This window comes from Ornithorhynchus anatinus, chromosome X3 (genome assembly GCF_004115215.2).
Source record: "Ornithorhynchus anatinus isolate Pmale09 chromosome X3, mOrnAna1.pri.v4, whole genome shotgun sequence".
In the NCBI taxonomy this organism is placed as follows: domain Eukaryota; kingdom Metazoa; phylum Chordata; class Mammalia; order Monotremata; family Ornithorhynchidae; genus Ornithorhynchus; species Ornithorhynchus anatinus.
Genome location: NC_041751.1, coordinates 28,463,054 through 29,039,769, shown reverse-complemented (window position 1 = coordinate 29,039,769; position 576,716 = coordinate 28,463,054). Strand labels below are relative to the sequence as shown.

Here is a 576,716-nt window from a genome sequence, read left to right as displayed (position 1 = left end):
CAAAATGCATAAGGGGTACACACTAAGCTCTGAGTCGACACAAAAGACTCTGTGGGGAAATAAAGGGTTTAGTCTGTCTGAGAAGATTTCTTGAAGGAAATGTGACTTTAGGAGGGTTTTGAATCTATCGATGATATTTATTACTATTTATTGAGAGCTCACTGTGTGCAGAACACTGTACTAAGCAGCCGGGAGAGTACAGTACAACAGAGAGTTGGTAGACACTTTTTCTGCCCACAACAAGTTAGGCTACAGGGGAAGAGACATTAATATAAGTAAATAATTTATAATATGTGATTTATAGATATGCACAAAAGTGCTGTGGGGCTGAGGGTAGGGTGAATACCAAATGTTCAAAGATCACTAATCCAAGTGCATAGATGATTCAGCTAAAGGCTTAATCAGGTAAGCCCTTCAGGAAGAGATATGACCTTAAAAGTGGAGAGAGTTGGTGGACTGTAGGATATTAAGGGGTAGGGAGTTGCAAGCCAGTCACCATTTCAACTAACAACTCTGCATGGATCACTCCCAAATCTACCTCTCCAGCCTTGATCTCTCTCTTTCTCTGCAGTCTTACATCTCCTCTTGCCTTCAGGTCATCTCTACTTAGATGTCCCACTGATACCTCAAATTTAACATGCCTAAAACAGACCTCCGCCCTGCCCTTCTGCCGCCCATCGACTTTTTCACCGTAGACAACATCACCAGCAACCCACATAGTCTCCAAATTCTGCCATTTCTACCTTCACAACATCTCTAGAGTCTGCCCCTTTCTCTCCATCTAAACTGCTACCACACTCATCCAAGCATGTCACATTCTGCTTCGACTACTGCATCAACTCTCTTTGCTGACCTCCCCTCTTCCTGTCTATTTCCCCCACCAAGCCATTCTTCACTCTGCTGCCTAGACCATTTTTCTAAAAATATGTTCTGTATACATCTCTCTAGTCTTTAAAAACCTCAAATGAATGTCCATCCATCTCCTCATCTAAAAGAAACTCCTTACCATCGACTCTAAGGCACTCAATCAGCTCTCTCCCTCCTATCTAACCTCACTCTTTGCCTGCCACAACCCAGTCTAGACATTTCACTCCTCTAACAGCCACTTATTATACCTTGATCTTGGTGTCGACCCCTTGATCATGCTCTTCCCCCTAGGTGGACCTCCCTCCCTTGTCATATCTCCTCCAGGTAGCCTTCCCTGACTAATCTCTCATGTCCCCACACTATTTTTCTTAAATGCTTTGATCCTTACCCCACTCCCACAGCACTTACATACACACCCTTAGAGTTCTCTGCTGCTGCTTCTGCTGCTTCTGCTATCTGTAATGTACTATAATGTCTGTCACCCCCCATTAGATTAAAATATCCCTGTTGGCTTGCGTTGACCCTTGGGCACAATCCCTAATCAATCAATGGTATTTACTGAGCGCTTACTGTGTGCAGATGACTGCACTATGCACTTGGGAGAGAACTCTGTATTGTAAATTCGCTCTGGGCAGGGAACGTGTCTACCAACTCTGGTGTAGTATATTCTCCCAAGCGCTTAATACGGTAGTCTGCACACAGTAAGTGTTCGCTAAATATCATCGCATCGATTGGTTGCTTGACCAGCAGCAGTAGATGTGACTGTAGAAAATATAAATCAGTAAAAGAACAGTTACAGAATGGATGACAATACGGGGGTGCTGGGATGACAGAGGTGTGAGTTTGGGTATGCAAGGAGATGAGTCAGGAAAGCCAAAACCCACAGGAACTGGGAAGAGCTGGACAGAGGGGGTTACTTCTCTAGCAAAAGCTAAAATTCAAGCAGCAATCACTTAGACAGAGAATGTGTCTGTTATATTCTACTCTCCCAAGTGCTTAGTACAGGGCTCTGAAAACAGTAAGCACTCAATAAATAAGATTGACTGATTCCTGATGTAGATTTGCCCGGTGGCCTAGAAATTCCACCACATCCTCTAGGACAGAGGTTGTCAACTGGAGGTTCACAAACCGCTAGGGAAACTTTAAAACACTCTAGGGAGTACTGCCATTATGATAGATAATGGTGACAGAAAATAAGAGCTCAGTTGGCAGGAGCAGGTTATAAGAGATTACTTTGCTTACTGCCCTGAAGCTATTAGTTGTTGCTTTCTGCTGCATCAGAAAGAAGGCTTGGTCTAGTCCATATTTCTGTGCTTTGAGAGAGGATGTGTGTATAATGAGGTGAAGAAGGCCTAAAAGGAGGGGGATACGCATTGGGAAGTCTAGGAAGTGTGACTGGATCTGGACACGGGGCCCATTCTTTTTCTTTTGTATGATTAGAATCTAGGAAAACTGAATTCCTGGCAGAATAACCCCAGATCCTCTCTTGCTACCGTCTGTATAATAACTGATTCGAATCTGATTCGAATCGATCTGATTCGAACTGATGAGTTCGAATCCCAGCTCTGCCACTTGTCGGCTGTGTGACTGTGGGCAAGTCACTTAACTTCTCTGTGCCTCAGTTCCCTCATCTGTAAAATGGGGATTAAGACTGTGAGCCCCACGTGGGACAACCTGATTCCCCTATGTCTACCCCAGCGCTTAGAACAGTGCTCGGCACATAGTAAGCGCTTAACAAATACAAATACCAACCAACTGATATTCGTTAAGTGCTTCTCATGTGTCAAACACTCTTCTAAGTTCTGGGGTAGACACAATGGGATACAGTCTGTGTCCCACAGTGGTTAGGGGATGGGAGTTCATACTATAAGTAGGAGGGAGAGCCTACTTTCCTAGTTAGGCTAACCTCCTCACTGTATTCATCACACTTACTCATCTCTGGCACAAGCCTTAATCTTTCAATGGTATGTACTGAGTGCTTAGGGTGTGCAGAGCAGTACTCTATCACTGTAAATTTGCTGTGAGCAGGGAACGTATTTTCCAATTCTGATAGAGTGTACTCTCCCAAGGACTTAGTATAGTGCTATGCACACAGTGAGAGCTCAATAAATACTACTGATTGATGGATTCAACAGAGTGGGTGAGCAAGTTCCCTGCCCACAAATTGCTTACAAGCTAGAATGGGAGAACAACCTTTTTCTTCATTCCACCGCCAGGTCTGGACTAGCCTACCTCTTTCCTTGTGCCAGGCTATGTCAATCTCTTTCAAGTAATGTCCATTCAGATCTCCTTCCTCCAGGAATCCATCTTAGACTAGGCAGAGAGGGCAAATCAATCAATCAAATGTATTTATTGAGGGCTTTTTTAAAAAAAAGAAAATGGTAATAAGCACTTACAAACACTTTTCTAAGCACAGGGGTAAGTCCAAATCAAATAGGTTGTATACAGTCCCTGTCCTTCACGGGATGCACAATCTAAGTAATAGGGAGAAGAGCTATCTGCATTTTACAGTTGAGGAAACTGAGGTCCAGAGGCGTTAAGTGACTTGCCCAAAGTCACACAACAGAGAAGTGGCAAAATTGGGAATTAGAACCCAGGTCCTTCCGACTCCCAGGCCCACACTTTATCCCCTAGTCCACACTGCTTCTCTGGGCAGTGTGTTCAGAGCACTGTACTAAGTGCTTTGGAGATTATAGAGTTAGTATAGCGGTTCCCTGCCCACAGTGCTCTTACAGCCTCTGAACTCTGTTTGTAATTCAGGTGACTACTGTACCTCTCCCCTGGCAGATGGACCCCCTGCAAGGACCATGTCCCTTTTGGATTCCATACTCCAATCCAATAACTCCTACTTCAAGGCCATTCAACAGGAGGGTGAATTAAATCCATTGGAGCTTCGTTGTCTACGCTGAAGGGAGGAATGACAAGTTTTAAAGGTAAAGTAAATCTATTGTGCCACTATTAATTGTTTGCTCTCACGTTAGCATTATTAAAGTGCCCTTATAGCAAATCTGGCTCCATAAAAATCACACTGTAGTTACACTTGCTTGGTTGTTGAACAGCAGTTATAGTGTAATTAGTGCCACTTAATGGAAAACGTTACTGAAGTGCATATCGTTATTAATCAAATGCCGATATAAAACTGGCTACAGTAATAACGACTGCAATTATGGACTGATGAACTGTTAAGCTTGGAAACTGACCCTAACCAAATTTGCTCTCTTCAGAAAGAAATAAAATTTGAAGGGCTGAAAATCAGTTTCTTTCTCAGGATTCTGTGCCACAAAACTAACCTAAGGGATATTTTCTTATGCTCAGAGTTTTATAATTTCATGCACACTGAAGCTTGGAAAGTGGTGTGAGGATTGGAAAATGTGACCCTGAAGATAGGGTCAACTTTAATCCAGACCTGACAAGATTTGATCCTTGCCAGACTCTCTACCTGCCAGACAATGTGGAATTTCATCCAGCTTTATTGCAGATTTTACACACATCTAAACCAAGCATAAATAATGTCTGTTGAGCTTTAACCAGCCAGAAGGCAAATTCAGTTCTGCGATATAATAGACTTTTTCCATTTCAAGTATTTGTACAAATTCCCTCAGACTTAGGTAGGATGAGAGTCTGGGCTAGAATCTCGGGGCTTCCCTAAATCCTACCATGGAGGCTTGGCCAAGGTTTAATGGCTTCTGTGCTATTATTGTTGTTAACATTATTATTCATATTTAGACTTAATATAGTAGGTTATATATCTAGAGTAGATTTTTTACTACTTGTCCTCACCAGTGCCTAACAGATGCTTATCCTTAAGCTCTCCTCTGACTGGACCCATTGTTTGTGCTTCGAAACCTCGGCAGCTGGAAAGCTCTGCTTTTACAGCTAGTCTTTGTAGACAGCACCATAAACTGGCAGTCTCCCTTCACCTGAAATTGCCTGAGCTAACAGAATTGTGTTCAATCCCTAGCCTTCCTCTTTGTGGGGGAACAGGATGGAAAATTTTAGGTTGTCAAATAACTGGCCTTACTTCAGGTCAAGCCAAGGCAAATGTCTTTGAGCCCAGCAGTTTGGGGAACTTTGTGGATCTGGCCCCTATCCTATACCTGGCCTGCTATGAGCTGAGTTTGGCTGCTGTACAGTGTACAAAAGAGGAATGAGAAGGAAAGCTAAGCAGGGCTTCAAAGCTCCCTCACCTTGCTCCTAGATGTGCTAAAATAGAGTTGGGACAGGTCCAGAGTACTAACACTTAAGGCCTGATGCCAGAACACATATTGGGGTGGGGCTCAGAGCGGCATTGGTGGAACGAACAGTGGCCAGAAAGAGAGTCTTTCCTCCACTCTGCCAGCTGGCCTAGGCAACCCCCGCCCCGCCCCCAACCACCACCCCCATCCCTTTCCCTCAGCCTGCAGGGACAGAATGGCCTGGAAAGTTGCATGACTAAATATCTCCCCTTCCCCATTGAGAGGACTCAGTCAAAGGTATTTACTTGCACAGTGCTTTCTCTGTGCAGAACACTATACTAAACACTTGGGAGAGAACAACAGGCATGATTCCTGACCTAACAGAGTTTACAGTCTAGTGGGAATTGTAATGTACTTTAAGTGCTTACTGCATGCCAGGCACTGTGTGAGTGTTGGGGTAGTTACACCAAAATTAGATCAGACACAGTTCCTCCTCCCACGACCTGGGGATCAACAGGTCCACAGTTCTGTGGGTTAACCTTTGTGATACCTCCTTAAGATGGATGAATCTTTGTCCTTGCTAACCTCTTCCTACAAATGTGTCTTTTATTAGCTTTCTGAAATAAGATCTGTAGGTCGCAGAGAACAGATTAGCTAAAGTTTTCTGCCCTCTGAAACTATCACTCCCTCACCTCAGAACTCTTCTTGGCTTTGAGACTACCTTCTGAAGTATAACCTTGCTTGGCAACTCGTATGTCACGCAATTATTTGCCCAGACCTTTCGAGGTAAAAGTATCTTCTGTATGTTCCCCAAGCACCTACTTCATTGTTCTTCACGGAGTAAGTAACTCTATAAATCCATAGGTGATTTATTCATCTTATGTTTTGGTTTAGTCAAAACCTAAAAACCATCACAATCTCTTGCTCTTTCTTTTCCATGGTTGCTATAGAATGTTCTTAAATGATTTATTAGCCTTTGAAAACCAGGTTTTGTTCTTCTTGCTAACATACTAAGTGATGATTGGAACTACTCTTCATTCTTACCAGAATATCTGGGGACAATGATCGAGTGAGTCACTTCCTGAACATGCTTCAGCAGTAACTCCTCACTGAACGCTAACACCGGCCAATCCTCAAAATATTCTAATGAAATCACATACAGGTCAGGTCCTCAATCATCCAAAGTGGCACTATCAGAAAAAGTCAAATGCAGTCACTACCTCTTTCCACTGCAAATCCTCCTCCTTTCCTTCTGACCGAAGAGTTCCGTATCCAAATTAGAACCGCAGCAAGATGAACTTCCTATGGATTGCACAGAGGGTCTCTGTATCCAAGTTGTAACTGCAGCGAGATGAACTTCCTATAGATTGAACAGATAAAACAGCTCAACCCTGGTCACCTGATAGACCTGAGATGATAAATACTGACCAAAGCTACAGTTCAGCTCAGGTATTTGTGTCTGGAGATTCAGATTGGTGGGATTAATAGCTCCATAATGGCAACATCACATTCGTAAGCACTATTTATTATTTTTCAGAGATCTCACTGCTCACTTTAATTAAAGACTCGAGCCTTACTTTTTTGAAGAAATTTAAAATGAGCAGGAAAAGAGCAATATCTCCAGCCTTCCCAAAGCCAATACTTCTACATAAAGTGATGGAAAATGGTTTAAATGTATCAAAATGAAAGTGATGCAATATCACTCAACAAGTTTTAGTATCCCAGAGGAACACCTGTACAAACTAAGAGAAAGTAAACAGGTTCCCCTGCTTCACGATATGCAGTGACTCTTAGCCGGCTCATTTATTTTCCCTCCTGCAGAGATGCTTTCTCATTTTCCGAGGCTGAAATGAGGGATAAAAGGGGAAAGAAGTATAGGAATAATAGCTTGATCTGAGCTTCATTTCTCCAGCATAGCTTAACGTTTTCTCCAGCTCCAGTATATGACTCAGCTTCATGTGATGAAGCCGACTGACCCATCAAGGGTAGTTTTGGGTTAAATGGGGATAATTAACATAACTAACTTTGCTTTGTCTTCAGCTTATTTTCTTTTCAAAGGTGAACAAGATTTCATCAGAGAGAAGTACTCCGAGGAAAGTTACCTTTGAGGAACTCTGATGGAACAAAATTATTTTTTCATGGAAATGTGAATTCTTCCTGACCAAGGGTCCAAGAGTTTTTACTGCAATAGCCCTAAAGGAAGAAGAGCTGAAAAATGAAGAACAATGGTCTAAAGACTATGAAAGTAAAAGTGTTCTACATATCATTTTTACTTTTAGCAGTAGAAAGGTAGCCCCAAATGAAAAAGAAAAAAAAAACTGGAAGGACAGAGCCTACTCTCGGAAGGAATTTTAGCAAAAGTGGACCAGCATCCCACAGGAAATATTTCTGTGTGTGTTGCTGGGTAACTCAGCTTCCCCAAAGCAACCCTATGGAACCCTACAGGATGGAAGTCTCCTCTCTCTGTCACTGTGATCTAGGAAAAAAGTAGTACTTCTGGAGAATAAGCTTCAGAAGGATCCCAAGACAAGGAGGCAAAGACAAAAAGCCTGTCAGGTACAACAAACAGCAAATATGAAAGCATAATGAGGAACAGCTCTTGTGTGCACGTACTGGGGTTCGGGCTGTGGGTTCTGCACAGACCTTTTCAGCCACACCTGTACTCCTAAATGAACTTCGCTGGCAGGCCGTCTTCTTTGAGGTAAAAGGACGAATATGCATCACCATACCCATGCATTTAGTGCTGAAATCTATCCCTCTGGAAATGTCTCAAAGCTCTCTGATGTGACCGGTGAGATTGTGATTCCAGTCAGCAGTTTTTACTTCACAAACTGGTCAAAGTGATTCAGATACAGGTGCACCTGAATTTCTGTGTGAGCTTTTCATTAGGAAAGGTAGGGGCAAGAGAGAGAAAAAGAAAGAGAGAGCCAGACCGCGTGAAATGCACTGAGCACACAAGGCCCCAGGCCTCTATAAATGGCTGATGCCTTCAGCTGAAAATCTCAAGAATTTTCTCAGGCCAAGGCCTAGCTCATTAGCCATAAGCCACATGAAAGCTGCCTGAATTAATTGTTTCAAAATGACATAAAGTTTTAAAACAAAAAGGGACTTACAATCTTTTCTTTGGCTGGCTCAATGGTATTCATACTTTCAGTCGAAGGTTATTGATGCAGGCTTTCCAAAAATGAAAGTGTCTGCAGGGCACATTCTGGTATCTTTTAGTTCACTTAAAAAGACCTTGATTTTTCTATTTTTCATATGGTGAATAAGCCACCGGGGTTGCCTCCTTTTCATTTTCCTGAATAATTGCCTGGGTTTCTATAAAACGTACGTCTGAGAGTTAATTTTGCAGGTTGCCTTTGATCAATACGAGCTCTTGTTGAGCAGTAAATATGGTAGCACTGTGAGAGTTGGATTAAATCATTTGTACTTAATGTTTCCATTTCAACATTCGCTTCAGTTCGAGATGATGTTACCATCTGAGCTAATGTACACGGCAAGAACTCAGTTCTTCTCAATGTTAGCAGCATAAATCATGACACAAGAAAAACATTTCCTTAGCTTTTCAATGTTATTCATGGCTGACTACAGTCGGACCTCCTTATCGTTAAATAAATTAATTATATATTTTAATGAGACACTATCTCTCTTCCCTGTTTCACACCTAAATGGGAAGCAGAATTGCCTAGTGATTAGAGCACAGGACTGGGAGTCGGGGACCTGGGTTCTAATCCCAGCTCCGCCACATGTCCGCTGCGTGATCTTGGGCAAGTTTGTTCATTCATTCATTCAATATTATTTATTGAGCGCTTACTGGGTGCAGATCACTAAGCTCTAGGGAAATACAACAATAAACAGACACATTCGCTGCCCACAATGAGCCTACAGTCTATTGGGGGGAGACAGGCATCAATAAAAATGAATAAATTACAGATATGTACATAAGCGCTGTGGGACTGATAGGGGGTAAGAGCAAAGGGAATAAGTCCAGGTGACACAGAAAGAAATGGGAGATGAGGAAAGGGGGTGGAGGGGCTTAGTCTGGAAAGGATTCTTGGAGGAGATGGGCCTTCAATAAGGCTTTGAAGGTGGGGAGAGTCATTGTCTGTCCGATGTGAGGAGGGAAAGGCATTCTAAGCCAGAGGCTAGGGGTCGGCCGTGAGATAGGTAAGATGGAGGCACAGTGAGAAGGTTAGCACTAGAGGAGCGAAGTGTACAGGGCTCAGTTATAGAAGGAGAGAAGTGAGGTGAGGTAGGAGGGGCCAAAGTCATAGAGTGCTCTAAGGCCAAAGGTGAGGAGGTTTTTGTTTGATGCAGAGGTGGATGGGCAATCACTGGAGTTTTCTGAGGAGCAGGGTGACATGTCCTGAACGTTTTGGTAGAAAAATGAACAAGCCACTTGTTTGGGTCTCAGTTATCTCATCTATAAAATGGGGATTAAGACTGCGAACTCCATATGGGAGAGGGACTGTGTCCAACCTGATTACTTTGGATCTATCCCAGCACTTAGAACATAGTAAGTGCTTCACAAATAGCACATTAATTGAACACTTAATTAATATTCAAGATAGGAAAGAGCTGAGCTCATAGATTTGAGTCATGGGCAGGGGCTGTGAAGTATTATATATATATATATATATATATATAACTCTGACTGCACCTAATGCTTAATACACAACACCACTATAACAGACCCCTGCAACATTAGACTGCCCATCACTCTCAAATGTGCCATTTTAAGCAATTACATTCTAACAATATTAATAATAATAATGATAACACTATATTACTGACTACTACTAATAATAATAATGGTATTTGTTAAGAGCTCACTTTGTGTCAAGCACTGTTCTAAGAGCTGGGGTAGATACAAGTTAATCACATTGGACACAGACTGTGAGCCCCATGTGGAACAAGGACTAAGTAGGACAGGTATTGAAGCAGCAGGTGAGAAGCAGCATGGAACAGTGGAAAGAGCCCGGGCTTGGGAGTCAGAAGTCATGGGTTCTAATCCCGGCTCTGCCACTTGTCAGCTGTGTGACTTTGGGCAAGTCACTTCACTTCTCTGGGCCTCAGTTACCTCATCTGGAAAATGGGGATTAAGACTGTGAGCCCCTCGTGGGACAACCCGGTTACCTTGTATCCGCCCCAGCTCTAGTGCTTTGCACATCGTAAGCACTTAACAAATACCATCATCATTATTATTATTTTTGAATCCCCATTTCACAGATGAGAAAACTGAGGCACAGAGATGTTAAGTGACTTGTCCAAGTACACACAGCAGGCAACTGGCAGAACAGGGATCACCTGCCTGATTTAGAAATAACTGGATTTTATTTCTGGCCATAAAAAAATACCATTATGTCATTAATGCTATTGTTATTCCCTTTCTCAGGTGTTCTTGGTTACAATAGGAAAGCTGTTTCCTCTAGATAATTGCATATTTCAGGTGGACATTTGTTTGCTTTTGCAGAAACAGGGTTCAAACCTTCAAAGGTTCTGTATATTCACTGTCCAGTTCACCTTCTTTGGTATTTGATTGTGTAACTAAAATGATTTTATCAAGACATGCCAAGCTTTAGGAATCTCAGATAGAGTGTCATACTGGTATTTGTCTCAAATAAATTAGATTTGAAATTATATCTAAACTGGTTTTATACTCCATGTATATACCCTTCATTGACTAGATGACATAATGCTACTTTACATATAGAAAGTGCTTAAGGAATAAATACTGTTATTACTAAAGGGGTAATCTTGAAAATCCCCAAGTTCTGTGACAATGAATAGATTTAAAGCAAAATAGACAAAATAGATTTGTAATAATTTACAGTACTAGGGGGTTGACACTAAGTTCATATAGAGCACGGATCTTCCTCTAGTCCCGACCCAGGAAGCATGTCGAGTGTGATTAAATATTTCCTCTTATATGGGAAAATTCATGTGAGAACAATTCACACTTAGTGGACCAAGGTGGAGTGATGGTTTCCAAATTAATTCTAATCTCATTATATCATAGAGTTGCAAAGTGTAATTCCTTCCAATTATTTTGTGGTAAGAATAAAAATCACCCTCCTGTTCTTTTCTACCTGTAAAGGCCTTCACACCAAGAATTTTGCAGTCCTGTACTGTTTTCATTTTCCTTGCTTCCCCAAAGGGCCTCCAGTGTGTAAATTCAATTATTTAGACAAAATAATCATATTAATAACAGCATGACACAGGGAACCAATTTACAGTCCCACAATGAACTGAGACAGTGTAAACTTTATCAGCTGATGGAGAAAGAAACATGATGTGAAATGAATAGCTTCAGATCCTTCTTGGAGAGGCCATTTTATCTATTTAAAAACATCTTCTGAAAAGAGATATGCTAGGCTGGAGATTTTAGCACTATGAAACCTGAAAATTAGCCAAGCTCAGGTAATGAGCCTCACCCTCCCGGTGAAAAAAAGTTTATTATTCATCTTTTGGGTATGTACTACCTCTTTCGATTCAGAGGGTCATCTTCATTTGCTTATTTTACCAATTTCTATTTTGACTCTTTTATTTCAGCTTCAAACATGGCAAGAACACCTTGGGCCCAAGATAATGAAGATGGCTATCCAATCCCTTTGTTGTTGCTATCTCAAGGAGAAAGAATGAGGAAATTCTACACAAGGGAAATACATTTCTTCCCCTGGTCAAGGTTTACGGATAGCACAGGTTCCTTTATAATGTCTCTTCAAACAGGAGAGTGTACCTCTATAGAAAGAAACTTACTACCGAGCCCTTTTCCTTCTCCTGTCAATTATTTTTTCCTGTTTATTTGTAATTAAACCCATTCTGGGACTGCACGTCAACCTTGTCTAGCAGCAATCAGTACTCGAGAGCAACCAAAGGGAAAGGGATGATCTCTGTTAGTAGATTTTGCCTAAACTTGTAAAAATAAGATTAGAAGCGGCATGTAGAGTAAGCTGTGAGAACATGACATTTTCCCAATAAATGTTTTTCATTATTTTGAAGTGTGCATAAACCTCCTGCCACATTGAATCTTCCAAGTCTGTACCTCATGTCATTTAGGATTTGAACTATACTAATACTCCAGCTACCTGAAAAGAAATGCAGTCTTTGTTACAAATGAACACTGTATTCCCATGTTGATTGATCTTCCTGGGAAAAATAATCATTTTTAAACCTTTACATTCAGGACACACATGTGTTTCCAATTATAATCTAAGCATTTCAGCAACAAAATAGGAACCAGTCCAATTCATTATATTTTAAAACAAAATGAGTGAACAATGGGGACTACAGCCTATAAAATGCATTATTTTGAAGAGAAAATATACATGTGGGAAAATATGACATTGCACCGAAGTACGGTACATATTATTATGAGTTATTTTTAAGCCAGAACAATGTCATGCAACCAAAAATAGCTTGATGTCATTTTATAGAAAAAAAGGGCACAGTAACTCACTGAATTTTCAGTAAACAAAATGGCTGACAGGATGCCCAAGCAGAATCTGTGCACTTTTACTTTCAGAAGAGCAATACAGGAAACATGTCTACCAACTCTTTTAGAATGTTCCCTCCCGAGTGCTTAGTACAGTGCTCTGCACATAGTGAGTGCTCAATAAATAGGATTGATTGATATAATATTAAGATTTTTACAGTGCTACCTGTTTTGCAAATATTTATCTTGGAATAGAAATGTGCTTAGAAGTCTGTCCTCACAGCACTGTGCACCAGATTTTTTGCGATATTTCAGAATCTACCTACATTAAATTGGCATGGGTTTTAGAGTCTAATGCTAGAAGTCTCCTGAAATTTCCCTTTCATTACTTTCGTTGGTTTTCATGAGGCAAACCCTTAGAGATACACTTATTTTGAATTACAGGGATTTATGTTCCTTCCTCAATGCATGGGATTTACATTCATCAATGTTAAAGGAAGTTAGATAGATAAATCTCTATGAATCAATATAAGAATATTTGCCCAAATGAGATCATAATGCACTCTTTGTAGCTATTGTACTTATATTTATTTCCATGGCTGTATGTTCTGATTGTATAAGCATATACATTAACTGGGCAAAAAGTTACATATGACAAATTTCTTTTCTATTGCTCATAGAAAGAGAAGAAATTTGTAGAAATACCATCCCAGCTCTTAAGAAACTGTTTCTGTATTTATTTCCTTTATCTTTGTACTCTTTTATAATTACAGACAGCAGTCAGCTATATTCATGGGAAGAGTTACAAATCTAAATTCACATTCCTACCTGACAGAAATAATAATAGAACTATAAATGCCACAATTCTGAGTTTATTATTCAGTGGATGGTGTTGCTGAACCTAAACCTCACTCAGTAGTTTTTCAGCTAGAAGCTGCCTGTTTTTCTCATTTAAAGTAATGGAAAACAATTGCACAACAATTTCTGTTGCTTTGTCTTTATAACAGGAACTAAAAAATTCCTTTTTTCTTGCTGCACTCTTTTTAAGGATGGCAACACTATAATATCATAATTTCATTTTTCCAACCAACACAGCAGTCACGTTTTCTAATATTCTTCTTAAACTTGCACTATCACTGTAATGATCTCAGGAAAGGAATGTCTCCTGCAGTGTTTAAAGTAGCTTCAATGTACATCATAACAGTCCTCTTATAAGCAACTGACACTTCCTTGGGTTTTTAGGCTTCCAAAATAATTTGAACTGTACATTTCTGGTTTAAGCAAATTTGTTAACTGAAAACCATGAGATGAGATTGTTATGTTGTTTCTCCATAACTTGGTTTGTTTTGTAACTTCCATTACACCACATTATGGTGCTCTTCAACACGGGCTGAGCAATGTCATGTGAAATAAAAAATCCGAAAGGACAAAACTGCTTCAATTACTGAAGGCTTTTGGTTACCTGAAACAAGGACAGTTTTTAAAATAATGTCACTTCTCTACTTGAAAAGGACAATAGCATGTGGGGGAGAGAGAACTCAGGGGATTTATAATGAGATACAGAGCCTTTCATTGGGTTGAATATAGCCCTGGGTGGTAGCGACTCAAAGTTGTTGCCATCTGGTACCTGATCAGTGGTTCATGTGAAGTAAGTTGACAGTTTTGTAAAAAGACAGATAGTCAAGTCTAGTCACTAAGTGTGCCAGAGAAAGAGTGAGTAGATCAGATTTTATTCTCTGCTCCAGCTCTGACTTGCTGTATGACCTTGACCAACCATTTAACCTCTTTCCCTCAGTTTCCCCATGAATAAAGGAAATGTATCATTTGCCACCTACTTAAGTTACAGTCATCTTATGACTTTATTTTTTAGCTTGTCTAAAAAGGCTTGAGATCCTCGGAAGGCATCCGTAAATTAAATTGCAAGGGAATAGTCCATCAAAACTTTTTCATTCCAATTATATCCACTTCTTCTATACCATGTGTTTCCACTGTGCGTCTTGGATAGAATGCTGATGGAGAATTAGGGAACCTTCTTCCAACAACACGGATCCATCTGGATAGAACACAGTGTGAATTGAGACAACAACAGTCGTGAATGAGTATGGTCCTGATCGAGGCTTCCTTACTGTAACCTGAGTTTGTAACGGGGTTCATCAGGAATGTAACGGTTCTAACACATACAGTGCCGTATTGTGATTTTTAAAAAGATGCCAATGCTGATGAAATTCTACCCTATGTGTGGGTGTGGCTGAAAAGACTGATGCATAAACAATATTCCACTCATACTGTGTGCATGCAAATATAATTCCCCAATGTGAAAATTCATTTGCTCCACAGTGTTTATCTCTGTTTTCATGTTTGCCCCTTGGTATTGTGCTCTTTACAAAGTCCTTGTCCCCCCTTCCATCCTAGCTTGTCAGATGCAGTGGTTTCCCGACAGTACACTACTGTTTGAGACCACGCTTCACAGCTCGTGAGCGGACTGTGCTTCAGGACTTCACTGTCGGTAACCTTATTCTGCCATTTGATGTTGAGTATGCCTGTAGGTGATGCTGGTGAAGCTACTCTTGAAACTGAATGTGTCATCTGTGGTAGAAGACAGGTCCCACAAACATACAGAAGGTTAAGACATAGCAGCCTTAAAGAAATTTAACCTAGAATGCAACTTAATGTTCCACTGTTCAACAACTGATGAAAAAAATAAACAGCTTATTGTACTTGTTAAGCACTTACAGTGTGTCAAATATCATTCTAAACATGGGGTAGATACAAGTTAATCAGGTAAGGTACAGTCCCTGTCCCACGTGGGGCACACAATCTTAAATAGGAGGGAATCAGATTAAATCCCCACTTTACATTTGAAATAACTGAGGCCCAGAGAAGTTAAGTAACTTGCCCAAGGTAACAAAGCAGACAAGTGGCGGGGACAGAATTAGAACAGGTCCTCTGACTCCCAGGCCAGTGCTCTTTTCACTAGGCCAGGCTGCTTTCCATTCTGAAGATACACAAGCATGACTAATCTAAACCCAGCTTTGCCACCCATCTGCTGTACCTCAGTTCCCTCATCTGAAAAATGAGGATTAAGGCTGTGAGCCCCACATGGGACATGGGCTGTGTCCAACCTGATTACCTTGTATCTACCCCAGCGCTTAGAACAGTGCCTGGCACATAAAAAGCACTTAAGTACCATAATTTATTTTTTTATCAGTATTTCAACAATGGGAACAAATACCACAAAAAAGTGACTGTCACTAGTTGGTAGGTTCTAAAAAAAGGCCAATTATAAATGGGCGTGAAAATGGAGCTTGCCTTTTTTTTTCAAAAAAAAAAAATAGCCCTTCTGCCACATTACAGAGTCCAGCTGCCTATTCTGGATTCTAACTGTCCTGTAGGTAAAAATTTAAACTTCAGACTTCAGAGTTATCAGAATGGTGTCCTGCTGGAGCATGAAATTCACATCCAGTTTAAAAAAGGTAAATGATAGCTTTTACATCGTCTATTTCCTGGGATTTTATTTAATGTTTACCCAAAAGTGGGGGGAGAAGAGGCAGCCAGCCCAACTAGCAACAGCAATTTCACTAACGGCGATGTGCCTGCATCATGCATAGTATGCATTTCCATTGCCTGGTACATTTAATTCTTTTGTATTAACAATTCTGTTGTTCTACTGAAGTTTACTGCAGCTTATGGCTGTAGGTATTGGGTCATCATCCCTGAAAGGAAGCATACAGCTTGAATTCTCTCTTTCCATCCACGATTTCATTCCTCTTTAAAGCACTGGGATTTTAAAGAATGTTCATTGTGTAAGCATCATTTTATTGTGGTGGACCAGGCAAGGAAAGGAAAAAAATGATGTTAAACTTTTAAAATCCTGCTTGCTAGGTTTAAAAACCAAACACATGATTATAACTGTACTGAAGAGAGTAAATGATCCTCCTGAAAGTACCACATTGTATGCTGTCTTTCAAATCTAAATTATTCAAAGAGTTTGTACTTAAGAGGTTCAAACCTGTAAGCATTATATTATTTGTTCCCTGTTCCCCTCAATTTTAGTTCAAACTTCTCTATTGTGGAGTTTCACTCTTGTTTTCAAAGATCCTTTGAATTTTGGGCTAGAAATAGACCTAAAGATCACACACTTTTTACAATGCTGGGTTTCCTAGATTACACCTCTATTTTCCAATAGAATCACATACGATGCAAATTAGGCCCTATGTAGTGTTGTCTGAGAGATTTTTTTTCCACTATATTGTAGATTTAAGTGGCCCAAGTTAGAGCTTTCACAACTTCCCCGGGGAGACTATTCAATACTTAATAGTTCTTACTGTCAGGAAGCTATTCTTGATAACCAGCCTACATTTTCCTTTCCTTAATTTCCTCCCATTACTCCTAGTTTTATCCTTTTGCTCTATGCTAACTAATTTCTTTCCCTCCTCAGTGCTACAGAGACGGCTATCATGTCCCTCATTATTCATCACTTAACAAAGCTATACATATTTAGCTCTTTCAGTATTTTCTCAGAAATCGATCTTTCCATTTTTAACAAAATGATTTGGCTCGCTCTTCTCTGGACTCTAATCTGTCTCTTTCTAATCCTGGATATCCCAAACCGAACGCAGCATCTGAAATGCAGTCTGATCATAGACAAGAATGATTACCTTTTTTTCCCATGATGCAGTTTTATATGCAGAGCAGAATAGTGCTGGATATTTGTCTACTGCAGCACATCCGCAGCCCTTCCCTGAGCCAGGCCAGTAGAGCAGCATGTCTTACCTGCTGCTCTCTTTCTGTCTGGGTTTTAGTCTGTGTTAGACTGAACCTCAGCCTCTTTGAGAACTGATCCCTACCCTTTCATTCCTCTACTGTACACTTACCAATTAGCAATTACTGAATTTTCAGAGAAGACTCTAGTGGTTGACATGAGCACTGTTCCTACGATGGTGTATACATCAGAAAGGACAAAGCAGTTCCTATAGCTGTGGAGGGCACACAGAGGCATTCTGTTGGTGTCAGAGTATGTCTACTTCAGGATGCAGTGCTCAACCCAAATGTCAAGGGCCAAAAAATGCACCTCCTATATTTCCACAGACCCATTTTTCAAGAGACTGTCCCTCTGTGATATTCATCCATGGCTGCAGTTTCACCATCAGTAACTCTGTCTTCAAACAAAAAGGATGGATACGTATACCTAGTCCACACACCTCGATCCTCTAATGCTAACCTTCTCACTGTTCCTCCATCTCATCTATCTCACCGCCAAGCCCTTGCCCACATCTTGCCTCTGGGCTGGAATGCCCTCCCTCCTCAAATCCGACGGACAACTACTCGCTCCCCTTTCAAGGCCTTATTGAAGGCACATCTCCTCCAAGAGGCCTGCCTTGACTAAGCCTCCATTTCCTCTTCTCCTACTCCCTTCTGCATCACCCTGGCTTGCTCCCTTTACTCTTTCCCTCTCCAAGTGCTACTTATGCACATATCTGTAATTTATTTATTTATATTCATGCAGGTCTCAGCCTCTAGACTGTAAGGTCACTGTGGGCAGGGAATGTGTCTGCTTATTGTTGTAATGTACTTTCCCAAGCACTTAGTACAGTGCTCTGCATGAAGTAAGCGCTCAATAAATATGACTGAATGAAAGAATGTAGACTCTTCATTGATAGCTAACTGGATCGTATTTATTTCAGCTTTAGCATATCATTATTATAACTAGTATTGTTGTTAATAAGAGAGTGGATACAGGAGGGAAGCGTGAAGACATCAGATGCATGTTTTTGTCACAAAAATCCTGTTGCTATATGGTTTTGCCTTTCTACTCAACATGCAGTGAAATGAAACAAATGAACAGAAATGTATGGTTTGTGTTCCTGGGTCTACCTTCTTGTCACACTGATTGTCACACTGACCCCAGTCCTTTTTCCAACCTAGGAATTGTGACACCAGAGCAATCTGCTGAGATCCCAGAATCTTTTCTAAAGATGGGATCTCACTCTCAAATGGGGTGCCCTAAAGCAATCCCTCTGGCTTCAATCTAAACAGATCTCTCTCCCTCCCTCTGGTCCAGATCCAGCAGTAGGATCCAATCTCTTACCCTCTATCATTTGAATAGAGTGATAATGTTTAGACAGTGTTTTAAAGACAAAAAATTTAAAGACGGGCCTGTGTGTTTTTTACTACAACAGATGGAAGACACTACACCGTCTCTTAGAGGGAGACTATGTCAGGAGGTTGTGGCCACTTTTGGAGGGTACTGCTCTCATACTTGATTGTGATTCCTCAGTTTGTGGAACTTTTGTCCAGTCTTTTCAGAAATCTGTGACTATTTGCATTTATTAAGCACCTACTATCTATCCCACTAGGCATTTTCCATCTCCCCCATTCACCGAGGCACAATATCTCTGCTCCAGAGTATTCCTCCAGAAGAGAACCCCCAAAGTACTGATGAAAAGGATATATCTTCCTCTACTCGAATCAATCAATCAATGGTATTTATTGAGGGCTCACTGTAGGCAGAGCACTGTACTAAGTGATTGGGATAGTCCAATACAGTGGAGTTGGTAGATATAATTGAGTGCTTCTCTTCCATGTTAATCCTTTCCTAGATGTATTAATTTTTCATTTTTTTCCAAGACAACTGTCATTCTGATTACTTCTTATTTTTCTAACCTCATTAGGCCTATTTTTATTGGTTCTCTTTCTGCTCCAGCACTTTCAACACCTCCTAGTTTAGCACAGAAGGCAAAGGTCATTAACACCTTGCTTACTCCACCACTCTGAATCATTAATACATGACAAATGTTTGAAAAAAATCAGTCCTAACACAGTCTTCTGCTGCGCCCCAGTAAACACCTCCTACTGCTTTGATTCAGTGTCGTATATTATGGCTTTTTGTTTACAGTCTTTGTTATTTTCCCCTCATGGAATGGTTTTCACAGTCAAGCTAATTTGAATTTTTTTTAATGTTTCTGTATCAAATGGTTTTTCAAATTCTAAATATAAAACCTATTTTACCTTCCCATCATAATTTTTAAATTGACTGAGACTTTGTTTTCGTTAATAATAATTTGGGTATTCTTAAACTACTCCAAGCACTAAGATAAGCACTAAGGTAGATGAGAAAAAAATAGATCAGACAGAGTTCCTATTCTGCTGATGATTTTAATATCCCTTAGGAACAACCGGAGTAGATAAGTCCCTCAGGGAACAGAATGAGGGATAAAGTCCTGGTGGACTGCTACCATTAGTGATACTTTCAGGGAAGCTTTATCAAAATAAAACTTGCGTGACAGGATTGTTATGGTTTTCCCAGGGCTTTTTCTACCAAAAAAAAAAGGGGGTGGTGTCCCCGAACTGTTAACTTCTAGGTCAAAGCCTACCTGTGAGACTAGGACTAAGGTGCTGTTTCCTCAGTGAAATTAGTCTTGGAGACTGGAAATGAGGGGGTCTGAAGGGATGTTCTGGTGGCAGCAGAAATAGGACACTTTTAAAACCCCCTCCTTCTACTGGCTTTTTTCCAAGGCCGTTTGCTCTCCTGCTGTGATGACACATTTTCCACTCCCCCACTAGTAAGGAAATGCTATTTCTTTCCTTTTTTCCTACAGACCACAAACAGAATAAGATCACAGTTTTCCCAAGAGGAATCTCTACTATGAAATCCTCTGCCAGCCATTTCAGGCCACCTAATCATTTCCTCTTCTCCTACTGACCTGCTTATCCCCATGCTCTACACCTGCTGACTTCTCAAACCTTCTACATACGATGTTCTCATTCTCATCTGTGGACCTTTTCATTGGCTGTTCCATTTACCTGGAATTTTCTTCTATATTTGGCCTGTCAAGCACCTATCCTCCCTTCCTAAAGTCCCTTTTCTTTCAAAATTCTTGTCTTGATGTAATGCAAATGGAACAAGCATGATCTAATAATAATAATAATAACAATAGTGATGGCATTTGTTAAGTACTTACTTTGTGCAAAGCACTGTTCTAAGCGCTGGGGAGGATACAAGGTGATCAGGTTGTCCCACGTGGGGCTCACAGTCTTCATCCCCATTTTACAGACGGGGTAACTGAAGCACAGAGAAGTTAAGTGACTTGCCCAAAGTCATACAGCTGACAAGTGGCTGAGCCGGGATTTGAGGGCCTGGGAATCCGGGGACCAGGGTCCCCTCTGAGAAAAAGTCTGCCCTGCCCAGAGGAGCATGGAGGTCTTAAAGTGAAATTCCTTCCAGAATCCCCTACTGGTTTCTGGGAGACATGGGCAAAACCAGCCCCTCTGCACCCTAGGCTTTGTAGCTTTATTTGTCCTTCCTATTCTGTAATTTCCTTACCAGCCTTTAGCTTAAGCCAGTTTGGGAGGGTTTTGAACCACTCCACTTCAGCTGTAACCTCTCCATATCAATCAGTCAATCCAAACTACTCACTGTACCATGATCTCATCTATCTAGCCACTGGCTCATTGGCTCCATCCTGCCCCTGACCTGGAATGCCCATCCTCTTCATACCAGACAATTACTCTCCCCATCTTAAAAACGTATCCCCTCCAAGAGACCTTCCCTGACTAAACCCTCATTTCCTCTTTTCCCACTCCCTTCTGCATCACTCTGATTTGCTCCCTTTATTCATCCCCCCCTCAGATACGTACATATCTGTAATTTATTTATATTAATGTCTATCTTCCCCTCTAGACTGTTAGCTTGTTATAGGCAGGAAATGTGTCTACCAACTCTGCTGTATTGTACTCTCCCAACCACTTAGTACAGTTTTCTGCATGCTGTAAGTGCTCAATAAATTCAATTGATTGATTGAAGGGTATTTATTGAGTCCTTCCTGCATGCAGAACACTGTACTAAGCAATTAGGAGAGTACAGTAAAGCAGAGTTGACAGAAATGTTCCCTGCCCGCAATGAGCTTACAGTCGAGAAACCACATAACACTGGAGTCTCTTTATTTTTCTGGTATAGGAGTGAAAAGGAATCATCTGGGCCTCACTCTGTGGCTAATGCTTATCTTTCAGACCTGGGAAGCAGTAAGGGCCGACGGGAAGTATGATGGCACAGGAGCTATGCAGCTTCTTCATCCCTGCCCACAAGTGCTTACAGTCCTTTGGGAGTGGGCCAATCTGATTAGCCTGCATCTGTCCCAGGATTTTGCACAGGGCTTGGCACATGGTGCTTATTTTCATTACTGTTATTTCTTATTATTATTATTACTAGTAGTAGTAATAAAGCATGCCAGCTCATAGATCTAGCTCATACCCAGATCTAGCATCTACACTGCAAAACCATATATTTGCAACATTCATAATCTTCATTCAACCTGATCAGAGGAAACTGTCAGATCATGGAAATACCTTATCCGGAGCTAGGAGTTTGGATCTTCCCTCGTTATCTGGAGAGTAAATCTGCACTACATCACAATTACCCAGTTTTCCTTTCATATAGCTTCTGAGTTTTTTTCTGAAAAACAGCTGACTTGGTTTCCAGCTGGTGCCAAATCTGTTTCTAAAAGTAGAACCCTTTTGGTGAAAAGTATCTGATTTCGCTGTCTATCCAAAAAACAATTCAACGATAGAATTTTCCGAATACTCTTCCTATTTAAGTTGCAATGTAAGATGCAGCCTGAGTATGGACAAGCGTTTTATGGGATGATAGTAACATTATCTATTTCAGAATGCAAGCCAGAAGTTGGAATCATATCTGTTAAATTTGCATTGTCCTGTGTCCCACAGATACCATGTGCAGGAGATGATACTGATGGACTCCTGGTTGATGCATATGATTATAACCCACTTCCCTGAATAAGATAGTGTATAAAGACTGATGAATGGTCTAAAAAAAACCCGAAGTAACATATGAGTCTGCACCAGGGAAGCCATACACACAATCAAAAATGTATATTGGCAAAACAGCTGGCACAGAATTCCATTACCCAGGCAGCTGACAAACTAATAATGCAACAATTAGGGAAGGAAGTAGAAAACAAAATCGAGGAGGCCAAACTCATCATTTGGGAGACTGTTGATCTACATCTGTTTGCCCTGGGCTCCTCCACTGACACTCCATCCCACTTCTTAGCAGTTCCATCAGCACCATTTACAGGACTTGTATTATGCTGTCAAGCCATCTCTGACCCGCAACGACTCCATGGACACATCTCTCCCAGAATGCACCACCTCCATCTGCAATAATTCGGGCAGTGCCTCCACAAAGTTTTCTTGGTTAAAATCTGGAAGTGGTTTACCATTGCCTTCTTCTGACCAGTAACCTTGAGTCTCTATCCTTGACTCTCTCCCGTGACACTGCTGCCCAGCACAGGGGAGTTTTGACTTGTAGCAGATTGCCTTCCACTCACTAGCCACTGCCCAAGCTAGGAATGGAATAGGTATGCCTCTGTTTGATTCACCCTCTCATAGCCGAGACTGGTAGAGTACTGGAAACTCTCAAGGTGAGATCCTGAAAGGGGCATATGGGACTTACTCGACATCAAATCGAAAAGACAGAGTAATAAAGTCTTAAGTTGAAGTCAGTCTTCCAGCACTGGAGCTTTTCTTACATCAAAACAGCTATGCAGTGCTAGACGGAAGATGTAGGATATTGAGCTACAGTAGGATAATAATTGTGGCATTTCTTAAGCATTTACTATGAGCCAGGCACTAAGCGCTGGGGTGGACACAAGCAAATTGGGTTGGACACAGTCCCTGTCCCACTTGGGGCTCACAATCTTAATCCTCGTTTTACAGATGAGAGAACTGAGGCACAGAGTAGTTAAGTGATTTGCCCAAAGTCACCCAGCAGAAACCTGGCAGAGCCAGGATTAGATCCCATATCTTTCTGATTCCCAGGCCTGTGCTCTACACCACTAGGCAATGCTGCTGTATAGGGAGCTGAAGTTGGGAACCTGAAAGCAAGGAGGATGGAGGAAACATTTTAAGTACACAGTAAAACAAAGTCTCAGATAATATTGCATCCCAGCTGAAAAGTGGGAGTCAATTATTGAGCAGCTCTTTTCAAGCAGAAGTGCCTTTAAGAGTAGGGAGACAACGAGGCAAAAGAAAATCAGGGATAGGCATCATAAACAACAAACATAATAGCATAAGAGACAATATTTATGTGTTCCCTACATGTCCTCTAGACTGTAAGCTAGTGGGCTGGGAGTGTGTTTGTTACATTATTGTGTTGTACCCTCCCAGGCACTTAGTACAGTGCTCTGCACACAGTAAGTGCTCAGTAAATATGACTGATGGTTTGACTGATCAGACCTGGCCTTTTCAGCATTGCCCTTTTCAGTCACACACATACACACACACAATACCTAGGGTGAATTTCAACATCAGTGCCATCTTCTTCAAACACAAAGGACATTTACATATGTATTTATTCATATATACTATGAATAAGTAGTGGCCTCTCAAAGGTCAGAAATGATCTCCTTCTTGCCAAATCAAATGGCCTCTACTCCAGCCTAATTATCCTCAACCTCTCAGCTGGCCTTTGACACTGTCGACCACCCCCTTCTTCCAGAAATGTTATCCAACCTTGGCTTCCCTGACACCGACCTCTCCTGGTTCTCCTCTTATCTCTCTGGCTGCTTGTTCTCAGTCTCTTCCGTGGGCACAGTTAGGATGTGGGAGTCCCTCAAAATTCAGTTCTGGGACCTCTTCTATTCTTCATCTACACCAACTCACTTGGAGAACTCATAGGCTCACATCACTTCAACTACTACCTCTATGCAGACGATTCCCAAATCTACCTCTCCATCCCTGATCTCTCTCCCTCCCTGTCGTTTCACATGTCTTCCTGCCTTCGAGACATCTATCTCTTCTTGGATGTTCTGCCATCACCTCCAGCTGAACATGTCAAAAACAGAGCGCCTTATCTTCTCACCCAAACCCTGCCCTTCCCCTGACTTTCCCATCACTGTAAAATCTGCCCTTTCCTCTCTATCCAAACTGCTACCATGTTAATCCAAGCACTTATCCTTTCATGACATGAGTACTGCATTGGCTTCCTTGCTGACCTCCCTGCCTCCTGTCTCTTCCGACTCTAGTCCACACTTCACTCTGCTGCCCGGCTCATTTTTCTACAAAAACATTTAGTCCATGTTTCCCCACTCCTCAAGGTACTCCAGTGGTTGCCTATCTCTTAAACACTTAACTATCTCTACAGCCTCCCACATCAAACAGAAACTCCTCCTCATCACTTTAAAGCACTCAATCACCTTGCCCTGTCCAATCTCACCTTGTTGCTTTCCTACTACAACCCAGCCCACACACTTCACTCCTCTAATGCCAACCTACTCACTAAACCTCTGTCTCATCTATCTCACCTCTGACCTCTCACCCATGTCCTGCCTCTGGCCTGGAACGCCCTCCCTCTTCATATCTGACAGACAATTACTCTCACTGTGGACAGGGAATGTATACTGTACTCTCCCAAGTGCTTAGTACAGTGCTCTACACATGGTAAGCACTCAATGAATACAGTTGATTGATCGATATATACTAGGTGCTGAAGTGGCGGTTGCTTCATTGTGCTTTTGATTGTAGATTTTGGGACTTAAACTGGCTGGGACTGTTAGACATCTTTCTTTCTAATACATTAACACATTTTGGGAAACAATTTTCTGATCATTAGATTGAATAATTTTCTCTCTGTCAGCCACATCATGTGGGAGACAATTTGAGAAACAACTTCGAAGTGAGTTCCTCTTAAGATAATGAGAAGCCATATTTTTACCTTTCTAGGAAAAATCAGTGTAGAAATAAAAAAGCCAAATTGATGCTAAAAAGCGTGAATGAAGACATTTGGTTAATTTGAACAGATAATGAATATTTAATACTAAATGTTTTGCCTAGCCACTCTGCAGAGTGTTACCTTATCTAAGTTTCTATGATTAAATGGCAGTAGATAGCATTTGAATTGGTGTCTGGAAGATTTCATTACCATTTCTCAGAACATTATGGAAAGTATGAGATACGTTCTCTGACCTTTTAGGAAACATTGCATTCTACAATGAAACATAATACAAGCAACAATGATTTTCTTCCCTATCGTTACCTGAACTATTATCTGAGTAGCAGTTTGACCTAGTAGAAAGAGCACTGGCTTGAGAGTCAGAAAACCTGGGTTCTAATCCCAGCTCTTCAATTACTTGCTGTGTGACTTTGGGCAAGTCACTTAACTCAGTTTCCTCATCAGTAAAATGGGGATTCAATTCCTGTTCTCCCTCCTACTTAGGCTATGACCCAAGGTGGAACCGGGACTGTGTCCAATCTGATTATTCTTTATCTACCCCAGCTCATACTCAGTACTTGGCACATAGTAAGCACTTAACAAATATCACAATAATCATTATTATTGCCTCTTTCACATTTCTTTTCTTTCAGTACTCCCCCTCCTCCAAAGCCTTATTAAAATCACATCTCCTCCAAGAGGCCTTCTACAACTAAACCTTAATATCCCCTACTCCTTCTCCCTTCTGCATCACCTTGCACCTGGATTTTGACCTTTTATGCAATGTACCCTCAGCCCCAGAGCATGTATGTACTTGTCTGTAATTCATTGTAATGTCCATCTCCTCCACTAGACTGTAAGCTCCTTGTGGGCAGGAAACATATCTACCAAATCTGTTATATTGTACCCTCTCGAGCGCTTAGTACAGTGCTCTGGATACAGTAAATGCTCAATAAATACAACTGACTGATTAATTGATTGAGAGTAAAGAGCCTCTTCTCCCTTGTGGTCTCCTGTCCCCCGCTCCATGCTTCACTATGAAACAATCTGCAGTCCAAAGCTTCCTCTCAGAGTCTAAACTTACATTGCTAAAGGCAAGCGGCCTACTTAGATGGTACAAGACATGGGCGGTAGTAGCCTAGAAGGATATGATTTTTCTATTCAGTGTAATCTTGATAACACCGTGAACCTAAGGCTTGGAGTTTTTTCATGAAAAAACATTTGAAGTTGGCATTGTTTAAAAATGGAAACATGGCAAGTGATTTTCCACATTTGTTTCCACCACTAGTGAGCTTCATTGTAATTTTTTTTTCTAAAGCCAACTGAAATCAATTTGTTTGTTATTTGTGAAAGAGAGCGAGAACAAAGAGCCCTTGGGGAGCTCTATTTGCCTTGAAGTACATTTTGTCCATAGACCATTCCATGGGCTGGAATAAACTGTGAATAGAAAACCAACTTTAATATTTACAAATACTTTTCTCTCTCAGGTTGCTGCCCCCAAATGGTACCAAGTGCTTAGTGAATCCAAGGGATTGGATTGAAAGCCACGCAAAAATGTTGGCCACTAGAACACTTAATGACTGGCAGATGCTCAAAACTAATAATACATTCCCTGCTACCATTAAATTCCAACAACTTTAAAACTCAAAATGAGTACAAATTACCTTCTAATGGGTACAAGGTCCAAAAATAATTTAGAGCTGACAGATGCAAAATGTTTTTGATGTTATAGGTTCATGATTTTAAAAGATAAGAGGTAGCCATGAATTAGAAAGTGTGTGATTTTGCGTTTGTTGATTCAGTCACATGTGGCCATCCAGGGCTCTCCAGTCAAAATGATTTTCATGGAGGTAATTTGATTTTAAAAAGCTGGATATTTATCTGGCTCCAGTCAAACTGAGGCTTCCTCAATTTAACTGAACAGTATAAGACATTACTAAAAGATCCATGCATGAAGCCAGATCCTTGATTGATGACGTATTTTTCACTCGCAACCTGGAAAACATAATATGGGATTCCCACATTGGTATACTTATTTTTCAAGTCTACACGGGCATATTACAAGGCATTAACTATCCATACCCTTTATGCTAATTGGAATATATTTAATCCCACAATCCCTCCCAGGATTTGTCTCCCTGAGCAAAACCAATAATCAGAGATACTGTTCCTATTGCTCTGTGTCAAATTTACCAGCCCCCATGAACACTGCCTTCCCTACTTTATTAGAAATGTACAATTGTGAAAAATTTGAAAATGACTTTTTAAGCTTAGACCAGGTACTAATATGGAAATCATACCAATGACCTCACCACCAGCCTTACACCAATGCTATGCAAGAGCTGAGTTTATTTTAAGATATTTGTTAATAATAATAATAACGGTATTTGTTAAGTGCTTACTCTGTTCCAGGTACTGTACTAAGTACTGGGGCAGGTACAAGCTAATCAGTTTGGACACAGTTATTTATTAGCATATAAACCTCAGTAGTGGGGTGAGGCATAGTCATCAAATTAGGAGAGATTTGGTGGTGTGATCTATCTGCTTTGAATGTACCACATTTTCTTTGTTTATGCCAGACTTTGTGAAACGTGATAAGAAACAGCAAAATTGAACCTCAGCTTTTTCAATATATGTCAGCAGATGGTTTGGGGCCTGGCTAGCATACAAAGGTGAATTGTCTGCTTTTTCATCCCCACTCATGGGCACAGGTCACAGTAGAATCTGAGCCTTAAGATTAACCTGACAAACAAAAATTGGCACTCTCCTCAAATTAATATCTTAAGTAGGATTATGGAATATCAACAGCTAGCTCAGTGTTAGTACAACCTAGATCAGTTAATCTGAAGAGCAAACTTTATCTCACTCTGAGAAAATGTAATTCTTAAATGCAAGCAAAGGCCACTCAGATCTTTGGGCTATTTAGCTTTCTAGACAAAATACTCATAGGCTCACTACAAACAGATAACTGATTACTGAAATATACAAATGCCATGTGCAACTTCTTTTAAAACAAACTAGGTGCAAATACACCATTTCCCATGCATAGCGTTTTTGCTGCTTTTGTCCATATTACAGTCTCAGGAGTGTACCGATAAATAAAAAACCTGTCTCCCTTGTAATTCCTTGAGTTCCTGAGCTCCTTGAGGGCAAACACAATGGCTACTATAAGTTATTGAAACTCCCTAATATCCATCATGTTACTCTGCATGGTTAGTGATGACCAGTGATGTGACTAGAAGTGAGGGCTTCCCTCCATGAGTTTATGCAGAGGTAGGAATTAGGTAACCCCTGTATTGTGCATAAGGGCCCTAAGCATCCATCCTAAGAACAATGTGCTCCCCTCACTCCCAACCACCTTCAGATCCTTGTATTAATCAATCATATTTACTGAGTGCTTACTGCACTAAGTGCTTGGGACAGCACTGTGTAACAGAGTCGGGAAACGCGTTCCCTAGCCACAACGAGCTTACAGTCTAGAGGGGGAGACAGACATTAATATAAATAAATAAATTATAGGTACATACCTAAGGGCTGTGGGGCTTTGGGAGATGAACAAAGGGTGACACAGAAGGGAGTGGGAGAAGAGAAAACCAGGGCTTAGTCAGGGAAGCCTCTTGGACAAGATATGCTTTTGATAAGACTTTGAAAATGGGGAGCATGATCGTCTGTTGGATATGAAGAGGGAGAGCATTCTAGACTGTGAGCCCGTTGTTGGGTAGGGATTGTCTCTATCTGTTGCCGAACTGTACTTTCCAAGCGCTTACTACAGTGCTCTGCACACAAGTGCTCAGTAAATATGATTGAATGAACGAATGAATGAATGTTACAGGCCAGAATCAGGCTGTGGGTGAGAGGTTGGTGGCAAGGTAGATGAGATCGAGATGCAGGGAGTAGGTTGGTGTTAAAGCAGTGTGGCTTAGTGGAAAGAGCCCGAACTTGGGAGTCAGAGGACGTGGGTTCTAATCCCGGCTCTGCCACCTGTCTGCTGTGTGATCGTGGACAAGTCACTTCACTTCTCTGGGCCTGAGTTCCCTCATCTGGAAAATGGGGATTAAGACTGTGAGGCCCACGTGGGACAACCTGATTGCCTTGTATCTACCCCAGTGCTTAGAACAGTGCTTGGCACATAGAAAGTACTTAAATATAATTAAAGGAGTGAAGTGTGCGGGCAGGAATGTAGTGTGAAATCAGGGAGATGAGGTGATTGAGTGCTTTAAAGACAATAGTAAGGAATTTCTGTTTAATATGGAGGTGGATGGGCAACCACTAGAGGATCTTGAGGAGAGGGGAAAACATGGACTGAACAGTTTTGTAGAAAAATGAATCAGGCAGTAAAGTGAACTATGGACTGGAGTGGGGAGAGCAAAGAGGTAGGCTGGTCAGCAAGGGGGCTGATGCAATAACTAAGGCAGGATAGGAAGAGTGACTGTATTATCGTGGTATCAGTTTGGATGGAGTGGAAAGGGTGACCTTGTAGGGGCATGTGAGGGTGGGGTTAGTTTTCAGAATCTACCTACCCCCAGTACACACTTATTTCAAAGGTAGAATGGGAGGGGAGAGGTCTGAGTATTCTTTGTGGTGCCAGAAATGGTTTGGTTGACCCTTCTGGATCTGCAAGCAGAAAATCAACATACGTCATCCATTCAGAAACATTTCAGGACCTGAGGTTTCAATTATTGAGTGTGTATTTCCAATGAAGTTATTCCTGTCTACTGTGTATATTTTAGATTTGTTTATGGTCAAGATATAGATGAAATGATGAATCTTAACACATTATTTTTCCAATAATAACCTAAGATCTTAGCAAAACATTGCTAGAATAAAGAGGAGAAGCCCTGTGTAGGCAGAATAATATTTTGTTGTAACACTCAACCCCAACGAAACTTCAGAAAGGAGGTTGGAATCGGTTTCCAAAAAGGACTAAAAGGAATGTACGATCTTGCTTGGGCTTTGAATTCTTAAAACAGTATCAAAATCTGCAACTCAGCATCCTCATAGAGGCCCTAATTAAATGTTTACCCAAGAGTGGTGTGGGGGATGAGGGTTCAAGTCTACTGAAACAGACTGGAGGAGTTAGGAAAGTTAAGTCGAAACACGTTATTCCAAATAAGTAATCAGAGAAACTTGTTCACAGAATACTGAATAATTATTGTCATGATAGGAACAGGATGAAAGCCCTTACTAGGAAATCCCAGGATGTTTCAGTTAGCAAAAGAAGAGATTGGGGAAAACCTTACGTGAAGAGATGAATCGACACTTGGGGATCACAAACTGCTAGAGTCAAGAAGAAGCAAGTAGTTAGGGGGCCAAGCAAGGGGAAACAGCATGACCTAGTGGATAGAGCACGGGCTTGGGATTCAGAAGGACGTGGATTCTAATCCTGGCTCCACCATTTGTCTGCTGTGTGACCTTGGGCAAACACTTCACTTCTCTGGGCCTCAGTTATTTCATCTGTAAAATGGGGATTGAGACGGTGAGCCACAGGTGGGATATGGACTGTGTGCAACTTGATTAGCTTTTATCTACCCCAGAGCTTAGTACAGTGCCTGGCACATAGTAAGCGCTTAACATATACTACAAAAAATACAAAAAAAATGGAGGCCCAACAAAGGCAGGCTCTACTACTTTTTATGAATAGATAAGATGGGAACCACAGTAGAGTGGATACCCTTTGAGGATGTGACAGAAAGATCAAGTGTCCTCAGGTGTATGCCCAGGTAGAAAAGTTTTATTATATTAGAAAAAAGCATATGTTTACTTTTATATTCACAGTATCAAGGATACACTCAAGGGTGAGTTATTCTTTGTATTATGAAGTGGGATGGAACCTGCTTTACTCTCAAGAAAGCATTTCTAGTTTATATTGATTAAGGAGTCAATTTAGAAACAGCAGCAATTTTACATAAGACTGCATGGAAAGCAGATCCATAATAATCATCAAAATATTTATTAAGTGCACATTAGGTGCCAGAGTTAATTCATTCAATCACATTTATTTAGCGCTTACTGAGTGCAGAGCACTGTACTAAGCTCTTGGAATGTACAATTCGGCAACAGATAGAGACAATCCCTGCCCAACAACAGACTCACAGTTCAAAGTTCTGTGCTAAATGCTAGGGTAGATATAGATGATCAGATTGGACACCATTCTCCATCCAATTTAGGTCTTACAATCTAAGAGGAAGGGAAAACAGGTATCTTATTCCCATTTTACAGATGAGGAACTGAGGAGGTGATCAAGGTCATCCAAGGCCAAGAGGACTAGAACTAACATTCCTCCAAGCATCCTGTCACCACTGTCTGAGACCCTAGACTAGCTGGACAAACCATTGGTCTGGTTGAGAAATGACACTGCCCTGGTCTTTGTTTCCTGTAACTGTCCTCTGGCTTTCCTCCTCACTTTCGATTTCCTCCTCACTCTCCAGGAACCTTGGGAAGGAATCAAAGGAAATAGGGATTTTGTAGAACTGTGAGAAGAGGTAAAACAACTTTCTCTAGGGTACTAGCCATATGAAATACCTGGATGATCAAAGCCTAACTAGATTTTGGCCTGAATTATTTCAAATTTCCAGCCAAATGCTCTGTTGACCTTAAATTATGAGATAATTGAAGCCAACGTGTATTTGCGGGTCTCAGTTATGCAGTTAATTTGAGTATGGGTACACACAGTCACAGTCATCCCTAGAACCACCTACTCCATCCCCCTCTTGAGGAGCACCAGCCACATGAAGACAGGCCTTGGCAACAAGCAGCCCTCTCCACAGACAAGTCTGCTAGGGAAAACGTTTAGGCTAGTGACTGAAACGGCAGCTGACACTGTTTCTAACTTTTGGGAGGACTCAATAATTTCCCTGGGTAGCCTAAAGAAGTACTGTCATTTACTAAATTGGCACCTCAGTGGCTTCCAAGTCTTCATGAACCTCCATAAGTGCCTCATTCACTTTCAGAGAGTGTATGCCTGATGAATTTACACACACTAGGAATAATGAGGATCTTGCGAGTTGCTCATAGAATCCTAATTTTAGGATTTCCCATTTGTTTCCATTTTGATTCAAGACTCTGAACGGTCACGAGAATGAGCTGTCAATCCCCTGGAACCATCCTGCCAATTCCTCGAACATCCTCTGTTGGGCTTTCCCTACATAAACATAGCTTGCTTAGTTCAGGAAGTCTAACGCATGGGTCTGAGGGAGCTGGGAGCTAAGGGAAGGGAACTGAGAAATGGGGAACTGTTCTGCCGTCTCCTTCTATATTCCCATCGGGCTCTCATCACAGGAGGCTTTGCCATAGCTAGGAGGATGTGGAGACATATGGGCTCATTGAGCCTTTAAATTGGCTTGATTACAATTGAGTGAGTTCTGCGATTTTAAAGGCCATTTGCTAATAAGCTGGATCCCATGGAGTGGTCTAGACTTATTTCATAACAAAAGCTACTTGTTCTCCCGGGTTTGGATTTTGAATCTATCTAAATTCTGTTATTTTGAAAAGCAGTGAGGCAAACATCCTGATACAGATGAGATTAACATTAATGTGTGTCGAGGTTTATCTGCAAAAGCAAAGAAAGTGAAAAATGAGTATTTGTAGGAAATTTATTGGCATCACTTTTACAACAGCATTCACTAAAGCAGAACAATGTGAATCCAATCTTATTTTAGGAAATTCACAAACCAGTAATTTACATGAAAAGATGTTTTTAACGATGGCATTGAAGCATAGTGTGACTTCTTAAAGTATTAGTGCCAGTGTAAACCAAATTTGGGACAAAGTAAATATTTTCCAATGTTAAAGCATCTATTGGACTATCTGTGTCTAGGAAATGGACCACAGAATCCTTGGATTAAGTTAATTTCCAGGCCTTTCCATCGAGAATCCAAATACTATGCAAACTGTAGAGGAGATTTCAGAAGTGAAGTCAGAATGAGAAAGTTTGCTTTGTGGAAATAGGACTACTCAAAATGAAAGAGTGCTTCTTCTTTAATGATTCCCCCCCACTGACCTGGAGGTTTTCTCACTTGAGTGCAATTGGAAGTAAGAAATTGGCTATAGCTGTTCTCCTTGATGGCCTCTTGGCTCCTTCCCACTCCTCATCTTCAGTTCTTTTCACCTCCCCCTGGCTTTTGTTAGCTTTTCCACCAAATGATTTCAGTTTTATAACTCTCCATCTCCTTCCCTTTCCATTTTGTTTAGAGTTCTATAGCAAGTTGGTTCTATGATAAAAGCTTGTAAACTGGCAAAGTACAGATTTAGGCCTTGAGAAGATCCTAGAGAGATAGGCTAGAAAGTCATGAGAAGTCATGGTTTAGGACACAGGCACCAGGGAAGCCCGGGAAGATTCCAAGGACTGCTGAGGAGGGTGGAGGGAATAGCTTCAGGATTGTTGGAATTTGCCTTTTAGACAGGTTTGTTTAGCTTGATATAAGAACCCTAGTCTTCCATGAACATCCATCATCTGGCTTCACTTCTAGAGAGCTCTTATGTCAAAGCGGGATTTTTGTCAGGTAGAAATAAAATGGAAAGAAAGTGGAAAGAAAAGATGGTGTTAAGCATTAATCCTTTCTCATTCTCAGGCTCTTCTAAAGCAGGGGATCAGGGGTTTCAACATGGACCATAAATAAATCCAGTCAGCTCACTATTATCTGTGAGGGTTACCTTCTGAAAGTGCTGCAGTCAAGTGCCCTATAGTGACAGAATCACTCCAACATATAGCTTGTCTCTTCTAGGGCCTCAACTAGTATGGCAATTTTTTTATGAATGACTGCATTAATAATAATATGGCCATTTGTATTCAGATTCCAGCTACCTCACCTTTAGGGACCTTTTGTCGCACTGACTTGATTCATTATTAGTCTAACTAACAAGGTTCCAGTTTCTCAATATCAGTCTCCCACTTAGTTCTAATTTGTAACATCACAACCTTTGCTTAACCTCAGATGTGAGGAAGCTTTGCTGATTCTCCCCAAGTTGGAAAAATGGCATTAATTTTTAAATGCTGATTTAGATGAGGGAAAGGAAAACCCTTAAAAGGCCTCACAGATCCAGGGAATTTGGTGAGAGTAGAGCAATTGAATCTATGTATCAAGCAACATGAAGAAAATCTTCCTTGTCCATCTTTTTCTCCCCCGGAACACTGCTTAGAGAATTGAAAATCAGATCTCTGTTATGTTAGAGGTTGGTGTCCCTGATGCCTCTCCCTTGAAGTAAATTGGAAATTTTCAAATAGCTTGGAAAATTGTGCAAATAATTGCACAGATTGCAGTCAGAAAGGTGACTCCACTTGCAGCTTAGAGTATGGTTTTGATAAGGCAAAAACTTTTCAACCCGCTTATCTTATTCATTACGCCCACAAAATCCCTGAGCTAATCATAGCTCATGAAATCATGTTGTCAAAACAAAAAAGTTATGAAGTGATATAAACTTGAGATTATATCAATTGCAGCAGTCATTCAAGGTGGTAATTTAAATATTGAATTTGAGATAAATGTTTCCATTATTAGGTAGGCATCTTATTAAAAAAATAGAGTACTGAAAGAATTCCTGACATGCCATGTGATCAGATTTAAACAGGCTACATATGGGTGTTTTAGATTTGGCAGAAAGCTTAGCCTGAAAATATTTACATTCCAAATGGAAATTTCTTCCAAAGAAAGTTCTGTTGAACTTTTAATTTTTTTTGTTGTAGCTTAATATTTCCCAGACTGAAAGCACTCTTTCAAAATAAATACATGACATTTTGGCTCCACCTCAAACTCAAAATATGCTATCTCTTAAGGCACCCGAACCATTTCTAGTTTCTTGCTGGACTCCACTAGTTTCAGAGTTTGAGGGATTTAAGGCCTCTGTAGAATACACATACACACTGTAATTTATATTGGCACTAAAAAGAGTCACTATCTCTATACTGCATGGTCTCACTCAAATAACAAAAGCAGCAAACAGGACAACTCTCCAATCAAAGTAAAACATGACTGTGACTTGGAACAGAAGACATGGCATTAGCTCAAAATAATATTGTTGAAAGTCATACGTTACAGGGCCATGAACAGCTGCACTACACATGCTAAATCACACTTCCCTAAAAGAGACTGCGGGAGAAACCTTGATATCCCCTTTAACAAAGCTTCTATGTCTCAAAATTATCTTCTAGCTTTCTGAAACATCACCTAGAAAATTTCACAACCCCTCCCCAATTATATCTCCCCCTCCCCAAACCTAGCACTGCCCAGCTAGCTCCTATGAACAGAGGACCTTAATCTAATCTGGCTTTTTTTTCCTGCTCCAACTAACTATGTGAAACTATTAATGTGGGAAGAATAATTTGGGCTTGAGTAACGGCTTTGAAATGAGGAATTCAAAGCATTTTCCAAGGAAATGATCAGTATTGCCCATTTACAGCTGAGGTACCTGCAGGTAAATCACAAGGTCATAGATATGGAGCTAAAAACAGTTTCCCAGTCCTGCACAATCTAATAGCTTCTCACTCCATCAAGATTGTCATGCCGCTGGGGATAACTTTCCATTGAACTTAAAAAAATAGCTGGCATCCTTTTTAGTGATTGAAAAATCACAAATGATTTCAAGTTCAGAGTTGACTCCATTTCTGAATATGTTGTTTATGTAATAAAGAGGTGCACCCCAGGTTCTAAGACAAAGAATATATTGTTAATTTTTATGAGAGCTGTTGAAAATGAAGAGTGGGAGTGGTGATGAACAAATTGAGATCTGGATGAAGACACCGTTTCCCACAGTTCTCAAGCCTGTGGACTGGGTCATTTAAAGTTCCCCTGTGTTGTGACGGAACTGGAAATATAGCTGGGCCTAACTGGAAGTGTCTCAGAATTCACTCTTAGAGAAACTGACATATATGCATAGTAGGTTTTAGTGGATTGCTTTTTGGCTTTTCATGGTATTCAAGAAGCAATTATTAGGGGAAGCAGCGTGGCTCAGTGGAAAGAGCCTGGGCTTTGGAGTCAGAGGTCATGGGTTCGAATCCCTGCTCTGCCACTTGTCAGCTGTGTGACTGTGGGCAAGTCACTTAACTTCTCTGGGCCTCAGTTACCTCATCTGTAAAATGGGGATTAACTGTGAGCCTCACGTGGGACAACCTGATTACCCTGTATCTACCCCAGCACTTAGAACAGTGCTCTGCATATAGTAAGCGCTTAACAAATACCAACATTATTACTATTATTATGTACCAGGCACTGTACTAAGCACTAGGGGAGATCAATCAATTAATGGCATTTATTAAGCACTTACTATGTTCAGAGCACTGTACTAAGCACTTGGGCAAGTACAACAATGGAATCCCAGCTAATCCAATTTAACTCTGGCTCTGCCAATTGCTTGGTGGGTGTCCTTGGGCAAGTCACTTAACTTTCTCTGTGACTCAGTGATTTTACCTCTAAAATGGGGATTAAATCCTTCTTCCTCTTATTTAGACTGTGAGCTCCGCATGGGACAGGAACTCTGTCCAACCTGATAAACTTGTACCTACACCTGTGCCTGGAAAAGTGCTTGACACATAGTAGGCATTTAACAAATACCATAAAAAAGAAGCATGTCTACTAACTCGGTTCAACTCTAATCTCTCAAGCATTTAGCACAGTGCTCTGCACATAGCATTTCATAAATATGATTGATTGATTGCTAGGACTATAGCTTCCAGCAATCATGGGGACAACTGCACAGATGTGACACCACCACCAAAGGGAATTTGAACACACTCCGATCCAGATTTGCACTTGGACAGTGTAATCCACGGTGGGGCCATCCAGGGATTTCCACCCCAAGTAGATAACTAATGTAGGGAATTAGTCAAAAAAAAAAAAGGGGAGAAATTAAGGTGAGCCAGGAAGAGTGGAAGGGAGATGTGCATAAGTAAATGGACAAACAAAGAAAATAGAATTGGCAATCAGAGGTGAAGAGGTCAGGAGACTGGAAGCTTCTCTGTAAACTGTACATTTTGGTGGGGCAGGGATCTGGTCTACCAAACATTATTGCATTGTACCCAAAATTACTGCATCGTGCTCCCCCAAATGCCTGGTACAGTGCTCAGCACTCAGTAAGCACTCAATAAATACCATTGCTTGATATAAAGAGAGGAACCACTGGTGAGCCAAGGGAAGGAGTGAGTCTATTTGATTAGCTACTTCTAAAAGCATACAAGAGGGTCACTGAGGATTTTGAATGATTGGCCACTTTACAAATTGAATTTCCTAAAAATTCCTGCCATTGAAAGGGGATGAAAATCTGACACACCACCCTCTTCAAAATACTTATCAACAAGCTGTAGGGAAATTTAGTCATTTCCATTCAATTTGGAGCTCTCACTGTTTTTCCAGATGGAAAGTTTCAAATATTTGCCAGTCTTTAAAGAAAAAATGCATTTAGGAAGCTGGTAATTCCAACTGATGTTCCATTTATGGAGGAAATGGGAAGAGGTGGATACTGTACAGGGAATAAGTAGGTGAACATCTCATTCATCATTTCTGGGTCTACTATGTGTGCTGGCAGGGCCCTAGAAGATGGTAGTTGCGTGGGGTATTGTACTCTTATGCTGGTGGAAAGTGACTCAGGCTACTTGCTTCATAAATGATAGAAGTTTCTAACCTCAAGAGTAAACGGCAGATCTGAAGATGGAGGGGAGAGTGAAGGGTTGGTGAAGGGCAGTTGGGTCAGGGGGAGACAAGAGAAATGGGTTGAGGAGGAGGCAAGAGAAAAACTGATGGAAAAGAAGCTTTCCTTAAAGGATTCCTGAGTGTGGTCTTGGTAATGACCTACGAGTAGTTGGAGGACAGAGAGGGAAGTGAGAGACCTTTGATGGAGTCTGTATGATTTAATGTTTTGTGAAATAAGAATTAGACCTTCAAGATAGATGTGGGAGAAAACTGGCAGTGAGAAATCAGTGTGATATTCTCACAGCAGTTTGCTCAGCAGGCATGCTACCTCGTTCTGGACCATTTACATTCTCCCAGTAGCTAATAGATTTAGGCTAATTTTGATTAGCTCTATTGTGAGCAGATGTTAGCATTTTATATTGCATATGATGACTTTTTACAAACTTTTTTGCACTTTTTTTCCTGTTTCTAATTTTTGTTGAACAAAAATTTGTCCTTTTGGGTACAACTCGTAGTACAAGACATGAGTTCTCACGAACCCAAAATTGGGCAGGGATTGTCTCTATCTGTTGCTGAATTGTATATTCCACGCTCTTAGTACAGTGCTCTGCACATAGCAAGTGCTCAATAAATACTATTGAATGAACAATCCTGACCATCTCAATTGATAAGTAAACTCAAACTACCCTTTCCACAAACAAAACAAGCACAAGTCTTGTTCTCAGGGGGGAATTCTACATGGAATAGATCATTAAGAACAGTATGTCTGAATGCAAAGATAGTAATATATGTATGGTAAGACCCTTATACCATTCTTATTAGTATTCAGAGATGAACTATCGGCAGTGATATTCTATGTATACATGTAGATGTGGCTCAAGTACTAAGATTCATAGGCTAGTCCATCTTAAGAATTATAATTGAAGGTCTTCTATATAAACCCTTTTCCGATCACTGTTGTAAATAAAGCAGGCCAGACAGTAAGTCCAGTCCTATTCCACGTGTTGCTTGCTGGCCATCATGCTTAAGAATACAGTGAGGTACCTGGAAGAGAATGCTTACCATCCATCAGAGCTTTCTAAAACTGTCATCCAGGAATTGCGTTTTGGAAATGGGGTTTTGGAGATGGCATTGACCTTGAGGCACATACGGAAGACATGATGATGACTGTGAATTGTTTTGCAGAATCAGCACAGAAATATGGACTGACAAAATACCTGAACAAAACCAAGATTATATACTAGGGTCTACCTGAGAACCACTAAACACAACCAAATATTTACATCGGCAACACAGACCTTAATTCTTTTTCCTAATTCTCCCAACTTATCCCAATCTTTTCAAAACACTTGCCCCCTCCCTTCTTCCTCCCAGAGCGCGATCTTCAACTGCTCACTCTCCAATGGCTCCTTCCCCAGTTTTCAAACGTTGCCATGTATTCCCCCATCTCTAAAAACCACTCCCTTGACCCTCAGAGCACCCTGCACTTGTCACTTCATCTCCTTCCTACCTTTCCTTTCCTCTTCAAGCTATTTGAGCAAATTGGCTACACTTGTTGCCTCTGCTTCCTCTCCCACTTCCTCTCTTCTAATACTCTCCTTGACTGCCCCACCTTTCCCCATCCCCACAACCCAAATCTGGCTTCCTCCCCCTCTACTCCATGAAAACTGTAGTATTTACACAGAACATTGTTTTAGAAAACTATACTGGCAGCAAAGTGAAGTATTGCCTGGAGAGGAGAAAGGCTGGAAGCAGGGAGGTCAGCAAGACATACCCCCAGGGAGACAGGCATATACCCAGTTCTGAATGACTGAGAAGAAGCGTGGCCTAGTAGAAAGAACACAGGTCTGGGAGTCAGAAGGACCTCGGTTCTAATTCCAGCTCCATCACCTGCATGCTGTGTGACCTTGGGCCAGTCACTTAACCTCTCTGTGCCTCAGTTACTTCATCTGTAAAATGGGAATCAAAACTGTGAGCCCCATGTGGGACAGGGACTGTGTCCAACCTGATTACCTTGTATCTACCCCTGTGCTTAGAACAGTGCCTGGAACATAGTAAGTGCTTAACCACTATTATTATTATTATTATTATTATTAATACTAATGACCATAAATAAAATCAGGAAATATGTCACATACTGATAGCTGTACTAGCCCAGAATCAATACTTATGAACATGTTCGCTGAGCCATTCAAGCCTTTTTTTTTAATCTTATGAGTCTGCTATCCTGGAGGACTGCATCAGGCATTATTATTAGTTCATTAGTCCTTTCGGCTTCTGGCTCAGTGAACACTGATTCTCAATATGTCTTAGAAATTGACAGTTTCAATTCCTTAACCTCTAAATTTCCATGATCTATAATTTGATGGCTTACCTTTTCAATTTGGGCCTGTTCGGAAATCCCAGTGCCCTATAATCTGATGTCAAGTCTGCTACGAGTTTTTTTTTTTTTTACTTACTATTTCATGATCTTCGAAACTGAATAATTTTCCTTATCGCCCAAAACGTCTTTGTTGGGTTGGGTTTTAATTCTAACCAAGATCCACTTTCTATTTAGGATTTCCACAATTCATGCCTAACAGATCTAATTCTCCCCTTCATTTCTGGGAGAATGCTTGGAAGATGTCTCCTTTTGGAAGAGGAAAGAAATCACCCTCACTCCTACTTCATTTGTATACCCTGGAACCAGTAGAGAGTACCACCATCTTCCATATCTCACAAATCCCTCACCTTGGCATTGTCTGAGTGAGACTCATCTCTCTCATTCAACCCATATATTGAATCTGTCACCAAATCCTCAGTTCAATCTTCACAACATCGCTAAAATCCACTCTTTCCTCTTCATCCAAACAGCTACCACTTTAATCCAAGCAATTATCCTAACTTGCCTTGATTACTGCAACAGCCTTCTTTCTGACCTCCCTCACTCCTGTCTCTCCCCATGCCAGTCCAATCTCCAGTGGTTGCCCATCCACCTCTGCACTATACAGAAATTCCTTTCCATAAGCTTTAAAGCTCTCAACCACCTTGCCCCTTCCTACCTTATCTCCCCAATTTCCTCTACAACCCAGCCCACACACTTCACTTCTCTAATGCCAACTTACTCGCTGTACCTCACTCTCATCTATCTACCACTAATCTCTTGCCCACGTCTTGCCTCTGGCCTGGAATACCCTCCTTTTCATATCTGACATAAACTGAGAGGACCAGAAAATTAGCTTCAATGTGAGCAAATGCATAGCGCTTGATATTCACCCCATCATCAGCCCCACAGTATTTATGTACATATCCGTTTTATTTATTTATTTATATTAAGGTCCGTCTCCTCCTCTACACTGTAAGCTCAATGTGGTCAGGGAGCATGTCTCCCAACTCCGTTATATTTTACTCTTCCGAGCCCACATGTAGTACAGTGCTCTGGGCACAGTAAGCGCTCAATGAATATGAGGGTGCAATTCCCAGTGCAAGGGTGACACAAAAGTGGGTGGGAGAGGAGGAGATGAGGGCTTAGTTAGGGAAAGCCTCTTGGAGGAGATATGCTTTCCGTAAAGCTTTGAAGTTGGGGAGAGTGATCTTCTGTTACATATAGAGGGAGGGAGTTTCAGGCCAGAGACAGGATGTGAGCGTAGAGTCAGCAGTGAGATAGGGTAGACTGAGGTACACTGAGTAGGTTGGTGTTAGCGTCAATGAACCAATCAATCGCATTTATTGAGCACTTCCTGTGTGCAGGGCACTGTACTAAGCACTTTGGAGAGTACAACACAGCAATATAGCAGACACATTCCCTGCTATATATGTTATATACATATAACCCCACAATTCCATGCCCAACAACGATAAGATTTAATGAAATGCTGTTTGTAAAGAAGTTTGTGCTTCCTAGTGAATAGACGGCATAGAAATATAAGGCTCTCTCTCATAATTCCTCAATTAGTAATGTTATTAATACTTTCACTGTTTCCTTAGGTGGCCTACAGCCTAAAGGAGAATACACATTGATTAACTAGGAAGATGTCTTTAAAATGCTCATTCTGAGAGATTAAAATTCAATTTAAGAGTAGCCTAAGCATGATTTTAAAATCCTGATTTGCGATTTCCACCAAGCCCACCCTGAAAAAAACTGAATACCTGCCTATCACCTGCTCATATCGCTATCTTGTGTGGGATGTGACACCAATTTGGCACATTTGAAACTTCAATGAACAGTTTCCACTAAATAATGTGAAGGAAGAGGGGATTTTATGGTACATAGAGGAAGCTTTTTACTTAGGTAAGAAGTACCTGAAATCTGAGACACTAATAATTATAGTAAATTAGGTAGCACTTACATTACAGAGCATTACAACAAAATAATATGGTGGAGGGCTACACTGAGTTTAAAAAGCTATTGATGCTAATTAGGGGTTTGTCTTTTTAGGTAGTTTTTTTCCTAGAAAACCTTTTTTTTCTCCTGACTCTGTCCAAATGAAATATTAGTTTGATATAGAAACAGTGTTCAGATCTATATAGTTTTCAATAATCTTGTAGCTGACTGGAAACTTTAGAATGGGAAAAGTTATTTGTGTCTTCAGAAAGGGGAAAGTTATTATTTGAGAGCCCTTGATTCATCTCAAGAACTGATGGTGGAAAATGACAAATAATTTGCCTTTAACAGAAGTCCCAATACTTTTCACTGTGATAGGATTCATGTCAACTAACCTTTCCAAAACATTTTAGGAAATACCTCGCTTTTCTTAAATTTTGTAGGTCAGGTAAATTCAGGCCCATATGACAGTGTTGGGCAAAGGCATCAAACCCAAGAGGGCAGTGGTGATTTAAAGGTGTTTACTTTTAACCTAACCATTCCTGCAGAACTGAATTTACAAGCCGGTCAAAATAAGGAAAAATTGAGCTCATTAATGATATAAATAAATAATGGTAAAGTCTGAACGAAGAAAGCTTCTTTCAGTAAGGCACACTAAAGAAATGCTCGCAATTAACTTAATCAGTATAGAATAATCATCAAATAACCACAGAACAAACAGGAACTAGCAAAGCAGAAAAACAGATCTCATTTTAAAGCGGGACTGCAAAGTCACCTACTTGATTAAAGTACTCTTTTGAGAAACGCAATTTCCATTTTGAAGAGATCAGAATAATTCCATGAACTGAAAAGGGAATTTGGCTTTTCCTAAAATATATGAAAAAGGGAAAAACCAGATTGCTCTGCAGATTGATTCTGTTGTACTCTGCCAAGTGCTGAGAACAGTGCTCTGAACATAGTGAGCGCTCAATATATACCATCAATTGATTGATAGATAATAAATATAAGCCATTTGTATTTTCTAGCTGGTATGACCCCTGGAAAGAGTTGCCAGTCCTTTCCAGCCTCAGCTATGGGAGGGAGAGTCAAGCAGAGGTAAACCTTTTCCATTCCCAGCTAGCAAGTGGAAGGCAATCAGCTACAAGTCAAAACTCACCTCTGCTGGGCAGCAGCGGCACGGGAGAGAGTCGAGGGTGCAGACTCATGTTAACTGCGTGGAAGAAGACAATGGTTCAACCACTTCCATATCTTTACCAAGAAAACTGTATGGCTCCACTACCAGAACGACTGCAGATGGATGCAGGGTGTTCTGGGAGAGATGTGACCGTGGAGTCGCTATGGGTCGGAAATGCCTCGACAGCATAGGGCAAGAATACAACAGTAGCTTCCCCATCTGCTACTCTCTTGAATTGGAGGGATCGGTGAATCAATTGTTAATGACAGTGTAACCCAACATTTTGTGGCATCTGTCAATATCAAGTTAACAGCAGTCTAGCATATACTAGATTCCTAATACTGACTGGGAAACTTATTTACTCCCATGATTGTAAATTCCATTAGACATTAGAGGGTGAAAATCTCCAATTCATTTAATTCATCCCATGAGTTAACCATCCAAGTGCACACACATTTCTTCAATAGGTGTCTGAGTAAGATTCCAAACAATGACCGAGAAGAGAAAGCTCACCTAATGGTATAGACTATTAATAATTTCCTGAGCCAACGAATTATCTTGCAAAACCTTTTCATTTGGTAAGTGAACCCCAGAAACCTTAGGTTTTATGACCTTCAGATGAATTTAAATATGTTAGGAGCTGTGAATCCACAAAGTTTACTGATTTTTACCTAGAAATGAAGATCGGCTCCAGGACCAATAAATTTTTAATTGCACCAATGAAGGAAAAAAATAAAGAGATGCCTGAACAGGAAAATAGATAGAACACTTTTCTACTGTAACTGACACCATAGGTGTCAAATCCATAATAGAATAATAGGCTAGATAGAGAGGATTAGAAGGCAGATTTCCATAAATGTTTGAAATGTTTTTTTCATAAATATGAATATCATTAATACATATTGATGGAGTGTCCACCGATTTCCAGGATGCATGCGTGTGTACATGTACTATTCACTTGAATACCGTTAACAATGATGGGACACATGTATATGAAATACAGTCTTTTTATACTATAAAAATGGGCAGAGAGGAGTCTAGGAAAGCTTTGCATGGACACAACCAAATGATTTTGGCTCAATCTTGAGTAGCTCCAAATTTTGCAACTTGATCCATTTCCTGATTCCTCCCCTGCTCAGAGTCAAAATCAAGTATGATCGATTTGCACCACTAAGAAAAACCTCGGGATGTTTTTGAAAGCCGGTGTTGTTTGCCTCTTTGTATAGAAGGTGTCTTCCGAGTAACAGGAGATAAACTACGCTGTGGTGCAGCAGGCTAACTGTTGAACAGAATTTCTAAAGGCTAGCTCCAGACGGACCCAAAATCTAATGCTGCCTTTTAAGCTTCTTAAAATTGCAGAACCAAGTCTTTGAAAGGCTAGGTTTCTAATGTCAGATCTTTTTTTCATTTAAATCTCCATGAATTTAGCAAGGTTCCTATCATTCCTAATCCCTAAATCCAGCAAGGCCCATAATGAATAAAATAGATGGCATACATTCATAATGAAAAGCTGAAAACTATCAACTAAAGAAACTGTTTTCTTTTTCCTCAATATCAGGCAAAGCTTTGTTATTTCAGATGCGTCCTATCAACGTCTGTGTCTGAAGAGTGAATAGCATACGATCGATGAACAGCATCTCTCCCTCCTGGTCACCCCACATCAAAGGCTTAACAGACATTGAAAGGGCTGGTAGTGGAAAAAAATATTTCCTGCCTAGATTGAGTTGCATAAATGTGTCCATATCTCAATTCTTAAAGGTTAGCTAATCCCCCAGAGTTATTCATTTTAGTATGGGCAGTCATTTTAAGACTGTACAGAGAGTGGTGGGATAAGTGACACTAATGTATTCATTCAATAGCATTTATTGAGCGCTTACTATGTGCAGAGCACTGTACTAAGGATATTGCCAAGGACGTAGGGTTCAGAAACAGGGAAGATGGTGTTGTGAACATTAGGTGGAGGAGAGGATTTGGAAGGGAAGATTAGGAGTTAGGTTTTGGACATATTAAGCTTGACTGCAGTAAGATATCCATGTAGAGGTGTCCCAGAGGTAGGAGGAGACGTGAAATCAGAGAGGAGAGAGATCAGGCCTAGGATGTAGATTTGATAGTCATCTAAAAAGAGTTAAGTGGTGAAGCCTTGGGAACATTTGAGCTCCCTAAGGGAGTTAGTATAATCCCACCTCCACCATTTGGACCTGGGTTCTAATCCCAGCTCCACCACTTGCCTGCTGTGTGACTCTGGGCTACTCATTTTACTTCTCTGTGTCTCAGAACCCTCGTCTGAAAAATGGTGATTCAATACCCATGCTCCCTCCTACTTAGAATGTGAGCCTCATATGGGACCTGATTAACTTGTATCAATCCCAGAACTTAGTACAGTGTTTGGCACAAAAGTTCCAGGGACAGAAACTGGGTCTGTCAATCAATCAATCAATGGTATTTATTGAGCACTTACTGGGTACCGAGCACCTTACCATGTGCTTGGGTGAGTAGAATACAACTGTGCTGGCAGACACGAACCCTGCGTACAAGGAGCTTAAAGACTAAAGAGGGAGGCAGGCATTAAAATTAAATTATGGATACGGATTTAAGTGCTGTGGGGATGAGGGTGAGGCGACTACAGCCTCCAAATCCAAGTGAAAGGGCAACAAGTGAAGGGAGAAGGTGTAGGTAAAATGATGCCTTAGTTGGGGAAAGCATTTTGGAGTAGATATGATTTTAACAAGGCTAATCTCTCCAAGGACACTCTGGCTCTAAAGCTGGGATCTCCCAGAAGCCCTTTCCTCAAAAGGAATGTTTGTAAAGTCGTATCTCCAACTTGATAGGGGGACTTCAATGAAGTCTGAGGGTCAGACCAGATTAGCCAATGCCCCTGTTCATGGCCTCATGTGATGCGCAATTCAGAATACAGTATTTAGTAGAGGGCTGTCAACAGCTATGTTAAAAGCCAGAACAATAAGGCATTATTTTTTGATTAACATGATTTACTGTCTGAGCCTCCTGAGATCCTTTAAAGGACCATACAAGCTCCTGAGCGACCTGATACAGTATTGAATTTTTACTTCATTCTGTACTATTGGAGCAATGCACTTTGGCTGGCTCTAATGACGACAATAAACTCTCTCTTCAGATTCATCTCTTTATTACACATAAAGATTCATCTCTTTATTACCCATTATGAGACAGTCAACTCCTGGCCCTGAAGAGCATCCTTAAATAGCTAGCTCTAGTGAACTTGTACATTAGGAAAAGCTGCATACTGATTACACCTGATTTAGCTAGCATCTTCAAGCTGATATTTAATGAGGAAGGTGGCTGTCCATTACTTTGGGGGAAGAGCATGACTCCAGGTTTTCAAGGTTGTTTCTTTTTATCATGTTGTACATTTAAGTTCCAAACTGCATCAGCTCTAGCCTCATCATCACAGGCAAGATTAGTCAGAGACAGGAGAATGCAAAAGAAGTAAATTCATTGTATTCTTGAGATCTGTTGATTTCCTAATGTAGGGAGGGAAATACCCACAATGACCCAAAGCAGCAAATCCCTAAACATGAAGATCTATTTCACCTCTTTAGGAATCTATCTGGGAAGTTTTTAAGACTGGACTTATAAAGTACTTAAGTATGCTCCACAGTAAAGGCCTTAATAGAAGCATTTAAATCTTACTTTGTAACCTTGGGGAACAGAGATATTCTCTTAAAAACTTGATTGCTTTTCTATGGAAGCAGTTATCTTTGATTTATATAGCTTCTGATGGGTGCTTCACTACAGCTTTGAGTAATCCAATAAGGATCATATAATACACTGCCCCTTACATTGCTCACAGTTACTGTGTATGAACTCTTTGTTTAAGATTTTTAAAATGGGCTAAAAGCTTCCTTGGTTCATCTCAGTGTTCAGGAAATGTGTTTTGGGACACTAATGGTGTGTGCATTTTAATAAGCGGGAAAACTAGGGCAGCTTACTGCGTTTGGAGTACAAGGTGTTTTTTTTTTATTTTCAGGTTTTCTAGGCTCTAGCTGTCCTTCTTCCTGAATCTCTAAAAACGAGTGAGGAGATTCAGCAGATTCCCGTGACTATCCAGATTTTCAGCTGAAATCGAAGATGACACAAAATAGAGGCCATACCATTGTCAATTTCACATTTTCAAAATGCCTCTTTTTCCCTCTCTATGAATAGAATACTCCAGTGGGAGGGATTTTTTTTATGTTTCAAGAAGGGTATGCTCCTGACCCAAACTGAACCTACTTACCCTCTTTGTAACTTAACAGAGATTCTTCCTCACCTGGGTATGCTGTCCATGGAATTACCTTTCTCTGCAGATCACTGAGAGGAGGCCATGCCATTATGCACACATGAAACTCGCTATTACCTTCAGCTAAAAAGCTCCGGAACCTGTGCCAGGTTTTCATAGCAGCTGCTCTTCTTGATTCTCCTTTCTCTTATCTATCATTTTAAAGTAGGTTCTCAGGTTCTCTGACTGGCCCACATTCAACCTGAGTCATTCTCTAATCTTCCCTATTCCCTACCTTGGTCTTAATGATATAGTTTCTTGGCAAAATAACAAACCATTAAAAATCAAATGCCCAAAGGTTAATTGTTGAGAAATCAATTGTCTAATGTCAATATTGGACTAGCTCACTGGGCAACCTGACAGTCTGGCCCACTTGGTTAGAGAATCCCCAAACTAGCCTCAGATTGCCCCATGCTACTGTGGTCCAGCTAAACTTTAGTAAGCCTGGGCTGGGCTGGGCTGGGCTATACTGGCTTTGCCCCCAGAAGCATTTCTCCTGGAGGAAAGGCATGCTGGTTTGGGAAAGGGTCCTAATTTCCCAGTAGTAATAACTTCAAGCTTTTCGGAGGTAGGCAGTATGTGATTGCAAAATGCTGTGCTGCTCTTTACCTTTTGAAAGCAAACTCTTTGTCTCTGGGATCTATTTTGCCTGGAGTCAGGGAGAATGGATTAAATGGCCTCCAGAGTCGTGTTCAAAGGAGCAGCCTTTCTGTCCATTTCAGAATCTTTTACTCCCTGCTTATTTCATTATTCCATGCTCCGAGGAGTCTGATGTTGAGGCTTTAGCAAATGTAAGAATTCTTGGTCAATATCACAGGAGCAGATTAGGACATTCTTCTCAAAAAAAAAAGAGCCCTTGAATAGTGCAGGCTCTGATGAAGAGTGGTCCAAATGGCACTTGAAACCTTTAAATAGGAACATCAGCTCTCCTCCTTTTTCAAAAAAAGGAGATCTGAAGAATGAGACTTAACTTAATGGAACAGAAAACCAATCATGAAGAATAAACTGGAAGGCGCTCAAATCAGGGGAATGAAAGTGAATGCTAGAAACATAATACAAGTTTTTAAGGTAGCCAGCCATTTAGTGTCCTGGGGTCTGGACCAAATGACACACTGGTCAATGATGGTAAAATCTTAGGATCACTCTCAAGAGAGAGCAAAAAATGAGGTCCCATTTCAGACCGTAAGTGGACAACAGTGGTAGCTGATTTTAAAGAATAGGCAGTGCAACTATATGGAATGTAGGGGTGGAAGAGTCTTAGTGGTACGGGCAAAACCACCAAGAAAATGTGCCAACCTCTCACCTCCACTGTAATCACACATTTACCCTGTCTCTGGAGCAACTGTACAAGGATGGCCCAAGAGCACCTCAACTTCATCATTTGCCTTGATTCTGAACATTGCGACCTAGGCATTTTTCTTTATTCCTCCCTCTCATTCAACCCCCATATTCGGACTATTACCAAATCGTGTTGGTTTTTCCTCCACAAAATGCCCAGGTTCAACTTCATCCTCTCTATCCAAACAACCATCATGTCAGTAAAGTTAGTTTCCTCTCCCAACTTGACTACCGCGTCAATCCCCATGGGTCTCCCTGCCTGTGGTCTCACCCTCCCCAGCTTCTACACCTCTCTGCTGTCTGGACATTTTTTTCTAAAACGTTATTTTGCACGTGATTCTCCACTCCTCAAAAGCCTCCAATGGTTACCCAATCCCTCTCCGTAGCAGTCACCTCACTTCCCCCTACCTATTCACTCACAATGTCTGGCACACCCCTCTTACATCACCAATCTCTTGGGCACATCCTCCCCCGCCCCCGCCGCCCACTCCCACCCCCTGCACATCAGGCAGACTACTGCTCTCCCCATCTTCAAAGCCCTTCTGAATTATCATCTTCTGCAGGAGGCTTTCCCTGATTAATTTCTAATCTCTACAAAACCTTACAGTCTCCCAACTGCCACTTCTGCACCACCTAAGTGCTTAAGAACTCACAATCCCCTAGAGTACTTATGTACACATCTTAATACTCCATTACTTCCTCTAATCTGTATGCTACTTTAGTTTCTGTCTCCCCACTATAGTCTAAAATAGTCTAAGAGTTCACCCCACTTTCCTTCCTTCATTCATTCATTCAGTCATATTTATTGAGTGCATACTGTGTGCAGAGCACTGTACTAAGCACTTGGGAAAGTACACTTTAACAATAAACAGACACATTCCCTGCCCACAGCGAGCTCACAGTCTAGAGTGGGAGAAAGACATTAATAGAAACAAATACATTACCGATATGTACATAGGTGCTGTGGGGCTGGGAGGGGGGATGAACAAAGGGAGCAAGTTAGGGCGACGTTGAGGGGAGAGAAGTGGAAAGGGGAACTTAGCGATGGCCTCTTGGAGGAGATGTGCCTTCAATAAGGCTTTGAAGCGGGGGATAGTAATTGTCTGTCAGATTTGAGGAGCGAGGGCGTTCCAGGCCAGAGGGAGGGCGTGGACGAAGGGTCGGCGGCGAGATAGACGAGACTGAGGTACAGTGAGAAGGTTAGCATTAGAGGAGCAAAGTGTGCAGGCTGGATGCCACTGGCTTTCTCCCTGCTATTGGATAATTAGTTAGCTCCTTAGCCTCTTTAAATTTGAGTTCTGAGAACCCATCTAATTCATTCATTCATTCAATTCATTCAATAGTATTTATTGAGCGCTTACTATGTGCAGAGCACTGTACTAAGCGCTTGGGATGAACAAGTAGGCAACAGATAGAGACAGTCCCTGCCGTTTGACGGGCTTACAGTCTAATCGGGGGAGACGGACAGACAAGAACAATGGCAATAAATAGAGTCAAGGGGAAGAACATCTCGTAAAAACAATGGCAACTAAATAGAATCAAGGCGATGTACAATTCATTAACAAAATAAATAAATCTAATCAAAACTGCCACAGAATTACCAACTTCAGCAGCACTGTCCCTTGGTAACAGCAACACATCTGGTAGTGTCCCTAGCATTTGGGGCACATACACGTCCCTAAACCCCAAGTGCCAGTTTTTGTTATTGAACTGCTTCTATGCATCCCTCTCCTAGGCCCTTATCAATCAATCAATCAATCCCCATTCACAGGCTCCTCTCTGTCCTTGGATGCCAGGTTCATTCCCAACCTGCTATTACTACTGTTGAGATTATTTGACAGAGAACCCTATATAGCAGACAGCATTACGGTCCCCTGTGGGTAAGCTTTAATAAAATGAACAGAGCTAGAAAATATGGCTCTATCGCCGTAGGCCTTTCACTTTTTCCTTCCTTCTTAACCTCCTTCCTTCCTACAGCTAGTTTCTGAGAAATGTGGTGTTACAGATCGCTATTTCACAGCAATTTATTTTTATAATTAACGACGTAAGGAGATCTCGCACTGAAATGGTAGAGAAGGCATTTAAAAAGATTCCTCTAAAATACTTTCTTTTTCCCAATAAACAGGACAGAAGCCAGAGTTTGCACGCACATGCACGAGCAAACTGTGGTTTGGTTTGGCTGGGGGGAATTTTATTCACTTACTACAATTTAAAACTGCCTGGCATTTTCTAACCCAGGTTTCCAAAGAGCTTCAGCAATATGAGAGCATCAGTGCGCCCTTATTCATTCAATTGCATTTATTGAGCACTTACTGTATGCAGAGCACTGTACTAAGCAATTGGGAGAGTACGTTACAATAATAGACAGACATAGTTCCTGCCCACAGTGAGCTTATGGCCTAGAGGATTTTGCCCTGAAATAAAGAATTTGTTGGCCCACCATCGTTTTGAGGATAGGATCAAATGGGTTCTGGAAGCCCTAAAAATAATAATTATAATTGTGGTATTGGTTAAGCACATACTAAGCACTGGGGTAAATACAAGGGAATGTGAATACTAAATCTGTTATATTGTACTCTCCCAAGTGCTTAGTACAATGTTTTGCATGCAATAAGCACTTAATAAACAGGACTAATTCAAGATTATCCCAACCAGAGTCCCTTCAGATAGCTTGAGCCATTTCTTTATGGTATTTGCTAAATGCTTACTATGTGCCAGGCACTATACTAAGTGTAAAGTAGATACTTGGTTGGACAGAGTCCATGTCCCACGTGGGGCTCACAGTCTTAATCCCCACCTTACAGATGCAGTAACTGAGGCACAGAGAAGTGAAGTGACTTGCCCAAAATCAACGGCAGACAAGTGATGGATCTGGGATTAGAACCCAGGTCCTTCTGACTCCCAGGCTCAATCCAAGGAAGCACACAGATGCAGTGTTCAGAAGCTTCTAATAGCAATGGCGCTTGTTAAGCACTCTGGCCAAAGCATGGAACTAAATGCTGGAGTAGATACAAGAAAATCGAATCAGATCCACAATCCCTGCCCCACCTGGGGCTTGCAGTCTAAGGCAGAGGGAGGACAGGTAGCAGCGTGGCTTAGTGGAAAGAGCCTGGGCTTGGGAGTCAGAGGTCATGGGTTCTAATCCCGGCTCTGCCACTTGTCAGCCGTGTGACTTTGGCCAAATCACTTAACTTCTCTGTGCCTCAGTTACCTCATCTGTAAAATGGGGATGAAGACTGTGAGCCCCACGTGGGATAACCTGATTTCCTTGTACCTATCCCAGCGCTTAGAACAGTGCTTGGCACATAGTAAGTGCTTAACAGATACCATAATTATTAATTATCATTATTATTATTATACAGATAGGGAAACTGAGGTACAGAAGTTAAGTGACTTGTCCAAGGGCATGCAGCGGGAAGTTGAGGGAGTCAGGATCAAGATGTCAGGCCTCCTACTGACTCCTGAGCCCATGCTCTGTCCACTAAGCCAAGCTGCTGCTTCCCTAAAAGAGATGGGAATGGGGAAGGCAAAAGAATGACCATTGACTTCCCTGGCCCCGGCCTGCTCCCACTCCCTAATAGCACTACACATTATCAGGGTGAGAGGGGAAACCCTGGGTGCTGGGAGAGTGTGCAACTCATTGTACATCATCAGCAGAAGGGAGAAGAGAAAAATCCTCTGCACTATGGAGAAGCGTGAACCCCCCGAGAACAGTCTCTAAGGTGTGAACATGGTGAAACTATGGTCACCTTTCAGGTAAAGGAGCAAGGGCCAGAGTCTGAAGACTGATACCAGAGAAGCAGTAACGGCAGGGAGAAAAAACCCAAAACATAAACACTCTAATGGAAACATTTGAGAATTACCAGCCCAGAAGCTGCCTCTTCAAACACTGCAGGAAATCCAGGCCAGCGGCTGCAGAAAGCTCAGTCAGTGGAAATAGGGGGATCCAGACACTGCAAGGAGAGTCATGAGTTTACTGGGCTTCTTTAAATGGAGAGTGGGAGAGAGAGAGAGAAAGAAATTGAGCACTGCCATGCTAGGCGGGTTTTCCAAAGTTCCCACAGCTCCAGTCCTAACCACTCCACTGAGCTTCTTTGTCACCAAGGGTAGAGAGGCCTAAGAACTGAAAGAAATAAAGCTAGTTTCAAAGAGGCCCAGAAAGTAATTGTGAAAAATATTGTTTTGCAACCAAAGGCACCTATAATGGATTTATAGAAAAAGGATGCCAACAGTATCAGGATATAAGAAAAGCTCTAATCCATAGAAAATTCATTTTTATTTCATTCATTTCAATTAAGGGGACACAAGGCTGCTTACCTTAAAAAAAATGGCCTGGCTCGACACAGTTGGAATTTATCAATGTCTTTCCTTTTGAAGTCACTGAAAAAGCCCACATTACACATTGCTGCAACTTCCTAAGCTCCTGATAAAATGATAGAACAGTAACAACCTCATCTCTCACAAGAAGAGTGGGAGTTGTAGAACCAAAGATAAACAAAACTTAGATGTGTGGGATTGTATTGTTGAAAAGGATGTGGGTGGCTAGCAACACTATCTTCTATATTGTACATTCTGGGTGTTTATTAGAGTCTGAACATTCTCTAAAACTTGGCACACACTAGCTCACTAAATTACAGCTTTAAACACTGTGTATGTCTATACATGTTTTCTGTTTCAAATGTGTTTCCTATATTTAGCTTTTATTGATGATTACCAGAGGTAGAAACATTGCCAGTCGACTAAAAGCCTCTCTGTGCTATGTGTGTTAACCTGGGAGGTTTCTAGCTGTAATAATTATTACAGTAAAATTAAATTAAAATTACAAGCCCTGTGTCAAGATTTATCATAATAAAAAAAAGATAACTCCTTGCTTTTGAACGCCATCATTTGCAGAAGTCTACTCTTTTACAAACATATTATCTAGCCGTTATGGAATCTTTAGAAACATCGTCTTTCTAATATATGTTTTCTGAACTACTTTTTTTCCAAAAGAATTCTATTTTTCCCTCGGAAAGTAGCCCTTTCACTTCGTTAATAAATAACACTCCAAAAAACTTTTTTTTCCAAAGGATTTTAGATATAAAAAAAAATCTGCCCTATTGTAATATGAAACCTTGGAGACTCATTGAAATAACTGCGAAGGTAGAAGTTTCTTTTTATTATGAGAGATGTTTATGTGAAGGAAAAATAGACAAAAAAAGTAACTGCTTCAGAATACTTGATGGGCACTTTAATCTTCTATTAATATGCAAATTGTGTTCTTTAGAATCTTGTAAGAGATTTTTTTTTCCATCAGGCTATTTGAAAATGGTCCTATTCTCCCAAAGGTCCTTCTTGTATGAGTCTAAGTGAAACAGTGTTTTTTAATGCTAATTCCCAAGATGCTCTTGTATGCATCATTTTCCTTTGAAATTATATGGCGTTTATTGAACCACATTTGTAAAACATTCCACAGTTGATTTCATTCTAAGGATCTCCTTTAATAGAGCTGATTCCTCTGTTGATCGGTGTCATATGACAATGTTAAAGAAAATCAGTTTTAACAACAAGAAAAGAAAAGGCCTATGCAAGGAAATTTTGCTAAAAGCTTGTGACCAAAAAAAGGGGCAATTTTGCCTTCGCAATTAGCTTCTAGCAGCTATAACTGGTATTCTAGAAAATTCCCAGAAGGTATTTCAGCCAGTAAATTTCTTTTCATAGATGTCAACCCCTAGAGTAAAGGAGACATCATCTAGGTAGTATATCGTACTTTTACTGACATTTATTCAAAGTTTTCTTTTCAGTAATATATTTTTTCATAAGTACCACTCCCAGAATAATCATAAAAGACCCCTAATCAATTCTCTACTTGGAAAATCAAGAAAAATAAGATTTTTTTGCAGGAGGGGGGAGCTGTTAGGCTATTCTGGGTATACTAATTCTCACTTTTTGGGGTCAATCAATCAATCAACCGTATTTATTGAAGAATTACTATATGCAGAGTACTGTACTGAGTGCTTGGAAGACGACGATAAAATAACAGAGATGGTAGACACAAGGTAGTGTGTCCCTGCCCACAATGAACTTACACACTAGAGGGTCAGACTACAATGAACAAGCCATACAATTGTAACGGTATTTGTGAAGCACTTACTAAGTACCAAGCACTCTACTATGCACTAGGGTAGATAGAAGATCATCAGGGCAGACACTGCCCCATCCTAGATAGGTCTTCAAGGCTAAGAACCTCCCCTCGCAGCTCCACCCCTGCACTAAAGCCTGATTTATCCCGGGTGTCCTGTGCCCTGGGGGGATTATGCTGCCCCACCTGACAACTTGGGAGTCCAAGCAATGTCCAATAGGTGACTCAGGTCTGGGAGAAAAAAGGGAGGAGAATCATTTCTCCTAAAAGTTCTTTCCATGACATACTGATTGAAAATAAAATCTCAGTAGTATAGTGTCTGGGATGGGAGCTGAGATGCAGATTTGGCAGCGTGGCTCAGTGGAAAGAGCCCGGGCTTGGGAATCAGAGGTCATGGGTTCTAATCCCCATTCTGCCACTTGTCAGCTGTGTGACTTTGGGCAAGTCACTTCACTTCTCTGGGCCTCAGTTACCTCATCTGTAAAATGGGGATTAAGACTGTGAGCCCCACGTGGGACAACCTGATCACCTTGTATCCCACCCAGCATTTAGAATAGTGCTTGGCATATAATAAGTGCTTAAGAAATACCATCATTATTATTATCATATGCCTGGAGATGATAGTTGACAAGCCCATAACCTCAGCACTGTCCTCTACCCATCTCTCTCATTCCACCCACATAGTCAATCTGACACTAATCAAGCATATTTTTTGAGCATTTACTGTGTGCAGAGCACTGTACTAAGCGCTCGGGAGAGTACAATATAACAGAGTTGGTAGATATGTTCCCTTCCCCAATCTTATCAGTTCTATCTTAATAATAATAATATTGGTATTTGTTAAGCGCTTACTATGAGCAGAGCACTCTTCTAAGCACTGGGGTAGGTACAGGGTAATCAGGTTGTCCCACGTGGGGCTCACAGTCTTCATCCCCATTTTACAGATGAGGGAACTGAGGCAGAGAGAAGTAAAGTGACTTGCCCACAGTCACACAGCAGACAGGTGGCAGAACCAGGATTAGAACCCATGACCTCTGGCTCCCAAGCCCGGGCTCTTTCTACTGAGCCACGCTGCTTCTGTGCTTTAGTGCATGGGTGTCTGATAGAAAAACCACTTGAGCTGCGAGAGGAGGTTCTTAGCCTTGAAGACCTATCTTCACAACATTGCTCAAATCTGTCCTTTCCTCTCCATCCAAACTGCTACCATGCTGATCCAAGCACTTATCCTATCCACCTTGATTACTGCAACTGCCTCTTTGCTGACTTCCCTGCCTCCCATCTCTCCCCACTCAAGTCCATACTTCGCTCTGCTGCACAGATCATTTTTCTAAAAAAAAAAGTTCAGTCCATGTCTTCCCACTGTTCAAGAACCTCCAATTGTCACCCATCCACCTCCCCCAAACATAAACTCCTTATGATGGGCTTTAAAGCACTCGATAAACTCACCCCCTTCAACCTCACCTCATGGATCTCCTACTATAGTTCGGATCACACGCTTGGATTCTCCAGCACCAGCTTACTCACTATGCCCTGATTTCATCTATCTCAACACTGACACTTTTCCCACTTGCTCCCCTAGCCTGGAATTTCCTCTCACTCCAAATATGCCAGATCACCACCCTCACCACCTCATTATTAAATTCATATTATTAAGACATTATTAAAGTCGCAACTTCTCCAAGAGGCCTTCCCCAGTTAAGCCCTCTGTTTCCCGGATCCCTCTCCCTTCTGTGTCATATATGCACTCAGATCTGTGATCTATGGGCATTTGATATTCACCCCACCCTCAACCCCATAGCACTTATGTTCATAACTCTGAATTATGTTATAAATTATTTGTCTATAATATTAATGTCTGTCTCCCGTTTTAGACTGCAAGCTTGTTGTGAGCAGGGAGCCTGTCTGGCAAATCTGTTGTATTGTACTTTCTCAGGCACTTAATACAGTGGTCTACATATAGTAAGCATTCAATAAATACCACTGATTCATTGATTGATTGGAAGGTTGAAGTTGAGGCTATAGCTAGATGGTGCAATGGGGTTGAAGGTGGGGTGGTTTGAATAGGAGATATGTGGGCATGTTTGAAACTGGAGGGAAGGGAGCGTTTGAAACTGGAGGGGAGGGATCATTTGAAAATGGCATTGAATGATGGAAGAAAGTTAGGCACATGGGCTTTAATAAGGTACAAAAGGATAGGATTGGAAGTACAGGTGGAGGGGGTAGATTTCAAAAGGAGGTGGGAGATCTCTTCAGAGATGGCTGGGAAGTTTGAGAAAGTGGACATGAGGGGTAACAGTGGGCTGGGAATGGGAAGATGAAGGGACGATTTGGAGGAGTTCACCCCTGATGGTTTCAATTTTGTCAATGAGGTAGACAACAAAGTCATTACAGGCAAGAGACGGGAGAGGCAGAGCCACTTGGGGTTTAAAGAGGGAGCTAAAAGCAACAATAAGGTAGAAAGGTTTGCTAAATGTATACATGAGTTTGAGACATATTTCTTTTCTGAGAAAGAAATAGATAGAAATTCATGTTCAGTCGGTAAAATGATGACATATGAGTATGAGTCCCTGGAGATTAGAGAGGATGTAGCTAATTCTGTGGTCAAAACCGAGGCCACAGCATTGTCCTCTACATTCCCTAAGGTAAATTAGTCTAGAGAATTCAATACACTGCTTAGAAAGATGTCCTTGAAAAAGCTCAAACCATACAGATGCGATCCATTTGGGAATTAGGAGGGGCTATAAGCATATTCAGCAACCATTAATAACTCCTCGTTTTATTTTCTTTGCAGATGGACTAGTCCTCGAGAGCAAGACGATGTCTTATCTTTTTTATATATAGCCCCTAAGTGCCTAGGCCTATGCTCAAAACAAAAAAGGCACTCCGTAAATTTACGGTTGATGGTGATGACGATGATGAAGCAGTTTTCATTCTATCATTCCTTCGTTTCCATGAGTTTGTCATGGTGGAATTCTTCCACTGTAATAGAAATATTTTGAAAGAATATCAATTTCTCTCTTTGGAAGAACATTTCTAAACCAGCAGGATTGAGCATATTTTATAAAACAGTAAAGCCAATATTTTCATTTGCTACACTAAGAATGTGAGCATAATCCTATATGTATGTATGATATATGCATATATTCATATATTTCAGTATAGCATGCTAATAAATGTGTGTATACATATATAAATTTTAGAGCAGTACCCTACTCAAAGTGCTCAAAAAATACCTTTGTTTGATTGATTCCATTTTAAAAATACTCCTGCTGTTGAAAACATTATGTTCAAAAGTAGCATTTATTTTGTGTCTGTTAAAAACACTGTGCTAAGTGCTGGAGAAAATTAATCACATATATTGAGCGCTTACTTTGTGCAGAGCACTGTACTAAGCACTTGAGAGAGTACAATATGATACAGTGGGCTGACATGCTCCCTGCCCACAGTGAGCTGACAATATAGAGGGGGAGATAGATAATATAAATTATGGACACTCATTAATTCATTTGATCCCATTTATTGAGTGTTTACTGTGTGCAAAGCAATAAATGAAGCACTTGGGAGAGTACAACAACAGACACATTCCCTGCCCACAACGAGCTCACAGTCTAGAGGGGGAGACAGACATTAATATACATAAATAAGTAAATAAATTACAGATATTCATTCATTCATTCATTCAATAGTATTTATTGAGCGCTTACTATGTGCAGAGCACTGTACTAAGCGCTTGGGATGAACAAGTCGGCAACAGATAGAGACAGTCCCTGCCGTTTGACGGGCTTACAGTCTAATCGGGGGAGACAGACAGACAAGAACAATGGCAATAAATAGAGTCAAGGGGAAGAACATCTCGTAAAAACAGTGGCAACTAAATAGAATCAAGGCGATGTACAATTCATTAACAAAATAAATAGGGTAACGAAAATATATACAGTTGAGCGGACGAGTACAGTGCTGTGGGGATGGGAAGGGAGAGGTGGAGGAGCAGAGGGAAAAGGGGAAAAAGAGGGTTTAGCTGCGGAGAGGTAAAGGGGGGATGGCAGAGGGAGTAGAGGGGGAAGAGGAGCTCAGTCTGGGAACGCCTCTTGGAGGAGGTGAGTTTTAAGTAGGGTTTTTAAGAGGGAAAGAGAATCAGTTTGGCGGAGGTGAGGAGGGAGGGCGTTCCAGGACCGTGGGAGGACGTGACCCAGGGGTCGACGGCGGGATAGGCGAGACCGAGGGACGGTGAGGAGGTGGGCGGCAGAGGAGCGGAGCGTGCGGGGTGGGCGGTAGAAAGAGAGAAGGGAGGAGAGGTAGGAAGGGGCAAGGTGATGGAGAGCCTTGAAGCCTAGAGTGAGGAGTTTTTGTTTGGAGCGGAGGTTGATAGGCAACCACTGGAGTTGTTTAAGAAGGGGAGTGACATGCCCAGATCGTTTCTGCAGGAAGATGAGCCGGGCAGCGGAGTGAAGAATAGACCGGAGCGGGGCGAGAGAGGAGGAAGGGAGGTCAGAGAGAAGGCTGACACAGTAGTCTAGCCGGGATATAACGAGAGCCTGTAACAGTAAGGTAGCCGTTTGGGTGGAGAGGAAAGGGCAGACCTTGGCAATATTGTAGAGGTGAAACCGGCAGGTCTTGGTAACGGATAGAATGTGTGGGGTGAACGAGAGAGACGAGTCAAGGATGACACCGAGATTGCGGGCCCGAGAGACGGGAAGGATGGTCGTGCCATCAACGGTGATAGGGAAGTCTGGGAGAGGACCGGGTTTGGGAGGGAAGATGAGGAGCTCAGTCTTGCTCATGGTGAGTTTTAGGTGGTGGGCCGACATCCAGGTGAAGACGTCCTGGAGGCAGGAGGAGATGCGAGCCTGAAGGGAGGAGGAGAGGACAGGGGTGGAGATGTAGATCTGCGTGTCATCTGCGTAGAGATGGTAGTCAAAGCCGTGAGAGCGAATGAGTTCACCGAGGGAGTGTAAATGGAGAACAGAAGAGGGCCAAGAACTGACCCTTGAGGAACTCCAACAGTTAAAGGATGGGAGGGGGAGGAGGCTCCAGCGAAGGAGACCGAGAATGACCGGCCAGAGAGGTAAGAGGAGAACCAGGAGAGGACAGAGTCCGTGAAGCCAAGGTGAGATAAGGTATGGAGGAGGAGGATATATACATATGTGTTGTAGGGATGAGCGGGAGGATGAATGAAGGGAGCAAATCAGGGCAATGCAGAAGGGAGTGGGTGAAAAGGAGAAGAGGGCTTAGTCAGGGAAGGCTTTTTGAAGGAGATGTGCCTTCAGTAAGGCTTTGAAGTGGGGGGAGAGCAATTATCTGTCCAATATGAGGGATGGTAGGTGGCAAGATGGACGAGATAGAGATACAGTGAGAAGGTTAGCAATAGAAGAACCAAGTGTGCGAGCTGAGTTGTAGTAGGAGAGTAGTGAGGTGAGGTAGGAAGGGCCAAGGTGGTTAAGTGCTTTAAAGTCAATGGTGAGGAGTTTTTGTTCGATGCGGAGGTGGATAGACAACTACTGGTATCTCTTGAGGAGTGGGGAAACACGGTCTGAACGTTTCTGAAGGAAAATGATCAGGGCAGTAGCGTGGAGTATGGACTGGAGTGGGAAGAGACAGGAGGCAGGGAGGTCGGCAAGGCAGGATAGGTTAAGCGCTCACATTAATGTGGTCGCAGTTTGGAAGGACAGGAAGGGGCGGATTTTGGCAATTTTGTGAAAGTAGAACTGACAGGATTTAGTGATGCCTCGAATAGGTGTACACAGGTGCAGTGGGGTTGAGGGAGGGGTGAATAAAGCATACAAAGACAAGTGCAAGGATGATGCAGTAGGGAGAGGGAGAAATGAAAACGAGGCCTTAGTCAGCGAAGGCCTCTTGGAGGAGATGTGACTTCGGTAAGGCTTTGAAGTTAGGGAGAATGATAGTCTGTTGGATATGAAGGGAGAGGTTGGTCCAGGCCAGAGGCCGGATGTGGGCGGGGAGAATTTTACCTAATTCCTGACCTCAAAGAGGTTCACACTCTAAGAATAAGGGAGGAAGGTGTGGGCAACGAACATAATAATAATGTTGGTATTTGTTAAGCACTTACTATGTGCAGAGCACTGTTCTAAGCGCTGGGGCAGACACAGGGGAATCAGGTTGTCCCATGTGGGGCTCACAGTCTTAATCCCCATTTTACAGATGAGGTAACTGAGGCACAGAGAAGTGAAGTGACTTGCCCACAGTCGCACAGCTGACAAGTGGCAGAGCCGGGCTTCGAACCCATGACCTCTGACTCCAAAGCCCGTGCTCTTCCCACTGAGCCACGCTGCTTCCCCAACATGTAAGAACATGTAAGGAAAAAGTAGAAATGAGGAAAATAGAACATAAAAATACCCAAGCAATAATCAATAGAGTAAGATGCAGAAAAGTGTGATTAAAGGAATACAGTTCTAGGCTCCTCGCCACTCAGGTAAAGCTGTTCAGAGTCCAACAGCCATAACAGCTTCAGCTCCCTAGTCTTCCCAACATTTTGAAAGTGGAGAAGCCCTCATAGTGTTGATGGGTGGGCTAGAACCGGGCAGGATGAGAACCACAGATGACAAAAACACTAGATAAACATTTCAGAAAATGTTTCCTTTGGAAATACCTGTATTTTGCCAAAGAATTTCTGTGAGGATTGCATCGGCAAACAGAGTCTCTTTGTAATAGTTTGGAGCCCTGTCTACAGGCACCTAAGTCTTAATGAATAATAATGAGAATAATGCTGGTATTTGTTAAATGATTACTATGTGCCAAGCACTGTTCTAAACACTGGGGTAGATACAAGGTAATGAGGTTGTCCCACTTGGGGCTCACAGTTTTAATCCCCATTTTACAGCGGAGATAACTGAGGCACAGAGAGGTTAAGTGACTTGCCCAAAGTCACACAGCTGACAAGTGGTGGAGCCAGGTTTAGAACCCGTGACCTCCGACTCCCAAGCCCGTGCTCTTTCCACTAAGCCATGCTAATAAATCCCACTGAGATATTTTGTACCATCACACAGAAGGTACAATATCACATTTTCAATTGATTTGTTCCCTACTCCCAAGGACAAGGAACTTACAAGTCTACCCAGGAAATCCTGACCTCAAAATCTCTCAATAATAGTAATAAGAATGATAATGATACCTTGCTAAGTGCTTATGCCCAAGCACTGTACTAAATGTTGGGGACTGTACTAAGCACTTGATGACATCTTTCCTTAGATAATATTTTCTCATCCTTCAAGCTGCTGTCACCTAGGAAACTGAGAAAAATATTTTGAGTGCCTGTCTTTTGTTGATAACATAGCAAAAGGCTAAAAGGTCTTCTGCTTATGGTTTTCCCCAGAGTGGGGCTTAGTGTGAAACTCGCTTTTGTTCTCAATTTGATTGTTTCCCATTTTAGAGCTAGTTCATATTATAGCTGATAGATGATGAAAGCAGATTAATGTACAATAAATACCTCTCCACATTGTAATGTCAATCACAGAGACCCCTTGGCTAATCAAAAGCTTGAGGGTACAAGCTCCCCCCCAAAATAAACACATCTGTATGGTTACAAACAAGTGGCTTTCAGCCAATCCATATAAACTGCAACAAAATCTTCGAAGGATTACTCTCCTTCAGTTGCACTGAGGGCAAGGCTGCAGATGATTCTGCTGTTAAGAAATATACGGTTTCAAGATTTTATCTCAGAGCGGTAATTTGTTTTACCCCATTTTGACTGGATCAGTGAGAAGAGATACTGGGAAAGTTTCCTCTGCTGGACCTATGCCCAAAAGAGATTAAGTGCATTCTTTGGGTTTTGTTTACCGTCAAAGATCAGATTGCGGAGTGGAAATGCTTATACATGAAAATACATAGCAATTTATTTATGCATCAAGAATGAATTTTTATGGTATTTGTTAAGCACTTACTATGTGCCAGGCACTGTACTAAGCACTGAGGTAGGTATTAGACTGTGCACTCATTGTGGGCAGGAATGCGTCTATTTGTGATTGCATTGTACTCTCTCATGTGCTTAGTACAGTGCTTTGCACATAGTAAGCACTCAATAAATACAGTTGAATGAATGAATACAACCTAATCATACTGTACTTTGTCCATGTCCCACAAGACATTGACTGTATTTATCCCCATTGTTCAGATGAGGGGGCTGCGGCACAGAGAAGTTAAGTTACTTGTCCAAGGTCACATAGCAGACAAGTGGCAGAGCTGGGAATAGAACCCAGGTCCTTCTGACCCCCAGGCCCATGTTCTATCCACAGGGAATTAAAACTACATATTGTTTAACAGATAGTTGGGACAACATATTTATGGAACCAAAAGGAATAATGTAGCAAGTGTAAGGTGGAGACTGACTACAACTCATATATTTTAACAGGATCTGAGTGCCTTCCAATGAATCCATCAATGCAATTTATTAACTGCTTGTTGTGTGCAGAGCAATATACTAAGCACTTGGAAGAGTACAATACAATGGAGTTAGTAGACACGATCCCTGATAACAAGGAACTTACAGTTCCGAGAAAGGGGGAAATCAACATTAAAATAAATAAGTAAATTATGGAGACCAGATCGGGCATGATTGACTTTAGAAAATTGGAGAGTGACAAAAATTCAGAAGTCTCTCTGAGAGAACAGGACAGATTTGTGGGGAGGGTCAGCGTGGGAGAGAAGGCAGGTGAGGAGGTTGTGGTCAGATAGAGGAATTTCAGAGTGGGTGAGGGCAGAGACTGTACAGTATTTAGAGATGTTGAGATCAAGTGTGTGTCCAAATTGGTGAGTGGGCGAGGTGGGGTAGAACAGGAGATCACTGGAGTTGAGGAGTGAGAGGAAGCGGGAAGCGGAAGGGTCGGGGGAACATCCAAATGGATGTTGAAGTTCCCAAGTATCTAGAGAATGATGGAGATGGAGAAGGAATGTGAGAAAAGGGTCAAAATGATTCATAAAGTTGGAGGTAGAACCTGGGAGGCAGTAGATGACTGTGGCTACTAACTGGAGATGGATGATATGGGCTTCAGAGGAGGGGAAAGAGAGATGTGGGAGGTGGAAGTGTCTGAAAACAGCACTGGGAAGTGAGAAGGAAGCCAACTCCTCCCCGTTTCCCATTCAGTCCTGGGGAGTGGGAGAAGATGAGGCCCCTTCTGGAGAGAGGGGCAGGGAAGACAGTCTCTTCTGGGGAGATCCAGGTTTCAATGATGGCGAGAAGTAGTGACTGGGTCAGGAACAGGTCGAGGATGAAGAGAAGCTTACCCATGATGGAGCAGGGGTTCTCAGGCCATGCTAGGCTGAGGCTACTGTGGGGGAACTGAGGGAGAGGACAGCGTGAGGGTTGGGGAGGGGCTGGATGGAAGAGGCTAACATGGGGCTGGTTCGATATGAAGGCAGGCAGTTATTGACCTATCAAAAGATGGGCCTTTGTCACCAGGACGTCAGACAGCCACACCTGCTCTGTTTTGCCCACTGTCCACCCAGGCTGGGTAACAAAGCAGAGTGAGATCAAGGAATGGCCACTTCCAGACCACAGCACTTTGGGAAGTGAGTTGTCTGTGTCCCAAAAGAAAGTCTGCAGTTGTTCCGAGAGTGTAAGCTCATTATGGGCACGAAACGTGTCTGCTAATGCTGTTGTATTGTACTCTCCCAGGCACTTAGTACAGTGCTCTGCACATAGTAAGTGTTCAATAAATACGATCGATTGATTCGTGGTTATGATAAATCTCCTAGCTGAGTTATCTGTATATGAAGCTTTGGTATAATTAGGTCTGCTCTTCTGTTGGTGAGTATTTTGGGGTGTAGTATTTATTGAGTGCCTTCTATGTGCTGAGCATTGTGCTTCAAAAAGTTCAATAGACTTGGAAGGCACAATCCCTGCCCTCAAGGAACTTCCATTTTAGCCAGGTTTGAGCTTGAAGTGTCCATGGGCCATCCAAGTTTATAGGATTGAAAGTAGGAGGAAATGCAAAGACTTGACAAAAAGGTCAAGACTTAAGAGGTAGATTATAGTATCTGTGTAGAGATGGTAATTGAAGCCACGGGAGTTGATGAGCTCCCCAAATGAGTGTGTGTAAGAGGAGGATAGAAGGGGATACATAACAGAGCCTTGGGCCTCCTCCCCCTGACACTTCCCTCCCCTTCGCCCCCTACACAGAGAGAGAGAGAGAGAGAGAGAGAGAGAGAGAGAGAGGTACTGGATGGGAAGCAAAGGATGGGGCATCAAAAAACTGTGAAGTCCATTTGGGACAGTGGCTCTGTCTGATCTGATGAATCTTGTATCTATCCCAGCGTTTAGTAAAGTGCTTGGCTCTTAAATACCAGGTATTCTTATTATTATCATTATTATTAAGACACTGAGAAAGAATGACTGAAGACGTTGGAGACACTTAAGTGAATAGTACTTTCAGTGGAATGAAAGGGATGGAAACTGAATTGCAGGAGGGTGAAGGATGGAGTTGGAGGAATAAGAATGGAATCAGCAACAGTAAACAACTCACTCAAGGAATTTGGGCAGGAAAAGGTTCAGTGGGGTCGAAGAAAGGTGTTTTAAGGATAGGAGATCCAAGGGTATGTTTGAAAGTGGCAGGGAGGAGCAGCTGGGGAATGGTTAAATATGGTGGTCATGGAAGGAAAAAGGGTGGGCTGAAGTATTAATTTATTCAATCGTATTTATTGAGTGCTTACTGTGTGCAGAGCACTGTACTAAGCGTTTATATTTTAAGGTGCAGTGACTTCAGAGACACAAATGGAGAGGGTGGATTTCTAGGATAGCTTGTGCCTCTCCTAACTGGAGTTTCCCCCTTTTCTTTCAATCTTCAGAACTTTTCCTTTTTCATTTTTTTTGGATTTTCTCTCTTACTTGAAAGAGCAGTCTGTTTGTCTTCATTTTTCTCTCATAGCTTCTTTCATATTTTCTTCTTCCAATTCTCTGTTCTCCTTTATATGTCTCCTCTGGGACTTGCCTCTTTCCTGGTTTCTTTCTCTGGACTGACCTCTGCCCATTTCCCTCTGTCAGTATTCTGGTATAGCAGCCAAATCTCTTTCCACTTTGCTCCTTCACTGCTCTGCTTCATCTTGGTGTTACACAGAGTAAAGATGGTTTAGGATCTCATAGGTTTCCCTACTGGCGTGAAGAGGGGAATAGTGACAATATGGAACGAGAAGTATGAGTATAAATGTCGAAGGGGAAAAAAAGGAAAAGAACAAAGGTAAAGATGCAGGATATATAGAAAGCTGAAAGAAAAACAAATAACAAAAAATGAGACAATTGCAGTGAAGGTTATATACTTCTGGTTTCATCTCATTATGAACAAAACTAAATACATTTCTCTGGCACTTCAGTGTCCTGAAAATTATTTTGTATTTGTGGCACCAGATCAAAGGAGATTGTTGACCCCAGTTTAGATATCATTTTGTGTGATCTGCCAGTACTTATAAAATCCAAGCCGAGCAAATACAACTAGCTCTTGGGTAAAATCCATTTTAAAGAGCTTTTTGTCAGTTATATGACTTCAAGAAAATGTATGCAATTAAATATAATAGCTTGGACTCATTTAATAATATCTGGTCTGAAGTAGAAAATTCTCTCAATTAATTCCACCAAGACGATTCAGGATCATTTCAGGCATTAATGACCCAAATTTTTTGTACATAGATGTGATTACTACACATACCTTGAAGCAATCTTTTTATTTTTTATGATCCTCTGCAGCTAAACTGTAAATTGGAAAAAGCTGGGAAGTGTCACCGAAAGTAGACAATAGAGAGTCAAAGAGCCGTGAAATGGAGAGATCTACTGTGCTCTTCCTCTCCTCCCAATACTCAGGACACCAGCTCTCTAACCGCTCTTGAATTGGCTTGCTTCAGAGATAGACTAAGCACATCACCCAGTTTAGGCAGGAAAGTCTTAGATTTTTGGAGGCCACCCCTGAGCAATTTTAGGAAAATAAACAACTGTCCCATAAAAGCGTCTGTGCATCAGCTCCCACCAGCTTTTGCCCACTAGAAATGTTTGAATATCTCCACCCAGGCTGGGGCGCAATCAGTTCATTGTGGGACTCGTAGTTCATATCTACAAGAGTGTTGAGGGATTTTAGCTCCCCCATCGTCCCTTGTGGTTCCACAGCATTATCCCAGACTTTGCTCTATGACATGTTAATGAAGTGTGATCCTTCTAGAAGAACCCATTAAGCAGCGCTTGATGAGTCACCCCACCAGGTCTCAGCAAACTTTTTATTATGAGGTCACCGGACTATCCCAATAAAAGGGGAGGGGCGCGGGCGGTGCAGAGGAAGAGGGAGATGAGACTTTCAGCTGAAAGTCATGTGATATGATCCAGACCATTCCAGGCCCTAGGCCTAGGAAGGTCTCTTCACTCTGCCTTCCACAGGAATCCTGCCTGCAGGCCGAGCAGGGCAACACGAGAAGGCTGCTTGTTTGTGAGGAGGCCCAGGATTCTCGAGAAAGAGTTTCACTCTGGAGATAAGATGAAGATGAAGAAACGGGGAGTGGCGCAAGGAGGCGGAGAAAAGAATTTACAAATACTTAAATTATGCTCTCCTCACATTTTTGACTTTTTGAGATTGATTAATGGGATGTTACCTGCTTTTAAAAAAAAAATGTTATTTATTATGCACCTACTATGTGCCAGGCACTCCTCTAAGCGCTGGGGTAGATACAAGCTAATCAGGTTGGACACAGTCCCTGTCCCACATGGGGCTCACAGTCTCAATCCCTATTTTACAGATGAGGTAACTGAGGCACCTGCTTCAGACTCTGCCTTTCATTTCTCTCTGAAGAGTGAGTCAGTCAATCAGCAGTTTGAGCTCAATACTGCCTCAGGCACTGGAGAAGATGGTTGAAAACTGTATCATCCTACTTAAACAGTATGAATTAAAGTAGTCCGCATTTTTTTTTTCTGATCATTATCATGTATGACATTCATTTGCATTTTAAGACAACTCCGGCTACTACAAAGTTGTTCCCTTTAAGCACTTGATACTCAATCCACCCACAGCACTTATGTACACATCTGTGGTTCATTTTAAGATCTATCGCCCCCTCTAGATAACTGCCGATGGGCACGGAATGGCTCTATCACCTATCATATTGTACTTTCCCAATCCCCTCGTACAGTGCTCAGGACACAGTAAGCACTCAAACACCGCTGATTGATCAATATGAAATTCATGAACTGCTTTAGCAATTATTTTATCATGAAGAAACCGAGGCACAAAGATTATTCGGGCGTGGGGGGGAGGGTTGAGAATTTCTAGGATGTAAATAAAGGTGTCCCCGTTCTTAACATGAGTCAGCGTTCTGGGAGAGACCGGGAAGGTCCATAAATCATGGAAATTCCATTGCCCCCTCCCCCAGGGTGGCAGGATCTGATGCACAACCACATTAGGGGAGGAGGGCTCCCGAACTAACACTTCCACACCCTTCCTCACTCGCTTCACCTTCAAATCTCTCCAGCTGCCTGCTCAAAACTTTAGGGCCATTCAGATCAATGAATAAATCAACGGTATTTAATGAGCCCTATGCTAATAATAATAATAATAATTGTGGGATTTGTTAAGCGCTTACTATGTGCCAAGCACTGTACTAAGCACTGGGGTAAATACAGCATATTAGGTCGGACACAGTCCCTGTCCCCCGTGGGGCTCAGAGTCTCAACCCCCATTTTCCAGATGAGGGAATTGAGGCCCAGAGAAGTGAAGTGACTTGCCCAAGACCACAGAGCGGACAAGTGGCTGAGGCAGAATTAGAACCCATGACATGTGACTCCCAAGCCCGGGCTCTATCCACTAAGCTATGCTGCTTCCCCAAGTGCTAAGTGCTTAAGAATGCAGCAGACGGGGATGGTGGGAGTAGGAATGTTGGCTGAGGTGTTGCAACAGAGAGGCAAGTCGCTTAACCTTTGGGCCTCAGTTTCCTCATGATAAAAAAGCATTTGTGAAAGCGATCACTGAGTTTCACATGGCTCAATCGATGATGTGACCTCCAGAACTGCCCTCCCGGGGCCCCTTGCAGGGAAAGTACCATGAGAATCAGAGACCCTACCCAACTGATAATTTCTTTAAAATGTATTTTGAGAGAGAGTAGCCCACATCCCTTGGGCCCCGGGGAGCCCTGCTGCCATCCCCCACCTCTCCCTCTGTGAGGTACATACAGCCTAATAAACCTTCTCCGTGGAGAAGGGGGTGGGAGGACATTAAGGGAGGGAGAAGATGCAAGCAGAAACACGGCCCCCCCCATCCTGCAAGAAGTGCAGAAAAATCATTTACATTTTGAAGAAATGATCAGGTGGGTAGGGTCTTTGCTTTCCAGGGTGCTTCCTCCACCCATCCTGCCTTCTATTCCCTCCAGTTGCTTGCTAAATACAGCGTGGCTCAGTGGAAAGAGCACGGGCTTTGGAGTCAGAGGTCATGAGTTCGAATCCCACTCTGCCACTTGTCAGCTGTGTGACTGTGGGCAAGTCACTTCACTTCTCTGTGCCTCAATTCCCTCATCTGTAAAATGGGGATTAAGACTGTGAGCCTCACGTGGGACAACCTGATTCCCCTGTGTCTACCCCAGTGCTTAGAACAGTGCACTGCACATAGTAAGCGCTTAACAAATACCAACATTATTATTATTAAATGCTTGGGAAAGTGTGGTGGGTGGGGGTGGTGGGAGTGGGATTGCCATCTGGGGTGTAGTGAGAGAGAAGCAAGGAGCAAGTCACTTAACTTCTATTGTGCCTCGGTTTCCTCATGATAAAACAATTGATAATTTGTAGAAGCCACAGTCTGATTAATTCCCGAAAACTCGACCATTTCAGTAGAGATGATTCATGGACAACTTGCCACTGGAGAGAGCAAGACTGTAAATTCTCCAGGGGGCAAGGAGCAGACAGGGAGAGCACTAGGGATGGTGTCATAATAATAATAATAATAATAATGATAATGGTATTTAAGTGCTTACTATGTGCAAAGCACTGTTCTAAGCACTAGGGGGATACAAGGTGATCAGGTTGTCCCACGTGGGGCTCACAGTTTTGAGTCCCATTTTACAGATGAGGTAACTGAGGCTCAGAGAAGTGAAGTGACTTGCCCAAAGTCACACAGCGGACAAGTGGTGGAGCCGGGATTAGAACCCATGACCTCTGACTCCCAAGCCCATGCTCTTTCCACTGAGCCACGCTGCTTCTCTATATGACTGGATAAAGGGGAAGAGGCACCAAATAGAGGAATTCCACCCCTTCCCCTCGAAGTTGAGAGACTTGATAGGGTGCTCAGGCAACCTCAGAAGGCAACAACCCCATTCCCATAGAAATCACAGCCGTGGGACTGCGCTGTCTCTTTTTCCTTAGTTGCTGAGCTGGATGGGAAATGTGGGCAAACTCGGGATTGCATCCCAACATCCAAACTGTCAACGAAAGTAATATCTGATGTCTCACACACACACACACACACACACACACACACACACACACACACACACACACAAAATATGGCCATCCTCTGCTTAATAATGATGGTACTTGTTATGCACTTACTATGCATCAAGCACTGTTCTAAGAGCTGAGGTAGATATAAGCTAATTCATTCATTCAATAGTATTTATTGAGCGCTTACTATGTGCAGCAAGCTAATCAGGTTGGACACAGTCTCTGTCTCACATGGGGCTCACATTCTTAATCCCCATTTTACAGATGAGGTAACTGAGTCACCGAGAAGTGAAGTGACTAGTCCAAGGTCACGCAACGGATAAGTGGCGGAGCCGGTATCAGAATCCAGGTCCTTCTGACTCACATGCCCATGCTCTATCCACTAGGCCTGGCTCTTTAGACACAGAACATTAATCAATCATATACTCAGTTAGTAGTATTTACTGAGTGCTTGCTGTGTGTAGAACACTGTATTAAGAGCTTTGGAGGGTACAATACAACCAACCAAGGTCAGTGGATTGCTGATTCCTTCACTAACAATATCAGAATCTAGATTAAAACCAGTTCTCCAACATTCCTCAAATAATTATGTTCTGGTTCTTTTTTATGATTTTATTATTTTTTTCCATTTTTTTAAAGTGAATTGTCCACCTTAAAGTTTGAAATAACTTTCTCAAAGGGAACAAGTTAATCACTATTGGTACTTTTATTTCATCAGTCTCGACCTTATTTCCATTCATCCAACAACGATAAACTTCAAGGACTAGTCACACTGAAGCATTTATAAGAGATTATAATCTGAACTCTAGTTTATTTGTTAATAAACAATATTTTGAGGTACAATTACCAGCTGGAAATTTTCCCCTGGGTGTATTCTGACACCAAAGAAAAGAACACAAGTTTGGGAGTCAGGAGACTTCGGTTCTAATCCTGGCTCTGCTACCTGCCTGAGGGGTATGACCTGGGCAAGTCACTTAAATTCTCTGTGCCTACGATTCCTCATCTCCAAAATGAGGATTAAATACCAGTTCTCCCTCTTCTTTAGACCACGAGCCCTGTGTGGACATTAACCGAATCAGATCAGGTTATAATGACTCTATGCTAGTGCTTAGCACCGTTCTTGGGACCTAGTAAACACTTAAATACCACAGTTATTATTTTGGCCCAGGTGCTTCTCTGCTAATGGGTTCATCAGATTCATGACGAAGTCTTTAAAATACACACAGATTTGTCCCCAAATTATAAAGTTTAATTTTTAAATACGAGATCTAGAGTGGAGATGGACTGAATAGAATGAAAAGTGTCTGTACCCAGACCTTGAAAATAAGTGAAAGGTGAGTTTTAAACTTAGGTGAAATAGTGCTTTTAGATGATCAAGGGTTTTATGTGAACTATTTCACTGCCGGAAAGGCAGCTGCTTTGGATGAAATGTTTCTATCTGGTTATCTACACAGCCCAAATTCACTAGTTAAACAAGAAGCAGCGTGGCCTAATGGATAGAACATGGACCTGGGAGTTGGGAGGACTTGATTGCTAATCCTGACTCTGCCGCTTGTCTGCTGCGTGATCCTGGGCAAGTCACTTTGCTTCTCTGTGCCTCAGTTACCTCATCTGTAAAATGAGGATAAACACTGTCAGCCCTATGTGGAACACAGACAGTGTTCTACATGATTAGATTGTATCTAACACGGTGCTTAGTATAGTGCCTGGCACATAGTAAACGCTTACAAAATACTATAAAAAAAGTTAATTATTATCAACTTGTCACATCACTTTGTCTTGAGTGGACCTGATCCAAGTGGTATTTTCAGGTACATTTAAAATCAGTTTTTTATTTAAATTTCTGTTTTTACATGACAAATAAGGTAATGAAAATAGGAATGATATCCAGGAGGCAGTTTAATTACTTGGTATGCTGCACTTTACAATTATTTTCTGTCAATAAGGGGATATTCTTAATAGACCTTAGAAAAAGTTACCTGCTTAGTCTTACCTGTAATTTGTAAACTACCATGACTAAATTTTTTTTAGACATAAGCCACAAAGTTACTGGAACATTTTCACCAAACTAAAGAGTTCTGTCAGGAATAATATCACTAAAGAAAAACAGATTTCTGAGGAAAAAAGAAGCTGAAGTGAAGTGGAAGACTAATATAGATCATATAAAATAACTTCTTAACCTCCTTTTTGGCAATTAAAATAAATGAAAAGGATTAGGATTTGGGAAATGTGGAACTCACTTCCTTTTCTGTTTCAGTACATGATATCATATCAATTCAGGAAAGTGTCATATAAATTTTAGCCTCAGATTGCACAGTATGATTTCACAAGGTCTAGGCATAGTGTAGTCTAACACTACAGCAAAATGTCCTGTCCCATAGTGACAGAGTATAACTAATAATAATAATAATAATAATGTTGGTATTTGTTAAGCGCTTAGTATGTGCCGAGCACTGTTCTAAGCGCTGGGGTAGACACAAGGGAATCAGGTTGTCCCACGTGGGGCTCACAGTCTTAATCCCCATTTTACAGATGAGGGAACTGAGGCACCGAGAAGTTAAGTGACTTGCCCAAAGTCACACAGCTGGCAAGTGGCAGAGCCGGGGTTCGAACCCATGACCTCTCACTCCAAAGCCCGTGCTCTTTCCAGTGAGCCACGCTGCTAGACATGATGTCACAAGTGCAATGCAGAATTCTTTAAATTCACCTTCAACTACTTTGCTACACCAAATGCCCTTAAAATAGTCCCAGATTTGCTGTTTTATGAAGCATTCAAATGAACTTGAAATAAAAATTCATACTTACTTTGGATTATAATAACATTCAGAATTCCAACTCTGAATATTCTATGCAGGTGTCTACATAAGGATAAAAATATAGTTTGAGGAAGGACTAGAGCGTTCAAGCAAATACAGTCTAGTCAGGCACGACATCTCATATGAACTGTATTCTGCTCAAGTGAGGAAGTTCTCCAGCTGAAATGGTTCATCAGCAGCTAATTTCTCATTTGGCCAGGCTCTTACTCCTGTCATGTGTGCCTTGTGGTGGGCAGAATCACTCAAATTTAACCTGACATCTGTCAATTAACTTCAACAATCCAACACCCTCACTTTGCTCCTCTAATGCCAACCTACTCACCTGACCTCAATCTTGTTGATCTTGCCACCAAACCCTCACCCACATCCTCCTTCTGGCCTGGATCTCCCTCCTATTTCATATCTGACAGACCACCACTCTCCCCCGCCTTTCAAATCACATCTCCTCCAGGAGTCCTTCCCCACCTAAGCCTTCATTTCCCCTTCTCTCTTTCCCTCTTACATTATCCCTGTGCTTTGATTTTTATTCTTTATTTACCCCACCCTCAGCCCCACAGTATATGTATATATATATATATATGATTTATTTTAATGTCTGTCTCCCATTCTAGACTGTAAGCTACTTGTGGGCAGGGAACATGTCCACCAACTCTGTTATACTGTACACTTCCAAGCCCCTGGTACAGTGCATACAATAGGTACTCAATAAATGCCACTGGTTGATTGAATGTATATTGTTATATAGGAAGAGATAATGTTACTGAAGGTGTGATCCATGACAAGGCATGAGCATGATGAGGGGCAGTCCATACACTGTGTACTTAAAGATTTTCTTTTTAACAGTGCCTTTGCCTCTTGGTACCCCAATCTACCCCCAAATCTCCCTGATCAAGGAGAGCAATCCCCACCCTGAACATCATTTGTCAGGTAGTTCTTTCTGTCATCATAGTCTCCCAAAAGGCGGCTACTTGAGACTGTTCCATGATTCTTTAAAACATTTGTTTTGTCTTTCCTACTTGCATTTTAGTTCACTAGAAAGCACTTACTTGGAAGCCCTACTATTGTCCATTTTCTTAACGTCTCATCCAAAAAACCTGGTTTTACCATTGACATCACTTCAATACTGATGCTACAATTAGAAATGCTGGGTTGGCATTTCATGTAGCGTCTGGGTGATGCTGATGAAACTGCTCTAGGAACAAGATATGTCTTCTAGAGTAGGTCCAGGACTCACAGACATATAAAAAACTGAACACCAATGTAGCTTTAGAGATCTTCAATTTTGTAAAGAAATTAGATTTCATTGTTGCCAAACTCTGTCGCTCTTCTTAAGAATGTATTGGCCTTCTTGAGTTGCGGGTTTGTTTTTTTTTAACTTCTTTGTCACTCTGTGCATCATTGGACAGTCATCATAATAATGGTACTTGTTAAGCACTTACTACATGCCAAGCACTGTTCTAAGCACTGGGATAGATACAAGTTAAACAGGTTGGACACAGTCCCTGTCCTACATGGGACTCACAGTCTTAATTCCCATTTTACAGATGAGATAACTGAGGCCCAGAGAAGTTAAGTGATTTGCCCAAGGTCACCCAGCAGACATGTGGCAGGGCTGGGATTAGAACCCATGTCCTTCTGACTCCCAGGCCCGTGCTCTATCCACAAAGTCATGCTGCTTCCTCAATGTGTCAGAGTGCAGAGCAAAATCAGACTTCACTCAAATTATCAAGAGTACAGTCAACAAAAAAGCAGTGTGCTGTCTAAACAGCACAAATCAGAAGTAATAATAATGGCTGTTGCATCTGTGAAGTTCTTACTCTGGTACAAGTGCTGTACTAAACATTAGGTAAGATACAAGTTAAATCAGGTCAGATAAACACTGTATCTGAGCTCCTTCCTAGACCATAAGCTCGTTGTTTGGCAGGGAATGTTGTCTACCAATTTTGTGGTATTGTGCTCTCCCAAGTGCTTAGTTTGGGCTCTGCACATAGTCAGAGTTCAATAAATAGCATTGATTGATTGATTCAATCCTGTCCTACATGGAGTTCACAATCTAAATAGGATGGAGAACAAGTATTTCATCCCCGTTTTATAGAGGAAGCAATTTAGACCTGAAAAGCAAGTGACTTGACCAAGGTCATACAGCAGGCAATGGCAGGGTCAGGATTAGAACCCAAGTTCTCTGATTCCCAGGACTGTGTTCTTTCCACTAGGCCATGATGCTTCTCAGTGATAGGACTAAGCTCTCTATTGCTCATGAGAACCTTTGGCTGTGTGTTTTGACCTCTCTGGTACAGGCTGGCACATAACCTTGGATTTCTTCATGGTTATTCATTCATTCAACTGTATTTATTAGGAGCTTACTGTGTGCAGAGCACTGTACTAAGCGCTTGGGAAAGTATTTTACAGCAATAAAGAGTGACAATCCCTGCCCACAATGAGCTCACAGTCTAGAGGTTACTGCCAGTCCACAGAACTTTGCATCCTCACCTCCATCAGCATATCTGTTTGGGCACGTGCCCCAAGAGCCCAGCCATCAGGAGTTCTAGGTGACTACCTCGAAAACTTTCAATGATGCTCATTGCCAAGTGCGTAGGAACAGTTTCCCAGTGGATTGGAAACCTATGTTGACATAACTTCTATTTATTCCTGCCAGTATTAGGCTTGTTTCTTTACCCAAAGCATTGCACTACTAACTCAAGGTCTATTCAGACTCATAAATCTTTCTAGTATTTGTGTTCTACAAATGAGATTGCCAATGAATGAAGAGGCCAGGTTGAGCTGCCAAAATTCATAAATTACAAAGGAGTGAAATGAAAAAGATGTTTATATACCTCAAAGAATATGAATTTCAGGATTGAGTGGGGTCTAATCAGTTTGTTAGGATTACTTGACTCATGCTAGGAAGCATATGAGAAGCGATTCTTCTAGATATATGAGAAAGTTTCCTCTCATCATAATTAATAATTGTGGTATTGATAAGCTCTTATTATGTCAATCATGGAATAAGCATTGGGGTAGATAGAAGATAATCAGGTTGGATACAGTCCCTACCCCACATAGGGCTCACAGTCTAAGGAGGAGGGAGAACAAACATTTCATCCCCCATTTTATAAATGAGCAAACGGAGGCACAGACAACTGACTTGCCCAAGGTCACACAGCAGGCAAGAGGAAGAATCAGGATAAAACCCAGGTCCTCTGACTGCCTAGGCCCCTTCTCTTTCCAATATGTTTCTCTGAAAAGAAATGCTTTTCTCTAGGAATATTTCTGAGTACTGGCAAATAATATGACTTCAATGATATGATTTGCATGTCGGTTGCCCCATCAAGCTTTGGTATTCTCTTTCTATTCTGTCCAGCCCTAATCATTTTATTTCCACCACATAACTCCAGTTTCCATTAAAAATAGTAGATCAGATCTACCACAATGGATCCCAAAAAGAGGGGGAGAAGAGGGGTTGCTAATAATAATTATATCAGACATTAATACCATGTGCTCTCCCAATGCAATACTTACCTAATCACAAGCTGAATAGTGGGAGGTATAAGCAATTTCAAGGAGAAATGATGGCAAACCTTGTAAGAGGCCATGCAAATTCAACAAACCAGGAGTAACAACCAGCCAGCTCACCCTAGGCAGTAGCTGGATGGGTGTAGAAGAAGGGTGTAGCTTCTATAATTCTGCTATTTGTTAAAAACTGTGTGCCAATCACCATACTAAGCACTAGGGTAAATACAAGATCATCATGTCCCACATGGGACTCACACTGTAAGGAGGGAAAACAGGTTTTGAATCCCATTTTACAGATAAGGGAACTGAGGCCCAGAGAAGTTAAGTAACTTGCCCAAGGCCACACAGCAGGCAAGTGGCAGAGGAGGGATTAGAACCCAGATCCTCTGACCGACTGTTGGCAACCAAATGAGCAATATCAAAAATCTCCTTGACTATGTTTCCATAAAGTTACTTTAGATTTTGATTATTTTGGACTGAACTGTTTTGTTACCCCAAAATATAATGTTTCATTTGGGCTTCTCCCATGGGACGGTGGGTGGATCAGTGAGGAAAATCCCCAAGAACCTTGAACTCATGGAAAGTTTCAGTTCCTCTACCAGTTCTTCTACTATGTCTGCCTCCTGAAGATGACCTACAGCAGACAATTTATCAGAGACTCACTTCCATGCCCCATCTGACCCCCATAAATGTCATGGTATTATTGATGTCATATTTTTAAAAATATCTGTTAAGCACTTACTATCTGTCAGGCAGCGTGTTTTTTTAAATGGTATTTCTTAAGCGATTACTAGGTGTCAAGCACTGTTCTAAGTTCTGGGGTAGGAACAATTTAATTAGGTTGGACACAGTCCCTGTTCTGCATGGGGCTCATGCTCTAAGTGTTCTAAGGGGAGATACAAGGTAACAATATTGGAACAAACTTATATGGGAACAAACTATATATGTAGCACTAAGGAGAAAAGGCTGAAGGCTGAATTTGTTCCTATTCCAGTTCTCCTTGGCAATAGAAGAATTTCAGCTACAGAGTGGTTTTTAGTTCCAGTGTTTGTGGAGAAGGAATACTGAGTGTGGGGCATTTGGAATGTATTCTCAGCTGGCAGTCTCAGAAGAGGATTCTTTTTTTGTTCTTTATTAATAGCATCCCCACCATTTAAATCACTGAGAGTATTAAAACTGTTGGCAACCAAATGAGCAATCTCAAAAATCTCCTTGAATATGTTTCCATAAAATACTTCTTGATTTGTTCAATGAACTGTTTACAATTGGAACATGTTGCGGATGGGATTAAATCACATGCTCTTTTTACTTTCTAAATATAAAAACAACCAGGCTTGGTAGCATTAACTATCATTCCTACCGAAGTCTCAATAATAATGAGAATATCAACCCAAAGAGAAATAAGCAATCATACAGAAGGACAGTTATGCCTATGACAAAAATCCCCAAATATTTTCTTAGAAAACTATGAAGTATCCCTAGGAAAATGGGGTTTGTACAAACCTCAAGATACTCATTTTTTAACCTGCTTCCTGTTGAATGGTTCATATTTAATAAAAAGGGAGAGAGAGCAGACCCGACCACAGAAATACAAGCTGAATATCTTCCAATGATTCATTCTATAAGTACACTCTTCCAGTATTTTTCTTTTCCTTGCCACTATTCTGTATCTTCTGTTTCTTTTATCAACACTGAGCTGAACATTAAACTCAGCTGTTCTTGCCTTATATTCTGGGCGAATAGGGAAACCGATAGATTCAGCTAGCCTCCCTGGCATCCTAGTCATATACAGTTATCCAATTTGAGAGTCCAGTGCTTCACTGACTAAAAGGTTACACAAATGTTAATTTCCCAACAGTGAAAATCTAGCTCTTTTTAACGTCAAAGTTCAGAAGAGACAAGTATGACATCAGTCATGTGTGCAAGGCACTGCACTTCATACTTGGGAGAGTAGAACAGAGTTGACTGATCCCTGCCCTCAAGGAGTGAGCTTGGGAAGAAGGTTGGAGGAAATAATAGAGTATATCTGATACGTACATCTGTGCTGTGGGGGAGAGGGCTGTAAGTACATAAATGGCTCAAAAGTGCTGACATGGCAGTTGGGAGAATATTCTCCGGGAGACTTTCCCAGTTTAATTTATAATCTCCTGCATTCCTACCAAGATCACTCCTTGGGGGCAGGGATCATATCCATTAACTCTGTTCTACTCTCCCAAGTGAGGGCAGAGATCATGTCTACCAATCCTACTGTACCCTCCCAAGTGCTTAGTACCATGCTCTGCACACGGTAATTGCTCAATAAATATGATTTATTGATTGATTAGGAAGCAGACTGATGCAGTACTGAAGATGAGACAGGACAAGAACTGACAGGATTTGGTAACAGAATGAATGAGGAGGTTGAAAGAGAGGGAGGAATCAAGGATAACTTCAAAGTTGAGGGAAGGGGACATTGGTGGGATAGTCAACTATGATAGGAAAGTTGGATGGAGGAGATAATTTGGGAGGGAACATGAGGAATTCATTTTTGGACACATTGAGATTGTGGTGTTGGCAGACCATCCACATAGAGATGTCCTGGAGGCAGGAGGAAATGTGGGATTGCATGACATGTTTAGGCCATATGATTCTGAAATCAAGCAAGCTTATTTATCCTCATGCTAAGTTTGAGAAAAATAAGGGTCACCTTAGAAGCACAACCTAAACTATTGCAGTATTGATGATCGGCGCTCACGGTGGTAAGTAGTGTCATGCATTAATGACTGATACTTTCCAACATATCCAAAGAAGGGGGCCAGTTTTAAGGGGAAGAAGCGTACTCACTTCTTAATGTTGGAATGTCTCCATGGAAGTTCTGTACCGTTGTTCTGTTCAGTACTTTATCACTGATGTTTAACTGTTGTTTCTGTGTTTATCTTACTTTCAGACTGTAATATCCCTGCATTCATTCAATTGTATTAATTGAGCACTTCCTGGGGGCAGAGCACTGTACTAAGCGCTTGGGAAAGTACAATAGAGCAATCAAGAGAGACCCTGTAGATAAGGGTCTGACTTCAATTTATACCATTTTTTGTATATTCAAGTGACCCTTTCCTGATGTACAATCTTTTGCCTTCAGGACATCCTCTCATGGCTATCCTATCAGCATCTCAAATAGAACATGTCTAAAACTGAACATCCTATCTTTCCCCTAAACCTATTATCCTCTTAACTTTCACATCTCTGCTGGTAACACCACTATCCTCTCTGCCCTATAAGCATATTACCTTGGTGTTCTCCCTGACTTATCACTATCTTTTACCTCTCACATTCAGTCAATTAATTCCTGCTTGTTCTCTCTCCGCAGCATTTCCCAAACCCACCCCACCCTCTCTATTCAAAAGCCCACACCCCATTTCAAACCTCTATGTGTAAGCTACTGTATCAGCCTCCTCACTGAGGGAAGTCATTCTCCCTTCAGTCCATGCTACACTCTGCAGCCCAGATCATCTTTTTAAAATATCAGTTGGAACACCCCTTGTCTCTCTTCAGAAACCTCCAGTGGCTACACTAACATCAAGGAGAAATATTTTTTACTACTGAGGTCAATGCTGTGCAGCTGATTTCCCCATTTTCCATATCAGCCTCTCTTTACCAATTACTTCCTAGCTTGCCACCCCCCACCTTCCCGCTTCTCCCAAGCCCACATTCTAACTGCACCTTGCTCATGAATTGTTGGCTCCAGCCCTTTGTTCATTTATTCATTCATTCAATTGTATTTACTGAGCACTTAATGTGTGCAGAGCAATGTACTAAGCGCTTGGAATGTACAATTCAGCAACATATAGGGATAATCCCTGCCCAACAACGGGCTCACAGTCTAGAAGGGTGGAGACAGACATCAAAACAAGTAAACAGGCATCAAGAGCATCAATATAAATAGATAGAATTATAGATATAGCCACATCATTAATAAAATCAATAGAATAATAAATATGTTTATATATACACAAGTGCTGTGGGGCGGGGAGGGGGGTAGAGAAGAAGGAGTGAGTCGGGGCGATGGGGAGGGAAGGAGGAGCAGAGGAAAAGGGGGGCTTAGTCCGGGAAGGCCTCCTGGAGGAGGTGAGCTTTCAGTAGGTCTTTGAAGGGGGGAAACGTGCTAGTTTGGTGGATTTGAGGAGGGAGGGCACTCCAGGCCAGAGGTAGGATGTGGGCCAGGGGTCGACAGCAGGACAGGTGAGAACGAGGCACGGTGAGAAGGTTAGCGCCAGAGGAGCGGAGTGTGCAGGCTGGGCTGTAGAAGGCGAGAAGGGAGGGGATGTAGGAGGGGGTAAGGTGATGGAATGGACAGCTTTGAAGCCAATAGTGAGGAGTTTTTGCTTTGTTGCCACTATCTTCCCTAACTGGAGCTCACCATTCACATCTGCTAAGTCACAGCTCTACTCATCTTCTACCCCTACTAAAAAAATGCCACCTCATTCAAGAAGCCTTCCCAGACCCCAAGCCACGTCACTCTCAGCAGTTTGTACTGGCACCTATCCTCAACAAGTATGAAGAGTTAACCTTCTTTGACAATTACAAATCTCCTCCTACCCTTATGCATATGATAAATATTTAAATCAATGTTAGAAGTGATACCTACCTGTCTTCTCCAATAGATAATAAATCCCTAAATGCAGTGACTGTGTCTCTTACTTCTTTGGTGCTCTTCCAAGAGCCTACTAAAGTGCTCTGGCCACAGCAGGTACTTAAAAAGCACCACTTATTAACTGATTGGTAGCACCATGCTATGCACAAAGCAAGTGCTCAACAAATGGTGTACAGTAAATATACCCCAAAGATACGTTACTTTGCAGATAATTGAAATTCCACAGTCAATTACCTCTCTTGAAGGAAAAGACCTGCTCTTTAAGCCCCGACCGAATATTGAAACACTTTAATTCTCACCAAAAGGAAAATTCATTTCCCAAGCAGCTGAACTGGATCCCGTGGATGGGGGAAGGGATTGGGAGAGGATGAGGGACAGTGATGAGAATGAGACAAGCAAGAGAGAGCATTGTGCTGGCTTCAGTAAAAAACAATGAAGAAATCTGTGCAAGTAACTAATAGTATAAGTTAAAATCACATTTCATTCATGGTAATCATTCTAAAAAAAAAACCCTCAACAATTTTATCAAGATTGAAAACTAAAGAATAATCATAAAATCAGGCTTAGGCCTGATATGTCAAATTATTTTGTCCATTTAGGGATGGGTTGTCTTAGTTTGAAAGGAATATGGTTATCAATTCCCTAACCTTTTAAAATTTCCATAAGAGAAACAAAAACAGCTTCAGAAATGCTATAATTAAAAGTAGTTCTAAAGGACTTCTTTTCTGGGTCCTTAAGTTATTTCACCTTCGACTACCTTCCCTGCATACTGCTCACTAGACAAGGAGATCACCTGACAGCGGACATTCTGGCCAGTTCCACAAAGTTAAAAAATAAAATATCCTTACAAGTATTACAAAGACCAAGAGGTAAGTTTTTTTATTATTATTTTGGCGAGAAGAAAGGTACACATATCACTTTCACTGACATTATCCCCTTTGACTCCTAAGTGAGCTCCAAAGAGAACCCCATCCATTTTCTCTTGGACAGAAGTCAAGCCTTCACGATATAAGGCCTTAATACCAGGTGTCAAGCAGGAGGCAGAAATGCAGAAATCTTCAAAGCAATTCAGATGCCCAGAAGACCTCCTCAGGGGAAAAGGAGAGATACAGGAAAGAAATAAAGTGAAATGAACAGAAACATACAACCAGAGCAAGTCTCTTAGGAATGCTCATAAAATGAACAAAGTTAAACCCATATGTTTAACATGTGATAAATCTGAGTTCATCTTTCTCAAAAGTAGAAGCTTAATCATAGTTAAGGATTAGGCTAGACTAATAATAAGGTATTAATCCTTTCCCATCTCTGTATTTCACTTGGTCACTTGAAACAAATTTCCAAAAGTACACATCAAAATCTTCCACTTCTATTCCTTTCTTATGTCCTAAACATATGGACAAATGTCAGATATCAGCATTAATGTCAACCATGTTCATTTCCTAAAAATGATGAATGCAGCCAGAGGAGCCAACATTTAATTTTGAGCATAGGAGCACAAAGCAGGGAATGAATTTTAGGGAGCAGATGAACACTGGTACAGGACAGCTTCAAAAAGCTGATTAGGCCAGAGAGCCACCACCTCTTTAACCATGAATAGAAACTCTCAAATCTTGTCAGAGATGTGAAATAAATAAGGCTGGGGGTCCAGCTCAAAAGGCTGTGGAACCATTGCTCTCAATGTCCCTGTAGAGTGAACACCTCTGACCACAGCACATTTCCAGTTTGGGGAAACAGATGACCACTTGTGCGGGGGATAAAAAGAGGGCCAGCTTTAGACATTTGGTCCCCCAAGGTGGAAGGAAATTTACCACCTCCTAATCAATCCACCAATCCATTATTGAGTATTTACTGTGCGCAGAGCACTACTAAGCACTTGTACTGTACTAAGCAGCTCCCTGTCCCGTTTCATGAGATGTCACTATGTCACACCATGTGCTCACATAGCATACGGAATAACATAAAATGGAAGTCGGTTCAAACCCCAGGGGAAGAGGGACGGAAGAAAGGTTCAACTGCCATACTTCAACCCCTGTTCCAGAGTCAATGCATTCCCTTCCTATTGAGCATTTTACAGTGTTTAACCAATCCCACTGTATTGCTGTTCCCTCTAGTATTACATTTGACTCATCTGCTAACTATCTGAAGTTGTCTCTGGAAAAATCAGGGGTGAGGAGGGGCAGAGAGAGTGAGCAAGAGCAAGGGGGGAGCGGGAAAGATGGTCGATTATAACCTTGTTATAGGAAGGGAACGTTTCTGCTAACTCTGTTGTACTCTCTCAAGTGCTTAGTACAGTGGTCTGTATTTAGTAAGGGCTCAATAAATACCATTGACTGATTGATTGGGAGTGAGTGGGAGAAAGAACTAGGTCACTAATTGTAGTACGGGAAGTCATCGGGAGATTGAAGTTTATAAAACAAGAGTAGCCAATTGCTTCATCACTCCTTGTATTGTTAAGAAATCTATTTCATCTATTTTCCCCTCACTCCCATCACTCTATGCCACACCAACTTAATAATGCAGCTTGCAAAAAGCAAAAGGGGGCTCGGGGCAAAATGGCTGTCCCGCTCTCTAGCAGCTCTCGGCTCAGGGTCTGTGTTGCTTCTGGATTGTTCTGTAACTCAAAATTGTCCCCATCTTGGAAATCAATTTTCTATCCAAGAAATATAACTTCAGATTTTTTTTCCCAATTTAAGGCAAAAAGAGGGATACCAAAGAAATGCTTTTTAAAACAAATTCCTCTAGAAACAAAAGTTGCTGAAGAAGAATTAAGATAAAGTTACACATCTCACAAATCACCTCAAAGAGGCCTCTACCTCAAGCTCATCTGAGAAGTTACTGAAAATCTCCATTTGATCGAGAAATAAGCTAGGTGATGTTTCCAAATGCCTAGTGTTGAGACTTAAAACTTCCAGAATGATGACAGTGCTTCTAGGTGTCTTACAAAGTTAGCATTTATTTTATGTTTCTTTAGCGGCCTTTTCAGAGTAATAAGGGATTCTATTGCCAATGATTTATATGGCATGCTTCGTCTTCACAGCTGGCTCCTATATGTTTGTAAAATTGCCATGTGGCACACTGTTCAAAGCAACCAGAGTTTAAAAGTTCTGCAAACAGGATGTTAGTTTAAGCACTCTATAGAACATGTTACAAATTTAAAATATGACGAGTGAAGGAATTCAATTGCTGAGACTGTGAAACTTGAGTATGCAGTCCTCCTCCTCCCATCATACACCATGATGGGGATGATAAATGAGCACGTCTTTATGAGACTCAGAAGGTCTTGCTTTAATGAGATCAAAATTGGGGCTGCTTAGCATTCGGTCCCCAACCTAAGATGAAAATTAGCAATCCTGTATTTACAGCTATTCAAGTGGGATTTGAGATTGAAAACTCCGGCCAATTCAGCGTCTGGTGAAAGAGTCATAACTATGGCCAACTAGATTCCCAAACAAAATAATGAGCAAAACTAGGAATTAATCAGTACCACAAATTGGAAAGACTAGCTACAGACAATACCAAATTTAAGGTTTCCAAGAAAATTGTTAAATTCTGAGATTCACAGGTGACAGGGCCAAGCTTGATGATATGATAAGCACTTAGTACAGTGCTTTGCACATAGTAAGCACACAATATATACAATTGAAATAAAAAAAAAAGAATCTGGCTACCAGAAACAAGACACCAAAGTTTTCACCATGCAGCTACCTGAAGGCCTCGCTAGGGTAGATGTCAAGAATAGGGTTTAGTCCAAAATAACCCCAATTAACTCACACTAGCTTCTTTTTATCCCAAGTATAACTTAAGCAAAGAGAAGTGTTTTACCACAAGTAATTTTTAAGGTGTGATCTCACCCAAGAGCTGTTCTCCAAGCATCCTGCAGAGCACCAAGGAAAACTTCAACTCCATGACTTCCTCTCCCCACTCTTCTCAGGAGAATTTGGCCCCACCCTCAAAAGGGTGGGGCCTTCCAGTAAGGGCACAGAAGCTTGTCCCAGTGGCTTCTGGGAAGTGTAGGCAAAACCAATTCCTTCGCATTTTAGGGTTTGTAGTCTGCAGTCCCTTCCCTACGATCTTCCTGCAATCCCTGTTTGAAAGGATTTTAAATCAATGGTATTTATTATTGAATGGTCACTATGTGCAGAGTACTATACTAACCACTTGGGAGAGTAATCATAATAATGATGATGATGGTATTTGTTAAGCACTTACTATGTGCTAAGCAGTGGGGTAGATACAAGGTTATCAGTTTGTCACACCTGGGGCTCACAGTCTTCCCCATTTTTCAGAGGAGGTAACTGTGGCACAGAGAAATTAAGTGATTTGCCCAAAGTCACACAGCTGATAAGTGGTAAAGCTGGGATTAGAACCCACAACCTCTAACTCCCAAGCCTGTGCTCTTCCCACTAAGCCACTCTGCTACAATACAACGGAGTTGTCAGACTCGTTCCCTGCCCACTGTAACCTTACAATCTGGTTTTTAAACACCTTGCTCCAGCTGTGACCTTGCTCTCTTAACATCAGACAATTGCCAGCAAGCTTATGGATGAAATTTTGCTGTCTCCATTCTCCTTCAGGGCCTACCCCCTTTGCTAGTTCTTCATTTTCCAATAGGTGTTAGCAAGGTTTTATTCTGGGAACAAGACAGGGCTCTGGGTGTGGCTTCTGGGAACCAGGCTTTAAAATAAGAATTCCACTTTCTCCCCCCTCAGTCAATCAATAGCATTCACTGGGTGCTTATTGTTTGCAGAGCACTGTACTAGTACTTTAAGTGCTTAAGGGTGAGGACTCCACACTGTACTCTCAAGCCCTAGATTGTAAACTCGTTGTGGGCAGGGAACATGCATACCAACTCTGTTACACGTTTATATTGTATTCTCTCACATATTTAGTACAGTGCTTTATACACAATAAGCACTCAGTAAATAATAATAATGGTATTTGTTAAGCACTTACTATGTGCCAAGCACTGTTCTAAGCGCTGGGTAGGATACAAGGTGATCAGGTTGTCCCACGTGGGGCTCACAGTCTTCACCCCCATTTTACAGATGAGGTCACTGAGGCACAGAGAAGTTAAGTGACTTGCCCAAAGTCACACAGCTGACAAGCGGCTGAGCCGGGATTTGAACCCATGACCTCTGACTCCCAAGCCCGGACTCTTTCCACTGAGCTCAATCTAAATATGATTGATTAGTTGATTCGAGTGCAACTGTGACCAGTAGGAGGTAAAGAACTAAAACGGGGAGATGAGAGATTAGTCAGGAAAAGCCTTCAGGATGATGTGATTCATTCATTCAGTAGTATTTATTGAGTGCTTACTGTATGCTTAGTACTGTGTACTAAGCACTTGGAAAGTACAATTTGGCAATAGAGACAGTCCCTTCCTAACAGGCCCACAGTCTAGAAGATTTGAGTAAGGCTTTGAAGATACCACTCCTCATCCCCTCCCATTTTTTTGTGCTCTTTTCCGGTTTCTTCTCTTTTCATTCGTTTTTCCTCTATTTCTACTTTCTTCTTTCACATATTTACTCCCTATCCTTTCCTTTCCTGGGTGTTTTCTATTACCTGTATCTTTTCTCCTTTTGGTGCTGCTTTCCTCCTTATTCCCATGTCATTCCTGGCTTGTTTTGCTTCTTTATGGGTTGTTGTTGTGATTTTTTTTAAAGTAATCATCGATTGATAAGACATTGATTAGGTTGAACAGGTAGCCCTGCTTTACTCCCTCCACGATAGGTGACAACTTTCCATTTTGAGCATGGAGGTAAAAAGGGAATAGGAGTCATAGGAGGATGAGTATTGGAAGGAGGCAGGTTTTAAAGAGCTAATAGGACAGAAAGCCAGCGACTATTTTGTGCCTATTCAGCCTGGACTGGAAACTCTTAGGTCTTGTCAGAGACCTGGCATGGTCAAATTGGGGAGTCAAACTCAGAAAATTGGGGGTGCAATCATCCCCATTGCCCCCCAAGGATTTGGCATCTTCCATTATTATAGGAAAACTGTCAAACAGGCACCTTCATCTCTGACCTAACTGACCAAACCATTGAGAGAATAGCTCAAGGATCTTGGTGTAGTTTTCAAAGTCACTAAATTTGATTAGAAATGGTCAGAACCCTGGACCGTTGATGGTGTCAAAAATCTTTAGTTAGAGCTATGAAAACAGTGTTTAGGTCTTGGTGGTGTTTCCTTTCACTTTTCCTGCATCTGTCATGCTGCAAATATCATAGCTGTCACACTGCATTTTGGTTTGTACTTCAGCAGTGCATAACTGACTCTGTTCTTCAGTGGCCTGTCCCAAAAGATTCCGGCTAGTATCTTGTCATCAATGGTGAGCAGTGAGATTCACCAGTAATTTCTGGAATCAGCTCTCTCACCTTTCTTTTGCATGTGCTGATTATGGTGGTGTTTTTTGACAGACTGTGGCGTTTAGCATTCCATATTTCAAGGAAGAACTTGTGTAGACACTTGAGGATTAGATCTTCTCATTCATTCATTCAATTGCATTTATTAACAATAATAATAATAATGTTGGTATTTGTTAAGCGTTTACTATGTGCAGAGCACTGTTCTAAGTGCTGGGGTAGATACAGGGTAATCAGATTGTCCCACGTGAGGCTCAGTCTTAATCCCCATTTTACAGATGAGGAACTGAGGCACAGAGAAGTTAAGTGACTTGCCCACAGTCACACAACTGACAAGTGGCAGAGCTGGGATTTGAACCCATGACCTCTGACTCCCAAGCCCAGGCTCTTTCCACTGAGCCACGCTGCTTTGAGTGCTTACTGTGTGCAGAGCACTGTACTAAGTGCTTAGAGATTTCTAAAGGAATGTGATAAGTAGGTGATTTATTGATTTTCATTTATTCATTCATTCAGTCATATTTAATGAGTGCTTACTTTGTGCATAGCACTATACTAAGTGCTTGGGAGTACATCAGTCACATTCCCTGCCCACAGTGAGCTCACAGTCTAGAGGGGGAGACAGGCATCAATAAATAGATAAATAAATATATATATTTTGATATATACAATATACAGATATTTCCATGCAGTTTAGCTTGCTTTTGAAGTTGTACAGGCTTCCAATTAGAAATTGAAGAAATCCATTGTTGCGTATCTTTACTTTTAAAAAACCCAGCCATTGAATGTTGTATAAAATAGCAAATCCCTTTTACAGTTATATGTTAATTAGGTATAAATAAGTCTCATGCTTAGTTCTACAGATTTCTGCTGGCTCTTTCAGCCCTTTATGCCCTCTCTGTAACTTTCCTTCTTACAGGTAGAATATCCTCAAAGTCTTAACTGGACTTTGGTTATTAAAGACATTTATGGAAAAAGTGTTTTGCAAACACACTTTTATATTATTTTTTAAAAATTTCATTTTAGATTGCATAATTTCAGGAAAATCCTCAAACTGTTTAAAATGAAAGATTTCAAGGAAATACCTGAAACTAGCTCTTACTTAGACTGTGAGCCCCATGTGGGTCAGGGACTGTGGCCAACCTGATATCAGGAATTTTCCCAGGTCTTAGTACATAGAAAGCACTTCACCAATATTACTACTACTGTTATTATTATAACTATTATGGAATGCATTTAATGCAAAACCTTTGTACATGATAACTTTTGCAAATGCAAATCAAATTCAAAATTTTATCCACTTTCTGCCTACAGATCTACAAATCCCAGAAGAGTAGGCAATAATTATTTTTCTAGTAGTGCTAAACCAACATCCAGACTCATTTATTTTATTTAATTACCATGTATAAACAATAGCGATAGTAATAACCTTCAAAATAATTTAGGGAGTATGCCTAATATATGCATGGTACGTCTACATTATATGAGGCTTCCAAAACTCTTTGCACATTACCTAACTGGAGTTTGTAGTTTAAAGATACAAAATGAAATGTTGGAAACGTGGGAGGTCAGGAATAGATACCAGACACTTTTTATAGCCCACACCCTAGTGTCTGAAGGTTGAGGAGCAGAATAGTTGATACAGTTGATTTGATTTGGAAATTACTTACCTCACCAACTTCAGCTAACACTTCCTCATTATAACTTAGTGATGATGAGAATTACTTTGAGATTCAAAATCGAATGTCTAGATTGCAATTTTGTGTTAAAAGACTTTTCTTTCAGAAAAGAGGCACTGAAGTCACTTGTCAGCTAAAGGCTACATTCATTCAGAGATCCAATTTGTAAATTATAATTTGCTTCAGGGGAATTTAATTTGATTGGAGGAAACTCATAATCCAGAAACCAGATTCACACCAATGTACAGCCCTGAGACCTTGGAGACCACCAGCTAAAACTTGTTTATGCTTAGCCCCAGTGACAAAGCCTTCAGCAGATAATAAGCACAGGACCTGCCTAGAGTGAGGCAAAGGGTGGAGGGATATTGTACACCAAGAAAAACTGTACTATTCGAATAACACGGATTGATGTGGTTTTACCCAAACAGGAAGAATCTGCATTATTCAAATACTCTATGCTTTGATAGGGTTTAGCCAAACAGAAAGGAAGTACAGAGTAGTATATTGTAGCACAAAAAATATGAGTTAATAACCAACCATTTGGAATTTAACAGATCCTCTCACAAAAGGCCTTCCCTATTAGCTTTGGAGCCTTAGACAATGCACTGAAAGAGAGACTATTTCTTAAATGACAGGTCAGCTTCCAAAAAGGCTCTCCCGGAAGAAAACGTAAAGTCTCCAAACAGGTTATTTCACTTGAATGGACAATCCATGCACTAAGCAGCAGAGAATTTGGCCAGAGTGTCCACGTCAAAAGGTAGAATCACCTAGCCTGAAAGTCACTGCCTAGTGGGAGAGAGATTATCGATAGTCAGGAAACATTATCTAAATCTGTCTAATTGGGAAGTCGTGTCACAGTTGTGAGATCAATCATTTTACCAATCATTATAGATTCCAACCACCAATTCTCAAGTATCTACTGTTGAACATCCACTAGCAAAGGAATGTTATATGGACGATGATGAAACCTAAAAGAAACAATTAGAAAAACTGGATTCTTTTAGGAAAGTTCAGGGAATCATTTAAACCGGACATCAGAACTAAAAGCCTACCAAAGTAGCATTAGAGAAAAATGAAAATGAAAATAAAAGATGAATTAACCTGCAAAACCTATCTTTCTTGGTTACCAAAATGATGGAAGGAAGCTGCAACATTAGTAATAGGTGCAAAAGTAAAATGTGCAAGCGTCCAGTCACTCAATCATGTTTATGGAGCACTGACTGTACAGAGCACTCTACTAAGTGCTTGGGAGAGTACAATATAACGATATTACAGACACATTTCCTGTCCAGAACAAACTTATATTCAGTGTAGTGCTTAAGAAAGAGGTTCCAATTTGAGATTTGGCCTCTCTGGTCAAGCCAGAACTCACCATACAAATACACGCTGACCTGAAATTCAGTGATTAGGATGTTTACCTCAAGATCACATGATCCAAATAAAGATTGAAGTTGCTCCCTTAGAGGCATAAAGTGAAGTGTCATGATAAATTTTGGCTAGTTTCCAAATTGAGATTCTGCATATGTAGCAGATTTTAGACCAGTTATTGATGGCACGCAGGAAAACTGCCGATGGTGAAACCTGTTCAGCAAAGAAAGAGAGAAATGCTACAACCTCCAGTCTCTCCCCACTCCGATCCATACTTGAATCAACACTCAGTCCTTGTCTCTCCTCTCTCCAAAGGTTACCCATTCATCGCTGCATCGATAAGAACTACTTGCTACTGGTTTTAAGACACTCGATCGGCTTTCTCTCTCCTTCCTTCCTATCCTTGTTAATCTCCCTCCACAACCTAGCCTGCTCTTTTTGTTTCTCTAATATCAACCTGCTCATTTGTACCTCAATCATGCCTTTCTTTTCACTATCCCCTTGCTTACACACTCCCTCTAGCCTGGAGCTCCCTCCCCTTCCCATTAGACAGACCACCATTCCTCCCATCTTCAAGCCTTATAAAATTACATCTCCTCGAAGAGGCCTTCCCTGAATAAGCCCTCATTTTCCCATCTATTTGCCCTCCCTTCTGGGTCGCCTATGCACTTGAGTCTGTACCTCTTGAGCACTGACTCCTTCCCCCACCCCAGCCCCGCATCGCCCTTAAGCAGCCTGAAACTCCTTCCACCCCCAGCCCCACAGCACTACTGTTTATATCTTTATGCTCTTTCAGTTCGCTTAGCTGTAATTTAGTCCACTGTTCGTCTCCCCGACTAGACCGTAAACTCCTTGAGAGGCAGGAATTGTGCCTACCAAATCTCTTAGATTATGCTCTCCCAAGCACTTAGTATAGCACTCTCCACGAAGTAAACACATAATAAATACCATTGATTGATTCACTAATTAATAGCCATTACCTGGAACTGTGTTAGTAGAATGAAACTGGGAGATAGACCCTGCCAGAAAAGAAGTCACCTTTCCCTCCAATGGTGGGCGTGCTTCAAGCAGCCCTCTATATTGAAGATATTATTCCTTTTTATGGTATTTGTTAAGCACTTACAATATGCCAGACACTGTACTAAGCACTGGGGTAATAAAACTGTAGTATTTGCTAAGTGTTTACTGTATGCTAGACATACTAAGCACTGGGGTGATCACATGAAAATTGGGTTGGACACAGTCCCTGTCCCAGATGGGGCTCACAGTCTCAATCCCCATTTTACAGATGAGGGAACTGAGGCACAGAGAAGTTAAGTGCCGTGCCAAGGATCATATACTAGACAAGTGGCGGAGCCAGGATTAGAAACCAGGTCCTTCTGACTACGAGGCCATGCTGCTTCTCATTCATAATGTGTGCCCCATTCCCTGTGACAGTGGGTTTCATAATAGCCTGAGCTCCGTGAAAAAGATAAGTGGGAGATGAACTCAGAATGCTTTTAAAATATTCATTTAGTCCTCTTTCACATTAGAGGGTAAGGTACGTATCATTTGCTTACTTCCTACTTCCCAAGTGCTCAATACAGTACACCAAGGGAGTGCTCAAAAATGGTTATAAATACTACTTTCCCCTAACCCACTTTCTCGCTGACTGCCTACTCAGTCAGCAGTGGGGCCTAGGCAGCAAGAAGAAGTACAAATTCAATCTTTCCAGTCCTCCTTGTGGGCAGGGAATGTGTCTATCAACTCTGTTAAACTGTACTCTTCCAAGTGCTTAGTACAGTGCTCTGCACACTGTAAGTGCTCAATAAATACGATGATTGATTCTACAGGACCTGGGGACTGGGCCTGACCCTGGCCCATGCAGACCTCTTAGTTGCCTAGGATTCTCTTCCTGATTTTATCATATATGTCTTTTTCTGTCCTATGCTTGCTACTTGGGATTTATGCCTATTTGCATGTTTGTCTTTGTCTCTTTTCTCTTATTAAATTATAAACTCAAGGGCAGACATGGTGTTTGTTCTTCCTATAGGGCCTAGCACTGTGATCCACACCCAATGGCAGCTCAGAAAATACTGTTGACTCACTCCTCTATGGCTCCCTTCACTCCCATGAACTTGATTTCAAAGTTGCCTGGAGATTCGCGGCTTCCGGAATCTCTCTCTTTGATCCTACAGAAATTCATCCGAGTTGGCCAAACAAAGGGTTTGAATTTCCACAGCACACAAGAGGATACTCGGTTAAAGCCAAATGGAGACATGTGAAATTATCTGGTGGGTTCAGAATGCCTAGCTAGCCAAACAGGAGACAATTCCATTTGCTTTAAATTGACAGTCATTTAGCTTTGACTGCATCATCCAGGCCAGAAAATTACACAGGGTCTACAAAGTAACCCAGAGAACAAATCTGGTTCACTTGAAGGCAAACCGAAGATACTTGTTTTATAAAGAGAAAGGTTATATAAGATGAGAATCTGGAATTTATTAGCAGGTCATCTGGGGGTCAGTGGCTGTGGGAACCCAGACTCTTTGTCTGCATTTTATCTTGGCCATATGATGTTGATATGAGTATTTGAGTCCTGTATAGTATTTCATGAATATTTAATAATTACATTTTAAATCAACACAAATTAAATCACCTGTCTAATATAATGCTATGTTACAGATAAAGACCTGGTAGACTATGTTTTAAGGATTTATTAAAATATCACTAGTTTATGTTCTTATTTATGTATGTCTTTCCCTTTTTATCACATGAAATATTTTTAAAGCTATTTCTAGGATTGAAAACAAAAACTTCCACAGTAAAACTGAAACTTTTCAACTTTGCAGCTTACTGAAGAATTGCAGGAATTATTTTCGTGTTAAAGCCCCACAGGCTGGGATTGGGAATGAGGTTCTCCACTTCATGCTGGAAAATGTACCAAAGAGAGGATAGAAACCTCCTTTGGCCACTCTCTTCTGGATTCTCAGTTGGTTGTTTGGAGGAACTGGACTCCAACTAGGCAGCTCTGGGTAGGCATCTTCTGTTTGCTGCATTTTTTTTCTTAAGAGAGAGCAACGGAAGGCTTTTGAGGGAACGTTAGGGAATCAAGAAATAATCCTCTATCTCCTTCCATTTGTAAACCCTTTTCAGGCCAGCAAAGAGCAAAACATCCCTCATAGGGTCTCTCTCCACTTACAGGTAGGGTGAGAAAGGACTATATCATAGACTGTGAGCCCCTTGAGCCATAAGGTTGGTGTCTAATTCCCACCTGTATACTCTTCTACAGCACTTAGTGCCAAATCAATACAATTACTACTAAATTCTATTACTACCTTACCAGAATGAACCCACACTGACCAACAAGCACTTGGAACAAATTTATCCAAACTGTAGAGCAGGGAAAATTTAGTTTCGTTGTCTGGCAGTGTTAAGTCAGTGAATTGGAAACCAAGCCTTTGACTTCAGGATTACAGAACTTCTATCAAATGCACGAGAAAGTAGTCTTAGGTTGGGTCCATCTAGGTTAATTGGAATGGGAGTTTTGAGACAATTATCCAGACAATAGAGGCACCAAAGAAACTATTATCTGGGAAAAAATAAAAGTGGTTTAGGGAATCCAAATGATCCAGATTGGCTGGATAAATGCTCAGCTCACAATGACTGCCCAGCCTTGTGAAGACTTCAAGTACTAGATTTGAGGATCTGGGAAATTTTTTTAACAAAATGTTTCTTAGTAAAATGAATGAGGAATTTCTTGAGACTTTGGATGACATGTAATGCAGGTATGTGACTAGATGAGCCTGAGAACATGCTTTCACTTTAATAAATTATGTAAAGGAGACACTGAGGAAGAGAGAAAGAAGAGATATGTATTTAAGGGCCAGCAAAACTTCCTTTGTTAGTAGTGTATAATTATCAACACATATTTTCATATTTGTAGATTCTTCTCTTTCAATCACTAAAAAATAGTCATGCTTCATTTTGATATTTGCTATATTTATAAATATAAGTACAAGCAGAAATCACATTTGATCTTACATTTTCTGGCAGTAGGTGGCACTAGCAATGCCTAAATTTATTATGGATTTTAAAATAGCCAATTACACCTTCAAAATGACCTTCCAATATCTTAGACCAATTTAATCCCTATTAAGAGATTACAATTCAATTTTTTTTGTCTAGTACCTCTTGGCCAAAGAGCTCTAGTCACAGTGCAGAAAACTTGGAAAGAGTACCATCCAATATTATAAAATCAAGGGTAGCAGGGGAACATTAGAAAGGGAAAACCAGTGGGTAATGAAGTCTGGAAAGGGCAGGGAAAGGAGCTGACAATTAAATCTAGTCTGAGGTAGAAGCTTGATACTACACCCAGTAGCAGTGTGGCCTAGTGGAAAGAGAATAAGCCTGGGAGTTAAGGGAAAGAGGATTCTAATCCCATTTCCAACATTTTCCCGCTCCATGTCCTTCCGCAAGTTACTGATCTTCTCTGTGCCTCATTTTCCTCATCTTAAAACTGAGGATTCAGCACGTGTTCTCCCTCCCACTTCGACTTTGAACCCCATGTGGACAGGGACTGTGTGTATCCTAATTGTCCTGTATCTATCCAGCACTTAGTACCGCGCTTGGCATCTTCATCATCAACAGTGGTAACTCATTGAGAGTTTACTGTGTGCAGAGCACTGAATTAAGCACTTGGGAGAATACAAAAGAACAAAATCGGTAGTCACGTTCCCTGCCCATATTGAGTTTACAGTCTAGAGGGGAGACAGATAGTAATATAAAAAAATAACTTGGTACATAGTAAAGGTTTTACAAAACCATAACGATTATTATAATTATCATCATTAAAGCTGTTTGAAGCTGTCCCTAATGGGTTTCCAGGGAATGGTGGGGCTTCTCCACAAATTAATGCCCCAGTGGGCTAGGTTCACCCTAAACCTCCCCGACTTCTGTTTTGGTTTTTATTTAAGCTACATTATCCTCCTGCCTGGAGTAACCTTTAGACTGTAAGCTCCTTGTGGTTGTGGAATGTGTCTGTTATATTGTACTACCCCAAGTGCTTAGTACAGTACTCTGCACACAGTAAGCGCTCAATAAATACGATTGACTGACTAACCTAGAGACTTTTAAAAGCTTCGGTGATATCTGCCAGCCACTAGGAGGCAATTCCAGCTCAGGATGTAAGCTTCTTGTGGGCAGGGATTGCGTCTACAAACTCTTATTATATTGTACTTTCCCAAGCAGTTGGTACAGTGCTCTGTACCCACTAAACACTCCATAAATACCATTAATTGATGAGTTTAAGCAGATTGGGAAAGAATGTGTCTCACCTCCTACATACAGGGCAAGGACACTAAGCGGGTTATTATTTTTATGCAAACCAAATACAATGAAAATGCTCAGTTTAATAAGCACGGTACAGTGGGCTTGACACATAGTATGAGACCTCATATCGTTTGACTTGGCTTGGTAATAAACGCTATATGGTACACCTATGTTTAATATATTAAAAAATCACCTGGCTGGGATGATGGATTTCCTCCCTTGAAATCTCCAATTTGTTCTGAAAGAGCTTCCCACTTTGCTTTTGGTAGGAGTTCACACAATGGGTGACTCTAGCTCATTGAACATTAGAGAGAACTGTGTAAAAAAAAAAATTGTTCATTAGCAGATCCCAGAAGCGAGAGGAGAGTTTCCTCAGAATGTCAAAGAAGTAGACAGTGAGAGAGAATTCTGTGGGCCTCATCACCACAATTGGATTCCCAGCTAAGTGGGTGGCCAAACAGCTTCTTTTCCAATTAGGAAAATGATAAAGGCCGCTGTCTAAAGTGCCACTTCAACATGACCAGAGTAAGAGTCTCAATAGACATTCTTCCAAAGAGGTCAGGGTAAGACTCTCACTACAACAAGGCTTGTTGAGTAACAGTCTTTCAGCGGCTCTCCTGATTGTAATCGCCCAATCTTAGAGCAAGCAGAAGGAGACGGGCGGTAAGGCCCAATTTACAAAAACTGAGGAGATGTTCACTCGCAATGTTATTTTCCTTTCATTTGGGGAGGTTTTACCAATTGAACCGACTTTGCAAATTGAAACAGTATGCAAATGAATGCACTGAGTCAAATCCTTCAACTTTTCTTCAATAGAACTATAGACCTCCGATTCATAAATTGTGATTTCAATAGATTTATAACATCTGTGACCTTCAAGTTTGAAGATGATGCAACTGATGCTGGAATGGTCAGTTCCACATTATGAATGCTAAAATGATATTTTGCTGTGGCCTTGCATTTGAGATTTCAGGACCTCATCTTGTTTTATATTTAATAATAACAATTAAGGCATTTTACAAACACTAGTCAATCAATCATATTTATTGGGCACTTACTGTGTGCAGAGCACTGTACTAAGCACTTGGGAGAGTACAATATAACAATATACAGACATGTTCCCTGCCCACAATGAGCTTATAGTCTAGAGGGAGAGACAGGCATTAATATAAATTGCAGGTATATATATATGAATAAATAAATTACATATCTGTATCTAAATAATGAATAAACACTAGACTAGAGACGAGCTTTTGAGGTTGCACACAATCTCTATCCCAAACAGGGTTCATGATCTATCATATCCCCATTTTATAGATGAGGAAACTGAAGCTCAGAGAGGGTAAGTGACTTGCTCAAAATCATGCAGTAGGCCAGTGGCAGAGAGGCGATTAAACTCAGGTCTACTGACACATTGTTTGTAATCCTATCTTGCCATTTAATATTAAACATGACATGTAAGTGATACCAATAAATTAATTAATGTTGGTATTTGTTAAGCGCTTACTATGCGCAGAGCACTGTTCTAAGCACTGGGGTAGATACAGGGTAATGAGGTTGTCCCATGTGAGGCTCACAGTCTTAATCCCCATTTTACAGTTGAGGTAACTGAGGCACCGAGAAGTGAGGTGACTTGCCCACAGTCACACAGCTGACAAGTGGCAGGGCGGGGATTCGAACCCATGACCTCTGACTCCCAAGCCCGGGCTCTGTCCATTGAGCCACGCTAAAGAGCAAAGGGTAAATGAAGAGGGTCCAAGCCAGGTGTCTGCAGGACACCATCTAGACTGTAAGCTCGTTGTGAGCAGGGACTGTGTCTGTTTATTGCTGTAGTGTACTTTTCCAAGTGCAGAGTACAGTGCTCTGCATACAGTAAGCGCTCAATAAATATGACTGAATGATTGAATGAATAACCAAGTCATCTAGGGTTTCTGAAACCCTGGAAACCTTTCCACACTGCCTTATATCATGGGACAGAAACCCTATCCCTAAAAGGAGGAGCAGGTGGGAAAATGTGGACTTTCAGAACATTGTAGATCGTTCTGTCTGTTGAGCTTGGGTTGGGGGTGGAAGGAGATAAGAAGGCAAGAGCAGCAGCATGGCCTAGTGTATAGAGTCCGGGCCTGGTAGTCTGAAGGAGCTGGGTTCCAGTCCTGCCTCTGCCACTTGTCTGCTGGGTGACCTTGGGCAAGTAGCTTCACTTATCGGTGCCTGTTACTTCATCTGTAAACCAGAGATTGAGAGTGTAAGCCCCGATGTGGGACATGGACATGTCCAACCTAATTAACTTGTATCCAGCCCAGTGCTTAGTTCAGCACCTACCACGTAATAAGTGCTTAACAAATACCTTAGGGAAAAAAGGCTTTCGGGATCACTGGTCTGTTGAGCAATCTTGTGGAGTGGAATTGCTTAAATGTTAAAGTGCTAATTATTTCTATGTTTGCTTTCCTCTTGGCCTCCTGAGTTGTGAGCTTCTTGGTTTAGGAGCTGTTTACCTTTCATTAATTATTTCTTTGTGTATATCCAAGCCCTTGGTACAGGTTACATACATTGTTTGGGCTCAATAAAAATGTTCTGATAATGAAGATTATGTGCAAGATGTAAGTGGTGATATTCGTGGGAGATTTAGGCCATGCAGTTTTAAAGAAGTTTGAATACCCTATTGTTTCCTCATTCTGTATAGCCTTCACCATCCTGTCATTGTATATATATATATATATACATACATATATATAAAGTCCTAAGTTCCTCCTACTTAGACCATGAGCCCCATGTGGGGCAGAGACTGTCTCCAATCTGATTAACCTGTATCTACCCCAGGAACCTGCTTGACACATAATAAACTCTTAAAAAATACCACTTTATTTACATTTTATATGTATTAAAAATATGTTTTCATGTATATAGATGTTAATATTCACTGTATGTAAACACATATATTTGTGTAAAATATCTATTTTGAAATACATATATATCCTTAAAATGGCTAACCTTTGGAGTTTACTAGGAGTGAAGAGAGGTCAAATATTCTGTACATCTCTGCACATGTGCACATTTTCATATGCTGGTGAAAATATTTGGTTCGCCGGTATGCAAGGCACTACTAGTTTCCAGATTCATTTTCTACATTTGGCCCACAAAATCCACATTCACCCCCAAAACTATACAACTCAGAAAACACTATTATCACTGCAAAGCAGAAACATAATTGACAGAAGTGACTATTCCAGTTACACTTGGATCCAGAAAAATGTTCAAAGAGTTAAACCTGAGGATGTGAATGATAAAACACAAGAGTCTAATTCTAAACTGAATGTCACTTTTAATTGTAAATTTTCAGTCATCCAAGAGCCTCTAGCATAGCTTGGGGCCCCCAACTAAGCCTCCAGAGATGTAGCCTGAAACGAATTCCTCAGTTCGCCCACTGGAGAAGTCTGCATGGCGCATCGAAGAATTCAGTACTAAACTAGTCAATGAAAGGACAAGAAATCTTGGTAGACTTTGCACCCAAACAATTATCTCTGAGGAAATTCCATCCCCACAATGTTCATACTATCTTGAAAAACATGGCTGCCATTAGCATTATTTTTTTTTCATTTAATGGCATTTGTTAAATGCTTACTATGTGCCAGACACTGTGCTGACCACTGGGATGGATGCAACATAAAAAGGATACATAGTCTCTGTCCCACATGGGGTTCACGGTCTTGATCTTCCTTTTGCAGATGAGATAACTGAGGCACAGATAAATTAAGGGACTTGCCTGTGGTTACGCAGCAGACAAGTCATGAAGCCAGGATTAGAACCCAGGTCCTCTGACTCCCAAGCTCATGCTTTTTCCATTAGGCCGTGGTGCTTCTAAGATACAGCAAGGCACCCATTTCATTTCCTGATATACCCAGTTCTCCAAAACATAGTGGTTAGGTTCTTACAGAACCTCATATTCAACTATCTACATCTGATGACACGTGGGTAAATCCTTTCTTTTGACACAGCATTATGCTGTAACCAGACAGGTTGATGTTACCAGAAGAACATTTGCTAATTCTGCTGTTGTGCACTAGCTGAAATGTGTGGTAAAAAATACGCTTAATAGAAGAACTGGGTATAGGTGAATTTCACGGAGGAAGAAATGAAAGTTAAAAAAATGAAATGGCATATTCAAAACCAACTAGCTCAGAAGTGACAGGTTTGAAATTTGTACACAGATTCTTCTCCATCAATTAAGTTGGAGAACACTATATTGCTATATTTATTTCTTCTGGAGAAGGCTGAAGTGAATAACTTGTTGGGTTCTAGGAGCATAGGATCAGTCTGGACAATATTAAGATCAAAGAAATACAAATTTCACTGTCTCAAAATAAGCACAAACATGGGTTGATATCTTTAGACATTTCCTCAGAATTATACTCACTAAGTATAATTGAAAAAGAAGTAGAGACAAGGATTCACTTTCCTCTTCATTTCTATGGTGGCAATTCTTTATTTTTAAAAACATCGGATAACAAGTCTAACAAGATTGTCTATAGTTTAAATGCACTTAATGGCTAAGTACTTTAAGAAAAAATGTGTATGTGTTGGCAAAGGTGCAAAATTCTCCCGGAAGAGTAATAAACAAAATTGTTTCTCCAAGGAATATCAAAAAAAGTGAGTGGAAGATTGAATAAGTTTTGTCAAGAAGGAAAAAGAAAAGTTTGGAATATGTGTAAAAAACCACCTCACAGAAATCAGAAAATCATAGCTTTACAGTCTGAAGATACCTGAATCGAAGTTGTAGTTATTAATTTGTAGGGGACACTATTTCATAAATAGTGAGAGTAAATGTTGTGGGAGGAGGTTTCACCTCTCTGTAAAACGTTAGAGAAGGATCGACATACACCCTTTGCAATTTAATGGAAATAGTAATAGTGGCATTTACTGAGCTCCCACAGGATGCGAGCACTGTACTACATGTTTGGTAAGTACAGAACAAAGAAGCAATGCATTGTCTTTTCACAGGGTGACTACAGTCTAATGGGAAGACAAACATAAAAATGGTAATTTAAACATTTGTTCTGTTATTATCGGTGCACTTTCTAATGGCATCCCATTCTTCAATATCATCCCAAGTCTCTTCAGAGCCAAATTCATATCCCACATAACTGGTAATGAGTCTGTGAATCATTGCATTACACATGGAAAGATATTAGATCATTAAGTACACTCAGAGGTCTACGGTGGGGCAGGTGCCGGATTATTCCATGTTCCCCTGAAAGTTAAAACACTTTCCAAAACTGTTATGAGTGCTCTCTGGCCTAAATTAAGATCCATTGCCTTATTTTCCTGAGGCTTACTGCTTACGTGATCTGATTTTGGTAGGGCATGGCAAATGTGGATCCGTGCTTATTTCCAAGGAGAATTTCCCTTGACAGGCTCTCCTTACCAATTGAAACCATGGAATCCACATCATCCTTCCACCTTTTCCTACTGATGTTTTTGTCTTTAGAGTAAAGCATGTGCTCTCCAAATGGAAGCCTCAATATTGTCCAGGTGGTGAAGCAGACTCAGTGATCTAATAGGCCTTTTCTTTCTCTAACCTGACAGGTCTCCAAGAAAGCCTCAAAGAGTTCAGAGGTTCTGATGCAGCTCCACAATCTTGAGTGGTTATGCTGTTCATCATAATCTTTCCTTACCTCTCCCCTTACTCCCAAATCATGCTCAGACTTGTCATTAACTATTTCTCCATCTCTGCTTAAACTAGCAGACAGTTCAAACCTTTGAAAAAGATTTCAACACAGGATGTCTGCATGGTGTCAAGGAAGATGCAAATGAAATGTGTACACCAGTAGTTGGAGATTTACACTGCTAATCAAGTTCCAGCGTATCCGTCCTTGACCATCTCTACGTTGGTAAAGAATGTGATTTTGCAAAACTACCATAGAATTTTTTACAATATCTCAACAGTCTACGAACCTGTCAGGATGGCAGCAGAGTCCCACCCTCCTTGTCAGTATGTAAATAAACCAAATGTGTTCTCAGTTGAAAGCAAAGCCACGAACGAATACAGCAGTGGTGAAAAGATCTGTGCTAAAGCATTGACTACTTAGGGTGGTTCATAGCCACGGTGTCACCAAAAACCACAGCCCAGTAATTTAGAACATGGCAAGGGAAGGTTGCCGAAAAGTATCCCTGTAATTCTACACCTGCTAACCACCATTGGAAAAAGCCAAAATGACAGTCTGGGCTTTGAATTTTTTCAATAATTCACTTTGACAATTTAGAAATATTCATGGTGACCAGTGATGTGAGGGCTGGAAATGATCTGGCGAACTGGTGAACCTTGCTTGTACTCTCATTTAATGCAGATATTTCAAGACCCAGATTAATGGGGGGGGGGGTTCTTGTTCTGAATTGTTCTGTGAAGCCCATTGATGAAATGTGCCCTTAATCCAAAAAACTCTTGAATGCCTTCCCCAAATAGGGGTGCCACAGAATTGCTCCCCAAGACCCAACACCCACCATAGTGATTTCTGCTCCAGACAAGAACTCAGTGAATGCCCTTAGGAACCATAGGCCTGATGATGTCTGGGTAACTGCACTTTCCAAAAGCACAACAGGGACTCAGGGGGCTTCCACCACCCGCCAATCTGGTCTTTGAATCAGACAATAGGCATACTGCACCTGCTTCAAGAGCTGGATCAAAGAGGGAATGCAGCTAAGGTACCCCACTCTTCAAGGCAAATTTATCTGTTTCCCTTTCCACTAAACCTGGAGTATTAGGCTTTCCTATTGTTGAGCTGGATTCTGGCCATCGTGCAATAGAAAAACAGTCTGCCTTACATTCACATAGGAATGAGAGTCCACCCCTCTCCCCACTTTCAAAAACCTCCTAAAATCACCCCTCCTCCAAGAGGTCTTCCCCGACTAAGCCCTCATTTCCCTTATCTTTCCTCCCCTCTATGTCAACTATGCATTTGGCCGTATACCCCTTAGGAACCTCGATACTCCCACCAACCCCACAGAAGTTATGTACATGTCCTTAAACGCTACTTTCCCCCTCTAATTTGTCTGTCTCCCCCTCTAAACTGTAAACTCTTTATGGGCAGGGAATGTATCTACCAACTCCATGGTATTGTATTCTCACCAAAGCCTAGTACAGTCCTCTGTATACAGTGACTGTGCTCAATAAATATGATTGAATGCATGAATGAACATATGTATAAGGAGATCTCATATTGCTTGACCTGGCTTAGCAATCGTGCTGTGTGGCACTTGTGTGTGATGTGATTTATATATATATATATACGCATATAAATTACCTGGCTGAGATCGTGGATTCCCTCCCTTAAAATTACAGGGCAATATACTACCATTAATTATATTCTTGGAGAAACAAGTCCTTCCAAGTGGCCTGAAAAATTAGTCTCAGCTTTTCGAGCAAGGACTCTGTAGCTAGACTGAAAACGAAAGGCTCGGCTAGCATAAACCTGTACAGGCAGATTTGTTCTGAGTCGTTCACTGCCCTTCGCAGTGTACATTAGACTGTGCTACACTGCACTTCAAAGAAATGTGAAATTATCAAAGTGGATAATTAATAATTACCCTGGGTACTGGCTATTCGGATGCTTCTCATGGGTAGAGACAGAACGTGAGCATTCCTCCTAAGACAGGCGTCTAAGCACTGCTCCTCAGAGTTGCTGATCTCTACAGAGAAATGTCTACCAGGAAATTTCTGCAGAGTGTTCAGAAATACAGATTATGCCTCTGAGTTCATTTGAAGCTCGGTAATTGCAGAGAGGAATTCGTCTGGCTGTCCATGAATTTTATAATGGAAATTACATTTTACATTAAGTAGGTTATTCAGTGTATTTACCATGTACATGAACTTACTCGCTACCCCCTGTCAGGTCTCTGTGAGGTTAAAAAAAGAGATCTGATATCATGTTAAAGTACTTCATTTCTTTCCAAAATTAGTTCTCCTTCTGGAAGATAATGCTGGATAGTTATCCATGTAATACTTTCATTATAACAGAGTGGAGAATAACTGCATTAGGCTCAAAAGAGATATGAACTGGAAAGGTCATTTTTGTGATAATGGAATTCATCAAGGAGACTGAACAGATACCGGGCAAGATTCACAAAAGAAGTCAATTTTTCTCCTTTCTGACTATTTTTCAGGCTTCAGAAAGGAGTCAGATTTTTAAAAGGATCTTCACCCGGCACCAGGATTTTAGTTATGCTCTGCTCTCATGCAAAAAAAGCATTAAACATCTTGGTCTAGCTGGGACTAACATAGGGTTATCATTAGGGCCTGAATATTCAACATTTAGCACAGTGGGTCTGTCATCTTTTCTGATCTCTATCCATTTGTAGTCTCCTAGCTTTTTCTTCACAAGGCAAAAGGTGGACTCTTTCTAGAGATGGTCACAGCTTTTGGGGCTCTAAGCTAAAGATGAAACTTAGAAGTTGGAAGTCTGTGTCTCATTTGTTCCTCATGCAATACAAAGAAAATGAATTATCCTGAACCAAAAGGCTTATGAAGAGTTATTTTGGGGTAATAAATTGTAAGACAATTAGAAACACATGGATCAAGCTCACTTTGAATGAGTTTTTTAGACTTCAAAACAGAAAAATATTTGGTAAAACATGCTCTGGGCTTTGCTGAACCAAAAACATTTTAAAAGGAGTTTGACAGATTTAGTCAAATCCAAGGGGCTGTCAAGTTCTCTTTTATTCCTCCCTGCTCCTCCTCCGGGCCCCTTGCCCTCGAGTTCCTCTCTCTGTTCTCCCACTGTAGCTATTCCCATTATTTCATCCTTAATGGGGTTGTCTAACTCCTATTAAAACTATTTTAAAATCTGCATTCATTGGGCATTCATCATATATCTCCTGAGCCTTTTAACACTACAGAACATACAATTCGTCATTTTGAAAAAGGAATGCGAAGTGCTGAAAACACACCCAAGTTGGTGCCAAAATGAAAACTCTGACCCCACTTCTTTTTTCCCCCCTCTGAGCTATAGTCAACCAATGGACCTTCTCTTTACATCTTTCCACAGCTCCCTCTGACTTACACTGGGAGTCCCATGTGGGACAGGGACTGTGTCCAACCTAACTTGTATCTACCCCAGCTCTTAGAACAGTGTTTGGCACATCGTAACACCTAACAAGTACCGTAATTGATTATCAATTATTAGCCCCGGTTTGCTACCAAAATCAGTCCTAGAACAGTGAAAAACACCAAATGAAAATGCCTCAACAGAGAAGGCATCTTAAATATGTCAGTATTCCAAAGTTGTATGTACAACAAAATGAAAAACACAGTCTGAGCACCCAAAAGCACATAAATAAATTGAAGTTGAAAAACTAGTGCTCCTTTATCATTTAAAAGAATGCTGTACGTAATGCAAAGAAAGCCTAAAGCATCTAAAAAGAACAGTGGACAAGTGAATTGATCATTAGGTCCCTGATAGCATCTGTATTGTCAGTCATCAGAAAGTGCCCTGATTTATTTCAGTGATTAATAGAAGATTACCATGTGGCCACTGATCATTTTATAGAACATTTTATACTACAGTCAGATTGACTGGAGAGTTGTTGAAACATCAAATGATTTAACAAGCACTCTAACGGGCAACTATTAGAAGAATGCTATTGGGAATTATTAAGACAATAAAGGAGGTGTTTAGACTTCTAGACTGCAGTGTCTCCTGTCTACATCCATAGATAAGATATTTCAGACTGAGAACTCTGTGTCCAAGTGTTCCACAGGATGCAGTGATGCTGAGGGGGATTAAAGCATCTAAGTATATTGCAGGCTGAGGAAGACTTGGAGACAGATGTGAATTAGGATGTGCAGTGTATTCCAAGAAAGAAAAAAAAAGGATTGTCAATGTACTACTGTCTCCAAGTCTTCAATGAATAATTTTATTTGTGTTTCTTACAGTGTTGACATTTACCAGTTGGTGTATTATTAATCAAATTCTGAGCACAGTCAAAAGAATTATGAAGACTAGCTCTAAGTATTACCTAAGCTCTAAAATGATGTGATTCTTCCTATTTCATTTCACTTTCAAATCTTTCCCTCCTTATACCACTATCCTCTGTTGCTCTGTGCAAACAAAGGCATCAAGACAATAATTAGTTTTAGTGTCAGGTTTCTGCACGTCCCTGAGGCAACCACCTTGCTCCCCTCCCAAGCCCAACCTGGCAGCTGTGATTGGGGTGGGGTGGGAGACAGCGGTGACAAGCCTGGCTGTGGTCATAATTCCCATACACCTCCCCTCTACACTCTTCTTCCTGCTTCACCTCATTAGATTGTTCTCCCCAAGTCGTTCCTTCCACTATTCTATTTTCACTGCAATCCCAGCCCCCAACTCTCCCACCTCACCTCGCTCTGGCTCTATCCCACACACCAACTGGTCAGCAGTTCTGCCTAATCTCAGGCTATCGCTTAACAGGGCACCCTTCTCCTCTTTCCTTCCTTCCTCCCCCAGCTCACCCTCAGTGGGGCGGAAGCCTGAGCTGAGATGGGCTGAAGGTAGAATTTAAACCAGGGAAAGCAACTCCTCCCAAAGAAGTAGTAGGTCTATGGCATTGATAGTACCTTGTGAAGGCCATTCTGGCTGGCCCCCACACTCGGGATGGGGAAGAGGAAGCCAGGAGAGTCAGGCCATGGTGCCCCTCTCTCAGGGAAGTGTAAGTACCTAGCCGAGCCAGTTAGAGCGACTGACTGGGGGAAGAAATAGGGGAGCCAGGTTGTTGGAGAGTGGTGCCATCTTGGTGGCAAGAGGTTGCGAGCCAAGTTCCTGGAAGTGCAGCTCACTGGGAGGGCTCATGCTGTTTCCCTGACAGACACAGAAAACAAGGAGGGAGCAGTGATGATCTAGAGTTAAGACTACAAAGGAATCTTGCCCCCGAAGGGCAGAAAAGATGCTAAGAGACCCTGCTTCTGAATGACTCAGAGAGGGAGAGACTGGTGGTTGGGATGTCTAGAAAGAAGAGAAGGAAGGACCAGAGAAACATGAGCCCTGGGATGCCTACCAGGAAGTACAGATCTAGAGAAAAATATATCTAAGGAAAGGTGGTTTGAAGTGGAAGTGTTTTCATCATTAAAATAAGAAACCATTTATCATTCTTGAGCTCTAAGATCTTGGTGTCCGCCTATGATAGGAGCTAGAGGAGAAGCTTTGGGTACAGGGAGACAGGTGGACCGAAGGACCCGTCGGAGTGGGAGGGAGTGTTTTTCCACCAGCTTCCTGTAGCCGGTCCTGGGAGGCCCGTGATAGATTAATCCCCAGTGATCCCTATACCTGCAGGAGAATACCTGGGCTCCAGTCATAAGGTGATGCCAGCAATAAGGAACTTGGGGGAAGACTGATCAGACTGCTAAAACCTGCATTAGAAGAACCAGAGAGCTTTAGGATCCAGGAGAGGCTGATCAGGGTTCAGGCACTCCTGAAATGATTCCAAGAGTTCTTTCATCCAGGATTGAGGGCTTAGAACCCCCCCGCAAAATGTCACACGCCTACACTGGCGTGCTCCAGCTCATGAACCCAAAGGAGTGTGAACTGGGAGTGCTGCCTTGTGGATAAAGCACAGGGTTGGGGGTCAGAAGGACCTGAGCTCTAATCCCGGCTCCACCACTTGTCTGCTGTGTATTCTTGGGCAAATCACTTCACTTCTCTGGGTCTCAGTTATCTCATCTGTAAAATGGAGGTTAAGACTGTGAGCCAAATGCAGGACAAGGATTGTGACCAGCCTGACAACTTGTATCTTGACAGTGCCTGGCACATAGTAAGCCCTTAACAAATTCCACAATTATTATTAGTATTATTATTATTAACTGGCACATTCTCTTGCAATTAACTACTGTTATCCTCAAAAAGCAGCTGGGCAGATATGGAATCCTAAAGTCTACTGGTATCTTTAAAGTCTCCAAAAAACTAAGATTGTAGTCTAGTGTGGCTATTGTTTTTTTGTTGTTTTTTTTTTTTACTCAGTAGTGGTGTTGACATTTCCATTTTAAAAAACTAAGTTTGTTATCTAAGAAAAGAGCAGGAGTCACTGGTGTGAATTCAGTTATAATACGTGTCTGTATTTTAGCTGAAACTCTGAATTCTGGTAAGTGAAATGCAGACTTACATTTCTTCAAGTCCTTGTACTTTGTGTGGCAGTAACCAGCAACTGATGACTTAGGGACAAATTAGGACTGATTGGCTGGGTGAATCAGGAGATGAAAGCAGGAAACTAGATCTGAAAAGAAGAAAGACCTGTGAACAGCTAGGAAGTGCCAGAGCAGGCTGGAAAGAAATCCCCACGAGATATAAAAGCACCTAGCCCTTCAATTCATAGCAGAAAAGGAAGGTTGATTTATTTGAATACAAAAAGGTACTCTTGAAGGAGATCAACCGATCAGAAATTCGAAGATCATAGTGTCAGCCCAAGTATTAGAACCTCTGAAAATTCCCAGTTGTCATGGACCAATTATTTTGGAGTTTTTACACCCCTCTAGCTGTTTTCCATGGAGTATCTGGTGCAAAAATAAACCATATAGTTGTTCATCATCGTCAATGGTACTTATTGAGCATTTACCCTGTGCAGAACACTGTACTTAGTGTTTGGGAGACTACAATACAACCGAGTTAGTAGTCACATTGGCTGCCCATAGTGAGTTTACAGACTAGAGTCTGACTGTACTCTTACAGTCTAGAGCCTTCCATCAACAATGTACAGGAGTTCCTGTAAAAGGACCTCCCTAAAAAGGACCCACGACAACCATTGTCCCCCGGACCAGTTTTTACACCCTCCAACACTCCTTCCCCCTCCCTGGTTCCACCTTCACTTCTGATGTCGGTCTGGGTGGTACTGGGCATTCCTGAGGTGTGTCTTCATATTTCAGGATCTGCCCTGGTCGGGAGGCTGTGCAGGTCTTGCAAAACGGGTCATAATAACAATAATGATAATAATAATTGTGATATTTCTTAAATGTCTATTATGTCCCAGGCACTCTACTAAGCACTGGGATGGAAATAATCAAATTGGGTTGAACACAGTCCCCATCCAGTATGGGGCTCACAATCTTAATCTCCATTTTACAGATGAGGTAAATAGGGCCAAGAGAAGTGAAGTGACTGGCCCAAGGCCACACAGCAGACAAGTGCCGGGGGGGGGGGGAGGGGATTAGAAGCCAGGTCCTTCTGATTCTCAAGGGTGGTCAGGGCAGCGAGTATGATCTCTTTGTGCTGACTGTCCAGAGAAGAAAAGGTGGGGAAGTTTTCCTGCTCCTTTAATATTGCCAAATTCAATAGTTTTCTTGGTCCTGATGGGATGATCTATTCTTTGTGGGTCCACTGTGTTGTAACTGCTCTGATCTCATCCTCCTTTTGTGTTTTATTTACTATTGTGTGGCTCCTGGACCTGCTTTTTGTGTTACTGTCAGGAACTACTTCCCCCAACCCATTCTCCTGTACTTCCAGTATTCTCCATACATAGCTTGAGAACCCCCACATCAGCTTTAGTACCCCTCAACCTCAGTGCCTAGGTTCCCTAACAGTTCTGTGGAGGTATATGCAATCAGATTATATGCCTAGGAGTGTAACATGCAGGAACTGTAAAGAGATCTTTCAGTATAGCCTAGTGGAAAGAATACGGCCCTGGGAGTCATAGAACCGAATTTCTAATCCCACCCCTTCCAATTCCCTGCTGTATGCCATTGGACAAGTCATTTAATTTGTCTGGGCCTCAGTTTCCTCATCTGTCAAGTGGGAATTCAATACCTATTCTCCTTCCTACTTAGACTGTGAGCTCCAGGCAGAACTGGGGCTGTGTCCTCTCTCCGTGAACTCTCTCTACCCCACCGCTTTGAACGGTACTTGATACATAGTAAGTACTTGAATACCAGTTATTTTCCTCTGAACTCAGTACTGGTCGGGTCTTTGTAAAAGTTCTGTGTTCAGTTTAGGATCCCTCAACTGATATTCAATGTGAAAACTTTTAAAAATGCCCAGAGAAGACCCACAAAATTAAATTAAATATTTGAAAAATACTACCTTTCAGCAAAGGCCAAATGAATAAACATTTGAACCAAATAGCACTCCTGACCACCAACTTTGTGACTCCTTGATGATTGAGCCCCCTCTTATTAATAATAATATCTTGAATGTGTATAGCACTTAATTCCATAGAACTATTACATTGCCTATTGTGTCCTCACAACAGCCATGTAAAATCTGCAGAAGCAGAAATTATTCCCGTTTTACAAATGAGGAAAAATAGTGCAGAGAAGTTAAATGTGAGGGTTCTCAAGGCCAGGGACCATATCTTTTATTTTACCCTTCCAAGTATCAAGAAGTATCTAGAGAAGCAGCGTGGCTTAGTGGAAAGAGCCTGGGCTTGGGAGTCAGAGGTCATGGGTTCTAATCCTGGCTCTGCCACTTATCAGCTGTGTGATCTTGGGTAAGTCACTTAGCTTCTCTGTGCCTCAGTTACCTCATCTGTAAAATGGGGATGAAGACTGTGAGCCCTACGTGGGACAACCTGATTACTTTGTATCTACCCCAGCACTTAGAAAAGTGCTTGGCACATAGTAAGCGCTTAACAAATACCAACATTATTATTATTTTCAGCACAGAATAGGTGTTCAATACGTACTGTGAATGAGTAAACTTGCCTGTGGCGATCAGATTCTCATACCCATGTATTTCCCACTAGATCATGATGTCATCTACCAGTTAATCAATATTTATGGAGCGCTTAACTGTGTGCAGAGTACTATACTAAACACTAGGGAGAGTACAATAGAGTAGACAGACATGATCCTGTCCCCCAAGCAATAACTCCTTAACACTTGTGTCAATCTGGAAATATTTATCTGCCAATAAATATTGTTATGTATACCTCTAATGCCCCTCTCCTGCTCTCCACTTGGGCTGAGCAAGCTGTTGACACCATACTCTAGTCTTCCACCTCCCAATCTGTTCCCTTAAATGTCTTTTTTCCCTACAAAGGATGTCTCTCGATGTAACAACTAATTTAGAAAAGCCAGAATTCTCTAGTTTGAGAACATATATAAAACTTCATCTCCCTCATGCTAATTTTTGAAATTTCAGCATTTGGCAAAAGTTTAACATGTTTGTAAGCTAAGTCTGACCATTCTTGCACTGACTGATTTCTAACACCTCATTAATCTTATTTTGTTATACCATGGCATGCACTAGCCAACAGCTATGAATGCTCTTAGACAATCCAGTATGCATTAGTTACCTCAGGGATATGGTATTTTAAACTATTCTCCAGCTACCCCAAACCATGCACTTTGTTTTAGGCATGGGTGGGTTGGCATAAACACTTCAACTCCTTTCAGAGCAGGTTCCTTTTAATTACCTGGAAAATGGATTTTCATTCCAGGATTTTCTGCTGCTAATACTCTTCAGTCCTTGAAAAACACTGGACTATTAAACTTTTACTTTCATTTGCAGCATTTTTTTAGCACACATTTTTCTAAATTTTTTTCTTGGTGACCTGACCTTTTAAAATAATCCCTCTAGAATATTTTCTCTTTAATAGTTATTTGAAGCTATTTTTCAATAAAATAAAATGCTCTAAGGTTTTCAGGAGAGGCTTCTCGTGATCACGAAAACAAGTGGAGTCATTTTGAAATAGATAGTCAATTTACTGGATTCACCAATTTGGTGATAAAAATCATTGGCAGAGGGCTATCTTTAATGAACCAAAAAAGGCTGCTTCATCCATCTCTAACGCATTAGAGCTTTTTTAAAACCAACACAACAAGTTAATGGAATAGTTTTGATATCTTTGCTTGCTTCTGTTGTTCTTTTAATCAATTTAAGCATATAACTCTTTCTAACAAAGTTGGTTATCACCGGGTAATTGTAACAACTCAGATGATAACATGCTTTCTCCCAAGAGTTGGTTAAAATCAGGAACGGTCACCCAAATCAAATCTATTTTAGACCCCAGGACTCAGAGGATAAGCTGTTACTCACAAAAACATTTTCTCCTGGATGTTTGACCTAGGATTTCCATCTTTCATCTCGGCATTAAGCGGAAAGAATAAACAGTGGCCTGAGGCAAAGCAAGGCCTTCTCAAAGCCCCTAATTGTGTCACAGTTGGCAAAAGTGGATGAATTAACCAGGTGATTTACAACAGTGATATTCAGCTGATGATCCTGTCAGCTTTATAGTAGAATGACAGGGAAGGGACTCTAACTGGACAATTTGTCTTTCATTTCTTTCCTTATTGGTTATGAGTCAAAGTATAACTGATCAAAATAAATTTGGAAATAAAACTTTATTAACATTCAGTTAATAAACATTCAGGCCTCCCATCCCCCAACCAGACTCAGGAGAGCCCTTAAGCAGGCTAATAATTAGAATTGTGGTATTTTTTAAGAACATACTATGTAACAAGCAGTGGGGTAGCTATAGGATAATCAGGTTGGACACAGTCCCTGTCCCATATGGGGCTCAGAGTCTACACATCATCAAATGGGTTTCTGGTTTATATTGGATACAATTTGTTAGTGCAGAAAGAAATCAACTAGGTAGATGGCTTTCTTGATTTGAAAATGTAACGGTGAATAGAAATCTTGGTGATCATAAGATGATTTATTCAAGCTCCTAATAGAAATGAGAAAAGAAATCAGTAAGGTAAAAATGAAGAAACTTTCAGAAGCAAATTTTAGTAGGAAAGAACTACTGGAAAGAAAGTTTAAGAGAGAAAGAAGTTAAAAGAAATCAGGGTACAGGTAAATCCCCTGTTCTAAGTAATCACAGTGTGTAAAATATGGAGCTACATCAAGCCCTAATTGCTTCCATAGCAGAGGGTCCCTAAGCCCCATCTGACAGATATTACATCCAAGCTCTGTAGGGAAGTTAATTCCCTGCAGATCCCTTTCTCCCCTCACCCTACCTCCGCCCTGCTGTTTCCCATCAGTAACTTGCAGGTCATAATCTCTGATTTTACCAGGGTCTAGGTAAGGAGGCAGCCCAGATGGTGAGAAATTGAAATGGCAGAGCTGACAGACAACCCCTTCTCTCCCACCCAATTCTGTCATATCTTCAGCCAAAGCAGAGAGAGACTCTCACTTAGCCACTGCCATGTCCCCCCATCCCCGCCCACTGCTTTCCAATCACTGACTTGAAACCCACCTTCTCCAGATTGACGAGACCCAGGCCTGCAAGTCATTAACTGAGAACTCTAAGGTAGAGAAGGAAGGAGAGGTGGCTAGATAAGAGACCTTATCCTTTCCTTTCTTAGCTCTCTGCTGGCATGCGGTGTGCAGGTTCTCTGGTGCTGTTGCATGGCCCAGGGGAGAGTGCATGGGACTGGGATATCTTTTGATATGTGGCAGATCAAGTGCTCCACCACTAGCATGCTGTAGGACCTTGGGCAAGTCAATTAACTTTGTGCCTCAGTTTCCTCATCCATAAAATGAGGAATTCCTGTTCTGCCTCCCTCTTAGATTGTGATCCCCTTGGGTGATAAAGAAGGACTGTGATTGGATTATCCTGTATGAACCTCTATCAAATGCTTAGTAAATATCACAGTTATTATTATTGCTGCAAATACCTAGGACTGAAGTCACATCCATTCTCCCCAGTGATAAAAGCAGTCGGGCAGGTAGGACAGGGTCAGAGGTTTATGCAGGACAGATGGGAGACAATAGAGAAAGGGAGAGAAGGAGGAGGTGGCTGGGACAAGCCAAGCTGACTCTCCACCATTTGGGCAAGGAGATTTTTTTTTTTAAGGTAATTGTTAAATGCTTACTATATGTCAAACACTGTTCTAAGCACCAGACTAAGTACAAGTTAATTAGGTCAGACACAGTCCCTGTCCCACATGGGGCTCTCAGTTTCAGTAGGAGAGAAAACAGGCATTTAATCTCCATTTTACATTTAAGGAAACTGAGCCACTGAGAAGTTAAGCGCTGGGATAGATACAAAATCAGGTTGAACACGGTCCACGTCCCACATGGGGCTCACAGTCTTAATCCCCATTTTACAAATGAGGTAACTGAGGCCCAGTGAAGTTAAGTAACTGCCCAAGGTCACACAGCAGATAGGTGGCAGAGCCGGGATTAGAACCCAGGTTCTTTGACTCCCAGGCCTGTGCTCTAGCCACTAAACCACGCTGCTTCCCTTCCTTGATCCACCCTTCTTCCTCCATCAACCTCCTCTTTGCTACCAACGGCCAAGTGGAGCGTTAGTGGACTGAAGAAAGGGAATAATGGCTTTGCAAAGCCATCTCTGAAACACTCGATCTTGGGGAATTTGTCAAACATGAGGATCGCTGTCCATAAAGTCAGATTAGCTTCAGGCCACCACTCCCAAGCCTGTGCTCTTTCCACTAGGCCGTGTTGCTTCTCAATTCTATGAAAGTCTCCTAAAATCCATTGCCGCTGCCTGCGTTTTCTGGCATGGGCTGCTGGGATATGGGAAAGCCTCTGTTTGCTTCAAATGAACCACAATTGGGCCACTCTTTCTGAATGACCTATAAATGCACATAGTGGTCCTACTCATGGGCTTAGTGGGAAAGAGTGATTCTCCTTTTCCCACCCCACTGTCACAATAAAACCACCCATAAAGATACTTGATGGACCCTTACAACAGCATGCTCGTTCTACATACAGCTGGTAAAGAGGGCTGAGTAGCTCCTAAAAAAACACAACAAATACACTAAGCAATGAATAGCTATTTTGATGACAAAAGCCATAACAATTAGTCTCCCGCAATAGGCTCCTTGAATACATTCCATTCTAATGACAAAATTTAAAGGAAACTGCAATTAAGCATAATGAGGTGAAAACATCCCAACATTTGGATTTTGATATCTACATTTAAGTGAACTACTAAATGGATGGATCGGTAATGACTTTGATTTTACTTTTGAAAACAAAGAACAAGTAATGTTTCTGGCCATCTCCGTGTGTGTGTATGTGTGTGTGTGTGTGTGTGTTAGAACATTTGATATGCCAAAGGGTAATGTTTGATTAAAGAAAGTAAAATTATTTTCTCAAAAACTTAATTTGTTCACAGTCCTTTAGAAACATGAAATTAATTTGGGGTCTCTATTTTGGGAAGTAAATTTGAGAGTTTATCTTTGGAAAATAGGAATCACTGCAAAATGTTAAGTTTAACCTAGGTGGTAAAATGTCAAACTAGGTGCATTCTTACTTTTTTCTGACTAAGCACAGCCCATCTCTCTCAGGCAAACAAACTGGAATTTGTTAACTTGATTCCATGTCTCCAAAACAGGCTGATTTTCACTAAGGATACTATTTAGCAATGTGTTATTTGGCCTTTTCAAAGATACTAAATGCCATTTATCATGTCTGGGTTAGAGTGATTAATGAGGTGTGTATTTTTTTTTTATCAGTGATAACTTAACAACCCTACAACGTTCTATGTGTAACTAATGGTATGCAAAATTAACAGAAAATGAGATTTTGTCCCACTGTTTTTCTTACCATGAACAGCTAGAATAGTTGCTAATTGTATATGAATTATGTCTAAATTGATCTATTTAGTTACTAACTTATTCTGCATTAAAAATATAAAACTAACATTGGTGTATGATTTTCTACCAAATGGGCCTAGCAGGGTTACCTTTCCCTTAATAATGAAAAGCTATAAAAAATGCAAGAGATGCTCTGTGTTTAGTAAATTGTCAAATAGCCCCTAAATTACACTGATGGGATTTCCTAGAACCCACTTAGAATTTTGAATACTCCATTAGGAGAACATCTGTAAATAGTCTGACACATGAGCTCACTTGTAAGCGTAGCACAATGGTATTTAAAATAATCACCTTGCAATTGGAAAAAAATACGTAACCATTTAAAAGTTGGACAAAATGACAAAAGAGAAGGTGCTAAAATTAAATAGAAATGGAGGTGAAATAGACATTTTCACATACCAAATACTTTACAAATGCTATGGAGTCATGTTGAATCATTATTTCCCTTTAAACCTTTGTCATTCTTCCTTTTGTAGATCAAGAAACTGAGGCACTTGTAAAACCAAGCTGGCTAATCTAGCACTTGACAGCACCATCGGCTTCAGTGAAGTTTAAATCTTTATTTCTAGACAGTTGGTTAGAACATGAAGTAAATCATCTAAAAATGAGAAGAGCAAGGGTGCTAAGTTTCAGAGAAATCATATGATAGAGCCCAACAATTTCAGAGACAGGGTAGAGAACTAAAAAGCCAGAACTGAGAAACAGAGCAAAAAAAATAATCTTGAAACCAGGAGAGATTGAAGGGACCTCAAATATTTAGTCAGTCCCTATGTATCTTCAATAATAAATGCACAGATAAGTATTCATTTCTGGGATCGGTCTCTTTATGTAGTCCATTCCCTAAACTAAGAGAATTTACAAGGACATAACCTGAATTTACAATTCTTTCAGCCTCCCATTCATTCAATCATATTTATTGAGCGCTTACTTTGTGCAGAGCACTGTACTAAGTGCTTGGAATGTACAATTTGGCAACAGATAGAAATAATCCCTGCCCAACAACAGGCTCACAGTCTAAAAGGGGGAGACAGCAAAACAAAACAAGGAGTCAGGCATCAATACCACCAAAATAGAGAAATAGATATATACACATCATTACTAAAATAGAGTAATAAATAATATATACAAATATACACAAGTGTTGTGGGGAGGGGAAGGGGGTAGAGCAGAGGGAGGGAGTAGGGGGAATGGGGAGGGGAGGAGGGGCAGAGGGAAAGGGAAGTGTCTCCAACCGAAGACACTGCCATGATAACCATTTATTGAGCTTCTGTGCGCAGAACACTATACTAAGTGCTTGGGAGAGTATAAAAAAATTAGTAGACATGATCCCTGCCCTCAAAGGAGTTCCCTGTCTAGAGGGGAAGTTGGACCCAGAAATAATTTACAGAGAGGAGGATAAAGGAAAAGAAAGTAGGCATATGAGTTACTGCTAAGTAATAGAGTATGGATGACATGCACGTAAGTGCTACAGGAGGTTGTGGATACTCTAAGTGCTTAGGTGGCTCACAGTGTTGGTAATTGGAGAAGTTAGAAGTAAGAAATTTATGGGGGAAGGCCTGGAGGAAATGTAATTTTACAAAAGCCTTGAAGGTGGAGAGCTTAGTCTGCCTGGTATGAATGGGGAGGGTGTGGCTAGACAGAGTGTGAGGGACAAAAATGAGGTACTGTGAAAGGAATGAAGGTGACCTGAGGTGTAAGGAGAGAAGAGAGTGGCTATGTCTACAGTCAGGAGTCTCTGCTTGATGCAGAGATGGAAGGGTAGCCCGTGGAGGTTTTTGAGGGGCAGAAAGATTGTGTGCAGGGATCATGTCTAACAAATCTACGGTATTTTACTCTCCCAAGTGCTTAATATAGTGCTCTACACACTGTAGGCGCTCAATAAATACCATAGACAAATGTGCAAATCAACATTTTTGAAAAATGATTCAAGCAACAGAGTGAAGTATGGAATGGAGGGGTAGAGATGAGCCCAGGAGATAAGAAAGGAGGTTGATCAGTAGTTAAGCCAGGATTTGATAAGGGCCTGGATCAGCAAGGTGGCTACATGGATGGAAGAATACTGTGGAGGAAAATCCAACATGATCAAGTGAAAGAATGACTATGGGTGTTGAAAATGAGGGAGGAGTCTAGGTGCCAAGGTTACGGGTTTTAGTGTTGGGGAGTATGGCAAGTGTCAAATCTGAAGGTTAAATAAGGTTGAAGAAAGTATTTGGGAGGGAAAATGAGGAATTTAAATAAACTGTGGGAGAGAGGAACAATACTACTCATTTCTGTACTTCCAAAAAGGGAAGTAGCTGTAGGGCCTAATAGGTCTGTGAATCTTTCTCTAACATCTCAGATCCAGGCTCAGTAGCTGACTGGCAGTTGGTAACTCTGTTTTACAGAGAATTGAGTCACCAACCATCAGTATCTTCACCACTGTATTTAGTCCCCTAACTTTCAGTGTTTTCATTCCTTTATCTCCTGGAGTCAGAAGGGACAACCTGAAAGGTCAGGACACCATCTCGTATCCTGTTTGTGGTATTATCAGTCAACCACTCCCCCTTCCTTGACTGATGGTTCTCTTTGCATTCCCACAGCACAATCGATCAATGATCTCTTATTCTCACAGATGCCTCATAGATGAAAGATTTCCCCTTAGAGCTCCACCAGCCATTCCCTAAGAGTGCTTACCAGTCACTCCTCCAGCCAGTTGTCTTCTTCCAGCCTCTCCTATGTATGATCCACCAATCCATCATATATATTGAGTGCTTACTGGGTGCTGAGTACTGTACTAAGCTCTTGGGAGAGTACACTATAGCAGAGTAGGCTGACACAATCTCTGCCTACAAGGAGCTTACAGTCTAGAGTCTAAATTAATATAAATGAATAAATTGTAGATATGTACATACATACTGTGGGGCTTAAGGAAAATAAGGGCTTAGTCTGGGAAGGCCTCTTGGAGGAGATGTGATTTTTTTTTTTTTTTTACAAGACTATGAAGGCAGGGAGAGTCGTGGTCTGTCAGATATGAAGAGGGAAGGAGTTCCAGGCCAGAGGCAGGATCTGGGTGAGGAATCAGCAGATCAAGGCACAGTGAGTAGGTTGGTATTAGAGGAATAAAGTGCGTGTGCTGGGTAGTAGTGGGAAATCAATGAGAAAATAGGAGGGGGCCAGCTGACAGTGCTTTAAATCCAATGGTAAAGAGTTTCTCTTTGTTGCAGAGTTGGATGGGTAACCCCTGGAGGTTCCTGAAGAGTGGGGAAACATGAACTGATTTATTTTTATTTTTTTTTAAATCTGGGCAGCAGAGTAGGGAGAGAGAAGAGTGAGGAAACACAGGAGGCATGGAGGTCAGCAAGGAAGCTGATAGAATAGTCAAGATGTAATAGCAGAAACAACATCGCATAGTGAGTAGAGCATGGGCCATAGAAGCCATAGGTTCTAATCCCAGCTCTGCAATTTGTCTGCTATGTGACCTTGGCTAAGTCACTTCACTTCTCTGTGTCTCAGTTTCCTCATCTGTAAAATGGGGACTGAGACTGTGAGCCCCACGTGGGACAGGGGCTGTGTCCACCCCAATGTGCTTGTATCCACCCCAGCTCTTAGTACAGTGCCTGGCACATAGTAAGTGCTTAAAAATACCAGAATTATTATTATTATAAGGACTTGGATCAGCACAGTAGCAGTTTGGATCGAGAGGAAAGGGTGGATAGTAGCAATGTTATGAAGGTAGAACTGACAGGATTTGGTGACAGACTGAATATGTGGGTTGAATGAGAGATGAGTTGAGTGTAATGCCAAGGTTATGAGGCTTGTGAGACAGAGAAGATGGTGGTGCTGTCTACCGCAACAAGGACTGAATTTTTTGCATAAATTAATCAATGTTATTTATTGATCATTTACTCTGTGGAGAGCACTATACTAAGCACTTGGGAAAGTACAAGTATAGTATTTCTCCTGAAGTAATGCTTTGACTGTTAACAGTGGCTGCAAGAAAAGAAAAACAAAACAAATAAAATCCAAAGAATGCTAACACTTGGTAAAAGGCACATCTGTTTCTTGAAATAACAATTTTAGGTATTGTCATGAACATAAGAGAAATCTGGGGAAAGACATTCTCCACTTTGATTTCTATTTTTCTGGAAGTGAGTAATAGAAAACTGATAACCGTACTCCCCAGCCTACTGGATGACCAATCCTATATCTTTCCTTTTGGCTGCACATCCAGAAAGTGAATGCAGATGAATTTGAAAGAGAGGAATATGCCCGTTTTGAGAAAAAGCAGAAGAAAAAAGTCTAAAGCAGTGTTGGCAGGAATTCTGTATTCCTTCCTACATACAGTCACACCTAAGTAAACCTAGGTTAATTTACAAACTTGCCAATTAGTTTGGATTCATTCAGTATCAAAAATTGGAATTTACTAGGAAGACGTGCTGAGGTACTACAAAAAAGTTGCGACCATATTTCTTAGAACTAGCTGGCATGTTGAGAAGTTTAGAACAATTGACCAAAGCTGTGGGTTGAAGTAACTGACTATGCACTGAAAATATTGGAAGATGATTGTCTGGAGTTATAGAAATGATAGCACATTGCCTAATACTACTAGAAAATCTTCTTAACTTTTAAGTCACAAATTCAGGATTTATATGGTAAGGAGAGTACCCATTTTGTAAGTTAGGAGAGACGAAAGCCTTATAGCTTTGGGGTTATTAGAAAAAGTGTCAAAGAGGTTAATCCAATTCTACACTAGAGCATTCCCTTGGGTTTCCAAAGTAAAACTTAAAATGTATAATCTGGTCTCCTGTGTCTGTTAATCCTTTGCACTAGTGATTAGTTCCTGTTTAGGTTAGCAAATAAAAAAGATTTAACGTGGGTTAAAGGTTCTCTAAGCTTGTTTCCTTTTAAAAAATCAATATCCCAGGGAAACTTAAGTAGGCTTTTAGACTAAGAGCTGGACATCTCCTCCATATAATGAAGAAATGTTGGGTTGCTTGGTTGCATAAAATGTATTAGGCACAGTCTCAAATAAAATCAAAGTTAGCAGGTTACAAGGGTCAAACAAATTAAGCTTTCTTGTAGATTTGCATCAGCATCTGAGCCCTATAACGTGCTTCTTAATTGAATATTAAGCACTGTCACTCAACCTCGGGCAAAACAGTACTAGTTATGTAATGACTTTCAATCGTGATTATTTCAGGCTAGCATATGGAACATTTCACATCTCACTTTGCAAGTTTTGCTACTTCTGACATCTTAATCTAAAGTGGAAGCTGTTTAAAATCCTATGATCTCTGAAGTGCTCTAAAATATGAGCTATTTAAATATGTATTTCCTGACAATTAATGCCTATCAGCGACAATGACCAAATGTTTCACGTACAGACGGTTCCCGAAAACTGGCTCTGCTGAAGGGATTCATAAAAATTGCTAACCTGTATCTCTTTTCCTCCCACTCCCTTGCAACATCAACAGCCATATTTTAACAAGTTTCATTAATCTAGTTTAAATGGACCATATAAAAATGCTTGATAAAATAATAAAGCTATTTCAATAGAAAAAGAATAAACTTCAATTTCATATACTTGTCATTTTGAACTTCTACATTTGCAAATACCTTTGTAGTCACATTTGTTCATTTTTCTTTTAACAAACTGAAATTTTCTGATTAAGGTGGGATGGGAAGGAACCAAAGGGAGACAGAGAAGTGGAGGGGAGAAAGGAAAGTGGAGGGGGCATGTGTCATTCAGTGCTGAGAATAGTGCTCGGCACATAGTAAGCGCTTAACAAATATCATCATCATTTCTTTGTTTTGTATTTCCCATGAGTTTAATACAGAGTATCGCACCCAGTAGTGGCTTAATAAATGCTATTACTGCAACTACTTGGAAACAGGGGAGCAGAAACTGCATGGTGCAGGGAAAAATTAATCCCTATTTTTCAGATGAGGGAACTGGGGCCCAGAGAAATGAAGAGATTTGCTCAAGGTCACACAGCAGACAAGTAGCTGAGCCAGGATTAGAACCCATGACCTTCTGACTCCCAGGCCTGGAATCTATCCGCTATACCAAGCTTCTTCGATGAGAGCGGTGCAGCCACAGAAGAGGGCCCCCTCTTCTACAGCAACTAGCAGAGCCACCTCCATTTCTACCCCATCATCACCACAGCTGAAAAATTTTGTCCCTCCAAGCTGACAGAGCCATTTAAACTCATCCCTCTAGACTCTAAGCTCTATGTGGGCAGGGAATGCGTCTATCAACTCTGTTATGTTGTACCCTCCCAAGCACATAGTATGATGCTCTGCATACAGTTAGTGCTCAATAAATACATTGATTGATTGATCGTAACAGGTCTTCCTTAGGCTTATCAGGTAGTACAACCTAGCAAGCTCACTTGGCTGCTCTCATACTAACCTTCTCATACTTTCATCTCATCTATCTCACCACCGACCCTTTGCTTATGTCCGGCCTCTGGCCTGGAACTCTCTCCCCCTTCCCATCCGACATACGATCGCTGTCCCCACTATCAAAGCCTTATTAAAATCCCAATTCCTCTAAGAGTCCTTCCCCAACTAAACTTTTCTTTCCCCTACTCCCTCTCTCTGTATCGCCCTTACATGGATTTGTATCCTTTACTTACCCCACCCTCAGCCCCACAGCACTTATGTACATATTCATATTTTATGTTTTAATGTCTGTCTCTTCCTTTAGGCTGTAAGCTCATTGTGTGCTCTCCCAAATGCTTAGTACAGTGCTCTGCCCATAAGTGCTCAATCATCCCGACTCTGCCATTTGTCTGCTGTGTGGCCTTGGGCAAGTCACTTAACTTCTCTGTGCCTCAGTTACCTCATCTGTAAAATGGGGATTAAGACTGTGAGCTCCAGGTGGGACAAGCTCATTACCTTCTATCTATCCCAGCACTTAGAACAGTGTTTGACACATAGTATGTCCTTAACAAATACCATTATTATTATTAATGAATATGATTGACATAGTAGAACAGAACCCCCAAAAGCATAAGCATCCTTACTAATCCCCAGCATGTAGCCACCAGAGTCATGATGATTATTTCAGGGGAGTAGAAATGAAAGAATATATAGAAATTAAGCTAAATCTTAATGGGTAAAAGAGGAGCACATGAAAAGTGGATGTTTGCCAAGGGGACTCAAACCTATCAATTATTTAGTTATGGTCATTATTAGGCGATTAGCTATGATGTGCCAAGCACTCCTAAGCACATTCAAACACAGATAAAACAGAGTCCCTGTCCCACATAGTGCTCACCAGCTAGGTGGTAGATAAAGACAACGATAGCAGTGGATTGCAAGCAACAACAAGCACCGAAGTTAACAAACAGAGATGATAATGTCAAGATGAATAAAAGAATCTTGGAAGTGTGCTTACTCTGACTCCCCATTATTCCAGGTGAACAGTCCTTTGTTAAACAGCATAACAGCCTCCCCTAGGTACCAGAGGTAGTAAACCACATGAGAGGCAGTGGTCGCCCTCCCCGCGACCCCTAATCCCAGCTCTGCCACTTGTCTGCTGTTTGACTTTAGGCAATTCACTTCACTTCTCTGCCTCAGTTACTTCACCTGTAAAATGCAGATTAATACTGTGAGCCCCATGGGGGACCTGATTATTTTGTATCTACCTCAGGGCATAAGAGGGCATGGAACATAGTAAGCACCTAACAAATGCCATTTTTTAAAAATCCTCACACTTTTCAAGATGTGTTGGCAAAGAGACCTGTTGGGATGATGTTGGAGTAGAACATCTAACTCTAGAGCAACAGTCTCCCTCTGCCATGCTGCCCTATTGACAGGGGCAGGCATTATCTGAGTCTATAAATGAAAATTATCTAAATAATTTAGGCCTTGGACCTGAGTTATCCTGGTATTTCAGCCCTGGAAATGCCAGAGCTTGTAGGAGGGGGTCTCAATTATCTGATTTTGAATATATAGTACAGTCTATGTCTACATGAGAGATATTTTCAAGCTATTTTTGATTGATTGCAAAGGCTTTCCCCCCACACTAATAATAGTAATAATAATGGTATTTGTCAATACTATGGGCCAGGAACTGTATTAAGTGGTGGGGTGTATACAAGCAAATTGAGTTGGACACAGTCCCTGTCCCACGTGGGCTCAAAGTCTCAATCCCCATTTTATAGAAGAGGTAAGCAGGAAGTGTGTATGACCCATTTATCATAACTATAAGATGCAAAGTATTCAGAAGATTACATGTTTTAAAAAATCTGAGTAGATAATGCCTGTGACTTATTTCTTATCTTATTTTCAGTTCAGTGAAAGAGGGATTTGGAACTAGTACTTTTCTTCCCCACAATTGAGCCCACCTTCCCTCAAGAACAGTAAATTGGGCTTTTCCAAACAAGACGGGAAGACCATAGAAGAGCTTCCTCGTGCATGCAATCCGTTTGGTGCAGGAGTTTATGTTTTGTGATCTTGGAGATCTTATCCTCTCTCATGCCACCTTACTAGTCCTGAGCTCACCCAAGCTATCAACAAGATGAGAGGTTTGATCTAATAATATGGGGAAGCCTGAAGTGCTCTCTGTCAGAGTGATACATGTTCAGGATGTTTGTTTTTTTCTAATGGTATTTGTTAAGCGGTTACTTTGTGCCAGACACTGTACTAAGCACCAAGATGGATACAAGCTAATCAGGCTGGACACAGTCCATGTTCTACATAGGGCTCACAATGTTAATCCCCATTTTACAGATGAGATAACTGAGGCACAGAGAAGTTTAGTGACTTGCCCTAGGTCACAGAGCAGAAAAGTGGCAGGGCTGGGGTTGGAACCCAGGTTTTTCTCATTCCCAGGCCCATACTTTGTCCACTAAGCCATGCTAAAAGAACAAAACAAACAACCAAAAAAAACTACCAATAGGCAATCTGGAGATATCCAAGACCTAACCTGGAGAGCTTCATTGACTTTACCTAGATAGCACTGAATAGAGGAGAGAGCTGGCAATAATCTGGTTAATCTGGGGTACGCAAGCAATTAAAATGGGCAATTAACTAACTCCTCTCCATTCACTTTGAGTATAAAATTATTCAAACTGCTTGTCCACACTGATCAAGTAAACCAGATAAAGCCCAACTCGCCATGCAGTAATATAGGCACATATGTTGTCTACAGAAGAAAAACAAATGGCAGTTTCCCCAAAAGTTTCAAATAACTACACCTTCAAAAATTCTATTTACCAATGCCACCCTCTTCCTGGCCCTTATATTATTCCCCTCATCAGACCAGGAGAACTCAATCAATCGCCTGCAGAAACACAGTAGGCTCTGTCAACGTGACAGCTAAAAAAGAGATTTGGGGGAAGAAATAAACTAGTGCTGTCAACAGTAGTTGAAAAAAGTGTGATAGTTTCATAATGTTTTTGGAGAGGTGTGAGAACCACTTTAAACTGTTGCTTTGTTTCCGTGGTTGTTCCCACAGAAATCAGCTTGGTATTATGAACCCTACCTAGACCCTGCCACATCGTCAAGTAATGGTTATAAATACAGCAGAGTGCTTTGTCATCTCAAATAGACTCTGCATTATTATTGGGTTGAAGGCAGTAGAAGACATGATTTTCATAAATCTATTGAACGTATAATATAGTTGGCTAATTTTCCATCACTTATTATTTCTCAAAGTGTGCTATCTTTTCAATGGTAAATTTTGGCCCTTTTCCAGCAAACAGTGCATTTGGCAAAGACTGAAACATTATCCACGCAATGCAAGTGATGATTAATGATTCAATGTTCAACAACAGTATAATCATTTTTAATTAGCTGTATGGTGAAAAAATTCTCGTGTATATTTTCACATTGTTAATTTATACATGTGAAATGAAGAGTAAAGTCCAGATGGAATCACATATGTGCAATGAATCACAAATTGAATATATTTCAATTATACTACATGAGGAACCTGATTCATCCTCATGCAGGAGGTGGGCTGCCCTAGAAAAAAGAGACACACACCATGGATGCTTATTCATCCCCAAATTTGGGGAAGAGGATTATTCACACCCCAAAGGCCTAGCAGTGCCACATAATGACAGTCTTCCAAGGAGACATATCAGGGTCCTCCAAATGAGAACCCCTTCATACCTAGTGGCATAAGCTCATGAATCCCCCATTCCAAAAAAAAAATCCTTCCTTGACCTCATGATCCCCTCGAATTATTGTCCCATCTCCCCCTACCATTCCTCTCCAAACTCCTTGAGTGAGCTGTCTACACCTGCTGCTTCCACTTCTCCTTCAGTTCTCTCCTTGACCCCCTCCAAACTGTCTACCTCCCTCTTCAATCCAGAGAAGCTGCACTCTAAAAGGTCACTTGTAATCTCCTTTATGCCAAATCCAATGGCCTCCTCGACCTCTCAAACTGCCTTCAACATCTTGGATCACCTCTTTCTACTTGAAACATTATCTAACCTTAGCTTCACTGACACCATCCTCTACCAGTTCTCCTCCTCTCTCTCTGACCTCACATTATCAGTCTCTTTCTCAGGCTCCTCCTCAGTCTCCCACCCCCTAACTGTGAAAGTCCCTCAAGGCTCCGTCTGTGTCCCCTTCAATCCTACATCTGTAACCATTCCCTAAGAGAATCGTTCATTCCATGGCTTCAACTACCAGCTCTGTGTAGATGATTGCCAAAACTACATCTCTAGCCCTGATGTTTTACCTACTCTACAGTCTTGTATTTCCTCCTGCCTTCAGGTCAAAGCTACTTGGAGGTCTCACTGACACCTCTACCTAATGTGCAAACAGAACTCCTCATCTTCCAAACCCAACCCCTGTCCTCCCCGGTGATTTTCCCATCTCTGTAAACTACACCACCATCCTCCCTGCCTCACAAGCCCATAACCTGGCATTATCCTCAGCTCATCTCTCTCGACACATATATTCAATCTGTCATCAAATCCTATCCGTTCTACCTTCACAACATTGCTAAAATCCACTCCTTCCTCTCCATCCAAACTGCTACTATGCTGATGCAAGCATTTATTCCATGCCACGTTGACTTCTTGCTGACCTCCCTACCTCCTGTTTCTCCCCACTCAAGTCCATACTTCACTCTGCTGCCCAGATTATTTTTCTAAAAAAAAGTTCAGTCCATATTTCCCCACTCCCCAAGAACCTCCAGTAACCACATACACCTCCACATCAGAGTCTCCTCATCACTGGCTTTAAAGCACTCAATCACCTTGCTCCCTCCAATCTTACCTCACTTATTTCCTTCTACAACCCAGCATGTTCACTTTATTCATCTAACACCAATCTACCTCAAGCTCATCTCTCTCATACCTACTTCCTGCCTCTGGCCTGGAACTCCCTCTGCCTTCATAGCCAACAGACAACCACCTCCCATCTTCAAAGCCTTATTAAAAACTCACATTTCCTCCAAGAGGCCGTCGCTTGTTTACCCTGCTGCCTGTTCCTTCTGCATCACCCATCCACTTGAATTTGTATTCTTTATTCACCCCACACTCAGCCCCACAGCACTTATGTACCTATCCATAATTTATCTTAATATCTGTAGTCACTCCCTCCAGACTGTAAGCTCCTCATGGGCAAGGAACACGTCTACCAACTCTATTGTAGTAATACTGATTATGGTATTTAAGTGTTTACTCTGTGCCAAGAACTCTCTTAAGCATTGGGGTAGATACAAGGTAATCAGGTTGTCCTACATAGACCTCAGTCTTAATCCCTATTTTATAGATGAGGTAACTGAGGCACAGAGAAGTTAAGTGCCTTGTCCAAGGTCATATAGCAGACAAGTGGCATAGCCAAGATTAGAACCCACATCCTCTGACTCCCAAGCCCAAGCTCTTTCCTCTAAGCCACCCAGCATACTCTCCCAAGCACTTTGTATAGTCCTCTACATACAGTAAGAACTCAATAAATATGATTGATTGATTAGTGCTGCAGGAAGTGAATAACTATTGTCTCTCTCTGATGAAAATATACCAGAATATTCCCCCCTCCATATAGTTTTACAGGGAGGCTATAGTGGGAGGCAGGGGGCACAGAAGCAACATTTTTCCACTCTGATTGAATCATCATGATGGTATTTGTTAAGTGCTTACTCTGTGGAAAGCACTATGCTTTGCCGAAGGGGGCTTGACCTTTGCCCTCTTAGATCCAAATAGAAGAACATGTTACTCATTGTTTTCTATACCTCTGACCCTAAGTGAATTTAAAGTAGAGTGGTGTTATGACATCTACTCTAAAACTATGATTTTGAGGAAAAGAATACATGAACACCTTTCTTAGAGGAACACAAGTCTTGTTAAGAGTTCATCAGGGCCTTCTCTCAGAGGACAAGAATCCCTGCCAGGGTTTGATTCGTTCCCATTGTGTAGATTATTTAAGGTCTGGTACAAAAGTTTCATGGGGCCGAGGTGTCAAAAACAAAGTGATTTTCATGTATTCATAATGCTTTTGTACCCTGGAATTCCACAGAGCTGAACCTGAATGCCTTTCAAAGTAAGGGGAATTTGAGTTAGTTGAGTAACAACCCTCTCATCAGTTTGGGTCTCCTCAATTTCATATGTGGGCAGTAATCCACCTCACATCTCCTCACCACAAGGAGTCATCATAACTAGAGTGATAAAGCACACTTTAGTCCAGGAAGGTCTCTCAATTTAGCAAATGGAAATTTAGCTGTGTAAAATGAAAAAACTGCTGAGTTCAGACAATTGGAACAAAAACTGGTGACAGTGGAAACCTGAATTTCAAGAGGCAGGTGAAATTTAAGTGATGAAACAGAATTTGTTCTGTGTTGGCTCACCTCATTTAATGACATTTTGGATTTTATTTGGGACCAAAAGAGAGAAAAATGTTCTATTAATTGAGGCAAGAAAGCTTAGAATAGGAATAGCATTGACTTTTAAATTATTACCCTTATCTTACCCTTTTATGTATTCACAGAATAGTGACAGTATTTTCAACAATGTTCCAAAGCCATTTAGTTTATAAAGTGGTATTATTGTGGTACACTTGATGTATCTCCACTTCAAAGCATCTTATTTCCAGAAATCAAGTGGATTTTATCCTTTGCATAGAAAGAGTGTCTTATGTGGATTAGAAAAGGCATTATGAGAACAGTGGTTAGATATCCCCATATACCCGAAATCCCTTAAATTTGAGGTTAAATTATTCTAACAAAATTAGCAATTGGCTACAGATTTTTTTTTTGCAGGACCAGAACTTCTATATTTCACACAATTCAAAACTTATATTCCAGTCCTAATTTTAAAGGAATTCTTTTCTTTTTTATTCTTTAAATATTATCAAAAATCAGTCTCTTTGTTCACTAGTATGCATAGTAAATTATTCAACACAAAAATAAGAAAATCATAAATGTTTTCCAGATAAATTATTGAATGCCAAAACAAAATTATAGTAAAAAAATAAGAATGTCTCTTAAGGAATTTTAGTTGAAATACTATATTGAGCTGGTCAAAATAATTAAAATATATTTGGTTCTACCTGAATAAATGTTTTTACTATACCTTTTGTCTAGAAGACCACTAGGGAATTAGGCAATGTTCATACAATGCAAGCCTGTGTGAATACACTATGTCACAGTGTCAGAAGAAATGACATATGTCCATGTGAATGTAGGAATGTGCATGCCATTGGAAATGGAGAGCACTACAAAGTGAGTTTTTGCAGAGTTTTGCAAGAACATAACCCCAGCATTATAGGCATATTGGATCACCAGCTGCATTGAGAAGAGTTTTATACCTAGAAAGAAATACTGGAGAGAGCCCTACTGAACCACTTAAAATAAAATGAGCGCTGTTCCGGTATACAGAATTTTGATGGGAGGAATCTGAACAAATTGATTTACCTTATTTTAGATGCAAACCTCATATCAATTTCTCATGCTTAATGAGAACTTGATATGAGGCTTGCATCTTAAATTAGGCTAAGGTAGCAGCGAAATCCATGTATTCATTTTCATTAAATCTGGTAAAGGAATGAAAAACACCAGATTCACTCTATTGCCTTTATTTAGAGGCACTGCCATTTTTCTTTTTCCACAGTTCTCAAAAAGCTGAAGACAAACTATTACTAAATTTTTCATTCTGACACGCTTCATTTTTTAAATTTAATGTGGGAAAGGTATAAATAGCATTCTCTTTTTTAATTTTTCACTTTAAGGAGATACTGCTTTCCTTCTCAAGCCCAAGTTTACTTCTCCATAAGGCAGACCCTGGTGATGTTAGCTCACAGTAGGCCCGAGTTAATGCATAGCTCTTCCTCTTTTTCACCAAGATAATAGATTTAGACATTTTTTATGATTTTCGTTAAACAGCTAGCATGTGTCAAACTGTTCTAAGCGCTGGGGTAGATACAAGTAAATTGGGTTGAAGACAGTCCTTATTTGGCATGGGGCTCACAGTTTAAGTAGAAGGGAAAACAGGAAAGCTGAGGCACAAAAAAGTTAAGCGGCTTGCCCAAGTTCATTCAGCAAACAATTGGCCGGGCCAGGATGGGAATCCAGGTCCTCCTACTCCCAGGTCTGTACTCATTCCATTAGGCCAGGTTTTTGCTCATTAGGAGGAATTTCTTGGAGGTAAGGGTTGGGTGAAAATAAGAGCACAGAGTAAGCTACAGAACTGTCTGGAATGGTTCTTGCCCATACCTGGAGGCATTAGGATGCATTAGATGACTTTTTGTGGTCCTTTCAAACCCTATGATTCTCTCAATGCAAAAGTTACTCCTGGAAATAAAATATGCCCTTTAGAACCTGCATGAATTGTTTCATTCCACAGAAAATTACAGTAGCATGCCAATGAGTATTACCTCTTTTTTCTCACCTTCAAAATTCTACTCAAATGTGCCACATGCTATCTTTATTAAGAAACATTTCCAGGCCTTAAAAAAAAAAGACAAGGAAACCCCCCAAATCTAGTGGGCTCCTAGATTTCTAAGACATTTAATCCAGCATTCCCAAATTTCAAATCTCCAGTTTCTGTGACTGCTTAATTATATTCTGCCTTACTTTCCATTGTATCCCCTGAAAGAAGCAGAAAAGCACCAAACAGAAGAACACCTGAGATATCTTACAGCCATTTAATTGCTCCATATACATAGTACTTCATTCAGTAGTTAATGATGAAACTTGGCATCTAAGTGGCAATATTAGACTTCAAAGGTAAGAACCTTAATAAGATGAATCAGAGTTCATAGGTTTCTTGAAGTTCTTATTTCAGTCCAGCTGGCTACAGAATCAACCAGATAAAATGTTAACTGGTTTACACTGAGGTGGTTTATCACAAAAACAAAGGGGCTTTAGCCTAAAAGTCTTTGGGCCTAAAAATCAGAGTATGTAGAAATTGGGAAAATTTTATATGCACTTTACTCCATATTTATATACATAACAAGAAGCAGTGTGGTCTAATGGATCGACCACGGGCCTGGGAGTCAGAAGGACCTGGGTTGAGAAGCAGCATGGTATAGTGGGAGGAGCACTGGCCTGGGAGTTAGAAGAACATGGGTTCTAATCCCAGCTCCACCACTTGTCTGCTGTGTCACCTTGTGTGAGTCACTTCACTTCTCTAGCCTCAGTTACCTTATCTGTAAAATGGAGATTGAGACGGTGAGCCCTACGTGGGACAGGGATTGTAACCAACCTAATTTGCTATACCCACCCCAGCAATTCATACACTGTCTGGAACATAGCGCTTAACAAATACCACAATAATTATTATTATTGTCAATTCCAGCTCCACCACTTGTCCACTGTGTGACCTTGGGAAAGTCACCTTACTTCTCTGTGCCTTGGTTCCCTCATCTGTAAAATGGGAATTAAGACTGAGCCCCATGTGGAACGTACTGTGTCTAACTTGATTAGCTCGTATTTACCCTAGCACTTAATAATAATGAGCCAGACACTATATTAAGTACTGGTGAGTCATTTCCAATTCATAGCGGCTCCAAGGATATACTTTCTCCAGAACGTCTTGTCCTCTGCCACAATCTGCAACCTTTCTAATGGTTCTTCCAACATCATTGTTATGGTCTCTATCCATCTAGCTGTTGGAATGCCTCTTCCACATTTTCCCTGGACTTTTTCTAGCATTAGTGTCTTCTCCAGAGAATTAGTCGTCCTGATTATATGTCCAAAATATGCTTATCTAAGTCATTTGGCCTTCCAAAGACCACTTTATCTTAATTTGAGAAGAAATCTGAGAAGCAGCGTGGCGCAGTGGAAAGAGCATGGGCTTTGGAGTCAGGGGTCATGAGTTCGAATCCCAGCTCTGCCACTTGTCAGCTGTGTGACTGTGGGCAAGTCACTTAACTTCTCTGGGCCTCAGTTCCCTCATCTGTAAAATGGGGATTAAGACTGTGAGCCCCACGTGGGACAACCTGATTCCCCTGTGTTTACCCCAGCGCTTAGAACAGTGCTCTGCACATAGTAAGCGCTTAACAAATACCAACATTATTATTATTATTATTATTATTTGCTCCAAAAGCCATTTGTTCATCTTTCGGGCCACCCGTGGTATTCACAAAAACCTTCTGCAACATCACATTTCAAAAGAACCGATGTTCTTTCTATCCCGTTTTTTTCCACTATCCAGCTTTCGGATCCATACTCATGCTGGCTTAGGGTATAGTAGTGCCACACTGTGCCAGACCCTCAAACAAATCAAATAGAAGGAAGCAATAGAGTATTAGTACATAAGTGCAACAGGAGTGTGTGAGAACCCAAGTGTTACAAGCATGATGACAATTTAGTTGGAAAGGAAGTGGGACAGGGATCATGCCCTTTGGCTTCTGGACTAGGTCTGTGAAAACAAAAGGCACTCAAATAAATGGCATTTATAGGTTTCAGAACTATTTATGGGAAGGAAATAAAAATCAAGGCATTTATAAAAATAGGCTCTGCCATTTGTCTGCTGTGTGACCTTGAGCAAGTCACCTCACTTCTCTGGGCCTCAGTTATCTCATCTGTAAAATGAGGATACATTCATTCATTCCATCACATTTATTGAGCACACTGTATGTAGAGCACTCTATTAAGTGCTTGGAATGTACAATTCGGCAACAGATTGAGACTGTGAGCCCCACATGGGACAGAGACTGTGTCCAACCTGATTTGCTTGTATCCACCTTAGCGCTTAGTACAGTGCCTGATAGTAAGCGCTTAACAAATATCATAATTATTATAATTATCTTTACCTGGAGAGTGTCTACCAAATCTAGAGAACACTGGATTTTCCCCAAGTTCCTAATGCAGCCCTCTGCATACAGTAAAAGCTCAATAAATACACATAGTAGGCACTTAAATACCAAAAAAAAAAAAAATTGTGAAGAAAGAATGGATAGGATTCAGTGACAGCCTGAATATAGGGATTGAAAGAGGGAGGAGCCAAGAAAAATGTTGAGTTTATGGGATTGAGGGATGGGTACAATTGTAATGTTGTCAACAGTGATGGACAAGTTTGGCAGAGGAAAAGATTTGGGAGAGAAGATGAAGAGTTCCGTTTTGTAAATGTTTAGCTTGAGCGGCGTGGCTCAGTGGAAAGAGCACGGGCTTGGGAGTCAGATGTCATGGGTTCAAATCCTGGCTCAGCCACTTGTCAGCTGTGTGACTTTGAGCAAGTCACTTAACTTCTCTGTGCCTCAGTTACCCCATCTGTAAAATGGGGATTAAGACTGTGAGCCCTAGGTGGGACAACCTGATCACCTTGTATGCTCCCCAGTGCTTAGAACAGTGCTTTGCACATAGTAAGCACTTAACAAATGCCACCATTAATTAATTTCTGGCAGTTCCATCCCTGGAAGTAGAAGGATATATAAAAAACGAGAGGTCAGAGCTTGTCGGACAAATTTGGGAGGTGGTAGTTTAAGCCAGGGCAGTGGATAAACTTTTCAAGGGAAGAAATATAGATCAAGAATAAAAGGGGACCCAGACTTGAACCTTGAAAGACACCCACAGTTAAGAAGTAAGAAGCAGATGAGGACCTGAAAGAGACCAAGAAGGAAGACAGGAGCCAGGATAGGACTGTGTTAGAGAAACGAAGATTAGATTGTGTTTCCAGAAGAAGAGGGTGGTCTGTAACATTAAAAGCATTTCACCCTAGAAGCCAAAGAATAATCTAGTTCACGTTCTGGTAGGACTGCATTTAAAACATCCCAGACAGATGATGTCTCTCTCTAATACATTCCAGTGCCCAGTAACCCTTGCAGTGTTATGGCTGATCTGAATCTCAGTTTCTACAATTAAATCCAAATTCCTTGTCTTCTATGCACAATAGAGATGGAGGATAGCTTGCTGTCTTTATTATGACTGTTCATGAGGCTTTTCAAATAATTCTTCTCCAGGCTAAGTAATCCTAGGTCTTTGAACTTTTCTTTGGGTCCATTTTCCATTCCTTAAAGACATTAATACTTTCCTAGAAGAAATAATTTTAATTTCTCCAAACCTCTTCTAAATATGCAACCAACACATGGATGAAGGCAGGATTTCCTATACTTTGATAAATCTTGACTCCAAAAGTGATTTGCCCCCTCAGCTCCTCTCGAACATCCCAGTAATGTTGGGTCGAGGACATCTTCAGCATACTCTAGACTGTAAACTCCTTGTGGACAGGGAATGTGTCTGCTATATAATTATATTGTACTCTCCCAAGTGCTTAGTACAGTGCTATGCACACAGCAAGCGCTCAATGAATAGGATTGATTGAAATGGTACAATAAAATGTCCAAATGTGAATAGGCTGGGAAAGCGATGTGCTCCAATCACTGTCACAGTTTGGGGTTTTACCAACTCGACTTCCAGGTGAAGCAATCCTCAAAGTTATCTGAAAGAGAGCTCAAAATTCTATAGGTAATTCTTGGGTCCTCTGCCCTCAGGTTTTTCCTAAAGAATGCCCCTAACAATTCCCCCTCCCCCATTCATTCCCCCCATCCTTTGGCTCATCACATAAATATTGCAAAAGGCAAGGGAATCATTTGGGGTCAAGCCAGCCAGTCCTTGCTTTTAGAGGGCTGGTGGCTGGTAATTCTGAAAGATTTCTTTCAGGCTTCCTCCCCTCTTTTCCCAAAATAGCTCTTCTTTCCAGCCAACTGTGATCAGCCACCTCCTAGCTTACACACACGAGACTGAGTTAGAATACCTCATTTTTAAATGGTAATGCAGGAAGCATATAACATTTCTTAATCTAGGTAAAAAATGAAATCAAATTCCAATTCTAAACTACTTTTAATATTCCACGTTCATCAAGGGTAGCCTTTGGACAATGAGAGGTTAGACGCCACCTCCTCCTCATCCTATCAAGATATCCACTCCCTAGGTCATTCAAGTTGGTGCTGTACCAGCCCAAAATAGCCATCACACATGTGCATGGTATCCCTGCTATTCCCCTTTGCAGTTGGTGTGGCAGCCATCTTTAACGAGAATCATCTACTTTTCCATTCTCCCCTATCACCACCGCATATTCTCCACCAAAACAAACAATACTTTTTAAAGGGTTTGGCATTTTAAAAAGTGTTTTTTAACCATCAAGGAGCCTAGGATCACAGTTTTCCATCTCTCCATCCAATCATTGTCCATTTCCCTGGGCCCTGGGGGTGACAAGGAATCACTTTATTCGTAGGGTGCCCAGTGCCATGAGAGCTACTCATTCTATGTTCCAGTGGCATGAACGACTTGATTCAAGGTGACCCAAAGCTGTGGATTTTGCTTGCTCCACGGTCCAGGGTCATTGGAAGGATGGGAACTGTACCAATAAAAACTTTGGTGAATGAGTCACTGCATATAAAGGACTGTTTTACCTCCCTGATCCAGGGAGAGCAAGGTCCAAGCCCTGAGAAAGTAACAGACTCAATCGGCCTGGTTTTACTTCACCATCCACGCAGGTACCTCTGAGAGTTCCAGGGCAGAAAAAGTGTGCCACCCATTCCTGTTCCTTATGATGCTCTTCCATGATGGCGCCCACATGTAAAACATTCTGTATGAAATCCCTATGTTAGGCTGGGCCCTAACCTGGGAAACTACAGCTTAACCTCGTAGACTGTGAGCCCACTGAGGGACAGGAACCATATCTAATTCCTTTATGTATACTCCCTTCCAAAGCTTAGTATAGCTTTCAGCATGCAGTAAGCACTTGATAAGTACTATCACTACTATTTTGACATTGCATTAACAACACAGTCCCTGGTCTTCTGACGTTGCAATGTGGCTACTGCCCCCATTCCTCTGATATCGTACTTCTGCCAGTCCTGCCATACAAGTACCACACTCTGATATTGTGTCCATGCCACAGCCATGTCAGGCCACTGTCCCCAGTGAGCCCTGAGCTCACACACCTTTTGAACCTCATCCTGTCCACCAGAGCAACGATTAAACATATCTTTAAAGGAAACCTGAATTTCTGTAGTAGAGGACATCTACCAAGTTGATGGAATGAAACTCATTCCTTTGCAGCTAAATTGAGAGAAAGTCCTTAGGTAGTACACTGGAAAACATAAACCAAGTGGGAGACTATATTCTCTACAAAAGCACCCGCTGCTTGAGGAGATGAAACTGAATAGTTCAAGTTATGGAAAGTTTCCACAAAGTGATTGCCATCAGAATTGATTTGGAATGAAGTTTCATGCTTTATACAGCAGAACGATCCATAAAGGGGCTTTAACACTCACTTTATAGGTCTGATTAAAGCCCCCAAAATGAAATCTGAAAACAATTGATGCAACTGCACTCCCTTCTTTCATCACATGCTGAAGGAAATGCATAGCCAAATCTTTTTCAATTACAGCATGTGTAGAGGGCTGTTCTATTCTTCTTGTGCACTCTCACAAGGAAAAAAATTTCCCCAATCTTCTGTTCCAGCTTGACTCATTTCATTTGCTTAAACTTCAATGTTTGGGGTTTTTTGTTTCATATAGTCTCTCTAGAAAACCAAGAGGCAATGGCGCCTGGTTTAATCCTGGAGACTGGTGAATATTATCAATAATTTCATTATTTTCAGGGTAATTAACATGAACTTATTTCTTTAATTAAACAGAATAAAGAGAGAGAAATTAAGAACAGCAAAATCAAAGTACAGGTTTTCAAGAGAAATTGTAAAAAGAAAATTGTGGAAAAAACAGGGACTCTGCCTTGGATGTGCAATAAAATTCCCAGATGGAGTAGTAGATAATAGCTAATGGAAGAAACCCAGGGAATAGAGAATCAGGAGAAAATTAGTTATATACAATTATAGGCCTCTTTTCAGGACTGCTGACAATCTCTGATTAACACACTTCATAACTAAGACTTCTTTACCCAAGGTAACAGGAAAAATATTTTCAACCTTTTTTGCATCTTTGCCAACATTATGTATTGCTGTCCAGCCCATTACAGGTACTTATTGAAAAATAACTGATAGTGTGATCCTTCAAAAAATAACTCCCAACGAATACAGATGGGAAATCAATTTCTTCAGCCAGAGGAGAGTATTTCTTAGGCCTTGAGAATGGAACTTCTCCTGCCATGGCTTTTGACCAGTGCTTCTCCAAAACCATGTGACTGTTATTTAAGTTTACAAGATTTGAATTTGCGTGTGTACATGCATTTTGTTTTCCATTCTCCAGTTGGGATTCAGTCATTTTCACGTAGCAGCAGATTTAACTCAGGCAATAAATATCATGACCAGCTCATTAAGGTGAGGGGGTTGTGAAGTCTGCACTTCTATATTTGGAAGATGTGTCGAGTGGGGCACGGTTCAGTGAGAGACCTGAAAAGCAAGAACCATAAAATGGAATGGACCCTTTGGCATTCCCCTTCTTTCTCGAGTATATAACAAACAGGTATACACCTGAGTTTCCTTCCTTTCCCAGGTTATTTTGGGTCCATGCAAAACTCTTTCTTCAGATGAATTTCCAAGAGACCTCTGTTGATTCTCCACCATGAATTGAGGGACTGCTGTCCATGCTTGAACAAATGGCCAATTCTGTTGCAATTCTTCTGTTGCTTCTTAATCGAGCGATTTTCTCTTTTATGTGTACTTGATCAAAGTGTGTAGCTGCAGCAAACTGTTTACAGGTCAACTCAACGTTGTGTAGGAACCGAACCAGAAGACAGAAAATGATGGAATATGTATCATTTGAAAAGGAAAAACATTTATAATTGCTTGCAACAGTGAAACATTCTTTTAAACCTTTTTCTCTATTAAAATGGGTGTCATATTTCTAACTTTAATAATGAGTCAAGTCACCTCATTTGCAAATGCAGCTCCTCAGTCGCAGATCATTCTTCATTTGTCTTTGACTTATCCCAGTCTGCCTCATCTGCTAAAGATAGACCATGTTTAGTGGCAATATTACAGACACTATCACCCAGTGGGAATGTCTTGCCTGTTTTAGAAGGGCAGGGTAACAACATTCCACCAGATTCATCTAGATATCAAAATCTAAATTTTAATAACTCAAGTTTATTCTGTAGCTTTTCTGGTGAAAATTTGAGACTCATTATCATCTATTTCTGCAGAAGACAGAGGTGGTGCAAGTTGAGCCCAGACAAGTTAATTTTCTACAGATAGCTAGCCCCCAAAGTGGAACGCTATATTTGACAAGTGAAAAGATAGTAAATAACAGCACTTAATATACTTACTCAAAAGCCAAATTTTCCCAATTTATAAAAAGCTGTGCATTTTTATAGCAGATTGTCTTAAAATGAATGAATCATGACACGATCCTGGGTACTTAGCTGCGACATCTGTTATGTGGTAAATTGCATCGCACACTACTTACATAATGAGAGGGGAGAACGGGGTTTTTGTTCCTACGGTATGTCTCATTATGGGAAAATGCACAAATACAGTCAGTGACACTCAGGACAGATGGAAACTGCACAGAGAACTTGCCATTGGTGCTGTGTGTCTTCCGGAGAATGAATGACCTGATAAATTCCCCTGAGAAAAGCATTTATAAACTGCTCAATATTCTGGATGGTGGCAAACTGATTAGTACTTACCATGATCCCTCTGCAATTGCTTTGAAGAATATTACTGCCAAAACTTGGACCACCCACACGCTTTTTTTGACTCATTAAATCTGCTTTCAACTGTCACTCTTAAAAATATAGAAAACATTTCAGGAGATAAGGTATAAACAATGACAAACAATGCAGCTGTGGATGAGGCAATTTAAAAAGTAAACTACTTTTGAAGATCAAGGTATGTATTGCATACTTTCTCAAATGCAAATACTCTGTCAAAGTTCATTTAGTCTAATTAAAGGATGGTATATGTTTGGGAGGGCAATCACAAACCCTGTCATGGTGTCTCATAGCAAAGTTTGACCCTTAAAGTCTACTAAAAATATTAAGACTAGATAGGTTCTTCGTTGTCTCTGACTGGTGTGCTCTCTAGTTGAGCGTGGTTGTGTGTATTCATATGTACACACACACATTGATATGTATATTTGTGTTTCTAACATTTATAGTTAGAATTCATACCTGCAGATATAATTTTTTGTCCACCTGCATCCAATAGGAAGAAATTATAGATGACCATTTCAATCTTGGTACTGATATACAATCAGTTCTCCCCGTATCTTACCTCACTGATCTACTACTAGAATCCAGCCCACAAACTCCATTCCTCTAGCCCTCAACTTCCTGCTGTACCAGAATCTCATCTGTCTCACTGACAACCCCTTGCCCATGTCATCCCACTAGCCTGGAACTCGCTGTCTGTAGCTGACAGACCACCCGCCTCCCCCTTGGCAAAACCCTCTTAAAAAACACATTTCCTCCAAGAGACCTTCCCTAAGAAAGTCATTTCCTCTATTCCCTTCTGCATCAACTATGCACATGAATGTGTACTCTTTGAGCACTTGAATCACTCCACCCTCAGCCCCACTGCACTTCCATACATACCCTCATATTTTACCATTTTCCCTACCTATAATGTATGTTCATGTCCGTCTCCCCCACTAGACTGTAAGCTCCTTGAGGGCAGGAATAATATCTATCAACTTTATTGCATTGAACTCCCCCAAGCACTTAATACAGTGCTCTGCCCTAAGTGCTCAATAAATACTATCGGTTAACTTATTGATTACTGGTTTTCCTTAGCTTAAACTAAGGGGAACTGGATATAATTGAGGAACTGGATGTAGAAGTAGTCCTCAACTCTGAGATGGCCTGCTCTTCCTGGTGCAGCAAAGTCATCTCAGGATGAAACTGTGTTGTCCAATCCACTATCACTTGCATGCACAGAATTTTATTGCCATTAAATTTCTTGAGTCCACAAGACTAGGCTAAAAGCCCAAATATTTCAGAATATTCAATAATAAAAAATTAGAGTGCCTAACAGTGGCAGTTTTGTACCCATTACATTTTTTTTTGTCAAGCAACATTTGTTAGGATCATGATCATTTGGTAATTTTTCTCCATTTACCCATCCACAAAGCAGATAAAACTTTCTATTTCCTTCCCTGAGAGGAAGGTGTAAAATGTTTAGTTTGGGATCATCAGTAAAAGAACAAAGATTTATTCTTAGCACAAAGGTAAAATACTCTAAAGTGTTCTATGTAATTACACCCTGAATGTTTTTCCATTCAGGCACTTTAGCTATTCTCCACCTTGATGGTAATAGGGGGAAAAAAAACAACCCAAAAAACCTCTTCCATTGAAGTCAGGATCCCACTTTTGGAAGAAATATACATTTAGTCAAAAAGCTTAGGCATTTATCCCTGAAAGGTCTATGGCCATCAGAACTTCTATAAAATGTGTTTACAATTTTATAGTTCTGGCTATATGCATAACTTTAAGCATTGCTTCCCAGTATATTCTTGAGTTTAGAACACAAAAGAGTGAAATCTAATGTCCATGTAAGGTCCTTGAGGGCAGGGAACATGCCTACCAACTCTATTGTACTCTCCCAAGTACTTAGTACAATACTCTGCACACAGTAAGTACTTGACAAATATAACTGATTATTAAAATGGAAGCCTGGCAAAGTAGTTTGATCTCTAATGCAAGGGGCAAAGTCCATTTGTGTTTCTTCAGACTGACCTAGTCCAGTGCATAGTATATGATGACTGGTTACTCATCATGATGTTAAGCAGCAGAGGTTGCTGTACCAGAGAGTTGCCTATCAATGTCTTATGCACCTTTCTGTTTCTGTCAGTTACTTTGACTTTTAGTTGCACAGCCCAGTGTAACCTGAAGTATGCGATCCTAATTTACCCAACTTCCCCAGGGTGTACGAAGGTTTGCAACACCATCATCACTTTGCATTTTTGAAAATACACAGAATGGGTGTGGCAGGAGTTCTAAAACCCCGAATCTCATGGCCAATCTGCCGAGTCTTTCTGTGGAGGAATCACTCAGAACTGCTGGGCTCCAGGCTGCTTTCCTAAAAGTAATGCTGACATCCTTGTAAAGTGAAATGGGCCCAATGTACCTTTCCACTGAAGCCCACTAGTCAGTCTCTCCGGCAGGTTGACAGTGGACTTGATGCAAATTGCCAATAGTCAGGTTTCCTGGGATCTAATTCCTTCTTTGCCACTCTGTCATTTGGTCTGAGTGGGTAAAACCAAAATTCCTGCTATTGTGGAAGAGGAGGAGGTCTGTGAACTCAGTTATCCAGATAGGCTATCTACATTAACCATACTCACCTGTCAGTCATATTTATTGAGCCCTTACTGTGTGCAGAGCACCATACTAAGAGCTTGGGAGAGTACAATATGACAGACACATTCCCTGCCCCCAATGAGCTTACAGTTTAGGGGGAAACAAATTTCCACCCAAGCAGAAACTTGAACCCCGAACCCTCAGTTTTAAAGTCTGATGCTCTATCGACTGGTCTCCACTTCTTGGCTGTGCAACAAGAGCCTCTGATGAGAAATCTGACTGAAGAAAAAAACCCTGTGTTTTGGGCTAGGAGATCACCTGGAATGGATTCTTTCACGGTTTTATGTAGCATTATGAAAAAACAGGTCCCTTACCTAAGCACACCCACTGCTAGGGGTGAATCTTCCCTTAGGTCCCACACCATAATACAACTTCCAGTTCCGTGGCAGCCAGCTCTCAGTTCTCTCTCAAAAAGCACCCACCACTGGCACACATTGGAATTTATGCCACGGGGTAGCGTCTTTAGCAGTCCAGTCCTCTGGAAGGTGGGAACATGATGGATGGATGGCTTCTCTCCTGAGGTTTACTACAGACCAATCTTCAAGCTGGAGGTTCATTCTTGCTATTTTTATCTTTTTATTCAACATTGCAGGGTATTTCCTAAGAATAGTTTGGCAGAAGCTTTTACTCAGAGTGCATAATGTCCCAGAATCATTAAATCCTGAACATCATTCTGGTGTACTTGGAATACGGTAATCTGAATTTGCCATATAAAACTCATGAAAAGGAAACATCTCTAAAGACCCCTTGAGCAGCTGTGGGACTGTGCTGTTTGCTAAAACTGCCAATGGAGATGATTCACAAAATTGTTCTGTTCGAAGTTAAACTTAACTCTTCTCCTTGCACAGACAGAGAACAGGCTTGCATAACTCTGCAGAGGGCTAGCTAGGAGTCCTATGAACTGGAGAGAAAAAATGCTAACCATATCACACTGTATACAGAGATTTTACAGAGGACCTAGGCAGAGAACACCCAATGATACTCGTGCCATTTTGGGGCACTCTCTGCTCTCCCTACTCTATCCCCTCATTCACGCTGTTCCACCAGCCGGCAACTCCTTCCCTCCCTATATCAGACACATGACAGTTCTGCCCACATTCAAATTCCTTGTAAAATCCCACCTCTTCCAACAATCAATAGTATTCATTGAGCATTTACTGTGTGTAGAGCATTATACTAAGTTCTTGGAAGAGTACAATATAGCAGAGTTGGTAGACATATTCCCTGCCCACAACGGGCTTACAGTCTAGAGGGGGAGACAGACATTAAAATAAATTATGCATATGTACGTAAGTGCTCTAGGGCAGAGAGTGGAATGAATAAAAAGAACCAATTCAAGCGCACCTCAGAGGGGAGGAGTAGGAAACAAGGAGGGCTTAGTCAAGGAAGGACATTTAGAGGAGACATGACTTTAATAAGGCTATGAAGGTGAGGAAAGTGATTGCAATCATAAAGACACCCAAATCATCAAAGATACGCTAGAAAGTGAAGAACCATAAATTGATCATTGACTCATTTATTCAGCTATGTCATTTATATTACCTTCTAAGTGACAGCTACACCACCAGCAGAAGATCAATACTGAAAGACTCATGGATCTAACCATTAGCACTTCAACAGAAACCTAGAAAGCCTTAATCAGCAATAACTAAAACATGACAGCCATATTTTAGGTGCTTTTAGGTCCTTTCCTATCACCTGGGAAGAGAATCTTGACTTATCAGGAAGCCTCCAAATTAGGTCAAGAAAAATGAGCAGAAATTCCAAGAAATGATTTACCCTAAGTAGAGGCATTTACCATTAGAGCTGATTTACCATAAGGAAAAGGTCATCATTTGCAAGCCACGGCTGAAATGCTAAAGGAGGGCTCATAATGTAAAGATTAAGGCCAAGTAGATTCAACATCTCAGCAACAATATTCTCATGCACAGTTTCTTGAATAGGGGGAAATAACCCTCTTACAATCAAGAGTCGGAAGATACTTGATTAAATACAAGAGAGCCATTAATAACTTCTGGAAGGAACATTGGTTGCCCATCAAACTCCTTATCATTGACTTTAAAGGACTCAATCATTTTGCCCCCTCCTACTTTACCTCCCATCTTCCTTACTACAAACAAGTCTGCCCACCTTGCTCCTCCATTACCAACCTACTCACTATACCTCAGTCTTGTCTCTCTCGCCGCCAACCTCTCGCCCATATTCTGCCTCTGGCCCAGAACATCTCTCCCCACCTTCAAAGCCTTACTGAAGTTATAGCTCCTCCCAGAGGTCTTCCCTGACTAAGCCCCCATTTCCGCTTCCCCCACTCCCTTCTGCATCATCCTTGCTCATAGACTTGCACCCTTTATTCACCCCTCCCTCAGCTCCACAGCACTTATGTACATATCCATAATTTATATATATTGTATTAGTACAATGCTCTGCACACAGTAAGTCTGAATAAATGATTGATTTCAATGTATGTCTCACAAAATGACCGAAGTACTTACATCAGTGAATTTAAATCCATTCTGCAACTGCCAGTAACAGACAATTTTTGGATAAACCCATCCTTAATTAGAGGCAGATAGGCATCATGCAGATGAAAAATGTCAAGGAACCTGGGAGCAGACTGATTCTCTGTAGAAACCTAAATAAGTAGACTACACTGCTTCTTTAAGAGCTCAATAAATACTACTGATTGACAGTTTGATCCAAGCCCACCTAGTAGTAATCACTAGAGTGCAAAATCCTTGAGGGCAGGGATCTTGTCTATTTACACTATGTACTCTCCCAGACACTTGATATAGTGCGCTGCCCAGAATAGGCACTTAATAAATACGATTGATTGATTGCTAGGCATGATACACCATGCTGGGCTGGGTTAATTGCAAGGCAAACATATCGGACCTCATTCTGTCTCAAGTAAGTGGCAGAATCCAAATAGAGGTAAATGGAAGGATAACAGTGGAAAACCAAATAATAAATTGGAAAAGCAGCCAATCGAAGCTAACCATGTAAGAGCAGGTTGTTGAAGGGAGGAGTCCTCCCGCTACCCCCCCGCTTTCAGGTGCAGAGCTAGATTTGCAGCTCCTGCAGCCTTCCCAGCAATGAACCCCTTCTGAAGACCAGCGTCTTCTGCCCTGTGTCAGTCTAGCGGGAGGCAGCGAGGCTGGATCGGCACCGGAAAGCCACAGGGGCCTCAGAGCCCTTGTTCCTTTTGTAGATCCACACTGCCTGGCTCTTCCTACTGCAGATTGCTGCTTGGCAACAGGGCTTCTGTCCCTCACATCGGCTCTCTCTACCTCTGATTTATTTTAATGTCTATTTTGATGGATCATAAGCTTCTTGTGGGAAGGGATCAATGTCTCCCAACTGTGTTGTATTCTCCCAAATGCTTAGTACAGTGTGCTGTGCATAGTAAGTGCTCCATAAATACAATTAATTGATTGCATAGGTCTGGCAGGAGGAAATGAGACCAGTTCGACCTAAGGCATTGAAAAAGCTACCTCTCACCACCTTCCCAGTAACGTTATTCCAACAGCTACATTAATCTTTCATGAATTTGTCAGTTTATTTCATTTATGTATATTTGTTTTGTCAGTTTACGTTCATAATCTTATTCCTATTTTATTTTTATAATTTGCCTGACTCCCCCATTGAATTACAAGCACTTCAATGGCAGGGCCCATATCAATGTCTACCAGCTGTATTGCACTCTTCCCAACATTTAGTACAGTGCTCTGTACAAAATAAGCACACAATACCACTTATGTATTTAGCTTTGGGATTTTTTTTGTATATTCCCAAGCACATAGTACAAGGCCATGCTAAGTGTCAATATTTTTATGTTTTCTTCCCCAGTAGATGATCATCTCCTTATGAGCCGGAAATATGTCACTTTGCTATTCTTGTACTTCCCAAGCACCTAGTACAGTACAACTCACCACGTTGGCTGCTTCTACTATAGTTGCACAATAAGTGCTATTGCTGGTGGCGATGAAGATGCAAAACAAAGTGCATCCAAGTCAAGTGCATGAAAGAGAAAATACAGAAGAAAGAAAAGTTATATGAGACCAGTCCACATTTACGAAAGCAATTCCTGCAGTTGAACCCAAGACAATTGCCCCATCAGTTCCGGTCCAGATTACTTCAGGCTAATCTAAATTGTGTGCTTGACATCTAGAAAGAGTCATTCATTCAATTTACATCATTTTATCCTTCTTCCTGACACTTGAAGCCTTTTTCCATTTTCTTTCCTCCTTTTCTTGGTCCTTTAATAGACAAGTGAAATCTAAAAGGACCGCGACACTGCAATTAAAGAAACAGATACTCAACACTATGCAACAATTTGATGGCCAAATTTGTGCAGGGGAAAAGTATAAAGGAATAATTTAATTCTATCGCACAAAACTCATGAAATAAGATGATTATTTTCATGTAGAAAAACCTTTAAAACCCACACATGGCCAAAAAATATGGATGTATTCATACATCTATATTTAGCTATCCATATTCAAGCATGTTTCTAATAATAGGGTGGGGGGTTTTTTTCCAGTGTTGAACTTCCTAATTGTTGGCAGAACTATCATTTGAATTACTTCAGTATGTGAGGAGACCCTAACCACCTGGCAATTATTTCTTCTTCTCACCTGCTGGAAGCTGATCACAAGAGCTAGCAGGGTCTCTGGAGTAATAAACCAGAGCAGAAGACTCAAACTTGAAGCCACATGGTCTCAGATCCAACTGTGTCTAAAAAGGAAATACAGTAGTCTGAGTAGAAGATGATAAAGCAAGCAAGCTCCTCTTATCTGTAGTTCCTTGCTGATCAATATAATTTTTTCAGTATTCCTATCTCTCTCTGGTATGTTGTTAGCAGTAAAAATGCTATAAATATTTTCCAAGAAGCAGCTCAAAAGCAGCGCAGCTAAGGGATTCACTACTAAGGCTGAAAGCAAAGAAAGCAGACAGGCCAATCTGGTGAGCAAAGCTGGGTTATGTTAGGACATTCTCTGAGTTAAAGAACCAAAGTTCTTCATAAAGAATGGCTGCAGTTACTCACAGGTACACAAATTCAAAATGGCCCCAGGCTGGAGAGGAGGATTACAAGCACCACACTGGACTTGACAACAACAAATTACAGTAAACTTCCATATTAGAGGAGGCAGTGTGGAATAGTGGAAGAGAAGCGGTCTGGAAGCCCTAAGACCTGGGTTTGAAGCGCAACTCTGCCACTGGCCTGCTGCGTGACCTTAGGTAAGTCACAATCTCTGACTCAATATAGAGTCGGTGTTAAATGCAAAGAATACTGTTTTCTGATTACAAAGCCATGATGAGAGAGCAGGATACAGCGTGGCTCAATGGAAAGAGCACGAGTTGGGAAGTCAGAGGTCATGGGTTCAAGTCCCGGATCCACCACTTGTCAGCTATGTGACTTTGGGCAAATCACTTGTCTGTGCCTCCGTTACCTCATCTGTAAAATGGGGATTAAGACTGTGAGCTCCATGTGGGACAACCTGATCACCTTGTATCCTCCCCAGTGCCTAGAACAGTGCTTGGCACATAGTAAGTACTTAACAAATACCATCATTATTGTTATTATTATTATTATCTTTTCAGGCTCTTGCCTTGCAATGAAGCTGCGAACAAGATGGGTCACTTCATTACAGTATCTGATAGTTTATCCGGAAAGAGTACAGCCTCTTCAAAATGGGAAAAGTTTGTAATAACAACAGGTTAATGTTAAAAATGTTTAATTAAAATGAGATAAAGAAAAATAAAGAAATTTCATATGGCAAATATGGATACACTGTTCAGAGATCAGTTGCTCTGTATAATAATCCAATTTAACAAAATTGATTCAAGCAGATCAGTAATCAGGTTCTCTATTCAGGGATCTTAATTTAAGTTTGGAACCCCAAAGAAAATCTTTACTGAGGTTTTGTAAGAATTCAATACTAACCTAAGAGCAAGACATTTCTTCAGAACACAAACCATCTGGTGCAAGCTCTGTTGAATCATCTAACTGATTTCAAAGGCTTTCAGATTGCCATAAAGATGAAACTTAATCTAGTTAAACTTGGAGTACAAGGCAAGTGGTATAAAATGGGGGGGGGGGGTGGAGGAATAGTAGTAAAGGGAAGGGAAGACAGGACACCTGGAAATAAGATTCCAGTACTCCCTGACCCTGTCAGCATGCAAACAATTGAATAGCATATGCATGAGTTCCAGTCTATTTCCATCCCTACACATGGGCTAAATCTCTTCCTCTCTCCGACCTTACTTCAGATTACTATGTAAAAGTTGTTCTGGATCATCGGGTGTTCAAACTAACATTTACACTATCTCTTTTAAAAATTTTTTTTTGTTGAAAGTGGGTTTGGGGTTTGTGACTACATTACAGGCATTCTTATAAATAAAGTGTTTTATAGGGAAAGCTCTGCAGTTTAAAATACATAGAGCAATAAGTGTTGTTTTCTTTGTCATTTGGCCTTAATTTCAATGGAAAATGCTTGGAAATGCATTTCCATCTTGCTCTGTTTTACAAGGCACACCAAAATCCACTTGAATAACAATTTAATCTTTATTTCATTTGCAAAAAAGTACTGTGCTGAATGAAAAGAGGTGGCTTGGCACTGAGTGAACGAAGCAAAAATATGTGCTCTTTTGTCAATAGCAACTTGTAGCCAAGCCCTGAGCTATGCCTCATCAGATAACATGATTGATCTTTTTCAGTTCCCTGCCTCTCCTCTAGCAGTCACCATTGGAGGGAAGGCAATGGGGCAGTAGGAAATATCCAATTCACCTAACCAGTTGGGTAATTTTGTACACAAGGTTCAATTCCTTTCTGACATCTCAATTTATCAGATTACACTTTGAAGCAAAGATTTGATTACCTTTATCATTATCTCTGCCACAGATTTATTCATTGCTGTTCAGTGGTGTATTTGTTTTTCCTCCCAATCTAGTCCTGGGCCAATATTTAATTCCTAGACCTCCAATGATACCGAATGCCTCAAATTGGCAATAGCTGCATAACAGAATGGTTTTACATTTATTGATTCTAGGTTTGGCAAAGAAAAGCAAGGCGGCTCATATCCAAGCTTCCGGTTTTACACTAGCACACCCTGAAACATCTGTTTAATTAGTTCTTACACTAACTTCAACAATTAAAATCTGCCACCAGGCTAGCCTGGTTTGAGCAAAGTAGACAAACATTTGGTACTCACGTCATACCTTGTTTTGGCCAAAATTATTTCAGCATTTTTGGTCAAACACTGGTTTTTAGAAAAAAAATCTCTGGTCTTACATAGCCCTCTGTTCTGTGTAGATGAAGCCCAAGTGAACTGTTCAGTTTTGTGGATTTTTTTTTTTTTTTGCTATTGAGAGTTCTCTGCACTCTTTCTAAACACTGTTTTTCTCTTCTCCAGATCACCAGGAGTTGACAGCACTCTAGCAGCCGGGCACCCAGCTTTCTTTTAAAAGGAGGACCCTGAGTCACTCAACGGTGACCCCAGTCCAATCAATTCAGGAATAATTTGTCAGGCTCCAAAAAGATCCTGTCCAGCACTCCCCCATTCAACAAATCCATGACCACAGCATACAGGGTCTCTAGTGCCCAGACTGTTACGGAGGAAAAGAGATTGGGGACTTTGAGGGTTTGGAAAAATCACATGGAGGCTCTTAGAAATGAATTAGAACTATGGGGAAATCTGATGGGCCCCTATCACCTAATATTCTGTAACTTGATTTCCTGGGTTATGTTTTTCTCAAAACTTCCAAGCCACGAAATTCTTCAGTTGAAGTGTTTGGGATTTAACCAAATATCTGGATTAAGAGAGAGCATTTCCAAATCCTTAAAATGGGATTTCAGAGTAAAACAAAACAAAACAAAAAACTGCAGTAGCAAAATGGAGCACAGTTAGATAGATCGTTAACAGTTTGGAGGATAGGATTAGACTTTGATCATATCTCATTTTGTAAATCTAATTTGAAAGTATATTGGAGAGGCATCAGTTCTGGACACAAATATATATATATATATATACAGTCATCTCCCATATCAATGCTTTTCATTTAGAGTTCTTTTGCAATATAGCTATTGACTGACCGTTGGTGTTGGAATCTATTGACTGTTGGTGTTGGAATTAATGTTGACTTTCTCACTTAGAGATAATGTTGCAAAGCTTATCTTGCCTTAAACACTTCCCTTTCCCCACCCCTTTGAAGTAGTTTGACTGATTTGACAGTAATTCAAGCCCAGTTCAATTTAACATTAGATAATCCCACCTATTTAGCATAACTAATGCCAGATCTGTTAGCACAGGTGTCTTTTTGCAGAGTAGGATAGGAAAGAAACTGAAAAAAACTGTATTTACATATTGGTTTTTGTATTTCTTAAGCACAATGTGCCAGGCACTGTGCTAAATGCTGGGGTAGATATAAGCTAGTCAAGTTGGTTACAGTCTATGTCCCACATGGGGCTCCCAGTCTTAATCCCCATTTTATGGATAACAGGCGCAGAAAAGTTAAGTGACTTGGACAAGGTCACAGAGCAGACAAGTGGCGGAGCTGGGATTAGAACCCAGGTCCTTCTGACTCCCAGGCTCCTATTCTATCCACTAGGTGATGCTGCTTCTCTATCTACACCTTAATAATCTAATTTAAAATCCTTTTATTAATGAATGTTTATATTTCCATATTTGTATTTATCATTGATGTATAGTGTTCAGATCTTCTTTGGATCTTGGAAATACAATGAACTTTACATTATTTCCTATGGGAAATTATATTTCATTTGGTGTATTCCCTTAATTTTCTAGTTTCATGGAACCAAGTAAGAACCCTAGCCAAGATATACACATTTGCAAACACAAACACATATATATGACCTTCATTTTTGAAATAATGTTACTAGTAGTAATCATATTTTTGAAGTGCTTACTATACACAAAACACTGTACTAAAAACTAAGAAATGATATACAGGTGGGTATTAGACACTGTCTCTAGCCCTTATGGGGTTCATCACAATATAAGAATATGGGTTGGGGAGAGGGGATAGGAGACAGATGCATCAGGAGTAATAATAATAATGTTGGTATTTGTTAAGCGCTTACTATATGCAGAGCACTGTTCTAAGCGCTGGGGTAGACACAGGGGAATCAGGTTGTCCCACGTGGGGCTCACAGTCTTCATCCCCATTTTACAGATGAGGTAACTGAGGCACAGAGAAGTTAAGTGACTTGCCCACAGTCACACAGCTGACAAGTGGCCGAGCCGAGATTCAAACCCATGACCTCTGACTCCAAAGCCCGTGCTCTTTCCACTGAGTCACACTGCTTCTCTAAATATTCAGAGACAGGCACTAATGAGATTTGAACTCACAACCCCTGGTTTACGAGACCAGTGCTCTCACCCCTGAGCTATAGAGCCTCATAATGAAACATATCACACAAAGAGCATAAAGTTTAAGGAGAAATACACCAAATAAAAATTAAAGCAGAGTGCTGTGGCTAGAGGAGTAGAGGTTCTGGCTTCTCAGGGCTTAGGGTCTAAGGCACTTCCCTAGCCACAACAACTACTAAAGCAGCCACCAGTTTTCCCAGGGTTTTATAGAAGATTCATGCTATGGGTGGTGGAAGGCAGAATGGACTGGAGGCTCCTCAGTGGTATGGAGGAGAGCTGCAGCCAGGGATGCAGCAGAGCCGAACTATCGGGTGAAGACACAGAGCACGGGACAGCAGCTATGATCGCCAAAGCCCAGTACTCTCAGAGCACGTCACGAGCGGGGGCCCTCAGTGGCAGCAGGGAAAGTGGTAGTTTTGCTTGCTTTGCTTGGCCACAGTGGGGAGGTGATGATAAAGGTGAGGTCTAACCCATGTAGCTAAAAAGAATGGTGCAAAAATGACACACTACCACATGGTGAACACAGAGTCCCTTGCTTCCCCGATGGATTTGCCCCATACATGACTTCTTGGTTTTTGAGCCTGCCTCTTTGAATGTCAATCTTTCAAGGCTTCCATTTAAAAGGGACAACTTCTCTCCCAGTTTCTACTCACTCAGTTGGTTGGTCCACCGCAGTGTACTTCAACAGTCCAATGCTATATCGTGTTGCTTGGGGCTTTGCTTCATTATGTCTTGAAATCATTTATTCCAGCCTCCTGGCTCGTACACCACCCTTTTCAGTGACCATACAGCAGGTAATAGGGTATCCATTCTCCTAACATGTCCCCCAACCCACAAATCTGTGTTGCCGTCAGTACTGCCCACAGCTGGTGAGTTGACTGCATTCAAGACCTCGTTGTTGGAATCTTATCCTTCCATCTGATGTTGTGTGTGGTTTGTAGGGGACACGATGAAAGTGTTTGAGGAGCTGGATGTGTCTTCTCAAGATGGTCTAGGTCTCCCAGACAGAGGAGCGATTGGACACCATTAAAGAGGGGAAGCAGCGTGGCTCAGTGGAAAGAGCCTGGGCTTCGGAGTCAGAGGTCGTGGGTTCTAATCCCAGCTCTGCCACTTGTCAGCTGTGTGACTGTGGGCAAGTCACTTAACTTCTCTGTGCTTCAGTTCCTTCATCTGTAAAATGGGGATTAACTGTGAGCCTCATAGAGGACGACCTGATTACCCTATATCTGCCCCAGTGCTTGGAACAGTGCTCTGCACATAGTAAGCGCTTAAATACCAACATTATTATTATTAAAGCTTTATCAAGCTCAGTGTTGTAAAGAGCTAGATGTCCCATAGTCACTACCCTCTGTCAATCTCCTGAGTGCTCCACTGGTCTTTTCTTACTCTCAACTACATTGCTTATCTGTACATTACTGGATGGTACCCAGCCTAGGTAACAGAATTTGGTTGCAGCATTGAGTTCTGTTCTGCCAATGCAAATCTTGTTGGTATAAGATATTTAGGTTATGGGTTGGTATATAGCTCCAGGTTTCTTCAGGCATATTGTGAGTCCATGGGGCTGTGGCAAACTCTAGGGCAGTTCATAATTATTTGTAGGTCTTATCCTGGATATTACAACAGCATAATCATCATCATACAGCAGTTATTAGATGATTGTCTCAAGAGCCTTAGATGAAGCCTGTGATCTGTTGAGATGAAAGAATGCCCTCTTGGATTGAGAGCATATTCTCACTCCAGTTTCCAGTTCATTCGTTGCATCCTCAAGCAGGGCAGGACCTAACCGCAGGTTAATCAGGACTGGAGCTACTAAACATCTCTGTTTCACTCCAGTGCTGATGGGAAAGGTTCATCCAGGGGGCTTTTAAACACTGAGTCGACCATCTGTACCAACATGGAATAACTCAGGGATCTTGGTGAAGCTCTCAGGGCAACCAAATTTGTTTTGCAGTTGCCAGAGCCCTGATCTGTTGATGGTCTCAAATGCTTTTGTAAGGTCTATGAAAACAGTATAGAGGTTGTAGAGGACCACAGTTTGAACCTAAGCCAGCAATCTAGTGCTATTGTAATGAAAAGCATATGTATCACATAAAGAAACCTCAAGGTAAATCCTGCTCCTATACTTGGCATTGGTCATAACTTCATTATAGTACTATGTCCGGGTGGTACTCTGCAACTCAATGATTTGTGGAGAATTTGGAAAGGATCCAAGGCCCTACTAAAAATGATTAAAAGTAGAAAATTTTGAGGGGAGTTTAAAGGAATGGGTGTTAAGAGAAGGCGGGGGGTGTTTTACTGGGAATTCAGGATAGAAAAAATTCATAGGGAAGATGGTTACCAGCTGTTCTCCACAGTATAAAATGAGGAAAAATACTCAAATTGGGGCAGGAGGGAAACAGGTAAGACATGAGGTAAAATTCTTCTCATCCATAAGGGTTCTGAGACAAAAATTTTCCTGCTCATGGGTCTTTAAGGTAGCCAGTCATTTGCCTTCTAAAGTTGCAGTGAAATTCTTCCTGGAACAAAAGGCTCATCAGGTGAATTCAAGAAGCCTATTCCAAGTCTAATCCTTTGAACCACTATATTCAAAAATAGTCAATGCAACCTGAAAGCCATCTTGTATTTGTCCAAGAAAATTCATTTAAGGAATTTCTCTTCCACTGTAAAACATTTCCCTGCTATAAAATACTCAGTACCAAAAAGCTACATTATTGCATCATTAAGGTTCAAGATTTAACACACATAAAAGAAAGGAAATCCAAAGGTTTAGGTTCTCAGAGTAATATTAACTCTCCTGCACCTTTCAATTATCATTTAAACCCTACCATATGGAATCTGAAATCTAAGTGAGTTATCATTACAGCACCTTTTAAACATTTGCATTTCCTGACTACTGCAGGTTGAAATGTATAATGTTAATGTTGCAGTATGTAATTTTTCACCCTTAATTTGCTTTTTAATAGAAAGGAAAAAAAAGAACAGAGAGGTATTGAAATTTCATAACAACTGGCCAAATTTTCAACTTGCTTGTACAATCACTCAGCAGGGATGAAAAGGTGCCCCTTCTCCAATGGTCTAAACAAAGTGGCATTTCAAGAGAAATGAATAGGATTTAAAATTTTAAACACTTACTGTATGCTAAGTCCTAGGGTAGATAAGATAATCAGGTCTGATGGAATCTCTGTCCCCACAGATGACATACCTAAGAAGTAGGGAAAGTAGATATCAACCCCATTTTTATAGATGAGAGAGTAGAAGCATAGAAAATAAGCAACTTGCCCAAGATCACGCAGTAGGCCAGGGCTAGAAGTGGGACTAGACCCCAGGCCAACTCCCAGCTCCTTACTCTTTCCACTAAGCCAAACTGCTTCTCATTTTGCACACACCTGTACATACAAACGTTCCTACAGGACATTGCTCCTGTGAGTGTGTCTCAATTTGAGTTTTGCTCCATATTGATGTGTGGGTATACACACACTGCCAGTGATAGCTCATACAGTCAAATATTAGATGAAGACTTATACCATTTTCTATCACCACTTATTACCCTTTTCCCATCTTTTCTGGCACTTTTGTACCCCCAAAGCACCTGGGTACTGACAATTCTCCCTATGTACTTAATCTCCAAGGGCTCCTTCCCCTCTGCCTTCAAACATGCCCACGTCTCCCCCATCCTAAAAAAACCCGCTCTTGACCCCACTTCCCCCTCCAGTTATCGTCCTATCTCCCTACTACCCTTCCTTTCCAAAATCCTAGAACGAGTCGTCTACAATCGATGCCTAGAATTCCTTAACTCCCATTCTCTCCTAGACCCCCTCCAATCTGGCTTCCGTCCCCTCCACTCTACCGAGACTGCTATCTCTAAGGTCACCCATAACCTCCTTCTTGCCAAATCCAATGGCTCCTACTCCATTCTGATCCTCCTTGACCTCTCTGCTGCCTTTGACACTGTCGACCATCCCCTCCTCCTCCATACCTTATCTCACCTTGGCTTCACGGACTCTGTCCTCTCCTGGTTCTCCTCTTACCTCTCTGGCCGATCATTCTCGGTCTCCTACGCTGGAGCCTCCTCCCCCTCCCATCCTTTAACTGTTGGAGTTCCTCAAGGGTCAGTTCTTGGCCCTCTTCTGTTCTCCATTTACACTCACTCCCTCGGTGAACTCATCCGCTCTCACGGCTTTGACTACCATCTCTACGCAGATGACACGCAGATCTACATCTCCGCCCCTGTCCTCTCCCCCTCCCTTCAGGCTCGCATCTCCTCCTGCCTCCGGGACGTCTCCACCTGGATGTCGGCCCGCCACCTAAAACTCAACACGAGCAAGACTGAGCTCCTCATCTTCCCTCCCAAACCCGGTCCGCTCCCAGACTTCTCTATCACCGTGGATGGCACGACCATCCTTCCCGTCCCGCAGGCCCGCAATCTCGGTGTCATCCTTGACTCGCCCCTCTCGTTCACCCCACACATCCTATCCGTTACCAAGACCTGCCGGTTTCACCTCTACAGTATCGCCAAGATCCGCCCTTTCCTCTCCACCCAAACGGCTACCTTACTATTACGGGCTCTCGTTATATCCCGGCTAGACTACTGTGTCAGCCTTCTCTCTGACCTCCCTTCCTCCTCTCTCGCCCCGCTCCGGTCTATTCTTCACTCCGCTGCCCGGCTCATCTTCCTGCAGAAACGATCTGGGCATGTCACTCCCCTTCTTAAACAACTCCAGTGGTTGCCTATCGACCTCCGCTCCAAACAAAAACTCCTCACTCTAGGCTTCAAGGCTCTCCATCACCTTGCCCCTTCCTACCTCTCCTCCCTTCTCTCTTTCTACCGCCCACCCCGCACGCTCCGCTCCTCTGCCGCCCACCTCCTCGCCGTCCCTCGGTCTCGCCTATCCCGCCGTCGACCCCCGGGTCACGTCCTCCCGCGGTCCCGGAACGCCCTCCCTCCTCACCTCCGCCAAACTGATTCTCTTTCCCTCTTCAAAACCTTACTTAAAAATCACCTCCTCCAAGAGGCGTTCCCAGACTGAGCTCCTCTTCCCCCTCTACTCCCTCTGCCATCCCCCCTTTACGTCTCCGCAGCTAAAGCCTCATTTTCCCCTTTTCCCTCTGCTCCTCCACCTCTCCCTTCCCATCCCCACAGCACTGTACTTGTCCGCTCAACTGTATATATTTTCGTTACCCTATTTATTTTGTTAATGAATTGTACATTGCCTTGATTCTATTTAGTTGCCATTGTTTTTACGAGATGTTCTTCCCCTTGACGCTGTTTAGTGCCATTGTTCTTGTCTGTCCGTCTCCCCCGATTAGACTGTAAGCCCGTCAAACGGCAGGGACTGTCTCTATCTGTTGCCGACTTGTTCATCCCAAGCGCTTAGTACAGTGCTCTGCACATAGTAAGCGCTCAATAAATACTATTGAATGAATGAATGAATGAATACTTAACACACTCTTGCTTCCTCTTATCTGTATTATATTTTAGTGCCTGACTCCCCCACTGAATTATAAAGTCCTTAAGGGCAGGAATCATGTTTACTAATTAAATTGTATTCTCACATGCATCTAGTACAGTATTCTACATACAGTGTGTGCTCAATAAATACTATTGATCGTCCTCTGCTCTCTCCAGACTAAATTCATTTTACAGTTCAATCAATACAGAGAACTATATTCAGAACCACCAGATCAGTTTTGACTATGACAATTTTATTCAATGACCCCTCTATATCTTTTCATTAATCTTCTTCAATCTGCAGAATGTATTTTTTTGAAAAATTAGACTTATAACAGTAAGTGATGTGGGCAGAGAACGTCTTCCAACTCTACTGCATTGTATTCTCCCCAATGCTTAGTAAAGTGCTCTGCAAGCACTCAAATAGCATTGGTTGATTGATTGATCTGTAATCAGTTATAAGGGTAATGATATCTCTTGGGAGACAAGCAAGTGACCTCCTCTGAGGGTTGGCCTAAGGGTGAGTGGCAATAGCAGAGGTGGGGGTAGGGAGTCGGTGGGGTTGGAAAGAGAAGAGGATCCAGCTCCCCTGAGGTTCTAGAAACAAGTGAGAATTACACTCACCACCTGAGGGTTTGGGCTGCCATTCACTGTTCCTTCTACTCAGAGATCCCCTAACCTACAGAAACTTCCCCCCCAACCCCCACCCCCAACTTCCCAGGAGCAGCATGGCATAGTGGCTAGAGCCCGGGCCTGGGAGTCAGAAGGTCATGGGTTCTAATCCCTGCTCTGCTGCGTGACCTTGGGCAAGTCACCTAACTTCTCTGGGCCTCAGTTACCTCATCTGTAAAATGGGGATGAAGACTGTGAGCCCCACATGGGACAGGGACTGTGTCCAACCTCATTTGCTTGTACCCATCCCAGCACTTAGAACTATGTCCCTGTACCTGGGACATAGTAAGCACTTAACAAATACCATTTTTATTATCATTCACACCACTCTCTAATTATAGCCCCATCTCCCTCATAACATTCCTTTCTAAACTCCTGAAGAAAGCTGTTTAGACCTTTTGCCTCCACTTCAGCTTTCCATGCCCACCGCTGAAATTTGAGTTCCACGCTCTCCTCTCCATAGAAATTGCCTTTTTCTAAGATCACCAATGATCTCCTTCTTCCCAAATCCAACAGGCTCCATTCCATCCTAATCTACCTAGATCTCTCAGCTGCCTTCAACACTGTGGACCATCCCCTCCTTCTGTTAACACTACCTAATCTTGGCTTTACTGTCATCATCCTCTCCTCGATCTCTCCCCAAGTTATCCCTCTGCCTCCCACTCTCAGTAGGAGTACCTCAAGGCTCAGTTCTCTATCTCCTCATTCTCCATTGACACCCACTCCCTTGGAGAATTCATTCGCTCCCATGGTGTAAACTACCATCCCTATGGGGATGATTCCCAAATCTACTTTTCTAGCCCTGACCTTTCTCATCTTCAGTCTCCCATTTTCTACTGCCTTCAGGACATCTCCATTTCGCTGTCCTGCCAATATCAAACTTAAAATGTCCTAACGAGAACTCTTCACCTTCCCACCCAAACTGCATCCTTCCCACAACTTTCCCATCTTAGTAGACTGTGAATTCCTTGCGGGCAGAGAACATGTCTACCAGTTCTATTGCACTGTACTCCTCCAAGTGCTTAGTACAGTGCTCTGCACACAATCAGTTTTAGTCAGAGGTCATGGGTTCTAATCCCGGCTCCACCACTTGTCAGGTGTGTGACTTTGGGCAAGTCACTTAACTTCTCTGAGCCTAAGTTACCTCATCTGTAAAATGGGGATGAAGACTGTGAGCCCCACATGGGACAACCTGATCACCTTGTATCCCCCCCAGATCTTAGAACAGTGCTTTCATATAGTAAGCGCTTAACAAATACCATCGTGATCAGTGCTCAATTAAGTTTTATTGATTGTAGATACCACCACTATTCTTCCTGATTTATATACCCTCATCCTTGGCATTATCCTCTCCTCATCTTTCTCATTCAATCTGCACATTCAGTGTTACCAAATCCTGTCCGTTCTTCCTTCACCGACAATCTCTCTAGAATCCACTCCTCCCTCTTCATCCAAACTGCTATCACGTCAGCCCAACCTATTGACATTCCTGCCTCAACTAATGCATCAATCTCCTTGCTGACCTCCCTGCCTCCAGTCTCTTCCCTGTTCTAGTCCATATTTCAATCGGTTGCCCGAATCACTTTTCTTAAATAGTTTAATTTACATTTCCCCACTCTTCAAAAACCTCCAATGGTTGCCCTTCCTCAACTTCTAACCAACTCCTAATCAAGTTTAAGGTACTCAAAAAACTTCCCCCCTCTGACCTAATCTCTATCTCTCTTACTACAACAAGCCAGCACACTTCGCGCCTCTAACACCAACCTACTCCCTGTACCTCAGTCTCCTATTTCACCACTGATCCCTTGCTCATGTCCTCCTGGAGTTCTCTCCCACCTCATATGCAGCAGAACACCACTCTCTACATCTTCAAAGCCCTACTCTGTAAACTCGTCCTCTAGCCTGTGAGCCCATTATGGGCAGAGAATGTGCCTTACATTGTTGTACTATACTCTAAGCAATTAATACAGTAAGTACTCAAATTCAATTCATTACCTGTGCAAAGAGGCCTACCCTTACTAACCCCACATATCCGCACCCTATTCACCATTCCCTCTGTCGCCCACTTATATTCGTATCCTTATACCATGCCACTTCACCTTGTTGTAATTTATTTTAATGTTTGTCTCCCTCATTAAGTTGTAAGCTCCCCAAGTGTAGGGTTTCTGTCTACTAACTCTATTCTTTTGTACTCTCCCAAGCTTTTAGTACAGTGCTGAGCATGTAATAAGCTCTGGATCAATGTATTGATTAATGAATACCTAAACAGGTGGGACTTGCATGTATCAGCAAGATGATAAGACCATCATCAGAAATGTGAAAGATGTAGACTAGGAAATATAAAATAAATACTAGAGAAAAAATCTATCGTCCATTTAATCAGGATGGCTCAGAGAAAATCGAGTCAAGCAGCGTTCCAATAAAACTAGAGGGAATTTATTCCCCATGTCCACACTTTTATTTTTACTACATTTCAGATTAGACCACATCGTTCCGTAGCATTAAGGTCACAACCATAATTAGGAAGCTTCGTGTGTTTTGTACTTAGTTGGCCATCCTTTATATGTTTGTAATAAAATAGGAAATATCAAATAATTTCAAAAATAATGTCATTTTTACTGCCAAGAATATCATTACAAAGATTACCAGAGTGGTTTCCGATTTCAGAAGCAAGGTCAAATCTGAGATCATGGTTGTGCCATGAAAGTCCATCCAATCCTGGTTACTGCTGAGAAGCTGGGGTCTCAATCTTCCCCTGTCATTGGGTCAGTCATCCAAGGGAAATTGTGTAGACTCTTTTTGTGTTTTCCACTGACCAAGTTAGGCTAATACTCCTTTTCTGTCTAAATAAGAATGGTTGAGATACAGATGGATAATGTATGACATGTGAAAAGTTAATCATATTTATTGAGTGCTTACTGTGTGCAGAGCACTCTACTAAGCACTTGGAAGAGTACAATAACACAGCTGGTAGACGTGTTTCCTGCCCACAATGACGTTACAGTCTAGAGGGGGAAACAGACATTGGTAGGAATAATTTATAACCTATAATTTAAAGACATGTACATAAGTGCTCTGGGTAAGTAATCAAAAGCTTTGTTAGGTAAAAGTATATAACAGCAGCAAAGGGGCTTTCCAGGACTGTATCAGAAGAATAAAATGATTAAATGTTGTTCTCTGGCTTTAGCACTAGTTGTTGGAGAACTTTGATTACTTCTAGAATGAGAAAAGTAAAACCGAGGCCCAGTCCATTTCTCACCAAATTACAAAGCACTTGAGAATTTCTGAAGTTCCTCAACTTTAAAACCATTTGGAAACACATTCACAACAAACTGGTTATTGTTTTGTTAATTGCCCTTTGTATTCGAAATCGATGTTGCAATGCTGAGATCCGAACTAAAGGAGGGCATGATTGAATCTGAAACAAATGAAATGTGGTTTACAAATAACTTGGTCCCTGGCTAAGCCGACTACGAAATTTCTCCTGTTTACTATTTGCAGGGCAAAACTAAATTCTGGAATGCAATTCTAGCCAATCCATGGATCTAGGTATTTATCTATATATGGAGGTCACAGATAAGTTAATAGATAGGCTCACCCTCCCACCAACCTCCCCTTCCCTCCAGGCAGGCATTGGAAAATAGATCCTGAAGTTGAAGTTACCAGACAAAAATGTCAAATGAGCCTTGGTCCCTTAGGACTGAGAACCTGCACGAAAAACTTGATAATGGTGATGGTGGTTTTCACAGAACAATTCACACCTTCATCCCTGCCTGCGGAATTCCTGCTCTGCCCTGCGTGCAACAAGCAAGTAGTTAAGCAGGAGCGCAGCACATAGAAGTGCACAAAAGGTTTTAAGAGCTGAACTAATTTAGAGCCAAAATGACGGCAGCTTAGTGCTGGGGTTTAAAATGCACCCTGAACCAGCAAACCACCAAGTCTTCTCCATCTTTGCTGGTGACTTTTCATAATTCCTAATTCCTAATTCCTAATTATTCATAATTCCTAATCATCCATAGTCAGCCATTAGAAATAGCTACAGTACTCAGCATAAAGATATGCAATTTTTCATATTTTGTGCTCCCGCTTTCCTAGGCTAATAAACCTATTTGCAAACAACTCAAGTTGTAAAAAAAAAAAAAAAGCCAGTCCTTCTATGCTTTTTATATAAACAGTGGGCGGGTCTGGAGGGGCAGGGGGTGTTTCTGAACTATGAATTTACATGAAACCAAAATTTAAATGTAAAATAAGAACACAGTCTGATTTGACATCCCTGGAGGAACTTAGAACCTCATTGGACCATTAGATGATTAGTTAATAATGGGAAAGCGACCCGACACCAAGGTGAGCGATAATTAAAACTTCAGTGAAACCTCTAATAGAATTCAGGCCAGTGGCACATAGTTAGTGGAGCAACATTGGCTCAAATGACACCGATGAGTAAGAGGGGGGAAATCTTGAAATGGGAAGATTCACTTAGCACGAAAATTGAGACACTTGCTCAAAGTTGGGGTTTTTTTTTGTGGGGGGGGGCTACCCACTAGTGTGTATATCATGTAGAATATCACAAAATCTGAAATCCATGCTCTTTTTTTGGGTGGGGGGGCAGGGGAGGGGGTGCTCAGAGAGAAGCGGCTCGGTAATTTTTTTAAATGGGTATTTGTTAAGCACTATGTGCCAGACACTGATCTAAGCACTGGGTAATAATAATAATAGTTATGGTATTTATTAAGTGCTCACTATGTGCCAAGCACTGTTCTAAGTGCTGGGGTAGATACAGGGTAATCAGGCTGTTCCACGTGCTCCCCATTTTACAGATAAAGTAACTGCGGCACAGGGAAGTTGTGACTTGCCCAAGGTCACACAGCAGGCAAGTGGCGGAGGCAGGATTGGAACCCATGTCCTCCGACTCCCACGACCTTGCTCTTTCCACTAAGCCATGCTGCTTAATCAGGTAATCAGAAAAGGTCATCAGGTTCCACACAGTCCCTATCCCACATGGGGCTCCCAGTTTATATCCCCATTTTTCCAATGAGGTAACTTAGGCACAAAGAAGTTAAGTGATTTGTCCAAAGTCACACAGCAGAACCATGCAGAGCCATACATTGGCAGAGCCATGTTTAGAACCCAGATCCTTCTGTGTCCCATGACTCCAAATTGCCCAGAGTTGGTATTGTGAAGAGGGAGCTTCCCCTTTTCAGCTTTTAAAAATCAGGTTAGCAACCTGAATCCAAAATCCCTCTTATAAAGAGCACTCCCAAACAATCCAGAACTTCTCTCCCACACACACAAAAAAATCTACTAAGAAATTCACATCTGCCTGTTCCTACTCTAGTCTCCTGCAGTGTGGCTAGTGGAAAGAGCACGGGCCTGGGAGTCAGAGGACCTGGGTTTTAATGCCAGATCCCCCATTTTTCTTCTATGCTGTGTGCCCTTGGTCAAGTCAGAACTTCTCTGTGCCTCAGTTCCCTCATTTGCAAATGGGGATTCAATGCCTGTTCTCCCTCCTACTTAGACTAAGCCCCAAATGGGATCTGATTATCTTCTATCTACCCCAGCACTTAGTGTATATATAGTGCTTGACACATAGTAAGCACTTAAATACCACAACTATAATTGTTATGATTATCTATGAAGAAGTCTAGCGCTCCAACTTCCCCCTCTTACCCATTCTACCTGGTGAGGATACAGCTCACCACAAGTACCCAGAAACCATTTCTTCCCATACACTCTTTGGCAGAACTCTGGGCCTTATGTAAAAAGAAATAAAGATTGGTCAATAAGTATTTTCATTGGCACATTTCACTCTCGTCAAAGCAAAGGGTACAAAGTATTTATCAAAAGAAGGAAATCAGCTCCTCTTCAACTATTACCGAGAGTGGAGGGGAAGGGGCGGTGGATATAGTACATGATCAGTAAAGTGGAGATCAGACTGGAAGAGGGGCCATAATACCCTGAGGGTGAAATCTGAAGCAGATTTCTGATCCCCAGAGGGCAGTCACTGCAACCAAAATAGATAGGCACAGGAGGTGGAAAGGTGCAGTGACAGATGGGAATTCTCCATTTTCCTTTGAGAAAGCCCTGTTAAGCATCCTCAGACCCATCCTGTGTAATTCTCAATGCACACAGTGGTTCAGGTTCCATTAGTAAAGGTTTCTCATTTCAACCTGATTAGAGTACTCAGCCCTAATTGCAATACAAGTTAAAAAAATACTGAGCACATTGATTTTTTTTTCCATATTTGCTAATATAATAATGATGTCAGACAATCTTGGAAAAAAAAAGTTACATCAAGCTTGAATTACACTCTAAAGCCTTAAATCTGAATAACAGGTTGATGCAAGTTCTTAATTCTCATTCATTCTCATTGATGTAATGAAGACTCTGGCTCAGCAGCAGAGGCTGTCCCCATACAAACTGGTTTATTCCTTCCTTGTGGCTGAGGATTCCCTCCTCTCCCCTCCCCACCACCTCCTAGCCACTCACAAACATACACAGTGTCCACAGGTTGAGAGCCTAATCTGAAACTGTCTCTACTTCTGCAGTGTGTCATATTCCATCAAGAGTCACTGTGCAAATAACATTTCCATTTTTACTTCTGAAAAATGTCACAAAAAGCTTTTGGCATTTACATGACTCAGAGTTACACTCTCTAATTCTTTCTACAGTTAATTTCTTATGTTCAAATACATATCCACAGCAGGAAACCAAGAATAATGATTACAGGAAAAGCAAAGTTCTACAGCAACCATTAGTATTCATAATTCTGAAGATGGGGATTTGAATGACATTATCAACAGTTATTTCCTACATTAACAAAAATCAGGAATGTCAACATGCAGCTCATTAGAAAAATAGTCATTTTAGTCATAGCCTATAGGGTTCTTTAATGTATTATGGGTAACTAGGAAAATTCTACAGAGATGTGCATCAAGAGGGCCTAATCGTTCAGAGGAATGAAATTCAATTCAGTGTGCTCTATGTTATCCGACTACCAATCTCATCTCCCATAATCGGGCCGCATGCTTCATTTAATGTTTGACCACATTCCCTACAAGCGGAAATTCATGCTTATTATGCTTAGCCTGAAAAAATTCATCTAATCTGATTATCTGGTGTCTATCTCAGCCCTCAGTACAGTGCTTGCCTCATAGTAAGCACTTAAATACCACAATTATTATGCTATATTTCCTTTCCTTTTATGAGAAGTAGCGTGGCTCAGTGGAAAGAGCCCGGGCTTTGCAATCAGAGGTCATGGGTTCGAATCCCGGCTCTGCCACTTGTCAGCTGTGTCACTGTGGGCAAGTCACTTAACTTCTCTGTGCCTCAGTTACCTCATCTGTAAAATGGGGTATAAGACTGTGAGCCCCACGTGGAACAACCTGATTTGCCCGTGTCTACCCCAGTGCTTAGAACAGTGCTCTGCATATAGTAAGTGCTTAACAAATACCAACATTAGTATCCTGGCATCTCACCATACATTGGGTTTTCATCTTTCAGCTGAAAAGCATTTGTTCTATTTTACAGTATTTAATATGCAAGGGTTTAGGGAAGAAAATGGAAAGGCGGTGGTGAATATCTTGGCCCCACAGGACAAAGTCAAATATACTGAAAATCAGCTCATTTGAACTTGCTTGAATTTCAGGCATGGCTCATAACAGGAGAATATACATGATTCATGATGAGGTATACCAGCAATATGTTCCCTGTCAGAAATCATGGCCACAGTTTGAGTTTACAGGGTCATTATGAACAGTTTACCCGCTCAGCATGGTTAATGTAGATTCAATCCTTGCAAATCAACCATGTGAAATAGTAGATAATGGTCTAGGTCAGAACTGGAAAAGGCCCAATTAACTTCTGGAACTAAAGGGACAGGCTAGATTTTTGGGTCCTCCCTTCTGAGTAAAATGCCAGCCTATGTGCAATATGGTCACACAACAACACGATATTGATAAATCGTTGCTAGAAACTAAAATACCAATTTACTTCAAATCAACCCTAAGTCAAGCACATTGACCAGGAAGATTCAATTTGAGTAGTAAGCTTTCCAGTGTCTAATTAGGTCTAGCTGTTGATTCTAACAAAATGATTATCGAGCTGGGCTTTGGCGGGGTCAACATTTAATGTTTTATATTACCTTAGGTGTCAAAAAGACATCTTAATAAAGTAACTTTTTGATTTGGCTTCACTGAGTCTAGTTGATACTCCTCAGCATTGGATGAGTAATAATAGTAATAATAATAATGTCGGTATTTGTTAAGTGCTTACTATGTGCAGAGCATTGTTCTAGGCACTGGGGGTAGATACAGGGTAATCAGGTTGTCCCACAAGGCTCACAGTCTTAATCCCCATTTTACAGATGAGGTAACTGAGGCACAGAGAAGATAAGTGACTTGCCCACAGTCACACAGCTGACAAGTGGCAGAGCCGGGATTCGAACCCATGACCTCTGACTCCCAAGCCCAGGCTCTTTCTACTGAGCCATGCTGCTTCTCTAGGGTCCAATAATTGGACTGATGCAAGCAAAACATCCTCTTAGGTGAAATGACTGAGTTATGACTGACCTCACTGATATATCTGAATAGCTGCCCACTTTCTCAATAGGATGAATCACCAATAGACATATAATGGAATCATAAGAATCAGTGATAGTAACTTCTAGGAAAAAAATTATAAAAGTTGTTTGTTTTTTTAAATAATCGATTATAATCAGGGACCTGAAAGGAGTCAGACTGCCTTTAAGCCAATCCAATTAGCTAAGAATATCATCTTTCTCAAAGATCATCAGAAAATGAGATGCTGTATCAAAAAAATCTTAGCCTCACATTAGATTTTACACAAATGTGAACAAACCCAAACCCATTCTCATACTCTGATTGCATCACTTGATTTCCAGATCTTGCCTATATGTATAAGCTTAAAACATAACCTTTTTTAGCCCCATGAAATTGTACTGAGAAACCTTCCCAATACTTTTACCACTATGGACCTTTTCCATCTTTACCTGGAGCTTATATAGTAGTAAGATTTATTGAACACCCACTTAGTGCACTCTACAGTGTACATGGGGAGTATAGACTAAAGTAGGGACACATTTCCTTCCCACAAGGAGCTTACACTACATAATGGGGGACATGAGCACAAAAACTATTCACAGGAATAATCCAAATAAATAATTGAATGTACAATTGAATAAACATATATACAAGTGTTTTGAGAATTACTGCATTACTACATTTAAGGCAGGATTTGACAGTGGTAACTGAGAAGTGGTATGGGAAGATGGCTGACTATTTTGATAGAGACTATAAGGAGTTGCTGAGTATCACGTAGGCCTATTCCCAACCCCATCCCTGTCACAGTACCAGGAAACCTTCACAGTTGGGAAGCACACAGCTCCTCGATGTGTGGAAAGTCTGGAACACATTGTACTGGGCTCCAAGGATGTATTCAGTTCCTATTAGTTTCCGGAGATCAGTTTTAATCTAAAATGAAAGAACTTTCTCTCCCTGCTCCTCCCGAGTGACGGAAATACCTTTGTTTATAAAAGGTTCAAAGGAACCAAAATGATTTCCCTTTCTGGCTAGCCTGAATGCTAGTTTGGGTTGTGTTTTTTCCTTCTCATTTTCACTGTATGATACATGCCTCTTCCTTGCATAGTCTCCCCTCATTGAGGATCTAGTGGGATTTTCATATCTGGTAACTGCATGATTACTGAAGTGTACTGAAGTAAAGGCTACAATTTGTAGTAATCTGGGAAATGCAAGTATGGGTGAAAGAGAAACTGAGAAATGAAAACCAAGAGACAGCTCATTATGAGTCAGTAAATCAATGTTACCGATTGAAAGCCCACTGTAGGCAGAGCACTATACCAAACGCTTGAGGATTTACAAAAGGTGAACCTACAACCTAATTTTTGGTAGCTTGCAATCTAATGGCACTTATAATATGAATACAAAATTGCAATTGAAACAGTCATATTAATAGTATTAAGTGCTTACCGTGTACAAAGCACTGGACTAAGCACTGGGAAAAGTTTCACAGAAAAAAAATGAAACACCACAAACATACATGAGACAAGGGTGATGATAAATACAAGAGCAGTAATGCACTGGGGCTAAAGGGACAGAGGTTTAGCCTCCCTCACCCCATAGCATTTATGTACCTATCGACAAACTCTGTTCCTTCCCCCTATCTGTAATTTTAGTGTCTGTTTCCCCAGCTAGACTGTAAGCCCTTTGAGGACAGGGGTCACATTTAAAGATTCTATTGTACTCTCCAAAGAGTTTACTACAGTACCTTGCACAAAGCATTCAGTCCAACAGCCACATTGATTGATAGGCTATCAGCCAAATTTCTGAATGACTGCTTCGGTATTCCAATCTTGCTGAGGGATTGTACAACCCGATCCCTTGTAAACTGAGCAGGAGTGATTGGATGGCACTTTTCACAAACTGCAGCTGCTTTTTCCTTTTCTTTTATATCAAGCAAGAACTCTTTCAACAATCGGTAACTATTACTGAAAGGCTCCTCAGGAGAAATGGTAATTCAGGAAAGAGTCAAAGGGATCAAGGCTAGTAGTTTATGGACAGCAGGGACCTTCTCTCCAGAGGTGCTGCCTCAGTATGATAGAAGTGGTAGAGTTCACCCTAAGAAGCAATACAATGCTCCAGACATTATTATTATCATTATTATATGAAATGCCACTTCCCGAGATTGGGTACCATTTTGAAGGGGGAGAAGGGGGAGAAGGGGCTGTGGGGGGAGAAAGAGAGAGAAAGAAGAAAGAGTCAAATGACAAGGATGAGGGCAAGCAGTTTTACAGGTAGAGAACATTAATAATAATAATGATAATAATAATAAAGTTGGTATTTGTTAAGTACTTACTATGTGCAGAGCACTGTTCTAAGCGCTGGGGTAGATACAGGGTAATCAGGTTGTCCTATGTGAGGCTCACAGTCTTAATCCCCATTTTACAGATGAGGTAACTGAAGCACAGAGAAGTTAAGTGACTTACCTACAGTCACACAGCTGACAAGCAGCAGAGCCGGGATTAGAACCCATGACCTCTGACTCCCAAGCCCAGGCTCTTTCCTCTGAGCCACGCTGCTTTTCATTAAACTTTAAGCCCCTTGAGGACAGTGACTCTGTCTATTCCCAAGTATCTAGTACAGTGCCCAAACAATAGGTGCTCAATAAATGCTGATGATGATGTCAAAAATGAAGCCACACAAGAACCTTATAGTTTACCTTAAGGAGAAACTGAACAAATAAATACTTTCATCTCAGACTTTTCAAATTTTAATTATTATTTTCAATGTGTTTAAACAAGTTAGGGTTGATTAATATACTTGAGCAAAAATGTAGTTAGTTCTAACTGAATGGGTTTGAATATTCTCCCCATCTTTCATTATTTATATTAGGGACAAGGCACTTAAAATCCAATTGCAAAGTTTACACATCTCTCCAAAGTAGTACCACCTAATTGCTCCAGATGTGCTAGGAATTTCTCCTCTAAACAGCACTTTATTTTAAGAGAAGCACTTTATTTTAGGGAAGTAGGGTGGCTTAGTAGGAAGAGCAGGGGCCTGGGAACCAGAGGACATGGGTTCTCCACCAAGTGGCTCCTCCACTGCCTGCTGCATGACCTTGGGTTAGTCACTTCCCATCACTGTACCTCAGTTTCTTCATCTATAAAAATGGAGATTCAATACCCATTCCCCTTCTTACTTGGACACAGTCCCTGTCCTATTTGGGGCTCACGGTCTAGACTGTCATGGTCGTTGTGTGCAGGGACTATGTTTGTTCATTGTTGTATTGTACTTTCCCAAGTGCTTAGTACAGTGTTCTGCACACACTAAGTGCTCAGTAAATACAATTGAATATGATTAATTGTATCACCCCAGCACTTAACACATAGTAAACATTTTAATATTACGTGTTGGAAAAATTTAAAAAAGATTATTTGGTAAACATCTTATCTAAGAGTAGTAGTTGCTATTTTTCAACATTCCTTTGAATAAATGAAAAAGAAATTTGTTCCTTTCTGTAATTTGAGAGCAGATGTTCTAAATGCAAGTATGGAAGCAGGGGGGGTGGGGGTGAGTTAGATTACTTTTCCTACTGTCTCCATACTGTTTTCTAAAAACTAACACCCATTGGGAAAGTATACAAATAGTAATCCAGCACCCTTGCTTTCTTAATGGAACCCTAATGTAGACATCCCTGAGGGGAAAAACAACTCAAAAGTCTGGTCCACTTGAAGACCTAAGGTTCTATACCTGGTTCTTTCTTTTGCACAGCTTGAGCTTGTTGTTAGCAGGGAATGTGTCTTAATTGTTATAGTGTACTCTCCCATGTCCTTACTACACTTCTTTACACACAGAAAGAGCTCAATAAATATGATTGATTGAATGAATATTCCCCATGCCACAGTTATTTTATCCTGAGTGCAGGACCAAGGTTTTGCGGGGAACTTACTTCCAAAGATGTAGTGTGGATCAGTGAAATGCTCAGCCGTATTCTCCCAGAGTGTCAATCAGTAGTACTTATTAAGCTCTTACTCTTTGCAGAACATCGTACTAAGCACTCCGTTGTATTGTATTCTCCCGAGTTGGTAAAACCCAGAGCGAGCTTACAGTCTTGAGAGGCAAGACATGCTGACACCAGAAACCTCCCAAATACACACACGCCCAGAAACAGCACCTCTGCACACTCACATGAACACTAATGTCCACACAGAAGCCCACTTCATACAAGTGATTCTCAGGGAGAACAAGGAATTTGGAGAGTTGCATAAACTCTTGCAGACTACTTAGCTCCTGCAGCAGAGACTGACTGATGGGTTTTAGACTGCAAGCCCATCATTGGGCAGGGATTGTCTCTATCTGTTGCTGAATTGTATATTCCAAGCGCTTAGTACAGTGCTCTGCACATAGTAAGTGCTCAATTAATATTATTGAATGAATGAATGAATAAATGAGACCAGGTGAGTTAACGAAATGCATTTGCCCAAAGAGCCCGTTCTGCCCTTGGAGGAGTAATTTAGGCAAAGTGAGTCTGGAATGAATGTCCAAAAAGTCATGTGAACATACCTCTTTTGAATCACATCTCCTTTCTTGCCTCTTCCCCCAACCCCCAACACATAACCCTGTCTGCTTTGTACCTGTATTCTCTAGAATAATAATAATAATGGTATTATTACCATTGCTGAATTTGGGCCAGGCACTGTACTAAGCGCTGGGGTGGATTCAAGCCAATTGAGTTGGACTGAGTCCTTGTTCCATGTGGACCTCACAGTCTCAATCTCCATTTTACAGATGAGGTAACTGAGGCCCAGAGAAGTGAAGTGACTTGCCCATGGTCACACAGCAGACAAGTTGTGCAGCTGGGGTTAGAACCCATGACTTTCTGACTCCCAGGCCCGTGCTCTATCCACTCTGCCAATAGACACTGCCTTCCTCCCTCTCCCAAAAGTCCACAAGCCTGTGGTCATCCCAGACTTTTCACTGTCATTCAATTCTCACCAAGAATCCACTGCCAAATCCTGCTGGTTTTTCTGAACATCCATCCCTTCCTCTTAACCCAGACTGCCACCACCCTACAACAAATTTTGGTCTTGCCATGACTATGATACTGCATTAGCTTTCTCTCTGATTGCTCTGCCTTCAGCCTCTTTTTTTTTATGGTATTTGTAAAGCGCTTACTTTGTGCCAGCCACTGTTCTAAGCGCTGAGGCAGATACAAGCCAATCAGGTTGGACACAGTCCTTGCCTCTCATGGGGCTCACAGTCTTAATCCCCGTTTTACAGACGAGGGAACTGAGGCAGCGAAGTGTCTTGCCCAAGGTCACACAGCAGACAAGTGGTGGACCTGGGATTAGAACACAGGTCCTTTTGACTCCCAAGCCCATGCTTTATCCACTAGGCCACGCTGCCTCTTCCCATGCTAATCTTTCTACACCCTGCTGTGTAGATCTTCTTGAAGAATCACAAAGCCTACATTGACAAGCAGCATGGCGTAGTGGGTAGAGCACGGGCCTGGGAGTCAGAAAGTCATGAGTTCTAATCCCCACTTTGTCACTTGTCTGCTGTGTGACCTTGGGCAAGTCACTTCACTTCTCTAGGTCTCCGTTACCTCACTTGTAAAATGGGGATTGAGACCGTGAGCACCACATGGGGCAGGGACTGTGTCCAACCTGAGTTGCTTGTAACGACCCCAGCACTTAGTACACTGCCTGGCACAGAGTAAGTGTTTAAATACCATAATAATAATAATAATCTTTCCCCTCCTCAAAATTCTTCACTTGATTCCTGCTCTTAACTGCTCAAAACAAAAAAAAACCTTGAAAAACCAAAATCGGCTTCAAGGCTTTACCCACCTCAGCCTTACCCTATCTGCTCTCTTCATCAACTCACTGCCTTTGCTCCTTCCAAGCCAAAGTTCTTGCTGTTCCTTACTCTTGACTATCCCTCCTCCATTCCCTCACTCTTGCTGTTCCCATCTTGGAACTCCCTCCCTCCCCACATCAAACAGACCCAGCTGTTCCCACATTCCAATCCCTTAAATCCAACCTTCTCCAATAAGCTTTTCCCAGTTTAACTTCCTCCTCCAATGAGTTCCCAGCACCCTGGGCTACATCACACCTTTAGCCAACTCTAGCACTTATGAATTTATACCCTCGTGTACATTTAGCCACTTTGCTCATTTCCGGCTTCCTATCTGTAAATATTTTTAATTTTTTGTGGGTTTTTTTCATGGTATTCAAGCATAGATTTTGTGCCAGGAACTGTATTAAATGCTGGGGTAGATGCAAGTTAATCAGGTTGGTTACACTCCCCGTCTCAAATAGGACTCACAGTCTTAATCCCCATTTAACAGATGAGGTAACTGAGGTACAGAAAAATGAAGTGACTTGCCTAAGTTCACATAGCTGACCAGTGGCAGAGCTGGGATCATTCATTCATTCAATAGTATTTATTGAGCGCTTACTATGTGCAGAGCACTGTACTAAGCGATTGGAATGAACAAGTCGTCAACAGATAGAGACAGTCCCTGCCGTTTGATGGGCTTACAGTCTAATCGGGGGAGACAGACAGGCAAGAACAATAGCAATAAATAGAGTCAAGGGGAAGAACATCTCGTAAAAACAATGGCAACTACATAGAATCAAGGCGATGTACATTTCATTAACAAAATAAATAGGGTAATAAATATATACAGTTGAGCAGACGAGTACAGTGCTGAGGGGATGGGAAGGGAGAGGAGGAGGAGCAGAGGAAAATGGGGGAAAAGGGGGTTAAGCTGCGGAGAGGTGAAGGGGGGGTGGTAGAGGGAGTAGAGGGAGAAGAAGAGCTCAGTCTGGGATCAGAACTCAGGTCCTAATGTTTGTCTCTGCCATTAGAGCATAAGTTCCTTGCGGGCAGGAAAAGTGTCACGGTTTCTCTGTCCATCCTGAGCACCTTGGTATAGTGCTCTGCACCCAATGAGCATTCTGTATGCTACTACCAGTTACTTTGAGAATGCATGTCAGTATATTTGCCATTGACAACAGCAGCAGTACAGATCATTTATCTTGCTTTGGATAACGTGAACTCCAGTGTGTTTAACCCTCCCTTTAGAGGCAGGAAGACTCAAACTTATCATAACAATAACCAAAAACTAGAAACTGAAAACAGGAATGGTGAATCACATTATTTTGACCATTTTTCTGGAACTTTGACAACAGGGTCAATTTGAATAAAGACAGCCTGCTGGAGGCAGCAGGCAGATGCCTGGAAAGTCTCCCACTATGGTAACTCATCTGCAAAATAAAAAAATCCAGCTGCCAGTTGCTAAAAAGAATCAACTGGGTTGGAAAGAGAGACAGAAGTCAAAATAGATGTCTATTTCAGAACATCACTACCTGGGGACTGGTCTCATGGACCTAATGATAGGGACGGTGCAAAAATGAAAAAAGTAGGGAACAAAAATCAATCACCACAGAAGAAAATACTCTGGGAAACAAAACATAGGATCCCTCTGTCAGTATGCTTCTTTTGGGAGCTTGGTTATCCAAACAAGTCTTACTGAGTGGAGCTATAGAAGCTTCCTTATGAAAAAACAAAACAATTAGAAATGTGACACCATTTTTAGTGGCAGGGTGACAATAATTAGCTTGTGCAATCACCTGTCTCTAGGTACCCATTGCATTGGTAAGCTTACCTTGGTTGGACTTCATCTGAAAACTCTTTTCACATACCATGAGTGAGTTTTTAAATTAATAACAGCTTTATATCATGGGTAAATGGAGGGAGAGTAGAGTGAAACAGACAAGCATGCTCCTAGTTGAGAAGTTGGACCATGTTGCCAATCAAACAAGAGAAATGTGGAACTCACATTCCCTGAGGGCATGAAGAAATATGCCACTTCTCACTTCAAGTCTGAATAGCTATAACTCACAGCTTAATGCAAGATACTCACAGCCTTTCAAACATGATCTCTGGCACAGCATCCTAAAACAGTGGTTTTGTCTATTTTTTCCTGTCAACCCGAAGACCAAACTTCTCAGAGAACAAAAAAATTTAAAGGGTGACAATATATTTTTGCTCCAGTTTTCATGGGCTTTGGCCCATGACAGAAGCTTCAATTAATTACAACTACCGTAAGGGTCTACATGTTGATAAGTTTAATAAGCCTGTCCCAGCCTCAGGAGCCTGCTAACTCCAATTCGTTGGAAATGAGGTGAGCTTTGCTTATTTATTATTCCCCTGTGAAGATTCCCAGCACCTCTAAAGTGAAAGAACCTAATATTCTTTCAGAAGCTCTTCAGAAGTTCATTGAAACAGTGTGGACAATCATGCTTTCAGGCTGACCTCCCTTCCTCCTCTCTCGCCCCGCTCCGGTCTATTCTTCACTCTGCTGCCCGGCTCATCTTCCTGCAGAAACGATCTGGGCATGTCACTCCCCTTCTTAAACAACTCCAGTGGTTGCCTATCGACCTCCGCTCCAAACAAAAACTCCTCACTCTAGGCTTCAAGGCTCTCCATCACCTTGCCCCTTCCTACCTCTCCTCCCTTCTCTCTTTCTACCGCCCACCCCGCACGCTCCGCTCCTCCGCCGCCCACCTCCTCACCGTCCCTCGGTCTCGCCTATCCCGCCGTCGACCCCTGGGTCACGTCCTCCCGCGGTCCTGGAACGCCCTCCCTCCTCACCTCCGCCAAACTGATTCTCTTTCCCTCTTCAAAACCTTACTTAAAAATCACCTCCTCCAAGAGGCGTTCCCAGACTGAGCTCCTCTTCCCCCTCTACTCCCTCTGCCATCCCCCCTTTACGTCTCCGCAGCTAAAGCCTCATTTTCCCCTTTTCCCTCTGCTCCTCCACCTCTCCCTTCCCATCCCCACAGCACTGTACTTGTCCGCTCAACTGTATATATTTTCGTTACCCTATTTATTTTGTTAATGAATTGTACATCGCCTTGATTCTATTTAGTTGCCATTGTTTTTACGAGATGTTCTTCCCCTTGACGCTGTTTAGTGCCATTGTTCTCGTCTGTCCGTCTCCCCCGATTAGACTGTAAGCCCGTCAAACGGCAGGGACTGTCTCTATCTGTTGCCGACTTGTTCATCCCAAGCGCTTAGTACAGTGCTCTGCACATAGTAAGCGCTCAATAAATACTATTGAATGAATGAATGAGTAAATGAATAGGGCATGGACACGAGTAACACTGTCACAACCCAAAACAATCCTCCATGCCTTAGATATTAAACACCAGTGACCCAACCAATGACCTGGAGGGCAGGGGTTGTTGATCACATGTGTGAAAAAAACCAAAATGAAGGATCAGTGGAATATAGGAGGCAGATTTCCTGAAACTAAGGTTGACAATTTTCCCAGGATATTTAAATCACTACTTCAAAGAGGTCCTAACATCCCAAATCTAATATAGGACACCCTGATTCATCATCCTTAAAGACACTTATCGATTACCAGGTGTATTCCACTACACTAGGAATTTAGGGGCATAATAAGAGTCGAAGATATACCTTTTGTCCTTGAGGAGCCTACAATCCATTGTTAATATACTTCGAAAGGATCACTTATTTATGCAGCGTGGTTCCAAATTACCTAAAATAGAATACATTTATTTTAACATTGAAAAAGGTTTAATATGAAATACAGTTAATATTTATTAAGTCAGTTTGTCCCCATGGAATGTAAAATCAGATGTTTTGAATAGTTAACATGGAACTACCCATCTGGCAATATCAACTCAGGGCTCATATTTCTAAATGTGAGTTAGTTGCTATGGGCATAATTGAATCATTGAGACTCATCCAGGAACTGCTGTTGTGTTCGAGTCACACAGGATAAAAGAAGGTAAATTTAAATTATTTCAGAAGGAGCACAGCAGTAGGGATTGACAATGAATCTGAAGAACACAAGCTGAATGGAGAGTTGAAGCAATGTAGCCTAGGAGATGGAGCCTGGTCCTGGGAGTCAGAAGGACCTGGGCTATAATCCTGGCTGCACCCTTTTGTCTGCTGTGTGACCTTGGGCAAGTCATTTAACTTCTCTGTGCCTCAGTTACCTCACCTGTAAAATGGAGATTAAGACTGTGAGCTCCATGAGTAACAAGGACCGTGTCCAATCCAGTGCTTAGAGCAGTGCCGGGCACATAAGTGCTTAGCAAATACCATTTTAAAAAAATACAATTTATTAATTGTACCCACCACAAAAGGCACATCCAGCTTCATCAGTGGCACCTTAAGGAATTTTACTTAACTTCATATGGCAAGACAAGACTGTAAACAACGAGACTCTGGAATTATTCAGTTGTCAGCATTGAAACACTTCTAAAGATAACAATTTCCTGAGGAGAAAGAATGAAAGCAAGTGACGGGGAACTGAAATGGAGCTTTCACAAGCATAAAGGGCAAAACAAATGTTTACAAGACATGGCTAAGCATAGTCATAAACAATATATAGCAATACGAAGTTGGGGGGTGGGAACAGCAACAGTATCAATCCTGGCTTAATAAATGCTATTAAATGCTCTTACTCCTACTACATGTCAATAAGGGGTTGGGGGTTTTGAGTGGATGCTCCTCATCATCACTGAAACCTGGTTCTCCCCAGATAATGTTTTTTCCCTCACTGCTCTCTCCCATAGGGTCTCACCTTCACCTATTTCCCAAGACTCACTGGGAAATGGGGAGCAGTCAGGTTGCTCCTTGCCCCCACTGTTGCTTTCAAACAATCCCACCCAGTCCATTCCTTGCCTTCTTTGAAACCCATTTCATCCATCTCTACCATCCACTCCAAGTCCTCGTCACCTCATCTATCATCCCCAAAGGTCCCACTTCAAATTTCCGGGACCCTTTTCATGCCCCTCACATTCTTTTTCTCCTTCCCTGCCCCTATGCCGATTCTCGGGGACTTCAGTATCCACTTGAATGTTCCCAGTGACCTCCCAGCCACCCATTTCCTCCTCCTAGTCAACTTTGAAGACTTCCTGCTCCATCTCAACTTGGATATTCATCATCTCTAATCGACTCTCCTACTCTGAAATCCTACCCTCCAGCCACAACTTCCTCACCGGCCTTCTTTCCCACACTCATCCACCCGACAAAGCTGTCCAACCCCCTCAAAAGAGATCTCCGATCTCTTAACCCCACAAAATTATCTATCCCAAGCCATCATGGCATATTTGGTCTCCCTAGCCAACCTCCCCACAAGTGGCCAAAAAAACTTAACGCTGCCTTCTCCACTGAGCTTAATTCCCTTACACTCCTATCCATCCCTCTGCCAATCTCGTACCACCAATTCATAGCCCTGGATCACCTCCACAGTACACTTCCTCTGCTCATACGCTTGCAGCACAGTGTGTTCCTGGTGGAATCCAGACATCAGGCCAGCCCCATCCACTTCAAGCTCATCCTCATCTACTATAACTCTGCCCAGCAAAGTTGCTCATGCCACTAGTTTCTGACTTGCTCAAACCCCAACATACTCCCAGTGCCTCTATCATCTCTTTTTCTATATACCCCTTTCTCACCTCCTCCCTCCTGCCTTCAACTCCCTGCCTATTTATAGCCAACAGATCACCACTCTTCACAACCCTAATAAGAACCATATCTCCTCTAGGAAGCCTTTCCTAACATCTCATCTCCCTCATCTGTTCTCCCTTCCTTCTGTCACCTATGCATTTAAGTCCCCACCCCCTGTATGGGGTAAGGACTGTGCCTCACCTGATTACCTTGACTATCCCAGTGCTTAACATAGTGCTTGGCACACAGGAAGCACAGGTTTATCAACATTATTACCCCTTATTATTGTCCTCACTTTTCTATTTACTGCAGCCCCACAGCATTTATGCATATATCCTTATACTCTGTTGTTTCCAGTCTCCCCTATATAAGGTTCACAAAGGAAGGAATTGTGTCTACTTAACATGTCCTCAACAGATCTCCTCATATTCCCACCCAAACTCTGTTCTGCCCCTGACTTCCCCATTACTATAGCCAACACCACCATCCTCCCTGTCTCATGAGCCTATAATCTTGATGTTATCAATTAATAGTATTTGAGCACTTACTCTGTGCAGAGCACTCTCTAGGGGAGAGTGTGGCTTAGTGGAAAGAGCACAGGCTTTGGAGTCAGAAGACGTGGGTTCTAATCCCAGCTCTGCCACTTCCTGCTGTGTGACCTTGGACAAGCCACCTAATGTCTCTGGGGCTCAATTACCTCATCTGTAAAATGGGGATTAAAACCATGAGCCCCACATGGAACAACCTGAATACCCTGTATCCACCCCAGTGCTTAGAACAGTGCTTGGCACATAGTAAGTGCTTAACAAATATTATTACAATATAAAAGAATCAGCAGACATGTTCCCCGCCCATAACAAGCATACAGTATACAGTAGAATGACCCTCAACTCATCTCTCATTCAACCCACTTACTCAATCATCAAATCCTGTCAGTCCAATTTACACACACACACACACACACACACACACAAAAAAGTAAATCGCTAAAATCTGCCCTTTCCTCTCAAAACTATCATGTTAATCCAACAATTTATCCTAGCCCAGCTTTATTCCTCCAGCAACCTTCTTGCTGACCTCCCTGCTTTCTGTCTCTCCCCATTCCAGTCCATACTTCACTCTGCTGTCCAGATCATTTTTGGACAACTGTTCAGTCCATGCTTTCCCACTCCTTAATAACCTCCAGTGGTTGCCCATTTACTGCAAACAAACTCCTTACCAACATTTTTAAGGTATTCAATCACCTTGCCCCCCACTTTACATTGCTGATTTTCCTATTATAACAAAACCCTCACACTTTGCTCTAATGCCAAAATATTCACTGTACCTCAATCTCGTCTGTCTCTCCACCACATCCTGCCTCTGGCTTGGAACTCCCTCCCTCTTCATATCTGGCAGATGTTCACTCTCCCCACCTTCAAAGCCTTATTAAAAACACATCTCCTCCAAGAGGGCTTCTCCCTTCTTTGTTACCCTTGCACTAGAATTTGCAAGCTTTATTCGCCCCTCCCTCAGCCCCATTACACTTAGGTACATATCCATAATTGAATTTATTTATATTAGTGTCTGTTTCCCCATCTAGACTAAGTTTGTTGGGGGCAGGGAATATGTCTAACCACCCTGTTTTACTGTACTCTCCTAAGCATTTAACACAGTGCTCTGCACACAGTATGCCTCAAATATGATTGATTGCTCTGCACACATTAAGCACTCAATAAATATCATTGATCGATGCCAACTCTATTGTATTTTATTCTCCCAAGTGGTTAGTATAGTGCTCTATACACTGTAAGCTCCTTCTCCCACTCCCCCAGACTCACCGGTAAGGGAGGAGGCGTCGGCTTCCTCCTCTCGCCCCGTTGCCGCTTCCGCACTATCCCTCCTCCCCCCTCCCTCTCCTTCCCCTCCTTCGAAGCCCATATCATTCGCCTCTACCACCCACTCCAGTTACTTGTCGCCGTCATCTACCGCCCTCCCGGTCCCACCTCCGACTTCTTCAACCACCTTGACCCCTTTCTCACCTTCCTTCTCTCCTTCTCTCTGTCCACTCTGATCCTTGGAGACTTCAACATCCATATGGATGTACCCGACGACTCCTCTGCCGCCTGCCTGCTATCCCTCCTCGACTCTGCCGACCTCCTCCTCCACCATACCGTGCCCACTCACCGACTCGGTCACACCCTCGATCTCGTCATCTCCTACCGCTGCACTATCTCCTCCCTCACCGACTCTGAAATCCCTCTCTCTGACCATAACCTTCTCACCTGCCTCATCTCTCACACTCCCTCCCCCTGCAAATCTTCGCTACTGCCCCACAGAGACCTCCGCTCTCTCGATCCCATCCGTCTTTCCAATAGCATCTCTCCTCACCTTGCCACCCTGTCCTCTCTTCCCACTCTCGACGATCAGGTCTCCGCTCTCAACTCCACCCTCTCTACTCATCTCGACTCTCTCGCCCCCCTTTCCCTCCGCCGCTCTCGCTCCACTAACCCACAGCCCTGGATCACCTCCTCCGTCCGCCTCCCACGCTCCTATGCTCGAGCTGCTGAGCGCTGCTGGCGAAAGTCCAAGCACCGAGCCGACCTCACACACTTCAAATTTATCCTTTCCTGCCTTAACTCTGCCCTCTCCTCCGCCAGGCAAAGCTTCTTCTCCTCCCTCATCGACACCCATGCCCGTCACCCCCGCCGATTGTTCCGGACCTTTAACTCTCTCCTTAGGCCCCCTGTTCCTCCCACTCCCCCATCTCTCACCCCCAATGATTTGGCCACCTATTTCCTCACGAAAATCAACACGATCAGGTCTGAGCTCCCCAAAGTCACCCCTCCGCCTCTCCCCTCCCCCCCACCAACCCCCTCCCCTACTTTCCCATCCTTCCCTGCAGTATCCTCAGAGGAGATCTCCTCCCTCCTCACAAGTGCCACCCCCTCCACCTGCGCCTCAGACCCCATTCCCTCTCACCTTCTTAAAACCATCGCCCCTGCCCTCCTACCTTCATTAGCTTCTATTTTTAACCACTCAATCTCCAATGGCTCCTTCCCCTCTGCCTTCAAACATGCCCACGTCTCCCCCATCCTAAAAAAACCCGCTCTTGACCCCACTTCCCCCTCCAGTTATCGTCCTATCTCCCTACTACCCTTCCTTTCCAAAATCCTAGAACGAGTCGTCTACAATCGATGCCTAGAATTCCTTAACTCCCATTCTCTCCTAGACCCCCTCCAATCTGGCTTCCGTCCCCTCCACTCTACCGAGACTGCTCTCTCTAAGGTCACCCGTGACCTCCTTCTTGCCAAATCCGATGGCTCCTACTCCATTCTGATCCTCCTTGACCTCTCTGCTGCCTTTGACACTGTCGACCATCCCCTCCTCCTCCATACCTTATCTCACCTTGGCTTCACGGACTCTGTCCTCTCCTGGTTCTCCTCTTACCTCTCTGGCCGGTCATTCTCGGTCTCCTACGCTGGAGCCTCCTCCCCCTCCCATCCTTTAACTGTTGGAGTTCCTCAAGGGTCAGTTCTTGGCCCTCTTCTGTTCTCCATTTACACTCACTCCCTCGGTGAACTCATTCGCTCTCACGGCTTTGACTACCATCTCTACGCAGATGACACGCAGATCTACATCTCCGCCCCTGTCCTCTCCCCCTCCCTTCAGGCTCGCATCTCCTCCTGCCTCCAGGACGTCTCCACCTGGATGTCGGCCCGCTACCTAAAACTCAACATGAGCAAGACTGAGCTCCTCATCTTCCCTCCCAAACCCGGTCCTCTCCCAGACTTCTCTATCACCGTGGATGGCACGACCATCCTTCCCGTCTCTCGGGCCCGCAATCTCGGTGTCATCCTTGACTCGTCCCTCTCATTCACCCCACACATCCTATCCGTTACCAAGACCTGCCGGTTTCACCTCTACAATATCGCCAAGATCTGCCCTTTCCTCTCCACCCAAACGGCTACCTTACTATTACGGGCTCTCGTTATATCCCGGCTAGACTACTGTGTCAGCCTTCTCTCTGACCTCCCTTCCTCCTCTCTCGCCTCACTCTGGTCTATTCTTCACTCCGCTGCCCGGCTCATCTTCCTGCAGAAACGATCTGGGCATGTCACTCCCCTTCTTAAACAACTCCAGTGGTTGCCTATCGACCTCCGCTCCAAACAAAAACTCCTCACTCTAGGCTTCAAGGCTCTCCATCACCTTGCCCCTTCCTACCTCTCCTCCCTTCTCTCTTTCTACCGCCCACCCCGCACGCTCCGCTCCTCTGCCGCCCACCTCCTCACCGTCCCTCGGTCTCGCCTATCCCGCCGTCGACCCCTGGGTCACGTCCTCCCGCGGTCCTGGAACGCCCTCCCTCCTCACCTCTGCCAAACTGATTCTCTTTCCCTCTTCAAAACCCTACTTAAAAATCACCTCCTCCAAGAGGCATTCCCAGACTGAGCTCCTCTTCCCCCTCTACTCCCTCTGCCATCCCCCCTTTACCTCTCCGCAGCTAAAGCCTCATTTTCCCCTTTTCCCTCTGCTCCTCCACCTCTCCCTTCCCATCCCCACAGCACTGTACTTGTCCGCTCAACTGTATATATTTTCGTTACCCTATTTATTTTGTTAATGAATTGTACATCGCCTTGATTCTATTTAGTTGCCATTGTTTTTACGAGATGTTCTACCCCTTGACGCTGTTTATTGCCATTGTTCTTGTCTGTCCGTCTCCCCCGATTAGACTGTAAGCCCGTCAAACGGCAGGGACTGTCTCTATCTGTTGCCGACTTGTTCATCCCAAGCGCTTAGTACAGTGCTCTGCACATAGTAAGCGCTCAATAAATACTATTGAATGAATAAATACCATTGATCGGCTTCAGGAACATTATGAAACAAACATTTAAAAATAGTTACAAGAAAACATCAGTGCAGCACAGAACAATCTTTATGTTCACACAATGAGGAATGGCAGGTGGTTTGCTCACATGTCTTTCATTCCCATCTGAATCATCAATAGAATATCACCTGGCCCAAATTAAACAATGGTTGTGAGCACCCTGACGGAGTAGAAAGGAAATGCTCAGTAGATGAATTATCCCTCTTCCCCTACTCACCAAAAAGCATTTGGTGTGGCTATTAGGGAAAGAGTGGAAGGAATGATAGAAGTAAAAAAAAAATAATAGTTTGCCCACGTGAATCAACAGAAGGAAAATGTCATAATTTCATCATAACAAAATATCCCATGTAGTCCTTTCATATGAATCACTCATGTATGCATGTGCTTATCTTCATTTTAAATTTTACTACTTCTGAAGTGTGCTATAGTACTGAAGAACACTAAATGTCTTTTTCATTAATTTAGATTTTTCATCTCAAGAGGCTTAAAGTTTTCAGCTTGTCAGTAAGTACTTCTTGTGTTGGCAGGAGTCCATGTTGTATAGCAAAACTAAAGGCATGTTTTACTAAAATGCTGGTTGTCCCCTGTCCCTGCTTCCCTTGGGTAACAAAGTTGCTGCTAATGCACATCAGTAATCATTTAGATAAAGCTTTCATCATTCAGTATACAATATCTTTATCAGGAGAACACAGAAAATGCCACTGATGTAATAGGCAGAAAATTTTGAAAATGTTAGAGGCCCTAAAGGAGTTGCTAGTATACTGGAAAAAAAAAATTCCTCATTATAAACGACTGGTCAAGGAGCCACCCTGTCTCACCAGAAGACTATTTCTTCCACGTGGTTTAGACTCACTGAGCCAATTTATATTTTGGGTGTCTTAGTGTATTAGGAATCATGATGAAGAGGAAATATTTTCAAATGGGATCTTTTTCTAAAATCATTATCTGCAAAATCCTAGATTATGTCTGGTAGCATCTACTTCCCTAAGCTCCTTTCCTAAGGCAGAGGGAATCAAAACGTTTATTCCCCAACAAGGAGGTGTTATTAAAGAATAGCCAACTACACGCCCGGACGGATAAATCGGTAGCAAGGCACAAAAGCAATATGCACCGAGGAAATTTCAACGGGCAATCTTAGCAGAAGAGATGCTACTTAAGGAAGTGGATGGAAAAAAAAAATCTTGCACTGTTACACTCCAAAAGGCGGTTCCAATATGGCAAGTAAACATTAAATGCAAACTGTTTGTGATAATTGTGCAGCTCAATTCCCATAACAAATAGTGTGTCAAACATCAGATGGTGGAACAAATTTCATTTGAGATGGTTTTTTGAGTTCCTCTCTCTCTAATAGATGATTTTAAATGCCTGACCCTTCCTCCCAAACACACAAAAGTCAGGGATACGTGGCCAATGGTTATCATGCAATGTCCTCAGTACTTTTCCTTCTTGTTCTGTCCATGCTCAACATTCACAAAGAAAGAGAAGGGCTGTCAATCAATGCAACAAGAATGATCTGCTTCACAAGTTCCCCTTGTGATTTGGGTGAATCAACTCTTAACAAAGCTGTCTACTTGGACAGAAATCATGATACAAGCCTGTTCCAGTTTCATTTGATCAAATCTGTTGACATCCTGGCTGCAGCGTTTAATTAAAAAAAGGGAAACAACCTTAGGTATTTGTTAAAGACTCGTGTTCCATTCATAAAATTAGGTGAGATATATTTTTATTTTAATTCGCCTGGCAGTTCAACAAAGCACCGTTCCTAAATTTAGCCAGAGCAATCTATAGTCATCATTACCACTCCCCTAACTGTAATTATTGGACAAGCTTTTGTAAATGACTCATAGGCTAGAAACGTTAACCATATGCATCCATTCACATCTCTTACAAAGAACCACTTAGTTGGTTGTTGACATTAAGCACTTGTGACAACTTGTTAGAAAATGAAATTTACCCAACAAAGCTGAGAGAGAAGGTTGGTTCACAGGGCCAATCACCACTGGAAATTCAAACATAACTAGTCAGAGTCCCTTTGCGGGACAAGAATTGCAAGGTTTATGCAGTGACAAATTGTCCCACCCTTTCTTTTAAAACTCAAGAACAAGTTTTAAAAAAAAATTTTGCAGAGAGCAAGTCCACTTCCTGATCAATAGCAAAACTTCGAAGATTGGCATAAAATTGATTTACTATCCTATTAGTGGGTTGAGAAACAAGAGGTGCTTAATTGTTTTCTTTTTTTTTCCCCCCCTAATGTGTTCTCCACAAGAGATCAACTCAAGTTTCAACTGAGATCACTGTTAGAAGGAAATTGTGGTCGGATGGAGTTCTAATCCTACTTCAACAATTGAGCTTAGTTTTAGATTTGGGAACCGGGCCATAAAAGTACACATGCCTAGATAATTGAGGCCAAAGATTTTTTCCAGAATGAATTAACTAGGTAATTTGAACCAGTACAGACAATCGTGATCACATTACTCCAACCAGTTAACCACTTTTTCTCAGTTTCCTCATCTATACATGTGGATGATAACAAATGGGTATTGGAGATAACACTAATAAAATTGTTTCATCTCTAGACTAAAAAGCAAATATAGTGGAACCTTGTTATAAGACCATTAGTTTACATCACTGGAGCCAGTTTAATGCCAATCCTTCCCCAGTCTGCCAGACATGTTACTATGAGAATATATATATATATATTTTTAAGCAAAGATGATATGCGCTCAATAAATACAACAATGAATGATATGTGTGAATCAATGTTTTAAAGGAAAATTAAGGGAATGCTCTCTAAACACAGCCAAACTTCTTAAAGCTTCCCTAGGTAGTAGCAGTCAATATTTGAGAAAGTCTATATAAATAAAAGTCTCTGGAATAGGATCTGAATAATAATAATAATGATGGTATTTGTTAAGCGCTTACTATGTGCCAAGCACTGTTCTAAGCGCTGGGGTAGACACAGGGGAATCGGGTTGTCCCACGTGAGGCTCACAGTTAATCCCCATTTTACAGATGAGGGAACTGAGGCCCAGAGAAGTTAAGTGACTTGCCCACAGTCAAGCCACTTTGCACACTTGTTCTCCCTGGATCCCAGATCTCTAGACAACAATTCATCCAGCATGGGACAGACCATTTCTCAGAGCAGCTCCACAGGAGGGGCCCAGCAGAAGAGCTATATCCTGATCTGGTTTGGCCTTACCTTTGCTTACTTTCGCTCTCCATTCCCACCTCGCCAGCTCTGTCAGTCTAATTATTTCCCCTTTGTTCATCAGGACTCATGCAGGACCTTGGAGACTACCAGCCAAAAAGTGTCCCAGAAAGTTTTTGAAGTGTCCTGACTTCACTACCTCTGAAACTCCCCACCCCTTCTTAATTAAGGTACTGGCTAAGTGCTTATTCTGTGCCAAGCACTGTTCTAAGTGCTGGAGTTGATACAAAGTATTCAGGTTGGACAGTTCCTGTCCCACATGGGGTTCACAATCTTGTGAGGTGGCAGAGGGACAGAGAATAAGCATTGCGTCAGGCAGCAGATTGCCTGAAAATAAGGGAAAAGGGTTTTTCCTCCAACCCACCAGCTGGGCTTGGGGGAAAAAAAATGATCTTTCACAGAGCAGGAACCACATAGCCAAGATGCAATTCAACTTCATTTTGGCTTTGACTACTGGAAGTATTTTAAAGCAGCATGGTCTACCAGATAGAGCACGGGCTTGGAAGTCAGAAGGACCTGGGTTCTGACCCCAGCCCCATCACTTGTCTGCTGTGTCACCTTGGGCATATCACTTCACTTCCTTTGGCCTCAGTTATCTCATCCAGGAAGTGGGGATTAAGACTGTAAATTCTATGTAGGTCATGGACTGTATGGACAGTGCTTAGTACAGTTCTTGGGATAAAGAAAGCACTTAATGAGTACCATATATTTCTTTTTTAAAAAGCTTCTGTTTTGTCACTCTTTTTTTTTTTGCAGGAGCAGCTGCAAAGTATTGCCAGTGCATTCCTTGCTTTGCTACAAGGTTTGTTGTTTTTTTTTTTAATCTTTTTTGTCAAACCAGTTTTGATGGTGTCTCTGCCAGACCCACAGTCTTGATGGCTGCTTGATAGACAAGCATCTCAAAAGTGCCCACTCGCTGTTCGTGTTATTACTTGTAGGTTCTTGTGATGGGGTCAAAGAACACCGTGCAGATTTCTAAATTGCACGGATGCCATCGATTGAGGTACCCGATTTCAAAGGCAAATGTGACATCTGTAAGCTCAATGAGGGCAGGGTAAGTGTCTACCAATCCTGTTGTATAATCTCTCAAATGCTTAGTATAGTGCTTGACTCACAGTAAGGGCTCAATAAATAGCACTGATTGACATTTGTAATAGTGTTTCCCATACTCCATTCACAGGCACGCTAAAAGAGCATCCTGTTGATACTTAATTTTATTATCAATAATAATAATGGTATTTGTGAAGCTCTATGTGCCAGGCAACTATACTAATTATCTGAAGCCCATCCTGAAGAATGATACAAATCTTAGCATAGATGTCTAACACATGCAATAACAACAACTGTGGTATTTAAGCACCTATATTCCAGGAACTGTACTAAGTACTGGAGTAGACAAGCTAATCAAGTTGGACGGTACCTGTCCCACATAGGGCTCATAATCTTACAGATAGGTAACTGAGGCCCAGAGAAGAAGAAGTGAAGTGACTTGCTTCAGGTCAAACAGCAGACAAGTGGCAGAGCCAGGACTAGAATCCAGATGATCCTCACTCCCAGGCCCATGCTCTATCCACTAGGCCATGCTGCTTCTGAAATATTATCAGAAGATTTAAATGCAGAGTTAAATTTACAGCAAATACAGTATGTCAGTACTCTGAGAAGGGTTGGGAAAAATGCATAGATGACCGAGGGTAGAACGCATTATGGGATTACTATAGAGGAAGGTTAGAGATGATTGAGAAAAAATTTCAGAGTGTACACTCAATCTTGAGGATGGATGTCAAGGAGGGGGAACCACCACAGTGTTAACTCTAAGAATTTTTCATTCATATTCGAGTGGTTACTCTGTGCAGACCACTTTACTAACACATTCCCTGCCCACAAGTTTACAGTCTAGAATTCTTTGTTGCCACTGTCGGAAAGATAATACTGGGCAGGATGGACCAGTGGCCTGACCTAATATGACGTGATTTATATAGTCGAGTTGTTCTTTGGTTCAAGGAGAACACTGCCAACAGCGAGACCGCATCATGTGAATATCTTTGAAAATCTTAGACATTTTCAAATTTTGTCCACGACAATTCAGTAACGCATCTGCTCTGGTCCCTTGCCATTTGGGCAAGCACCAGTGATTAGTAGGAGATAGGAATATTCACCTTTCAACACTGCATGCACTCCAGTAATTTATGTACTTATGTTTCATGCCATCTTGGGACTGTAGCATCAATGGCTGAGCCAGAATAGGCATCTACCTTTAATGGTGGGGGAGAAAAAGTAAGACTGACTACCAGAATAATGAATGACAAGCTGACTTGTGAGCTGCTGCACAAAAATGTGGGTTGACAGCAAGCTCACTCCACATTCTGCAGCTCCTACAATACCTAACCATTCAACCGGCTGCAAAGAGCAATAATTGGCACAGCAAAAATCCTGGGCTAAGCGACACCAACAATCTCCCCAAGCAGTGATAAAGCTCAGAAACTACAGAAAGCAGGGTAGGTGTACCACGGAGAATCTTTGGTGACCATTCCCCCACCACGATGAAACGGATATTTGTCACCGCATTCAGGAACACCAATATAATCAGAATGCAGAGAGAACAGATGCCAGCTTAAGAAGCAGTATGCGCCCTTACAAAGAACGTGTTGGAGATGGCTGCCAGGACATATTTGCTGCCAGCTCCACTCAGCTACAAATAGAAACTACCAAGCACAGTGGGCTTGTCTGTGGTGCAGCTTGCTCATCGCTCACCACACCAGGGAGTGATATCAAAGGGATCAGAAACACAGGAATTCAAGAGAAATAAGTACTGTATTTTAGTTGGGGAAACCCCCACCCGAAAGGATACAGAAAACAAAAATCCAGAATCCTAGAAAGCAAATATCAGACTAGCAAGATAGATAAGCGATGAAGTTCTACGCACAGTAGACATGAAAATACTACTGTTCGACTCCACTCTGTGTGAAGCAGCATGACCGAATGGATAGAGCCATGGGCCTGGGAGTCAGAAGCATCTGGGTTCTAATGCCAGGTTTGCCACTCATCTGCTGTGTGACCTTGAGCAAGTCACGACTTCTCTGTGTCTCAGTTACCTCATTTGTGAAATTGGGGATTACGACTGTGAGCATAGACTGGGACATGGACTGTGTCCCACTTGATTAGCTTGTATCTACCCCAGCGCTTAGTACAGTTCCTGGCACATAGTAAGTGCTTAAATGCCATAAAAGTATCTCCTGTGAGTTGGCAGACTACTGCACTACTTTGATCCAAAGTGCTATCATCAGCCTTCAGTACCACACTAATGGTATGTAAATAGCCATGGCATATCATCATTCTCAGAGCTCATGATTAACCCTTTCTTCCAAGTTCAGTACATTTAATGAAAAATTCTGGGCCACTGTAACCAATATTCTACTGGCAGAATGTACTCAAAAAAAATAAATATAGGAACAGCATTTACTGAGCACTCACTGGGTATTATACGTTGTATTAATTGCTTGGGAGAGTTCAATAAATGAATGCATTCCATTTTCTGCCCCCAAAGACCTTATATTATAACATGGGAAACTGACACACAAATATTTACAAGCCGAGTAATCAAAATAGTGGACAGTAAAACTGATTAGGCATATACATGAGTATATATACACATATACAGTAGGTAGGAAGGAGGCTTTTGAAAGACACCCAAGGAAAGCTGAAAACTTAAAAATGTAAGAGACAAAGACATCAATCTAAGAGCAGTTGATCATTATGGCTGGGCAAACAGGGTTGGAAGCTTCTCATGGCCCAGTCCAACAGTTGCAAGAGTCATGGCAGCACTCACTGCCTTTCCAACATTCCCAAAGTGGAAAAGACCTCATGCTGATGGTGTTCGAGTTCTTCCCAGGCTAGAACAGGGACTGCTGGAAGTCCCAGTGGCATGGATGGGCAGCTTCTCTTCCCACACAGTACTGGCTGGAATGTAGCTGGACCCACAGCACTATACATCATTCAACAAACATTCCACAAAAAGTGTTTCCCAGTCAGTCCCTGGGATCACTAGTCATGAGTTTCACTCCCTGAGATTAATCCTGAGTTTGAAAGCCTTCTCTATGCCAGAGAGACAGCCACATCTGTCAGAACTTCAAGAGTTTTCTGATTTTTATGAAAGGATTCAGACAATGAAAATTTTTCTATTTCATCAATAGTAAGAGAAACTTAATAAATCCTATACCTCACAATAAAGTCACTGTCTTTCAGTTTTACCAAGTGCCTTTTCAGGATTCAGACATTTCAGAAATCTCTCTGTATGCCTTTCTTTTAGTGTCAATCAATCAAGCGGCTCATGCCCCAAACAGTCTATTTAACATTCCCTTCCTCTTAACTTTTTTTGGTGCATTTTCATTATGATTTCTTATCTGTTTACAGCTGGATACTGTTAATTCTGCATTTGAAAGGATTTTCTTTCGTTGTCTTTCCATTCCCTTGTATAATAATAATAATCCTAATAATAAAAATGATAGTGGCACTCATTAAGTGCTTACCATGTACCAAGCACTGTACTAAACACTGGGGTAGATACACGGTAATTGGGTTGGACAAAGACCCTGTCCCACATAGGGCTCACAGTCTTAATCCCCATTTTCCAGATGAGGTAACAGGCACAGAGAAGTTAGGTGACTTGCCCCAGTTTACACAGCAGACAAGCGACAGAGTCAGGATTAGAACCCAGGTCCTTCACTCTTTCCACTAAGCCAACTTTGCCTAAACAGAGGCAAAGTGACCCTCTTTTGCCACTTACTTCAGAGTTGCTTATTCCACACCCTTTAAAATTATTTAGAATAGTCAAGAACATGATGGAAAGCTGCCAGTGTCAAGCCAATAAAGTCTTCAATGAACAGAGCAAGATTTTCTGGCCATATCAATGGATTTGGGCAACCAATCTGAAACCTTATTTCAAACCACTCATTGTTTTCAAAATAATTTCTATAATGTGCAGAAAATCTGTGAGAAACCTATAGTATAATTTTAAAACATCCTTAGAGTCAAATGTGCATTCCAGGGAACATGTCTATCAACTATGCTGTATTCTCCCAAGCGTAAAGTACAGTGCTCTGTACAAAGTACTCAATAAACATGAATGATTGATTGACTAACCCCATCATCTTTAGTGACATCTCACCCACCAAACTATTTTTTCAGCTTCAAAAAACTGAACGGTCTTCATTAGCTTTTTCTCTTGGAACAGCAAATCCATCATAAACTCATGCACTAAAAAATGCAGAAAAACAAATGAGCTTTTTGTCTGCCATTTCGGTTTTTGGTGCTTTCCTTGAAAAATGGCTTGAGGCAGTCAAACATATGAACTCAGTGACAGAGCCACCCTAAATAACGAGGTATGCAATGTGCTTTTGAAGTTCTAATGTGAATCAGACAAGCTTCACTCTCACGTTAATTGATTTCATCAGTCTACCTTGATGTGTTTGTTCAGCAGTTTACACAAGGGTGTTGTTTTTCTCTACTGCATTCATTACATTGTTGCATATGGTATGTAAAACCCTTAGCTGTATGCCACAAGTCAATCTTGTGCAACAATAATGGAGCAGTGGGGAAAAGCTATGCTCAGTGATGTTATATCACTATGCTTGGAGATCTCTTATGTATACAAAAATGTTATCTGGCTGTTTTAGTGACATCGTGTGTCTGATGTCCTGGCCCTTGGGGGCCATAGAGGATTAACAATCCTATCAGTGGTATTTATTGAGCACTTACTGAGTAGTGCTTACTGAACCAAGCACGAGCCTGTCAGTCAAAAGGAACTGGGTTCTAATCCCAGCTCCACCACTTGTCTGATGTGTGACCTTTGGCAAGTCGCTTCAATTCTCTATGTCTCAGTTGTAAAAGAGAGATTAAGAATGTGAGTCCCATGGGAGACATGGACTGTATCCAACCTATCTACCCCAGCACTTGGTAAGTAGTAAGAGCTTAACAAATACCACTTTTAAACAAACCTAAATAAAAAAACTGCATTAAGCACTTGATGATGATTGTGGTATTTGGGAGAGTACACTTTGAGTTGGTAGACATGTTCTCTGTCCACGAGGACCCTCTGCTCCCATAGAAGTTTCCCCAGTGCAGCAGCCACCACATGGGGTAAGTACTTTTCATGCCAAATCAAACAGCTGAGCTGCCTGGGCTTAATGGCCCTAGGCAAGGGGAGTAACAGCTACTCTAATAATAATAATGTTGGTATTTGTTAAGCACTTACTATGTGCAGAGCACTGTTCTAAGCACTGGGGTAGACACAGGGGAATCAGGTTTTCCCACGTGGGGCTCACAGTCTTAATCCCCATTTTACAGATGAAGTAACTGAGGCACCGAGAAGTGACTTGCCCAAAGTCACACAGCTGACAAGTGGCGGAGCTGGGATTCGAACCCATGACCTCTGACTCCAAAGCCCATGCTCTTTCCACTGAGCCACGCTGCTTCTCGACTCTAGACTTTAGATTGTCAGCTCACTGTGGGCAAGGAACATATCTTCCAAAGCTGTTATATTGGACTTTCCCAACTGCTTAATACAGGGGTCTGCACACAGTAAGTGCTCAATAAATACCATTTATAGATGCCTCAAGAGTTAAACCCTAGCTCCGTATTAAAAAGCCCTAGTCTGAGCTATTGGTCTCATCACAGTGTTTGACTCTTGGAAAATTCCAAATTGAAACAATATCTACATCTGTCAGTTACATCACCATTTCAGCTATTCTTGAGAAAGAGTTCATGGCTCGGAAAGTCTTTTCATCACTAGGGCTTCCAGGGATAACTATCAATCCTCCCACTCCTACCACCAGTGAAGAGGTCGTACCTTCTGCAAGAGCAAGTGATCTGGGCAAGAAACCTGCACGAACAGGTACTCCCAGGTCCATCTGGGGAAGCCGATGATTATCTCCCTTGCCTTTCTGCTCTCAAGCTACTGGAGAGACAGGCAGGTCACAAATAAAAGAAGGGGATGCTGAGGCACAGAGAAATTAAGTGACATGCCCAAGGTCACATAGCAGATAGACGGTGGAGCCAGGAATTAGAGCCCTGACCCTTCTGAATCCCAGGCCAGTGCTCTAGCCACTAAGCAACACTGCTTTTTGAGGTTGGGGGTGAACTTGGGAAGGGAGCAAAAACAGAACAACATACCTGTTGTACACACCACAGGTCCTATGGTGCTGCCAATTGTCAACAAGAAATAGTTTGTCTATCACCCTTATTTTTTCCAGGGACGCCTTAGGAAAGGAGAGTGACAGCACCTGCCTCAAGAGTTAAACCTCAGCTGAGTCGTAAAAAGCCATAGGCTGAGCTACTGGTCTAATCACCATGTGTCTGGCTCTTGGAAAATTCCAAATTGAAACAGAATATAAATCTGTCAGTTACATCACTATTTCAACCATTCTTTCACATAAGTGAGGGATGCAACAACCTGCTCTGAGGAGTAATCTTATAACAAATTAAAATTCAAAATCTTCTAACTCTTTCCTTCTGGTATTTCCTAGGGGATGGAAGATGCCAAACGGGGAAGGGGGGGTGAAAACTTTCATTCTGGGCACGAGGGCAAAGTGAATGATGAAGGAAGAGAGAGAAGAAAAAAGTTGAAGTTAGTTACCCTTTTACTTTCCTCAATCAATGGTATTTACTAAGCACTTACTGTGAGCCCAGAGCACTGTATTAAGTGCCTAGGTTAATACAGTACAATGGAATTGGTAGACATGATCCCTGCCCACGAGGAGCTTGCAACTTACAGAGAGAGACAAAATTAGTTGCAGGTAAGGAAAATAGAGTACAAGAATAGTTATGCGAGTACTATGGGGCTAGGACGATATGAAGTGCTTAAGGAGTGCATAGTTGACACAGATGGGAGGGGGGATAGGGGAAATAAGGGCTTAGTCTCTTGGAGATGGGATTTTAGGAGGGTTTTGAAGGTGGGGAGAATGGGGGGTGTCAGATATGAAGGGAGAAACAGTTCCCCAAGGGAGAACATGTATAAGGGGTCTGTGGTGGGATAAACAAGACTGACATCCGGTGAAATCGGCATTAGAGGAATGATGTGTGAATTTGGGGTTGTAGTAGGAAATCAGTGAGGTTAAGAAGGAAGAAGAGAGTCAATGGCAAAGAATTTGACACAGAGGTGGATGGGCAACCACTGGAGGTTTGTGGGTAGTGGGGAGACACGGACTCAACTTTTTATTTTTTTTGAAAAATGATCCTGGCAGCAGAGCGACATATGGATTGTGGTGGGGAAAGACAGGAAACAGGGAGGTCAGAGATGAGGCTAATGCAGTAGCTGAGGCAGGAAATGGCAAGTGCCTGGATCGGTGTGGTGGTAGTTTGGATGGAGAGGACAGGGCAGTTTCTAAAGCTATTGTAAAGGTAAAACTGACAGGATTTCATGGCAGACAATGTGTGGATTAAATGAGAGGTTAAGAATTTGTGAGACAGGGAGGAGGGTGGTGGTCTCTATAGTGAGGGGAAAGTCAGGGTTTGGGTTGAGAAAATGAGGAATTTAGTTTTGGATGTGTTGATAAGTTTCCTCTCCCTCCCCACAATGGATCCAGGCAGAGATAAAGTGCCTCAGAGCAATTATCAGCTGGACAGCATTGACTGGTGACCCCCAAGCTCCCAAGAACATATTCACTGGACTCCAGGGCCAGGGATGAGCGATGTCTTCAGCCTGGAGCTCAGGGAGAATGAAAGGAGTCTTGCAGGGACTGAGTCAGGGCCCATGATCTGGAGGGAACAGGGCAAGAAACGGAGTCATCATCTAGGCTCCACTCCCGGCCATTTTCCTCCGCCAAGGAGCAGAGAACGCTAGCCATGATGTCTCATCTTGCCCAAAATGCTCACCTGTATGAAATTGACAGCCCCTGCTCTAAACATCATCCCAGGAAACATCTATGGATCACTTGGTCTTCTCCAACATGCAGCTTTCATGTGCCAAGTATTATTATTATTAATAATAATGATAATGATAATAATGGTATCTGTTAAGCACTTAACTATGTGCCAGACACTGTACTAAGCGCTGGGGTGGATACAAGCAGATCGGGTTGGACACAGTCCCTGTCCCAAATGGGGCTCACAGTCTCCAACCCCATATTACAGATGAGGTAACTGAGGCCCAGAGAAACGAAGTGACTTGCCCAAAGTCACAGAGCTGACAAGTGGCGGAGTTGAGATTAGAACCCATGACCTCTGACTCCCAAGCCTGGGCTCTTTCCACTGAACCACACTCCTCATTCAGCACACACATATATATTATGTATATATATATATATATTCATTCATTTATTGAGCACTTACTGTGTGCAGAGCACTGTAGTAAGCTCTTGGGAGAGTACAGTACAACAAAAAACAGACAAATTCACATTCACACTCTAAGACACATGGGGGAGAGGGGGGACAAAGAGGGGAGCAAGCACACCACCACCACTCCTCCGTCTCCTCAGTCTACTTAGGTGGAGATAATGTTCAGCCTCAAAACTCCTCTGCACCGATGTTGCTTGAACAGCTATTATTTAGCGTGGCTCAGTAGAAGGAGCATGCGCTTGGGAGTCAGAGGTCATGGGTTCTAATCCCACCTCTACTACCTATCAGCTGTGTGATCTTGGTCAAGTCACTTAACTTTTCTGTGCCTCAGTTACCTCATCTGTAAAATGGTGATTAAAACTGTGAGCCCCACGTGGGACAGCCCGATTACCTTGTACCCACCCCCCCAGCACTTAGAACAGTGCTTGGCACATAGTAAGTGCTTAATAAATGCCATTATTAGAGAAGCAGTGTGGCTTAATGGAAAAAGCACGGGCTTGGAAGTCAGAGGACCTGGGTTCTAATCCTGGCTCCACCACTTGTCTGCTGTGTGACTGTGGGCAAGTCACTTCACCTCTCTGTGCCTCAGTTACCTCATCTGGAAAATGGTGATTAAAAAAGTGTGAGCCCCACATGGGATAACTTGATTACCCTGTATCCACCACAGCGCTTAGAACAGTGCTTGGCACATAGTAAGCGCTTAAATACCATCATCATCATTTAGGAAGAATAGCTCAGTCCTTGCCTTTGCTTGACTGGTTTAAAGCACTTTCATTTCAACAGACCCCAAATTGTACATTCCAAGTGCTTAGTACAGTGCTCTGCACATAGTAAGCATTCAACAAATACTATTGAACAGACCCAAGAAACCCACTGTGAACCTAGGTTTCTACTTGACCAAACTTAAACCAGACTTCCTTCAATTTAATCCCTTTATTCACACCTGAAAGAAAAAAAAAATTCTCTAGGGGCAACTCCCAAAGGAACCAGCTCCTTCCAGCTCTGGGGACAATGGAGGCTGCAACTACGTGACACCACACATCTTGTGAAGAAACTAATGGATGATAAAAGGCAGGAGATGGTAAAGGTTGATTTTAAAACAATAAAAATAAAAAACATGACTTTCATCCTGTTGGCAAATTGGTTTGAGAGGTTTCAGAGGTGCCTCCAGATACCAAAAAGTTTCAGAACTTGAGTGGGAGGTGAGGGTGTCTCAAATCCATTGTAATTCTGTGCATGACCAACATGATTTGCAATTGAGCACAGATCACTCAATCCTTACTGGTATTCTGAACTATGTGGAGAAAATAAGAAGTTTACTACAGATTAAGTTTTCTATTCTGATTCTTCCAGATTTATTACAATAGAATTGGTCCTGTGCCTTAACCAAAAATGGGGCCTTTAGAAATGACGGATGATGATGGTATTTGTTAAGTGCTTACTATGCGCTAAGCACCATCGTAAGCACGAGGATAGATACAGGATAATCAGGTTGGACATGGTCCCTGTCCCAGGTGCGCTCACGGTTTTAGTCCCCATTTTACAGATGAGGTAAATGAGGTGCAGAGAAGTGACTCGCCGAGGTCACACAGTAGACAAGTTGCAGAGCTGGGATTAGAATATGACACCTTTTGACTCCCAAACCCACCCTCTATCCACTAAGGCCTGGGTATTCAAGCTGAGCATTTTAAGGGAGAGGGCGAAAAAAAACAAAGTCTGGTATGAACTTCCAAATGGGGCAGATTATCCCTTATTTTCAACACCTATCTTCTATTCACTTATGTCACAGATCTCACAAATGAGTATGGGAGAGGGACAAAGCCTTATGGATCCAAATCATTTGGCAATTCTTAGATTTCTATGTGATCCCTGCTCTGCCACTTGTCAGCTATGTGACCTTGGGCAAGTCACAACTTCTCTGTGCCTCAGTTGCTTCATCTGTAAAATGGGGATGAAGACTGTGAGTCCCAAGTGGGACAACCCGATTACCTTGTATCTACTCCAGTGCTCAGAACAGTGCTTGGCACATAGTAAGTGCTTAACAAATACCAACATTATTATTATGGCCAGTATGATCGACAGAGTCTGGCAGCTGCTGATTACTACAGAAACAGTCCTGGGTTGAAGGGGGGTTCTTCATTATTCTCCATCCCTGTAGATTGAACAGTGCATGGATCAAATGCATTGTACCAGATATTCAGGATTAATAACCAAAAATAGCTATTTCCTGTGATGAGAATGGATTGTAAATCCACAATTGAAGCTCACTGAACAAGAACAAGTCCAATGGTGGTCAATGTATTGATGATGATAATGATAAAAATTATAGCTGTGTTCCAGATAGCCTAGAAACATATTTCATTAGCCTATAATTCCTTGTCTACTGAAGCCTCATCAACAGAAGTAGCATGGCCTAGTGGAAAGAGCAAGGGTCTGGGAGTAGGAGGACCTGGGTTCTAAACCTGGCTCTGCCAATTGCTTGGTGTGTGACTTTGGGCAAGTCACTTAGTTTTTCTGTGTCTCAGTTTCCTCAACTGTAAAATGGGGATTCAATACCTATTCTCCCAGACTGTGAGCCCCATGAGGGACAGGGACTGTCCAACCTAATTAACCTGAACCTACCCCAATGATTAGAACAGCGTTTGACACATAGTAAGCACTTAAATACCATAAAAAGTTAAGTCTATAAGCAAATAGTGAACCCACACTCTTGGAGAGCAATGGAAGAGGAAGGACAATGATTTTTCTCATCTGTCAATATTATTATTGCCCTGTATGAACCCCAAATCTGTAGAGCAAATGTGCCTAGCAAAGGCACTTTCCCACCCTCCTCCCCCAAAACACAGCTTTCAACTAATCAGGATATTAGGACCAAGAACATGCTGACCATTCTTTTAACAATGAAAATAATGATTGTTTGGCATCATTGGGAACACATGAATTATTAATGACCACAGGCTGGCTCTATCCTTCTCTGTGTCACCCATGTGTTGTGTCTAGAAATAATAGGGCTTCCCTGGTTGGTAAATTAGCTGGAAGGAATGGGGATAGGCTTCTTTTTAAAAACAGAGAGAGGCCTCTGAAGATTTGAGAACTGGCAATAAACATCGAAGGACTTCAAGTTCCAAAACAGAGTGGGAGAAAAAAACATATCCATCTTGCCACAAGTCTCCTTTTGTGCCCCATGCTGTCCCTGGCTCTACAGTCCGACCCTTCCCTCTAATCCAACATTTCATGTGTCCAAGATGGGAATGAGTTTAAGCATTTTCCTGTTATCACAAGGATATCTTGGTTACTAAGGAGGCTAAGAGAAGGGGAAACTTATTTTTATCCCCAAACATCAAACAAAGTTTAATCCTGCCTAAAACTGCAATAGGTGAAGCTGATGTCTGATTTTCAAGAGCTGCCTTTGTTAGTGAAATACACCTAATTCTATAGTCTATTGTCACTGGAAATGAAAGGAGGTTTAAAATTAAGGTTTCTCAATACCAGCTAAGTGATGCCTTTCTTTAATGCTTCAGACTCAAGGCCCATGGGAGTGATAGGTTAAACGATTTGCACTACTTTACAAAAGACAAATTATTGAGGGTCGGAGCTCATAGAGAGGATCCTTTATTAAATCTGATCACTGGTCACCCACCTCGTAAGTAGGCAAAAGAAGCCTGTCTCACACAGTTCATAATACACACTGTTTAGACTTGATAAAAGTCATGTATCAAGACACTTGGGGTAAAAGCTCCAAGACGGGCTCTTGTTCTTTCTCCTCCCCCCCACCCCATTATTTGCCAACAATTTAGCATTTGAGAAAGTTGTGTGTTTGTGTGTGTGTGTGTGTGTATGTGGCGGGGGGCTGGGACGATAGATTCAAGCAAAAGGATCGAACACCAAAAGACTTTGTACTGAAAAAGCTGTTTGTGCTCTTAAAGGAATGAGAAATTCACAAAAATGCTTTGTTCCTCTAGTCCTTAAGGATCTAATAATAAAATACAACTGAAAGTATCACATACACATTTGGGTGGTTTTAATTATATATTCATTGCTTTGGCATAAAGATTTCTTTTTCTCTTCCTTAAAGACGTAAAACTCTGAAATTAAGGGGAATGATATAGCACTTCTTACATTAAAGAACTACCACATATCCCCAATCGATCTTCCAAAGAAAATCCCAAGAAAAGGCCAGGTTGGTCCTACAGGGGATAACTTTTCTCACCAGTCTGTGAAGAACCATATTCTGGGAAAGATCACATGTGCCTCTACAAAAAATTTGAATGTCATGTTCTCACTCTGAAATAACTGGCCCCAATTTATTACCAAATTATTTTTCTGACCCTATCCACCTGCATTCTGCATCCCAGTAGAATTCAACATTGTCATTCTCAGAAAGCCCCTTTTTGTGGGAAAGGGGGGTCCAGGGTCTCATGACTGGGTATCCTGGCCCTGGTAGCGGCCAGCCATGCCCAGAAGAACTAAGGAACTAATGTTCTGGGGGTGGGCAGCAATCATCTCTCTCCCCCTTCCTGAGGAAATGTGCTTAAATCTAGGCCACTATTTATTCTGCTGTTGAACCCTCCAGGCCAGATATTTTCAGAGGAAAAAAAAAAGGACTGGATAAAACTAACAAATGATTCATAGTTGGGGGTCGGGGGTGGGGAGCAAGGATTGATTCTAATTCGGGAGTGGGGAGCAGTTCCCTGAGGAATAGAAACAATGGAGTCTCCCTTATCGTAGGATCGTTAAAGAGGAATGTCAGTTCTTTGTTTCACCCCAGCCTGCCTTTGGCACAGCATGAAAACAGGAATAAGAGATACATTGCACGATTGCACAGATGCCTTGCTTCAACCCAGCCAGGGTGACACATCAACTTGAATTATATTGACATTGACAGTCTAATCAACCAACATGAGAAGCAGGTGCAAAGTTTAATTTATTCAAGTTGGACCAGTCTTCTCCTCTTCAAGTGGGGTGGGAAGGCCAGATGCATTCTGCTCCACCCCATAGGGTAAGAGCTGAAGGGCAGGGGAGTGGAGTGGAACTGAGAATGGATATGCCTTCTCAAATGGTGCTTGTCACATAGTAAGCACTCAACAAATGCTAATAATAAACAACCATAATGTACGGAAGTGTACAGACATGTGCCAGGTCAGGCACTGATCTTCCATAAATTCCCAAACTATGCTTCTGTATTTCAGTCTTTGCCATTATATGACTAAATTAAATGTAGCACCTGATCAAGAAAAGCCCATGGTTGTCATGATACACCTGAGGTTGCCTTTAAGGTTTGAGAAACTCATCAATCTGGATTCAGTCTGAGCCTTGATGCCATAATCTGGGCTCTCTCCCTCTCTTCAGTCTCTCTTATTCTCCTGCCTTCAGGACATCACTACTTGGATATTCTGCCAACACCTCAAGCTTAACTGGTACAAAACAGAATTCCTCATCTTCCCACCCAACTCCTGCCCTCTCACTGACTTTCCCGTTATTGTAGACAAATACACCCTTCTCCCTGTCTCAAGCATGAAGCCCTGTCATTATTGTCAATTTATCTCTTTCATTCAACCCATATACTTAATCTGTCAACAAATCCTGTCAATTCTACCTTCAAAACATCTCTAGAATCCACCATTTCACCCCCTAACCACTACTACTTTTGATTCAAGCACTTATCCTATCCCACCTACTACTCCCTGTCTCCAGTACCTCCCCTCCATAGTTCAGCCTGCTGCCCAGGTCATTTTTTCTAGAAACGGTTTTTTTGGTGCATCCTCCCCACCCCCATCCCTCTAAGTCTTTCGATGGTCTCTCAATTCTCTTCATAACAAGAAACTTCCAAGCATTGGCTTTAAAGGCATTCATTCAGCTCTCTCCCCAGTACTTACCCACACTCCTCTCCCACTACAGCCCAGCTCACCCACTTTGCTCCTCTGCCTCATTATCAACTCTCTTGCTGTCCACCTCTTGTTCTCACCCTTTCCCCTGCCTGGAAACTCCGGTGGACCGCTACTCATCTCATCTTTAAGGTCTTTCTGAAATCATATCTTCTCCAGGCCTATCCTAATTAAATTTCTCATCTCTCTAACTGCTATTTCAGCACACCTGCATCATCTAAACCACTGGGTACTCACCTCCCATCCTCCCTCTGGAGCCCTTATGTTCATATCCTTATACCCTATTGCTTCCCCCTGTTTTTAGTGCCCATTTTCCTCACTAGAATGCAAGCTCCTTGAGGTCAGATATCAGGTCTGCTCATTCTATGATACTCTTCCAAGCACTTAGTTCAGTGCTGTGCACAGTGTAAGCACTCAGTAAACAATTGACTGATTTTAAATATTTTGGCCACCTCTTGTTAACCAATCTGCCTTACTATTTTCCAGAATTTAATCCCTGACATACTTACTAGATTCTTGCCAGGAGGTTGTTAAAAAAAGACTTTTTTTCCACAGAATCATAGTTGGAAGAATGTATTTGGCGGGGGGGAAAACCAAACTCTTTGAGGACAGGAATTGCATCTACTGTAGTCTCCAAGCACTTAGGTCAGTGCTCTGCACACAGTAGCTACTCAAATACCATTGATTGTCATATTAAATCCAGTAATCCTTTCTTGTTTTGCTTTTGAGACCAGTTTTTCTAGACTCTGCATATTGGTCTCCTTAATGTGGCTTACAGAGCCATTGACCCTCACTGTTCAGCCACAAGTCAAATGCAGGCGGAGGTGGTAGGGAGGAATGAAGCCATAGCAGGTTGCTAAGTATTATGGAAAAAAGTGGCAGAATTCACAGGTACAGGAAGGGTGAAGGAAGAAGTAGCCGGCGAACGTCTGCCCAGGGATGCAAGGTGGGAGGAGTGCCTGATGAGAGTCTAGTTTCTGTGGCTTCTTTGGTACCTCCCCGCATCGAGCTGAGAACAGGCTCAAGTTGCCCTTATCCAAAGCTTCCTCACATCAAGTTCTTCCATGCCACTGGTAGGATGTCAATTGATTATTTGTATTTGGTATTTGTTAAGCGCTTACTATGTGCTGAGCACTGTTCTAAGCGCTGGATTAGAAATACCTGACATTTCCCACCATTTCTGCAAACTGGCAAATGTGTGGTAATGTAGGGAATCCTTTATATAAGGTGATTTTAGTCAAACCAGATGGCACTTGGGAAACTTCTAGAAGTTCATCCTGTTTCAGTGTTGCAACACATCATTTTCACTGCTTGGCACTAGCTGTGGAGACATAGGCCAATGGGGAAACAATTTTAAAAGCCACCATGGGGCAGGGAAAGAAAATAGGGGAGAAAGTTTAAAGAGGATTAAGGGGTGGAGCAGAAGAGGCCCAAGGGTAAGGAGGGGAGGTTGCCCGATTGCCAGACGGAGGCACCAGAGAGGGCTGACCCATCTATTTTACCTCAGATGAATTTGGCAGCTATCGTGGGATCTTTCCGACTCAATTAGAGATGAGCACTCTAACTACATTAATTTATTGGCATCAAAGGTTTCTATTGAGCCCTTATGTGCGATGCACTGTTTTGAATGCTTGGGAAAGTACTAATAGAGCTGGTAGATGCAATATCTGCCCACAAGGAGCTTACTTATATTGGAGTACACAGCTCTGGATAATTGTTAAAAATAGGGTAACTTAGGGGCAATATTTTAATTCCTGACCCTATGAGAACATAGCCCAGCTAACTTTCCTAAGCCTCGTTCCACAGACATCCCAAAAGCCTTCCAGCAGAAAAGCCTGACCAGCGAATTGAAGACATTTTGTGCTTTCTCTTCCTCTTACGTACCCATTCTCTATTCCCATTACTTTTCTCCCCAGCTCCCTCTTCATTCCTCTCAAGCTAACCCACTCTACATGTTGCTTTCATTGCTCCCATCTCCAACCCCTTACCTGGAACTCCCTCTCCTAGGTTATAGCCTACAGACTACAGCTTTCCCCATGGCCAAGGCAATTCTGAAGCCCCATTTCCTTCAGAAGACATTCTTCAGTTCATTTCTCCTCTTTCCATGTTATAATAGTAATAATGATATTTGTTAAGCGCTTGCTGCATGCCAGGCACTCAACTAATCACTGGGGTGGGTACAAGAAAATTGTGTTGGATATAGTCCCTGTCCCACAGGGGGCTCACAGTCTCCATCCCCTTTATACACTTGAGGTAAACTGAGGCACAGAGAAATGACTTGCCCCAGGTCATAGCAAACAAGTGGAGGAGCCGGGATTAGAACCCATGACCTTCCGACTCCCAGGCCCACTCTCTATCCACTATGCCATGCTGCTTCTCTAATCCCCAGCTACCACCTCTGCACTTCTGTACACATGCCCTAATACACTTCTGAACATATCCGATTTATATACCCTGCTACTTGACCACTCGCTCATCTGCATATCCATTTTTCCTTCTTTTATCTAATAATAATGATGGCACTTAAGCGCTTACTATGTGCAAAGCACTGTTCTAAGTGCTGGGGGGGGATATAAGGTGATCAGGTTGTCCCACGTGGGGCTCACAGTCTTAATGCCCATTTTACAGATGAGGTAACTGAGGCACAGAGAAGTTAAGTGACTTGCCCAAATTCACACAGCTGACAAGCGGCAGAGCCGGGGTTATTTAGTACTCTGTTCACAATAAGTGCTCAAGAAATGCTATTGATAGAGAAAATTGCTTCCGACTTACATCTCAACGAAAGACAATTTTCAGGAACGGTTGTGTCATAGGTCCGAGAACTATCAGTGCAGTAAATAAAAGTGAATATATAATACTACCCGAAATAATTTTTGCTACTGCACAGAATAAACAGTGAGTGGTCAGGGGTTCAATCTCTCCTTCGAATAAACAAGGCTAATCCTCTCCACATGTTTGTGGGAAGAAGTAGTGTGTGAACTATTTTAAGTCTTACAAGTTTACTCGGGAGGAGGAGAAGAGTTGGCTCAAAGCCATATAGAATGGCTCCTAAAGAACACGAGAGAGCACTTCTGCCAATAAAAGTAGTAGTAATGGAATTTATTGAGTGCCTAGTGGGTGCAATGCATGTAATTAAATACTTCAGAAAATGCAATAGAAGCATGAGGCAAGCTCCCTGCCCACCAGGAGCTTACAAACAGGGGGAGCCAGGTATTAAACATTTCCAAATGGGATAATCAGGATAAATAAGCTACAGTTTGGACTCAAGCCTGCCTTTTGGCTAGTCATCATCCTGGTTACAGAGGGAGCAGCACAAAGCGCTCAATAAATACTATTGAATGAATGAATGAAAGTGGGTCAGAGGGAAGTTCTCCTCTAGCTACAATCCAGCAAGATATACACCCACCCCAAAGAGGAGAGGGAAAGCCATAGGGAAATTATAATAAACAGCATCCAACCTGGGTCACAAGATCTTGGTAAAAATGAATTGAAACAGTTTCTGTAAGATACTTTGAACAGTTCAGAGGTAGTGCTCAAGGGCACCTTTCTCCCCTTTTTATTTAATCAGAAGAGTGCACAACATTTGGTGTACGGATACAAAAGTTGTCCAAGTATCCTCTTCAAATATTTTTTTTCTAAGATGGTGAGAATGAGCCCCTTAGAATATTTAAATATTTGAATACTTTAAATGATCCAATCCACAGTTGTTGATTGATAGTCTTTATAGAGGTAATCTAAATCCCTGCACTTTAAAATGGTTGAAATTAGATTAGAAGTGCCCTTAATATCAAACACTGCAGAACCTTTTGCTTTAAAAAAAAAATTCCAACCACCTCTTTCAGATAAGAGCTTGAATGCTAAGACACTTTCCAAGGTTCTGGAGATACTCAAAACAAGTAAGCCTGACAATAATGTTTTATCAAACTACCCTGAAAGTTTCAAATGCAAAGTCACCCCTGAAAAAAGAAAAAAAAAAACAAAAAACCAACTTTTCCTCCTGTCAAGTTCACTGCTCATAAGCTGTGACTTTTCACAGTATCAATCCAATAAATATTAACAACTTACCTTCAACACGTTTTTGGGTAAAGGTTACTCAGAAATATGCCTTTATAAAGGAGACAGAAAAGATGGTCAACTCCAAGCTGGGAGTGAATTCACCATCTGTTCCCACTGTAATTCAAGAACTCCCAAGGGAGTTGCCACACGTTTGCTATCCAGTGCTGCTCACTATTGTCCTCTTCTGGTGCTTACATTCGTTTGATAAGTGGAATGTACATGGTGTGCGCTAATGAGTCTCAGGCATTTAAATAGGGGGAGCTGAGAGATGTGTGGAGATTTCAACATTCACCCCACCCTCTCAGGTATGAAATAGCATTCATAAAGATCATGGCCAACATTTTACATAAAGAGAAATTGAAAATCAGGCAGAGCATATTTTTAGAAATTCTCCCATTGCTTTTAAATGTTATTCATTTTAACGCAAAGGTCAAGCTTTTCTAAGACCTACCTTTCATCCTTTTACTCAGAAGCCGGAGATAAAGGAAAACTGGGAATAGGGCACTTGAGTTCTATTTTTATCTTGCTATTGACTGCATGAAAGGCAATGAATTCCCTTATTCTCTCTACTTTTTTAGGTTCGCATCTTTAATAATACTGGCTACCTACCTCAGAAGATACTGGAATCTTTCTGGAGGTCTTGATTGGAAAGGACTTCAGTGCCCTTGGAAGAAAGGATCTATAAGACTGAAAAAATACTCACATTTAATTACAGTAGATTATATGCTTATCTTGCTCAAGTCAAAAGTGTGATGGAACTATGATGTGGTTTTATACAGAATCTAAAGATAAATACAATCCAAATTTGATTCCAGGCATGTTCATTTTATTTGTCAATTGAATATATATTGGGTTTCTCTTCATCAATTATTATGAATCTTTAAAGCTCATTTTTGAGCTAGATCCTTCCATCTGTTTCAAAGAACGCCTGTTCCCCAGGAACAAAAGGAAACAAATTTCATTTGCATCTTAGGGAAAAAATACAATGAGCCTATTTTCTCCTGTAAGAATAATAATAATAGTATCTTTAAGCACTTACTGTGTGTCAAGCACTATTCTAAGCAGTGGGGTTGATACAAGTTGATCAAGTCAGACAGAGTCCCTGTCCCAGATGAGGCTCACAGTCAAAGTAGGAAGGAGAACATGTATTGAATGTTACAGTTAGAGTTAAAGAAACGGAGGTAGAGAAGTTAGGTGAATTGTCCAAGGTCACAAAGAAAGCAAGTGGCAGAGCCAGAATTAGAACCCAGGTCCTCTGACTTCCTCTGGTTTTTCTACTAGGTTACGCTGCTTCCCTTTAAGCAGAGCTTTAACCGCATGGGTTACATTGTACTCTCCCAAGCACTTAGCACATAGTAAGCGCTCAGGAAATACAACTTTCAGTTCAGGAAGACACTTTTCCTTTGTACTGTGAAAAAACAAGGAGAGCCAACCCCATAGAATTGGTAAAGTGTCCATGGAGAATCAACATAGGTGTGCTTAGTCCACCCTCTCCCTACCTTTCTCCTATTGCATCTTGGATCGTGAGTGCTTCTGAGCTGGGTGGGCCAAGAAGTCTCGTGTGAACCTACTGTATGCAGAGAACTCTACAGTAAAGCCCAAAGAAGATTCTTTACCCTCAAGGAACTAGCAATCTAATGGGGGAGGCAGACACAAAAAAATTAAGTAGGTGGAGAAAGAATAGTTGAAGAGCAACTTGCAACCCATGTGCATAGTATAGTGCTCTGCACGCTAAACACTCAATAAATACCATTGATTAGCATGACATACATTGATTAAATTGATATGTAGAGAAGTGCTACAGGTGAGAGTACATAAGTGCTGAGGTGGTACAAAGAGCTGAGATGAGAAATAGCAGGATGTGACCAGAAGAGAAGAAAGAAGCAGCATAACCTAGTGGACAGTGCACAGACAAAGCACTCAGGAGACCTAGGTTCTAATCCCAACTACTACTCACCTTCTTTGAGACCTTGTCCACATCACAACTTCTCTGTTCTTCAATTTTTCCATCTGTAAAAATGGAGATTATCCCAGTGCTTTACATAAGGCAAATAAATACTATAACTATTAACTGGGGAGAGCCTTGAAGCAATTGGGTTATCAGAAGGGCTTTGAAAATGGGGAGAACTGTGGTCCGGCAACATTTGAAGGAGTGTGGTGTTCCAAGGAGGGACAAATGAATGGAGAGAGCAATGCATCCAAGGTGGGAGAGTCAAAAAACAAGGCACAGTGAAAAGGTGAGCTTTGGAGTAATGGAGTGAGCGAGCTGGTGGTGTTGTAGGAGAAGAGTGGATAGAGGGAGAGAGTAATTGAATGTCATAAATTCAATGGTCAGGAATTTCTGCTTGATGCAGAGAGGAAGGAGTAACCATGGGTTGAGAGTGGGAGAGATGTGTTCAGAAGGAAATTTTCAAAAAACTTACCCAGGCAAGAGAGTGGAGTATGGATTAGAGAGGGGGAAAAGGCTGAGGGCAGAGAGACCAGTGAGGAGGCAGATTCAGTAGTCTAGCCTGGATGTAGTAAGCACCCTGCCAGGGTGGCAGTCATTTGGATGGGATGGATCCACGAAACGCTGTGGAGGAATAACAAACTGAATACGAGAGCTGAAACGGAGCAAAGAATCAAGGATGATGTCAAGATTGCAGGCTTCAGAGACAAGGAAAATAGTGGTTTTGTGAACTGTGATGGAAGGTTAGGTGGAGTGCGGTCTCAGAGGAATGAAGGGGTGCGGGGGGCGGGGGCAGGAAATGCATAAACCAAATAACTCTGAGTCAAGAAGGGAGCTGGAGGAGGCGAAGTGGAGACAAAGGATGCATATTACCTGTTCAAGAAGCTTGGACAGGAATGGGAAAAGATGAGCATGGCAAAACCTGTAGGGTGCAGTGGGACCCACAGAAACCATTATTAGTTTGGGGCAGACTTGTGGATGTCTGAAGGAAGAAAGTAGGAAACCATAATGAAAATAATGGTATCTGTTAAGTGCTTACTCTGTGCCAAGCACTGTACTAAGTACTGGAAGAGGTTCGAGATAATCAGGTCAAACACAGACTCTGTCCCACAATGTAATAATAATAATAGTATTTGGTGAGCACTTACTGTGTGTCAAACACCATTCTAAGAGCTGGGGTAGTTACAAGGTAATTAGGTTGTCCCATGTGGGGCTCACAGTCTTAATCCCCATTTTCCAGATGAGGTAACTGAGGCACAGTGAAATGACTTGCCCAAAGTCACACAGCTGCCACGTGGAAGAGCGGAATTAGAACCCATGACCTCTGACTCCCAAGCCCGTGTTCTTTCTACTAAGCCACGCTGCTTCTCTATATATTAGAGAGAGATAACGGGTGTTTTATCCCCACTTATCAAATGAGAAAAACTTAGAAAAAAGTTGTGGCTTATCCAAGGTTACATGGCAAGCAAGTGACAGAGTTGGAAAGAGAACCCAGGTAATAATAAGAACGGTATTTGTTAAGTACTTTGTGCCAGGGACTGCACTAAGCACTGGAGTGGATACAAGTGAGTTGTGTATCAGCTCCTGTCCCACATGGAGCTCACAGTCTCAATCCTCATTTTCCAGATGAGGTAACTGAGGCACAGAGAAGTGAAGTGACTTGCCCAAGGTCACACAGTAGATAAGTGGCAGAGCCAGGATTAGAACCACTTCTCCTCTTTATCTGCTCCTCTTCCTCCTTTGTCCCTCCCTCCTCCCTCTCCCCTTCCCCCTTCTCTTTCATTCAATCCTATGTAATAATAATACGAATGATAATGGTGTTTATTAAGCACATACTATGTGCCAAGGACTGTTGGCCAAGGAATGAATGAAAGCTCACCTCCTCCAGGAGGCCTTCCCAGACTAAGCCCTCCTTTTCCTCTCTTCCTCCTCTCCATCACTCCAACTCCCTCCCTCTGCTCTAACCCCCCCTCCACAGAACTTGTGTATATGTACAAATTATTCTATTTATTTTACTGATGTTATATATCTATAATTATATTTTATATTGATGCTATTTATGCCTGTTTACTTTTGTTTTCTCTCTGCTTCTAGACTGTGAGCCCGTTGTTGGGCACGGACTGTCTCTGTTGCTAAATTGTACTTTCCAAGTGCTTAGTACAGTGTTCTGCACACATTAAGCACTCAATAAAATATGATTGAATGAATGAAACTGAGGTAGAGAGTTTTCCATTATGCCATTAATTTCATCAATGAAGACTCCAAAATTTGACAGTGCAACTCCCAAAGCAGTTTTTTTGGGGGTCCCGAATAATTCAGCTTGGTTCACCTAACCAGATGGCCGCCCTATCCTCTCCTCAATTAATGTTATGTAGCACAACATATGATTTCTTTAGGTTACAGTGTGGTGGTTCTTTCCTGTTTATTATTTTAGGCTTGAAGATTGGCTCAAGTCTAGCTAGTGAGCCCACTACAGGATACAGCATAATGAATAGCCAATTATTTTCATTAATGTCATGTTTCTTTTCCAATTGAATTACACAGGAACAAAAAGCCAAAATAATGATACTTTATACATGGTGTTGCTTTTCTGTAAAGAAGGTCAGAGCTCCTTAAGAAATATTCTTAGATTAATACTAACAGTGGTATTTGGAATTCTTTCACATCCTAAATCACTTCTGGGGGAAAAAAAAAGTTTGTTTTTTTTAAAGTTAAAAACAAATAGTCCAGAATACAGCTAATACTTAGACTTGATAAGGTAGAAATGATAAAGCAGAATTGGGGGAGTGGGTTTAAAAAAAAATCAATCCAAAACATAGGCTTCTTTATAGTCCCATAGATAGACATAAATTAATGTGCCTGGTGTTATATCAAAACACACACCACAAAAACAAAAAACCATAAAAAAAAGTGATTTGGCTGACAAACAGGACTATAATATATTCACGATTGAACCTTAACCGTTCCAATTTGTGGCAGCTTGTTCTCTAGGTTCCTATTCTATTGACTTATTAGAGTTTAACCTTCACAGAATGTGTTAATTGCTCAGCTCCTGAGGACATCCATTGAGAGAGCATGTCCTATATGTACAATTCAAAGTGCTTTGTTTTGTTTTAGAAGGGTCTTGAGCAGAGCATTTTCCAGTAGCCTATTTTGACAATTCTTGTAATTTGCAGTGATGTTTTCATTTTGATGAGCCACAAAGGAATCCACAGAAGGATTTTACATAGACCCTCTTGCATGTTTTTCAGCTAATAATCGTATTGCTACCAACCATTCTCCTTAAACTACTCTATGCCACATTCACTCTATAGTATTCTCTAAACTCATTAGTAAAATAGATGATCTGTTCAATCTCAAATACAGTTGTCTATGCTTTAGACTCCCTGATTTGATTTTTTGGAAATACCAAATTGACATCCAGCTGAGTACCGTGTAATGACAAAAAACGAGAGTGGGATTTGGAAAGTCACACAAAACAACAAAATAAATGAATACCCTGGGATAAAGGGAAACAATAATATTAAACACCCTTTGCCTCTTCCTTCTTTACAAACATCATTCTCCATCTCTATTACATCAGCCTGTAGGACACCAATCCCAGAGGTCATGGATGGCGGAACCCTTCCCAAGTTCCTATACTCTCATGTACCAATTCCAACTTAAATTGGGCATTTTCAAGATTTTAACCACCACCATCCCACAGGTGGCCCTCTTGATTGATGATTCTGGTCCTACTTTCAACATAGTAGTACTATTTACTGAACACCCCCTGAGTCCAGTGTACTATTCTAAATGCTTGGTTATTTCAATAAAAAATGGCACTTCCCTTGTCTACAAAAACTCACACTCTAATATTCCATCTCTACACTTTTCTAATAACTATTACTAGCCAAAACGAGGAAGGTAGCTTACCTCTGCCTCATTTACTGTTTATGCTTTTTCTGGGCTACAAAATGCCCTGTCCCAGTGCTCTGAATGCAATTGGATTATGCCATATGCTCTGTAATTGAATGTAGAAAACACTTCTGCCCGAAGGACATAAAGAAGGTGATAGACACCCAGGAAGAATCATCATTCTGGACGGTCAACCAGCTTGCTCCCTGCCCCAGCCCAGGACACCATGGTAAAGTATAACCCTGGGGAACACAAGCATTGTGCTTCTATCTGGAAGTGATCTGTGACCTTCTTCTTCCCTGTGTGTATAAACTAGACCAAGATAGTTTCAATACAAAGTGGTTGTGATCTACTCTCCATCCCTTACAGAGAATGTTGGGAGGACAACATGGCACAATTTTAAAAATTCAAATATACTCTACCCACCTCAAGTCCAGTTTTTTGTTTTTTAAAATTTTATTGTACTCTGTGCCAAGCACTGGGGAAGTAGATACAAGATAATCAGGTTGGACACAGTCCCACATGGGGCTCACAGTCAAAGTAGGAGGGAGAACAGATATTGAATCTCCATTTTTCAGTTGAGGAAACTGAGGCCTAGAGAAATCAAGTGAATAGGCAAGCAGTGGAGCCGGGATTAGAACCCAGGTCCACTAAATCCAGGCCTATGCTCTTCCCTCCAGGCCATTCTGCTTCTCACAAAGTTCAACTTACAAACTCCAGTGCTTTTCAGAAATCAACATTGTGGAGTATTAATGGTTGCTGAGTGGTCTAAAAGAGTTAATGTGCCTCTCTAAACACCTAACAATAGCAAGGAGGGATGTGGGCACTTTAAATGCTGCTAAGTGAAATGTGACATTTCATCGTCAAGCTGTTTGGTCAGGTGGAAAAAGAATTCTGTAAGACAGTTAATTTTTAAAGGTCCTGTATTTTAAGCTATCTAATGGCTTGTGAAAATGTTGCACCACTGAAAGAAGGGGATGTGAAAACAACAGAGGGATGTAGATGGAAATTGATTTCTAAAATAGAATTCCTCTCCCATCTACTATTGCCTATAAACCTTTCCACCCTTGGCTGTGCCAGCTCATCATTTTCCTCTGGAGAGTTTCTATCTGGAAGATACAAAGTAGCTCTGGAATGATCTGGCAGCAAAAGTAAACTTTTGGGATAAGCCTCAGCTTTAGTGCACACTCAATACTCAGAGTCATGTGCCCAGGATTAGGTGTGGAAGTGGTATTTTTCCCTTGATAATGTTCTGGGAATACCGCTGATTTTTTTTTTCCAATTAGGCATACTGTTTGCTTTCAACACAAAAAGCGCAGCACGTGGAAATGTAGGCATCAGCCCTTACTCGCCTACATCTCTCTGCCCCTTAGCAAGATTTCCAGGGCCCCACAAGTCCAGAGGAGAGAACAATGCATCTTTCAGGATTCTGGCCTGGGAAGAATGCAGTGGATCTCTGACAGAGTATCACTTAAAACCAAAATGTGCTGAAAAGTGATCAATCCTGGACTTCCCTTGGGCTTAGATGAGACTGATTAGAAGAATTAGCATCAAAGACTTCAAATGGTGCTGAACCCCAACAATTACATTAAAGGAAGCATCATTTATCCTAAATCTAAACAAGGGAAACACACATACCAGGCATATGAAACTCTGGTACTGCACGCCTCAGACTAATGATACACAAATGATGAGTTACATGTAAATCAGTGGCATTGTCAAAACATTGTGCTTTTAATCCCAGATAAGTGATGAAGTTTATAAAAGGAGATTTTTGAGGATCATGCAAGATTGTTTAAACATATATGGAGAAAGGTTTAAGTGCTAATCCATCGCCATTTATGTAAACTACATTTCTGTCATCATTCTTTGGTATAGAATATTGCTGTTTCATTCCTACATCCACAGCTAGCCAAAGCTAGTCCCTGTGGGAATCAAATTTTGCATTAAGCTTCAAACTACTGAATCTACACTCAGCATCACAGTCATTTCAGTACATCAGCCAAGCACATGTAAAGCTCTTCACAACTTTCAAATACTTCTCGTTAAGATCTTAAAAGACCTGGAGACACCAACATGCTTTAGCCCCAGGATGTTTGTCCAAGGTGCTTACAAATGAAACTGAATTGAGCTGAAAGCCGAGTTACACATCTGCTTTACTTTACCAACAGAAAACACAAACATGCTGATGGTCTCAGTCCAAGCTCTTTTCGCAAGCAAAAAGGAAATGCAGAATGTTCTGTTAATTGCTAAAAGGAAATCCATATGTCTTATTTGCTTTCTAAGAAAAGGATCGGTCCTGCTGCCATTTAATTGATGAAAAGTTGTACACAAAACTGACAATGATTAATACTGTGCTAGAATGCCATTTTAAGAGCTGTAAGTGAAATGCTTTGGAATATGTTCTTTGACATTTCCATTGCTGTTTGCTGGATATCAAATCTAATTCTTGCCTTGAGTATTTATGTAAAAGATGAAATGTTAAGTAATTTCCAATGGCAATGTCTTCCCAGGGAGCCCATCCCCACAACGCTAGTAACCAGTAGTTCCTTTTTTCCTTAATCTCCTTGTCAAAACACATATTCCTCAGTAGCAAATATTTATTGAGCTCCCACAGGGTGCATGACACTATACTAGGTGCCTTGGGATTTACTGAATTTAGCAAAAATAATAATAATACTGGTATTTGTTAAGTGCTTAGTGTATGCCAAGCACTGTTGTAAGCGCTGGGGTAGTTAGAAGGTAATCAGGTTGTCCCACGTGGGGCTCAAAGTCTCAGTCTCCATTTTACAGATGAGGTAACAGGCACAGAGAAGTTAAGTGACTTGCCCAAAGTCACACAGCTGACAAGTGGCAGAGCGGGATCAGAACCCACCACCTCTGACTCCCAAGCCCGGGTTTTTTCCATCTTCCCTCCCAAACCCGGTCCTCTCCCAGACTTCTCTATCACTGTGGATGGCACAACCATCCTTCCCGTCTCTCAGGCCCGCAATCTCGGTGTCATCCTTGACTCGTCTCTCTCGTTCACCCCACACATCCTATCCGTTACCAAAACCTGCCGGTTTCACCTATACAATATCGCCAAGATCCGCCCTTTCCTCTCCACCCAAACGGCTACCTTACTGCTATGGGCTCTCGTTATATCCCGGCTAGACTACTGTGTCAGCCTTCTCTCTGACCTCCCTTCCTCCTCTCTCGCCCCGCTCAGGTCTATTCTTCACTCCGCTGCCCGGCTCATCTTCCTGCAGAAACAATCTGGGCATGTCACTCCCCTTCTTAAACAACTCCAGTGGTTGCCTATCAACCTCCACTCCAAACAAAAACTCCTCACTCTAGGCTTCAAGGCTCTACATCACCTTGCCCCTTCCTACCTCTCCTCCCTTCTCTCTTTCTACCACCCACCTCGCACGCTCCGCTCCTCTGCCACCCACCTCCTCACTGTCCCTCGGTCTCGCCTATCCCGCCGTCGACCCCTGGGCCACGTCCTCCCGCGGTCCTGGAATGCCCTCCCTCCTCACCTCCGCCAAACTGATTCTCTTCCCCTCTTCAAAACCCTACTTAAAACTCACCTTCTCCAAGAGGCCTTCCCAGACTGAGCTCCCTTCTCCCTCTACTCGCTCTACCACCCCCCCTTCACCTCTCCGCAGCTAAACCCTCTTTTCCCCCTTTCCCTCTGCTCCTCCACCTCTCCCTTCCCCTCCCCACAGCACTGTACTCGTCCGCTCAACTGTATATATTTCCATTACCCTATTTATTTTGTTAATGAATTGTACATCGCCTTGATTCTATTTAGTTGCCATTGTTTTTACGAGATGTTCTTCCCCTCGACTCTATTTATTGCCATTATTCTTGTCTGTCCATCTCCCCCGATTAGACTGTAAGCCCGTCAAACTGCAGGGACTGTCTCTATCTGTTGCCGACTTGTTCATCCCAAGCGCTTAGTACAGTGCTCTGCACATAGTAAGCTCTCAATAAATACTATTGAATTAATTGAATGAATGAATTTTTTCCAATAAGCCATGTGGCTTCTCTGTCCTCAGGAAATTTGCAAGCTAATGAGGAGGACACACTCACAAAGAGATTAAGGCTAGATGTTAATTTACTGCTAGTCTAGACCGTTAAAGATTTGATGAGCACGTAACCTTCTCCCCATTGATTCTAAGCAGTGTTCCTGCATATGGCACTATTAAGAAGTCAGTGGTATACACCGAGTGCTTACTGTGTGCAGAACACTGTACTAAGTGCTTGGGAGAGTACAATACAGTAGAGTTGGCAGACCAAATCCCTGCCCTCAAGGAGCTATCCAGTGGAGCAAACAGACAGTAAAATAAGATACAGAGAGGGATAGGGACAGAGGGTAAGGATATGTACATAAGTGCTGTGAGGTTAGAGAGAGTACCAAAGTGCTTACGGAGTACACGGCCAAATGTATAAGCAAGCCAGAAGGGAAGGAGAATAAGGTGAGGTAATGAAAAGCCTCGACTATTCGTTAGCACCATTCGAGAGTGAAGTAAAGAGCCCTTTTGTCACTGTGGGCAGCGTGAGGGTCTCTGAGCTGTTCAGGGCCTGGGTGGCCAGAAACTCCATGGAAGCTGGGGGTACACCAACTACTTCAGGCCTGCCTGAAGCTTTGAGCCCTCAGGTGGGTTGTAAACACCCTCATAATGATCTGGCCTCATCAGGGCGGATTATGGGTTTCAGAACCTCTGCAGGGATGTGGGCTAATTCCTCTAGACCACACCAAGATCCTGAAATTATTTAATGACTCATCACAAGACCCCCATGGGAAACTTTCAACCAGGATCCAGCCCAAATCAGTTTCCATGGGAGGGGAAAAGGGATTGAGGGGGTGGGGGTGGTCACCAATACCACCCTGAGTCCAGGCACAACCTTTCAACTCAAGGCAGCTAAACTCCTAGAAACACTGCTATTTCTAGACCACAGGGCTCTTCTGCCAGCCCAGCCATTATGCACTGGACCCTTACTAGCTGCATTCACAGGAGTAGCAAGATATTCTTTGACCTTACCAGTACTGTTTTCTAGGAAGCAGCATAACCTAGTGGAAAGTCAGCTGTGTGACTCTGGGCAACTCACTTAATTTCTCTGTGCCTCAGTTACCTCATCCATAAAATGGGGATTAAGACTGTGAGCCTCACGTGGGACAACCTGATTACCCTGTATCCACCCCAGCACCTAGAACAGTGCTCTGCACATAGTAAGCGCTTAACAAATACCAACATTATTATTATTCAATACCATTCTCCTCAACATCAGCTCTGGCATATCAATATTTGAGTAACTAAGTTAAATTTGAAGAGGCCTATGCTTGCTGCTGAGACAGTTCATGTGAGTAATTTGAGCATGTAAACTAGCAATTAAATGGCCTGCTAGGAAAAAGACAAACAAGATGTTAGATGGCAAGGTCACGGCTAAAGCAGTGCACTTTAAAACCCTTGCAAACACATCTGGCTAAAAGGATGACATGGAAATTTTAAGGGACAACCACTGGAAGAGTTACAAATCCCAGGGTATAAAGAGAGTCCATTTCTTCTACACCTCTAAGAAGCTATTTGGGGCATTCTGGGAGGAGTTTGGTTTCTCCACACAGAGGAAGAGATCCAGCCATCTCTGGGCAAGGAGTTTCTTCAGAGGGAACTTGGGGGCGGAGGGGAGAGTGAAAGCTTCAGTTTGTCTCATGCTGATCGCAATTTTTTAAAATAGCACCTAAGTGCTTACTCTGTGCCAGCTACCACACTAACAGTTGGGGTAAATACAAGATAATCAAGCTGGACACAGTCCCCATCCCCTGTGAAGCTCACAGTGTAAGTGGGAAGGAGGAAGATTTAATCCCCATTCTACAAATGTGGTTATTAAGACACAGCTAAGTTAAATGACTTGTCCAAGGTCACACAGTCAACAAGTGGCAGAGCCAGGATTAGAGCGCTGGTCCTTCTGACTCCCAGGCCCTGGATCTTTCCACTAGGCCACATGGCTGCCCCTGGTAAGAAGAGGCATTTATCTCTGTTTAAGAGCTATTTAAGAATTTAAGATGGGGTTGGGGGGCTGGGGTGGGGGGGAAGGGGGGCGGTAAAAAAGGAATTTAGGGCAAACTAATTTGGAGTACTTTTAGTCTAGTCTAAAACCTTTTCCATCCACTTTCCACAGGGAAAAGCCTTAGGGTGCCCATGTGACCAAGTACATTTTAAGTGGCTTTAAGTAATCAGGTTTTGCATTTAGAGCCACTGAGGGTTAAAGCTTAAAATATTCTGCAAACCCCAATCTTTGTATCTCTCTGGTGGTATTTTTGCCCAATTTGTAATACTGATTAAATCTTGTCTTTGGCCATATTCAGTTGGGGAATCTGGTTCAGCCACGATTACTGCGGTCTTTACAGAGCTATCAACAGGCTCCTAGCTGGAGTTTCTAATCCCATATTTCTTCTGGATTGCTCTGAGTATCAGATGGTCATTTTTTGCTCTAGTTTGGTGTTAGACAGCTAAGTTGTCCCAGTCTCAGTATTATGAAGCAAAAGCTTCTAAAACTGAAGAAAGGAAGAGAGAAGTTGAGGGTTTTGAAAACATGGCCTTTGTCCAATCATAGGGTTTCTTGATATAGTATTTTTCAAGTAAAAAAAAATGAGAGCTCTGCAACTGCAATAAAATGAACTTTTAGACTGAACCAACCTTCATCATGACTCATCTCACCACTAAAATAACTAGTGGTTGGATTCTGAATATGCAATCAGCATGGCATAGTGGAAAGAGCATGGGCCTGAGAGTCAGAAGACCTGGGTTCTAATTCCATCTGCCTGGTGTGACTTTGGGCAGGTCACTTCATTTGGGGGGGGGGAGGGGGAGGCTCAGTTTCCTTATCTGTAAAGTAGGAATTCAATACCTATTCTCCCTCCTACTCTGTGAGCCGCATGTTGATCAGGGACTGTAACCAACCTAATTATCTTGTACGTACCCCAGCGTTGAGTACAGTGCTTGGCACAAAGTGCTTAATACCACTATTATTATTTGTACTACTACTGAGGTGCTCACTTGAGTTGAATACATAGTAATGATATGCAAGTGAATACTACAAAAAGTTCAAATGAAGACACCATGATCGATATTTTACACCCTGAGTAAAAAAAGAGGTATGCTGATTGTAAAACTTAATACATCCACAAAACAACAACAAAAAACCACATTTTCAACCTACAAAATATTTGAAATGTCTTACCCTTTTTGTACACAGCACAGGGGTGGGAGTCAGAAGGGCCTGGATTATAGTCCCAGCTCTGACAATTCCTTGCATGTGACCTTGGCCAAGTCACTTAAATTCTCTGTGCCTCACTTTCCTCAACTGCAAGATAAGAATACCTTTCTTCTTAGACTGTGAGCTCCTTGTGGGACGGGGACTGTCTCTGATCTAATTTGTACCTATCCTCGTGCTTAGAACAGTGTTTGACACATAGTAAACACAAACACCATACATTATTAAAAAAAAAAAGATCCAACATGATCCGCAGGAGGTAAATTCCTTTGACAGACTATTTAGGTGGGCTTTGAGTTCTAAAACATTAGAACTTCCAAATTAAAAAGGTGCTCCTCTCTTGCCATCCTACTCTATCATTTGTCTCTATCCCTGCTAGCCACTCTTTCCACATCCCTGAATCAAGAGCAGCATCTGCCATTTTTAAATACAGCCCAGCTGGCATAACTCTTTGTTTCAGGCCAGTAGAATGCATTCCTGTCTGTGAAGTAGCCAATTGTCCCATATCTGATGAAAAATGTCTTTATAACACTAACCTGATTCCATAATTGCCTAAACACCTGAACTATTTGGGGCTAGACTGTCCCAGACAGGCCCCTTATGTAGTGATAGTGAGCTAGTACCCAGCCAGCCAGGTCTTTGAATACCTTGCAACAGATGACACATAAGAGCATAAATCCTACTGTGCACTTAAGTGAAAGCACAAACATAAGTGGGTGTGAATATCTACTTAAGTCACAAGTGCATTTTCTAACTTGGGTTCAATTTAGGCTCCTGCATCTAAGCAATGGTTTTCCCCCCCATTAGAGTAATTATGAATTATTGAAAAGCACTTTGTATGTGTATAATGTTCTGCCTCCATCGCTTACAAATCGTCAAGGGTTATATTGGATTGCGAGCATATTTAGAAAATCCCTTTCATTGTTGTTTGTGAAATTTCCTCTCAAGTAGCTCTCTTCTTCCTTAATAGCCAGAGGAAATTATGTGCTTCCACAGGCAGAACAGCAGCAGTAGCATTGTCAGAGTTATGATGTGCAGGCCCTTTTTCAGGCCATAAGCATACCCTCCCTCCCCCCAATACCCTCACCTCCTCTAAGACAGCGGGGGAAAAAGCCTCACCCCCTCCCCGGCCCCCACAGGAACACAGGATGGGTAGCATGTATCCATATGCAATCAAATCACCTGGAGCAGTCTAATGGTCAGAGCAGCCTAATGGTCAAGGCAGCCTCTTCACTCCCTTCGCACAAGGTTGGTGGGTAGGCAGAAGCCACTAGTATAATAACACTTGGAACTTTGAGATGGTTACAGCAGTTTGGCTCTGACCCTTAAGAACTGTTCACTTACAGTAGTATAAAAGATTCATTGAACTGCTCTTTCTAATGCCGTAGCTTCTGAATTGTTGAATTTAACCTGCTGTTTTTGCCCTATGCATCTGTCCTCCCATTAGATTGTAAGCTCCTTATGAGTCAGGGATCGGGTCTGAATCAATGTACACGGATTCTCCCCAGAACTCAGTTCAGTGCTTTGCATGCTGTGAAGACTCCGAAAATTATTGTGATTGATAGCATATTGCGTGCAGCTGAATCAATTCTCCCCTCAAAGCAGACACATATCTGCTTCCCTCAGAGTCTTGCTGAGAATGTGCACCTTACCATTCATCCCTAGCTACAGCAATTCAGATCAAATGCATAGCTAATCATATTCCTGACTTTGCCACTTTGTCAGTTTCCCATATGATGAAAATTGTAAATCCTTCTGTGAACAATCTCCACACTCCTGGGACACATGCTCAGGCTGCATCCACACATTACTGCTACTGGGATGGGGACTCCAAAGATGTATTTCATCTTTCTAATCAGTCTCTCAACAGTCCATATAAATATATGTATATATGTATAAATTTTGTGTTATTTGTTAAGTGCTTACTATGTGCCAGACAATCATTTATTAAGCACTTACTGTTTGCAAAGCACTGTACCAAGCACTTGGGAGAGTACAATAAAACAGAAGTTGGTAGACATGTTCCCTGCCACTGTACTAAGCACTGGGGTGGCCAGGTTGGACACGGTATTAATCCCCATTTTACAGATAAAGTAACTATGGCTCAGAGAAGTTAAGCAACTTTCCCAAGGTGACACAGCAGACAAGTGACAGAGACAAAATCAGAAGCCAGGTCTTCTGACTCCCAGGCCACACTCTATCCACTAGGCCATGCTGTTTTTCAATACATCTAGTTCTTCATCAGGCTGACAGGCTTTGGTGGCAGACTACCATCCATATAGGTTGAATGAGGGTCAAGAGGGGCACCTGTATCAGGCTTCAGCTTCCCCAAAGGATTAATGTATATTAAATTATATGTATACACACACATATATACACACACACACACACATATATATATACATATATATATATAATCTCCACAAAGCTAAAGCAAAGGAATTAGGTACTCCTGAGTTACAGAAACATCAATGGAAAATGGGGTTATGGAGAGGCAGATTTTCAGGTTAACCACGCAGCTGCTGGAGTGTCCAGTCAGTCTGCAACTCCTCTGCCAGGGCGTGAAGTGCTGGTGAGGGATGGATTTTAAAGTACATTAGGGAAGTGAATTCCATCCCCACACTCCTCCCTTCAATAATTCCTTTCTGGCCCACTAAGCATGAGCAGGGTCCTGTCAATGGGGATTCTTACCCCTCTGAGATGCACACAGTTTTGACAGCTCTGCCAACAATTTTCCCCAACCCCTCATCACACTCAGAGATTCAGGGCTCTAAACTTGAAAAATTCAACCACAAAGCCAATCACAAATTCATTCAGTGAAAAAAAAAATCCAAAGTTGCAAAAATCAAATATACAAATGACGTTAAGCAACGCAAATGAAACCTGAAACAGTTAAGGTAGAAATTCTGTGTTCCATTAACCAAAAGAACTTGCCAAAATTGAGAGCCCTCTAAGAGGATAAAAATACCTTTTCCAGCCTATTATCCAGTCCTATTTATTGAGCACTTACTGTGTGCAGAGCACTGTATTAAGTACTTGGGAGAGTACAACAACAGACATTCTCTGCCCACAACAAATTTACCATGTAGAGGGAGAGACAGAAAAATAAAGTTACAGATATGTACATAAGTGCTGTAAGTGGGGAATAAATAAAGGGAGCAAGATAATGCATAGGGGAGTGGAAGAAAAGGAAAGGAGGGCCTAGACAAATTCATATTTTTAAGTAAGATTAGCAGTCCCTCCTATTTAGGTCCTGTGCCCAGGTTTACTCTTACTCTCATATATTCTATACACTTATGTACCACAATTGTTAGATACTCCTCACAACGAGAAACCTCCTCAAGGGAATAGTGTTACACAGTCATGTGTGTCAAACTTCCACATATAGGTCGTCAGGAGAGAATTTCTAAGACGCACTAAGAAAAAAAAAAACAGTAGAGCAAATACATTTTTACTCTAATATGGGAAAAGGATTTGTTTTTAAAATGGCTTCAAATGAGTGTTTTTCCCCAGGAATATCCTGCTAATAAATTCTAAGGCCCTGAGAAATTAAAGTTGAATTGGAAAAATAAAAATTACCACCTGCCAACATACCTAGCACATTCAGATTAAGAAATGTTTTTGTTAAAATAGATACAATAGCCTTCACCCCCCAAAAAAGGTTCTCTGTATTGTGTTTTGGCACCTGAACAATTTACTTTTTGACACCAAAACCTGTTAAATCATGGTTAGGATTCATAGGTGAATAGTTTATGGAAAAAAAAATGAATGAGTACATTTAAAATTCTTAAGAATGGTGGCATTGTGGCCAGACGCATTGTATACTTAAATTGCATTAGAGAGGGTCACTGTATGTGGTTTCTGAAACTGCCTCTATTACCTAGAAGGCAACTTGATGTACATGGGTGGTCTTTAAATAATGAATGTGTGTTTTCCCTGAGACTGGGCTTGCTTTTAGTAAAGTACTACATTTTAGCATCCCTAAAATTATCCCCAAAAGCAGCGTGATTATGCCATCTTAAAGCAGTACAACTCCATTAATCTACTAAGTGCACATGCAGGGAATGGGGAGTTTGGAGCACATCACTTCACTGCCACCGAAACAACGGTCCACAAATGCCAATTTTGCCAAGGCTAGGCTCTCTTAGGTATTCATCTCTGACATCCAAGAGGGATTACTATAGTTGAACAATTAGAAACAGGTTTCCAAAGTAGACATGAAAGGCATCCATTGGCCAAACAGCCTTCAGCAGAGCCATCCCCTTTTAAAGATTCAAAGGAGCAAGCCAATTCTCAAGAAACAATGGTGACCCTTCACCCACCAGATGTGCCACTTTCAAGGTGATAGCTAAGCTGCAAAAGCAAAACTGAACTACTTATATTCCTTTTCACCCGAGGTCATTTGAAGGAATGAAGTGCTCTAAACTAGTCCTCCAGTCCACTAGCGGGGTGGGGGGTGACAGAAAAAATGTTTCTGAAGATAAGTAAATTTACTTACTCTACAATTCTGCAATAACCATAGATAATGCCATATATAAATGGTTTGCCATGGTGGAGTTCTGTTATTTGTAAGCAGTTGTGTCATTCAGGCCAGTTTGAAAGGTATTATCTGTGGCCCACTGTTGAAATTCTAAATGTTCAAAGAATAAAAATAAACTGGCTTTGGCAAAGGCAATTGGGGATTATCATTTGGCTCCTCAGGCTGTACTCAGAAATTAGTAAACATACATCCGTGGCAAATCCCATAGCTTTATCTATACTGTTTGCATTAAAGTTATGTCTAAGTGCTTGTTGGAAACTGCATAGGTTTGGAGGGAAAGAAAAATGATCAAGGATTTCATCTTTTTTTTTCTTTCTGCTAATGCACGGAAGCCAAACAAAAAAAATACATCCTCCACTGTACTGAAAAGGCCCCAGCAAAATTATATCCAAATGAAGTTCCTGCTTCAAAATGTTTGTTTTCAGTCGAATTAGCCATTTGTCTCAGCACTCCCGTTTGACAAATCTGCATTTTTTTTTTTGTCACTGGAGACATCTTGGACGCATCTTTCCAAACCCTCCTTGGTTTGCTTGTCCTTGTGCAGTGCATTCATTTCAAATATACTTGTTCTAAGGGCTAGCCAGGAAAATGATAAATATCCAGCTCTGGGAATGATAATATTGAGTCTCCATATGCAGTCTCACTCTTTAAACACAAAAGATAAGAGGCATCAAAGAGAAATGATCCTGTTGTTGCAGATAGGAAATCTTCATGAATTCAAACATTCTAGCAACTCTTCTTGTTCACAGTCCAGAGGATGTGACATGGACACCACTTGACAGCTTCTAAATGAAGAGTCCTTATAAAGCTGCAAAATGTCCCGACAGCAGCAAGCACTGAGCCCCAGCACATTTCTCAGTCTCCGAATTTGCTAGAAACAGATACTTATTCAGTCCTTGCCAACTGAAAATAGATCTCTAGTAGAGGAGAGGCCAGTTTTTCTTTCATCTAGGCCATTTTAGGAACCTCAAAGTCAAAACACCTACTACCGGTGTGCCCACTCCTCTCTACATCCCTAAGGAAAAAGTCTGCCCCGAATTTCAGGAGAAGTGACCCGAGTGGTGTCTAACATCCTTTAGTAAACAGTTTTTCTGATTTGCCCTCCACCCCCACCCTAGCCTGGATCCCCCCAACAGAAAAGCAACCGTGGCTGACCTATCCCCGCGTAGGGAATGTATCTACCCAGCTGGAGGAGCTTATAAAAATCAGAATAAGTTTTGTTGCCCCAGCATGTCTTCCCACCCCCCATATAAGGGGGTTAAGAAGGTCAAAAAGAAATGCTGATCCCCTGGGGATCCTATCAGAACTATTGTCTGCAGGAGGGGTAGGCAAGCAGTAAATGGCTCTGCTCTGCAAACAGATCCCCTTCTAAAAACGTTTCAGCACCAGGGCATTTCTGGCAGCTGAATGCCCACCATCTACCTGAACTCAAGCCCAGCAAAGTTTCCACTCAGTGGGCTCTCCCCACTATTAGGAGATTTCCTAAAGCTGGCAGGCTTCAGGCTTTAGCTCCTCTAATCGTGGGGTTCTCTTGGACTAGGCAAATTTCAGAGTTTGACTGGCTGGGCCCTCTCATCACCCAGCTAGCCAGATAAAGCTTTGACTATAAGAAGCCCAGTCTATGACACTTGCATCCACAGCTTCTGATGGTTCAACAGTGAATCCTCAGGGCCTACAGTGAAGCATCCACATTAGCTGGAATGAACAGCCACTCCCTATTAACCCATGCCATCCCTAAGTACAGCATAAGCAGCTGGGAAACACCACTATACCATCAAGGAGGGACTTTGCATGCAGACACCTAGAAGGACCACACACAAGCAGCAAAAAACAATTCCCCCCGCTCAAACATCAATCCACAGAAGCATCCTCCACAGCAGAGAAGCAGATTCAATGCTCTAAGCTCTTTGGGGAATGTGTCCAACCAACCCTGTTGTATCGTACTCTCCCAAGCGCTTAATACAGTGCTCTGCACAAATTAAGCCCTCAAATATGATTTATGTCAGTAAAGAGCAGGAATGAACTGATTAACTTTGAGTTAAAGTTTCTTGAAATCAACACCTAAATTTATACATTGTCAGCTAATTAGGGTGGACTAAGACTAAGTGGGGGAAAAAAATATATTAGCCTTGCAACTGGGTCTTCGTACTGAAATCGGAGCCCTCGAAATGTTTCATTATATATACCAACACGAAATGAATTCTTCCTAAGAGAATGTATAGACTCCCCAGAGGATGCATAAGCATCTAGAGAAGCAGCGTAGCCAAGTGGAAAGAACACTGCTCTGGCAGTCAAAAAACCTGGGTTCTAATCCCGGCTCTGTCACTTGCCAGTGGGACTTTGGGCTAGTCACTTTACTTGTCCATGCTTCCGTTTCCTCAGTTATAAAGTGGGGATCAAATACTTGTTCTCCCTCCCCCTTTGACCATAAGCCTCATGTGGAACAGGGTTAGACTCTGATCTGATTATGATAATAATAATAATCATAATGTTACTTCTTAAGTCCCTACTATGTGACAGGCACTGTACTAAGTACTGGGATGGATACAAGCAAATTGGGTTGGACATAGAGCTTGACACAAAATACTTGAAAACTACAATTATGGTCTCTAATTTACAAACCATCTGATTTGGAGTATTTTCTAGATCTCCCTTATGTGTACATAAGAAGGCACAGTTCGATTAGCCCTCCAAAAAAAATTAAAAAAAGGAAAGCAATAGCCAAGCCATTTTGCCATTGGATGGGGAGAAGGGAAGGGAGGAGAGGACAGTTCTACTGACCACTTTTCCCCCGGGTAGGCTAGTCTTCTTGGGAAGGAAAAAGGAACACAAACCCATATCACTGCAACGTCTCCCTGTCCTTTTTCCTTTATCTCCAGATGACAACCAAGTTGGAAAAAGCAGAGAGAACCAAGTACTCAAAGTACATGTCGACAATCAGAAAACAGCAGAAGATAGGAAACCTTTAGGGAACGTGTGACACTTCAGACATGACGACTCTGGGATTTTTCTTGGCTAAATCCCCTAAATTTATCAGCTGAACTAAGCTTGTCCACACCAGCCAGGACATTTTGGGACCTAAACAGCTAACTTTCCACACCCCCCGAGAAGTTTTTTTTTTCCCCATTTTGAGCAGCCTAGGATTACTCATGGAAGTCAACATCACCAATATCTCATAATTGAAATTTTAACCCCCTGAACCAGAATGAAAATCATGCCTAGTTCCCCATTTAGTTCTGCCTTATGACTTGGAAGAAAGCTGATCATCAAAAGGTGGTCTGTTCTTCTGGTGGTAATGTACCCCCAGTATGGGGGTCTTCCCAGAACCCAAGATACACAAACCTGCAATTTTAGGAAAAGAGATGAAAAAAGTCTTATTGAAACTAAAATAGGGCTTCAGAAAGTTATAAATATCAGCTTTAAAAAGCCTACATCAGAGAACAAGGTAAGAACTTTAGGAAGACAAGATGGCCTAATAGAATGAGTATGGGGCTAAAAACTAGATCTTAAACCCACTTCTGACCCTGCCCTGCAGTGTAACTTTGAGCAAGTTACTTAACCTCTCCATGACTATTTCCTCGTCTATAAAATTAAGTACATCTCACTTTACAGATACCACCCTCTCAGACTGGGAGTCTTGTCTGGAACTGTGCCTAATTTTGGCATGTAAGTTTTAAGAAGCCATGTTTTTCCCTAGAGTTTTTGCTAGACCAAGAGTAGAAGCTTTTAGTATAGTGTTCTGCACACAGTAAGCACTCAATAAATACAATTGAATGAATGAATTAAAATAAAGCCACACCATATAGCATACTTACCTGGTCCTAGTCCTTTCCTGGAGCTAGATTTAGTATCTTTAAGTGTTTCAGAGGCTACTTAGTTGTCCACAGCACCTCAAGACCAGCTGAACCCAACCCCTTTTCCTTTCTTTCAAAAGCCCTCCACCCAGCAGCCTTGATGAAGACCTCACTACTACACTTCTTCCTACACAATAACCCAGCCTTCTCTCTCCCTTCCCTTTCATCCCAACCCCCAGATCCACTTCTCAACTAGCAGTAGCTCAGCCCTCACTAATGTCAGCAGGTGCCAGGCTCTTAGCTTTATTCCACGTGACCTGTAAATTGCCTTATTAGAAAACACTTTAAATCAGGTGCCAATTTGGAGGCTCCAAAATGCTAATGGTTTTTGGTCTCCTCTACTGGTATGATTTCTGTATAGTTTAGATTGAAAGCCCAGAGGTATCTTAACGGACCATTATAAAGATTATAAGCTAGACTGACAGGGTTTTGAGGGTGGGGATCATATCTACCAACTCTATTGTATTGTACTCACCCAAGTGTTTAGTACAGTGCTTGATATACTTCAATTAATCGTATGTATTGAGCACTTCCTGTATAGTTCATAGTGGCTAGGAAATAATGGTTACCAGTTCTTTTATATTATACTGTCCCAAGGGCTTAGGGCAGTGTTCTTCACACAGTAAGCCATCAATAAATATGACTGACTGATTACCACCCAAAGACTTGGCCTGGCCTACCACAGAATGAGATCATGAGGGAAAATGTGGAGTATGAGCATGCAGTGTAGTTCTAAATAATATTGAGAGTGCACATTTCCCCATAATTTCCAGAAGAAAAGCACTTAGTGTGTACATGAATGTATGCATTGGAATGGTAGTGCCCAAATAAAGTCATTCTTCATGTTTGACACAGATGCCACTAATGGTGAGATTATATCCGTGTGTGAGTGTAATAGCAAAGAGCCCCTGTAAACTCAGTGTGGGCAGGGATTGTCTCTCTTTATTGCTGAATTGTACTTTCCAAGTACTTAGTACAGTGTTTCTGCACACAGCAAGGGCTCAATATATACGAATGAAAGAATGAATGAATAAATGAATGAATTACTCTGAGTTCATACACCATCAGAGTTGTAAAAAACAAATCCCTCATGCTATCATGATCTTTCCAAAGCCTGGGAATCTAAAAATGCACACCAGATTGCTGTCAATCAATCAACAGTATTTACTGAGCACCTCCTATCTGCACAGGACCTGGGTTCTATTCCCGGCTCTGCCACTTACCTGCTGTATAACCTTGAGCAAGTCACTTGACTTCTTTGTGCCTCAGTTCCTTCATCTGCAAAATCTGTTCTCTTGCCTACTTGGACTATGAGCCCCACGTGGGACCTGATTATCATATATGTATCCTAGCACTTAGCATAGTGTTTGGCATATAGTAAGTGCTTAGAAAATATCACAATTATTATTGATTGGTTATTAGAGCACAATAGAATCAAAAGACATGATTCCTGTTCTCAAGAAACTAACAGTCTTAGCTGTCTGATGCTTTTGATTCCCAGCATTCCTCAGCTAGCTATGCCACACTGACTGAGTGTGGCCTTTGTTGTTTAACAACAAAATGTTTTTATCCTTTTGACTTAGAGTATTCCTACTTCAGCTCTCCAAGCAACACCTGTATGGTTATCCACCTGCTTGGGTATCATGCCATCATCCATTCTCTGCACACGTATCCCATCCAGAAAGACTATATTGCAAGCAACATTGCTTTGATATTGGTGGACTCCCATATTCTTATGTGCCGGTCTTGCTTGCCATTTGACATTCGGAGTCGCACAGAATTTGGAGGCCGAGAGTTCCAGGAAACCACTCCAGTGGCTCAACCCAAAAGAGGCACCTAAAAGTGGGAACTTGTAAGGTTGGATTCCCCTAAAGTGGACCTGCAATTAAAACAAGGTCTCCCTGAGGTCACCCCAATGCTTTCACGGGCCCAGAGTATTTGAGGTATTCCAACGGGTCACAGAACTTGGGACCTCAGGACTCAGCATACCTTTGCCAGTTTCCCCAGAGGGGTGAGCATGCCAGAGAGCTCAGAGGTTTACCCTGCTGATGCTGCCTTCATCCACATTTTACAGATGAGGTAACTGAGGAACAGAGAAGTTAAGTGATTTGCCCAAAGTCACACAGCTGAAAAGTGATGGAGTCAGGATTAGAACCCATGACCACTGACTCCCAAGCCCATGATCTTTCCACTGAGCCATGCTTCTTCTGCTACTAGTGCTCAACAGTCCACCTCCAGCTCCAGCCAGCCTCAACCCTATATGGCGCTGCAGGGCAAGAAACAAATTCTCTTCTCCCCTTTCCAATGTAAAATCCATAGAAGGAACCTCCCACCCCCCACCTGTCAGATTTTCCAACAGACCCCTTCTCCCCTTACTCCCAGGGGATACTCGAGCTCTAGAAGTCCTATGTGCATTTTGCAAAGGACAGAATAGATGTAGAGAAGATGTTAAATGAAATGACAGAGGAAATAAAAGAATGAAGAAATGGCAAAGCTACAGTGATTTCCCACAAAAGCTGTGAAGGTTATTCCTTCATCTCAGTAAATAAGTTGTATTTTTTGTCGTTGCAGTTAGGATGAAAACTGCTCAGGACTCTGTATTCTGCATGTTATCACATCAGGATTTTAAAAACTGTATTTTTTTAATGTTTTGAATTACATGAATACTTTTGACTGGAAAGGGTGACTCAAAACTAATAATTATAATAATGTTGGTATTTGTTAAGCGCTTACTATGTGCAGAGCACTGTTCTAAGCGCTGGGGTAGACACAAGGGAATCAGGTTGTCCCAGGCGGGGCTCACAGTCTTAATCCCCATTTTAAAGATGAAGTAACTGAGGCACAGAGAAGTTAAGTGACTTGCCCAAGGTCACACAGCTAAGTGGCAGAGCCGGGATAAGTCACCGGTAGGCTAACCTTCTGGTGCTCAGCATGTTAAGATTTCAGAGGATGTGTCTTTTAAAAAGGGAATTATCAGGATCCTGGCCTCCAAATGACTGTATTCTAATTTTTTTTGTTTTCCTTTCTTCAACTTGTTTAAAAAACTCTTCATAACCTGAAAAGGGGACATTTTAATTGGCAAAAGATATGCTTAAAAGGAAAAACCTACTGAATTTAAAGATCTGAGAAAAGAGCATGTAAGTAGATCACCAATCTCCTACCAAAGAAAAACATTTTCAATCTTAGCTTTAGACAAAATATAAATCTATTTTTCCATTAAAATCATAATGGTCACAATAAATTTTTATGGTATTTGCTATGTGTCAAGCATTGTCCTGAGTGCTGGGGTAGACACAAATTTTTCAGGTTGCACACAGTCCCTGTCCCCCTTGGGGCTCACAGTCTAAGTGGGAAGGAGAGGAGGTATTGAACCCCATTTAATAATTGAGGAAACTGAGGCAAAGAGAAGTGAGGTCACACAGCAGGCAAGTGACAGAGCTGGGATTAGAGCCCAGGTCCTCTGCCTTCCAGGCCCATGCTCTTTCCACAACCCATGCTGCTTCTCCAATAATTCTTACATTAACCCTTGGGAACTGTGAGGATCAATTGTAGACTTGTGTAGACCAAGGGAACCAGTACTACAGGTAATCACCAAAGCCATTTTGACACCCTGGCAAGTCTAAGGTCCAGATTGGGTGTGGGGAGAGAGGGGAGGGGAGGATGTGTAGAGACACTGCTCTGTCCCCTGAAATGCCCAAGCCCCTGCCCAGATAATCGTGCTTCAGGGTTGTAAAGTGTCGTTGGATGAAAGGCTCTGCATAAATGCATTACCTTGTTAAGTGCTACTAAATTGAAGGTGAAGTTCCTAATTAAAACTTCCCTATGGGAGAAATCTGAACTCTCTTTGTTGTTCTAGTTGGCCCACTTCTTGCCCAGCCCTGCTGCTTTTGCAATATCCCAACTCCTCCATCCCTCTCTTTCTCTTCCTTTGAAGCCTACGTTACCTACCTATACTCCCACTTTAGTTACTTGTTGCCATCATCTACCAGCAGCAAGGAGCGCATTTCCAACTTCCCAATTTTCTGGGCCATTTTGATACCTCTCGCTTTCCTTCTCTCCTTCCCCATCCCTAAGCTGATCATCAGAGACTTCAGTATCCATGTGGATGTTATTGATGAACTCGCAGTTCACTCCTTTAACCCCGGACTTCCTGTTCCACCCCACCCACCTCACCCACTCACCCACCTGGACACACATTTCATCTCATCATCAGTAGTCACCGTTCAATCCCTCCCCTCATCAACTCTGAAATCCCATTCTCCAATCTCCAACCACAACTTCCTCCCCTGCCTTTTCTCTCCCAGATGCCTCCTCACCACAAAACCATCCTGTGCCCACACAGAAACCTCCAATCTCTCTACCCCCTCCAATTCTCCCAAGTTGTCAAGCCTCATCTGGTCTCCATACCCAACCTACCTTCTCTTGACCCACAAATCCACACCCTCACCTCCACCTTCTCCACTGAACTTAACTTCCTCACTCCCCTGTCCTTCTGTCAATCTCGTACCACCAACTCACAGCTCTGGATCACCTCCACAGTGCTCTTCCTCGGCTTCTGTGCTCAAGCTGCGCAGTGTTCGGCACCTGGTGAATTTAAGTGTGCAACAGGTGAGAAGCAATGTGGCCTAGTGGATAGAGCACGGGCCTAGGAGTCAGAAGGACCTGGGTTCTAATCCCTGTTCCACCATTTGTCTGCTATAGGACCTCGGGCAAATCACTTCACTTCTCTGTGCCTCAGTTACCTCACCTGCAAAATGGGGATTCAGACTGTGAGCCCCATGTGGAATATGGAGTGGGTCCAACTTGATCAACTTGTATCTACCCCAGTGCTTAGTACAGTGCCTGGCACATAGAAAACTCTTAACAAGTGCCGTAAAAAAAGGAGAAAAAAAGCTGGTACTGATTTGTGCTGATTTGGGGTTCTTGCTGTATTTTCTAGAGCAGCAGCATGGCTTAGTGGAAAGAGCACATGCTTGGGAGTCAGATGTTATGGGTTCTAATCCTGGCTCTCCCACTTATCAGCTGTGTGACTTTGGGCAACTCACTCAACTTCTCTGTGCCTCAGTTACCTCATCTGTCAAATGGGGATTAAGACTGTGAGCCCCATGTGGGACAACCTGATTACCTTGTATCTACTCCAGTCCTTAGATCAGGGCTTGATCTAATATCTTAAAAGCTCTAGAATGAATTTACAAAGATCTTTTAAATACAATAAAAACTATTTCTCTATGTTTTTGCTGTTGAGCTTCTTTAGAAAAGAGGTCCTAATCATTATGTGTGGTAAAATTTCAGGGGAAAAAAATGTCTTGACCTACTGTCCTTTTTCCCTTTTGAGCTCTTCATTTGGTTTAGGTGATGAAGACCTGTGATTTTCAGCTATTCATGGGCCAGAATGCTAAGGAATCTGTTGTTTGTGAGTGGAGCAAGATGTGTTTCCTAGGTTAGAAACATCTGCGGAAGAACATAAGCATGTGGTGCTGGCTAGATGAGCATCTTGAAAGCAAGATGTCCCTTGTGCAAAATTTGACTGAATAAAAATGTTCTGAGATGAGACACTTAAGAGATACTGGAAGGCAAGAAATTTATGCTGAGTTTACCTGCAACAAACATCTACACACTGTAGTGTATTGTTTAGCCCTCTGACAATTTTACACATTTTGCACTCTGATTTGTTTGTGCTCATAATAGAGCTGTTAAAATATGTAACCCTGAGAGGAAACAAATATGGGGGACGGGGAGGAGGAATGGCTTTCTTTACTTTTTTTGGAAAGTTTAAAGTGTTGTTTAGGGACTTTGCCTGTGGATTTTCTCCAGGGGGAAGGTCTGAGGAAAAATTCAAAAAAAGCAACCTTCACTATCAAAAAGAAAAGCACCATCCCACATTTTTGAAATAAATCTGTAGCAATGAGTGATATCGGTGGTGAAACAAATCCCTTCATTATGACACTTGTATGTAATAGTACAGACTTGTCTGTTCCCGACTTAAATGTTTGTTTGAATGTTTCGGCACATCATTGGGTTTGAATGATGCAATCCCTAGATTCAGTGGAGAAGAAAATTTACACTCAAAAAGTGTATTCATACATGCACATCAGGTGATCACATCAGTTCCCAAATGCATGCACAAATTTGGGAACAGGTACGTAATATAGGAAGCATCCAAATAAAGTGAGCATCTTTGTTTTTTTTGCTCATCTCCCATCTGCCATTTTGTATTTAAAGTGGAAAACAACCATTCATTCATTCTTCAATTCCATCGTTTTTATTGAGCCTTTACTCTGTGCAAAGCACTGTAGTAAACGCTTGGAAAGTACAATTCGGCAACCAGATAGAGACAATCCCAACCCACAACGGGCTCACAGTCTAGAAGGGGGAGACAGACAACAAAACAAAACAAGTAGACAGGCATCAATACCACAAAATAGATAAACAGAATTATAGAGCCAAGTTGTGATGCCATAGGATGGTGTTAAGTGAACACAAAAGTTTGAGTTAATAGCATCCCATAATTTATTTTAATGTCTGTCTCCCCCTCTAGGCTGTAAACTCCTTGCGGGCAGGGAATGTGTCTACCAACTCTGTTTTATTGTACTCTCCCGAGTGCAAAGTACAGTGCTCTGCACACAGTAAGCTATTAATAAATACCATTGATTGATATTCATCCTCTAGGTCCCAAGAGTGTGGAGAGAGAATAAAGCATCAGTGGATACAAAAGACCTCTCCAGCCAAGATATAGTTCAAAACCTTTCTTTTGGTCTAGAAGATGTTAATAGACTAACGTTCTCATTTTTTTTTCCTTTTGGCTGAGAATCAGGCAATCCAGATTTGACTCCCAGCTCTTCCATTGGTATGCTGTGACCTTGGGTAAGTCATTTGGTCTGATCACTGTGTAAAGATCTAGACAGTTCCCAGAGCCAAGTCACTTGAGCATAGACATTGTCTTGAACTTTTCCTGAAGAAAATTAAAAAAAGGAAAAAATGCTATGAAATATGATAAAGACAATGAAAATTTTGTGACAACTCATTGAATGGGAGATAAAAATAATTTGTGAATAGTAGAGTATGGGACATACTAGAAGGGGGTATTCACTCTGTTGATACCCCCAGAAGGCCCATTTGAATTTAGGCCATGAAACATTTGTTTTCTAATCCCCCCATGACTGAGTCACATTTAAAATTCAGGTTGTTTTTTTTTAATTAAAATAAGAAACTACCGCCCTAAATTTAGTAAGCCAAGTTGAGCTCAACTCAAAGTAGCAGATGGGCTAGCTTGCAAGGCGTGTGCTGATTACAGAGTGTTTAGACAGCATGGCAATGGGCACGGAAAGTATTTGGATTTAAGAAAAGTGAAATTTTTCTGTCACCAATATGATATTTAAACACTTTGTGATATGCTTCGTTTCCATAAACTAATATCTTATAATAATAATAATAATAATTGGGGGTATTTGTTAAGTAAGTCAGGCACTGTACTAAGCACCGGGGAGAATACAAGCAAATTGGGTGGGGTACAGTCTCTGTCCCATATGGGGCTCACGGTCTTAATCTCCATTTTACACTTGAGGGAACTGAGGCCCAGAGAAGTGAAATGACTCACCCAAGGTCACACAGCCGCCAAGTGCCAGAATGGGGATTAGAACCCAGGTCCTTCTGACTCCCAGGCTTGGCCAAGCATCCCAGGCCTCATTCTGGGCAAGGAAACCAGAGTAGCATCCCTGGTGCCATGCCACCATGACTCCTATATACCCATTTGGTCCAGGCTAGGGTTTCTGCCTCAGCTGCTCATCTCCCTATGGTCCGGGGAGCCCTGGCTCCATGGCAGGGAGTATCAGTCATGGGCTTGAATAGTCTGTGGAAGAGAGAGCAGGGCAGGGCCTCACCCCACTCAGAGGGTGAATGATATCACAAAATCACCACCCTAAGCCCCTTCCAAGCTTCAACCTGTTCATTGGTGACGTCATAGAGCACATATACCACCCTTTCATTTGATCTTGATATGAAAACTCTTCACAGCATGCTTGGTAAATACGTTTCGAACGTAAATACAGTGTATTTCCATCAGAATAGAAAGCTGCCATGAATATTTATAATCCTGAGTTGCATAGCTGGAGTTGCGTTAATTTGCATTATAGTTGATAGAGTTGGGCTTTGGATTTACTTATTAGTGTTCTTATAAATCTCATTAATGGATGTAATAGAGGTCCCCTTAGCAATGTGCCCTCCGTAATTCTGCAGCCATAGCAATAGAAAGCATTAAAGTGTCTTGAGACAATTTTCTGTTAAAATATTGTCTCTGTGTCTAGCAAGATATATTTATTACCACATTGTGTTTTATGTCTTTATCTGTCTTAATGCAGTATTAGCATTGATATTGGCTTCAGAAGGGAATTACTGCGTACAAAGGATGCCTAAATGATGAAGAAAGAATTTATTTACTCACACTTATTAAGGTGAGTAGCATATTTGTAATGACTTAACAGAATAAATACACACTGACTTAAAGATTATGATCTTCAGTAGAATTAGGTAAACATTAACATCAAGTTTACAGTCAGAGTCATGTTTTGCTGACTCCAAAGTTGCTGCTAATTTGGATGAGGAAACATTCTGAAAGGCTGAAATAAAACCAAGAGAAAGCTAGCATGCAGACTACCTCAGAATTCCCTAGGTGAGATTTTCATGAGAGAATCCATAAGGATTCTTATTCACTGCTAAAGACCACTCGCTTCTCCGAATCAGACAAATGGGTCATTCAGTAAGGTCCCGTTGCTACTTGTTCATATTTTATGACTGTGCCTGAGGTGACCTGAGGCACTGTTCATCAAGATACTGAAAGAACCAAAGCTGAGGTCTCCAAAGCACTCACATGCCCTCAACTAGAAATGCAAGAAGGTCAGTGTGTTTGCCTTGCTTTAAACTCCAAAAGTGGCTTATATTCCACCAGATTGTAGGGGACTTTGGAGCCGATGCATGCTCGGTAACTAGATCTTCGCTGTCCCGAAGGGAAGAGGTGCCTGCTGTCTTTTCTGTTGCCATGTGAAGTCCTGTCTTACCGTAACAGGGCTGTTTCTGTTTACTTTTTGAAACTTGCAGTTGGGACACTGATGACTTTTTCTCTGCTTTTTTTCTAGAAAGGAAACTAGGTTCTCGGTTGTTCGTAGCCAAAGTAAGCAAAACCAGAGTGTGACGACTGTCTCTCGGTTTCCAATGTGTTTGCCCGGGCCTATGTCATGCCCCAGGGTTTAAAGTGGTGATGCTAGATTTTTGAAGGCCATATACTTTAATTTCAAAGAGCTTTAATTTTTCAATTACTGTTTGCAGGTAGAAAGTCACACATGGAAGAAAAAACCTATATTGTTAATCACCTGTGGCACAGACCTATTGATCACCCTTCCTCTCCCACACCCACCAGAAAAAAAAGAACACTGATGACTGTCTCTAGACTAATCAGCTTTAGTTCTGCATGTCCAAATTCAGCAGGTCTAAATCTGCGTATGGAGATGACCCTGGTTAGCCCTGTTGGGGCTCAGGAAATTGGAGAAGTCATCGTCTTTACAAATGGATTGTGCCAAAAGCTTTTTCCATTCCACTCTGAGAGCTGCTTCAGGCTGGCAGAAATGTTTGATATCCCTATCCACCTGGAAAGCCTCCCAAAATACTCAGAACCCGGAGCAGTTGGCTGTGAAGAGCTCTCATCACTCTTCTTAGAAAAGCAAGATTCAGTCAGACCATCAGGGTTCAGTTGATACTGTCTGATCTGCCAACAGTACTTGCCTCTCTAATAGAATCAAGTCCTGTTTCTCAGACTTTATAAGCCACACAGGAAGCCTATTCTTGATGCCCTGAACCTTATCTCTTCTGACTTCATAAGTCGTGAGCATAGTAGCCAAATCTGAAGGCCTCCTTCAACAATGGATACTCCAGAATTTTACAGCCACTTCTACAAAATCTGAAAATTGTCTTTCCTTCTAAAAGTGGTCACTTCTATATCACTAACAGTCACCTAAACAGACCAATACTTGAATGCAGAAGGGAAATTCCACTGATTCCTTAAAATTACTCCGGATGATGGATAAAAAAACACACCTAAGGATAAGTCTTTACAGCTACTGTTGTCCAGGACCTTCCAAGATATATATAAATTTCGAATGATGTATAAATTTGGAAGCCAAAAATTCATTTTCTCTCTGATAGCTGGCTCCTTAGTTAAAGATTAGGTATTTAGTCTACTGATCTCTACCTTCAGCATGACAACCATACTGGGTATTGTACTGTAGAAATGACAGCCCCGCACTACTATTACAAGCAATGCACTCAGCGCTGGGGTGGATACAAGCAAATTGGGTTGGACACAGTCCCTGTCCCAAATAGGGCTCACAGTCTCAATCCCCATTTTATAGATGAGGTAATTGAGGCCCGGAGAAGTGAAGTGACTTGCCTGAGGTCACCCAGCAGACAAGTGGCAGAGCCAGGATTAGAACCCATCCCCTTCTGACTCCCAGGCCCATGCTCTATCCACTCCCCCACACTGCTTCTCCAAGCAGGGAGTATGTCTACCTACTTCTGTTTTATTGTACTCTCCCAAGCACTTAGTACAGTGTTCTGCACACAGTCAAAGCTCAATGAATACAACTGATTGTTTCATGTAAATAAATAAATTATGGATCTGTACATAAGTGTGGTGGGAATGAGGGAGGGGTGAATAAAAAGGGGGCAAATCCAAGTGGAAGGCAAGGCCGAGGGGAGTGGGAAAGGAGAAAACGAGGGCTTAGTCAGGGAAGGTCTCTTGGAGGGGGAAGCCTTCTTGCCCCAAGTCATTCCTCAGTCTGAAACTTAACCATTAATGGCAGAGACGTCACACAAGGAAAAATAAGGACTAGAATCCAGGTCTCTAGATTCCCAGAGTAGTGCTCTTCCCACTAAACCAACTGCAGAGTTTAAGCACGTAATACAGTGCTCTGCACCCAGTAGGCATCAATAAATATTGATGAAGATGATAATGATTAAGATGACTTTAAATTGAATTAATATTCCAAGCCTTGGATGGGTTAATACTTAGCTACCTCTTTCACTCACATCATTTGCCTGTTTCCAAATTAAGATTGCAAGAATGCTTGAGTCTGAAACTCTAGGACATCTCTGAGTCAGATCATTCCCAGTATCTCAATCTTCTCTCTCTGAACCCACAGTCCCTACCTAGACAGATGTGCTAGAATCCTAGAATCCCCCACTCCTGACTTTTCCCAGCATATACACTGCCCTTTTCAAATACAGACAAAAATTAAATTTATGTTCCTCTTTTGCAGATTCTCTAGATTTTTGTTTTATTGAAGGGAAAACATGCCTTATGTATAAACAGTAACTAATGGAAATTAATCATATTCCAATATTTGCATTTAAAATCAACTGTTTATGCAGATTACTTACGCACTGTAAGCAAATACCATTCTTGTTCAGATGCTCTTGCCTCCTACTTACGTTAATGGGAGTAGGTTCAAGAGCAATATTTGGACTGTTATTTAGATCAAAAAAGCCAGCACATGGAAATATCAAGAAGCAGAAAAGTAAGATGGGATTTGAGCAGGCATATTCTCTGGGTAATTAGTCCCATGAAGAAAGGGCTGAATAACAGAAAGCTGGTACATGGGCTAAGGGAAAAGTGACGTGAAGAGCGGGGCCAACCTCAAGTTAGACAATGAGCCAGGTCAGCTCATCAGATTTTGCTTGTCGGACAGTGAGTGATTGAGAAGACAGACAAAAGGAATGTTCCACTTGGGTGTGTAAGAAGTTGAACCAAAGTGAGAAATTGAGAAGCAAAAGATATTGAAAGAGGAAAAAAGTGGGGAAGTGGGCGTTGTGGTTTCGAGATTGACACACTGATGAGTGATTGTTTTGGTAGATGAATACATGCTGTATGTGCACTGCAGGTGAAAAGTTGAACAAAGCTTTTGTGTACATCACCTAAGCCCTTAATAAATAGAAAGGAATTTATGGGGGAAAAGAAGATGGATTGGTGGCATGGTACATTGATTCTACTTATTTTACTTTTCTGAACATTTGGGGTAAAAACCTGGTGCATTCATTTTCTAACTCATATATTTAGTTGTTATTCTCTTATTTTGCAAGACTACAAACACACTACTGAGACAGTAGACATTCAATCTGATGGTGAAGGATTATGGAGGGCCAGGAAGCAAAAAAAAAAATAGCTTATATCTGATATGATCACTGAGTGCGGGGGGGCGGCAGGAGGAGATGAAGAGGGAATGAGGAAAGAGGGCAGCAGTGTCTGTAAGCCACTTTCTGTTCAGGGGGATCACATCTCAGCCAGATCTTTCCTTTAAACCAGGGCCAATATCACAAGAAGGAGACGTGAATCAATGGCCAAGGCTGAAGTGTAAGGTTCATGAGACATAAAGGGCAAGTCAGCCTCCCAGCCAGGGAAAGAAAGCAAAGACACTGCTTGTCTCCTGAAAGGAGTACAGTGTTAACTGCCGAAATGAAGAGTCGACCATTCCCCGACCAACAAGAGAAGCAGAGTGGCCTATTGGAAAGAGCGTGGACCTGGGGGTCAGGGGACCTGTATACTATTCCCGGCCCTGCCAGTTGCCTGCTGTGTGACCTTGGACCAGTCGCTTCACTCCTCTGTGCCTCAGTTTCCTCAACTGTGAAATGAGGATTAATACCTGTTCTCCCACCCACTTAGACTGTGAGCACCATGCAGGATAGGGACTGTTTCTGAGCTAATTAACTTATACCTACCCCAGCATTTAGAACAGTGTTTGACACATACTATCCACCCAAAAAAGTCTCATGCATTCTATAGAGCCTTTGAACTGTTGAGCCCCTTGACATCTGTAGCAGTTGCCAAGCCTTCAGATATTGCCAACTCCTGTTCAAGAACAGATAGCTCCACAGAAACATGCCACCCGATGAGCTGGAGAAAGAGAAGCCAGCAGAGCTAGTCCCAGGGAATTGTTCATTGCCAGGCTCTAACTTTCTTTGATGCTTTTTTATTTTCACCTAAGGGACAACTTCAGAGGAGAGTAAATGTAATAGGTAACTTGTAAGGGTGTCCAGGCCATTATATATAAAATGCTTCCAGGCTTTCATAAACATGTATAAATAATAGATTTTTAAAAGGCTCACAGTACCCTGGGAGTTAAAACTTTATAGTTCTGCAATTGTAATAATACACTTGTCTAATTAAACTTCCCTACCCATACACCACCCATGAGAAAAATAAAGTGTTATTATCCCAAAAAGGCAAAATGGAGCATGGACATATTAAGTCAATTGCCCAAGGTCATGCAGTGAGTGAATGGCAAAGTGGGAAACTGAAAGCAAGACTCCTCTTTCGAGTGCCCAGCTGTAATTGCAGTACCAGCTAATACCTCTTTCTTTTCACAAAGAGGGATAGGGAGGGAGAAAGGGAGAGAGTTCCACTTTACAAAACACTTTAGACATGGCAGCTTCTGTTTGTCCAAGGTATAAGCCAAGTTCCTCCTAGGTGGGGAATTCTCCTAAAGATATTTCCAGCAGTGGCTTGTATAACAACGCTAATCTGCTTTTTCAGCCACGGCAAATCACAGAAGAGGAAATTTCTGCTGGGCAACTCAACTGCCTGAGGGTGGGTTCAAGTCCAAATGAAGAGATGCAAATTTACACAAATGAACAAGGTTAAGGAGAGGCAAGATCCCTTCTGCAAGTGTGGAGGGGGTTCCTGCTTGGGGATCTCTATTGCCACCATAAATAGGACATAGCTATCAGATGCTATGGCACAGGGTTTTCCCAAGCCTTAAAAGAACAGAGAAGCAGCATGATCCAGTGGAAAGAGCCTGGGCCTCAGAATTGGGGCATCTGGATTCTAATCCTGGCTCTGCCACTCGTCTGTTGTGTGACTATGGACAAGTCACCTAACTTCTCTGTGCCTCCATTTCCTCAACTGTAAAATGGGGATTCAATTCCTGTTCTCCCTCCTACTTAGATTATGAGCCCATGTGGGACAGAGTCTGTGTCCAGTCTGATCTGTACCTTTCCCAGAGATTAGAACTATGCTTGACACAAAATAAGCGCTTAACAAATAGCCCCCCTCCCCCCAAAAAATAAATCCATAATTCTGGATTAGGTAAACATGCTCATCCACACAGGAGATTGAAGCCACAAACCAGACTTGTTCTCGCATCTAGCTTTTTAATGAGTCCATTTTAAAAAGGGAGGTGTTTACAAGTGCCATTCAATTCTGTTTCCATAAAACAAGAGAAAGAATGTTTCGAGGGCTTTTATAGACCAAAAAAAAAAAAAAACTTTGTTGGAGAGACTACCTTTCCCTTTAATCCAAGGAATTTGGCCTTGTTTAGCAGGGAGAGGTGGAGATGCGCCTCCTATTATTAATGATAATAAAATGACTTTGAACTTATCCCACATCTTTCATCAAGAATTTCAATTTGCAAACATTAACTAATTAAACCTGGCTTTAACTTTATCACACCCTGTGAGGTAATAACAATACTTAGGGTTTCTATAGTGCTTTGTAGTTTCTAAGTGCTTTATAATCATTCATTTGTTAGTCAAGGCTAGAGAACTGAGAAGAGAGTTGATATTAGTATCTTACCCATGGGGAAATGGAGACAAAGTCTGAGCAACTTGCCAAGGACTTGTAGCAAGTCAGTGGCTGAGCCAGGACTTTGAATGGATGAGTCTGGAATGCCATTTGAGTGGGCAGCCCATTAGGAACAAGCAATATTGCCTTTAAAAACACTTCTCCACACACACCCCCAACATCGTGCTAAGTAGATGTGCCTTATGGGTGGTCTACACAGGCGCTCTATCATTACTATTAGTAGTAGTGTTATCATTATATTTGTTAAGGGCCTATTATTTGTCAAGCATTGTTCTAACCACTGGGGTGGATGCCAGTTAATCAGGCCAGACACAGTCCCTGTCCCACATGGGGCTCGGGGTCTAAGGGGGAGGGAGAACAGGTTTTGAATCCCCACTTCACAGTTGAGGAAACTAGGATTCAGAAAAGTTAAGTCACTTACCCAAGGTCACACAGCAGGCAAGTGGCAAAACTGGGATTAGTTCCCAGGCCTTCTAACTCCCAGGCCTCCAGGCTTTTTCCACTAGGTCATGCTGCTTCCCCACTGAACAGCAGGAGAAGGTGAACAGTTAGGGCAGTTAAGGGAGTCGTAATGCTAGAACCTCATCAGGACTTCAGTAATAAATAAAATGATTCTCTCTACCTGCTGAGAATGCATTTTCTAAGACCCTCCTCTCTGAGCCTGTCCCCCCTTTTCTAAAAAAAGGATCTGTATTAAGGGTGCTAACTTTTCATTGTGAACAAGGTGGCAAACTCGGGGCGGGGCCAGGAAAAAATGGAAGACGCATTCACCCAGAATGGGGGCCAAGCAAGCGCACATGTGTGGCTGGTAACAGGGTCAACTTTATAGAGATTTGGCTCCCCTAAACTGGGGAAAAAATTCATTCCCTCTGATGCCTCAGAGAAGTATGTCCAAACCATTCAACCTAGAGCATTTCTAAGATCTTAGCGCTCTTGCTCCAGAACTATTGCATTCTCCTCCCCAGTCCACTGAGTCGGCATATCTGAACTGGATATCTATTCATATATATATATATATATATATATATATATATATATATATAAACCTCACCAGTTCTAAGATTTTAGCAGCTCCTGCTCTATGTAATGTAAGCCCAAAAGCTAACAAAAGCTCAGAGAAGTAGTATGGCTTAGTGGGAAGAGCCCAGGCTGGGGAGTCAGCGATCATGGGTTCAAATCCCGGCTCTGCCACTTGTCAGCTGTGTGACTTTGGGCAAGTCACAACTTCTCTGTGCCTCAGTTACCTCACCTGTAAAATGGGCATTAAAACTGTGAGCCCCACGTGGGACAACCTGATCACCTTGTATCCCTCCTACTGCTTAGAACAGTGCTTTGCACATAGTAAGTCCTTAACAAATACCATCTTTATCAATAATACCAGTGAGATGAATATTTCAATCCTTACATAGGATACTCTATCATTTCTGTGCATCTCAAGATCTCTTCTCTGGGAGGGTACTTTCAGAAATTTGGACATCTTCAAAATTGCTTATTCCTCGGGTATATAAGTGATCAGAAAGGCTATATGAGGACAGGTTTCAGAGTCATGTCACTTTTTCCATAAAACTAGAATGCTATCTTCATGTTGTATCCGCTTCCCAAAACTATCCTTTTCTGTTTTTTATAAAAATAGGGGTATTTCTTAAATGCTTACTATGTGCCAAGAACTGTACTAAGCAACATGGTAGATACAAGATAATCAAGTTGGACACAGCCCCTGTACCACATGGAGTCACAGTCCAAGTTCCGGGGAGAACAGGCATTAAATCTCCATTTTACAGATGAGAAAACTAAAACACAGAGCAGTTGAGAGACTTGCCCAATGTCACATGGCAGGCAAGTAGCAGAACTGGGATTAGAAGCTAGGTTCTTACACTCCCAAGCTCATGCACTTTCCACTAGGCCACACTGCTTCCAAATAATTTTTTTCTCCATTAAAAATGAAAACTAGAGTTATGTGAAGGATTTTTAGCTGAGTTCAGGGAATAATGACAATCTGGTTCTCCCAGCAGCGTCCTGACATGCCTTTTTTGCCTAAGGCAGTCAACCATGTGGACATTCTAAGAAGTAGAGTAACCAATTATGCTTTTTGCTAATGCTCCTCTCAAAAAAACTCCCCTCCCCCCCGCCCAAAAAGAAACACCATAATATCAATGGACCATAAGACCATATACTTTGGCACATAACTGCTCTTCCCATCCAAACATAATGACCCGACCTGACTCTGCTTAGCTACAAGATCAGTACAAAGTCACATGGCCACACTTGGCAAGAAGCAAAATACCTTAGACAAACTGGAGCCCCCACCCAGGCTGATCTTGCGTGTCTGGTAAAGCCGAAAGACCTGCTCTACAAAAATAAAAAATGCCACATGATTGCTAATCTCTGCTTCAGGGAGATCCCAAAATGGGATAGCCAGAGTGCTTGGGGTGAAAACAGATTTGCATGGGGAAACCGCATAGGTCTCTCGCCTACATTCATTCTATTTCTTTCATATCAATGCTATGAGGTTTTCATTTGTTTCCTTCCAAATAACCAAAGACCTTTCACGATTTTCATTATGTTTTCCCTGCCTTCTTGGCAATAATAAAGCCGTTATTTTCCCCCCAATTCATTGCAATAAAATGACAGCTCCAACCACGACGGACACATTGTGCAGGAGCAGAAGGTTCAGAATAAATGACTTTGTTGCAGAAAGGAGAAGCTATTTAAAACCTTGCTTAGAAATTCTGTAGAAGGGTTTTGGGGTTTTTTTCCTTCTATGTCCAATCAAAGGACACATGAGAATCATTCTGAAGGAAAATTTAATTTGCAAGTTGCTGCTTAATATAAATTTACGCTGCTGGTAAGAGTGATTCATTTGATGCAAAACAGCTAAATGGCATCTCTATGGGAGTAACACACTCTTCAAATCCCAATCAAAGGTTAGAAGGCAGTGTCCTTTGGGTTTTTCCTTAAATCTGCCAAACTGGCAAGTTGCTGTTGGTTTTTGTTTTTTTGTTTTTTTACACAAGTCTTCATTCAAAACCAAAATTGGACCCAACTGTCCCTTGCAATTAAATTTCAGTGACTCAAGCTGGGTGTTTGTGTTTTTGCTAGTTGATTAATAGTGTTCACATTTAAATGGTCACAGCTAGGCTTTGAAGTCATTAACGCCCCATTAAGATGAATGGAAAAACTTTACACCTTTTGTTTCAGTCAGCTGGGTTGTAGACTTAACAAAACAGCAGAGGGTTGATTTACAGAAAGGCGATTATCTACACAACCAGCCAGCCTAAAAAATTCCTCAGGAAAAAAAAAATGGAAGGAAGCTGTAAAAGTCTCCTGAAGCATTGCTCTTCCCCATCTGCATTTTTTGGTCTTGATGTTCAGTAATGTTTGTTAAGTGATGAGTTTAGATCTATGGCCATTTCTCATCTCTAAAGCTAGATTTCATGCCCAAAGGGAAAGGAACAGTCAAACAAGCTTCTGGATGGTTTTTAGGAAGAATTTTCCATGGATTTCTATACCTGCCACATTCTTTCCTTAACTCTTCAGAGTCCTGGAGTGAGGCCTTGAAGTTTAAGCAAATCAAATCACCTGAGCCAACTTTTCATGTTATGTAAAAAATCCAGGATTTTAATATTATGCACAGCAGAGTTTTAGTCACTCACACATGAAGTTCAATCTGGAATTTGTTTAAGGAGGGATATGGAACCAAATGGAGGAAATGGCATTAAAGGAAAGATAGAGGCAAACAACAGAGGCAGATTGAAAAAATTGAAGAGGAAGAAGAGTAGGGTAGGGAGGAAGGACAAAAAAATGACTTCTAAACCCCATGTACCCTTTCCTCATCATTCCCCCCCACATTGCAATATTCTAGTTAGTGAAGGAAAGAATTTCCCAACAGGAAAGACATGCAAAGACAGGAGGAGAGGCAGAGAAAGTTGAAGGGGCCGGGGAAGGAAGGAAATGAAAGAAATTTGAATCTCTTCTGCCCTTCTAAGTCAGAGTTGGAGACCTTTTACTTGGTCCAATGGTCACTCACCTAAGAATTCCAAATCCCTCCAGCTGTGTTTCTCCAAGTATTATTGTATTCCCTTTGGCCTGTGGGCAGCTGAATCTTGTGTTCCTGTATGATTTCAGGTCTTCTGTAGAAGCCTAGAGTTTATAGCATCTTTATGGTTATTGGTTCCAGCTTTGCGGGGAGTAGAAGATCACAAACAACAGAGCTGGGCCTGGAGGTAATAGGGGGCAAAGTCAGTGGGGTCCCTCCTGTAGTTTGCCCTTGGGGCCTGAGCCCATGAGGTGTTGGAAACCCCCACTAATCAGAATCATGGTATTATCTCCTTGTGAGGAAAAATTTTAAAAAGTGAACTGTATGGGACAGGATGCTGCATCTGCTTTGGTAATAATAATAATCATCATCATTATGGCATTTGTGAAGTGCTTACTATTTGCCAGGCACTGTTCTAAGTGCTGGGGTGGATATGAGGAAATTGGGATGGACACAGTCCCTGTCCCTTGTGGGGCTCACAGTCTCGATCCCCATTTTATACATGAGGTAACTGAGGCATAGAGAAATGAAGTGGCTTGCCCAAGCTCACACAACAGACAAGGGGAGAAGCAGCTTGGCTTAGTGGATAGAGCATGGGCCTGGGAGTCAGAAGGAGATGAGTTCTAAACCTGGCTCTGCCACATGTCTGCTGTGTGACCTTGGGCAAGTCACTTCACTTCTCTTGCCTCAGTTACCTCATCTGTAAAATGGGGATTAAGAGTATGAGCCTTATGTGGGACAGGGACTGTGTCCAACCTAACTTGAATCTACCCCAGCTCTTAGAACAGCGCTTGGCACATAGTAAGCACTTAACAAGTACCATCACTATTATTAATCATTATTGTTACTATTAAGAGGTGGAGTTAGGATTAGAACTCAGCCCTTCCGACTCCCAGGCCCATGCTCTATTCCTTAAGACATGTTGCTGCTTCTAAATAGTCTCCAGCAGAATTTTTCATTAAAAGGTGATTTTAGCTGCTGGATTTAAGTGTTTAATTTTTATGTATATATGCATGTATGTATGCTTTGTAGCCCTACAGCAATGAGGTATGCTTTAAATAAAGCAAATAAATATATGAAAATCCTAAAACTTTTCTGTAATTAACAATAAACAAACTCTCCTCAGGTAACCTTTCTCATGTTAATATTCCAGCCTGTCTACTGAATTCAAAAAGAAATTTCAATTCTATTTGAAAAGGAGAGGGAAGAATTCAACCACATGAGGATGAATTTGAGATAGACGAGGTCAGCCAGGTGTCTGAATTTCTCCCAGCAGCGTTCTGCAGCGAAAGCACAGGAGTGGAAGAAGAGCTTAACACGAATTACTTGAAAAAAAAGATAATAATTGCTGTATTTGTTAAGCACTTACTATGTGCCAGGCACTGTGCTGGGATGGATACAAGCAAATCAGGTTGGATACAGTCCCTGTCTCGTGTGGGGCTCACAGTCTTAATCCCCATTTTACAGATGAGGGAACTGAGGCCCAGAGAAGTGAAGTGACTTATCCGAGGCCACACAGCAGACAAGTGGTGAGACAGGGTTAGAACCCATGACCTCCCAGGCCCATGTTCTATCCACTGAGCCATGCTGCTTCCCTCATACCATGCTGCTTCCCCTAAAAGTATGGTGATGGAAAATACTTCCTTTTCTTATCAATCAGGTGTATTTATTGAACGCTTACTGTGCACAAAACACTGTACTAAGAATTTAGGAGAGTACAATATAATAGAGTTGGTAGACATGCTCCCTGCCCACAATGAGCTTATCCTGTAGAAATCCATTTATTGGGGGTGTTTCCATTAATAATAATGTGCTTTTGTTCAATATGTTTAGGTGTGGGAAATTAATTCAATCAGTCCATTCGAGTGTTAGAACACCATGCTTTCCCCACCCCGACCCTCTAGCTGCCACCTCCCATCTTCTCTATCACTTGCAATAAGCAACGTGGCTTAGCGGAAAGAGTACGGGCTTGGGAGTTGGAGGATGTGGGTTCTAATCCTGAATCCGCCACTTGTCTGCTGTGTGACCTTGGGTAAGCCACATAACTTTTCTGTGCCTTAGTTCCCTCATCTGTCTAGTGGGGATTGAGACTGTGAGTCCCACGTGGGACAACCTGATTAGCTTGTATCTACCCCAGTGCTTAGAACAGTGCTTGGCACAGAGTAAGCACTTAACGAATACCATAATAATAATTATTATTATTATTGTCAATGAGATGAACAGGACATCTCATAAAGAGCTCAAAATGAGAATTCCAAAATTTTTAGAAAATTTTCCCTCAGGGAGAAGCATTGCTTGCATTTGACTCATTTAGAATTTGCTCTAGGGTTAATTTGGGGATCACGTTATGCTTTATAGCTATGGTTACAATATTTTATTTCAATCTTTCAAAAGCAACCTTTTTGAAGGATTATTTTCTCTCTTAGATGTCAGTCATCTAAAGAAAAAATTTCTACCTACGGTAACTTGCTAGAAAGCAAGGATTTTCAATATCATTACCTACTATTGATTTTACATTTAAATGGGAATGATGCTAAGCATACCAAAAAAAAGCTTCTCTTTTTTAACTTTTCCTTCAGTCTGAAGTCCCAGAGAATCAATCAACGATGGGGAGGTTATATGCAAAATGCCTAAGGTTAGAATATATGTGAATTATCTTTACGTAAGGTCTGGGGTTTGGACATTATTCTAAGAAATCTGGAGTACTTCATCTGATTATAAAACCTCAAGGATGTCTCACCACATGGTAGGAGAGATGGGAGTGAACTGGCAAATGTTATCTCTTCCCACCCAGTTTAACCAATCCAGACAGGACAATTTTGTTGGAAGAGTCTGCTGGCAATCAGTATGTCTCAGCTTGCTCCTTTATGTCTTGCTGAGAGAGAGTTGTTGGAAGAGAATCAAGGCATGAAACTTTTCTGCTCTAGTTTAAAGCCTATGAAAGCCAGTGATCTCCAGAGCATTCATCCTTACACCTTGGTAAACATGCAACAAATCTAAATAAAAGAAAAACAGAATGACTTCATCTTCTTCCTCCTTATAGCAACTGATATCTGCAGACTTCAGGCTGACAGACATTTTATTAGTCTCTGTAGGAATACTGGCCTGGGAAAGCAAAAAAGAGGGAGAGATTTTAGGGAGGAAAGGATTGATTTTTCCTCAGAAGAAACTACCATGTTCCCCACTTTCTTCTAGCCACAGATCTGTGCTGTTAAATCTTATTAATGTCACTGATACTAAGGGCTTGGGAGAGCATAGTGCAACAGAATTAGTGGGCACATTCCCTGACTAGAATGAGGTTACAGTCTAGAGCGTAATATAAATCTAGACAATACTAATTTTTATCAACTCTGGACCTTTTCTTCTCTACTACCCAAACTCTGCAATTTTTCTTGTCAATAGTGACTTCGAGAAGCAATCCATTAAACTGAAATTGAGGGGGGTTTTTCCTCAAGATCTGTTGAACGGTTTTAATTATTGATCAACAATGGATTGCACTGGATAAATATAAACTAGGCTGATCATGGATGAAAGCGCAAGCACAGTCATTTATCCCTGAGTCATGTTTTTATTTATTTTTTAAAACACTGTTATGGATTGTCAGTACATTCAGGGACATTTGGCAACACGAACCAGTGCTTTCATCTCCGGAAATCTAATACCAGGTCAAGAAAAGGCTTTATTCTGCCTATCAGCAAACAGTAGCACAATAAAATAGTATTTGATATATAGTCCCTTGAGATGATGGGGAAGCAAACTGGCACCAAATTACAGGAAAACTCCAATTGTGGATGTTATACCAAGACTTTAATCAATAACACTGTGACTTTTTTCCCACTAGGGACATATCCATTGGTGAAGTGCCCCTCTTGTTTCAGAAACTTGTTTCCTGGAAAAGGCCCTGTTTGTGACTAGACACAAATTGATTGGCTCCAAAATTTAATCCTGCTGAGATTCAAAGCTAAATGGCACCCCATAGTAAGAATTATATACATATATATATACATGTATATATGCGTGTGTGCATATGTATATCTATATATCTATTTGTGTATATGGAAATATGTATGTATGTGCATGTGTGAATGTGTGTGTGTATATGCAGGAGCAGGGTAGACATTAGCAGAGATCCAATTGGCCCGGACACCCCATAAGATTGGAAGTTCTGGGGTGCCATCAGCTACCCGATGTCAGTCCAGCTTCATTCCCTCCCTCCAAACTCAAGCGAGACAGGAGCCTACATGTCGAACCATTCCAATGCTGGTGAGGCTGCAGGAGTTGGTAAAGAAATGCTATGCCCGGAGCTCTGAAGAATGGGCCGGTTCCTCTCTCCAAGGACTGTGTTGGAAAGTACAGGGAGACCTCAGGTTCCATATAAATACCTCACGATATGGAATATCTGGAGTTATGTCATACGCTAGTTGCCGACACGCCCCAGGATTCGGAAGCACCCGGCATTACATCCAATCACCGCAGGGGAGTCAGTTCTAACTAATGACGTGCACAGTGCCACTGTTGTGCAGGCACAGGGCCTTGTCTTCGCGACCTACCAAATGCTGCCATCTCTGGTGCCACCACTTCCATCGACACCTGCTCCCGTTCCCGCCACCATTGCTAGTGCTAAAAGCTACCCACCAGCAAGACTAGAGCAAATAGGCTTACTCCTCTTTTGGCATGGTCACATCCTCAGTAGCCGGGCACGAGGTTTCCATTGGCAGACCTGCCTTCCTACTCCATCCCCTACCTATGGGAAAGGAGACATGGGAAGACCAGGGTGGAAAAGGGGCAACAGCCATGGCTCCGGGAGTGTCTGGTTCCCTTTTCATTCTCCTTCCAGCTTCCGGCTGGGGCTGAGAAGTGGGGAGGAGCGAGGACAGGCGTTGGAGAAGTTCAAGAAAATGCTGGAGCTGGGGGGAGGAGAGACAGGGGAAGAGGGGACCCCATCTAGGGTACAGGAGGGCAAGAATACACATAGGAACAGGAGAACGGAGAAAATGAGTGGAGGGGAGCCACGGGGAGGAATTCACAGGCTTAGTCGGGAAGGCTGGGGCTGGTTCAGGAACGGAAGCTACCGGATTGCAGCTGAGTCACTGGGAAAATGAACCCCACAATACGGTTGTTCACCATGCATCCCCATTATTAAGAAATGGCTATATCAGGGGATTCACTTCTAGATTGGATTACTGATTTTGTAACTTATTTTTGGTTTCCCGTGTTTCTTTCCTTGGCGTCTTTTTACTTCCATTTAGATTGTGAGACTCTTAGGGAACAGGAACCGTGCCTTATCCACTTACCTTGTATTTATTCCAGTGCTTAACACAGTGTTTCACACATAGTGATAGACTCTCTCTCCTAGAACGACAGATGAGCTTTGGTCCTGAGACTTCAAGGAGGAGAAGCTGAGCAAAGGAATTGATTACAATGCCGATGACTTGCATTTCATTCATTCAATCATATTTATTGAGTGCTTACTGTGTACAGAGCACTGTTTTAAGCGCTTGGACATCATCACTCAGAGTCTTTCATCCTGGACAGTTGTGTTCCATCTGGGGCACAGAGTTCAGTGAATGAGAGGGTGGACAAGGTGCAGCACACTGTGAAGTTCATCCAAAGGCAGGGGTTTGGGGGTGGGGTTTTTTTTGTTTTTTGTTTTTTGTTTTTATTCATTCACTCATTCAATAGTATTTATTGAGCGCTTACTATGTGCAGAGCACTGTACTAAGCGCTTGGAATGAACAAGTCGGCAACAGATAGAGACAGTCCCTGCCGTTTGACGGGCTTACAGTCTAATCGGGGGAGACGGACAGACAAGAACAATGGCAATAAATAGAGTCAAGGGGAAGAACATCTCGTAAAAACAATGGCAACTAAATAGAATCAAGGCGATGTACATTTCATTAACAAAATAAATAGGGTAATGAAAATATATACAGTTGAGCAGACGAGTACAGTGCTGAGGGGATGGGAAGGGAGAGGGGGAGGAGCAGAGGGAAATGGGGGAAAAAGAGGGTTAAGCTGCGGAAAGGTGAAGGGGGGTGGTAGAAGGAGTAGAGGGAGAAGAGGAGCTCAGTCTGTGAACGCCTCTTGGAGGAGGTGAGTTTTAAGTAGTGTTTTGAAGAGGGGAAGAGAATCAGTTTGGTGGAGGTGAGGAGGGAGGGCATTCCAGGACCGCAGGAGGACGTGGCCCAGGGGTCAACGGCGGGATAGGCGAGACCGAGGGACGGTGAGGAGGTGGGCGGCAGAGGAGCGGAGCGTGCGGGGTGGGCGGTAGAAAGAGAGAAGGGAGGAGAGGTAGGAAGGGGCAAGGTGATGGAGAGCCTTGAAGCCTAGAGTGAGGAGTTTTTGTTTGGAGTGGAGGTTGATAGGCAACCACTGGAGTTGTTTAAGAAGGGGAGTGACATGCCCAGATCGTTTCTGCAGGAAGATGAGCCAGGCAGCGGAGTGAAGAATAGACTGGAGCGGGGCGAGAGAGGAGGAAGGGAGATCAGAGAGAAGGCTGACACAGTAGTCTAGCCGGGATATAACGAGAGCCCGGAGCAGTAAAGTTGCCGTTTGGGTGGAGAGGAAAGGGCAGATCTTGGCGATATTGTAAAGGTGAAACCGGCAGGTCTCGGTAACGGATAGGATGTGTGGGGTGAACAAGAGAGACGAGTCAAGGATGACACCGAGATTGCGGGCCTGAGAGATGGGAAGGATGGTCGTGCCATCCACGGTGATAGGGAAGTCTGGGAGAGGACCGGGTTTGGGAGGGAAGATGTGGAGCTCAGTCTTGCTCATGTTGAGTTTTAGGTGGTGGGCCGACATCCAGGTGGAGACATCCTGGAGGGAGGAGGAGATGCGAGCCTGAAGGGAGGGGGAGAGGACAGGGGCGGAGGTGTAGATCTGCGTGTCGTCTGCGTAGAGATGGTAGTCAAAGCCGTGAGAGCGAATGAGTTCACCGAGGGAGTGAGTGTAAATGGAGAACAGAAGAGGGCCAAGAACTGACCCTTGAGGAACTCCAACAGTTAAAGGATGGGAGGGGGAGGAGGTGCCGGCGAAGGAGACCGAGAATGACTGGCCAGAGAGGTAAGAGGAGTACCAGGAGAGGACGGAGTCCGTGAAGCCAAGGTGAGATAAGGTATGGAGGAGGAGGGGATGGTCGACAGTGTCAAAGGCAGCAGAGAGGTCAAGGAGGATTAGAATGGAGTAGGAGCCATTGGATTTGGCAAGAGGAGGTCATGGGTAACCTTAGAGAGAGCAGTCTCGGTAGAGTGGAGGGGACGGAAGCCAGATTGGAGGGGGTCCAGGAGAGAATGGGAGTTAAGGAATTCTAAGCAGCGATTGTAGACGACTCGTTCTAGGATTTTGGAAAGGAAGGGTAGTAGGGAGATAGGGCGATAACTGGAGGGGGAAGTGGGGTCGAGAGTGGGTTTTTTTAGGATGGGGGAGTCGTGGGCATGTTTGAAGGCAGAGGGGAAGGAGCCATTGGAGATTGAGTGGTTAAAAATAGAAGTTAAGGAGGGGAGGAGGGCAGGGGCGATGGTTTTAATAAGGTGAGAGGGAATGGGGTCCGAGGCGCAGGTGGAGGGGGTGGCACTTGCGAGGAGGGAGGAGATCTCCTCTGAGGATACTGCAGGGAAGGATGGAAAAGTAGGGGAGAGGGTTGGTGGGGGGGAGGGGAGAGGTGCAGGGCTAACTTTGGGGAGCTCCGACCTGATTGTGTTGATTTTTGTGAGGAAATAGGTGGCCAGATCACTGGGGGTGAGAGATGGGGGAGGGGGAGGAACAGGGGGCCTAAGGAGAGAGTTAAAGGTCCGGAACAATCGGCGGGGGTGACGGGAATGGGTGTCGATGAGGGAGGAGAAGAAGTTTTGCCTGGCGGAGGAGAGGGCAGAGTTAAGGCAGGAAAGGATAAATTTGAAGTGTGTGAGGTCGGCTTGGTGCTTGGACTTTGGCCAGCAGCGCTCAGCAGCTCGAGCGTAGGAGCGTAGGAGGCGGACAGAGGAGGTGATCCAGGGCTGTGGGTTAGTGGAGCGAGAGCGGCGGAGGGAAAGGGGGGCGAGAGAGTCGAGATGAGTAGAGAGGGTGGAGTTGAGAGCGGAGACCTGATCATCGAGAGTGGAAAGTGAGGACAGGGTGGCAAGGTGAGGAGAGATGCTTTTGGAGAGACGGATGGGATCAAGAGAGCAGAGGTCTCTGTGGGGCAGTAGCGAAGATTTGCAGGGGGAGGGAGTGTGAGAGATGAGGCAGGTGAGAAGGTTATGGTCAGAGAGAGGGATTTCAGAGTTGGTGAGGGAGGAGATAGTGCAGCGGTAGGAGATGACGAGATTGAGGGTGTGACCGAGTCAGTGAGTGGGCACGGTAAGGTGGAGGAGGAGGTCGGCAGAGTCGAGGAGGGATAGCAGGCGGGCGGCAGAGGAGTCGTCGGGTACATCCATATGGATGTTGAAGTCTCCGAGCATCAGAGTGGGCAGAGAGGAGAGAAGGAAGGTGAGAAAGGGGTCAAGGTGGTTGAAGAAGTCGGAGGTGGGACCGGGAGGGCGGTAGATGACAGCAACAAGTATCTGGAGGGGGTGGTAGAGGTGAATGATGTGGGCTTTGAAGGAGGGGAAGGAGGGGGGGGGGGAGGAATAGTGCGGAAGAGGCAACGGGGTGAGAGGAGGAAGCCGACGCCTCCTCCCTTACCGGTGAGTCTGGGGGAGTGGGAGAAGGAGAGGCCTCCGCTGGAGAGAGCAGCGGCAGAGACCGTGTCTTCGGAAGTGAGCCAGGTTTCTGAAAGGGCGAGGAGGAGGAGAGAGCGGGAGAGGAAAAGGTCATGGACAAAAGGTAGTTTACCTGTAATAGAGCGGGGGTTCCAGAGGCCACACTTGAAAGTAGCTGTGGGTGCAAGGGGGGGAGGGGGGGAAGGGCGGGGGGAAGGGAGGGTTTGGATGGGAAGGAGGTGGCGGGGTCCTGGACGGGGAGAGGGGGATGAGGGGTAGCGGTGGGACAGGAGGACCGGGATGGGGCGTGGGTGGGGAAGAGAGAAGGGGGGAGGGGGTGAGGAGGGGGTTTGGTGGGGGGGAGAGTAGGGGGAGGGGGAAGGGGGTAGCCCTGGTAAAGTGGGGTTCTAGGGCGGGGGGGGGAGGAGACAGAGGAGAGAGTGGGAAAGAGCTGAGCGAGAGAGGGGAAGGGGAAGGGGAGGATAGGAAGGGGCGGGGGGGGGGGGGAAGGAGGGACATGGTGAGGCCAGAGAGGTGGGTGGCAGCACTGACAACGATAAACAGTAACAAACGAAATCGGTAATATAGCAACATGATACAGTATGATACAATACAGTAGTGGGTGATGACCAGGGTCGGGGGTAGGCTCAATTAAGGGCCGACCTGATCAAACTCAAAGTCAGGCGGCTGGTGAGGCCAGAGAGGTGGGTGTCAGCACTGACGACAATAAACAATAACAAGCAAAATCGCTAATATAGCAACATGGTACAGTTAGATACAATACAATAGTGTTAATAAGAAGGCGATGACCAGGGTCGGGGGTCGGCCCGACCCTACCCGATCAGACTCAAAGTCAAGCGGCTAGCGGCCGAGAGAGTCCCAGAGCTCATGACCAAATGTCCCTGAGGCGGCGGGGGGGGGGCCCTGAGGTTGTCCGCAGTGGGTTGCGGCCGTAGGCGGCTAAGGTAAGGTAACACGGTGAGAACAAGGACATCGTCGCCCGGGGCGGGGGCGGAGGAGATGAATCACCTCAAGGGGGACGAGGGAGTGAGGGCTTCCCAAAATGGCCACCTCAGGCGGAGTGTGGGGGGGGGCGGTTGGGGAGCACAATGTCCCTGGGCCCTCCATGTAGGACCCACTGACAACCAAAGTGACTCATAGCACAGTACTGATGTTGTTTCATGATGCTATGACTTGTAGGATGGTGATCTTGACAGCCATTATTTTTCAGGATTCCTGACTATCCACCTCAGGGAACCCAAGTGGTTCTTCTGTCATGAATGTTTGCCACTTTTTTATGATATCTGTTAAGTGCTTACTATGTGCCAGTCACTGAACTAAGCGCTGGGGTAGAGACAAGCTAATCAGGTCCCTATCTCACATGGGGCTCACAGCCTTAATCTCCATTTTATGGATGAGGTAATTGAGGCACAGAGAAGTTAAGTGACTTGCCCCAGGTCACCCAGCAGACAAGTGGCGGAGCCAGGATTAGAATCCAGGTCCTCTATTTGTAAGTGCCTTGAGGACTGGGATCGTGTCTCCTTATTCTATTGTACTTTGTGAAACTCTGAGCACTGTGCTCTGCACACAGTAGATGCTCAGTAAGTACAAATGATTGATTGGTTGTTAGGTTTGCCTAGCTGAGTTTCAAAGTCTACTTCTCCATCCAACCCACCGCTTCAGGGAGTGTTGTGGGCCACATTCTCAGGGTTTGGAGGCTTGTTTCTGTCACAGAATCAAATCTCTATGGGCTTTCTTCCAAAGTAAGGGTGATATAATGGTATTTGGATTCTAATTATGTAGCCTTTGCTTAAGCAGAGCAAAACCAGAGTGCATTGCTTCATTTCCTGATCCTTATCCGCTTAGAGCCAGTCAGAAAATGTATTGTCTCACTCTACTTTGACATGTTTCTGTTGCTTGAGTCTCTAGGGTGGCTTCTCTCCCCTACAAATAATAGATTCTCAGAATTTCTATATTCTGAAGGCCTTCCAAACCAAAGCTCTCACCTACACTTTGACACTCTCTACTTTCCCCTCTCAGGGCTCCCTCTTGAAACGTCTCACCCACTCCCACTCCCTGTCATTCCATTCTCCCCTCCCTCACCTCCACCCCCACCCCATCCAGTTGAGTTTGATCTTTCATTCTGCCAGTCATGACAAGAACAGCCTCTCAGTCAATATCGTCTAGGCCAACTGCTCTCCCTTCCATGAGCAATTCTTGAAAAACTACCTTGTTCCTGAAGCTTCAACAAACTCTGTATTGTTCTGTTCATTCCTTCAGAAAGTAAATTCCGTTGGGAAAAGTTATATGTGTTTGGCACAACTCAATCTATTGTAAAATCTTTTGTACATTTATAGCACTATATAAATAAAAGCTCTGGTGTCCCCAGTTGCACAAGATTAAGTATCTCATACTTCTGGTATTGTAAACAAGATGGGATTACTGAGCTTATGGTTCAAGATTCCCAAATAAATCCAAGGCTGTTTCTACACTGGCAAAGGGAAGCATATGCGAAAAAGCCTCGAATAATATAAGGCCATCCATACAATACCAGTGAATGATTCTAATGACACTTTACAGTATTCAGCAGCATTTTTGCACAGAATGTTTTGTGTCTGAGCAGAAAGTGCAATTTTATTGGGAAAATAATACACTCAGTCTTTCAGAATGTGTGTTTCATTACATGTGTTGGATACAACACTGTCAAGAAATTAGGCATCATTTGCCCCACGGTGCGGGTCTCCCCTCTAGACTGTAAGCTTAATGTGGGCAGGGAATGTGTCTGTTTATTGCAGCGTGTCTTAGTGGAAAGAGCCCGGGCTTGGGAGTCAGGGGTCATGGGTTCTAATCTCGGCCCCGCCTCTTATCAGCTGTGTGACTTTGGGCAAGTCACTTAACTTCTCTGTGCCTCCGTTACCTCATCTGTCATATGGGAATTAAGACTGTGAGCCCCACTTGGGACAACCTGATTAGCTTGTATCTACCTTAGAGCTTAGAACAGTGCTTGGCACATAGCACTTAACAAATGCCATTATTATTATTATTGTTGTACTCTCCTAAGTGCCTAGTACAGAGCTCTGCATATAGTTAAGCACGATTGACTGGATAGAGTGTAGTGCGATCATCAGGACAAATAGTTATGGGCCTTCTGGCAACATTGGTCAAGGTGCAGGTCAATTCCTGCAATCCCCATGTTACCAGAGAACAGAATGTACTTTGCCAGTGTGGAAATCACCAGGTTCACTCCAGTTCCTACTTCATGCGTCCCATATAAGACAACACCAGGTAAGACTGATGTTATGCATCACAGTTTAAAGACTGAAATTCTCTTTGCTGCTCCATACTCAAGGTAAATGAGTCAAGAGCCCCTTAGAAGATTATTGTAGCAATGAACGTTTTTGTCATCTCTTCTCTCAGATTATTAATATTACCACAGCTCTAAAAATCCAAGCAGCCCTTTCAGTTAGGTGAGGCATTCAACATTACACAAATCCAAGGCTACCTACTACGTCACAGTCCTCTGTATCAGAATTACTGAATTGCATATGAGGAAACTGAGACAGATAGAGAGTGCTTTTCCAGAGCTCAAATCACAACCCAGATGTGGAGCTGGAGAGAGAATCCCATTATACTTTTTAGTTTGCCTGATGTTTTGGAAGGGAGACAGGTGCCTTTTGGGGAAAAAAAGAGAATTAGATTAGGTGCTTTTTATAGTCTGTTATTATTATAATTTTGTTTTGGTCACATCACCATAGTGCAGGAATAGCTTTAATCACATGCGAGAATGACAAATGTATATTCAATAGATGATGTTTAGTGAATTTGAATATTTTAGTCTATCATCTCTCCCCATCTAGAGTATATAGGGCAAATGAGGCAAATAAATGGATAAGACTTAAAAAGGAAAAAAATGCAAAGACAACACTGATCGGTCATCAGAATCACATACCTTGTGCCTCGAGCCGAGGATCCTTTTACAACTCAGATGGAAGCAACTAAATGAGAACCATTCCGAAGAAGTAGTATGGTCTTAGTTAAAGCAAAGGAAATAAAGTGGGGTCCACAATTTACCTGGCTGTTAGATGTCTCAACCCTCCATACCACAAAACATTCTATGTACTGTAAGACCCAGCCATCACTAAGAAAACCAAGAATGCTTGTTGGAAGCTTCAGTGTCCTATTTTCTTCTGAAGTCTTGGGAGGCATTTAGCTTAATTAGGGGATTCTCATTACATATTTTTTTCCTGGCAATTCAATCATATTTCTTTTGTTATCTTATGACAGTATAAAAAGCTGCCAAGAAGAGAAGATAATATTTTTTTCTGGAAGTGCTTGGAAAATTAGGAATTGCACAGTTTTTTTGTGTTCCTTATCATTTACATGGATAAAATTTTAGTTACTTTCTAAAAAGTGTACTCTGTAAAGACTATATAATAGCAGTATTGTTTAAGTGTTTACTACATGCCAATCATTGGGCTAAGTGGTGGGGAAGATTCAAAATAATCAGATTCAACATGTAAGCTCTTTGGAGAGGATGATAGAGGTAGAAGATTCGACATTGATCTCCAGGAGTTCACAACCTAATAGGGGAGATAGGCACGGAATAATTTACAGCCATGAGGAAGAAATGCTTAAATAGTAGGATATATAAATCTATATGCCCAAAAGTGCGATGGAGGGTTGTGAATGCGTAAGTGCTGAAGTGGTGCAAAAGTGTTGAGATGACAATTAGGAGGATGTGACATGGGGAGAAGAAAAACGTATTGGGAAAACAAGCTATGTCACAAGGGTGTTGTCATTTTAACAAACTGAATGAAGACATATTTTTTGTATATGTAAAAGACATTTGAAAAAACTAAAGGGAGTAAGGTACTGTAGCAAGATGTCCCAACCTAGTGCAGAATAAAATTTGAATAAACCAAGTATGCTTTTCAGTTATCAAACCATTTTACACACAGGAAGCTATAGTCCAAAGTTAACTTCATATATCACTTATCCTGGTTCATAATTGGGCAAAGAGAAGGTTTGGCCATATTAATCACTTTTGTGGTTCACCAAACCAAATATAATAATAATAATAATGTTTGTGTTTGTTAAGCACTTACTGCGTGCAGAGCACTGTTCTAAGTGCTGGGGTAGATACGGGTAATCAGGTTGCCCCACGTGAGGCTCACAGTTTTCATCCCCATTTTACAGATGAGGTAACTGAGGCACAAAGAAGTGAAGTGACTTGCCCACAGTCACATAGCTGACAAGTGGCAGAGCCGGGATTCAAACCCATGACCTCTGACTCCCAAGTCCAGGCTCTTTCCACTGAGCCACACTGCTTCCTTATATTGTTCTCAAACCAAGGTGAGGGGTTTTTGTTGGGTTTTTTTGCTGTTTTCAATTCTAAAAAATCCAAATGCTTTCAAATCATGATGTGAGCAGTAGTGGCACACTGATATCCTCTGAGAGTTGAGTGTCAGTAGCTATATGTTTTCGCTCTCTTCTTCTTTCCTGCTCATCTGATTCCATACCCAAGGAGTGAGCAGAGCCCAGCATCAGATGAAATGATTGAGAGTGTGTAACCCTATTAACCCTAACACTACATGTCTCCTTTTCTGTCTGTCTCTCTCTTTCTCTTTCTCTTTCAGTCTTGGTTTCTCTCTCTTCCCTGTATATCCTTGCCTCCATCTTTCTCACCTGAAACCTCCTCAAGTTGATCTTCTAATAGTTTCCTAGCCTGGCAGCTGCAAACAAGTAAAAAAAACCAAAAATGGGGCAGGGAGTCATCATCCAGAGGGGTTTTGATTTCAGAGCAGTTAGGTACAAGATAAACTCTACTTTAGATATCAATCAATCAATCACAGATATTTAATAATGTTGATATTTGTTAAGCGCTTACTATGTGCCGAGCACTGTTCTAAGCGCTGGGGTAGACATAGGGGAATCAGGATGTCCCATGTGGGGCTCACAGTCTTAATCCCTATTTTACAGATGAGGTAACTGAGGCACAGAGAAGTTAAGTGACTTGCCCACAGTCACACAGCTGACAAGTGGCAGAACTGGGATTCGAACTCATGACCTCTGACTCCAAAGCCCATGCTTTTTCCACTGAGCCACTCTGCTTCTCCATTTACTGATGGAGATATTTACTGAGTGCTTGCTATATGCCAAGCACTGTACTAGGCACTTGATAAGAGTACAACACCATAGAGCTGGTAAACATGATCCCTGCCCACTTGCAATTAGCATAGATTCATCCTGATCAGACTGATGCAATATAAATAAAATCTGGAGTTCACCTCCTTTCTTTCCGCTTCACTGACATGAGGGTTCTAAGTGCATACATTCAACTTTCTTAACCCTCCATAAGGCTAGGTTTCCCCAGGCAAAGCTAGGCAGAAAATTCAAGCGACTCTCCAAATTAGGAAGACGGATTTAGAGGTGGATTTTGTTTTTGTAGTTGCCGTTCTATTTCTCTCAAAGTTCACAGTTTCCTTTAAATTCAACCGAGGTCTGATGGCTTTGTGAAGAACGATGGGGAAGAGACTCTACAGGATTAAAGAGTTTCGCCAGACTTGGGGGTTCTGTTGAACTAATTACATTTTAAACTTCAATCACTTCCTCTTAAAAATGGAAAGTCATAGGGAAATCCTCCATCTGACCCTGAATGATAGTAGTTCTGTAAGCAGAAATTCAGTGCTACAACTGCAGAGGATTACAATCAGATTTATTGTTGTTACTTCTAATATAACAATAATAAACTCTGTATTCCTGCTTTTTCCCTCCTTTGGTCTCAGTAGCTCCCAGAAGTACTCAGAAATCTAAAAAGAAACAAGATAAATTCACTCCTGTCGCTCTCTTCCTGCAGAGCATTAATAGGTTTTAGAAATGAAATTGTTGTATTAATTTGATTAAGTTGAAGGAAAAAACAAGACTTATGAATTATTCAGGTTTCTGTCAGATTCCAGAAAGTCATGTGTAAAGCACTGTTATACTTCAAAAGGTCCCTCACAATCTACCATACATTTAATTTTCAATAATGTTGATTTATAGTTTTATAAAGAAAAATAATAAATATAATGTATTACCTCCATATTTCCTGATCTCAGTCACTATAAAATAACTGTTTGTAGTTTTACATTTCCAGTGTGAAATATTAAATGCATAAATCAAAACAAAATTATTTTTCATCTGGAAAGAGAGACTGGTTCCCCAAACTGACAAATTCATTTTGGTTTAAAATGGATGTTTTAAGAGGGGAAAAAAATAAAAAAGCTCCACTGAGTTCTTATCAGCTCTAAAAGAAACAAGAGTCTGAATTTTAATACTTAGCCTGTGATGGCTTCCATGAGAGGTATCGTGGGTAACAAATGATTAGGATGGTAACAGCAATCCCAAACATATCTGGGCCAGATTTCATACCCTTATATGAGTCATTTTCCTTTCCCACGTCCTCTCCCAGGGCATTTCCCTTTTCCACAATTGTTTTGCCCTTAGTTCCCACACAGAGATAAGCGTCTCCCACGATATATTGCCACTGGGGCACCAGACTGGCAGTTTTTGATATTTGAATGTGCTTTTGCATTCATAACTAAATAATCGTTCTCTGAGAAGAACATTATCAAATACTGAAAACAATCCAAGGGAGATATGGATTTTCAAATGGGCACAAGCAGATTCATTTATTTTTACATTTCTTCAGTCTCATCCTGAAGCTTCATTGGGAGCAAGAAAAAGTATTTTGCATCCTTGATTAAAAAGAGTAAATCTAATTATAAGGATTCATTATAACATTTAAATACCTTTCAGCTCTCTGTGTGCTCAAACATTCAACCACAAGAAGCTTTCAGAAGGAGCGATGAAGGCTGAATACTAAAAGATGCCAGAATGCCTCAGTGAATGGATAAGACTGAGTTAATGGGCTGGGAAGAAAAATGGAATGCCCCCCCCCCCTTTCACCCCCCACAAGACCTTGCTATTGGAAAGTTGAACTAAACCATAAGTTAAATGTTGTTTCAAAGACTCTGGTTACAAGTGAAAAAAAAGATTAATTTTAAGAAGATTTTTTTTGCATAGAGATTATTTATGACTTTACACGATTCTAATAGGTTGCACACACATAGTGGGTAGAAAATGTTGCCAAACTACGGAAATCAATATATTGATTGTAAACATTTGAAAATGGAAAGAAATATTATAGCAATCTAAGAATTTCTAATTTAAGGAATTCATTTAGTAGTGAGGCTAAAAATAGCCAACTCTTCTTCTATTCAGAGTGGAAACGGGCAGGGCATGAATTACCAAGAAACTTGCGGCTGTTACACGTTCCTTGTTTTAGACCAACTGGTGAACATGGGGCAGATAGTCTAGTTCAGATAAATCTCTCAGGAGGGATAGCAACCTTAATGCTTTTTCTTTATCTTCTTAATATATGGCAATGTGTTTCCAGGAGTTCCTTCCAAGAAGAAAAAAAATCTTTTAATTGTGTACTTCATAAACATTTAGGGAAATTAAATAGCTGTTAAAGTGTTCCATATGGCAAGAATTCAGAGACTCCAGTATAATGTTCATTAAGATCCTCTCGATCCTAACACAAAAGGGAAAGGCAAAGTCATTCACAAAAAGCCACAGGAAACCAATGATTTCAAAACTGCAATAAATAAATAAATAATTTCATAAAGCTGTTTGCACTCTTTCCCCAACACTCCCCAGGTGACCTTTGAGGATCTCTGAATAATAATTATCACCTGTCCAAAATGTGCATTAAACAAAATAACCATATCTTGGAAAATGCTAAGGAGTTAATGATCTCTAAACAATCAAAATCGTCAAAAAAAGAAAAAATCACTTGGGTTCTATGGTCAAAAGGAATTCATTTGTGTCCACATTTAGGAAATTCTTCAGAGAAGTGAAGAAAAGCAGGAGGAAGCAGTACAGTCTAGTGAACAGAGCAGTTGTCTGGGAGTGCAAAGATTAAGTTCTAATCCCAGGTCCCACTGACCTGCTAGGTGACCTTGGGCAAGTAAACAATCTCTGCCTCTCAGCTTCATCATCTTTAAAATGGGGATAATAATATTTGCTTCTCCCTATTTCAAAGGGTGATTGTGGGGATTAAATGACATAATTGATGTGAAAGTACTTTGGGGAAATAAAAAAAGGGCTATAAAAATTCAAGATATTTTCATTGTATAGATATAGATATCAATTTTGTTAACTATCCACCTAGAAACATCAATTACCATTTTCAAAATGTGACATCTGATTTCAGCCAGAATTCTAAATTAATCCTAAGGAATAGCCCATAATTCTGCCTACTTTTTCTTATGGTATTCATTAAGTTCTTACTATGTATCAGGCACTGTCCAAAGCACTTCATATTTCATGATGATTTTATTTGTATAGGAGTGAGGATTCAAAAACTGACAGCAAATCCTTCCTGCTATAGGCATCAGGGTTTATCTTGACCAATGTGTGAATTAAGAAAGCCTGTTTTACTTGTTCTGATGTATATATATATATATATATATATACACACACACACACACACATATATATAAACAATTTTATTTATTCATATCAGTGTGTGTGTATATATATATAATTCTATTTATATTGATGCTATTGTTGCCTGTTCACTTGCTTTGATGTCTGTCTCCCCACTTCTAGACTGTGAGCCCATTGTGGGTAGGGTTTGTCTCTCCGTTGCTGAATTGTATTTTCCAAGCACTTATTACAGTGCTCTGCACATAGTAAGCGCTTAATAAATCCGATTGAATGAATGAAATTTCAATCTTAACTTTGAGGGGGAACTTGGTGTGGAGCTCCCAAATGGTCAAGACCTGGATTAAAAACAAAGAGAGGTGGACACATATAGGTCCAGGGAGGGAGAAATTCAAAGATGCAAGGAGTTGGGGGACAGATAGGGAAAGCGACTGGGATCAGGTAGACGGTCTATGCCTGGATGAAGTCAGGCCTGGAGCCCATGTTGCCAGGCTGGACTCTCTAGCTTCTGACTGATGCCTACTCTACTTCAAGGCTCAAGACAGCTACCCACCTGGCCCCGAAATTTCTGGGGGCAAGCTAATAATGGCTTCCACCCCCACCCCCTCGTCTCAATTCCATAAGGCCAACAGTTCATTCATTCATTCAGTGGTATTTATTGAACATTTCCTGTGTGCAGAGCACTGTACTAAGCGCTTGGGAGAATACAATATAACAATAAACCAACACATTCCCTGCCCACAGAGAGTTTACAGTCTTCATTCACTCCCCACTTCCCTTCAGGATGAATTGTCTTCTATAAAAAACACACATACAAATACTTTTCCTACAAGTATTTGTAGGAAACCACTCTTTTTTGTTGTTTTGGTTTTGGGTTTTTATCTTGACAACTGCTGAGTCAGAGAATTTGATTTCCCCTCCAAACACATGGTTAACATTGAACAGTCAGAACTCTGAAGTCACTTTTAAAACTACTTAACATTTGGATGGCTCTGTCACATAGGAAATGAAATTCCAAGAAAAGACATTATTTAATGTTACACAGAATTTCCTTCAGGATTACATAAATCACCACAAACTGATTTTCTATTTAAAATGGCGTTCAAAATTCAGGGGGGAGGGATATTGTTGGAGAGCAAAGTATAAATGGGAAATCCAGGGGAAGAAAATTTTGAAACTCTGGATCAATTTTCTGCATTCACACTGGGAAAACACAGCAGGGTGGCAATATTATGACTTGTATGATCACTAAATCATGTTTTCTCTGGGATACCACTTGAAGTTTTAGGGGAAGTGTGCCTGAGAAAATAAATCTGTTGGATTTTGCAATAAATACTTGAATTGTTTGGAATTAAAAGTTAACTGCTGGCTCATTATTTTACTAACTACAGGTCAGGCAGAAGAAACTACTAGAGTGATGATTTAATCTCATGCATTGACCTCAGGTTCTCCCAGTGGTGTTTTGAGGGAAGGGCTATGCTGAAGCATTTTTGAGGGATGAGAGACCCCAGTCAGACCCCCTGTTGCTATTTTCAGCCTAGCTGGGAAGCAGCATAGTCAGCTGGAGGAGGGGAGGTGACTGATAAATACTCTGTTGGATCCCTAGCCACCTCAGGAGCGCCCCCCACCCTCAACCCCTCCCCTCCCCGACTCCCTCCCCTCACAAGCATCACACCTCAAGGATGATGTCTTGGTGCCCTGAGGGTGTGGTGAGGTGTGGCATTCACCTCCCTTGCCATGCCATTTTGTAGTTTCACCATGCGGTCTGCTGGTCTGGGGTCAGGCTATGTCCAAGTTGCTTGTCAATTAGCCATGTTTAGGAACAATGTCCCCATTGAAGGAGCTGTCAAGGCAAGACATCCGGTGCCTGCTTCCATCTTTAGGCCTCGGAGTAGCAAATTCCTCTATATGTTTCCTGTGAGATACTGGAATAGGGATTTTCTTGAGAGAATCCCCTCCCTCTGCCCCAACTCTCATCCCAAAAGATCAAGTAACATGAGAGGAAATCCCCAGGGGCCTCCAAGAGTTGTTGAAACTAGTATTTTCTGTGATTTCAGGGAGAGTCAAGGACCAATCTGATTTGTTGGGGGCAAAGGTAGAACATTTACATCCATTAAAGCACCCCCTGGCATGGGGTGAGGCCGATATTCCTTACCCACAGAACCCAGCCCATTTCTAGCTCAGTCTCCTGGTGCTGGTTCCAATCATTTTCTAACTGAAAAGCAGCATGGCCTAATGGATCAAGCATAGGCTTGCGAGTCAGAAGGATCTGGGTTCTAATCTGGATCCGCCACTTGTCTGCTGTGTGACCTTGGGCAAGTAGCTTCACTTCTCTGTCCCTCAGTTGTCTCATCTGTAAAATGGGAATTAAGATTCTTAGCTCCATGTGGGACATGGACTGTGTCCAGCCTGATTAGTTCGGATCTACCCCACAGCTTAGTACAATGCCTGGCATATAGTAAGCACTGGCCTGTAGTAAGCACTTAACAATTGCCATTAAACAAAAAACCCCAAAAAACTCCTTTACAGTCCAGGAGACTGTGGAAGAGAGAGAGAAATTGGGATATTCAAAATCTGGCACATTGTTTCTTGTTAGCAATCCTTATCAAAGTTCATTGGGAAAGAAGGTTTAAAGTAATGGCTGGAACATGTTATATTTCTATTATCTGTAGATTTAATTTATCCATGTTATCTCTTTCTTCCATTCACTTGAATTATTAAAGGTTGGTTGCAATTTGAAAGGAGGAATTTATCTTCACTTTGCCCCATACTAAAAGAAGAATCCTCCATAGAGAGTAATAATGGTAAAGTCAGCAAACTAAAGGAGGCAGTTGAGGGAATAAAAAGTCCAGAGCACCATAACTGTGTCTAGGAGACTTAAAGAACTGAGGGACACACTCAGACTGTGGTCCTCTGTGAAGGCCTTCTCCAAATATGGAACTACCAGGGAGTTCTCCCAGAATGTTCCACCTGGAAAAAGCCCAAAGGATGAGCGCAACCTTCAGAACCTGGCCCCATGCAATAAAAGACCATTGTTAGCATGGGGAGCGGCAAAATAACCAAGGAGTAAGAATGGAAAGAGTTAATTCTATGAACAAAATCCTTTAAAATCAAAGTCACTAGGCTCTTACAGCTACGATTTTGACATTAAAAAAAATCAGCTTCCAAGGGGATCCCAACAGGCACCATGAACATTTCCAGAAAACCTTGATTCCGTAACTGAAAGGTGTTTGTCTTTCAACGTTTTCTGCTCATTCAAGGAATGGGTGGGTAATAATGAGTTTCACTTACTTAATGAGGGATCCACTGAAGTTATGCATGGCATATAGCCATCATTTCTCTTGACATTGGGCCAGTCCTGGCACACCCATAATACTGCGCCAACCATAACCCGACTACAACTGATCAGAGCCCACCATTGTCTAGCATGTATTGTAGGTAGTGCCAGGATAGCAAGTCTCAAGACCAAATACAATAGGAATGTTCAGGTCATAAAATCAAAACAAAGGCTGGCACTTAATAACAAACAGCGGGTCCTAGTCAGTGAACCTTGTGTGGGAAAGGCACTGTGTCCAACCTGATTATATTCTATCTAACCCAGCGCTTAGTACACATAATAGGCACTTAAATACTATTATCATCATTATTATTATCATATTTAATCCTGTGGGTAATAGGTTCAGATAAATGCTCACTGCATACTAGAGGGGTTTTAATTCATGACCAGGGATCACAGCTATGGCTGCTGCCCTACAGGTCATTGTAAGCTTTATTGGATCACCTTGTAGCTGAGAAAGCCCGGAAAGGGATGGCTCCTGTGGCAGAGCTCATTGGACTATTTGGGCTCTGCCAGGGGTCCTGGACCAGTATGGCAGATTAGCCTGGGGAAGAGTTGAAACCCATGGAGTTTGGGCATGCCCCCATGTATCTCACAACCACACTATTTTTGGCAGCCATTTTTTCCATGCCCCGGTATCCTTGGAATTTGAACTCCCAACCGTCCCTGAGGCAGCTTTGCATGTACTACACTGCCACTTCCTAGTTGCCCTGACTGTGCACAAGCCATGGGGGCATAGGCCTGGAACTGAGCAGGTCACATTGAGTCCAGCTACAGCTGTCCAGCCGGTGTAAAATTCTATCCCATAAAACAGAGCCCTTAGTGTCGTACATGAGGTATAGGCACAGAAAAGGTTATAGGGCATAATAGGAACTTCCTTTTGATGACGGAGATTGAGGAGACTCTCCAGACATTGTTTGCTCATTTGTTTGCTTAGTGTTTTCAGCTTATAGTTCTGGTGGCCATGGACCCAGACTTATCACTGTTAGTGTTTGGGCTACCATAGTGTGGACTGATAGAAGTCTGATAGTTTTTCTATTTTATTTTAGTCTCATCTAAGAAAGTTTTAGTACAGAAGAATTTCACCTTCCACTGTCCAGTTACTGTATATTGTTTCTCACCCATGGCATAGTTTGAATTATTTCTTGAATTATTTCTGGTAGCTCAACTGGGGTTTTTTAACATATACATGGAAAGACAGACAGACAGAGAGAGAGAGAGAGAGAGAGGACACATAAACAAGTGAGTATGATAAACTGAGGAAATTGGGAGATTGTTAGTAAGAAAACTGGTAGGTGCTTCCCTTGACTTAAACATGGGAGACATAGCAGCATGGCCTAGTAGATAGAGTACGGGCTGAGAGGTCAGAAAAACTCGGGTTCTAATCCCAGCTCTGCCACTTGTCTGCTATACAACACTGGGCAAGTTACTTAACTTCTCTATGCCTCAGTTCCCTCTGCTATAAAATGGGGATTAAGACTGTGAGCTCCATGTCGGACATGGACTTTGTCCAATATGATTAACCTCTATCTACCCCAGCACTTAGCACATTGCCTGGCACATAGTAAGCACTAAATGAATACCACTCCCATCCACCCCAAAAAAATAAAACCCCACTAAGGAAGCAGAGGGCCACCCCTCCCAATAGCTTCCCACCTGTTATCAACAAAACTGTTTTCTTCCCAGAAAAACGTCCTTCACTTTTTTTTTTTTACAGTCAACCCAGGTTGACTCAGCTCTGCTGATTCATGTACAGTGAAGCACCCACAAAATCAGCCAGGCTGTTTTCTCAGAGCTCAGACATTAGGTAGGGGAAGGCTCATGTTTAATCTATTAATATTTGCTAGCTAATGCCTTGAAATTTACCAAAGCTGGGCCACATCTGCACAAAGTACAGAAAGAGGTTTAATGAGGAGAAGCAAGCTGGACCAGATCCATGCATGGGCAACTCCACCAACAAGAGCTCTTAGTTGACAGTGAGTCTTAGTTTCTGTTGATATTGAGCCCGATTCTACCTGCTGTGCAGCCGGAGAACAGGCTGGAGGCTGGCAGTAACCTTAGGGTTCTTCTGCTAAAAGTAGAACCACCAGTGCTTTCACCTTAGAGAGTGACCTGAGGAAGTCGTATAGGAATTGTGTTTTGCGGGAGGCAGCACCTCTCCCCTGGAACGGAGTGGAAACCGGCAGAGAAGCCAGAAGGGAATTGGACGAGCGGTCATCTTCCCTCAGCTCCGAAAGGGGTGTATTCATGGCATGATCTGGGGCTGCAAGAGAACACAATACATTCAATTCAAAAATCATTTCTTCGGCTGACTCTGCCTGGGGCAAAACCAATAGTAATTTACAAACAATTGTGCATCTATGGTCCAGCTCTGTTTTCCCTCAAACCCAAAGGGGATTGGCAAGCTAAATTGCAGAATCTCGTGAAAGCTGTTGGTTTCAGTTTTTTCTCATGTGGTGTGAGGATCATTCCCCTTTCCTCTCTCCTCTCTTCCCACCTCTCAATTAACATCTGCTGCCAAAGGGGTCCGCACTTTTCCCCTCACCCCACCGCCAGCCTTGCCAGAACTCTGGGGACCATAGATGACATGGATCCATTTTGAAATTGAGAAGCAGCGTAGATTAGCGGGAAGATCATGGGGCTGGGAATCGGAGGACACAGCTTCTTTGTGCCTCTGTTTCCTCATCTGCAAAAGGGGGATTCAATATCCAATCTCCCTCCCCCTTAGACTGTGAGCTCCATGTGGGACAGGGACTGTGTCCAATCTGATTATCTTGTATCTACCCCAGCATTTAGTACAGTGCCAGGCACACAGTAAGTGCATAAATAGTACCATAAAAAATGGTTGTAATAGTAGGGCAAGGCTTTCTTTACAGAAATAAGTGACTCTAAAATGTAGATAATGATATAATAGAGTAATAACAGGGGTCGGGGATAGTTATTTCTTCTTCAGGCTTATTGTATTCCCTGCCAGGCCACAGACCAGGGTAAAACAGACCACAGCATCCAGACAGAACCCATCGGATTCCTCTCACATCTTCAAAGCCTACTAAAATTACATCTCCTCTCAGAGCCCTTCCCTGATAAAATCCTCATTTCCCCTCCTTATTCTTTTCCTCCCTTATGTGTTGCCTGCAGCCCTTAAGCACTTTGATAGTCAGGCCACCCTCCTAGCACTTAGGCATGTATCTGTGTACTCTGCCATTTCCCCTTTCTGTGATTTATTTTAATGTCCGTCTCCTCCTCTAGACTCTGAGCTCTTTGAGGAAAGAGATCATGTCTACCAACTCTACTGCACTGAACAACAACCCTCCCTCCTCCCGTGCTGACTTCAGTTCTCTGCATGCAGTAAGTGCTCAATAAATACAATTAACAGAGCACCTGGAGCCAAAGTTCCCATGCACTCCCTGGCCCAGGTTAACTTATTTTCCTTTTCCTAACATCTTGGGACCAAATCTTCCTACCTCCCTCCCTCCATGGTAACACCCAGACCACTGCCTGTCTTGTCTTAAGCTATCAAGTCATTTCTGACCTGTAGCAACTCCATGGCCATATCTCTCCCAGAACTCCCCAAATCCACCTGCAATCATTCTGGTAGTGCATCCATAGAGTTTTCCTGGGAAAAATATGGAAGTGGTTTACCATTGCCTTCTTCTGTGCGGTAAACGTGACCCATGCTGCTGCCGTTCAGCTCTCTCTGACCCTCCCAATTTTGTCCCTCTACCTGAGCCAGAAGGAATAGCTCTGCCTGGCCGAGACTGTGATTGGGAGGAGGAAAAGGTGGCTTCAGAGCGATGGAGGCTTATAGAAAAAACCTGCAACTCCAAAACCCTGGAATTCAGCCACTCACACCCCCAGATGCGCTGGCCTAGCCTGGTTATCTTGGTCCATCTCAATCAGGATACAGGAGGCAGCTGTGATGAGTCTAATTGGCTAGGGGCAGGGCTTTCTGGTGAGGCTAAGCAGAGTGACTGACAGTCAGTCGTATTTATTGGGCACTCACTGTAAGCAGAGCACTGGACTAAGCACTTGGGAGAGTAGAGTACAACAATAAACAGACCTATTCCCTACCCACATTGAGCTTACAGCACACTGGAAGCACCTGGGGGCTATCCAAGTCATTGAGCAGGGAGATTAGACATTTCCTAGCAGCTACCGCACTTCTTCTTGCATAGCCACCTGGTCTCCCTCCCCCAGTCTCAATCTTATGCCCATCCATCTCCCACAGCAGTGGCCACACTGTGAGACACCCCAGGAGGAGGATCAGAGCTAGGCTGGAGGCCGGTCTCTGAGGTTGCAGAAAAGGGGCAACAGAGTCCTGGTGGGGTTGGGGATAATACATGCTTGATCCACTGTGCTTGTGGGCAGCTTCAGTGGGTTTGGGGGTTGTGTCTCATGCTGCTGGGGCCCATACTGTGAGTGTTTGGGGGCCCACCATTAGACCGGGACCCAGGGCTACAGCCCCTAAAGCCTCTGCATTAAATCCAGCTCTGCCCAAAAGGTCAGGTTTGGAGTCAATTGCCAATGAGGAGATGGATTACAAGGAATTTTTCTGTAGAAAAATCCTGTTTAAAAATCTATCTGGTCTCATTGTCCACTTTTTTTTTTAGAGGTATTTGTGTAGTTCTTACCAATGTGTCAAACACTGTTCTAAGTGCTGGGATAGATTCAAGGTAATCAGGTCAGACTCACATCCCTGTCCCACATGGGGCACACGGACTAAGTAGGATGGAGAACAGGTATTGAATCCCCATTTTACAGTTGAGGAAACTGAGGCACCAAGGAAATGAAGTAATTGCCCAAGGTCACACAGCAGATAAGTAGCAGAGTTGGGATTAGAACCCAGGTCCTCTGACTCCCAGGCCCGTGCTCTTTCCACTAGGCCATGCTCTTTCCTAGATTTGATTAATTTGGGTCTGTTGGCTAGGACTGTGGCAACTAGCTATTTAGGGATTCACTGCTCATCCTGAATTGGGGAGTGGCTAGAAAAGGTGCCCTAAACTTTGATTCACACCGAACTCAAATCTGGCTCACTAGATTCCACCAGCTCTGTTATATTGTACTCTCCCAAGAGTTTAGTACAGTGCTCTGCACACAGTAAGCGCTCAATCAATACCACTGATTAATTGATTAACCAGAGAACTATGCCTGGTGGACGCTTTATCTTAGGGTTCAACAACAAAGGAAAAAAAATCAATGACTACCCTGAGTGAAAAAATGTGAGTGTGTTGGGCATAGATTGGTTTTGGGAGCCATATTCACACATATAGATAGAATCCTGCCAAAAAAGGTGTCACCTTCAAAAGTGAAGAATAAAAATGTGTGCATTTTTCTGCAATATTTGTGGAAACCTAGGCCAGTCCTGATTTTTTTAAAATTTTAAATGATACTTGTGAAGTGCTTACTATGTGCCAGGCATTGTTCTAAGCGTTGGGACAGATACAAAGTAATCAGGCTGGCCACAGTCCATGTCCCTCAGCCTTAATCCCCATTTTACAGGTGAGGTAACTGAGTTCCAGAGAAGTTAAGTGACTTGCCCAGGGTCACACAGCAGACAAGTGAAGGTGCCAGAATTAGAACTCACATCCTTCTGACTCCCAGGCCTGGGCTCTATCCACTTGGCCACACAGACTCATAAAACAGAGATAGAATAGTTGACAAGTCGTTCAGGATGATGCTAAACTATTCAGGGTATTATCGAGGAGTAGGAGGAGCTTTTTAATAAAGAACTCACAACTTTAACCAAAGTGATTAATATTCCTAGTACACAGCCCAGTTGATAGAGCAGAAGCCATTAAGGTCACCATGGATGATGAAACACCACAACCAGGCTCATTCCTGAATCTGTAGTCACAGACGTTTACATCCTTAATGAGCCTGCTACCTAAGGCGCTTAAAAAATAGGCAGATCTATAAAGGTGTAAAGATTTAAACATAACAGATGACCACTGTGCCCACCTAGGGAACAGTATGAGTCATGGCTCTCTTTGGATAGGGCGAAACTTCAACAAAAGGCCAAGATGACCATAAACATCAGAACCATCTCTCAAAGATTTCCTGTGGATCTTTCCATCTAGTTGGATTTGATTCCACTGAGCCCAGTTGCTTTGTCCCACTCTAAACCCACTCTGCCTGTATGTGATGTTGGTGACTGCAAAAAGTATGTGAAACAGTGAGTCTCTGCCCTCAGTGAATCTGCAACCTAAAATAGACTTGTGACATGCACACAAATGGCCTAATACACCCAACCACATACCACTCTTTAGAATCCAGAAAAAACAATTCTGCAGATAAATCAGAAGTTGAAAATAAATGAATGAATTAAATAAGGAAGTATTTACATCAATTTTGCGAAGAGTTTTTAAAAAGCATTAGCCTTGCAAAAATTGGATTTCACCCATGCAGTTGGTACTGGCCTCTACCTTTAGTTACTAACACAGCCTTTTCCACTTCTTCCTCCTCTTCTTTCTCCTATCTTCCCATCTTCTACTGCTGTTCATACCACTAGGCACTGGCTAGTTGCAGCTGCCTGCAACAACACACCCTGAATTATTGCACATATACACCCATTTCCATTGAGCCAAAAATCTATCGGATTAATTTTAGATCTGCTCTCTAGTGTTCCTTAGACTTTCCCTGATATCTTCTGGTACCTGGACATGTGATTCAGTACCTATTTGAGAAGCAGCATGATCTAGTGGAAAAGGCACATGCCCATGAATCAGAGGACCTGGGTTCTAATCCCGGATCTGCCACTTGTCTGCTGCGGGACTTTGGGCAAGTCACTTCACTGTGCCTCCATTCCCGCATCTGCAAAATGAGGATTCAGTACCTGTTCTCCCTTCTGCTTAGACAGTGAGCCCCACATGGGACCTGATTATCTTGTATCTATCCCAGTGCTTAGAACAGTGCTTGGCACATAGTAAGCTTTTAACAAATACACCAATCATTATCTTTATGATGACTCAGTTTAAGCTGATTCTTTTCTTGTGGTTTCAGTGGCCATGACACTCCACTTTCAGAATTGAGGAGGAGAGAACACGCTCTCACACCCTCCACTTAGTCTGAATGCTGGTGGCTCCCACCAGTGCTAGTGATTTGTCTCCCATACATATCTCACTGAGACAGATATGAGAGTTACTCACTGTGAAGCATTAGGGCTGCCCTAATGCTGGAATTGCTGGCCCACCCTGTCTCTGCCACGGGTCACATACCTTAGGAATGCATTGAAGTTTACGCTCCTATGCATGGATGTGAATTGTGACCTTTTACCCATTCACAGTGAAAACCCAGGAAGCATGCCCGTTACAACTCTGACATCCTCCTGCTCGATTAAGCATTTTAAGATTTCTTGCCTCTCGGAAATTTATTAGTAGTAGTAATCGTAAAAATAACAATGGGATTTTTAAGCACTTACTATGTGCCAGGCACTGCACTGAGCACTGGGGGAGATACAAGATAGACAAGTTGGACACAGTCCCTGTCCCACATGGGCTTCAAGATCTTAATCCCCATTTTACAGATGAGGAAACTGAGGCCCAGAGAAGTGAAGCGACTTGCCCAAGGTCATACAGCAGACGAGTGGCAGAGTTAGGATTAGAACCCGGGTCCTTCTGACTCCCAGGCCCATGCTCTATCCACTAGGCGACGCTGCTTCTCGTCACCAAACTGCCATACATTATTCAGTGCAGCCATAGAGTACTTCAAATGAGCTAGTGATCTTCATAGCCGTTTCAAAGTGCACCTAGATCCTTTAATCTGTATGGTTCATCCACACCATTATTAGGTTATGTTGGTTCCCATTCTTCCCATGTTTTCAGACATTCCATCATATACTGCCAGAGTCCGTGCCTGAAGCCTTTATGTGCTACTTGGATTCTTCTGCTCACTGTACAGTGTCGGTACACGATAATCAGTCGTATATACTGAGTGCTTACTTCATGCAGAACACTGTACTAAGCAGTTGCAAGTGTCCAATACAATAGAGTTGGTGGACATGTTCCCTTCTCACAAGACAAATCAGCATGGCCTAGTGGAAAGAGCACGGACCTGGTAGTCAGAGGACCTGGGTTCTAATCCCCACTCTGCCATCTGTCTGCTGCGTGACCTTGGGGAAGTCACTTAACTTCTCTGTGTCTGTCACTTCATCTGTAAATAATAATGTTGGTATTTGTTAAGCGCTTACTATGTGCCAAGCACTGTTCTAAGCCCTGGGGTAGACACAGGGGAATCAGGTTGTCCCACGTGGGGCTCACAGTCTTAATCCCCATTTTACAGATGAGGTAACTGAGGCACCGAGAAGTGAAGTGACTTGCCCAAAGTCACACCGCTGACAAGTGGCCGATCTGGGATTCGAACCCATGACCTCTGACTCCAAAACCCGTGCTCTTTCCACTGAGCCACGCTGCTTCTCTAAAATAGGGATTAAATCCTCCTCCCTCTGATTTAGACTGTGAGCCCTGTGTGGGGCAGGGACTGTGATGAACCTAATAATCTTGTATCTACCCCAGCCCTTCGAACGGTGCTTCACACACGGTAAGCACTTAACAAATACCAAAAAAGTAGCTTGCAGCCTAGAGATAAAAAAGATTTCCATAGCTCTTCGAGTTTTGAGTCCATCTAGCCCAGTCTTTGGTCTGGGACAGTGAGTGGTTTCCAAGATGCTCTGAGAAACAATATAATCTCTAACATGTAACCGCATGGTTAGAGATGTATCGTATGCTATCCCTAAATTTTCCCTCTAATAAACCATTATGGACTGATCATCCATGACTAGGACTAAACCCTTCCAGAACCTATCAATCTCTTGTGTCAGCGCAATTTCCCAAGGTAATGAATTCCACATGTGTTTAATCCATTGGACGAAGTGTCTACTTTAGTTTGTCTTGTATTTACCACTTCCTCAGTATGTTTTCTAGCTCTGATATATTCTTCCTGAGATACAGCGACCAGACCATTAAATGCCAACTCTGCTCGGTAAACGCATTCACAATGGCAGATCGCTACAAAAATCTTACATCCAACATTATAAAGACTTAATAGGAATGAGAGTTATTGTTAATCATTCCACGGTTAGACTTTGAACTTATATTCAGAGCATATATTAACTCAGTAATTCTTACAAAACCGCCCCTATGGAGGAGGAAAGGTCTTGAGGTTAGTTAGTAGGCTTCTGATATGCATTTTCTTCTAACATGAACTTGTCTAGACTTTGATGGAACACATTGCCATACAATTTATTCAACCCTGGGGTGATAAGATCTACTTTGCTATCCATGGCTATGTCAGATTACAGCATGTAGGTTTTCAAGCTATTCGTTGACAGCAAGAGGTTAGACACCCAGCTGCCATGGAACAGGCATCTTGAATTTACTTAATCAATTTCTAGAAAAGCTTTTCTCCAGGAGTTCAAAATATTTTATAAAAGTAAACTTAATCCTCTCAATGGCCTTGTGAGGTAGATAAGAAGAGGAAAGAAAGCGTTGCAAAAAGTGGTCAATAAAATCAATTAATAATTGTCGTGTCTCTTAAGTGCTTACTATGTGCCAACCACTGTACTAAGCACAGGGATAGATTCGATATATGGGGACTAAGGGACAGGGAGAACAGGCATTTCATCCCCATTTTACAGATGAAGAAACTGAGGCACAGCGAAGTTAAGTGACTTGTTCAAGGTAAGTGGCAGATTCAGGATTAGAGCCCAGATCTCCTGACTCCAAGGGCCCTGCTCTCTCCACAAGGCTGCTCTGCTTCCAATTTGAAATTTGAATTGCTAAATAAGACGTGATCTGAGCCAGTGTCTTGGATGTCGCTGACCAAGAAGTTGGTAGTCCCTGCAAGTGAGTCAAACTGATGACGGGGATTCAGCTAGCTTCTACTAAATTCAGAAGATTGTTTCATGAAACATTACTGTCATTTTGAATTATGACCCGTTTATCTGGCAAAGTCTTCTGAGATGATCAGATAAACTGAGGCAGTTTCTCGCCTCCTCATCCATTGTCGGAGTGCTTTAATCCACATGGTTTAAATGGCCTAGTGACAAAGGGGTGGGGCAAGGGAAGAGGGAGGTGGGACATTTGGTGACTCCAGCTTCTACCCCTTCCCTTTATCTCTGTTACCCCCACATGCCCCGCCATGGCTCCGTGCCCCAAGACCCTGGGGCAGCTGTTGGGGTGGGGATGGTGGCCCTGGTTCCTACCCTTCCTGCGGTGAGGACAAGAAGGTTAGGGATTTTTCAGAAACATTCTCTTTGACTGCCTCTCTCTCTCTCTGTGTCTCTCAGTCCCTTTGTCTCACTAATACCTGGGAGCAGGAGGAGGGGTAATAAAGCTTTAGCCCCCCGCCCCCCAACTGCATCAGATTGCATAGGGTGATTTTCAGATCTTCCAAACGAAACAGATCCCATCTGTGGGAACGAATCAGAGGTTGTGGCTCATAGCCATATTGTAAATCAACTCCTTCAACTGGGTGGAAGAAGATCAGATAGGGACCCTCCGGGGATGGCCGCAATCCAATCAAATGTAGTTTAGGCAACTTGCACCCATATCATGTACCCCAGAAGATATATGGTGATCTAGTATCAGAAAATGCATTCACAACAGTGACACAGAGTAACAACAGCAACCTCCTTTATCCTTGATCCTTGCACCGCATCTTGGTTGGGCAAAATAGATGAATAAAATGGATAGCGGGAGGTCAGTCAGACAGCTACAAGAATGAGAGAGCTGCAGTCAGTGCAGAAGGTATGCTTTAAAGACAGAGTGAACCTCAAACAACGTGACGTGGGCGTGCTCCTTGGGAGACAGCAACAGACGATGGATCAGCAATGACTGTCTTGGAACAGAGACTTCGGGAAGATTGTGATCCTAGAAGGTAGAAACATACGTGGAGGAGCCAGGTCCTGTGAGCAACAGATGCAGCAGTGTCACGGGGGGAAATCTTTACAAGTCGACAATGCGGAAGGAGCTGTCAGCCTACGACTGGTTTTATCGGCACACCTGTACTCACAGGCAAAGGTTTTCCCATATGCACCATCATCTTCTAACCCGAAGGAGATACATATACACATAAATTATCCTGGAATTCTTTGACCCGGGCTTGGTAATTGGAATTATGTAACTTCAGAGCATGCGTATGCTTTTTCTAATCAGAGGCAAGTTAGCCTAGATGCCTTCATCTCCAGGCGGGATCTCCCATCTCCGGAGTGGACTGGTGATAGAAAGCCCATGCTAACATGGCTGTGAGTCATAAGGTTGTGAAAACCTTCATGTCAGCACATACTGAAAACATCAGAATCAAGCCTGTAGGTCCTGTCCACATCGGGGAGCAGAAACAAGACTGTGTTTGACAACTGTTTTACAACATAGGGATACCTAGCACTGTTTCAATCTGCAATGGTCAGGGAGCTCTCATTTTATGGTTTACATTCCTTGCTGGCAGGAGCTAATTTCCAGGTTTTCTCCTTAGGGAACTTCCCATATTGTCTCTTCCTAGAGTTGTAGCATTCCAAAGCGGGGCATGAGGGTGTGCACTGGATCTTCCTCTAAGCCATGCACGGCCAAAACAGACAATTTTCCATGCTAGACCAAACCCGTTGCTCCCTCTGTTCTTCTTTACTTCCCCACACCTTTTGTCTTCCACTTTTCAATAGCCCATACCGCACACCCACCACCATCTCTCTAGGAAATCACTCTAAGAGCAGAGGAGTTCACAGGAAAAAAATTGCATCTGCAGGTTTAGTGACAAAAGTACCGTTGTCATCATCCCCATCCCAGAGTGAAAGAAATCGTACTAGGGGCTGGTTTCAGGCTCAGCACAACACCTGAAAATGTCATACCGTGCTGTAATTATTCAATTGAATTTAAGTTTCGGCCTGAACATTTCAGACTTTTGCAATCTGGAAAACAACTCAACTGAAATTTATCTACAGCATGTAATGTGAGACATGGCTGAGAGCAAAGCTGCCCTGAGAGGAAGATAGTCACCATTTTAAACAAAGCTAATTTAGAAAACCGAAACGGAAATAAATCAGCTAGCTGAGCCTCGAAAGCACCAGCCTCAAAGGCAGAGCACAGCACAGCCCACACAGGCAAGGCAGCCAAACCGCTACCATCCTCAGTCCGAAGAATATAAGGGGACAGCCTGTGTGGGAAGATGGAGGCTCCAGCTCTGGGAAAAGACATTAATCACCTTGGATTCTTATACCTGAGAAAAAATGGCTATCTTTGAGATCTGATTTTTATGTTTCAAACTGGAAAAGGCTTTTATTATGTTTCTTGATGAAATATAACCACCCTCTCGCTCGAAGCAGCCTCTAAATTCTTAAATGCGTGTAAATGGAAAACATGCTGTGGGTCCTTATTTCACAGGGTAGTAAGAAATAAATCAGAATTGCCTGCCCAACTCCTTCTCTCCTGATATCCCACAGATGTGCAGCATTAAAAGGAAGAGCCCCAATTCTTTATAAACATAATATATGGGAACTACTTTATCTACCTCCAAAATTCATAGCCCGGGGCTTAACCACAGTCTCCCAGCTAAAATCAACCTGAGTACATGCATCCTGTCTACCAAAAAGCCCCACTGTAGGCTAAACTAGATAGGATACCCTCCACCTCCCTTCCGGCTTGGTACATTCTGTATTGAGGGGGAGAGGGCCAAAATACCTCCTGCGGGCTAGATCCGACCTACCAGTCAATTCACTCCATCCACCAAGGCCAGGCGGCCAATCTATTTACGGAACCGATTGTTTTCTGCCCGAGATGGCTCCTACCTGGTTCTGAACCGGCCATGGATGCAGTTGGCAATCCCATATATAGTTACTTAAATCACTTAATCATTCTGGCAACCCCTGCTGAGTGCTAGTATCTGTCTTATCCCGCACGTTATCCACCAGCAGGCTGTAGTAACTGGCATTCCTGAAAACCTCAAAACGAGAGCGATCTTGGCCAATTGATCACCTAGCAGGAGAAGGAAAGCAACGTGGCCTGGTGGAAAGAGCAAGGGTCTGGGAGTTAGAGGATCTAGGTTCTAATCCCGGCTATGCCACAAGCACTTAGTACAGTGCTCTGCACACAGTAAGCGCTCAATAAATATGATTGAATGGATGAACTTCTCTGCTGTGCGACCTTGGGCAAATCACTTTACTTCCCTGGGCCTAGTTACTGGGAATCCCATATGGGACATGGACTGTGTCCACCCTGATTTGCTTTCGTCTATCTCAGTGCTTATACAGTTTCTGGCACAAAATAAGTGCTTAACAAATTATAAATATATGCATATATATATATATATATATATATATTAAAAGAAGGGTTTTACCATGTTTGAAATATTTTTATGTCCTCTCTGGAAGGGTAGTTGGAGCAGGGAAAATGAAAGTGGAATCAGATCTCCCAGGATCCTAGCAGGTTTGCTAGGGGCAGGGGTGTGGACAAGCAGTGGCAGTGAATTATGCTCCTCTCTGAGCGGCAGAGTTTTCCTTCTAGGAGTTGTTTTCCAGGGACTGGATCCTCACCAACTACCTGAGCATAAACATGTCCTGGATTCAGCTCATGGGATCCTGTAGTTACTTTAGCCCTAATTTTGAAGCTCTCTCTAGCTGTGTGGAAGATCTATGGAAAGTCCCTGCCTAGGAGTTGTTCCCCAGGACAACCCGACTCTTAGCTAACTGGACTTTCTGATTCACCGGCAAAGACCCCTCCCACGCCCAGAAGCATGTTAGATAACCATGTTTTTACTCTATACAAATATCAGCCCTTACCATAGTCATCATTAAACTCAATGCCAAAGATGCAAGGATTGAATATCAATTCAAAAACTTCTTTGCAGTTCATTCAAATCTAAAAATATGTGTGATCTATACCACGGGGCTAGTAAAAAGCTTTTAACTGATTTGAATAGCAGTCATTACACTCGAAAATGAAACTTCTGTTAGCAGAGATGAACTGGGAAAAAACAAAGAAGGCAAGATATCTAGTGTAGCACCCCTGTGCCCTTCCTGAATCGCTGTTCATCATTCTTACTTTCAGCAGTGAGCCTACTCCTTTTGTGCAGAATGTGCTACCGCCTAATGAAACAATTAGGCCTTGACAGTTTAAATATGCCATTTCGTTCTTTTCAGGCACAAGTGCCAGCCACTAAGAAAAACTATACCCACCACCTCCCCTATCAACAGAGTCATTGTTATCCCAGATAGAGTGCCCTAAAAATAAAATCTATTCTGTATGTGAAGTTTCATCAAGTCAGGTCATGTCTGCTCCTTGGGGCAGACTGCAGTGTACTAATTTCATTATGCTATTTTTAAACATGGCCTCCTCAGATCTTTTAGCATGTCCTACATAATGAAACAAAGCCCACGGAAAGTGTTTGGGGTTTTAATCCGAATCACCTCTGCAGCCTGTGCCTTCTATCAGAAATAGCCACGCTCACGATAGAGGGGTCGCATCTGGCTGAGAGTCACCGGGTGCTCATGGTGCAGTGATCAAGTCAGAAGTTCAAGCCAGAGTTTCTACACCTGAGTCTAGATACACAGGCCTTATGATTTTGGCAATGGTCCATTTTCAACGACTTCACTTACCTTTTAAAGTGCTTTTTAGTTTCAAAAGTCCTAATGGTGAGGATTTCATTTCAGTTCTGCTATTCTTAAACTCAACTAATGACAACCAATCCAGAGTTTAGAAAAGAGTCTGACACACTTCAAGCACTTAACAAATACCATAGTATCGAATATCAGAATATTTATATGGCATAATATAATAATATATAATAATATGATATATATAATGGTACATGTTAAGTGCTTACTCTGTGTCAAGCACTGGGGTAGATGCAAAGTAATCGGGTTGGACACAAACCCTGTTTCTCATGGGGCTCACAGTCTAAGTAGGAGAGAGTAGGATTTTTTAATCCACCACCGATAGCTGAGAATCTCTACTGATCTCCAGAAAGGACAAAAGAAATCCTTCCATACGATTAGCCTAAATCTTGGGGCTTCTATTAACTTCACTTGCTTAGTGAACATCGCAAAGCACTGGTCACTAATCCTCTGCTTACTGACTCCTCGGGGACTTAAGCAGTATTGCATTTCCCCTTTTGACTCCTTTGTTCTGTTCCATAAAAAAAAATCCAATCTCCTCTAAGGTCCTAATTTCCAACCCATAACTCACCTATTGGACTATTCTTTGATCCCATGGCACATTTTACAGGACCCTCTGCAGTTGTGGAGCTCATAACTGGACACATAATGATGATTATGGTGATTAGACTATTTGTTAAGCACTTACTATGTGTCAAGCACCGTTCTAAACACTGGGTTAGGTTCAAGTTAGTCAGGTTGGACACGATCCCTGTCCCACAGAGGGTTTGCAGTCTTAAGTAGGAGGAAGGTCAGGTAGTGAATCCCCATTTTACAGATGAAGAAACTGAAGCACAGAGAAACTAAGGGACTTGCCCAAGATCACACAGCAAGCAAGTGGCAGACCCGGGATTAGAATCCAGGTCCTCTGCCCCTGAGCCCCACATGGGACATGGACTGTATCCAACCTGACTAGTTCGCATCTGCCCTCGTTCTTAGTAAAGTACCTGGTACATAAAAGTGCTTAACGATTACCAGAAAATAAATAAATAAATAAAGCAGGTACTACATACCCATTTTGTGGATGAGGGAACTGAGGCAAAGAGATGTTGTCACTTGCCTAAAATCACTCAGCAGACAAGTGGCAGAACCAGGATTAGAAACCATGTCCTCTACTCCCAGGTCAACACTTTTTCCACCTGGCCACACTGCTCTTCTCACCAAGACCACAGGCTAAGAGGAGGAGAATTTAGAAATTCATTCATTCATTCATTCATTCAGTCATATTTACTGAATGCTTACTGGGTGGAGAGCACTCTACGAAATGCTTGTGAAAGTACAATACAACAGTAAACAGACACATTCCCCACCCTCATTGAGCTTACAGGTTCTTTTTCACTCTACTTCTCTCTGTGAATCTCAGCTATGTATTGTGTTTTAATGAATGAATGAATGACCGTTTAGTTCTAAATCAATCTATTATGGGCGCTTAGCATTCGTTCGTAAAAGTTAGGTATATCCGAGTGAGAATGGAATAAACTAAAGAATCAAGAAGTGACTATCAAATAAGATTTTACTACTCATTCCCGAAATTTGTATTCTAGTTCTGAGATCTTCAAAACTTCCTTTTCACATGTCACTAAGGGCTCCACCTACCTAAAAGAAAACCACCTCATCACCTGGGTAAGATTTAGGACAAAAGCAAATTTGGTCCCTTGTGAACCACTTGCCCCTTTTCTCTCCACACCCCCTCCCTCTGTGTCTCCCCAACTCCCCCCTCCCACCCCCATGGGTAATAATAATAATAATAATTTTGGTATTTGTTAAGCTCTTACTATGTGCCAAGCACTGTTCTAAGCACTGGGGTAGACACAAGGTAATCGGGTTGGACACAGTCCCTGCCCCACGTGGGGCTCACCGTCTCAAACCCCATTTTACAGATGAGGGACCTGCAGCACAGAGAAGTTAAGTGACTGCCCAAGGTCACACAGCAGACAAATTGCGGAGCAGCACTAGAACCCACGACTTCTGACTCCCAAGCTCGTGTTCCTACCCCTAGGCCAAGCTGCTTCTCTGTATTTGGTGTTGCAACTGTTTCATTAGTCCAGGGATAGTGTCAAGATTACACTACACTCCCTGCCCCATAATGGTCGGCCCTCGCTGATCATGGGGGTGGATGTGTTTCTCTCTCTGGGGCATCTGTGACAATCGGTAATACCTAAAGAGAGTCTTATGACCTACAACGGAAATTAAGTTTAAAAACCCAAAGCGCTACTCCCTACAGTGGTAGATCAAAGACAACTTTCCAGAGTTTGCCAGCTGCTTTAAAAAAATCCTCCACCTGCAGTCGGGGCGCTGGCATGCTATCCATCGCTGACTGAAGAAGAGAGGTAGTTTCAAATCAGATGAAGGACTCCCCGATCAGAGCCGTGGATCTTGCAAATACTTCTGCTCATGAGGCAGTATTTTTAAAGAAAATAAAATGCTGGTCAATGTTCATTGTGGACACATTAAGAAACATGCAGCATTACAAATCTCTGCTTGACTGCTTTGCTAGAGGAAATTCAGGACAGGGATTTGGCTGTTTATTTATAAACCTGATGGAAATAGCTTCATGAGTCATAATTCTTTATTATGTTTGAATGCATGCTACCTTCTTTTGTATGTGCATAATACTTCTACCTTGGTTTGAGAATCTAGAGTCTTGAACTTACAGACACTTGAGGTGTGTTTTCAGAGTGATTTTTATGTACTATTCAGTGGTAATTTTTAGAGTCTATTGAGCTAGTTCCCGATAGAAGGATATCTGGGGATTCTATGTTCATTTTGTTGGGCTTTACTGACAGACGGCTCTTAGGCTTTGTCTGCGGTGCAAGAAGCAAAGAGCAGTGTAAATAGAATGACTAGTTTATGACTTTTAATCAGTCAGAGAATGGCACCCACAGACTTTTGTTTGATTTACTTTCTCAAGTGTTGATCTTGGGGGTTCTAATGTAAATATGCTGTTATTTATTGTTTATTCATGTAAACTGTTTGAAATGTGACACCTACCTTTAAGGTTTTTAAGCACTTGGAGCAATGGCTGTCATAAAATTAAAACTAGAGCTCACGGCAAAACACAAATGCTAGAAGAAACAATGCCTGCAGGGAATCTCACTGTCTTGGGAGTAGGAATGGCTGGAGTGTCAGATGTGGTGATGCCCGCAGCTCAGGAAGGCAACACTGGCTTTCGATTCCTGACCAGGGCAATGCTATTGTCGGTGTCAATTGCATGATGCTGAATTGTCACGGCTTTATAGATATTTGTGGATCTTCCAAACATTCTGCAGTGCTAACTCTGTGATCTGTGTTCGCTCAAACAAACCTAATTCAAAGCAACAACTCTAGTACAAACTAGAAGGGCTGGGACTAGAATCGTCTTGACTAGCTGTCTATATTTATTCAAGTCACTGGAAAATTATGTAGTTCTCCACTCTTCATCTTGCCTCTGTAGGCGCAGAAACAGAGTAGTTCCCTCAAGTTAAAACTATGATCTGTGATTTCAAGAATCATTTTCAGTTGGGTAATCATGTTAACCCAATTAGAACTCAGGGCTGGACGGTGGGGCAGCAAATCTCTAAAAAAATATATCAGAGATGTTCAGGATTTCTAGTAGCAATCTAAACATAGCGTACCTCTAGCAAATCTCTACCTATGGAAATATGAAGAGCGGGAAAACGCTTTTTAAATATTCCCAGTGCAGTCAACACAGAGCACAGGCCTGAAAGTCAGAGGAGCTGGGTTCTCATTTTATTTTTTATAGTATCTGTTAAGCACTCATTATGTTCCAGGCACCAAACTAAGCACTGGGGTAGATACAAGCTGATCAGGTTGGACATAGCCCATGTCCCATGTAATGATAATAATACTAATGGTATTTGTTAAGTGCTTACTATGTGCCAAGAACTGTACTAAGCACTGGTGGGGCTCACATGTTGGGGTCACAGTCTTAATGTCCATTTTACGGATGAGGTAACTGGGGCACAGAGAAGTTAAGTGACTTGCCCATGGGCATGCAGCAGACAAGAGGCAGAGCCCGGATTAGAACCCAGATCCTTCTGACTCTCAGGTCTGTGCTTTATCCATTAGCCCACACTGCTTCTAATCCAGGCTCCACCTCTTACCTGTTTTGTGACCTTGGGCAATTCACTTACATTCCCTGAGCTTTAATTCCCTCATCTGTAAAATGGGAATTCAATTCCTGTTCTCCCTCCCATGGGCCCAGCATGGGATCTGCTATCTACAGCAATGCCTAGTATAGTGCTTAGCACATAGTAAGTGCTTAACAAATACTACAATCATTATTATAATCATTATTGTTTTACATTATTACAACTAACAGATCTCAGGAGGGCACCTGTGTTGAACTCCAGGATCAACACAGAGAAACTGTACACTCTGTCACTGACCCCACAGTCAGGCACAGACCCAACAGAATTCAACAGCCCGAGGACCTGTTTTTGTGGGTTTAAAAAAAAAAATTACTTATTCTAGCCTAAATCTTTCTTGCTGCAGCTGAAGCGTATTTTCTCTAACTCTGACCTAAGTGGAAATAGAGATCTGCTGAGCCGAGGGTAGGTGAAGCAGCAGTGCAACTCAAATCTTCTGTTATTACTTTCTTCTCAGAAGCACTACTTGTCATTGCAAAGCTGAGGCCTCACCCTCATTGTGACTCTCAAATCCTTTACCAGGACGGAGCAGAAGGAGGGTGAAGCAGAAACATTGTACATTTTAGAATGTTGGGAAATTCCTGCCGGACTGGAGATGAAAGAAGGGGAAGGGAAAGTGAACAGAGGCATCAAAATGCTTATTTAGGATATTGTCTTTGATATTTAGTTGTTGGTTATCTTTGTTTTTGTCTTACCCCTCTAGGTTGTAAACTCTTTGCGGGCAGGGATTGTCCTCCGCTTATATCTCCTTAGTTTACTCCAAGCATCTATGAGGGTAATATGCGTATATTAGGCACTCAATAAATATTAGAGACAAATAACTGAGCAGTGATCATGCCTACCAACTCTACTGAATTGTACTCTCCCAAGTGATTAGTACACTGCTCTGCACAGAGTACGTGCTCAATAAATACCACTGATTGAATGATTGATCAGTAGGTTCTCCAAGCTCTAAACTGAAGAACATCAGTAAATCACCCATTTGAAGAATGACAAGCAAAAACATCCAGGGAGAGAGAGCAGTGAGAAGCAGCATGGCCTAGAGGAAGGAGTGCAGGCCTCGGAGTTAGAGATTAGCCAGGGATATTGTAAAATTAGCTCCAATTGGCATAAATAGGTTACTGTTATAATGTAGTGACTGCATTTGCACAAATTTAATAACAATTCTGGTTATAATGCATTTTTTAATAGAGATTCCCGGCTTACCACTTGCCTGCTGTGTGACCTGGGGCAAATCACTTAACTTCTCTGTGACTCAGTTTCCTCAGCTGTAAAATGGGGATTTGACACCTGTTCTCCTTCCTACATAGGCTGTGAGCCTTATGTGGGCCAGGGACTGTGTCTGACCTTATATTCTATTGCCTCTACTGCCTAGTACAGTGCTTGGCACATAGTAAATGCTTAATACTGAAATTATTATAGAGCTGGGTGTTTGAGGTGAAACTATTAATATGAGTTTAATTAGAGCTTATGCAATATTCTAACCCGTTCCTACATGGCAATTATATTAAATACCTCCAAAATTATAATATCTGGACCATTGGAGCTCCAATCTACAATCCAAATCCAATACTATGACCTTTTACACACAGTTTGCTTCTCCAGCAGAGGAGTCTAATGTGCCTGGCTTTGGAAATGTTGCCGGCATTTGATTCCTTCCTCTCACTAAAGAGCATGAAAGCAATATAATCGGGAAAAATAATGAATTGATTTTTCTGCCATTAGGTTGTCTTAAATCAGTGGTATGGTTGTGTATGTTTCTTCCCTTTCAAATCATCGGTAGGCATAAAAGTTCTCTTTTAGGATTTTTTTTATTATTAAAGGGGGGAAAAATAGAATCAGTAAGTGAGTTGACCTTTAATTCAAGAAGGCTGGAATTATCATCTTGTGTAGTGTTCAAAACTCATAGCATCCCAAGTGTCGTTATCTGGTTTGGTCTTTAGGAGAGAATAATCTATGAATTTGACATTACATATTCAAAAATACATTAAAACAAAAAAGTAAACCGGATTGTTATTAAATTTGTGCAAATGCAGTCACTAAATTATAACAGTAAACTATATTATGCAAATTGGAGCTAATTTTACAATATCCCTGTCTAGTTGTTTACAGTGCAGGAGAATTATGGTGCTGTTCCAATGTTGTATGGTGGTGGGGTTTTTAATTTGAGCCATTTTTACTTCCTGTGATTTCTTAGTTATAGGAAGCATGGAAAATGGATTTGCCACGGAGAAAACAAGGGGCAGATGTGTGAAGCATTGCACACTAGAGGATTGATCTAATTAACATTTCCCATTTGCTTTGGGTGTATAGGTGGAGATTGCTTCTCTTCAAAGAAACACTGGGCTGCTGCTTTGCTGCCTTTCCCGCTGACAGACGAAGAAGCTTACAAAGATGATGCTTGGCAGAATATTTTTAAGAGATTTGTTTTGAGATGAGGGCTTCTTGAGTGTGAGGCATCACAAGTGGTTTTTGCCTCCCAGCTGTATTCTCTAGCAGATGGGACTGGCAAAGATTGCATGTGATGTGACAGCACAGAATTAACTTTGAAATAACACTTAAGCAGAGGTTTGAGGAAAAAAAATTAAGGTCACTATCCATCTGATAGAGAAATCACATTGAATAAACATTTTTGTGAGAGGTCAATGAATTCTACTTAAAAATACAAAGAACCTTCCATGTATTAGAACAACCAAGAAGTAATGCCTGTGAGCCATTGAAGAATACTCTACTTCCTGTTGGTTTTTCTGACTTAAATTATGCTTCCTGCTTCTCAACAACTTCCTATAAGTAGAACTGTCAGCATATGGGAAAAACCAAAAAGGGTCCTTTTTTTTTTTTTAGTCTTGACAAGTTTGTGGACCAGCAGCTGAATTATAATAACCCAGTCAAAGAAACCCCTTCAAATAATAGGGATGCAAGTCACCCGGGTTCAGTTGAGCTATCCCCTATCCCATATGGATTTGACACTACTAATAATAATTGTGATATTTGTTAAGCCCTTATTATGTGCCAGGCACTGTGTTGATGCTGGGGTGGATAGAAACAATCCCGTTGGACATTCTCTGTCCCACATGGGGCTCACAGTATCAACCCCCCATTTTAAGCTGAGGTCAGAAAGCAAGACAAGTGGCAGAGCTGGGATTAGTACCAATGACCTACCATGCTCTATCTACTTGCCTTGCTGCTTCCCACTAGATGTCTTTCTATCCGCTATATTTATTTTCCATGCCCAGCCTTTATAGTAATATCTTTTCTCCCCCCAGGGAATATGTCTGTTTATTGTTATATTGTACTCACCCAAGCGCACAGTACAGTGCTCTGCACATAGTAAGCACTCAAGAAATACGATTGACTAAACGAGTGCCACAGCTCAGATGTGATGCCTATATTCATTTGAACCTGGAAAGACAACCTAAGGGCTATGGAGAAAATAGGGAGGTCAGGGGGTCGTAATTCAGTGTGCTATAAAATGTGTCTCACCTTCTGATATTCTGGGATGCGGTCAGTTGCTCGGGTTGGAGAACAGCAGCAAATGGAAAGGAGAGCCACCGTGTTAGGGCAAAAGTAGGGGTGCCTACCATGCCATACCTCCCTGGCCCATCTTCCGTTGGATGGTAATTGTCCAGAAACTCCTAAAGCACACACGGAGACTTCTGATCATCGATAGCATTTATTAAGCACCCATGTGCAAAGTACCAAAAAAGGTGCTTGAGAACATAACAGAAATAAAAAAACCAAATCCTAAAAACAAAGTCCCTGCCCTCAAGGAGCTTACACTCTAATGGAAGGGGCAGCAGACAAATTACCAAACGTACCATAAGTAAACAAGTACAAGCATTGATACAAATGATTAAAAGGGAAACCAATGAAATAAATATATCAATATGTAATAAATAATCAGCAATGCACATGAAAGTTTAGATGGCCGGTGGGGTGGCATGACCAGGAAAATGAAGAATCAATCAGAGAGTGCCTCTTGGAGGAGGTGTCTTTTTGGGATACCTTTGAAGAAGGGGAGGGTTGTGGGCAGGGAACGTGTCCACCAACTCTGTTACATTGTACTCTTCTGAGCTTTGAGTACAGTGCTCTGCCCACAGTAAGCACTCAATAAATATGATTGATTGATTGATATAGTTTGGCTGATTTGAGGAGGGAGAAATCCATGAAAAAGGGGTAGGAGACAGGCAAGTCAGGGGCAGGTTATACCCAAGAGGTTAGTTGTAGCCAAGAGGATAGCTTCGGAGTAAAAGCTGGAAAGTGATGGGAAAAGAGAGTGGATATGTAAGAGGGCGACAGACAGTAAAGAGCCTTAAAGTCAATAGTTAGCAGTGACAGGGGAGAGATGTTTTCTGAACAGTGCTTGAAGAAAATCATCTGAGCCGCTGTTTAAAGGAATGACTGAAGAGGGGAGTGGCTACAGGCCAAGAGACCCGTAAAGAGGCTGATGCAGCCAGGGAGTTTCTTTGTTGCAGGATGTCTACACCTGCTCGCCAACCTCCCTCTTATTCTTGTCCCAGTCATTCTATACTCATTGCTAATAAAAGTGAATATGATCAACGAGGTGACATCAGGGCTTCAGGGACTCAGGAGGGCTAGCTAGTGACTGGGTATTCTCCTTTCTCCTTTCCTCCCTGAGATTGTCAGAAATCAATCAATCTATGGTTTTTATTGACAACTTACTGGGTGCAGAGTACTGTACTAAGCACTTGGGAGAGTACAAAACAGCAGAGTAGGTGGATACGTTCCCTGCTCACAACGAGCTTAGAGTCTAAAGGGGGGAGACAGACATTAACAGAAATTAGAGAGAGGGGAAAATGGCCCCTTGGCAGAAGTACCAATTGAGCAGAAACCCCTACCTATCCGTTAGCATGTTTGGGAGGGTGTGGTAAATGGAATCGAGGATGGCCTTAGTTTGAGGGAGGAAGAACCTCTCCACCTGACCCACAGTGATGGACTGCTACTCTGTCCTTTAATTATTGTTATTCTTTCCCTGGGTGCATCCTCCTCTTCTCACTAGATAGTAAGCTGACCGTGGGCCAGAGACCCTTTCTGAATCAGTGTCTTCCCAGTGCTGGGTGGAGTGCTTCACTCGTTGTAAGTGCTTAATAAATGTCACTCCTGTTAGGACTAGTAAGCGGTCCCATCCCCTCTCCCTTGTTGGCAGCTTGTTCATTTTCAAGGCACTAAATGGCAGTTTGGAGGGGTTCCCCTACAAATTAAACGATTAAAAAAACTAGTCTCTTCCTTCATTTCCCCTACATGTCCCTACACTGCTTTCACAAATCAGAGATACAGGATATTCGGTGACTAGAACCAACTCTCAATCGTTCCAAATAACAGGAGAAAGCCACACTTGAACTTCCTGAACCTCAGTCAACAATAGCCAATTTAGACACCCACTTAGCAATTAAAGAAAATTTCCAATGAAACCACCAGTTAAGCTGCACATATTTGTAAATGTGTAAGTCAAACACTTGTCAAAATGATTTCAAATGCATACTAGAAGAGTACAATAGAAAACACCACTAGGATTAGAGAAGCTTTATGGCCCAATCAGAGACCAGGCCTGGGAGTCAGAAGAACTGGGGTTCTAATCTTGGCTCCGCCACTCGTCTGCTGCGTGACTCTGGGCCTTGTAACCTCATCTATAAAACGGGAATTAAGATTGCAAGCCCCATGTGGGACATAGGCTGTGTCCAACCTGATTGTCTATCTATCTCTGGGCTTAGTACAGTATCTAGCACATTATAAGCACTAACATATACCATTAAAAAAATAGATTCCCCAATTTCAACAAACTCGCTTTTGTTGCTCTATGAATGCAGATCAGCAAAGTCTCTCTGAAGTTCTGTGGGGAAGTATACATGATACAAAGCTCAGAAATTAAAATATAAAGATTATACTTTTTTTGAGTTTGAGCTTTGTTTCTTTTTCCTCTTTGGCCTGAGATAGAGGAACTAACAAGAAGCAACATAACCAAAACCTAGGCAAAGTAGAATGAAGACAGTGAGATGCTGATCCTAGTCAGTCAAGAGGTGACTGAACCTAAATCAATATTTTTAGCCAAGGCTCCCTTCACCTGGGTCAGTCTCAGAAGAGGTCCCTTTACAACCCTGCCTGGGTTTAATATGGCTACCAACTGGGCCCTTTGGAATCAATTGCAGCTAGTAAGAGTTACCCCAGCTACACACAGGAATTCCCACTTACCCTCACCCCATGAAGCAGTTTCTAGGCTGAGAGAGTGTCAATTGGCTGCGAGTGGTTTCACACAGGTTATAAACAAGCAAAGGATGAACTCCAGTAATTCAATTCTGAATTCAATTTCTCCACAGCAGCAATTCCTAATTACTAGTTATTTTAAATACTCTTTATTAGTCGGTGTTCAACACTGGCACAAAAGCTAGAAATACCACCTCCCATCTTGTGGACGTTCTTTGGGATCCTCTTCAAAATGCCCTCTTGACCCTGCCAGACAAGGCTGTTGGCATGGATTGACAATGAGGGCCAGTAAGGGGGAGGGCCCCCAGGACCATCTTTCCCTTGTTCTTTTCCTCGAGTTCCAAGGAGGCTACAAGGTCAAACAAGGGGGAGGGAGAGGAGTTGTTTCAGGTGCTAAGACCCTTCACTTTCTCCTCACTCCCAGGCCCTATGACCCACTTCAATCAATCAATCATGATCCATCAAATCCTTTCTATCAATGCTTCATTGATCTTCTGAGGTTGGCAGTGATTCACATACAACAGCCTTCGTCTTCGAGGTAAATAGGATTTCTTAGAATGAATACACAAACACATAGTTTCAACTCGGTGAAAAGGCACTGAAAGCAGAGGCCTATGATCAACACATGAAATGTGTGGCTGTGACACTATGAAAGCAACTGATTGGGAATTTTCTCTGGCAGCTGCTTGAACACTTTAATTCAACTAATTGAATTAATTTCTGATGCCAATCAATAAATGTTGGATCTCCTTAGTTAGACTACAAGATCCTTGATGACAGGACCTATGTAGATTATGGGTCAAGCAGCATGATGTCTTCAGAAAGGATGAATGACAACGATGCCATTGCCACAGGGGAAAAAATCCCCAAATATAGTTTCTCCACCCAGTATTTTTCTTTCAGATTCTACCCTTCAGCCAGTGCCTACATCATGCTTATACTGCCAGATACTGGGGCGGGCAGTGCGATGAATGTGCTGTCCATGCTCCCGGTGTTTCTGGAAGAAAGATGTGCCAATTTAGGTTCCAGGATTTTGGGGGAAATTAAGTCTTTTATGGGTGTGAAGCTAATAGCTTGGAAATTGCCTTCTCTGGCAGGTAAGAAAAGTGCCAAATTCCATGAATGACTTTTGAGTTGTCTTTTCTCCAGGGACGATACTCTCATTGAACTCAGACCCTGCATCAACTCACAGTTACTTCTCCTTACCTCTGATTTTTTTTTTTTGGCTTCTTCTGATTTATCAAAACATGGTTAGGTAATCTTATTCTTCCTAGTCTTCCAATAACATTGCTTGCTCATTGCCCAACTTTTGTTTGCGATTTCATCTAGGATGTTAAAATCAAGAATCCAGTAATTTGGGGGGACTTATCATCTAGGCCTCTGGTTTGTTTTGTGTCGGAGGAACGAGTCACAGACGGAAGTAGTATTCTGTGCCCAGATTAATCTTCTACCCTGCAGATGCTCAGTTGCTCTCGTTGAACTAGAGTGTTCCCTTTTGGCTGGATTTAATGACTGCACAATCTGAGATAGGGAGACTGTTGGTTTGGTACATCTTTTCCTCTTGTGACTTTTTTTTATTTCATTTGAGTGAGGCACCAGAGGGGGATGCTTAGCAGTGAGGAGGGGAGATGAAATTCCAGTGAGATGCAAAATGCAGGAAAAGAAAATGTGTGAAAAATCACGTTGTCAGAGTTGTCTTAGTCACAAGTAAAGCAGGGAAAGGAAATTCCTGCACAGCAGGCCTTAATAAAATTGGCAGCCTGGGTTGCTATATTATGCACAAACCCTTGAATAGAATACAGAGCCAGAGAGGAAGTGAGAGAGTCTTAGAAGCCCATCAAAGCCCACGCTCCATCCATTCAGTCTCCTACTGAACAAGTTTCCAGAAGAGAACTCTCCTTTCCTATGAATTGGTGTTAATGAAAGAAACCCAACAACATAAAGGGCTCGCCAAATATTTGGCTCACTGCTAAAAATAACCAATGCTAATAAAATCAATGCTAAAAAAAAATCAAACACTGAAAGATCGTTTCATCAGGGAGGCAGGCGATCACGTTGAACAGCAGACCCACATGAGCTATCCAATCTTTTTTTTTCTTCCCCAAGTCTCACAAATAATGAACAAGTTGCCTCTGGGAAGTTTGTGTATGCTCCTTCATGCTCTTTGGTTCTGGGTGCACACCCAAAATTGTCAAATCAGAATGAGGTCACTGGCCTAATGTTCTTTTGTTAATGTCCAGGAGGCTTCTGTGGGGTCCTCTGCCTGAACCATCTTAATGCCTTTCATGGGAGACAGCAACCCGGCCCAGCCTTCCCGTCTTCATCTCATGCCTAATGGATCACGTCGGGGAGGTCAACATGATGCGGAGTAGGGCTCAGAGCTGGATGTCGATCTTGGAGATGAGTTTGGCCACATGAATCAATTCTGGCAGTCTGCTTACCGGACCAAGGCAGTGGTGAAACTAGGTAGTTTCAAGCTCCTACCAAAACAATCTGATCACTTAATGGGACTGCACCACGACTCCTTTAATAGATCAACAAAACCAGTAAGTTTTCACAATGTAGTGGTGATGAAATCCTTTCCCCTGTCACCCCGAGGCTTTCACGGAACCACACTCGGCTGCCAGGCTCGCCAATCATAACTCATTTCTGCAGGAAAGTTTCAGAACATCATCTCGATCTGGACAATGTTTGGTCCCTGGCAGGGAAGGCTCCAGCTACCTAAACGGCATTGTGTTTCTGGTCAGTCATTTTCAAAACACTCCGAGGAGAAAACATTTACCAGAGGTGAAAGATGTGGCGAGAGGTTAAAATAGCTTTCCCGCTAGGCCTGAAGAAATTGGCATGGGCCTTCCCAAAATTAAGCATTTAGTCTCCTCATTCTCTGCAGAGAGCATGCTGCAACCTCAACCCCTGGCAAGTGCTTTTCAATTAGTTGCTGCTACAAAAAATGCAAAGCAGCAGCCTCCTGCTCCTGCTGCCCAGCCAATATCTGCTGTAAATACAGTGTTCAGAGTTGAAGGTCACTTCACAACCACATTGTCTGAAACCTTCAGCTTCCTTCACGGGAGGTGAATTTTGGCACAAAGCACCGATAAAGTGTCTGTTTTCTGTGAAGCTATTTGAGAAAAAAAATGGGGAAGGAAGAAAATTCCACGTCCCTTTTTGTGTTTGGTTTTGGCTGAAGAGGAAGGAGGGGGATCAGAGGGGGCCGATCAACTCCTGCTGCTCACAGTGGGGTCTCCATAACCATACAGTTCTCGCATTAACCACTTCACTGTTTTATACCGATCTCGTTATCTGTTCTTGTTCAAATCTTTATTATTCATGGATGCAAAAATCCTATCATTAAACCATCATAAATATTCATAACACTGTGTGTAATTGTGTGCATTTCATTTAGCCGCTTGGCAAAACTTCTCTGAAGTGCAGGAGTTTTAAGGAAATGTGGCTAATGAGACCAGAGCACAGGAAATGGGGGAGTAAAGTAGGGGTGGTATAAATCTGACAACAAATGCTGAATATATTTTTTTTTTCAAAAGATAAGCAGGGAATGTACTCTTTTGTGATGAAGATGCACCCGCTCATTGGTTTTGACTTGATTTTGCTTTTGTGTCCAACAGAAGATAACAGTAAACACTCTGTACTACAAGAGGACATTATGAAGCTGGGATGCAAATGGTCTTCCCATTCTACAAAGCCAGATAAACACTCCACTTTGGTTAGCAGGCACTCTCCTCTTTCTGAGTGTATAATTACGGACATCAGGTTTAAATTAAGATAAGCACAGCCCTTTTCTTGTGCTTATTACAGAAGGACGGTCATCTGGTGCCCGGCATTCTTGGATAGAATTGGACCATCTCAGTCTGTGTCCTAATCCGGTTTATCTGGGCTGTACACCCCCAGTTCTGCCCTGGACTCTCTAAACGGCAATGAGAGGTAATCCAGGAAACTTAAGCAGCATCAGATGCCCTCAGCTAAAGGGAGCAGGAATCATGGGTTTCCCCTATCCCTGACCCCCATTAAGAGTCATGAGATGTCATCTTAGCGTGCAACTTCTCACCCCTGAAGAGGGACTCTGACAGTGTTAAACTTGAAAGGGGAAACTGTTTATACCAGAAAGAATGCACTTTTGTCATTTATATACATTTTTCTTGGACTTCCCTTTGCCATTAGGAAGACATATCGAGGCTGCAAACAGATTCAGGGGAGTTAATGTAAAACGTGATGATTCGCAGAAAACTCAATTTTCCCTTAGGATTTTACGCCAAGTAAAAATAGTGATTGGTCTTTAGCAAGATGCAGCAGGCTGGTTTCTGGTGTATATCACTTGGATATCAAATGTCACATATTAATGGGAAGGGCTGTCCCGGTTCACTTCCAGTTTACCATTTGAGTGAACTCCCACTTTGAGAGTCCACTGCTGCTGCAGTAGAGTCCTTTTTGCTATCTGTGCCGGAGCTCGTATGTGGGTTGATTTGGCATTTGCTTCAACGTTTGTTGGCTAGTTCAGGCATTCACTAATTACAGGATAGCTTCTGTTACCCCTTCCGGTGCCAGTTGATAAGTGGTTATCAACAAGGAAAATGTTCACAGTGAAATACTGTTTCCTTATATTCTTCCCCTCTGCAATTTATTCACTTCTTTGGAAAATCTAACTGAGCCATGCTAGCTGGCAAACGGTTCATTTCACCTGGCAGAGAACTTTGGGAATTGAAGAAATCTGTTTGATTTGTCAAGGCTAAAATAGAGGGTTTTGCTTTTCAAATTTCATATATCAACGCTTGGGCTAGTAGTATGCTCTATTGGAAAGACTTCAGATCTGGGGGTCAGGAGACTTGAGTTCTGCTCCAGGCTATGACACTAGCCTGCTGCATGGATGTCACTTAACCTTCCCGGGCCTCAATTTCCCCATTTTAAAAATAATCCCTGCCCCTCCTTACCTTACACGGATGTTGGAGAATCCTATCCGTTACCAAGACCTGCCGGTTTCACCTCTACAATATCGCCAAGATCCGCCCTTTCCTCTCCACCCAAACGGCTACCTTACTATTACGGGCTCTCGTTATATCCCGGCTAGACTACTGTGTCAGCCTTCTCTCTGACCTCCCGTCTTCCTCTCTCGCCCCGCTCCGGTCTATTCTTCACTCCGCTGCCCGGCTCATCTTCCTGCAGAAACGATCTGGGCATGTCACTCCCCTTCTTAAACAACTCCAGTGGTTGCCTATCGACCTCCGTTCCAAACAAAAACTCCTCACTCTAGGCTTCAAGGCTCTCCATCACCTTGCCCCTTCCTACCTCTCCTCCCTTCTCTCTTTCTACCGCCCACCCCGCACGCTCCGCTCCTCTGCCGCCCACCTCCTCACCGTCCCTCGGTCTCGCCTATCCCGCCGTCGACCCCTGGGTCACGTCCTCCCGCGGTCCTGGAACGCCCTCCCTCCTCACCTCCGCCAAACTGATTCTCTTTCCCTCTTCAAAACCTTACTTAAAAATCACCTCCTCCAAGAGGCGTTCCCAGACTGAGCTCCTCTTCCCCCTCTACTCCCTCTGCCATCCCCCCTTTACCTCTCCGCAGCTAAAGCCTCATTTTCCCCTTTTCCCTCTGCTCCTCCACCTCTCCCTTCCCATCCCCACAGCACTGTACTCGTCCACTCAACTGTATATATTTTCGTTACCCTATTTATTTTGTTAATGAATTGTACATCGCCTTGATTCTATTTAGTTGCCATCGGTTTTTACGAGATGTTCTTCCCCTTGACGCTGTTTAGTGCCATTGTTCTTGTCTGTCCGTCTCCCCCGATTAGACTGTAAGCCCGTCAAACGGCAGGGACTGTCTCTATCTGTTGCCGACCTGTTCATCCCAAGCGCTTAGTACAGTGCTCTGCACATAGTAAGCGCTCAATAAATACTATTGAATGAATGAAAAGTGGGATCACTGTTGTGATGGAACTTGAGAAAATGAAAACATTTTGTACATTTAAAGTCATATTATTCATTTTAATACTACTGCTTCTACTGGTGATAATGATGAACCAAATTCTTCCTTTATTTGGAGAATATAAAAGTTCACCTCTGTGGGACTGCATAAGGCTAAGGGAATGGAAACACCTCATAACACCACCACTTGAAATTATTTTTCCCCTCAAAGCTCCATGTACCTCATTACATAAGCTTCAAAATAGGGGTGGCAGAACTCATTTTTATAAAGCACATAATAAGTACAATCTTCCAAAATCATGAAAGGTGTGGATAGGGTGACTGTGGAATTATTGTTCAGCAATCCCACACTATCAGGAGAAAGAAGAGTCTATTGAGGTTTAAAGATGGTAGATTCAAAGAACCAATAGAAATTATTATTCATTCAATGGGCAGTAGATACCAATCGATGGTATATATTGAGTGCTTATTGTGTGCAGAGCACTCAACTGAATGCTTAGGAGAGTACAATACAACAGAGCCGGCAGACATGCTCCCTGCCCACAAGGAGCTTACGGTTTAGAGGGGGAGACAGACATTAACATAAATATTTGGAACTGTAACCACAAGAAGTATGTAGGCAGAAAATATCACTGTGTTCAAGAACATTTAGGTAGTCTACCATTGATCCATGAAGCCTTTTTAGAGGGGAAAAAGCCAGGGACATTATTAGATTTAAGCTGGGTTTAGAAAATTTTGTGGATAACAAAGACATGATGAGTAAGCATAGAGAAAAGTTGGGAATTCTAGAAAATTTCTAGTGATCATGAGGATGAATGTTAAAGAGAATAACTGTTCCTCCAAACATTCTGTGGGCTGACTGGATCACTGGTCTGATCCAACACGGTATTCGTACGTGCTCGTGTATCATGCCTCTTTTTTAAGTAACTACAATTAAAGTACATTTATTTAATGGCTTTAGACCCTTGTAAAATCAAAGGCTGAGCAGAAGTTAAAGCCTCCATTACAGTATCATCCAATTATATTGTTTCGGTCTTGGGTGTACAGGAATTGGAGAGGTTTTTTTTTAAGATGTACAGTGCCAGAAACGGGGGCGGGGGAGGGAGGTAGATCTGAACCAGACTGTTCACATATATAATGATCGGGATTATGTATCATCATTGGGAAGAAGCAGAGTATATTAGATTTATCCACTGCTGGTGTAAAATCTCCTAGTTACATGACACACATTGGAAATTGAAGCCAGGAAAGAACCAATCCCCTGTTCTTATAATGTTTAGTTCGAGAAGAGTTATTTATCCAAGTGTCTAAGATACCACTTTGCTTGCTCACTATGTCATAAAATGAATAGCCCTGAATTGTAGAGAACTAGGGTCTGGTCCATATTGATTTGTGCCTGTAAGGGGAGAGATCCTTGCATGGACTGCCTGGCTGGAAAGCAGGCACGTGGCCTCATCAACCAGATATAGCCTACACCACTGGCCCATAGAGAGGACCACAAACACTAGCCTTGGAGTATTCATTCATTCATTCAATAGTATTTATTGAGCGCTTACTATGTGCAGAGCACTGTACTAAGCGCTTGGGATGAACAAGTCGGCAACAGATAGAGACAGTCCCTGCCGTTTGATGGGCTTACAGTCTAATCAGGGGAGATGGACAGACGAGAACAATGGCAATAAATAGAGTCAAGGAGTATCACCATGTCAATTCAGCCAAGAAGATTGCCCACTCTCCCTCCCCTCAGGATCAGACTACCTCAAAAGATATTTGTCTTCTGGTATTTTCTAGAGGGGCATGGTGGCCAACAGTGATGACTGGGGCTGTCTCCCAATCTCCCATCCCCCCCTTAAAGCCCTCCCTTGGTAGCTATATCCACTGGTCCAACATCATGGGACTGTGCCTTGCCTATTGAGCAGTAATCCAACCCCGTTCCACCTCACTCCAAAGCCTCCCAGAGCAGGTTTTCGACCAGTGCCAAGGATGGGGAATGGGAGGGATTTACAGGAAGGGGGGATTATCAAGATGCCCCATGGACCTTTCCCCATGGTTTCGATACCTTGAATTTAGGGGCACTCCTCCTTATCAGGAAACTAACATGGGCATACATACATATAGGTATGGACCATATTTTCAACAGCTAAAAGCCAGTGGAAAGAGCATGGGCTTTGGAGTCAGGGCTCATGAGTTCGAATCCCAGCTCTGCCACTTGTCGGCTGTGTGACTGTGGGCGAGTCACTTAACTTCTCTGTGCCTCAGTTCCCTCATCTGTAAAATGGGGATTAAGACTGTGAGCCCCACGTGGGACAACCTGATTCCCCTATGTCTACCCCAGCGCTTAGAACAGTGCTCGGCACATAGTAAGCGCTTAACAAATACCAACATTATTATTATTATTAACAGTCAGAAGGATGTGGGTTCTAATCTCAGCTCTGCCACATTCTGCTGTGTGACCTTGGGCAAATCACTTAACTTCTCTGTGCCTCAGTTACCTCGTCTGTAAAATGGGGATCAACATCATGAGCCCTATGATTATCTTGTATCTACCCCAGCACTTAGTACAGTGCCTGGCACATAGTAAAAGCACTTAACATGCCATTAAAAAAAGGAAAAGACTTCTAAAAAATTGAGGTGTGGTTATTACTATTTCCTATTTGCAAGTTGTGTATCTTAAAGGATACGGAGTAGGAACAACTCTAGTCAGCTTCTGGGAGACATCCTCTTTTTCAAAATATGTACGGGCAGATGTGTTCTCATCCGCCTTTGATAAATATGTTTGGAATAAAAGGAAACTGTTTCAGATTAAGCAGGGGGAACACAAATTGCCGAGTAGGTATGGGTTCCACAGGCTTTGAACAGAAATAAAGAAACCAGTGTGCACTTAAAACTTATTTTAAAAGATATGGACAAGGGAAGATATGTTTGTTTTTTCCCCTAAAATTAGTGCACTTCTTGGTGGGAGTAGGAAAAAGAAGTCCTCTTAATCCTACTCTCAAAGGCCTGTGCCAGTCAGTGAAGAACCTGGGCCTTTGGGAGTAAACAATATCCAAAATATTATGTTGTTTCCCATTGCTTCTGAACTCTCCTTTTGCATTTCTCCCTCTTCCCGGGTTGTCCCCTTGTATTTTTCCTTTTGTTTCCTTGTCAGGATTGACAAGCATCCTTGGGTGACCAAGTAACACACCAAGCACTTACTTCCATAATCATCACAGAAAAAATGAAAGGTTCAGAAGGGCATTTTCAGCTGGAAGAGTCACCCACGACATGGAGTTCTCCTGAATTAACTATAACTGACAGCATCAGTGAGGCTGCTGTTTACCTAGCAAGATCTTTGGGTCTTTTACGTCTACCATGTCATTGGGGCGTTCGACATCTTAGCAAGCTCCACAGGAAACTGTGAATTTGATGTTGAAAACTGGTAAAAGATAATTCTTCCAATGGAACATGAATTATCACCCATTCTTGAGAAATAACCCACTTCAAATCAAAAGGGCAGCCAGATCTGAAAAAGAAAAAAAAAGATATGTCTCCTTGTCTTTTTTGCTCTTCTTTCTCTGCAAATGGCACCTTTCCTGTGTGTGAATGTTGAATTTGTGGGAAATTGAAGGAGCATGTGGTGTTTATCAGTGGAAAGTAATTAAATCACACTCTGTGCTCAACAAGCCCAGAATATCTTTAAGATAGAGACAATTAAGTGTGACAAGCTGCATGATAATTTTTTGCTATGGCCATTACATTAGAACACCCTGAACATGTGTCTCTTGCTCCCTTGTTTTTCTCCCTGAACACCAAGTCCTGGGGCAATGTCATCTGCTCCTATGTATTCCTATTTCCCCACACAGTGGCAGGCCATTCTACCCTTTTGCTTTTGAACTTTCCCCTTTGTCTAGTCTTACTGTGCCCCCTGCCTCTGAGGTCCATGGGACTTGATTTCTCATATAGGGCAAAAACAGAGATTCTGCTTTTCTTATCCTTTCCCTCCCTTTCCCTTCCCATCCTGTCTCTAGTGCCAGGTTTATTCCAGTAGTCCAGGCCACTACGTCTCTGTCTCCAGAGCAAGAAACTTGAACAATTTTCCATTCAGCTCTGTCTTTTTCTGCCAAACCAACCTGCTGCGAAACACAGCTTTCTCTTCACATCCTCAACATCTGCCACTCCTAAGGCCCCAGTCCTACACCAGGCACTAGAGATCACTCCTTTGTTCTACTGCAGCGTTATCCTATCCAGACTCGAGAATCCAGCACCAGCTGATCAATGTTCAATGTAGCTGCCAACATCGTTCTCCTATACCTTAGCTTTCTACAGAATCGCGGCACGTTTAGTCGAAGGGCCCTTCATCCATTTATTCCACTCCTGATTCCATAGCTACTCCTGCAATCCCCAGCTTGGCATACTCTTCCTTTTGGTCCTCCATTCAGACAGCTCCTCAAATATCATCCATCCAATATGCCTTCCCCACTTTAGGATGATGACAATGACTCCCTACCCAGCCCTGCCCCAGCAGACAATCTCCATGACCTCTTCTAAACTCCCTTATGCTGGCACATTCTATGATTACTGCTTTGTGACTCTCCAGAATTCTTCATCTTTCTACCTGCCCTTAAAATGTCTGTCTATATCTATAATGACTGAGCTCATAAACGGCAGGGGATAGGGTTGGGAATAGGGTCGAGGTCGTATTGTTTAATGCTAAGCATGACACCACAATCAAATAGGCATTTAATAAATGCTTTGGAACATGAAGATGATAATGATGATGATGATAACTATGACAATATAATGTTGTCCTGGTTGGGAACAAAATCAGGCGAAAGGCCAGTGCCCCAGTTTTTTGTACCCTGTAGTCATGGGGACCACTTCTCTTCAAAGCTGTCACTCCTCATTAGCAAAAAGAGGTTACAGTAAGCTATAATTAGTATTTGCTGCCCTGTCAAATAATTAAAAGTAATAAAAAGCTTTCAATGAGTTTAACGTTAACATGGTGTAATTAAAGCCGGGGTTTAAAATGTATGAGGTGTCTAGTGGAGGTTTGGAAAGCATATCTAAGTCACTTCAATTTAAAATGGTGGCTTTCCAATTCAGCAAGAGGGGTCAAATGGATGGGGAAGTTTTGGGGTTTTTTTTTGGTGGGAAGACCAGAGAGAAAGTCTAAAAGGATGTTCACTAGATCTGAATGTATAAGGAACTATGGGATAAGACAGAGGATGAATAGATTTTTTGAAGAAAAAAAGTGCCAGTAGGTAGCTATGTGTTTGTTTGCTTTTTAAGTGATTCACTAGAAACTTTGAGGTTGTTGAAAAACAACACTTTAGAGGCCCAGGTAAAATCTGCCACAGAACAAAAAGTACAGATAGACAAATAGGACCTCTACATTCCTAACTTTCAAGGTAAAAGACATCATCAGAGGGAAAAAGTCATTCCTCCCCAAACGGAAAACTCTCACAAGTGAAAACAGGAAGGTCCATAAAGAATATTTCAAGGATTCTGACAGCAGGAAACTGGTTAGAGAACGAGAGGGGACATATGATAATTATGATGAATTAAAATGTGTACAGGGATGAAAACAATATACAAGAGGCTAAATTAATTCTTTAGTTTTAGAATCAACATGAGGAAGATGTTGGAAAAATTTCCACCCCTGAATCATTTTTTGTAGCAGGTAGATTGGTGAAGAACTGGATCAAATTTTGATGTGATGTCCACCCAGGGTATTTTAGACCAAACTGAAAAATTAGGTGTAAATAAATCACCTGGACCAGGCGAAATCATATGGGGTTCTGAAAGGACTTGGAGGGGCAGTTGTAGAACTCCTGAGGAGAGTATGTAACCTATCTGGTATAAATGGTCATTCTAACAGAATCACTACTATAACTCCCATTTCTAAATGGTAACCCTGGCTGCTTAAGACCAGTGAATTCTAGCTCTATCCTTGGCAAATCAGTAGACTCTATAATTAAGAGTAGGATCAGTGAACACTTAGAAAAATACAACCTGCTGGAGAAAAGACAACATGGTTGCTGTAGAGGGAATATCATGCCTCGTTGATATGCTGGAGTCCTTTGAGGCTGTCAATAAGCCTGTGGGTTAAGGGGAAGCAGAAGATTTTTAGATTTTCAATAAGCTTTTGATAAAGCTTTTTGGGATTGGAGGAACTATTCTGGCATGAATAGAGCACTTGTTGAAAAATAGCAAACAACGGCAAGGCATAAACAGCCACTTTTAAGGATAGAGAAGTGTAAATATTGGGGTGCCCCAGGGATTGGTGCTAGGACCCGTTTTGTTTACAATCTTCATAAATGATCTGGAAGAGGGAGTTTGCAGATGACACTAAGTACTTCCAGCTGGTGAAATGCCATGAAAATGGGGATAAGCAGCCGAAAGACCTCCTAAAGCTGAGTACGTGGCCAAAAAAACTGGCAGATGAGTTTCACTGTGAGCAAGGGCAGAGATATACACCTAAAGAATAGAATCAGGATTACAATTACGTGATGACAGATTTGGGAGGTCTCAGTGTGAAAGGGACTCAGGGTCATCGTTATTTTTGAAATCATGGGTCCAATGCACAGCAGCAGCAGCCCAAAAGGCCAACCAAATGCTGGGGACCATCTGGAGGCAGCAGGAGAAAACAAAACTAAAGGCTGGTTTTACCACTTAAAAAAAAAAATGATACACCTACTGCCGGGACACCACGTACAGTTCCGGTTGCTGAGTTTTAGGAAGGACACAATCGAGTTGTAGAAGGGTGTGGATGGAAATAATGTGGAATTGTCATTTACCAAGTTTCATGACAACAGGACAAGGGGACACCCATTGAAGTTCGAGCTTGGTGGATTCAACACGAATCGAAGGAAACACTTCTTCAACAGCAAGTGGTAAGCACATGGAATTTGTTAGTTCAGGAAACAGTGCAGAATGAAATTATCAGTTGATTCACCAAGGGTTCAGATAAATTCACGACTGATAAATCCACAATGGGCTACCAGAGGGAAAGTCAGGGATGTCATCTGGTCCATCTCTATTAGGATGAATGTTCAGGGAGAGCAACCAACTCGCAGTTTCTCCGAGCATCCTACTGTCACTGTCAGAGACAGAGTACTTAATTGGTGGACCAGTGATCTGACTCAGTAATGGCAACGTTTGTGTTTTTATGTACTGAGAAGGACAACCAAGATAAGGGAAATTGAGAAGCTTCTTTATGAGGAGACACTTGAAAAGCTACGACTCTTCAGTCTAGAAACGCAGAGGCTGAATAAGGGACCTGATTGAAGGCTACATAATCACGTGAAGGTGCTGATAAACCAAACACAGTATTTGTTTCTGTGATTCTCCAAATCACACACCACCTGGACCATGAGAGCAACTATTAAAGCTTCAAGTGGTGGGCTTGAAACAAACAACAGGATACCCTTTGTCACACAGGGGGTGGTAAGCTGGTAAGGCAAACGCCATTCATTACCATCAGAAGTTGTTCGGGCCCCAAATATCAGCCAGTTCAAGAGGGTTTTGGAGAAATTCACGGACAAGTGGTCCAGAACTGATTACTCTAAAGGAACATTAGGGATGTTAGATGATACACCCCCTAACCATTTGGATGGAGGTTCAGGAAGGCAAACATCATACAGTTCTTCCAAAGATCCTGTTGTTAACGTCACAGCGATGCTGAAGGTCCATCCTAACTATTAGAATGGATGTAAAAGAGGGCAACCACTCAACGGTTCCCAAAAGCATTCTGAGATGACTTTCAACAGGATGTTAGACGGTCCAACCCCTATCCAACAGTTCAGATTCAAGGAGGGTGACCACCGAACAGTTCCTCCAAACATCCTGTTGCCACAGTTAGGAGGATGCTGCATGATCCGTCCCTAACCATGAGAATAGATGTCTCCAGGAGGGTAACCGTCAAATGGTTCCTCCAAGCCTTCTGTTAGCCACTGTCAGTGGCATGTTAGAAGGTACATCCCTAACCCTTAAAATGGATGTCAAGGGCAAAACCACCAAATGGTTCCTCCAAGCATACCATTAGCCACTGCCAGTGAGATGTTAAATGGTACATCCCAAACCACTGGGAAGGATGTCAAGGAGGGTAACCACCAAGCAGCTCCTCCAAGCATACAGTTTGCCACTGTCACGGGGATGTTAGATGGTACATCCCTAACCACTATGAGGGATGACGAGAAGAGCAACCACCAGACAGTTCTTCGAAGCATCGTCTTGCCACCATCAGAGACAGAATACTAGGCTGGATGGACCATTGGTCTGCTACAGTAATGGCATTTTTTATATTCTCGTAATGTAATATGCATTTTACCACCAATCACTGGAGAATGAAGTGGTAGCTGTCCCACCAACTTCTTAAGGTTGTAAATACCTAGATGAGGATGAAGCCTCCACATTCACTCTTCAGAAGAGCTGGAATGAAACTTGGTATTTGGTCATCTTTAACCCTGCATTCTTTGGGTTTCCCAGACCCAAACACAGTATTGTCTTTCGCTCCCACAAATATGCAAAAATCAGCAGAGTACAACTAGTCCCTGAAATAAAGGCATTATTCAAGGAACAAAGAAGTAGAAGGAGGGATCCAATTAAAATGATGAAAATCTTTAATTTTTATTTAGGTATAATTGTACGGACACGTGTATATACAAATACAGATCTTAGGGTTTGTTTGTGGCTTTTTTTTTACATTTTCTTTTTTAAGTTCATATAAGGTAAGCATTTCAAACAGCACTCAATGAATAAGTGCAAAGGAACTGCAAAGCAGGGCAGTACAAGCACAGGACCACACTGAGCTGGATTTTTCACACCCAGATGCACACACAATGAGTGGCTTCAATGGGGTGTCAAGAGTAAGCATGGAAAGCGGATTTCGCAGACTCATGGGTAACCTCCAACATGCCAGCATCTATTAAACTGTACAGACAAAGGCAGCAAGCCTATTGTAGGGAGATTGGTCTCACATCTGAGAAGCTCAAGGGCAAATGCATGGGAAAAACTCAGTGATGCCAAACCAGAAACAGATCTGCCCATTCACTGCTCCAAAAAAAAAAAAAGACAAAGAAAATATTTTTTCAAAAAGGAAAGTGGAGGGAAGGAAAGAGATAAATGGGGGAGGGTAAAGAGGGTAGGGAGCAAGGGGGTGTTAAAAATCAAAACTAGTGACTACAACTCTGAGTGGGATGAATGGAGGGGAGGAGTTAAACACTTTTCTGAGTTTCTGAAACTGACCGAACCACCTCTGTCACAAGGCAATGGGTCACCCCAGGTTTCTTGGAAAATTTACAGGTGCACTAAATTTTTCTTTTCCTTCCACAATTTCACAGAAGCAGAAATAACCCACATTTCAACTTTCCCAAATTGGCAGTTTGGGATTCAAGTCCATGCGCATGCCACACATGATACTGGCAAGACTCCTCCTGAAAAACAGTCCATGAAAACAAAATCAAACAGAAAACAGAACGGAAGGTACAGAACCATTACTAAATCCCCTAAGCCTTTAAGAACCAACATGCTGAAAAAAAAAGAATTACAGGGCTCCCACATCAGACCTTAAACATTGAGGACAAAACATTGATCACCAAAAGTCATGTTATACTGGGACCTGACATTGTGATGTCTTGAGATCGGGTGAGCGATTTTCACAGATGATTCCTGTATGCTGCAGTGTCACGGCCACCTGTTACGCGGTTCTCAGCCATGTACACTTTTGATGCTTCAAAGCTCTGTCTTATAATCAATGCATGTTTTAGTAATCTGAAAGTCTACTGTTCTCACTTACAAAAGACATAAGAATCAAATTAATACTTTATTATCAAACACTATATACAACAGAGGTTGCTAATAATACAGAATTGAAAGAACGTAGCTTTTTTTGTGTGTGTTTTACTTGTCTTTCCTTCGCCATCCAAGAAAGTACAGTACAAAACAATGTTCTGAACACGCAATGTTTCCTTGTCCATTGAAGGATACACAGTATCCACTAAACAGACTGATCCTTATTTCCCTGCTTCATGTGGCAAAGCCCTTGGCAACCAGGAGTGCAGGTCACTGGGGGGTTCTATCTGGAGCCACGGGGCAGCCGGCGTCGCCCTTCAGGCTGAGTTGCTGTTTTGTTTGGGTTCGTGTTTGTTGAAAAGCTGCTCGACACATCCTCCTGAGCTTCCAGAGGGTTGAAACAACACAAAAAAGAAACATACCGGCACTTTCTTAAAAGGACTGAGATTGCCTGATGTCATCAAGTAATCCAGGAGGCTAGCTAGTAGGTACACTACCCTCACAATGATGTCATTTATAGCTGGTGGAGCACTCGGTCTACTGGCCTTAATAGCCTTGCTGTTTTTCACTTAATTAGCAGTGGCACTATGGAGAGCAATGGGGTTTAACTTCACCGTGAATGCCACTCGTGAAAAGGAAAGCCCTGCCATTATTTCCTTATCAATTAGGGACAAATGCTAGAAAACCAGAGAATTCACCGTTTCGAGAATGAACTCAGTACGGTTAATGCCCTTATAACAACTGCCTGCACTCATTTATGGGGCTTGTTTGCCTGTGGGTTATGGAGCACACAGGATTATTTTGCTTCTATCTACTGATCTATTTTAGAAGGTGTCATTTTTCTCGCCCAAACCCGACTGTCCCGACAGTCCCGCGATCTTTAATAGAAAGAAACGCCACCAGGTTCACCAAGAGTACCCCGAGAAAAAGAGGTCACTGAATGATGTGAGCTCCTTTTTCAATGAAATGGTGGCTGCCGTAAATGCTAGATTGTGGTTGTCTGCCGAGCGCTCTCTGACAATGAAAGATTAGCTTGATGGTTTCTGTGAGATCAACAACCCCACTCCTCTAGACCTTTTCAAGGACAGTTTCTGTAATCACTCTCTATGCCAGACTGGGTGGGATTGGGTGAGCCAGGCTCTAGGTGAATACGAGTGAAGCTCTCCTGGATGCCATAACATCACTGTTTGTCCTTCATTCGTGTATTTTTGGACTGCATGAAATTCTAAGCAGGAACTTTTCTCCCATTCTTAAATCCTATCCATTTAGATGCCCAATTGCCTGTTAAGTGTGTGTTTCATTAAAAAAAACCCAAACTGATATATAAAAATCCTTATTTTGTTGGAATGCAGTCCAGTTTTCACATTTAGCATGATACAGTTCTTTTTTTTCTTTTGAAAGGCTTTGTTTCAACCAATATAGCAAAAAAGGGCTAGATTTTCCATTGGTCTGACACATTTCCCTGACTAGACTTTGGAGTTCAAAGTTCATGGCAGCCAGGCCAGTAGAAACCCCAAGGCTTGCATTTCCTGGCGATCGACTTCTAGAACCCCATCTTAATCATGCTCAGATTCCTTAAATAGGGTCATCCCACTTTCTCCACGAAACAAGATATTTCCCCATATTCTTCAACGTATAAAGGGATACCACTTTTCTCACAAGTTCAAATAGGACAAGCATATATACTCACTCTCAGGATAAAGTATATCTAAATAATGTATTTTCTATTCTAGTGGATTTTTAAAAAAATATTTCGTTAAAGTCTTTGGGACCCCTTCTGGTTTATCTCCTGCACTTAAACCCATGTTCCCTCTACTCTTTAAGCTGTGTCCAAGGGATAGAATAGGAAACACCAACACTTGAATTCTTATTCCAAACTTTAAGACATTTTCCCTTTTGCACCCCCAAACAGGTCTGACTGCCTCTCCTGAATGGGGGATTGATGTTTTGCTCTCCTTTGGTTGAGGAACTTGGAGCACAAAATGGCTGTAGGGAGGGAGAGTCAGAGGAAGGTGCTAGGACACTGGAGAGCCAGTGGCCCAAACGTCTTTCCTCTAGCCACTGAGGGCCTGTCTGTGTACAGATTGCTCGGGAGGAGCATCCAAGGCTATCAGATCATGATCCCTGGCTTGTGAGCCCTGGGGAAGGTCACTTTATACACAAAAATGCCTCTTTGTGTGTGTGTGTGTGTTTGTGTGTGTTTAAATAAAAAATAATTGTAGCACCATGGTGATCTGTTTTCAAAGAAAAAAAAAACCCAACAACATCTGGTGTGCACTACCCACTTACCAACACATATCAGAGGCACTCACACATACACACCCCGAATGTATTTTTCTCTATATTACCTTGCTTGCTTTGGGCTAGCATTCCTACACATAACCCTCTTTGTAGAACAGAGCTTCCATTCCAGAGCACAAGCTTCACTGTTAAGAATGCTTTAAGACCGTTATATTAAAACCAATGTCTTTACCTTTTAGAAGCCCGTTCTTTTAGAAACTCCTAGCGGAAATGGTGTTATATCTATTCTTAATATCTCCCCTCCAGTCCTGACATGGTTACATGATGCCCTACGTGATCATCTTACAGTACTGAATGAGAAGGTATAAATAGCGTACAAGATAGTAAAACCCTCCTGGGCCGACCCTTCACTGACTGAATCTGCCACTATTCTTACCTGTCTGCATTCAGGTGACACAGTAAGCTAAAGGAGGAGAGTTCTTAAAGGAGAATGCACAGGAAAATAAGGATCACTGGTGTTACTATTGCAATTTGGCATTTTCATCTGGAGGCCTTACAATTTGAGAAAGTGAGAAAGGGATGGGAAGGACTGGGAGCGGAGGAAGGTGAATATTAGTTATGCCTCCAAAATTGTGGCTTCTCGTTCAGGCTGAAAGAAAGAAAAGGAAAATTTGACATCTGCAAAAACCAATAAAAAGTCCCTTTCTTGGGATGAGCAGTTAGGTGGATCTCTGATGTTCCACGACCCCGGATGTTTTCTGTGACAGGTTACTGGAATAGACTGTGCTATAACGGCAAAAGCATCGCCAGGAGGAACAGTAGGACTGCCAACAGCCGACTGGATATCCTTGGTGTTTGTGCCGCGTTCTCCCCGCGCGATGGCTCGGCTGACTCATGGACAGTGTCATCTGTTCAAATAGAAAGCACACATTCCAATAAGATTTCCCATCCTTAATCATCCTCTTCTTCTTCTTCCAGCAGTCTGCTGCTAGCAGACTTCGGTGCCCTCTGCAAAGGGAGGTAACGGACCTGGTTCTATCATTGACTTCCATGTCTGTATAATCACCAATTATTTATAACAACCCAAAGGCAGGCTCAGAAAATGGAAGTTCTTTCTCAGGAATAAGAAAAAGACCTTGGCAGATCCGCTCGCACGATACCGGCAAAAGCACCTAGGCCACGATAACTCATCATTAGCCGCACACCTTGCCCCCCTAACTGAATGTGCCTGTGTTTTCTTAGGCACTAATGGAAAACAACTACCACACTGAGACAAAAGAGGCAGTCGTTCCTTTTGTGTTTCAGTCACAGGCTAGGATGACCTGCCTATTTCCACCGGTGTAAAGTTTCTTTAACGGCAATGTTAAATGCCTGGCCATTTTAAAACCTACAGTCGATGAATCTTCAAATCGGAAAAAAAAAATAAATCTGAAAACAACGGCCTTTTAGATGAACTGTACATAAAGCACAGCAAACCTCAATAAAATGCCCACCAGCTCAGCTACAATTAGGAATCAATTACAATACCATTTCCATTACAAAACCCTGCTTCTCCCGGATTAAATTACTTGAACTTGGCTATTTTAATTTCTATCTGGCTGAAGCCTGGCACATAAATTATCAGCCTGGATGCAAATTCCCCTCTAAATAAAATGGATTAAGTCCGTTAAGCCTTTTATTTAGCTATAAAGTGATTTTAAGAGAGTGCTTGTGATTTTTGGTGTTCTTCCTGAGCTGCATGATTCAAACCAGGCTTAACTTTTGGAAGGGGAATTTTTGCAGCAATTTAGTTCCTGACTCTAAATTGAGAGTTGTATTTATGCCATATTCCACCCTAAAGCTGACTACCTTTTTGCATTAGGCTAAATGACCCCTGCAATGCTCATTGCTTTGAGCCAAATATGCAACTCTTTGGCACTCTGAGGGCCGGTGGAATTTGGAGGTGGGTTTCACATTGTTCACGGGATAGGGGGATGGGAGGGATGTACAGAAGGTTGGGGAACCCTGAGCAGAGCTCTCAGGTACTTAAAAACATCTCTTAAACCTTTGGCCATTAAACTTAATAAAGCTAATGCCGCAGTGAACGCGTACTTTCGGGCCACTGAAAAACAATGAAAACTCTCCGACATTAAATTCACACAGTTCCCCTGGATTTCTTGGCAACTCTGATATCTTGTCAATCCAACCACTGAAGTAATTCAGGAGGAAATAGTTTAAGGAACTAGAGTCCCCAAAGGATGCTGGTGTTGGCTTCGCAGCACAGTACTTTTGACAATTAGACTTTCGAAGGTGATGGTGTCAAAATAATTTTTTTCATTATCTTCAAGGCCCTGCACAAAATTCTCCTCAAATGGAGGGATCAGGATGCATCACATAAGGGTCCTCCTATGACAAGAGTCAGCATTACACACATGCAGGCCGTTCTGTGGCTTTTGTTGTTCTGTAGATGTGATTCTGCCCACCAGCAGTTATGAAATGTGCTCTGGTACATGGAAAGGCATGCTCTCCTCTCCTCTCCTGGCAGCCACACATGCATCAGGGGAGCATGTTTTCTAAGCACCCTGGCTTTTTCTCCTCCAATCAGGAGGAATCCAGACAGTGGAGGACAGTTTGGGTTTCCTCCATAATATGCAGAGTTGGGAGGGACTTAGTACATTCCTGAGCATGATGCAAAGAGAAGACCACTCATTAATAATAATAATAATAATGTTGGTATTTGTTAAGTGCTTACTATGTGCCGAGCACTGTTCTAAGCGCTGGGATAGAAACAGGGTAATCAGGTTGTCCCACATGAGGCTCACAGTTAATCCCCATTTTTACAGATGAGGGAACTGAGGCACAGAGAAGTTAAGTGACTTGCCCACAGTCACACAGCTGACAAGTGGCAGAGCCGGGATTTGAACTCATGACCTCTGACTCCCAAGCCCGTGCTCTTTCCACTGAGCCACGCTGCTTCTCTAATGTAAAGGAAATGTATTCATGTCTGGCTTCATGTTCGTGTACCTATTATCTAAAAGGGAATCTTTGAGCCCAGAGGGGTTCAATGGGACAACAGAGCAAGATGAAAAGTGGAGTGAAATATCTTGAATAGCCAAACTCTTGAAATAGGAATTGCACAGATCACTTCATTCTAGTGGAAATTATACTTGAGTGGGCAGAGGTCACATTCTGCATTTTATCTCTTTAGCAGGGTGTGTAAATTCAGGTGCATAGAGTTTGGGGGTGGGGGAGAGTATCTTTAACCTACACTGGAGTTGTGATTTTTAGTGTTTACACATTTGCTCTACAGAGGTGAACGGATAATCACTTCAAAAGTAGGAAGAATCAATCTCAGTATAATTAAAGCTCACAACACTTAAACCTTGAATCTGGCCTAGAGCAAAAAAGTGTAGCCACTGCTCGCCCACATCATTGTATTTCCCCTTTATGATAAAAATCATGGAAACTCCTGAACTGTGGGAAAGCTGTGTCCACATGCTGCAATTCTTTCCAACCATACTGTATTACTTGGCCCTGATTGCTTTTCCACTCCCCATTGCTTTATTGCATGGAGCTAGGGAGGGGAGGGGATGAATCTGACCACATGTGAAGGTTCATACCCTATCTTAACTTTAACACCCTGTTTAAACTCCTATCTCTACCAATGCCAATCTCCAAATTCTTGGCTGGCAGCTCTCCTCAATAAAAACAAATGATTCAATCAGAGGTGTTAATGAGACATCTTTTCTGGCTGATCTAATCCTCACATTTAGAAACAATGACCATATCCACATTCTTCACTTTATTCCTTCCTAAAACATCTATTTGCCACCACGCAAACAGGGTCTGAAACAAGTGCCCTAGTGTCGAATGACAGAGTACTAGCTTGAAATAGAAGGATATCATAGGGTGTGTCTCTGGCCTGTTCCCACCTTATATCTTTGGTGAGAAAAGACTGTGCGGATTCAGAGTGAGAGCACAAAAAAAAAAAGACAGATACATTCCAAAGACAGGTGAATTAGTAGACAGTGCATACAGCATGCAACAGAATTCTTCCAGACCATCAACATTCTTTAATATTGTTATCCTAAAGCTTCCTTCCTATCCCAGCAGCAAGGATGCACGCCCTCAAGCTATATCAGTATCACTGTTTCAAGGTTTTGGTCCAGTACTTACCGACACACACAATCACACACGCACACACATGCCCACACTACAAGAAATCACCTCCTGAGGAATAACTGGCCTCTAAATTTCATCTGCATGGAGTGGGAAAAGGTGAGGCCATGGACTCTCCATCTGACCTCTGAATACGTCAGGAAGTGGGCAGGTTGAAGGAGGGAGGATCTCTGAGAATGCCATCACCTTGCCGACCCTCTGCCCCTTTCCTGGCCCATTCAATGTTTACACTGCTCAAGTCATCTCCTATCATCTGTGGACAATACACTGAAGGATGCGATTACGTAGGTGATAATTTATTGTCCTTTTGCCCAACCGCAACCCTAAATCTACCTCTAGATAGATTCATAGAAAGAGAGAGCGAGAGAGAGAGAGAAAGCACACACTGGAGTAAAAGCAAGTGACAGGAAGCTGTACAGGCAGAAAATCACAGTAGGTACAGGGAAAGGTTCAGATAAATTCATGGATGATAGAGAGAAAAGTTAGGGATGTTAGAAGGTACCCCCTCAACATGTGGTTTGATGACAAGATGGACAACTGTCATCACACTGCATCCAAGCATCCTTCGGTGCCACTTACAGAGACAGGATACTGCCCTGGATGGCCTTTGGATGATATTACTCAGGTGTTTTGACGTTACTTATAGTATGACATTACTTATGGTTCAGTGGCACTTTCAGAGAAAATAAATTTTGACAGCCAAAATCTCCCACGTGTAGACTTTTTTCTTCTTATTTCTACTTCCCATCTATACCCTCAAATTGCTGTCTATAGTAATGTCGACTACTTACTTTTCTATGAGTGTACTCCTTTCCAACCTCTCTTTCAACACACAGTTAAGTATTGACTCCAGTTGGATTTTGAGCCCCTTGAGGGCAGGATTCATGCCTGTTGAACTCTCCCAAGATCTTAGTGCAAACATTAACTTCAGATGAGAACTGTTTGTGTGAGTGTGTATGAAGAAATGGGAGAGGTGCAGAAGGGATGAAGGCTACCAACAATATACCTAATGCCTACCAGGAAATCTCTATAGTCTCTGGAGCATACTTCATAACAACATACTTCACTTAACAGTGAAGAAACAGCCTAAGGACTCTAATTCAATAGAAAAATATCTAATTTTTTTAAAATGCACTCCAATATCCTCTCCTTTTGCAATGAGTTAATTCTCAAAATCATTGTGAAAAACCATTAATATGAATGAAACCTGAACCAATTTTCACCTAGTTGGAAGAACTAGTTGGTATTTTTCTCCATTCCCAGGGAGAAATTAATATTTTACAAAAGTGTCTCTCCAAGCTCAGGAGACTACGGGTAACAGCAGGGGGAAAACTGCCTGGGTTATTGGATTCCCCCATAGGAAGCACCCAATTCTCTCATACACTTCCCAATACTTTAGCGTTGAAACATTCTTAGAATCCTTATGTTCCTCGATTACACTCCCTACCCCTAAAAAAAAAGATTTTGATTGGCCCAGTGGAGTCTCCTTAGAACAGTAATTAATTAGAACCTTCTTGAGGCAGGTTTCCCAGTGCCTAGCTACTGCCTGGAATTGGTTAATCTTCTTAGAAAGCTATAGTCATTTTTTAAACACCTGTGTTAAAATTTGAACGGTTTCAAAATGGGCCTGTTGAAGTGGAGTAACTTTCCTAGGTGCCAGGTGATTCTTAGCTCTCTCGACTATGAGCTCATCCCTCTAGACTGTGAGCTCGTGGCGGGCAGGGAATGTGTCTGCCAACTCCACTGTATTGTATTCTCCCAAGTGCTTAGTATAGTGCTCTGCACACAGTAAACACTCGATAAATACGACTGATTGGAAAACAAGGCTCAGCCCTCACACGCTGAGTAAAAGACCTGCCTTTTCCAAACTACAGTGATCTGGAGAATCTGATTATTGCCAATTTTTGAATGATGATGATGGCTACTGATTAGGAATAGTGCATGCCAATCATTTTGGGTCACTTTCCCAGAGGCTCAATCACTGGATTGTTGGTCATTCATTCTGGCTCATGGTACCAGCCAACATTTTTAGCCTAGGGTAGAAATGAAAAACCCTTTGAAGTTCCAGATCACACCAAAGAGAGCTCCCATCGCAAGTAACCAGCGGCAGGCCCTAAATCATGTGTGAATTTTTGAGTGCTTCTTTCTGTTTAAATAATCAGAATGTGGTCTATATCAGTAGAAATGTCACCAACCCAAAACATGCAAATTGAGGATTACACATATCTTACCCACTTAGGAAACCCCCAGTCAATATTATGGTTGCACGATTAAAAGTTAGTTTGACAGCTTGTGGGTTTTTTGTTTACATGGGCCAATGGAAAAGAGCAGGGGGACGCAGGCAGTGTTAAAAATGTTGGATTTCCCCCACCCATTCATAACACTAGCTTGGACAAACAACTCTACCACAAGACTCTGAGCTGTTTTTGCAAGATTTGGGATACAGAAAATGAAAAGACTAGAGTCTTCATACAAGGTGAACTTCTACACATCCCCAAAGTGCTACGGTAATAAGATTTAACGGACCCTAAAGCTCACGATATGGCCTGATCAACTGTGAAGGTGAATTATTCAGGAAAACTAATGTTTCAATCAGTTGCATGCCTGCATTGGTCCCAAGGCACCTCGGGAAATAAAATTTTACCAACATATATGATAGATATTCTCTCTACAAAAAAATCGATTCATGTAATAGATACAGTGTTTCATCAGCATGCTGGGAAGGTAGTGCCTTCTAGATATTCCGCTGGGAATGCTAAATTAGGGTGCTGCATTTGATTAAACTCATGTGTCACAAAAAAAGCAACATTCTATCTACCATGCATTACACAAGGATACTGGAGAAATGAGGTAGATCATAAGTAATATTAGCACTGCTAGAAATGAGCAAAAGCAGAGCAACTTTACCATGCAAAGCATGCATAGAGGAAGAAAGGAAAAAAAGTACTGAAGCACCAGAGAGACAGACGCATTTGTTAAAAGAGATTCTCTAAGCATACTAACCTGCTGGTTCTAATGAATTTTCTACTTTGTCGTTAACATCGAAAACACGATCATGAACACCTATAGTTTTCATACAGCTGTCTATAACAAAAATAGAGATAACAGCCAAATATGTTAGTGAGACACCCTTAAACTCCCCACTTTCCTTCTTTTTTTCTCTCTCTCTCTTTCTGTCTTTTTTGCTCTATTTATATATAGATTGTTTTTAAGTCTGTGGCACTTGTCCAAATGCAAGTATCGTCTTCCATTTGCTGTACCCATACAACAGTCTAAGAAACAACAAGTTAGCAACTGCTATGTACTTAAAAAAAAAAAAACAAAGCTTCATGAAGAATGATAAGAAAAAATGACGAAAACTGAAACACAAATGTTGATATACAGAACAGATACCACACAGGATTTAACAATAAAAAAAGTTGAATTGCTGTTAACCAGACCACACAGTACAGCATGCGCAATAAAGCCACCCTTGAAAGCTCATTCTAGGAACTTACTTGCTGGTCGTACAAAGACTTTGAGCTTTAGACAGGATCTCCTTCCATTATCTGGGATTGCAGAGGCTGCAGGGGTAAACAGATTGGGGGAGGGAAGGGGGAGAGACAGAGAGGAGAGAAAAAGAAATTCAATTATTCTTCTTTACAAATACAAGTGGCCAATTTCCACTTTCCTCAGCAGTGAACACATATCTCCATCCCTCCCATATCGTCAAACAATGAATCTTTGAATGGATGCTTGAAAATCCCTTCATTTCTGTGAAGGAGAAAAGGACAGGCCAGTCTTTTTTCAAAAAGGGCAGAATTACAGGAATATAGCAGGCAGATACTTCCTATTTTATTTACTCTCTTCTCTCGTCTGAAAAGAGGAGGACTAACTCATAGAGGAATTCTGGCACTATGTAAACCCATCACTGATTGATTTTATTAAAACAGTCCATCATTTTGCTGGCTGTATGGGATCAGATTTCCTTAGGTCAGAAACTATCTTTGAACCATCATGTTTGCAGAGAACCATTTCTCCCACCCTGTGGATAATGGGGCCCATCAGAGCCCCAAGGTGAAACCACCGTCAAGAACAAACAGATAATTACAAGTAGGAATTTAAGATGACCTGTTTCTACTAAGGAAAAGCAAAACTTTGTAGGTCCTGAAAGCTCATCTGTCAGTGGTTTGCAGGTAATTCAATTAGAGGTTTACTCAGAAATTGGCTCCAAGTTTGGTATGACTAAACTAGCATGGCCACCTCCGTCTTGCTATTATACGTACAATATGCTATTGAGAAAGTACTGTGCTGCGAAGCCATATTTTCTGTGTAAAGTGCCATAGAGCAGGATGGAATTCATCAGAGAGACTTTGCCAAAATATGACAAGATGTTTCATGCTATAAATAATTTGAGGAAGAAATGGTCTACTCCTCCTCAGGAGGAGGCTGTAAGCTTTCCTAGGTTTAAAGGATTACTCTCCCTCAATCCACAAAGCGTTATAGCAAATGGAATTACATAGGCCTACAAGACCTCTCAACAGTTGAGCATATTTACTTGTCAACCCCAAAATAACAAAGTCACCCTAATTAGTGCTTCTTGTTCCCTTTTCCTATCCTTTCTCTTAGAGCAGGTTCTTGGTCCCCCAAAGAGCCGACGACAATCGAGAAACACGTGGGTTGATGATTAGATCTGAAACAACTTAAGCTATATTAAAAAAAAATTGTGCGTACAGGGAGTGGTCAAACTGGTCAGTCCCACATTGGCCCTTTCAGCCACGACTGCCTCAGTAGCATCACTTTTGAATGTAAACGAGAACTGCATCTATATCAATTTCAACATACTCAACTACACACCATCATTAAAAAAGAGGCTTGAATATTTCGTTTTCCTTCTCTGTTTATTAGGTAACCGTGTCTTTCTGGGGCTGGAGAAAAACAAAAATGATTCATGGGCACACACAGAAACACTCTCTCAAAGGTGAGAGCATATAATCTCGACTCTAAACTAATTTAAAACCAATCCACTCATCCCTGGGATTGGTATCGATGCTACTATGCCACAAAGAGGAACTGAAAAATGCAACATCAAGACAAAACAATGAAGCAAAGAGCTAAATACCCTGGTGCTCTTGCTCAGCATCTGTGTGGAGAGCTACATGGGAGAAGGTGTTTCTCTTTTTAATTGCAAGACCAAAATACACAGGAACGATGCTTTTCCCCTTGTTCACTTTGACAGGCTGTTAAAAAGTGCTAACAGCTGGTTTTGCTGCAAGCTTTCACTACATCAAAGTTGGAAAAACTCCCTCTACTGACATTTACAGTAACTGGTGTGTTATTTAGGGCCTTATATTTGCACTCTGTGGTTTAATCCAGGAAATGGTGTCCTTCCTGTGGACCCCTATTGCAAATGTGAACTCACTACATACTCATTGTGTGTGCACAGATAACCATGAATTACTTGAGAAAATGTGAATCCTTCTGTCAGTTTCTGCATTGTTCCTGAAGGGAGGTTAAAAAATTGTGCATGTGTGCGTGCACACACTCATACACACACCCACCCACACACACACACAATTTACACTACCCTGTAGATTCCAAGATGAGATAAATTCATTTTAAACTATGTGAATGTAATTCATATGCAATTTTGGCTTGAGTGCTAGGTAATATTACAGGTGACACATAAAGATGCCCAGAGCATGACCAAACCTTTTAATCATCTAATTCAGTGGTTGCTTGGCTCTTTGTGGGTCATCTTAAATTTTCTATTTATGAGAAATCCTCAACTCAAAAAAATTACCTTATGGTTCTTACAAATAAAAAACCCTGATACATAATCCAGGCAAACTGAAGAGTTCTTTGGCAAATAATCAAGTAGGTTTTATACTTTCTTCCACCTAAGGGAAAATATATACACCATGAAGTCATTTATAGACTCAGCTACTAGATGGGCTACATTCTTCTTTAACAGAAAGATCAAAACAATCCACAATCTTAACCTATCTCTTCTCTGCCCTGCTTCCTCTGAGCCCTCAACCAAGGGGGAAACCACTGCAAAGATAGCAGGGGCTGGCATATTTCCTATTAACAGCTGATAATATTAATAATGATAATAGTATTTGATAAGTACTTACTATGTGCCAAGGACAGTACTAAAGCGCTGGGGTGGAAACAAGCAAATCAGTTTGGACACAGTCCCTGCCCCAGGTGGGACTCACAGTCTCAATGCCCATTTTACAGATGAGGGAAGCGAGACCAAGAGAAGTGAAGTGACTTGGCCAAGGTCATACAGCAGACAAGTAGCAGAGCCAAAATTAGAACCCAGGTCCTTCTGACTCCCAGGCCCGTGCTCTATCCACCCACGCCATGCTGCTTCTTCAAGAACAAGCCAGTTCACTTGCCACACGATCCACTGCACTGATTATAATACTTGCATTCGATTTACAATCCCCAAAATAAATGGAGGCTCTGATTAGGCCTATTAGAAAAGGCCTTTCCCACCTAAAATTATATATAGCATCTTATATGCTTACTATACTCCAAAGGGAGAAAAGTCCTCGTTCACTTCAGTGGTTTAGAGTCCCGAAGACTAAAAAAAAGAGGGGGAGAGGAGTTGTCTGTTTATGTTGCTGCTTAAGTCATCAAATAGAGGCTGACGAAGGGAAACATTTTAGCCTTTCTAGCCTCCTTGAGAAATTAAGCCCTGCCTGCCATGCTGGGTGACTTGAATCAATTTTTATTTCTTCGTTCCTTTCTATCTTCATCTTAAAACTAGAAAAATGACCAGCTTCTGGTCCTGTCAGATCCACATATATTACTCACAGGGTAGGCTTTGGAAAGCTTCCATTATCTGTCGTCTTTTCTCATACCGTACAGAAATGCCATATAACTCTTGCCTTACAAATCCACCTTTCCCTCTTTTACTATGCACTGTCTAAACAGTCAGCAGAGAGAACTATCACACACCTTCCACCAGATGCACTCAATTTCTATTCTGGGGATGAACAGGTGCAGAGGGGGCTGAGGAGAGAGTGGAGAGATCCACCACATATGATTCTTGAGGCGTGAGGGTTCAATGGGGAATAGATAATTAGCTATTTTACATTTCTGAAAATATCAAGTGCCACAAAACTGATTTAAAAGTTATAAGCACTAAAGGAAACTGGGGAATGGAATATTCGACCCTCAAAATAACAATATGAAGCAGCCAGGTCCAGTGAGAAGCAGCGTGGCCCAGTGGATAGAGGATGGGCCCGGAAGTCAGAAGGACCTGGGTTCTAATCCCGCCTCTTCCACTTGTCTGCTGTGTGATCCTGTGTCTCAGTTACTTCATCTGTAAAATGGGAATTAACACTGTGAGCCCCACATGAGACACAGACTCTGTCCAGCCTGATTAACTTGTGCTTAACAAGTGCTAAACAAATACCATAAAAAATATGCAGGGCAGAATCTTTATTCTTTTCATTCTTTTCAAGAAATAACCCATGAGAAAGAGAGGTTGGAAGCAAGACGTGAGGAAGAGGCAAAATTCCAGTAACTTCAATCAAGCCACCACAGCACTTATGTACATAACTGTAATTTATTTATTTGTATTGCTGTCTGTCTCCCCTCTCTAGACAGTAAGCTCGTTGTGGGCAGGGAATGTGTCTGTTTATTGTTGTATTGTACTTTCCCAAGTGTTTAGTACAATGCTCTGCACACAGTAAGTGCTCAATGAATACGACTGAATGAACTATACTCCTCGTTTTGAACACCACCTATATTGTTACATCTTCCTATGTAGATATGATTTACTCTACAGTGATCAGGACTAACCTCTGATCAATAGAAATACTCTATTTGACTATTTCATCCCTATTTAAAAAAGAAAAAGGAAAGCAAACACCCTTTTCCTAGGAAGTTGGCAATAGCATATTTTAGAACGTTAAACACCACTGATATACTCACAGATTAGATATAGCACTACAGTCTAAATTCTACCCAGCAAAAGAAGTCTTATCAGATTTATTTTATTTTAAAATTCCAGAAAAGTCCCGAAAAGCCCTGACTTGTTCAGAATATAGCACTCCCAAATACTCATGCACAATCGTCAGCATCATAGAAAGCAGTCTAATTGAAACCAAACTGGAAAAAGATAAAAATAAGACCTAAAATCTTTAGAAGAAACTTGAGTGCTGCACTTCTATTTTTTCTATACAAATTTTCAAGTTTCACAAGAACTTTTACCCCAATTTATCTTCTGGTTCTTGCAGAACTTTTCAGTCATTTATTCGGTTTGTGCCAAAGTGTACACTGGCTGGTGCTGAGAAGCAGGAGATGTGGTGGTGGAGGAGCCATAGGAAAAATTTCCCTCCAGTGCCACTAAGGACAGTTTTCACAAATACAACAGTGGAAGCCACACCCCCTTTATAAATTCATCACTTACATATCAATTAAACTCTCAGTATTTCGTAATATACAAGTCAGTGGGTACTCTGTCACTCAAATTCAAGAATCAACTTCACATTATGAATAAATGTACTATTTAAGTCACACTTCTCACAGGGCAAACATATTTTTGGAGATAATTTTTCGGGAGAAAAATTGATCTGGAGCCTAACACAGTCCAGGGCAAAACTAACATTAGCACGACTGCCACGCAACTTAGCTCAGCGTTTCCTAATCCCGCTTCAGGACTGCCTTGCCTTGACATGACTACATCCTTCCAATTGCCGTATTCTCCCCCCAGGTAGCGGCTGTCAAACTGGGCTTACTTACAGGCCAACCCGAAGGCATCCTGAGGACACAGTCTCGAACAAAATAATCCTGTTTCCACAAGCTCATTCAACTTTTTTTCCCCCTCTTAACGTGCCGGATCCCCCCCAAAAGTTCTAGTTGCAAATCTTCCTGTTTGCTGGCTAACAAGGCGGATACTATTAAGACCATTAAGAAGCAGACGGCATCTGTGAAAATTGTTTTCCATGCTGTTAGTTTGCCCCCTGCAGGCACAGTCTGTTTGTCCCATGAATCAGTTGGCACAAGGAAACATACAGGCAATTCAAGACCTAAATGCATTTATTTAACCAAAATCTTAAAAGTTGAGTTTATTCTATGAGGTGAGGGAGCCAAGCCTCAAATATATCTTCCCAAAGAGCAGTGCTTCCTTTCCTTGAGTAGGCAAAGGGGGGGTCCAACTTGCGTAAGAGGTGTCTGGTTGGCTGACAGATACGTCTGGCCATCCTATCAATTTGATCAATGCAAAGGGGTTGAACCCTATTCCTGGGAAGCAATCTGGCCTTGTAGAAAGATAGTGGGCTTGAGAGTCAGGGGGCCCTAATCCGGGCTCTGCCATTTACCTGTGTGACCTCGGGCAAGTCACTTAACTTCTCTTTGCCTCAGTTTCCTCAGCTGCAATATGGGGTTTCAGGACCTGTTCTCCCTCCTACTTAGACTGTGAGCCCCATGTGGGACCTCATTATGTTGTATCTACCCCAGTGCTTAGTACAGTGCTTGACACATAGTAAGCACTTAAATGTCATGATTATTATGATGATTATTATAATCCAATATGGCGTGGCCTCCCCATCAGTCATATGAAGCAATCTAGTACCCACCCCCTATGCGCGGCCTTGCTGGGGGCAGGGAGGGGGTGTCTCCCCCTGCTTTGGAGCACTGTCAGTTCCAAGGATATTTATTTTTTGGTCATTTTTGAAAATAAACAGAAAACCAATACAAGCCGCCTTGCAAGTGCTTTTCTCCTTTCCTCGCTCTGGTCCAACCAACGAGTAGCTGCACCTCGGGCAGCACGAACCCTCCTGAGGAGCTAGTACAGAGTCGGTTCCGTTTGCTCCACTTTCCTACTTTGCCGGGACGAAAAGGATCCCCCCCTCCAAGCCCTCCCCAAGTAGCCTCTCTGTCCCCTCGTCCAGCAATGGAAACCACATGCACCCATGGCTCCCTTTACCCACACAGCTCGGTAGCTCTCTGCAACTGGCTGGGAGAAGTCTATCCAGCTCTCTCCTTTTCCACAGCGGCCCAGACTGGGGTCCCCCCCCCCTCCCCCGCCATGGGGGTCGGCTCCAGGTTCACCCACATGGGCTTTGGTTGCAGAAGGAAATGGTTCCTTCCTATTGAGCTTCACAAAATTTCCACTTCCCTCTTTCCCGGCGCCGCCCCCTCCTTGGAAGATCGTGTCATCTCCTAACAAACTCTGAGAAAATTGCTGGTTAGCCATTTAAAAAGTACACTTTTCTCATATCATCTTGCAGGATTCTGCCGCGTAACATTTCGTCGAGCAGAGCGTGCCAACCCATTGTGGAAGCCTCTCCTCAATGGGGCTGCTCATTATATAATACGCTGGGGCTGCCAAAACTGAACAATTGGAACCTCTACCAGTTTACATTTCAAGCCATTGTTACAAGCTCATTTAAAATACTCCTTGAAGGAAGGTAATTATAAACCGCTGTGTAAGAAATGCTGTCGGAGAAATGTCTATTTGTTCTTGTTCCATTGTTTAAAGAGTAGTTTTCATTTCCCATCCTTATTCCTAATGCGGCCAGCCTTCGCATTTCCTTCACAATTAGCAGAGAATTTTATTTTAACTCTCAAACTCCTAGACAAACCCCACGAAGCACTAGCTTTGGAGCCTGCCCTTCCATCTCAGGGAAGAGAGGAATCTTCAAATGAAAGAGAGCTATTGAAGGAGGCATTTAACCTACTGAAACGAAAGGACGAAATACTAGTTGAAGTTTTGTTCCATGATAAAATATTCAAGTTTCAAAAGGTCTAACATGAGTCAGTCCATCAGCAAGCCAGGCCGAGTTCCCAAACCTCACCTGGCTTGTATGATATCACCCTAACTGACGCCGATGATATGCTCTACTCCTCTCTTCTCAAAAAGGAAACAAACCTAAGGTTTGAACTTTGGATGTCTTTCTAATCTTTTAGCACCGTAGGTTACATACAATCTTTTCTAGAACCTGTATTTGCTTTGGCTTTTTCAGACACGCCACCAACTCCCATTAGTCAAATGCAATGTTGCTGTATAACCTTATATAACCCTCAAATATCAATTCCAAAAGCTAAAAGCATTTTCCTTTTCAGCATCCAGTGTCAATCTTGGCACTTTGGGAAGTTTTATTTTTAAGAACAGTCAAATGCTTCCTTCTTTTTAAAGAAATGAGTGCGTGTGGGAGCATTAAAAATGCAGTTTTCCATTATGTTTGCCACAGGCAATATTTCTCAATTTGTGCAAGTCAAAAGAAAAGATAGCCTGTTACTTGTTAGCAGAGCTGGGCCTTTCCCCTGTAGGTTTGCATGTGGTTTACCATACAGCACAGATATATGTAAATTAGTCAGGTAAATTCAGAATTAAACATTAATATTCTTCTCACAATCAATGCTGGAAAAAGGAGCCAATTTACATAAACAGGACTACCGAAAAAGTCTGCTGAAACTTCATGAATCAATAAAACACGTTTTCTGTGTGCGGATGGATAACAGAAAGGTGAAAAACAGAAAAGTAGCATGAGTCTGATAAATATTAACTGGAGCAACACGGACTACTTGGAAATGGTTAACAGACTATATATATATCTTTTGTTCTCTTTTAATGAAAGTTCTATTCATGGGAAAGGAAAGCTTAGAAACTATCTGAATTCCAGGAATGGCACTTGTTCTTTTAAAATTGTTTTTAGAAGTTGGTACTCTGATTCTATTTTCAGAGCAAGAGCAAATGACATGCTGCATGGGGTAAATCTCATTGTTTTGCTTGTTGAGACTGAAAGTCCTGTGCATTCATTACTTGCTCACTCCTGCTATCTGCTTTCTCAAGCATGCATCCTGAGTAAATTGTTTGGCTACACAGCCGCAGGTGGTGACTAAATTTGCCAATATGTTTGATCTTATTTAGCCTGCTGTTTCTCCATGTTTAATCACTGGCAGGGTCAGGTCAAAATCCAAAATGTATGCATCAGAAAGGTGACCCCAATCAAAAGAAGGGGAGGATGGGGAAATGCAAAGTCCTATCTTTATGTCATTACTCCCACTCCATGAAAAAAGGCTAGAAAAAAAGGATAATTCTAGACTATGGGAAGCAGCATGGCCTAGTGGAAAGAGCATGGGCCTGGGAGTCAGAGGACCTGGGTTCTAATCCAGATCTGCACCAAATACTTGTTGTATGACCTTAGACAAGTCACTTAACTTCTCTGTGCCTCAGTTACCTCATCTGTAAAATGGCGATTAAGACTGTGAGCCCCACATGGGGCAACCTGATTACCTTGTATCCCCAGTGCTTAGAACAGTGCTTGGCACTTAGTAAGCACGTTACAAATGCCATCATTATTACTATTATTATTACTAGTGCTTGGCACATAGCAAACACTTAACTAATATCATGCTTATTAACATTACTATTCCTACTCCTGGGAATGGAGAATGAGAGGGCTGGATGTAGGGAACACTACAGCCTCCATGCAGTACTTTATATGTGCAGTTCTGAAAGAGATGTACTCAAGGGCTGGATGGGGAGAGAAAAAGGATGTTAATTGAAACAATTCTGCTCTCTGTAGGCAGGGAAACATGTTATATCGTACTCTCCTAAGCAATTAGCACAGTGTTCTGCACACAGTAAGCACCCAATAAATACGACTGACTGACTAATGCCACTAAAAGCACAATTTTCCTCTTCAACCTCACATCAGGAAGAAGAGAGAAGCTCTTTCTCCTTCTCTGTAATTGGTTAGCACCCTCCTGAATTCGGGGGAGAGGCCTGGGCCCCTTCTGTGTTAAATACATCTTGATACACTGGAGGAAAATAAATCTCTGATTAATAATCCCTCTGTTAACGATCTGCTGGCAAGGAGGCTCAGCTGAGGCAACCCTAATCAGTGGTGCTTTGAGAGAATTTTCTCAGCCTGAAAAGGTCAGGTGTGTAGATTGTCGTGAGGGTTCCATTTCACTCATCTAAAATGAAGCAGGTGATGGAAACACGTCTGATTATCTCGATCTCTATTACATGGGGTCCTTCATAGAGAGAAGGGAATAGACAGGCATAACCTTAACCACACAAAAGGCATTTTCTCATTTGAGCCCTTCTGTAATGGAGAGCAGCCTATTTGGAGGGGAACACGAAACACACAAGTCCGGAGCTCCTCTACCTCCACCGAGGGTCACTTTATTCACAGGGCAAAATGGGGCAGCAGCCAGGGAAAAATGGCATTGAAGCAGGGGGTGTCTAGTACATGTGGACACCTACTATGGCCTGTCAAACTGCAGTCTTTCCTTCTTTTTATCTTGGCTGCTTTTACGCTAAAAATACCTCTAGCTATGCCAGGGAGGGAAGGCAACATAAGGAGAACTGTATGCATCGCCAGGGAAAGGAGAAGGGGCAGACTGTGGCCTGTCCCTTCTTCCTTCTCCTCCCCACACAACGCCAGCAGGGTTCCACTGACCTTTGAACCACCGGAGCTTTAACCTGACTCTGCTCCCGTGTCATAAGCAGTGAATAATATTTCAACTTCTCCTCTGACCCACCTTAGTCATATCTACTGTATACAATCTGCAACACTTAACTAGTAAGCAGCGAAAGTCACAGAACTCATTACTCTTTCGTACCGTATTAACAGAAACAAAATGCAGTTACTATACAGCACTAATGTTGCATGACCATAAATTGCTAATAAATCTCTGAGTTAATGCAATATACTCTAACTCCTAGAAAATGAATACATTTTTCCTGTGTCCTTTGTAATCGTTTCATTTTATCTTTTTCAAAAATATTACTAAGTAAGGATGGGGTCACCAGAGGAAACTAATTCTGAGCTCTATGCCTGGTCCCATGATTGAGTCAGTTTGTCTCCTTTAGCAAGACACTTAACCAGTCTGAGCCTCAGTTTCCTTGTAAGCATAAAAGCATTTCACCACCTATTCCACAGAGGTGTCGTGAGCACTCAGAAGGCACTGAGCTCTGGCATAAAACATTCTTCCTAGTGCATTGTATCATTACTATTCTTTTCAGATCTACATTACAAGCTCCATGCCTAAGGCTTCTTCTGCACTGTGGTTTAAACTATGCCAGCAAAAACTGTATTTAAACATGCTTGCTGCTGGGGGAATTCTAAAGTGACTCTATTGTTGGGTACATAGGTGGCAATTGAACTAGAAACCACGATAAACATGACTTACAAAATCAGGCTAAAGGGGAAACAAGTGGCGAGGTGCCACCCTGCGACTCTGGACTGGTTTAGTAAACTGCATCCAGTGCCGTGGAAGGCACTGTCAGTGTTTCTCTCCCAAAAGGGGAAATAAGCTAACATTCATTATTCTTAATATGCTATAATCGATCATTCAATAGTATTTACTGGTCACTTTCTGTAGGCAGAGCACATTGATTCAGGCTGACAGGGTGACAGGCAAGCGAAAGAAGTGGTTAAAATCTTCCTAAAATACAAGTGACTTATCAAAATTGCCCTTCGTATCTGTAATGCCTTACCAAAATTTAGCGTTAAAGTATATGCCTAGGGATAGAAGCAGATATTCCCTCATGTCACTGTCATTCCTATTATCCTTACTTACAGCTGTACCCAAGAAGTCTTACACCACCATTCCACTGTTTAACTTCATACGAATACAATAATCGCTATAAATAGGATTGTCCATCAAAATCCTTCAACGATCCTAAGACATATATCTGATAGGTTACAACGATCAATGATTTGTTGATTGATCTCTGTGATTTCTGCTATGCAATGAGCTGAAGTCAGGGCACTGTAGCAAGGATAACATTATAAAGATTCTAAAGATACAGTGAAGCACAACCTTAGGCAATGAGGCATATCTGAGGATTGCTGTGTGGCAAGCTGTCATGTGGCAATCAGGAATAGGGTGAATCTGTTAGAACAGAGGCTTTGAGAATATTTCAATAGCAAGAGGCAGAACTGAAAACAGCATTTAGTTAGAATCTGGCAACTAATAGCAAATATAGCATCAACACGACAAAGACAGTTCTGGGTGTGTGCACAATATGGAAATAATTTCATTGACTTTGGGACTTCTCAGGTATGCTCTCCCATGTGGATAAAACTCTCAAGGGCAGTTATATGGCTTCATATTTCATTTGGAGCAACACAGGCTGGTGTCCAAGTCCAGGCAGGATGGAAAAGGGTGAAGAGGCAGCACAGAACGACCAGCACTCCAGGTTGCAACTGTCAATCAGGCATGTTCCTGTTCAATCATCATCATCACCATGGTATTTGTTAAGCACTTACTATGTGCCAAGCACTGGGGTAGATACAAGGTAATCAGGTTGTCCCATGTGGGGCTCTCAGTCTCAATTCCCATTTTACAGATGAGGTAACTGAGAAACAGAGAAGTTAAGCAGCTTGCCCAAGGTCACACAGCAGACAAGTTATGGAACGGGGATTAGAACCCACGACCTCTGACTCCCAAGACCGTGCTCTTTCCACTAAGCCATGCTGCTTTTCCTATCAGCAATCACACAAGAATCAATCAGCAAGCACACTGAATATACAATGTGGCACTCTCCAGAGCACTTAGGACCACATCTCACATTCAGTAGGCACTCAAATACCACAGATGATGGCCAAATATATGTTTTAACAGGACAAAACAGAGATTTCAACTGATCTAGAAATATTCTGGAAAAAAAAAAAACAGGTTGCAAATCCCCTTTCATTTGGCTGGGAATATTTTTGCCATTAGCAACTGTAGAATAAAAATTCTTTTTTTTTTTCCAAACAAATGTTGGACATTGACTGATCCAATTTTTGGTACAGATTATTACCTCTGTTCAGAAGAGTGGCTCTCCCATTTTGTGCCACAGGACTAAGTATATAATGTTAGAAATAAAGAGAGCCAAAATGAAGAAGAGAGAAAAAAATGGATTTTCTATTATCTATTGCTCCTTTACCTATAGATGAACTAGGACTGTTCAGGACCATTCACCACAAACAGCAAAAACTGTGAAGCACAGTGGAACTCCAAGTTTTAACTTTGGCCTGCTATCTTCACCTTGGACAATCAATCATGGTAGTTATTGAGCACTTACTGTGTGCAGAGCACTGTAGTAAGTACTTGAGACAGTACCATACATTGTTAGGACTTGGCCTCATCAGGCCTTTAATTTGTATTTACTGTCCATTTTGTTTGTGTTACCCCATTTCAACTGTTTGGGTATCTACACATTCTCCCCACAGAGCCTGCCCAAGAAGGTTTAATGTAAAAACATTGTTTTGATGTCAGTGGACTGACAATGTTTCACTGTTTGTCATCCTGTCATTCTATTTGATGTTCAGTACTGCACATAAATGGTAGGCTAAATCATACTCCCCCAAACATTTAGTATAGTGCTCTGCACACAGTAAATGCTCATTAAATATGATTGATTGATTAGTGAAATGCTCTCAAAGACAAATATGGAGGCTGGACGGTAGGACTGCGATATGGATTTTTGGTTTGTTCTGAAAGCTTGTCGCTATGCTGGTGTCACCCGTCTCCCAGGCCTCCAAAGAATTCATTCATTCAATCAGATTTATTGAGCGCTTACTGTGTGCAAAGCACTGAACTAAGCGCTTGGAAAGTACAATTTGGCAACAGATAGAGACAATCCCTACCCAACAACGAGCTCACAGTCTAGAAGAGGGAGACAGAAAATAAAACAAAGATTTGTCTTTCTACTGCTTTGTCCAACTTTGCATCACTGGACAGTGTGCTGCCTAGACAGAGAATTCAGTGACAGCATTAGCACTGTGTCATCAACGGATATCCTGGACTCTTTATAGACTTTTCAGGATGCAGACTGGTACTTAACCTCAATTTTGTTCAGTCCAATTTTCAGCCCCTAGTGCTTTGCTAATTCTGTTGGGCGTCATATGAATGTTTTCTTGGGTGTTTTCTTTCAAAGCTCAGCCATCAACATATCAAAGCTGCTACATGCCTAAGAATTTGGAATAATGCTTCCAGCATTTAGAGTTGAAAGAGTTTCCCAAAGCCTCTGAATTATACTCTGACACTAGATTTCACAGTGATATGACTAGTCTTGTCAGAAATTGGAAGGGCCTTTCCTGAACCTTTCCCTATTACCAATACTATACTGTGTACTAGGTCTAAATCGATCTAGTCAAACAGCTCTATTAGAAACCTCCTCAGTAAGACTAGCATCCTACATACAGGACTCTAGACAATGAGAGCATTATTATTGTTGTGAAGCAGTACCTGTATGCTTTGTGGTACAAAATTGGGGGTTCTCTTGAAAGAATTCCCCATCTTTATGTCCTGTATTTGATACTTGAAAAGACTGGTAGAAAAAGTTAATTTTTCTTTCACAGTCTTCCATTTATAAGCATCCGGGTTACCCCAGGTTACAACCACCCAGAGGTACGACCTATATTGTTTGATACCTCATCCCATGCACACACCCAACTAGCCCAGTGTTCTCGTTGAGCACTCCAGGTAAATGAATTCCCCCTGTTCACTTCCCTCAGGGTCTAAGAGTAGGCATTCGGGAATGGATCTTGGGTGAAGTTCTCCCTATAGTATGCATCATATTTTCATGGTGATGAAGAGACCCCTAAACAGATAGCCAAACTGATTGCTGAACTGGGAAGGCCATGTAATGAACGATGCAGATGTCGATGAGTCGACTGTATCTCATTCAGAATTACTGTACAATGAGCACCTCATTACACTTCAACAATGCAGTGCCTCACTGCAAGATACCGTACACATAAAGAAGTTATGGTTTTGCCACCACCGGCTCAAATCTTGGAATGACAAAGTCTTGCGTCAATGTTCAAGAAAACAGATGACTTTATGAAGATGATTAATGAAGATCTTAATATAGGATGGAACTCAATAGTGAGCAGAGGGAGTTGGTTTGCTCTAGATGCTTTAATAAAGACAGCTGGTGTTCATTCTCCTGATTTGCTTATGTCCACCCCAGCGCTTAGTACAGTGCCTGACACATAGCAAGCGCTTAACAAATACCACAATTATTATCATTACTGTTATTCTAAATTGGATAAATTTTTCACTACTGGTGAAAAACTATCATAAGCTATTACTTCTGCCAAAAAAAAGCTTCCTACAAAGACCATAATCATATTACAGCTCATCATTTATTTAAAATAGTGATCCTGTGCTTGAAACCATTTTAATAAAGATTAAAGAAAAGTGAGAAATACTTATTACAATACATAGCATGTAAAAGAGTTAAACTTTTTCAGTGATGGTGGAAAGGATTCTAATTTATAAAGTTTTCTATGGGGAAAATATACTTCATGCAACAACCACATTTTCAAGAAACATAACTCAGTCATATTAAGAAATATACTGCATATAGGTCTAAGAGGCACAAACGGCATGTTCTTGACATACATGCATGACAATGTTCTGTGACACAGAAGACAGTTCAATAACTGATCATCAGCTAATACAATGCCATGCATTTTCTTTTTACGTGCCTAAGTGCTCAAGTAGAAAACACAGTTGTATACCTTAAGTTGTGTTCCCATACAGCTTTTACAGGATTTATTTGTTGTAGGCTCAGCTTTTGAGACCCTGATTTCATTAGCGGATAACTCACCAATGCTGCCAGGAAGTGGAGGGAACGGCTGGTAAAACCCAAATATAACCTGGACCCAAAGCATTAATAAACAGGGTGTGCATTTCACAGGAGCTCCTAGGACTTGAAAAGTCTGGAGGGCAACAAAAGGCCAGGCAAACACTTTAAAATACACTTATTTGTCATTCTGCACATACAAGACATTTATTCTCTTCATAAACTGGGATTTTTAATATTTTCTCAAGCTTTCACCTCACAATTCACCTTAGGAGGACACTGGATACTCTATATGAACTACACTGAGGGTTTTATGCACTTGCATTTTGTAAAAGAATTTTTTTTCCTTGTGAATTGCCCAGTCGAGCCAAAATACCCCTTTCCTTTGGCCAACTTGACTTCTCTTTCCTCTACGACTATAAGTTACGCAATTCTCAATATGTTGGAGAAATTTATGTCCTGAAACTGAGTTGCAGGGAAATAGTGGGTCTGAAGTGCAATCAGGGCTCACCGCTTTCTGCAGAGCCAAAGTGACCGCACTCAGATCTTTTCATTCTGGTGAAAAGATCATTACCATGCTACTCCAGGGAAGTTGGCCCTCTTGTAAGTGAGCTCCTTTGTTATGAATATGGAACAGATGGAGCCAAATCTATCTGCTCTGTAGGAACAAAAACACTTACAACCTAGCTCTCTCTATTAAAGACTCTACTTAGCTCCTTTATAACACTGGCTTTCTGTGCACTGCTGTGAGGTTTTGACTTTATAGAAAAAGGCACTTCATAAAAGCAATAGTTCTTACTCTTAAACCAAAGTGGCCAAAGATCTGTAGAAGATGAATGCAGCATTTAACCCACATGACTCCTTGGAGATATGCAAATATTCAATTTGACTTGTGGGGTTGTTTTTTTTTAAATCTAGGAAAATATATTTTTAAAAGAAGGAGAACATACTCAGTTGGTTGTGATAAACGCATGCATCAAAACCAGCAAGGCAGGTGTAATAGAAAATTCAGGGATTTCATTTAGGATGTATGTCAGTTTGGATCAAGAGGGAAGAAAAACATAATTAGGTCCCTGTTACAAATATAAGGAGACATAATATGCCATCTTATTTAATAGGTTAATGAGGATGACATTCACCAATCATACCAATTTGCTTTACAATCCGAAAATACACACAGATTGTAGCTGAATCAGTGAATATGCTTATTTATTAGCTCATGCCACCATCAAGCATGGAGACACACAGGATGTATGTCGACAATGTCTCAGATATCTCTCTCTCTCTCTCTCTCTCCATATATGTATATATAGTCATATATAAATCTTTACGTAATATATACATATATAAACTCTCCAGAGACAAACACAGAATAAAATGCAGCCGTCTTGCTTTCCCCACTACATTTATTATAGTGACCTATTTGAAGTCTGGCTTCCTTTTCAGAGGTAATTGAAAAAGAAATTCTGTGGCAGGATGCTTTGAATCGGTCTAAATCAAGTCTTTGGGTAAATCTTCTTCATCAGTGGAAGTACAGCTTGCTTGAAGTCATAACCTTTATTGGTGCAAGGGAACTGGCCTAGAAGCAGATCATGAAGCAGATGTTTTATGCCAAATCAGAGTCCAGGGATACAGAGGCTACTGCAGATAAAACTCTTCCCCTGTCCAATCATTTCAATTCCCTGCAGTGTGAAATATGAACTTGCCAACAAATGGTCAGCGTGCTGTGCAGACCAGTAGGGAGAGCGAGCACCACAGCTGGGCCAGAGACCGGAAAACTCTAGACATTCATGACATGTTCATTTAGTTCTCCTTTCCAGCTTGGCTCTGCGCTATGGAACCCACAGTCATGGAAGGGGATGTGACGGGTTATTGTCAAAGTTCTCTGGTTATATCGGCATTTTCACCAAAGTGAGGTGCTCTTTGCACTTGCCTCAGTGGTCCAAGAGGGTTTAGGATTTTATTTTAAACAGAAGAAATGGCACCTTTTTTTTTTGATGGTATTTGTTAAGCGCTTACTATATGCCAGGCACTGCATTCATTCATTCACTCATTCATTCAATCGTAATTATTAAGCACTTACTGTGTGCAGAGCATTGTACTAAGCTCTTGGAAAGTACAATTCAATAATAAAGACAGTTCCTGCCCACCACGCGATTACAGTCTGGGTGTGTGGGGGGAGACAGACATCAAAACAAGTAAACAGGCATACATATATATAATTAAATATAAATATAGATATATACATATATAAGTTCTGTGGGGCAGGGAGGAGGAGGAAGAACAAAGGGAGTGAGTCGAGATGACGCGGAAGGGAGGGGGAGCGGAGAAAAAGGGGGCTTTGTCTGGGAAGGCCTCTTGGAGGAGGTGCACCTTCAGTAGGGCTTTGAAGGGGGAAAGAGTCATTTTTTTGGTGGATTTGAGGTGGATACAAGCTAATCAGGTTGGACACAGTCCCTGTTCCACACAGAGCTCACAGTCTTAATCTCCATTTTACAGAAGAGGTAAATGAGACCCAGACAAGTTAAGTGACTTGCCCAAGGTCACACAGCAGACAGGTGGTGGAGCCAGAATTAGAACCCAGGTCCTTCTGACTCCCAGGTCCATGCTCCTTTGACCATTCTCATCAATTTCTGGAGGAATACGGGAAAAGAAGTATATTCACCTCTGCCACTATGCATTTTTTCCCTATATATTTGTGGCTAGTAGGTCATCAGGGAACGGTCACCCGACAATATGAGCCTGCTTGGATACAGCAAGATGCAATATTGGAATAAAGAGCTTGGCAAATAGGCAGGCCAAAATTCACACTGTAAGCTTCCAATACCTCAAATGCCACGTCTTAGGGAAACTGACTGTACAGGGGAAGATTATTTAGTAATGTTAATCTCAAATGTGGGAACCAAAGAAGATTTAACAGTGGTTTTAACAGTGGCACCGCTGTGCCAGCTCTGGGAAAAACCTCCTCCATCCACTGAGCTTTTCCTAATCTAGGTGTTTACTCTCCTCCTGTGATTGTTGGCAGTTATGAGCACCTACCGTTTGTTTGTTACCAGAAAATAGGTTTTCCTGCAGAAAACAGAAGTATTGAAAAGATTTCAAAAACATAGGAAAAACTGCTCTGCCTAAAAACACTAAAGAGCAAAATAATTTAAATTTAACACTATATTAACTTCAGTCCACGCTATGTAATTTATAGGTTGACAATGGGCAATAAATGAAAGCAAAAAATCAATATGTGATGTCCAAAGTCCCTATGCTTAACTGGGATGGCAAAAGGGAGGGAATCAATACTTCCTCTACTAGGAGATAGAAATGCCTGGCATATCTGTTCTTTTGAATGAGAATCCAGCACCTATTACTTGAGATTTCGGATTCCACCCATCATTTCTTCTTCTCAACAGACTCTTCTTGTACTTGAGTTTGAGACATCAATGAAGAAAATCAGGACTTTCAGGTTTTGCTGATTTTTAAATGTTTTAATGGTTACTGAACTCTGAGGTACTGAGTGGCATATATGCTTGGGCACATTTGTTCATACTTAGGGCTCCAATCATACAGCCCCATGTGAGCCCCATGAGGGACATGGACTGTGTCCAATCTAACATTTATCAACTTCAGTGCTTAGAACAGAGTTAGTCACATGGTAAGTGCTTAACAAATACCACAAAAAATTGGCATCACACATTCAGCTTGTGTTTGCTACTTTACAGAGGTTATTCCTGTCATTTTTTTCATACCTCACTCTTTCTACCCTTAATCATGGACTTCTTGAATAGAAGTCATTTGCATCTGCAAACATTTTCTTGCAGGAGTATTTAGTAGTATATTCCTTTGTTAGGGAGCTATTTTAAAAGGTAAATAAATCTAAATATGTGATGGCAGTCAAATAGGCCCATGAAGATTATTTAGGGATTAAAGATGTACTGTGATCCTTTTGTGCATTATTTAGAAAATGTTTTCAGATCAATGGAAATTTTATTTTTGATGATGGACTTCAAGAACTCTAGTTCTATATCCAAAGCATGATACTAATTTATATGGACAGTTTCACGCAATTAAATGAGTTGAAATAATTTCAGGACTAATGGTGAGTTCTCATCAGTTTAGTGGGTTTCCAAATGACTGCTATATTCCATGAACCTGTCTCAAATATATTATAAATAGCATTAGGGCTTTCTATTCCTCTATAAGGTTAAAAAGAAACAAACAAAAATGTTAGCTATAAATATTCTTCTTTCCTTTCCTAAATGCCACGTGGCATTTTAAAAATCTAAACGACGGATTTGCAGGATATACAGTGATACAGTCTCTGTAGTTTAAAAAAGTTGCATCACCAGTCATTTTATTATTATAAATTATGCACCACTGAAGATGCCATTAAGAGCAATGGGATTAATCCTAACATTTCTTGGACTTTAGGCAAGAAAAGAGATTTTGGAGTTTCATGCAACAGAATAGGTTGTGAGTCATTTCTTAATCAACTATGTCACAAAAATGTATAAAATATCTTATGATTGCAGCTACCGTACTCCAAAATGCTTACGTTCCAGTCTTGGGTTATCAACACCTATGCTGAAATAGTACAGTATCTAGATTCCTAAATTGGAAAAAACATCACGGACTCTGCAAGGTGCCATGTTGAAACAAGAGCTGGATTCCTGAAGAAATGAAAAGGTTAAAGCCTATCCAGAACTGGATTATTTGCCTGAGGCCTCACTGACATGTCTGTAGAGAGCCTATTTTTGTGTCAGTGAAGGGGAGTGAGGGGAATGGAAGCGAAGAGAACACTCAAGGCAACTGAAAAAATAGGACTAGTTCAGCAGACTTTCATGTCCCAACAGGAAAAGGTTATTTATATCTATTGTACTGAGACAAAAAGAGCTCTCTAGCTACTAGCCTGGAGGGGTGGTGAATGCCTATAGTTGAGGGGGGAACAAAGGACACCTTAAATTCCCAGAAAAGGACACAATCTTTTTCCAATAAAATTGAAACCTAATAATAATAACAAAATAATTCTGCTGCTTGTTAAGCGCTCACTATTTGTCAAATACTCATCTAAACACTAGGGTAGATAAACGTGTATCAGGTCGGACACAGTCCCTGTCCCAGCTGGGGCCTGCGGTCTAAATAGGAGAATCCAAGTTGGAGGGAGAACAGGTATTTTATCCCCCATTTTATCGATAAGGAAACTGAGGCACAGAGAAATAAAGTGGCTTGCCCAAGATACCACAGCAGGCAAGTAGTGAAACTAGAATTACAACTCAGGTTTCAACTCCTAGTCTTGTGCTCATTTCCCGAGGTCACAGATTTTAAGACCTAACAATTCACTGCCTCTGTACTTGACTACACTGATTCAAACAGATTTGGATCAACACTGATCTACACTTTAGTACAGTGTACTACACAAAGGGAGAGCGCAAGAGACACAGCCCTTAGTAATGGTTAATTGTGCCTAATGAATTAAAAACATGCACACCGTCTGAATCATGGACCAGCTAGGACAACCTATGGTCTCTGAGTATCTCATCTGTGTTAAATACCGTGATATATGCCGAGCCTAATTAGCACAGGAGTTCATGGCGCTGAAGCCCAAGAGTCCTGGATTAAGGTACCCCAAGTGCACAAGCAGCCGTTGCCATACCAACCTTTGCCCCCACCTCGAAAGGCTCCCTCAAATGTGGCTGGATGGAACATGCTTTCTCCCCAGCCACTCGCCCTTCTGTGGCAGAACTCTTTCTCTTCCTTGAAGTTCTGGCCTGTGGATGGGCACGGCATGCGGGAGGTGCCCAGAAGCCAAAACTCAAGGGAACCTGGGGAGTTGCAGCTCTCGGCTGTGTTGGGAGCTTCTGCTATGGCCAATCCGGCTTAGAACACCCCACCTCGGCTTTGTTAAATTGGGAAGCAGAGAGAGAGAGGGAGAGAGAGAGAGAGAGAGAGAGAGAGAGAGAGAGAGAGAGAGAGAGAGACCACAGAGATGAAGAAAATGAAGCAGAGGCAGAGGACTGACCCCTCACTCCTCCTCTCCTATCCCTCCACTGTCCCCAAACCTCTAGGCTGTGAGGAAACCAACCTGGAAATCACTACTATGGCCCTAGAACAAAAAACAAAAAAAAAAACCCACATCTGCCTTGGGGTTGAACATGCTAATAACCCATATGAGGTAGCACTGGCTGATTAATAAGGATAATAATAATAATAATGGTTTTGTTTAGCACTTACTATAAGCCAAGCACTGTACTAAGCACTGGGGTGGGATACAAGCAAATCGGGATGGATACTCTCCTGTCCCATGGGGGCTCACAGTCTCAATCCCCATTTTACAGATAAGGTAACTGAGGTGCAGAGAAGTGAAGTGACTTGTCCGAGGTCACACAGCAGACATGTGGCAGAGCCGGGATGAGAACCCATGACCTTCTGACTCGAAGGTCTGTGATCTATCCACTACGCCATGATGGGGAATTGTGACTGTTAATGGGAGTGTCATTTATTCATTCAACCATATTTATTGAGCGCTTACTATGTGGAGAGCACTGTACTAAGCGCTTGGGAGAGTACAATACAACAACAACAAAGACACGGTCCCTGTCCATAACGAGTTCACAGTCTAGAACAGCCTGGGCAGATGCATTTCCAGATCAGTCGTCTCCCTGGACCATTCAGTTAAACCTGGGAGATGGCTCTAATATCACTATACCCAATGTGAAATAATGATATCACAAATAACATGCGAGCCCCCTGCAAATCTGTTTGCCCCTAGCCTAATTGGGGTGATTAAGATGGCTCTGGCAATGAGGGTACTCCATAAATATTATCTGATGATGATGAAGATTATGCACTGACAATGAGAGAATTATGAATGTGTCAACGTGCTATCCATGTATTCCAATGACACATTTTTGTAATTACCTCATTATTTCAATGGGGCTATTAAGACAGTATAATGAAAACATGGAAATGAATGGAATCTTATATAGGAACAGAAACAGTTTTGGTTTTTTTTAATGGTATTTGTTAAGTGCTTACTATGTGCCCGGCACTGTATTAAGCGCTGGGGTAGATACAAGCTATTCAGGTTGACATAGTCCATGTCCTATGTGGAGCTCACGGTATTAATCTCCATTTCAGAGATGAGGCAATGGAGGCACAAAGAAATTAAGTGACTTGCCCAAGGTCACACAGCAGACAGGTGGCAGAGCTGGGATTGGAACCCAGGTCCTCTGTTCCAGGCCCATGCTCTTTCCACTAGGCCACACTGCTTCTCAACAGCTTGTACTCTGTTGGGTCAGAGTAGAGGACTTGGTGACGTTTTGTAAAAGCCATACAACTAACGGCAGTGATGTAGTGTATTTAACAAATCTTAAATGAGAGAGAATAAAAGACCCCAGAATTGTGCTTTTCCAAGGAAAAAAGAAGAATTCAAGAAGAACTTAAACTTAGAGGTCACAATGTGGCAGCAGAAAGAAAAAGACCCAAAGTGTGACTTTTCAGATTCAACGAATTGCTAAATCAGATATACATCTGTAAAAGTCTATGGAAAAAAAATATTCCTCAAGCCAAACACAGGAGTAATTGAACTGAATTGTCATTTGAACAAGCTATGACAGGACTTCTTGGGAGAACTTTTTTTTTCCATCTATTCCACATGTATTGCCACATATGAGTGAAGAGACAGACAAAGTGTGCATATTTAGGTTAGAAAAAAGCATACATCGCTAATTTGAAAGAGAAAGACAAAGTGTGCATATTTAGGTTAGGAAAAAACATACATTGCTAATTTGAAAGAAGCAATAGTTTCAAAAGTATTTTTTCTTTATGAAGAATACAGTTATACAGACCCATACACATGGAAAATGCTAAAAAGGAGAGTTTTATAAAATCCAAAATTTAAAAATATTTTATGATTTCTACAAGCAAGCTTGAGGCACAAAAAGCATTAAATTTATCCTAAGATACTGTCTTGAACATTCATTCCTAAATAGAGATACCACTTCTATTAATGTTAGTCAAGGTTAAAACTAATCTCATCATCCATCTAATACTGTCAAAGTAGGCTTTCTCCTGCCTTTTACATCACTGTAGACATCACCACTATCCCCCCCATCTCACAGGCCCCCAACCTTGGCATTATCCAATTATCGCTCATTCACTCCACATATTCAATCTGTCATGAGATCCTGTCAGTTCTACCCTGACAACATTGCTAAAATCTGCCCTATCCTCTCCATCCAACTTGCTACTATGATTATCCAAGCACTTAGTATACTCCGCCTTGACTACTGCAGTAGTCTCCTCGCTGACCTCCCTTCCTCCTGTCTCTCCTTCTCCAGTCCACTCTGCTGCCTGGATTATTTTTATCAAAAAAAATTCAGTTCACATCTCCCCACTCCTCAAAAATCTCCAATGGCTGCCCGACCAGGGCCGCATCAGACACTCCTTACCACCGGATTTAAAGCACTCGATCAGCTTGCCCCCTCCTACCTTACCTCGCTGATTTACTACTGCAACCCAGCCCACACTCTTCTCTTCTCCAATACCAACCTACTCACTCTACCTCAGTCTCATCTGTTTCCCTGCCGATCTCTTGCCTATGTCCTCCTTCTGGTCTGGAATTCTCTCCTGCTTCTCGTATAACAGACCACCACTCTCCCCATCTTCAAAGCCATATTAAAATCACATCTCCTCCCAGAGGCCTTCTCCAACTAAGCCTTCATTTCCCTTACTCCAAATCCCATCTGCCTCAACTGTGCACTTGGACCTGTGCCCTTTAAGCACTTGATATTCACCCCACCCTCAGCCAAAACAAAACCTATGTACATATTATTTTAACATCTGTCTCCCTCTGTTGACTGTAAGCTCCTAGTGGGCAAGGAACATGTCTACTGGTTCTGTTGCATTTACTCTCCCAAGTGCTTAGAATAGTTTTCTGCACACAATAATTGCTCGATAAATACTACTGATTAATTGATACTAAATCTCGTGACTTTACATTTGACACCCACTATGAAAGAGAATGATCTTCTCACCTACCCACACCTTCTGTCTACAATTTGATCATTACAAGAACTGCAGGGCTTTCAAAGTATGGGCTTCTCTCCATTACCCTTAGAATTTATTTCTCTTAAAGAAATTAAAGCACCTATGAAATGAGAAATGAACCCTAACAGGAGAAATAGATAATGCCTGTTCTTTAATTTGTTGGAACATGATAAGCCTCAAAAAGTAGCATTATGGGAAATTGATTTTGCTGAACACATTGAAAGTGTGAAGGTCATATTGACAGTCTGACTATTATTGTTTTTAGATCTGGCAGTACTCCTTCTGACCAATTTCTCATCATTTTGATCAGTTTGATCACCATTATTCATAGATGAATCATATTGTATTCCATAGAATAGTTTGCAGAGGTATGGAATATTAAATGGATGTTCATAATTCTTTTTATAGGGACACTAAATTTGACACTGAAACACTCTGGAGAAAAGATGACACAAGAAAAAAGAAAGTGGAACATTAAAGGAATTTAGGAGTAAAGGAAGACTTAATAGCTTGTGCTATATGACACCTTATATAAGCAGAGTTTAACATAAAATTGAGAAATATGGGTCTGGTTTAATTTTAGCCCCCATCAGCTTTGTTGATTAACCTGATTCTTTCTTAGAATGAATTACACCATTTTGTGTCTCTGCTGTATAATTTGATCAAAGGTGACAAATCATGCCTTCAGTGACACCCTGACTGAAGTGGAATAAAATACGTGTTTTCTCAAATTAATTTCTGAGACCATTAATCCTTTATCTAAAAGTCCATAATAACTGATTTATTCTTGGTGCTCATTCTTTCTGGTGGGGGAGAGGAAAATCTTTTGAGAAAGCACATTGACAGCTAATCTCTTTGTTAACATGCCTAAAGAAATATTTGCAATTAATATCAATCACAAATTGACACTTTATTGACTGACTGTGATAAAGGGCAGTTTATACCATTTTACCGATTATTCTCAAGTATATTCATTCAAGTAGATGAAAAGGACATTCTCCATGAGACAAACATGTAACCCTACTAAATAGGCTATGCGAGAAGGAAAACTGTCCAACCGCTAAAATCACTTCTAACAACGATAATTGTGGTATTTGTTAAGCACTTGCTATGTGCCAAGCACTGTACTAAGCACTACAGTATACACAAGATAATCCACTTGGACATAATTCCTGTCCCACATGAGGCTCACATTCAAAGTAGGCAGGAGAACAGTATTTAATCCCCATTTTATGGATGAGAAAGTTAAGACACATAGAAGTAAAGTGATTTGCCCAAGGTCATACAGCAGGCAAGTGGCAGAGCCAGGATTAGAACCCAGGTCCTCTGATTCCTACGCCTGTGTGCTCTCTCCACAAGGTCATTTCAAAGACAAGCAGCTCTTCTTCAGTAAATGATGACAGTGAACAATTCTCAAACACAGATTTACAAGAATCTAATTTGTCATAGACAATGTTGAGAACTTGAGCAGGGGGTGAAGGGAATCAGCTTGTGGGGCAGAATTTCCTTTACTTCCAGGGGTATCTTATATGCCCCTCATCACAGATTCCATCCCTCAACAGCCGCTTGATTACGGGCATAGCCATATTGGCCCACACAAAAATGGGCCAGGCCAGCCCTGACCGTGGGACTCACTGTAGGGACTATGATTGATCCTCATTTGTTCAGAGGCTAGTAGGAAAAATAGCAACCTTTTTCCTTTCTAATTTCCATCTTGCCTGAGAGCAGAGTTGGTCAAAAACAAGGTCCTTCGACCAAACTGATAGAGTTTTAGTGGCTAGCCAGATCCTCCCTCCCTGCCCGTGGTCAGAAACCTCTGAAGGACTGTTTCTGGCACATCTTTCCCTTTCACTTGGATACAAGTAAGTGCCACTCACTACACAGTGGCACACCACTGTAATGCAAACCCTGACCATGCAGCCTGAAAAAAGACTCCATGTCAATATTGCAGCTTATTTCCCCTAACAGTCTGTATATAGTGAGTAGGTTTCTAATGCACTTAGTGTTGAAAACTGCATTTAGTTCCACTGAGGCAAGTGCTCCTTTTAACAGTTGAAAAGTCAAGTTCTGTAAAGTGCCTGCTTTGCCTGGTAGGGCTGGTCAAGCGGTGAAGGTGTCAAGATATCTTCCAAGGTAGGTGAAAGTTTGATTATGTTTTTTCTTATCATTCAAGGATCAGCCTGGCTATAATGGAGGGGGACCCAAGGCATAAGAACATTTAGACTGGGAATCCAAATGTTCTGCTGTAAAAAGTTTTCCACAAACACCACCCAAACTGGCACAAAGTAGGAAAATGAGTGACTTCTACACTGGCTTCAGCAACACACATCACCTACAGGATGCACCAGATCACAGTTGGAAGAACTATCAAACAATGTTGCAAGCATTAATACACAAATTCTATCAACAGACCTGCCCTTGGACGTTTATATCAAAGAAATGAAAAAGGTTGAATTAAACCTACACATGTGAAACTGAGATCCAACAAATTTGTTTCCCACTGGACTAGCGATACCTTAGTAAAGCAGACTACATGACTAGCCAAACCAGGGCTTGACCTTATTCTGTAGCATGTGATGCTGCCGGTAAAAAACACTGCTATTATTTTCCCAAGGGTAGTGAACTTGATCTTGTACTGTTTTTGACATGCTGTGATATCTGTTGCATAAATACGCAGGCCAAAGCAGCAGGTCAACGATAAAGAAAGTAGAAGGTTCTCTGAGGAAGGGGAAGATGTACCTTGAAAAAGGTCAGGAAGTGCAATGGTGTGAGCAGACCTTAAAGCTGTTTTAAGATACAAAGAGTGGGATCAAAAGTGTGTCATTATTCAGTTCATTTTAAGGGTAGAGAAGTAAATGAGAAGTCCAACTGGTCATTTCCCCTAAGCCCACCAATCTATGTGTTATGAATACAAGATACCAAAAAAGAGCAATGAAATCACTGGATCAGGAAATTCCCGACAGGGTCACCTACAACTAGACCAAACACTTACCTGTAGAGACACAAAGAATCTTCTTCAGACCCTCAACAACAGGCAAAACATCATCTGCCCTGACTCAAGCCACTAGATTCTAGAATTCAAAATCATTACTGTCTAAGAAGACTGTTTAAAAACCTCTTAGAAACCCAAGTGCAAGTACCAATTTATCAAAGACATGCTTGCTAAAAACATTATCCACATTAAGACTCAAATCTAATTTCTCCAAGGGAATAGATAATGATTATGATCTATCCCCATAAGGTAAAAGTTGAAAACAGCTCTCAGAAAGAAATAAAATATCAAGACGGAGGCATTTCAAATAATGTCCAGAAGGGCACCCATGCATTCATGCGTGCCTAAGGAAAAATGTCGAGGAATGCAGCTTGTTTTATCAAGCTACTTTAAAGATGATTAAGAGACTATATAGAACTTTGAAAAATTCAGAAACAAAGGTGAACTTGAAAAGAGTCAAAAGAGCTAGACAGAGGATTGAAACCAAAAGTCTTGGCTGAGAGGACAATTCGAAAAGGACAAAATAGCTACAAAATTTCTACAACGACCACTCCTTATCTAAAATCACAGTGGGTCACATTTGGATAAGAATGAACCCATCACCAATCCCAGAAGTAATCTGGGGAGAAGTGGAGTATGCTGCTCCCAATGTGAAACTGAAAAAAAAAACATTTAGATGAGAATAGCATGGCCAGAATATTTCAAAACAAAAGGAGGTATGCCTTTATTTCAAGCACTGGCACACCCTGTCAGTATATTCATTAAAAATGAATGCATACTGAGTGTATGGAAAGTAACAAAGATAATACTGTTGATGAAGAAAGGCAAGTCTGTGCATTTGTGAGAGAAGTCATTAGAAAATGGTTTCAAAGACATTCAAAGTCTTCACCACATCAAGAATGACCTGAAACTATATTCCAGCAGAGATCAAGCCAGAGTCCACTCAGGTTGCTCAATCACTCCCTCTGCCAACTAAAAGAGAATGTTGAGAATATCAATTTCCAGTTGCTTTTGAATTTGTCAATTTCCCCTATCTTCCATATGTAAAAATGTTGACACAGAGAGGTCAAACTCTCCCAACTGCTTAGTCCAGGGCTTAATACGCAGTAGGCAGTAAATGAATACCATCAATTTTGCTCGAGATTACCCACCTGGTCACAGTCCTGTGTTCCACTCAATATATTATACCACAAAAAAATAGGCTTATTGCTAGATATCCGGAACCATTATTAATAATTTAAATAATAGGAATATTTGTATTACTTGTTAAGCGCTTACTGTGTGCCAAGAACTGTACTAAACGTTGGATTAGATACAAGGTAAGCAGGTCCCACATGGGGCTCACAGTCTAAGCAGGAGGGAGAAAAGGGACTGAATCCCCATTTTGCAGATGAGGGAACTGAGGCACAGAGAAGTTAAGTGAGTTGCCCAAGGTCACCCAGCAGGTAAGTGGCAGAGCTGGGATTAATAATAATAATAATAATGTTGGTATTTGTTAAGCGCTTACTATGTGCCGAGCACTGTTCTAAGCGCTGGGATAGACAGAGGGGAATCAGCTTGTCCCACGTGGGGCTCACAGTCTTAATCCCCATTTTACAGATGAGGGAACTGAGGCACAGAGAAGTTAAGTGACTTGCCCACAGTCACACAGCTGACAAGTGGCAGAGCTGGGATTTGAACTCATGAGCCCTGACTCCAAAGCCCATGCTCTTTCCACTGAGCCACGCTGCTTCTCTAAGATTAGAACCCAGGTCCTCTGACTCCCAGGCCTGTGCCCTTTCCACTAGGTTGTGCTGCTTCTAGAGTTAGTCTAGAGTTATTACAGAGTTGAATAATTCCTAGTGAACTCTCAAGACATATATTCAAAGGCAATTAAATGCAGTTAAATCTCCCAAGTGTTAGGTACAATGATCTGCACACAGTGAGCACTCAGGAAAATAAAACTGATTGTCACTCTGATTAAATCCACACTTCAAATGGGAAGAAAAATAAAACTGGTCCCACTTAATAGGGCAATAATAAAGCTTATAACCCCCCCACACACACACACACAAATTATCCAGTGGTATTTCTTCTTCCTTGAGATATCACCATGATCCATCACTTTACAATAGTGTCTAAATAAATGCTGGGCAAAATCAGCAAGAAGTTCTTACTTTAAGCACAGTAAAGACTGGGAAGCTCTAAAGAGATTCAGACAAAATGTGCAGACTTCTGTGGCTATACTTGAACTTAGACTAGACACATTTCACAGAGCTTTGAATTTCAAAGTGAAGCCTTGATATATTAGGAGTTAAAGCTCCTTTCACAACTCTCAATCACAGAATATGCCTAAAACAGTCTTATGGAAAGAAAATATTTCATTACATTCTCCATATTTTCTTTTATTAAATAAATTAAAGCTGTACGCAGAGAAAAAAGCCATTCACTAGGAAGTTCATCCATAAGATACTAAAATACTATTGATACGAATGAGTGATACTGTCCACATTCACTGTGCTGAACTCTGGAATGAGAGAGTAAATAGAAAACTCTTCAGGGAGCTTAAGTTCCTTGGGCAATAATTTTTAAATTTTAATAGTAACTTCCCAAAGGAACAAAGAGTAGTTCGGTCAAGGCTGATAGAGAGTTTTCGATCCAAGAGAAATGTTTTGGTAAGCTAGCAAAGCACTGCAATGAATTTCTACATATTTTTGCCTGTGAAAAGTCTCATTAGGGGTGATTTATATTTCCTCATAAAGAACTAGGTAGATAATATAAACCTGCTGTGAGGCTGTTGACAGCTTTCAAACGAAGAATTACTTGGCCTTTCAGTTGTAAAAGAGAAAGCATAGATAAAGGGGAAAAACATATAGAAATGCCATTATGAAAAACCCATTATATTACCACCCTAACAAATCTGTCGCTTAGAAAAGCACTACAGCTCTAATCCTTACAATATAATCTCTTGTGTGTGTGTGACTATGTCTCCATTACCTTTATTTTGATCTAACTGTCCAGTTCTCAAAATAGCTGAACACCCTGTATACTTGTTGTGGACATACAACTGCATTTTATAACACATGGCCTATGGACAAAACCAGCTAAAACTGAGTTGCCTTAATAAATTACTGTGAGAAACATTGAGAATAACATGCTGACAACACAAAGTCAATGGAGCATAAACACTGTTTGTTATTCCAAGTGTCACTGGCATGTTATTTCCATTTCTTCTGGCATCTGCTCTATGTTCCACAGTGCATACACACAATACAGCAGCTCATTAAGCTGTTTTCAGTTAACTCAGAAACCAAATTACTATAACATTACATCTTTATAAATCTGAGAATTACTGCTTCCCTGAAAAATTACACAACTCATCAGGTGCATTATTTCTCTGGTTGATGGAACTGCTTTTAAAACTAGTGGAGAAAAGAAACAATGCTTTAATTTGTATCCATGTGAACATCTAGTCTCAACATGATAAACAGCAGCAAGGGGTGATATAATGTGTTCTTCCTCCTAAAGAGGGTCAAGACTCCACACAGTATTTATTGTGTTCATAAAATAGGTTTCAGTTCGCTTTCAATGTTACATATTTCCCCTATTGGGTTCTTAAGTGGTACTTAGAAATACCCAGCAAAATTATTTTCATTAAACTTTTCTTCAAGTAAGAGCTAGTACGTCTTAGGGCTTTCACTTCTATTTATTACAACTCGGAATGTGGGCTTATATCAAGTCCCAAATTATTCAATAGCTTTTAATATTCCCTTTGACGACTTTATGAACACTACCAATGTCAAAATCTATTAGTTAGTGAGTTTTCTTCAGCTTCCTTTATAATAGACTAACACTCACTTTTTCTGATTTCTTTTATTAGCTCCTCGTCCTTTTATCAACAATCTTAGTGAGGCCTGAATTTCCTTTTAAAATTCAACTTGCTTGAATAACTAATGTATCACAAAATGTAAAAATAAAAATTTAAAAAAATACTCTTGGCATTCCTTTCCTGTCACTTTGATTTTACTCAGAATTTCTCAAGTAATTTGGGTGAATCTGTTATCAAAGACAAGAATCCTGAGAAGCGGTGGGTCCAGACCCACTGTTGTCAAAGCAACGTCAACATCTAAGCCGATCAGATCCTGTTTGAAAGGTTAGCAGGGCACTGGATAATAAACAACTGTTTCCATAAAAGAAAATACAATTAAGTCTGAAAAACATCCAGGATTGCCTACACAGTCCGATAAAATGTTCATTTGAGAGCTTCTGATTTCCATTCATGCTTCCCTAAAGATGGCAGGGGACAACACTAAGCAGAAACAATTCTCTAATCTCATTCCTTAAATAAAAAGGTGCATTCTTCCAGGTTTGACTAAGACTGGTGAGAATGAAGAAAGGAAACAGTCTCTACCTTCTATCATAAACACAGCACGGAATTTTCAGAAAAGTCTCCATTTTCCAAGTGAAGGACACTGTTTCATTATATAAACATTCCTCTCTTTAAAATAAAACAAAACATGTTTTTAGCCTGCAAATGGATTATTTCTGTGACTCAATTATACTATACATTTGTCAAGAAGTCATTTCTATTGGTTTTTTATGTCACAGGTCACATTGAATTGCTGCTTTTTCTTATCAAAGTCTAGAAAGTTGCATCCCAATGTTGGACAGAGGGAGGGGCAATAAAGAAGTGGTGGAACAGCATGAATAAACACCAAAAGCCTATCTCCAACTTTTTTATGGTATTATTTGACCTAATGAAAACACGACTAGGAGTCTAGTTATAGGTAAAAAGGCAATATCTACTAGTCTATTCCTCATACATGATGAGAAAGTTTACTATCAGTTGAGGAAAATAAATTATATTAACAAAATGTCTACCTTAGCAAGAGTGAGCAAAGCTGGTTTATTACTGACCCTGGGAAGTCAGGTTTTTTGACACCGTTTTTATTATAGTAAGCAACTCTCAGGAAAAAATAAGAATTGATGTGAACTGTCAGCCCAAAGAAGAGTTTGCTGTAGACAGCTAAATTAACCAATGTAAAGCCTAATTGTCCAAAAAGGAATCAAGACTTCCTAATGTAGACACACTGCCTCCTTCTATGCTGTAATGATTCTGTAAGGTGATCAATAATTATCTGCATGTTTTCTTGCACATGGACGCACAGAATAGGTTGATCAGCACTGGACCTACCTGCACTACTCTGATGGGGAAAGGCTCAAACAGGGTTCCTTCAACTCCTTAGGCTACTATCACAGAACGGCCCATGGATCGCAGCAAACTTCTCAGAGCAACCAAACTTGCTTAATAGCACCCAGGTCTCCTATTTCCTGAAAGACCAGGTGGACCAAAAGGGAGCAAATCAATCGAGCAATGGTATTTACTGAGCACTTGCTGCATGCAGAGCACTGTACTAAGCACATAGGAGAGTGCAATATAACAGAATCGGTAGACATGTTCACTGCCCAAAGGGAGCAGGGCATTCCTCCCAAACGGAATGGCTTTGTGGCCCATAGAAAGGGTCTTGATCTATCCCTGCTCCCAGAACTTTTCCTGTACCCACTGAATTGCATTCTTGAGCAATGCCGTACTGTGCTTCGGGGCTCATGCTTGATAATATTTTCCAGGAGCTGGGGCAGAAAGACAATGGCACCTACAAATACAAGGTTGGTGTACTAAAGCAGTGGATAAAGCTAGATTTTCTTTGTCTAATGATGTACTGTTGCCATGGTCTCTCAATAGGCATTTCTAGAGAGTGAATGCACAGGCGCTAAATAACATGGGATCAACAGATTGTGTTTGATGAAAGAAGCATTGAACTTTTTATCCTTTGCATATTTCTGTTGTAAAAGCAGTCACTTTTCCCTCTCTGCCTAGATGGGATTAATCAATCCATTGTATTTATTGAGTGCTTACTGTGTGCAGAGCACTGTACTAGGTGCTTGGGAGAGTACAATACAACAGAGTTAGCAAATACACTCCCAGCCCACACTGAGCATATAGTCTAGAGAATAAGAGAAACATCTCTTACAATAACCAGCCCTTCCCGAACTGGATACCTAACTAAAACAATCCTTAGCTAGAATGGACTCTTGACAAGGCCAAAAACTTTATGGTCTTTTTGGGGACCGGAAAACCCAGTGTTATAGAATGGACGATATACTGTACGCTATACTTCCAGCACTTAGAACAGTACTTGACACATAGTAAGTGCTTAACAAATCCTACATAATAATGATAAAAATACCACCAAGCAAGAAGACTGTAGCTTTCCAAAACTAAGAAAATGACAGAAGCTTTCCTCCCCTGAGGAGGAACTACACTAGAATCATTTTTAGTAATAACCAGAACATTCCTTTATTTAATAACTTGAATTTTATTCTGAGCCTTTCTTCTTCAGGGTTTAAGTACTGGGAGTAAACGATCTCATTTACTCTCATAATATTACTACAAAGTACATAGGAGTTGATAGTCTTTTGTAGGTGGGAAAAGAAAGACCCTAAAAAATGAAATCATTTATCCACATAGTGAGTCAGTTCCAGGCACAGAGCTGTAACCCAGGTTTGGCCCACTATCTGTCTGTAGCTCTTTTAGCTAATTCACTTTGTTCCTAGATTCAACCTCGCAACCTGAATGAATAGTGGTGGAGGCTTGAGTAGGTTTGTAGGTCTCTAGTTGTAGCCTGGTATAGCTGACAAATCAAGGAGCGGCTCAAAGAGGTTTCCTCGGAAAAGGCCATTTGGGATGTCTTTTAGAGGAACTGAAAAGATTACCCCCAGGTATTTCCTTGGGCTGACACTTTTTGCAGGAAGTAGGAGCACAAAGATATGATGATAATTCCAGTTCCCTTTGATCTTTGCTCCTGTAGAAATACATTTCAAATCATTTTCCTTGTGCCTGTCCCTAACCTAGGGGAATCGTCACCTAGTTCTGGATGTGGTGAAACCTTATTCCTGCTATGAGGATGAGAAAATGAAAAAAGGATGAGAAACTGATGAAGAAAAAGGTTGACTAATATGACATAAATTTCCTTCAAATTCATCTAACGTTATACCTGGGTACTTTAAACACGGTTCAATAAGTAATAAACTATCCAAAAAGCTGCTGCATAGTTTGCCAAATGTGTACCCAGAGTAGTGCTGTCGATAATTTCTTGGTAGGTTTCCATTTCATAAAAGCAGGTTTCTCCAAGGACATATTCAAGACATAACTCTCCTTCTTTGGGGAATTTAGATCTAGATGAAAATTCTTGACCTGGTATTTGAATATAACAAACTCTATCCCCTAGAGTCTCATTATCACAATGGGGTTTTTTTTGTTGTTGTTTTTTTAATACTGACTGCTACACTGGCTAGAAAAGGTAAAGCCCAATACATAAACCTTTTTATTTGGAACTGTGCCTGAAGAAAACACCAATAAAACCAAATATGACCTTTACAGGCCCCTGAAATTCCTTCTCTAAGTAGATGTCAAATCTGTTGTTTCTGTGGCCCTGTTGGCCACTGAATTATTCCTCTAACATCAGTTCTTCCAGGGCTATCCCTACTTAACCATAACTTCTGGCAACAAGCTATCTAGTTGTGTTGAATCTGGGGAAAACATTAAAGGTTATTCAGACCCACCCAAAATATTTTTTTGAGGGGGGCCCAGATAATTTCAAGTAAGTTATTTTATCCAATTTCAAGTTATTTATATTTCCAATTTATAAAATTGCACCCTTTGTGACAATAAAGTTGGCTCAAGTGCAAGTACAAAATACAAACCATTTCATTAAGATACATAAAACAGAGGTTCAGCAGTTAGCAGCAAACATTAAAACATCAAAACTATGAAATGAGAATTTAAAAAGACGTGTATTAGATCGTGCCCTGTTTCATGATCCATTCTAATATGAAATACATTTCACAAAAGAGGCTGGGATACACAGCTGGTATACTGTTGTGATATATAAGTCTTTTTCAATACTCTGTAAGGATCTTTACTCTAATGAGACTTTCAGGGTTATAGCTCTCCAAGATAATGAAAAACTACAGCTCTATACTTCTATCTCTATACCATCCTTAAGGGATGACTACCACGCCAGTGATATTACCAGCATCCTGAGCAACAGATTTTTTTTCAGCATAACAAACTTAAGAGTAGAAGTTTTCCCAACTATCTACGGGAAAATTCTGATTCCACAGTGAGTGAACCAATCCTAAAAAGTCCATCTCTCTAAAGGGCTTTAAAGCTGAAGGCCTGACACAGGCGTGGAATTGTACTACAGTTGCACACAATTGGGGGCAAAAGGGCCCCCTTGGCACTTTCAGATCCAAGACCATATTCTCCTTTGGCCTCACTCGTAGCCCCCTTTTCAGTTACCTCTTGACACTCCTCTCTGGTTCTGTCAGCAAGACTGCTCACCCCTAAGCAATTTCCCCAGCTATCTTTTCATGGCAGCCCTCAATAAGACTACCTGTATTTTTCATCAAGGCTAACTCTCAAAGGGGTAGGAGTTCCACCCTGCTGCAAAGGGCAACCATTAGTGTCACCTCACAAGCCAAAAGCTTGTTTTTTCTTAGCAAATGACTTTGGCATTTTCTAGTAGAGGTCTCCTTCTTGGAGTGAAATTCTGTGTGACCTGCATTACAGTGGACCTGTCTGGGTGTGACAATCAACAATCACTCTAGAAACATACACTCACTTCATCTTCTCTGTCATTCTCAACAGGAGACTCCATCAACATAAATGAAAAAGTGTCGGCAAAAATAAAAAAAGAGAGCCCCCAACACTACATGACTTTGGGCAACTATTTCGTATAATACAGATAAATTACATTTCTGGTAGTGGAAAACATTCTTTTATGGGTTTTCCCGAAAGCATTTACAGAACTACAGCAAAGGGAAAAATACTGGGTTCTCCATAGTTTCACGGAATCAGGTGAAAGCCCTGAGTCAAGCAACGAGTCAGTAGTGTTTATCTAGTGTTTACCTAGTGTGCAGACAACTGTCGAAAATGCTTGGAAGAGAAATATTGAGTAAGTAGGGGACACAGGACCTGTCCTCTAGAAGCATAAGTCTAGCAGAAGGCATTTACAAAATGATATGACTATTGAGAGCAAAAGTAGTGAAGAAAAAACAGATCAGTAGTTCACATTAATATGTAAAAAATATGCATAACTGCTGAGGTGCATAAATATAAGTGTTAAGTGCTTATTCCTCCTTTAGTTTCTCTTTTTGTCACGAAAATATCAGTGGGAGTTTGTTTACATTTCTTGGTCTTTAGTGTCTGGTCATCCTCCTTTTGTTTCTTTTTATATCAAGATTTCCCTTTTAGACTCTGTTCCGAGACAGTCAAGCCCTTTCTGATTGCTGTCCGCCAGTCTTGTTTAACCTGTTCTACGCGGCAGTGTTTGAGGACCCAATAAGGATCCTGTATGGAAGCTGAATATGCAACTGACTGGGAACTATGACTCCAAATAAGCAGAGCTCTTCAAACTATTAGTCTGAAAACTACCAGCCTGCATCTGGAAAACCCTATACACAACCAAGCATTTGCACTGGCAACACCGAGCTGTATGCTGTCACCCAGTTCCTCTACAAAGGCGGTGTCCAGTGATGTCACAAAATGCAAGGCGGTAGAAAACTAAATCAACACAGCTAGTATGCTGCTGGGACACTAGCAGGTAAGAGCATGGTCTCACGGAAGATATATAGAGCAAGTATGGAGTCCACCCTTCTTTACGGCTATTAGACCTGAGCCCTGAAATACTATTAAATCAAAGTTCTTGTTTTAAGACTACCTCCATCTTAACAATTGGGCTTTTTGTTGGTTAATCCGATGTTTTTCAAATGTAATTTAGCATAAACAATGTTGAATGCAACTCTCATAAAAGATATTAGAGAAGCAGCATGGCTTAGTGGAAAGAGCACTGGCTTGGGAGTCAGAGGACGCGGGTTCTAATCTTGCTCCGCCACTTGTCTGCTGTGTGACCTTGGGCAAGGCACTTAAATTCTCTTTGCCTCAGTTACTTCATTTGTAAAATGGGGATTAAGACTGTGAGCCCCACATGGGACAACCCGACTACCTTGTATCTATCCCAGTGCTTATAACAGTGCTTGGGACAGAGTAAGCGTTTAACAAATACCATAATAATAATAAATAGTTAATATTCCTAAGGAAGAGAGATAATCCTTGTCAGATACGATAAACACCCAGGTGTAACACACCATAAAAATACTCAAAATAATGTCATCAAGGAAAAGAGAAAACACTGTGCACTATGCCTGTATTTTTTATCAGGATAGAGACAGCATGAGGGATCTGAAGTTATGATTTTAAAGACAAAAATCAATGGTTTCAGAATACTTTTTTTTCTGTATAAGCAGCAATAAGGAGAAGGAAAACAAAGGATTGTGAAACAGACATTTGTCAAATCTCTGAATCAAGTCCTCTGACCTCCAAGAAAGTGGGACTCAAAATAATGGCTTGCTTACTATTTCTATTGATTATAAAGCTTCTAAGTAAAAAGGTGACTATTTTGGTATAAAATAACTTTCTTACCCCATCTTTATCCCTTTCTCTTCCTCATATAAAACCTCATCACTGCATTTTGGGATTCTTCAATCACTGTAAAGATTGAATCTTCTTTCTGTTCTCTTACATCCTGGATGTTACAGATTTCTCTTTCTAGGCTGAATACTTAGACTAGTCAGGTGACAGCTCAAATCCAATGAGGAGTTAAACTGCGTCTTCTGCCCCATCCTCTCAATCTCCAACCTGTATGGTCGTGAGCGCGTTTCAAATGGACAGATTGGTATCAGAGCTTGTTTCTGTGCTAGAAAGTATGCTGAAAACTTCAATTAAGAGGCAAGGAACCATATTCCTTCCTCGATCACTGAACATGTATTAGGAGATGGTTTCTCTGATGGACAATTCTCTCTCTCTCTCTCTCTCTCTCTCTCTCTCTCGATATTTCCTTGGGCCTAATTGTTCCCATAGTACAAAATACTTCTATGGGCCCATTGCATTGGTGCTCCTGTGCTTCTGCTCATGGTGGAGTGAAAGGAAGAGGAAGAAATATTTCAACTCAAAAAAAAAAAGGGAAAGAATGCTTTTGTGCCTGAAACACGGTTGAAAATTTAATTTCACTGAATACCAGACCAATACTCTCCTGGTAAATGAACATCTCTTCACTGCTAATTTTGTGCTATTTTACCTTTCATTAAAAAAGTAATTCCAGCTAAACTCAGCCGAACAGCATAAAGCTCTTGATATTTTAAAGCACTTTCGAACAATTACTTTGATGGGAGCCCTTGACAGTTAAATGACTCCGTTAAATGAATGTTATAGAAGACACATAATGATTTTTAGTGAAATATTGAATTTAACCACAAATGAGGAAAAACCAGTCATAAGCACCATGGGTGTATTTGAATAACAATGTCTTGCTTATAAAGCTCAATGGATTCTGTATTTTCTAATAATCATGTTTTTAACTAGTTTGACCATGTGTTGATTTCTTATCCCAGCACTTGACATTCTTTCTTGAATTTTGTTTTAATTGTTGCTTTCCAGCCTGGGAAGTCAATAAGAACATTTCTAATATATTCTGATGCCGGCATAGCATTTTATTATTAAGCAGTAAAACCTTCCTAGTTAGTTTTCTCATTCATGGCTAATAATAATACTAGTAGTGTTTGCTAAGGACTTACTATATGCCAAGAACTGTTCTAAACACTGGGGCAGATACAAAATAATCAGGATGGACATATGGTCCCTATCCCACATGGGGTTATCAATATAAGTAAAGTACAGATAGAGAAAGGGGCAGAGTACGGGGATACGTATGTAAGTGTTGTGGGGCTGGGTGTGGACTGAGTATCAAAATGCTTAAGGGATACAGATCCAAGTACATAGTCAACAGAAGAAAGGGGAAAAAAGGGTAAGGGGAGGAAAGAGAGATTAGTCAGGGAAGGTTTCTTGGAGGAAGTAGGATTTTTAGTAGGGTTTAGAAGATGGAGAAAGTGGGGGGTCCAAGCCACAGGGAGAACATGGCAGGAGATTCAGAGGACCTGGGTTTTAATCCTGGCTCCAACTACTCGTCTGTTGTGTGAACTTGGACAAGTTACTCAACTTCTCTCTATCTCAGTTAACTCATCCATAAAAGGGTGATTAAGACTGAGCCATTTGTGGGACAGGGATGGTGTTCAACCCAATTAGCTTGTATCTTCCCGAGCGCTTAGTACAGTATCTGGCATATAGGAAGCATTGACAAATGCCATTATAAAGAAAATTGAGATACAGTGAGTAGGTTGGTGTAAAGAGGAGCAAGGTGGGCAGGCTGGGTTGAAGTGGGAAGTGAGCAAGGATGGGGATGAGTTGATTAGGTGCCTTAAAGACAAAGGGCAAGGAGTGTCTGTTTCATGTGGTGATGGGTGGGCAACCATAGGAAATTTTTGAGGAGCCTTCCAAAAACCCCACCTCCTCCAAAAAGAAAGCTTTCCCAATTATCTCCCAACTATGTGACTCACAATAGCCTGGTAATGATAATAATAATGATGATGATAATAATGCTAATTGTGGCATTTGTTCAGTTCTTACTATGTTCAAAGAAAGCACATGAGCCCCAAATGGAATTCACTAGACATCACTTATAGAAAGTGCAAAGTCACTTATGTGGCAGTTTCTTCAGTTTTTTTGGATTTAGTATTTTTTATTTACAGTATATGAAACAACAACAAAGCTTTCACACGTTTTCTCATGACTACCTCAGCAAATCAGTATTGGAATAAAAAAAACCTGTTACCATTCAATCTCCTTTTTTATTACATTCTCATATAAGTGAGAGAGAACAAGGCACTGTTTTGTGTTGGTGAAATCTTTCTTATTATAAAACTTTATTTTGTGGGAAAGAAAGGAGCTCAAAACAATTCACTGGGTGTACATTTCCCTGTAGGTTCAAAATAGAAAATAAACCAGGTTGAAATGAGGCTGAAAAAAAAGGGATGTTCTGTATTCAGTTTCTGTGGTGAATTGAGGTGGAATAACTGTTTCACAGTAAAAAGGCCAACTCCCAGCACAGAAGGCACTATTTACTGGAGATCCACACCTTGTTTACAAGTTTTAACTTCCTCATCTAAGTGTGGCAACATGGAAAAATAGGAAAGTACAGTACTTGAGGCTTGTTGGAAAACCCAAGATTTCAGGTACACTACAAAGTTGCCAGCATGAGCTCTTCCCTGAATGATGGGAAGCGACGCTGCATTTAGGAAAGAGGGAGGTGGAAGTGTCCAGAGTACTTTCCATAAATAGTCATTTTCTAGTCACTGGCGGGTAAACTCACTCATACCAGTTCACTTGAAATTTATACTCTATGCAGTTCTTCACTCTCTTTCCTGCTTAAGGCACAGCTGCTCTTAATAATTGTCTTTCCTTGGTGCAAAGAGAACATTTATCCTAAGCCTGCTGACATTCGCAGGAGTTTTGGCTTTCTCCACTGAAACTGTGGATGATTGAAAGGATATTGCTGACACCTGCATAAGAAATTCAGTGCCTCTATGGTATGTAAATTTAATTATTTCCTTTAATTTTTTTCAGGATTTTTTTTCTTGTTTCTCTGCTTTGGAAGCAATGTCTTTTCATTTAAAAGAAATACAAGTCAGCAGTGGTTCACTGACACACAATTTCATATGGGGAAAGAAGCTGGGCCTTTAATCTAATTTGTGCTCTCGATTCCCGGTTAATATATCTGGGGATACTGATTTCTGAATTTACTAGGAGACATCTGTAATGCATATAGTCCAGCCCTCTGCAATTCCATGAAACATAGGTGAAAAATTAGCCTGCCTTTTTCCAGCTGCTATGCAATATGATAAATCTCCATATACTCACAGATGTAGAAATATTCCCGGCCTGGCCTGAACTCAAATCCTAGAGAGAAAGGAGTGAAGAGCTGGAATTTTTCGGAGAACTTCAGAGGTCCATTTGGAGAGTGAGGTCGATTACATTCCCATCTCTTGAATCCTTTGGAGGTGTGATCACAGGAACTGTAGCCATCAAAATTCACCATGTACAGGATGTAGCGTTCAGTTTTGTCTTCGGGGACTGAGTCCTCATAGTGAGGACAGAACACATCCAAGTAGTCATTGATGCAGACATCGATGTGATAGTCACCCCTTTGGAATCTAAGGTTGGAGACAAAGAGGAGGAGAAAAAAGATACGATCAATTGCTGTGGACCAACAATCTGCATGGTATCATCAACATTTAATGTACTCTATAAACTAGGTAACTTACTTTAAAGGAGCCCGTTTTCTAGTAAATATTATACTACTAATTCACCCTTGTCGCCACTGTCAATAGGTCTTCCCATTTTTCCACTCCTACAAGCTTTCAAAAGAGCCAAACCAGCCAGTATTATGTTTCCCATTGGAACACTCAAGGATTCTTTGAAGAACAGGGGGATGGTTGCCCTCCTCTTCATGGTCAAGGATGTATCTTATAACAGCCTAACTTTTCCCCAAAATAGATCCATGGATGATAGATCCATGAATGATTAACTGAACACTTTCTTGAGCTCTCCATCACTCCTATCTTTTCCCACTAATAACCCATCATGGTCCTAATGACCAGCTTAATCTCCTTTGACATCCCTAACTTTTGCCTTTTAATAATGTGTTATTGACCAACTGCTCTTGTTACAACTCTGGATTGTCCAGGTATTGGACTAGGAGATCATGGATGACTGAAATACACAGTAAATCCCCCAACCTTCATTTTTGCCAACAGTCTCAACCTCTCTTTCCCTTCCCTCAAACCTATTACCAGATCTGATAACAGGGAGCAAATGGAATTATTTGAGTGCCACTTTTCCTTTCCCCTGGTGGAAGCACTAACAAGTAGTGAAAAGGTCAAAAGACAAACCACAAGGAAAAGAAGGAGAAGCAACAGGCCTGGACTGACATTACACAAACTGAATAACTGCCTCTTAAATAATCAGGAGTTGACCAAACACCTCACTTTACAACTCTAATGAAATCGTTTTCTTATAACACCATTCGTCTCACTTCCATTTCACAGGAGATAGGGGAGAAACCTCAGTCAGAATAATTTTCAGGTTAATAGTAAGAGTTGTAGGGAGTATAGGAAGGGCAGAACTAGAAAGGCTATTGGGGAGACTGCCATTGATCAATCCTCCATTCCAGAAACGGGTATGGAAGTATGGAAAATTATGTTCCAGTTTAATTTGGGGGAATGTCTTCTCCAAGTCATTTAGCCTCCTCTCAAAATCTATCCGTTCCACCTTTGCCCCCAGCCCCATCAAAACACCTGCTCCTTCCTTCCTCCCTCCCTAACCTCCATCTTCAACCACTCATTTTCCAAAGGCTTCTTTCTCACTGCTTTCGAACACATTCATGTATTCCTTATCCTAAAAAAATCCTCCCTTAACCCCAACTGTTCCTTCCAGTTATCACCCCATCGCTTTCCTACCATTCCGCTCCAAACTCCTAAAGCGAGTCGTCTACACCCCCTGCCTCTACTTCCTCTCCTCCAATTCTCTCCTTGACTCTCTCCAATCTGGCTCCCATCCCCTTCACTCCACAGAAACTGTCCCAAGGTAACCAACGATCTCCTTCTTAATCCTTCTCAACCGCCTTCGACACTCTGAACCACCCCCTCCTCCTGGAAACATTATCTAACCTAGGCTTCACCAACACTTCCCTCTCTTGGTTCTGCTCCTATTTCTCTGGCTGCATGTTTTCAGACTCTTTCACAAGCCTGCCTTCCACCTTCCTTCCACCTTCCACCTCGAGAAGCAGCATGGCTCAGTGGAAAGAGCACGGGCTTTGGAGTCAGAGGTCATGGGTTCGAATCCCGGCTCGGCCACTTGTCAGCTGTGTGACTTTGGGCAAGTCACTTAACTTCTCAGTGCCTCAGTTACCTCATCTGTAAAATGGGGATTAAGACTGTGAGCCCCACGTGGGACAACCTGATTCCCCTGTGTCTACCCCAGCGCTTAGAACAGTGCTCGGCACAGAGTAAGCGCTTAACAAATACCAACATTATTATTATTATTATCACCTTCTGCCTCCCACCTTCTAACTGTGGAAATTCCTCAAGGTTCAGTTCTGTATCCCTTCTATTTTCTATCTACACACATTCCCTTGGAGAACACATTCCCTCTCACGGTTCAATGCAAATGATACCCAAATCTACCTCTCTAGCCCTGTTCTGTCTCCTCTGCAGTTTCACATTTACTCCTGCCTTGAGGATATCTCTACTTGGTTGTGCCACTGACACCTCAAACTTAATATGTTCATAACAGAACTCATCTTCCCACCCAAACCCTGTCTTCCCCTGTCTCTCCCATCACTGTAAACAACACCACTATCCACCCTCTCTCACAGGCCCATAACCTTGACATCATCCTCGACTCATCTATGTCATTCAACCTGTCTCCAAGTCCTATCAATTCTACCTTCACGAGTTAAAATCCAAGCTTTCCTCTCCATCCAAACTGCTATTATACTGATCCAGGGACTGATTATGTCCCACCTTGACTACTGCATCATCCTTCTGGCTGACCCCCCTGCCTCCTGTCTCTTCCCACTGCAATTCTTACTTCACTCTGTTGCCCAGATCATTTTTCCTAAAAAACAATTAAAGTCACGTATCCCCACTCCTCAAAAACCTCTAAAGGTTGCCTAGCCACCTCCACATCAAACAGAAACTCCTAACCATTGGCTTTAAAGCACTCTGTCAGCTCACCCCTTCTATCTTACCTCACTGATTTCCTAGTATAACAAAGCCCAAACACCTTTGCTCCTCCAAAACCAACGAAGGTACTCGCCGTACTGTGATCTTATCTATCTCACCACCAACCCTCATCCATATCCTCCCTCTGGCCTGGAAGTCCCTCTCCCTTCATATACAACAGATGACCACTCTTCCCACCTGCAAAGCCCCACTAAAATCGCATCTCCTCCAAGAGGTCTTCCCTAAGTCCTCATATTCCCTACTAACTCTCCCTTCTGTATTGCCTATGTACTGGTACCTTAAGTACTTGATATTATCAATTATATAATTATATGATTAACAACAACAATAACTGTGGTATTTGTTAAGCTCTTACTTGCGCCAAGCACTGTACTATGTGTTGGGGTGGATACAAGATAATCGGGTCCCACATGGGGCTCAGAGTCTAAGTAGGAGAGAGAACAGGTATTGAATCCCCATTATGCAGATGCAGGAACTGAGGCACAGAAAAATGAAGTGAATTGCCCAAGGTTACACAGGGGTACATAGCAGAATTGGGATTAAAACCCAGGTCCTCTGACTGCCGGGCCCATGCTCTTTCCACTAGGCCATGCTGCTTCCCCACTCCACCCCATACTCAGCCCCATGACACATGTACATACCCATAATATATTTTAATGTCTGTCCCCCCTAGATGGGGGGAATGCAAGCTCTTGGTGGATAGAGAATGCATCTACCAACTCTTCTGTATAGTAGTCTCCCAAGTGCTTAGTACAGTGCTCTGCAAACAGTAAGCACTCAATACTACTGATTGACTGAGTGATTGATTCACAGGTTTACTATTAAAAGACAATTCTACTCCTGAACTGTATCCAGAAGGTTAAGGCACTAGAAGTGATCACTCTGACCTCTTAAGAATAATCAAAGAAGTCCTCAGAACAATTTATAAAAGCTTTTATAAATATTTCAAATTAAGGAAACACCAAAAGAAGAAGAAAGAATTAAAAAACATCCAACCTTGGGTGAGTATGGAGAGAGGGGAAAGGGATATATATACATGGGACAAAAGGGAGAACTGAAACATTGAAACATCCCACTCCTAATTACATACACAAATCCTACTTTACTCTCCTTTGCCCTGCAAAAAATTAAATAAAAACAATTCGCTTAATATTTACTCAAATTCAGTTCTCAGGATTGTAAAATATTTGTTTAACCACACCTTTCTTTAAAGTTTCCAGGTTAGGCATACTTTTACTTGAACAAGAAAAAATAGGCAAAAGAAAGAAGGAATATTACCTACAAAAAATCTTCAATTAAAACATCTTAGAGTACTGATTCACAGCTGTTCCTACAAAAACAATCCTTTTTCAGAAGCAGGCATTTCTTCACTGCCCAAGGATTTGGCTATTGATAATTTAGATTTACAACAGTAGTGCAACCAGGTTTACTTTTTCTTCATTACTGGCAACACTTTGTCAAGATGGAAAGAAAGGCTGTGTTGCTTTTAAGTGATTTTGAAAAGCAGTGGAACATCATTGCCAAAGTGGAAAGAGGAGACACTGCAACATTCAGATAAAAGGATTCTCCGGTATAAATTATCAGCACTCAGCCTAACCAGACAGTTTTGAATGAGTGCCAGATGAAAGATTCAGCAAAAGGCATTGGCCCAGAATCATTTTGTTGTTGCTCTTGTTATTATTGTCATTACTGCAGATTTTCAGGCTTTCCAAAGAGATTTTCCAAGTGCCACGCTTTTGCCTCTAGTGCTTGACCTTACGTGTTGGAGAAATGATTAAAAAACAAGAACAGTCCCTCTGCTTGGATCACCCCTGTTGCAGTCACATTCGGGCATCTAGAGTTTAACTCTCAAATCAAGCTTCTTGTCCCAATATTCTTTCTGCCTAAGTTCTAAAGTAACAGCAGCACAGAACCAACAAGCTATAAACTTCCACGCTGGGCAAGTTTTAAGTACCTGATGGTTTTCAAATCTGTCCTCTGGCTCCTTCATACTGTGGAAAAGGGATGATCTGTCAGCTCTCTGCAGAATTTTTCCCCCTTCCTATTTGGCCTCAAAAAAATAAAATCCTATCTGAAACCTAAAGAAGAATGCCTGTAGCATTCATCCAATTCCAGTTGAAATGGAGCACGGTGGGTAGTTGCCAGACAGCCCAGCGTTTCCCAAAGGACAGAAGAACTTCCCAGCATAGGCCAGAAATGGCTCATGCTATTAAACTACCATATCATGAATTTGCCTTGGCTTGCTCTTCTGAAGCTCTGGCTGTTTCTAAGCTCTCCGGGGCTACCCTGAAGTTGTAGAGGTGTTCAGAAAGTCCACTGTGGGCTGGGTTTGGCCTATGCAGCTAGTTCAAACCATGCCCAACCAAACAAATCTCTGGAATGTAAAACAATTCAAGAAGCACTTCTAGAATGGAGTAATTTTTTTCCCAAAGTAAGCCTGTCCTGGCTCTGCATAAAACTTTAGAGATGCCAGAACTGGTCTGGACCCCAGTTCTGAATGGGGGAAGCAAAAGGCATGGTGGGGATCCAGCTGGCCTACAGGTAATGAAATGTCTAAGATAGCGCTCCATATCAAAATGCGGCCTTATCTGCTGTTTCCTCCCTGTACCCTGTAATACTTGCTAAGCTCCAATCATTCCAAAAGCAAAGAATGTGTTTATTCAAATCATTAGCTAGAAAGAGGATTCTGCGCTCTGGTGCTTATGATCAGCTTCTGCCTTAAAGCATTTGTAAAAATGTAGTGTTTCAAAATGGCTTTATTTTCTCCTTATCAGTTAGCAAAGTTATGTAGCTTTTAAGCTTCAAGCTTCTAAATCACGAAGCAGGAAATTCAGTCCATTTCCTTTTCAAAATACAACCATAAAAGAATGAAGCAAGAACTGAAGACAAAGATGTAGACTGACATGGGTCAGGTGTACCATAAACCAAGTCTCCCCACCCAGTTGTCATCCAAGGAAGATATGTGTGGCCTGTGTCCCACACCCTACAGACACAGGGGCCAGCAGGTGTTCAGAGCTCTGTTTCACGATGGGAGCTACCAGGCCCCATAAAAACCAACGTACCCTATCAAATTATTTGGTGACCCCACTTAGATTCCTGGAGGTTACTGAAACTAGAATCCCGCCCCAGCACACTGGATAGCTAACAACGTCAAGTCCGATGTCCTTTACCCCCCTCTGCCACATCCTTTCATTCTTTTCGCTAAACCAAATAAACACAACCTAACTTTCTTGTTCAATCATTAGTTCTCAATGCAAGTTGACCACATTTCCTCTTCTACAACTGTTTGGCCATATGCTCTTATGTCACAGAGTAGACAGCTGCAGAGCCTAAACCCTGAAATAAACAAAGTCAGTTTCAGGCTGAAGGAAAATGCTCTCAAAGTCATTCTTCCCTTAAGTTCTTCTCTCTCTCTCTCTCCTTTTTTTTTTTTACCACTTTCCCTGTCGTGTTCAACCCTTCATCCAATATTCATTTGCTCTCCCCCCACAGCATTTACATTCAGTATTCGAAAAAGGAAGGCCATGGTGCATATTTAAAGTGGTCTAAATTGGCCTTTAGCTGATATTGCTGGCACAGCAGTGATCCTGCTTGAGGGGAAACATGTACCAGGGTATTTTATCAAGCAACTCCTGAGTGAAGTCTCTTCCCTCCATAAATATAGAACAGCAATATTGAAAGGAGACAGAGTGGTTATTAGAGGGTTGGAAGCCTAGAGACATTTTTTCCCCTCTTGTAATGTTTTAAGGATCTAATAAGGAAAATGTTAGTCCTTACTAACTGGATAGAGGGTTATTGGATTTTAAATTTATTTTAATCTGTCAGGGAGCTTATAATTTCCAATTTTCCTATTAAAGCAGGACTACATTGTCACTGCTTCAATTACAGGCAGCTTGAAGCATTACAAAGGAAGGTGACAGAGAGGATACTTCTTGTGTTCAAAGGTTAAACACATTGATTGGTTACTGATCATGCTACTCTATCAGTTCAGAACTCCTGATCTTTGAGGTGGAAACTCCAAGAAATCAAAACTGACTCCAGCAAAAACACATTTTAATATTAGCAGCTCAATCCTCCTATTAGTAGTTTAACCCTATTTTTAGAATGAATATTGCCTCTTTTTAAGGAAAGGCTTTTATCAACTGCCCTTCCCCAGAGCCTAGTGAGCTCTGCCACACAGTGAGGAGAGGTGGAGTGAATTTACAAATATGTTTTTATGAGATGATGGGAAAAGCAGCAGTTCGTGTTTGTGGAATAACAAGCTTCTTCCTCTTCCCCTTCTGCTATTCCTTTCAGCACAGAATGTAAACCTTATGCTTTACTGCAGTCTATCCCAGATCTGAAGCTGTTCATTTTGTTTCATCCTTAGATGAAGAGGAAAACACAAATTCCCCCACGTTAACACATCCCTAAAGTATCCTTAGGGTTCCTACAAATATACCTTTTGCTTATCTTTTTTTTTCCTCTTTCACAAACAGCAAAGGCTAGTGATATTTCAAACATAATTGATCTTCATTTCCAGATAACTGAAGCCCACCCGTGTTATCGAAAATTTCACTTGGCCAGTTAATAGTAAGCAAGACTGAAAGAAGCATTTTTGGATAGCATAAGCTGTTCCAGTGCAGGAATTCAAACTACCAGTACATACGAGTTTTAACTGAAACTCCACTGATATAAGTTCAGAATATTTGACTGGCAAAACATATCCAAGGAGTAGATTTCTTAGATGCTATCTACATTTTTTTTCTGCCCAAGAGATATTGTGCCATGACAAAAGAAAATACATTTTAGTCTCAGAAGCACAAGACACTGATAAGATATTTTGAAATTAATTTTGGTTCTCTGTTTATCCATTAATGCAAAGTCAAACAGATTGTGACAATGCATTTTTTGATAATTATAAATTCTGAGCCATAGACTAGCCTCATCTTGAACTGAATAACTGTTGACCACTGAAATGAGGTGATTTATTTAAACAGATATTTATAATGCAGTAGTGTAGTATGCTGTCAATCAATCATATTTATTGAGCGCTTACTGGGTACAGAGCACTGTACTAAGCACTTGGGAGAGTACGACACAGCAATATAAGAGACACATTCCCTGCCCGGAATGACCTTTTTTTGCCTTGAAAAATAGTGTAAAAACCTGGTTAAAAAATGCCACAACTGACACTAATTGTCCTTTATCATATAGATGAGTAAAAAACTGAAATAGCCCCTGCTTGTTGCTTTTCCCGTATAAACTTTGTCAAAATTCTTTTTAAGTACATAGTCTAGAGCATTGTTTCAAAATGACGGTACATATGACATTTTCAACCAAAGCTTCCTGCTTCCATGAAAATCATTCTCCAAGACAGGGGGTCCAAATTAAACAAAATATTAAACAAGCCAGCAAAAATGACACTTTCCTTCAGAGAGCTTTTAAGTTACAGCATAATTATGTCTGGCTCCTGGAGTGTTTCAGAACCAATTGCGAAATCAAGCACCCTGAATAATGTGTGCACAAATCAGTAAGCAAAAGTCACCCAAAGAATGAACAAGGATTCCATAACATAACCTGCAAAAAGTATATGAATATCTTTTCATAAGAAAAAAACCCTTATATTTGGCTGTTTACACAGGTTCCACCTTCCACAATACTTAAAAGTTGCTTTTTAAGATCTTGATAAAGTGGTATTAGTTGTCCTAAATTGTTCATAGCATTATATGACTAGCCCATTTAATGGGCACCTGTCACCTCCAAGCAGAGGCACAGAAATCAGATGCAGAAAACCATCTACTGGGTTACCCAAGCCATCCTTCTGTGAGTGCAGGATTAAACAAACTGATTCTGTTCAAGGAATATCAGCTCATTCACACCACCTGCCAAAATACTTGCACATCATCACTTTGAATCCTATTAGGAGTGTACTGCACAGAGAATCTCAGCCTGTTCTTTGTTCCATAACAACAATAGCAACAAAAACAATCATACGTATCTTTTTCTGCCCAGCTCTCTCTCTCAGGGTGCAATGAGAATCACTGATTTAATAGCTGTCTAGTGTTTTAAGCTCACTGGAAGAAAAGGGCAAGGTAAATACTCACACGAATATTATCATTTATAAAGCTGATGAAAGTATATTGAGAGTCTAAACACCAGCTCTGGCCCACTTTCTGGGTAACGTGAAGCACAAACCATTATTCTATTGCTGCAAAAATAAGCTCACTCAACTACTGTTAGGAGGAGGAAAAAAACCCTATATATGTCATACTGGCCTTCGGTCCCTCTTCTGACTTGGTTCTCTCAAAGGCTGTATATGCTTGAGGATGTTGAAGTTCTCCAAAGAAATATACAAATTTCACAGCAACCTAAGAGAAATGGTGCCTGCTGGATACCGAATAAGCAGCTCAAGTTTCAAACTTCATGCAAGATATTAGCAGGATTAGAGATAACTTTAAAAAAAAATCAAATGAAGGGCTTAAATACCTCTTCTGTGTCAACACATCTAAAGCTTAGAATATTATGAGCAACGATGAAGAATAGTAGGCAAAATGATGGTAGTTTATAACTAGAGAAAATGGTAATCATGACTGTTAAAGCAATGGCAGAAAATTATGCCCAGGCAAAGAGACAATTTAAGTACCTAAGGTAAAGTTAAGATTTCTCTCTTGTCATTAAGTCCTCTATTCAATTACCAGTCATTGGGGTAATTAAACACTGGAAAATGATGCCAGGCTAACTGTTAGATTACGATAATTACATGTCTTTGCTATGCTATTGCTGATCAAAATAAGATGTGGTCCCATGTTAAAGCTGCTCTGTAATTGTCAGGCTTCCATGGAAAGCCAGGTCCTTTATACTAGTACAATACAAATCAGGCAGACAAACTTATTATTCACAACCACCTTCCCCCCGCAACCCCCAACCTCCCACCAAGGCCCACCCCACCAACATTAGTCTGCTGGAACAAGACTGCCAAAAGGTTAAGTCCAATCTACTGTCTCTGACTGGTCCACTTCCATCACAATTACATAGCTGAACAGGAACGGGCCCCTTGCATTTGAGAGAGTTTATCAGACTTCAAATTGCTGCTTCACACCATCCTGTAATAACCTATCATAGAGGCAGAAAAATCCGAAGCTATCTTCCTGCCAGACTCAACCTCCATCCTTCTGGGCTGAAGGCCACAGTGGCTATTCCAGCATTCATAAGCAAAACGTGTTATATGACTTGCATAGAGGCTGGAATAAGTTCAACAGAGTCAAAATAGCTAATAGGCCTGGACAGTTTTATCCTGATATAAAGGATAAAGGCTAAACCTTTTCATTATCACCTAGAAAACTTCTTGAACTACTGGGATTTTGGAACTGAGCAGTCCGTCTTTCTCTTATAATTTCATTTCTGCTATCCTCTCTTCCTCCCCTCCACCACACCTACAACTAATCGACTAATCAATCGCTCCTTTGAGTAAAGAAATATCCTTTGGAAGGAAGGTATCATGATCACTGTTTTTTGGATTCCTACGCTCCATTACCATGAAATTCAATGAAAGCACAACTTGACTGAAATGGTGGGTTCCTGATGAAAGAATGATAAATAGTTCTGAGTGAACCCTTGACAAAGAGAAAAATATTTTATGATCACTCTATCAATTCGCTATTGCACAAAAGCCTCCACATAGGAAGAAGCAATAAAAAAAAAGTAGGACGGAAAACTCAAATACTCCGATTTATCTTGCCTTGACCTTGGTAATCGGAACAGAATAAGCTAGAGCCCTTCCGAAATTAAGTACATTCTAGGTATAGCACTGGAGCCTTGAAGAGCTTGAAGACATTGAGAAGCAGCGTGGCTCAGTGGAAAGAGCATGGGCTTTGGAGGCAGAGGTCATGGGTTCGAATCCCGCTCTGCCACTTGTCAGCTGTGTGACTGTGGGCAAGTCACTTAACTTCTCTGTGCCTCAGTTACCTCATCTGTAAAATGGGGATTAAGACTGTGAGCCCCACATGGGACAACCTGATTCCCTTGTGTCTACCCCAGTGCTTAGAACAGTGCTCTGCACATAGTAAGCGCTTAACAAATACCAACATTATTATTAACTGTCACTTCATACGGGCATTTATTGGTACTCTGGCTTAAAAATCGGAAGAAGAAAGGTGTCGGTAATGCCACGAAAAAAGTGGTCTTGTCCCACTTGATAGCAACATTTCCTTTCCACAGCCAATACTATGTTATCCATCTGTAGAGTCGAGTCCAGTGTAGACACTAATAGCCAGCACTGAAGAAAGGTCTATATGTAGGAATAATGCAGTCTTTAAAAATAACTATGTAATCACTCCTGAAGACACATAGGAAGAGGGTGAAGCATACACCAATCTTTTTTATAGTATTTACTAAGCACTTACTATGTGGCAAGCACTGTTCTAAGCACTAGGGTAAGTAAGCTTGTTATAGGCAGGGAATGTGTCTGCTATATTGTTATACTGCACTCTCACAAGTGCTTAGTATGGCACTCTGCATACATTGTGTTCAATAAATATGATTGACTGACTGCCTGAGGTAGGACACCATCCCTGTCCTGCATGACATGCACAGTCTAAGTAGGAGGGACTAGGATTTAATCCCCATTTTACAAATGAAGAAACTGACGCACGGAGAAATTTAAGTGGCTTGCCCTAGGCCACGCAGCAGACAAGTGGCAGACCTGTGATCAGAACCTAGGTCTCTGAATCCCAGGCCAGGGTGCTTTCCAGTAAGCCACAGTGCTTCTCCGCTGCTTTTTCTATAGGTAAATAGATTTGAGTGCTTGCAGAATGTTCAAGGATTGGAAAAAACCCCAACACCCCTCTATTTCTCCATCCTCTGTATCCTGATTACTAGAAAAGGTGCATTTTTTTCTTTCCTTCGGAAAAACTCTACTTCACAAAGTCTACATTTGGAAAAGAACTGTAGTTCAAAGTAAATGCATGACTCTCACTTAATCTTTGAGAATTTTTGTTCTGTTACACTCTCTGAAGCCAAGCACTTGTCTGGTCTTCAGGCCTTCAGTGGCACAGATGTGCCAAGACATGTAGATGATAAAGTAATGGGGTGATAAAGGCACCTTCATGCTGTGGGACATGTCGGAGCATTGATCCTTAGAGAGGGCATAATCTCTCACTTGGCCTTCTCCCAACACCAATAGCAATTTCTACCTGTGTAGTGATTTTTTTTTCTCGCTATGGGCATTTAGCTTACTAAGGTGGACTGGGGTGGTGAAAGGAGACAGTAAGAGTTATTATTCTGTCAAAGGCATCACTTCAGTTTACCTTCAAAACCTTAGTATTGATAGCCTGGGTCACATAAACAATGGGGAGTCACACCTGAAGAGACATTAAAATCAATCCGCTTTTTTTTTTAATGGAACTTGTTAATTGCTTACTATGTGCCAGGCAATGTACTAGGCATTGGGGTAGATACAGATAACCAGGTGGGACACAGTTCCTGGTCCACGTGGGGCTCACAGTCTTAATCCCCATTTTACAGATGAGGGAACTGAGGCACAAGGAAGCTAAGTGACTTGTCCCAGGTCACACTGCGGACAAATGGCAAATGGCAGAGCCAGAATTAGAACCCAGACCCATGCTCCTTCCACTAGACCACACTGCTTCTCAGAATCTAGATGCAGCTTTGCATCCAGATTGGAGAGCCAGTCCACCTCTTTTAGAGAGGTGGATTTACAGAATGCCTGGTCACGTGAAACTCAGTTGTTGATTGCACAAATTCACGGAATTAAAAAAAAAAACCCACTACTTTGGAGTTTTCATTTTTGTCTTTTACCTGTGGGATCACTAGGACCTCTCCTTTGAAATACAAATGCACCTTTCAGCAAGATTCCATAATGCAAAAGCATGGAACATTCACACTTCCCTGACTATTTTCCTTTCTGGACATGGAGTATCTTGTCATTTGTATACAAAAGATCCACAGCGAGTTCATCTAGCCATTACCCAAGAAACATAGATCTCTTCCAAACAAGAATGAAACTTTGCATTTCAGAATTGAAATCATTATAATCTAGCACTAAACAGCCTAATCCAGAAATGCACATGTGCTGGCCATGTGTCTATCGTAAAAACCACAGTCTATCGGGTTTGATGGAATGTGTGTCTGCGATTGGTATTTGTTAATCCTGCCCCAAGGCAAGAGCTGACATCCATTAATGGATGTGGAGAACAATGTCCCATCTGCAGAAAGGTCTTGTTTTTTGGCTGGTGAGGGCAGAGAGAGAACACTAACCCAGCAGGATTGTTGACCTACCCTTTGATTGATATGGATAATCTAAGGCCCATTCCACCTTGAGGTATATAGATGGTTAAGACTCTGTCCACGTTCCAATTTTCAAAGATGTTAAGAAATTATTCTTCTAAAACCACTACATGAGAATTGTGGATTAAACAAAGGAAAGGTAGAAACCAGAACAACAAAGGTTAATACACTGCAAAGCAAAAGCAAGCACTGGAGAGTTATACTAAGTTAAACTGGGGGAAAAAAAATATCCACCAAATTTTACTTCTTAAGTACCCTACTTCTTGCATTTAAGTTGTTTGCGGCTGCTTCAAGGATTAATGTCTGTAAAATTCTCAGAGACACTTGGAAATACTATGAAAATATAAAGAATTACTGCCTTCAGAAAATTAAGATATTTAAAAATTACTATTCTGTGCAAAGCACAGTTTTTCTTTTAGTGTCTAACAAATAATGTACAAGACAATTCCCGAGTTAGACACATTACTCCTGTTTTTCCTAAGAGGAAAAAATGACAGATCTGTGACTTCCTAAACTGCTCATAAAACCACATTTGCTTCATGGTACCTTCCATCATGTCTCTAGCGCTGTCAACCCCTTGCTCACATTCTCCCTCCTGCCTGGACTCCTTGCCCCCTTCATGTCTGACAGACCAACAGTCTCCCCAACTTCAAAGTCAAAGTCCTACTAAAATTGTATCTCCACCAAGACCAACCTCTCTTCTCTCCACCCTATTCTCCCTCACTTCGGCATCGCCTAAGCACTTGGGTCTAAGCACTTTGATACTCAACCAACCCAGCACTTATATATATATTCTTACACTCTCCCATTTTCCCTCTTTATAATTTCTTACAATGATTATCTCCCCCACTAAGCTTCTTCTAGGCGGGCATCATGTCTACCACCTCTATTGTCCTGTACTTTTCCAAGCGCTTTAGTACAGTACTATAAGCACTCAACTAGAGACAATTTAATGAGTATCTGCTGGCTCTATGAACTTTTAACACCAGACTTCGAGTAATCTTTGTGAATTCAAAATAAAACTATGTGCTGCTCTGGCCAACAGAAACAGGATCTAAGTGAGGTCCATTTGTGAAAGGGACTGGGTCGGACCTGTGTCTATCCCAATGCTTAGTAGAGCGCTTGACACAGAGTAAGCACTTAACAAATACCACAATGATTATTATTAATATTATTGTCAAATACCACAGCTATTGTTATTACTTCTCACAAACACCAAAATTATTCATTTCGCATTTCTACACCATCCACTCATTTTATTAGCTTTCAACTGAACTGCAGATCCTTTAAACTAACCAGATGACATCCACTCCCAGTTGTCCTGGGTCACTTTCACAAAGAGTTTCTTTGAAAGCAGCAGGGAAAGCAAAATGGCCTAGTGGAAGAGCCCGGGCCTGGGCGTCAGAGGAACTGGGTTCTAATCTCAGCTCCACCACTCACCTGCTGTGTCACTTTGGGCAATTCACTTAACTTCTTTGTCCCTCAGTTCCCTCATCTCCCAAATGGTGATTCAAAGCCTGTTCTCTCTCCTGCCTTGAGACGTGGGACCTGATTATCTTGTAGTGACTCCAGCACTTAGAGCAGTGCTTGGCACATAGTAAGCACTTAAACCACAGTTATTATTTGAATCTCACTTTACAAATAAAGAATGCTCTTTGTATTCATTCCACATTCATGTGGACCAGTTCCACATCTATGATCCCTAATTCTTCAAACTCTAAGAAGAGGAAAAGAAATGCTCACAATAATGCCTCACGATACACTCTGATGGGCAGTTCAAGAATTCACCCCCCCACTCCTTCCTGGAGATTGTAAGAAGCTCTGGACTCCCACATTCAGATTGGTGAGGATGAGAGAGAGCCTAGGGAACTTATTCCAAGCCAGGATGCTTCCTCTCATTCTAAAGAACCCCAGAACTGCTGTGATTCTGAGATACCCTCGGGATTATGGGAGGTAGAAAGTCCAGGGGGAACCAAATCCTTTCAGGTGAACCGGTAGTTGAATTGGGCAAGGGTGAAGAGGTAATCCTCACACTGTTTTATGATGATCAAGCCAGTAGTTGACAGCCAGAACACAGTGCCCCAGAGCTGTCCAGCCCATATTTGAGGTAGTCCCAAACAACTAATTCAAGGAACCAACAGATTGCTCAGCTTCAATCTGTGGTTTCCTGTTTCCCATTGGAAACAGGAGGCAGCATGATGAATGATGCCGAGATATTTGATATCTGGGCACAAATCTCCCGGTACAAACTGGCTCATTCAGATTCTGAATACATGTAGAAGTTGTCTATTTGGTACCACCCAGCTTTTAGTTTTTCACCATGTGAGAAGATCTGTAAGAAAAATACAGGAAACATCTCATGTTTTCCTTTAGAAGTCTAGTCACTTAGATTACTGACTGCCTACTGCATAAGCGATTTCTGACTCAATTACAAACGGTTTCCTTATATTATCATTCAATACCATTTTTACTGCTCTCATGAAACAATACCATATTATAACCATAGACTACTGATTACAGTTAACCATAATGGAAGAGAGTTTATATGAGGTCTATTTTTAAAGTATGCTAATTTTTTTCTAATCAGGATCACCTAAAGATGGAGATTCTCCGTAATCATTTACAAGGTATTTTTTTGTCAAGATTAAAACCAGTTATACACTAACAAGAACATGGAGTACAGTTCATGGACTACTGAGAAAAAAAGTCAGCGTATCATATATACTCTTGTCCACCGCTCGAGAGACCCCATTCTCTCTATCTTCAAAGCCACCCTAAAACATCTCCTCTAAAAGCCTTTGCTAATTTAGGCCTCATTTCCCCTATTGGCTCTCCCTTCCGTGTTGCCTAGGCACTTGGGTATGTACCTTTAAGCACTTCCCTACCTAACCCTCCTTTCCTCTTTTCTCACTCCCTTTCTCGTCATCCTGCTTTGCTCCCTTTATTCAACCCTCCCTCAGCCCCACAGCACTTATGTACATATCTGTAATTTCTTTATATTAATGTCTGTTTCCTCCTCTAGACCGTGAGCTTGTTGTGGGCAGGGAATGTGTCTACCAACTCTGTTGTATTGCACTGTCCCAAGTGCTCAGTACAGTGCTCTGCATAGAGTAAGCACTCAATAAATACGAATAACTGATGGATAGTCATGCCACCCTCAGTCCCGCAGCACTTGTGTACATATCTTATACTCTTATACCCTGTCATTTTCCCTATATGAAATTTATTTCCATATAATAATGTTGGTATTTGTTAAGCGCTTACTATGTGCAGAGCACTGTTCTAAGCGCTCGGGTAGATACAGGGTAATCAGGTTGTCCCACGTGAGGCTCATAGTTAATCCCCATTTTACAGATGAGGTAACTGAGGCACAGAGAAGTTAAGTGACTTGCCCACAGTCACATAGCTGACAAGTGGCAGAGCTGGGAGTTGAACTCATGACCTCTGACTCCGAAGCCCGGGCTCTTTTCCACTGAGCCACGCTGCATATCTGCCTCCCCCTCTACACTGTAAACTCCTTGAGGATAGGGAACACATCTGTCAACTCTATTGTACTGTACTTAGTACAGTAATCTAAAAGTAAGCACTCAAAAATACCATTGATTGGTTAATTTTTCCCTAGGATGGAATTTGGATGGATTGTACTGGTCCCAACTACTATGACAGAGAGTTCTATTGGCCTGCCAGTTATTAAAAAAGGTAAAGCTCATTATTAATGTGTTTCAGTAAACAACAAGGACTGATGCTACTCTAGTAGTTTGAAAGGATTATTGAACCTCGCAATGTAAAACATCACAGCTGCATACCTCAAGGTATAAACTCACTGTGGGCAGGGAACATGCCTACCAACTCTGTTATATCAACTCTCCCAAGCACTTAGTACATTGCTCTCCACATAGTAAGTGCTCAAATACAACTGATGGATTAGATGCTGCATTACGTAAAAGAGACTCACACATCATCTGTCCACTGAAAAGGATTTAGGACCAAAAAAAGCCAAAAAACCAACTTTTTCTCACCCCCCCCCCCGACCCCACAATTTCAAGCTCCTGTGGTTCCACCTCCAGATGCACCTATTTTTTTTAAATGGTATTGGTTAAACACCTCCTATGTGCCAGGCATTGTACTAAGCACTAGGGTAAATATAAGCTAATCAGGTTGGACACAGCCCCTGCCCCTACATGGGGCTCACAGTCTTAATCCCCATTTTAGAGATGAAGGAACAGAGGCACAGAGAACTGAAGTGACTTGTCCAAGGTTACCCAGCAGAAAAGTGGTGGAGCTAGAATTAGAACCCGAGTCCTTCTGACTCCCAAGCCTGTGCTCTATCCATTAGGCGATACTGCTTCTCTGAACCATGAAGTCACCTAAAGCTCAGAAAAGGAAACTATCTATTCTCTAGCTTGCCATTGTTTAGTGTTTTTCAGAGATATCATCAGGCTTGCTGATAAAAGTTGGCAGTGCTACAACTGATGAGTTCTTCAGACTTGGGCTTCTTTAAGGTTCTGACATTGAAAGTTTTTGATAAAGGTCCAGTGTCAACTTGACACTGAAATAAGATCTAACGTGAGAGGGTAAAATTGATCTGTTGATCTGGGGCTATATAGACATGACCACCCTTAGCTCCTGAGTGATCACTCCATCTTGATTCAAATTGTATCAAAAAGGAATTCCATGTTTGGCCTTAGATTTGAAAAGGCTATGTGACACTGTGGAATGACATAACCTGCAATTGGTATACTGATGTATTAGGTGTTCAGGCCTTATACCCAGCATATTATCTGAGGTAAAAATTTATTTCCCTTCCAAAGAATGGAGGAAGAAGTGTGGGTACCTTTCTTTTTACATCTTTTTGGGAACTGCTTGTTGGGGAAAATGGATATCTAAATTTTGGGTGCTTAAATGTTATTAATTCCTATGATTAGAAGGAGTGAGTTCTGTTTGACATTAGTTATTTCTGTCTTTTATTTCCATGGGCCACATTTTCATCTTCTCATCTTCTACGCTCTCTTTGGAAGTCTCACTGACTTAATAAGTATGCAGAGGATGGCAAAAATTTGCCACATGTTTCTACTTGTTCTTGCATCTAAACCATATTTAGAAGTTTGTGTAAGCAAAGATATTGTATATGAAAATTATGGAAGATGTAGAAAAGAATTTCTTTTTATGACATCAAAAGGATAATTTTGGAGAAGATGGGATCACTTAATGCTCAACTTCTCTTTTCAGGCTTAAATATTCAAATCTGAACATTTTAAAAATTGTGCTTCAGGCACACTGAAATGAAAATAAAAGTGCAATTTGAGATTACAGACTATAACAGTAGTACCAAGCACAGCTGCTATATTCAAGAAAAGAGCAGCTTTTCTCTTTCAAATTTATTTTTCAAAGACACTCAAAAGTTAGATTGTAAAATTTGCTATAGTTTGAATATGAGTACACAGATCTCAACCATACAGGATTAATTTCAAAAACGATGTTCCACTTGTATGTGATCCAATTTCAAACCTGGATTGTAATTCAACCTCAAATGAAATAGATATTTGCTGATTCAAAGGGCTGGTGGTTTTTTTTTTTAATCTTTTCAAGAATTCTTTAGTGAGCTTTGAAATTCCAATAGTAATTAGTGTGGTATGTTTTGGGAACTGGGCAAGGTAAACAAATATTTGGTTTTAAACACTTAATTTTACCCAAAGCCAATATTTTGATGTAAGAAATCACAAAGACAGCAGATGATTGACTGACATCTACTACACTGCTCCCAAAAGTATGAAAAATCTGATTCTGATTCACTTTAAACCAAAGTGTAGATGGGGCCAGAGGGAGGTCATGACTGTTACTCTTCATTATCACCCCATTAAGATACCTGGGTGATGGTGAATGTAAGGGTCTAATAAGAATACAGTTTTCTAATCTAATTTTGGCCCAATCCCAGCCACCTGGGATTCAACTCAAAGGAAGCCACAGAATGTAAGGCATTTGAAATAGGAGGCAGCTGAGGTCTGTTGAGCCTCACAGATTTTCACAGGTGGGAAAATTGGGCAGGCCAGGGGAGAGATTTGAGCTCTGTGGTGGACATAAAGATTAGTCACTCAGTCATCTTCAAGGAAGTATGGAATTAACTCAAGGTGTCCAGTGCTGTGAATCCCTGCAGATGTAAGTGAAATATCCGAACCAATGTGGATTTGTTACTAATTAAAAAGTGGGAAAATCAGAATGAGAACAAAGCTTCATCCCTAATCTTCCTCATGGTACCTAGTTATTCCAGCACATATGGTATGTAAAAGTAGCTATTATCTGGAGACTATCTAGGAAAACAAGTCAGTGAAGCCCATTTCAACCTCATCTGACTTTTCCAGATTTTACAGATTTATGCCAGATCCCTAAGAGGTATGAATGTCATAATAGAGGATTCCAAAGATCAGTGAAAAAAAATAATAATAATGTTGGTATTTATTACGCGCTATGTGCAGAGCACTGTTCTAAGCGCTGGGATATACAGGGTAATCAGGTTGTCCCACATGAGGCTCACAGTCTTAATCCCCATTTTACAGATGAGGTAAGTGAGGCACAGAGAAGTGAAGTGACTTGCCCACAGTCACACAACTGACAAGTGGCAGAGCCAGCATTCGAACTCATGACCTCTGACTCCCAAGCCCGTGCTCTTTCCACTGAGCCACGCTGCTTCTCTAATACTTAAATACTTAAATTATGGAATTAGAACAAGGTAAAAATGGGATTTACTGGCTGAAAAATTTGAAGATAGATTCTGATTTTTGTGATCACCCAACAAGTCAATTTGAGAATCTCAAAGCACTTAAAAACATGACTATTATGTAATTCTAGTTTCTTAAATGTGAGCTTCTTAAAGTCATAGGATGACTCTCTATGCCTGGAAATTTTTCAAAAAACATAATTCATCCCCAAAATATATTGTGATGGGATCATTCAGGCTATTCAGGTGAAACTGTAAGTTAACTGCAATTTAAGTGTATATTTTTAGGCCCTATTCATTCAGATAACTTCCACAAAAAAGCTCATACACAAATCACTGGCAGAGGTGGCAGAGAAACCAAGATTCCTGACACCCAGTAGAGTAAATTTTGCCTCTATATCTGGGCCAGAAGCATGCCCTTTGCCCCACCACCTGTCATTATTCTCCTGTTATCCTCAAGTAATCATCATTCCCCAGAGTATTCTTCTCGTTCTGCTACCTGATCAGCAGTGGCAACAGCATGGAACAGGAGGGGAATCATGGCAGTGGGAATGCTAAGAAAAGTAGGAGCCTGCTTATTCCTTCATCGTACTCCAGCAATGCCGAGGAAAGAGAAAGTGCACTTTATTCGGCAGCAAAAATCATGCCAACCATCCCTGACTCAGCCCTGCCCCACCAGTTGCAGCCCATTCACCCCAGGTAAGAGGATTTACCTGTAAAGAAATTTAGATGCATTATTAAAAAAACAACTGGGTTTCTTTTACCAACTGGGAAACCTCCACAAATAACATAATCAAGGTACTCAACTGGCTCCCTTCAGATCCTTCTAAACACCATTGGCTTGTACTGCTCTCCCTGGACTGAATCCAGTTCTGCTTTGTTGTAAGCCATCCAACTAGAACTAAAAGGATCGTCCATCCCGAACTTGACATCATCCAAGGCTGAAAGCCTCCCACCACCCACACCTGAATAAGACTGTATAGCCATGACTGAGTTGCACCCAAATGGTATTTAATATGGCACATAAAGAGAAATGGCACAGAATAATGAGGGAGGGGTTTGCAAGGTACTTATCTACAACTCCTGAAGGTTTATAGGATGGATTAACAAACCATCCAAATAGAAATCAGTTTTGAACAGGCCATGTGGTGCCTAGGTTTAACTGCTTGAAGAGAAGCCCAAATTTAGGCTGAAATTAGCCATCAATGACACTTATAAACCAAGTTAACCCACACTAACTTCTCTTTTCTCCCAGATGTACTGTGGAGAAAGAGAAATAACTTACCATATGTAATGGCTTTGACTAGACTCCTGGGATAGGAGTCAGGCCTGCTGCTCCATGCTCAACTCCAACCAAAAAAGAGCTAACTTCCTGTGCCTTTTCCCCATCACAGATCAGCTCTCCCCACCCCCTTAGAAGGGGTCAGGGAGAGGAGGGACAGGGACAAGGACTGTACCATTATCCCAGGCATTCTGTGACATGGCTACCACAAACGACGGAGTCCCAATCGTACCGTAAACTCACTGTGGGCAGGGAATGTGTCCACTAACTCTGTTGTATTGTCATCTCCCAAGCACTTAGTACAGTGCTCTACACAGAGAAAGCGCTCAGTAAATACCATTAATGATGATAATTATTTCCAGTGTGTTCTGAGTTGTATGAGGATGCTAAGGTGTGAATCAATCATATTTATTAAGTGTTTACTGTGTGCAAAGCACTGTACCTAATGCTTGGGAGAATACAATATAGAAATAGATACATTCCCTGCTCATTACAAGCTTACAGGCTAGAGAGGGAAACAGACCTTAATATAAATAAATGAATTACAGATACATACATAAGTGCTGTGGGGCTGAGGGGGGATAAAGGGAGCAAATCAGGGTGAAGGAGAAGAGAGCGGAAGAAGAGGAAACATATAGTGAAAACATGCATTGTAGCAGAACTGAAAGCACTGGTAGTTCCTCACAATCCCGCTTTCCACCTTACTCCATATCACTACCTTGAACCTTACGAAGGGCAGATGCAGCAGTGGAGAATAGTTGATTAGCCAGAAGAGAAGAATGACAAAAGAAAAAAAAAGTCAGCTTTCAAACATTTTCCCTTCTGTTTCCTAATATCCTCTAACTCTAAATTTAGCAGATCCCTTTAGGAGCTAAAGTTCTTGAGGGGTTTTGTGTGCCCCACCACACCTGTTGTGGGAATTTAAGTATATACAGCACAAATAATCAAACCTGTTTTACACCTGCTCCCCCCAACCAAAACTGACAGTTAAAAGCATCTGTACAGTCCTCCTATGATTGATAAATCTCCTTTAATTCCAGAGACTTGGGAAAAGTAATTATTGTCCCAAGTGCAAAGGTAATTCAAGGCGTTGGCCTTCTCTAAAACTGTTGACAATATGTTGGACAGATGGAGGTCATTTCCTATATTTCCATAACTTTTCCTTTCTTCTGTAAAGGGAAATATGCAGAGAGAATTCTAGTTATTATGCAGAGTGGATACCTACAGGTCCCAGCTGTGAGACAAATCATGTACGTTTAAATGATTCATTATTTCACCGATAAATTTGGGTTTCTTAAAATGGAAAATCCAAGAACCATTTTATATGTTCCAATTTTCACACTAAGAAGAAGAAAATACAAGAAAGGTGACATGCTGAAGTGAAAATAACTTCCTGAGTATTTTGCAACACTACAGAGGCTCTGATTTCTAGTTCATCTTCAGTGAGGCAAAACCCAAACTCTGATGCCTGGATTATAGAAAGAAGGCACACTCTGTAAAATTGATGCTCTTAACATGGTTTTATTTTCATTAGACTATTGGAATTAGGAGTTGTTTAAATTTCTTGGGCCGCCATCTTCTTTACTTCTTCCTAAACTGATCTCATTAATAGCTAAATATTTTCTCCTCTTTTTTTCAAGCACATTCAAAGTGATAATTCCTTCATAATATCCATGAAAGTGCTGGATTTAATCCTTAGCTAAATACTTTTCACCAATTCTGAAATGGTTTTCTATGTTTACTCCTCCAGTTATAGCTCTAATTGGCAAAGTGTGAGATAACCATTCTTTACATCATTATTCGATGTAGGCAGAGTAATTAGTAGACTCACGGGTGGAATAAAGGTCACCGAATGTATCTGGCTCACCCACAAAAGACCCAACAAAGTAGCTATTATTCTCTTAAGAGCCAAACTCCATTTCTTAGAAAACGCTGCTTATTTATCCATCTGTCTAGAGGTGAGGGGTTTATAATTCTAAAATTATAGTCTTGCTGAATCCATCTAAACACAAAAAACAGTGAGGATACATTAGTGCTGTGCTTATTTTTATATAATGCTTTTGAGATGAATAATATTACATAAAAAGCACCTCACAGTAAGAATCATCATTCATTCACTTTTTAAAACAGGAAAAAATACCATTCTTAAGACTTTTTCATTTCCTCAGACAACTCCAGGAAACAAAGAGTTACGGAGGCCTCAGCATTTGATCCCTGATGGTCTCTAAGGAAGGAAAGAAGCTTTCATCTTAATGAGGGAGGACTACCGTATAAGACATCTAACATAAAAGCAGAAGGTCTTTGCCATGATGAGAATTTTAAATATGATTTGTTAGACTCCTCTTCCTGCCACTATTCCTAATTCCACCATTCCATGGGATTCATCAATACACCCCATTGATCTTTCCTGAATCTTCACATAGACACTTGTACATTAATACCTATGTGCTCAAGCATCAAAGATCCACTTACTTCACATGTGTAATCTGCCCACTTATTCTTGCTGAGACAATATTCCCAGTTTAATTACCCATAGAGCAAATGACTACATCAGATGCATTGGTTAGTATCAGCTGCCCGTGTGTATGTGTAATGCATAAAAGCATGCAATGTTTCTGAATTTGTAAAACTCAAAAAAAAACCAAAACCCAAAATCCACATTAAAGATAGTCTTAAAGGGTAATTTACATTTGTTCCTTTAAAAACCATTTCTCCTAAATTTCTCAAGCTGAAATAGTGTTTATTTTCTAGTATACCAAAATAGGCAGGGGCTATTAGTATTGTTTTGGGGCTTTGAGACCAAACAAATCCCTTTTAAAATTAAATGAAAATATAGCTAGAGAGAGATAATTTAAGTACCTGAACATGTTGAAGATCATTTTGCTCTTAACTAAAAATTCTGGAACTGTTTTCTTTATATCATACAAAGCGATAGTAATTTTGGTCCTGCCTTCTGACTAGTTGAGCGGAATCGTCTACCTATAAACCATATAGGGAAAATTGTTTCATCTAAGGATGGAGCAGAATGATTTCCAAACATGTTGCCTTTTTAAATCTGAAAGCTGTTTCAACACTCACCAGTAATTGGAACAGCTCTTACCATTGAACAAGCTCAGAAACGCATTTCATACTTCAATGAAAATTTTAATGTTTTAAATAATCAATGTCATTTACTGTGATAATAAAAGAAATCTTTTCCTCTTGTATTTTTTAAGTACGACTTTCTACCTCTGTGGAAAAGCCTATAGCCTTTTATGTTGCAGGCTTAATCATTCTGGGGTACCTTTGAATCTACATTAGTCTTATGGTTTTTTTTTCTTTACTAAGGACCTTTTTCTTGCTGAAATACGCACTACCCACAATGGATAGTGTCAAGCCCATTGTTGGGTAGGGATTGTCTCTATCTGTTGCCCGAATTGTACTTTCCAAGTGCTTAGTAAAGTGCTCTGCACACAGTAAGTGCTCAAAAAATATGACTGAATGAATGAAAATGTATGCCCCATATGTACTACAAAATCTCTAGCACTTTCAGATGCTAAATCATGGAGGGGGCTGTGCCTTGTTAGTTATGTTGTCATCAGAAAGTGTTTGTCACAATAGATCACAGTGACTATCCTCTTGGCTAATAAATCTTCAAAACTTGGTGTGCTCTTGCAACAATTAGAAAATGATTAAGGTAAAGAAAAACTTAGCACTGATTTGGGTTTTTTTTTTTAAAAAAAAAGAAAAATCCAGTACCAATGCTAAAGTAATTTGTACTGTTGTGGTAAAAGTAGAACAACAACAACAAAAAGAAAAAAAACTTGCCTAGCTTAATGCTTATTATCAGCTATTTGAGTTGCTTATTTTGTAAATAAATCCACGGCCTGGACTTTGAATCTTCACGACTACATTCGCATAAGCAATACGCATATGTAGATATAAAATTGATTTATATAGTTTGCTGATGCCATTTAACAGCATTGGTTTTGAGGTCTGCCAACTCTCCATGTTTGAAAAATTACAATATTGTGTGCTCTGGATTTAAAATAAATAAGTAGGTACAAACTCAAGTGATTCAATAGATAACAGCAGGTGGGACAGACTAGGTATTATTGAAATACTTGTTGATATGATTCAAGAGTGCTCAAGGCCATCTGATGCTAAGGGCCACACACAAAATCAGCAGAGACCTAACCTAGCTAATTGTCTCCCCTGATTGCGACAATTCTGATTAGAAGAATAATCAGCTTTTAGCAGCCTGTAGGCAAAAATGCCAACTGAAGGTTTGTGTGTACGTTTTTTATGATGATGCACAGCAGAATGAATGCCAGATCACATCATTAACCCACTCTTCCAAACATTAAGGGGTTCCAAAATGAACAAAGCCAATAATTCCCTTCATAATTAGCAGGAACATTTTCCTTCTGCCACTTTGAAATGGCTGGTACATAAACTAAAGTAAGTGCTGATCCCCAGAATTTTTGGAAAGTAGAGAGTCAATCCCATTTTGTCACTGGAAAACAATAACTATACAATCCCAGAACCACTACGGATTCAAGCATGGAAAATAAATGGGATTACTCTAATTAAATAGTTAATTTAATGAAATGAATTAGACTCTGTTGTACTCTCCCCCAAGGGCTTCGTACAGTACTCTGCACCCAGTAAGTGCTCAAAACATAGCACTGATTGATTTAGGATGATTTACCTCATCCACTGTTGGAATACATTTCTCTATCAAAATATGCACAAATTTAGGGCAAATGGGAAATAAAAAACAGTCAAGCTGTCACCAAATGTTTCTATATGCTCCTTGTATAGTCAGATTGTATTGACTTCATCCTTCCTTTAGTTTTCTTCTACCCAAAAGGACTAATTCCGCTTTGAATGAGGACCAATTGGCATCAAAGCCTCCATCATTTGAGGAGCACTGGTCCTTTTGGGGTGGGAGAAATCAATTCCATATTAGAATCTTTTATAATCTGTCATTCATAAGCCTCTCCAGAAGCTGAGACATAAAGGTATGAAGAGTTCAAAAGGGATTTTGTCAAACCCTACTTTCATAAACTCCAAGTAGAATTTAGCTTCAGATCAGTATGCCCTACTAGGACCTAGATTTCTGTCTACCTACCTATCGGATCGAAGAGCAACCAATGCTTCTTAAACTGAGCTGTCAATAAGGTAATGTCAGCTTTTCAGCTACTGACCACATTACAGACACCCGGTCTTTGGAAGTATCAATGCTGTAAGCTGGACCATGGTGACACATTGATCTAAAACAAGTCACACAGACTCAAAGATCTCAAAGCTCAATTCACAGAAAGCAATTCATCTGACTTACTATGGACCTACAGATGATTGACTAAAATTGAATGGAACACTGTATCCTGAAATTTGAGCAATTTCTCTGTTCTTCTCCTTCCTCAGCTCTCAAGTATATTTTCTTTGTCAGGAAGTTCACTGAAGGAATGTGTCAACCTGTCCACTGAGACAGCAAAAATATTCATTAAACACATCCATATTTTAGCTTTTGACCCCTTAAAGCTGGCACATTTTTGAAATTCTTCTTTGCAGGACGAGCAATCAGCAACCAAACACATTGATCTATGCTTAGATCCTTTCGTGCTGCTAATGGGTAGAGTTCATGGGGAGATTTTGGAACTCTGGGGCTCAAATCTGTCAAGTACATTACTGGAAACAATTTAACCAAGGAAAGCACTAGTAAATGCATAGGCAAGAAAGATTAGTGCAGACTTATTGTAACCTACGTGACTCAGAATTGCCTTTGCCAGAGGGAATTTTTGGAAAAGAAAAATCATTCTTCTGCCTCCAGAAATGGCATTTGATTAAAATGGAAAAATCCTCACTTTCCCTTTTCCTTCTACCTCAATCCCCTGCCTGGACCTAGCGCCCACACGTAGATTTAAAGAAACCAATGATGTCTTTCCATCCTTGCTGTTAAAGCTCATTGCAGCCTGGTAATGGAAAATTCTCTCCACTCGCTCAGTGCGAATTGCTTTTTTCACAAGGCTCCTAATGATCTGTAAAACCAACACTTTGGTCCAGTTAGCATTAGCATCCATTCAGAACCACTGTAATACACAGCCGCATTGGCTTGGTGAAGCAGAACCTTTGATTTTCAAAGGTTCCAGCCCATAAATGCCATCCACAGTCAGGGAATAATGCTCTGGGGTGTTTGCTTCAATAATTCATTCACCCCAAGTGGAATGTGAATCAGCTTGACCCAATGCTGATTTTTCTGGATCCCAATGCCCTTTTGTAGAAGTGCAGTCTTGAATTTCAGTTAATTTCTGGAATATTTCTGTACATATTGTGTACCTAAAACAATAATAATCACCCTAGTGAAACAACAGTATGAATTATTGAAGCAAACACCCCAGAGCATTATTCCCTGACTGTGGATGGCATTTATGGGCTGGAACCTGTTGCTTCACTAGGGTGATTATTATTGTTTTAGGTACACAATACGTACAGAAATATTCCAGAAATTAACTGAAATTCAAGACTGCACTTCTACAAAAGGGCATTGGGATCCAGCAAAATCAGCACTGGGTCAAGCTGATTCACATTCCACTTGGGGTGAATGACTAATAGGGTTGGGCAGAAATTATCTTCCTAATGTCCTGTAAGAATTTATCTATAAATATGACTCTAACTTAATTTGAGTTTAGTAAAAAGTGTGATATAGACAGAATTTTTGTTCTAGGCCGATGGGCTATATTGCACAATAAGGAAAAATCCTTCCAGAAAACATCTTTGGACATTGTCTAACAAGCTAAAACGTGCTCCTGGACCAAAATACAGAAATAAAATAATGAATGTTTAAGTAAAGTCAAGGCAAAGCCACTCACCTCTTTAAGGAGTAAGCTGTTCATACACTGGGATCTAGTCAAGCAGGGCTTGTTTAAACATGCGTACAGAGGTTTCAGTCTTGGTAAAGGTGTAAAAAGTTACATCAAGGAATGTGTGTAGCAGCCAGGAAATAAACCTTTTCACTATTTGTTAGACCACAAGAGCTAAAACATCCCGTTTGGCGATGGTTGTTGTGAGTTCAGAGGAGCCCAATAATAATAATAATAATAATGGCATTTGTTAAGCGCTTACTATGTGCCAAGCACTGTTCTAAACACTGGGGGAGGGGGGTACAAGGTAATCAGCTTGTCCCACGTGGGGCTCACAGTCTTCATCCCCATTTTATGGATGAAGTCACTGAGGTACAGAGACGTTAAGTGACTTGCCCAAGGTCAGGCAGCTGACAAGTGCCGGAGCCAGGATTAGAACCCATGACCTCTGACTCCCAAACCCGGGCTCTTTCCACTGAGCCACACTGCTCTGTCTCCAATACCAGTGTTTGGGCAATTGTCTGTGACAATTACCCAACTTACCTCAAGTGAGTCAACTTAGTCTTGCCATTTTTACTATCTGGTGTTGTTTTTGCAGCCACTGATTGCTACTTTCTCCAGTCCCTATCTACTCTTGTAAGAGTCACCTAATCACAGTTTGGGGTCTTCAGCAGGGCATGATGGCCCTTAGAAGAAATTTCTGGTTTGCCATGACTACTGTTTTCAGGTACCCCTGTGCTGCAGGAGAGAGATTTGCCTTCCAAAATAAAATGCTCCTTATACTCTGCTCTCTCTTAAATTGTGCATTCTTCCTGCATAACCATAACTCGGTTACGTTCCCTCGACACTTGGTAACTAATTCCTCTTCTTGCCTTGGAACTTGAAACTTTTGAGATATGAAGGTTACTGTGTACTGTATGATTGCTGTAGATTACTCTCCCAGCATGTGCCCTTTATCCTCCACTCCCCAATGGTCAGCTTGGATCGACAGTGGCAGAGGTGTGTCTGTCAGTCAACCAGTTATGAATATTTGAGATTCTCCTAGCTCACGTAAAGAATGTTTCTCCTAAAAGACTGTGAATACAAAATTCCTAATCAGACTGAAACAATTTTCATTTACATTATGTTAACCTAAATCTCTTACTTTTCCCAGGCTGGGCCGAGGCTATGATTTTCTAACCACAATACATTCATCAGAAGAGAGCTTGCTTCACTTATAAATACTATGTCACAAACCAGTGGCAAAAGAATGATAGGAAATCATTTGGAGTAAACAAATTCCTTAATCCAGAGACTAAAGAAGTCTCAGAGTAATGAAAGCATCAAGGTATTTAGCCCATCCCCTGACCAAGTTACCTGAAAAACTGCAGGATACATGAACACATACACACACACTCTTGATGCCTGATATAATGTGTATATAAGAAAACACTAAGTTTTGCCTTGGGATCCTTTGCTATGCTGATTTCTTGCATTTGACTCTCACAGTGGGTTGTCACATCAGAGGACACAGATCATAGCTCAAAACACACAAATGGTCTACATAATTGACACACAAAATATTATGGCCTGATATCCACACCTAGATATTTCAGACCCTTAAATTGGATGTTTGAAGTTTCCAGAGAGTTGAGGCCACAAAGCCTATTTCTGAGCCTAAATATCTGGATAATCTAACAAGAGAAGGAGGTGGATTAATCATATTATAGTAGAAAGCAAACTCTGGATAATGTCCATAAGGCAATGAAACCAGTTTTGAAGATGACCTGTATTTAAAGACAGGAAAGGGATCATTTTTCTGTGAAACCAGAAATAGTCTTAAATGGTTTTTTTACTTTACTTTGTACATACTCTTGGTTGTGTGTCCAAGTTCTAAATGACACATTGCACTTCATAGAAAAGATAATGCTGCAAGCTTGCGATTTTTTTCAGCCACATCACCCTTGTGAAGATTTCATCTTTAATAGTATCATCTTCTAAATAGAATGGATACTCAGTATCCACATAAAGATAGTTTCTTGCTGCACTGCTTCCATCTGTAGGATCTGCCTCTTGGATGGTCTTGTGACCATTCAAGTAGAGTATCCCCTCTCTTGATTGCTGCCCATCCAGTTGCTGATATATTCTCCCACCAGGCCACTGCTATCTCATATTTGATGAGACATGGGAATAGCAAAGTCAGTTGTAATTTTATCTACCTCATGATCTAAGGGCCCAATGAACTTGATCTGATGGAGAAAAAAATCTGAGGTTGTTCCTAATCTCCCCAACATTATGCAAGACACCACACTGGATGGAAAAGCATATACATGTCTTGATGTTACTCTTAGACTGAATTATCTCCACCCACATCTGAAGACTCTGAATATTGACTTAAGCAGATTTTTTTTTTCCTGTATGAACTTGGGTATTTTGTTTAGACACCTTAAACACTACAGTGCAATTATACAGGCCCGGGCACACAATGATGGAATACTCAGTGGAAATAATAAGAGATAACATAAGGTCCTGGATAGAATTCTATCCGAAAATTTGGTGTGGGATTCTTGCTTTCTTTCCCAGTTCAGTTACCAATTACAGCTAACCGAAGCGATGGTTGTTAACTTTTCTAGCAGTGGGGGGGGACGGGCAAGACAAGTAGAAAAGAGACTATTAACTTATAGTGGGATAGGTAACTCGACATCTCTTCCTCAGTAGGAGATCACCACCTGGAAGCAGATATAATGAGGCACCTGTTGACAACTGGCCCTGCAGGACTCTCCACTGGATTCCATTTTAATGGCTATAACTCTGTCACCACCTGCCAATAGAGATAGAGCATTTCTGATACAGGGCTGGGAAGGACTGTTCTTGGCCATTGCACATTTCTAACTATCACTTTGACATATGTCGCCCTTGCCTTTGTACGATCCCCTTCTACCCACAGCCGCCAATGTCATCTTGGAAAGGAAGTGATCCCCAAAAGGGCAACAGCATGTGGGTGCTCAAACAATTATGAATTACAATTCCTGAGGGACTTTCACTCCCCATACACAAGGCTCCTTAAATGTTGGCTTAGTTTTTGAGTCAGACAAAATGCTCATCTTTTCTCTGTGTCATCTTTGACTTATCTCTGTTCCTGTTTGCTTGATATCTTGTTCGGTACCTCTCTGCTTCCTGCTGTTGTGTTTGTTAATTATTCACTGGGTAACCCACTTGGCAACCCTGATTTTTCAACTCTTCACTGAGGAGTAGACCCTACCAATACACTTGTGCTAATATAACCCTATAAAAAAGTTTGGCATGTTCATTTTTTGATTCCTTTACTTTAGTCCAATACATTTGGAAAACTTCTTATCCAGAGCCAGTACAAGTCTGAATGGCTTGAAAAGGAGAGGCTTGAGATTTTTTTTCCACTTGAAATATCTGTTTATGATCCAAGATTACAGAGGTCAAACATTAAACTCGATGCCAAACAAATTTAAAAGCTTGTGGCTTTGAATGTATTTCATTTTAAACAAGCACTGGTTTGGTCCCATGCATATTCAGTTCACACCTTCCTGGTACCCACTATTGGCCTTTCGGTTTTATGCTATAGCCTTGGTCCAGGAAGACTGGTCTGCTAAAACACTGTCTTTGGATGGAATTACTGCCAATAAGCAATTACATTCAGGAATGGATCTTTTCTGCCAATCAGACAATACAGAGACCTTTCCTTACCTCTGTTAACTCTGCCTGTTACAATGTAAAAGGATTGATTTGTAAAGAGCCGAAGTGTATCTGCTTTTTGACTTAGCTGCTGCTTGCTACATATTGATGAGGCGAAAAAAGAAGCAGAGAGTGGATAAAAGAAGGACCTAGTGCCACGGAGCAAAGGATTATGGGCTCCATCCATTTCTGCTCCATGTCTCCCATTATTGCCTGCTGACTATTTCTACTCATAAGGGAGCGTGAACTACCCATGAGTGCAAAATGGATACAGCACAAATTGATTCAGAAACATCACACAGACATGTATGAATAATGAGGTTCAGTTGCAGCCTGTCACACACACGGCAAGCATTTCAGTGTAACTGATTTATTGAAAACTTGACTAAGACCTAATTCATAAAAGGGAAAACATTTTAAGTGATTTTCCATTTATATTTTTAAGCACACTTTCTAGGAAAAATTAAGGAAAATGAAAACCTTCTGTGACAAATTGTAGAGCATCAAAAAAAACCCAAAACGCACCAAAAACACTACTGGCATACCACTGACCTATTTTTCTTTTTATGAATTAGAATATCTTCCAATCCTAAACAATTCCCCTTTTAAAATCCTCTTTAAAGCCTTTTGAAAATGCTCATCAGTGATGCTGATGAATTTCCAATCCTCTATAGAAGGCAGAAGCTCCTTATAACCAACTTCTTTATTTGACTACTGATTCAAATATATCCCAAAACCCTGGTGTTTAGTTTGGCCTTTTATTTCTGGCCATCAATAAAACCAAAACTCTGTTACCTAAGCCAGTTGGAATGTGGTGCAGGACCTGGATGTCATCACAACATCCCACTGCCATGTGGGCTTTGGATGCAAGCCCCTAGTCTAATTCTGTCCTCAGTCCTGCCTCTGGACTTCTGGAAACTGCTCCAACCCAGGAGGGGATTCCCAAAGGAAGGAAGGAAGTACTGCCCTAAACCTGGGTGAGACGAACAACCAGAGCAGAAACCCTGGGCTTTGTGAGATAATCTGCAAGGGCAACTGCAGTGTAAAATAGGGGGCAGGACTTCTTTCACTCTGTGAGAGGCTTGCCGGCTCGCCTTCACTCATTCATTCATTCACTCGTATTAATGGAGCATTTACTACCTGCAGCGTGCTGTACTGAGCGCTTGGGAGAGTACCATACAACAATAAACAGACACATGCCCTGCCCACAATGAGCTTCCAGTCCCAACTCTAACCTTGGTCATTACAATAAAGACATGTGGCCTGCTCTCACATCTGTCCTGTACTAAAAAAAAAAAAAAAAGGCCAGCCAATCCATCCTGAAGTGAGCACTTCATTTTTTTTATCCTTGTTTCCTAATCCAGGTATGAGAGAACATGCACATTATCCTGATATGTACCAAAATATTATTTTTGATGATGAAATAAACTGTCAATTATGAAAATAATAATTATAACTGTGGTATTTGTTAAGTGCTTAGTATGTACCAAGCACTGTTCTAAGATCTGGGGTAGGTACAAGGTAATTAGATTGGACAACACACCACCTCTGAAATTTGCACCTCCATTCTCCTGTCTTCATGAGACAGAAATTCCCCAACCCTGCATAAACACATGAAATGAAAGGAATAAGAAAAAAAAGAGCAATATTTTGAAAGGGAAAATGGGGTGGGGCGTCTGCAATTCCATCTCTTAGAAATGCACACAGGGAATGAAATCTGATTTTTCATGAGGCGGGGATAAAATATACAAATGTAGGAATTCATTCTATGAGGATGGGGAAATTTCACGCCACAGAAGTATCATTTAATAAAATGCTACTCCTGAGTCCCTTGGTCCAAAAGAGCTGATTCACACCTAAAAAGAGAGCACCCTTTGCACTTATTTCCCCACTCACCAACAGTCCCATTGTCAGATGTTAAGTATGGAGAAAAGGAAGCTTTTTTTCCCAGCACTTACGCAGAGAGAGCTTCAGTAAGAGATGAACCAGTATCAAACTAAAAGGAACAGGACTCTCTGAAAATTAGATGCAATGTCTTTTCTATTGGTTTAGCTAACTGTAAAAGTAGACTAATCCAATAATAGAAGAAAGGTCCTATTATTGTTCTTTAAACAAAGGACAAAGAACGGAATACACCAAGAGTTAAGAAAATACAGGAATAAGTTGATTAACCAATTTAGTCATGTTGGTTTGCAAAAGTCAATTATTTAATATAGAAATTAAGTAAAAAATGAAAAAAGGCATCTGCAATTTATTCACGGACCCTAGGGATATCTTTGGAATCAAAGGCAGCTTAACCGAGTTCTGAAGTTCTCACCAAATACTTGTACATGTTTTCAAAAGGCTTGAAAGCAGTAAGGCACTTTCTGCTGCAGGCTACACATTAACTAAATTCCAATGTGCCCTGCATGGAGTAACCCCTTGATCAATTATTTCCTGCAACTCTTCAAAATGTTCTTTTCAGGGATGTGTAAGTAGGCCCTGGGATATAGGGCGAGATCGGGAAAAACTACAAAAATCATACTCATGGTACTAAAAATCTTGTTGCAAGCAGCTTTTATCTTAAGAGGGAGTGAGAGAGACAGAGCGAGAGAGAAAACAGAGGCAGAAAGAGGCAGAGAAGAGAAATGGAGGGGAAAGAAAAGACAGAATGTGAGACACATTCTTAGGGTACACATGCTTAAATTTTGGACTAAGAGCTAGAATTTGAAAAATCGCACTTTAAAGAAAAATCATGGCAGGACTTACGCCTTGGCTGATATCACAAGCATGTGCACAAGTGTTTCTCCTGAAAACACTGTGTTCTATCCAAATCAATGCATGTTGTTGGAAGAAGGGTCCCTAGTTCTTCTGTCAGGCTATATCTAAACCTCTGATTGAAGACACTTGTTACGGAAGAACTGACTGTAAACAGAAATTGCAGACATGATTTTGCTATATGACAATCACGGTATTTAAGTGCTTACTATGTGCCAAGCACTATGTTAAGCACTGGGGGAGATATAACACAAAGCAGACACAGTCCTTGTGCTACATAACAATAATAATAATAATTACGGTATTTGTTAAGTGCTTACTATGTGTCAAACACTACTCTAAGCACTGAGGTAGTACAAGTTATTAAGATTGGACACAGTTCCTGTCCCACATTGGGCTCACACTTTCACTCCCCATTTTTTTCTTTTTTTACAGATGAGGTAACTGAGGTACAGAGAAGTTAAGTGACTTGCCCAAAGACACACAGCCGACATGTGGCAGAGCCAGGAATAGAACCCATGACCTTCTGACTCCCAGGCCCGTGCTCCATCCACTACGCTATGCTGCTTCTGACATGGACCTCACAGACTAAGAGTAAGTAGTAAACTTTACTCCAAGACAACATTCTACATTGCTAAAAGGAATGAAGATCAAATCTTCCAAATAACTGTACTCTTGGAACAGAAGTAAAACATCCCTTCTAAGTAGTACTCACTGAGTGCCCACTTGGCACACGGCATATACCAGGCACTTGTGAAGTACAGAAAAATGAGATGACAGGTTCCCTGGCCACAAAGAGCTAGCACTCTACTAGGACAAACATAAAAGTATTTACAACACTGTCAAAAGAAATAAATTGAGTGGATAGACGAGTGCTAACAGGAGTGTAAGTTAATAAGTGCCCTTTCTGACCAGCATCAGTCATATTTATTGAGTGCTCGTTGTGTGCAGAGGACTATACTAAGCGCTCAGGAGAGTACAATACGACAATAAACAGACGCATTCCCTGCCGCTCTTCTGGAGAACGCAGTGAGCCTGGTAAATGTGTGCCTCTCTGTTTCTGTTCTTTGGTCTCCAGGCCCACTTTTCTCACTTGAATAAAGTACTATCTGATTCCAGTGAGCAGAGCTTGAGTCACTAGTTCCCCGAAACATTTGGATGTGATATCCTGCTTCTCAGAAACATGTACATGTCAAGTTGTCCGAAGATTTAGATAAATTCAAGTTCTGACACGTCCCATCAGTAAAGAGACATGGGGAATTGGGAAATTTTAGACTACTACTTCTCTATTTGGAGAAGAATAGCAGAAGGAAACTCTGATTTTTAAGCCCTGCAAAACCCATTTCTTTTCATCGTGGCAGTAACTAGAGTCCAAGGCTCTGCATACATTAGGGTGATTTTCGAAAGCTAAGGTCGGGCTCTAATGGATCAATCCTGGGATAGTAACGAAGCTGTCTGTGGCTTAGAATAAGTCTCTTCATTGGACAATTGGTCTTGTTGCAAAGGAGCCATACCCCAATTTACTTGCCTTTGCTACATTGATCTATTCTACACAAAGTAGGCACTCAGTACATCTATCTGCTGAGGCTAATGAGGATGATGGCAGAATAAAGGCATTGAGGCAATTTTCTGTGAATAAACTAATGACCTTTGAATGATTCTTCCTGAGTAGCAGTCTCCATCTTTCATATTAATATAGCAGTGCTGTCATTCTTCCTGTAAGATCGTTGTGGGCAGTGAATATGTCTGCTATAGCGTACTCTCCCAAGTGCTTAATATAGTGCTCTGCATGCAGTAAGCGCTCAATAAATTTGATTGACTGACAGTTATCAGAGTAGTCTCACAGTGTCCTATCCAAAGTTAGAGAAACACTTTAAATATTTTTGACAAGTTTTGTAGCAATAAGGATCTAAGGGATTTACACCTGGGATCAAGACTTTATTTTGGAGTTTTTTGTTTTTTTTTAAGGACACAATTCTTGTCATAGTTCTGGAACACTGCTTTTCTTCTTGTGTATTGTTGCTAATAGAGAAAAATTGTTCATTTTCCAAAATGACCCGAATCTTGATATAATCTTATCCACTTCATTTTAAATCCTACTTTTCCAGCCCCAAAGCCTTGGTTTCTACATGGGTCATGCAATTATAATTTCTAAAGTCACAGTGCATTCTAAAAATTTCAGCCCTCAAAATTTCTGAGCTTTCAGAAATTTGGAAAATAATTTGTCTATTCCCTTCCTAAACAGGTTCCACTTTTGGTAGCTCCACAAATGTTTGAGTGAGATTATGAATCTGGCTCCAACTACTTTTATATGTCTGCATCTTTCTGAAATGGTACTTTCTAGTGATTCTTTCTTCAAAACACCAATACCCAACCCCCTTTTTCTTTTCCCTTGGGAAAAGTATGCTATTTAGAAATCCAGAGCAATTAAAAAGTTGGCAATGTCCAGGTCTCAAGCATTTCATATTTTTGCAGAGATTAACAATCTGCATGATTTTTCAATGTATACAGAATTAAACCCATAATATATAAGTAACTTCACATGGCAGCCTCACCTCACTAAGGTGGATTGCCAGTATTTAATCTCCTCTCGATGACTACATTACATGGTTACCTTGGTATGAAACAAAATGCATCATAAACTGCAGAAGGATGGGTCCTAAAAAAAAAGGGTTCTGGATTTGCTCAGCATTAGGATGATCCTTGAGATATTCCGCATCCTTAGCTCAAAAAATGTTGCAATAAATCAAATGCTTTGTCTCAAAGGTGAGAAACCAGAAAGAAAAGGCATCCAGAGCAGTAATCATGAAGTCTTAGCAGTTAGTGTGTGAAAACCTTAGACCTACCTAATTGAAAGTCAAATAAACAGATAGTCAAACAATGACTGGAGGCTTCATTCCTAAGCATGTCCATCACAGCAGGAACATCAAATGTAATGAGCATGTGCACAGATACTGTTTTCTATCACTTGCCTATCTAGTTTTTCAACAGGGATTCACTCTTATTTTAACGGACCCACCTGATGGTTTGGCAAATAAGAGAGGCAATTAGAGAGAAAATTCAAGTAAATAAAGCCCAGGACCACCAGAAGCATGAGGCATTCATTAAGGGGAATTTAATTTAATGGTCTGTACTTGGTGGGGGGGGGGGAAGAGCACTGCACTAAGTACTTGGGAGACTACAACAGGGTTGATAAAATGAGTCCACCAATGGCATCTGACTTTGCTTGAGTGCAACACCCTAATGTCATCGACTGCGCAAATACATTATTTCTTAAGGAACTACTGGTTAGGCTCAAAAAGGCTAATGCAGAAATATTTCCATTCCAATACAAAGTATGAGGGAAAGATTTTAAAATAGGGAAAACTGACAATCATGAACCCAAATCAGATCACAATCTGAACCAAATGGATACTGGCCACAATGGGATTCACTGCTCTGGAGACACAGTGGTGTACACTCCTTGGAATATAAAATCTGATCAGCGATGGAAATGGGGAGTAAAAGATTGGTTAAAAGCTGTGGATCAGAGCTGAAAATAAGTCTAAAAAGTCTTCCATTTCTCCCTTCAAGAAAGGCTAAATTGTTGGCTGTGCTGACACTCACAAATGTGAATACCACAGAAATCAAAACCTACTGGAGAATGTGAAAGAACACTTGTTGACAGCACTGCCTGAGAAGTGGTTTATGAAACATTGGGACTGGGAAAAAGTTGGCTTCATAGGCCTCTCCCTTTGAACCTCAAAAAGACCGGTCTTTCTGACTCCACTGTGTCATGCTGGTCTATCTGTGTGAGCAGAAGCTTTGTAAGGATCCAAAAAGAAGAAGGCAACACTGAAAACAACACCAGACCCTGCAAACATCAAACATGACAGCACAAGAAAGGACAGCCTTTGGGTGTCCACAATGCAGCCAGGACGGTGGGTCCTACATTGGCCTTTTCAGGCGTACATGTACCTGTGGGCAAATTTCACCATCAGTAACCACCTTCATTTTTCAAAGGAAAGCTCTTGAAGGTTAGGCTACTAATCAGCTTCTAAAACTGAAAGCCTAAAGTTCACCTAATTGTTATAGTTTCTGTTTCTCACAGTGAGCATCTAGAGACTCAACAGGAGCAGCATGGCTTAGTGGAAAGGGCACAGCTCCACCATATATCTGCTATGTGAGCTTGTGCAAGTCACTTAACTTCTCTGTGCTTAGTTACCACATGTGTAAAATGAGGATTAAGACTGTGAACTCCACATAGGACATGGACCGTGTCCAACCTGATTACGACGACAAAGAAAATCACTTGCTTTCCTTTTCACTTAGCTTTCGTTCTGCTTTATTCCTAATATTAACCTTTTTTTTCTGGAGAATGACTAGATACTGGTCAGGTATATAACTAACGGAACTCAGATGAAGAGTGTTTCTCTGTAAAATCCATAAAGCAATGCAAAATCACTTAAGTCATTTTGAAAAGGAGAAGTATTGAAAGTTTTCCATTTTTTCAGATTTCTGTATTCTGAAAAGAAGTTCATCACTAAGTAAAAAGAAATTATACCACAGTTTCATCCAGGCAAGACTTACATGGGCAAAATGAGCATATTTGCTTGAAAAGAGTCTTCCTTAGGCAGAAAAAATAAAATTGCTTTTAATGACAGAATTTCTGAGATTGTACTCAGAAGGCTGGGTGTTTACAGAAATAAAACTAATGAGTCACAGAGCAGGAGAAAATGAATCTTGCAGTTTCTCACTTGTCAGCATACAACTTGATAAGAAATCAACTCGAGTTGGCAGCAATCCTTTTACAGCCATTTCTGAACGATAATTGTGCCAGGTGACCTTATTAGAAGGGTGGGGGCTTCTCTTCCAGAGGTGTTTTTGAAATATTCCAGTATTAAGCTATCACACTCTTTCAAAATAAGGAGTTCCCAGGGTATTCCATGGGTATATTAAACCCCTTCGCACTCTCTCTCTCAGCTCATTTTTGAATCAGCAGCAATGACAGTTCCTTTGTGCAGATCTATACATTTAAAGATGCAAAACTGAAAATATTAACCCCCTTATCCTTCAACAAGACACCAAGGCAAGTTGCTCAGAGCTGGCTGTTCAAGGAAAGCTGTCTTCGAGTTCAGATTGTTCTAATTACCTGTAGAGCTACTACTGTCCAGGCAGAGTGAAAAGGTTCATGATAAAGCTAATTACATGGAGGTGTGCATTCCATCTCCACATGAACATGCCTAGAAAAGCCCCAAGATAACAAATCTTTGCCAACAGCATTATACCACACATGCGCAAAGATTTAGTGGAGTAGTGGTAGCCCAACATTTCCTCTACTTCTAAAATCTAAACCCAAAAACTTCTCAAGAGATTTCAGTTTCCTGCTGAATAGATAATTCCATCCTCACAATAATTCAGTTTTCATAAACAGACCCTTCAGTCTAATGTAAAGGAATGACTTACAATCATCTGGAAGTGCAGGCTCGTAGACCACCACAGTCTGGCTGACCTTGCCACAGTGGTGTCTTTCTTTCCTTGTTAATGTGTCTTTCAACGCTCAAACAGGATGTCAGCCATGAGAAAAAGTTACTGCCCTTTCCTCCACTGAGCACCAGAGTAGTTTCCGTAGCACACAGGAATCCCTGTTACTCTCTGGTGAACGATTGCTCATTGCCGCTTAACCTCAAAAAGGAAGCAGATGTACAATACCTTAAAGGGGAAAAAACCTTGGGAAACAAGTTGTTCTAGAAATACCAACTTCCATCTTCTCTTCCTCTTTTTTTTTTATTTAGTAGCTTCAATTTCTCCTCTTCAATTAAAAACTCTTTCTGGCAATGAAATATGAAGAGGTGATGATTTCCTCCAAATTAGGAGGACATTAACAATTAAGCGTTAATGTGAACACCGTTAACAGTAATGCAATTATAAATGTATTCCACAAAGGGCAATAGGAGATAATTACCCTGATTCTCAAGTGATAGTTCTAAGAGAATGAGATTTTTCAATCTAAAATTCATTAGGAGAAGTCCTGCAACTACTGCTTTAGTAGACTCAGGATTGAAAGAGTCATCCTTGTGTTGGAAACATTTTGGAGTGAAAGTCAACTCCAGCCCAATCCTGGATTATGTTCTCTGTTCTGAAGACCACATTGTATCTTATATCTAAAAAGGCATTTTGGGTGCTATAAATAATGCTCTTTCTTCCCACCCGGTAGAAACACCAATTGGCAGCTTTTTCCTTCTACCTGATGATATTGTATGACTTCTGTGAATGGTGAACTCTGACCAAGGAGATAGTTAATCTACATTTCTCATATGCATGTCAGCATTCACAATCCACCCAGCAGTGTGATGCCAAACTGTCAGAGCTACTAACACCTACTTTCAGTGTTAACTTGTTAAAGCTAAAGAACACAGTTTCAAGCAGCACTGTAGGTGAATTGTTGAAGTATTTCAATTCCTAGAAGCATTTTCAAAGATATTTTTTCAGTTTTGAAGATCAGCATTATTGATTGAGCGCTTGCTGTGTGCAGAACACTCAACTAAGCACTTGGGGGAGTAAAATGCACCAGAGTTGAATACAGTGCAATGGAATTGGGAGACACATTCCCTGCCCATAATGAGTTTAGTCTTAGTCTTAGTCTTAGTCGAGCATTTTAATAAAAATTTGAAAGTTACAGAGAACTTCAAATTACAGTTACAGAGAACTTCACACTACTGGGAAGCAATGTGGCTCAGTGGAAAAGAGCCTGGGCTTCGGAGTCAGAGGTCATGAGTTCGACTCCCGGTTCTGCCACTTGTCAACTGTGTGACTGTGGGCAAGTCACTTAACTTCTCTGTGCCTCAGTTACCTCATCTGTAAAATGGGGATTAACTGCGAGCCTCACGTGGGACAACCTGATTACCCTGTATCTACCCCAACGCTTAGAACAGTGCTCTGCACATAGTAAGCGCTTAACAAATACCAACTTCCCAGCAAGGGGAGAGTTGAGACACGGGCAGTATAGATCATTTCAAGCACAAGAAATCCACCACTTCTTCTGTTCCTTACCCACCCTCTAGTGTAAGGGTAAAAAAATAAGACAAAAGTGAGGATAAGTGAATCGCCTGGATAATCTACAAAATGGATGACCAATCCCTTGGGAACTGACAACTGATTTAACAAAGACACGGTGTTAAAAACCCTTAGTGAAGTCACTGAAGACTTCCACACCCTTCCCTTTAGACCTCGGGTTGTTTTTTTTTATTATTATTATTTTAAAGAAGTGGTTTGGGAATCATTGTTTTATTCCTTTCTGCCTGTTACTAGCCACCACTCTGGGCTAGTCCTATTTAGAGTGCCATTCTTGAAGGCTTTAGTCATTATGAAAGTTTGCCAAAAGGATGTTAGCAAGAGGGATGAATCAGGTGACAGGGGAGTGCCTCCCAGGACAGTAGGACCTGTCAACCTCTGCAACTGTATCCTGTTGGCCTGTCCCAGTCAAGTTAATTAGAGACATCTGTAGCACAGAGATCAAGAGGGAGGTGGTAGTGGCAGCTTATTTGCACTAGAAAGGTACAACTCCGGTGGGAGGTAAAGAGGGTAGAATGACAAACACATACAGATCAGTAACGTGAGCCTGATCAGTCATCTGAGCCATACTCTCTTCTGAAATTAAGCTACTCTGGCCTAAGTGATGCAAATGTAGAGCTGATGAAAAGAGGGCAAGATATTGTGAACAAACCTTTGATAATCTGAGGCTCTCCTGAAATCTCAGCAGCACAAATGGAGCCCAAAGCACTACCTGAGATTTTCATCCACTGCTTTATCTGAGATGTCCCTGATCTGTCCCATAGAACCCAATCATGTTTGTCTAAACCTTTCAGAAAGATAAGTACTTCTAGCTCTTACATGCTCTGACTTGCCCATTCGGTTTGTTAACTGAACTCACCGCAGCTTTTAAACTAGATTTTTCTACCCATCAAAATCAGGCAGAAATATTTGGTTGACTGGAAGAGGTTACCTGCTAACAAGATAATGACATTTTCCTTCACTAAATAGCCCTGAATCCTTTACTTGACAAGAAAGTGGTTATTAAGAGGTCTTCTCAAGTTACAGTCACACATCTACAGCAAAGGATCCCGCAGGCTTAGACAAAGGGACCACGATATGATACACGACAGATACTATTCTTCCTGCTGAAGGTTATGTACAATTTATTTAGAATTAATAATTAATTTCCTAATGTGAATTATATTCCCGAGAGCTATTCAAACATGAACTGATTTAACCTCACCCACCCTGGTGGAGTAGATAACCATTTTATAGAGCTCACTTATCTAGCTATCGCTATGATTCACTTCAGGTAGTTCTTGTGAAACACCAGATCATTTATAATGACCTCCCAGTTGTTTACTTTCAGGGTTTTGTTTGTTTTTAGGTTATTCAGAGGGGTTTTTTTTGTATTTTTTTTAACTTCCTACAGCTAAAAAAGGGAGAAGCAAAATGCCATTTGTCATGCATGAAGCATAATTTGCTTGGCATATTGGTTAACCGGCTATCTCTAAGTGTCAAGAAACTTTTAAAGTCTTGTCTACAAAATATAATATTTTCCTTGTGTTACTGAAGCTGTTTTACTGACCAGAGATGGTGGCAGAGGCCAAAGATATTTATGAATTCTGCAAAGAAGTTATGTAAATGATACTTACTCTGCATGACTTGCAAATCTTCAAATAAATTTGCCCAGAACATGTGTACCATAAATGAACCCTACCAGCCAGAATCAGTTCTCCATCTTGTCCAATAGACAAATGTTAATTACAGCCAAAGATTATACCAACTGGCAACCCCATTTCTGTAATGTTAAAATGCTTCCATTTAGTATCTGCCTCTCCTGTGTGAAATATTTTACTTCCTGATCAATTCACAAGCAATTATTTTTAGATTTTTACCTGGAAGACACCTCTTTCAAATGGTACGATCAGGAACATAGATAATACCTAACATAAAAATGAGTCAGATTCATTTTTTAAATGCCTTTGGAAAACAGATCACTTCATGCTAGCCTAGGAGTTTCAATCGGAGGATCTCAAATCTTCTTAGAAACACTGACTAATTTTCATAGCTCTCCTTTGAGGTAAAGACAGAATTTTGTTCTCTGGAAGTCACAAATGAGGACACTGATATTCAGAGAGAAATTCAGTAAAGTACTGTGATGACTGTGATCTTCCTAGGAGCAGGGGCTGCGTCCCTATTCTATTATTCAATAACCTGAATGCTTACAACGGTGCCATGGACCAAGAAAGGTTGCCAATACATGCCTGTGGTATAGGAGTATGGTGACCACTACCTAACCTGACTTTCTCATAGTATTATACTTTGGTTTAACAAAATGCAAACAATTCCATGGTTTTACCACATACAATAGCATAATCTGTTATTTTCACTACTTATAAATTGAGAATCAGGATGGTCAAAAGAAGTAGTGAAATAAAAAAAAAAAAAACCAATTCCCAAAATTGGTTATCACTGTGTGTGTGTGAAATGTAAGACAATCCCAGTGTGTGGGTAAATTTCTTGACTTTATCAACCTGTATGCCTATAAATTTTTCATCAGCCATCCAATGATTACCATCCTAGCAACAATGACAATGCTCAGGAAGAAAACTGAAGACAAATAATGTCAGTGCAAATGTGGATCATCTTTGAAATTTTTATAAAAGCTTGACTTCTTTTAGGTCTGGTCTAATGTCTTTCACAGCTTTGGACTACAGAGTCTGTGCCAATTTTCCTGGTTGAAGAACCCTCTTGTGAAATCTATTTTGGTATATGGACAAGACAGAATTATGAAAATGTTCACAATGCTCAAAGATTTAGAGCATAAGATGTCCATAATAGACTCTAATATAAAACAAACTATCGTGGAGGTCTTCAGCGATAGAACAATGAACCGTAGAGCACAACATGTTACAATAGGTGATAGTTTGGAATCAAAGGAGCAAAATATTGAAATTTAAGAGAACTCCTTTAACTCTTTTATGAGTGCTTATTTCTTATCATATGTTATCAGAATCAAACATGGAAAAACAAAGTGATGTGGTATAATAGACTGACTATATGGCATGCAAGTACAGCATGAAGGCAAGAACGGCATGTTAGACAAAATATAGGTATTTTAGAGAAGGGTAATATTAAAGGCCTCTTGGGGTTTAATTATGCACACGAAAAGCTAAAAATAATTAGCTATATGAAATCTTACTGCCTAAACCATGCATGTCATATAATCTAGATAAAGTATCTGCAAGTTGTGAATAGGGTCCAGTGCTTTCTAAACTTAGTTTAACAGCCTATCACTGGGGGGCTGGTATTTAGAGGTAGCAAAACTGATTGATTGCAGAGGGATTTCTGGACATTTTAACTGATGCCCGCTGAAAATACATGAGAAGGATTTCAAACTCGGAAAAAAAAATACGTTGACAATAGTTCTGACATATATAATGCCATGATAGAAACACAACTCATTTATGTCATATCTAATCATCCACTTGTGTCACATTACCCAGCTGTTTTGTTACAGGCTCTTGCCAAATATCATTCCGGGCTTTTTTTTTTGTCATTGTTCCATAAATTAATAAGAAATGCCATGGAATAAAAAGCACAGTGGACTGTACAGCTATGCAGAAGACAAGGCATGCCAGAGATTGAAAATTATGAAGACAGAGGCAGGTAGTATTCTTAGAATCATGTTGCAATGTTTAGTCACTTACTCAAACTCATTGAGAAAGGGCCCATTAACAAAAGAGTTACACCATCTAATGAACACTGCTAGAGATTTCTGTGCACGGGTCAACCGATCAGATTCATGATAAAGGTTTTGTAAGTTTCAGAAGCTATCTACACAGATGTCGTTTAAAAAAAAAAAGTGGGCCGGCCAAATAAATTCAGGCAGAATCATTAAGTAGTTGAGGATTTGTGAGATTCGAGAGCCTACACATTTTATAGAAAAAAGCCGTAGAAGTTGGATGGGAAAAAAATGTATAGCAAAAAAGTTGCAAACTTCTAGACTGCCTGTAAAAAAAGAAAAATTTTTATATGCGGGAAAGGTGTAAGTGAGGGGAGCAGTAAACACACCTACCGGATTTCATCAGTCTTAATAAACAGGACAGGGTCACCAGGGCTTATTTCTGGAACCAATAAAAATCCCTCAGTATCTAATTATTTTTGAAAAATGATTGGGTTTTTATTCTCCCATTTACTTTTATCATTAGATAGGCTCATAGTTCATTAGTCAGCTTTCTGAAATGAGATATATTTATTTATATGTGAATTTTGGTTTGAGAGGCCTTTCGACACTGACGTAGTGGAATGCTATGCATATGCTCTTCCTGGGACAAATAACTAAGCATTAGCAATTTCGATATTTTGAAGGATGGTGCCCTGAACACGGTAGGCATTCAAAGAATATTGCTGATCAATTTCAATTAATCAATCAATGTTATTTATTGAGCACTTGCCATATGCAGAGCGCTGGACTAAGCCCTTGGGAGAGAAATCTATAGAAGAGTAGGTAGGTGCATTCCCTGCCCATTAGGAGTTTACAGTCTAGAGGGGAGACAGATATTAAAATAAGTTACGGATATGTATATAAGTGCGGTGGGGGAGAGGGTAGGGTGACTATCAAGTGCTTAAAGCATACAGATCCAAGTGCACAGGCAGTGAGGAAGGGAGTAGGGGAAATGAGAGCTTAGTCAGGGAAAGCCCCTTGGGGGAGATTTGATTTTAATAAGGCTTTGAAGGTGGGGAGAGTGGGTGGTCTGTAGTATATGAAGGGGAGGAAGTTGCAGGCCCAAGAGAGGATGTGGACAAGGGCTCAGTGGTGAGATAGACAAGATCGAGGTACGGGAAGTAGGCCAGCATTGCAGGAACGAAGTGAGCATGCTGGGTTGTAGTAAGAAACCAGCAAGGTAAGATAAGAGGGGGAGAGCTGATTGAATGCTTTAAAGCTGATGGTAAGAAGTTTCTCTTTGATGCAAAGGTGGATGGGCAACCACTGGAGGCTATGAGGAGTGGGGAGATGGGGACAGAATTTTTTTTTTTTCTTTAGAAAAATGACCTGGGCAGCAGAGTCAAGTACAGTTGGGAAAGGGGAGAGACAAGAGGCAGAGAGGCCAGCAAGTGGGTGGACACAACAGTCAAGGCAGGACAAGGTAAGTGCTTGGATCAGCATAGCAGCAGAGGAAAAGGTAGATTTTAGCAATGTTGTGTAGGTAGAATTGCAGGGATTTGATGACAGATCGAATATGTGGGTTAAATGAGAGATGAGTTTAGGATAATGGCAAAGTTACGGGCTTGTGAGAAAAGGAGGATAGTGGTGTTGTCCAAGTGATGGAAAAGACAAGGGGAGGGGAGGTTTGGTGGGAAGATGATGAGGAGTGCTGTTTAGGACATGATGATGTCAACCGTACAAAATAACTAATGTAAATTGACATCAAACCGGGAGAGACTTTCTACTATTAATAAAAATTGCTGAAATCCTTAAATCCATATAACTCTGAGTTTAAAAACCTTTTATAAGCAATAGGAGTGAGGAATAACTATGGAAAAGACAGAGTATTTATCTTCCACCAATATATTCTTTCATTTCATTGGGAGTAATTTAGACATTCGATGCAGAAATCAAAGTGCTGGCCAACAAAAATAAATGAATAAAATCCATCTCTAACCCTAGGGTAAATATGTAAGCAAATGTATGGTAATGGGTAATAAAAATAGCACTTTGTTCTGATTGTGTGATAATTAGAATCTGATTCACCTATTTGAAAGTAATAATTGAGCAGTGCCCAGGCTACACTGCTTTCTGGGCAGGATTCAATTGTTCTACACAAATGCACTGACCTCAATAAGTGCATACACTTTTTTAAAATCCCTATCAAACTAGATCACAGCTCTTCCTAGCTTATCCAAGCTAAAATACAATTTGCAGTCATCTGAAGGACTTACATGGCAAAGCACAACAGTCAAATTATTCTTGATAGCCACTGCTTCTGATGTATCAGAACAAATTTCAGTATTTCAGTATAACTAAAAAGGCAACAGATTATCCCCTACTATTACTTCTGCTAAACAATCGGAAGCAGTTGCACACCACCATGTTTCAGCAACAAAGGCAAGGGAGAAAAGACTGACTTTGAGGATCTCCCATTTTGTAAAAGAGCTTCTGTCCCAAAAACATCTCGTGGAGACCCTCTTACAAATAAGCCCAGTGCAGAAACACTCAAATTAAGCATATGATACCTAATATGTGTATGTGTGTGTGTGTGGATCTGCATCTATCATTGACAAAGAATATCAGAAAATCTAGAGGAAACTCAACTCTGTTTTCAAAGACTCGCAGAGACCTCAACCAGATGCGTATCATACCCTTACATCTATGCCTTCAGCACATATTCAGTACCCTGAAATATTATTTGACACCCATGAGGCTCTTGTTTAAATTGAAAATGTACTGTTTTGACATGACCAAACTATGTAATGCACTGTAAAGTCAAAACTGAGGTTTCACAAACCATCTCCGGAATCATCGGCATTTCTTTTTTCATTCAGCATTTTTCGTGTAGCTGTATTCTGCTGTTTATTTTTTAAACTTTATCTCGTTTTGGGTGTTTTCTGTTTTCACACAACATGCCCGGTGATGCAAAAAGAAAAGGAAATAGGTCAAGGAGATTAAAAGACCTTAAAGATGATTCTTTAAGGTCACAAACATGACTAGCATTGAATTTGCTTGGTAAAATATCAAGGGGAGTGTCAGCAGTGACACCCAGTAGGACAAAGGCAAAGAGCATTATGTTCATACACTGAGCTTCAAATTCACGAGCCCCAGGATGGAAGATGAGTGCCTGTGCCGAACGCCCAAGTTTAAAGCCAAAATAACCTATGTCTCTGAGAGACTGTCTTGGATTTGAACCGGTGCATATTTTCTAGCGAACATCTCAACTTAGCGAAGAGAAAAGAACAAAAAAAGCCACAATGAAAATGTCTTCCCGTGCCAAACACCTGCTTCTTCCCCTTCCACCAACCCTCCCATCCCACTCTCCAAACGTCCCGATATGAGGCAAACTAATTAACAACGTGTCACCTCACTCGTGCTCTACTTGGCTAGGAGCTGCCAAAGGAGCTCTGTGCAACAACAGGAATTCCTCTGGGCCTTGTCATGACATCATTTGTGCAATGTAGCCTGTGATGGCAGAAAATGAAGCTGGTATTTATACAGGGTATTAGAAGGGGCCCTCCCGCACCGGGCTTAAGATGACAAAATGTCAGCTTCAATCATCTGACAGGCCTTGGTCTCCCTCTGTAACCTCTTTCTTTTTGGCTGCTCTTTTTTTATATACATATGACACTAACAGAAAAATAAATTGAAAAGAGCACTGAGGCAGAGTGTATTTCACGCACTGGTGCCAATGTTTCATATCTCATGAACCTCGGGAAAACAATTCGTCGAACTAATTAGTTTACAGTGTTTAAGCAGCTTGTTTTCCGTCTTTAATCTTCTTTATGTAATACTGTGAACAAAGCCATATTATCTTCAGATTTTTTTATGCAGTTTAACAAATATAATCTCCCTTTTGTTGCTGGAGATTGCTTCATTTAGACATCAAACTGTTTTTTGGGTTGTTTGTCTTCTGGGGGGTAAGGGGATAGAAACAAGTTGGCATCATTCATGTGAGTTTCAATGGCTTCCCAGATCCAACCAGTCCCTAATCTCCTTTGTTGTCATGGAATCCACCTGGTTTAATTATATTTCCAATTTCCAACTTGTCCTCACAGTTTGCTGGTTTTTCCTAAAACTCTGCACATCTAAAAATCCCAAATGTAATTTGTACTTTCCCTGTTTTTGCTTTTCCAAGTTCCAAGGGTTTCTAGGACAATCCCGTGTCAAACTCAATCTTAATATGCACTTCCTTTTAGATCCTTATATGAGAGTACAAAGCAAAGCCAACTGACTTAATGAAGTGCAAAACTGGATCAAATTGACTTTCAAAGGGTGGTGTGACCTCATGGAAAGAGCACAGGCCTGGGAGTCAGAGGACCAGGGTTCTAATCCCAGCTTTGCCTTTTGCCTGTGGTGTGACCTTGGGCAAGTCACTTCCTCATCTGCAGAATGGGGATTAAATAACCGTTCTCCCTCCCCCTTTGACTGTGTTATCATTTTATTATCATTATCTTATCTGTTAAGCTCTTATTATGTGACAAGCACTGTTCTCAATGCTGGGGTAGTTCATCATGTTGGGCACAGTCCCTGTCCTTCATGGGACTCACTGTCTAAGTAGGAGGAAGAACAGGCACTGACTACCCATTTTACAGATGAGACAATTGAGGCACAGATAAGTTAAGTGACTTGCCCCGGATCACACAGCAGGCAACTGGCAGAGCTGGGATTAGAACCCAGGGCCTCTGACTCTTAGGCCCATCTTCTTTCCAGTAGTCCATGCCGCTCCTCAAGACTGTGAGCCATGTGTGTGGGTCAAGGACTGTGTATAGACTCTATTCCAGCACTGAGCACATAATAAGCACTTAAATATCACAATTGCTATTATTAGTAGTATTACTAATAACACTATTACTAATAATATTTTTAAAGCCAAATGCATTTTCTGCTGTGTCAGTTCTGGTATCCTAAAACAGCCCTCTCTCCTCCCCTCTACCCCTCTGCATCCTACAACTCCCCACTTGTACATGCTCTGTTCGGTCATGGCCCGGGGAAACTTGGGGGGAATTTGGGAAAACAACTCTGTCGTGTCTTACTGATGTTCTGGCTCAAGCTTTAGGGGGCTCGACGAAGCAGCACACACACTCAACTACGGGGAATGTGCGGGAGCTAAATCATGCCAATCCAACCAAGTCCTTCCCCTCCTAAGGTGCACTTGTGTCATCTGCAGAGCTGCTTCAAGCCTTGGTCAGGCTCTTGCTGGTCCAAGCATTAGGAAACTTGGCAGAGCCACATAAATCATGTTTTTAAAAAGTGCATCTCAGCTAGTCTTGGGTTAACCTCAATCAGGTCCCAGAACGCCTTCTCTTATACTGCTCTTCACAACCCCGATGTACAGTGAGGGAGATCTATCCATTTATGGAAAGTGATATAAAAGCAGCAACCCTCCCTGATCAAAGCCTGATTTCATTAAAGGCATACCCTGGGTTACAATCTTCCCACAGTACGTGCAACCCAGAGATTTGCCTCACCCCGCCTTGTTTGCTAATTTACCCCAACCTACGTATGCCCCTCCTAAAGTTGAGTCTATTCACTGCTGCTAAATCTATTCCCTCCCTACCAGTCCTCCCCTAACCCTGCTCCTTTCTTCTCTCAATCACCCTGGTTCCTAGAGTCCTCTGGCCCTCCCACACCCTAAACCTACACCCCCTCCTTCACCTTTCACTCTTTCCTTAAACTAACTCTAGATATGCCATTAGTCACTACGTCAAGTCTCCCCCCTGTACAAATGGTGCTGTTCATCCCTTTCCCTTCCCACTTGAAGCTCCCAGCTCCTTACCCTAGCTTTCATGAGTAGACCAGGAAAGAATGGGCTCAACAGCTCTTACTGCAGGCAGAGCCACTAGCACCACTCCTCCCCCATCCCATCCCTTTCCCAATAACTATAGTAATGATTATAGAATGTTAAATTCTTACTGTGTGTCAAACACTGTGTTAAGCACCGGGTAGGTTCAGGATAATCCGACACGGTCCCCATCCCACACAGGGCTGACAACTGCCACGAGACGGGGAGTTGGGCTACGAACTGAGAAGAATTGCTCTCCTCCACTTGAAAGCCTTATTGAAGGCACATCTCCTCCAAGAAGCCCTCCTCTATTCTTCCCCCACTCCCTCTGCGCCACTCTTACTTGCTCTTTCATTCATCCTCTCTCTCATCTCCATAGCACTTATGCATCTACCTGGATATATCTGTAATTTATTTAACATCTGTCTCTCCCTCTAGACTGGTGGGCAGAGAATGTGTCTATTTGTTATTACGTTGTACTCTCCCAAGCACTTTGCACACAGTAGGAGCTCAATAAATGATTGATTGAATGAATGAAGGGAAAAGAATGAAGAGGGACAACAGGATGCCACCGGTAGCTACGATGTGTATTTTGATTCAAGTTCGATTACAGAAAAAAATACTGAAGTGTGGGATACAAGGGGTGAAGCAAACAGGGGCCGGATTTACAGTGAGTTTTTTATTTACCCACAGGGCTTGGCTGTCACATGGAGACTGGCTCAGAAATGGCCAACTAATGTCATGTAAGTCCCTGGGAAAATATACCTCACGATACAGCCGTTCACGATATAGCAGTATTGTCGAGGACCATAATTTGGCTGTACCTTGGGGTACGCCTGGACCTCAGTACTCAATGGAAGCTTTTGTTGACTTTTAAAATTGGCATTTTTAAAAAAATTCCATCCTGCCAGTGGTATATTCTGTGATGACTCCTCGCTTATTTGTGAGGGGCTTCCTATTCCTCAGTGACTACCTCCATCAAAGTTGTCAAGCAGATCTGTGGTAACTCCATATTAGTGCAGACCAGCTAACATAGCTGTGATTCTGTGATCCCAGAGCACCCACTGGATTCCCATTCATCTTAGCTCAGGGACTCTCCATTGCCCCCCCCCCCAAGGTGAATGCTAATAGTTCTTTAGAACATAAGCTAGTGTCGGCACCAGGAGAGAAGATTTCTCATTCAAACAACCCCCACTCAGAGTCGCCATGCTCTAAATTAAAAGTTGGCATCCCTGTTTGTAGCCTTTACAGGTACCATCTAAGCAGCGTGGCTCAGTGGAAAGAACCCAGGTTTGGGAGTCAGAGGTCATGGGTTCTAATCCTGACTCTGCCACTAGTCAGCTGTGATCTTGGGCAAATCACTTCACTTCTCTGTGCCTCAGTTACCTCATCTGTAAAATGGGAATGAAGACTGTGAGCCCTACGTGGGACGACCTGATGACCTTGTATCTACCCCAAGAGCTTAGAACAGTGCCTGGCACACAGCAAGCGCTTAACAAATACCAACATTATTATTATTATTTCCCAAAGAGAAAGATCTTAAAAGCAATATTTGATAATCCTACAAGAAGATATTCACTGGAATTACAGCATTCCTTCTATATAAAATCTAAAAAGAAAAGATGAGTGAGGAAATTTTGAAAAGACAAAGAAAGGCATTTTGAGGCAAGTTAGAAAGAGAAAAATAGAAAGAAAATGAGAAAATAAGACAAGACAATGGAAATAACAGGAAAGGAAAGGGGGAGAGAAAAAAATGGTCTTTTATTTCATTTATCCTATGTTTTCTCTCCTCTCACCTCTACTGAAATTCATGTCTGCACTTTATGGTCCAGGTTCAGCTTTTAGCACTCCCTAGGCAATAATAGGAAAAAGAAGGTTCCCTTAGCTAAGAATGGAAAACTTTTAAAATGCAAATTGAAAGGGGAAAAAAATTGGTACACATACATTTCCTTCTTTAAGAACCTTGGAAGTAACTCCCTGGGGTGCACTCACAGAATATACAATGTTTCAATTTTGCTAGACAGCAAATAAACATATAGCTCTGTTACCTTTGAAAGAATCACAATCTCTGCAGACAAAAAATATTTTTAGCTGTGTCAGTCCTGGAGCAAAAGGGAAAATTGGTGTTGTGTCAGTAATAATTTTGGAGTATTTACCTTCTGATGATAATATTCAGAAATGTTCAGTAAAGTTAGTTACTTATTCCGCTATTTATTGTGCCTTCCAGCCATGGGAAATTAGTCAGTACCCTCTCCTTTCTTGCTTATATCCCAGATCAGCCTTAAAAGACAGAGAGTCAAAGACATGAATTGGGAGAGGAAGAAATGTGCATAGTTTGAACACCAGCAAAGATATTTTCAGAAAGTGTGCTTTCAGGGCCACGGCCTCTCCTTGTCTCTAATTACATTAGAATTCATGTTTTTGATTTTTTTCTTTTTAAAAATAGAATCTCCATGTACATAAGTTCAAGGGGAAATATCCAATTGATTTCTTTCTGTTAAACATAGCTGAGTGGGTATTCAATGAGATACTGAATGACATAGCTAAGTTGACACACACAGGGAAAATGTACTTCTGGTTCATTTTCAAAATATTCTACAGCAAAGTTACATTCATGGAAAAAAGTATGCAATTTTCACTAAACTGGCACAAAAGATGAGGGCCTGACAGGTGAAGTGTCAATAAGGAATTCCCATTAAAAAGACTTCAAGCCATATTGATTCATTTAGGTTCAAGTCAAACTCCAATCATCTCATAGAGACTAAATCTCAGGCCAAAAATTACAGGTAATACTTACAATGAGACGCAAGGTTGCCATGCTGACATTCTGCTGCCTCACTCAGAGGCACCATATAATTATGGCCAAAATGGAAAATTCAGGAGGGAACATTCCTACTTCCTGGTGTAGACGCAATTTCTGACTTTGAGTAATCACCCAAAATCTTGCTTTATTCTTTTCTAACCTAGATTCACTTCCAAAGTCTGGGAAAATTCTCCACATGGAGTCAGAGTAAGGGGGAATCATTTAGATAATTAGCTTACCTGTTGCAGTAATTCTATGCTCCAAAAAAACATCTTTTTTTATTTTCTTTACTTGACATTTAAAATTAACCCCCCAGTGAAAAGCATCTATGAGCACAAAACCCAAAATAAAGAGACACACATCTTAAATGCATATCCCATTATATTATCTTCTTTGCTTTTTGACTAAAATGTTTGCATCTGAGATTTGCAGAATTCCATTTCACAAGGTAGAGAGTTTAGTTATAATTATAATTTAATCATTTTTATTAATAGTTCACCAGAAAGATGCTTTATACTTATCAAATAGTCAACCCCACCTAGTCTACCATACCCTGCTTAAGAGAAGCAGTGTGCCCTAGTGGGAAGAGGATGGGCCTGGGAGTCAGAGGACCTGGGTTCTGCCACTCTCCTGCTGAGTGAGCTTGGGTACGTCACTTAACTCTTCTGGAACTCAGTTTCTTCATCTGCAAAAATGGGTTGCAAAAATGTAAAATCAAAAAATTCCATACCTGTTCTCCTGATTATCTTGTATATACCACAGGACTTTAGCATAATGCATGACACGTAGTAAGCACTTAACAAATACCACACATTACTATTACTATTATCAGTCAAACTGTATTGGGACTTCACAAGAAGTTTGCTCTTTGATCCAGGTTCTTTTAATGGAGTACTTAAAAGCATCCCCTCTTTATATCAATTAATAAACATGTTGCTCAATTTGCTCATTAATAAACTAATTTAAAATGAAGACTGTAGCTTCCCACGATTTTATCAATGGTCCATCTAAATTGGTTATTGGTTACTAGCCTTTTTTTTCCCATTCATATGTCCAAAACGTTCCAGTATATCCTAATCTCTAAAAATCTTACAACCAATCCCACTTTCAGTAACATACTCTATTATTTATCAATTAAATAATCATAAAAATTATTTAGAAGAAAAGAGAACATAGGCATCAGCAATACTTGATGATGTCCATTTAGGAGAGAAAACCTTTCCACAAGTCCATCATAGACTAGCTTTTGGCTCTTTTTCAGGTCCAGGATCCATTTTAATAGGAAATGACTATTAACTACTATTATGTCACAGAGGCAGGGGTATAAAAACAAGTAACTATAAGATTAGCTCTAGACTGTAGTCATATATCTAAGTACTTCACCGTGCCTTCTCAGTATCATCAAGAACTGGATGTATTTAAAAAAAAACAAAACACTTCCAGTACTACAAATTGCTCATATTCCAAAACTAGATATGTTTAACACTTTTGGATGGTACTTCTCAGCAGTTTTTACCAAATCTTTCTTTGACTACATATATCAATGTTTATCAATCTCTTTGGCTCCTAGGGTCACTGAAAACAAGGATATACAATTCTCCACTACTCTTTGCTCCCTGGATTTATCACAAACCCAAGAAAGTGGGTAGAAATGAAGAATGAAATAATAAATGTATTTAAATAACCAAACCTTTCTCTCTGTCAGTATTCGATTTTCCCCTATGCTGTAGTATTCTCATTTCAAATACAAATTGTTATAACTTCTATTTATCTATTTTAGAAAACTATCTCTATCCAATCTGTTCAAGAATCTTCAATTGATAGTTTTATCAGATACTCCTCACAAGTCAGAGGAGGACCTATCAGAGGGAAAAGTGACACCTCAGTTTATGTATTTATCTAGACTGTAAACTTGTTGTGGGCCGGGAATGTGTCCGTTTATTGTTAAATTGTATTCTCCCAAGTGCTTAGTACAGTGGTCTGCACACAGTAAGTGCTCAATAAATACAACTGAATGAATATAAAATAAATGTAGTCAGAGCAGATCAAGTACCTTGTTTTCCTACTATGTGGCAATTATGCAGAGAGAGAGAGAGAGAGAGAGAGAGAGAGTGTGTGTGTGTGTGTGTGTGTGTGTGTGATGACATTCTGAAAGAGTTTACTGGGAATGAAAAAGGTTGTGGCAACAGGTTTGAATATCAAGTCTTCTCCAAGGCTTCCAGAATCCAGAGAAAGGCAAATACTTTCTGTTTTGTTGTATATTCAGTTCCTAATCATGAATTTTATCCACTTATTTTTCTAAGCAAACTCAAGAGTTTTGTTTTAATCTTTCGCAACCAAACACTAACTAGTAAACAGAAGATAAAAGGCCCAATAAAACCTTTGTTCCCCCTCCCTTCAGGTCTTACTTTATCTATAAGAGTTGTTATCTCTGAATTACTGAAGTGGATTACTGATAAGAAAAATTAAAGGGCTTCTGAACAGAACGTGTGAGGTAATTGGAGACTGTTTCCCACACCTCTGTCTTTGTTTCTATTCAACCAGCCTTCCTCCAATATCAATCACAGTTCAATCTGGCATTCACCGGTTATGGAACAGGTTTACCTAATCATGATTTCTGGCCTTCAGAGACATGACTTTCTTTTTCAAGAAACAAATACAAAAAACTGCATAATCTTCAGCCAAACCCTAGCCAGGCATTTTTTTAAAAAAAATTTACTCTTTGATTTACTAAATTGTTCAGCGTGAGAAGCAGATCTACAGTGGGATTCTGTATCTGAATTACCTGTTCTCCCCTCTACTTACACTGTAAATTCCATATGGAACAGGGCCTGTATCCAGCCTTATAAACTTATATCTACCCCAGTGCTTAGAACAGTACTTGATACATACTAAGCCTTTAACAAATAAAAAAAACAACACCACATAATTGTATTCAAGGGCAATATGGGTTCCTAGGATCTCATAGGCCCAAGTGTCATGTCTTCTTAAAAAAAAATAGGTTCCAATTGCCCAAAGGCCAAGATTTGGAATGTCAGATCTGCCCTTTGAAGTCTGAACCCTTTGACCCTAAAAACAAGAAGTGTTAAAAGTACTGTTTCGAGCATTTACCCCTCGGGTACCAGGTTATGGAAAGAACAAAGTATTTTAAATTTAAACTGAAGCTTGGTACCAAAGCTAAAAACTATTTCAACTAGATTTGTCCAGGGCATAAGCTACTGGTGTTGCCAGACACTTGGAAAACTGGTCTAACACTCTCAGGTTACTGTGAAAAAGGCTGAATCTGGCCTTATTTAAGAATTGCAAGAGCCCAAGGAATCCGGTCCAGGCATGAAACATATCCGATTCATTCTGTCTCCCTGGGCTAGAGTACCTTTGGCTGCATACCGGCTGGCAACTCAGTAGATACTTGGCTAGAGTTTAATGAAAGCAGCTATCCAGACGACCCAGAGATGATGTGTGTGGAGGCTGGATGGAGAGGTTGAAGAATTCTTCTCACTCTCTGTTCCTCCAGTCTGTCCCATTCCAGCCCAGCCTAAAAAGTAACTGATGGGACTACCCATCATGGCTAACGTTCCTCCAGTGGCCTCAAAGAGTTAGTCAAGAGTTACCCAAGAGTGGTACTTACTTCCAGGGAGCAACTGGAAGAACATTGGAAGAACCTGACATAACAAGGCAACGGAATAGTATACAAAAAACTGGAAAGGGCTTTGATGGCCATACTTCCTGCTAGAGCATAATCTGTTCCACTGACATAAAGTGGTTTTAGAATAAAATCAAATAGGCATTTCATGTGGTTGAAAACTGAATGCCTCCTATTAGCAAGGAATTCCCCATTCAGAGTCTTGGCTCAATCCAAACATTAAGAAAGAACGTCCCCTAGACTTCTTTTTGACCTCCCTTTGACCAGGAGTGATCAAAACCAGGGACTGCTAGTTGCTGATTTATCCCCAAAGAGATCCCTATGATTCAGCAACACTTTCAGACTGAGAAGCCTATTAGTCAATTGCCTTGGGCAAGGAGTAGTTTGAGTGCTTTACAAAACAAACAAACAAAAAAGGAAAGAACAAAATAAAAAACCCCAAACACCTAAATCATTAGCAAAGCATTAATCTGAAAAGAAACCAAATTATCTAACACCAATCATTCCTAGCAAGTAAGCAGACCCAAGATAAACTAGGTAACTGAGTCAATGTGTGTGTATGTATAGAGAGAGAGAGAGAGAGAAAGATAAAGATATGCCCTTTGTTTTTCGAAATTGGAGCTATTCATTCATTCAATCGTATTTACTGAGGAGTGACTGTATGCACAGCACTGTACTAAGCGGGGTGAGATCCTTTCTACACATTTATAGTTGGTTGAAAAGACCTGTGTATCCTCACACTGCCTTCTACCTGTAGATAGATCTTTACTCTGCTGGTTTACCCTGTAGGGACCTGTCTCTGTTTTCCAGGCCAGCACTTTGAATTTATTTCAGTCTTCATAAAGCCTTTGCTCAAGAAGAGCAACCCCTCTCTTGACTGCTGTTCACTAGGCCGATGTGTCTGTTGCAGTGATATCCCAACAGCTACTGCTATGCTGCCCTTTTTCAGACTATGCTTCACTTTGTCTTTAGTTTCTTCTGTCTTCCCTGCATGCATGCTTAAGTACCTTCCTGTCGTCCATTCTCCTATGTCACACTCAGCAAAACTGTGCTATTGTGAGTATTGCCTCAATATCGACTGACACTGTAATGCATTCATGGAAATGCTAACTTTCCCAGTTACTGAAAAATTCCTCCAGAGCAGGCAGTGAACAGATATGCATAGAAGAAAAAAAACTGATGACTTCTGAAAGCTTACTGAATCATAACTGCTCTGGCATCATCATCATTTCCTTCTAAGGAAGAATGGATTACATTCCCTGTCCCATCACATATCTATTGCCCCCTCTTGATTCCTTTAGTCATGGGAGATGCGAGGAGTGTATTAAAAAATAGCACTAGAACTGCAGTTTCATACACCACCTGAGTAGCCAATTTCTTCCAGGTCAATTTTAGCCACTGAGCACTTGTCCTACACTCCAGGACATCACTATTCACTGCAGTCAGATGCACGATCCCCTGGACACATAATTGTCAGTGTCAAAACCAGGGAAGAGAGGTGTCTGCATTGGGCACATGATGTAGAGAATGCAGGAGACAGTACAGTGAAGATATTTTTATGGCCAATTTTGATTGAATCCACATCTACTTTCTCCACTGACCCCAATGAATAGAGAAAACACACCCATGGAGACATCCCCATGGAAACAACACCCCACCCTCAGCCCTGGGAAATCACTTGCTAGTCTTTTTCCATCTGCCATACTGTCTCTTCTCCTTGGTCTCCTGAATATCCACAGGCTTCAGCTAGTATGTAATTAAAAAAAAAAAATCCCAAAACGACCATACTGCAGCTGCATCCAACAGCTGGAATTCAGCAACTGTTGTTAATCCACTTTAATTACTTATTATTCTATCTGTTCTTGTTTGTGCTTTTGTTATTCAGAGTAATTTTCTCTACATACACACTACCCAGCATGAATTTTTGCCAGTTTGGGCCAAAGAATCCTCAGGTTTCCATCCTAGAGTGATGATTGTCTTGTTTTGAGAATAACCCAGGCAGAGATCAAAATAATCCCAATTCCTAGAAATGATAGATTTAGCCATATGTATACTGATGCGCAGGCATTGTCTACCATGTATTCAAGAATAAAACTTTTCTTGTGGGTGTTTTTATGTAAAGCTTCAATAACTCAGACTACTTTTTTCCTCTCACTTTAAACAAATTGTTTACTTCTCCAAGTAAGAGATTTTTGCTTCACTACTTTATTGCACCGGTGAATAAAATGAGAGGAAGGATTCCGAAGAAGAAAAATTACCAATGTAAATGCATCAGTTGCAAATTACTAAGGTAAACACATCCATGAAGATTGCAAAGTGGGCAACCCAATTGGAATATCAAAGGGAGACCAAGAGAAAACACACACACACACACAAACACACACTCTCCCTATCTCTCTCTCCCAATTTCACAGTATTTTGCCGCAATTCCATTCCGAATCATTTGCCTAGGGAATGATGTTAATCAATAGCTCCAAGGCAGCTGTGCCTTGGCATCGACAGCCTTCTGTACTTGAGCTCATTTTTTTTTTTTTAATCCAAACACCACGCATACGAGGCCTCTTTCATTGCCGCCTGCAGACGGGATGCTGCTGCAATATCTTTCCTCATCTATCATCTGATCATTGAGAAATATTCGGCTTTGGGGGGTTTGTATCTAGCCTGAGTCCTCTGATAGGAGGGAAAATAGATAAGGTATGTAGTACTAGTAAATGCAAAAAATGAGCTATGGATGCTGATCACCACATAAAATATTCTTCCTAGACATGAAGAGCCAGGGTTTCCTATGAGTTTGTATTTCTTCACCCAGCCAAGTGTCCTCATGTGGTTTATATTGTCTTATCACCACACTAAATCTTCTCTGAAAACACACTGTTAGTCTTATTTATTTCCTTTGGTGTATCATCAAAGCATACACTCCATCACAACAGCAAGTCTGAAAACTGACCTACCATACCCTGACTGGAATAGGAGATGAACAACAGTTTACAATGAGTTGCCCGTTGGTTCCGATTTGATAGTGGGGATACAGCATGACAAGGATCTTTAGGGAAGAATGACACTGCTCTCTAAACTACTTCAATCATATCTCTTTAAATAGCTAGATCCTGAAAAAAGATTCTTAATGAATCCAGGCAAACTACAGGAGGGTCAGCATCACATTTCTCTCTTCTTATTTCTTCAAACTCAGGAGATGGAGTTGCACCTTGTTTTAAGCATTCCATTTAGACAATCCTCAGGACCATATAATAAGCATTAACTCATCTGTGATATTAGGTTACTATCTACTGCAGACCGTGGCCTGGTGGATAAAGTACGGGCCTGAGAGTCAGAAGATCCTGGGTTCTAATCCCGCTTTGTCACTTGTCTGCCGTGTGACCTTGGGCAAGTCACTTCACTTCTCTGTGCCTCAGTTATCTCATCTGTAAAATGGGGATTGAGAGTAAGAGCACTATGGGGGACAGTGACTGTGTCCAACTGGATTATCTTGTATCTACCCCAGTGCTTAGTACAGTCCCTGCCACATAATAAGCACTTAAATACCACACGTATTATTATTACATACTGAGTTTAATCTCAGTATTTTACATATTATTAAAATAAGAACAGATATACACAATACATACAGGATTTAGAGCATGACACTTCACGACCTTCAAAAAAAAATAAATGATTCTGCCATTTAGGGATAACCTTGCCACTTACACAGATATGACTAAACATTTCTGACCTAACAATTCCATTCTTTAACCCATGAGCAGAATATCAGTGTTTTGTGGTTGGGTACTATGTGCATTTTTATTTAAGCCTCTCATCTCCTATCATATTAGAACTGACATCCAATGCTTTACTGTATTTCTTTGCCCTAAGTACAAATATTGTGGTAAATTAAAAGAGCCTCATACTTACTAATAAATTCACTTGCAATAAATCAGGTTGCCCTAACTACCTAAGAAATTTCTATGGGGTTGTTTTTTTTTCCCCTTGAAGTGCTCCAGATCAGTGATTTCAATTCTTACTCCTCCATATTCTCATACTTAGTTTTGAACATGCATTCACTACTATTACTTTGTTGCAAAATGATGCTTTTTAAACACAGTTATACTCCTGGGTTATTATCTATTCAGGGTCAGAATTTACACCATTGCCACATCCTCTGAATTAGCAGGCCTAATTTGGATCCCCAAATCAAATTTAAGTATCTTTCCCCTTTTTGGTTCAGGAAAGATTGGTTACATCTAGGTATTCCCAGGGAGTCTTTAATTACTTTCTTTTTAAAAGGGTTTCAGCCCTCCTACCCCTCAATTCTCCAGCCTCCAGATTCTCCCAAACGTTTCACAGTACTATCTCCCCAAATCCACCTCGAAGAGATTCTAGTGCCAACTTCCTGTGGGTTCTTAACCAATTTAAACCCTAGAGAAACTACAGCAAGGGTTTCAGCTGAAAACACTGCATTCAATGTCTCCACTTAAAGTCTGTAATCTGTACAGCGGACTCCATCTGGATCGGTTTCCACAGTCAGATGGGCCAGGAGCATTCCTTAAGGGAGGCAGCTAATTATCCCAAACTGTGTTGCTAGCACTGAGGAAGGAGTGTTCCCCTTCACCAAACATGTAACAGAAACCAATCCTCTCACTTCACTGATCTAATTCCAGTTTTCAAGCACCCTGACTCGAAAGAGCAACCCACCAATCTCCCTCCTAGTTGTCTCACCTTTCTTCTCCAATCCTTTCATAAAATGGGATGAAGCTAATTTATAGGCATTTAAGACATGACATCTCTCATGCTTCGCTGCCACAGAAACTGCTGCCTGAGATGTGCTGAGAATACAGTGCTATCTTCAGCCACACGTTAACTAGGAGATTATTGTTTAGAATGCCTTGCCGTGCCACGGTCAGCCTGAAACCTACTCCCTAATGTTCTGCACGCATCTGGCATATTTTCCATATGATGCAAATGAACTGGTGGTCAATTTGGTAAGAGAAACAGGATTTTTTATAAAAACTCAATCCTGGCACCATGAGGTTTGCTCATGCCATTACAGAGCACAGCTGTATCCTGTTTCTACTCCTAAGTCTTTCGAAGGTACGTGGCCATTGCTGCTGAAAAACATGCACATGTGTTGATGTGCACACTAGAGGAGAGGAGAATGAGTGTGGATTCTTCATGAGTGTATAAAATTGCAAGTTCTAAATTCCTTTCCATCAAATGCCAGTAGAAATACTTGATAAATGGGCCCTAAGAGAGCACTTCTCGTTGCCTTAGGATGGAATGACTTGCAGGCATACTACACTCCATCAATACAGAGAGCTGGCAGATTGAAAGGCGGGAAGGCTGCTCACTGATAGCATGCATCTGCTTACTAATAGCAGTAGTGCACCAATCCTTTTCCCATTCATTGCCTCCAGAAACTACTCCGTGGAGATGGGCATCGTCAACAGATGGTCTCTGGCTAAGGTGTAATCAGGAGCAGTTTGCTAAATTTACCCAAAACAAATAGAATTATAGGCTTTTGCCCGAGTCTGAAATTGAATTGAGAACTTGGGTGGTGGATAATGAGAGCTAAAATGAAAGATAACTCAAAATTTATCACAGTAAGTTGGAAAAGAACTGTCATCTAAAAATATATCAGGTCTGAATTTTCATATTTGCTACCATTTCACCCCCTTATAGTCATGTCCCCCACTTGCAGTTATGTCCCCTGTTGCCCAGAATTTTCAGAACTGATCCTCTTGAAGTGAATGCTTAGTCACATTCTAATGAAGTCATTTACCTAATCTCAGAGTTTTCCTCTGGTAAATATTCTGCTTAATAGTCTGTACTATAACTCTGGATGTTTTTTTTAAATCACCCTTACCTTATAACTTTTGCAACATGTCAACATTTGACCTCTATTCTCTAAAGAATATAAAATTTCATTAAGATCTAATGACTCCTTACAAGGAAACCCAATGTTAGAATATTGAATTGTAAGAGTCTTAATTTTCTAAGCAATATCACCCTGAAGTTATATCAATCTTATTCAAAACCACTGGTTTGTTTTGTATTTGGTCTGTGCTGATAAAAGTTATGATAAGGATGAAAGCTGAAAGTGCCAGAAAACCCCAAAGCAAATAAATAAATAAATTCAAGAGCCTCAACCTGCCAATCCAGAGGACAGAGTTGTGTTTGGGCGGGGGGTGGGGGGCATTTCTAGACACCTGGATTGACTCAACTACTGAGAAACTGTAGGGGAAAAAAACAAAACAAAACACTTTTCCCTTTCCAAGCCTTGATTTCCTCATCTATAAATGGGAATGTCCTCTCCCTCTGTCTCGGGAATGTCATTGTGTAAATTATTGATGCATATGTGAATCAGGTGGCCTTCTTGGAATGAGGATTTGGAGGAAATTTTGATACCAAACAGCAGAAATGAATACAACCCTGGCCAATGCAAACGGTACAGCCCACCAAAGGACCATTTTGGGACAGCACAATGCGTCGTCATTTTCAGCCACACCAGTCCACACAGATACTTCTCACACCAGCAGTAGCATCTCCTAACATGAAGGACCTACAGATATTTCGCTGGCGGTATCTGGGCTGTGGGTAAGAGACCACTGGAAAGAATCCATGCATGTAATAACAGTGTGAGATTGGGAGACTCCTTTAACTTCTCTGGACTTCAGTTTCCCCATCTGTAAAATCAGGATCATGATAACTCATTCCCTCTCTCACAGGAATGCAGTGAGAGTACAAATGGAAAAATGTCCTTGGAGCTTCTCCCAAAGAAGACACCATGTTCATTTAACCTGGCCTCTGATTTGACACGTTGATTGCACATCTCCCCACGACCTTTTATTCTTTGCACAATCTGGATGGAAGCAAGCTCACAGAGGGAAGAGGGGAGGAAGAGGAGTGGCGCACTCCCTGTCAGAGTGAATGAGCCGCTCTTGGCATACATGCCCTCTCTGTATGGATGCCAACTAGGTGGTAGCAATTTGGGTGCAAGAGGGGCGAGGAGGAAGGAGAGGTAAAGACCTAGAACTATTGCTTCAATCCCTTTGAATAGTCAGTCAATCATATTTATTGAGCATCTACTGTGCGCAGAACACTGTACTAAGCACTTGGGAGAGCGCAGTGTAGCCGGCAATAACCTGCTCACATCATGCAACTCTCATCTTCATGCAAGTTGGGGAAGAACGCCCTCCAATGCTTCCAGGAGCCCTTGTGGGCATCTTGGGGTAGCTCTGCATTCTAGCTGCCACTGTTCAGTCAATCAATGGTATTTGAGTGTTTACTGTAGGCGGAGCACTGTACTAAGGGCTTGGCAGAGCACAACACAACAGACTTAGCAGACATGGTGCCGGCACATAACGAGCTTACAGTCTAGAGGGAGAGACAGACATTAATATGAATAAATACGTAATTTACAGTATGGAATTTAATCATTACCCTTTGTGTACATTTTTCTGGGGCAGATGCCGAAGGAAGAGCTCCAGCTAAAACTGAATCTTGATAATTAATTTCATAAACCATGGAACACGAGGCTTTATACAAAAAAACTTAGCAGATTCTTCCCAGCAGAGTGATGCGACTACAATATGCTTCACGTTTATTTTTCAATTACAGCTTCAATGAACCACGGTGCGTAAAAAAAAAGTTGTTCTGTATCTTGAATGCAAATTGTTCCGAAGAACTATCGTGATGCTAACAGTAAAAGACAAGCACAGTAAAGTTAACGTAGGGGAACGTACCTAGAAAAGTCAGCAATGATCTGAGGGGAATACTACATCTTTTAAAAATTAAGGGATCTACTCTGAAATGTGTACGGTAATTAATCCTATTTATCCAATGTTCATGAAGGAGTGGGAATTGTATACTGGTGAGGAAATGTATGGTTCATTGTTTAAAAGAGAATTCATAAGATATGAATGTATTTATGTTTAAAAGAAATTAGGAGAGCGTTATTGCATCTTCTACCCTGCTAAGGCTGTGTACCCTTCATTGGAAGAGTAACTAGGTCCCACAGTTGTAATATAAGTACTTGTCTGTAGCTGCATCCTCCATAACAGTAAATTCTGCAAGTACTGCCTTTAGCATACTGTGTCAAACATGGAGGCCGCTGAAAAATCACAGTTGTAGGAGTTTCGAGTTCACTGATCCCAGAACTGGATGATTTCCTCTAGGGTATGAAAAGGTAACCCTGCCCAAATCATCTTCACCCCCAGATAAAAAAAAATGCCACTTGCAAAAGTCTGGCTTTTAAGTTTTAAGTTTGTTTAAATGGTATTTGTTAAGCACTTACTATGTGCTTAAGACCGTTCTAAGCGCTGGGGCAGATACAAGGTAATCAGTTTGTTCCACATGGGGCTCACAGTCTCAATCCCCATTTTACAGATGAGGGAACTGAGGCACAGAGACATTAAGTGACTTGCCCAAGGTCACACAGCAGACAAGTGGTGGATCTGGGATTAAAACCCATGACTTATGACTCCCAAGCCCGTGCCCTCGCCACTAGGCAAGTTCAGTTACAGCAAAAGCAGAATAGAAAATTCTGTGTTTCTTCACCTGGCTCTTTCAAGTGATGTCTAATAGAGTTCCATATCCTTAATACCAACTATGATCAAGCCAAGAATTCTCAAGTACTATTTTCAGAAATGCACAAGGGTGTCGGCAATGAAAAAATAAAATCACCAATTTTCATTTTCTTCTTGAAAAAAAGTACATGTTTTTCTCTCACTGAGGAGAAGGCAGGAAAAGGAGGAAGAGTACTTTTTATTTTACTTTATCATTCCACATACTATCTATAATAAAGATCTTTTTCAGGTCTTCATTAGGGAACGAATGCTCCCCAAGATAATTTTTAAAAGTTTTATTTTTAAACAAAATCTCTCATTTGTTAATTTAACGAGCATTTAGTAAAGAGTTGTTTGTAGAATGAATTAAGTCTGTTTTTATGTAGAAAATAATTCCAAAAGACATTCCATTCAAACTGTCGAGTGTTCTAAGATATACATTCTATGTTTACTTTCATATATTTGATATGCCTAAACATATATATCCACTAGAGAACTTAAAGATGACTTTTAAAAATGTATTCATGCCATTAAAGTATTATCTGACCTCTAAAGGCATTTATTACAGTGAAGAATACCAAGGTCCTGTTGCATAATATTGAATACTAGGGTAATCAGATTTTGTTTCACTCGTAATCATGGTGAAGTACCAAAAACATATTATTCCTAAAACAATATATCCCTAAAATATTCTAGCCCTTTAAAATTGAATAACCATAGATTAGCTGACAATGGCCCTGTAGTTAGCCTGAATGTATTGAAGATACTAGTTTTAAACTGCCTTCTGACTTCTATAAGTTTCAATGGAGGAATTAAAATGGAGAATGTGAGAGATGTTACCTTTTTCCACTGAGATATTTATTAAATGTATGTTGGGGTGAGTTTATAAATTTCCCTGACTCAAGACCAAATAGAAAATACCATTTTAGAACATTTATATTGAATCTGTAATTTTTTAAGTGATTTAAAAATTCCAAATATCTCAATTCTAAACTCCCCAAACATACAAAAAAAAGTGATTTAGAGTGTATTTTAATAAGAGTTAGTACATAGAAAAGATCGCTTAAATCCTGAAGGGAAAAATATATCCAGATACTTTTCAGCCTCTACCCTATTAAAGTTTCACCTGCCATGAAGATTTCTGGTTTTCTGATTCACTAATTTCTCCCCATGGAAACAAAAAGAAGCCACATGCACATTAGGCTCGAAAATGCTGCATTAGAAATGAAGGCATGCCAACGTGACACTATTTTAATCATTAATGACATTTATAGATTGCTCACTATGTGCCAAAGCATCCGGCTAAGCACTGAGTTCAATACACGATAATCAGTTCAGATCCAGCTCCTGCCACCCACACAGCACTAAGAATTCAGCAGCTGTGGAGATGGGGAAATACCTTACAATTTACAGATGAGAAAACTGAGGCACTAACATTCCCATGCCACTTTTCTTCCACAAGATCCGTAGGAAAGAGCAATTAAAAAGTAGAATATCTAAGTAGTTTTCAAACTCCAGGCAGACAACACATGCCAGATGACCAGAAATCCATCAAGTAGCAGTCAGAGGTGGGAGGCCCACCTGCTGGGCCTGCCTAAACTCTTACATCAGCTCTATGTGAGTCAAGGCCGTTGACTGTCGATCAAGTGTTTGGGGCAGTAGAACAACTATGTTGAAAATTCTTCTGTTAGAGCAAATGGAGTCCAGGGGTAGAGGACAAAACAGTGGCTTTGCAAGTTAAGCAGAAAAACTAATGCGGTTTAAGCATTCTTCAAAACAAAATATATCTTTGTGCTTCTTAATGAAGAGGTTGAAAAGCTTTGCACATTGTTGAGATGCATGTGGTGTGCAAGATGAACAAAACTATTTTCATTTCCTGCTTTCATTAGATTCAAGCAGTAGTACAAGGGTAAGGTAACCAAAAGTCCTGACGTGGGTGGGACAATGATGCTCTCCGGGTTCAATGGGGGGCTGCGGTAAATGGTAGTAGCTGCTGTTGCTACCTCTAAAGAAGAGCATCAGGATCACTCCCTGCGCTTTTTTTTTTTTTTTTTAACAAAGTTAACAAACATCATCACCCTGACCAGTGACGCTATTCTTCCTTTCTGGGTCTCGAGGAAAGTTTCCACCAGAGTCAGAAAGAAGTCATGTAGCCATGTCAGAACCCTCTATTAATGGGATGAAGGACCAGGTTTGGTACGGCCAGGTGGCCATGGATGCCATCGGTGTCTGCTTGCCACTGTCTACCCCCTCCCATCCAACTCAGCTGAAGGTAATAATAATTAATAACTGTGCTATTTTTAAGCACTCACCTTTTGCCCAGCACTGGGGTAAATGCATACAATCAGATAAAGCAGACCCTGTCCTACATGGGCACACCATTTAAGGGGGAGGGAGAGCAGGTATTAATCCTCATTTTACAGATGAGGAAAGTGAGGCACAGAGAAGTTAAGTGACTTGCCCAAGCTCACAGAGGACACAAATGGAGGAGCTGGGATTAGACTCCGGGACCCCTTGATTTCATGTCCTGTGCTTTCCACTGGGCTACACCATTTCAGGTAGTGTTGATGTCCACTAGTCACAGTGGACATTCAGATCTGTTGCCTGAGCCAGGTAGTGGTGAATATTGGCAGGTGGCGGAGGCACAAGAGTCAGCAAAAGAGGATAAGGCAATTTCTTCCTGTCCCTATCACTCCTAATCTCCTCCCCCCTTATTTCTTTTCCTTCTCTTCTTTCTTCTTTCCTTCTGGCCCTCGTCCCCATCCTCTCAATGCAACTAGAAGTCTTTTCTTCCAGCATCTTTGTGCAAAAGAAACATGTTGCGGTGATTTTAGCTGGATAATCTCGGATCCAGTTTAAGGTAAACCCCATTGATTAGAATTGCAATGTGATTCTGCCACCAATTTGCTGTGATAGCTTCTGAATATTTTCTCACAGGGTAATGAGGAATAAGCAAAAACTGATTATTGGCCATTTTCATGAAATAAAAATGGCCAATGACAAGTAAAAGTGGTGATGGGTCTAATGTTTGTTGCTACTGATAAAAAAAAGCTATTACATTTACAAGGAACCTCTATTTCTTCTCAGTGTCCCAGTGGAATTACCCACATTTGGGAACCTGACCCACGGAGATGCACAGTAACTTGCTCAAGTTCACGGAAAGCAGAAGGGAGCCTAGACTAGACTGGAACCCAGGCATTCTCACCTCCGCAAACCCATGTCATTTCCACTAGACTATGCTGCGTGATGATGCAGAACCAGTAAATTCAATTGCTCAGCACGAGATTTTATACCAACTCACATGAGAGCTCACCCAATCACCCTCATCATTAACTGAGAACAGAGTTACTCTTCTGTTTCAGATATAGATATTGATATTTTTTTTATCAACTTCTCTGTTAGGAATTGAGGCTTTGGCTTTTCCCATATTTGTCTGAGTGCCCTCATTATCATGATCACTGATAATGGGAAGATGATGGCTTGCTATGAAGCCGCTAGATTGAGGTGAAGTAAATTTGTGGTGGAGAAACAATGGGGAATATCGCTATTGAGATGATGTGTATGCTGCCACTCTACTTCATGGAGCCAAGCCTCTTGAAAGGTGCATTAGTAGCTTTAAACGAATCTCGCAGTCAAAATAATTTGGTGGTACTCATCCTTTTAAAACAGCCTTGACCCTGAGAAATAAGATTCCACCTTATTATTTTTTCAGAAATTGATATCCCCAAAATGGTTGGGGAAGAGTACTTGGAGAACAGCTACACGGATGAATGAGCAGAGAGGGGAGAGGGAAAGTTTGTATCATGTAAATTGATCTCCCGATTCAGTAAAAGCAGGATGTTTTGAGGTATTCATAGGTCAGTTTTGCACAGGTGCAGGAGGGGAATTAGTTTTCTGAACATCTGCAGTGAACATAAAAACAACAGCTAGAACCAAGGGAGAAAAAAATAACAAATCTCATATTGCTTTAACAAAAACAACAAATAAAACACTTTTTTTTTCCTCATGGCCATCATGCTAAATGGCAGCTCTGTTCCTGGTTTTAACTGTGTGTTTTGCCACATCATAAAAAAATATAATCAATCTTCCTTCTTCTTCTGACACTAAGTTTTGAAACATCCCCCTTTTGAGGTCTAAGCTGACCTAGTCCTCCAGACGGAAAGAAAACAGAACCAAAGACCAGGGCTCCTGTCAGTAAGGGGATTTTCTTTTTTGTCAAGTACTTTAGACTAAATACAGATTGAGGTCTCCACCTGGGAATTCAACAAAGATCCATCTTAAAGAAAATTCCAAATATACGATTGGTAAGGAATCATTTGTGTGTTTTTCTTTGCTTAGGAGAATGTCTGGAAGAAGAAAAGGTTACTGTTTCATCAAAATTATTTTTCCCTTCCCTGTGGTGGACAAAGAGCACATCATCATCACCCTAAACTTTAATTACTTATGAAACTCTTGTTTTTAACATAAAGTTCCGTCAGGCATGTTAGAAGTGGATTTATTTAATCTAGGAAGAGAAACCCTATCAGTGTGGCCACTATCAGGAACATTCATTCAGTGCAAGCTGCTTATCTCTAGTTGCTTGTTGTCAAATAAAAGGGGAAGAAAAGCACATGAATAGCATAGTAGGAACCCCATTTGGCTTATTCCTGCTTTTAAAATATCATTTTGCTGAGCTACAATGCTTGGTTTTAAATCAACTATTCTACTATCAGCGGGTAGTAGTATTGGTGCCATAAGCCATGTGAGATAGAGGCTTGTGAGCTCGTCTACCAACTCTGTTATACTGTATTCTTCCAAGCGCTTAATACAGTGATCTACACACAGTAAGCGCTCAATAAATAGAAATGATTGAAAGATATCATGGTTTTCCAAATGCTCTCTCCATATACACCAAGAAAGGGTCTCCAAACATTAATGAGTTTCAGGAATTAAAATAGAGCATTTTAATAAGATTATCCAAATCACAACAATCCTAACATAATATAATAATAATGATGGCATTCATTAAGTGCTTACTATGTGCCAAGCACTGTTCTAAGTGCTGGGGTAGATACAAGGTAATCAGGTTGTCCTATGTGGGGCTCACAGTCTCACTTCCCGTTTGACAGATGAGGTAACTGAAGCACAGAGAAGTAAAGTGACTTGCCCATAGTCACACAGCACAGCTCACAGTCTCAATTCCCATTTTACAGATGAGGTAACTGAGGCATAGAGAAGTAAAGGTACTTGACCAAGGTCACACAGCACAGATGTGGCGGAGCCAGGATTAGAACCCGTGACCCTCCGACTCCCAGGCCCATGCTCTTGTGGTTCCCGAAGATGTTTTGAAACCTAAGAGACAATTCCACTGGACTCCTATCTCAGATAATCAAAAAAATTTTATTCATCAATAGAATGAATTTCCAAAAGTGAACACAACTTTTAAAAAGCAATGTGGCCGAGTGATGGTCAAACCACAAACCTGAAAAATATCCCTTTAAGTGAGAAGTATTTCTTGTCTTTAAAAGCAAATAACTTCTAGACACTGAAGAAGAAATGAGGAAATTATAATTGTCAAATATAAAAATAAAAGAAAGAATTTAAATGGATGTATTGTTCCTCTTTAAACTTTTTTTACATACCAGCTAGCCCTGGGCTACACGCTTAGTTACTTAATGCTTGATTTGAATTATTATGCCATTGTTTTCCTAAAAGTATGCCGAAATGTTTTGGGTCAATTAAAACACAGATATTGGCAGCCAGAAACATTATCTCAGTCACGGAACTCAGCATGTCATTACATTTTAAGGCCGACATTATGGCAGAATCGGACCTTGTTTGGACATCATACAAAGAAATCTGAAAACAACTATTTTTCATGAAATTCCAAGATTCACCTTATACTAGTACACCTTTCAATCCAAAATGGAAGGGGAGAAAAATCACTTCAACAATTATGTGAATTTATGAGTTACCCTCTTCCTCCTCTACAATTCAGTTGATACAGGGGATTAGCACTCCCAATTATTGTGTCTGCAAATGACCGTGTGAGCAAATTTTGGGAATCCTAAAGAAAGTAGAATCCTTCAAAAGCAAAAGCTGAAGCTATTCTGGGAACCTGCCCTAAATTACCTTTTAAACTAATACTTTCCAAGCGCTTGGTACCGTGCTCTGCACACAGTAGGCGCTCAACAAATGATTGAATGAATGAATGATCATGTAAGTCTAAGAATGCAGAAAATATTTTCTCCAATCAAGAGTCAGGACTTAAGGTTGGGGTTGCTTTTATCTGTGTATCTTTAAAATGGCTATTTTTCTATTTTCTTAGTGTGTGGTGATATGTGACCAGCAGGGATCCAGAATAAACGTGCAACAACAAAATATGATTAAAAGCTTTTTAATGAAGGTACTATAAAGACCATTTTCCTTATGCTTTAGAATATTTCAAATAGAAAATTAGCAATCCCTCGAGACTGGAATTTCTGCTATAGCAGAGATGAAAGGTTAACAACCTAAATTGGGGAGAATATGTTTGACATATTCTATGTAGAAAAGAGTTTCTTAATAAAAGCAGAGGCTCCACTTGATGTTCCTAATGTTCCTTTGGTGTTTGCATACACTTCCAAATAATTAGAAAGATCCACTCCAAAAAAAAAAAAGAAAGATTGGAAAATAAAAAGCCATTTCAGGCATCAGTCCCTTGTTTGCTAGACTTGTTAGCAACCCCCACAGGTCACCATGGTTGACAAGGCTTTGGTGCCTGTAGGAGGGTTGATAATGTGCACATATCTCTTGAGAGGAGAGCTCCCTGAGAACTGACCATGCTTAACAGGGGAAGGGCAGTCACTAGGTTGAACAATGTAGCATGCAAAGCCCAGGGAGTTAGAGGAAGGGATGCTCAAAGATTGCAAATTGCATTCCCATTCAATTAGTACAAATTAGGAACAAAAGCAAACCATGCCAAAAAAAAAAAAAATGATCGCCCTGGCAAGAATCTTTTCCATAAGGGAAACTCTTCAAACAATTCAAATGCACACCTTTCTGTAACCTTATTTGCAGGAAAGTTTCATTTTCTCTACTTCTAAACAAGTAGAACTGGTCTACAAAGGAATTTCAAGCCATGAGTGCTTCAATTTGAGTTTCCATTACTTACGGTAACCAACGTCCCTAGAGTTCTAGTGCAAAGTTTGCCAGTATTTTGCATCCCGTAGAAGTATGCCAATAGTCTTGCTGTTGTTCACTCTCAAGCTTTAGTGTTGGTTTATCTCTGTCACTTATAAATATAACCAATAACCCCAGCTGGTTTCATCTGTCTAGCAGGTAAAATAATGTTTTGGCTGAGTGGCAACATGGAATAAATCCATTTCCCTGGCATGTTATTACACTGCTTTATGCTATGACTCCATGTAGGGAAATTGTTCCTCTTCCAGATGTGCAACAGATTGCTCCTGCTCTTTTATAACTTTGGACTTTACAAAGCTAAAGTTATTCCTGAGGTCAAATAGCAGGAAGACTCAGCTTCCTTCCTCTCAAAAGTTGTAGCTCCTCTTCCTTAGATTTTTAAACACACACACACACACCCTTGGGAAGGAGAATTACTGCCCAGTTATTGATTATGTTGTATTGCTTCATTGCACTTTTCCTAACAGAACCATAAGAGTTATATTTGATTAAATATATCGTTTCAGCAATCAATGGCCACTAGGTTACCTGGCATTCAACTTGTAGCAGAGACCAAAAAAAAAAACAAAAAAAAACCCACCAACAAAATGCCCCCAAAGCAGATGCTTCCCATTTTTTCCCCATGACTCCTTTACCTTAAAAGGAAAAAAAAAAAACTTTATCCTGAAGTTAAGGAATATAAATGCAAATAATCTTAATGTGGCTAGTTCACACCAAAAGATGTCAGTTTAATTTTTTTAAAACCTTTGCTCTATTGTGCTTGAAAAGCTGTCCAAAATTTTAATATGACACAAACAACAACAAAAAAAAACCAGATATGCAGAGTCTCAATATTCTAGAAGAAACAAAAACATGCTACTGTAAAAGAAACCTGTTTCCAAACCCTTGTAAAATGTATCACCGGGTGTTTGTGTTTAGAGGCAATATGGCATGACATGGTAAAGGAACACAAAAAATTAGGGAAGCATCTTTGTAGCAAAAATAAGATCTTCAGGGCATGAAACAGTATTTTCACAAACTTTCAAAGAGTATACAGTTTCAAGACAAAATACAATTTTGCTAAGAGAGATTCATTTGGGTATTTCACTTTTTAAAAAACAAAAGTAAAGCATTTTGAGAAGTATATCATTTTGACAGCCCTGAAACGAACTAAATGATAGCAGGAAGGCCTGGCTTCCCCCTTTGAACTGTAAGCACTGTTCAGCCTGTGTCAGGTGTGATGAAGTGAGTGTAACTGTGACAAAGCCCAGTGACTCATTTCCCATTCTCTCCTGATTTCTCATTCATAACTTTGTTTTCCCTCTTTAGAAAGGAAAATGGGCTCTCCATTCACTTTCAGCAAGGACCTCAGAACTATTTCAGGGCTAAGAGGGACAGTGTAGTCACCAGGACAACAGAAATAAGCACCCAAGACAGATGTGAAGGCCGGACTTCTTCAAAGGCAAGAGGGTTTGACGCTTCATAAATCACTGTATCACTCTGGTATAATAATAATGGGTTTCATGTACTATACTCTAGGTTTCCTCTCTCTCTACAAGCTGCTTGATTCTGTTTGCTTACCACATCTGGCTTGCCACCAAAAGCCCAAATAATGAAACAAACCTTCTTGAACTGGAAAAGAGGTGCACCTCATTTCTGAATACAGTGAACACCTTTTTAAGACATGTTTCAAGGAACTAGCTACTAAAAATGCATAAAAGGGGGGGAAATATTTAAACTGACAAATATTTGAAATCTTAAAAATGAGGGACCTAAAAATCTAAAACACTCAGGAAAATGTAATAAACAGGAACTTTTCTTAGAACATCTTTGTACTATATTCCCATCCAATACGTAGTAGGTATCAAAAACAAAACAGCCTCCTGAATTAAGGACAATACAAATTACTGCTATCATTTTATAGGTCTGCAGCCTTTGGATGCTTTTCTGAATGCAAAAGAAAAGAACCTACTCTATGCAGCAGTAATTAAACTTGTAACAAAGGTGTTTGAGTCTGTATCCATCTGTCCAGTACTATTCTGGTCTGCTAGTGACAGCAATGACGGAGGTCAGAATTTATTGCAAGATAGAAAAAAAATTAACTTGACTGGAGTACGTGAGGGTAAATGAAGTAGTTAATGGTCATCTTAAAACCAAGCTGTTTTATACAGTCATGTAAAATGTGCACAATTCTTCACACTCTAACCCTTCTCGCCTAACCCCCAGCCCCTGTCTAGGGAACTAGATGTTCTTAGATGGTTTTATGCTTAAGGGTATAGGGTCTTGCTCCACTTCCTTTCTCTCCCTCTCTCTCTCTCACACACACACACCTATGTACTCGATGCCACTAGGCAGCAGGAAAAAATCCCAGGCAAAACGCAAGGCACACAACCAATAAAGAGCAAAGATGGAGGGTTTTAAGAGTCATAACCAGTGAACACATCCAGGAGCAGTTCTCCTGTTCACTTCATTAACTGCCAATATGCAGTCTCTGAAATATTATAGTAATGTTCATTTGCTAGAGGCATGGTGATTGAATGTAAAAGCCTGCATCTGAGAGTCAGGAGTCCTGTCTTCCCCACTCCAGACTGTGAGCTCCTTGTGAAGAGGGAATGTCCCCATTTATTGTTTTACTGCACTTTCCCAAGTGTTTAGTACAGTGCTCTGTACACACTAAGCACTTAATATGACTGAATGAATGGACCCTTAGCCTCTCTGTGCCCTGTCACTTTCCTCATCTGTAAAGTAAGGATTATAACTGCCTAGTTAACTCATAGGGATGTTGTGACTATAAATAAGATGTGATGGAAAGGTCAACAGGAAAAATAAGAGCGCTCTACAAATCCAAGGTATTATTATTATTATTATTATTTGCTGTCAGCTATTCAGATTGACATGGGTAAGGAGAGACGATCCCCTTTATCCTCAAGAGAATAGGAAAGGGGAAAGCAGGAGCAAAGGATAGTGGTCATATGGCAAAAGGAAATTCTTCTGCCCTCCATTCTGCATATGAAGGAAAGAACTGGGCAGTGTGGCCTAATGGGGTGATGACGTGGCCTAGGGGAAAGAGTCAGAAGACCCAGATTTTAGTCCCATTGTGTGATGCTGGGCAGGTTATAACCACTCTATGTCTCCATTTCCTCAGATATTCACTCATTCAATCGTATTTATTGAGCACTTACTGTGCGCAAAGCACTTGGTATGAAATAGGGATAAAATACCTGTGTCTAGTAATAATAATAATAATAATGTTGGTATTTGTTAAGCGCTTACTATGTGCCGAGCACTGTTCTAAGCACTGGGGTAGACATAGGGGAATCAGGTTGTCCCATGTGGGGCTCACAGTCTTAATCCCCATTTTACAGATGAGGGAACTGAGGCACAGAGAAGTTAAGTGACTTGCCCACAGTCACACAGCCGACAAGTGGCAGAGCTGGGATTCGAACTCATGAGCCCTGACTCCAAAGCCCATGCTCTTTCCACTGAGCCATGCTGCTTCTCTTAATAATAATGTTGGTATTGGTTAAGCGCTTACTATGTGTAGAGCACTGTTCTAAATGCTGGGGTAGATACAGGGCCATCAGGTTGTCCCATGTGGGGTTCACAGTTAATCCCCATTTTACAGATGAAGGAACTGAGGCCCAGAGAAGTTAAGTGACTTGCCCACAGTCACACAGCTGACAAGTGGCAGAGCCGGGATTCAAACCCATGACCTCTGACTCCCAAGCCCGGGCTCGTTCCACTGAGCCACGCTGCTGGACGTTAATGCTGGGTCTAATATTCACTTGTATTTTTTTTTAAACCAGTAGTTTTAACAATACTTTGCACAGAATATGGCCTTAATAAATACTATTTATACTACTCTTGTTCTCCCTCTTTCATAGGATGTGATCCCTATGTGGGACAGGGACTGTGTCTAATCTGATTATCTTGCATCTTCTCCAGAAATTAGTACAGTGCTTGGCACATAATAGAAGCTTAATAAATATTATTATTATTATATCAAATCTTCCCATTTTCAAAAAAGAAATCTAGACTGAATGCAAAAATTATACTATGAAGTAGAAGTTCATCTATCTGAAAAACTCCTAAAGATCATTTAAATTTCTGCCAACAAAAATATTACATATCTTTGGTTTCCATTTGATCTAAACATTTAATACTCCTTGAGAAAATATTTCATGTTCATTTGTTGGGTTAAACTAGAGATCTCATGGCTCATTCCAGCTAGAAATATGCCAAGCCAGTACTGAACTTGTTTTCCTCACCCCAAAATTACTTTAAAAGACCTATTTAATCAATCGATTATATTTATTGAGCACTGACTGTCTGCAGATCACTGTACTAAATGCTTAGGAAAGTACAATATAATAGAGTTAGGGGGCACAATCTTTGCACACAGCGAGCTAGCTAGAGGAAGAGGGTTCTTGAACGCTGGTAATGGTCAAAATGCTAAAATACATGGTTAGAATATTTATTGAAAACTATTTTTAAAACTTGAATTACCTCATGTTCTCCAAGGTAACTTTGTTAAACTACTCGTTTACTTATTTTAAAAAGTTTTGGAGGAGAGGAAACGTTCTATTTTCTTAAACTTTCAAAAACAACAGCTTCTCAAAAACAAGTGCCATCTATATAACAACTTCCTCGATGGAGCCACCATAGTTCAGTCGATCAATCAAAGGTATTTACTGAGTGCATACTGGGTGCAGAGCACTGTACTTACTAAGTCCTTGGGAGATCACAACACAACAAAATTGGCAGACATGTTGCCTGACCACGAGGAACGTACAGCCTAGAGGGTTCCAGGGTTTTCTGTTTTCTCTCTATGGTAAGCAGCGAGAGAGTCCACAAACACGTGATTCTTTTGGTAATGAACACTCTCAGAATTCTTGCAATTTCTGCTCCTCACAAAGCGTGTGGCTCACAGTTCAGTTATTTCAACCCATCACCACCCTTAGCTCATTATCAAACTACTACTAATTATTACTACTAGTAATAACAATAATAATAATTTTGGTATGTTTAAGTATTTTCTATGCACTGGGCACAGTACATTCAGATCAGCCAGTCCCTGTACCACACAGAGCTCACACTATAAACCAAGCATACCTTAAATTCAACTTGATAACTTCATTTCACCTATATGGCTAATTCCGGAGATTGTCTCCGCTCAGTGCCTTATCATCCATTAAACTAATGCCCTTTCATTGGCTTAACCTCAAAATGGAATCCAACATAGCCAAAGTTTTTGCAGGATTATTGCTTTTTGAGAGGTACACCTTTCATGTTTCAGGTTCTATACACAAAAATCAAAAGTCTGACATTACATCAGATTCTAAACTTCATTCACAGCAGGTGAACAGGAAAAACTTCAGTAGTGCACCTGTACCTCCCGAGACTCACACAAAATAAAGGAGCGACACAAAGAGAGGATTATAGTCCCAGGCACAACATGTCACCCCACAGGGCTCTATCATTAAAGGAGAATGCAGAGATTATTTTTGATGTCCACATATTACAAGCTTACTGAAATGCTCAAAAGACTGAAGTGTGCCTATCTGTCATTCCTTATTTCTTCACTGAAATAAACGCTATCTAATAACAAATGGAGCTTTCTGCATATCCTGTAAGCAGATGGGAGACAGAGTCATATTCATGCAGAGCTAGTAGGAAGGCACTGCTGTTTGAGAGATGCATGTTTTTTAAATGGTATTTGTTATATGATTACTACGCACCAAGCATTATACTGAGCTCTTGAGGAATATACAACATCATCAGGTCAGCCACAGTCCCTGTCCCAGATGGGGCTCACAGTCTACACTGGAGAGAGTACGATTTAATCTCCATATCCTTTTCCTTCCCTGCTTTTCTGACTGCCATAATAAAAAAAATAATTACAATGAACAGCAATTTAAAGGTATGGGTTAGTTTTGGAATATAATTGAGGTAGCTGAAAGAGAGCAATTAAAAAGGCTAATTTTTTTGGCCTTGTGGTCTTTTGGGTTTTTCAACTGCAACTAAATAAAACACATGTCCTACTGATGGTATAAAAACCTAAACAAAAATCCTTTGCAAATGGTTGCTCAGTTACTGAAGAGGCAGCAGCATTGTTCTGTAGCACCCTGGGAGCCTAAGCAGTCCTACTTAGGAAGGCAGTACTCACCCCCAGTGGAGGACCTACAAGTGTCCTTAAAAATTGTCTGCCTCATTCAAACCAGGCTCGTTGGAATACCATAACCAGTGGGTCTTAGCCATGAGGTACAAAAAACAACAGAAATCTACCCAACACCAATTGCTCTCCCAAAGGCTTGCTATGTGACCTTGGACAAGTCACATAACTTCTCTGTGCCTCAGTTTCCTCCACTATAAAATGGAACTTAAATCCTACTCCCTCCTATTTAGATTGTGAAGCGCCTTGGGGGACAGGGACTGTGTCCACCCTAATAAATTTATATCTACCCCAGAGCTTAGAATGGTGCTTGTTGCATAGTAAGCACTTAACAAATCGCATAAAAAAAGACACACAAATAAAATAAAAATTGAGTCCTAGAATATCAGGATGATAAGAAACTGAGAAAACAGCCATCTCTTAATAAAAAGAATGGCACATGTGGAACATCAGGAAGCCTAATAACAATAGTCAGCATCAGAGCACTCAGCAAATCAAAGCTTCCTGATAAACGACAGTTCATGGAAAAAGATCTTCTCTGGGAGAGGTCTTCTCTTTGAATGACATCGTGCTAACATTCAGAAAAAAATCACCTCTTAAAGCCTTCCAAGCTTCACCAGATGCTTTAACGAATGTCAAGCGTCTACCTCTATGCAGAAATGCTCTGCTAAAATTATCAATTCCTATGGCCCCCCCATGAAACACCAATGAAGAGAAAGATTCTGTAGGGATTTAGACTAATTACAAAAGTGCCCATATCTGACAAGCAGATTTCAATGAGAGATTTTAACCCAAATACAGGCACTGATGACAAAAGGAGGAAATCACATTGACCACATAGTACTAGAAAGCTAAATAATGTCTATCCCTGTTAAGTGAATGTGTGAAATCCTATCTTGAGGTCCTAAAATACAGCAATCCACCAACACTGGAGCAATGCTCAAGATGACATACCTCTGTGGTGTATCTCTTCTTCCCACCTGCCCTGGTAAAAGAATCTTTTATAGATGAGCAGTCATTAGTGATGGCAGAACACTAGTCTCAAATACAGACCCCTAGACAAACAGCAAATCACAGAAACTACAGTCTAGGTGAAAACGGATAGTAAAGAGGAAAGGTATTACTACGCCACTTAGACATTCTTGTGATCATCTCATAAGTGAAAAGCCAATGTCAACACTCAGGGAATATCTACTTAGAATTAGAAAGTCAAATAACTGCACTCTGAGCATTCCAGTCACATTTGAAGAAAGAATCAGAAGTAGGCACAAGGTTAAATTTTTTCTATGAGACAATGACTCGGGTAACAAAATATATGAAAATTCTGAGTCATCTCAAAGTTATACCCATGGATAACAAAATTATCAAATGTTCCTGTAATTTGAAATTCAAACTTGTTTGGCAAATAGCATTTACCAATTTTTAAAACTCACAAAATTAATTAGAATCATAAATTCATTAGGAAAAAGTACTACCTACAAGTAGGAAGAACTATATTCATAGTTGTAAAATAATGGTTCCACTGCTCTAGTTCACATACAAGCAAAAATCCTCATCATATTAGCAGGACTTGTGTAGATACCTAGTAATAAATAGTTATTTTAACTGCCCTTCATCTGGTCATGTGCTCCTAGTAGGTGCACATGGACAAGGATGATCGAAGACACAGTTCCTGCTCTCAAGGAGCTTATTGTCTATTTTCTTTCCTTTTTTGCCCCTCTTTCCCTGAGTTTCTGTCCTCCCCGCATTATGTTATGAACTTCATGTATGCCAGGGATTGTATCTGAACCAATACCCAGTGATTCGCCCCAATGCTTGGTACATTGTTTTGCAAATTGTAAGCACTTAATAGATATTATTATAGAGTGTGTAAACAATAAATTGGACCTTGGAGGGCTTTAAGATTTGATCCTCAACAACATTACTGGACTGATACAATAAAAAGGCTGGTACTCATTTCCCACTCCTTATATTTTGCAACAGTCCCACTGGAATTTTTATTGATTTTCTGGGGAATAATTGCCATTTAAATAAGCACTTTTCAAATGTGTTGATCTAAACATTTTACACATCAATCTCCACAGATTTTTCTACTTAAAATGCTCCATACTAGGGCAGATAAAATTCAACCTTCAGGTCAAAATTTTGAATCACCCTACAGAACTGACCTAAACTCATCATAAGCAGCTACAGTGAATAGCATTTGTTTTCATGTACAATTTAAAATGGTTGCTTCATTAGTTATTTTTCCACTGGTATAACTGTAAACCACCTAGACTGTGAGGCTTATGGGGGACAGGGACTGCATTTGACTTGATTATCTTATACACTACCCCAGCACTTAATACAGTGCTTGGCACATAGCACTTACCATCATTATTATCACTATAATAGCTCATACTCAAGATAAAATGTAAATTTCCTTAAATAATACTGATTGATTTCCTCAGTTTATCAATCAATAGCATTTTTTTTGAGCACTTGCTATGCACGGAGCACTCTACTAACCACTGGGGAGCATATAATAGAATTAGTAGATAGGCTTTCTGCTCTCCTGTGTTTCCATTACTCACACAATGTTTTTACTCTATAAATCTGCACATTCTCTAAATTTCACAGCATGGCAAGTATCTTGGCACATGGCATGTCATTTTTTTCTGCTCAACTGGGATTTGCAAACACAGATCACCACACTATTTTAGCAGGCTCAGTCTTTCAGATTGGATTCCACTTAGCTAAAGTATTTGAACTATTTGGGCTGACAGAGTGGGGGCTGCCGGTTTAAACTGTGAGGTATTCTGTGAATATTTTACACACTAGTCTAACAAGATATATTAAGGGTTTATCATGATCTACCTCCTCCCTCTCCCTCTTTCCTGCCTGATGTCCTAGAAAACGCTTTTGTCGGCCAAAAGATGTATTTCAAAATTATCACAGGCCGAACGTCCTACACTCTTTCCAAGTGGTGTACAGTAAGTGCAACAGTAGAGCAGTAAACCATTTTATATGAAAATGAAAGAGAAGATGACTTCAGATATCTTCTCATTCGAGCTTTGATCAATAGGTTTATCTCGAAAAATATGGAGTGCAGATTAAATCACATGTGATCTAGGATTTAATGTTAATTTAAAATTATTCTACTGCATAATTGATTAGCTCTGAAATAACTGCCATGCATCTTTTTCCTAAAAGACTTTCACACTAACCCCTTCCGCTATCTGGTGCTACAGTCAGCAAGGTGATAACTATCCTGGAAATGCAGGTTGAAGTGATTCATTTCAACTGCAATTTTATAGTTTACCAGTTTAGTATGTTGTATAAGCACAGGCTCATTATCTTTAATCAATTTCAGATTATTCATATAGTAAAAAATTCATCCATTTACACTACTGGAAAAACATACTGCTGGCCTGTGTTTATGTCTCACAACTCCAGGGGTTAAAGATAGCTATTTTATACTAAATCGGGCATTTCAATTGCTAATAGACGTCAGTATGAAAGATCTTTCAAACGACGGAAAACAACTACAATATAAATGATTTTTGAAGCTTCTTACAGAGCTTGTTATGAACCTTATTTAAAAGTTTCTATTTCTAAGGAAACGTATTGCCCCCATAGCGAGTTTTCATGATAAAACACACTGGACTCGAAACTAGGATGATAAATAGTCTATTTCAAGATGACCATTCTTCCTGTTTCCAGCAACCTGAGACCCATTGCGAAGGAATAGGTACTTCAGGCATTTCAACTGGAATGTTAAAGGATAATTTTCAGAAAAGTTATTAATCATTTAGACTGTCAGGTGAAAAAGACACTGAGGTTGTCAGATTCTTGATTGAGGGCCCCGTTTCAATCATTCCAGTTATCCTCTTTGTTATAATTTTTGAAAACTAGGAAAAACCGAGATCATGCCTCAAAGAAATCCAGGAACAGGTCTCCTGGTTGCTATACTTAATCACCTCACCAGCCACTATAGGAAGGCTATATTTCCTATATTTCCTCTGGAATGATATAGTCTATGAATTTTCATGTGCTCTTAGGTAAGCTTTACACATAAGCCTCTGCTTTCGGTCTAAAATGGGCTTCCCTAATTTTTAAGTTAGTCTAAGACACAAACTTAACCCGAAATTTATACATGGTTTCATGTTTAAACAATGAATAACCAATGTTATGCTTTCCTTCCCTTCAAAGAACTTTCTGCTTGGGAGGAAAGCATAACTTCCCGTTCTTCTGCATGTCAAAGTAGGCTGGTTTATCCAATTAGCAAAATCAACATTGTAATGAGGTTCTGACAACTAGGGCAGGGACTGAGAGGAATTCTGTGACAGTAGAGAGAGATGATAAAGTGTGCATTATACAGTTCTCTGCCACTTTCTAGGTGCTCAATTATTACCAACTGACTGACTTTATCTATGAAGGTTGTTAATTCAAATTTGCTAATGAAGCAAGAGATATATGCTGGGTCAAATTTCTGCTTCTCCAACCAAAATGTTACTGAAGTTTGAAGTGCTTAAAAAAGTGTTTCTGAGACTCTCTCAGGTGGACCAGGAAAACTTTAGGTAATATTTTAATAAATTCTTGAAACTGTTCTTTCTTAAGGATAAAACTGGTCTTGATTGCATCAGACCACCACCAAAAGGATTAGGAGTCACAATGTTAGCTTACTTAGGTGTTCTCTACAACTCTTGACCATTTATTTCATTTGCATGTACAAAACCATCTCATAAACGGATCTGGAAATAGAGCCAAATTCAAAAATGGATCAGTAAAATCAGGATGGACTAGACTTTGTATGACATTTAGCTTGTTCAAGGTTTCTTTTGAAGGTCGGACTCTAAAATTCCACAAGAATGTCATATATACCATAATTCATGATAGCCATGGTTACCATGGCAAGAAAAATTACACTGGTCATTACTAAGCATGGCCTAGTGGAGAGAGCACAGGCCTGTGTTCTAATCCCAGCTCTGCCACTTGTCTGCTGTGTGACCTCGGGCAAGTCACTTAACTTCTCTACACCTCAGTTACCTCATCTTAAAATGGGATTAAGACTTTAAACCCCATGTGGGACATGGACCCTGTCCAACTTGATTAATTCTTATCTACCCAGGGCTTAATGCAGTACCTGGCACATAGTGAGGAGCAGCGTGGCTCAGTGGAAAGAACCTGGGCTTGGGAGTCAGAGGTCATGGGTTTGAATCCCAGCTCTGCCACTTGTCAGCTGTGTGACTATGGGCAAGTCACTTCACTTCTCTGTGCCTCAGTGACCTCATCTGTAAAATGGGGATGAAGACTGTGAGCCTCATGTGGGACAACCTGATGACCCTGTATTTACCCCAGTGCTTAGAACAGTGCTCTGCACATAGTAAGTGCTTAATAAATAACATTATTATTATTATTAAAATACCATTAAACAAATACACATACACACACACAATTTTCTATGAGTCAGAAACAGAAGTATAGTCCATAATGAACAACAATTTTTTCCCCATTACAATCAGCATTAATTGACTGTATCTGCAATACATACTAAGTGGACTTGTAGAAGAACACTACGTTAATGTGAGGAAAGCTGGAAGGCAAAAGGCAAGCTGTAACAGTCAATGCCAGCAGTTTGGCTTTTGTGGCTGCTCATCTGAAGACAGCTGATCTAAAATGTGGTTTTATAACTGTAAAGTGAAATTTCTAAATCAGAAGACCCTCCAGAAATTTTCATTTTTAGTTACCTGGAAAGCCTGGCTGATTTTATTTCCTGACTTTTTTCACAGTTGATTTACTCTTAAAAACACTCTAAAATCCTTCTAGAATTGCACACGAGGTAGTTCTCTCCCTAATAATTATGCCCATAATTTTGCTCTTCCATTTTGAAAAATGGATGTTTTCCCTATGCATTTTTTTCAACAACTCGTGAGAACATTCTAATTCTACAAAACACTTCACTGCCATTTTGGTCTATATTTTCAACTGATGGGCTTATAGTGGTATCCACTCTAGGAAGTAGATTTGGAGAGCAGGCATTTTATGCACTGTGGAAGCAAGGGATAAATTGGCAAACAATACACAGATAATTCCATCTTTCCAAATACTTATAAGATGAGCTTTCCCATTTGATGATTTGTGGAAAGTTTGTGAGATAAAATTTTCAATTTAACTCAAGATTTGTGAATCTGGTAAATTATTTGATAAAGTACTTTTTCTCCACTCTTAAAGCACCCAAATGGACTGCATTATTGAGCCTTTTTTCAGTATGACTGAATACCACAGATTTCACATTTAGGTATCTTCTAGTGAGGTCAACTAAAAACGTGAGTGAAAATGTAGGCTTGTTGTGAGCAAGGAACATGTCTAACTCTGTTGTATTCTACTTTCCCAAACATTTAGTACAGTGCTCTATACATAGTGAGTTCTCAATAAATACATTTGATGACAATGATGATTAAATCAATGACTATTTCCAGATAAAAAGGAAATGAATAAAGTACTGAACTATTTCTCATATTTTAGATTTAGAGGTACTGACTGGTACATTTTTTGCAAAGGCATACTGACTCTGTGCTAGGGAAACTTTTTCCAAATATATTTTCTGGTTCAAAATTCCTTTTTTGGTCCTAACATGCTATTTGTTAGGCAAATAGCTAGAATTACCTGTCCCATCTCAGAGCCCACTGAATTCTGCCTGAGTGACTTTCATTCATTCATTCATTCATTCATTCATTCATATTTATTGAGCACTTACTTTGTGCAGAGCACTGTACTAAGCGCTTGGGGATGTACAATGCAACAATAAACAGACACATTGCCTGTCCACAATGAGCTCAGACCTTCAGCTTCCACTCTGCTTCTTTCCAACCAACTGCCACCCTAAGGGGTCCTCAGGGCAATCCCTATAATTTAAGCAAGATAGCAGAAGAGTGGGAAGAGCAGAGTAGTCATTAGCACCCCCCCAGGTAGCAGCTGCCAATCAGTGAAACCTATGGATATCTCTGGGAACACTTGGGAGAATGCAAGGGAAGTACGGCTCAATCCCTGCTCTCCAGGAGCTGACAATCTAATAGGGGAGACAGACACAAGGTTAAATTGGAATAAAAGGACTCAAAATCATAGAAATAAATAGGAAGTCTGATCAATCATACTCTCCTAAGCACTTAGTATAGTGCTTTGCACTCAGGGACTCAATAAATACCATTGAACCCATCAGCTCAATCTAACACTATTTAGTTTAACTATGCTAAATTTCAACAAAAAAGCCTCCCACAGTGTATTTCTTCCTCAGCATTTTGACTAGAATTCCACTGACAAGTCATGAATGTTATTTTAACAACGTGTGATCAATCACTTAATGGTATTTACTGAACGCCTGTGTGCAAAGCACTGTAATAAGCCGCTTGGGAGAGTGACAATACACTAGCGTGCTTGGGAGAGTGATTGATCAGACATGCTATTTAGCTCTGTGATTTTGAGTCCTTTTGTTCCAATTTAACCTTGTATCTTGCTCCCCTACCTGGATCCCTGTCCAATTATTGTCTGGATATAACACAGGACAGTGTTGGAAGAAAAGGTTCTTTGGGAAGACACCCCTTGTGTTATGGCAGAACTGACTGTATTAAATTCTCCTAACTTTAGTTGGCTATCATGTGGTCCATTATTTGGACTATTACAGAAAATGTGAATTCTGTAAAAAAAGAAAAAAAAATTCCAATCTGAAGCATGGGTTATTGGAGAGTGTCTAATAAGTGGAAATTAACTGAATACATTGCATGAATTTTTTTCTCCTTCCCCTGATTTCAAAATATCTAGAAAGTAAATGTAAGCATTCTAAATTTAAAATTGCAAATATATTGTTTCAAAATTATAGAGAAATAAATTTAATCCACTCATTAACCCTTACTGCATACATCATGTTTTAAATGTTAGGCTGTAACAATATAATACGTGTTTGTTGGAGCAGGAAATGTGTCTCATGCTTCCAATTGTACTTTCCCAAGCACTTAGAACAGTGCATTGCACCCAGTGGACACACAATAAATGCTATTATTACTGCTACCATTTACTGTTGGATTTCCAAACCTGTATTTCAAATCTAAAAGAATAATTTATGTTTGCCCTGAAGATATTTATTAATGTAATTGTAGTTAAGTGCTTACTTCATGCAAAACATTGTACTAAGTGCTGGAAAAAGATACACAGGTGGAAATTAGACATAGTCACCATCTAACAGAAATGTGTAAATAATTATTTTACTAATACCCAAAGTTATATCTCAAATGTAATATCTATTACATCTTTGATATTAAAGGTCACACCAATTAACAGGGTAAATGTGCTTTTAGCTTGTGTACATATAACCCCTATAAAGAAACACGTTTTTAGTCATTTTGTGGTTCCCACTTGAATAGACGATATTTCTCCTTGCTTTCGAAACTATAGATTCCTTACATGTACCGCAATTAATCCTGAATAGGCATTTTCCCTCTTCTTTAGACTAAAAACATTATGAAAATAATGCACTATGCAAGAATTCATTTACAGAGCTTATACTGTAAAAATCTTGAATCAGTAGTGCATACCTTTAGGTTATGTTTTCTGCTGGAGACGGCAATATGATAAGGATGCCTATAGCTATGAATTACTTCACTGAGTTTTTACAGATTTTTTTTCCAACTTATATGGTAAACAAGAATGAAGCAGGGGGAAAAGAAAGTGGGTGGCTAGGTCAATCTGGGCAAAGGTGGTCCTTTCTGCACAGTTTAAGACTTACCAGAATTCAAGCAAATAAGTAGTCCTTGCCTGAGAAAAAAGATGGATATCAATTAATTTCAGGACATACAGGTTAATGGAATAAGGAAGCGGCCATGTTTTATGGTCTTACCGAAGACAGATGACTATAGGTGGGCACAAGGAATTATCTCTATCCAGAAGAGGCTAAGGTTCAAAGCTGAAGTAGCAGAGTGTGAACACCACATGGGATGGTTTATTAGTCAAGAGCTTTGAGTAAAACTGAATGGCTTCCTGGGGTCTGCAGGACACCTGATAAGGTAAAGTCAGTCTTGCCCTGGGGCCATGACCTCATTAATAGTTAAACAACAGCACCTAAAATTAATGACCCACACCTGACTAGCCAGTGATATTTCACTCCTCTTCACAATGGCCCAGGAATGATAAGATTCACATTCAGGAATGTGATTGTGGAACCTGGCAGGTGATGGCAACTCCTTGGAGAATTAGCAGGGTTAACTAAGAAGTGGTAAAACAGTTGACAGAATAGTGACTACATCCCGTCCATTTGATCTTACATAGAACAGAGAGATCGGGATTGAGTTTACTGGGCTCTGGGATGGTCTTTGAGGCAGGTATTTGAAATGGAAAACCATGTAGGATGAAGTATCAAAACTATGTTGATCAAAACAGCACACTTCTGGGTAGGAAAAACTATGTATCCATTAGATGACCACCAACCCACCCACCATGTGGCATTATGACAAAGCTTTCCAGATCAGAATGATAATGGCTTGAAACGACAAGGAGGAAGGAAGAGCATTTGAAAGGGATGGACTTAAACTACACAAACATAGCTCTCCCCTTTAAAATGGCAAGAGATTTCTTCCACAGTATCCTTATAAGCACACATAGGGTCTATGAATTACCCCATCTTCCCTCCACCCCCCAAAAAAAGGAAAGAAAAGAATTTAAACTGTATCTTCCTCATTGTTCTCTGAAAACTTTTTGCAGACTAAAATAAATCCGCTACACAACCAATTTACAGCATCTCAAAGACTAAGCTCTGGAGAATGACAGTGGAGCATAGTGGGGGAGTGAAGTGCAGAGCAGCGATGGTAATGGTTGCTGTATTGGTAGGTTTATACTTTTGTAGATCTTTGGGGACCCATCTCAGCTGAATTCTTTAACAGCCGATATGACAGGGATGCCCATTACCCAAATGGACAGCACTCTCTATCGATCAAGGCTCCACTTAGCAATGCTATTTGTCATCCTATTGTCTCGGGCCTCTATTGCTCTCATTAGGAAGGGGAAAAAAATTATTCAGGTGTTACCAAAGTTAATTGACATTCCAGCACAACTGAGCAATTAAACCACATAATGAGCAGAGCATTTAGTACTTCAACTAGAGAGAAGCATACACAGGGCTTCTTCTTGTTTCTCCATGCGGCTCCCATAAAAACCCCCAGAAGATAGAGGGGGAAAAATCACCTCTCCTCAATAAACCCAGAAATGTAGCCTTCAGCCCTTCACACCTCAGCTATGTCAAGGGCTTGAGTGGCTTCCTCCATGCTTTGAAAAACTCATTTTAACCACTAAAATACAGTAGGAGGAAAGCCAAAAATTCCACCAAACCATGGAAAGTAGGCCTCTTCAGCCTGTTAATTGTTTGGGTAGGTCTTGCTCTGCATTTAATTGGATCTATGCAGTTCAACAGCCATCAAGCATTCTCATATCCAGGCTATGTTTTTATGTAGTTCTCATATGAAAGATTAAATTGGGCATGAGAAAAGCAATCTTTAAACATTTAATGACCTACCCCCAAATACACATAAGTACCCATATCACGGAGCAAGGAGGCTTCTTTATTCCTTTACCAAATGCAAGAACAAAAATAATTAAACATCTCTCAGACCTGAACTGCATAGTCATTAGACAATAGTCATTGACTAGAACTATCACTGAAGCCTGAACTGCGCTTTACCCTGGCTTTTCTAGCTATTTCTATTCAAAAAGCTTTCCATATCCAGATTTCCCCTGAGAATCCTTTTATGACGCTCTAAAGATTGTCAACCAGAGACCTGAGCTCCTCAGCACCTGACTCGCAGACAGAACTATCAAATAACATTTAATTGCTGGATGACACTTTGTGCCTGGGTTTGAATTCTGATCTCCAAATATTATTTAGGATGCTGCTCGCACGGACAAGGCTGTTATGATAGCAGCAGATAAAACCAATTAAACCGGGAACCACCAATACTTCAAGATCTTGGCTTTTACTACAAATACATTTTGAAGATGTTTAACCCAGAAGAGGTCTACTGCTGTCTCTTCTACATCCCAAGAACATCGGCTGGGACATCAGTGTGTATGAGGGTAGCAAAACCACAGTGCACTAGTAGGGTCAGGCCTACATATGCAGAAGCTCTTATTATTTTTATACTCAGTGTTGGATGGCAATTGTGGCTAGCGATGGAAGAACTCACTTTTTAAGAATGCAGGACACTATTTATGTTTTTACCGACTAACATAAATACACTACATGCCTTATTTTCCACCTTTCCATATCTCAGCAATGCTTCTGCTTTTCAGTTGATGACAGATTCTCTATCTGGTCTGCTTCATGATATACTTAGTGTTAGAGGGAAAACACCAATCTGAAGCTTCAAACCTTAACCCTGAGTTACTTCTGCTAGACCCCAGATAAAGAATGCAGCACTGAATTGGGGTGAAACGGACAGTATTGTGAGCTCCCTAGAAAAATGATCAAAATCTGACAGCTAGGAAATCTATCAACCTCATAATGGTATCCTAAAGCAAAATGAAACTCAGAGAAAGACAGAAGAGTGGGTTGCCTTGTAATGGACCCCAATTATTCAAAACTGAGATTCCTAATTTGCAACATAATAATAATAATAATTGTACTATTTTAAAGGGCTTACTCTAAGCCAAGCACTGCTCAGAAAGAATTTATAGAAGAAAACGTTAATCAAGAAGCATTTCATTTTATAAAAAAAAATATTTTCTGTTTTCAGCTGCAAAATATTTGTTTGCGCTCCAGATCTGCCACTTTCCTGCTGTGTGACCTCGGGCAAATCACTTCACTTCTCTTGCCCCAGTTTCCTCATCTGCAAAATGGAGATTCAATACCTCTTCTCCCTCCTGCTTAACCGTGAGCCCTATAATAATGGTGGTATTTGCTAAGCACTTATTATGTGGCAGGTACTGTACTAAGCACTGGGGTGGATACAAGTAAATCGGCTTAGACACATTCCCTGCCCCACATGGTGCTCCCAGTCTTAATCCCCATTTTACAGATGAGGTAAATGAGACACAGAGAAGCCAAGAGACCTACCATTGGTGTCACAGCAGACAAGTGGTGGAGCCAGAATTAGAGCCCAGGTCCTTCTGACTCCCAGTCCCGTGCCCTATGACGACCTTGTGTCTACCCCAATGCTTAGTACAGTGGCTAGCACACAGTAAGCACTTAAATACTAGTTGTTGTTGTTTGCTACGCCTATGCCTTTCAGAGAAAAGTTTAAGGCAGAGGTACTTCTCAAAACTCTTTTACTAGAAAGTTCAAAACAATCGAATCCACTTGAACATACAGAGAAGTGTTTATATTTTGCCTGAGTTGATAGTAATGACTGAATAACATTTAATACAGGCAATTCTGAATAGTGCACTTGCACAGAAGAATAAAAGGACATATATCAGACAGAGAATGAGTAAGTGAGAAAACAGGAGAAAAGGATATAAGGGTCATAGTGACCCACAGCTGAATATGAATCAAGAATAGCAAAATGAAGAAGATGACAGAATATATTGTCAGGTTAATGGCATGCAAGAACTGTGAGGTAATCCTCTATTACATTTGTCATTGATCAGGCCATTGCATTGAGCTCAAATTGCAAAACCTGAGAGAGCCATGGAAATGTGAAGATGGTCTGAGAAGACCAGAAAATTGATTCAGGGTTGGGAAATAGGACACATGAGAAAAGGTTAATAGAATTGGGATTATTTAGCCTGAAGAGAAAAAGACTTGATGACGATCTTCAATATATGAAGGATTATTTTGCAACAAATGACCAGATGTTCTCCATTTCCATTCAGGATGAAAAACAGGAAATTCTCAAATTGGAGCAGAAGGGATTTAAGTCAAATATGGAGTAAAGAAATAAAATTCCTGACCAAAAGGGTTACTGAGGAATCCCACACAACAATCTTGAGTGATCTGTGGGTTCTGCTAGGTCCTTAAGGCCAGACCTAAGGAGGGCCTACTCAGGTTCAGGAGAGGTCTGGACACCTCTACTGTACCCCATGGCCTTCTACTTCTGGGGAGTGATGCAGCAGGGCAACTGGGCCATTTATTCACATGTGATAGTTTTGCACATAATAGTAATAGTCAATACAAATTATTGTCACCACTTTAAAATCCATGAATGTAGACACAGAGTCAAGTTTTAGGAGAGAGAAATGTATACCTTTTATTCATTGGCCACTTTGAAGTTCTCAGGTTTTTCCTCCTGTTGTATTCTCACTTGTTTTGATACGGTTCATACATTTCCTGCTAATACAATTAATGACTGCACACCCAAAAACAATAGTCACCATCACAACATTCAGACCTTCAAAGCTCCCCCTCGCTTTCAAGACACAATATATAGGAACCACACTAATGAAAGGGCTGAATTTAAAATCCCATTTATCCCAAAAGATCAATCTCCATTGAGATGTCCTTGAAAGATTGCTGGGAGACACTGGGTTCTTTGAATGTTGTTGTGATCATTTTTTCAACAATAACTATGCTTTACTTGCCTGGACTATTTAAGGCAACATATGTTAATTTAGTATTGGGTTTTTCAGCAGGAACTGAACCATCTGCATGAGGAATGTAAAAGGTTTGCTCTCTGGCCGGCATGCACAAGGATTCCACCCTAGCTGAAAGACTACAAGCAGGAATGTAAAAACAACATTAAAACAACTGGTTCCATTTTCTTATAAGGTATATTGCACTCAAGACCCCTTTTGGCACAAACATCTCTTGGGTAAGAAAGCAAAAGTCACTCAAACCGCATACGTTCTTAAAAGATGCCAGATCATTGAAGGCCTAAATAGCAAGAGAAAACATGTAGCAAAGGGGACCCTATAGTGATCAGCATTTGGGGCCATTTCTGAGATTTAAAACGAGTGTTATTTTTGAAATCACACATTGGCTTATGGCTTCTTGCCTTAAGGTTTCAGCCAAAGTGATAACTCTGCCTTTCACCAAATATGCTCATCAGCTTTTCTTTAGCCATGGACTATTAGTACTAGGCTATTTTAGGAAGATAAGGAAATTCTAGCCACTTAGACAGATGACTTGACAGATGGACTCAAGGGAGGAGATGAAATATCCTAAGGGAAAGAAGAGGAAGTCAGAGAACTGAAATGAAAAATATAAAGGTCGTGCTCCTCTTTAAACGCATGCTTATAATATATGACATTGTTCAAGAATATATGATTACATGTTTTTTCAGTGTTAAATGCTATAGAGAAGTATTTGCTACCTATAGGGTTGTTTCAATTATTAGTGTGAAAATCTGACAAATGGTGCAAACATTTCCCAACACCTGACCTCAGATAAAAATTTAGGCAGGTAACATGGAAACGTTGGATATTTTCTAGATTGAATTAGAGTTGAAAGGATGAGATGGAGATATTGCGTTTTAATTTTACCCTTCTTAATACATATAAGGCAGATCACTGGAGTAATCTCAACTTAGTTCTTGTGAGGGCTGAGAATGTATTGAGATGATATCTTCTATTTTATTGAAACTGCTCAATGCCTGCTTGGTGAGGTAGCTGAAGTTCCTTAGGGAAGTATAGAAAAAATCGCTGTCCAAGGAGTACAAAGCCATAAGTGGTTACTTTGTGGTGCTTCTATGGCTGGTTCTTTGGGAATTTAGAATGCTGAGGCAGCCAGCCACCTACTGGACTCTCCCTTGATGTGGTGTTTCAAGACCAAAATAAATTTTCCCAAACACCCAGATAATAAGGAATGAAGACAGGACTTTCTGTGAATGTCATAACAGTCCCCGCATAACCGAAAACCAGATCGACTCCATAACATCTGAAGTGTTGATATTCATAGCCTATCAATTTCCTCAACTAACAATTTTACCACTTTATCCAAGTCTACCTTGATGCATTTGGATTCCCAGCTACCGGAACTGGTAGTGAAAGCTTTTAACAAATGCAGGCAACTATCTATGTAGGAAGTTTGTAAATCAGCTATCTGCAGCTGAGAAGGTTCACACATTGCACCCCAGTCCCACCATGTCACAAAATGCGTGTACTACTGCTCCTAAGGAGGCAAGGTTAGAGATGGTTCAGCACAACCTGTTGAAGAGAAGCAGTGTTGCTTAGTGGAGAGAGCACAGGCCTGGGAGTTAGAAGGCCCTGAGTTCTAATCCCGGCTCCACCACTCGGCTGCTGTTTGACCTTGGGCAAGTCACTTCACTTCTCTGTGCCTAAGGTATCTCATCTGTAAAATGGGGATTAAGACTGGGAGCCCCATGTGTCACATGGTTTGTGTCCAACCTGATCACTTGGTATCTAGCGCTTAGTACAGTGTTTGGCCCAAAGTGCTTAACAAATGCCATAAAAAAATAACCTATTACCACCACTGCTATTAGTGGATGACCTAAAACCCAAATCTTCTTGGTACCTAAAATATTGGTGAAGAGACAATAACTCTATTTGACAGTTTGCTGAGAGTTTAAACAACACTTTTGGAGAAACACTTCCCATGCCAACTCTGTGAGGAGCTAGAAAAAATGCCCTAAATAATTATTATTATTATTATTATTATTATGGTATTGGTTAATCACTTACTATGTTCTAGGCACTGTACTAAGCGCTGGAGTGGATACAAGCAAATCGGGTTGGATACAGTCCCTGTCCCACATGGGGCTCCCAGTCTCAATCCCCATTTTACAGATGAGGTAACAAGCAGAGGGAAGTGAAGTGACTTGCCCAAGGTCGCACAGCAGACAAGTGGTGGAGCCTGCATTAGAACCTATGACCTTCTGACTCCCAGGCCCGTGCTTTATCCACAATGCCATACTGCTTCTCTAAAAATTGCCTGCCTCACCTAAAATATGATCATTAGAAGACCACAGTTGGAGGGCTCGCCCCGCAAAAGCTAACAGAAAATCTGGGATCACAAAACAATGATAATCCCATTCTAGATCATCAAAAGCCTTCAAGAAAAACAAACCTCAGTCCATTAGAAAGAAAAGAAAATCACATTTTCCAGCTCACAAACTGGCTAAACACCAAGTTGACATTATGGCACAGAACAAGAAGTGTCTTCCTAATGGAGGACAACTCATCCAGACAGGAAATGAACACACCTTCTTCTGGAAAAGTCTCCTCTCTTCAGAGAGGTCATTCGTCTTTAAGTTTCTATTTTGTAAGAAGCATCAATAAATATCTGTGTACCTTTAAACAGATGGCACGAGCCTGTCATCACTGTTTGTGCCCCCTCCTAGGTTGAATACTGAGGAAGAAAGAAAGACTGTACAAGAATCTGGAAGTGCAACAGCGCTACCAATATCTGAATCACCATGTGGGATTTCATCTCTCACGTTGGGAGTGATACTACAACATGCTCAACATATGTTGTTGGTTTTTTTTAAAGTTGGATAAGCAACAAAGAAAATGAAAACTACAAGTTGAAAAAGTACCCTTCTTTAAGGCTAGTTCTAGATAGCAAGGTAGAGAATTAAGAATAAATATCCAGATACATGTAAAAAAATAATTCTCTGCTTCCATTGCCTGGATATTTCAACTGAACATGACTTGGTCAGTTGTATTACCCTGATAATTACATCTGTTCTTCTTCACACTATGCAAAGGTAGAGCTAGCATCAAATAAAAACAATTCCTAATGAGAAATAAAGGTTAGAGTCACCTCAGATAATTTTTTACAATTTATGGTATTTTCCGGATGCAGGGGGGGTTCATAAGAGGAAAGGCAATATTTCCACCACTATAAAATGATGGCCACATAAATGTATGTGTGCATCTGGTTACATAACACATATCTCTTTTCCACTCTGAGTATTGCTCTCAGATGAAATTTTTGTCCCACTGAGATTTGCTTTAATCTTACATGATCATCTGTAAAAAGTAGAAAAAGGCTCCAGGAGCAAAAAGTTCCAAGTAATAAGAAGCATCCTAAAATAGTGCAATTATGGAACTTCCAAAGAGAACAGAAACTGAAACATTCCTTTTGATCTGGCCTTAAGGTATGGAGAGAACCTGCTGTCCCTAAACGACAAAAGGAGTTAGTGTCAGAAGGAAGATGAAGATGATGATGGATGATGATGATGTAGCATTTTTTCCTTCGTAATTCCCATTTTCACTGACCAAATCTAGTGAAAGCAGGAATTATGAAATATGGCCTTCAAGTAGACTCCACATGCTGTGGTACTCATAAGCCACCCACTGTTAGGATAAATACAAAAAGATATGCCTCCTCTAGCAGCAACTATCACTAATGTACACACATTTTTGTTGCTTGGGAAAAAAAAGGCACTTACCTGACTATCAGACAGTCTGACTCACACCTTTTGGAATTAGTAGAGCAACCATTCAAAACTCCAGTTGGTTTGGGGAGAGATGTATATCAGTTCTTTCAGTGTGTTGGTTAGCAATGCTCTATTCCAGTGTGTAATGAATGTTATTTCAATTGTTGATTTAACCAGGAGAGAGGAAAAATAAACATGTCTGTCTCACATATTCAGTAGTGCAGTGGCATTCTAAATTCAAAACCTACTCTGGGGGAGGGAGGGTGGGGTGGAAGGGTCACAAGCAAGAATGTATGTTACAAACCACTGTACAGGGTGGCCTGGCCTGGGCTGAGGAGAGGTAGAAAATGGGGGATAAAGCAAGGGTGCTCCCTCAAGTCAGGTATGAGATACTTTGCAGCCAGCTCTGGGTGGGGAATTGCATAACAACTGACGCACAATCTCTGGCTCACGCTGGTACTTTTACTCCTTCCCTCTGCTGAGTGCTAAATTCACTCATCAATCTGAAAGAACAAAGTATGCAAAATGATTGGGATTCTCAGGAAAGCAGCTTTTTAAAGTCGCTTTTTCAAAGGACCTTTCACATTTATTTTAAGCTGGCATTTGAATTTAAGTGACATTGCCAATCATTTTCTGACAATGATTTTCTATTCCCTACTTCTTTATAATAGATTTACAAAAAGAGGGGAAGGGAAGACTTTCTATACAAAACAATTGAATGGAGATCTTCTTGGCAGAAGAAATTAGTTCAACTATTTTATTTTCCGGACTCTTTTGAATTTAGTTGTCTTCCTTTACTTATTATCTCAAAGAGCCTTGGTTAAATAATGTTCATTGTGAGAGCTAAATATTGCAGCATGCCATAGCTCAAATTCTCTGAGGTTTCCATACAGAAAAGTATCACCACAAATAGAATCTTGAGCGTATGGTGAGGGGGAAAGGAAGAAAGGAAAGCAAGTTGGAAAAGTGGAAATGATCATTCCCAATATTTTTCATTTTAGTTTGAATGATTCTGGTTTATTATTTTTTGCACAATGACTGAAACCAAAGACAAATAATAACAAAGGCGTATTTGTTAAGCACTTATTACTTAAGGTCACATCTCCTCCAAGAGGCCTTCCCCAATTAAGCCCTCTTTTCCCTGGCTTCCTCTCCCTTCTGCATCATCTATGCACTTGGATCTGTGACTTGGGGCATTTGGTATTTACCCCACCATCAGCCCCACAGCAGTTGCGTACATATCTAGGAGTAATGTATAATCAACTAGTTACTATTAATGTCTGCCTCCCCCTATAGACTGACTGTAAGCTCCTTGTGAGCAGGCAGGTACATTGTACTCTCCCAACTGCTTAGTAAAGTGCTCTGCACACAGTAAGTGCTCAGTAAATAATAATAATAATAGTATTTGCCAAGCACTTACTATATGCCAAGCACTGTTTTAAGCACTGGGGTAGATACAAGGTGATCAGGTCACCCCACGTGGGGATCACAGTCTTAATCCCCATTTTACAGAAGAGGTAACTGAGGCCCAGAGAAGTGAAGTGACTTGCCCAAAGTCACACAGCTAACAAGTGGCGGAGCCGGGATTAGAACCCACGACCTCTGGCTCCCAAACCCTTGCTCTTTCCACTAAGCCAGGCTTCTTCTCACTAAGCCACACTGCTTCTCATATTGATAGACCGATTGATTGATTACATGCCAAGATCACACTGCAGGTAAGCAACGCAACTGGAATAAGAACCCAGGGCCTCTTATTCCCAGGCCCACGTTTTTCCACTAGGCCACACTGCTACCCAAAAAGAGAAACATGTACAAAACCATTAATTCAGTGTTTTAACTCTCATATCATTCCCATGTGAGTGGTTTTAAAATATAGTCAATATTTGGAAAGTAGCATAGTAAAAGCAAGATTCAAAGGACAAGAAAGAAAAGACATCATTTCTCCAAACTGATAAATTTGCCCCAAGAAAGCAAACTTGGAGGTGCAGACTAGAGAGTATTCTGTTATGGGCACTGAAAGATCTGATGAGGGAGGGAGAAACTGTCATGTGGGCAATGCTGAGAAGATTATTAAATCTGTGGGAGTCCTAACATTTTGGGGAATCTAAACTTTGTTATCGTGTGGAATCACCCCTACTGGGAGGGTGATTTAGAAGGATGCCTCAGCTACCCAAGCAATTAAGAACATTTAGGTAACAGAGAAAATGGGCCATAAGAAGATCCCTCCTGGAGAGCACTTACTGATGTTCAATCAGCACATTTCAGCCAAAGTAGAGGAGATGTGGAATTTGCTGAATAAAAAAGTGGAAGAGGATGTTTTAGTGCCTGTTGCCACAAGATGCCTTTCTATTTCTTATGAGAATTTCACTGAGCAGTAACAGAGCTTCTGCAACTGTGTCCACGACAACCTCGAGTCCCTGACAACCAGTCAGAACACAGATGAGCTTTTTTTTCCTGTGACCCCCTGTAGATACCAAATCATATCAGCCCCCTCAAAGACTAAGAACAAATTTGTTCCCTGAGAGGTAGGTCATTTTCAGTGAATGAATGCAAAGCTCTTGGTTTTAAACTTCAGTAGAGCAGCGCTTACGAAGAGCAAATATTAAATTCTCGTAAGCTTGCAAAATGATTCCTTGAGCATGCCTAAATTATGTGGTGCAACAAAATACACATGAAGTTGGAAAAAAGAGAAAAAAACTTTTTTTGTCAATCTTCCTTCATCTCTTCGAGCAAATATCAAGATGTCAAGGCCTACCATTTTAATTACTTGTTTCTTTCTCTCTCCTACCCACTGTTTCATTCACACTGATGACAAGCAGAATGGACAATGCAGGCTACAAGATGAATGACAAGCTGAGAACATATGTTCTTCTGTGCATCCTAAAACCCTACCTTGATCCCTGTTAAGTGGGAAAATAAAAGATACATATTGAACCTTTCACTTTCCTTAATACGTCAAAACCACATCTTTCACAGACATTACCTGCCTGTCAAAGCATCAGGACCTGGGCCACAAGATGCAATGTTGATTTTTTTTTAATCTCGGCTGTAAACCATATGTGCAAAATTGACTAGCTGCATTTTCTAAGTTGTATTCTGAGAACAGATAAATGATGAACTTTTTTGCCCCTACTTAAATACTGAGCACTTTGCTTAAAAAATTCTCTTGCCTGAAGGAAAGCGTTAGTGGGAGAAGCACTAATCAGATTGTAGTTTAGAGTCTGTGGTCATCAAATGAAAACTTTTTAAAAATTCCTATTGGTCTCAGTTTGAGTTACCGTCTGGTTTATCCCTTGGTCGGTCTCACGAGGGAAATCCACCTCGCTTATGAGGAGAACTTGCATTTACAAGTCTTGCCATTTATTAATTAGGGATGGGAATTTTTTAGTGATTCACTTAGACTGCCATATTGCTCCAAGGCAGTTAATTACTTAAGACTGGGGTCAGGAACCTGTGGTTTGAAAGCCACATGTAGCTCTTCAGCAGCATGTGTTTAGCTCTTCAATCCTCTGGCATCAGACCACAATTTTCAACAGTACACAAGCGCAAAGGAGTTTTGTTGGCAAGAACAGCCTTTGATGGCGGTGTAATCAACTCTGCTCCAACAGTTCTTTAGCAGTGGCTGAAAGCAAGTCAAACTTTTAGAAATCCATTAGTTTTTCTAAGTAAAACCATATCTCTTTCCTCCCACCATTTTGCCTGCTATGGTGATTTGTGCTATTTTATTCCGAAATGATTAGAATATGGTAACAGTTTGTAAACAGAGCAAGTAAAAAACTTCCTGGCAACTGAATTTATGGTGGGCTTTTTGTTTGTTTGTTTTTTAGTAGACATTCAGCGCTAAAATGATGGCCCTTCTGATCGCACAAGGGAGTGGATTTCCCATATTGACTTCATTCCGGGTGCAGCCTTTATCTGCTTTTCCATTTCCATTCTATTTTTTCAAAGAGTTCCCCCCCCCCCCCGCCCGGCCCAAAGACCACATAAAAGGGATAGGCTTTCCTTTCCCCCCTGTATTTTGGAGGGGAGCTAATGGAGAGCAGTCCAAAAAGAGAATATAATTTGTAAGGGCTACCCTCCCAACACTGGTGCTGTTGTTCTGTTCATTCTCATTGATCAATTTGGTTGTCTCTAGCACATCTGCTCATGAGCTGACAAATGATGAATTCCATCTATGAATCCATAAGCGGAGAAACAGCACACTGATAAACAGCTAAGAGACGAAATATATGCACCTTTCATAAGCAAGACAAATCACTCATTCTCACCAAACGCTTCCAACAGGAACACTAATTCTGTATTTATTTGCACAGCATATGTACTGCATCTGAAGAAGTGCATTAAAAAAAGATCTCAGGCAGCGAGTTGCTTTGATTACATTTATTCACTTCAGTATTACAAGGGCTCAATGGCACTGCTCTGAAATAAGAAACTGGTGGAGACTGAAAACAGCTTATCAATGGCTTCTGGAGTTTGAGGGATTTTCTGGTGCTTATTTATACTGAATAATCCCCCTCTGATGCAAGAGAAGAGAAGAACCTTTTACACAAAATACTGTGGTCATCCAACCCAAAACTCTCATGTGCCTTTCCTTCCACCCAGTAGTTATTTTTATTAATAACTCCAAGAACATATTGTGGGATTCTTTTTGTTTTTAGATCCGGTCATGTGACGCCCTCTCAACACCAGGGAACACTGGGTAAATTGTAATATTCTACCAGACCAATGAATGGTCCCTTTTAAAGCAAAGATGGTGATGAATTGTTATTTGCTGAGGACTAAGCAAGCACAGAGACCTATATATATTCCTCCTTCTATGCTCCTTCGAATGATGGATGGAAGTGTGAGGCAGGAAAGAAGTCACATAGACAGGCTTGCGCAGACAACTAAGCTGCTCCAAGCAGGATTGTTTTAATCAAGCTGCAAGAGAAGTGGCTTTTTGTATTATTACTGTAGCGTCATTCTCCAACTGCAAACATAGATCATGGATACCATACCATGTTGGCCTGTCTGAAAACTGCAATGCAGTGGAAACTTCCTCCAGGACCCCAGAGAAAGGTCTTTTTAGTAAGGTACCCCGCTATAAACGCCAGATTATGAAAAGTACTCTCCATCCTGGTGAAAGAGAGACATAGAGAAAGAGTGAGAGACAGACATACAGAGGGTGAGTGTGCACCCACAGATGCACAAAATCACCATTTGAATTCATTAATATCAATTGGGCCAATAGCATTAAAATGTGCAGGGCGCTAGATATTCACATGACATTTGTTGCGATCTTTACTAATGGTGCAAATGTATTATTTTAAAAATGTAATGCTGTTATGAAATATAGGTGGTAGAGTTTTTCCAGAGATGTACTTTTCTCATAGAGTTGTTTTGATTCATGTCCTCTTTACAAGAAATATGCATTGTTTCCTGGAGGGAATTGAGACAAAATTCACCTAGAATGCTAGGCTAAATGCAGACTGCTTACTTTAGTAGCCACTTAATTCTGGTCCTCAAAAAGGCTTCTACTCCGAGGAAGGCGCCTCCTTGTTTGGTTAGCTGGGCTACCATGAATTGTATTACAAGCTGTGACTGTTTCAGCCAGAGACCCTATTTTGAGTCATTATTTTAAGGGTCTAGGGACATTATTTGTTGAAAAATGCCTTTGGAGTTCAAAGGTCAGAGAAGAATTCAAGAATGCATTCCATTAATCAATGGTATTTATTGAAAACTTACTGTGTACAGAGCACTGTACTAAGTGTTTGGGAAAATACAACAGAGTTGGTAGTAACTCCTCACTTTTGAAACCCTACATTCACCAAATTCTTGAGAAGATGAAATACCACAGATGCAACAACTAATAATAATGAAGTTACTTATTTGGGGCCAGTTTTACAATCAGGCTCATTCTTCACAGGAAGAAGTTACTACTATTTTTAAAAGAAAGAAATGGGGAAAACAGAGGAACAGAATGAATAGATATTCCCCAGAATTCCATTTTTGGGGGCAGGGAGGAAGGCAGGGCACAAAAATTGAGAATTTCTACAAATGATTAGCAGTAAAACCTTAAATCTTGGACTGAGTTGGTTCCCATTATGCAACAGGCTATAAGATACCTGTATATAAATAACATGGTGCTGAAATGTGTGACTGGCATGTGATGTGAACAACAGAAATGCTTTAGAGAAGTAACTAGGCTGATATTACATCTTCTTGAATCAGGTCTTTGTTTCAGGGCCAGATGTGCAAAATCTATTACCACTTGTCAGTTGAGTAATCTCTGGTTTCTGAGAGTGTTTCCAACATTAGCGGTTGTGATAGTGGGGCTACAATTTAGTGGGGATTTGGAAAAGCAAAATTCACTGCAAACACCTGGCATAGAAACTGGTAAGGCCTCCGTGCACACTAGTACTGTTAGTGCATGAAAAAGCACACTTTACTTATTAGAAAGATAAAGGTGAACCTACAACTGCACTTCCGATTGAGCAGAGACCCTTACGGAATAATCTAACCAACTGAGCTCCATGGTATCCACCAGAAAGGCAACTGTCATGGGGCAAATATTGGCTTCCTAAAGCTGCAAAGAGGAACCCCTTATAATATTCATTATTGGCAGAGTAGTCTAACAAACATTCCACTGTTAAGAGACGGCTAGAAACACGGGCCATCACGTGGGTTCCAACAGGTACAGGCCATCATAAAAACTGCCACAGCCTTTAATATCAGCAATAACTCTTGAAAGAAGCTTCATTAAAGATGTCAAGAGTTCAAAAGTAATTGAAACTTAATTCTCTAGCTCCCAGAACCTCCGTTGGATTTATCTCAGTAAGTACCCTGAACCACCAATCTCCAGGACTATCATTTTTATAAATCCTGATGTCACTACTCAATCTGAAATCTCATATTTAGGGAAAATCTCCACCCCTTTGCCCACTGCCCAGCTCTCTGCTCTGGTGGGGAGGGGGATTGAAACTTCTTTTTCCCCTGTCCCTCAATTGAGGCCTGCCCGCAACCTGAAAATACAGTGAGCCCAGCAACCCAAACACAAGAACTTCTCTCATCCATAGCTAACTCAGATACCACTAGGAAAAAAAAAAACCCTTCACTCCAGAAACTAAAACATAAAAACCATAGGTTTATGAGGTCTTCATATTTCTCACTAATTGTTACATCCCTGCCTGACTCATTCTGTTATAAAATACATGGCCTCGCTCCCAGTCTTCCAGTTTCGCTGAAAGCCTTAATGCTGAGCCTCTTGGGATGGTGCTGAGAAGCAAGCGCTGGAGGGGAGGGTGCAACAAAAGGTCTCCTCTCCTACTATATCCCACAAATCAGTCAGCTGCATTTATTGCACACCCACTGTGCGCAGAGCACTGTGCCAAGCTCCTGGGAAAGTACAAAGACTTAGCAGACATGGCCCCCCTACCCTCAAGGAGCTTAAAATATAGTGGAGTAGACAGACACTAAAAATGATTTACAGATACGAAGAAGCAAAGTGTATACTTAGGTCAAGTGCTTAAGTAATATAAATACAAATACAGATGTGCACGGTTAGCGCAAAGTACTAGGGTAGCAGTTGGGGAAATAAAACCAGAGGAGTGGAGAATGGACTCCTGTAGGCGGTGTGATTTCAGAAGGGCTTTGAGGTTGGCAGATAGGAAGGGGGAAGAAGTTCCAGGCAGGAGGATAGCCATGAGCAAGCGATCAGTGGTGGGAGACATAAGAGCAGGAGACGGTGAGGAGCTGAAATGTAGTGGAAGAAACAGCGTGGCTAAGTGGAAAGAGCACAGGCTGGGGACTCAGAGGTCATGGGTTCAAATCCCCACTCCACTGCTTGTCAGCTGTATGACTTTGGGCAAGTCACTTAACTTCTCTGTGCCGCATTTCCCTCAACTGTAAAATGGGGATGAAGACTGAGCCCCACGTGGGACAACCTGATGACCTTGTATCCTACCCAGCGCTTAGAAAAATACTTTGCACATAGTAAGCGCTTAACAAATGCCATCATTATTATTATTAAGAAGAGAGTGAATACGTAGTGAGGTTAAGAGAGAACTAGTTGAGTACCTAAAAGCCAATGGTCAGGAGCTTTTTGTTTTGTTTAGTTTTTTTAAATGGCATCTGTTAAGCACTTACTTGGTGCCAAGCAACGTTCTAAGCACTGGGGTGGATACAAGTTAATCAGGTTGGACACAGTCCATGTCCCACATGGGGCTCACAGTCTTAATCCCCATTTTATAACACTATAATAACGCAGTGTCTTCCCTGTAATAGTTTCTGTTTAGGCTTAACATTCCTAAGCAGCAGGTCTACAAGCCCAGAGAAGCAACGTGGCCTAGTGGAAAGAGCCCAAGCCTAGGCATCAGAGCACCTAGGTTCTAATCCCGGTTCTGCCAATTGTTTGCTGTGTGACTCTGGGCAAGTCACTAAACTCCTCTGTGCCTCAATTTCCTCACCTGTGGAGATTAAATACCTGTTACCCCTCCTACTTAGACTGGGAACCCCATGTGCAACAGGGACTGTGTCCAACCTGATTAAGCTGTGTCTACTCCAGCGTTTAAAACAGTGCTTGACACATAATAAGCGCTTAACAATGCCATAATATCAATTTTACACAAGGTAACTGAGTCACAGAGAAATTAAATGACTTGTCCTAGGTCACACAGCAGACAAGTGGTAGAGTTGGGATTAGAACCCAGGTTGCTTTGACTCCCAGAGGCCTGTGCTCTAACTACTAGGCTACACTGCTTCTATTTCATGTAGAGAATAATGGGGACCCATTGAAGGCTTTTGAGGAGAGGGGAGATTTGTGCAAAGCTACGTTTTAGGCAATCCAGGCACCAAGGTGAAGTTTGGACTAGAGAAAAGAGAGACCGGAAGCAGGGAGACCACCGAGGAGATTGATGCAGTAGTCAAGCTAGGAGATGGTAAGTGTCGGGCCCAGCATGGTGACTGATCAGATGGAGAGGAAGGGAAGGATCCTGGAAATGTCGTGGAGAAAAAGGATTTAGTGACAGGCTAATATGAGAGTTGAAGGAGTGGGAGAAGTCAAGGATAAAGCCAAGGTTGTTTGCTTCTAAGGTAGGAAAGTGAGATGGGGAAGTTAAGTGGAGGAGATAATTTGGGAGGGAAGAGGAGTTCTATTTTACACATCTTGAACTAGAGGGGTCTGCAGGACATGCAAAGCTCTCCATGTGTGACAAAGTAGGCAACCCAAAGGACACACCTCATCATTATTGAGTAACTTACTCATGGAGTCAGAATTTCCCAAAATGCACCACCATAAATACTCCCTTTTTGCTACCAACGGAGAAGAAATGTGTCCGTTCACCTCAAAGAGTTCAGAGAGCTTATGGGGTTTCCAGCCTAAAGGAAGAGTTGTCCTTTTCCTGGAGAAAAGGTCAACAGGAATAGAAAAATTCCAGTGCAGGAAGTGATCTCTGACTCTGGGCAGTACAATTCCCAGGCTGTGTAGATGTTACCATATCATTACCAATGTTATTCTGTGTGAATTTGCAGAATGCCTACATATATTCTAAAAGACATGTTGCCTTCCTTAGTAGTGGTTATTGCTAAACAAATTATAAGGGATTTTGATGGACAGGTTTCCTGTTTCATACAAATAAGGTTTTATATATATATAAGACAGTTTTCTTTGTTTATTCAGCAGGATCATGAATAATGTTATCAACAAAAAACATTATAGCACTAGAAGAGATTTCAGAAGTTCATCTGTGCTCCCTCTTCTGGCTGGCTCTACTCTAGCTGATGAAAATGCACTGCATTTCCTAGCTACCCTTGGCTAGTGAATTGCTTTTCTGGGGATTTTCGGGGACACATGTTTCTTAGAAAAAATACATAAATTAGAAGTTATTCTTCGAAACATTGGAAGTACTGGATTGTGTAATAGTATGTCCAGAATATTTACCTTTTCAAAGGAAATATAAACTGGATCTGAGGTTCAGAAAACTAACTTGAATTTGTCCCAGTTTTTCAAAGAATATCATCAATAACAACACTTCATTTAACAAGGAATTTTAAGGACTATTTTTTGAAAAGCAAAAAAGGTTCTAAAGTGTGGAGAGACTTCTATAATATTAGACATTAAATCACCGAGTCAAAAATTCAAATCTTTAAGTAGCTATTTTGCAGCTTCTAGCAATTTGTGTAATAAACTTAATTTTTACAAATTAAACAATGCAATAACATTCTTATCGATCACTTTTATATATCACTGACTTCAGAACTATTCAATTACACACTACAGGTAAAGATTCCGGTCATATGAGTATTTACTAAGCACCATCAAGTTAAGATCTAGTCATCTATTTTCACAGGAACATTAATGGAAACTGCAAAATAGGAATTTCAAAAAAGGAATGGGAAAATAAGAGTGACAGGGACAAAGAATGAAAAAGAACCAGAGGCAAAATATCAGCAATATAAAGTTTAAGCCTTCTTTAAACCTCAAGTTGTTAAATGGAAACAATAGCAGGAGACAAGGAGACTAGCAAACTACTGATTTTAGTCAAAGAACTGGTTCGATGCTGACTGGAACTCTCAAAATTAAATTACCTGTCAGGCTTCCAATTCCATTTTCCAGCTCCATTAAAGTCCTTGAGGTAGCAAGTTACATCTACCAAACATCTCCCTACCCGTACTGAAGGATGATAGACTCCCAAATTACAGTGAGCAATTTTTTTGTGAGTAATTTGTCATTATTGGCTATTTTAAGTTTTTGGAGTTTTGTGTCATATTTCACGGTATCTCTCTTTTCCTAAATAACTTTATCTCACACAGCTTTCTACCTCATTATTTGAGGCCTGGTTACTATAAACTATTTGGACTGCTAAATGCTATGTCAAATTCAGTGACTACTAACCAAAGCTATGGTTTAATTAAGCTGCGACAGAGGAAAGGAATGTAAAGAATTACAAATAGTTGAGAATTAGATGAAAAGATACAAATACTTTCCTGTCCCTGGCATTTATCCAAATAACCTGGCCTAGGTACAGGCATTCAATGGTTAGGTCTGCATGGGAGAAGGCATATTTTTCAAAGATTTTTCTAGTGAAAAATTCCTCTTGTGGCCTGAATCTGCATGCCTGTGGTAGGTCACTGTGCTTCAGTTTCTCTGGGTGACTGTCAATGCAGAAATGCTAAGGTGGCATTTCAGGCCTTTTTTATGATATTTGTTAATCATTTACTGTGTGTCAAGCACTGTTCTAAGCGCTGGGGTAGATACAAGTTCATCAGGCCAGAAATAGTCCCTATCCCATATGGGACTCATAGTCAGGTAGGAGGGAGAACTGGTAATGAATCACCATTTTGCAGTTGAGGTACCTGAGGCACAGAGAAGTTAAGCAACTTACCCAGGGTCACACAGCAGGCAAGTGGTAGAGCTGGGATTAAAACTCAGATCCTCCGGCTCTCAGGCCCGTGCTTTATCCAGTATGACATGCTGCTTCCCAGCATGATCGGATGGGATTTGGGTAGAAAACTAAACAGGAATGGCTCTTGGAGGAGGTGGGAATCTCAGAAGGGCTAAGAAGATGGAGAGAACTGTGGTCTCAGGGATTTGGAGAAGGGGGTTCCAGGAAGGAGGAACAGTGTGAGTAAGGGGTTGGAAGCAGGAAATATGAGAACAAGCCATCATTAGAAGGTGAGATTTGAAGGAATGAAGAGTTCAATCTTGGAGTGTAGTAGATGTAAATGGATAAACTCCTCCTATAGACTGTAAACTCATTGTGGGCAGGGATCATGTCTACCAACTCTATTTTATTGTACTTTTCCAAGTGCTTAGTACAGTGTTCTGCACACAGTAAGAGCTCAATAAATAATGTTGGTATTTGTTAAGCGCTTACTATGTGCAGAGCACCGTTCTAAGCGCTGGGATAGATACAGGGTAATCAGGTTGTCCCGCCCGAGACTCACAATCTTAATCCCCATTTTCCAGATGAGGTAACTGAGGCACAGAGAAGTGAAGTGACTTGCCCACAGTCACACAGCTGCCAAGTGGCAGAGCGGGATAAATAATACCACTGATCAACCTAAAGCCAATAGTCAGAAGTTTCTGCTTCTGAAGAATAGAGAGGTGTGCACAATGATGTTTTAAAGAATATTCTAGGCAGCAGAATGCAGTATGGACTGTAAAGGGGAAAGGCCGGAGGCAGGAAAACAGTAAGGAGACTGATATCGTAATCTAGCCAAGTTACGATGAGCATCAGGATCAGTGTGGTCATTTGGATGGAAAGGAAGGGGTGAACAGAGAAATGTTGTGGAGGGGGAATATGATAGGATGTAGCAACAGACAATGTGAGAGCTGAGGGAGAGTGAGTTAGGGGAGAGGAAGTGAAGGCAGCAATTGTAAACAACTTGTTTGAGGAATTTAGCTAGAAAAGAGGAAAAGTGAGAGGTGTCTTGAGTCAGGTTTCAGGGGTGGCAAGAAGCAGCAGAAAGTGGGACATTTGTCTGCATAATGTCAATACTACTCCTTTGCTGTTCTACCATATTTAAAATTGCAATATGCAACTAAAAGTAGTAGTTTGCCAAATTCCTGAACACATTTTATTAAAAAAATGAAGCTCAAAAATGTTTCACCATTAAGAAATGAGGGCTCAGGATTTTGTTGGGTGGCGGGGTGGGGGAGGAAGGAAGGGGAGGGGAATGGGAATGCTAGTATACTGAGTTTGCTATTCTCATATTAAAAATAAATTAATGTTATTTATGGAGTGTGAACAAGGGGTGGGCAAGAGGACAGCATGGTTCGGCATGGTACAGAGAGGAGGTGGGCACTGGAGGAGTGAAGAGTATGTGTTAGGGGAGAGCTGATTATTAAGAAGGAGAGATCTGGTGAAGAGCTAGGCAGCTATTGGACAGTTTTGAGGAAAGATGAGATGCTTGCCAAGTGAACTTTCGGGAAAATGAACTGGGCAGCAGCATGTAGTATGAAATGAATATGAGAGAGGCAGGTGCAGGGAGACCAGTGGGGAACCCTTGATTCTATTTATGGCTATTCTTGTCTGTCCGTCTCCCCCGATTAGACTGTAAGCCCATCAAAGGGCAGGGACTGTCGCTATCTGTTACCAATTTGTACATTCCAAGCGCTTAGTACAGTGCTCTGCACATAGTAAGTGCTCAATAAATACTATTGAATGAATGAAGCTAAATATGATGCATAGCCCAATCACGATATGACGAATACTTCAACCAGGGTAGGGGCTGCATGGTGGAGAGAAAGAGGCTGGTCCATAAAATCTTCTGAGGAAAAACTGGAAGATTTTGGCTATAGATAGGAGGTGAGAATGTGATAACAGTAAGGAGTCAAGGACGATATCAAGCTTGCAGGTTTCAGTAACAGGGAGGATGGTGGTGGAGTCAGTGGATTTGAGGAGTTCAGCTTTATACACGTTGAGCTTGAGGTTCTGGTGGGCCACCCACGTGGAAATATCCAGGAGGCAAGAGAAGATTTGAGGTTGGATAGTAGGGGAGAGGTCAAGGAAACAGGAGATGTGTGAGTCATCTACATCTGAAGCTGAAGCCATACGAGTGGATGAATTCCCCAAGAAAGTGGACTTAGAAGGGAAAGAGCAAAGGACCACCACAGAATATAGCGGGACACTACGAAATAGATGTGTGCCTCACCAGCATATTGTTGATTATACTTCTCCTCTGAGTGGAGAGAATATTTTCTTTACAGAATTTCTGTGGGGATAGTGGCTAGCTTGATTTTTCCTTTGTCCCTCAGTGGCAATCTCCCCACACTTCTTTGGGAGAGTCTGAATTTGGAGCTGTCCTGTGGCAGTGGATGTGAATGAATAGATACTGAAATTGCTGTTAGAACTAAATGATATCCATCAGTATTTACTGGCCTGTGTGTTCAGAACAATGAACTGGTCACTTGGAAAACACAAAACAGACGTAAAATACCCAATTACTGCTCTCGAAATTTTCGAAGGAAAAAAAAATGAAGATGAAATCACAGTAACCAGAAAAAGGCATCTGATAACACTTTTTTTCCTCATAGTTAGTAAAACAAGAATCATCCAGTCAGTGCATTTTAAAACCACTGTAATCAAGTATGGAAGTCAAATGCAAATTTCCTCTGAATGTATTTACTTTCTGAATGTGAACGGAAAGGTTAGAAACAGAAGTCTTGCTCCATATAAGTTACCACTTTTGGAACTACAGCAAAGGAACTTTCTTCAGCCCAGCAAAAATTATGCAGGCAACTAAAACTGTTTTTCCTTGGCTGTCAGTTTATTGTTTAATACAAATGGTATTCAACTGTAACTTTTCCCAGGAACTTTAATACATCGGTTTAAATTCATTTCAATCCATATATCAATTTAAGCGATATGAGCAATCAAAAGTCTATTTATGTTCTCAGTGTGGTAAAATATGCTTTCAAAAAGAGCTCTTAAAACACTGCTTCTCTGGAAGCTCTTCTGTAGTTATCCTAGCAATATGAGTGAAATTATTGAGACAATAGGAGTTGCATTACACTGCAAAGATAAATACTGAAAATATACATTGATGCCTCCAGAAAAGCAATTATCCTTTAGAAAGAATCTTATTTGGAAGGAACTTCTTTCTGAATTCTTCTTTCAAATTTGAGAACATAAATATGCTTTGAAACAATGGATTGTGCATTCATATTGCTTAACTTAATATATGTTTTGAAATTGACTAGATGAACAGACTGGTATGGATATAATGTATTCATATTGGATCCTGTCTCAAACTCATTACTATAAAGCACTCTGGGATACCAAGAGCATGAAAGCAGCTATATAAAACTAAATTTACTCTATTTTCTCAGTGGCCTCCACTACTCAAGATTTAAGTTTCTTACCCTGAAAAGTTGCTTTTTTTCACATTGAATTTTCACAGAAAAATTTACTCCAGTCTTGTATAGTGCTTCTCACCCAACATACCCAGATTTGAAATTTTTACTTTGAACTTAACTATAAGCAAAGGTAAGTGAAGTTGGCTCTACTACATAATGAATTGTATCTGAATGGTTCTTTAGAAACGTAATGAGATCTGTTCTGAAGACCTTTCCCTCATTCTGCATATGGAACTTATTTTTGGAAGCTTCCTTGAGTTCAATGACAATAACTTTGGATCTTTAGACACCAATCAATAGTGGTGACATAGCAATTTATTAATGACAGATGTTTTGTCACACCATTTCTGAGTCCTAATAACTTCCTAAAATTAAGGCTCTTTCTACCAAATTTGCACCAGTATGAGAGATTACTTCCCAGATTTTTCATTTGATCTTTATCAAAAGCATTTATTGAGAGTCTAGCATGAGCAGAGCACTTTACTAGACACTTTCTATGATATTAGTTAAGTGTTTATTATGTGCCAGGGACTTTACATAAAAGATAATCAGGTTGAACACAGTCCCCATCCCACATGGGCTCGCAGTCTTAATCCCCATTTTACAGATGAGGTAACTGAGGCACAGAGAACATAAGTGAATTACCCAAGGTCACACAGCAGACAAGTGCTGGTGCCAGAATTAGAACCCAGGTCCTCCTGACTTCCAGGCCCATGTTCTATCCACTAGACTATGCTGCTTCACTATCTGGGGTATGTATCTGGGAATGCTTCTTGAAGAATTAGCATTTTAAGAGTGCTTTTAGGTGGGGAGGTGTGGTTCGATTAATTTGAGGGTGAAGAGGGAATTCTAAGAAGGGAGAAAGGTGTGAACAGTGGGTGGAAGAAAAGGTAGAGTCAGAGGTTCTGGGGGCAGGTGCTAGAGTGCGATTTGAAAGCAAACAGGTAGATAAGAGAGACAGTTAATGGACAGCTAATGACTATGAGTTTTTGTTTTCCACGTGAAGAAATGGGGAGCCATCGGAAATTTTTGACAAGGCCGGTGATGTGCTCCAAATGGGCAGTTGTACATATGACAGACTGAGAAGGTGAAAAGTTTGAGGCAGTGAAACCAATGATAAAAACAACAATTATGGCATTTCTTAAGCGCTTACTATGTGCCAAGCCCTATACTAAATGTTGGGGAAAATACAAAATAATCAGGTTGGACAAAGTCATCGTCCCACATTAGGTTCACAGTCTAAGGTAACAAGGCTTCTCTTCCAGCTTTTAGGTAGAACATTTTTATAAACATCCTTGAAAGAAAGTTTACTGCTCTTCTCCAAGCAGGTCCTCTTATCTGTTGTCTCCTTTCCAGCTTTGACCCAGGGCACCCTCTCAGGTATCTCAATAAATTGAGTTATAAATTTCAGGATAATGTATGCAGCATGAGAAGCAGTGTGGCCTGGTGGATAGAGTCCAGGCCTGGGAGTCAAAAGGACAGGGCTTGCTTCTAATCCCTGCTTTGCCACCTGTCTGCTGTGTGACCTTAGGCAAGTCACTTAATTTCTCTGGGCCTTATTTACCTCATCTGCCAAATGGGAACTAAGACTGTGAAACCCACGTGGAATGGGGATGGTGTCCAACATGATTAGCTTGCTTTTACCCCAGTGCTTAACACCGTGCCTGCCACATAATATGCGCTTAACAAATATCATAAAAAATGTTCATTGAGCATTTGTTTTAACATAGCCTGGTCAGTTAAAGCTATAAAATTCTACAGCTACATTAAAGGCCCAAATTGTTCCAAAAGGAGGGTCATCTGAATAAGAAAGATTTGCCCTAACTTTAGCCTTAAATTAGCTTCATGTGACCTTTGTGGCTACTTGGAGGTAAAGGATGGAAAACTTAAGACGCTCCTGTAGATGGGAAGACCAATAGCATTCTACGTTCCAAAAGAAAGCCACAAAGAAAGTCCTCACTGGAACTAATTGGCATTGAACAGGGAAGTGAGATACAATACCCTCCCTTCCTCAGAGAAATGTATGTGGTTTCATTTGTGACCAGGAGAATGGAGAAAAGTAAACATGATGTGGAATGCAAACCAACCAAAAACCAAAACAAAACAAAAAGAAAAACTTGGTCCAAAGGCCACAGAGCAAATCTTTGGGAGCAAATTTTGATTTGCTCAATATACAGTCAGGAGAGAGGGTTGTGTGCAAACTCCATGACTTTCTCATATACGTGTAAATGTCATAGTTATAGTTAATTTTCAGAATACTACTTAGAGTGCCTTACATTTCAGTTCCAGGTTGTAAAAATCCACACTTTCAACAAACCAAGATTTGTAGAGCCTCAGGATCAATACTTGGGGAATTCACATAGTTCTTATTATATTTTAGGAGTTGAACATCTAATTCTCATGTTACCCTCTTCTAGGAGGATTTACCTTCTTCGGTAAAATTTTTACTTCAGTTCCATTTGTTCGTTCATATTATATTCAACCTAAGCAGTGGAGAAATAACTATATGGAATGATCTTCAGTCTCATCTAATTGTGCATCCTTTTTCTGCCTCTAGTTTGGGTGAAATAAATCCACGATACCAGAAACATGAACAAAAAAAGAAAAGACGTACGTTTTACTTCTGTGTAAATAATTTTACTCAATATAATCTTTTACTCACTTTTGTTGGTATGTGTTAGGAAAAATAAAAGTTGTTAGGGTTCAGGAAACAAAACAACTGAAAGCGAAAGACAAGTGGGGAAAAAAAGTGATGAGATTTAGGTGCTAATCTATATTTAAGGAGCACTCAAAGAGAGAAGAAGGGGCAGAAAAAAAGGGTTAATTTTATGTGACACTGTATAATTCCTATTGAAAAGAATTCTGAAGCTTGCAAAAAGAAAGGTTAGTCTGGGGCCTAATAAAACATTTTGCTGGAATGTCCCTTTCTTATAAGTACAGAAGGATGCTGCTATTGTTCTATACGGCAGGCCAGGCAGCTGGCACTACACTCTGACCTCTGACCCCGCCAAAGTAAGGAGCTCATTGATGACCCCAGAACCATCAATCAAAGAAAAAAGATCACTTAAAGAAAGAAAACCTCACAAGATGGTTGTCCCTCCCACCCCACCCTGTCCCCTTACCCTACTAAATGGTGGCATGCAGGCCCAGTCGAGCTACACAATTCTTGGCCTTAAGAATCCAACCATTTTTCACGTGCACGTGATGGTTTCTTTCCCTTTACTTTCAAGCTGCTTTCACAGACATGGGAGTGGATGAGAGCCTGCTATTCTGGCCTTAGATTTGATTAATCTGTGGCATTCACGAGTCTAGCTCTCCACATACAATAGGAATGGACTAGCATAGACTCCATCTACAAGCAATTTACGCCAGGAGAGTTCAGGCCTAAAGGAAAAGGCTGTGACAGTGCTAATGGTTTCCACCTTTTTAAGGAAAGATCGGGAATGACTTGCAATCAAATATCATAGTTACTCCAAATGCTGCTTTGAACAATAAAATTTAAACATCACACAATATGCAAATGCCTTGTTTCGCCACCGATCTATCTTCCAAGAAACCCTTTAGTCTAAATTCAAGCAGTTATAAACCCATCACAAATGAGACTCCTGGATTTCTTTCAAAATTGCACAAGTCAGATTTTACCGATAGCAAGGAAAAGGGAAAGGCTACAAGATCGTTTTTAATTCTTACTCATCAGCCACTTACATTTGTAATAGCGTGAAGGTATTAACCAGAGGAACATTTGCCAAATTCCCCTTGCTCTTAGTACATTCTATTACCTATAACTGTGAATGACAGACCTGTGTAATTTGGTAATCAATCTTGGTTCATCCTTGATGGACCATGATAGCAAAGACTTGAGAGGATCAGCAATCACCTCCCTTGGGGAATACCAGCGGTCTCCTCATTCAGCTATTGGAGTTAAATGTGAGTTGATGAATAAGGGCAATCTTTACAGATTTTCAGCCAGTGGCCACTTGCACTTTGAAAAGTAAAAGTACATAAGAGGCTAAAAGTGTATATTTTAAAGAGAGGTTGAGCTAAAAAGGAGGGAAGGGATTGCCTCAACTGCAATGTGGCCTTTAGGGTGCCCTGCAGGAATGAAAAGATGACTTAATTCTCCAGCATGTCATTTCCCTAAAGATCAAATTCTACTTTTTTTCTATACAACTGAAGGTTAAATAAACATTTCAAATCTGGGGAAGGGCCACAATTCTCAAGTTGGAATTAGCAAGGGTTCCTATGAAGAAGAACTTGGGTTAGAGCCCAGAAGTATTTGGGTTCAAGAATTCCAGGTTTGGTTCCTATTTTTGGTGATTTACCATCTGACCCCGGGCTTGCACTCACTGTCAGAACTACGTTGTGAGTGCATCAGCCCCTTTCCTAACCATTCACTTGTCCACCTCAGCTGTCTAACACCATGTGAACCACTGTGAGCCAAACAAGTAGTTCAAACAATCAGCCAAGACCCCTTGAGGATAAGATCTAGGGCTAATATCCGTTGTCCAAGAAGCCAAGGAAAGAAGGAACTCTAGGAACTCTTGTCCCGACCACAACCATACACACACTGCTTGGGACAGAGCAGTCCTGTATTAGGTGGAGGGGAAAAAAACTTCCCTCCCCGGCCACCTGCCAGTTTCTCAATATTGCCCAAGGCAAAGAACACAAAATCAAATTTAAACACGAGAGAGAGACAAGCTCTGATGTTTTGTATTTGTATATGTTTTGGATTTTTTCCATGCTGACCTTTCCAGATTTTTCCAAAGTGGAGAAAAAAATAATAGCTGCAGTAGCCTACTTTTTACATATTTAACAAAACTTGAAACCTGAATAAACGTTGGCCATACCTAAGCAGTAACCCATTTACAGCATACATTGGAAATATGAGGCCTCTGCATACGCATCAGGGATTTTTACATTAAAATAAAGCTTGCTTGCTACATACAAAGCTCCACCTAGCTGAAAGTGAAAGGAAATGGTTAAACAGAAACTCCCCTTGTGAAGAAAGAATCAGGGAAGAAGTGGTGAAGGATGTCACTGGCAAGGCTATATATCCAGCCCTTAGAACAGTGCTTGACACGTAGTAGGTGCTTAATAAATACCCTCATTATTATCTACACCTCTCTTTTGGAGGGGAGCTGGAGAGGTCTGAGTGACAGTGCCTGGTGACCCATGCCCAGGGATACGTGACATCATCCTTTTGCTTAGCCAAAATATATAACTATGTAGCTACATGGAAAATATTTCAATATACCCACAAGGATGGAATTTGATTAACTTTGCAAGTAAGGTTAAAAAAAAATCCTCAGCTCTGAAAAAAGTTTTACATTTGTAATCCTCTCACCAGTCTCATCAGAGACAAATAGGGTGGCCACTGATGTCCCGCCCTTCTGAATATCAGATGAAATGCTTGTGACATTATATGGTCCACTAGGCATGCAGTATAATATGTTGATGCCATAGCTGTCATTTCAAGGAAGTAAAAAGTAAAGGCTTAGTACCAGTTTTATGTGGTCTTAGAGGGTTTTTCTGGGGGGTACCTCTTAACCACCCACTTTTTCCATAGCCTTTGGCATTCCCCTCCCAGATCAGTGTGAAGAATAGCGTAGTGTCCAAGTCACACAATAGGACACATGGCAGAAAGAGGTTCAGCACCAAAAGTAAAACAGACATAAATGTCCCAATATTGTATCAAACCAGACAGAGGACTGGTTGGCTGAAAAAACTGAACAGATAAAAATCACAACTGACCACATTAATAACATATATTATAGCAATAACACCACTTAGCATCATTAGGTCTAAAAAATTATAGCCCAGAGCAGTAAATGCAATTTTCCTGTTTGATTAAAAGTCTCTCTTACTCAAAGTCTGATTTCATTTAGGTCCAGGCCAGGTTCTAAACGTAGGGGCCTGCTCTAGTTTTCATGGCTAATATGTCCTTGACAATACATACCCATGTGTGTAAGTATATATGAAATGAAAGGGATGGGTTTATTACTTATATTTTCTCTAACACTCTTAACTACTGTATATTTGTCAATTACATCTCCTTGTCTTCCATTAGAAGGTAAGTTTCCTGAGGTCAGGGATTGCATTTCATAGATCTTCTCACTGACTCCTGAGCTTCTGATATGGTCTTCTGCACATAGAGGGTGAGTGATAAACACGACTGATGTTGCTGTCTCATATTCTTTGCAGTAAAATGTATGTAGCACTTTTAGTAAATTATTTTAAAAATCTAAGTTAGTCCTTCAAGTAAACAGCTCCTCGAAGGAGAGCAAAGTACTATGATTCACTATGGAAAAACAGGAATACACATATTCAGAAAAAAGTAGCTATAAAGGAAACTATATTATTTGGAATTCCATTAGGAAGGGAAAAGTGCTGTTAATAAAGGTGCCAGTCCTTACTTTTTATACTGAATTTAATTCCTCCCTCTCCCTTAAAAAAAGCTGAAATTTAGGTGAAATTGACATCTCCAAATGTTGCCAGTGGTTACTTAATTACAGATTGACTTGTGTTTAACACTAAGCAGAGAGAGCTGTAAAGCTATAACCTAACAGCGAAAGAAACTGTTTTCATATTCTGAGAGGCAAGATCCGTAAATGAAAGGCCCTCTAATTTCTAGTAATTACCCTGGTACCTTAAAGTCGGTAATTATATAGAGACGCATGCCCTGAACTGGCCTTCAGTTTGTTCCATAGCCAGTGCATGTAATTAGCCTTGATTAATATCCCCCATTTCACATCAACAGTACTGGCAAATCCAAATGATCTACATCTTATGCTGCCACAGGAACTTAAGTGTTCGGATTCTGTGCCTTTATCTAGAGAATATGCTACACAAATGGAATCAAATGATGCCTTGGCACCCACGCTGGATGACTTATTAAGAGGGAAGCTGCAATGCCTTTCATGTAATCATCTTAATCCCTTGTATCAACTAATTAATACACAGAGAAAGCTTTTAGTTGCATGTGAGTAATTATAACAAGTTTCTGGTTGGTGTCCAAATGGATTGACAATATAATTTATGAACAAAGAGATCTGGAAAAGGCAGCTCCAAAAGGTGACAAATTATTTTCGGAAGAAAAAAAAATAGACAACATGTAGAAGGGTCCACATTTTAAAAATTATATTAATGCCAGCTAAAGGATCTATCGCTGCTAGAACTGTATAAAGAAGAATTCGGAATTCAGTCCTATTGTTTTCCTCATGTGTTAAAATACTTCAAACTATGTGAGCACAATAAGAACTAAAGTAATATGTGTGAGCATTGATTCTGCAGACTTTTAGGACTCGCAGCTCTGGAGAGACATTTACAAGGAAATTGATGATAAGAAAAATGATTCCATTATGTAACAAGCTTCTATAAAAATGCCGCACTCCTGTTGGGCTCAGACTCCCAACCTCCTACTCTAAACCTGGGAGAATAATGAATGGATTTCAGTTCACCCATTTCCAAAGCTCCTCCGCTGAGTACCTGTTACATAGGTTTTCTTGGGAGCACAGAGATCAGTACATGGGACGCTGCCTCATCTGCTAATGTAAAAATTAGTAGCAGCTGTTCATGAGGACCATTCCCAGCTAAAGCAAAAGTGGCCTGTGTGAGAAACTATATCCAAAGTAGTATTACCTGCTGTGTGGTTTCTTTTCTCTTGGTCTTGCCTCAGTTAGAGTGGGAAACACTCCAGCAACAGGGTAGTGCATAATCCAATATGGGGGCATAGTGCACGGAAACACACTGGGTCAGTCATTCAAGCCAAGGCACTCAGTCATAAAGCACCACACTGTGGTTACAAGCTCTGAGCATATGATCGGTGAACTTTTCACCGTGCACGTGGATCGCTGTCTGGGTAGAGTTGTTGCAAGTCTAAATCCAAGAAAGTACTTTATGGAATCCAAATGCTTACTCACTTCCTGTTAGGTACTGCTAGCTAGTTATTGTGAGGCTCAAAAACTACAATGAAGGAACTTCTTTAATAATCAACTCTAATCAAAGAAGTTTGAGCTCTGTGAATCACACCACTCCATCCTATAACCCAGGCTGAGGCCTCTAGGCCACATGGCTGAAGAATGAGCAATCATCAGTCAGTGGAATTTTGTGAGCCAATTACCCCTCCTGATAATTGATTCTGTAGACAGCGAGGGCCAGTCACACTGACTAGGGAAAACAAAGCTCTACACCTATGTACGTACCTGTAATTTATTTATTTATATTAATGTCTGTCTTCCCCTCAAGACCGTAAGCTGGTTGTGGGCAGGGAATGTGTCTGCTATATTGTACTCTACCAAGTGCTTAGTACAGCTCTCCGCCCATGGTACATATTCAATAAATATGACTGACTGACCTACATTATGAAGTAGGTTTTTTCTTTTCCATCTATTTTTGTTTCTCAAAGGCAGGCATCTTGTTTCATTCTTTGCTTATAATTTCCCTCATTGCCTATTACAGTGTGTAATGCATGATAGGCACTAAAATAAATACTTCCATAATCTTCTTTTACTTCAGATACATATGTAGAATAGAAAGTTGTGTGTGACCACAAGATCTAGTTTCCAGCAGATAATGTGTTTGCCCTTCTTACTGATTTCAGAAATATGAGCAAAAACTGGAACTTCAAGTTGTGTGGAAGAGACAAAGGAGACTTTCCTACAGTATGGCATGTTATAGAAAGCTCAAGGCCTGTCTGAAATATGCCTACATTCTTTTGTCACCATGGTTGGCCACAAAAGAACCATATAGGTGTGGTCATTTCAATCTTAGAAATATAAAGAAGAAAATGATTGGAAGGCTGCCAAAAAAAAAGACTCAAAAAAGTCAAACCCACACCCCAAACCCCCCAAAACCCCAGGTCAATTGAAACTTCTGTTCCCTGGTATGATTCGATCCCTGTCTTCTTAACTAGCAAAGACACCCCCTGCTGGCCCATGCCCAGAACATGCTCACTCTCTGGTTCCAGAAAAATTCCTGGTAATTTCAGATAAACCTAGATTTAGGGTCAAAAAGCAGGGCCAGTTTCGATCCCCAGTAAGCAGCATACTAGGAGAAAAAGGCTCTTTAAAATGACAGCCATTACAAAACATGTCTCTTTCCAGACGCAGTTCTCTACAGACAGATGAATTTCAAAGAGTCTCAAGAGAATGAATACTAACCTGATTGCTACTTTGCATGAGAGAGGCTTAGGCAGAAATAATAATAATAAAAAGTATACTGAAGTCACACCCATAAATGCTCCATTCCTGGAGGAATATTCCATTATGAGGTTTAAAACCAGGAGTTTATCAAAACCTTTCCTATAACAACAACATTCCCCCCAAATCACATTAGACCATAACACTGAAAATTATTTAAGCCTTAAGACAGATCTACTTCCATTCTGACTGTACAAAATGCAGGTCAGCTTTGTATTTCAAATGTTTCTAGTTAATATGAAAATTGTGGTATTACTTTAACATAATCCCTACCCGACACGACACTCACAATCTATTAGGTAGGGAGAGGGGCTGAGTATAGTGCTCTGCACACAGTAAGTGCTCAATAAATACCAATGACTGACACACATCAGGCCAATGGCAGAATCAGGGCAGAATCCAGGTTTCCAGATTCCCAGTTGCACGCTCTTTCCACTAGGCCACACATCTCCAACTGGGGGCTAGATTTCTATCAGGGTATCTTAATTTCACTCCATCTTCCCTAATTTTCCCTTCCCTTTGCTCATGTCTTTATTCCTTTCCATTTCCTTGCCACGATAGTCAGGAAGAATTACATTGCTATTTATCAACATGGGCCTTCTATGCCACCATCATCAATGGCATTTATTGAGCACTTACTGTGTGCAGAGCTAAGCACTTGGGAGAGAATAATACAACAGTGTTGGTAAATACACTCCCTATCCACAACAAGCTTACAGTCCAGAGAAGACAGACATTAATTTAAATGATGTATAGATATGAACATAATCACTGTGGGCAGGGAACGTGTCTACCAACTCTGTTATACTCTCCCAAGTGCTTAGTACAGTGCTCTGCATACAGTAAGCACTCAATAAATATGATTAATCGATTGAGGGTGGGGAGGATAGCAAATGCCCCAAGGTCACAGATAACACTACAATGATTCCACTAGATACCATACTTCAGAGATTTGACAGAAAATCCTATGCAACACAAGCAGTCAGTTAACTTACCATCCACCATTAGAAACCTTTGCTTAAGAAAACCGGTCAGTACAACAATATTCCTCTCAGCTCTATACACTTGGATTACAAAACCCTTTTTTTTTCCCAGAGTATTTAATGCATAGTTTCATGTCAAAGACATGAAACTCTTGAGAGTATCTGCCCTACCTGAGCACTCCAGCCCCAAATTCCCTGCCCTTAGTCATTGAGGGTTGAGCAAACTGTCCAGCTGATAATCAACTCTCTTCCCCAGGGACCTCAGCCTAATGTCTGCTCACAATTCTCTTTCAAACCTAGGGGAGAGAGAGAAAGCATCTGGGAGTGAGTGGAGAAATATAATAGGCAAAATAAATATCACTCATCCCCTTTGGGTTATCTCATCTGATATTGGTTATCTAAGTTTATATAAGAAACCACAGGGGACAAGAACAGACACTCGCGGTATACTGGTCTCCAAGCCACAATTCTCAGTTTACTAAAGAATGAAAAAGGATTACATAAAGCTGAAAACACCAAGTCTTCCATTGTGATTAATTGATCATTAATGGGAAATACCTGCATTCTCCTCCACAATCAGTTGTGTACGGAAGTAAAATCAACAATTGATCTTTGCCAAATTTGAGACAAAGGTCAGGACAGTAGTTGTAAAAAAAAACAAACCACCACATACAAACTTTTTAGGACATGATTTTGGCTTACAAGGTAGATGCCTGGCTTTTGGAGTAAAATGATTATTTGGATGATTTTAGTGCAGTTCACAGAATTTATCCATTAGCTATGCAGAAAAGCCTATAAGTGAACTTGTGATTCCTTTTTTTTGGGGGGGGGGGGTGAGAGGAGGAAGTTTTAGAATGGAGAAAAAAATCAGTGTGCATCATTTTTAATAAGCGCTGCTGACAAGTGTTTCTCTTTTGAATAGTGCTGTCAATATGTCCACAATCTGTTTGGCCTGTTTCCCACAGGGAGCTAGATTTCTAGTGCTCAAGAACTGAAATTTTTAACTTCCCTCCCTTAGGACAGAGGTTTCTTAAGGGCCAGGAAGGCTTTTTCTTGTTATTTTGCTATTTTGCCAAGCTGCCAACATTGTATACCTATACAAGATTAGGAAGGAAAGGGTGACAGGAGAACCAGCTTTCCACAAAAAAAAGGAGGATACAAAGGGAATACAACTCCAACCCTATCTTCACTGACTGTCTTCACAAGCATTCTCCCAGGGCTGGACTTAAAATAAATATGGTGGCTTGTCACTGAGCTCCTTATTGCATGGAACAGGTAGGTGTCTCTAACTCCTTTTCAAGTTAATTAGGGAAAAACAGCACTTTAAGTAACTCCTCAATTTAAAGGGATTTTACTTAACGGACTCAAACATTACCCGCTTTGTGAGCCAAGGAGGTGAAAGGGTAAAAAAAAAAATCTCAAAAACAGGCATCTAAACATTTGCATTCAATGTCAATCATCAATATTGCTTTTTATGAAGGAGCTCCCCCCCCAAACAAAATAATAAATTAGATGTGGCTGATACGAAGTCTCACTGGGTTTAACTCATTATGCCATTAATATGAAAAGAATTTGACAGTTTACATAAGGGATGTGACCTGGTGCCAACAACCTCTGGCTTCTCCATTTTCCAGATGGCAGGAGATTAGTACGCAGCCTTTATTCTCATAAGAAGATTTTTTTCCCCCCATGGAAAAACTATAAAGGCCAATTCTGTCCAAACTTCAAGTCTCCTTCACAAATGTCTACTCAATTCTGGGCCTTAACTAATGCCTATTAAAAGAAGCCCTTGGGCTTGAAGCTGTGATAAAAAAAAGACTAAGGCAAACTTAACTCTAATGCCTGCCTTTAAAAGATCTATTGACAAAAGCAGTGGGGAGAGTTTGAACCAATGTTAACTTAAAGAAAAAGGTTGGTGAGATTCAATTGTGGATGAGAATGCCTGCTTGAGTTTGATCTTGATGGGCTTAAGATGAGGGGAAAAAAGCTAAACCTACTTATATTTTAAAAAATGCAGCAGTGCTAAATTCACTATGTACCATTTTTCTCACTTTGATTTGTACCCATCGGTGACAAAGACTTAGAAGGACACCCCGTTTAATGTAGTAAAAAGCCGCAGCAGAAGCACTGTCTCTGTTTTGCAAATGTTAACCTGAAAAATCATTTTTTGACAATGCATGACACTATTTCACATTAATTCCTAAGACTAAGGAAAATGGAATCTTCCACGGGTCCCTTTATGAGGAGAAAACAGGTGGAACTGGAAGTGAACAACATATTTCTAACAGTGGGATTTTCTTTTCTAGTTTACAGATTAGACAGATATTTATTAGTCAGATCATGATAATGTATTTTTTATTAATGCTAAGAGGTTTTTTAATCTACAACTATGCAATTTCTTTCTTTCTGCTATAGGAAAATTTTTCCCATGGAAAAACATTCTGGAGGGCTTCCCTCAGCACCCACCAACAAGTCACCTGTTATATATCCTAAAATGAGCCCTGCTTCTCCCTTTTAAGACATGCTTTCCACATCCTGTGGGTTGCTCTGAAGAAATCAGTTTGTTCCTGAATTTCCTTAGGAAATCCAGTCAGTCATTAATGCATCTTGGACTTGGAATATTGGAGGAGCTTTGACAATCAATGCATTATTTCATGGGTCTACCACCCCAAACCTCTTAATAGCTATTTTTTTTTTTGTCCATCTGCATAGCCCCGAAGGACAGCCTTCCTAAGACATCTTCCTTCTTGCAACCAATATAGCTAGAGGTGTCACCGATACAAAAATGACCATACAAACACATTTAATGGGAGACTCGGAGCTTATTGATATTTTTTAGGCCCACTGACATTTCTTTAAAGGTTTCGAAGCTATACCAATTTGCATGGCTGTGCTAAAGGGTAATTCAGAGACCCACAGAACATGCAATGATGAGTGCCTAATACTCAACTCAGTTTACTGTTTTATGATTATGCTGCGTCTGGTATAAATGTTTCAACAGTTCGGTTATTTACTACTCTCATCCTTCTGGTACAGTCCTCTTGTAGGAATGTCAATTTTCATTATCATAGTTTCAAATTGGAAAAGGCTACCTTTATAGTGAATATGAACTCAATAAATGAACTCTCTAAAAGCCCAATAACTGGTACCATTATGGCAATCAGATAACAAGTTTAGGAAATAGCTAGAGGAAATGAGCTAATAACATTACGACATACTACCAGATTATCTTTGATTGCTATGAAGCATGCTATTAGGGAGTGCTGTCTTTTTCAAGTGACCATTTTTCAGACAGTTTCAGAGCAGTCTACAGTGCTTTCTGCAAAATCAATTTTAGGACATGCCCAATACTAAAAATGATATTCAAATCAAAAATTGTATATTATGCTATCAGTATCTTGTCTGATAAAGTTCTGATTTCCATTGTTTTAGTTACAGCCAATTTGGGTATTTCCCTGTGTGTTGGTTGAATGGGGAAAAAATATCAATGCCATATGCCATTCATCAGTAAAGCTCAGCATCCCTAATCACTTTGAGTTTTGGCCAAGACTGGTGCGGGACAAAGCTGCCGAAATATTCACAGAATTGCTCATTAGGTCTGGAATAACATGTTTTTTGTTGCTTTAAAGGTATCCCCAAATCCAAAATGAAACCCCCTTAATTTAGTTTGTCTACATGCAATCCGAGGAAGCATCTGAAGACAGAACCAGTATTTAGATTAACTCTTTCTGGAGGGCCTCAAGCCAGAAACTATATTTGGGGAAAAAAAAGACAGTAGAGTACCTAGTCAGCCAAAACATTTCCTATAATCTGCCCTCCAATTAATCAATGGTATTTATTGAGCGCTGACTCTGTGCAAAACAGTGCACTATGTGCTTGAGAGCGTACGATTCAACAGAGTTGGTAGATGTTCTCTGCTCAGCAGAAGCTTACAGTCTAGAGGGGGACACATACATTAAAATTAATTATGCATGTGGGGCTGAGGGTGGAGCAGACATGACGTGTTTAAAGTGTACAGATCCAAGTGCATAAGCAATGCAGAAGAGAGAGTGAGTAGGGCAAATGAGGGCTGAGTCAGGGAAGCCCTATTGGAGGAGACTGGGAAGCCTTTGAACATGAGGAGAGTGGTGGTCTGTCGGATGTGAAGGGGAGGAGTATCCCAGGCCAGAGGGAAGAAACGTACAAGATTTCATTGGTGGAAGAAGCAAGATCAAGGTACAGAGGGTGAGTTGACGTTGGAGGAGTGAAACAGCGAGGTAAGATAAGAGGGGTTCAAGCTGACTGTGTGCTTCAAAGTCGATAGCAAGTAGTTTCCGTTTGATGCGGAAGTGGATGGGTAACCATTGGGGGTAACTGAGAAGTGGGGAGACTTGGACTGAATGTTTTTTATAGAAAAATGATCCAGGCAGCAGAGTGAAGTAAGGACTGGAGCAGAGAGACGGGAGGCGGGGAGGTCAGTGAGAGGAGGCTGATGCGGTAATCTAGGTGGCATGTAAATGCTTGGAGCAGCATGGGAGCAGTTTGGATGAAGAGGAATGGGCAGATTCTAGAGATGTTGTGAAGGCAGAACGGGCAGAATTTGATGACTGATTGAATATGTGGGTTGAATGCGAGATGAGTCGAGCTGACTCCAATAACAAACTGGGGCAACACAATCTTCCGGCAAGCTCATCTTTATACTGCAGAAATTCAAGACACAGGAACCTGTTGGAACTATTTCTGTCCACCCAATAGGATCATTCTCTTGTAAAGTCAAACTGTAAATTCATTCTTGGATCATAAGTACCAAAAATTCATTGCATTGGTGTTCAATCCTGCCCAGTCATGCAGTTCAGGTTGTGTAATGTATGGCATTATATCTCATCTCCAATATGCCAGGCCCCCAACACCGTGTCCATAGAAATATGTTCACTTTGGTACAGGTAGGCTTTGGACATATGACTTGAAACACTGCCTGAACTGGGGAAAGGATGATTTTTGACAGCAGGGATTTCATCTCCTAACTCTGCCAAAAGCTTAGTCCAGAGCTCTGCACACAGAAGGTGCTTGATAAACACCATGGATTAGCTGATTTGAAAGTTGGAACCTTATTCATGTGTGAAATCAGCATCCTTGTTTTTCTATCCACTGACCTGTCCTATGAATGAGCTTTCCAAAGTCTATGCAAAAAGTCTATTTCAAATGACATTAGAGTCCAAAAAATAAGGGCTGTGTGCTCTGAGTTCTTTCCAGAAAACGCAAACTTGAGAGGTATCTCCAGTAAGGTTTGCAGAGGAGATGGATTCATCGCAACAGTGGGAAATTTTAGTATGTAATACTCCATCTGGATTACATCCAAGGCCCACTTATCTGAAATGGAATTAGGCCAAATGCCCAGAGAAAGAATGAGCAAGCTTAGCCCTTCATGTTTTGGGAAGAGCTGGACTTAGTGTTTTGCTGACATTTTAGGTATAAAAAGCCTCTTATTGTACATCCTGGACCCCCAAAAGAGTTGCTTCTAGAGAAGCCTGAAAAGAGAGATTAGTTTGGTGAGCTTTAGCTGCAGATTCCAGCCTTCAATCACTTTAGACACACAGCTTTGGCCACCTTTGGCCATGCATGTGGCCAAAAGTTTAATTACATCATAGACTGCATCAGCAAGCATATTGTTCACCATCCACAGGAGAGGAAAATATTTCTTGAACTACTGGAGCTCAGACTGATTGGATGGTTATGCCTTCCTGAGCCTTTTGGGTTATGCCTGACGGTTGACATTTTTTTTTCTTTTCCGATCACAGAATATAAAGTGGATCCTGATTGGAAGACAAAAGGATTCTTTCTTAAATACTATCTTTTGGGCCAAGATTGGATATGCCTTCTAAATCACAGCAGCTTTTAAAACTAAACATTTAAAGGACACAGTGATATTAGCAGAAAAATGTGTCAAAATTAAAATAGTGATCAGTACTACTTAAATGAGCATTAACTGTGTACAGGACACTGAACTAAGTGCTCAGAAGAGTGACAGAGTTAGAAGGTATGATTCCTGCCCTCAAGAAGCTTACAATCTATTGGGGAGGTAGACCCAAAATAAACTGCAGATAGGAAGAAGAGAATGAAAAGATGGGTTTGTGGGTAAACAAGTGCTTAAATTCTTAAGTACGTTGAAATGAACAGAAACGATATGGGTGGTTGTAAGAGCTTAAATGTGGAGGTGAAACAAATGTGCTGTTAAGTGTGGTAATTGGGAGGGTACGACATGGGGAGAATTATCCCCTTTTGACAGGTTGAGAAAATAAGTCACCAAAAGACTGAGAAGACTTGTCCAATGACCCCCTATTTTGTGCCTGACCCAGGCCTAAAAGCTACTGCTTTTGATTCCCAAGACAATGGTCTTTCCATTAGACCACCCAGACCTACAACAAATGACAAACAAACCCAAATCCACAGAGGAAAAAACAGCCAAAGCTGCATGAGGACAGTAGCAAAGCCGTTGGAGGGATACGATTAAGGAACAGATGAAGGGAATCATCAAACTGAAGTAGTCCACAATTCCCTCTAGATTTGCAAGATCATTGTGGGTGGGGTACATACCTGCTAATTTTGTGGTATCGTGCTCTCCCGAGCACTTAGTACAGTGTCTGAAGCCATGAGTTGTGTTTAGCCATTTTACTTAACAGGTATTTTGGATTATTGATTTTTTTAATTTATTGTTTTGCTTTCCAGTGCTATTATTCTGCTTTCCATTGCTATTGTTCTATCCATCCCCAATTAGATTGTGATTCCAATGGGATTGGGACTAGGTCAAATCTATTTCCCTTTTTATTACCTCAGTACTTAGCACATAGTAAATGCTCAATAAATAATATTTATTAAAATTCTGGTGGATAGAATACTGAAAACCAAAAACGTTGCTCTCACTATCACTCTTTTTGTCAAAATCAACCATATGGTAAAGTGAGATGGAAATGTGACTAAGTTTAAGTTCATACGATAGGAGGGGATTCATGTTTGATATATCTATTACCCGATGAAACTTAATAAAATTCAATTTCAAGGAAATTGAAGATGATTTCCCATATTCAAGGCGTGATAGCAATAAACACCCAATTATGATTTTTTCATTGGCCTGTACTTTTACAGCTGGTTATTTAAATTCTTCATTATTTACAATATTTCTACTACATGAGAGAGGGTAAAACACCTACTCATCTAAAACAGAATATGTACAACGGAAGTCTTGGTTCATGAATCTCTTAGAAATTGCAGGCTCCTGTAGATTGAAGTGGACATTAAAGTCTAAATTTATGTACTTTTGACAAGAGTTGTAACAATAACTCAGCCTCTTAAAAAGGCATATTAGCAAACTACATAATCACACTTCTGAAGGTACTAGACAAATCTATGTAACCACATACACATTATTATTTAATAGGTCTTTTTGGTTATAGAACTGCCATTATAATTGGAATAGCTTAAGTTAAATCTCTGATAATACCTCTTTAAAACTCTGAAGAAAGTTCTTTTAGAACTATTCTAATGCTAGGCTGATTTCAAACCCTTTTTCTATAATTAGGCATATTTCAAGAGAACAGGATCAGTGTTTTTCACACACTAAATTAAAAAATTTGAAAGTATCATCCACTAGACTGTAAGTCTTTGTGGGCAAGGATCATATTTCTTAATTATAGCATACCATTCCAAGCTCTTAGTACAGTGCTCTGAACCCAGTAGAGAAGCAGAATGGTGTAGTGAATAGAGACAGGCCTGGGAGTCAGAAGGTCAGAAGGTTCTAATCTGGGCTTCACCCCTTGTCTGCTGTGTGACCTTGGGCAAGTCATGTCACTTCTCTGGGCCTCAGTTACCTCATCTGTAAACAATGGGGATTAAGAGTGGGAGTCCAATGTGGGACAAGGGACTGTGTCCAACCAGGTTAACTTGCATCTACCCCAGTGCTTAGCACATAGTAAGCATGTAAGTACCACAATCAGTAGTAGTAGTAGTAAGAGCTCAGTAAATGCTATTAATTCTAACTTTTTGACACTCTAATCTGCAAAAAAGGGTGGATTACTTTTGAAAAGAAAATTCACACTTGTGTGCACTATTCTTTGGCAGTTGGTTCTAAGTAGCAAATAGAAATAACTGTCCAGAACCATTTGATAGTATTCTAAATTAATAACTCAGGGATTTACATGAACTCATTTTGACCTGAAAATCATCACAGTATATCAGTAAGAACTATCACATGATTTCATGGATTCCCAATTCAGAAGTCATGGGTTCAAATCCTGGCTCTGCCACTTGTTAGCTGTGTGACCTTGGGCAAGTCACTTAACTTCTCTGCACCTCAGTTCCCTCATCGGTAAAATGGGGATGAAGACTGTGAGCCCTACTTGGGACAACCTGATTACCTTGTATCTACCTCAGTGCTTAGAACAGTGCTTGGCACATAGTAAGCGCTTATCAAATACCAGCATTATTATTATTATTATTTCAAATGATCAAGAGTAAATACATCAAAAACAATTTGTCCTGTAATGCTTCCATTTTCATATGGCAAGAGGAAATGTTATAAGGAAAGGCATTTACAAACTAATATACTGTTCAAGTTTTAATTTAAACTTTGGCCAAATATTTCTTCTTTCTCACCCTAGTGCTAGGCATATAGTAAGAGCTTAATAAATGCCATCATCATTATCATTCTTCAACATACAAATAGGATTATATCTTAATGGAGCATAAATATTAAAGTAGCAGCAAGGACCCATGGATAGAACAGGAAAGAACATGGAACTTGGAGTCTGGGGACCTGGATTCTAGTCCTGGCTGCACCACTTGCCTTCTTGGGTAAATCACTTAACCACTCTGTGCCTCAGTTCCCTCATCTCTAAAATATGAAATACCTGTTCTTCCTCTTTCTTACATCTGAGCCCCAACTGTGTCTGATGTGATTACTATCTTTCATCTATCCCAGCACCAAGTACGATGTTTGCCACATACTAATGCTTAATGATTACCATGATTACTATTTGTGCTGGCATCTGGTGTGAAACTTTTAAAAGAATACAGAATTTAAATAAGGGTGCACAGCACTTGAAACAAAAAGAAAAAAAATTTCACTGGAACCAATTTTGCTAGTAGAATTTTTTTTTCCCTTAGACTAAACTAGAGAGGAGATCCACACCATGCTAAGGTGAAATATGTCCTGCTACTGTGTCTAAAAATTAGTTTTAGAGCTATCCATTTAACCCAAAGTTTTAACTGGAGTCTGTGCTATGAGGTAAGGGGCTGGAATTCTTTTTCAGGACCCATCACTACTGAAGTCAACACCAAATGCTTCAGCTGTATTTCACATGTTAGCATAACTGGGGTTTAGAATCCCTGGATGTAACTTCTTAACTCCTTGGGCACCTATCTTCCGGGGTCTTCCTGAACCCTAAAAAACTATGCCTTTCCACTACCTACCCATCTATGGGAACAAGCTAATCATTTAGATTGGAACTTACTTCGGTCCAATATATCAGCAAAGCTGTGCATCTGTGTAGTTTAGAACCAACCCCCCCCAAAAAAAATTATCTGAACAGGCCTAATAAAAGTGATAATTGCCATCTGCTCTATTACCTAATTCAAGCACCTTTCTCCCTGTTCCTCAGATAGATTTATTTAATCTGGTATCCAGATTTTTAAAGCTGTCTAATAAAGAGTGAAATTAAGGGTGATTGTTAAAGATCTGAGGAGTTTTTACTGAAAAATAATTGAGCGCATTCTCTGCTTCTCTTGCTCTATTCTTTCTTTCTCTCCTTTCCAGCCCTTTTGGTGTGTATCGAATCCACATTCCATTTCATACAACAGAAGAATAGAAGTTTGACTATTTGAAGAAACAGTAGTAAATAATGCTAATCTAATTATCTGGATTCCTTTATGGTTTTAAAGGTTACGAGGTCCCAGGTCTCCCCAATTCAAAATCTTTATTTCTCTCCTGGGGAAAAACAATAGGACATCTACCAAAGTTCAAAAATATTCTTTTTCATCTACAAAAAACAGCAGCAGCAGCAGCGATTCTGGGATAGATTTTGGAATTTTAATCCTCATACAGCTCTTGGAAATATTTACCATTTTTATGTGTATGCACAGATATGTATATAGAAAGGGAGAAAACAAGGGGATGGCATTGTTGAATAATAGGTATAACTATTAAGAACAAAGTGCTACAATCTAAATATAGCACAACTCAAAAATGAAAGGTGTGTTGAAATGAAGTAAGCTCAGAAAGATGTAGGCGTTAAGTTTCTTCAGCACAGACATTCTTCACCAATAATTCAGTTTAAGTTCCAATAACTGGGACTTGAATAGGAAAAGTGAAAAGACCAAGCTTGTGCGGGATACAGGTAAATTTAGATATATAAAACACAGGGAATTCCTGATAGTGGCAGATGGTTAAGGAAAGAGCTGCAATTACACTCTAAAAAGTAAGAGAAGCAAGACAGATCTTACCCAATGTGGTTTGCTTGGGAAACAGATGGTTTCTGATTTGCGGAGACTTGTAAATCCATTAGGGAAACACAAAACTGATGAGTAGGATTTAAAACAAAAGGAATAAAATGAGTAGGTTCTCCCCATACCCATAAGACATTCCAGTGGAATCCAAATTGTGCTGCCTTGAAATGGTTAGAGCCCAAAGATAATGGCTGGATACAAGAAAAAATGGAGGAGGAAAATGGTGAATTAGTAGAAGGACACCATCATGGGCTTCAGTTGAACCTTTCAAGGTAGAAGCAGCTTTCTTGCCTCAACAGGTAACCTTCAGCCTCATGAGAATTCTCCACTCAGCACCAGTTTGGGTTTTTGTGGCAGACAACCTACTAGAAGAAGGGGTTACATCCCAGGGTAAATGGCTGTGGTTGGTCTCCTTGCAAATGGCTATATGACTGCATGGTCAGATGGTAGCAGAAACACTCTAGGTATTTCCTGCAGAGCCTGTGACAAATAGTGGGTACTGTCAGTTCCACTAGAGAATGCCCTTATTGGGACTCTCACAGTTTTTTGCTTGTGAGGTGAAATTCTAAGTTGTTCATTAGGGATAACCTGAGGCCAGCACTCTTCCATGAAAGCCCAATTAATTCTGACAGGATCCTAAAACCCTCCCCTTAGTTAACTTCCTCCTCCCAATGAGAAATAAGGATCCTTGCTCTAAGACAGTGGTGGGAGTAAATCCTCAGTAAACATGAGGATGGCCTAGGGTCAGTCATCTCTTTCCCTCCACCTCTAGGAGAGAGGAAAAGGGCAGCTGGAGTGACCTCGTGTCGATTCTACATCTCCCTAAAATCTTTCTATCCCCAAGTGTACAGCCAGGTATCTTATAGAAAGAAGAATTCAAAACACACAGGTAGAGAGATGCAAAAAGAGTTTGTAAAAATGGAGGAAGAAGAAAAGCAGTGGGTGTCAGAGTCTACCCTGTGAAGTAACAGTCCATTTGGTGACAAATAATTAGCAGTCTTTGGAAATGGGCTGGTGTGGAATGGGTGTGGATGAGATGAAAGGTGGAGTACCAAGCCCAGTAAATGGAAAAAAAAAAGTATTATTTTGGAGGAACCATAATTCTCTGCATTTCTACAAGAGAAACAGGAACTGTGTCAGGTAACAATTAGCAAAAAATGTGGTATGAAAAAGCAACTAGTTGGAAATGAAGTTACATAAGAACATCTGGCAGGTGATAAATCAGTGCAAGACACTACATGGTATGAAATGAAATTACATTATTCTAAATGATTTGGGGACAGTTTGATTCATTGGTATATTTTATGCCTCAGATAATACACTGAGTGAAACCACTGAACTAAGGACCACTATATAAAGAACATCTAAAATAAAATCATTAGACTGGATTCAAATATTTTCCTGCAACTGACCAGATACTATTTATGAATGTGACCCTTCAGTTACACTGTTTTAAAATTATTCTGTGTTTGTCTTCACAATATTTACCTTTTTGTATTTGTTATTCAATTTATGGGATTGTTCAGTTTTTAATACCCTCATGTCCAAACAGTTTACTTTTTTTACCTGATTGTCAAAGTTAAACAATTACACATAACAATAAACAGATCAATAGAGTCCAACATACAATTGTAAACATCCTCAGCCTATGCATGTAGACCTACTGCAGCAAATAAAGCAAGCAAGTTTTAGCTTAAATGGAAGCTAGGAAGAGCTTTTTGGTGGGCAGAATTGTGAATGCTGTTATGGGTTACAATTGAAGATTGTAAAGTCTTCTTTTTGAAATTATCAAAAGGTTAGATAAGCATCCTTCTGAAATTATCAATAATTCTGACCTGGTCCCAAAGTCTGACCAATGCCCAACTTCAAAGCATGTTCAGCAACTAGTGGCAGCTGAGACTATGCCATTAGTGATAAAGATCTTTGACCAAAGAGCTATCTAGGGTGTTACACGAAATGGACAGATCCAGCAGGAACTCTGAAAATAGTTGACAAATGTAGATGGCAAGTTGTCCATACCCATTGCCTCTACTTCCTCTCCTCAATTACCTCCTTGACCCTCTCCAATCTGGTTTCCACCCACTTTATTCCATGGAAACTGCTCTAAGGTCACCAATGACCTTCTTCTTGCTAAAGCTGACTGGCTCTACACCATCATAATCCTCTTTGATCTCTCAGCTGCCTTTACCACCCCCTTCTCCTGGAAACATCATCTAACTTTGGCTTCACTGACACTATCCTCTCCTGTTTCTCCTCCTATATCTCTGGCCGCTCCTTCTCAGTCTCTTTTGTGGACTCCTCTTCTGTCTGCCACACTTTAACTGTGGGAGTCCCTCAAGGCTCAGTTGATGAGTTCTGGGTCCCCTTCTAGTCTCCATCTACACCCACTCCACATGACTTCAACTCAACTACCATCTCTATGCATGTGATTCCAATATCTACCTCTCCAGCCCTGATCTCCCTCTTCTGCAGTATCACATTTCCTCCTGCCTTCAGTACATCTCTTCTTGGAAATCCACCAACACCTCAGAACTAAACTCATCTTTCCAGCCAAACTCTGCCCCCTACATCTTTCCCATCACTACAGAAAACATCACTATCATCCATGTCTCCAAAGCCCATAACTTTGTCATTATCCTTGTCGCATCTCTCTCATTCTACCAACATATTCAATCTGTCGCCAAATCCTGTCAGTTCTACCTTCACAACACTACTAAAATACATCTTTTCATCTCCATCCAAGCTGCTACTAGGCTGATCCAAGCACTTTATATCCCATCTTGACTACTGCATCAGCCTCACTGTGGACTTTCCTACCCCTTGTGTCTCTCCACGCCAGTCCTTCTTTACTCTGCTGCCTGCACCATTTTTCTGAAAAAAAAAAAACAAACCCCACGACATGCAATTCACACGTCCCCACTCCTCAAAATCCTCTAATGGTTGCCCATCCATCAACGCATCAAACAGAAGCTCGTTTCCACTGGCTTTAAAGCATTCAATCACCTTGCTCCTTCCTACCTTACCTCACCGAATTCCTACTACAACTACATTTCACTCCCAAAATGCCAACCTACTCACTGTACTTCCATCTCATATATCTCAGTGCAGGCCCACATCCTCCCTCTGGCCTGAAATTCCCTCTCCCTCCAGATCACCACTCTCCCCTCCTTCCAAGCCATATTAAAATCAAATCTTCTCCAAGAGGCCTCCCCACACTAAACCCTTATCTCCCTTTCTCCCTGTCTCTTCTGTATCATCTATGCACTTACATCTGTATTCTTTGAGCATCAGGTATCTACCCAACTCTCAGCCCCACAGCACTTATGTACATATCTGTAACTTATTTAGACTGTAAACTGATTGTAGACAGGGAACATATCTGCTAATGCTGTTTATTGTATTCTCCCAAACACTTAGTACAGTGCTCTGCACATAGTACGTACTCAATAAATACCATTGATTGATATTGATTGATTTAAACAGCATTGACTGATCATTTCAATGTATGGATCCCCCTTTAGACTGTAAGCTCCTGGTGGTCAAGGAATATGTCTAGCAACTCTGTTGTATTTTACTGTCCCAAGCGCTTAGTGAGGTGCTTTGCACGCAGTAAGCACTCAATAAATACCATCGATTGACTGACTGGTGGAAAGTACGGCAGCTGCTTATAAATGCTGCTATGGCACAGCATTGGGACAATACTGTGGTCACTTCTGCTGTAAATGGGTAGCACATATAAAAAACCTGTGCGGGGACTTTGCAATGCACAATATCTTCCAATCGTTGCCCATCCATCTGTGCATCAAACAGAAACTCATTCGATGGCACCCCACCTTCTTGCTTGTTGCACTTTCTGCCACAATGGGAACATGTCTGACAGAAATAAGAGAATGCAGTTAGTTCTACAGAAACTATCATCGCTATAATTAAACCACTTGTTCAGGTTCTCGATATTGAAATCTTCACAATGGGACTGAAGCTCATCCGTCATCACCGATGGGAGACCGCACACATTTTAACATTTTTAGGTTAGGGGCACACCAGCCCGACAGCACCTGTCCTTGATTTCTCCACGGGGAGCAATCAAAGATGCTGTTCTACCCTAAAGGGAGGACCAAAGACTGTCAGGCGTGTCACTAGCTTTAATTTCCCCACATGTATTTTCAACTACTCTCAAACAGGAGAACAGACCTATGAATGCACAGTGAAATGGAAAATCCCCAACACATTACTGCTAAGTTTTCAAAGTGCCCCAACAAGCCATTTAAAGAACTGGATCAGAGGGCCTCAAAGTCTATTTCCGCCCTTTTAATGCTTATTAAACCCAACTGTCTATGGACAACAACTATCCTCAACTGCGACATTACCTTGGGGCATCGATTAAGCAAGTGCCAGGGGGGAAAAAAAGGCCCATCAATTCACGGAACAGTAGAAGCCAAGCAGCACTTCAAAGCAGTCAAACATTATCAAGTGAACTATGATAACCACAGAAAACATATTTCAACATGCAATATATTCTTTGCTCTTGGTGGAAAACATAGTCTGACCAGTTCCTCCCTCCCTAAGGCAACAAAAGCTCTGTTTGGGATGGTAAACGATTTCTTGAACTAGTTATGGTGTTGCACAAAACTACAGAAAAAGAATATATTTTTTCTAAGATAGAAAACGTAAAGGTAAAGGGATACTTGAAACAGTCTTAGTAACGCTTGAGGCAAAAGTTGATTAGACAGCAAGCATGATCCGCCACTAACATTATTATGTCTGCTTTGCCTGCAGTTTGTTTTGTTTTTTGCCACCTGCAGTTTCAAGATGTAAGTGACAACTGGCTCCTCTCTTTCCTCTCAGGTTGGCATTCCCTAACTACTAGGAAAACAAACAAGGCAGCAAAAGAAGCTGAGAGACACAGAGATGGGTCAGCTCCCAGAGTCTAAACTAACAGCAGCAGGCCTTGTGGTGCCTATCACCAGCCGGCAAACCACCGTGCACAAGAACACTTAATCAAAGCCAGACAAATTGGGAGGCCTAAACAATTTACCATGTGTGCAGATGAAGCAGAAAACTTGCAGTGACCCTTTTCCTTGGCTCGAGCATTAACTCGTAAAGAGCACGACTTGGCAAAAAAATTAGACAGGCAAACCAAACCACTATCTGTGAGAAATGTACCAGCTCTGTTTTCTGCTTACGTGGTCTGCAATCATTTGGAAGGCAAATCATGGTCCAATTTTAAGATCTGTCAAGATTTGTGACAGGAAGTCAGGCCTTCAGGATATTGCTTTGTACTTAAAATGTAGAAGAATTCAGAAGCAAGTCACATTTAGGCACATTTTTCCTGTCTAAAATGGGGTGGGGGTGGAATCTCCTGCTGATTTCTCTTTTCTTCAAATGATGTTCTCCTTATTCTCGAATCCTGGTCTCTCTGCACTGACACTAATCTGCCTTGAAATTGGCTGATTCCGCTCAAGCCATGTTTACAGGGACGCAAGTTTCATCTGGTCTTCCTTGTTCAGAGACCAGTTTATGCTTTATGGCAGGGAGATTATTAAAAACTATATATTATATGCACATGCTTTAAAACGACTCAGCTTGGGGAAGATAACTGTATCATATCTGCATTCCATTCCCTGGGTTGTGGAAAGGGGATAGGTAGCAGTTAAAATCTTGAATGAAAATTGCTTCCTAAATACATTCTCCTCCACAAAAACCATTTAACAACTGTTGGTACCCATGAGACAAAGACTAAGGGATTAAAAAAAAAAAAGCCCATGTGCATGTTGGGATGGGGGACGCACAGGGTGGGGGGAGAAAGACAGAAAATGAGAAGAGGGGAGAGAGAGAGAGAAAGAGACATTTAAATGATCGCGCTGAGCATTAACCACAAGGAGCAAAAAACAAATGTTCTCTGTTTTGCACAAACATCAATTACATCTAGTAATTTAGCTGATTCCTCTCACGGAACAGGTGCTTTGGTTGCAGTGCAAAGGGAAAATCTTGTACACCATTCTGACTTCTATAAAAGCTACAGGCAGGGCTCGACCAAGTTGCTTTCAAATAGGTTTACAACACACACCATCATCCTCCCCATTTTATTGATTCTTTTATTAAATTTTGCCTGGGTGCATTGTACCCAAGGCCAGTTGAAGGCCATTCTAGGCTCTGGAATAAGGAACTAGAGTGGGCTTTGGGCTGCAGTCCAAGTAACTCAGGTCTTAACCTGTTCCTGAGATTTCTATACTAGAAGACAAAAGCCTTGAATAAAGCACCTTCATCTATTACAGGAAATTATCCAGGCAAAGGTGACAGGAAATGGCAATGACAATACAGTTCCTTTACACTGTAAGCTCGTTGTGGACAGGGAATGTATCTGTTTATTCTTATGTTATTCTCTCCCAAGCGCTTTAGTACAGTGCTCTGCACACAATAGGTGCTCAATACGATTCAATGAACAAGGCATGGCCCTGTCAACATATGGACACAAGTCAATAGAGGTTCACTTGCAAACTGGGATTTGGGGTTGCATGGATAAATGAACTCCAGAGATTTTTAAACCTCATTTTATTCCACTGTTTTAACCATGTTTAACCGCAGTTACTAATTTTTTTTAAGTGAACTTCACCTGCTCTCTGCTCCTGCCACCAACCCATTCAAGTCATAAACTAAGGATGGAAAGTCAGGCCGTAAGTGGAAAAAATGGAGGAGCTTGCCTAGTCCGGAAAATCCGTGATCAAACAAGTGATCCCCAAATAATGCAGAACTAAGTGTGCACATTTAAACACCCAGAGATCTATTTAACTATGCCATATGATTTGGGTTTGTGCTGTGTCTTTAAAATGATTCTTCATGTTCCCCCCGTTACAATCCAGCTTCCTGCCCCATATCAGCACTCCAGAGAACAGCTGTTTGGGTATCTTATAGTCATCCATTCACTTCACTTGCCCTGCCCAGAAGATGTGATGGGATGAGCATTGCTTTGATGTGGGTGGACTGACTGGGTTCCAACTGGCATATAAGGAAAGATGAGAATATAAATCGGAGGGGAATGGAGAGTGGAGTTGTGTAAGTGGGGATGAAACTCGTTTAGATCGTGTGCAGAGCTACCGTTGAAGGAATAAGGATTTTGACTCATTAAAAGATATATAAGTATGATTGCCAGAGAGGAATAAGGCTTTTTCAGGTATGTAGGACTTCCTGTGTAAAGTTCCAGAGATGTGGGATGAGGGAGACATTCTCCAGATTTGCCTAGGAAAATGGTGCTGGCTTCTTTAGTTGTGGCATCACTTTTGTGTCCAAAAAAGGTCTGAAAGAGGCCAGTCCTTACCTCCTTGTTTGTTTTTTACTTTGGTTATTGATGTTAATCCTGGAAAAAGACAGGAGGATTTTGCTCAGAGAATGTCTCTGCCTTTGGCCATGAAAGCTTCTGTTTGCTTTGGGCTTTCTTCCCCCTCCCTGCTCTACTAAGTCAACTGAAATGACCTGGAGCTGGGTGTTATTTTCTTATGCCCAGTTACTAATTATGAAGATTCTAATTATTCCAGCCTTTCCAGGAAACAATTTTCTCAGTGTCCCTTTGTTCTGTGGATAAGGTAAAAGATAAATCATTAAGATCAGCCTAGTGTCCTAAAGCAAAGGACTACAGCTAACCCTGGGTATGTATCCCAAGTGACTTATTTACACTCAACTAAACTCGAAACAGAGAGAGACAGGTCAGTTCCTGTGAGGCCTACCCAGAATAGCAGGAGCTCAGCAGGAGACAAGAGTTGGATATTTCTAATTTGGGTTCGAACCAGGCTGGATGACCATGAGCAATTCTCTTCATCTTACTTCTATTACTGGTTTCCTCATCTTTAAAATGTGGTTACTTCACTTGTCTGTCCCACGGTAGCTGTAGAATAGATAAATGTGAATAGCTAATAAAAATGACTGTCATGGGCATTTCCTAAACAAACGTTAAACAGAAATGACACAGAGGACTTCATTCTTATGGCTGCGGGCCCTTCCTACACTCTTAAATTTCTCTCTCCAAAGGGCAACCTTAAGAAAGATGACATTCTTGAAATGCCTCAAAATAAAGTTCACCATCCACGGAGAAGAGAATTTATAGTCTGGTGTCAAGTGTCAATGTTCTCAGAGCTCTAGTCACAAGTGTGATCTTATCTTTAAAGAAGGCTACATAAACTCACATAATGAGAAGATAGCACGTGCTCCTTTGCTGCCATTAGTTGCCCTTTATGGAACAACGTTGGAACCAAACTAACTGTGGATGCGTTCAACGTGAGCGAAGCCATGTTTGGCTGGGGAAATGTGCTTATCAATTGGGCAAGGATTACTGAAAGGCATGGTTAAAGGTGGTTTCTCTACCCAGGGTAAACAGACATTCTTTGGATACAATGTCTTACAGACTTCCTTTCAGGATAGCCAACAACATCTGTCATGTGCATTTTGGAACTAGTCTGCTTTCTTGAAGCAAACTACATCGCAACTGTGAGGGCTTGCCCACATTAACACCTATTATTATACCAAGCACTATATTCTACCCTTGGGAATGATTATACAAGAGGAATAAAAGACATGTTCCAAGCCCTCATAAACCTTACAATTTAATGGTGGGGACAAGTAGACACAAACTATCACAATACACAAGGTGAAAGAGTAAAAGCAGAGATAGAAATGATAGGAGCAATAGTATCCTCTAAAATAAACATATTCAGGAAGGTAGAAGTTGATTAGGGAATGCCTCTTGGAGGAGGTAGCTTGTTAGGAGGGCTTTGAAGGTGGGGAGGGACATGGCTTGGAAGATTTGATAGGGAGGCAGTTCCAGGCAAGAAGAGAGGTTGCGGAAATACCAAAGTTGCAGTAATTCGACCTGTCCCTATCCTGTCACTTTTTCCTCTATGATATTTCTAGAATCTGCTCATTCCTCTAACTGCCACCACGGTGGTCCAGGAATGTGTCGTATCATGACTGGACTCCTGTAACAGTCTCCCTACTGATCTCCCTGCCTTCAGTCTCTCCCCTATCCAGTCCATACTTCACTCTGCTACCTGCATTATCTTTGAAAAATTTCATTCTGCACTTATCTCCCCACTCCTTAAAAACCTTCAATAGATGGGCAAGTGCTCAAATAGTAGAATATGTAAGTCTACAGGAACAGAAGTGTTAGGGGTTGATGTGTGGGCATTAGTACGGAAGTATTAGTTGGTTGTGGTAGACTGTGACCTGGGAAAAAGAAAAAAAGCCTCTTGGAAGAGGTGGAATTTCAGAAGAATAACAACAGTGGTATTTGTTAAGTGCTTACTATGTGCCAGGCAGGGTACTAAGTGCTGGGTTGGGGATGGGTGGAGGGGGTAGATATACAAGCAAATCAAGTTGGACACAGTCCTGTCCCACATTGGGCTCACTGTCTTAATCCCCATTTTACAGATAAGGGAACTGAGGCAGAGAAGTAAAGTGACTTGCCCAAGGTCATAGAGCAGACAAGTAGTAGAGCTGGGACTGAACCCATGTCCTTCTGACTCCCAAGCCCATGCTCTATCCACTATGCCATGCTGCTTCTCAGAAGGGCTTTGTAGATACGGAGATCTGAGATCTATTGGATTTGAAGGCGTGAGGGAGTGTTTGGAGGTGGAAAGAGATAAGTACTAGACAAAGTGAGTAGGTCAGTTTGAGAAAAATGAAGAGTGCAAGCTGGGGTGTAGTGGGAGAAAAGAGTGGACAAGTAAGAGTGAGAGAGCTGATGGAGTAACAAAACCAATGGTCAGGAATTTTAGCTTGGTGCAGTGAGGAATAGGTATCCACCAAAGGTTTTTGAGGAGTGCAGAGATGTTTACCGTCCTAAATGCTTAGTACAAAACTTTTCACACAGTAAGGGGTTTATTAATAGATACTCTTCACTGATGGATAGTGGCATGGCAATGGGTCAGAGACAGGAGACCCACTGCTTCTGGCTAGTCACAGGCAGAACTAAGCAGCAGAATTGGACACCCTCAATAAAATGCTTTGGACAAATCTCCAATTCGAACCAATCTGTTCACTCAGAGAATATTTATTGCTTATCTATTTGATCAATCCAGCAATCACTGGTATTTATTCTGTGCTTACTGTACTAAGCGCTTAGGAGAGTTCAACAGAGTCAGTAGACACATTCCCTGTCCACAATGAGCTTATCTGACGGCACATACTGTCAAAACCAAAAAGGTGATGGAGAACTTGAATGACTTGCAAGCTTCTTGGCATTCCTTCTTCCATTGGACAATCTTAATTGTCTTCAGTGGCTAGAAGGCCAGGAGAGGAGCATTTCAGTATATACTCTGAACCTGAATTGATACCAGGAAGCAAAAGGAGAATGAACAATGTAAGAAACTATCAAGGATGTGAACCATACCTGTTCTGGATGCCCCTTGAGGTTTTTGAGGTGTTAAAGCAGGTTTCTTTATTCATTCGGTCCCTCCCCTCCTGGTTTCCTGCACCTCTCCAACTACTCTTTCCCAATCCCCTATCACTGTCCCTCCACCCAGAAAAGCTCTTCTATTGCTTACCAATCATTTTAAAAGTTATTGACCCAGAGATTCCAGCTTGTGAGAATTCCTGCTTGAAAAACACCCGATCATTTGGACCCTTTGCAGTAAGGCAAAGCATGTTTCTAAGTGTAGCTTTTTATTTAAGTTTACTTCTGATTACATTCTAAACAACTCCCCAAATAGATAAATCATCGTCTTCCCAGGGTAAGAATGAAGGGAAAAGAGATATCTTATCACACCATGGCTCTGGTAAGGCACAAAGCCAGGAAAAAGAAGAGAAAGAAAATGAACATGCCCTAGAAGGGTGTGACCAGAAGGGGGTTAGCTAACAGTGCCAGCTGCTGGGAACAGCACCGCCCACAGGCCAAAGAGCCTTGCGAGAGCTCAGTGACCCAACTGCTTTCAAAAGTTAATTTTTTTTGAGCAAAACCCAAGTTAATAAAGTTTTCCAGTAATCCCCTATCATCAAATTTTACTCAGCCTGTGGTATGAGACTTCATTCGTTAATATTTTTAGCTACAAAGTCAAGGTCTCCTTTCTTCCTACCATTACCTCATTCCTTCCTCCCCCATCCCTTTTCCATGCCCCCTTCCAGGGCCCCACAGTCATATCCCATAGGCCTTCGTGTATATTGAAAGCCCTAAGGCAACCTAGGCTCCCATTTGCAGTCACCAAACAGGAAAAAAAAATGACCTACAAAGAGCTACTGGAAGGCTTAGATGCACTTAGGTGGGCAATCTTTTACATGGCTCCAATTTATGATTTGCTTATTAAATAGCTTATCCAAAATGTGACTTCCTGGGTCTTCAACCTCTTTTCTTCTCATGTATCTTGCATCAGATATCTCAACTTTGCATAACTTGTGGCAAATAACCGAATTACAAATAGAAAGAAACTGGAATCCAAGGAGACAAAGAGGAAAAGGAAACTTAATACACTGACCTCACTATGCTATTTGCTCCAGCAAGTACACTGCATAAGACCTAATGGAAAACCTTGTTTTTTTGTGTTTTTTTTTTTAATTGTTGTTGAAGCTCTCTTACACAGTTGGGTGGGTCTGTGAATATGGTAATAGCTATAACCTTTAGAAAAGAAACTGGGAACAGCAGATGGAACCTAATTAAGAGTGAAAAATTATTAATCCGTCTTCATAAGAAGGCAGCAAGGCAATGGCACTTTATTAAATTGTACAAAAGAACTCCTTTTATAAATGGCAGAACTAACTAGACTATAGGGGACTCATTATGAAATTGATATGGCTAATACAAGAGAGAGGCCCTATAAGGAGGGACAGAAAGGCAATAGAGGTACAAAAATCTCAACCAAATCACAGCCTTCATAAATTTTCCATTATTCTAAAATCTAACTACAAGTACTTCTTCCCTATTTACCATTCAGGTCATAAGCATCCTTACTGAAATATTTTTGCAAATGGTTAGAGTGGAAGAGATCATTGATATACTTTCTACTTGTATATCTGTCTTTAGGTCTGTTTTGTCTCAAGTTACTTAGGGTAGGGTTTGTATCTTCACTTATAAATTATCCCCCAACTTCTCACTCTAGCTAATATCAGCAAGGTTCGGGAACAACCTAAAACCTATCTAGACTTCTTCCATCCCCTTAGACCTTTAGAAAAAGATAAGGTATTAGCATTTTTAAAATTGATTCCATAAAGCAGGAGGCAAGAATCTAGAATAATCAATCAAGATTTAACTTCTTAACACTAGAACCTCCTCCCTTTTTTATTAATTCTTTGATAAGCAAATTAACATTCCATACAATGGAATTGCTGACTGGAAATTAAGTTATAAATTGGGAAAAGGTTTTGTTTGGAAAAATCAGCTCGGCAGTAGACACAGGTTTGTGAAAAGAGGAGGCATGTTTAGAATGACTTTTCAAACTGGGATTATTGGCTGACACCATCCCAAAACAATTCACAATACCAGCTGAAAACATCCTTTTGAAATCCAAATTTAAATGGGTTATTATTTTAAAAATCGGTGACTGTTCCCTAATTCCCTAATGACATCTTTTCCCACATGCATAGTGAAAATACTCGTTATGACAGAGCAGAGCGTACTCTCACAATAACTCTTTCAGAATAAGTTGGTTTTACAAGGTAGCTACATTGGGATGAATTTTATTACAAGCGTAAAAATCGGGTTACGATAAAGCCAAGCCCTTACAAGGAGAGCTATGTTCAATTAAAACGAGGCTGATATTGTTTGGGGTCTCCAAGGATAACTTTCAACTTTGAAAAGCACACAGGCACACTGACACATACAGTTTCTTGGTTTGGTCAAATTAAGTTTCCGTCAGACAACCTAACAAATACCACTGTATGCTCCCACTTAGCCAACAGTGCTTGGAAATGGATTCATCTTCTGCAAAATTATTTCCTTCCACTGGCATTGACCCATCATCACAAACATTATCTAGTTTCTTCAGGGCACTGAATTAGAAGCTGGAAGCGGGTGCGGAGGAACCTCCTGAAGCAATGCCATGCTATATCACACTGAATGTAGCTTGTAAAAAAAAAAAAAGATGGTATTTTTTATAAAGGAAGAAATTGACTGAAATAGAAGGAAGGGACTCTTTAAGCCAAATTCCTTCAGGAAGAAAAGTAGCCAATTCATGGAAATAAAAACACTGAGAATAAGAGGACCCAAACCTTGTGTTCCAATGCTGTTTCCACAGGATGCATTTTGAATAGCAGACCGGATTTCAGTAGACCCTGAACTGGAGATTTTCAACATGATAAAGGAAAAGCGATATATATTCAATTTTTATAAGCACTGACTTGAACACAAAACTGAAGATTCCTTGGCTGCTGATAATGTGCTGATGGAGTGCAGTCCTCAACAGAATTCTTAATGAAATACCTTACAACAGAGAAGCACACATTCCACTATATATACTTACTGTTTGTGAAGAGATAGACAAATATATATACACATATCAATCCCAATCTGGAGCAACACATTCAATTTAAATTCTGTTCCTAGTCAGGAGAGAGAAATGGCAGGGAATATTAAAATTCTTGATTCTGAAGTTTTCAAGAAAACTGGTATCACAATGGGGAAAAGCCCCCACAAAATTCAAAAGAAGACTCATGATTAGTACAACTGCAACCTGAAGGAATATGTAAGATCAAGTCCAGCCAGTACTATTCATCTATCTTCATCAGTGACTGAAACGATGGAAGAGAGCATGCTAATCAAGTTTGCCGATGAACCTAACGTGTACCCTTAAAGGGGACTAGAATCTAAAATACTATAATCAAATGGACTGATTTTTTTCTCCTTCAATCACGAGGGGCATATGAACACAGCATAGGGCCCTTGCAAAGATGAAGTAGATTCATAAACGGTCTAGCTGAAGACCTAAGAAAGTGGAAGGGCACTCACAAAGACTGTAGGGCTGAGACAAGCAGACAACACTTCTGTGGGAATAACAGAACCTCTTTAACATAGAGCCTTTGGGCTGTAGGATAGCACAGAAAGCTGTACAAAAAAATGGTATGGTTTTATTTTTACAAGGTTTTTTTTTTCTCTCTAGTTGCAGTTCACAGTAGGAAGAGTATCCCTGCTGTATCAAGTCTTGTTCTTTAAGGAAATACCACCACAAAGCTTCAGCCTATTCTTTCACACAAAATGCAGGTAACCTTTCCAAAGGGCATGATAAATAACTGTCTTGAGTTTCACAGATTTGAGAAGCAGCTGATACTTAGCAGCGATTAACTGGCCAGCCATCAGGAGAACACCACTCTAACCACTGTGATATGTAACCACAAATTGTAGGGTCTCTTTCCAGCTGGCCATTTTTAAGATTAAAGAAAAAAGCCACATTTGAGATACCACTTTGAACCACCACATTATCAGCTGATATTTTCATACACCTTTCCATCTTTGGAAAAACAACACTCCAAATTTTGTTTAACAACAGGAATGCCCTATAACAGGTTTATTACTCTTCATCTTTCTTCTCCTACCTTGTCACCCAACTGTGCAAGACTGTATCTTGTATTACCAAGTAGAAACTTGTGTTGACTGAATTCCTCTTTCGAGAGGCCAACTCAGATGACAGCAGGAATCAGTTCAATAAGCAGTGGTTTCACCTGCTAAACCATGGTGCCTCATCAATCAATCAATCAATCGAGTACTCACCATGTGCAGAACACTGAACTAAGTGCTTGAGAATGTAAAGCACAAGATAACAGAGTTGATCAACAGTTACCTGCCCACAACAACCTTACATAAGAAGCTGCATGGCCTAGTGGATAGAGTAAGGGCCAGGAGTTAGAAGACCTGGGTCTGCTACTTGTCTGCTGTGCGACCTTGGGTAAGTCACTTTGCTTCTGTGTGCCTCAGTTTCCTCATCTGTAAAATGGGGATTGAGAATGTGAGCCACATGTGTTACAGGACTGTGTCCAATCTGATTAGCTTGTATCTACCTCAGCACTTAGTACAGTGCCTGGCACATAGTAAGTGCTTAACAAACACCACCACTGTTATTATTATCTCAAGTAGCTATTATGTTCCTTTTATCCAGTCTGGAATAGTTTCGTTTAAGCACTTCAGAAAGTGTTTGGAGAATTTAGAGGTAACCAGTGGGCTCATTAGGAGGTAATCAGGACAGACTGAATCAGTTTTGTTGAAACCAGTTCCATTAATACCCACTCAGAGTTAAGTGCTACTTTTTAACAACACTTAGAGGGTAGAAACTGTTTTAGGCCTCCAACAAGTCTTTCCCAATTAATTTCCAGTGCCTTAAGTCATATAAACCTATTGTCATCTCTTGCCCTTATGAAATTATTTATACACAAGCTCAATTTGTATATACATTTATTCAATTGTACACTGAATGATTTATCTTGACTACACCATTTGTAAATATTTCTTCCTTCCTGTTCTCCCTCCTACTTACTCCATGAATCCCATGTGGGACCCAATTATCCTGTAGCTACCCCAGTGTTTAGTACAGTGCATGGCATATAGCAAGTGTTTAACAAATGCCATAATGATTATTATGTCTCCCCCATTAGAATATAAGCTCATTGTGGGCAGGGAATGTATCACTTCTTGGTTTTGTACTTCCCAAGGGATTATTACAGTGTTTTTCATGAAGTAGACACTCAAATATATTACTATACTACATATACTGTACTGTATTATGAGCCATTACTAAATGCTAACCAATAACAAAAGTGAATTCTATCACCCTCAAAGGTAAAAGTCTCTGCATACAGATCCTCCTACTGGTAATAAAGCCTTCCAGGCCATCTTTGGAAGGTCCACTCCACTGTGTGTCATAAAAAATGGAAAGCAGGCAAATTTCACTTTTCCAGGTTTTAACGGGAGCATAGAGAGAAAAAGAGGAAGGAATTGAACTTGAAAAGAACTGGGTCAACCCATGTGAGAGTAAGAGAGAAGGAAGAATAAGACTGAGCAATGGAACTGACTCAGAGGAATCATGTCTTCTTCCCTTTGACCTCGCCCATCTGCAGCCTTCAGACTCAACATGAACTATAACTTACTATCAACACTCATGACACCTAAGAAGGACTTTTGTTGGTCAGTTCACTCCATTATAAGGCTCCTTAAAGCCACTCTCTTACTCAGTTGTACTCTCCTAAGCACTTGGGAGCCCTCTTGGGCCTACTGTAGGCTTTCAATAAATACTCTTGATTGATCCCTACCTGTACTCAAATAGTTGCAGAGAAACAGGTGTTACCAGTTCAGTGAAGCTCAGAGCTTCTCAATCACAGGGTCTGTGTTGGATTTGATGTACATTATTCTGCCACTAAACCTTAGAGGGAGAGCAAAACCATAGCTAAAGCATCTAGATGAATGAACTCAGTGTGACCTTAGGCATGTCACTTCACTTCTCTGTGCCTCAGTTACCCCAACTGTAAAGTAGGGATTAAGACAATGAGGCACACATGGGACAGGGACTGTGTCCAAACGTGACTAACTTATATGTGCCTGGCACGCAGTAAGCACTTAAATACCATAAAAAAATCAGAAAATGGTCCAAGCTAGGCACAGACATCATTTATTTTAATGCATCCTTCCCCTTCTAGACTGTAAGCTCTTTGTGGGCACAGAACTGCTATACTTTCACAACCTCTCAGCACAGTGCTCTGCACACAGTAAAGTGCTCAATATCACTGATTGATTGATAGTGCCCCCTTCAAAGGTTGTAGGCGATTGGTTGGAGCTGCTCAACCACACATGGAGGCAATTTGCTACTATATTCAAATCACAATTAATGAAGGAATGACAAGTTTCTTCATATGTCCTCTCACCTGGACCCCAGGTAAAACTGTCATCTCGGTAATGCATTTTGAGCAGTCCTGACCGGACATACCTTTGTGCTGTCCACAGGTATTAGATTTCAGTCAGCTTTTCCTTTCTACCCTTTTAATACATAAATAATGCTTTCTTCTTCCTGTATACCACACCTGAAAACTAACAGCCTAATGACAGCCAACTAAATTGGCTTATTCTTCGTTAGCTGTTTGCTTTGGATCAAATAAGAGCGTCAAGGAAACGGACAACAGCTCCATAGGGAGGAGAGCCATGTGGGACAAATTAGGAGTCGCTGTAAGATTTAAAAGGCTGGGGGAAAAACAGGGCTAACTGGAGGCAGCTGTCAGGATGTGGTTTCAGTGTTTATATTCCTCTCTTTCCCCCCTTAAAGACCCTTATGGATATTATGAAGGAAAATGTATGCATGACCCAGAAAGGCAAACCAATTCCCTCAACTGTACACTCAGCTTGAGAACCTAACAGGTATGAGATGGAAGAGATTTTTTTATGACAGACCTCTGTTTGGGGAAAAAAAAAAGACCACTTTTCACTTTCTCCTCTCTAAATACTGTAACACAGCAGAAAATCGCAGCCTTAGCAGATATCAGCCATGATAACCAAAGGAAACCTTCCAGCAGCAAGAAAACCCAAGTCAACTTAAGGCTTCAGACTTCACTTATTCCTTTAGTGAATGGCAGATCCTATTGATTACTTGACCTCTACCCTCTCTCCACTGCCCTAGCTTCAAACTCTCAAGAAAAAAAAATTATATATGGCACAGTGCCAGCACCTCTTCCTTTTGGATTTAGAAAGGTTCTGTTTATCCACACATATTTCAAGAGGTTTCAAGTTTCAACTTTAACTTAGATGTTGTACACTATTTGGAAAAGCACAGAGTGGCTATTGTTCAGAAAAGAGCCTCCTTCTCCATCACCCACCCCAACCCTTCTTTATTCCCATATTGTACTCACTGACAAACTCTCTACCTCCTTTTGGGGCTCCTGCAGGGGAGAGGAAGTACCTTAGATACCCCTTCTGCTTTTCTTGGCAGTGAATAAACTCTTTCCCTTGGGGATGAGGTTTCATTCTTTTTCAATAAAACTCCTTTTTCTTATGTAATATCCTCTCAGGTCAGTTCAGGGTGAAAGGAATATCAAAAACACAGATAATGGGAGATGACAACACAGGTGAATACAAGCCAGAATAGTCTGCACATTCCAATTCATTGCATACCTGACAGCACCTTACTCCCTTATGTAATCCTCAGACTTCCACTCACTCCCCAGATTAGCAACATTTGGTCCAGTGCTGAAACTTAAAAAAATGTTTTAACCAGAACACCAGGAGTGGCAACGGCCATGACAAGTGGGATCCTGGGGACTGGTGGGGAGGAGGGGGCCGGGGCAGCGGCAGAGAACAGAGAGTGCATCTGAGAAAGGGACGGAGGCTGGAGGGAGACAAGAAGCTGCTTAGTTCATACCTGGAGTTTGAAGTGCCACCTCTACTCGATCTTCTTGGTCCACTTCCAAGTTGCTATAATGGTACGATCAAACAGGGTGACTGGCGAGCCAGAAGAGATCCAGACATGCAAGCCAGAGGGCCTCAGAGAGGAGTAACATGGAAAAGGCAGGACTGTGGCCTGGTCCCACACAGACAGAAGGCTGCCCCATGCTTCCCCTGCTCTGTTACAGCTTATTCTAGGACTTTTTTTTTTATGACAGAGGAGAATTCCACTCAGTTCAGGCTAACTTCTAACCCTGATCCAGGCAGTCTGACTCTGAAAAGTAACCTGCAGACAAAAGGGTGAGGAAACTGGATTGTACTTCAGTATTTGGTGGGGGCGGTTTGGTCTTTTTGGTCTTCTTTATTCTTTCTAGTATTAGAACTTGGAACAGTACGAAAGCATATTAGAATTGACTCCTTCCAAATCACCTGACTCACTTAGCCGTACAACTTATGGTGTAGGAGAAGAAAAAGGTACCTGCTAAACATGATGCAGAGCTAGAAGATGAACTCAAATAAGGTTTTCCTATACCCACTGAAGAAGTTCTGTTACCCTTCCGGGTAAGTGAATGGTTTGCAGCAATTGCGTGCCATACTTAGGTCAATATCAGGACCAGGTTTCACTAGGCAATTTTTTTGACAGAATTGCAATCCTCCTTCTCAGCCCCCTACAAATTGTAACAAAGGCGATACACTACCAATGCATTACCAGTCCAGCCTCTATTTTCACTAAGACCTTACAGCTTAACAGAAATCAACCACTTTCCAACCTCTCTCAGAGGTATTGGTCTACGCTGACTCTGGCTAAAATTATAAAAAACTTTTCTTCCTGTATGTCTGGTCTTCAGTTGCCCAAAATACCATGGTCAGCTACTATTGATTTCTTTAGTTCTTTATTAAACAAATTCTTATTTGGTTTAGTACTCAATCCTCTAATTAACAAATATGGATAATTACAATCCTGGGTTAACAGTATTTGAATGCCTGAGCGAGAGAGTCGTGTAAACCCCATTAATTTTCATCTTGGTCACGGGTGGAATAGTTGAATTTAAGTGACTACGACTGCTCTCAGTCCAATTTCTGCAGTTCTCTAGCAATTGCCCCGCCTCCTTCCCTCTGCCCTCTTGACTCTTCGGCTCCCCCTACTCCCTGTAGATTTTTTCTTTTACTCAGTATGGCCACCACCAGCAGCACCTCACACTCATTTGCTCCTCATCCTCACCTGAGCCAAGGCAATTCCCTATCCAGTTCAGCATTTTTAAAACTTTTACTTAATGGAGGGATCTGCTGCGACTGCTACAGCCACCTTCTCCTCTCCTTCCCTGGCCCACAACCCAAGTGGCAAGGAGGGATAGATTTGGAAAGAAGGCAGGGAGGGGGGCATAAAAGTCCCCTCTCAAGCAGCTCCCACCTACTGATTGGGTGCTTGATCCATCCCTGCAGTCTCAATCTGGACAGCCATCACCACAACTAACGGTGGTATTTATTGAGCACTTACTGTGTGCGGAGCCCTATACTAAATGATTGAGAGAGTACAATACAACAGAGTTGGGAGATGCATTTCCCACCCATCAGGAGCTTATATTCTAGAGGGAGAGACAGATATTAATAGAAATAAATTACCAATATGTACCTAAGTGCTGAGGGGGTTAAGATGTGGTGAATTGTGCTTAAAGGGCACAGATCCAAGTTCATAGGCAACCCAGATGGGCAAGGGAGTAGGGGATAAAAGGACTTAATTGGGGAAGGCCTCTTGAAGGAAATGTGATTTTAATAAGGCTTTGAAGGTGGGGAGAGTGCTGCTCTGTTGTATATGAAGGGGAAGGGAGTTCCAGGTCAGAGGGAGGACATGACCTAGAGGTCAGTGGCAAGATAAATGAGACTGAGGTACAGTGAGTAGGAGTGAAGTGTGTAGATTGGGTTATAGTTGGAAATCACTGAGATAAGAGAGGAGGGGGCAATGTGATTGACTGCTTTAAAACCAAGGGTAAGGAGTTGCTGTTTGATGCAAAGGTAGATGGGCAAACACTGGAGGATCTTGAGGAATGGGGATAGTAGCTGTTTGGACAGAGAGGAAAGGGCGGGTTTTTCATGATGTTGTGAAGGTAGAATCAACAGGATTTGATGACATTGAATGTGTGGGGGGAAAGAGAGAAAAGTCGAGGATAGTGCCAAGGTTATGGGCTTGTGAGATGGGGAGGAGAGTGGTGTTGTCGGTCAGCCAATCGTACTTATTGAGCACTTACTGTATGCAGAGCACTGAACTAAGCACCTGGGAGAGCGCAATGTAACAGTATAACAGACATACCCCTGCCCACAATGAGTTTATCTTCTACAGTGATGGGAAAGGCAGGGGGAGGACAGGGCTTTAGTGGGAAGATGAAGAGGTCACTAAGTTTAAAATTAAAATTTAAATATAGGAAAAAGCAGTTCCATTATGAGGGAGCAGGACTGGCCCAGTGGGGGGTGAAGAGAAGTACCAGGGATGGCTGATTGTGGCAGCATAGAGTCTTAAAAGGGAGAAATGTAGCACAACAGAGGTTTTTCATAAGCTACAAAAGAAAATGTTTCTGATCCAGGAAAACATTAAACTGAAGAACGTGCTTCAACCTCACTGTAAACTCAAGTTAGACCGTAAACTCATTGTGGACATGGGTCATGTCTTCCGCCTCTAGGATACTGGACATTAGGGTAATAATGACGCTTGAATGATGCAAAAGTATCAATTTATAAAACATGACATTTTTTGAAACCAGATTAAACGACACTGGATCGAGAAGTCTAGGCACCTAATTCCACTGCCTTCTGGATGATGACGGTGATGATTACACACCCTACACATATTACTTACCCCCTCTCCCCACACAAAAAAGTGTTTCAAGGGTACACTGCATTTTTATCCTTTCAGCCAACTATGCACACAGTGAGCACTCGATAGACACAATTCGTCGATTAATAAGTTATCAGCATTAAAAGCACCAGGTTTTTTTCCAAATTTAAGGAGTTAAGATTTTACAAATTTACACTACTGAAGCTGAAAAAAATTCAATCTGATTCCTTAAATTCAATCTGGCTGTCATTTTGGAAGTGAATACATCACAGTTTGTATCTGAACTCACATCTTATCGGTTGAGAAATCAAAGCCATTCTGGCTCATTGCCAACCATCCACACTCTCAAAAAAGCAGGATTTAAAAAAAAGAGAAAAGATAAAAATAAATCTTCTGTGTGTCAAGTGAATTGTCACCTTACAGACAGTGCAGAAACCTACAGCTTGCTCCTAGAGATGACCTGGAGCAGGCTGTCTGATAACATGCATTATATATACATGCACACATACACTTTTCCTTCCCCCACCAAAAAACTAACAATGAACTGCCACACCCTGACATCCCAGAGATGTAGCATCCACCAGTCGCTAAACTCAACTGATTAGTTTTCTTTCTCTGGGGTGTAAGGCTGATGCATAAAAACAATGCCAAAACTAAGGCAGATATATCTCTACTCCATTTAATAAGCTAGGAACATGTATGTCATAGCTGCTGTTAACTTTGAACTGTGAGATACACCTGTAATGGGCGAACAAGAAAGCCACACTGAAGAAGACTCTAAAAACTAAGTTGCTGACTCAGGTTTTTATGTTTTCTGTGTGCCATTTAGTAAAACTATCAGGCTACTCTAGAAATGCATCGGCAGACTTACAGAGTCACAAAAATGGCTCCTTCTAGATACAACCTATGCTTACAATTTTTGCAATCCACATCCTTCTTTAGTCAATGTGTTAGGAGCCTTTACTAAATCCTGGGTGCAAAATAATAATAATAATGCCAGGCTCTTAATCCTGGGAAAAAAAGGTAAAATGTTACACTTCATTCACTTTAGAAATGCATTTCTTCAGATTTGAATTTTTCCCTATCTCTTACAGACATGCTTTCAAATGTTACAGTCCATGCAGGTCTCAGAAGCCTAGCTAATTCCCCAGAATACCTTTTCATTTTTTCATTTTAAATCAAAATGCATTCTTCATCTATTGATTCACTGTGGTGTAAGCCAGGCAGTGGCCGAGAATCGGCAGTGATGCAACCTATCAATTTCCTTTTCCAGGGTATGGGTCCTGTAGAGGCTACATCCTCTCGCCACTTAATTTCATGGAGGCAATGTAGCCTGACAGATGGCGACGTGGCAAAGAGAGAAATGTAGCCTTTTCCCTCATCCTGATTGCCCAGCTACGTAAGACATGACCAAGGATCCAAAGCGGAGCTCTGTTTTCCACAGTGTGGCAGCAAAGGAAAGTAGACCAGCAAACCTCGCTGACTTGACATACAGTGATGCTAACGGGGTTCGGGAGGTGATATGCCCTTTGGACTGGTCTTGTTTTGGAGGCTGAATGAGCAGAAATTTCCAGTGCCGAAGGGGGTGGGATTTCCATTCCTGGCACCGAAGCCTGTGAGAAGAGCCAGTCTGCTTTTGGATAACAGCCCTTTTCCCTCAGGTTCACTCAACATTTTGGCCCCATCAGACGTTCCTTTTCCATCTCAGTTGAAGTTTCTTCTTGTGGTAAGTGGATTTTATTTATATACCTATGCACTTGTTTGAAAACCCCCAAAATAATCTTTAGAGTGGAAATATTAGGTTTCTGCTAACCTAAATAATAACTAAAACTACAAGGAAAGTGACCAACCCAATTAAAATCACACATGGTGATTTAAGTAGAACCTTCCATTCTACTGGAATCCTTTTTTTTTTCCAAATTTCCTACTATCACATGGTTTGTGTGTCTGTGGTGTTTTTATACCAGCATTTAGTACCACGCAAAAGAACAATGAAAATTCACTATCAATAATTTCAATTCTTTTGAGCAACCACTAAAACACTCCATTACTAAAAGTACCTATAAAGCTAGTAATTAAAATTAATTGTCTTCCAAGCCAATGAAGACTGCCCTACTTCCATCTTTCTGGGGCTCTGACTCCTTTGATCTCTCTCTCTGGGTTACTAGCATTAGCCACAGTGTCCAAGTCACAGTGAGAAAAATTACTCCTGTGAGGAGCTGAGCTGAAGAAGCCCAGCAAGTAGCCGGAGCTGCTAAGCTGCACAAATGGCCGTGAAGGGCAGGGGGGTGGAATGAATCAACCCTCATGGACAAGTGAGCACCTAGACAAAAATCACTAGTAAGACGGCCCTTCAGCCTCTAATCTTAGGCAAGATTGCAGTATTTTCCCCAGATAACGTATTGGTGTGCCATGTTCTCTCTACGCTTGCTCTCTCAAGACCACAGCACTCTCAAGCCTCTTCTACATTCCACTTTTTGCCTCCTCTTCCCCCTTCCTCCCCCTTTTACAATTTCCCATGCCCCTGTCCGCCAGCAACTAAAATGACTGAAACGTGCCTACTGGAAAGGTCGTGATAACAAATCCAATTTACTATTTTCTAAAGGAGAAAACTAAAAAATGGAAGAATCTGAATAAGTGAAAAATTCTATTATCATTTAATTTTATTCATCAACAAGATCACTGCTCATTTAAGAAGCAGGGATAGTTAACAATGCTCAAAAGAATGGGGAGGGAAAAAAAAGGAGGGGTGGAGGGACCTTTCTACCCTTCAAAATCATACTCTGACTTAAATTCTGTTCTATTATTTCCAATCTTCAAATAGGCAGATAGCAAGATGTTCAAAGGAACACAATGCATATAGTATAGCTTCATTCTTCCAAAGGGCCAGAGCAGCCATTTGAGGAGTTATCCAGGTCACAGAGAAATTACCCTGCTTTACGCAACTATACAGAATTCAGAATATTCCATTTTTATCAGCATCATTATTATTATATTTGAAGGTTTTCAGGCATATCATAAGCACATTTTATTGAGAAATTCTGTTGAGCAGCTCAGCTTCACAAGAAGCATCCGCCTCCATATAACGAAGGTCTGAGAACAGGCAGGCGATCCAGAAAGACTCACAGATTCAAGCAGTGATACTTGCATGACCGCCAAAAGCTTCCCTCAAGAAAGAAATGAAAAAAGCAAATGATCTAAACCCTTTGTCAACTGGAAAGACTTTGACTAAGAAGCAGATCTCAGTATCTGCCCAAGTCAATTAGTTGTGGTCTATTCCTTAAATCTTGAGCGTTCCTATTATCATTTGTGTCATCTCCCCACCCCCACCACTAATTTTGTTTTCTTTTGAAGAGCTTGAGTGCGCTCTGAATGCTTTAAAAAACACAAAGCCATCAAAAATAAGACATGATATAAATGCTTCAGATATAAAAATCCAAGAGCATTAGAAGCATAAAACAATTAACACAATTATGGGACCAACTGTTCACGCTATTCACATTTTTATGGCTGCTCCGCCTAGCATAGAAGCTCTAATCCTTCCCCAGTGGGAATGAAGACCATTTCCAAAAGGTGCAGGGGGGAGGGCATGTTGGGAGAGGGGAACTTTCAGACACCGTAAGTTTTGATCCATCTCACCCGCTTTTAGTCCCTCAGCACATTGCGTGCCATGAATACCAGAGGAATTCTATAGCGATGCTCTTGATGATGCAATGTGTGGTCACAAGACTTGGGCACTTAGCCACTCGTCCATTCCCAACAATATTCTGTCTCAAATCATTTCCATACTCATAGAAGCGTAAAAGAGGGGCAGTGACAGACATGAAACCAAGCACAAAATGCCAAGGAAGAGCTCTGCCCAGCCTTCACCCCAAATTAACTCTTTGCCAACTGAGCTCTACAGCTCCACAAGGAACGGGGCACAAACACATAAAAGAGCTTATGGGAAAAATAAATAGGTATTGTGGAAAAATAATAATAGAAAAAGTATTGCCATATTGATCCCTAAACGCAAGTTAAAATGCCTTCTTCTCGATGCCTCCCTCATCCTGAACCAAGGCTTTCTTTGTCATCTGCTTTGTTCCCAAAGAGAAAATAAAAGAAACCTAGGGAATTTCAATTGCAAAAATTCTACAAAGCAGTGGACAAACATGCTCTCTGGGTTTTTTTTTTTAATCTATTTCTTTACTTTCAGTGGGCTCTGATTTTAACTGTTGACTCCAAATCCGGTTACAACATTATGAAGTTGGAAGGACTTTGATGATCGTTCAGGCTTTCTCCTGTAAGCATTTCTCTGGTTCTCCCTTTCCACAGAACTATGATGTAATCCTATAGACATACAGCAATTTCTTCTGTAATTAAGAAGAAATTAAAATTAAGTCTCAGGAATTTGAATTTAATTTCTCTTACAGGCCCTTTGTTTATGTTAACAAGTCTGTTAAATAACAGTAAAAGGCAAATCAAAGTAATGATCAACTGGCTAGAAATTTTCCAAAGAATTGACCATATTAAAGGTTAAAAACTTTTAATATTTCATAGGTTTAAGGAAAACAATGAGGCAGTATGACACCTTCAGGCATTTTAGCACCTATATTTTAAAAATTAGAAGAATATGGTATATGGCTATATACATGTATATTTAATAATTAGCAATTATAAATTACCATTTTTGGTTGGGTTGCAAGACCTGGTTTATGTAGCTGAAGTATTACAAAGTTAATTGATTTGGTTCCTCTTGTTCAGTTCTTCAATTTACTTTGAGCTAAATTTCACAAATAAAGAAAATGACAATTGCAAACTGCCTTAATTATAAGGGGGAAAAATTTACCTATAATTAAATAATGCCTCCCCCAGTAATACAAAGAGATTTTCATAGCCTCAGTACCTAAGTTCCCTAAAGTACAACAAGACAGTTTTACTAAATTACCTCCTCTCTTACCACACTGTTCATTTAGATCAGGGAGGGTGTTATATTATCTAAACAGCACAAAGTAATGTTTCAAATAAACAAAAAGTGAACATATGGATGAAGCAAAAGTCACCTCACTCAAACCTTCAACCAACTGTAAAGTGCATTTTTAAAAATCCACCTCAAAGAACCCTTGTGGCAAAAGTCCCCTCTTGCTATTAGGAGAGGTCTATACATTTACATTAAGGGAAGGTCAGCAATTTGCTTTAGAGATTGTGCAGCTGCAAAGATGCTAAATTGTTGGGGTGCAGTGAAGGAGGGATTAGGCAACTTGCATGAAGGCACAATGTCTGATATTTGTATCAGTCACTCGGTTAATACAGTGGCACCCTACTTAATGAACTTCTGCCAAAGGAAGAGAATGGCTGAAAGAATACATTTTGTGTTTACTAGACTGTAAAATCTGCAGTAAGATCCCAGAATCCTCTTAGAGGAGTAAAGGGTGAAGGAAAGAACCTTCCGTTGAGCTCACGTGTGCACAAACACTTACGCAAACACAAACATATAAACTACACCATCATCACTGCTCCCTCCCCCCACAAAAAAAAATAAAGGTAGCTCACCGTGGTAAACCAAATAGTTGCCCGAATATAACTGTTTAAAATAACTTCCTAACTCTTCAAAAGTCATGAAATAAAGCTCTCTTTCTCCAAAGAATTGTAAAATATATAAATGAGTAGAGATATTTTCTTAATGCCTTAGAACCATATAAGTTTACCAATTCTATTCTGCAGTAAAAAAATTAAAATGCAATAATAGAAAACCTTGGGAAATGCAAAGATTTTATTAGCTTTATTAACTCGATATAAAGTTGAATTATCTCAGTTTATTTGCTAGTTACTCATTTCAGAGTGTCTAAGTGCTAATGAAAATAAAATCTCAAGTGCTTTAAAAAAGCAATAGGCCTGGACAAAATAACTAATGATTTTTATATCGTGTCAAGGTTTTTTTTCTGAGGATATAATAGTTAATTTAAGTTAATTAGAAGCTCCCGATGTTTAAATGATTACTGTTAAAAATCAGTGTAAATACTGTATGGCCACAAATAAAATAAGGTATCTGAAGGGTACCAGAAGGAAATTAGGCAATTTTTAAAAATGGCAATGGGATGTCATACATTTTATGTTTGATCTCTTTCCTATCTCTTATTTTTCTGATGGCTGGTACTCCCAGCCTGAACTAAATTCAAAAACAACTTTCAACTGATTCAGAGCTAATTTAAACACATTACTACCTTAAAGAGTATTTTCATTCAAAGCATTTCAAGAGTTAAACTGCTAAATTAAAAATCAAAGTAATGACCTCTAGCAGAGATTACTGAATGGCCAAATAAATTCATTCAAACAAAATCAGACTGAGGAAGATTTCTCGCTGGACGATACGGGCTCGATAATCTTGTTTTGGCACTGAGCAAGCCTTGGATTTCTAATAGCTCATAACTTCCAGTAAGACACTCACAAAAAAAGAGTGATTACCAAACAAACCCAATCAGAACTTTGCCCTTAGAACTCTTAGAACATCTAATTTCTTAAGATTTCCAGACAACTTGATTGACTGCCTCATAAAGCATAAGGATAATGAAACTGACACGGAAATCACTGCTCTGGATAAATTTGGGGACAGTTTACCTAGCCTTCTGATCCCTAGAGAACTCACAACCATTCTAGCACCTGTTCCTGGTCACTATCAGATGACCTTCATAAAAAGATTAACACCAAACTCTTGTTCAATACACAGTCTACACAGAAGCTTCCAACGGTTACTTCTGCTTCTCTCCTTTCCCAGATACAACACTTGGCTCCTCATCCAATCTGCCGACATCACTCCACTGCTCAGACATGCGTCACAGTCTTGATGGAATGTCCTTCATGTCAAAAGTAAATCAAAGCTATTTTACTTTGCGACTATGTAGATTTTTTTTAATGATGTACAAGTCTTGGCATAATCAGCAAAACTTTAAAATCTAACTGTTCTTGGATATTCTTAGAAAATCTAAGAAAAAAATTGTTTTCCTTTTGTTGAAACATACTGATAAAAACAGGGAAAAGCACTTTTCCTTCATAACTTGGTGATATTAGTACACATCTTTTTCTAAAGTGGGGAAAAAAATGAGAGTTGAGAACCTATTTCATCTTTTAATTACCAACTCTATCCTTTTTTCTGGGGTCTTTGTGCACTCAGTCCTAGAATATCTGTATCGTTTGAGGGCTCTAATTTTTAATTCAATTTGAGAGATTTAGGCAACTCTGAATAACATTTCTTTAATCAATTGTAGAATTAAGGAGGCTGATTACTGCTATTTTGCCTTAGCCTCTCAGGATAGTCATTCAAACTCATACATATTAAGCAAATATTGATTTTACCAGGTCTAGAAGTATTCTCTCAATCAGCAAGTTTGAAAGAAAGGCTGGTAACTGTGAAACTAAAAACAAGACCAGCCTTCATCACTATTTTTTTTTAAAATTTCTAGCCTTTCCATAATAAGAGATGCAGTTCAAATGACGACACCACAATGTTAAACTCTGCAAAAATACCAATACTGTTTTATTACGTGTGGAAGGGGTTGTTTTATTTATTTCTTCCATGGTCTTTAATTTATTTGCAAATGAAAAGAATGACGAGTCCTGTATTTACTGCTGTAAGAATGACCCTATTTCCATCATTACAAGGAAGGACAATATCCACTGAGTTATAATTTTAAAAGCATCTAGAACAAAGCATCTATATCTAAATAACTCTGCTACAAGCCTATTTTCTTCTTTTCCTTTTCAGTCCCCAAAAGGGTATAGGAGCCTCAGCAAGGAGTTTTACGAGGCAATGACTGGCTTGTAAGATTTAAGTTAATATGCAACCACACTCATTGTGACACCACTGAATGCTTAATTTTTAAATTCTGATACATCCTCCAAGGTTTCAATCTTCTTCCTCCAAGTTTGATCATGTCCTGTGATGCTCTATTTCTACATAGGATGTGATGAAATTTGTGTATTTTTTTAAATTATATGTAGAGGGGTGTCAGGCACTGTTGATTGAGAAGGCATTCTATGATCTCTATTGCCACTAAAATATGTACTTAGAGCTTTAGATTTAACACCCTGCCTTGTCAGTTAGTCATTTAGCTGGAATCGTTCAAGCAGATCATTAGAAGTAACTCACTAGCAATGAATTCAAAAAGATTAAATTTTTGCCATATTGGGCAAATTTGGCATCTTATTCTACATTTTTACACTCAGGTTTCTAAAGACAAGCTGCCCCAAAATGTTGCATGGACTCTAATGAATGTGCTTACTTAAAATCTGATTAGTCTCACTAAGCCACTCCATCAAACTGTACTGTCCAAATGCTTAGTACTTTGTGCAAAGCCCTGTAGGTGCTCAATAAATATGACTGAATGAATCATTTGCAACCTCAGTTTCCCTGAGCACAATCAGAACAAGGAAACTGTGCAACTACTCTTGGATGGATTCTTTTCTTAGCTATGCATTACATTAAACAGGTCAGAAACAAGGCACATCTTGTCCCATGTACATACAGCATTACACTGAAATGCATATATACCTTTTTTTGGCAATATCAATACTCTACAATTGCTGCAAACTATATTTCAAGTATTAAGAAAGACCTACAGAATCTACTCAGAAATATAAAACAAGGACTCTAGTAGATACATAATCAGAAGAACAATGCTTTATTTCATAGTGTTATTAGTTGTAAGGTACTGTTACAGAAAGTGCCATCAAGAGAATTTTATTAGGTAACCCTTTCTATTCAGCTAACAGAAAGGGCTGAAATTGAACATATATGAAATATCAAGTTAAATGAGTTACAGCACCTTTCATTTATTTCCTGAGAAGATAGAGACCTAACGTTTCTATGTTTCCTTACACGTTAAGCAATAGATTTTCTTCCCTGATGCCTACTCTTGGCTCCTGAAGACAGAGTGCACATTTAACAGTGTCACTGAGGAATTCTGATTCAGCCTTAATCCATTTTAAGGGACAACAGTGGAAGACCCAATTCCAAAGTCTATATATGCATCCTTCTTCTTTGAGGGTGCATCTATGTGGACAAAGTAAAGTAGACAAACTAGACCCAGATCTAAAGTTATAGGAATCAGAGACATACATACAATGCAGCATTTTGCCTCGCAAACATCTGGGCCCAAAGAAAACTGCATGTGAAACAAATATATTTAAGGGAAGCCCACAAATTAGTACCAGAAATCTATCACTCAGAAATCAGAAATCTATCTATATTTATAGATGTAATAATAATAATAATGTTGGTATTTGTTAAGCACTTACTACGTGCCGAGCACTGTTCTAAGTGCTGGGGGAGATACAGGGTAATCATATTGTCCCACGTGGGGCTCACACACTTTCAATCCCCATTTTACAGATGAGGCAACTGAGGCACAGAGAAGTTAAGTGACTTGCCCACAGTCACACAGCTGACAAGCGGCAGAGCCGGGAGTCGAACTCATGACCTCTGACTCCGAAGCCCAGGCTCTTTCCCCTGAGCCACGCTGCTTCTCAATGTAAGTATGTAGATGAGATGTAAGTATATCTATCTCTCAGAAATCTCTCTCTTTGTAGAAATGGAGCTATGTGTTTTTTTTTTCCCAGATCTAAGCACACATCTATTTGAACAATTTGCCTTTTAGAACAATTTTCAACTAAAAAAAAGAGCCATTTCTATACTCTAAGATGGAATCCAAATTTTTATAAAAGAATGCCTGTCAAAAGACCCACATTATTTGGATAGGTCATATACAATTTTTGGAGCATAAATAGAGTCCACATTTTGCCTTTCAAGGAACTTCGCTGTAAGTTTTGGGGTTGAGTTTGATGCAGAAAGTAACGACTATTGAGTCTAGAAAGAGAAATTTGGCTGGCACAAACCCTTCCGAAGTGAAAAAGCTAATGCTTTCTCTCTCAATTTTAATAGTATCTTTGTTTTCTTATTTCAGTCATATCACATTTGAATGAAAATGTTAATATGCAAATATAAAATTCAGATGAAACTAGCTAGATTCATTATATGAACCCATGACAGGTTCAAACGTCCATTTTTCCATCCCCAAACACTAATTGACACCACTTGAAAACTGTAATTCAATTCTCACACAATGTCATGCAATATAGAGGCAACTGTAACTACATTCCTCAGGCCAGCAGACTGACAAATCAAAAGATAAGAAATACTTATCAGCTTGAATCAACTGAAATGTGTCAGAAAATACAACTGGAATCATCTTCAGAAATGTCAAGTTGGGGCTGATGGTGTGGACACAATTTCTACCAAATGTTAGAGGAGTTCCAGTGAGGGGGATGAAAAGTGGAGGCAAGGGAAGAAAGAAAAAAGAAAGCGAAAAGGCAAGGGTAGCATTTAAAGGACAGAGATATTTCTCTCATTTAAGAGGGGATTTGGGCAGTCTTCAGTTTTTAATATGTATGTCAATAAAGCCTATTACATACCTGCTTTGAGACATTATTTCCATGAACTTCACTCTTGCGGAGGGAGTGCATGCCATGGAATCAGCTTGCCTGGCCTGTCACATCAACAGTACAGCATGGAGAAAATATCAGAGGAGAATCGTGGGTACATTGTGTGATGAGAAACTTCTTACTTGCTCGGCACAGAATGAAACAGTGTTGTGTTGTCCAGATCAGCTATGCAGAGGCCATCAAATTCTCAGCTTCTAACTTCCTTTGAATGTAAAGTCCTCGACAGAGGAATAAACATCATCATCTGACACAAAGGCCAGGTTATAGAGACTCCAGAACCAAATACACCTCCTCTTGGGCCTATTTCCTGAAAGTTAGACATCTCAACTACAGGTACAGGATAAAAGACAGAAGTTGTGACTCAATCAGAGTACCAAGTGGTAATACAGAGGGCCGAGTGTTCTGTCTCTACCTCTGGCCACAGAACCCTGACTTCTCCAATTTCCCATTTGTAAATAAATCTCTAAAAGAATTCAGCCCCGAGGCACTAAACGGCTGTAAATCTCTGCAGAAATACTGTACTTTAAAGAACACAAACCCCAATGAGCTTTTTTAAAATGAGATGCAGACTGCCTTACTCCTACAGACTCCTATCCAAGTTATTTCCACAATTCAAAGCTACAGCAGTGTCAACATTCATCTGATTTTCATTCATAAATGAGGTAGCGCAGATCAGTAATGATAAAGGATATTGACAAATGCTTAATTATCACTTGATGCCTCCAAATTATTTTTAAACAAATGCGAGAGCCATTCCTTGGCAGTTTATAATTGCGCTGGCCATGTTTCATTTACTTTCACCACAAATCCACTAGCAATCTGTAAATGTTTGTACAGAAAATTACCAATAATCTCAATAACTCTGTTTGAAACTCATAGCACATTTAAGTATCTCTGAACATTATGTCACAGAAATAAAATTTAAAATAATTTAAGATTATTTCCTAAATTATCACAACTGTAAAGCCAAAAATATAAGCAACCAAAAAAACCCCTCAGATTTAATACTGGGGGAAAAAGTATTTTATTTTCAGATGTAAGAATTACATAGATTTTTTTCCCCCACCTAATTTGGCTTCCACCAGAGTTTTTGACAGAAATTCTCATTTTTCCTCATAAAGGATAATGGGAAATTTCTTCTTCACAAGGCCATAGAATACATAACACTTTTGTGGACTAATGAAGACAGCATGGAGTAGCTTTATTAATCTGTTAACCCCTCCAGCCATCTAACATATATGTATGTGTATATATTTATACATTCAGAAATTTTCAAAATGGCAGGATGCTAACCAGGAAGCCATTTAAGTCATCAGGATAGGTGATACAAAACAACTAAGGCTATAAATGCCTTTATTTGCCCCAGTTTAAAGCAGACATTGGTTTGCATGGCCCCCTCTCAGGGGTTTGAAGAAATCCAGAGCTCCATGAATCAATGCCAGCTTCTGGCACAGCAAACCATTCTTGAAACTCATATGTGCATACACACACAAAAAATAACCGTTGTGGGCAGGGAATGTGTCTTACATTGTGCTGTACTCTCCCAAGTGCTTAGTAATGTGCCCTATCCATAGTAAGCACTCAATAAATATGATTGAGACAGAAATGTTGGTCATTCAACTCCATATTCTCCAAAACTACAAGAATTAAAAAGGGCATGGATAAATTAAATAAATGTACATATAATCAAAAAAAAACCTTTTAAGGCTATCTGTTAAGCACCAATTACGTGCCAGGCACTGTACTAAGCGCTAGGGTAGATACAAACTAATCAGTTTGGACACAGTCCATGTCCTGCATGGGGTTTACAGTCTTAATCTGCATTTTACAGATGGGGATTTACAAACTGCCCATCAAGTTTTTCTTCATCAAATCATTAACCAGGGTTGTTATGAAAGTAAGCAAACTAACTCCCGGCCCTAATGTCTTTTCTTCTCTGCAGTCTCACATTTCCTTCTGCCTTCAGTAATCCCTACTTGGATGTCCCACCAACAGCTCAAACTAAACATGCCCAAAACAGAACTCATCTTCCCATCAAAATCCCTTTCTCTCCTTGTCTTTCCCCTTAATGTAGACAACACCACTATCCTCCCTGTCTCCAAAGCCTTAGCATTATCCTTAGCTCATATCTCTCATTCAATCTACATATTCAATGTCATTAAATCCTGTCAGTTCCACCTTCACCTCACTAAAATCTGCCAATTACTCTCCATCCGAACTGTTACTCCATTCGCCCAAGAACTTATCCTATCCTGCCTTGATTACTATAGTTCAAACTTCACTCTGTTTTTCTTAAACACCACTCAGTTCATGTCTCTCCACTTCTCCATGGTTGCCCATCCACCTTCACTTAAAACAAAAATTCCTTATCATCTACTTGGAAGCACTCAAGCAGCTCGTCCTCTCCTATCTTACCTAGTTGACTTGTTACTACAATGCAGCCTGCGTGCCTCACTCCTCCAATGCCAATCTACTCACTGTACCTCCATCTTGACTATCACACCACCAACCTCTTGCCCACGTTCTCCCTCTGGCCTGGAACTCCCTCCCCTTCATTCATTCAATTGTATTTATTAAGTGCTTACTGTGTGCAGAGCGCTATACTAAGCTGTTGAGAAAGTACAGTGGCTAGAGCCCAGGCCTGGGAGTCAGAAGGTCATGGGTTCTAATCCCAGCTCCACCACTCGTCTGCTGTGTGACCTTGGGCAAGTCACTTCACTTATCTGGGTCTCGGTTCCCTCATCTGTAAAATGGGGATTGAGACTGTGAATCCCACAGGGGACGGGACTGTGTCCAATCTGATTTGCTTGTATCCACCCCAGCACTTAGTACAGTGCCTGGCACATGGTAAGTGCTTAACAAATACCATAATAATAATACAATACAACAATAAAGAGTGACAATCCCTGCCCACAACGAGCTCTCAGTCTAGAAAGCAGAGAGACAAACATCAATCTAAATGAATAAAATTACAGATATATACATAAGTACTGTGGGGCTGGGTGGTGGGGGGGGAGAGCAAAGGAAGTAAGTCCGGGTGACACAAAAGGGAGAGGCAGATCAGGAAAAGTGCAAGTTAGTTTGGGAAGGCCTCTTGGAGATGTGCCTTCAGTAAGGGTTTCAAAGGAGGGTGAGTAATTGGCAGATTTGAGGAGGAAGGGCTTTCTAGGCCAGAGGTAGGACGTGGGTCAGGGGTTGGCGGAGAGACAAGTGAGATCTAGACACAGCGAGAAGGTTAGCACCAGAGGAGCTAAGTATGCAGGCTGGGTGTAAAAGGAGAAAAGCAAGGCGACGTAGGAGGGGACACACCACCAGTCCCCCCATTTTCAAAGCCTTATTAAATTCATATCTTTTCCAAGAGGCCTTCCATGAATAAACCCTCATTTCCCATTCGCCCTCTCCCTTCTGCGTTGCCTATGCACTTGAATCTGTACCCTTTAAGCACTTGATATTCACCAACCCCCACTGCAGCTCCACAGCACTTATGTATGTATCCATAATTTATTCTGTCTCCCCCTCTAGACTAAACTCCTGGGGGACAGGGATCATGTCTACCACCTCTTTTGTACTGTACTCTTACCAAGCACTTAGTACAATGCTGTGCACAAAGTAAGAGCTCAATAAATACCACTGATTGTTTGATTGACCTGATTCCCGGGAGTAATGATCCAATGAGCCATCAAATGACCAAAGGGTAGGCAGAAAAAAAGAGAAGCAAAGTGCATGAATAAGCAATACAGTCCATTGACTGAAATACCATTCACTGATGTATAACTCACCAACTGGATAATCAATCCCTGAGAAGTCAACTGTATTTGTATGATCAAATGATTACACGTCACTCTACCGAACAAATGAAAGGTGATTTCCACTTGATCTGGGGAAATGTCACCAAAGATAAATTCATTCCATGAAACCTTTCCCCAAATCAATGTCAAAAATTCACCCAAAATAAGTGGATTATACAACATGAAAAGCTATTGCCTCATACACTTGATAAATTTCTCTATTTACAGACTTTTTGTTTAGAAGTAAAACTTTTAAGTTTAAATAAAACATGCAAAGAATATGGCAGAGCACTCTCTCATTCTCTTCTAATATTCAGTGATAATTTATAGCTGCAGGATATTTGTAAATTTAACAGCCCATCAAAGCTCTTGAGAGCACACCAGTCCTAAGTACTCATTAAGTGACATTAAACATAACTTTCCATAAAGTACTGTGCAATGTGAATGGGTGGGCAGACTGAACAAGCACCTTTCCAATAATTTATAGTTTGTAGTGCTGCCTTGTTACCTCCAAAAACATAAAAGAGAGGTCTTGACAGCTACCAAAAAAAAAAAAAATCAATGTTGTAAATTACTTGGATAGAAAAAAACTTATTTTTCCTGAAGATCTACTCATATTTTTTTCCTTCTCCCCAATAAAGAAACTTTGTAAAGTATCCCAACTGAGGTTTGAAAACTTGGTTTTACCTAGGTTTCCTTGTTGCCACCTAAATCCATGAACCTAACACCAAATTCAAAATATTTGGTGGAAAAATAAAGTTACTGTGGAAAATTCTGCATTTTTCTAAGATTACACAATAATGTGATTTCTTTTACCTAAAAACTCTCCAACTCATACCTTTAAAATGTTTTTCTTCTTCTAACACCCACCTCTATCAGTGGTAATCCAGCGGTAAATACTACTGATTGATTAACCTTTAAGAGCTTTTTCTTCTAGAAAACACCTCCGAGCAATGCTAATGACATAATTTGACTTTCTTGTTGTACTTTTATTGGGGAGATTTGGGGCTTGGCATCTTTCAACCAAAGCTCTCTTGCAACAGGGGAAGCCTTTACACACCCTTGCAAAAGGCCTATAATCTGTGACTGCATTTGCCTGTTTCAATGAGAAAATTAAAACAATATCAGGATCACCACAAATGTAGATATTATTGCCAGTGGTAAAAGATCTATGTGAGAATGAAAAAAAACATAACTAATGAATATAAGGGGATAAATATTGTCTTCCCCATAAAATGCACTTCTGAAATCACACCATTTACCAGGTAACAATATACTCAATATACTGTGTGTGTGTGTGTGTGTGTGTGTGTGTGTGTGTGTGTGTGTGTGTGGACTTATCAAAAGAAAACAAAACCTAAAGCAGAATCGTTGGCTCTTCACTGACATGTCCAACAGCTGAATAAATCAAGCCTTCTGAATGATGCTATATGAAAATTGGTTTGACATAATCTTGGAGATAAGGTAAAAAAATTAAAAATCCTTCACAAAGGGAACTATATTAGGAGTCTGGATATCCACTTGCCACCTCTTTCCCAGAGTTTTCTCTCAGAAATATAAATTGTCTTCCCATTTGCTATGATAAGAGATGAAGGGTTCAGACTTTTTGGCAAGGAAGATAGCAGCACAATACCTCATGTTCTTGGCAATATTTAGAAGAAATATTATTCTCGAGCCACCTACTACCATTGCTCAAACTCACTTCCAAAACAATTCTCCTCCAATACATATTTCCTACACTGGCACAATTTGGTGGAAGGAAATAGGCCTGATGGAAGCAAAATGTTTAGCAGATGTCCTTGTTTAACCTTTCACAGTCACTGAAATAGCAAAGTCAAGCAATTTACAGACGACAACAATAATATTAAGAATGGTATTTGTTAAGCACTTACTAAAGTACTGTGCTAAACACTGGGGTAGGTATAATACAGTTAGCTCATAAACAGTCCCTATCCCACATGGGGCTGACAATCCGAGGGGAGAGCAGGGATTTAATCCCCATTTTACAAATTAGGAAATAGAGGCCCAGAGATGCTGTCTCGCCCTAGGTCACAGGCGAGACCTTGATTAACCTTGACTTGATTAGAACCCAGGACTCCTGACTTGACTGACTCTCCAGTCCTGTGCTTTTCCACTAGGCCATGCAGCTCTAGTATTATAATTGAAAATCTTAATTCAAATTAATGATTAGCATAAAACATAACCCAATTACATCATATCCTATACTTGGAAAAAAATAGAAACTTCCAAAGAAGTTCAATTTACACAAAAAAGATCAAATCTTAAATTGTGATAGAATAAATTATTTTAAATTCCTCAAATACACTCTAAATAGTTCTAAAATTAGGAGTGACTATTTTCATAAATTCAACCACCACTCCTAGTTTTCTTCTTTTCCCTACAGGACCATAGCTAAGGGAACCTTTTAGACAATCACTTAGAAATGACTGGTTCCTTATGATGTCAATTTTAAATATCAGACTTCTTTGTTTGCTAGACCGCAAGCTTTGCAGAACAAGTTCAAGTTTTGCCATACCTTGATGCTTTAAAGGACATCTGTCATACAGCATACAAAAAATTAACTCAAAATCCCAAATATATATATATGTATTTGGGATTTTGAGTTAATTTTTTGTACATATATAAATCTCATGACATTTTCATATAATATTGCCATTTGTTTATGGGGCCGTTATTTTTTGCTTTTATTTCAGAGACAATCTCATTTTAATGATATTTCCTATGTGATCTTAGGAAGGAACATGGCACAGGGCAAATGGAATTAAAAGCACTAGGGTGTTTAATCTTTCAAAATCTAATTACCTTTCTCCATGTTTCCTCCACCTTGATGTTGTGGCATGTGACTTTCCAACTATCATTTATTTAAACAAGGCCAAGATTCCTTTATTTGTGGTTTATTAGGATATTCACAACACTATCAAGGAAGCTATAAGGATTTGTGGTGCTTCATTAAATGTTAGGAGGCTGCCTTTTCTGTAAGATATTGTTTTGTATTTTTGTCTGTCTTTGTCATCATAATCTGTGCAAAATTTCCTTTTTTAAAATTTTTTCTCATATTTATTTGTTTTCTGTGGTTGAATTAATATCAGAAATGTTAATGAGGCAGGGTCATTAAAGCACCAGGATGAATTGATTTGAGTCCTCAACTCTCATTCCCAATAAATGGGGATGAAACATTCATTTACTCTGCATAGAAATAATAAAAGTTATTAGCCACTTTATCACTTGAATAATTATCACAGAGGGAACGTTTAGCATGCAAATGTCTGCATTAGCACTTCCTTCTTTCACCAAGGTAATACAAGCAGAGGTTTAGTTAAGGAATGAGTGGCCATTTACAACACCTACCATAAAAATAACCGGGAGAGTTATTTAGGAGAAGAATATATTATTAGTTAAAAAGCATTTGACAAGTGTTTTTGTGTCATATGGCAACAATTCTTCAACACAGATGTATGTAGGTACAATATTTTTTCATTACTTAAATCATGTAAATCATACTACAGTGCATTTCCATTTCAATTATATCAATGGTGTTTACACAAGCAGCGACACTAGTTTTCACAAGAGTAGAGTGGTTAAGTTCCTTAGCCCTGTTCACTGTCAATTATGAAAGAGATTTATTTTTGGCACGATGGATAAACAATACTTTGTCTTAAAATAATTAGGACTCGAGAAGAATTAAAAAGGGATAGAGTGCTGAGACTAATTAGGACATATCTACAGTGGCCAAATGAAGGGCTGAATTGATAAAAATGTTTTACTTTACAAGTATCCGCACCAGAAATCTCCCTCCCACTTTTTCGTCTCCCTCATTTTAAGACCTAGGTTGCCCCTATCCATACGGCAGTAATTTGAAAATTGAACAGAAGGTGTGTTCACATATGACCCTTAAAGAACTTAATTATATAAGATATATCATATATATTATTACATATATTATCCAACTAGAATTTTTTATTTTCTTTCATTTGCAGAATAGGAAGTCAGTTAAGCTTAAAATTAACTTTATATTTCAAATGGAAAGCACCTCTTTAGCCTCACCATATGGTTTATTCAAAGTTTTCAACTAAACTTGCCAAAATAATACAACATTTAGCTAATCTGAACTGCATAATTCTAAAAAGTACAGAATCATTTTTATTACTTCATTGTGCACCCTGCACACCTGAGATAGTGGTCAAGGAGAAATAAATGAAATAATACCTTGACTAATGCTTCCAAAGGAAAGCATGTGACATTAGGAAGAAAAGCTTCCAAGGCTGCTAAAAGATCAGATACAATTATCTGTACTCACATTTCAAATAGAAGCCAATGACAAAGAAACTATCAAAAACTCCTTCCTTCAAATGACCCAATATATTTTTTGGCACATATACCATCAATGAGAATTAAACAAGTCATTGTGAATGCAACTATAGAAACAACATTTTCACTTCTATTTGTGGGTGGTGACTATGCTCTATTTAAAATTTTAAAATTACCTAAGAATGGCATTGACATATACCAGAGGTGAGGGTTTGCATTTTAATAAACTCCAACTATACCAAATAGGTTCTTGAATTGAAAAACGTTTTCCATTATTTATATCATCTTCAGTTGTAATGGTCATCCAAAAGGGTTACGTCCTGCAAAATAAATTTTCTGTAAGGGTTACTGAATATATTGAACCATTGTACTTTGAAAACTTTACCCTGGTCCCTAATGACACACTTGTGCATTTCTAACATAAGCTTTAAATTTTTTATATTAACCCATACATTCATCCAAACAAGATGAGATTTCAAAATGAAATTTCATAGTCCACTATTTAAAATAATCTAAAAGTGTTCATTCTTGAATCAGGACAGCAATGATTCCCATAGGCCTGATTTACACCGAATAATCCAACTGATTTAACCAGGTAAACCAGGAAAAGTCCCTTAAGTCATTTTCCATTTTGAAAAAGTCTAAATACTGTGGCATGTTCTAGGAGGGTGGCAGAAATAAAGACTTTTTCTTCCATCGGTGTCTATTTGTACCCCAACGCTCAAGCTGTCCCAAAATGCTCTAAGTTCTCATGACTTTATCCTAAAAAATAAAAAAAGCCCTTCATCTTCTTTGAAAGTTCTATGAAGGTGTCTCATGAAGAATCACTGTAACATTCCAGTTCTATCCCTAAGTCATAAGCAAATACTATGAAGATTCTGCTGCAGGAATCTCAACCACCAACTCCCTCCCCTTCTGCATTGTCCTCCACATTAAAAAATAAGGTGTTTTTTTTTTTAACATCTGACAAGATGCCAAGCCAAAATCTGTTACCGATGATGTGCTCTCCTTAGTGAGCCTATACAAGCACGCTATCCTGTTCTGCCTTGGCCTGATGAGTCCCCCCAATAGGCTGTGGCAGCTGAACTGCCTCACTGCACTTATGCATCACATTACTTCCGCTTTTCTAACTTTTCCACTTCTGAGCACCATCAATTATGCACTAGAATAACAGAGGCCTGGCTCGGCAGTATAACATAAAGGCCGATTATGAGTGTAAATAATTTAAACACCTGCGTGCCATGTTCCTTTTACCAGTGATATGAGGCTAGCAGAATGTAATGTCCTGTTAGCTTCCAATTTGGGATTGGGAGAGTTTCCTCACCCTTCACCTTTCCCTGCCTAGGCCATTCTTTCTCTTGGAACAGTATCGTAAAAATGAAATGATCAAAATACTTAAAAAAAACTTACACTCGCAAAATAGTTTTAGAATGACAGAGGCACACAGTCCTGAGATAAGGGTTTCCACAAAAACTGACAGACACATATGCTCACGTATTTCCCGCTCATTTGAAACCAACTAGCCTAGGATTACAGATACTGTAGCAGAACATAATTTTAGTCAAAATTGAAATATTATCTATATTGAGATCCTAAATTTAGAATAACTCAAACTTCATTTCATTCCAAATATTTGAAAAATGGATGTGAAAACTTAAGAAAAGTTTCCTTTCACTTCCAGCTACAGCAACCCTTTCGGCCCACTGGCTTCATATTAAAAATAATAATAATAATAATGGAAAAATCACTTCAGACTTGCATTAACTTCAGCAAAATAAGAGCTTGAAATTTTTTCTACTAGTGATTCAAACACATCTTCCAAATTTTGAGCCATCAAAAATCTTTAAAATGCTGCACAAGCTCAGAATGAAGGGCACTTATTCACCCACAAAAAAGAAAGGATGTGTACTGAGGTAAGAGGCAGTGGAGAATATTCATGAATCAAAGCCTAATCTTCAAAAACGGGTTAAGGAAATAGTGTAAAATCCAAGCCAAAAGAGTTTTTGACTTCACTCCTCTCTAGGGACTCCAACCAGTTAGAGATTTTCCAAAATTAACCTTCTGTCTTCAGTTTATGGAATAGTTAGCAATTATAAACCCTATGAAGCTCTGGGGAAAAGCATCCCTTCAAACTTTTCAAAATTGGGGCTTGAGAAAACTTTCAAGTTGAATCATGTCAAATTAAAGGAGAGAGCCTGCTTAAAACAATAATCTTTCTTAATCATATCCATATGATTTAGCAAATGGGTGTGGCCAAAGTCAATAAATAATTGTGCAGTTATTTTCTGCAATTATTTCATGATTTGCTAGAAGCCAATTGTTGAGGCCAGGAGTTTCTCTATTTTTGCAGGCTGGGTATATATGCCTTCCTGTAACACAAGGGTATTTACATCTCAACTACTGTTTGAAACATTCTCCAAAGCAACTTCTTTGACAGGCAATAGGTTTAATGTACCTCTAACAGCAATCTATTTACTACTTTCCCCTTTCAACATTTCCCAATTGTTCGACAGAGCACACCTCTATGTGCTTTCCTTGCTGGAGCCCATTAACTCCTCAGATGAAAAGCATATGCCAGAGCAAATGAATTTGGATTTTTTTTCTGTTTTTTAATATGCAATGCTGATGTGGCTTTTTTCTTTTCATTCCAAGGGATGGTACTTTACACTGATGGGTACTCAACGAGCAATCTCCACAGAGCTGTCCTTATAAACCAAGCACTTTGTGCATTATGAAATGAGGGGCGTTTTATAAAGATAGTAATTATGATAGATTGTAAATCTTAGGTAACACCCTGCCTCAAAGTGGAAAGGGTCACTACATTTAAGACCAAATTTCTCATTAAATAGTACAGACACATCAATTCAGCTCAACACAGACGCTAACTGAGAGATAAAGCCCAAGCTAGGAAAAATCAGCTGTCCCCAGGATGAGCTGAATAATGTCTGTGGGAAACTCAATCGGGAAATTACAGTTAAGAATTACTATTAATAAACATATTAGAAGGATTAGTCAATGCTGGAAAAAAGCCACAAAAAAACCCACCAACACTGACCCCCTCTTCCTTACTCTTTCCTAGGATGAGTTCTTTTCTCTAAATATGTTTTGAATAGTTCATAGTAGATACACAGCTCATTATATTTTCTGATTCTCAAGACAGCGGTGCCTTAGGAAATCCCCATCTGGGTCTGTCTTAATTTTGAAGAAGTCTTAGTGTTTATCACATCATTCTCTTCTCCAAAGGCATCACAAGGAAACATCACCTTAAAATAAGAAAAAGAATTTCCAGGAACCATGATGCCATGACCTCGATATCTTCCTTTTTTCTGCCCCCTCTGTGTGCGTGTGAAAGTTTGTTCCCCAACTCATCTGTGAGATCGCAAACAGTGTTTAATATTTCATTGGGTCCAAAGCACAAAGCATGCTCAAATTCAATACAAGGAAATGCTTTATCTCTTCCTTCAGAGATTAATATTCTGACACAGCCAGAAACACTAAAGAGCCATGGCAAACTCGGAGGAAGTGACATGTGGCGTCTTTGGATGCCTTTATAGCTAACTGGCTGCTACAGTTGAAGCATCTTATTGTTGACTTATTTACTTTATGAATTCCATCCCAATTGATTGAAGTGTCAACTCATGCCATTGGCTCATGAAATATCTTTTTATCTAATTTCTCAAGCAGTTCAACAGAGGTTACCTTAATAAGTCTGGAGAAAAACGTATATGCCGTGCAGTAACTGCAACATCCTCTTCCACAATAAGCAGCCTGTAGGTAATCCATAAATCTTTGAAAAACCTACCCGCTGTTTCTGCATTTTCTTTCCTGCTAATGAATGCTGACTGCTGCAAATATCTCTTGGTGGAATCAGACAAAGAGTCTACCCTTAGGCTATATGTTGGCAACTTAAATTTCTTCTAGATGGCCAAATGGAGTGAATGAGTTCATTACTGGCAGCTTCCTTGTTGTTAACCCCCGTACAAGTGATTGAAAAGTTTGAACTTTTAAATAATCCAGAAGTTCCACTAAACATATTATGGCCCTCACCCCTACTCCTGGAAAGGCCTAGGTTAAAAAATTTCTTTCAATCCAGCATATGTAGAGTGACAAGAGCTGTCCTATGACTCCATTCTGCTTCCAGTATCTGTCAAGAAAATTACAAACCTAACTCTCAATTCATGGGAGAATGCTAACATGAGATGCATAAATCCTGTGGAGGGTGAAAACATATTATTAGAAAGACTCATAGCTGAAAATACAGCATTTTCTCATTTTTGAGTTGTGGTTATTGAATGCAACAAATTTATATGGAGCCAAAAAGAATTCTTAACCAGGTTTAAAAGTGTTCAGAAAGAAGAGAAAAATACACTTCCACTGGTCAGGCAGCACTGGTCTCTTACCTATTAAAATTGAAGATTAAGCAGAATTAGATTTAGTATGTCAAACATTTCAATTTTAACATTTTTCCTGGTTTTTTTAAACTGAAAAAAAAAATCACACAACTGTCCTTTAGAGCTAATTCTCTTCAGATAGCATCATCAATCTCATTCTGGCACCTCAATTTTTAAAAGTGAACAACCATGAATTCCAGCACTGCAGAGTTCTGAAATGCAGATCAAACCATCAATCAATGGTATTTATAGAGCACTTACTATGTGCAGAGCACTGTACTAAGCACTATGGAGAATACAATGCAACAGAATTAACAGATATGTTCCCTGTCATAATGATCTAGAGGCAGGGGAAGAGGGGAGAAAAGGGGGGGCTTACAGTGCAGATCACTGAGAATGTGGCATAAATGTTGGGGTGGAGGAGGGTTAAAACTACATAATATGTTACTGCAAGCCTCTTATATGGAATACAGACGTCTACATTTTTTTGTTCTCCTTAAAGTCAGAACAGTACTAAATAATTTTTCTATGAAAAAAAATATATGTACAGGGAAGGTGGGAAATTCTCCATTAATGTAATAAGTATACTTCCTGTAGTAAATTGAAATGAGAAGGAAAATATTTGCTTCCTAAGCAAAGGAAGGCAAAAAAAAAATCAAAACTTCCTTTTCTCTCAATAAGGAAAGTGGAAAGAAGATGGGGGAAGAGAAAGTTATGGGGGAGAAGAGGAAGAAAAAACAAATGGGGAAGGTTCCATTTTCATTTTTTTTTATTTGGGAGTAATCAATCGGCTTCATTTTTTTAACTCCTTATTTCTTTGGTAATATTTAAGAAGAGATTTCATACAGAAATTGACCTGGAACAAAAATGTAGAAAACAAATCTGATCATTTTGTTTAACCAAGGCAGCCAAGCCTGTCAGTTAAAAGTGACTAATGAAACATTATCTGCAGGTGAGCTGACCGTCTCCCAGTATTACATCTCTAAGATACAAATGATTTCTTAACCAGAGGTAGTTTCCATGGAGGACCTGTGAAAAACAGAAGGGAATGCTGCTGAATGAAGGTCATTGATTACTTCCCTGGAAATCAAACGTATTATACAATCTCAAGAGAAGATATGATAACTTTTTCTATGTTTTATGAATTCTTAAACTGGCAACTTGCAATATGTAACTGCTTGAGTTTAAGTACCTTTTTTCATCCAAAATATTATTTAAAATGTCTCTTGTCATGCCGGTGATGCAATAAAAAGTCATTAAAATGGCTTTTTGATGGTTGCTACCTTAAGGAGGTTCAGAAAATTAACTCAGCATTGCATATTGGGGAGAAGGTGAGTGGAAAAGTTAAATCTTGATCATCAATAGCTAGTTATTTTCATCCTACACTGCTCTTCATCCATCAGTGGTCAGGGATTTTTTAAGTCCTCACATTTTATTCCAGGTAATTCATTTTACCTTTTAAGATGTATTGACGCATTTCATTTTTTTTTTATTGCATTGGACTTAAAAATAGAAGAGCAATGTTATAAGAGAGAAAGTGCACCTCCAGCAACTGCTCTGGGCTGGGTGCACCTGCCCTCAATACCACGAATACTAACCTTAATCTAAAAAGGCATAAATGGGTTTTTCTACCATCAGGAGGTCCACAGATTAAAAAATTAATGGCTATCCACCCAGATGGAGAACAGCTGCTCAGCTAATATTTTTTGCCACTGCCCCTGAGAGACTCCAGGACAATCCAAACTGATAGAGTTAAATTAAAGATAATAGAGCCCACCACTTCTGGTTGTTGGAGAAAAAAAACTCATTAACTGAGAACACGCACTGCCCCATTCAACCTAAGCAAACCCTTTATCCTCCATTATATTGAGGACTGAAAATAGAGCCTCTCTTTCTGAGTACACGAACAGCTTCTTGTCACTGGTTGCTCGTCGTCTTTTACAAATTATCCTTCAGGTGTCAACTTGGGGAGGAGAGTTGTGGGGTCCACCATACCCCTGCAATTACAACTGTGGTGGTAAGGCTATCAGTTCCACCCTAAAAGATTTTTGAAGAACATGAACGGCAGTATCTAGCTAGCCTGTCAATCAATCAATTGCATTTATTGAGCACTTACTGTATGCAGGGCACTGCACTGAGTGGTTGGGAGAGTACAGAATAACAGAGTTGGTAGATACACCTCCAAACCATTATAAGCTTACAGTCCAGAGTCTACAGTCTAGACAGCTATAAGTCTTGCCCCATCCCTGGGAGCCAGATGGAGACAAACAAGACAGACCTGGAGCCATAAAGAGCCCGCAAAGCAGGGCAGGGGGCTTAACTGCCCCTTCTAAGGAGGAACTATGGTTCACCCTACCCTCCCACCTTTCCTCGGGCTCCAGGTATATCATTGTTTCCTTCCAGTCCCGGTTCGAGCCAGGGGGGCCGTGTGCCCCCATAGGTAGACTGAGGCAGAAGATCCTGCCCCTGAAAACTTAGATTCCTGCAAAACTCCTTGCCCTCTGATGTTCCCTTTCTTCCCATCCAAGCTCATTCTCAGGCTCAAAATGAAGAATTGACACATATGAACCAAACTAAATCCCTTCCCCAAGACCAAAGTTTGTTCAGTAGGCCAATTTACCCATTGACGGCTGTCTGGGCATTGGAAGAGTTAGGGAGTGCTCAAATGTAGTTCCCCAGGGAACCTGAACCTAGAGCAAACTTGCCGTCTAGAGTTTCTCCCTCTACCAAACCACCATACAGCTTCCAAAAGATAACTCAAATAGAGGAACTATTGATCATCTCAGCAGCCTAATTCATGCAGATTCCCATAGCCTTCCTGTAATCCCCACAGCACACATGTATATATCTGTATAGATCTGAAATGTATTTATCTATTTATATTAATGTCTGTCTCCCCCCCAGACTGCGAGCTCATTGTGGGCAGGAATGTGTCTGATGTTGTACTCTCCCGAGTGTTTAGTACAGTGCTTTGCACACAGTAAGCACTCAATAAATACGATTGAATGAATAATAAATAATTACATATCAATTCTTACTCTGGAAATATAAAATGCCTGAGGAGAAAAAAGGATATTAACAAGGTTGGACTACTGAGATGGAGCAATTGCTAGGACTTATTTGGGAGAAAGGGAAATTTGTTTTTTAAAGATCTCCCTTAGCCTCCTCCGTAGCCCTTATAAACTCAACAAGATCTAATCCTTTTGTCAACTTGCCATACCCATCCTCAAAACCAAATTGTTGGAGTAACTAATAAATATCATTTGGAGAGATATACTATTGAAGATTGTTTCTCCTAGGTGACCAAGTTAAGAATCTGCCCTTGAATCTTTAATGTTCCATTAACTAGCTTTATGCCGTTGATTTAAACAAGAGTTCGACACATCTACAGGAAGACTGGAATTCAGGAAACACCTTGATGGATTTCCTCATGAATAAGACCAGTGACCTTTAAATTGCACATCACAGCCATATTACACTGCTCTCTGCCCCAAGCCGAACTGACTACTGGGTTATGTGACTTTATGAGGAGCAATTCCAGAGGTCATAGATTTAAATCCAGTCACCTAGAGGAGGATGAGGAGACTTCGCTTTGATTAGCTGTGAAGTGATCGAAACACACACCTCCCAATACCATCCTCCCCCCATCCTCCTCCCTGGCTCTTCTCAGCCTCCTCTGGCCTCATAAACGTTTTGCTCCAGTGATCTGTTGTTCTTGGAACCCTATCTGTCCAGGCACAGAAGCCCTGGCCATCTGGGCCACTGAAGAGTCCTGAATCCCCAATCCTGAATGGTAATTGTCTCAGAGAGCACCCTTACAGGCATTTCAAGCATCGGGGCTTATTAAAATCCTGAAGGGCAGTAATCCCTGAATGCCACTAAAAAGATCTCCAGCTGCTACCGTTTATGAAGTAGGCTTGACAAGAGAGAGAAAAGGAAGGGAGGGAGGGCGGGAAGAGAGAAGAATTTAGAAAAGGGCAAGTTATCCAAACAGGGCCCCCATCAAAAAAGAGTCATGTTTTATCAGCTTAGGCTTTCCTGCTCTATTCCCAAAGGTATTTCTCCTCCCACCCCTGCTCAACTCTCATTAATTCTTCCTCTTAGCTGTCCGTATTTAAAAAAAAAAAGATTATCATCAACACAAGGCTAAAGAAATCTGTAAGTGGATGAAACTGAGAAAGAAAGAAAGACCAGCTGAATTAGCCGGAAACAGAACTGGAGCCTTCTTTCCTCAAATTCTGTGAAGAAAATGTCATTCGTTAAAAAGAATTTGAAAATAGTTTTCTATGACTGTCTGTCTCTCTTTCTCTCTCTCGTCCTCCCCATTCTTTAGAAAAGGTCTTTTCATCTCATTAGGTTAAGCTGATTAATAAAAATTCAGCAGTTTGTCCATGGCTCCTTTAGAAGTGGTGAAGCAAGTTGAAAGATGCTGGCGGAAGGTTTTTGTGTTGAAGACAATAAAGGGGATGACTTTTAAATCCTCCTTTGTCATCCTCCATTAGAGATAAATAGACACCTTGGCTCAAATTCCTCAGACAAACACTACATTGCTACTCTTCTTTATCTTCTATTAACCTTCAGAAAAGCTTTAGCCCTTAGAGGGGGGCTGAACTGGGGCGGGAGGGTTGTGTTTGTTTCCTTATTTGTTTTTTAATAATTCATGAAGGGAACACTTTACCACAATCCCAGCATTACTTAGCAATGCCAATGAAAACACATCACTGGACATTTAGAGAACCTGTGAAGGATCCTGAAAAGTGAGAAAACTCAAGTTTTTAAACTACAAAAATTTCATAAGCTATGTGAAAAGAAATTGTCTCACCAATTACAAATAGCTAAATAATCTCAATCCTAGTTCATTTTCTTCTGATAAAATGGGTTAATACATTCTCCTGCCAATCGTTATTACAAATCCCTGTCAATGAGATTTTTTCAAAAGAGATGCAATTTTATAATTACAGCAATGCAATATTAGTCTTCTGGTTAAGAGTGTCACTATTTTCAAATGAAACATTTCATGTTCTCTTTTTCTTATATACAAAAACTTTGAAAATATGCATCAAAAAAGTGTAACCTTAGAATTTTGCCTAGAAAATGCTCAATGACTTTGACTGGCTTTGAATTGATATTATTGTTGTTATCTTGGAAGGAGGTATTTTAGTCGATGTGTTAAATTTCCATTCAATGGTATTTATTGAGCATTAACTGTCTATAGAGCACTGAACTAAATGCTTGGGAAAGTACAGTACAAGAGAGTTAGTAAGCATGATCCCTGCCCACAAGGAAGTTAAAATGGAAGAGCCTCCTAGAGTGGACTCCAGCACTGTGACATTTCGACTGGGCCAGAAATTTTGCCGGTGTAATGCGTGGGGAGGGAGGCTCATATTGCTGTATAGCACTTTGTAACCAGTAATAGATAATAATAATGATAATTATGGCATTTGTTAAGTGCTTGCTAGATGCCAGGCACTGTACCAAGCGCTGGGGTGGACACAAGCAAATTGGATTGGACACAGTCCCCATCTCACGTGAGGCTCCCGGTTTCAATCCCCATTTTACAGAAGCGGGAACTGGGGCACAGAGAAGTTGAGTGACTTGCCCGAGGTCACACAGCAGACAAGTGGTGGAGCTAGGATTAGAACCCCTGACCTTCTGTCTCCCAGGCCAGTCGTCTATCCACTACGCCATGCTGCTTCTCTAAACTGCAGTGGCTTCATACTTTTGGTGTGTGCTTGTGTAGATTACTTCCTATTGAGTTGATCTGAACAAAGCACCATCCTGAAGATATCCAATAAGGCCGGTACAAAAGGTCAATCAGAGCAGCTCAACAAAGGGGAATCCCCACATAGCTCACATCTGAACTATGAAGCCATATTATCTAGTATTTACATATGTACATACATATAGAGGCCTGTAGATAAAAAGGCACAGGCAGACCTACTGCATATATGTGCATACCCAATTCATGTTATAACCTGCTTGTACATCAAATTTTACTAGGCAATTGCTGTAACTCCTTTTTCGACACTTTAGTGCTCAGTGGGTTTTCTTATTAAAAGGATTTCATAATATGCAACGCCCTGCTGATTTCAAAGGAATTCACCATATTCTACTGTAAATGTCTGGTGACATAATATTTATTGCTGAAGAGTATCAATGATACGATAGTCTCAGCCCTGCCGGAGACAATACTAATCTGCTGCCAATTCCTGGGCTCCTAAAAATTACACAGTAAATCCAAAATCACATGTGATATGCATTCCAAGACCTCCATATTACAAGTTAATTGATCATATAAGCATTTCAATCCTCACATTGGAGGCCTGTAAGGCTAAAATGCAAGCAAAATGCTTATATACAGAGGCAATGAGAGTTCAGTCTATACCATGTATCTTGGGCTGTTTGTGATCCACACCTATATCTTTCCAATCTCAGCTTTTTTAAAAAAAGGTGTGCGTACAGGTTGCCAGCTGTAGTGTTACCAATGTAAATAAGAAACTGGTCTTGTCGGACAGTTCAAAAAGCCTTGGAGCACTATGTAATGCATTTAATCTGCCATAAATTACACTTTCTCAAATTAACTAATAATTGTTCAATATTTGTCAGAACAAAGAAAAGTATACAGTGTTAAGTTTAGGATGTATTTCTTGCACTGCTGAATGGTGATGTGCCCACTACTTTCCATTGCAAAAAAGAAAGAGTAACTTCTGCTGCCTAAAAATAATGTTTAGCTGGCATCTCCCTTAAATACTTGAATTGCTAAACCCCCCAAATTAAACAAGTACAGTGTAGGCTAACATACAAAACAAAGCCATCTAAAAGATGGATTCAGGCTCTAAATCTAGTGGTATTTGTTTTATCAGATAATTCTGAAACAAAAAAAGGGTTAAATTCACATCCAACACATTGCTAAAAGTAAAAACCCAAAGCAAACATACACTCAGCTGTTTCCAGTGGTAAGGTTTCCTGATCAATCTACTTGAAGCAATGGGCTGTTTGAGAAAAACATCTAACCTCCAGGAGAACAATTCTTCATCATGCTCTGTGATTTCGATTAGCCACTGAAAACCCACACTGCCACAGGAAATGTGTTGAATCAGTTCCAATCAACCCAGGAAACTGATTAAGATGAATCCGATTGGAAAACTTCAAGAATGGATTGTAAAACAAATAATATCCCCTCCCCACCCCCAACACACCCTTTCTAAGATGATGTACCCAATATGAAACCTCTGTAAGTGGTCAATGGGCTGTATTAGACGATGTAACTCAATGGGATTGCAACTTGCCTCTACATAAACACATTATTTATGCAAATGTTTACTGAGTGCTTGAACAATTTTGTTTCTTTTCTTTTGTTCTTTCGAATACAACAAACGGGACCTTGTTTCCATTTCACTTTCTGGATTCTAATAATTTCTCCACCTTTTTCAATCTTTTATAAAATTTTAAAAAACTATTCTTATCTCCTTTTTTAAGTTAATGGGTAGCTTTGTTGTGGAAACTAGGAATTCATTACCAAATGGGTTCTGGAAGAATTGGAATAAATTAATGAACGAGAGCTCCAAAATGAGTAATTTAGAGGAAGAATTCAGGAATATTTAAAGGCACACCATAACCATGGGATTTAATGTCAAAGGCAGCATTTATCACACTTCTCCTTCAAGAATCCCTTCGTGCCACTGTTAGAGGCAGAAGAGTAGAATGTATGAACCAACTGGAGTGGCTCAGTGGAGAGAGCATGGGCTTGGGAGTCAGAGGATGTGGGTACTAATCCCGGCTCTGCCAAGTGGTCTGCACAGTGTCTGCTGTGACATTGGGAAAGCCACTTAACTTCTCTGTGTCTCTGTCACCTCATCTGTAAAATGAAGATTCAAGACAGTGAGTCCCACGTGGGACAACCTGATCACCTTGTATCTACCCCAGCGCTTAGAACAGTGCCTGGCACATAGCGCTTAACAAATGCCATCATCATATGTAAAAATATACTGCACGTGAATTTATTCACTGCAGAGAACCAAACAAATCAGAAAAATTGTATGATTTAGGAAACAGCATATAGCCATGTATGCACACCCAATTCTCCTGTAACATAATGGTTGCATTCCTGCAAAATGTTTTAATGAAAGCTTGTGCTGTAGTATTTACCTGTTCTGATGTCACACTCATGTGCACAAAAAGTTTCTAGATAGGCTGTATAATTATAAGAACTTTCTCTAATTCCCTAGCAGTGTTCTAGAGAAAATACTGAGTGCCTAATAAACTGCACCAGAGCAGTTTATGTGTACCTACTTGACAGACTGTGTTTGCATTATCCTGAATAGCCTGTGTGTGAGAAATGGATAAAAACAGAATACAACAACCATGCCAGTTACACACTTATAAACAAGAACTTTAAATACTGACATTTCAGGTTCTCCATTTAAAATATTCTAATCATTTTACAACTAGAGATAATGTCGGAAAGTTTCATCAACTTCACACACACGTTTCCAACGAAACTGTGGGAAAGTAGGTTTTCAGAAATGGAGAATTCTCTGAAACTGCTTTTGAGTTAACATAAAAATTATTCCACTTTATGATAAATGAGAGTATTAATATTAAAGGAGTTTTCCATTTGCAACTTTAAAAACTACTTGGAGAAATACAGTCATACAGGTGAATAATAACACAGGGAATATAAAATGCAACCATTTTCTCACTTATTACCTCATATGGTTTTGCAAGATACAAATACAGATACAAATACATTCACTTGCTTTTAGCTAGGAAATAGAATAAATTCACCCATGGGATTTTTTTCCAAAGATTACATATAATTATTTTTCTAGCTATGTTTCCACGAATACAAAAAAATAATAAGAAGTCTAGACAAAAAACACAAGGTATTAAACCGAAAGGTTATGATTTAAAATCCTATTCTATTCTATCCCTGAAATGTTATACAGGGAAAAAGTGAGAAAACGTGGATCTCGCAGTAATATCAAGTCCTCCGTACTGTAAGCCCCATGTGGGACAGGGACCGCATCCAACCTGATTGACTTGTACCTACTTGCCCCAGCGCTTAGTACAGAGCTTGGCACATAGCAAGCACTTAAATACCATCATCATCAACATCATCAATGGAACGGACAGCAAAGGGAAGTGAATAAATTTCCAGAGTGGCACAGCCCTATCAATCTGCAAATGATTTACTAGTGGCACAGTAAGGGGTTCCTAGTAAAAATTTTAAACACTTGCTTCACTAGTAATCGAACAATCTTTTTGCTTGGAAAGGGAAGTAATGGTCCTTATGGAAAGCAGAAATTCATTTGCTAAGTTTTGCAAGTGCATTTCAACTCTAAGACTATATGTGAAATGTGATTTTAGCCTGAACATACATGCAGTTTTTAAATGCAAGGTACTAAGCCAGCTGTTCTTCATCTTTACAAAGGAGGGTGAATAAGAGGAAATGGGCTGCAGCTACTCAGCATGGCTAATTTCGGCTCGATAAAAAGAAGGACTTCCAGAAAGAGAGGTCTGGTAAACATTAAAATTGGTTAGGAGGAAAATCTATGAAATCACTTCTGGGAATTATTAAAATGAGGACTACACCAAACTATTTCAAGCACATATAGGGAAGCAGCATGGTTTAGTGGATAAAGCATGGGCCTGGGAGTCAGAGGACCTGGGTTCTAATCCCCACTCCACCACTTGTCTTCTGTAAGACCCTGGGCAAGTCATTTCCCTTATCTGTGACTCAGTTACCTCATCTGTAAGACTATGAGCCTCTTGTGGAACATGGACTGTGGCCAACCCGATTAGCTTGTGATTACCCAGCACATTAGCTTATACAGTTCCTGGCACATAGTAAGCACTTAACAAATACCTTTTAAAACAAACAATAACAACAACCACAAAGATGTCTTGCTATCCTCAGAATCAGAAGAAAAGCTTAATGACATCTGAAGGAACCTTCTAGATCAATCAATCCATGGCACTTACTGTGAGCAGAGAACTATATTAGGCTCCTGGAAGGGTACTATATAGCAAATAGACCCAATCCTCCTACTTAAGGAGTGTACAAGCTAGTGATAATTCCATACACACATATCAGGCCCAACTAATTCAGATATTTCTAGCAAGATGGGTTTTTGTGTGTTTTTTTTTTTACCTGCTGTATCTAGGCTTTAAGGCCAAAAACATATGATCTGAATGATTTGTGTGTATAGACTCCTGCTCTATGAGAATGGACATGCTGGTGCACTGAAGTACTCCTTCTCATGTAAATATTAACAAACAATATTACAGAGCAAGCCTAACCCCTCAGAAAACCATATGGAGGTAAATAAATGTTAACATAAGTCTTCCACTGTCTAACGCCCACTAGTGCAACCAAATTTTAAGATCTGCAGAGTGTGTGGGAGTCTAATTATTTACAAGTTAGAATACACACATATGTACAGAGAAAGGAAATAGAAAGGATGGATATTTCAAACAAGAAAGGCTTGCTGGAGCTGTAGGAAGCTAGTAACACTGCGATCCAACTATTTTGTTTCATTCAAGGTATTTATTGAAAGCCACTTTGCAGTCAAGACGCATGAGAATTTCTTTCTAAGGATGTTTGCTTTTCCAGTCAGTAAAATGCATTGGAGTGGTTTTCACTAAAACATAAATCTGCCAGCTGTTTGTTTAGGCTTTTGAACAGTAAAAATACAGACAACTGTTACTCTGAGTGTTCCACTTAACACAATGTGAATCTGTTGTGTACTTAAATTCTTCATTTAATTAAGAGTTTATTTAAATGTCTTACACAGTAAAAATACTTCATCTCAATTCTATACTTCCATTATCTTTTACTTCAAAAATTTGATGCACAGTAGTTTAAAAGAGAATTTTCCATTAAGTCATGTCATCACTCTGCTACACACTATCCATCCTCTTCTTCCCTTGCCAAATAAACATCACATAAAATAACATGATTAAAAGATGTGTACAAACTGCTCACGAAGAGAAAGGAACCTGGATGAGATGTGGCTTTATCTAACCCAGTTGATAAAGATCCCAAAGCACTTAGAAATTCATTCTCAGTGGAAAAAGCATGGGCTTGGGAGTCCGAGGTCATGGGTTCTAATCCCAGCTCTACCACTTGTCAGCTGTGTGACTCTGGGAAAGTCACTTAACTTCTCTGCGCCTCAGTTCCCTCATCTGTAAAATGGGGATTAAGACCATGAGCCCCACGTGGGACAACCTCATCACCTTGTATCCCCCCAGCGCTTAGAAAAGTGCTTCGCACATAGTAAGCACTTAACAAATAGCACAATTATTATTATTACAGATTTAAAGCCTTGAACCTTACTGGAATTGGAACAGGTGTTAATGAGAGAACAAATTCCAAGCCAAGATCCAGTTTTACCCATAATGCACACTAAACCTGCATTTTTTTAAATGGTATTCATTAAGTGCTTACTATGTGCCAGGCACTGTACTAATCACTGGGGTCGATCCAAGCTAATCAGGTTAGACACAGTCCATGTCCCAAGTGGGGCTCCTAGTCTTAATCCCCATTTAACAGATGAAGGAAGAGAGGCACAGAGAGGTGAAGTGAGTTGCCCAAGATAACCCAGCAGACAAGTGGCAGAGCCGGTATTAGAACCCAGGTCCTACTGGCGCCCAGGCCGGTGCTCTATCCACTAGGCCACATTGCTTCTCCTTGCATCGCTAACTTCTACCTGTGAAGACCCTAAAGATGGGACTGTGTGAAGGTTCCCCTTAGAGGAATCCCAGTGCAATTCCGCAGATCTCTAGCTTTCCCCACTGAGACAGAGTTGTCAATATTTTGCACTCTGCTCTCCAAAGTTTTCATCACCCAGCATAAATTCTTGCCCTCCTGGCTGTAGGTTTTCCTTGCCTCTATATTGAGCACTTGGAAGTTCAGCTATGTTCCCTGTTGAATTTCCCCCCACTGCCTTTCTTCTTTTCCTAACACATGCATACTTTAGCCTTGGCTATGGCGTGCTGACTAAGGGGAACAATAGGAGCCTTTCAGGACGTCAGGATAGGCTTTGAGAAAGGCTCAGCTCAGAGACCCAGTCAATATTTACTTCAGTTTGAAACCACTGTTTTACAGCTCCTTCCAAGCAGAACTCACCAGTGGGGAGCTCCCAGAGACTACTACTAAATTTTACTGTGATAAGGGGAAAAAATTAAGCGGTAAAATAGGTCAAAGAAGATCCCTTTTACAAAGAAATAATAACGATGAAGGAAAATGACTGTACTGTATTGTCGATGGGACTGTTTAGAGTCACAATTCTAATCAGAAATGGGCAAAATTATTTGCTCCTCCAAAGCAGATTATACCATCTAAAGATCCTCTATCAAGCAGCATATATGCACAACCACTTAAAGTAACCCTTATATACCAGGGCCTGTAGGGCACTGATCTTAACTACCTATAACCTGTCAACTGTCACCTCACCCCACAAAGATAATGCAGCTCCCTACAACTGTTGGCAGGAATGGACTCGTGTTCCACTATCCTTCAGCTTTAATGTGACCAATTCAAAATAAATCTTTAAAATACAAAGCAATATTTATCAGTTTCTTTGGAGAAGATTGTCCACCGCAAACATGTCTGTATATGACAGGATGTCTCTACATATCTCCCTCCTTCTCTGAACCTGAAACCGTGTCCTACTTTTTTCATAGGCACGGTGAGCAAGATATTTTTCTCACTGAACTCAAATGCATGTTCTTTTCTTTAGGGGATTAAGTTAAAATTATAAAACTTTATGAAGAGGATCCCCAAAAGAAATGCTTAAAAGAAAGAAGGGGCATTAGATTCCAAAAGTAATGACTTTACAAAGGTGAGGAACACTCCCGAGTTAGCTATTCCAGTCATATTTATTGAGTGCTCACTGAGTGCAGAGCACTGTACTAAGAGCTTGGAAAGGACAATTCAACAATAAAGAGAGACAATCCCTGCCCACCACCGGAGATAGGTGGCTGCATTTTTTTTAATGTGTTCAGGTACAATTTACAGTATTCCTAAAAGGTCTGAGATAAAGGATCTAACTTGTCTCAAGTTTATATAGGGGAAAATTACAGCTTTAAACCCCTGATGTGTCACGGAAGTTTGAAAATTATACTTTATGACAGCCCTGAGGTTAAAAGACAAGTAAAAGCAGTTTACTGCCATTTAATTTTTTTAAAAGAAAGAAAAGAAACCCCACTTAGGAGTCATTTAGTCTCTTTTTCTGGCTCAAGTTTGTTTCAAAAAAAATCCTCATAAAAACATTTGTTTCCCAGTAAATCAAAATAAGCATAAGTAAAATATAAAAATTGAGTTTCACTGTACTTTTACTAAGAGTAACAAAGAGAGAAAGAGTACCTCTAAAGGGGTTGGGATTTTAAAATGTACAAGAAAGACTCTGTTAACTAATCATCAGAGGTCAAGTACAAAAATGATAAAATTGCATGATTTTGTAAAAGACCACAGATCAATTCACTGTACCTCCTAATTCCTTTCTTCCCACTCCTCCTCACCCACTCCCTCTGCCTAACTCTTGACTTCTGACCTGGACTTTCCTCAGATTTCCAAGACAAAAAAAAAAAACAACAAAAAAAACCCCACCTTAAACTCAAATGAAACAAAAGAAAAAATGTAAACTCAATGGCATGAGGAAATATAATTAAATTAAATAGTAAACATTATATTGTTCCAAGCAAAATCTGTTAGTGAGGGAAATGTTTTTGAAACCACTCTCTTTCAAAACATTTTAAAGCAACTAAGACCTACCCCTACTAATCGGGACTCGTGTGTCTACCTCCAGGAATACATGGAAACAAAAGTTTTAACCCTTTTAAGAGCACAACAATCTGGAGAGACAATTCCACACCTGGGTGAGCTAAACAAACATAACCACTTAGGCTTCTTAGGTCACAGAGTATCCAGTTTTAAAATATGGGCAGCAAAACCCATTATGAGGCTTTTAGATAGCACTACTGAATTTTAATGCTGAAATTAGGCACTCTGAGATAAGGACTGCAAAGTTTACCTTGGTTAATAAGGACTAAGTATTTTGACTGACTTGGATTGACTTGTGAATGAGAGTGATTAAAGCCCCTTTCAATTTGGCAGAAAATGGCAGATCTACTTAGCATAGATAATGCAGTATTTAGTATGTTAGCCCAAGGTATCTTTTGACTGAATAGTATGTGAAAGATAACACTTTGAAAATTAAGTGCTGCACTTTCAAGTATATGCAAAAATCCTAATTCAAAATATTTCATCATTGGTACATATCTACAGTGCCATTGGATGAACTATACTGTGTTTTATCTTGAATATACTTATATTGTTTGTGGCTTTTTTTTGACCTTGGGAACACATTAAAGCACTCCACATTATTTTCTACGGGAAACCATACTTCATTCATAGCCCTTTTGCCTAACACTCTTTTCTTGGATCCCGTTTCAAAGGACTAACCGAGATATAGTGATATTGTTTTGAAGCATCTACCCTACTGATTAAAATTTTTCAGAAAGATGTTATCATCTATTTCAAAGCCCAGAATCCTTATCGATATATCCATTATATTTATGTGTATTAAAAAATATTAAATAACACTTTCACAACGGGTGTCGGATACGTTTTTATATTTCTTGGCCATAGAATCCTGGCGGGAGAGATCAAAGAGAACAGAGGGGTAAGGGAAGAGGGTGGGGAATATGCTGGATCTGCCCTCAGGTTGGAACTATCACCACAGTGTCTCTGCCACCGGAACCGATGCTTGGACAGATGGAGGTGAGCAATAGAGAGAGCCAAATCTGCATTGTGGGGCCCAGAAACAAGAAGAGGAGGATGGACATTGGGGCCTATACTCTTTTGCCACAGAAGTTGTCAGGCAACCCTGGGATGCTGACCCCTGCTTCACAGATTACACCTCCTTTATCCCCTCGGAGCAAAAGCCCAATCACAAGGGCTACCTCAATCTCAACTGTGTCAAACAATGCCTGCTACCCAGTTTGATTTCTCCAAGACTGACACAAAGGTAGGTTTCAAGAGAAAAAGGAAATAATCAATTAAATGTAGTTACTGAAAGCTTACTGGGTGCAGAGCATTGTACTAAATGCTCGGGAAAGTACAATATAACAGAGTTGGTAGACTCAAATAATATATATGCAAAGTTTAATGCTCATTGAAGACTGACAAAAAGTCAATTTTTATCCGGGATTCCTGGGAGAATCTAGACTGATTTTACATGTCCCCATACTAATTTCTGAGTAAAAAACCCAAACAAAAGTGTTGCATAGGGGCTTAGAACATCACTACTTACTAAACATTAAACAGTAATGTTAAAGACATTTAACAACAGAAGGAGGAAAAGTAAAAATTTTGAAACATATTTACCTGATATAACTTTAAAAGATTAAAATACATTTATAGGAGTCCAAAATAGACTATGAGCTGCATGTGGGACCAGGACAGTGTCCAGACTGATGATCTTGCATCTATCCCAGCATTTAGTGCAGTGCTTGGCACAAAGTAAGAATTTAAGAAATATCCAAACTGTTAAGAAGGAATATACAACCCATACAAATCTGCTTTGTTCCAGTCAGGCAAAAAGCAGAGGCCTTCTCATTCTCATGCAAAATTTGTGGTCCAAAAGATTCAGAAAATATTCTGCTTTGTTCTCAATAAGTACAAACACCCAACTGGTGAGTATAACCAAAGTCTACCTAAGACTGAATAAGAGTCTTCTAGGTAACTAACATATCTTAGTGAGAGAGAGAAAGAGTTAAAGTGAGAGAGAGAAAGAGAGGGTGGGGAGGGATGCTCATGCACACACACCTTAGGTTTGTCAGGTTTGAGATGCCACCACTGACAATACAATTCTATATTTAGGAAATGCATACTCCAACATTCCTTTTTTCCCTTCTGATGTATATGAACCAAAGACTACAAGATAAATCCTAATCGGTACTGCCTCAGTATCAGCATCCAAGCACAAAATGGATTGTTCTCACAGTTCTAGTGAACTCCATGGGCAAAGATATTCTGATTGCTAAAATGACATGGGGTGGGGGCTGCAAATCGTTTACCTGAAATAAAGAATTTATGAAATTCTTCACGATGTTTAGCTCCAAAGAAAACTAATTTATCAGACATAAATCAAGATGACATGTTAAAGAGATGAAAAGCCCCAATTTCATTTTATGGGGTTAACTATAACATACAGTAAACTATAACATGTAGGACACTCAATAATGGTATTTAAAAACCTGGCATGGGTACTGTAAATCAAAAAATCCACCCCCCTTTTAATCATAAAAACAAACATATTTGAGGCTAAAAACAATCTACAATTTTGTCTGAAGATGTTACTGGCAAGTATGTTCTGCATTTTTCATTTGAGACAGTGTTTGCAGATGGCTTTAATGCATGAGGTAACCCAGGAACAGTACAACCTGCAGAATTATTTAGCTGTTTCTCCTGTCACTTACTGACCCACACTATCTCAGAATGCATGCTAAACAAAATATTCATGGTCAAATCTTTATCAGATGTGCTAACAAGAAATCAATCTGACTAGTTTGAGTTTCATCTTCTATTTTACCTTCCTTCCCTCTAGTAAAGACCTGGTAGAATAAATGCTGGCAATCAGAGGAGGAAGAGAGGCCAAGGACTTAGCTAACCCACTGACAATAGTTCCTTAAATCTGAAAAATGTATCAATCAATGGTATTTCCTGAGCACTTACTGTGTGCAGAGCACTACACTAAGAGCTTGGGAAAGTACAATACGGTAGTAAAGTTGGTAGACACAATCCCTGCCCACAAAGAGCTTATATATCTTTGTAGATATGAATGAGAGAAGTTCCCCCGATCTCGATCTCTGATCTAAATCAATACTCATCAAATTAGCAAACTTTTAAAAAACAATTCTTAATCTGCAAGTGTTTAATTTCAGGATTACAAATTTTTAGATTAACAAAATCCAACATAGGAACCTCTGTGCTCCATTAAAACAATTTTATTGTAAAGCGAATACCCTTAAATATAAGTTCTTTATTTTTAGATATCTACACACACACGCATATATATGGATACAACAGCACATCCACATTGTGTCGTGTTGTTTTTCCCCCAACAGCAAAATTGACAATAGTGACAGCAGAGTGTGTAATTAGTTTTCATTGTTCCCCTGACAGCCATAGCACTGCCCAGGACCTCTTGCTTTTTCTATCGCCGATGTTATGGAAAAATACCCTAATAACAAGTGTTTAATTATAGGCCCGGCGACCATAGTAGGCACTGTGCCAGAACTGACTGGAGGCTCTTGAGAGCATATAGTCCAAAAATGCTTTCATTCCGAGAAAAGAAATGCTCAAAACACTCAATTCATTGTCATTCACTAAGAGAAAAATATTTTATTTTTTCCAAGTCTCAAATGCCTGACAATGTTAATACTAACAGTGGGTATGAAATAAATACAAAGTTCCCAAACCAACTCTAAAACCAAAGGATCCTACCAAAATGTTATGCTAATAGCTAAAATAGTCTGAAGAAAGGTATTACTTCTTGGTAAACGAGAACATTGTTTTGAACAACTCTCCACCTGATGCTGCCACAGAAGAATGGCTTGAAACTGGCTCCAATGCACAGTTTTAAGGTTGAATTTTGGGGTATTTTTCTAAAATCTTCACTTAATAATAATTCAGTGACCGTGATATCAAATAATTGAACACCACAACTCTGAGAGCTGATTTAATGTTTTATACTGTATTCAACATAAAGTGTCCCAGAGATGCTGTTGTTGGGATCTGTCACTGAAGTCCTGTTTCTCCTGATTAATTAATTGGGAGGCACACTTTTTGGCAGCTATCATTTCCCTATCATTTCCTCTGGCTGGTATAAAAAAAAAATCCTGTCAGGAGTACCATTGTTTGAACTGTATGCATCTTTGTGTTGGGTCATTCATCTTTAATAAATGGAGTCTCCCCAAGCCAATGACAAAAAGATAGAAAAGTTTATTTAAGTAGTGAGAGTAAATAAATATATGGGGGGGAAAAAAATGAACCCTGCACTATAAAAAAATCCTGCACCATTTCTGCACTATTTGAACAGGGGTTATTTGTGATATTGCAATGTCTGAGGGAAATGGCTTTTTATCAAGACCACTGCTTTCATCTGTTTAAAATAAAAGTACTAACTAAATAAAGCAGACAAGCACTTTGCTGGTTGAAGAATGCTACATTTTAGCCTGTCCTTCCACCTCCCTTACCCCCCAAAATGAATGAAATTATTCTCACAGAGGGAAGGGTCTACAGAGGACTACAGAAGGTTAGCATGGTCATGACTATATATAGCAGTCGGAAATCCCAGGCGCTAATGAACAAAGCAACATTATTCTTAAAAGAGTTTGGGAATTTAAAAGGAAAGTGGTCAAGAATAACAGTGGAAATTTGCATTTTGCTGGCTCTCGTAATAGAACAGCAACTTCAAAAATTCACTCTGAAGGGTGGCTCAAGACCCTTTTAGATCTGTGCAATAGCAGAAGGTAGCTACCTCCCAATTCCCATGTCTTTCCTTCTGCCCTTGCCTGAAACTATAAAAGTGGACTAGGCTTTTTTGCTAAATAGGAGAATTTTTCTAACTACTTGGCTGTTTTTCCCTTCCTTCCAATTCCCTCATGTCTTTAAAGAACAAATATGAATGCAATAGTTCTGTTCTTTTTTGCTGTTTTTTTTTTCCTTAGTTGAAATTTTTCACAACCAAGCTCTGGGGCCCTCTCACTCCTAAATTCATGTCCCTCAAAGCAGGTCAGCAATATATCCTTAAACTACCCAATCAAAGTACCCATCAAGAGGGTTCATGCAGATCAACACATTGCATTGTTAAGTAAAATAATTTATTCCCTAATGTATAAAAATACATTACAAAGGGAGAATGGAAAGAGGAAAAAGGACAAGTTGTACATTTGGCTCACACTAATAACTTACAGGGCAGTTGAAAATGGAAACCTCAGTATCTTGGAACAGCATGAAAAAACAATTAGTATTATCGATATTTTGAGTTCACACGACATAGCCAAGCCACTGAGAAGATTCAAATATTTGGGGGCCTTCTACTGGGCATAAAATTGAAATAAATGAATATCCACCAAAAACCTATTAATTGTACAAACCTACTCCTAGATGGCAGTAAGAAGCCTCCTTAGTACTGGAAAACATGCATTTACTCTAAAACAGAACATGAATTTTGCTAGTCATGACTACATAGCTGTTTTGGTCATTCCGGAAGGGACAAAAGCAGATCTAGGAATGCAAGCAGTGGAAATAACAGTCGTAAAGGAGTCATCCCTGCAGTTGCATAAACTGCTTTATTATAGATTTTTTCAGGTTATCTGAATTATATATATATATATATATATATATATATATATATATATAATTCTTTAACTGAGTTGACACTACCTGTGCTTTTAAAATAGTTCCAGATAGCAGTGTTGTGCAACAGCCCCAGACAGAAACTAAAGACAATAATGGCATCAAAAATTTTGGTACTATTTCCTAAACACTACAGATCATTCAGCTGGAAAAAACAGAACTTAATAAGGTAGGAAAATATATTCAAAGGAAGACAACAATGGTTAACCTAAGTACACTGATAATTTATAGTAACAGTTAAGAATTAGGTTATTTGGGTTTTTTTCCCAATATTTGCATGCAAAGACATAGATAAAGAGGGTTTGGAAAGCAGCAGGGAAGTGAATCATTTTTCTAATTGAAATCTGACTGAAAGTAATGTTACTTTAAAACGCCCAAAAGCTGAAATTCAGTTGTCTTCCGTATCTCCCAAAGGGAAATACCAAGGCAAATGGCTTACACTAGTGAGCAACTCGGAAATATGCTGGCCAGCGCATTTACCCCAAATAGCAATCATATGGAATATTTGGGTATGAGTGGAATGGAGAAAATGAACAGAGGCCAAGAGCGACTGTTCATTTTGCTGAAATCAATAGCGGACTTTGGTTTTTTCTCAACGATGAGAAAAACATCTATGTTAATCATGGTACAGTCCACCATTTTAACGTGAAAACATGCACATGCCGATAACAATATGCACTTGTCAAGTGAACCTAATTTTTCCAGCAAAATAAGCAAATGAGAAGAGTAGCATTTAACTGATGGATGGTAGAGGATAATGTCTTGTGTTCCAGTTTTATCCACCCCATAAAACTGTTAAATGGTTTAGCCCTCCTGTCTGCCCTTACTCATTTCAGGGCTATTTTCATGGGCAAAATAAATTCAGTCTTAAATCAAAATGGCTGCTTCCAAAGAGATTGATTAAACTGCCAAAATCTAACCTTGCAACCTGGCCGAAACAACATAGCCATCTTTTGGTCAAAAAGATCCTTACATGTGAAAACATATATATACACACAGATTTTTGCACGTATGCACATTCACAACAGATATGTACATAAACCGATGGAGCAGCAGCAAAATCGCACAAAATAATTTGCATGTTAGAATTCCACTGAAGTACACCATGTAAAATGCACATAGATATCACCTGACCTCAAAATTTCAACTTCATCGTATAGCAGAAAGATGTTAATCAATTCTGGTATGCCAATCAAGCAAGGTCCAGAATTTCTTTAAACTATCTAACTCTTTAGTCATAAATGAAAGAAAACTTATTTTTGAAATATTCAAGAAAGTGTTGCTGTTTAACAACTCAACTGTACCTAGACAGTTAACAGAGCTACTGAACATTTAGATGGACTGCCTTTTATTGCTTCACCTTATAACTGGAACAAATCACAGAAAAACTCCAGAATGCCAGATAGTAGCACACAGGGATCAAATTACAAACATTTCTCTCTATTTTGAAGTTACTTTAGAAAATGAAAAAAAAAAAATTAGTCAACCTATTTTTATTCCCCACTTGAGTGAAAAATAAGACCTGACAGTACATTTTCTTCAACCTGTCAACTGTCAAGTACTTGAAGGATGTTTCTAAAGATGACAAAGGTTTATTTTTTTATTGAAAATGATAGAATTCTACATGAGTGAAAGCTGATCTAACAATCAGTGTAGCGCAGCAGATTCTCTCTTTGTAACTGGTTGACTTAAATAGGAATTTTCTATGGAAAAATGGAGTTTAAATTGAAATCTACCATTTCACTATTTGGCAACTACCTTTTAGAGCTTTAAAATAGGAAAGAACTCACAGAAATTTGGAGAGCAAGAAATGGCAATTTTGCTTTAAATGGTACTTCACTACTGTATGATACTCAGAGTACTGTACTCAGAGAATAGAATGACTTCAGAGAGTAGATTACCAGGAGCACTGCCATGTAAGTATTTTTCCCCCCCACTCAGCTTCACTAAAGTGCATTACAAGCATGGAATGTGTCTGATGTTATAATGTACTCTTCCAGAGGGCTTAGTACAGTGCTTTGCACAGAGTGAGTGCTCAATAAATATGATTAATAATAATAATTACAGTGGGTTTACTCACAATCACTGTAATGTTACCAGAAAGCATTTTCAATAATACGTCCATTTATTTTAAACTAAAAGTGTCACCATTTCATTATGTTGCTGTGCTTCTGACTGACTATATTTCTCAAACACCAGGGCAGAGGAACTTAAGGAAAGCAGAACCCTCTATTCTCAACAGTTAATACATCATTCTGAAACCCTGGTAGATTAAATTAATCACACAACTAAAGACAATTTCTTACGACATAGCTCTGGACTATTGATGGGAAACAAACAAAAAAAAAAACACTCCCTTAAAGACATATTCATTTATTGACATATGAATGCCTGACATCATGATCAGAAGTAATTATAAAAAGTGGATATTAACAACTCAATCCCAGAAATACTCAGCATTTTGATTTTTAAGACCTTTCTCAACATGTTAAAGCTTAACCCATCACAGAAAATCAAAAGTCTGTTCTTGTTCCAATTTAGAAGAATGAAAATCACTTGTGGTTTCTCAGGTTGTAGGAAAAGGCTAATTTGTTGTTGGCATCATTTTTCTCGAAGTAATCTATGTTTTCTCAGCACCAAAAGCTTCCCAATCAGGGGTAATATTATAGCAATATAGCGAGTTTTCCTAGCTAGGAGTGCTTCAGACTCAAGCAATACCTTCAGTAAATTCTACGTTACAAATTCATTTTTGTAAGGGTAAGTACAGCACCATTTCATAGGTTTGCTTGAACTTTTGGGATTTTTAGATTTACTGCTTCAAATTTCTGTGTGGGTATGGGTGTATGTACGTGTGTGACTGGAGGAAAATGGGCTTACAATCTGAAAAATCAACCTACTGATAGTTTGACTTTAACCAAAAAGAAACAAAACTTCTGTTGGGATGGAAAAATTGAAGAACTTGCTACAAAATAAAACCAAAAAAAACCCCCAAAACCCAATCCAAGGAGTATTTTCATCCCTTCTTAAAAGTGTCTTCTCCATTCCTCCACCCACTTTTACAGTTACAGCAAAGCTTACTTCCCTTTCTTATAGGTATATTTCTTAGTATAACCAAACATGTGCATATATGCACGGGGCCTACAAGGACCAAGGCTCCTGGAGAACTAATTGTATTCATTCATTTTCTTAGCCCAGCATGGAGCTGGTAGATTGCTTGGTTCATAGCAACAGGGGAGAGAGAGAAAAAGCTCATCTTTATCTGTCCCTTTCCAATAGGAAACCAGCAGAAAGCTCTGAAATGCCTTCACTATGGGCATTTGCAAAAGATTAAATCGAAAGAATTTCAGTTAAAGGGGTAAATTACCCTCCTTAATTTTCCTTCCAATTCCCACCCCAGCCTTCAAAGGTTGAGGCCTATAAAACTATTGCTCATTCTGCAAGTTGAACAAGAGAACACAATCTTAAAAAGAACTCTTCGCAACAGAGTATTCTTTCAGAGTCCTCAGTGGTTAGAGGAACATCATCAAAATCAACTAAGCTGTATGTAATGGACTACTGGCGGCTCTACTGCAACATTTTTTTTATTATGAGAAATATACTGGGCTGGAACATCTTTGGTCTCAGACTGAAACCGTCAAGAGATATTATCCTTCCAAAATACAGGTACCCACAATGACGCACTCCTAGATCCAAAAAAAAAAAAAGTTTGACTACTCATTAATTCCCCCGAGTGCTGCTATACATACAGAATAATTTAAAACTGAATGAAGTACTAAAATTAGAGCAAGTGTTGATTTGCAATCCTTAATCCTACCTTTCCAAAAGTAATACAAAATATCTAAAGATATTTTTAAATAAAAATCTTCATCCTTTGTCAAATGTCCCCAAATGACACAACTTTTTTTTTTAACAGATTATGTGGAATTTTAAAGGCAATCCATCTACTCCACTACTAGGGATTTCCATATTAATATACCTAGTTAATGCAAGTATACCAAAAAACATATATCCCAAATATTGACATTTTTCCACTGCATTCCATACATTTAAAATCCCATGCAATGATATGCATGCAATTTGGTTCAAATTGTTATCATTATTATTATTAATTAAGGTTAGAGATCGTAAATGTATTACATTTAGTTTGTAAATGACCACTGTAGAAAAAAATCCAACACTTGTAAATACTGACAAAATTGTTTAAAAAAAAATGAAAAATACATTTTGTATTTGAATTCTTTACAAATTGGATTTATTTTTGATCCTTAATTTTAAGAATTTTGAATTAAAATAAGGTACCATATTTGTATTTCATTTGAAATTGGTAACTGAAAAAAACTATTGCAAACCGGTAACTGATTTTCTTCAAACAAAAGTATGTGACTAAAAAATACTACCATTTCGCTCTACTCTAACAAGCAAGTTTTGGAATTCATATAATCACTTTCCCAACTCCAAGATTACATATTAATAAAGTTAAATGGTGCCAATTACCCACAATCATTAAATACTTAATTCACAAGTCTCTACAGGGATTTCAACTAAGGCTAAGAAAACATTTAATTTCAACAGAGAAATCTCCTTTGCGGAATGATGCACAGAACTTTTTTCTCCGTAATAGTGCGTTGCTAACAGAAAGGAATCACTAGATTAAAGTAAAAACCAAAATGATACCTACAATGTATTTTCATGAAAGCATATTTGGGCATTTTAGGACTAATTATTTCTCATCTCACGCCTCAGTCCATTAGTTCCAACTGCTACAGAAATCAGTTTTAATTATTCTAGGAGCACTTTGCCATCTATTTTTACAAATGCAATACAGTGGTAACCTTTCCAATTTACTCATACTGCTGTGTTATTTTAGGAAAAGATGTACATATTGTAAACATTAACCTATATTTACAGTAAGATTGTTAACCAAACTTTTAATGCTCATACCAATTATCTACTTTTCACAAATAACAACCAGGTTTCAAACTACAAAGGAATTTTAGGATAAAGATGTAATACTAGAAGTCTACCTCAAGTTGCTTAATACAGCTTCAAGTTCTTGAAGAAGTAAATTTCAAATAGTGAACATTTTTTGCTGTCAAATGTTATCAAGATTATAGTTCATAGTATTATTCATTATAATCACTGTAAAATCATATTACAACTTTCTCTGCTGCAAATGCCTTTGGGGGTGGGGACAAAGACTTGAATTTCTATTCTGCTCGTGAGTCAGACTGCCATTTCCCAACTGCTAGCTTATTGATTACTGCTTTATTGATATTATAAAAATCAATCCCACTTTTTTCCCCATAAATATTTGTAACTGACGAGCTATTACAACTTAGAAAACCCACGTAATAGCTATTTTGTTGAAGAAGACTGCCCATACCAAGAACTCACCTACTGACAGCAAAACTACTGTAATGGCAAGCAAGTTTCTATTCTCTCCTCCGGTACTATAAACACATATAGATACATAATCAGAAGACAGAAAGACGGGGAACCAAACGTGGATTTTTAATTCTGGCTAGAATGCGAATTAGGCAATTTAAGTAAAACATTTTTATATTTAATGGCAAGAAGAAAGGCACACCGGAACATATACTTTCCACTTAGAGTGTACTGAAACATACATCTTAAGATGGAAGAGGTATCTGAAAGAGTAATCACAATTAGTTTCATACCGAACTTGCCTACTCTAAGAGCTAAACGAAAAGTTATGGTAGTTGCCAGACATTCATACTAAGTTGCAAAATATTTTCTAGCATATTAACTGATTCTATTATGGCATCACATACATGAAACAAATCTTTAAATTCATACTAACTCGATCATGTCATACTAATGACCCGTTTTGATTAGTGTCTTCACAAAATGCATAACATTTAATGATAGGCTTAAAACTGAACTTTGTATTCAAACAAAAGATGCTTGTTAATTACACGATCACAAATGTGTTGTGCAAACTCTGCCTTATTTCAGACAAATTTAATTAGATGATTTTTGTTTGATTTCTTTGAACTTTCTTCTAAGGACACTATTTGATAAAACACACGAACTATCTTTTGTAATGTACCTTTTCTGAGATGTGATTTGTGTATTTCTACCCTTGTATTATTTAAAGACGTTTTAAAGTAAAGTTTGTGAAGCAAGGTTAAACTGCTCATAAACTTCGACTCTTAAAAATGCTACAGCCTATTTTGTTTTTGGCGGGGGGCCGGGGGTGGGGTGCTGGAGTCAACCCGTTGTTCAGTCAGTTACGACAGAAAGATGCTGCTACACGACTAATTAAAGCACCGAAGTGCCTAAAAAAACCCTGGGCACTTGAAAATTCCGCATCTTAACTTTCTTCTCACCCAGTCAAAAGCGACCCTGGAATACAGAGTAGAAGAGTTTTCTGCAGGCAAGGCAGATCTATTAAAAAACATGACCAGTGACAAAAATCAATGTGCTAATCTCACACCAAACAGCAGTATCAGGTGCATAAAACAGAGATAACCTAAGATAAAACGTCCTCAAACTAACTCGGACTTGCTTGACAGGTTCAAAAAGAAAAAAAAAAGAAGGGGGAGAGAGAGGCGGAATCTTGTGTATTTTAAAGAGCAGCAGCAACAAAATGCAGGTAACTTTTTCTATCGATTAGCGGGTACCGGGAGAAAAAGGAACTTCATCTTGGAACGGTGAAAAGGGAAGGAGTCACCAGCGCTGAAAAGCCCCAAACTAAACCCTCTCTTTCAGGGTTGCTTCATTTAACGTGAGAATGGAAGTTTGGACGGATAAATTCCCGTGTTTTATCTACACTGTCTAATAAAGCCCGAAGGGAATAAACCAAGTCAAATAATGAGCTCGGCTTTTAACACCATCGCAACCGGGAAGCCTGCTCTTATTTGTCTTGTCAGCTTTTATGAAAGGCATCTCCTCTGGCAGAGTGGCTTCTCTTTCTCTTCTCCTAATAGTGGTAAGTGGCCTGTCAAGCAAGAAATAGCTTTCCCACCCTATCCCCCACGCCTACGCCCCAGACACGCACACTTTTTCTAATTAGCCCCACATTTAGGAAATGCGTTTCTAGCTCTCCAGGTGTCCCCGGCGTGGGGAGGCGCTCGCTAATTGCTGCTCTTCAGACGTTTGGTCTGGCGACTTTGGGGGGCGGTGGGGGCAGGAAAGGGGGGGGGGGCTGGTTCAGAGGGGTCCTTCTTCGGGTACCACCCGCCTTGAGCTGTTTCCCTCCGTCTGCCCGGGCTGGAAATCTGGTCCTCGGGAGGAAGATCTGAGCCCTGTTCTCTCCGAGATGCCCCTGCGGGATGGGTGGCGAGGGCGAGACCGTCCCGATCGTCTCCCTAGATTCTCCTCGGGGCCGGAAAACTGGGGGTACGGGGAGAGGGGGCGGTAGGAGCCTGCGCTTTCCCTCCCCGAGCCCGGCCCTTGGGGATCGGGTGGCTCTAAAAGCGCTGCGTGCTTGCCCCGACTACAGACTCGATGCAACTTTTCCGGCCCTGATGGAGGTTGCTGGGAGAGGAGGAATCTCCTGAGCCATCGAGAGCAAGGGAGCGGCCGGATAAATGATCTCTTACATTCCCGGCCAGTCGGAGAGGAAGAGGGAGACGCAAAGCTTCCGCTTCTCAACCCCACCCTTTAAATGCACAGTCCGGCTACATCAGGAAAGTTTCCCAGCGCTCCCAAACTGGGAGGGAGCGGAGCGCTTTGAGTAGGACCGGGACGATTGCAGAAGCGAGCCTAGCCCCGGCACTCCTGGGCTCGGCAATACTACCGTCATCGGTACCGGTACCACTCAGACCGCCACGCCTTCAAAAGAAATGAGCCGTTTAAAATAGAAAACGGCAAACTTGCTTGGGCCCCGGTCATCCCTTTCATTACCCACTGGCCGGAGCCTAGAGGCTACCCACTCCTCTCTCCTCCTCACCCTAGAGGAGGAAGAGCCGCTAGACCGGTCACTCGATGCCTCGCCCTTTGGGAGATCGGAGAACGCTAAGCCCTTTCCTGGAGGGGGGGGGGGGGAAACGGGGGAGATGCATCAGCCCACTCCCTGGTCTCATCTCCCAACCCCTTCTCAGCTCCGGTCGTCCGGGGAGTAAAGCCCCCCGTCCGAAGCCACTGCCCCTGCCCCTCCGGGCCCGCCTTCGGATCTCTTACCTGGGGTTGGTGCTGTTCCAGTAGACGGCGTAGCGATCGGCCACCACCTTGGAGCCGGGATCCTGGCTGAACGCGCACATCCAGAGCACCAGAAATAGCAGCATCAACATCTCCACGTGCAACATCACTCCCGGCCAACGGCGAAACACACACATACACACAGGCGCGCACACACGCACCACGCACCCCCCCCCCCAGACACTCACACAGAGCCAAATAAATAAATAAATAGCAGGAAAGGAAAAAAAAGAACAGGGACACCCACAACAGGAAAGGGGGTGGAGAGCCTAAAGAAGGCGGGGGGGGGGGTGGCAAAAGACGATCGGAAGAGGTCTCCTACCCCCCACGGGGGGCTAGGGGGAGGGGAGAGGAAAAAAAAGATTAAAAGAAAACGGAAGATGAAGCCGAGGAGCGGAGGAAGGGGAGAGTGTGTGCCGCGATGCGGGTTGGAAGGAGGATGTCAAATCCTTGTCTGTCTCTCAAAAAGCAGCAGCGGGAGGTTGGCCACCCCGGGAGGGGCAAGGACGAGCCGAGTCGGGCAGCGGCAGCGGCGGCAGCAACAGCAGCAGCAGCAGCAGGCGGCACATTCACCAGGAGGTCCGGGCAACGGCCACGGGGAGACATGCACCGACTCGCTCCCCCGCCTCGATCTCTGCCCCCTCGGCGGCGACGGCAGCCGAAGGGGGGGGGGGGAGAGGGGAGGGGAGGGGGTCCTCTCAAGCACCAAGCTCTCGCTCCGCCGGGCCCCCTTCAAAGTAACTTTGGTTAGCTGCAAGTAGGACGGTGGCGGCTGGGCGTCAGTTTCTTTATCTAGGTGTATAGCTCTCTATTTTCGTTTTCTCCTCCAGAAGATTTAACTTGCTCTTTCTTGTCGCTCTGGCTCGGCAAGCCTCGCGGCTAGTGCAGGAACTAGGCGCAGCCGGCTCAGGAAAAGGCGCTGGGCAGGAGAGACGGGTCTCGGCTGAATTCGAACCCAGCTCCCGGGCAGCTGGGCCGGGGGAGTGCCGGGGTGCCACCCAAGCCCTCCACAAAGTTTGGTCCCGCCTTTAATCTTGCCTCTTCCCCAACTAGTCCCGAAGAGGCTGACTGCGGTAACTGAGTTGGAGGGCTGGTTCTGCAGCTGCAACAGCGGGAGGAGGAGAAAACTGTCTGTGTCCTGGAGGAGACTTTATGGGTTTTTCTCGTGCTCCTTCCTTCCCTGGGCGGTGGGTGCACCAAAGAGTAAAAGGAACAACAGAGGCAAAAAAAAAAAAAATAAATAAGCAGCCAATCCAAGCAGCGCTGGGATGTCTCAAACCAACAAGGAGACGCAAATAAAACAGTTTGGCTGAAGGGTGGGGTGGGGTGGCGAGAGCGAGGTGGGGAACACGAGATGAAAACTCGATTTTAAAGGAAACTCCTGGAGAAGCCGATGTCAGCCCGGTCGCCTCGCCCGCACTAGCGATGAGGTCCAACAATTCTCCCGTGCAGCTTTCAAAAGTGTCTCTCTTGCTGCGCCGGATTCAGTCTCAGGAACATCAACTCGTATCGACGCACAGATCAGTTGGAAAAGGTGGAAGGGGAAAAGAAGGGGGGGAAAAAAACCCTTCCCGCCGACGACTACATCAGACAATCTCGTTCTCCGCAGCTACTCTTTTCTCTTCGGAACAGCAACAGCAGCGGTAACAGCAGCAAAAGGGAAACACACACACAGACACACACACAGACACACACACGAAAAACCCCTACCCGGGCAAGGAAATAAATAAACTTGAATGCAGCGGGATCCAGGGAGAGATTACAAAGGCTGGCGAGGGTCGAAAAGGGAGGAGGAAGAAGGGGAGGGGGGGTGGGCAGAAGTCAGTTTTGCAGGGGGGGGGGAAGCTCTATGGGGAAGGGGGAGAATCTTAAACAATCACGCCCCCTTCGCAATGACCTGGGTGTAAATCCGACATCAGTAGACACCTAGGACACTCCAAGAGCGAGCCCCGAGTGCAGTGACCGTCCGCATGGACGTAGGCGGTCTATCTAGCCCGACCCATGCATGTGTGTGTATGCGTGTCCGCGCGCGATCCGGAGGCTGGCGTGTGTGCGTGTATGTGCTCCGAGTCCATGCACGGAGGAGGTGCGGGCAACCCGGCTCGGCAGAGGCGCTGCTGGCGGATCATGTGGGGTTTTACATGCAGTTTACTTGGGAAAGGGGGGGGATCTGCCGAGCAGCCAGTCAGGGAGCAGCCTGCTGTTTGCTTACAGACGGGGTTTTTTTTTTCCTTCATCCGGATTGGTTTGCAACATGAGAGAGAGGCGTTTTCCTCCTCTCCTTCCCACTCCCGCCTCCCTCCAAAAATCACCCATCCCCACCTTCCCGAAACCCGATTAATTGAATTAGGGACAGATCGGAGTGGTTGGTCTCCACTCCGGGAGCTTGCCGCTGCTGCCGCCGCTGCTGCCGCCGGCGGCGACCCTTTCGCCGCCGGAGGGGGAAGGATGAGTTGACATCTTTCATCCGAGTCCCCGGCTAGACCCGAACCCATCCCTCCGCCCCGCCCCCCCCGCCACGACCTGAGCTCAGGCTCCCTTTCCCCGCTCCCGGCCCGCCACGCCGCTCAGATCGCCCTGTCCACTGAGGTTCCCCATCGGAAATTTTCCGCCTGCGGATGGCGGAGTCCGGAGCTCCGGAAACTACGGCACCTTCTCCGCTCTTGGTTGCGAACCCACTGTCCCAGCAGAAACATTTTGCTTTTCAATAAACGTTGTTTTCGGAGAGAGGGCAGACTTGAAGGCGGTGCGGTTCGATGGTGAAAATACCGCGGCCCCTGTAGAAAACGATTACGATTCAGCACAAACCCGCTTAATGCGGCAAGTGATGCGATTAGAGCGACTTTACACGTGTTTCCATTTCGGCTAAGGAGACCTACCCGGGCGTGCCCCACCGTCGGACTGGGCCGCTCTCTCCCACCCCGTCCCCTTCTTCCCCAAAAGAACGACACGGAGCCTTTGTCATGGATAGATGCGTCTTTTATTCCTGGGGGCAAACGATCCACGCCTCCGGCACTAGCGTCGGAGAGGTAGAAATCCGCCGTTCGATCTCTGGAGCGCCAGTCACCTGGCTCCGAAGTCTGGCCGAGCCCCGTGAGGGAGCGTTTTCTCTCCGGCCCGCAAACCCGTGACCGCAGACCGCTCGCTCCCGCTCCCTTCCGATTGGGCTTCTCCCGCAGAGTTTTTCCCGTTTTTCCGGCCCGTCTGAGCTCTTTGAAAGCGCCCAGACTCCCTCCAGTGGCCGATTTGCATTCTGCACTCTATCGCCGCGTCCCTTCCTTCGCTCCGCTCCCCACCCCGAAGGCCCCGTGAAAAGGGGCTGATCTCGGGGCGACGGCCACCCGGCCTTGAAGACGAGGGAACGGTTCCCATCGAAGCGGTGCTCACCTCTGGAGGGGCCCCTCCGACGTGTACAGCCTGTGTCCCCTCCGCTGTGGGCGCTTCAAAAACTGCGAGAGAGCTCCCCGAAGTTACCACGGAAATTTCTTCTCTCCCCATCTCGAATTTGGGTCCTGGGGATTGCCAGCGGCTCGGTCCTACGAACAGAAAGAGCAAAAGCCCCCCAAACTCAGAAGGGCACAGTAGTGATGAAAAAGAGCAATCCTACCCCTTTCCCCACCCCACCTCTCTAGGAATTCCACTGACGGGAAACATTCCCTACTCACCATCATCATCGGTATTTACTGTGCCCCAACTGTGGGCAGAGCATTGCACTAGGAACGGGGTGGGAGAATACCCTAAAAGTAGAAGACAACATAGTCCCTGTCCCCGAGGAGGTTTTCCGTGGCGTTGAGGGGAGACGGGCGGACACAACCTGTTAGCCCACGGAAAATCGAGAAGGAGATCAAAGAACGAGAAGGAAAACGGCAGTGATATTCGTTTAAGGGCTGACAGTATCCCAAACAATACGCTAAACGTTGGATTAGACGCACGATAACCAGATCACGGACGCTACAGGGAAACGGCGTGGCCTGGTGGAAAGAGCACAAGCCCGGGAACCGGAGGATCTGCGATCTATATCCGGCCTCTTCGCTTGTCTCCTGTGAGACCTTGGGCAGTTCTCTTAGCTTTTCTGTGCCTCAGTTTCCTCAACTGCAAAATGGGAATGCAACTGCCGTCCTCCCTCCTGCTTCGACTGGGAGCCCCATGTGGGACGGGGACTGATGAACTTGTATCTATCTATCCCAGGGCTTGAAACGGCGCTCGCCATAATGATGATGTTGGTATTTGTTAAGCGCTTACTATGTGCAGAGCACTGTTCTAAGCGCTGGGGGAGATACAGGGTCATCAGGTTGTCCCATGTGAGGCTCACAGTCTTCATCCCCATTTTACAGATGAGGTAACTGAGGCACAGAGAGGTTAAGCGACTTGCCCACAGTCACACAGCTGACAAGTGGCAGAGCAGGGATTTGAACCCACGACCTCGGACTCCCAAGCCCGGACTCTTTCCACTGAGCCACGCTAACTCTTAACACTATCTTACTTATTATTATAGGTACCACAGACACAACTGACAACCACGAAAGTAGGCGAAAAATGATTAAGTGGAATAAGTAAACCGAACTACCTAGAAGTGCTAAGGTTGGCTGATGAGATGACTTCACCAGAGAGCTGGGGAATCACTCGGGAAATATCTTCCGGAGGAGACGGTTCTAAGGAGAGCTTTGCAGGTGGGGATGGGCCCAACCATAAATATATGTTCATCCATTTTACTTTGCTGAGGGAAAATGTGTTATTACCAGAAAAATTTCAGTGAAAAAGAATAGAGGAAAAACAAGTATTTATCTATCTTTCATTTAAAACATAATTTCCCGAGTTTTCTTTATCCCGTTGTGCCACCCGACTGATGTTAGACCTTGGCCTAGTTTCTTTGTATAGAGAAGGATGTTGCTGTAATGTTAACTTTACCTTAACCTTTCTGGTAATTGCAATTCTGATACTTCAGTGAATAAGCATTTCAAGGAACTTTGTTGGACCTTTTCAAGAAATATATATATATATATATGGGGAAAAAAATTGGATTTATTTAAGGGATCATAATAATACCGTATTACGGAAACGTGCCGATCCTTTTAGTGGACTAGACCTCTTTTATATACATGATATAGTCAGCATTTCTGAGATAGCTATGGGTTGTTAAAACAGAGGGCCAGAGCAAAAAATAAATTATCCTTCCTCTTATAAAGGACTTGTAATTATATTTAATTAAGAAAACCAAAGCATGTTATTTTCAAGATTCTGATTGTCTCCTGGCTTTGTTTAACAAGCTGAAAGTAGCTGGATTTTATTAATAACCAATGGTCAATAACTTCATATATATCAGTCTACTAAAAAAGATACAAAGGATAGAAGTTGAATAAAATATTGCAAATGGCTGTTGTTAGCACACCAGCAATTCTAAAAGGCACATTAAATATCTAATAAGCCATTTCATTAATGTCCACTTTTATGTGGTTTTGAAGCTATTGATTACTTAGTTATAAACAGTATCAGGTAGCCAATACCAGTAAATACCTTTTAGAAAAATTGCTAACCACTTTTTCCAACAATAAATCCTGTAAATTAAACTATTTTGAAAATCATCCAAGCAATATGAATGCTTTTGAATTTATAATATATAAAATAATTGTCCAAGTCTGTGAAATAATTAACCCCTATGACCTTTCTTCCCAATTTATAACTAAAATAATTTTAAATGACAAAGAAAACTCTTCATTTATGCTCAAACATAAGGCTAGAAGGCAAAGAATAAAATCTAGATATAAATGTCATTTCTTTATGTCTGGCAGTATTTATATTTATACAGAATGTACAGCTTTCTGCTTAGAAGCCTTCCCCGATTAATTCCTAACACCCCAAATCACATCAATCCAACATCCACCTTTAGCACTCAAGTATAAACACTTGAAGTAGCCTCAGCACTTAAGTATAAACACCCTGTTCTTCTAGAGCCTGTGATTTTACTACCTGTTTTGCATAGAACACTATTAGAGAATTAGAAAGTGCTTTTCCAACAATGCACACAACTAGAAAGAAAGTAATGCAGTATCAGAAAAAAAAATGGCTGTGGGCACATGCACAGTGTTAGTATAAGTACCTATACCGAATCTCCCCCATTGCTAAGTACAGTGCCTGAAACATAGTAAGCACTTAACAAACATCATCATCATCATTATTATAACATGGCTTTTCCTTAACACAGTGTTCATCAGGAACAAAACCCCATGTTATAGTAGAACTAAGTGTATCTGTAGTCAATTATTTATTCAGCTATTTCACCCTGATCTAATAATAACAATAATAACAGTATTTGTTAAGCGCTTACTATGTGCCAAGCACTTTCCTAAACTCTGGGGTTGATGCAAGGTAGTCAGGTTGTCCCACGAGGGGCTCACAGTCTTAATCCCCATTTTACAGATGAGATAACTGAGGCACAGAGAAGTTAAGTGGCTTTCCCAAGGTCACATGGCAGACAAGTGGCGGAGCCGGGATTAGAACCCACGTTCTACTCTGCTACTGCCTTGCACATCTTTGTTCTTTCTCCTGTTTTGACTATTTGTAAGTTATTTATTTCTGCCTCTTTCCCTCACTTTAGATTATTAGCCTTCTGAGGGCAAGAACAGTGTTCTGTTTGTTTTTCTGGTGTACTCTCCAAGCTCTTAATACAGTGCTCTGCACATGATAGGTGCAGATATATACCATTGATTGATTGATCCCCCTCCAAAATTGAATGCATGCAGGTTTAAATTTAAATCAATTTTATGGATTTAAATGTAGAAATTTTTTGAAGTGCATTTTTATGTTCACATTTCTGTATAATTAATAGATAGGACAACACAAGCAGATTGAAATGGAAAACTGATGAATTTCCTGGAAAATTCAAACCAAAAAAGCTCCTTTGATTGAATGAATTAGCAAGAATACTAAGATGGAGGTAGAGAGGCATTTGAATGCATTATGTAGTTAATGACTTCAGGACCCCATTTCATTTTACTGATGGAGACCCAGCCAAAACAGCCACAAAATTGACATAAAATGTCAGGAAATGTCATAGTTATGCCTAACAATGAAATGACTAAAATTGTTTAGCCTGAATTATTCTTTGTATCGCCTAGGATGCCTCACCCTCACTCTGGTCCCGCTGCTTAGAGTATAACCCTGATGTTTCTTGGTAAACCCTGATATCCAGTCCCCAAAAAAGAGAGGAAAGATTTGGGACTTGAAATCTAGCTCACTCAGGATTTTCCATAACAAACCCGCAGGCGGCTCCTGTGACTGAGCTTCTATCTCTGAACAAATGAAATGTGGATGGAGGGATCCTTCCCCTGATTAAGATCCAAGCACCCGGGATTCAGCCCTTCACTTGAGAGAAGAGGGAAACACCTGGGAAGAAGAGCAAACTCTTTTTCCTTCAACACCAGGGAAACTCATGTTCCTTGAAGAGGAGCATGAAACAGTTGTAACAATTGCCCTGAAGCTTTTGCAGGCTCATTCCAGGACTTAGGGAATGCCCAAGGAAGGGTGAGGATTCAGAGGGTTATTCGGATTCCAGAATAATCAAAATATCAAGACCTCAAGGTTTGGGGCATGGAAAATATGCATTTGGAGAGGGTTGACTACTCCCACTAAACACTTTATAAATCCAATGACTGTATACCAGGAGTCCTTGGAGCTTCAAAGCCCCTCTCCCCTCTCCTTTTCCTTCTATTAACCCCAGACTCCCGGACTCCCTGCCACTCACCCAAACTTCCATCTCTTACACCCATGATTGTCACATGGGGGAAAAGGGAATCTTATTCCCCTATTCCACGCTGGAAGTAAACACAATAGTTGGCAAACTAGGTAGATAACTGTTATTCCTAGCAGAATATTCACATTAATTAGTAACATTTTAATCTGTTATAACATTTTATGCATGCTTATTGTTACAGAATTTAAATTTCTATATTTTCTCACTTTAAAAACCTCATTTTCTCTGCATTTCATAAATCCAACCTACAGAAATGATTTGGTTAGCTAGTATAACTTTCTGAAATGTTCTTTATGAAAATCCTTTGATGTATTAAATTCTTAATTCAAAAGGTATCAATTTTTCTTACTGTGAAAATGTACTTATGTGTAATATTAGTTTTTATTATAAAAGTGATCAGAGGTACCTACATTAAACTAGTTTTATTCTTCCTAAAAGTACTCCTTTGAGAAGGCAAGCCTCTCTATGCTTTTGTCACTCACGATAATGATCAGCCAACACCTTCTGAGTTTGATTCCCCTGGTGCCCAGGAGGGAACAAGCATGCCCTCCTACATACTTAGGAAAAACAACTTTTCTGCCCCTCTTTATGGATTCTTTCCTCTTAGCAGGAAGGGGGAACAATTTCCTAGGCCCCACCTTTGCCCATTTCAGCATGAGTAGAGGAAGTTCTCTCTGAACTGTAAGCTCAAAGTGGGCAGAGGACATATCTACCAACTCCGTTGTACTCTACTCCCCCAGATGCTTTGTACAGTGCTCTGCAATCAACCAATCAATCATATTTATTGAACATCTGCTGTGTGCAGAGCACTGTGCTAAGTGTTTGGGAGTGTACAATATAAACAGAGTTGGTGAGCATGGTCCCTGTCTACAGCAAGCTTGCAGCCTAGAGGAGGAGACAAACATTTAAATAAATGAATTACGGCTATGTACTTAAGTGCTGTGTGGGTGAGGGAGGGTGAATAAAGAGGGAAATCCAAGTGCAGAAGGGAATGGGAGAAGAGGAAATGAGGGCTAAGTCAGGGAAGGCCTCCTGGAGGAGATGTGATTTTAATAAGGCTTTGAAGGTGGGGAGAGTGATCTTCTGTTGGGTATGAAGAGGGAGGGCATCACAGGCCAGGGGCAGGATGAGGGCCAGGGGTTGGTGGCGAGCTAGATGAGATGGAGGTACAGATAGATGAGATGGAGGTAGGCAGTAAGCACTCAGTAAGTACCATTGATTGGATAGAATAGTAGAGGAACTGGTGATAAAGATGACAGAATCACTATCCACATGCAGCCACTGGTTCCTCTGTGGTGTGAAGTTTAAGAGGTGACACCATGTCTAGGCATGAGAGAGAGCAACGTCCTCTGTGCACTTTTCTTCTACTTCCGTACAAAACAGCACAAGGAAGCCCAGGATGTCCTAATGGATTATATATGTCCAAGACTCGTACCCATTGGGTAAATCCTGTGGTAATCCTGGGCCAGATTTACATTTACAACATGAAGAAGAAAAGTGACACAATTATTCAAATTAACAGTTTTGTTTTTTGTGGGGCTTGAATGAGCTCAGTTATCTGGATGTTTCAGATGTATGGTTTATGTGGGTCTGGGAGATCTGAACTACTGTCCCAATTTTCCATTAATTTGGCTAGTGTAAACTTACATATATAAAGAGTTGGTGTTTCCTCTTTTTTAATACTATAAAGAATAATATTTTTTAATTGACATTTTTGGTATACTACAGATATTGTGTAGCTAGTCCAAAACCCTTACAAGATTTTTAATCTCGTTCTGATCCCATAAAGTTAGAGCTGAGGCTCCCCTCATAGTTGGAAAACAATTATTCATTCATTCATTCAATAGTATTTATTGAGCGCTTACTATGTGCAGAGCACTGTACTAAGTGCTTGGAATGAACAAGTCGGCAACAGATAGAGACAGTCCCTGCCGTTTGACGGGCTTACAGTCTAATCGGGGGAGACGGACAGACAACCACAATGGCAATAAATAGAGTCAAGGGGAAGAACATCTCGTAAAAACAATGGCAACTAAATAGAATCAAGGCGATGTACATTTCATTAACAAAATAAATAGGGTAATGGAAATATATACAGTTGAGTGGACGAGTACAGTGCTGAGGGGATGGGAAGGGAGAGGGGGAGGAGCAGAGGGAAAGGGGGAATAGAGGGTTTAGCTGCAGAGAGGTGAAGGGGAGCTGCGGAGAGGTGAAGGGGTGAACTACTGAAAGGAATATGAAATGGAGATAAAGCTTTAACCCTACCACTGTAATTCATAATTCTGGACTGTAAAGTAATGATGAAGAATAAATTACTGAGCAGAACTTTTCCAGGAGAAAGAAGATGTGAAGTAATTGGAATAACATTTTAGCATCAATTGAGTCTTCATAAAGTAGTATTTTGAGCCTAAATTAAATCTTTAAAATATACAAACAACCTTTTGAGTGGTTATTTTTCCTTCTATTTTCCTCAATTTTAATTTTTTAGTTATGAACAAGTTAATTTAATAAAGCTTTAATGGTAAAATCAAAGGTACTAGATTCCTTTATTTCCTATACCTTCCAAAAGTGCACATCTCAGTCCTTCTCCCTTATCCCATTCACATAGCACCAACCACAGCACAAGTGCTTAATTTATAGTCATATTTGTAGTCCTGTCAATATATATGAACTTTTAGCTCCTATGCAATCTCTCTAATTTAAGCTTAGTTTCAAACACATTTTCTCTTCCTTCTGTCTCTCTTTTTTATTGTTATTGTTTTTATTGTTATTCAAAACATTTCTAACAATTAAATGAAGCTATAAGAAAATCATTGTGAGACAGAGACAGAAGGATAGATATTTGTTGTCCTCTCATTAACCAGAAAGGCAGCCCACAACTCTTCTATGGACATTTCTAGCAGCACATTTACTTGCTTGTCTGGAAACCTCAAATAAAATTGCTTTCAAGAAAAAAGCAAAGTTTGGGGGGTGGTTGGGGCTGGGGGGTGGTTTGCCACACATAAGAGTATTTTTTCAGTATTTTTCTACCAAAATTTAAGTGGCGATCGAAAAGCAATTGTAAATTTCTTCTCCATAGCATAAGCAGGCAATTCCAAATATACAACTAAAATAAATGACACATATTTCATAATCTGCCATTTTAGAGATGAGTTATTTTCATGTTAGTTATATTCCTAATTCAGAGTGTTTATCCTTGTTTTGTACATTTGAAATTGGCACTTTGGTTTTTCTGCTTCACAGTTACCATTCATAGTTTAACAGAGAACTTCCTTCAATAGAAAGCTTCCATTTGACATACACCTAATAAAATAAACGTTTAGCCTTCCCAGATTTGCTTTGGATAATGGCATTCAGCTAGAAGTGCAAAACAGATCAGATGATTTATCCAGGCTCGAACCCTGAAAATAAAAATGTAAAGGTTGAATTAAAGGAAGTACATTTCAAATCTCTGCATTATTCACCACTACCATTTTAACAGCACAGCATTTTCATCTTTCAGGAGGAGGATCTGCAAGAGGAAGAGAAACTCCAGTGCCCTAGAATGAATAGAACGCATTCCACTAAGGGGCTCCCAGGCTGTTAAACCACCACTGCTCTTTGTTGACAGAATCTGAGAAGCACTTAAAACAATGGGCTCCTAAGAATGCTCAATTCTCCCAATATACAAGTTACTTCCTGGCAGAAAGCTGAGCATTATGGGAAGGTCTTGTCTCCTTTGAGTACCAATCAGTACACTACAGCAGTAATTCATTAAGCACAGCAGAATAGTCCAGTCTTGCCTACATCAGGAAGACTTAGGTCGCCCCACTCACACTGACCCACATATTGCATACTTACTGAGACAAACACAAAGGTCTGCCTACACATGCAAAAAATCTATTTCACTAACACACGGGAGTATATTTACCAGAGACAGCTTCAGCAGGAAAGGAGATTATTGCAAGGGAGGGGCAAGGGAGGGAGAAGGGAAGAGGAAGGGCCAGTGGCTTTTTGGCATGGGTATAAAGGAGACCTGGACCTAAGGTGTTTCCAAGGGAGCAGGAAAAATGTAGAGAAGGGGGATGAAGGCAAGTGGAAGAGCATCCAGGTCTGGGCTGTCAGCAAACTAGTCAGGATGCTTTGTAGCAATTTAAGAGACCACCTTTTAAATGCAGCAGTATTATAATAGCCAAGTAACCCAAAGAAATTAATAGCTAACACCTCAATAATAGGACATTAACTCAATTTAATGTTAAGTGTTCTAATTGTTGGATATCCTAGTTTGGGCACAGCTCTGTAACATTTTTTCCCCACCCTCTTTAGTTTGTCTACCAAAAAAAAAAAACAACCCCCCATCATTTTATTTGTTTTGCTGCTGGAGTTGTTATTAAAAATAACGATCCCATTATTTTCACTTTTGGGTCCAAGTGACGAGTTGTAATAAACATAAGAGGTTCCATTTCAATGATTTAGAGAGTGAAAGAATAGTCAGGTAACTTTTCCTTCTGATTCCCGGGCCCATGCTCTATCCACTAGGCCACACTGCTTCTTCCCTGGTACTTGACTTGAAGCAGGGTGGCACCTACCTTCTGGAGGGAATCACTCCTGAGTAGCAACTGGTCTGCCCCTGCCCCTTCTACCATTCCACCAGTATGTTTCTCGGATGCATCTAGGGTCTATCAGAGGCAGAACCAAGGTGGCAGTGTGTTCTATTGGTCCATTCCTGGAGAGGGTCCCAAATCACAGTACTCAGTGTATTAAGAAAGTAAGATGATCCTGCCATCAGCAGCCTTGAGTGGTTTTTGCAGTAGTGGTGATAGTTTCCACTTAACCATCCACACTCTCTTGCTTGGTCCCCCGTGCTCGGCAGCACACATTGTGAGATGGTTAGTAGGGTGAATGGCTGTAGTCTTTGGTCAGCGAACGGAGTGAGTCTGAAACTTCAACAGCAGCAGACACCACTGTGTTTGAAATCATTAAATCAGCCAAGGAAAAATTGCCCTTAGACTCAGTAGATTCTTATTGATCATGAGACAAATATTTAGCATTTATATAGTAGTTTATTCTTACAAAGTGCTTAATTGTTCTTGTTTATTGTTTCTTAGAGGAAGCCTGTTGAGGTAAGTTAATAGATGAAATAAAAAAGACTATTAAAACTGCCTGTACAAGCCATAATGATCTTTTTTCCCCCATTATTCTATAAAAAGAGACAGGAAGCATTGTTTACAGTTCTAATAAGGAGCAAAGGTGAAGAGTTATGTTCAAACTTTTGGGAAGAGAAAATAATGCCTGGGATTTATTCAAGATCATTTTTGGCTTTAGTATTTAGGATGCAAAGATTTATGTGAACTGTTGTTAATTTGTGTGAAGAATGGAAAGGGATTTGAAGTTATTTTAACATTAATATAACGTTTCAACTCAAATAGATGGCATATAAACAATTAAAACAAAACTTCTTGGAAATTCTAATTTTATTCTTATTTTAATGAAGAGAAAAAAGCCCAATCTTTTAGAAATACATAAATAATGCAAAGGGAAGCAGCATTTGTAGCATGTGCACTGGGTGTCAATTTAGAAAAAAAAGTGATCGTCATTTAGAGTAGTTGCAAGAAGAACTTCTCCATTAATTGGATGGCATCAGTCGATCATAATATTATTTTTCTAAAACAGCAGCTAGTCCTCTAGACTGTAAGCTCCTTGTGGGCAAGGAACTGCACAAAGTAAGCGCTCAGTAAATATAGTTGATTGAATGTACTTAGAGTGACTGATATATTTATCAGCCACCAAATGAACTCTTGCTTTAAAAGAGACTAAGTCATCTTGAAATCTGATGCCTTTGGAGAACCGGATTGGAGAAAGCTATCAACGATGTTGAAACGTCATCTAAAAAGCCTTACTATGGATTTTTTTTTTTTTTGGTAACTCGGTGACTCAATTCTAGTTCTCACTTCCTTAAAAGCAGAGCTCTTAGAGTACCCCGAGCATCAGGATAGGTCTCAAGGCTGAACCCAGCAAGCCCCCACATCAATTAAGCCCTGTTGAGCACTTCAGACACCAAGATTTTTGAATGAAAGACTCCATTCTATGCTTGGTGCTCCATTTCTATGGATCCCAACAGACCCTCCAATTATCACCCCATTTCCCTGCTCCCATTCTTGTTCAAACTCTTCAAAGCAGTTGAATACCCCCATTTTCTCCGCTTCCTTGCCTCCACCTTTTCTTGACCTACTACAATTTGGTCTCCACACCCTTCACTTTACTAATACCACCTTCTCCAAGGCCTCCAATGACCCTCCTCACTTCAAATCTGATGGTCTATATTCTGTTCTAACTGTCCTTGGTCTCTCTACTGCCTTTGACAATGTGGACCCCATCCTCCTGCTGGAAATACTAATCTTCATTTTCCCAACCTGGCTTTCTCCCGGTGTTCCTCTTACTGCACTGGCCACTATTTCTCAGTCTCTTTCCCTGGCTCCTCTCACCTCTCATCCTTTAACTGTGGGTGATCCTCAAGGCTCTGTTACTCTTCTCACTTTACATTCACTCGGTCATGGAGGTCCTCTGCTCACATGGCTTCAGTTATCATCTCTATGCAGAAGACTCCCAAACAATAATAATAATAATAATAATAATGGTACTTGTTAAGCACTTACTATGTGCCAAGCACTGTTCTAAGCATTGGGGTAGATACAGGTTAATCAGGTTGACACACTCCCTGTTCCACATGGGGCTCACACTCTTAATCCCCATTTTACAGATAAGATAAGTGAGGCTCAGAGAAGTTATGGTCACAGCAGACAGGTGGCAGAATCATGATTAGAACCCAGGACCTTCTGACTCCCAAGCCCATAGTCTATCCACTAAGCCATACTGCTTCTCTACAAATCTATTTCGCTAGCCCCAACGTCTCACCCCATCTGCAATCTTGCATTAACTCTTTTTTTTATGGTATTTGTTAAGTGTTTACTATGAGCCAGGCACTGTATTAAGCTTTGGGGTAGATATAAGCTTGTCATGTTGGACACAGTTCATGTCCCACATGGGGCTCACAGTTTTAATGCCCATTTTACAGATGAGATAAATGAGGCACAGAGAAGTTAAGTGACTTGTCCCAGGTCACACAGCAAGTGTAGAGCTGGGATTAGAGCCCAGGTCCTTCTGGCTTCCAGGCCCATACTCTATCCACTAGGCAACACTGCTCCTGCCTGTGGGACATTTCTATATGGATTTCCTCTACAGTACCTTCAGCTCAATATTTCTCAAACTGAACTCCTCATCTTTCCTTACAAATCCATTCGTCCACCCAACTTTTCCATCATCCTCCCTGTTTCTGAAGTCTGCAACCTTGCAACTCCCAGCACTTAGGCACTTACAACTCCCACAGCCCTTTTGAACGTTTCGGTTCACGTACTGTGCTATTTAAGCACTATCTATTTTGTTTCTGTTTCCTCTATTATACTGTAAGTTTACTGAAAGTAGGAATCATGTATTCTACCTCTACTGTACTCTCACAAGCACTTAGTACCAGTAGGTTTTCAGTACAACTGATAGGTTGAAGTCCCACAAACTACAGGGGAGGAGGCTGATGGGTAATTCTGATCCAAGGAAAATTAATCTCCTAGGCAAAACTTTAAGAGGAATGACTCCAGCAGAGTCCTGACCCTTTCAGGAATTTTTCCTGTACATTAGCACAGGAGAGAAGGCATCTATTGGTGATCAGAGAGTTGTGGCACCTCACTCCTTGCCCTACAGTAAATGCTACCAGAGTATAATTGCTCACCATATACAACAATTCA

General features: G+C 41.1%; 1 protein-coding gene, 1 long non-coding RNA gene and 2 other non-coding genes across 8 annotated transcripts; all 4 read right to left on the bottom strand.

Annotated features, from left to right (window-relative positions):
* Positions 1–22,796: 22,796 nt before the first annotated feature.
* On the bottom strand, positions 22,797–22,934 carry LOC114807700. The gene has a single exon (XR_003755775.1). It is a non-coding gene; the product is annotated as a small nucleolar RNA SNORA7 (small nucleolar RNA).
* A 113,788-nt stretch (positions 22,935–136,722) lies between these two features.
* On the bottom strand, positions 136,723–225,807 carry LOC103171391. 4 transcript variants are annotated; one of them, XR_003755716.2, is made up of 7 exons: positions 225,640–225,807; positions 206,137–206,189; positions 204,789–204,866; positions 174,833–174,914; positions 138,630–138,727; positions 137,872–137,947; positions 136,723–137,704 (listed from the first exon to the last, which is right to left on the bottom strand). It is a non-coding gene; the product is annotated as an uncharacterized LOC103171391 (long non-coding RNA). The 4 variants fall into 4 exon arrangements; XR_486762.3 differs by having other exon boundaries at positions 136,723–137,689; XR_005659622.1 differs by having other exon boundaries at positions 137,872–137,944.
* Positions 150,640–150,712, bottom strand: TRNAT-CGU. The gene has a single exon. It is a non-coding gene; the product is annotated as a tRNA-Thr (tRNA).
* A 79,556-nt stretch (positions 225,808–305,363) lies between the features above and the next one.
* On the bottom strand, positions 305,364–562,988 carry EFNA5 (ephrin A5). 2 transcript variants are annotated; one of them, XM_001513474.4, is made up of 5 exons: positions 561,171–562,982; positions 357,378–357,670; positions 316,454–316,519; positions 315,960–316,040; positions 305,364–309,706 (listed from the first exon to the last, which is right to left on the bottom strand). In XM_001513474.4, the coding sequence occupies exons 1-5, from the start codon at positions 561,323–561,325 to the stop codon at positions 309,585–309,587; spliced, it is 717 nt and encodes a 238-aa protein (XP_001513524.2). In that variant the 5' UTR covers positions 561,326–562,982; the 3' UTR covers positions 305,364–309,584. The 2 variants fall into 2 exon arrangements, with proteins under 2 accessions (XP_001513524.2, XP_007671009.1); XM_007672819.3 differs by lacking the exon at positions 315,960–316,040 and having other exon boundaries at positions 561,171–562,988.
* Positions 562,989–576,716: the final 13,728 nt, after the last annotated feature.

Coding starts and splice junctions, on each gene's coding strand:
- EFNA5 (XM_001513474.4), bottom strand. CDS start 561,325: ATGTGTGTGTTTCGCCGTTGGCCGGGAGTGATGTTGCACGTGGAGATG. Junction 357,671..561,170: donor TGGAACAGCACCAACCCCAG/GTAAGAGATCCG, acceptor CTCCAACCTTAG/ATTCCAAAGGGGTGACTATC. Junction 309,707..315,959: donor AAATTCATTAGAACCAGCAG/GTTAGTATGCTT, acceptor CTATTTGAACAG/ATGACACTGTCCATGAGTCA.